The sequence below is a fragment of the Ahaetulla prasina genome, chromosome 5, assembly GCF_028640845.1.
Source record: "Ahaetulla prasina isolate Xishuangbanna chromosome 5, ASM2864084v1, whole genome shotgun sequence".
Classification (NCBI taxonomy): Eukaryota; Metazoa; Chordata; class Lepidosauria; order Squamata; family Colubridae; genus Ahaetulla; species Ahaetulla prasina.
Genome location: NC_080543.1, coordinates 92,540,037 through 93,031,650, shown reverse-complemented (window position 1 = coordinate 93,031,650; position 491,614 = coordinate 92,540,037). Strand labels below are relative to the sequence as shown.

Sequence of the window (491,614 nt, the reverse complement as noted above, 5' to 3'; positions counted from 1 at the left end):
TTGATCTGCCACGTAAGAATAATTATGCTCAGAGGATATAATTGCCAAGAGTTTTGCTATAATAATTATCAGGCATCTAAACACTCAAAAGTATTAGACAAATGGAAAATATTATTCATAGTACACTCCTTTGATTGCAATTCTGAGACGAGTATCATTGAGTCTGCTTTCTGGTAAGTAAATAGAACCACAATTAGATAAATTTAGCTAGTTCAGATTTAGTTCCCCTCCCCATGTCATCATTTTAAACTTCTGATTATTTTGTATTATCATCAACTGGGCTAATTAATTCTGCAGAGGCTTATTTTTATTTTTTTTGAGAAGAATGATAAATGTTTATGTTAGGTTCGGGCAATGAAGAGGCAGGAGACCAACGAGTGGCAGCAGCTCTTTAGTTTATTGTGACCCAGCAAAAGACAACCGGCAAAACCCCCTCTTTAAATACTCTTTTGGCTGAGGCTTCAACCAATCAGCAACGTGCAATTTTCCCGCCCAAAATTCCCTCTCGAAGTTCAAAATACATTACACTCCTTCCCTCCCAGAACGCTTTGTACCCCTATTTACATAATATCTTCATGCTACCTCTCTACGTAGTCACGCAGGTAGACAGGGCGTCTCCTAACTCTTTCTGACCTGCGCAGTTCATTTTCTGGGAGAGAGTCGAGCTGGTCGGAGGGACTGTTTGTTCCTCCCCGCTCCTCTAGGCCGTCCGGTCCTGGATTATTGGCTGAATCGTTCCTGTTGCCTTCAGGAGGAACCGGTTGGCGTCGCTGGACTTCATCGGAATCAGATAAGTCCTCCGCTCGCCTCGGGTTTGAGTCAGCTGCAGATTCAAACAATTGGTAGTCAGGGCCTGGTTGTTTGGTTTCCAATTTGTTTGGTATACGTTTTCTTAGCTGGTCTATGTGGCGTTTCCATACCCGGCCGTCCTCCATGTCTACTATGTATGATTTGGGTCCGGTTATGCCCAAAATTTCCCCTTTTAACCATGTTGGGCCCTCGCTATAGTTGTGTGCCCATACTAGGTCACCCACTGTCATTTCCCTGGTTTTTCCTTGAATACCCTTGTACCCGTCTGGGGTATAAGTTGGGTTTAGTCGGTCTAGCGGGCACCTGAGTTTCCTGCCCATTAAAAGTTCTGCTGGGCTGCGGCCAGTTGTTACACAAGGGGTCCTATGTTGGACGGCCAGGAAAGTGTCTATTTTCGTTTGCCAGTCGCCTGGACCTATCCTAGATAGCGCTTCCTTGGTGCTCCGAACGAAACGTTCTGCAAGTCCGTTCGTCGCCGGGTGGAAAGGCGCCGAGAGGACATGTCTGATACCCTCTCCCGCCAGATACCCCTCAAACTGATTTGCCGTGAATTGCGGGCCGTTGTCAGAGATTAGGGTGTCGGGCAGGCCGTGTGTTACGAATAGATGCCTTAGGACTGTGATTACTGCTTCGGCCGTTGTGCTTTTCATGAGGATTATTTCCAACCATTTCGAGTAGGCATCTACCACAATTAAAAAGGTCTGCCCATGGAACGGCCCCGCAAAATCTATGTGAATCCTGGACCAAGGCCCCTGGGGTTTCTCCCATTCTCTAACTGGGGCTGTAGGGGGTAGCAACCTCGATTCTTGGCAGGATTGGCATTTCCCTACCCTGTCGCTGATGTCCTTATCCATTAAGGGCCACCATACATAACTTCTCGCTAAACTCTTCATCCGCACAATCCCTGGGTGGCCCTCATGCAACAGTTCCAACACATTTTCGCGTAATTTTTCTGGGATAACTACCCTATCCCCCCATAACAGACACCCCCCTTGAACAGACAGTTCTGATTGTTTTTCAAAAGTCTTTGAACGCCGCCCGGCGCAGCGGGCCAACCCCTTTGCACCCAACCGATCACAGTCCGAATTGTAATGTCTCTATACGATGCCCTAGCCACCTGCTTGGATGTGACTGGGCCAGAGTCCAAAGAGTCAATTAGTAAGATGGGTGTCCCCGGGGTGGGGTCCTCAATTGTCTCTGGTAGAGGGCATCTGCTCAGAGCATCCGCATGCCCTAAGTCTTTTCCTGGGCGGTAGAGCAATTTGTAGGAGTATGCTGCTAGGAAAATAGTCCATCTGGTCAGCCTGGGAGAAAGTGCCACGGGCGTTGGGCAGTCACCCGCTAAAAGCCCTAGAAGGGGTCTGTGGTCCGTGACTATCTCGAAATTTCGTCCGAATAAGTATTCGTGAAATTTCTTAACCCCGGAGACTATGGCCAACGCTTCCCTATCTAACTGGCTGTAGTTCCTTTCCGCAGAGGACATAGTCCTGAAATAATACGCTATAGGGGCTTCTGTTCCATTCGGTAACCTGTGGCTAAGCACTGCCCCCACCCCATATGGTGAAGCGTCGCAAACTAGTACAAGTGGCAACGTGCCATTGTACTGGATGAGGAGGCTATCGCTGGACAAAAGGTTTTTTACCCCCTCAAATGCCCTAGCCTCTTCTTTTCCCCATGACCACACAGTTTTCTTTGCTAGCAACTTATGTAGCAGCTCGGCTACTGTTGCTTTATTCTTCAAGAATACCGCATAGAAATTAACAAGCCCCAAGAATGCCTGTAATTCTGTTTTATTTTTGGGGGCTGGGGCCTTTCTAATGGCCCGTACCTTGCTCTCCGTGGGGTGGATTCCCTTCCCTGTCTATCCTGTATCCTAGGAACTCTACAGATTTCACCCCAATATGGCATTTGTTGAGCTTAACCTTAAGCCCCGCTGACCTAAAAATGCCCAACACCTTCCTTAGTTTTACCCCGAGTTCCTCTAAGTTTTCAGCTGATACCAATACATCGTCGAAGTATGGTACCACTCCTGGCAGGCCCTGTAATAATCGCTCCATTAGGTTCTGGAAGAGCCCTGGGGCCACGCTAACTCCGAACTGGAGTCACGTACATTTGAAAGCCCCACGGTGCATGACGATTGTCTGCGCCTCAGCTGTGCTGCTATCTACAGGTAGCTGCTGGTAGGCTTGGGCCAAATCGAGTTTGGCGAAGACCTGCCCTTGCCCTAATGAGTGTAGCAGATGTTGCACCACTGGAACGGGGTATGCACTTTTCTGCAATGCTTTGTTAAGCGTTGCTTTGTAGTCAGCGCAAATTCGGACCGAACCGTCCGGTTTGTCTGGGGTTACTATGGGTGTCTCCCATTTTGCATGGTCGACGGGGACTAATATTCCCTGGCTTACTAACTTGTCCAATTCTCGGTCAATTTTAGGTTTTAGGGCGAATGGGACCCTCCTAGCCTTTAACCGGATAGGGGCGACTTGGGGGTCGAGGTTGAAAGAAATAGGGGTCCCCACGTACTTGCCCAGGCAATCCTTGAATACGTCCTCGAACTCCTTCAGTAGTTCGTCTCTGAGGATGATGTCGCTCCTGTGGACCCCGGTCACTCCCATACCCAAAGCTCGGAACCAGTCCAACCCTAGCAAACTCGGTAGAGTTCCGTTTACTATGGTGATCGACAGGGTCTTTGTGAATTGTCCATATTTGACTTGGACGGCTGTAGCTCCTCGAACAGGGATCCGATTCCCCTGGTAGTCCTGCACCCTCAGCTTCTGGGTTTGTAGCTGACATTTAGCGATCGCTGGCAAGTCTCTCACGATGGTGTCCCAGGACATAATTGTGATTGACGACCCAGTGTCTACTTCCATGGGACACGGCACCCCTTCAACGTAGACTTGGGTAAATATCTTCTTCTCTAGTCGTGTCGATGCGTGGCCCACTCTCACAGTGGTCTGGTTTAACTTCGCGCCCTTTTTAAACGGACCAATCCCTGGCCGCTTCGCTGCTCCCGCGCTCTGATTGGTCGGTTTGAATTTTTGGCGGGAAGGTTGGGGGGCTCGGCAGGCCCGAGCTATGTGTCCTTTTTTTTCACACCGCCGACAAACTGCATCCTTGAATCTGCAGTTTTGCCGTTGGTGTTGCCCCCCACAACTCACACATTCGTCCCGGTCACCTCTCTCCAGCCTCCCGGTGTGGAACACCTCTTCCTCTTCCTCACCTTCCGATTCGGCCTGGACTTCCTCGCTGTGGACCGGTGTAGTCTTTGTCCCGGCACCTTGCGCGTTTGGCTTTTGCAAGGTCTCCGCCGCCTTGGTGGACATTTCATGAGCTCTGGCTTCGTCCAGGGCTATCGCTAGAGTCAGGTTGCTTTTAGACAGCAGCCGCCTTTGTAGTCTGATGTCTCTGACCCCACAAATGAGCTGTTCGAGTAAGGAGTCCTCCAAATCTCTGTACTCGCAGTGGTTTGCGGCTTTCCTCAATGCGGCCATGTACACACTTATTGATTTGTCTTCTCGCTGTACCCGTTGCCTCAATTCGAAACGTTGGACGAACTTTGAGGGTACCGGTGCGTAGTGCGCTCAAAGTGTTGTTTGTAGTGTCTGCCACGGTACCGATTGTACCGGCGTTGGTTCTGAGAGTGACTCCGCCGTATCGAAGACCTCTGGACCGCAGTGGCTCAGGAAGTATGCTCGCTTCCGATTGTCCGAGACTCCCTGTAGTTCGTTCGCTTCGAGGAAACACACGAAACGAGCCATGTACGACCCCCATTTTTCCTTGGCTGGGTCGAATGGCGCTGGCGGTGTGTAGCTGGACATCGCTATTTTCCGCCTTCGCAAACTGGCTGGGTTAAGGAATTCCTGGTTCCTTCAGCTCTTTCTTTTGATCTCACTGCCTCAACATCCCATCCTTGTCGCCAATGTTAGGTTCGGGCAATGAAGAGGCAGGAGACCAACGAGTGGCAACAGCTCTTTAGTTTATTGTGACCCAGCAAAAGACAACCGGCAAAAACCCCTCTTTAAATACTCTTTTGGCTGAGGCTTCAACCAATCAGCAACGTGCAATTTTCCCGCCCAAAATTCCCTCTCGAAGTTCAAAATACATTACAGTTTACTTCCCTGTCTGTTGAAAACAGTCATAGTAATCAGTAATAAATATCAATTCACCTCCTTGACAAGAAGCCATTGCTAGATGTAATCATACTGGACAACTTTTGTCCAGTATTTGTTTTTCTCTTTTTAGGGAAAGTTATTGGGTAGGAGGTTGCACAATAGCTTTAGAAGTTCCTGGTAGGGGTTTTGTCCAATACTGAAGCACTTTCCTTTTTAAAAAAATTTAATTTACTTTTTTAAAAAAGTTCATAGCATTATTTAAAAACATTTTCATTAGGTTTTCATAAAATTTCCCATGACAATTTAAATTTCTGAAAATATAATATTTGTATTGCCCACACATAAGTTTCATTCACGTTACGTAAGTGAAACTAAATGGCACTATAGTTTGACCGCAAACAAAAGAGTCTCATCCCAGAATATCTCGCACATCTCCCATCACACCACCTGGCTGTAACAGACAAGCAGAGCTGGTAGCCGGCGCTCCCCCCCCCCAACCCCAATCCATGATGCGTGAGAGGCATGCGCAGACGACGATACACAGCGCATTATTGTGGAACCGGTGGGTGGTTAGAAAATTTTACTACTAACAGAAATACAAAAGTGGGCGATAGGTATAAAAAGATTGACTACCCCTGATCTAGACCCATTTCAGTTAATTTCAGGCCTGGATATGGGACTCACATAGCATTGGTTGTACTTTTGGATGACCTCTGGCATGAGCGGGATAGGAGTGTTGGAAGAAATATCCATCTGGGTTCAGTTCCAAGTGGGGACAAAGACACTGGAAACATGGAGGCTGCTTGGAAAGATGGTTTAATGGTGGTCAGGATCACATGGCTTGAGATCCTGAACAGAAAAAGGGCTGAGATCCTGTGGACTCCCTGGCTTTATGCTTTTTCTGAGCTTTGAACTTTCTGGGGCACAGGAAGAGTATCCTGATTGGTTGTCAGACTCCCAGGGGGTGGGGGTCTTAGCTAGCATTGTAGGTTGTCCCTCAAGCTTGCCTGAGCCTTGCCATGTGGTGAGTTTCTGTTCTATTGTGTTGCAAATGGGGGGATTGAGTGAGCTTGGTTGAGGCTTTAATGGCCCATTGACAAAGGTGGGGGGGGGGAGTCAGGAAATTGCAGGGAGCTGCTTTGTCTTTAAAACATATTTCTCCATTTCTCATCCAGGGAAATATATTCTGCCTTTTAAGTATTTTCTAAAATATTTCATTCTTCTAGGAGGGAGGTGGGTGCTAAATTCCTACAGGAGTAGCACTTCCATCCTTGTTCTCCTTGACTTCTCAGTGGCTTTTGATATCGTGGCATCCTTTTCAAACCATGGCATCCTTTTTAACCAGTTCTGGATATTGGGAATGAGTAGCACTGTATTGGGTATACTGTATACTGTGTTGGTTTTCCTCCTTTCCCTGGGGTTGGTCCCAATCAATGATTGGGAATGAGAGGTCCTGTCTTCATCCCCTGCCTGGTGGGGATTTTTCAGGGTTCTATACTCTTTCCACTTCTGTTCAATATCTACCGTATTTTTCGGAGTATAAGACACACTTTTTTGTCTCCCAAAAGGGGGTGAAAATGTCTGTGCGCCTTATAGTCCTAATATTGCTGAACCCCTACCCACCCGCCGGCTGTTTTTTTGCCTCCGCATGCCCCTTTTCAGGCCTTTTTTTCAGCCTTTTCAGGCCTTTTTTCAGCCCATTTTTGAGGCTTTTTTTTCAGCCCATTTTCTAGGCTTTTTTGGACCATTTTTTTTTGGAAAAAGCCTCAAAAAGGGGCTGAAAAAAGCCACAAAAATGAGCCAAAAAAGGCTGAAAATTTGGCTGAAAAAAGCCTAGAAAACAGGCAGAAAAAAGACTGGAAAATGGGCCAAAAAAGCCTGAAAAAGGCCCAAAAATTGGGCATACAGAGGCCAAAAACTTTTTTTGTTGATTTTCTCTTCGTCAGGTGCATTTTATAGTCCGAAAAATATGGTACATCACAGGTGTCAAACTCGCCATATCACGTTACCATCACATGACGTTTTGTGACATTTCCCCCCTTCATGGAGCTGGGGTGGCTGTGGCAACACATGCGGCCTGCAGGCCACCAGTTTGACACTCTTATCTATATGAACTCATTTGGTGAGGTATTATCAGTATGCTGGAAATAGCCAGCTTTGTTACTCACCTCTTGGTAAATTAAGTGATGCTGTTGAACTTCTGCCCTAGAGGCTGTAGGTATTCAACAGGCTTCAGCTAAGTCCTAGCAAGGTTGAGTGGGTTTGGGGATATGCAGGTACATCTTTAGTTCTGGATGGGATTGCACTGCCCTAAACAGACTTGGTACAGAAACTGGGGTTCTCTTGGACTCATAACTCCTACTCAAAGATCAGGCAACAACCTTAGCCAGAGGGCCTCTGTGCAATTGAGCCTGTTCCTGCATTGGAAGGTTCTGCTTGCAGTCACTTGTGCCCTGGTCACTCCTTGAATGGATTACTGTAATTCGCTCTTCTTTGGGTTACCCTTGAAGTGCATCGAGAGTTACAGTTGATATAAAATATGACATAGCAGGCTGGTAACACATGTTCCTTAATCAATGCATGGTACATTTGTATCCCGTGATATCTTGGTTGCTAATATGTTTATTGATTCAATTAAAGGTGCTAGTAATCATCTATAAAACCCTATATGGCATGGGCCAGGGTTGAGGGGCTGCCCCTTCCCAGTTGCATCCACCTGTCCCATCAGATCCGGCAGAAGCAGCATATTATAGGCCCCATCTATGAAAGTGTCATCTAGCAGGACCCAGGAGGACAGCCTTTTCTGCTGTGGTGTCCACCCTTTGAAACATCATTTCCACAGATCTTAGATTGGCTGCAACCCTGATAGCCTTTAAGACATGGCTTTGGCAATGGAGGTTCAGCAATGGTTGGGAACTTTTACAATGCATGTATTGAGATGGATTTTGCTGCTGATCATATTTATTTTTGTTTTTAGTGATTATTGGTTTTATGTGTTATGTTTATATAAAACAGGTTATATAAAACAGGTTTTAACCTGTTTTTAATTGGTGGTTTTTAACTGCCCAGAGTTACTTAGGTGAGATAGTAGCCATACAATTTGAATAAATACGGTATGCATTCATTTAAAATTGATTAAATTCTATAAATGCCAGCAAGTGAAAAATTAAGAAATAAAGACTTAGTACCATGATCCAATATAAACCGCAACAAGTCCTATGTACATTTATTTATGTTAAATTAAATACAGTAGCATTTACTTATTAAACATGCATAAAATAGATTTACATGGCTTTTGGAATAATTGTTTTTTATTTGCCTAACTACACAAGGATTTATGCTATTCTGTATCATGAAGGTTAGCAGGTTTTTTTTCTCAGAAACTAAAATATTTGATCTCATGCTTGGCATCATGAGATAATACATGTAATACAAAAGCAGACCATAAAGTATTTATTACCAAAGCTACATCTTCAATCCAATCTGACTCCGAGTTCACCAGCTGCAGTGGAATTCTAATTTCAAGAACAGAAAGGTCACAAATGATCAAGAGACAATTTCCTTCTATTAAAATCAAGAAGGCATTTTTGGATCATCTTGAAATTAATTCACAGAAAAAGGGAATAATCAACATAGTTAGTTACCGGTACATCCTTCGAATATGTTGATTAGACTAGTGGTCCCCAACCCCCTGGTCCATGGACTGCCACTAGTCCACTGCCAGTCAGGAACCGGTCCACATAAGCAAGCGAAGCCCCATCCCATGCGGAACCATGATGAAACCACTCCCCCACCCTGTCTGTGGAAGAACTGTTCTCCATGGAACTGGTCCACGACATCCAAAAGGTTGGGTGCCACTGGATAGACTAAAGAGGCTGGGATCTGGGACAACACCATGAGATTGGGATTACCCAGCCTCTTTAGTCTATCCAGTGGCACCCTTTGGCTTTGGAAGTCAAACCTCTCCTTTTTTATTTATTTAAGGTGCTACTTTACAAAAGAAAACCTATCTATATCATAGAGAAAGGGTATATTGACACAAACCAGTTCTCTAATATTGCAACTAAGAGCTGTTACAATTTTCTTCCCCTTGATTTTAAGAGGACTAAATTATAAATTGTATGCTATTCATACAATATTTATATAGGATGTTGTAATTTATTCTGCAGCAAGAAAAGGATTAGAAACCACCTTTTAAAAGTTAATGCATTAATATGATTCAAATATATTTTTCATGTTACACTGTCTTCTCAACATGCAAAAAGATAGGTAGCAAATTACCACAGATGTTAATTATATTTCAATTATTTCTTTTAATACATATATACACACACATATCTTGAATTCAGATGTACTTATCATGGTTAGTAACTTGTTTGGATCCGAAAGTGAGCCATCAGACTTGCTTGGTACTCAAATGATAGACCACCAAAAAATGCTAGAGACATATGTTAGAGAGGGAACAAAATCTTCTCTGGAGAAGGAAACAGCAAGAAGACTGCGTGGATATATTTAGATTGTGATAAGCAGCTGAGATTTAGCTTAAAGCCTTTACTTTGTTTGCTTCTGGTTAAGTATACACAAGACTGCTTTCTTAACTCTTCACACACTTTTAATAGGCACTTCATATTTCAAAATCATTGAGAGCTACCCAGCATACAAATTTAATAAATAAAATACTATCTAATCATCTCAGCTGCCTAGCAAAATGTTGGCAGATGTTACTGACTAAATAAAGTGTGCACAAGGGATTTTAGTCCTGTAGATTTACTAGTGTAGCAGGAAACAGTGAGTTCCAGTCCAGCCTCCAGCACAAAGCCAGCAGTGAAATTTTGTACCAGTCACCCTGTGAACCATGGACATAGAAAGAAGGAAAGAGCAAATCGTCTGAAAATCTTGCTAAGAAAACTTGAGAGACTTGTCCAGCCAGAATCAAGACTGACTTGAAGGTACAAAGCAAATTAAAACCTATGCTCCTATTGAGTGATTATGTGCCATGAAGACATTGTTAGCTCTTAATTAGCTTTTTCTCCATGATCTGTCTCTAACTTGATCTTTCCAATCTTCCATCCATTACCACTGTAACTGAATCCATCCAGCTTACTGCTGGTGATCCTCTTCTCCTTGCTTCCACTTTTTCTAGCACATAACCTTGATCAGAGATGGTCTTCACATAATGTGTCCTAAGTAGGATAATTTGATCCTGATCATTTGTGCCTCAAGTAAGAACTCTGGGGGGAATGTTTATCTTAATAATCTATATAGAGCAACGTTTTATATTTCCTTAGAAGTCCCATCATATTCAGCAGAAACCTCTTCCCAAATAAGGTGGCATAAAAAAAGCTTTCTGCTGACAGTATTCCGCTTTTTAATGTGTAATTATAAAAAAATTCGTCTTAAAGAGTGAAATATTATACCTTAAGAACCAGAACAGAACATCTGCCTTGGTAACAAAAAACTTGCTGTACTTTCTAGAAAAAAAAGGTTAAATCTTCACAGGTCATGCTATAAATATATGATAAAACAGCCGACCATTCCAGTTAGTAGCCTAATCCACAATATTTTACTGCACCCAGGAAAGAAGGAAATCGTAGGTTCACGTGCATTTGATCTTTAAGGCTGGTAACACTGTACTCCTTGTGCATCAGCAGAATGCCTTTTTTCCACACTGAGCAACCTGTGTTCACACCCTACTCGAGGCTTCAGCAGCGACATACGGTTCAACTCATTCATTCACCGAGCGCCCTCACGTGCCCCCAGCAAAAGCAACATATGGCGGGGGGGGGGGACGCAGAATGGCGACAACGCATCGTTCTTTTTACACGCAATTCTTTTCCCGGCTTTCCACCCACGGGACTCACGGAGAGCTGCGGGGTCGACGACGCGCTTCGTTATTTGTCAGCGAACCAGAACTGACGGGAATCTTTCGCTCTACGATGCTGATTGGGAGAAATCCCGGGAAGGGAGGAGCCGCGGTCGCCATGGGAGACGGGTGAGGGAGAAGCCGGAAGCAGGCGCTTTAAAGAGAGGGTGGGGCGTATTCAGTTATATTTCCTCCGCGGGAGCCGCTGGGGCTGTTCGGGCTGGAGGGAGGCGCAGCGAAGAGAGGGCTGTTTTGCGGTGCCCGTTGTGTGTCTGTGGGTGTTCGTGCTCTGAGGTGAAGGGACGGATTATGGGCTGCTTCTTCTCCAAGAGGCGGAAGGAGGCCAAAGAGGCGAAGGCTGGCGCGGAGAGCGGAGACCGGAATGGCTCTCTGTCCGCCGAGGCCGACAAACAGCCACAGTATAGTTGGGACCAGCGAGCCAAGGTAACCGCGATTTCCTCCTTTGAAAGCGGCTGTCCTTGGGGTGGGGTGGAGGGGTTCGCTGCTAAGCGCACAGGGCTACTTCCTCTTCTTTGCTGGCTGTGTTTGCACAACATATTGGGATACGTGGGGCTTGGCTGGTGGTGTGTCGCGCGACCCCTCGCCAGTTTGGCTTAGATCACGGATCAGGGTGTCGTGTGAACTCAATCAGTTGAGTTAATCCCCTTCCCTGCGAGACGGTATATTGGGAGAACACCAACCGTTCCTTTGAAACAATAGAAATATTTGTAGCTCGGGTTTTAAGATTTTGGCACTGGTTTGCTTTCCAGGCTTGTTTCAATTTACTTTCTGAACGTTTCGTTACCAGACTAGGTAACATCATCCAGCAGGATTGTCTTTTCCTATTCTCCTGTTCTTCCAGGAACTCTTTTCTCTCTCGTTCCAAGGAGATTTTCCTAAACTTCGGTTTTCCTCAAACAGATTCTAGCTTTCTTGGGAGTGGAACTCTCAAAAAATATCCACTGTGGATTATGCTGAATGAGGATTCTGGGTGTTGTGCTGGATTTGGGGAAGTTTGTTTTTTTGGCCCATCTGATGCCCCACCATCACCTTTTGCAATGTTTTTGCTTGCCTGCTTGGTCTTATCAGATTATTTCTGTAAAGGGCACTTGTTGCTTGTGTGACAAATAGGCATTATCTGCAGCTTCTTCAGGATTTGAAAGGTCGGTTATTCCAGTCATCTCAAAAGATGTGTGGTTAGATATTCTTTACCAGCCTTTAACCATCCTGGTGAATTTGAAGAATTGTGGTGAGCTTTCTCTTCTGTGTGGTATGGAGCTTTCCAGCCTTTGGAAGCAGTGATTTCGGTTTCCTTGGGCAGATAAATCATATTTAAATTAAATTATTACAATGTATTCGTGCATGGATGTCATAGATCAATACTGCTGCAAAGTTAGAGATACTGTAAGATGTTGAAATTTAAAAAAAAAATATATCAGGGATCCTTTGGAGGAAACGGGTGTCAGCCCATATTTTTGAAGTGTAGACAAATTGGTGAAACTATCACAATTAGTTTAGCATTACCACAATCTTTCTTGTTGACTTCTGTTTTATCAATTATAATTTAGTCTGTGTTGGACTTGGTAAATATTGAAACCTGATAGTGATAGTTCAGAGCACATCAATCTATTCTTGTGTACATAATCTAAGATATAATGATCTTTCATTGTTTTCCATCTAGGTATCTCTTGTGTATAAAGAATGAGACTGCGGGTAGTGACACAAGCTTTTATATCCCCAGAGGGTTCTCTTTTTTTTCCCCATAAATGAAGCTGTATGGAAGATACATAACACAACCCAGGAGTTTTTTCCCCTTTAAGAGAGGGCCACCTTCAATTGTCCTTTACATTTGGTGCCTAAGGAAGCTTTGAAATATTTTTTGACTCATTTCCTTTGAGTTATGAAAATAACTTCTCTATAATTTGCAATGACCAAAGGCTGGAAGTTTTAGGGACTTCCATATGCATTTTGGGGTGGGGTTATAGCATTACTTGTTGTATTTATGAGTTGATTGCTCCATTGAGTTGAATTGAACATATCACCTTGGGATTTCCCGGTGATTTCCTTTTCAGGGGCAATCAGGCCACATATGGCATAATTTTCAAGGCTAAATGACTTCTTTCACCTATTCTTTAAATTTGTGGGTGCACAGAATGTTTAAAAGTGAAATATGAGACCCCCCCCCCCCCGAAAAATACAGTATTTCCTGATTTTCTAACAAACATCCTTTTAAACTGGCTGCCACCTATTTTCCCTATACTATTCATGTTACCGGTAATTGTAAACACTTGGCCTTGATTATGGACGTAATATCAATATTTAGATTTATAAATGAATTTAAAATTAAAAGCAAATTGCAGAAATTAATTGAATCTTATTTTATAACTTTCAATTTTTATATTTCAAATGCCATTTTGTATCAGCTGGTGCTTTAGAATGGGTTATGCCAAGTAATAAATTTAACTTGTCCTAATATTAGGAAGAATTGAAATTGAAAGATGAGGCTTTATAATAAATCATTTTAATGGGGACTACAAATATTATACAATGGATAATTTAACTTTGGTTGTGATATCCATTTAAAGGTGTGCTTAGCTTTTTTTCCCTTGAAATGATTGGGAACATTTTGACGTTCGAGGAAGCTATAGTAAGCTGAATTGAAATGCTGCTTTCAAAGATGATAGCATGTGGAATTATATTGTTATGTCATTATTTGCACAATCCTGCCAAGTTTAGTGGAACAACTTTTTTTTAGATTAGGTTAATTAGTTGTGACACAGCTTCTCAATTCCATTTGGCTTAATTTTAATTAGTACCTGCTGTTTTCCTATTTTATATCTTGGATGTGCAATGAAGTATATGAAACTATAAATTTTATTTTTTATCTGGCTAAATATTTTTTCAGTATTCTCTAGAATGGAATATGTGGTATGATTCCTCAAAATATGATACTTGATTTATATGCATTGTCTAGAGCAGGGGTGTCAAACTCGTATCATCATGTTATATGACATATCACAACTTTCCCCCTTCACTAAAATCGGGGTGGGCGTGGCCAGCATGTGATGCATCCAGCCCATGGGCTGCGAATTTGACACCCGTGGTCTAGAATCTATATATTTATGTAACTACGTAATTAAATCAAACACATTTTAAGATAAATGGTTATGCTTTTCTGATAAAATCCATATTTTTAAATGTAAATGTTTAATACAGTACTTCAATATTATATTCAGAAGTACAATTCTATTACAATCTTGCAAGAAATCCTTGATATCAGTAAACTTAAACCACTAAAAATGACAAGTGCAAAAGATCAGATTCACACATGAAGGTTCAGTTAAAATGATTTATGGCTAAAAGCCTACGCAGAGGAATCTTCTCAACTAATAGCACTGGTTAGTGCTGACTATTAGCAGTGGCAATCAAGCATGATTGGACTTAATTGGACTTAATTTGCTTGTGGTTACATAGGGTTCTTAGCAGTTCCCCCTTTTCACTGTGCCTCCAGGTTCTCCCATGCCTTCTCCTACAAAATATTTGATTTTCTTTTTATGCTGTGTTGTCACTTTGTAAATGAATAGTATTTCACCAATCAATAGCATACTTGAACTATCATACAGAATACTGTTCTGTATTGATTAACAATTTGTAAACTCTTACTAGAAGTTCTCTGACTAAAAAAAACCTTTCCTTCAGTCTCTTCAACAGTGGAATAGAAATGGTGACTATCTTAAGAGAAGAAATAAAATAACATTGATACTAGATACTAGAAATTAATATAGTACACTAAATATTGAATCTAAATTTTTCCCAGACTTGAAATGATGGGGAATATTTCATGACTTTTAAGAATATATCTTGATTATAAAATATTGCTTTTGTTGTAGATTGATCCGAAAGATTACATGTTTTCTGGACTCAAGAATGAAACAGTTGGACGTTTACCTGGGAAAGTTGCAGGGCAACAGTTTGTCATTCAGGACTGTGAGAATTGCAATATTTATATATTTGATCATTCTGCAACAATCACTGTTGATGATTGTATAAACTGCCAAATTTTTCTAGGACCTGTAAAAGGCAGTGTGTTTTTGCGTGACTGCAAAGACTGTAAGTGTGTTGTGGCATGCCAACAATTTCGTACTCGAGACTGCCGAAAGATAGAAGTATTTCTGTGCTGTACCACCCAGCCCATTATTGAATCTTCTACAGGTATGAAATTTGGCTGTTTCCAATACTATTATCCAGAGCTGGCTTTGCAGTTGAAAGATGCTGGGCTAAGCATCTTTAACAACACATGGAGCAATATCCATGACTTCACACCAGCTTCAGAGGAAAATAACTGGGGTCTTCTAGCTGAGGATGCTTTAGTTCAAGACTATGTACCATTGCCGACTACTGAAGAATTAAAAGTTGTGAGGATTTCAACTGATGTCAACAAGAGCATAATTCCAATAACCCTGGGAGGACGACCCAAAAAAAGTGAGGAATCTTGCTTAGTAGTGTTCTTTGCTGGAGATTATACAACTGCCAATGCAAGGAAGTTAATTGATGAGGTAAGAAGCAATTTACTATACTTTATATTTTGGGTTTAAAACTAAAACTATTTTACCTTTTTAGAAAAGGTAAGCTACAGATCTGTAGCTTTTAAATGGCTTTTAGAAGGCATAATCAAATCCTGACATAATGAAATTTTGAAATGTGTTCCTTTATATGACTGTTTATGCTTTTTAGCCTGAAAATATATAACCTGTAGTAAAATTTGAGGATACACATAAGGGTTGCAGACGGAGAAGAATCCCACTTCATAAATTGAGTCTGCTGGTACAGCATTAAGGAGAATCTTGTAAAAAGGTGTTTGTAATATCCTCATGGTAAATGTTTTTCTGTATCTAATTTTTAATTCAGAAAAGATCAGTGGCTGTGCAAAAAATGTCCAACCAAGTTCTTTGATCTACAGTTAGGATAGGAATCTTGTTTTACTGCAAGTGTGTTTTGCTAGGGCAGAAGTACAAAAAAGAAGAAAAGGGTCCAGGAGCCATATGCAAATTTCTTTAGCATGCAGAGTGGGAGGAGCTATACATTGGATTTTCACAGCCTATTAAAGAGTCTTAAGGCACAAAATAGATACTTAAGCCTTTGCAAATGCTTTAATCTCTTTCCCGAAAGAGCTTTGATGCTGCTTGTTAGATTACATTATATTTTACACTAGCCGGAATGGACCTTAGACCAGCCGAACTTGTGCATCCTTGTTTCAAGGTCTAGAAGGAATTGGAAATTTCCAGTCAATCAATGTCTGACTAACAGTTCTTTAGAATCAGAGTTAGGAATCATATAGATCATTGAGTTTATCCTCCTGCTTATGACAAAATCCAAATTAAATCATCTGGGCATTTAAATTTGAATTGTTATACATTGTCATAAATTATTCATCGGACTTAATCTTTCTCACTGATTGATGGTTCATTTTCTTGACTTAGGTCTCATTCAAGCTATTTCTGAATCACATAATGATGTGGAGTTCTTTTTTTAAAATCAAGTTTTTATTTTTTTTAAAATTTATATATGTGTGAATGGTGTGAGTATCATGCATTTCCATACATATAAACATATTCCTAATTATTACATTCCATTTTCCTTATTCCATATTATTTACTCCTACCTTTTACACAAAATTTTAATTTTCATATAAATATTAACTAGTATGCAATAACATCTAAACAGAGTTGAGTCAGCATCCATATTATCTTCCATTATAATTTCAATAGTATAACCCTCAAGGAAAAAAAAATATGAAATTGCCCGTCTGTTTTTTTTTTCTGTACACCATATTTCACCCATTTGTACAACAATCCCTCTCCTTTCCGCTTCTTTCTCTTTCCTCTCCTCTCCTCCCCTCTCCTACTTCCCTCCTTCTCCTCTCCTTCCCTTTCTCCTTCTCCTGTCCCCTCTCTATTTCATCTCTCTCTTCTTCTCCACTTCTATCTCCTTCCCTTTCTACTCTTCTCCTCCCCTCCCCTCTGCTTTCCCCTCTCTACCCTTATTCTTTCTCCCCTTCTCTCCTAGTCCCTTCCATTCCACTCCATTTCTTTTTCTTTTCGTTGTTGCATATAATATTCCCAATACCTATAGAATATGGTGTGTTTTCCAATTAATATCTCTTTCAACTATAACCATACAGCTTCTTTAAATTGCATTCAAAAATCAAAGAAACAGATTTAATCACTTAAACATATATTGTTAATAATCATAGTTATACTATCATTGATTAATCACGTTAATAATTTTATACACATCATTCTAGACATATATATGCAACTGCAATATTCTTTTAATACTAACATTACTTCATTAATCAAACAGCATACCGTCTAAATATCAGTTTCTTATATCCTCACATTTCAATTTTACCACTATTTTCATTCTTTATGTCTATTTTTCATATTTCTTTTCCTAACTTATTTGGCTTTGTGATACATTGCTTTACACCCTCCATTCTAAACTTCCACTAATATTTTTCTCCCCTCCCCCGTCCATATTATTATATTCAAGGACATGGTACTCTGTTTTGTCATTCATATTCCCATTCTCTAACTCTTCCTTTCTGTATATTTTATGAATATACAGAAAGGTGGTCCCCCTTTGTTTAACCACCCCTCCACTATGGCTTCTAGTGAAGCCCCCGAAAGGGAGAGTTCGGAACGGACCTATGGAGATCGTGGATCTCGCACCAAAGGCGCCGGAAGTTCAACCGGAAATCTCCCCTTGTGGAGTTCTTTATATGGCTCAATGTTATGTATCCCCCCAATTTATTACGATTTAGAGGATATATATGGCTTTTTATAATGGGGAAATTGCTGTGAAGAAACATTTGCATAAAAATAAATATTTTAGTTTTTCTAAGGACTACTTCCGTATGTTGTTTATTAAAATTTTACATGCTTCATATGTATTCCAATTCTTACTGAAATTCAATAGATGACTGGCAAAGGCTTTTGGCTGATACAGACAAAAGAAGTTTCAATGAAAGCTGATGATGCTCAACGAGTGTTCCAGCAAAGAGCATCTGAATTCATCCCGTTACTTGACAAAGGTATAATTATTTGAAAAACTAAAACCTTGAAAAATTAAAAATTTTCTTAAATCTGAATGTAATTCCTAAGGCAGAGGCCAATGAAAATTATACTGTACATAAATCTTTTTAAAAACGCTTTGTCAAGTGGCACATTTCACTTGCTCCCAAATCAAAAAGTAAGCAGGGAATAAGTATAAACAGACAATATCCAGTATAATGTCCACTTTCTGTACTTTGTCAAGCTAGGCTAGTCAACTCTAGCTGAAATCATTTCTGGAGAACAACTCCCAACAAATGTGTACACAGGCATATGTACACATGTATTTCCATTTATATACTTGCTAGAAGTTTCATTCCAAGAAAATCCAAGTCAAGAAAATAATGTATAAATAGCTACTTTTATACTGTATTTTTCAGAGTATAAGACACACCAGAGTATAAGACGCAGCTTAGTTTTTGGGGAGGAAAATAGAGGGGGGGAAATTCTGCCTACCAGGTATTCATCTGGCTAGTGTCCTCAGTCTGGTCAGCTTCAGCACATTAGTTTGTTTTTATCTCCTGCTTGGGGATAAAAAACAGCTTCTAAAGCACAACTGATCTTTGGAGAGAGAAGCAATGAGAAAAGCAGGCAAACCATGGAGATTGTTTCATTTGCTAGCGCCTCGTTAGGGCTGAAAAATACTTCACAGCTGACTGAGCAGGCAAAGCACGGAAGATCGCATCACTGAAAAAAAGCTTCTAAAGCACAGCTAAGAGTCAGAGGGAGCAGGCAAAGCACGGAGATCGCTTCACTCGCTAATGCCTCATTAGGGCTGGAAAAAAGCTTTGAAAAAGCTATATCCGGAGTATAAGACGCACCCAAATTTTCAGCCTCTTTTAGGAGGGAAAAAAGTGTGTCTTATACTCCAAAAAATACAGTATGTATATAGAATAAGATTCATTATTTATGGAATAGATTCCTCCAATTATACAATCATATTGTCAAATGGAATATTCTCATATGCACTCACATTCTCTTTCCATCATAAAATGGGGAGAAAGCTACATGGAGATAGGAGAGACTCGATGGAAACAAAACTGGATAGTGATGATATAGAAAAGGATAGGGAAGGGAAAAAAGGATGCCATGTTTCAGCATTATAGCAAAATTTAAATCGACTAGGCAAGCAGCCCCTTCTAAGTGGTGGCTTATCTTAAAAGACTGATCTTGATGTCTTCAGCCCCTTGACCCTCTACCTATGCTCGCAATGAGCAATGCTAAATTGCTCAATTTCGGCTATAGTTTATTCTCAGTGACTGTAGAATCAGCTTATAGGTAATATTTGGGGGGAGAAGACATAGTTCCTACTAGTAAATATACCTTTTATAATTAGTCCCTTTTTTCTTTCACAGACATGAGGGATTTACTGTGTTTTAATTTATTCCCACCCTGTGCTATATGCAGGATCTTTGAGAAATTTACAGAATATAAAATATTCAATAACAACTATACAATAAAACATATAAAATTATATATGTAAAAGTGACAAGGGAATTGAAAACAGAAGTGGAAACAAAAAAAACCCTCACACTTTTCCAACAGTTAACTAGAAAAGGTCTTTCTGAAGAGCCTCTGGTGGCTCAACGGACTAAGTCTGTCTGTTATTAACACAGCTGCTTGCAATTACTGCAAGTTCAAGTCCCACCAGGCCCAAGGTTGACTCAGCCTTCATCCTTTATAAGGTAGGTAAAATGAGGACCCAGATTGTTGGGGGCAATTAAGTTGACTTTGTATATAATATACAGATGGATGAAGACTATTGCTGAACACATTGTAAGCCGCCCTGAGTCTTCGGAGAAGGGCGGGATATAAATTCAAATTAAAAAAAAAAAAAGAGCTTCTTCAACAAATGTTTTGGTACTGTAAAATGAGTGCCTCAGAAACTTCCAGGGGTGATCATTCTATAGCCGTGATGGCGAACCTATGGCATGTGTGCCGCAGGTGGCACACAGCGCCCTCTCTATGGGCATGTGAGTCATCACCCCAGTTCAGCTTGCCGCGCATGCACGTCCACGTCCACCTCCTGCCAGCCAGCTGGTCGTCAGGTCTGTGCTGTGCATGTGTGGGGGGTGGGCCGCATGGGGGGGAGTGCACACATATGCGGGGGCCAGAGGCATGCAGGGGGCGCACATGCACCCACGGGCAGCCGGGCACATGCGCGAGGCCCATGTGTACGTTGCATTTTGGAACCATGCACGCTTTGGGCACTCGGCCCAGGAAAGGTTAGCCATCACTGTTCTATAGTATATGTGCAACCACATCCAAAGCTCATCTGAGAGAATGCAAAATAACACTGTGCATTTGGCAGACATAGCAGAACCTCCCCCACAATCTCAGCATTTGATCAGATCTGTAACACTAATGGTGTCAGGATTCTGGTCCAAACTTATACATTTTAAGCAAAACCCTGCAGATTCTAACCTAAAGCGATTCAGTTGCTTCAGCAGAAATTATGAGATGATACACCTTACTCAGCAATATGATTACTGCAATCTACATCACTGCCACTTCTAGGTCAAATGGAAGGAAAACCTCACCTACATTGTAGTGATGTAAGCATAAATTACATTGTAGTGATGTAAGCATAAATTTGCATATGTAAGTTGTCCCCAAGTAATAACTTGCAAGTCTGGTAGTCATACAGTATAATAATTTAAAATAAAGTAACAGTAATGAGGTATGGTTCCAAAGCTCCTGAAGATTATTCTCAGTGGCTTCATATAAATGTTAAATAGTATTAAGTTAGTGCTTTATAACATTCCACAACAGATCTACCAGTCAGAAATACAGCCATTTAGTATTGTTTATGGAAGAAGGAGTCAGATACAGTTAACACAATATCCTCAATTTATGCAATTCAGAAAGGGACCATTGTTGACAAATATGAAAAGTTAATAGGAGATCAATCAGAAAAATATAGGATTGTACCTGGTATATTTTCCCAATATTCCAGAGCAGATTTGGGAGAAGTCTGCAATGCAGAAAGAATTATTTTGTTCAGTTTCTTGTACTCCCAGGCATACAGAATTGAAGACAACTTAATATCAAAATACAAATTGTTAATTATTCCTTTTCTAGGTCCTGTTGTTGCTTTAGAGTTTAATGGAGATGGTTCTATAGCAGCCTGTCAGGACAATGTTGTTAATGTCTTCAGTGGAGCTCAGGTGAGTAGTGGTGCAGATTTTCTGGAGATTATAGCATATTTTTCCAGTGTACTACTTTCTCCATAGAATTTTACTTTTTAAAAATAAAATTAATTCTGTCCTTTCTCTAGAAACTTGAAAAAGATAGGGCACATGTATGATTCTATTTGGTGATAGTAATAAATAAAGGTACATCCATTCTGCTTCTAAAAAGTCACGTTTTCCTAATTATATCAGGGATGTCAAATTCACGGCCAGATGCATTACGCGCTGGCCACGCCCACACCCACCCCTGGTTTAGTGAAGGGGAAAAAAGTCTTGATATGTCATGTGACGACATGATGCTGTGAGTTTGACATCCCTGATCTATATTGTCAATATGCCCTAGTGACTGGGGCAATGAAAAATGTTTTACATTTTTACAGTATTAATATGTTTTGCATTTTTATTATATATTTTATGAATTTGGAATCCAGATGTAAATACTTTTAAAAAATACATGGTGAGTCTCTTAGTATTCAATTAACTGTGGGCCCATAATTTCTGGGCCCAAAATTAATTGAATAATTATGTTAAATTAATTCTTGAGGTGAATTATTTTATGTATTAGCTAGAAGATACCAAGTCTATATCATTTAAAGAGTCAGATACCATAATTTCAATAGTCTTTTGAAAATGAGAGTATATTTCTATTATGCTTGTGTCATTCAATTTGCAGTTTTAGATTAGCATTCTAATCTGAACCAGTTGACTGGCTTATTTAAAAAAAACAAATTAAAATTCTGGAATAAAACACTTGAGTTCTAAATCTTAATTGTGCTTTCTTTTTTATCCTAAAATACAGGTTTTTGTATCTGAGGACAAGTTGTCTGCTTCAAGAGAAATAGACAATTTCTTTAATTTTGCTGATATGCAGATGGGAATGTGAAAGAAACAAAAGCACCTTACTGAAAAATATCTACCTTGATAGTTGAGTCAAGCATTAGGTTTGTTCAACAGTCTGGATTAAGTGAAATTTTTACCTTTTTTGCCTTTTTCCTTATGATACTGATTTTTCAGTAATACTATAAAATTGAAGTAACTCTTAATCCCTCTTAACTGTAATGTGATTCTTTCATGCATATTATATTTTAATACTATAACATTTTCAGTTATAATGGTACACTAGATGGAAGTATAGATGTTAGAAAGCTGGTGCATATTGAAGATTTTTTATGTGTGTTTGTATCTTCGAGCATAAACTCAATTTTGACAACAACAAGTTTTATAACATTGAACAAGTATTACTAACAATTAGTATGTCCTGAAATTTTCAGACACTTCACATGAAATCAGTATCATTCAAAAGATTTTAAGTCTGGCTGGTTTGTCTCATTACTATAAAATTAGCAACAGTGAGAAAAATAGTTATTTTAACTTTTGCTCTCAATCCAACAGTGACTTTCAACTGTTCGATTATACTTGAATGACCTAACAGTTCAAGAAAAGGCACTTGCGGAAACAGGCAATGGCTTCTGATGAGTGTCTCCAACATAGGGGATTTTATTGTTCTTGTTGCTGTATTTCTGTGGGAGTCCTCCTTCAGATTATTGTATATATTTTTTCCAAATATATTCAATTCACAAATGCAGATCTTACAGAAATGAATGTGACCTGTAGGTCTGATCTCCATTTACAAGTCTTTTTCTGATCCAGAGATGCAAGGCGTTAATAGCTAGAACAGCATTTATCCCCAGGCTGAACTTTATCTTATTTTCTCAAATAATTTTTTTTTACATGCTGAGTTCCTCTCCAAATACAGGAAAGTGGTGGAGCTCTTAAACTGCTTATGACTGCAAAAAACATTAAGAGAATAACATTAAGCAAATGGCGATTCTTAGAAGATGGAAGGCAGGACACAGGTCACAGAGGAACTCTAATATCAACATCCATTCATTAACAAATCAGAAATCGAAATGTAGGCGTATCACACAGCCTGTTCCACCCAAAACCCATACACATAATTTAATAACATGATCCTTTCAACTCAAATATAGGCCACTTCAAAATTTCCTCACAAATTCACTGTTTAATAATGGTTAAAATGAAGCGTCTACACAAATCCTTTCTCAGTACTTCAGATATATTATCTATACCATTGAAGTGGTTTAGAATGGTAAAATATAGATTATGAGAATTAAAAAATAATAATGCAATCAGTTTATCACTTGTTCAAAGTGTAGTAAAATGGCTTTTAGCCATGCTGTAGCTGCCTAGGAGCTTCCTTTAAATAAGAGTAAATGTTGCTGTTTAAGGATTATATTGCAAATTTACTGATATATGAAAGTTTGATATTTTACACAACTGTAAAATTATTATTTTTGGTATGGTTAATGTTTTATATGTAAATACTGGTTTCTTTCTTATATTAGCACTTTATGTTGGATAAAGATTGTGTATAGAATTTTACCTGTACATTTTAACAGAAAACAACTGTAAGAGGAAACAAGAGAGAAAATTTCTGCATTGTGCATTGGCACTCAGTTTAATCAATGGAAGCATCACAGACATTTACTTGTTTTTATATTATCAAAACGGAAGGACTCATGAATTAATTTCTGAATTGTTATGTATTTGATATTGTTTATTAATTGAATTTATTGGTACCATATTGTAGAATTTAAGAAAAATTTATACGGTATGTTATATCTTTTATATACAACTTGTCTAGCATTTGTGAAATGTGTTTTATAATAAATACTTAAATGAAAGCTTTCCTTTATGGCATATTGCATTTAAAAAAATACCATGGTCAGTATTGCACATAGTTTAATTCCTAAATCTTTAAGCTTATACAGGCTCAATTTATGATCACAACAAACTCCAGAATTTTAGTTGTAAGTGGTTGCTGTTATAAATCAAAGAACCATGTGACTGGGCTCAATTTTATGATTGTTTTTACAATGGTAGTAATCATCATGGCTGTTAAGTGCACCACAAGGGCCGTTAAGTGAATCCAGCATATCCAAGGGGCATTTTTTTGCTGTTTTTCTGCTAGAAAATAGCAAAAAGGGTAGCAAATTGTAGTCATGACCTACTACGAATAATGCATCTGGTCATAAATGTGAGTTGGTTGCCAACTGCCCAAAATGCAACATATGACCAAGCGGGTGGAGTTGTTGCAGCAATCGTAACTTCAAAGATGAGTCGTGAGTAGTTTTTTTGAAGTGTTAACCGATTTTTTAATAAGGACTACCTGTAATCTTATTATTTATTTTAGATAGATTTTGTTGGATCTGATGCTGAAAATCACACTGTACAAGAAGTCTAATGAAAAGATGAGTAGGTGACAGAGGGTTAAAGCTCCTTAGAAACTGGGAAGATGACTACAAGTAATCCTTGACTTACAACCACAATTGAGCCCAAAACTTCTATTGCTAAGCAAGGTAGTAAAGTGAGTTTTGCCCCAATTTACAACTTTTCAGTTGGTAAGTGAATCACTGCAGTTGTTAAATTAGTAACACAGTTGTTAAGTGGTTCTGACTTTCCTATTGATTTTGCTTGTCAGGTCACAAACAAGGGGGCCGCGTGTGGCTCAGGCTGTAAGAAGCCTGTTATTAAACACAGCTGCTTGCAATTACTGCAGGTTCTAGTCCCACCAGGCCCAAGGTTGACTCAGCCTTCCATCCTTTATAAGGTAGGTAAAATGAGGACCCAGATTGTTGGGGGGGCAATAAGTTGACTTTGTATATAAATATACAAATAGAATGAGACTATTACCTTACACAATGTAAGCCGCCCTGAGTCTTCGGAGTCTTCACATATAAATGTGATTTTTTTTAAAAAAGGGGTGATCACATGACCTGGGACACTGACCATCATAAATACATGCCAGTTGGCAAGTGTCCAGGTTTTGATCACATGACCATGGAGATGCTGCAAAGGTCTAACTATGAAACATGGTTATAAGTCACTTTTTTCAATGCTGTTGTAATTTTGAAGTCACTAAATGAATGGATGTAAATCAAGGGCCAGCTGTACTTCAATAATCTTGTCATAGTCATTAGACCATAGGAGCCAGCAAAAAATTCTAGTCTTTGTCTACTCATTTAATTTTCCCAAGCTAAAAATGAAAAAGCAATGAATTTACTAGGTAGGTATTAAGGTTACGTCAGAACATCACTGTTTATTTTAAATCTCTCTGCTCAACCTGGTAAAAGCAACAGAATGGTACTACAGCTCTTAGTTTTCCTAGCATTAGTTAATAAAATGACAATGTGAACATAGAACTCAGAATAATTCTGTGATGGTTTTTTCTCAGCATGGTACAAAACCAATGAGTTTTGTACCATGCTTATTTTAGATCTGGATGTGTTGAGTATTTTAAACTTCAAACAAGGCAGTCTGAGCTAGTTATGTTTTGAATGTGCCTAGAGACCAACTTATATTTCTTTAATAAATTGGTTAGATTTATAGAAGATAAATTGACACTGGTGATATATCATCCTACAAGTAATTTACTACCAACAAATATGATTGGGCATTGAGTGCCATGTTTATATCTTGTTTGAGGATATATTACTGTTTCCTAGATAAGAAGTGTAGCTAAAGCTGTAATAGGTAGACTAACTTTGATCTGGCAGTTTCCTTTTGGCATTTAAACTTCCATTCACATTTAGGTTAGTAAAATGTTTTATAAAAGAGCAATCTCAAACATGGTATATTTATTTGCTCAAATAGTAACACTATGGTATGATGAATAGAGCTATGTGTTTATCAGGAACACTGGTTGTATGCTATCAAGTTGCAAATACAATTTTATGAAAGTATAAAAATTACCTTATGGGGAAGTAGTTAAAACAGCTTCAGCTATTCTTTATCAATCATCACTCAGAATGGCTGAGAATCATGAGAAGTTTGCTAGGTTGAAAGTGGTTCTTCTAAATTAAGTTCAACAATTTCGGATATTGAATACAAAAGCAATACTGCAGTAAGTATCCACATGGCTTTGAGAATGTGTCCAAGTCAGTTTTTACTCCTGGTAAAGTATGGTATTCTTGGGTGTTTTTGGACGTGATTTGCCAGTCTTCTTGTATCTAGCCAAAGAAGCACATACTGGATAAAGTTTTTCTGCCTCACTTAGTCTTCCATCACTACCAGTTTCATTTCATTTTCAGAGTTCTATAGTGTTATTCCAGTTTAATTGGCCATACATCAAACATTGGCCATACATCAAACATTTTATCTAGTTTCCAAATTAGACTGATAAATTTGCTGCATTTTTATAATTCAGCTACTGTATGATTTCCTTATGCATAAAGTGACTTCATACATAGAAGTCTCCTTTTCTACAAATAATGGAACGTGAATCAGCAGCTTTTCCATGTCACAACTTTTGTTCAAAACGGGGATTATGAAATTGGCATCATGCTGCAAGCTGTTCTAGCATCTCACACAGATTAAGTGACAAAATTGCATTGTATTGGGATATAATAGCGCTTCCCTAAATGTGCTAAGTTTAACAGAAAAGTGCAAGTATTGACTATCAGGCTGTTTAATATATTTTCATCAGTATTAGAATAATGCATACCAGCTACAGTATTAAATGGTTTGTTTATTCAGACTATTTCTGGATTTGTTGTTATTACTTATTTTCATACAAACTTCATTAAAACCTATGCTAGATCTGAATTGGTAATGGAGTTAAGGTTATATGGGCTTATAATTGAAAGCATCTGAAACATTTTTATATAAGAATGATGGCTTGCCCACCATGTAATTGTAGAAATGATATGATTGTCACAGTGACAATTGTATTATTTGTGTTGAAATAACATTTCCTCCCCTTATTCTCATTGCAGATGACCTAGCTAGTTGACACATGTAAATTTTTGCTGTATCCCAACTCATCCTGATTCTTCCTAAAATTCCTCATGTCTTGTCTTCAGAGATCAAAGGAAGATTTATTGATTTTCTAATGATTTTTTTCTACTTGTCAATTACATAAATATACCCTCAAGCAAAGATCAACTCTTGATGACTGCATCCAGTTTTCTTAGCAATGTTACACAGGTGGTTCACTATGTCTTTTTGGGGATTTTTTTCAATTTCTCAGGCTAGGCAACATTAAAATTGTCATGCCACCCAGCCATTCAAATAATACCATTAACTACTGTAGGACAAACTATGCTTACCTTCAAATACTAGCTAAGATTGGCTGGGCATATGGTGCATATTTTCTTTCCAGAATTGCCTGAATATTTTTGGGTGAATTCCACTGCTATTTATCAGCAAAACAAATGCAATTATTCAGGTTAGCCGCTTCCATGTATACATTAAGTCGTTTGTTTTGCATTATATTAATTGTAACATGTACATAGGTACGATAAAATTTCTCTGGTGGAAGAAAGCATTTTATTTTCAACCTACGCGGTGGGTAGAACGCGATTAAAAAAAAACACGTGAAAGAACGTGATAAAAAAACCCGCTACCGAAACGAGTGTACTGAAGACAGTGGGCATATACCGATTTTTCCAACAATTTGAGGTTGAAAAAAAAAAGTGGAATTTAAGACTATCCAAGCTTTGGGAGGGAACAGCAGATAATGGGCCTCTTGAAAGTTTTGTTTGCTCTGCTGAGCAGGCTAAGAAACCCGGGGGCGGCGGAACGTTTTGCTATGCAGGTGCCAGGCAGCCCGACCGGACTCGACCGCGAGAGAAGAGCCGATCCGCCGCCACTGCCGGCAGGGTGGGAGAGAAGGGAAGGGGAAGAGGCGGAGCCTGAGAGGCGGCGGTGGTGGCGGCAGCAGTAGTGTCAATAATACAATAGGGCTCTTGTACCGCCGCCTGGCCTGCCAAGAGGGAGACTACAAGGACAAGGGCCCGCTTCCCCCAGAGCGCGAGAGGAAAGACGGGGGAAGCAGGCGGCATGTTGCCGGGCCGCGGGCAGGACAGGCAGGCCCCGGGGCAGAGCCGCGGCGATTGAAGGAGGACTCCGATGAGCGACTCCAGATAGCAGCAGCCCGAGCACGACTCCAGGCCCGGCGGAGCGAAAACCCGTGGTCGCCGCCTGCCCCAGAGCCACAAGGTGAGCTTCTGGAGACGGGAGGGTCCACGGCGGCGGCGAGGTCGCGGGCAGGGCCGGGGCTGCCGCGAGTGCGCCGGAAACGCCTCCAGGCGCCCGGAGAGACGGAACGAAGGGCAGCTCCCGGCCCTGGCCGGCTCAGCCGCCGCGATGGAAGGGCCGAGTCGGCTCCAGGTCGAGCTCGGGGTGGCGCTTTACCCACATTTGTCGGTCCCGCCGCTGCACCGAGTCGCGGCTCGCGCCCCCACCCACGCACGGGCGGCGCTTGGCGCCAAGGCCTGGCCGCTGGAGTCACGCTGGCGGGGCGGGAAGGGGCCGAGCCTCCATGAGGTGAGCGGGGAAGGGGTGGAGCCGCCGCGCTAAGCGCCGCCTCAGGGAGCGCTGCCCGTGTTTGGGAGGGGACACGTGGTCGGGCGGGTGGTCGTTGGTTGTTCCCGGCCCGGAGGGCGAGGCGAGGTGAGCTGAGGTGGGGGAGGGATAAGTTTCCTCCTCTCGCTTCATCGCCCCCTCCTCGGCTGGGGGCGGCTTTACAGCAGCGACTCAGGCCTTCCATTTATGTGGGCTTCTGCATCCGTATGGCCAGAAGCCAGGTAGAACACCCTCCCTCTAGTTACTTATTTGTTTTTTTGGTTTTTTTTATTGCAGTGTTTTATTTATTTTCTGCCATTAGTTCTAACCGAGTTCCACATCTGCCGTGGTTTACTAAGTTGATACCGGTCATCGAGGTTGCCGAACTCGGTTGCAAGAAATGAGTTCCATCCACTCCTGAGGTTGTGGTTCTGCCGGGCAATCCTCTTCCGCAGCTCATACGACTTCGTAGCACCCACTTCACGGTTGCGTGTTGGGGATTTGTAATCGGGATTTACAGCTTTTTTGAACCCGCTACGGCCCAGAAACAGTGGGACTTCCGTCCCGTTAGTAGCTTGAATCCAGAGAGTTGGAATCCGCTGTTATTATATATAGTTGTTCAGCCGCTTCCAACTTTTTTGTGAGTCGATGGTAATTTCATTACCATTAGGAACTCTTGCCTTGATTTAAAAAAGCCAGCGTGTTTTCAGTTAATAGTATCGCTTGCTCTTCCGTTGGCCTTTTTTTCTTGAGGAGGAGGATTATGTGCCCTCAAGTCGTTCTCGTGTCCTCCAGTTGTTGTCGAGTCTTAACAACCACATAAATAGATTTTAGCCATGGTGATCTATCCCTACCCCGGTTCTTCAGCTCTTCCAGCGTTGCACTCATTGCTACTGTAACTGAATCGCTCCACCTTGCTGCTTGCTCTTCTTGTTTCTTTTCCTTCCATCTTTCCCACGTTAGACCTGCCTCTGAGACACATTCACATGTGCCTGGCACTTTTGCCATAATTCCTTTTTTCTGTATTAAATGTCCAGCTGAGTTAAGATTTATCTTTCATTCCTAGTTCTGCTAGCTAGTGAGAGACTGGATTTATTTCTAGTATTTTTGCTGGGACCTGCTGGCTTGTGCCAAATAGGATCTGATTGCTATGCCTTCTGTGTACAAGCAAAATAAGACATTATTAGAGATATAGTCTTATGAGACAAGAATTAATTCTTGAATTTCTACTCCCAACCACATATATATTCAAAGCCACAGTGTGCTATGATCAGAAAATAAATTACTGTGCTTTGGTAAGTGAATGGATAATATCTAAAATATAATTGTGCAAGCAGATGCAGCTGGGGTTACCATATCTGGGCTGCAAATAATTGGTCAGCTACTAAGGTTTTTTTAGTGTGTATGTAGAAAGTCAGTTGGTAAAAGATTGTATCAGTTACTCACCACAGAACTAAAATAACTTGGTGTTGTCTGCTATCTTAATGTATCATACAACAGTTGAAATATTTACCAAATTGGTTCTGCTTATCCATGAGCCCAGTTTCATTTTTAGAAGTTGCTATCAATAGATCTCCTTTAGCATAAAGCTCTTAAATGGAATGGAATAAGGTTGGACCTCTTAAAATTTGAGTTGCTTTGAAGCAAGATGGGCAGCAAAAGAAATCTAATAAATAATAAATGTAAGATTGCCACTAAAACCAATCTAATTAGGTCAAGAACTGGAATAGCTAAATTTCTTTTTTAATTTCAGTGAAGAAGGATATTTAGAATAAAAAGATTACCTGTACTGAAAAGTCTGATAAAACCATTCTTACTACTTAATTATAATTGTGGAAGATTTGATTTTTATCTGATCTTTTAAGCCATCAGGAATGGTTTGCTTAGGTTTAATGAAGTATGAGAGTTGTAAATGTATATTGTTGAAGAGTGAAGCTTTTTTATACATTAACTGAGATACCTGCTTGAAGATTAAAATTTACTAATGCTGTGTGAAAAGACAGCATATTGAATTTCTAAAGAATAATGGAAATTCTGTAATTGGGGATTTGAAGTATTTTGTGACTAGAGATTTCCTAAAATATTACAGAATATTGGATATTCCTTTTGATATTATTTTTCAACAATGTAGAACAGTGGTTCTCAACCTTTTTTTCACCACAGACTTCCTTTAAATATCTTTTGTCGCTACAGACTATGGCCTGGACCCCCAAGACTTAACTCAAGATTTAAATCATAAGATCTCTTCAAGCCTTCGCGGACCTCCTGTGGTGATATTGCAGCATCCAGGAGTCTGCGGACCACAGGTTGAGAACCACTGGTGCAGACAGTTATTTTTTAAAAATACAATGGGAAGATTTAAAACTCACTGTCATATTGGAACTTCCTATGATTATATAGTAAATGTCTTATCTACATAACTTTATTGGAGATATTACTAAGGCAGTGGAAGATTAGATTCGAGAAAACTGCATTTACTATATATAAGGTGAAAATATTTTCATTAGGGAGGAAATTTTGCTCTAAATCTGAGTACAAATTTTGCTTTTGTTCTATAAAAATGAGTTACATTAATTAAGGCAAATTAATAGATTTAATTAAATAGGATATTCAGGAATTTTGAATAAATAGTAACTCAGAAAAATGAAGTGATATTGAAAAATATTAGACTGTATATAGTTGATAGCTGAGATTGTAGAATGGAAAGCTGACGGCCTTCCAGTAACCATCTTGGTCTCCATGTCCTGGTCCTGCCTCCTGCTTTGGGTAGTGGTTTGATAGTCCTCATTGCCCTCAACCATCTTCCAGGGCATGGGTGTCAAACGTGATCATGTCACGTGATATATCTTGATGTTTTTTGCCTTTGCAGAGCCGGGGTGGGTGTGACGCATCTGGCCCATGGGCCGCCACTTTGACACTCCTGTTCCAGAGGCATTTAGCCTCTGCATCCAGTGTACCTGAAAGACAGAATTTTCATATCCTGTGCTACATTAGTAGAAATGAAAAAAAGCCAAAATAAATTCAAAGATGCAGCAATACATGCAGTTTTGGGCATACTGTGGTATACTCATAGGTTACTGCTGTTGTGTGAGCTGCATTAGCTCCCAGTAGGTTTCTAGAAGCAATTCAAAATGCTGGATATTTCCTGTAAAGCCCTATGTATATCCATGGGGTCACTTTATTTGTATGATCACCTCTGCCTAGTGGTTTCTGTCAGCTCCATCTGATCTGGCAAAGTGGGCATGCTCTAGTACCTCAGTACAACAATAGCACTTAGACTTATATACTGCTGCATAGTGCTTTACAGCATTCTCTCAGCAGGTTACAATGTCAGCATATTGCCCCCAACAATCTTGAGTCCTCATTTTACTGACCTTGGAAGGATGGAAGGCTGAGTCAACCTTAAGCCCCTGTCAGGATCGAACTCCAGACTGGGCAGAGTTAGCCTGCAGTACTGCATTCTGACCACTGCACTACCAGGGCTCCAAGTCATCTAGCTGATCCCTAGAAGCATCTATTTGTTATGGTTTCTGCCCTTTGGACATCCCCCCTTTCCCCAATACAGACAGCTACTAGTCTATTAGCTTTTACAAAGCGGTAAAGACCTGGCTCTTTGTTTAGGCATTGGGAGGTTGAAGTTAGGCTGGGAAGTCTGTCTTGGGTGTGTATTTAGTGCTTTGTGTATTTATTGAGCTCAATACAGTATTAGTTAGGATTTGTTTTAATATTATTCTTTTGTTTGTTTACCACCCAGAGTTTCTTGGATAGATGGGCAGACATATAAATTGGTCCTGGCCATCCTTTGTGAGAAAAAAAACATTTCACAAAAGAAGAAAAACAATCCTTATTTTAAAAAAGGAAAAATGTAAATATTAATTTAAATTAATTTTAAATATTAAAATGCAAATATGTGTTGGGTAAAGATACATTTCAGAGCTGCCTAGATCACAAGATACTGATTAAAAAGAAACATTCAAAAGATAATGCAGTGCTCTGAGTAGATCACAAGAAGGTAAAGGTCTGCTAAAAAAAATAAAAAAAAGTTCTCACTATATTACAAATCACAAGGCAACTCCAAAGAAAAAATGTGATCTAAAAAAAATTATGAATGCCTGTGGCGTAAGAATCAAAACAATTCCATAACTAATATGGAAAAATGACAAATAAGAACCTGAGACAATGAGACTGAAGTACCACAGAGTAAACATTAATTACAGTTCTAATATAAATTTTTGGAGATTAATATTATCTACTTCTGTAAAATGGAAATATTCTAAAACAGTGGCTCTGCTTTATTCATTTGGACCTCACCACTACTTGGAAAGTTCTTGCCATTTATCAGAAACTACTGAGTGTAATGAAGTTCCATCTCTTCCCTGTCTTGGTCCATGCTTCAGTGGAGTTGCTCCCAATTTTGCTCCTTATTTTATTTTAAAAAAACCAAATCTCTTCTGCTTTAGCACAAGAAAGAACTGGAGTATATCACTTTCTAATTCACCAGCGTAATCTCTGCTTCAGAATACTTATAGAACATCTGACATTAGGGCCCAATCTTCCTTGTAGGGATGTGAATTGATAGTTTGAATGAGGGACAAGACTGTACCTACAGTCAATAGCACAATTTTTTTAAAAAATAGTAATAATTTTTTAAAAGTTGATATTCTGAGTCAGTAAAAATATGCATTTCACCATGCAGAAACCATTTTATTGTTACAGATAAAAATTGCTCTATGTTAACTACTTAATCCTTCACCAAGGTTCTTTAATGGAAATAATGTTTCAGTTTCGTTGAAAACAAATCTGCTTAATATTCAGAGTAATGTTAACAAATTAAATCTTCATATTTCGCAGAGCATCAAATTGATTTCTGTATCTCCTTTTTGAGTCACAATAATAAAAAAATCTGGATTCCCATAAGCATATCAAACAAAAAGAACTATCAGATGTTTCACCATATTTGGATACTCTTGAATTAAGTTGCTTGAAAAATAATTCAGTGGAAGTTTATTAAATTTTTATTCTAGCTGAGATTAAAGCTAAGCAAATAGTACTTTCTAGTTACATTAAGAAGAGAAAGTACCAGTACTTTTTCATCTCACAGCAAATAAATCAAAATAGCTACCATTTGGAAAATTGCAGCCTGTTAAAGCAAGAAAAACACTTTGGAGGTTGACATCATCATGATTCCCCATCTCATTTGGTCAGTCGTCCACTCAGAATTTCCAGTTGCTAGGAAACCAGGCAATCGATTATTTGGGTTCCCCTATACTAGCACTCCAGGAATTCAGCACTAATGCTGAATTAAAACAGTTGAAATGTATGGTTTGAAAGTTATCATTGAAGTATTATACCCTGCAGAAAAAAGAAAAAATTCTAGACTAGTTAAAGAGAAAGTTCCTGAAGTAGTTTTATAAGGCAGTATACTTATATAGCAGGTTATTTTCCTTTTTAAAAAGAGATTTAGTGGTCTTATTTATGATGACATGAAACTTTTATGTAAAAAAGTGAAAAGCTTTTGGAATGTCCTCTTCATTTTCTGAACATTGCTTTTCCTTTTTTAAATTATAAAGATCTTATTCAATATAGAAGAAGTAGAATATAAATGATTTGATTAATTAAGAAATTGGAATAAATATCTGTGGCAGGAATAAATATTTTTAATAAATATATTGTTAGAGCACATAAAAAGGAATTAAAAGGGAAAGCTTGGAGATGGTTATACTTTTCAAAGAGATATGGAATAATGGTTATTGCATTTCTTTGGAAACTTTCAGAGAACAAAATGCCACTCAAGATAAAGGAATGTACTTAGCTGATTTTTATTTAGTTTTCACAAAGCATCTTTATGGCAAAAAACAGATACGACAATAGTAAGAGAATAGTGGATGTATTTTCAAAACACGCAGGTTTTTTTTAACTTTCTTTTAAAAATTCTACTTTAAAATTCATATTGTAAATAAACAATCTTAATTACATTTTCATAAGGCAAAAACTTTAGATGATTATTTTAAATACTCTGTCTGAATTCTTTATATTTATCCTATAAATGCAATGCAAGTGCCACTCTGCGCATGCACTCCGTACTCTGTTTTGGGCCTGGAAAGCAGCCTGCACCAGCTTGGAAGACAAAAGGGGGCACAGCGTGAGGTCCCCCCGCGCCCTGTTTTGTGCCTGGAAAGCCTCCTGTACCCCGTGCATGTGCCCCAGCCCATGCACGAGCACATCCCTGCATGTACCCCGCGCATGCGTGGCAGAGACCCAAAGACCAGCTGGCTGGTGGAAAGCACACATGCACGTGCGGTGGCGCTGAGCTGGAGCAACGGCTCGTGTGCCCGCAGAGGGCTCTGCGGGCCACCTGTGGCATGCGTGCCATAGGTTCTCCATCACAGGTATAATGGGTGCGATGCACTTTTTAAGGTGTCTTGTTTTCAAAATCTATATCCCAATTTTTCCCTTTTGTTATAGGTCTAATATATCTCTATATTTTAAAATTATTTTCTCAAGCCTTCATTGTGAGAATTCTCTGGCTGCATAACACGCTCAGAAATGTTTCTGAACTGACTAAAATTTTCTCATAAACTCTTGAAACAAGCATGTCTGTGATTATAGAATACTTTATATAATTATTGCTAGAAAAGGAATTAATAGAAACTGTCCCTGACCTTGCAGACTGCAGTAAAAACAGACAAGGATCAGGAATAATCATTTTGCTTCTGTTAGCTATTCCCCACAGCTTTCCCACCAGCTAGACACAGGGTACCTATTCATTGAAAGGATGTCTGCTCAAAGGCAGCATAGGAGTAAAAAAAAGAACAGTGTTAACTTGCTTTGGTCCGGAAGGATATGAACACAGAAGTCCTTCTTTCTAGCATGTAACTGAATAGAAGGGGTAATGAAAAGAGAGTTCTTCCAAAGACATGTAAATATTGTCAAGTATTTAAACAACAGAGTCGAAACAATGTGTGGCTATCTAAATAAAATGTAAAGGTGAACTACTAATTAGATTTCTGTTAGCTGCAACTGTGTTCTGAATGCAAATGGTGTTGGGGATATTTTACAAATTTAAATTTATTTGGTAAATTCTTGTTTTGGTCACTTCTGGTCTAAAATATAGCAAGGTGTCAGAACAAAATGGAAATCTAGATTTGCACAAACAACAGCAATAATAAAATCTGTTATCTCATCCAAATCACAACTTATTAAGATACAGTAATATATGTATTATCTCAGATTTAATAATTATTTAATGAAACAGCTATGTAATAACTATTTAATAAAATAGTTAAAATATAATACTATGTTTCAGTTTTGTTCTTTCAAAGCATAATTGTGAGTGTTATGAAGCTTTTTATGAAAAGCAATTTGAATTGCTTTCTTTAGAAATTGGAAACTTCAATGAGATAGTTAAATTAGGCAGTAATTTAAGCTGTTTTGTGGAATATATTGCTGTACTGTTTTGTGATTCTCATGCTGCCTTGTACTTTACTAAACAATGTATTTTAAAAGTAAATGAATTTCTTTCATTTAATGTTTTTGGCTATTATCTCTTTCTGTTTCTTTTATTTACTTTCTAAATGTAGCTTAGAAATAAAATGGGCCCAATTTAATTGTGTAGAATTCTGCAATTTATTTCTGCAAAAAGCAACATAGAATTTCTTTCAAATCTTAAAATAAACCAATGTTGTAACTATAATTTATTAATCACATCCATATTCAGATAAACTGAAGGTAGAATTTGTAAAAATATGCCGCTTTATTTCTTCAACAAGCTGGATTTTGGAATTATATATCTTAAATGTTTTAATTGCCTTGGGTTGTTGGTGTTGTTGTTTTTTGTGTGTGAATGCCTGTAGGGTTTTTTGGGGACATTTTGTGTGTTCTATAAAACTTATGCACTCCATTGAGGCCGAAGTTTATGTTGTTAAGTGAGAAATTTGTTAAAGTGAGTTTTGATCAGTTTATGAGTTTTCTTGCCACATTTGTCAAGTGAATCACTGAAGTTGTTAAGTTAGTAATATGGTTGTTAAGTGAATCTGGCTTTTCCATTGTCTTTGCTTGTCAGAAGGTTGTAAAAGGTGATCACGTGACCCCGGGACACTGCAAGGGTTATAAATATGCATCAGTTGTCAAGCATCCAAATGTAAATCATGTGACCATGGGGATGCTGAAATGATCACGAGTGTGAAAAATGGTCATGTCACTTTAAATAAACTGTTGTAAGTCAAGGACTGCCTGTAGAAGATAACTTGGAAAATGAAAGAATTAATTTTTGTTTCATGAATCTATATGTCTTATAACTAAGGAAGCTGCTGGAGAAAATTATCTGGTGGCATAGGATTGGATATTTTCAATAGTATGCTGATGACACTCAGTTATTTATATCAAATACTGCCCAAGTGATGCCATCAAGATTCTGTCTCAGTGTCTATAGACTGTAGAAATACACTTCCAACTCAATCCTAGTAAGACTGAATGACTATTGATAGTTGGACACTGGTGCTAGAAATATTTCAGGTTAGTACTGGCTGGAATCATATTTTTTTACAACATAACTGGTATGCAATTTGAAAATCCTCTTAAACTCGCAAAGAGATAATAGTAGGATGGCTAGAATGGTTTTTATGCCCATACCTAGATCAGGAAAAACTATTCATAGTTACTCATCGCTTGGTTGCTTCTCTAAATCAGGAAGCACTATTCATAGTTAATCATAGCTTGATTGATTCTTATACTTACTTACTTACGGGACCGCCTACTGCCACCGTTTGCCTCCCACCGACCCGTGCGCTCTCACAGAGAAGGACTCCTTAGAGTGCCGTCAGCCAAGCAATGTCGGCTGGCGGCCCCCAGGGGAAGGGCCTTCTCTGTGGGGGCTCCTACCCTATGAAACGAACTTCCCCCTGGACTTTGACAACTTCCTGACCTTTGGACCTTTTGCCGCGAGCTCAAGACGTACCTATTTTTCCGCGCAGGACTGGCATAGAATTTTTAGATGTTTTTATGGGTTTTAATTTTAATTAGTTTTTTAGGATTTCAAATGTATTTTAAATTTGGGCCAAATTTGAATAAGTTTTTTAGCTACTGTTTTATCTGTATTGTGTGTATTTGATTGTTGTTTTTATTTGGTTGTTCACTGCCCTGAGTCCTTCGGGAGAAGGGCGGTATACAAATTAAATTATTATTATTATTATTATTATTATTATTATTATTATTATTATTATTATTATTATTATTATTATTATTATTATTATTATTATTATTTGGATTGCTGCAGTGTGCTTCACATGAGGCTGCCCTTAAAAATCAGAAGCTACAACTGATCCAGAGCACATTAGTGTGAGTAGTTACGGCAACCCCAGTAATAACCCCACCAACGCACAAGCCTTAGTAGATACCAGTAAGCTTGTGGGTGCAATTCAAAGTGCTGGTGATCACTCATAAAACCATATATGGCACAGGGCCAAGAAATGGCTACCTTAAGTTATCTGCCTACTCAACAAGATTGGACATGCTCCAAGACTCATCTATCAAACAGTGCCATTTTACGTCACTCAGATAGCATGCCTTCTCAATTATTTTACTATAGTCTCTGCCCCATCATACCCCCCCAAAATATGGATGGCACCAGTAGTGCTAGTTGTCAGCGCTCCAGAAAAAAAACCTCCAATTCCAAGTAAAAATTCTGAAGGAAGCATCTTTCAAAGTTCTATTTACTAGGATAGGTAAACTGGCACATCTGGGAAAACCTGAATCTGAGAGGTCCAGGTTTTCCCTTAGTAAATCAAAAACCCCAAAACCATCCCCTCACTCCTCAGTTGTTCACATGCTCCAATCTCCAACCGTCCCATCTCAAGACAGCACTCCAACCACTCCTCCTCCAGGTGCAGGATCGGCCTGACCTTGACTGACAGGAAGTATGCTATTATGTCTAAAGACAACCCCTCTACTAAATCCCCCCTCCTACTTTCCCACACATGAGAAGGTGGCAGCACGGAAGCTTCCGGCCTAATATGGCTTCCAGTGCTGACACTAGCCTTCAGAAAGGTTTGGACCTGGTTCTTTTTGGCACGCTGGGTCAAGATGTTGCAACAATTGTTAATTTGTGGTATGTGACTTAGCCCTGTTGTTATATGGGACTTCACTTGATTTTTATGCGTTATGGTTTTTTAATCTTTCTTCATGATTAGGGAAGCGGGCAGCCTCATAATTTGAACATAGAAAAACTTGAGTTCTTGAATTGCTCCTTTCTTTGTGTATTGCAGTATTTTTTCTCTTTTTGTAATCTTCAAGTTTAATTGCAGATGTAAGCTCTGGTTTACCAGAAATTTTAAAAAATGGAGAATGACTTGCAGTGGAAAAGAGAAGAAATTAGTGTTCCAAATTTGTTCAGATAGCACCAAATTACATATTGGCATTGGATAAAAATCTGCTGTTGACTGAAACAATTCAATTGCATGATTAGAAATTTTTGAGTTATCTTTTGTTTTAAAGCAACTTAACAGAACATTCTAAAAGAAAATTATTGATAGTAACTTTTAAATTGTCTTTCTATGAGAACTCTTTTCAGTAGAAAAGTGAAATGAAAAATGATCAAAAAGGAAACTCTGGGACTTTCTTTATAGCAATAATTGAAACTGTTCATGTTTTTATTGTGTTCTTTTGGAAGTGAAAGCAGTTGCTGAATTTTGTTGCAAAAAGGCACTTTTTTTTCAATCACTGTAAGAACTATTGTTATTTTTATATTTAGTTTGCCTCTGATTCTGAAATACATTAAGCATGGTTATTGGGACACTAATATATAGAGCTAATTCCAGTATAATATTTTGGTTCCATAAATGTAGGAGGTATTTATTTAGATGTAGCATCCATTATATTGTATGTGTTTTATGTAATGGTTGAAGAGAAGTTTAAAGTAAAGCTAATTGATCAATTTCAAAACATCTATACTTAGGTTGATGAAAGTTGCAGTCCGTTAGAAAGACCCATAGCTAGAAAAGACTGTCCAATAACTTTTTTTCCTGCTATTGACACTTCTGGGTCTGTAGAAATCATTCTCTGTCAGACTGATCTTAATTTTATGAATTGTGACTGCAATTAATATGATTAACATTTCATTTTAGTTGTTTATATTATTTATTTTCTTCCGTTTCTTGGTAGAACTTGGTTTTAGGCATATTTGAAACATTTCAATCCTGCAAAAATATTTAAAGTTCAAAATGAGCTTTGCTTAGTTATTAAAATGTACCCCAACCTTGATCCAATTTTAATAGGAATATTCTGAGCTTGGAACAGCCTAAATACTGTGATAGTAGAGTTGAAATGGCATTGAACAAGTCCTCATGTTGTAACTTCAAATACCTGTACTTGCCTTGTATTGGAATTTAGAGTTTGCCAAAAATATTATAGAGGGAAACCTGTAACTAGGCACAAAATGGACGGAGGTTCTTGCGAGAATAGTGTTTCACCCTAATAGTATCTTTGTTACTATCATTTCATCATATATTTTTCAATGCTAGTAAAAACAGCTGGAATATTTTGATATAACTTTGTAAGTTTAATGAAATTATAAGTAATACTCCAATATTTTTTTATTATCTTGCAGATAATAGAAGTAATGGAGTCTTTATGTAAAATGGAATCTCTTCTTTTACTTGTGGATTGTTAACCCACAAATTCAAGTAGCATAATAAACTGGATCCTAGTGTGGGTTAATAACATCTTATCTCTGTAGGATGCACTAATGATTCTCAGAAATTTGAGAGGTGCATGTCTGAAACAAGCAGGAGATTGGATATATAGAAAAAAGTAAAAAATATAACAATTCAAAAGGCCATTGTGAAAAGAATTTGTATAATAACTTGTATTATAACTGTAGCTTTCAGGATCTATTACATTTTTACAAAAAGAATAATTGCAAACTACTGTATTTCTAATACAGTACTGTGAATATTTATATGACTATATATAATATGAAGGGACGTGGTGGCTCAATGGCTAGAACGCTGAGCTTGTCAATTGAAAGGTCGGCAGTTCAGCGGTTCGAATCCCTAGTGCCGCATAACTGGGTGAGCTCCCGTTACTTGTCCCAGCTTCTGCCAACCTAGAAAAATAGGGACCACCTTTGGTGGGAAGGTAACAGCATTCCTTGCACCTTTGGCATTTAGTCATGCCGGCTACATGACCATGGAGACATCTTCGGAGCACTGGCTCTTTGGCTTTGAAACGGAGATGAGCACCGCCCCTAGAGTCAGGAACAACTAGCACATATGTTGAATGACTAGCAAATAGGGGAACCTTTACCTTTACCTTTATATAATATGATCTTGTCTTAATGTGTGATTTTCTTAGGCTTTGGCTATGACCATCAAAGTTTTAAACAGTAATTTCATCAAGTGATCTCCAGGTTGTAAAGTAGTCAACATATTCCTCTGTCTCTTTAGTTGAGAAATGGCAGGAAGTTTCATGTAAGCTCATAGAGCTCACTATAATACTTCAAAAGAATGTAATTGGCTTGCTTAATAGTATTAGTTTTGCCTAAATTACTTTTATTTATTTATTTTATAAATTTTTATTATTTTTACTTTTGGCTGCTGATTGCTGAATCTGTATTTAAAATCTTTGCACAGCACATGATAGTCTACTTATCAGCATGTGGAAGTAGACCTGTTTCGTTGGATATTGGTTCCAACTGATCAGAACTAAACATTTTTCTTTGTTGCACATTAACACTTCACATGCAGGCAGGCACAGTTTTTATTAAAGGTTTTAATTTGCAAAAGAGTTATATAATTGTTAGAATAGAATAGAATAGAATAGAATAGAATAGAATAGAATAGAATAGAATAGAATAGAATTGAATTTTTTATTGGCCAAGTGTGATTGGACACACAAGGAATTTGTCTCTCAGTGTACACAAAAGAAAAGATACCTTCATCAAGGTACAACATTTACAACACAAATGATTATCAATATATCAATATAAATCATAAGGATTACCAGCAACAAAGTTACAATCATACAGTCATAAGTGGAAAGAGATTGGTGATGGGAACTATGAGAAGATTAATAGTAGTGCAGATTCAGTAAATAGTTTGACAGTGTTGATGGAATTATTTGTTTAGCAGAGTGATGGCCTTCGGGGAAAAACTGTTCTTGTGTCTAGTTGTTCTGGTGTGCAGTGCTCTATAGCGTCGTTTTGAGGGTAGTAGTTGAAACAGTTTATGTCCAGGATGCGAGGGGTCTGTAAATATTTTCACGGCCCTCTTCTTGATTCGTGCAGTATACAGGTCCTCAATGGAAGGCAGGTTGGTAGCAATTATTTTTTCTGCAATTCTAATTATCCTCTGAAGTCTGTGTTTTTCTTGTTGGGTTGCAGAACCGAACCAGACAGTTATAGAGGTGCAAATGACAGACTCAATAATTCCTCTGTAGAATTGGATCAGCAGCTCCTTGGGCAGTTTGAGCTTACTGAGTTGGCGCAGAAAGAACATTCTTTGTTGTCCTTTTTAATGATGTTTTGATGTTAGCTGTCCATTTTAGATCTTGCGATATGATAGAACCTAGAAATTTGAAGGTTTCTACTGTTGATACTGTGTTGTCTAGTATTGTGAGAGGTGGAAGTATGGAAGGGTTTCTCCTAAAGTCTACCACCATTTCTACGGTTTTGAGTGTGTTCAGTTCCAGATTGTTTTGGTTGCAGCACAAGGCTAGTCGTTCGACCTCTCGTCTATATGCGGATTCGTCATTGTCTCGAATGAGACCAATCACTGTTGTGTCATCTGCGAACTTCAGTAGCTTAACAGATGGATCATTGGAGATGCAGTCGTTGGTATACAGAGAGAAGAGAAGTGGGGAGAGCACACAGCTTTGGGGGGGGGGCTGTGCTAATTGTACAGGTATTTGATATGATGTTGCTTAGCTTCACCTGCTGCTTCCTGTTTGTTAGGAAGCTTGTGATCCACTTACAAGTCTGTTCCGGTACCTGTAGCTGGTTTAGCTTAGTTAGAAGAGTGTCTGGAATGATGGTATTGAATGCTGAACTAAAGTCTACAAAGAGGACCCTTGCGTAGGTCTTTGGAGACTCAAGATGTTGTAGGATGTAGTGCAGAGCCATATTAACAGCATCATCTGTTGATCTATTTGCTCGGTATGCAAATTGCAAGGGGTCTAACAGCGGATCCGTGATGGCTTTCAAGTAGGGAAGCACTAGCCTTCCAAAGGTTTTCATGACTACAGATGTTAAAGCAACTGATCTGTAGTCATTCAGTTCCTTGATGGTGGGCTTCTTCAGCACTGGGATGATGGTAGAGCGTTTGAAGCAAGAAGGAACATAGCACATCTCTAGTGATTTATTGAAAATATGGGTGAAGATAGGGGCCAATTGGTCAGCACAGACTTTTAAGCAAGAAGGAGTTATCTTGTCTGGGCCTGGAGCTTTTCCTGGCTTTTGTCTGTGAAATAGGTCCTGCACTTCCTTTTCTGTGATCACTAGGGGTTGTGAACCCAATGAAATGGGGTCAGTTGTAGGAGGCTTGGCTGTTGTTGGTGTGTCTGAGATGGGGGTTGTGGAGATAGGTGGCTGTAGTTTCCTTTCAAACCTGCAGTAAAACTCATTCAGGTCATCTGCCAGTTGTTGATTACCTTCAGCCTGGGAAGGAGGTTTGCCATAGCCGGTGATATTTTTAAGAGTTTTCCACATGTTTGCTGGTTCATTTGCTGAAAACTGATTCTTTAGCTTTTCAGAGTAGCTTCTTTTTGCTGCTCTGATCTCCCTTGTTAGTGCATTTCTGGCCTGATTGTACAGCATTTTATCACCTTTTCTGTAGGCTTCCTCTTTGGAATGGCGTAGCTGCTTAAGTTTAGGTGTGAACCAAGGTTTGTTGTTACTGTATATTCGCAAGTTCCTTGTAGGTACACATAGGTCTTCACAGAAGCTGACATATGATGTTACAGTATCTGTGAGTTCATCCAGGTCTGCAGAGGTATCTTCAAAAATATTCCAATCAGTGCAGTCAAAGCATGCCTGTAGCTTTAATTTTGCCTCCTCCATCCAGGTCTTCACTGATTTAATTGTTGGTTTTGTGGTTTTAAGTCTTTGCCTGTAAGCAGGTACAACGTGAATCATGCAATGATCAGAGTGTCCTATAGCTGCACATGATAAAGACCCCATAAAAATTTATTTTTGGTTATGCATTTTAAATTCCCAATATAATTGTATGGAACTATGAAAGAAATAGTTGGGATATCTGTCTTGTGCAGATAAATATAGTAAGCTTTACAAATGGAGGTTTATTCAGCATTCTGAGTTATAATAGATAGATTGATTTAACTGCTGGAATTTTGGAGTCTGATATTCAAAGCTTGGGATGTAAATACAAAAAAAGAATTCCAATTTGTCATATTCATGCTTCTTCAGATATTCTAGAATCTACATGAACAGTTATTCTGTCATTACTATTCTTCCATCTGGTTGAAATCTCTGTCCTATTCACAGAGTCAAAAAGTTAATGTAAAGCTGAAATATTATTTTATCTCCTATTTCTATTTTAGGGGGAAATATTCTACTTGCTGCTTCCAATTTGTTAAACAGTAGAACCTTAAAAAATCCATGTTATTATCTGCAGATTAAAAAAAATCTCTAGTCTATTTTTATATAATCATTTAATTACCCAAAAATAGCCACACCATCCATCCATCCATCCATCCATCTTATATGCCCATCTTGCCTGGAGGTGACTCTAGGCTGCCTACAGTCATTAAAAACCAATAAAACCCATTAAAGCAATAAATAGCAGCATTAATTTAATTTAAAATTGACAAAGATGGATAGGAAAGGAGCAAGATGACATGACAGAGAGGTTTAGTTTTTATCGTAGTCTGTTAACCACCTCCAGAATAATGTGCTTCCATTGTTGTCCCAGGTCAGTTGGCAAAACCAGGTCTTCAGGTCCTTTTTGGAAAGCCAGATGGGTGGATATGGCTCTCACCTCTGGGGCACAATATTCCAAAAGGAAGGAGCCCCAGCAGAAAAGCCTCTTTTCTTAGACCCCACCATCTGGAATTCCTTGACCAACAGGGTCTACAGTATGCTCCTTATGCTAGCATAGGCCAATCCCATTGGGATGAGATAATTCCTCAGATAACCTGGATCCATACCACGAATTGTTTTAAAGGTGATAACTAACACCTTGAATTGGATTTGGAAGCAAACTGACAACCAGTATAGCTCATAAGACAATAGAGTAACATGGGGCTCCGAGAACTGTCTGCACCATTGCATTCTGCACCAGCTTTACCTTCTGGATACTCTTTTTTTTTTTTATTTGAATTTATATCCCGCCCTTCTCCGAAGACTCAGGGCGACTTACATTGTGTAAGGCAATAGTCTCATCCTATTTGTATATTTATATACAAAGTCAACTTATTGGCCCCCCAACAATCTGGGTCCTCATTTTACCTAACCCAATCTAGAGCACATTGCAATAGTCTAAGCATGAGATGACTAGGGTTTGAGTATAAGGATTCCTGATCCAGAAAGGGTTGCAACTGCTGCACAACACAAACTTGCAAAAAGCTGTTCTGGCCGTGACTGCCACCTACTTGTTGACAGCAGTCACGAGTTCAGGAGAATCCTCAAGTTGTGCCCAAGGTCTGTCTGGGGCAGTGCAACTACATCCATCTAGAACTAAAGATGTTAAAATCCTGGATTCCGAAGCTCCATGCACCCAAAGCCACTTGGAACCAGATTCAGCCAAAGTCCGTACCTATCCAGACCCCCACAGCCTCCAAGCACTGCAAGAAGGGAGCATCATTTGGGTCACCTGGATGGAGATGTAAAGTTGAGTGTCATTAGCATACTGTGTGCAGATGAGAACAGATCTAAATTTATTTTTTTAAAAGAAACACAAAGACTGAACAATTAAAAATGCATCACAAACATGTAACTATCAAGAACAGCAGTCACCAACCAGTGGTCTGCGGATGACTTGGTGGTCCGTGGAAAAATCTTTGTATTTTTGCCGGTGCACTCTGGTGGAGAAGCAGTGGCACAAGCAGGCCGAAGCAGCAACTGCGATGGCTGGAAACTGTGGGAGTGAAGCACTACTTGCACTTGTGCAGCATCAGCATTCCGCCTTGGTATATTTGGCCAGCTGGTGGCACAAACCAGCCCTCATCTGCCGCTTGGGATTTGGAGCGGTAAATGGTGACTGGTCCGAGGAGCAGCTGGGATTTTGCTCTCCATTGTGGATGCCAGATCGACTCCCTGTAAGCTCTTGTCTCTCGAGGAGCACTCGCTGAAGCAGCTCAGGAAACTTCGGCCAGGCTCCTCGAGAGACCAGAGCTTGCAGGGGGCCGATCTGGCGTCCACAATGGAGAGCAAAATCTGGCTTCTCCCCTAACCAGACGCTGTTTACCGCTCCGAGTCCCAAGTAACAGGAGACAAGGGCTGCTTTGCGCCACCAGCTGGCACAAATATACCGAGGCAGAATGCTGATGCCGTGCAAAATGAAATAGAGAAAAAGAGAGAGAATGAGAAAGAATGAGAGAGAGAGAGAGGGGGGGGGCAAAGAGAGAATCAGAGAGTAAGAGAGACAGAATGAAAGAATCAGATAGAGGGAGAATCAGAATGAGAGAGAGTGGGGGAGAGCGAGAAAGAGAAAATGAGAAAGTGGGAGAAAGAGAAAGGGGGGAAGAGAGAGAAAGAAATGAGAGAATGAGAGAGGGGTGGGGGAGAGGAAGAGAATGAGAGAGAAAGTGGGACAGAGATAGAATGAGTGAGAGAGGAGAGAAAGAATGAGAGAAAGAATGGGAGAGGGAGAGAGAAAGAGAGGAGAGAGAGAGAAAGTGGGAGAAAAGAGAGGAGAGAGAGAAGAGAATGAGAGAGAGTGGGAGAGCGAGAAAGAGAAAATGAGAAAGTGGGAGAAAGAGAAAGGGGGGAAGAGAGAGAAAGAAATGAGAGAATGAGAGAGGGGAGGGGGAGAGGAAGAGAATGAGAGAGAAAGTGGGACAGAGATAGAATGAGTGAGAGAGGAGAGAAAGAATGAGAGAAAGAATGGGAGAGGGAGAGAGAAAGAGAGAATGAGGGGGAGAGAAAGAGAATGGGAGAGAAAGAGAGGGAGAGAGAGATGAGAAAGAAAGAGTGGGAGAGAAAGCGGGGAGAGTGCCTGAAGGACCCCATCCCATCACTGGGAGTCCAGGCACTTCAGCAAGCTGCACGCTGGATTCATATTAGTGGTCCGCGGGATTTAAAATTATGAACTTGGTGGTCCCTGAGGTCCAAAAGGTTGGGGACCCCTGATCTAGAAAGCCTGCTCAGTTGTTGGAAAGGAAAATAGAAGTAAGCAGATATTTTTTCTGAACAGTTTCTAGAAACAAATCCAAGGAATTAAGTGTAGCAATGGGGATAAGATCTTAAAAATGCTAGATCATGTGGTATCATGTGAGAATTATTAAATTATTAAAATAAAAGAACCACTGATCTTTTAACAGAAAGTATATAATAACCCTAAGATCTGCCTATGTGTCCACTGAAATACTGATATTAAAAAATAGAAACAAATCTGATACTTTAAAGTGAATTATAAAACTATTAGTTGCTATAAAGTTAATGAGCATATAGCAGGGCTTTTACAGCCCTCTCTAAGCGGTTTACAGAGTCAACATATTGTCCCCAACAATCTGGGTCCTCATTTTACCCACCTTGGAAGGCTGAGTCAACCTTGCTAATTTCTTGGAATTTTTCGAAATATTGTTGGAAGAAATATCCATCTGAGTTAGTTCCAAGTGGGCAAAAAGCACTGGAAACATGGAGACTGCTTGGAAAGATGGTTTAATGGTGGACAAGAATCACATGGCTTGTGTTCCTGAGTAGAAAAGGTGATCACATGCTTCAAGGAGTTGGGTGAAGAACCAGAGAGGAAAGGAGAAGAAGAAACCAAGATGCTAAGTGCCTGAATTTATACTTTCTGTGGGGCCCCAACTTATTGTTTCCTGTTCCTGTATAAGAAATGTATCCTGGTTGGTTGTCAAACTCCCAGGTAGTCTACGGGTCTTAGCTAACTTTGTAGGTTGCTTGCTTGAGCCTTGCCATGTGATGAGTTTCTGTTGCTAGATGGGTCCTATTGTGTTGCAGGTGATGATGTTCCATTGACAAAGGTGGGGGGAATGAGTGAGCTTGGCTGAGGCCTTAATGGCCCATTGACAAAGGTGGAAATGAGTTTCTGCCTCTGGCCTATTGACAGGTGTGGAAAGGCAGGAAGCTGCTTTGTCTTTAAAACAGGTTTCTCCATTTCTCATCCAAGGAAATATAATATTCTGCCCTTTTTAATATTTTCTAAAATATTTCATTCTTTTAGGAGAGGGTCGGGATAGCTCAGGCAATAGAGAAGCCTGTTATTAGAACACAAAGCCTGCAATTACTGCAGGTTCGAGCCCGGCCCAAGGTTGACTCAGCCTTCCACCCTTTATAAGGTAGGTAAAATGAGGACCCAGATTGTTGGGGGGGCAATAAGTTGACTTTGTAAAAAATATACAAATAGAATGAGACTATTGCCTTATACATTGTAAGCCGCCCTGAATCTTCGGAGAAGGGCGGGGTATAAATGTAAACAAAAAAAAAAAAGGGGTGAGTGCTAACTTCCTACAATATGAAGCACACTCATGAAGTGTGCTTGCTTGCTTGGACTTTCAAAAGGCTTTTGGAAAACACTCTGCTTTAAAAAATAGCATCATGGAATAAGAGGAGAATCTCTTATAGGCAGCTAGTTAAATAAGAGAAAGCAGTAAATAACTACTAAATAATTATTGAAACGTGGATTAAGTGGTGAATATTTTCACAGATCGAATCAAGAGATGTGTAATTTATTCCTAGTAATTATGGTCTGATTTCTCGCTTTTCTATCTAATTAATAATAGTTATTAACAGGAATCTGGGGGAATTTACTTTAAAGTGTCTTTTAACTGATGCAGTTGATTTAAATAGATGCTTTAATACAGTTTGCCTGGACAGCGTCTGTAAAGAGTGTTATCTCTTGTGATCTAGAATATAAACTTCTCTATTGTTGCACCTGGACTCTAGAACAGCATTCCTCCCTCCCCTCCTCCACCTGCCCAGAGATCTGCATTACCATTATCCTGGTTTCATTGAAATAGAACCTTAAAACATGGGTTTTCCTGAAACATTGGGTAAGATTGGAGGATGAGTCCCTTGTGGGTATGCATTATGGCTGAGAAAATGTTTTTATTCTTTTGAAATGTTTACTATTTTCTGCCTTATTGTTTTTAATTTGATTTTAATAATGTACACCACAGTTACTTTGTAATTAAGCAGCTGTATACATGTGATAAATAAGATATCCTTGTATTTTATTGTACAGCAAAACTAATTCTGGGTGCAGAATTAAGGCATCTGGCTGCATACTTCCCTTGCAGGAAGAATTTTGCTAACTGTTTGTTTTCACTCTTTATAGGATGCGTCAGGATGAAACGCCACAGGCATCTAACCAGCAGTGACAGTTCAGACAATGAAAGTAAATAAAATGATCTAATCTTCCTTTGATCTGTAACTCTTTCTGTGGTTTCTTTCTTTGGTTTGAGGGCAAACTGTTATACTTTTTCTTAAGATATAAAGAGAATTGGATTTTTTTGTTGCAATTTCATTTCCTTTTGTGTGCTGTGGTATTTAGTAATATCAGAGAGGATCAAAACAAAATTAGAAACATTACAAAGTGAAGTTAAATGTAACTATTAAATACAGTTTCTTCAGAGCCTTTGTAGAATGTAAAAAGCTGCATAATTCTAACAGGTTGCATGTTTTCTAGTATGTAATCCTGAAGCTTATGTTTTCCAAAGGAAATTTGCTGGTTTACTCACTTCTATATGTAGAAATGTTTGGTTATAGTTTGTAGAATTCTTTTTTCAAAATTTAAAATGACTATAAATAAAAATTAGATACCAGTTTAGATTCCAGTTGACACTGTATAGCACTACCAGTTCTTTTATGTATGTAAGCAATTGATCAGCTTCTCTTTTTAAGTAGAGACTATAGAGCTTCCTTTGCTCCACTTGTCACCTTGCTATTATGGCTTCAGTGGCACAGCTGTTGGAAAAAATGCTGGAAATTCCCAAATATCAGCTGCTAAAATTCATACAGCAAGTGGGACTTGCTGTTTTAGAAATCATCTGGCATTCTTGCATTCCTTCTTTTTTAAATAATAATTTTTATTGAAGTTTAAAAATATAAAGTAAAAAACTAATGCAAATTAGGAAAAATATTAATTCTCTTTATCTATATAGGGATCAGGATAGAATCAAAGTGGGTAACTACTTTTGAAGTAGACAGATTAAATGTTCTTGGTCTGTTCTCTTAGTGCCCTTACATTGCCTACTGAAACTCAAAAATTAAAGGTGGTTATCTCAATCGAAAACCATTCTGTTTGTCTGTATTAACCTACCACACTTCCTAGTAATTCAAGTTACCTGATGAAATTTGAAAATATACCCAGAACAGTACATTACATATATTCTTGTTTATGGTTAATGGATCAAGATGTAGGGAAGTCAAGAATTGCTAGTTTTGGAACAATAGAGTATTTCCTTTCACTTTTGCCATTTACCACTTGAATCTATAACAAAATAATGATTTTAGGCCAACTTCTACCTAATTGTTTATCTGCTTCCTAACAATGGAAATAGTTATGATTGCAGCAGACAATATTGTTAGAACATGGTGCATATTTCCTATAATTTTACGAAATTTAAGTATATGTTAGTCTAATTTATATTTAACGGTAACACAGTTTTTTTATAGTCTAATTTATTTGAATATTTGAACTCACTTGGGACAATGAACTGTAGTGTAGTTCTGGCAAAATACCAATGTTTGAAATAGAGGTTTGCTGTACCAATCAAGGCTTCTTTTATTATAATTTGCTTTCTAAAGCTGGTCGATGACTCATTTCTGATTTGTGGGATGCTCAAGCCTCTTGGCAGTCAATTGAGATATAAGCCAAAAAATTTAAAAAGACTGAACTGTGCTCTCTGGCTCTTCCTCTTGAGATGTTTTTTTTCCTTGCTCTGCTCCTCTCTGAGTACAAGGAAGAGGCAGGCCTTTAATTTCCAAATCTGAAGGCATATATGTATGCCTTGCCAAAGCTGAACAGAATGGCCGGTTTACAGAATGGAAAGTATAAATGAATATGAATACCCTTGCCCCCACACATAGTTAAAACAAACTACAACATCATATCTCACAAACATATTTTAGCAAAAAAATAAATAAATCACAAATTTCATGGAAGAATAAACCTTTAAAATGCAGACAAATGCACATTTCATTAAAAGTGTCCAGAAACACAAACATCACCTTTCCCCCATTTCATAAATAAAAATTATGCAGATATTGTCCTCATCTAAAATATACATGTCTGCAAAAATTATATTTGAGAAAATTTCCCATATACCCCAGGGTAACAGATATGTGTTGCCTTTTTCAGCGAACATACATTGATATTTTGATATGTTTGGGTTATTTAGAAATTCTTACTTTTGTACTTCTACAAAAACTAGATGAAAAACCAGAAATTGAGCAAAGAAGGCAGTAAATTTTTTCTTATCTGCAAACTTTACTATGACTCATTAAACAAATATTTAATAAACTTTGCCTTAACAGTCTCTGTTCTAATCACATTTCTTTTTTTTTAATTGAAAAAGTTTTACAAAACTTTTCTCCCCCCCTTTCCCTCCCCCCCCCCCGACTTCCCGGAACAAACACAAGGTATAGTTAAAAATAAAACAAACATATGCTAAAAAATTTTCCTCCTAACTCAATTATACTCCTACAACTCTTATCAATTCCTAACTTCCCCCAAAGCAATCAGAAATAATATATCTTAATCATTCAAAGGCAGTCTGATAACTCTTAGTCTGATAGCTACTTTGAATATAATCAATCCATTTTTTCCATTCATTTAAGTATCTTTCTTGTGTATTGTCTTTCAAAAAGGCTGAGATTTTTGCCATCTCAGCCAAATTGGCAACTTTCAATATCCATTCTTCTATTGTGGATACTTCTTTTTTCTTCCAATACTGTCTTATCAGTAATCTTGCCGCTGTTATTAGATTTAAGATCATTTTGGTCTCAATTACTGTACAGTCCGTAATAATTCCCAGCAGAAAAAATTGCGGCAGGAACTTTATCTTCTTTTTCAAAACATTTTGTAAAATCCACCAAATTTTTATCCAAAAAGCCTTAATATTCTTACAAGTCCACCAAATATGAAAATATGTAGCGTCATCACAATTACATCTCCAACATTTTGCTTGCATGTCTGGATACATACACGATAGTTTCTTAGGATCTAAATGCCATCTATAAAACATTTTATAAAAATTTTCCCTTAAATTCTATGCCTGCGTAAATTTAACATTTCTACCCCAAATTTTTTCCCAAGTTCCCAATAATATTGGCTCCTGAAAATTTTGTGCCCACTTTATCATAGTCCTTTACCAAATCCGTTTCAGAATCTATTTCAAGTAACACATTATACAATCTCTTTATATGCTCCTGAGACTGATTTCTAATTTGCTTTACCAAATTTTCCTCATTCTGAACTATACCAATTTTCTGATCTTCCTTCCATCTAGCACGTAGTTGCCCATATTGAAACCAAGTATAATTTTTCCCTTCTTCTTTTAATACGTGCAAAGATTTTAATTGCTAACTACCTCTTTCATTATATAAAATATCTTTATATGTAATCATTTCCTGTTTCTGTTCTAAATTTATATTCTCTATTGTATGTCTCGGACTTGCCCACGTAGGAACCTTATAATTTAATTTATAAAAATATTTCTTCCAGACAAACAAAAGAGCAATTCTTAACACATGATTCTTAAAAGCTGTTGTCACCCAGGTTCCTGGACTCGGATGATTCAGAAAGTGAGGGAGAAGACCTGGCAAGCCCTGCTTCTCTTGAGCCCTCTCCCTCCCTGGCACCCACTCAAAGGGAGGAGGAGGGGCCGGCAAGGCCTGATTCTCTGGAGCCTTCTTCTGATTTGTAGCGCCCAAGAACAGTTTTGGAGTGATGCAAGACTGCGCAGACGTGACCGGCGCGCGCAGCAGAAGCAGCGTTGGGATAAAGCCAAGTAATAATTGTCATGCAGTGACATCTGCAGAGACTATAAATAGGAGGCGGGACTTCCTGGTTTTTTGTCTTGGACAAAGCAATGAATTTGTGCGGGCAAACTGTATCAATGGAGGGAAGAATATATTCGTGAGTAATTCTGGCCTTATCTATAATTTCCTCGTTATCTCCAGAAACTTGGCAGGCCCGTGGGTAGATGTGGCCAGGACATCTATCTATGTAAATAAAAGGAGAAAAGGAGGCCTCTGACTGACTCTTTGCTGGGAGTATTGGGGGGAGGGAAACAGAACATTTTGTCCAAGACCCCGGCTAAAACATCTTCCACCAAAGATGGACCAGCAGCAGGTACAGCAGCAGTTACAACATCTACAAGCGGCTAGTCAACAGTTCCAGCAGCAAGTGGCTCACTTGGCAGGCCAACTTGCTGGCGGGAATGTGCCTGCAGGCCCCCTCCCATCCTCCCACTCCTCCTCCTCGTCGCAAGTGCCCGATAACCGTGCCGGATAAGTTTTCTGGGCAGCCTGAGATGTTCCCGACCTTCTTGGGACAGTGCCAGCTCTACATGGCTATGCGGCCAGAGGATTTCCCAGACGACCGGGCTAAGGTGGCCTTCGTGATTAACCTTCTTTCCGGCTCAGCTGCTCGATGGGCCACGCCCCTCTTGCTCCAGGACAGCCCCCTGCTGGCGGACCAACAGCGTTTTTGGCAGCACCTGCACACCATGTACGAGGACCCCGTTCGAATGCTGATGGCAACCAGGCGCCTTAAGGAACTCCATCAAGGGAAACTCCCCCTGCAGGAGTACATCGCCGAATTTCGTCTTTTGTGCCAGGACTCTGACTGGAATGATTCAGCGCTGGTGGACGCGTTCCAGGAGGGACTCTCAGAGGAATTGCAAGACGAGCTGGCCCGGGTGGAGGCGCCGCGGACGCTCGACAACTTGGTGCCCCTTTGTCTCTGCCTCGATGCCCGTCTGCAACAGCGACCGTCCCGTCGCACCCCCCGGGACCCGCCGTCGACATCTGCACCACCACTTCCTGCACCACCAGCACCCCGGGTTGCCCCACGTTTTGTAACCGCTGCGGAAGAGCCCATGGAGTTGGGAGCGGCCAGACCTCGCCTGACAGCCCAGGAGCGGAACCGGAGGCACCAAGGGGGATTGTGCCTGTACTGTGGGGAGCCCGGCCACTTCGCCGCTTCTTGCCCCAGAAAGCGAAGTGGGGCACGCACGCCGGTCCCCAAATCACAGCGTGACCAATCGGAAAACGGAGCAGGCCCGACCTTGGGGAAACCCTAGGTCGGGCACGTACTAAGCCCCCACTGGACGTTGCGGAAGTAGACTCTGGGCCCCCTCGGCATCTGATTCTGGACACACGGATATGGTTGGGGAACCAGTCGGACGGGCTCCAGGCGCATGCGCTGGTGGACTCAGGGGCCACAACAAACTTTATGGACCAGGCCTTTGTGACCCAGTTTGCGGTCCCGTGGTTCCGTGGACCCTCCGATGCGGTAGAGACAATTGATGGGCGAGAACTGATGTCCGGCCCCATTAAATTTGCCACCCAGCCTTTGCGCCTGGCTATTGGGGACCATGAGGAGGCGATCCAGTTTTATGTCACGGCGGACCTTCATTTTCCCTTGGTCCTTGGTTGGCCTGGCCGGACCCACGATCCTCAGGTGGCCTGGTCGCGGAACGCCATCTCTTTCCTGAGTCTGCAGTGCGTCGATCACATCCGCCACACCTGTGCCGGCCAGAACGTCCCCACCGCTGCCATCACCTTGCCTCCTGAGCTGACGGACTTCGCCGACGTGTTCAGCGAGAAGGAGGCGGACCGACTACCCCCGCATCGGCCCTACGATTGCCCCGTGGACCTTCTGCCCAAAGCACCACTGCCTGTGGGACGCCTGTATTCCATGTCGGAGCCCGAGTTGGCCCCCCTCAGGGACTTCCTGGACAAAAATCTGGCTTGAGGGTTCATCCGGCCTTCAAAGTCCCCTCTCTCGGCCCCTGTCCTCTTCGTGAAGAAGACAGGGGACTTGCGCCTGTGCTGTGATTACCGCCGGCTAAACACCATTACGGTGCAGAATCGCTACCCCCTGCCGCTCATCCCGGAGCTGCTGGAGAGGTTGCGGGAGGCCACGATCTTCACCAAGCTCCATCTCCGGGGGGCCTACAACCTGGTGCGGATGCGAGAAGGAGACGAATGGAAGACGGCATTCGGCACCCGATATGGACACTACGAATACACTGTCATGCCATTTGGGTTGACCAACGCTCCCGCCGTTTTCCAGCACTTCATGAACGACGTGTTCCGAGACATGTTGGATCGGTTTGTGGTTATCTACCTGAACGACATCCTGATTTACTCCCGGTCCAGGGAAAGCCACCTTCGACACGTCGGTCTGGTTCTGCAACGCTTGCGGGAGCAACAATTCAATGCGAAGCTGGAGAAATACGTCTTCTTCCGGACTTCCATAGAATTCCTCGGGCATATCATCTCGCCCGAGGGCATAGCCATGGACCCATGCAAAGTAGAAGCTTTGTGTAGCTGGGAAGCCCCTCGTCGGGTGAAGGATGTTCAGCGCCTGCTGGGCTTCGCCAACTACTACCGGACCTTCATCCCGGGCTTCGCCACACTGACGGCTCCACTTACCCAGCTCCTCAGGAAGAAGGTTGCGTTCCGGTGGGGTCCCCCGCAGCAAGAAGCATTCACAGCCCTCAAGAAAGCCTTCGTCACGGAACCCGTCCTGAGGCATCCCGACCCGCTCCGGCCTTTTGTGGTGGAAACAGACGCGTCCCATGTGGCTCTGGGAGCGGTGCTGCTACAGGCTCCGACGAATGGCGGCACACTTTTTCCCTGTGCTTACTACTCCCGGAAACTCAATCCTTCCAAGCGCAACTACACCATTTGGGAAAAAGAGTTGCTGGCTATCAAGGCTGCATTCGAGGCTTGGCGACACCATCTGGAGGGGGCCCGACATCAGGTGGAGGTCCAAACGGACCATCGGAATCTCGAGCACCTCACCACAGCTCGGAAGTTGAACCAGCGGCAGATCCGGTGGTCGTTGTCTTTTGCCCGGTTCAACTTCCGCGTGACCTACATTCCCAGCGGTCACAACCGGAGGGCGGATGCCCTGTCCCGCAAGCCAGAGTACCTCTGCGCCAAGGACCCCCTTCCTCCACGGACAGTGCTGCCGGCAGAAGCCTTGGCCGCAGCACAGGAACCAGTGGACTTGTGGGCCCAGGTGCGAGAGGCGCAGCGCCAGGACGCCTGGTCGCAGCAAAGGAGAGCGGAGGTGGGCCCCACGTCTCCTTGGACCTTGGAGGAGGACTTACTCAAGTTTTGGGGGCGATTATATGTGCCCACAGGACCACTCCGAGCCCTCGTCATGACCCAGTGCCACGACAACCCTGCAGCAGGACATTTTGGGTTCTTCAAGACCCTCCACCTGGTGACACGGACCTTTTGGTGGCCCCGAGTGCTGCATGATGTACATGCCTACGTGACATCCTGCATACCATGCCGGCAAGCCAAGGCCGCCACGGGGGCCCCTCCCGGGCTCCTCCAGCCCTTGCCGACACCCGACAGACCCTGGGGGGGCAATCTCCATGGACTTTCTGACGGACCTGCCGCCGTCCTCTGGGTTCACCACGGTGCTGGTGGTGGTGGACATGCTCACCAAGATGGCACACTTCATCCCATGCCGTGGACTGCCCACAGAACTGGACTGCCCACATCCCATGCCGTGGACTGCCCGCAAAAACGGCCCGTCTCTTTCTGCAGCACATCTTCCGCCTCCATGGTCTACCGGACAGGGTGGTTTCGGACCGTGGAGTTCAGTTCACAGCTCGCTTCTGGAAGAGCCTGATGGCCGCGTTGGAGGTGCAGGTGTGTCTGTTGTCATCGCACCATCCGGAGACCGACGGGGGTACAGAGAAGGTCATCGGTATCCTGGAACAGTATCTCCGTTGCTTCATCAACCAGCAACAGGACAACTGGGCCGATTACCTGTCCCTGGCGGAGTTTGCTTTTAACAACTCTCAGCACACCTCTACTCAGATGACCCTGTTCTTTGCCAATGTGGGGTACCATCCGCGGCTCTTACCTCTGGCACCACCGGATTCTCCTGTTCCCGAAACGCAGACCTTCCTGACGGAATTGCATGCGGTCCAACAGTTGGTACGTCAGCAGCTGGATCAGGCAAAAGAGGACTACAAACGATCCGCCGACCGCTCCCGATGGGCAACGCCCCCGCTGGCAGTTGGAGACCGGGTGTGGCTCTCCACCAAACACCTCCCGTCCGACCGCCCGGTAAAGAAGTTGGACCACCGATTCATCGGCCCGTTCCCTGTCGAGGCAGTCATTAACCCGGTAGCCTACCGACTGACCCTGCCACGATCCATGCGGATCCACCCCGTCTTTCACCGGTCCCTTCTGGTTCCTGAGGCCACACCGAGTCCCCTTCGGTGCCCAACAGCACCCGTCACTGTCGCCGAGGACGGGTCGGAGGAATACGAAGTCCACAGCATACGAGACTCCCGCTGGCTGAAGGGTCGTTTCCAATGTTTGATCGCGTGGAAGGGATACGGGACTGATTTCTCCTGGGTAGATGCCTCCGACGTTCATGCCCCTGACCTGGTGCAGGCCTTCCATGAGCAGAACCCAGCCCGACCGCATCCCGATCGTCAGCCCCGGGGGAAGGGCCCTGCGGTGAGGGATAGTGTTGTGACCCAGGTTCCTGGACCCGGACTCCTGGACTCGGATGATTCAGAAAGTGAGGGAGAAGACCTGGCAAGCCCTGCTTCTCTTGAGCCCTCTCCCTCCCTGGCACCCACTCAAAGGGAGGAGGAGGGGCCGGCAAGGCCTGATTCTCTGGAGCCTTCTTCTGATTTGGCAACGCCCCAAGAACAGTTTTGGAGTGATGCAAGACTGTGCAGACGTGACCGGCGCGCACAGCAGAAGCAGCGTTGGGATAAAGCCAAGTAATAATTGTCATGAAGTGACATCTGCAGAGACTATAAATAGGAGGCAGGACTTCCTGGTTTTTTGTCTTGGACAAAGCAATGAATTTGCGCGGGCAAACTGTATCAATGGAGGGAAGAATATATTCGTGAGTAATTCTGGCCTTATCTATAATTTCCTTGTTATCTCCAGAAACTTGGCAGGCCCGTGGGTAGACGTGGCCAGGACATCTATCTATGTAAATAAAAGGAGAAAAGGAGGCCTCTGACTGACTCTTTGCTGGGAGTATTGGGGGGAGGGAAACAGAACAAAAGCCTTATCCACTTTTTTGTCATAAATTTAAATATGCATGCCATCCATATAGCAAGTCATAACCTTCTATATTCAGGATTCTTTCCTCTGTTAAATTAAACCAGTCACTTATTGCAGAGAGAGCAGCTGCTTCATAATATAATTTAAAATTGGGCATTTTTAAACCTCCCCTTTCCCGGGAATCTTGAATTATTTTCATTTTAACCCTCGCTTTTTTCCCTTCCCATATAAATTTATTAATTCCAGTCTGCCATTCCTCCAAATTTTTATCCTTCTTAATTATTGGCATCATCTGAAAGAGGAATAAAAATCTAGGTAAAACATTCATTTTGATAGCAGCTATTCTCCCCAACAACGATAATTGCAATTTTTTCCAAACAATCAACTCCTTCTGAACTTTTTGCAATAAAACCTCATAATTATTCTTATACAATTTCACATTTGATGATGTAATATAAACCTCTAAATATTTAACCTTTTTTACAATTTTAAATCCTGTTATTTCTTCTTAATTTTTCTTTCTGTTGTCTAGTCATATTTTTTATTATCACTTTTGTTTTATTCTGATTTACCTTAAACCCTGAAACCTTCCCATATTGATCAATTATTTCCAACAGAGATATACTTGAATTTATAGGGTTAAAGTAATCACCAAGTCATCAGCAAAAGCTCTCAATTTATATTCATATTGTCTAACTTTAATTCCCTCTATCTCCTTTACTTCTCGTATTTTATCCAATAATGGCTCCAGAGTTAAAATAAACAATAATGGTGATAAAGGACATCCCTGTCTTGTTCCTTTCGCAATCTTAAAAGCTTCTGTTAAACTACCATTAATTATTTTCTGGGCTGTTTGCTCTCCATAAATTGCCCTAATTATTCTAACAAAACCATCTCCAAATTGCATTTTTTCTATTAATTTAAATAAAAAATCCCAATGCAATCGATCAAAAGCTTTCTCTGCATCAAGAAAAATAAATGCTGCTGGAATAAAAATTTTTTTTCTAAATACTCCAATAAGTTAACAATCTGCCTAACATTATTCCTCATCTGTCTCCCTTTTATAAATCCAGATTGATCAATATGAATTCTTCGTTGTAAAACTAACATTAATCTATTAGCTATTATTTTAACAAAAATCTTATAATCATTATTTAAAAGTGAAATTGGCCTATAACTCCCAGGTTTAGAACAATCCTGTTCCTCTTTTGGTATCAATGAGATAAAAGAAGTTCTCCATGAGGGGGGAAATCCCCTTCCTAATTGTATTTGGTTAAATAATTCCTTAAGTGGCCCTAGCATCTCATCCTGTAAATTCCTATAATAACTTACTGTAAGCCCATCCGTACCAGGAGTTTTCCCCATTTTTGTTTAATTACCAAAGTAATTTCTTCAGAAGTTATAGGCCGATTCACTTCTTCCCTTTGTTCTAGAGTTAAATTTTTAACCTTATATTTCTTCAAATAATTATCAATATCCATATTCAATATTTTATCTTTAGCATATAAATTTGTATAATATTCTAGGAAAGCTTTCTTAATTATATCCTGTTGATATCTCTCTTTACCTTTATATTCTATTTTTTCTATAGTACGTTGTTTTTGTTTTTTCTTTAAAGTATATGCTAACCACCTACCAGCTCTATTTGCATTACAAAAGGTATTATGTTTGGCATATTGTATATTTGTTGCCACTTGGTCAGCCATTATCATATTAAATTGACTCTGTAATATCTTTATTGCATCCTTAAGTTTTTTGTCATGCGGATTATGTAATAATAATTGTTGTTTCTTATAAATTTCCTCTTCTAGATACCTACACTGTCTTTGTTGCTTATTTCTCTGTCTATATACCCCAGGGCAACAGATATGTGTTGCCTTTTTCAGCGAACATACATTGATATTTTGATATGTTTGGGTTATTTAGAAATTCTTGCTTTTGTACTTTTGTACTTCTACAAAAACTAGATGAAAAACCATAAATTGAGCAAAGAAGACAGTAAAAAATTTCTTATCTGCAAACTTTACTATGACTTATTAAACAAATATTTAATAAACTTTGCCTTAACAGTCTCTGTTCTAGTCACATTTCAATTTTCTTCCTTTTCATTCTCTTCCTTTTTTTGTTGTTTATATAGGTCCTTCTACTTCTTTCTCCTTTTGTTCTAAATACAGAAGCAAATCAAAAACACCAACAAATGAACAAAAGAAGCCTGCTGAGGTAAGGTTTTTTTGATTCATAGTATTTTACTAGTATACATGAATGTTTGCTTCTTCATATCCCAATATTTTTGTTTACTATTGAATATATATTATTTATTTATTTTATTTTATTTATTTTGTCACAACAATGTATATAAGTGTCATACAAAAAAATTATATAGTATATAAACATATATGAGTAAATATTAGGTATAAGCATATATATATATAGGAAGAAGAAAAGAAAAACAATATGACAGGAGCGGTAGGCACATTTGTGCTCTTATGCACGCCCCTTATGGTCCTCTTAGGAAAGGGGTGAGGTCAATAGTAGAAAGTTTTTGGTTAAAGTTTTTAGGATTATGGGAAGAGACCACAGAGTCAGGTAAAGTGTTCCAAACACTTATGATTCTGTTACAGAAGTCATATTTTCTGCAATCTAGATTAAAGCGGTTAAGATTAAGTTTAAATCTATTGGTTGCTCTTGTATTATTGCAATTAAAGCTGAAGTAGTTTTTAACAGGAAGGACATTACAATAGATGATTCTGTGAGTTAAACTTAGGTCTTGTCGAAGGCGACCGAGTTCCAAGTTTTCTAAGCCTAGGATTTCAAGTCTGGTGGGATAAGGTGTTTTGTTGTTTTCAGAAGAATGGAGAACTCTTCTTGTAAAATATTTCTGGACACGTTCAGTTGTATTGATGTCAGAGATGTGGTGAGGGTTCCAAACAGGAATGTTTGGAATGATCAATTTATTTAGACTTATAATTTATAAAGTTTATTTCAGGATACTGACAGGTATGCCAAACTAAATGAAAGATATTGATTTATAGTTGTTCCCAAAAACATCATAAAATCTTGTCAGTCACATGACCGATGCATTTTGCAATGGTTATGACTTATAACCTTAATGGACAGGCTTCATTAGAGTTGTAACATGAGTACTATCTGCTAGTTGTAAAATTCTGGGCTCAATTCAAAGTTCTCGTCATAAGTAAATGGCAAAGCAGCAGGATAAAAGGCACTGCCTTATCAAGATCAAATCTGCTAGTCCAGTAAAAATATTTTATGATGATGGCAAATCCTCTCCCATAGAAAAGCCACAAGGCCTTGCTTGCATGTTATGGCACACTGTTCCTTTTGAGGTCTGTGCAACACCATTCCTTGTACAGCTGCCAAAAAGCTTTATTCCACTGTGCTTTGAATCTTGTTAGATTGATTGTTTTGTACACATATCTCCATGCATTGTGTTGGGATGGTTAATTATTTCCTGTTTACTTTTGGTTTTTTATTTTTCTGGTTGTATGCCCTTAGATTGGGTCAACTTATGAAAATGTAAATAAATATTACCGTATTTTTTGGAGTATAAGACGCTCAGGACTATAAGACACACCTACTTTTTTTAGGGAGGAAACCAGGAAAAAAAATTGCCTCTGCCTCCTTGCAGCAAACAGCCCATTTCAATTTCAGCTTGCAGTTAATTGTCAGTTGGATCGGCCTCCCGAAGATCAGCTGTTTTAGGCTGCAGGGATTGCCATAGCCTATTGCCGCCTCCGTGTGTCCCATTTTCCCGGAGGGTGGGGAGGCGACAGGGGAGCGGGGCTACATTCGTGTATAAGACACACCCAAATTTTCACCCTCTTTTATGGGATGAAAAAAGTGCGTCTTATACCACAAAAATATGGTAGTTGTATTTGTTGTGCTAAAATTGTAATGCAGAGATAGTAAAAAAACAAACATTAATTTGGATGCCATGCTTGCTACAAGCTTAATTATGTGGTTTTGAAGGCTTTTTTGTGTAACACATTAATAGATTTTTATCATTAAATTAAAAAATAAAGTTTTAATGGATTATTTATCTCTCACTGTGCCTTCAGGTGTTTCGAAAAGACCTCATCAGTGCCATGAAACTGCCAGACTCTCATCATATTAACCCAGATGAATATTACTTGTTTGCAGATACATGGAAACAAGAATGGGAAAAGGGTGTGCAAGTCCCTGCAAGCCCAGAAACTATTCCCCAACCTTCTCTCAGGTATTTCTGTTAAACATGTATGCCTTACTAAAGCGCATAATTTTTGTGCTTCCATCACAAAGTAATATTAACATCTTACTATCCTATGATGGTTATCAGCTGCAATATATTCCATTTTGTAGAAATAAAACATGTATTGCTTCCATTTTTAGTATGCAGAAAATAATAAAAAATAAATGAAGGCAGTTTTAAAATTTTAATCCAGAGGGAGTGCCGAGAAATGCTGTCTGATAAGCAGAACTGACTGCAGCAATTTATACAGTTTATTTCAGCAGGTCTTTTTTGCAGTGGTTTTTAGGTCAGATAGAATTTCTGGTGCTTCCAAAAAAAAGCATCCTGTGAAATCTTTGGGCTGTCGGCTCCCATTCTTCCAAGCACCTTGTTACTGTGTGTGGCCTATGGATGTCTAAAAAAAACCATATTTGTAACCAGTTTGCTCTGCAATCATATCCAAAAAACCTCTGAATGTTAATTTGAATTCCATTTCATCTAGGCATGCCAGGGTAGTTCTATTTTGTCAGATGACACCTTAACAGACTAACAATCCTAGATGTTAGAATGTACCAACACCAGATCATTACAATCCTTTATTTTATTCAAAGTTGAAATAATGTTTTTGTATATATTTAATGGCCATAATTCAAGGGAGATTTTTAGGAAGTACTTTTCTTTATGGTAATTCAGTATTGATTTTGCTTATGTTTTTGTTTAAACATACTATTGTCATTCAACCAGCACCATTACTGGTGCTGGTTGAATGAACCAACAATTTTTAGTGATCAAATAAATTATCCATAGGTGATCCTTTTGTAAATAACAATATTATGAAAAATTTAAAATTGTGAACACTCCGTCCTTTGACATAAGGGTCCTAAAAAATCGAATACCTTGTCATTGTTACTTGATTTTCAAAAATTCTTCCACCAGAGGATTTGTAGCTCACTATAGTGTTTTGCTGCTTAGAATTGTAGCAGAAAAAGTAAAGCAAGTACTTTATACACGTCCCAGAAAGTACATCCATTGTTCAAGCCAAGAGTCTGCTGAACCTGGCTACATCAACATTGTTGAATTGGCAGAATCAATGTGTCGATATGACTTGGATGACATGGATATCATCTGGCTTCAGGAAGTAAATGAGGAACTTGCTGAAATGGGTGAGAAAGCAAAAGTAATAATTTGTTCAACATTTGATAATGTAACAAATGTTCTGAAATAAAATATATGTACACTGATATTTGGTTCTATCATTCTTTCCCAGTATTATAGGTTTGTAAAGTTTTAAAGAATACTCGATAACTTCTGATCTGTTGAGTCATCCTTTCGGAGATATTTCCTTACCAGATTCCTCAATGCCTTCAATAATAACAGAACTTCTGTTGTACTGCCTCATTGGAAAAGTTGGGGTACATTTCGAGATGTATCTGTCTTGAAAATAGTCCAGTTGAATTGTATAGCACATCCAAACAGCACAAGAAATTTTTTATGACATTTTGTATTGTGTTATATGATAATTTTTAGAACATAACATATTTTATAAAATTTGCCAAATTTCAGTTCCACAGGCTTCATGGGTCCCAGATTTTTGAGACATTCTGTAAGTTAGCCCATATGAAGTACCTTGGTTGAACACTTTTTATCCATTTCACCCAGTTAATAGTTACAGAAATGATAGTTTAGTAGTATATAGATCTAGAATTTGTTTCATATATAAAGATCTTAACATGAACTGTAAAATTAGGGTAATATATACTAAGATAATAGTATATCATCTAGCTTGAAATTAGTGGCATCCAGTAGAGTACATCATAATTCTTTATAGTCATGTGATTAAAAGCCTATTTCATTAGTTTGCAGTAATACAAACTGATGTAGTAATGCACAATTCTGATTCTTGTATCTGTTAGTGACAAGTTATTTTAATGAGATTGCCTCCTGACTAAAGCTAAATTCACCTGCATTTATATTTGTCACAAATGGCCCTTTTTCCTCCATTCTTAATTGGAAAGGTCTTTGGGACTCAAGGCTGTGTTATAAGGCACAGTAAGATTTGTATATAAGAGTCATCTCTCTTTATAAAACTAGAATGTAAGCTTGCTGATTCCTTAAGTGGAGTTTAGAAAATATCTACTAAACTACCCTAATTTGAACCATGTATTTTATTATTATTTATATGACGTTTCTTAGTTTATTGGTTAGAAACAGAACTGTGAATTATCTCTGATCAGGTCAGGATTACAAATTTAAAAAAGAAAGAAATATCATGAATATTGTGTATTTTGGGGAGAGGGTGTTTGCCTCAAGATAGAACTCTTTTGTCGTCTTCTGCCTTTTTTTTTTAATCTTCCCCTGATATCATATCTTCTTTATTATTTTTGGCATTGTTTGTATTTTTTTACCTTTTTTCCCATGAGTAGAACAAAAGTAATCATTCATATATATATATATATATATATATATATATATATATATATATATATATATATATATATATATATATATATGAATATGAATATATATATATATACATATTCATATATAATCATTCATATATATATATATATATATATATATATATATATATATATATATAACCACTCTGATAAGCTCATGTTAAAGTAAAAATCAGCATCAAGTGTATGTAAATGGAAATTATGGTTTGAAAATGAAAGACATAATTGGGGCAATATTCAGTGTACCATTTTTAATGGTAATTTTTACCATTTGGCAGGATATGGGCAGCTTGATGAAAATACCATGGAGAAAATGGTAGAAGTCCTGGAACGTCACTGTCATGAGAATATGAACCATGCCATTGAAACAGAGGAAGGGCTTGGTATAGAATATGATGAAGATGTAATCTGTGATGTATGCCGATCTCCTGATAGTGAAGATGGAAATGATATGGTGTTTTGTGATAAATGTAACATCTGTGTGCATCAGGTTTGTTAGGTTTAATTCTTTGCCAATATGAATGCAACATTCAGCTTTTTTTTTTTAGAGTAAGGATTTTTAAGTGGTTTTTGAAAATATGCTAAGTATAAGGAAACATGAGATTTTGTTATGTAGTCAGATGACCATTACGTATGATACAGTGGTACAGTATGAGCTCTGTTGAATCAGTAGCTTTGGACAGTTAGTGGTAACGCTAGCAAAATGCTGTATCATTAATATATAGAAAATGTTACTGAGTAACAAAAATGTATTCTGATGAAATCTGCCATCAGGAAATATCCCTGATAGAGTACAAAAGAAAATACTAGCAATAAAAGGAGAAAACTCCAGGGATCCAAAATTTAACATAGAAAATATAAAGATTATTATGAAATGTGGAAAATACAAACAATAGCATGAACGAAGTGAAGGAAAACTTACAGTAAATCATTGATGTAAATTGTCATAAAAAAGGGATGTTATGACAAACAAAATTTTAGAACAAGGGGAAGAATCACATTTTTTAAAAACAAAAACAAAAAGCAGGTGAAAATATTAAAAAATGTACCAGAAGAAGTTAGGAGAAAAATTTGAAGTGCAAAGAAAAATCGATAAGTGACAGATGTAGTGAAACTAAAATATTGAAAGCTAAATATATGCATTAAAAATGAAATTACATATACACAAACTATGAATATATTACATACCTGGAAATATACCTGGAATAACTTTTTATATTGTATTGTACTGTACTGTATTGTATTTGTTTGTTTAGCTGTTTTATATAGATTACATTTGGGACATTTTACAATAAAGCAGATAAAAGACAAGACAAAAATAGAAACACATAGCAGCTGCCATTAACATAACTTCACACACCTGGGACTCCACAAACCAACTTTTCAAAGTCTAACAAAAGGCAAGCAGGGTCAGGTCTAATTTGATCTTTGAGGGAAGTTGTTCCAAAAGCAGGCACTATAGCAGAAAAGGCTTGCCTGGGCTCCACTAGCTGACATTCCTCAGCTGTTGGTACCCAGAGCTTGTCCCTTGCCAGATTGGATAAGTAACTCCAAGCCATACATGTCTTTAAATATAACTACAAACACCTTGGCCTGTATCTGTGAGCACACTGGAAGCCAGTCCAGTTGTGGAGCACTGGTGAGACATTTGTTGAATAACTGGCACCATTAACTACCCTTGCCATTGCATTCTACTCCAAATACTCTTTCAAGGGCAGCCCCTTTTAAAGCATGTTGCAGTAGTCCAGCCATACAAACAATTTAAGGAATAAAAAGTGTGGGGTCTGATTACACTGTATCTGTAAAAATATTAAATACTTATTTATTAAATTTATATGCCACCTAACTCACTATAGAGCAGTTCAATAAGATTACAAATTAATAAAACTGTGATGGATACTTTAAAAAATGCAACATATTACACAATACAGAAATTATTCCAGATGGGTACATAATATCTAAGTTTACTTATTCTGTCTAAAACAAATATACTGATGTAACGAATCTCTATGATAGCCTTGGTGAGTCATATTTTTAAATGTAAATGAGGATTTTTCAGAAATGTGAAATTGTTTTGAGCATAACATAACTTGGATTCAGGAATGTATTAGGTAGCAGGAATGTTCTTTTTAGCATACGAAAAGTAGTAAAACATTGTAGAGATGTGAAAATGGATTTTTATCTGTATTGAGAATTGTATGAAAATGCATTTAATTTAATGGAACTAAATATATTGAAAAAGACAGGATTGGATGGTAGAGACACATGCATTATGAATTTATATTAGAAACAAACAGCAGTTTTTAAAGTAGTAGAAGAAAAAGAAGAAAATTATTTCAAATATTATATGTGGTAAGAATGTGCATTGCCATTGTTGATCTTTAAATACGGTACATTCTGAAGTTATTTTCAAAGAAGATTCAGAAGCATGCCAAGAAGATACAGTAATAATTTATTCAGATACTGTTTTATTAATAAATATTGAGCAATGTTTGCAAATGTTAATCAAAATTTGTGGACCAAATATAAATCCGAAGACAATAAAAGTAATTATTATAAATAAAAACTCTGAACTAAGTATTACTGTACAGAAAAGAACATGCTGAGGGTATAATGTATAAAATATAAAAATGACCAACATCCTAGCTAAAAAAAAGTCTACATCCATTGTTAAGCAAAAATACAGCTTTTTGGACGAAAACATGAAATAACTGTGTTGATTATTGCTGACTGTTTCAGCAAGAGATGGCACTAAAAAAAATAAAAGTGACACAGCATTCAAATCCAACTTTCAGTTACCTCACTAGAACTGCTGGTTTCAATCATTGAAAGTAATAATTTCATCCTACTCTGCGTGTTATCTCACTTTAGGTGTATTCTGCAGTTCAGGTCATCATACAAGGCAGGGGTGTCAAAATTGCCTCATCACATTGTCATCACGTGACATCGCAATATTTTTTTCCTTCGCGGAGCTGGGATGGGCATGGCCTGCGTGTAGCACATGTGGGCTGTGAGTTTCACACCCCTGATAAAGGGGGAGGAAAAGAAGTATTAAAATTGAGTCAAATGGCTGCTTCTCATATTCTTTGCCATATATTTTTTCTTCTGTCCTTGAAAGGGCAGAAGGTATGCTGATACAGAAACATCTTACTTTAATATTCCCCACAATTTAACCTTTGCCACACCTCTGACTGGATGGTCCACTGACTTCAAGATTCCTTCCCTGGCATATAGTGTCCTCACACTCCGCATTCCTGAATGTGTAGCAGAGTAATGTACAAATGTTCAGTTGCCATTTGTCCTATTTTAGTATTAGTCACTAAATTAGCAATGCGACTTGTAAAAAGCATTACATGTTTTCCAGGCCCCAGGTGAAGGGTCAAGTGAAAAGAGTCACAGAAGGCATTCTCTGGAAATCAGCAGTAGAGAACTTCTGTGTCTTGCTTTAGCTCTTGCCAGAAATTGAGATCTGAATAGCCGTTATTTCTTCCTATGAATATTAGGGTAGATGAGTACAGTCCCCAACTGGATCAGACCTAAAAAGGCAAGATTTTGTCCTTTTTTAAGGGTTGGGGAGAAGTCTTTGAATGTCTCTTCTAAGTACGTGCTTTGGGAAATAACCCAGGATTTCTGAATATATATGCCTGGATTTGCACTGTCTATATTGATGGGCATTCAGATCTTGAATGTAGCCAATATAATGATCAATCTTATGTTTGTCATAGAGGAAAGAAGAGTATTTCTGAATGCGTCTTAGCTGCACATATGAGATGTCTGCGTTCAGTGGCTGGGGAGGCTAGGGAGCCATCTCTTGGAGAAGGTTTAAATTAATTCTTACACTGAATAAGGAATTAGATTTCCATGTCTGATTCTATTAATATTTTAAAGTATTCATAAAGTTATTAAGGAAAATTATCTTCTAAAAAGGTCTATAAACAACGAGAAAGAAACGGAACAGAAAGCAGAATGATCCTTGTTAATAACACTAGAGCATTCATGAAAACAGATGTTCATTTTTTAAAATTTATGCTTGGCCAAGAGTTCCCCCTACTGGATAAAAATAGTACATTCCTGATGCAATTACCTATAAACAGTCTTTTTGAGATTCTTTACTCCTAAAACCAAATAGAGTACTTTCCCAGATTATTTTATAAATGGTGTAAACATGTAAAAAAGATCCTTAGGTGTCAAAAAGCTCCTTTCCTAAATCAATAATACTTAAAAAAGGAATTGTTCTTTATATTCATAGTTTATTTCTTTTCTGTATGTATTTAAATTGAAAAAAGGGCTGATCGTGAAGAAAAGTTGCTACCCAAGTTCCCTTTTGAGAAGCCACACCTGTGCCATTGATGGATATTTCATTTTTATCACTAAAAATAAAATAAAATGTAATTTATTAATGAAAAGGTGATTTTTCTGATCATTGTGTTGAAAATAAGTTTGTGTAAAAATTTGCTGTGGTTAAAATGAATAAAGGTAAATAACATATTCTTACATAAAACAGTGTTCTCTTTTTTTATCTCCAGGCATGCTATGGCATCCTAAAGGTTCCTGAGGGGAGTTGGCTTTGCCGTACTTGTGTTTTAGGTATACATCCTCAGTGTCTCTTGTGTCCAAAGAGGGGTGGAGCTATGAAAGCCACAAGAACGGGTACTAAGTGGGCACATGTGAGTTGTGCTCTCTGGATTCCAGAGGTATGATTATATTAATTACATGCTGTCTTTTTATCGACACTGTTTATATACAAGGAAAAGATTCTGTGATTCAAGAACCCTTGTTCTTGTTTTGTTTTGTTTTTTATTTTTAATATTCTATAGGGCAGGAAGAAACAATTTCAGCAATTTATCAAAAGAAGTTATTAATGTAACTTATATAAAACATATATAATCTTTCCAGATACAGTTAAAATTCACCTAAGAAGTCAGTATTATTGGCAATGAATATTATTGGCAATTTTCTTCATAAGAGCAATTGGCCATACTTTAGTGCACTAATTACTCAGTGAAAGTTTATCTTGAATGTTCCAGTTTTGAGCAATTCTTTGATGCATTTGCATCCAAGCCTGCAATCTCCTGAATGCTCTATTTGTACCTACATTAATATTTAAATCTCCTAGAACAAAATTCTCCCAGGCTAATTTTATTTTAAGATTTCTAACCCCAATTGTTGAGCTTCCTTTTATAAAAGTAAATTTTCCCTCTCTTTTTGAATCTTTTCTGCTTTATTAGGATGGCCACCTCTATAGTTCCTTCTGGAAGAAATTTCCTTCCAATGTATTATTTATCCTAATTCTTCTGATATATATCTCCTGTAAGACAATTTCAATTAAATTGAAGGATTTTTAGTATTTATTAATTCTAGTTTTTTATTGAATCAGTTTATCCCCTAGCATTTAATGAAAACGTCCTATTGTTCTCCCATTATACTTCTCGTTTTCTTTATCATTCCTACAAAACAAATTACCAACAATGAAACCCCAGCTGTCCTACTCTGACTAGCTATCCTTTTCGTCCCTTATTCTTTCACAGCTTCCTGCAGTCTCCTTCTCTACTTATTCCTCCCACCCTAACTATTCAGAACACGTGAATACAGTTCACAGTTGATAAATTAGATCCTCTAACTCAGGGGTGTCAAACTCATGTGATGTAATGGGGCTTTTTTTCCCTGCGCTAAACCGGCCGTGGGCATGGCCAGCACGTGCCGCATCCAGCCCACGGGCCACGAGTTTGACAACCCTGAGTTTGACAACCCAAGGTGAGTGCTATGTTGAGCTCTCACCTTTCACCTCTTTCTTCCAAACTCATCTTTATTTTAACTTCCAAATATTTATTTTAACTTCCAAATAATACTTTGCTTTCCTCTCTATTTTATCTTAAGTATTTGCCAACTAATATAAACAATATCAAATAATTTTGTTGCAAACAGCAACCAACTTATGAGTGATATAAACTGAATTATTCCATATCTTCTCAAGTTATATGAATCTGTTAAATCTCATAGCTAGTGATTTATTAATTTTTATGAAGCATTGTTTAGGTTTATTAAGACTGTTTAATCTCTGGAGTATAAAACTAATCTATTTTCCTTGTGATTGAAATCCGATTGGCATGAAAGTGACCTCCCATTTATCTTTTTTTTTTTTTTTTTTGAGTAATTCTTCTGTTAGAAATTTGAAGGCCTTTCTTCTTTGTAGTGTGACAAGTTTGTTATCTTGGAAAAGGAACAGTTTGTCTCCATTGTAATTTTTTTTTTTTGAGTTCTTAAGCTTTTTCTTTTACCCTAATACAACCCTTACAAGTATATCTCTTGATTTTTGCATTTGATTGGACTTAGAGAGAATATGGGGCATTTTCCTGTTTCTCCCATAGTTTTACTACTAGTTCAGGGTGCTGACTCAACAGTCTTCAATTTATAGCTGTACTTCCTTTGCCATTTTGAGGATTGCCCTTCTTAGACATCTTTTTTATTATTAATCTGCCCAATTAGTTGGATATTAGTTAAAAATAATTGACAGACATTAGCAAAAATACCTGGGTCAGGGTGAGTCCAGTTGGTTCACCTTGGGGTCTTCTCCAGCAGCTAGCCACACTCAACCAACCTTGTCTTTTGTTGGACACATGTGGTGCTCAAAACCTCAACTTCCTTTCCTTTATAAACCACTGGTACACCTAGTGAGCCATACTGATGAAAATTTGCAGTGCAGGTCATATCATGATACAAATCCCATCTTTGGATACTTTGAATTTTGATGCTAGCATGGCAATTGTGCTATTTGTATCATGATTATTATTCCATCAGTTCCCTCTTGTGACTGTTTGTATAGTATTTATTAATCAATTCTATTCAGAGAGAAAAAACTATAGTATTTTATTATATTTTTACTGTATTAGCTATCCTGAGAACCTTATCAGAAATTGAATTACTTTCATTTTAACATTAGCATTACTATTGTGGCTTAAATGTTGTCTTTGTTTTGCAAAATGCTAAAGTAGAAAAATAAAGTAGTTTTGGATGTTTTGCATTTTAGGTAAGCATTGCTTGTCCAGAAAGGATGGAACCGATTACAAAAGTGTCCCACATTCCCCCAAGTAGATGGGCTTTAGTTTGCAGTTTATGCAAAGTGAAAACTGGTGCTTGTATCCAGGTATTTGCTGATTTCTATGCTGTAATCTTTGAGCTTAAAGAATTGAAATGGTTCACTAGCCAAGCATATTTCATTCTGATTGGTATCAAATATCTTCCTCATAATATGAGGAAAGAATACAAGTTTAGCAGCCACTTTGTTCCCTAGTAAGCAGCTTTTAGAAATCTTTGGTCTTCGGATAAAGGAAGTGTACATTAAACAAGATAGTTAGGCATTTGTAGGATTGTGGAAGGTTTCCAATTTGATTGAGGGGGGAGAAATTTGGCATGTGCATGGGTGCATATAGATCACATACAGAAAAACATGCAACTTCTTTAAGAAGCTTAAAAGTTCTGTTAAAATCTTGAATTGTTACTAACTGTGTGTCAGGAAGTGGTGAATTGTTTAGAGTGATCTAGTTTTGGGAAGGACAATTTAGGAGGACCTCCAGAAGTAGTCAAAGGCTTTCAGGGGTGTGGCGGGGGGAGAAGATGATACAAGTGCATTGCTGGAAGCAGTGTGTCTTGAGTTTTTTCTGTAATAGAGGGCATTGGGCCTCTATAATTAAGAGCTTTATTAAGGGGATTTTCATTGTCTGTTGATGCTTGATTTGTTTTCATTCAACAGTGCTCTGTGAAGAGCTGTATCACTGCCTTTCATGTCACATGTGCCTTTGAGCATAGCTTAGAAATGAAAACAATCCTGGATGATGGTGATGAAGTCAAGTTTAAGTCATATTGTCTAAAGCATAGCAAAACCAAGCAAAATTTGATACCTGATATGGAGAACCTCAAGAGCACAGTAGACCAGAAGCAATCTGAGAGAGAGAAAACCAGTTTGCGTGCTCAGAAACTTCAGGAACTGGAGGAAGAGTTCTACTCACTTGTGAGAATAGATGATGTTGCAGCAGAACTGGGGCTTCCTAAGCTTACTGTGGACTTGACCTTTAATTACTGGAAATTAAAAAGGAAGAGTAACTTTAATAAACCATTATTTCCTCCCAAGGAGGATGAAGAAAATGGCTTGATTCAGCCAAAAGAAGACAGCATTCATACTCGAATGAGAATGTTTATGCATTTAAGACAGGATTTAGAGAGGGTAAGTAATTGATCAGTGGTGAAATCCAGTTTTTTTTACTACCAGTTCTGTGGGCGTGGCTTGGGCATGGTGTGGCTTGGTGGGTGTGGTAGGAGAAGGATACTGCAAAATCGCCATTCCTACCCCACTCTGGGGCCAGCCAGAGGTGGTATTTGCCGGTTCTCTGAACTACTCAAAATACCCGCCACTAGTTCTCCAGAACCTGTCAGAACCTGCTGGATTTCACCCCTGTAATTGATGCTGTTATAAATGAAGCTGTTGCAATAAGAAAAAAAAATTGTACTGGAGAATGAGGGATAGAGTAATAATTAAAATGGAAGATACTGCACCATTGATAAGATTTTTTACAGACTTCCCTTTTAACTCTGGTTTTAGAAACTCTCTCCAATAACAGGAAGGGGACTAATCTGGTTCTCAGACATGATGGCCACTGATAATCTTTTCATTGTGGACATTTAAAGTACCGTATTTTTCAGAGTATAAGACGCACAGGAGTATAAGACGCACCTTAGTTTTTGGGGAGGAAACTAAGAAAAAAGCTGATTGGCAGGTGGATTGGCCTCCCAGAATAGCGCCAGCTGTTCCCAGAGATGAATTTTAGCAAAAGGTTCCTTGGTTGTGAGCTCTGTGCCTTGCTTTTTTTGGCTTTTTTTCCCCTGCCTCTGAAACTCCATTTCAGAAAAAACTTCTTTCTGCCTCTGAAAGCCTCCAAAACAGAACTTCAGAAAAAAAGCCTCTGAAGCTCTGTTTGGGGGCTTTTTTTCTGAAGCTCCATTTGGGGCTTTTTTTCTGAAGCTCCGTTTCTGATGCTTTTTTCAGCCTCTGAAACGTCCATTTGAGAAACTGGGTGGGGCTACATTTGGAATATAAGACACAGATTTTCACCCTCTTTTTGGGGGGGAAAAGGTACTCCACAAAATACGGTATCCAAAAGAATGATTTGTGAATGGATAGTAAAATGGGATTAGACTTATAAAGAGGAATTTTTTGAAATATTGGAATATTTTAAAGGGATCATAAAGAAAGTGCTCAGGTAAACATAAAACTATACAACAGTAACTGCAAGATAAACTGCAAAGATCATAAATGGAAGTTATCTTCCTGAGATACTTATAGTCCTCTGTAATCAAATGGGTGTCCATTGTCAGGTGAAGCAGTTTTTTATGCATGGTTAGTTACAACTGGAATTCTAAAAATAATTGTTTTAAGCCAAGATAAATCAGTATAATTTGAATCTTTAGATTTCATTTTTGCAAATAATTTTAAATATACAGATATAAATAAACTTTTGTCAAGGAATTTATTCTTAATCGTTTAAAAAATACTTTGCAAGCTTTTTCAGGTGCTTGATTTTGTGTTTTCTGTAGGTAAGGAATCTTTGCTACATGGTAAGCAGAAGAGAAAAAATAAAACTTTCACATAGCAAAGCACATGAACAGGTCTTCAATTTACAAGTCCAACTTATTAATCAGGAAATTGCTGCAGGTAATGAATACATAACAGACTTATTTTCTATATATTAGTATCTCAACCTTTAAAACCTTTTTTCACTGTAGTAATTTTTAAATTCTTTTTCATGAGAATAAGTTATATGATACTTACATGCTATAGTTGAATTTATGTAATTGTAAAACATTCACTGTGCAAATAACTCTGGATAATTATAGACATCTGATGAAGCTTGCATTGCTTCAGAGAATCTACATAGAATCCACATCTGGATATGGAACCATCCCTTTTCTCTGAATCTTACCTTGTTCTATTGTTCTTCCCAGGCCTGGCCCTAAGTATTTCTTCAAATTAATATTTTTATCCAAAGCTTATCCAAATCTATATTATCCTTTTGCAAAATTACCCCCAGAATCATTATATTAAATTGACTTTGGCACTTACATTGGCATTAATCCTTTTAGTCTTTTAGCTTTTAAGCTAAAACTTAACAGAAAGAAAGCAGTTTATTTTATTTATTAATCAAACTTATATACCGCACCATCTCCCGTAGGACTCAGGGCGGTTCACAGGCATATTAAAACAATATAATAAATAAACATTAAGACCCAGTTAAAACTAAATATTATCATGGCCTGATCACTAAAACAATAGAAACCAATAAAAACCCCATTAAAATATGCTAAAACATTTTATCTTAGGCTAGTCCCGCACGCTGAAATAATAGAGTCTTCAGTTCACGTCTGAAGGTCCGGAGGTCGGGTAGTTGTCGTAATCCTGGAAGAAGCTCGTTCCACAGGGCTGGTGCCGCCACAGAGAAGGCCCTCCCCCTGGGGGCCGCCAACCTACATTGTTTGGTCGACGGCACCCTGAGGAGGCCCACTCTGTGGGAGCGCACAGGTCGTTGGGAGGCAATTGGCAGCAGAAGGCGGTCTCGAAGGTATCCCGGTCCTAAGCCATGGAGCTGACTGTTTCCTCTGGATTTTTCTTCTGATTGTAATGCAAGCCATAACTAAAGACAGTGGGAAAGTAAAGGAAAAAAAAGCCATACAAGAATGTTGTCCTGGCAGTTGTAGTAGTTAACCATGAGAAGAGGGTTGGTAGTCTTTGAGCCCCCTAACAGCCCCTAGCACAGCGGTTCTCAACCTGTGGGTCGGGACCCTGTTGGGGGTCGAATGACGATTTGCCAGGGGTCGTCTAAGACCATCGGAACTATGGGAAGTATACTTGCGAGTTGAAGAATCGCGCTCCAATGGTTGACTTCACAAGCCAGCTGCAGGCTCTTCAAATCGCTAGCCGAATTCGGCTTCAGGCTTCCAATCACACTTGGCCAATAAAAAAAAAAAAAAATCTTCAGGTGTGATCAATTAAAAAAGAGAGAAATCTTTGCTCTGATGTCTCCCTCTCAAGCCAGCTGCAATCACTCCCAATCGCTAGCCTAATTTAGCTTCAGGCGCGATAAACTTAATAGGGGAGGAGTCTCCGCTTTAATGCCTCCATCCTCAAGGAAATCGCAAGCAGTTCAGATCGCTAGCCAATACGGCTTCAGGCGCGATAAATTCAAAACGAAAATAATTTTACGGTTGGGGGTCGCCACATCATGGGGAATTGTATTAAAGGGGTCGCAGCATTATAAAGGTTGAGAACCACTGCCCTAGCAGCATTACACCATCAAGTTTAGACAGTATAATAATTTGGTTTTGTTTGATTGTACAGTGTAGTTGTCGTGTCCCACTCCTCCGCTGACGGCCGGGAAATGACGGTCAGGGAAATCCGAATCAGGTGTGCCTCTGCAGCTCTGCCAAAGTCCTAGCAAAGTCCTCAGGGCAGGCAGGAGTCCAGAAAGTGACTTCAGCAAGATATGTTTAGACTTTGCCTGACTCAGAGAATGCCAGAAAGCAGATCCTTTATATAGGCCATGGGGTGTGGCTCCATGACTCAGCACTTATCCAGGCCTGCCCCTCCCTTCCTTCTGTTGCCTCCGCCTATCAAGTCTTCTGACGCGAGGGTCACTCCAATCGGCAGCTGTTGGTAATTGACCTCCCTCAGGCTCACATGCTGTGGAGGAGGGGGAGGGGTCTAGTTGCTCCGTTTGCCTGGGCATGGAGCCAGAGCTGGGGGCTGGAGGTATTTCTTCCTCTTCAGCCTGTCTGGGCATGGAGCCAGGGCTGGGGCCGGAAGGCATACTAGAACATTCCTCCGTGTTCGGAAGCAGATAAGAAGACCCCGGCTGAGGTGAGATTGGACGAGACACAACAGTAGTTTTCTCCATTTAAAAAAATGCAGTCCAGATACCAACGAAATCTACATTCAGTAGTACAAGCAGTACATAAGTATTTGGTTTTTTTAAATAATATTTTTCGTTATGGATTACATTTGTGTTCTCAAAAGGAAACAGCTTTAATATCTGCAAATAAACAGTATTTGGAGAGCAAAAAGACCATGGTTAGATCACTCCTTGACATCCCTGAGGCTTACACCACCCACTCTGACTGGACTCATTTGAGTAATCTGCCTTTGGAGACTGAAATGGGTCCCAGAAGGAACTGAGGCATATTCTTAAGAATTTGCTGCGCAGTGCTGCTGAAGCCTTAGTAATGGCTTGGAACCATAAGGCCACTGAGACTCTGGACAAGATTGTGCCTATATGACCACTCTCGACCCTTTGCATCCATCATTTCCTATAGTTCATGGAGGAACTGAGGGTTCTGAAATGGGTTAAGAGATGCCTAGAGTGCCACTGGAGAAAAATGACTCCAGCTGGACACGACTTAGACAACTATTAAGGCCTATCTCATAACAATGACAAAACAACGCTAGTTCTCTACTCTCATTGCTTCTACAGTGTTGCCCATTGGCCTTGTCCCAGATCACCCAATCCCTCCTAGGCCAGGTGGGTTTGAATTATCATCTTCAAGGCCGTGCAGAAAAATTTGTTGAAAGCCTGTTGTATAAAATTGCTTAGATTTGCTTCCAGTTAGAACCCATGCATGGTGCAGGTCCTTATGAGATGCCTAGGGAGATGTCTTGATCTGTAATTTGGGAACAGTTGATCCTGTTGGATTTAAGGAAGTGGACAGGATCCTCTGTGCTGTCAGTGGAACTACCTGTCAGTTAGATCCTTGTCCCTCCTGGCTGGTGAAAGCCTCCAGGATGGTGACCAGCAGGTGGGTTCATTCAATGATAAATTCCTCACTGCAGGAAGGGACATTCCAGGAACCTTTTAAGGAAGCCTTGGTTTGTCCTCTCCTTAAAAAAACCCATCATTCAACCCCACAAATCTGGACAACTTTCTTCCAGTTTCCCATCTTCCCTTTTTAGAGAAGATAGTAAAAGAGGAGGTTGCTTGGCAGTTTCAGAGGGTCTTGGATGAAACCGATTTTCTGGACTCTGTTCAATCAGGCTTGGCTATGGAACAGAGACAGATTTGGTTGCCCTTATGGACAATCTGTGGTGTAAGCAGGATGAGGGTAGTGCAACCATTCTTATTGTCCTTGACTTCTCAGTGGCTTTCGATACCATCTACCATGGTCTCCTTTTGGGCTGACTATGCAAGTTGAGGCTAATTGATATTGATAGAAAATGAGAGATCTACCCCCATCTCTCATCTGGACTACTCCAGTGCATTCTGTATGGGACTACCCTTGAAATCCATTCTGAAGCTTCAGCTGGTTCAGCGTGGCAGGCTTTGGGTAACAGGGTTCCAGAAAAACCTCTTCTGCATAAAAAAAACTCTGAAGCCATTGTCTTTCAAAGTTCTTTACTAGCATAAGGAAACTGGCACACGATGAGTGAAATTCCAAAACTGAAACTTCCGGATTCTTTTCCCAGTTATACAAACCCCAAGAGTTCCACCCCCCTATCCCCCTTGCCAGTCACATGGTCCAACGTTCTTCCACTTTATTCAAAACCTCTTCTTGCCACTCCTTCTGCAGATGTGAACACAATCCGACCTTGACGCCTTGAAGAATGTTACCATACCCCTCAACCCCCCCTTCTTCCCCTCAGGGGAGAAATGTGGCAGTGTCTGGAAACCTACGGCCTAGTATGGTTTCCAAGCCTGACAGGCATCCCCCCTTGCAAAAGAAGCTATATCCTAGGAAAGAAAACAAAGAATTAATAAAGAAGAGTGTCGGTGGTCCGCACTTCCCTTCTACCCCTCTCTTCCACCACCAAGTGGTTTTTTAGGTTTATCAGGGAAAGTATCGGAAATTGTTTAATCAAATTGTCAGCATACTTTCCAACTTTTGACCCGAATAGATTCTGATAAAGGATATTCTTTCCAGTGGACTAAAAATTGTAATTGACCTCTGTATAGTCTAGAGTCAAGGATTTTCTTGATCTCATAGTGGGTCTCACCTTGGATTATCGGGGGGAGGGGGCGGGAGGTAGAGGTCTCAATCCAGATTGTCTAGCAGGTTTTAATAAGCTGCTATGTAATACGGGGTGTATTTTCCCCAAAATTCGAGGGAGTTTGAGTTGGACAGTAACGGGATTAATAATCTTTACAATGGGGAAAGGGCCCAAAAATTTTGGACCAAATTTTTTGCTTGGTATTCTCAACCTCAGATACTTAGTAGATAAAAAGACTTTATCCCCAATGCGAAAAGGGGGTTGAAGGGAACGGTGTTTGTCAGCTTGGGCTTTATATTTTTGAGCTGTTACAGCTAAGGCCTTTTTTGTATTTTCCCACCCTTTTTTCAACGAATTCACCCAGTCCGTTAGGGAAACGGAAGTGGGGGGTTGCACGGGGAGTTCAGGCATTGGAATGAAGTCCATGCCGGTGGTTATCTGAAAAGGAGTTAACCCCGTGCTGCTGTGTACAGCATTATTATATGCGACCTCTGCAAATGCCAACAAATCTGACCAGTTCTCTTGTTGGTAATTTACATAACACCGTATGTATTGTTCCACCATTGAGTTCAATTTCTCAGCCGCACCATTGGTCTCAGGATGGAACCCAGAACTAAATCATTGAGACGACCCAATGGACTGTAGGAACTCCTTCCAGAACTTGGCCGTGAATTGAACACCCCTGTCGGATATTATCTTTTTAGGAACCCCGTGTAGTCTGTAGATGTGTTTCACAAAGAGCTTTGCTAATTTTCTTGCCGATGGCAATCCGCTGCACACAATGAAGTGGGCCTGTTTAGAGAACAAATCCACTATGGTCCATATCACCGTATTTCCCCCACTAGGTGGGAGTTCAACAATGAAATCCATGGCAACCTTCTCCCAGGGTCTCGTGGGTTTGGCCACGGTTTGTAGGAGTCCGGGGGGGTTCCCTGGTCTGGATTTCATGGTGGTGCAGGTGGCACAGCTCCGCACATAGTTTTCGACATCTGATTTCATTTTTGGCCACCAGAATTGCCTTCTAGCCAAGTGGAGAGTTTTCAAAAACCCAAAGTGACCTCCTAGGCGAGAGTCGTGGCTTCTCTGTAGTATAGCCAACCGCATAATGACGGGTACATAAATCTTGGTTCCCTTCCAGGGTAGTCCATCCTTTAAGGTGAGGTCCAGCAAGTTTTCTTTAAACCAAGCATCGTCAGCGAGTGCTGATTTTAATTCCGCTAGTAGTTTATTTGGTGGGGTGTTAGCACCACGGCGTGATCGCAGTCGAGTAAGTGCTTGGCTGGCTGGTTAGCTATCGGGAATCATCGCATGTACTACCTCTTCGCGTTGGCTGTCAAATTGCGGTTTCCATTCCTAGTATGGTTTCTAGGCCTGACATTGGGACCCTTAGAATGCACCTTTTTACACCTCTGTTCTGTGAACATCATTGGCTACTGGTCTGGTTCTGGATGCAGTTCAAGGTGTTGGTTATGACCTTTAAAAAGCCTTTAATGGCATTGGTCCAGGCTGCCTGATGAACCCTCTCATCCTGCGAAGACAAGCCTGCCCCATTTGGGCTGGCAGAGGGCCTACTGTAAATCCTGTCAGTCAAAGAACTCTTGACTATTGGGATCCATAGAACAGCCTTCTTTGTCGTAGTACCCACCATTTGGAACTCTATACCCTCCAAGGTGAGATATGCCTCTACCCTCCTATCCTTCCATAAGAGCCTGAAGACCTGGCTCTGCTGGTTGGCTTAGGAACACAATTGGGATGGGGGGTTTACTATGGTGGAGATGGCTACCAGATTGATTGCAAATTCCACCCCTCATTTCTTGTTTCCTCACCTGCCCATCTTTTATTTTCATATCATGTGTTCTCATTGTTTTCTTTTTCATTGTTTATTGTATTGTTCCATTACTTTGCTACTGTTATGTTTACACTTTTAATTCCTCTGTTTTTATTATGGTAAGCCACCAGAGTAACCCCACAGCAAGATAGGCAGCAAATAAATTTAACAAATAATTAAAAAAAGAAAAAAAAAGGAATGTTCAAAAAATGCAATTTATAATATAAATATGTGCGGTTGCTACTGTATATGTAACAGTTTCATAAAAGATACATTATACATGTTTTCATGATAAAAGTTGGGTCTTAAATATATCTCTCTTACCTTTATCTCTTTCAGGTCATTCCCTGACAAGTGCACTAGAGAATACATTGTTCTACCCTCCTCCTCGAATCACTTTAAAATTAAAAATGCCAAAATCATTGGGAGATTGCAAAAGCAACTTAAAAACTGGTACCAAAACATTTTCTCCTGATAACAATGCCATGCTTTATAATAAAAGAGGTATTTCACTATCCAAGGAAACGTTTATTTCAAATATGAAGTCCTACTCAAGATTTCAGCATGAAAACAGAAGCAATGGCTTACTGGAAGGCATTACGAAAGCTAGAATCGTAGCAAAGGATTCTGGATCCGAGAACTTATCAGAACTTTTCCATCCTGGGCAATCATCTGGCAAACCCCTGGCACTTCAAGCTGCATTGCATGGACAGTCTTCGGTTGGCAATGGGAAAATTCAACACAATTCTAAATTAGAAAAATCTAATGGCTTAATGAGCAGAGTTGGAGATATCACTCAGCGAGACAGCTCCAGCCAAACAATATATGAACAACAGTCTGTACTCTCTGCCCACCAGGCTAGCCAGAGTACCTTCAGAAAATCCACAATGGAACACTTTAGTAGGTCCTTCAAAGAAGCAACCAACAGTTTGGTGAGGACTACCGAAGATCTCAGGTGTGAAAAACCCTCAAGAAGGCTTTCAGTGAGAGAGCGTCCATGGGGCAAGCAGACTTTTGAATATCAAATGGGGAGTGCCCCCTATCAAGACAATGATGGGTATTGCCCTGATCTGGAACTCAGTGATTCTGAAGCAGAGAGTGAAGAAAATAAAGGGCAAATCAGATTAAGGAAAAGCAGCTCAGGCAGAGAAAGCCCGAATAAAGACTTCAATAGAGATTGTCAAAATAGAAAGAAAAGAAACTTGATTTCTCATAGTTCAGTGCAAAGGTGATAGAAATCCCTGAAAATGAAAATAGCTCAGCTTCGTGGGTATCTAAGAGTAATGATTATAAACCTTGGGAAATCTCCAGGTTAGAGTGCAGGGTCCACAAGCAAGTGACAATGTTTCTCCAAACTGTACAATGGTTTGCTCTTTTGAGGAGATTGCTTCCCCCCCAACTGTTTTTTTTTTGGGGGGGGGAGACTCAAAAAGCTCTTTCATCATCCTGTGACAATCTACAAAGTGACTAGATAATTCTTGTTGCAGCTGCAATAGATTCTCATTTCATGAAAACACTTCAAGCTCAGCTTTTGGAAGAATTGTCACATTTGAAATAATGTCTGCTAAAGTGTTTTCCTGAATTGAGTCATGTGACTACTAGGGGAAAAAATAATGTTCTCAGTCAATATTAGAAAAAATTATATGAGCCTAACTCCTTAGAAGTAGGACTGATTTTAACTCAGTGGGACTTAACTTTCAAATAAACATTATATATCATCAAAATATATTATATATCCTCCTAATCTGTTGAGGAAGGTTTATAAACTCCACAGTTAATGCTGCCAAACACACACTGACCTCTAGATTTTTCCCAATAGTAAACGTCTAAAATTTGTGTTCCTTTTCACTATTATAAAGTGCTGTATTCTGTACATACCTTTTAACTTCTAGTATTTTTAAATTGTTTTTAATCCCTTTGTACATAGTAACTTGTTGTGCATTGCACCTGTAAAATAGGTTATGCAGCCAGCCAATAAAAATGGCTGGCGTGTGGATAATGTTTAACACTAGAAGTACTTAATTTCTTTAACATATTCAGGCAATCACCGGTGATGCCAAATTTTCCCATATATTCTTAAAACTTGATCCCCTTCCCAACATGTTAGTATTTTTGGTAAACTAACAAATATGTTCAGATTTCTGAGCCAAAATGTTTAAAATCAGTTTATGCAAAGGTCTATGTACATTGAATTCTAGGTTTAAATAATCAAAAATCATAAAGTATTTTTGATTCCCAAACACCTTCATAGCTACTTTAAGTTTTTTTAAACTAACATATTGTAATATTATAAAATGCACACGCATAACATCATTACATAATTTTTTCTTTAGTTCATTGCTGCATACATTGCTGTACACCCGATTTTTAATCAGAATAAAAATCATTTTATTTTTGGAGCAATCACATATTTAGTTTGGTAATGTAATGCCATAATGTGAAACAACAATAATTGCTGTACATTTGGAATCCAATAACAACAAATGAGGGCCTTGATGTCCTTGAAAGCCTTAATACTATTCAATTTACTTAGGAAGAATAAATTGACTCATGAAAGTTATATATTAAATTTGGCAGGTCTGTGCTTTTTCGTTTTAGGCATATTTAAAATTGCTTTGTCAACTTTTGTATCTATTTTTTGTCTTTAAAAAGATGTATTTTTGAGGCATTTCCTTTGGTGTAAATATGCAATTGTATTTTGTTTTAAGTTTGTTGAGAAAATTTAGCCTTTGTGTTTTGAGCCATTCAGAATGGTGCTAGAAAATTTATTTCTCTACATACTGGTTCTGACTAAACTGGGGTACAATTTTTCAGTAGCCAGGGGGAGAAAACAATACAGTTGATGACTCATGCATTGAGAAAAAGAAAGAAATGGTGCTTCTGCAAGCTACAACTGTTTTGCAAATTTTAGGTTGATGATTTAAAATAAATCTCATCAGGCAATAGTGTTTTTTCTCAATACTTTTATATGATTTCCACAGATACATGAAGGACCTCTTAACTTCATAATTTCAAGTATCTATCTCCAAAATATAATTGCTAGTTTTCACAAAGTGTTCAATAGCTAATTTTGCAGTGTTACCTTATAATTTGTTTTCTTGTTTTGACACATATGCATACCCAAATTCAGTTTTTTTTAAAAAAATGGACTGTCTTTTTCAGACGTCTCCTTTTTACAATACTTTTTTCATTAAATTATGAAACTGCTAACCTTATCTTTTTCATTGTGATCATTTGAAGACTGTAATACTTAGGAAGACTGCATTTAGTGCTTTAGTTAATTCATGAAGGACTAGTAACATTCCTCCAAAAAAAAAGCACATGGGCAACCCCAGGTGTGTGTAAGTGGCCTTGAGGATCTTAAAGAACTTGCACATAATCCAGGATAGTCTCCATATAAAGATTTGATAATGTATGACTCTTAATTTTTATAGGACTAAAAAATCAGATTAAATAAATATAAATAAGTTTGTATGAGTTTTAATGAATTCTGTTCATTTGATTAATTTGTTCCTTTATCAAATCAGTATGGGGATCAAACAAAAATTCTGAATCAAACATTTTAACAATATCTTACCTTAGAAAAGACATTTATTTATTGCATTTATTATATTGATAAATAACTAAAAGCGGTGAATATAGTTAATACTCCTTCCTCTTCCTGTTTGCTGCATAACAAGAACCCTGTGAGATAGGTTGGCTGAAAGAGAATGACTGACCAAAACTTACTCAGCTGATTTTCATACCTAAGATGAGACTAGAATTCAGTTTCCTGTTTTCTAGCCTGGTGTCTTAACTACTAACTAGACCAAAGGCATCCCATGTTATATATAAGACAAAGGGAGTAGGAATGCCTCTTGCGACAGTCTGATAACTTTGTTTTCCAGAAAAACATGCAATCTTTTGCCTAGTTTAGCACAGTATCTTTATTTGCTTGCTTTTACACAATTAATATTGGGATGTTGGAGCACTACGTACTATTATTTCTTGCAATTAGTTTTAAGATCATGGCATTATTGTTTCTTTTAGGAAATGTGTAACATACATTTTTGGCCTAGCAAAGGAATCCCCAGATAGTTTCTAAATTTAGGTAAAGGTAAAGGTTCCCCTCGCACATATGTGCTAGTCGTTGCCGACTCTAGGGGGCGGTGCTCATCTCCGTTTCAAAGCCGAAGAGCCAGCGCTGTCCGAAGACGTCTCCGTGGTCATATGACTCAACGCCAAAGGTGCACGGAACGCTGTTAACTTCCCACCAAAGGTGGTCCCTATTTTTTCTACTTGCATTTTTACGTGCTTTCGAAACTGCTAGGTTGGCAGAAGCTGGGACAAGTAACGGTAGCTCACCCCATTACACAGCAGCACTAGGGATTCGAACCGCTGAACTGCCGACCTTTCGATCAACAAGCTCAACATCCTAGCCCCTGAGCCACCGCGTCCCTAAATTTAGATTAAGCTAAATATTTGATTATAAAAAGAGGAATATATTAAATATAAAGTAGGTTAGTTATAATGGCCTAAGAAATGACTGATTAAACATAAAAAGTATATATTAAATAAAAAGAATGGAGTGCCACAGGAATTTATTTTCTTTCTCCTCTTCAACATCTACTTGAAATTGCTGAGTGAGATTACCTACAGATTTGGGGTTTGGTGTCATCAGTACACTGATGATATCCAATTACGTATTTTAACTCTGGCCTGGCCAAATTGATTGTTGAGGTTGTGGAGACTGTGTGGGTTTGGATGGAAAGGAACTATCTGACTTGATCCAAGGCCCAGTGGCTGTGGGTATATGGATCACCAAGATCTGGGGTATTCCATTTTTGACCTTGAATGGGATATCATATGTCCCTTCAAAAGTGGTCTGCAATTTGGGGATCTTCCTGGATTCAGCTCCTGCTTGATGAGCAGGTGGCAACTTTAGCTAGAAAGTCCTTTGCACACCTTGATCTGATGGGCCAGTTGTTTCCTTTCCTAGACTGGGGACCCTTAGATATTCATGACCTGGTCATTTCACAGCTGCACTGCAAAGTGCCCCACAAAGGATGTCCTTGAAGGCCACCTCAAAGCTTCAACTGGTCCAGAATGCAGTGGCACAGACAGTGATGGGCATGCCTTAGTATGCCATGTAACAACCTCTCCTTCATGAGCTGCACTGGTTTCCAATTTGCTTCTGGGTATGATTCAAGGTGCTGGTTGCTACCTATAAAACTCTTATGTGGCATCTGGACTGGTTTATTGAAGGACTACCTGTCTTCCATAGTATCTGCCCGGCTGATTCAATCTGTCAGAGTTGGCACAGTCCAGGTTTCTCTGATTAAAACAATGCACTCTACTGAGATCCTGGAAGCACTCCTCCTCTGTAGTAGAATAGAATAGAATAGAATAGAATAGAATAGAATAGAATAGAATAGAATTTTATTGGCCAAGTGTGATTGGACACACAAGGAATTTGTCTTGGTGCATATGCTCTCAGTGTACATAAAAGAAAAGATACGTTCATCAAGGTACAACATTTACAACACAATTGATGGTCAATATATCAATATAAATCATAAGGATTGCCAGCAACAAGTTATAGTCATACAGTCATAAGTGGAAAGAGATTGGTGATGGGAGCTATGAAACGATTGATAGTAGTGCAGATTCAGTAAATAGTCTGACAGTGTTGAGGGAATTATTTGTTTAGCAGAGTGATGGCCTTCGGGAAAAAACTGTTCTTGTGTCTAGTTGTTCTGGTGTGCAGTGCTCTATAGCGTCGTTTTGAGGGTAGGAGTTGAAACAGTTTATGTCCAGGATGCGAGGGATCTGCAAATATTTTCACGGCCCTCTTCTTGATTCGTGCAGTATACAGGTCCTCAATGGAAGGCAAGTTGGTAGCAATTATTTTTTCTGCAGTTCTAATTATCCTCTGAAGTCTGTGTTTTTCTTGTTGGGTTGCAGAACCGAACCAGACAGTTATAGAGGTGCAAATGACAGACTCAATAATTCCTCTGTAGAATTGGATCAGCAGCTCCTTGGGTAGTAGTACTCTGGAATTAAGTTACTCCAGTTTTGAATGACTCCCACGCTGTTGGGTGTTTCTGAAGAGCCTTGGAAACCTGGCTCTTTGCCCAGGCAACGTGTGATTTAAGCCCCTTTTCTTTTCCTTTGTTCCCATCTGGATCTGTTATTTTTGCCATTTTTGTTCCTTTTTATTTCATGTTGTTTTCTTGTTTTTAAATGTTTTTCATAATTTGTAGACCACTGAGAGTCTTTGCAAATCAGGAAGTATATGAATAATAACCACTCTCCTAGAAAGAGCAGGCAATACAATTCTAACATAAAATACCGCCTGTATCTTCCTGCGGACTTTTAAAGATGAATTGCAGGGGACAGAGCAGTGGTGAAATGTAAAATTTGTTACTACCGGTTCTGTGGGCATGGGTTGGTGTGGGGGGGTGTAATGTAACTGGGTGGGCGTGGCCAACTTTTTTGTTTTTGCTTTTAAAAGCATCTTTTCTACAACCACTTCTGAAGGAATTGTAAAAAATGCTTTTAAAAGGCTCCTCTGACAATCCCAGCTGAGTTGCCTGATCGTCAGAAGCTTTTCTTTTCTTTTAAAAGTATTTTTTCAGCTGAAGAAAAAATGCTTTTAAAAGTTAAAAAAAAAACCTCTGATGCTTGCGTGGCTCAGCTGGGCATGGGGGGTGGGGCAGGGATTTTTGCTACCTGTTCTCCAAACCACCTGCCGCCATTGCTACTAGATTGGGCAATCCGGTCCAAACCAGGAGCATTTCACCCCTGGGACAGAGGCTTGGTGGTTAAATGCAAATTTAGTACAGTAGGAAGTGGCCTTTGAGATCATTTGATTCCAATTCCTGCTTGGACTCCGAAGCATTAGAATTTTACATTATCCTAATTTAAACAGTATGTGAAATAGGTTCTGTTAACATACGCTATATGCAACCCAAGGATCTGAATTGGTTTTTAAGATTTATGTATAGTTATGCATAGGAGCATCAAGAGTTCAGCTACATAGAATAGTCTTTCTTCTCAAGCAGTAACAGTTGTGTTGTGTTCTGTTTTGTTTCAACTGATCAAATGATTTGCCAAATATTAGTTTCAGTTTTTGACTAGTCATAGTTACATTAAAAACATTGGGTGTCTGCACTGCACTATGTGGATGTCATTGGTTTGATTTGCAAAACAATACTAATTGGATTGTACTTTCTTCCAAAGGATCCTTGGAAAATAGAATTACAGTTATATGGTTCCTGCTTTTTAAAATATCTGCTTCTTTTTTCCCAGCCTTTGTTTTCCATATACTTTCTGAGAACTAACATGTAGCTACCGAGATCTTTCTCAGATGTTCTCTTTTTTGTAGTTATTAGTATACCAGAATTGTAATAGGCACAAGAGAAAGCAATAGTTTTAATGCAGTAGTACATAAATACAGCATTGTAGTAACCAACAAATAAGCTGGTTACAAATAATTGGAGATACTAGTCTGGAAACCATTAATTTGGGAAAGATGATTTAGGCTGATAATAACCTTGATATGTGGAAGATGGTGGAAAAAATGCTTCCCTTTTCTACTTTGTACCTTAACTGGTGACCAGTGAGAAAAAAGCTATGCTAATATTCAGGTTTCCTTTCTGCAAGGCTGACTAGCAGCTGCATCAGGCAGTTTTACCCAGGCAGTAAACATTAACAGGGATGTGAGAAGAGCAAAGAGTGAAATAGATTCCTCATCACTTTTTATTAGGAAAGTTCTGTCAGTTAAATATTGCATCCTGCAAAGTGAACTGGGGGAAAGTAGAAAAATGCACCAGAAGTGGGCTACAATCATCTTTTTTGAGGCACTCCTATGCAGATGCAGTTTCATTTAAAAAAAACTGTTACAGGCACAGTGCATGAAATATGAAATATTGGCGATGACATATCACCAATATATTGATGATACGCATCTATATATATCTCTGTCCCAGGTGAAATAAATGTTGGAGTGTATGAAGGGTCTGGATGGGGAACAACAGACTTCAACTGAACTCCAATAAGACAGAGTGGCTGTGGGTGGCCCCTTCTATATCCAGGAGTTTATTATCCTTGGTCTTGAATGGGATTGCACTACTCCAGACAGACCAGGTATGTAACTTGAGGGTCTTCTTGGATTTATAGCTCCTGCTCAAAGAACAACTGCCTGTGGCCAGGATGCCCTTTGCCGAATTCCATGTTGTGTGCCAATTACATCCTTGCCTGGACTGGGAGTCTAAATCTGGTCACTCATGCCCTGATTGGACTATTACAACATTTTCTACATGAGGCTGCCCAGAGGTGAAATTTACTTACCTTCCCTACTGGTTTGTCAATGCGCGCACTCGCAGCATGCACAAAACAGCCTGTGCCTGCACAGAGGCTTAAAATGTTGCAAAAAAGGCAACATGACATCACCGTGGATGGGCGCAGCTCCCGCAGCTGCCGCTACTAGTTTGCCTGAGATGGATAGAACTGGCTGGATTTCACCCCTGAGGCTACCCCTTAAAAGTATATGGAAGCTTCAGCTGCTGCAGAATGTGGCTGCATGAGTCATACTGGGGGCCTAAATAAGGGCACATATAACACTCTTGCTCTGTGAACTGCACTGGGTACCAGTTTGCTTCCAAGTCTAATTCAACGTGTTGGCCATCACCTATAAAGCTACCTACAAAACCGACTTTGCCAACTCTCATCAGTCCATCTGGCTGGTGAAGCATGGAAGGTATGCTACAGATCCCATCAGTCAAAGAATTTTGACTGGTGGGGTCTAGGAAGAGAGCCTTCTCTGCCACTGCCACTGCCACTGCTTTGTGGAATATCTTGCCCCAAGAGGTAAGAAAAGCCCCCAATCACTTGGCCTTTCGCAAAGGGTCAAAACATGGCATGGCCTTACGCGGGGAGTACAGAGGGCTCTGAAACCATGGGGCTGGCTAGTCCCTTGAGAGTCCCCCTTCCTGTAATAATCTTAACACCATATGGCCATCTTAGTATTCTGCCCCCTTTTTTATGTTTAATTGTCATTATTCTTTTTAATTTTGAATTTTTTAACCTAATTTAATTTTTAATTTCTAATGTTAATTTTTACCCTCCTTGAGGCTGATGGGTCATTTAGAAATATGAAATATAAATAGATAATAAATAGTATGTTAATGAAAACAAAAGCAGAATATTTGTAATTTTTTGCTGTTTTTCTGGCGGTTTCCTGCATTAAATTAGAAGTTTCCTTCTAGCTAATTCGGTTACACATATAGTACACATTGTGTCTATATGTAACATTTCTGTAATACAGTATTAAATTACTAGAATGGGCCACTTGATAAAAATCTGCTCTTTTTGCTAGTTCAAACGGTTCTCTTTCTGATCACTTGCTCTATCCAAGGAAACTTCATGCTAAGGGGAAAAATACATAGGATTAGAATAAAGAAATTGGAAATTGGATTAAAGCTCAATAGTGCATAAAGTAGCTATTAGGGGTGAGGTTGAGGTTGTTGTTTTTAAAACAAACAACATAAGCAATGCTGATCTCTGTTTTTTAGGCTAGTAACATATTGAATTTTGCACTCTTGAATGATTTCTGGCTAATTTTCTGGAAGTGCGCGTGGTACAGTCATTGTTCTCAAATTCTAACCTTGGAAGGGTTGTATCCCGCAGAGATAAGAACATGCGGCTCTACAGTTACAGCTGTATTACAACTCTCAGGTCATTTTCTCATTGGTCATTTGGCAAAAGTTACTGGAAATGAAAAGTTTAAAGCCAGTAGTAGACTTCTCAGACCTCAAAGTAGATGGTGATTTGTAAAATATCACAGGGGTGGAAAATCTGCACATTCATCCTGTATAAAGGAAGATTAATGTCAAACCTCTTAGCATCTACTATCAACTAGTTTGTTGCCTGTTTTCCTGTTTCAGAAGAACTTACAGATGTCCCAGCCTCGTGTTACATTAAGTCCATCCCAAGCTACAGATAACCCAAATAGTTTTAAAGATACTCGCAATGAAAAGATTGCTAATTTTCAAATCACCCTAGGACCATGCACATGGCCATCTCACACTCTTTCATGTAACTGTTGTGGCCTGTCGGCCCCTCCAGCAACTGAATCAGACTAGGAGGAGGTGGCATGGGAGTCAGGGACAGCATCAGGGCAACCTGGGAACTCCGAGGGGGAAGAGGGAATGGAGCTGGCAGAGAGAGACAGAGATGGAGTCTGGGCCCTCCATCAGCCCTCAGATGGGGAGTCAGCAGTCCCCAGGTCTGGAGGTGGTTGATGAAGAGGAGGAGGAACAGCAGCTGGGTCCAGTGTCTGATGCGCAGCTGCACAGAAGGCAGAGAAGGGGAGAGCAAGGGAAAGCTGTGGGCCAATCCTGGGGAAGGAAGAGCGACTGCTGCTAATGAGGACCCACTCTAGCTCTAGGGATAAAAGGAAGGGGACAGACATGAATAGGTGTGTGATCCTGTGAGAAAAACTTTTTGCCAGGATTGCCGGCATTCCTAATAAAGGAATCTTTTGAGTTCACGTCAGAGGGTTTGTCATGTTTGGGGAGCTAGGTCAGAACAGTAACATGCCTTAGTCTCAAATTCCAATTTCAGAAATCCAAAATGTCAGTCATTTCAGGTGTGGACAAAAAGCAAAGTGCCAGATAAACTACCAATCCTCACTAGTGGGTGCAGTAGCATAACAACACATATATGCCACATTAATTTCCAATGCTTAACTCAAGCTTAATGGTTTAGGGAAACTATTTATTTTGTCCTTCATCTTTTAAACATGGCACTGGCTTTCTTTGCATAATTATTAGGATTCAAAAATTACTGGGAATGCTGCAGGTTAAGCAAGTTTGGCCTATCCATATGATGCTTCCTCCACCTCCAAGAAACAAAAAAAGATTTTGGCTAATTTAACGTCAGTTTTCCTCTTGGTCTAGAAATCAGCTAAGTGATCTGGTTTACACATTTTCCTAATCTATAATGTAATTGGTACCTAGTATGGTTTTCAATCATGGTTTATATTTTTATTATGCAAACCCAACAATTGAGGAGTGTATTGAATCACAATTGAAGGCACCATTACTTAGCATAATGAACCAATCTGGTCAGACAATGAAGGCAAATCACTCCAATAGTTTACTTAAGGGACAGATTTGGTTTCAGCTCAGTGCATTATTTGAACTTGGTCAATATATAAAATGTAATTTAAGCAAGCAAATTTACTTAAAATATATTTGTTTATCCAGTCGTACAATCACAATTTAATCTACTCAGCATTGTAATTATTGCAAAGCTGCTTTAAAAAATTGCAGGATGGTTATTAAATAAAAGATAAGTAAACTTATCTTTTGTCTTGTTTACCAGCCTGAGTTTTACCAATCACAGCCAAGAGTATTATGGACATATTTATGCATTTCAAACTACAAGATGATGAGCTAAGATTTTGCTCTAAATGTCAAAAGAGTTTACAGCTCTTCAAGTTAAATTTGCTCCCGCTTTCTTGGGTTCTCGATCCTTCCCCCCCTCCCAAATATAATATATAATCATATGATATAGTATAATATAATTAAAAAGAGGAAACCAATTAAGTGTAATTAAGGAGTATAATTAAGAAGGTGAAAATAATTTTGTTGCCAAACCTGTATTTTTTAAAATATGCTAGCCTATCAGTTTTAAGTAGCTTGGAGACTGATGGGTGATAGGATCAGCATCAAATTCGCTTTCTCCCTAAAACTGAGCAGGCACGGTCTTCGTACTCCTGTATTTGTCTCTGGTGAAATGAGGTACGGGGACAGGGGGTTGGAAACGTCGGGATCCACCTTCATCACAGTTTGATGCGCTTTAGCAGAGTCACTTCTTCCTCGGAGTAAAAATTAATAACTTCCCAAAGTTGAAATCGCGGCGTTAGAGAATCGATACTTTCTGCTCCCGGGCGTTTTTGCAACAAGAATAAACAACGCCTACAGAGAAGGAGAGCCGGTCGGGCCTTTCCCAGTCGCTGTCCCAGGAGATTATCCGGAGCTTCATCACCACTGCAGCCCCGCGCGGGTGAGTCACGGGAGGTCCGGGCAGCACTGAACGAACGGGACGCCCCCCTCTCTGCGCTTTCTCCTAGGCTGCTAGGCCATCTGTGACGTCGGCCGGGGGAAGAGCAGGCCTTCCTACTTTCCGGGATCCTACTTTCTACTATCCCGGGAAGGAAGTAGCTTCCTTTTCACATATAGATGCAGCCTGGAGATTGACGGGTGATAGGATCGGCGTCCCATCCTCAATGGGGCTTCCAGTTCGCTTTCTCCCCAAGGTTGAGCAGGGACGATCTTCGTACTCTGCGTGTATTTATCGCTAGTGAAAAGGGGGAATAGGGATTTATGTGGCTTCCCACTCGCGGAGAATGAAAACTTCAGTTTAAAGAAGGCAGCGTTTTGCTTTCTCTCTCTCTCTCTCAGCCCCCCGCCTCCCCCCACTCCCGCAGCCCTTCGGAGAAGTGCTCTTTCTGCAGCATAAAGACCTTTTTATCGCACTCTCGCTGCCTGTGCGGTTGGCAAGCATCAACACGAGCATCCACCGCAGCGCAGAGAAATAGTTGAATTTAGAACACTTCCTAATTCCCCGGAGGAACTAAAGGGTAGACATTTTTGTTTATAATATTTGGCCTCCACGTTTTTGCCGTTTTTGTCTGGCTACCATCGCTGGGCAAGAAAAGTCCAGTGTTTTAAGTACCGCTTTGCTATTACTGATCGTTCGGATTTCAGCGCGATATGGTAGCCCGAACCGATGTATCTAATTTTTAGTAGCCATGGAAAATAATCCTGGTTTTTATTAGAGCGCTCATATCGTCTAAGTTTCCTGCCGGGCAGAATTCTCGAGCAGGATATACCAAATACATTAAAACAATACCAGTGTAGCCCTGTGCATATGTACTCTGTTGGGATTGCCTGTCTCTCTTTCTCTCTCTATATATATATATATTTGTCAAGTTTATATTTGTTATATATATATTAAGTTTGGGGTGAGAATGGAAACGAAGCCAGAGTGATTTCAGCAAAGCTCTTTTTATTTAGTTCATAGGAACAACAACTATTAGCCTGGCTGACAGCACTCCTTTTATAGGAGGCTATCAGCCTGTCAACCAAATAGAACAAAGTATCCCTCTCACCCTTCAATAGCGGACCTGAGTGAGAACTTCAGCAATTAGTTTAAGCTACTTATTTCAATATATAACACTTCCTGATTGTTAGACTCTGCCAGGAGTCCTGCAGTTTTATTTTTAGGGGTGGTTTGCAGTTGGTTCCTTCCTAGGACTAAAAGTAACTGACCATGGGGTCACCCTTTGTGCCTAATACAGTACTAGAGCTTGGAGTCTCCTGATTTTAGAGCCTGAAGGTCCCAACAGAGTGACTCTCATATTTGCATTACGTCTAGTCATAGTCATATCTAAGAGTCCTATATTCTGTGATTGCATGACTCTGGGAACCATAACACAATCCATAGATCAGGTTCTCAGGACACACTGAACAATTAATTTGCTAATACTGTAGGTCTGTACAGAGGGCCAAAACAAAGTGCATATATTGAACATCTTAGCTGCACTTTCCCTGAGCATCCTTGGCTGGCCCCCAAGAATGCTTATATAACCCCAGTAAAAGACACCTTTGGTTTAGATCGCTATTTCCCAACCTTGGGAACTTTAAGGGTGCGGACTTCAACTCCCAGAATTCCCCATGCTGGCTGTTTCCCAGAGTTCCCAAGGTTGAGAAACACTGGTTTAGGTGGTTCCTATAAGACACTACCTGTGTACTTCAGTGTACTCAGAATAATATTTTGCCCTTTGAATCTTGATCTCTGCAAAATCCTTCTGGCTCAGTGTTTTTTTTGCCAATATAGCTTTTTCCACATATGTTTGACACAGTAAAGTTTTTACCTGTGTTTTTTCTATGCCAAAGGGTTATTGAGAAAACAAACATGGTGAGCTTAATGAAATCACATAGCTAGTAGTGTTAGATGTCAGCATTACATGTGGACATTTTTTCAAGTGCAATGTCTGCTGCCTCTTTTAAGTTATTTTTCATGCATTTACACAGAACATTTCCACTGAACTAACATCATAGCAATATGCAATACTTTCTTTTTCTCTCTCTTCTCCTTAGCAGGCAAGCATTTTGAAAAGAATGCTGACTAAAGATCTTTTGAAGTTTGACCTACTTGTTAATATTTGCAGGCAGACAAACACACAAAAACCGCATTCAGCAGGAATGGCAATGTTTGGCAATGTTTAACTGTGAAGATAATAGTTGCCATTAAAGATTAGCAATACCAGCTGCTTTAAGTTTGGGGAGATTTTGGAAGCCAGGGAAAAGCAGAGGCAACTGATTGGGTAAACTTTTGGAATTGTACTTTAAATCATCAGATTAATGATTGAAATTCTGCTGAGCTGTACAACCAAAGGTCTAGACTCTAGAACTTTTATATTTAGCTGCTATTGAAGTCTATAAGGATATCCAGTTTTGGCCAATTTAAGGTAACATTTGCATTTATTCCTTGATTGCTTTTGGAAAACAAGACACGATGTCGTCTGTCAAAGTTGAATACGTTGTGCCAGTGAACTGCAAGATTGGAGAATCGCCTGTATGGGAGGAAAAGGAAAATTCCCTTCTTTTTGTAGATATAACTGGCCAAAAGGTCTATCGGTGGAATTATCTAACTAAAGAAGTGCAAAGTATTTCTGTGGGTAAGTAAAACAGTTACATTTTAAAAAGCCAAATGTTTACCTTTGAATATTTTTGAATATTTAATGTTCTAAAGCTTAAGTGATAGAAAGAAGCATGTTAAGAGTTGAGTACCACTAAAAACCAGCATGGTGTCATGAATGGAGGATTAGGCTGGCTGTTGTGTAGTACTACATGATAACTTTCCTTGGAATGGTTAGGTATACAGTTATTATTTTTTGTTACTACCATTTCTTCTCTCCTTAATCCCTCCTAATCCCTTAATATGGTTTCCAGATGCCCCAGTGAGCACTGTATCACTTCGTAAATCTGGTGGCTACATTATTACACGGGGAACCCAGTTTGCAGCTCTTGACTGGAAAAAGAAGTCCATTACCACCATTACTGATGTGGAGAAGGAAAAACCCAACAACCGATTCAATGATGGGAAAGTGGATCCTGTAGGAAGACTTGTTGCAGGTAACCAGGTCTTAATTCAATCTATAAAAAAATATTTATTTTTTTTCTCAAGAAATTGTACCCTTTGTAAGATGGTAGTTTCTAGTTCCATCTAGTAGAACCTTGATCTCTGCTGCTCCTTTCATAGGGAGGGCTGACTTCAGGGGTGAAATGCTCCTGGTTCGGACCGGATCACCTGATCTGGTAGCGATAGCAGCGGGTGGTTCGGAGAACTGGTAACAAAAATCCCTGGGGCCCCTGTCCCAGCTGAGCCACGTGATCATCAGAGATTTTTTGTTTTGTTTTTACTTTTAAAAGCATGTTTTCTTCAGCCGAAAAAATACTTTTAAAAGTAAAAAAAAAAGCTTCTAATGATCATACGGCTCAGCTGGGATCATCAGAACCTATTAAAAGCATTTTTTCTACAACCCCTTTGGTCAAAGAGGCTGTAGAAAAATCCTTTTAAAGGGTTCTGGCGATCAGGCAACTCAGCTGGGATCGTCAGAAACCTTTAAAAGCATTTTTTCTACAACCTCTTTGGCTGAAGAGGCTGTAGAAAAAAATGCTTTTAAAGGGTTCTGGCGATCAGGCAACTCAGCTGGGATCGTCAAAAACCCTTTAAAAGCATTTTTTCTACAACCTCTTCAGCCGAAGAGGCTGTAGAAAAAAAGCTTTTAAAAGGTTCTGGCGATCAGGCAACTCAGCTGGGATTGCCGGAACCCCTTAAAAGCATTTTTTAATAGCCTCTTCGACCAAAGAGGTTGTAGAAAAAATGCTTTTAAAAGTTAAAAAAAAAGTTGGCCACACCCACCCAGTCACATTAACCCCCCCCCCCACTAAGCCATGCCCACAGAACCGGTAGTAACAATTTTTTTCATTTCACCCCTGACTGACTTGCTGAGGAGAAAATGAGGTCCTACATTTGCACTTCAATACAGGGGTGAAATGCTCCCAGTACAGACTGGATCACCTGATCCAGTAGTGATGGTGGTGGGTGGTTCGGAGAACCGGTAGCAAAAATCCCTCCCCCCCCGCCCCAGTTGAGCTGCGCGATCATCAGAGGTTGTTTTTTTTTAGAAGCATTTTTTCTTCCCCCGAAAAAATGCTTTAAAAAGTTTAAAAAAGCCCCTGATGATCGTACAGCTCAGCTGGGATTGTCAGAACCCTTTTAAAGCATTTTTTCTACAACCTCTTCAGCCGAAGAGGTTGTAAAAAAAAGCTTTTAAAAGGCTCCTCTGGAGATCCCAGCTGAGTTGCCTGATCGCCAGAACCTTTTAAAAGCATTTTTTTACAACCTCTTCAACTGAAGAGATTGTAAAAAAAAAGGTTTTTAAAAGGTTCTGGCGATCAGGAAACTCAGCTGGGATCGTCAGAACTCTTTAAAAGCTTTTTTCCTCTGGCGATCCCAGCTGAGTTGCCTGATCATCAGAACCGTTTAAAAGCATGTTTTCTACAAGTTCTTTGGCCGAAGAGGTGGTAGAAAAAATGCTTTTAGAAGTAAAAAAAAAAAACTTGGCTACACCCACCCAGTCACATTACACTCCCCACCAAGCCACACTCACAGAACCGGTAATAACAAATTTTACATTTCACCCCTGCATCAATACCATTAATCACATGGGTTATTTGAGGGATGGGATGGGCAAATGATGAAGAATGTATGCCAATGTCTAAGTCAAATGTTGTGGCTTATGTACTTGCATCAGACTATAAGACTCAGTCATATAATGGTAGCATTTTAGAATAATGTCATTGTGACATCCTTTTGGTGTCTCTGTGGTTTGCTGCAAATTTCATTGATCATCACACTGATGTTCAGGAGATGTATCAATCCTCCCCCTATTATACTTACTTGCTGTGGAGTGTGCATATGATCCTATCTGCCTACCCACTTCCAAGTGCTGGATATGTGTACATTTTTCTTTTGCCCATAAAACTTATTTTTAATTGGGATAGCATGTATTTTGAAATCAGTTGTTTTAATTTTAATATCTTCCCAGTAGATTTTTTTTTCTCACCCAGGGACTATATCCATCACCATAGAAAATTTCACAAACAGTATTAGTTAAGACATTAAATTGTTAATTTACAAAGTACTTGTAATTTGTCTCACAGGTAATCTATCCCTACATAACAAGCCCATCTTCCCTTCTCCCCACCTCATCCTGGTTTAAATCCTGTAGTTTATCCAATCCTTGCATATGATTAAATTGAGTTACTATTCATGGGAGCTTAGTTCTTTTAATAAAACATGTCACAGTCTGAAAAAGTAGTACAAGACTCCTCTGGATTTGTGGAGTTTAAAATATGTCTTCCAATTTGATTATGATTACAGTTTAATAGCACTGTTCCTTGATTAACAGCTGAATTTTATATATATTGGAAGTTTAAAAGACAGTTTTCATATTTATGGTCTACAAGGATAACATCATATGCCTAGAGGTAGCCCTCAACTTATGATCAAAATTGTGCCCAAATTTTCTGTGAAATGGTTGTTAAGTGAATTTTGCCCCAGGTTACAACCTTCTTGCTACAGTTATTAAGTGAAATCAGTGCAGTTGTTAACTTAGTAACATGGTTGTTCAGTGAATCTGGCTTCCCCATTGATTTTGTTTGTCAGAAGGTTGTAAATTTGGTCACATGAACCTGGGACATTGCAACCATCATAAATATGAGTCAGTTGCCAAGCATTTGAATCTTGATTATGTGACCATGGGGATCTTGAAATGGTTATAAGTGTGAAAAATAGTCATATGTCACTTTTTTCCATGCCATTGTAATATCAAACGGTCACTAAATGAGCTGCTGTAAGTCGAGGACTACTTGTATTTTTATTATGGACAGGCCACTGAGAAGAAAAGAAGCTGATTGGTCTCTGTGGTGCTTGGTTATCTTTTTTCTGCTAACTCTCTGGTTCTCATAGGTACGATGTCTCAGGAGATTCGTCCTGCGGTGGTTGAGCGGCACCAGGGCTCACTCTACACTCTCTTTCCCGACCATTCTGTGGTAAAACATTTTGACAAGGTGGACATCTCCAACGGTTTGGATTGGTCTCTGGATCACAGAACCTTCTTCTACATCGACAGCCTTTCATACCACGTTGATGCCTTTGATTACGACCTGCAATCCGGGAAGCTTTGTATGCCTACTTTCCATGATTTGAAAAGTGTAACAAAGTTGGTTTTTGAACACCATTTTAAAATTGTTGCTTTCTCTCTCTCTCCCACTCTTGGTGTAGTGGTTAAGGGACCAGACTAGAAACTGGAAGACTATGACTTGTAGTCTTAGGCCCATAACCACCAGATGACTTTAAGCCAGTCACTGTCCATTCTAGGAAGAAGGTGGCAGTGGCAAGGCACTTCTGAAATGTTGCCAATAAAACTGTAGGGGCTAATTCAGGCTGTTGACAGGAATCAACACTGACTTGAAGGGGTGGGCACACACACATGCACACACATAACACACACATTCTACCGAGGTAGAATGCTTAGAGTCACAAGTCATGTAAAATTCCAACGGATTTTACATGTATAAACCACAGCTTTAACTTTTATTGGGCATATTAGAAATGACTGCAGTTTCAGCAGCATAGTTTTCTGTTTCCCACAAGGATAAGGGATGAGATATAATCTGTGTGTATTAACACACCACACTACAAGACACACCACACAAAACACAACATTAACATAAAGCACAACATAACACACATCTGCTTGCAACTCCTTAAACCAGAAGTGTGAGGTGACTGCTTCTAAAGGTTTCCCCAGCTGTGGTCATCTGATTGTCCAATAAAAAAATCTATATTCTATTCTATTCTATTCTATTCTATTCTATTCTATTCTATTCTATTCTATTCTATTCTATTCTATTCTATTCTATTCTATTCTATTCTACTCTACTCTACTCTACTCTACTCTACTCTACTCTACTCTACTCTACTCTACTCTACTCTACTCTACTCTACTCTATTCATGCACAAAATGGCTTCACTTCACTGGTTGCCACAGTAGTTCCTTCCAAGATAAATAAATTTATGGTGTTTCCCTTTGCATTTCTTTTTGTAAAAACATTGCTTGGCAAATGTGTGGCATAGCTTGTAATATCTTTCAATGGCTTTTTTCAGGCAACCGCAGGAGCATATATGAATTGGAAAAGGAAGAGTCCATTCCTGATGGGATGTGTATCGATACAGAGGGGAAGCTTTGGGTGGCCTGTTATGGTGGAGGACGGGTAATTCGTATAGATCCTGAAACAGGTTAGCAATTGCGGGGAATCCACTAATAGTCCATATTTCTTTCCTGAGATCAAGCTGTTCAGTGTAAGGGATCTGGAGCAAACACAATATGTGTGTTTTATTCATTCCAGAATATTCCTTTGCTCATGTAGAGATGCTTATACATTATAACGTATAATATATAAATAGGCCTTATCTCATCTGAAACGCAAACCAGCCTGTGGTTTCATTTACTTGTTAATGGAAATGGAAAACCTTCGGTGATTGGTGTGATAATTTCATCCCACAAATGCTATGCCTTCCTGCATGTGATCCAGAAGGTAGATTTAGGTGCAAACAGCCCTGGTTCAATCCCCGACATCGCCAGGTAAAAGGATGAAATAATTTGAAAGTCCTCTCTGTGCCCAGTGAGATTCTATAGACTTTGCCAGATAGGTAAAGAACTTTGTCTGCGGGTCTATGACAATTAGCTACGGCTAACTCACTATGGCCAACTCTCTACAGACAACTAGCCCCAGCCAGCTTACCATGGAACAGCTTGCTGCAGGACAAGAGTAACACTAATATCAAAAAAAATGGTGGAGTAGAATCATTAAAGGAAGGATGCAAAAGGAAGGATGGAATAAAATGTAAATGACAAAAAATATTTTTATTTATTTATTTTAAATAATTAAATTGTTAAATTGTCCTGTGGCAAGTTGTCCCATGGCGAGTTGGCCATGGCGAGTTATCCCATTCCATCGTCTGACATACAGCATACAATATTCCTACCTTCCATAGTGAAAGAACAATCAGACAACTGGTTCAAAAGACCTGTTTCTTACAAATGGATCACATTCATGCACAATGCATTCAATCAATATTTTGCCTTTGAAAAATTGCAGACTATGAAGCTCTTTTTTCCCAGCATTAGGTCCTACCTTTTGTTTCTTTAGGATGGAGTATGTAACCTGCAGATTTGCACGTAGACTCCTACCCGCCATTTGCAGCCCTCATGCCCTCATTTTTGGTGGATGGGCGTTTACTTTTTTCCAAATTTAAGGAGGGAAATGTACTGGTTCCACTCTGCTGGCCTGCTGCCCTTTGTTAAGGAAACAACCGGATTTATTTTAACAGGAAAAAGAATTCAGACAGTGAAGCTGCCTGTAGACTATACAACTTCTTGTTCTTTTGGTGGATATGATTATTCAGAACTGTATGTCACTTCAGCTTCTGCTGGACTGGATGAGTCGTCTCTCATACGACAACCTCAGGCTGGTGGCGTTTTCAAGGTAAACTGGGAGCTGCAGTGCATTTGAAATCATGATATGCACGATACAGTGGTTGGGGGGCAGCATTTGATTAATTTAACCAAGGAGCATTTGGGGGGTCAATAAAGTCAAGATGGCAGCTATTCTAATAATGTTTATTCCCACCCCCCACCTCCAGCATTTTTTATTTAATGTAAGGTCCTTGGTGCTCTCTGAGTTTGGTTGTTTTCTTACAGAGATTTCATTACACAACTAGGTATTTATTTTATTTTATTTATTTATTTATTTGATTTTTATACCGCCCTTCTCCCGAAGGACTCAGGGCGGTGTACAGGCATAATAAAACCGACAATACAATATACAGGTTTAAAATACGATTTAAAAAACTTATTAAATTAGCCCAGCAATTAAAATTTACCATACTAAAAAACCCCGTTTAAAATTAATAAATTCAACATTTAAAAACCCAATTTAAGCCAGCCCCGCGCGAATAAAAAGATAAGTCTTGAGTTCGCGACGAAATGTCCGAAGGTCAGGTATTTGGCGTAGACCCGGGGGAAGCTCGTTCCAGAGTGTGGGGGCCCCCACAGAGAAGGCCCTTCCCCTGGGGGCCGCCAGCCGACATTGTTTGGCGGACGGCACCCTGAGAAGTCCCTCTCTATGGGAGCGTACGGGTCGGTGGGAGGCGTGTGGTAACAGCAGGCGGTCCCGTAAGTACCCAGGTATCATCAGTACATTGATGCAGAGGGGAGAGCACTGATAATTTTTTTAAAAAAAATTGAATTTATATCCCGCCCTTCTCCGAAGACTCAGGGCGGCTTACATTGTGTTAAGCAATAGTCTTCATCCATTTGTATATTATATACAAAGTCAACTTTTATTGCCCCCAACAATCTGGGTCCTCATTTTACCTACCTTATAAAGGATGGAAGGCTGAGTCAACCTTGGGCCTGGTGGGACTTGAACTTGCAGTAATTGCAAGCAGCTGTGTTAATAACAGACTGCATTAGTCTGTTGAGCCACCAGAGTTACTAGTTGAATAGTGAAACATCTGCAAGAAAACAACCAAGCTCAGAGTCAAGGACCTCATAGTTCAACCCTGCCTTACAAATATTCTGTTCTATTGATCTCTGTAACTGACTGATTTAAGAGCTAAATTTTCAATAACATTTTTTTAAAAAAAAACCAGTACTCATTTAAAAAAAGTATATTTAACAAAAGTAAAGTTCCATTATGATTTTTTTAAAATGTATGTAATAAAGAAGCAGCTTTGGTATTGTGAAGAATAAAACTGAGCATTTCAGATTCAGTGCTATGTCTTTAAATACCTAGCTTTGCTTTCGGGTTTCGAGTTAGAATGGCTGTTGAATCCCTGATGGTTATTTTGTTGGATTTTTGGGATGTTTTGTGTGGTTCTTTTTTCTTTCCTTTTTACTATGTCATTGTCTCTTGTCCTTGGATGTAAGCCATACAATGTTATCTGGGAGTCAGAAACTCTCCAAATCTATTTAAACGAATGAACATATGTAGGCAAATATTTGCTTTTGAAAGAAATGCGTTGAGTTTATTAGAAAAAAATGAGATAATTTTGAAAGTATCATGTTCATATCCTCATTTTTTAAAAACAGATTACTGGCCTTGGGGTGAAAGGAATCCCACCATATTCATATGCAGGTTAACACATACCCTTGAAGACGCAAATCTCAAAACAAGGACGGAAGGAAATGACAACATTGCACCACTGCACAGTTTATCTGTCTCTATAAAAGGATGGTAGACCAAGTACAGGAAAAAACTCCCAAGCCATGAATTCAGATTTGACTTGTGCCCAATTTGCTTTTTTATTATAGCTAAGTAAAAAAAAAAAATTTCTTTCTGTTAAATCAATATTTTTAATAAAGTTTCAAATATATAAATATTGTATATGTGTGAATTTATCAATTTGCTGATTGAAAAGCTGGTGAATGTTTAGCTATAAATGAGATACATGCTGCCTGTTTCCCAACTCTCCTCCTTTCTTTCCTATTTCATCCACAAGTCTTTCTCTGCAGACTCACGAACTTTTACCTTCCTATCTTACTGGATCCCATCCAGTATCAGCTATTATTGTCTTCACTTTTATCAGCCTCCCTCCCTCCCTCCCTCCCTTTTCATTGGCCATCCTTCTAGCCAAGATGCTATATTTTTATTCTAGCAAAGGTTTCTACAATCCTTCTGGCCCCAACATATGCATCACATGCTACTTGTAATTCACCTTCACAACCCAGCTCAGAGTTCAGAGTCAGAACCTTTGGAGGGAAGCATGGAGTGCAGTCAAAAGGAGCGACCCTTCTCCATTAGCCATCATCTGCCCCTTTCACTCTGGCACTCAAAAGTGGTTATGTGCAGACAATGTGTGCCCCAAATAGGTCTCTTGCTGACCATTTACAGGAAAGAGTTAAGAACATGCTCGCAGTAAAGATTCCACAATTCACAATTCTTCCCCCACATTTTTTTGGTTTATGTCTGTGATGGCGAACCTATGGCATGGGTGCCACAGGTGGCACATGGAGCCATATTGGTGGGCACGCGAGCGTTGCCCTAGCTCAGTTCCAGTGCACATGTGCGCGCCGCCCAGCTGATATTTGGGCCTTCTGGACCCACTGGAAGTTGGGAAACAGGCTTTTTCCAGCCTCCGGAGGGCATCTGGGAGGGTGGGGAAGGCCCTGTCAGGCCTGGAAACCATATTAGGCCGTAGGTTTCCAGATGCTGCCACATTTCTCCCCTGAGGGGAAGAAGGGGGGGGGTGATGGGTATGGTTACATTCTTCAAGCGGTCAAGGTCAGATTGTGTTCGCATCTGCAGAAGGAGTGGCAAGAACTCCTTGGGATATTTACGGGACCGCCTACTGCCATCTTGTATCTCCCAGCGATCTGTGCGTTCTCACAGAGAGGGACTCCTTAGGGTGCCGTCAGCCAAGCAATGTTGACTGGCGGCCCCCAGGGGAAGAGCCTTCTCTGTGGGGGCTCCCACCCTGTGGAACAAGCTTCCCCCTGGACTTCGACAAATACCTGACCTTCGGACCTTTCGCCGCGAACTTAAGACTTATTTGTTTCGTCTTGCTGGACTGGCTTGAATTTTAATTTCAATTTTTAGCTGATTTTATGGGGTTTTAATTTTATATTAACTTTTAGTGTTACTTGTATCTTAATATTAGGCCAAATTTAATAAGTTTTTTAATGTTTGTTTTTAATATTGTATGTATTGCTGTATTTTTATTCTGGCTGTAAACCGCCCTGAGTCCTTCGGGAGAAGGGCAGTATACAAATTAAAATATTATTATTATTATTATTGTTGTTGTTATTATTATTATTATTATTAAGAAGAGGTTTCGAATAAAGTGGAAGAACGTTGGACCATGTGACCGGCAAAGGGATTAGGGGAGGTGGGGCTCTTAGGGTTTGTATAACTGAGAAAAGAATCCGGAAGTTTCAGTTTTGGAATTTCACTCATCGAGTGCCAGTTTCCTTATGCTAGTAAAGAACTTTGAAAGACAACGGCTTCAGAGTTTTTTTTATGCAGAAGAGGTTTTTCTGGAACCTTGACAGGCCACTTTTGCCCTCCCCAGGCTCCTAGAAAGGCTCTGGAGCCTGGGGAGGGTGAAAAATGGACCTACTGGGCCCACTGTGCCATCACATACCAAAAGCGGGAGTCGCACAGGGGGGTCGCGTGCACATGTGTGGGTGGGCGGGGCACATTGAATTATGGGTGTGGGCACGTGCGCGTGCGACCTCTCCATGCTCCCCCCACTTTTGTCACACAACGGCAAAAAGGTTAGCCATCACTGGTTTATGTTCTAGCAGCTATACTCCAGAGGTGGTATTCAGCAGGTTCTGACCAGTTCTGGAGAACCGGTAGCAGAAATTTTGAGTAGTTCAGAGAACCGGTAAATACCACTTCTGACTGGCCCTGCCCCCATCTATTCACTGCCTCCCAAGTCCCAGCTAATCGGAAGGAAAGGGGGATTTTGCAGTATCCTTCCCCTGCTATGCCCACCAAGCCACGCCCACCAAGCCACGCCACACCACCAAGCCACGCCCACAGAACCAGTAGTAAAAAATCTTATACACCAAAAATTACAGTAAATATGACAGTCATCTTGCAATCTACTGAAGCGGGTGTGGATCTTGTACAGCACAACACATTCTAAATAGAATAGAATAGAATAGAATAGAATTTTTATTGGCCAAGTGTGATTGGACACACAAGGAATTTGTCTTGGTGCATTCCAAATTCTCTCCCTGTTAAGCTAGGAACAGAAAGTGATAGACCATTTGGAACATTCCCATTGAAAGCTATGCCATCAAGAGGATTTTCCTTCTCTGGCTCTATATAAATAGGTTCCCACATTGCACAAAGCTAATATTTGTTTAACTATGTTCACTGAGTGAGCTAGAGTGGTTGAGTTTCATATCCTAGTGAGCCATAACCCATCAAATCACATTACCATTTTGGGCAAAGAAAATGCATTCCAAATGTGATATTGGAGAATTTATATAACAATCCAGCTAATTTAATTTGCTAAAGCAATTTACACAAAAATGAAAATCAGCTGTGTACTTCCTCATTTTTTAATCTTTAAATAATTTTGCTCATCAGCATTTTCATAACAGCTTCCATCTTGTTTTTGATGCTTTAAAATTAATGTTTGCAACTTTTTCAGATCATTATTTTGCTACTGGAAACCTTAATTCAGAAAGCATTTTGCTTTCTCCCTTCATATCTTTGGATATACCTTTGAAATTGCTAGATAATATCACCAACTTCTGTTAAAGCAATTATAATTACAGCTCAGTCTGATGGAATTAACCTGAGGTCACCTTATATCTTATTAGTTTATTGTATGGTAGAGCATGTTACTCTTGCTGCTACTATTAGCATTTATGTTCAAAATAGATATTCATACAATTCACTGAACCACAATCTACATAATCATGATTTATCAAATCATAATTGGCTAAACCATGAATTACAGACCATAAAATGCTAACAAGCAAGGTTTATAGTGAAATCGCAATTAATCTCTAAGGCCTAAGGTTTTCTTTTCATTTTGCAAAAATGAATCAATGCAATTTTTCTCACTATACCATTTACATTCACATTTTCTGAATCTTCTACCCCTTCCAGTCCTATTACTTCAGATACCTTTCTACTAATCTGCTTAATACCATACTTGGGGAAGACTGGCCAAGGGTTGAGGGTTGTAGCATACTCTCCTAATGTATAGAGCAGGGGTCTCCAACCTTGGCAACTTTAAGACTTGTGGACTTCAACTCCCAGAATTCCTCAGACAGCTTTCCACAAGTCTTAAAGTTGCCAAGGTTGGAGACCCCTGGTATAGAGGAACATTTTCTTCCCTGAAATTCTACTTTGACCAAAGTCAACCAGCATGATTTTATGGTTAATTGTCTTGACTATTATGGGTTATCAAATCACTTGTTTGTTTCCTGCAATTCTAGGTCTTTAATGGCCTTCTGCAGTTTTATAGCATAATATACTGTAGATGCTAGTCAGGAAGTCTCCTTGACCATGGTATGAATGACAAGGAAGAGGTTTCTTAATAGCTCTGTCCTGACAAGACTAACATCTTGAGAAACCAGTCATTGAGCTGCAGGCAGTTTTAGTATGATTCTCATGGCTGCTCTGAATTCTTGGGGGTAAGGAGGCCAGGTTCTTTCCCCCAGCATCACATCATGAGTTTGTGATTAAAAATCATGAGCATTGAAATTTTTGCCTTCTTTTTCAGGCATAGTTGTGATTCAGCCCTTGTTCCATGCCAGCAGCTTAGAACTAATGCTAATTTGAGTCTTTGCCAGCTCTTCCTCAAAGTCACTTTACTGATTTGTGTCCTCCAGTCAGGTGATCCTGGATGATGTAGTGCATACTTGTTTTGTGACAGACTGCATTGCTCTCTACTTTTATGGCTTTCTAAAGAATAGCAGCTTTACACCTACATTTTTGTCATAAGTGCTATACGTACTAATAGCTCAATAATTCAAACTAGAAAAGATGTAAAAAAGTAAAGGTAAAGGTTCCCCTTGCACATACGTGCTAGTCATTCCCGACTCTAGGGGGCGGTGCTCATCTCCGTTTCAAAGCCGAAGAGCCAGCGCTGTCCGAAGACCTCTCCGTGGTCATATGGCTGGCATGACTCAACGCCAAAGGTGCACAGAACGCTGTTACCTTCCCACCAAAGGTATGACCAAAGGTAAGAAATGATGTATGACTATATAATTTGTTCAATACGATGGAAGTGGGTTCACCAACAGCAGTTTGGAAAAGATGCCAATCTAATCTACTCTTTTGAGAACAGACTTAGGTAGAGGAAATGGCATATTAAAAATGGAGAGCCACATCATCGCCCAAGCTCTTCCCACTGGTTTTTTCCTCGATGCTATTTATTTATAGATCCTTCCACTAGATCTGTCATATCAATTATGGTTTCTAACTTGACCTGCCATGAACTCTATATTTAAAAGAGCTGTGGTGGCACAGTGGTTAGAATGCAGTATTGCAGGCTAATTCTGTTGACTATAACAGCTCAAGGTTAACTCAGCCTTCTATCCTTCCAAGGTCAGTAAAATGAGGACCCAGATTGTTGGGGGCAATATGCTGACTTTCTAAACCATTCAGAGAATGCTGTAAAGCAGGGGTCTCCAACCTTGGTCCCTTTAAGACTTGTGGACTTCAACTCCCAGAGTTCCTCAGCCAGCTTTGCTGGCTGAGGGACTCTGGGAGTTGAAGTCCACAAGTCTTAAAGGGACCAAGGTTGGAGACCCCTGCTGTAAAGCACTATGAGCAGTATGTAAGTCTAAGTGCTATTGCATGTGTCATCAAGTAAAGCATGGGGTGCCCCCCAAAGTCTTCCCACCCACAAAACACCTCATGCTCTGCTTATCACTCCTTCTGCCCCACAGGTCTTTCCCCCTTCTTACCAGATCCCCTCTGCCCATTCCCTCCCCAACTGGATCTCTGCAGGTCTTTTTGCATTTCTGATATATCAAGTTTGGCTGATTTTCCAGAGGAAGGGACAGAGGATCTGACCCATGTGTTTGTGCCTTATCCATGCTGCTAAGGTAAGGCACACACAATTTTTAATTGATAACATGCTATCAAGTTGTTGTTGACTCCTAGCAACCACCTAGATAGAGTTTCTCCATGACAATCTCTAACATGGTCTTTCAGGTCATTCAATAGTAGAGACATACTGGATGATGTCCAAATGACTTCCAAGCCAATGCACTTGTCTTACTGAAGGAGGATACACATAACATACCCAAGAACTCCTCCCCCCACTTACAGAGGAAAATCTTAAATAACCTGCCAAACTTTAACACACTTTTATAAAGATTTATATAGTCATACTCAGAAAGATTTCAAACCAGATCAGTATTTCTCAACCATGTCAATTTTAACATGCTGGCTGGGGAATTCTGGGAACTGAATCCACACATCTTTAAGTTGACAGTGCTGTCTGACCCAGATATTTCTAACCAATCTTTCCCTTCCCCCACGGTGATAAGGAATGTACATTCCGTGTTTATGCAAACCATTCAGCCACACTATTACCTTAGAGCGTTGCGCAATCGCAGCCCACGTAATTTCTTTCGGGTTCCAGTCTCAAGCGCATTAATAATAATAATAAATGAGTGAAGTGTGCCTTGCGAACACAACCCCTGCCAATTCATATACTACAGAAGCCTTCCCGGAAAGCTTTGTCAGTAATGGCTCTAGGAGCTAGCATTTTTTTTTTCCCTGTCCCAAAGAGCTTTTCTGTGCTTTTCATATACAATCCTTCAGATGATTTCACCACGTTGATTTGGGAGACAGCAACAGGTACAGAATCAGTCCCTGAAAACACATCTTCGTATATCCCGTTATTTGGAAATCAATTCGGGATCTCCCTGCCTGACTTATTTGCACTGCAGATGTGCATCCCGACTCATGCAGTCCACATTTTTCGTATTTAAACCAGTGGTGGGTTTCAAAAATTTTTATTACAGGTTCTTTGGGCGTGGCTTGATGGGCATGGCATGGCATGGTGGGCATGGCTTGGTGGGCATGGCAGGGGAAGGATCCTGTAAAATCTCCATTTCCTCCCAATCAGTTGGAACTTGGGAGGCAGAGAATAGATAGGGAGGGGGCCAGTCAGAATTTTTCACTACCGGTTCTCCGAACTACTCAAAATTTCCGCTACCGGTTCTCCATAACTGGTCAGAACCTGCTGAAACCCACCTCTGATTTAGACACACTGTAAACCAGGGGTCTTCAAACTTGGCAGCTTTAAGACTTGTGGACTTCAACTACCAGAATTCTCCAGCCAGCATAGCTGGCTGGAGAATTCTGGGAGTTAAAGTCCTCAAGTCTTAAAGCTGCCAAGTTTGAAGACCTCTGCTGTAAACTCACGCCTCCCGATTCTCGCCCCGCATTCACGCCTGCTCTTCGGCCGGCATTTCGCGCCTGGTTCCAGCCGAGGAGGAGGAGGAGCCGAGCCGTCGGAGCAGACCAATCGCGCGGCTGGTATGCAAAGAAGCTCAAGATTCGCGGCTGCTGGAGGTCCGAGCCGACTCTTCTGGAGGGAATGCGGATCCCTTCGGGTCTCTCTCTGGTCTCTTTGCGAAGATTGCTCAGGTGCTGATTTAAAACAGTGAGTAAACCAACACATATCCCAAAGCGCTGCGCTCGTGTTGGGGAGGAAAACAAAGATTTGAGGACTCCGGATCCCCCGAGGGCATCGTGGGACCTGTTTTGAAAGGAGCGGCTTTTGAGACTCCTCAGTCTTGTTTCCAGGAACGGACTGGCTTTGACTGTTTGGTCCGCTCCCTTATTCGCTGTCAGTAAGTAACAGAATTGGGGTTCCTTTTTCCTCTTTTGTTTTAATAATGGTAAGATGATTACTCGGAATTAAGTTCTTATTGTGGTTTGGGTGAATAGGTTTGCCGCTTTATTTTACAAGGGGAAATTGGACTCTGTATTGTGGGATATTTTATTTTGGCATTGAAGCATTAATATGGCAAGATAATAATAATAATAAGAATAATTGGAATATATTGCTTAATATTTTCTTTGCAATTTGATGCTTTCATTGGGTGACTCCAAGTGTGTAGTGATTCTATCGAACAGTGTCCCACTTACCCCTTCTTAGCAAACTTTCTGTGGAGGAAAAAGAATGGGCAAACATTTAAAGATGAAGCTGTATGTGAGATGCTCTTTGTTAGGGCAACCGCACAATAAGAGATCCCTTGCAATCAGCCTGATTCCAATGGGTGATTAGAAGACTCAGATTCTTTGAGTGCTTTCTAAGAAACTCAAGTTTCTTAGTTTGAGTTTGATCTGGTCCCCAAATTCTGGTCCCCAAATTCTGCTGAGCCATCACGTGGCATGTTTGATTTTAGCTTAAGCAGTTTATTGAAATGGGTTAAAAATTTATAGTGGTTTATTATGGTTCAATGTTATGAACCTGGTCCAAAAGCCTACAGCTTTGTCCTGTCATTTGACAGCACTCAGCTGATCTTGGACCTAGTTAACAGTTGGATGGGAAACCACCAAGTAGCAATACAGGTAGCCCTTGACTTATGACCAAAGTAGCACCGTAAATTTTTTTGTTAAGCAATGCAGTCATTAAATGGGAAATCACGTGACTGTACACAATTTTTTTTGCCATAGTTGTTAAGCAAGACTTCACATTACTGTGACTTGCAGCCTTCCCTGCTGGCTTTCCCATTGACTTGGCTTGTTGGAAGCAAGCGGGGAGGGTAACAAATGGCAATTTCATGACCATGGGATATTGCAGCCATCATAAATGTGTGACAATTGCTAAGGACCTGAATCACAATCATGTGATTGCTGGGACACTGCAACAGTTTTAAGTGTGAACACCAGTTGTAAGTCACTTTCTTCAGCACTGTTGTAACTTTGAACAGTCACTAAATGAACGGTTGTAAGTTAAGGACTGCCTGTACTAAACATCTGCTAAAATAATGGTTATATGGACAATGCGTACAAATGTAGTGTTTGTGGAACAACAGCCCTATGAAGAAACTATCAAGGAGAAAACATTGCCCCATCTACACTGACAGGGCAAGCAAGTTTATAGAAAAGAAAGTGAACCCAATTCTGTTCCAGCACTGAAGATGTTACCTACTCAAGCAATGAAACATCTGCATGAAAACAACTCAGTTCAGAGAGCACCAGGACTCCACAGGATAATTCTGAGCTGCATATATTCTCTTCCTTGCCAGCTCCCCACTGACATTGGGGTTCCCCATATGGGCATCAAATGCTTTAGAAAGCATATGAAAGCAAATGAGAGAAATTTGCATGCAGGCAAACCTCCACCCAGGAACAGCTGTTCTTTCTGCATGGATGCCTACAATAGCATGTCCACAAGTGTCAGATACAGACTCCAGTAAATGGCACAACTGGATGGGAAATAGCAAAGTGGGCAAAAAGTAATTATTATAATGATCATGGATGTATATCTTATATTAAAAAATAATACTAGCACACCATAGATAACACCAAGGAGCAACTGGTGTCCCAGAATTATGTCCCAGAACATACAATGTTCACAACTGCCACCAAGACTACATTTCTAAGGCCGGCTATAATGAGGAAAGCGGAGCTTCAAAGCAAACTGCTCAAATTAATCCCCAGGAGGAAAGAGATACCTGAATCTGACTGAGTTGACAACTTGTCCAGCTGCCCACTATTCACGACAGAACACAACACCCTACACGAAGGCTTCAATTATAACATACTGTAAATGATGTCAATTAGAATTTTTTGCAGCCTTGGGAGCAGCATTTAAAACCACAGGACTTATCATAGAAACCCAAGAGAATGTAATACAGATGATCATATCAGAGACCATAAGAGCACAGAACTAGAGCCAATTCAAAGCAGAAGACAGAGCAACTCTCAAAAACCCAAAGAAGGACCAAACCTCCTCCTCCCAGCAGACAAAGACGGTACCACAATTATCATGGTCAGATCACAAAGGGAACTGCATCTCTATAAAAACAACCCAGAGCAGAAACCAGACAACCTGATCAAGAGAACCCTTAATGAGCTAAACACAAGTCAAATCATAAAACAACAGTAGCGGATGAAAAGCAGTGAATCCACCCTTCCATACTTCCATGAACACCCCAAAATACACAAGCCAAATATACCTCTTTTGAGGGGTCCTTTGAGTGCTAGTCTAGCATGGATGATGTTGCCTAGTTTGGGTAATGAAACATCTGCAAGAAAACTACCGAGCTCTGAGACCACCAAGCATCTCTCCTTTCAACCCTGAGCTATAAATATTCTCCTTTATTGATACCTCTTTATCCAAGTGTATTGTTACCAAGGTCACCAAAGTACAGCACAGGTAAAGAATGGCTTGAACACTTCACAGAAGTGAGAACACTTCACAGAATATTCTATCAAATCCTCACTACAGGACCTCCAGTAATGGAGGAGAATGAGATTATGGTTTCATTCAGTGTTATAACACTCTTTACATCCATAGATCCAGAACTAACAAAATAATCTATGGCAGCAATACTACATAGCACACCTAGCCTTCAACTAAGGTTGTATTACTCACAAACATGGACCTTATCAACCTCTGCCTATCTACCTACTTTCAGTTTGATGGGCAAATACGTCAACAAATCAGAGGAACACCCATAGTATCACTACTCTCAGGAGTCGTAACAAAGACTATAATGCAGCATCTAGAAACTATAGTACTCCCACACAATCAAAAGAATGGGTCTGGAATGTAGATGATACCTTTATCATAATAAAAAAGAGACAATTGGAGAAGACACATGAAGCCATCAACAACATCTTCAAAGGGATAAAATTTTCAACGGAAGAAGATGACAACCACACACTACTTTTGACATCCCCATCAGCAAAGGGAATGGTGGCAAATTAGAAACACAAGCCTATCAAACAACCACCTCCATTAAACAAGTGCTCCATCACTAAAATAACAACCCAGCTTTGTAAGAACATTATTCAGAGGACCACAAGGACACTGCAGCAAGTCGGAGGAAGCAAACACCAGAAGGAGGAATCAGACTATCTTTACATTTTCCAACAAAATGAAGAAGGTTTCACTAATGCTGCAGGTTGCATCAATGTAAACAATGTCCTGAATATACAGATAAAAAAATAAATACGTTTTTCCATATTTAACTATTTTAATTAGTTAAAGTTTCTGTCAATTTGGGAATGGGACTGTTAGCTCTTTGCTGGAAGGACATTGACTCTTGATGGCTGGGGTGATGGAAGCTGTTGTATAGCACATCTGGGAGCCATCAGTTTGTGAAAAACCGTTGTAGAAATTGCTTGGATTCAACTTCATTGAGGAAAATGAAGAAAAATGAAAACCTCATTTTTACAGCTGACAGTTCCAACTGCTGGGCCCTCCGTGAATATTGACATACTGCATGCACGAAGGTGTTTTTGAATGCACAGCATTTCTTTCTTTCTTTTGTTTTACATGTTTGAATCCAGATTGCAAAGCGATGTATTTCCAGGAAGAAAAAACAGTTTTTAGTAATGATTATTATTTTTAGATCAAATTAATTGCATCTGGTTATATAGATGTGAATCAAATTGATAACATTTTTACTGCTTTAACCTGGTTATCTGTGGAAGAGATTGTCTATAGTGGAGTTATTTCTTTGGCTCAAAAAATTCATCTGGAACCACTTTTAGTGCCCACCAAATCTGGTAAATTTCTCTTTAATCTGCATGTATTAATCATACATCTGAGTGTATGATAACAGGAATGTGGCACATTGAGATAATTTCAAGATCAAAAAGGCTGTAGCTCTGTGACCCACTCCTCCAACAACTGTATTTTTAACTGACAGTTTATGGGGGCAGGAAAATGACCCATTTAAGAAACAATAAGCAACACTCAAGAGGATTATATAAAAATGGGTCAGTAGAGGAAGGACAGATAATCAGGCTGCATCTGTTTACATCTTGTAGACTCTGCTGGCAAAGCCATAAAATATCTATGTGGCATGAGGTTAGATTCAAGTGAGCTTGTTGAACAAAGTGCATGACATAAATTAGACTACACTGAACAACAGCATGCCTTCTAATCAATTTATCCTAAATTACAGTTATTTAATCATATTGGAGTTTGTAGTATTTGATTTTTTTGGTAACTCAGTGAAAATATACAATACTACACAATGTTTTTACTTTGATCTTGGACAACATAAAGTAAAAACGTCAACAATATGAAATTAACAATTGCAATGTGTATTAATAGAATTTCTACTGAAGGTTGTGAACAGATATGAACATCTGTTTAATTTAGATTATTCTGTAATCCTTGGGGATGGTATGTTCAAATCACAGAACCAATTAGTTAAAAAAATATCCTAGTATCTTGATTAAGAAACCAAGTCCAGTAGTAGAAAATTGGCTGTGCTTAAGTGAACTACTTTGGCGGAGGTGGGGTGGGGTGGGAGGAATTGTCCTTACTTTTTCATAGAAACTCATCAGTTCACAGAAACCCACCATTTGGAAAACCAATTAAAAATGATTCTCTGAATCTTTTGTTAGAAATAGCTCTGTTTTTGCTGGATAGCTTATTTGTGTGAATTGGCTTTAGAACCAGCAATACAATATTAATCCTGAGTATGTGGGTTCAGCTTATCTTGATCTGTCTATTGGGTTGTCACTGAAGATTATGTCTCCACGTTTATCAGTTATAGAAAGGAGTTGGGCTGATGATGTTATTAGGATGACTTGGGATGATGATATTACTAATTTCTTGGTACTCAATAGCTTTGAAACTCATTGAATTCGGTACTCAGTGCATTTTGACATGAAAATTTTGTCCCAGCACTTGTTTGTTTGGTACTCAATGCATAGACTAGAAATTGTCAGTGTCATCTGCCCTGTGACTCATTACATTATTCCTTATGGAAAAATTTGTCTGGTACTGATCGTTTTTGATACTTATCATGCCTCCCAGAACCAATTAATGATGAGTACCGAGGTACCACTGTATTACTTCCTTTACCACAGCCCACAGGGCAACCCTCTCTACGTTTTGTGATACAGAAAACCTGAGGAACAGCATCCATGACTATCTGTGTGTGTGTATCAAAATCTGCAAGATGGTAAGTGTGGCATCATAATCCACATTCTGCCCCTTTTGGACCTGTATTACACATACAACAAAATAGGAAGGGCTTGGATTATGAGGCCTTACCTGTTTTCAACCCTTCCCCCCCTTCCACACACACAGCGTGGACATCACTGATGCTGAGCCAGAATCGTGTAAAGAGTAGGGAATCTATGGGTTATATGGAGATCTAAAACTGGGAGGAAGGAACCAGAATGAGAGTTATATAAGTTAGCAATTGTTGTCCAGTATTTTGGAATTATGGTTACGATCATAACTGAAGGCATTAATGTGACTGGACCTGATTTTTCAACATTTTTGGGAGTGGTAATTATGATCACCGCAGTTTTTAAATGAATGCTGCAGTCATTAAATGGATCCAATCCGTATCCCCAATGATCTTTGCCAAACTCAGAAGTAAACATTGGAAACAGGCAAAAAAGTCACAAAATAAGCATGGGGTGCTGCAAAGGGACATAAAAGATGAGCTGGTTGTCAAGCACCCCAAATGCAATCACATGACTGCGGGTATGTACGTGCAGTTATTGTAACTTTGAAAATAGGTTGTAAGACTATTGCCTTATACACTGTAAGCCGCCCTGAGTCTTCGGAGAAGGGTGGGATATAAATGTAAATAAAAAAAAAAAAAAAGTAGCTCTGGGCAGGTTTGTTGTCACTTCAATCTCTCTTCCTCCCCCCTCTCTACACACACACACACACACACACACACACTCCTCCAAACTATTTTGAGTAGCTTGCACTTGAAAAGCAAGAAACAAGGAACAGGGAAACAGATTTTGTACACCCAGAAGAAAAAGCCCTACATAGCATCTTGCACCTTGCATCTATTCCACTTCAAGACCTTGGAAGAATAGCCAGGTTTTGAAGGATTTTGAAAATGTCATCAGGATGGGAGACATGTGCGGATACTGGGTGAATTAAATTTGCACCTGCAGAACAGAGTTAAAACCTATTTTTTGTTTAGACCTTTTTCTAGGACATTATTTAAAATGGGGAAAAGAAAGAAAGAGCCAAAAAGGAAATCCATTATCATGGGCACTGAAGCTGATCAGTGGATGTCTGTTTTACCAGAAAGTCTTTGGGCTGTACCTCTCTCTAATCTGTCATTACCAGGTAAGTAATGCATTTTGAAACAAAATTTGGATAATTAGAAAGAATTGTTTAAACACAACACAACATAACATAACACATAACAACACATAACATAATAGCATAGCCTAGTGTAACGTAACGTAACGTAATGTAACATATTTAGCATTACCTTTTTAACTTCTTAATATCTTTGTAACACATCTCTTCAAAAAGTATTGAAATAAACAGTGGATTGGCCCAGTGCTACAGATATATCTGCATGAACTTTAGAGCTTTAGAACATTATATTGTTGTTCTGTGCATCTTGTCAAAATGTATCTAAAATAAAAGGATGTTAGTGAAATCCAAGCTTTAAACCACCCCTTGAAGAAAAGAAAATCACCAGGATTTTTCTTTTAATTCCTCAGTCTTTAGTGGCAACCCATCCAGTTGGATGGGTGGGATATATCCTTCATTCCATTGAACCTGAGAATCAGATAGAACTTTTTTTTTCAGTTTAGTTTTCCAACCTCCATAAACCCTGATTTAAAGAAATGCATAAGACTTCCCAGGATAGCTTTAATTAAACCCTATGAAATAAAAGTTGCTCTAATAGCTACCCCAACCAAGTCCTAAATCTCTAAATTAAGGTGTAATGAAAATCACCCCTATTGGGATGATGCTTCAAGAAATACATTTAAAAAGAACCCAGGAAGATCACACTGAAACAAATCCCTGCACTGTACACCTCCCAAGGGATGACGGGCCAGAGGTACAGCACATCTGATCCATCCAGGGAGTTCTTAGGTAGCCCTTACCATATTTGATACAGAGATTAGAGGATTGTTTTAATGAAGAGGTGTGTGTTTTACTTTAACATTACAAAAGAAGTCAACCTTTCTTGATGATTGCCTGATCACATGCTACCTCTTTGCTCTCAGGTGAGATTTATTACTTGTATTTATCGTATTTTTCGGGGAATAAGATGCACTGGAGTATAAGACACATCTTAGTTTTTGGGGAGGAAAATAAGAAAAAAGCTGATCGGTGGGTGGATCAGCCTCCCAGAATACCCCCAATTAGCTGTTCCCAGAGGTGAATTTTAGCAACAGGTTCGTTGGTTGTGAGCTCTGTGCCTTGCTTTTTTTTCAGCCTCTGAAACCTCTGTTTCAGAGGCTTTGTTTTCTGCCTCTGAAATTTCTGAAACTTTGTTTCAGAAAAAAAATTATTTTCTGCCTCTGAAAGCCCCCAAAACAGAGCTTCAGAAAAGAAGCTTCTGAAACTTCCACTCAGAGGCTTTTTTTCTGAAGCTCTGTTTGGAGGCTTTTTTTCTGAAGCTTTGTTTCTGAGGCTTTTTTCAGCTTCTGAAATCTGTTTGAGAGGCTGGGTGGGCTACATTTGGAGTATAAAACGCACCCAGATTTTCACCCTCTTTTTTGGGGGAAGAAGGTGCATTTTACACTCCAAAAAATATGGTATTACTTATAATAATCTTTGGTGGTTTGCTGGGAACTATAAAAAAACCCTCAAAGGGCAGACTTGATGGACCATTAGGTCTGTTTCTGCAGTCAGCTTTCTCTGGTTTTACATTAAAGTAAGAAGAGTTTTAGAGTGAACTCTGAATGCAGTGGTAAGATTTGAAAAGGCTGACAAATGATTAGGATTAGGTTGACTTTATCTTTAATACTATATAGGTAGTCATGATGCAATGACATATTGTCTGGATAAGAAGTCAGAAGTCAGTGCAAATGGATCCAAATTGTTGCAGTTACTGGATAAACATATGCATTGCATAGTGCACCCTATTATTTTGAGATGGTCAATAACACAGGTAAATATTTTCAGACTTTGTCTTTTTGAAGATCTGTTTTTACAACATTAAATTTGCTTATACATTTATTACATAGAATAATACAGGTATCATAAGAAAGAGCAAAATCACTGGATGAAAGTGGTCTATGTTCCATTTCTTTTGTGTTAGAAACATTGTGGGTTTTACCAAAGACTTGTAGACTACAATCCAAAACAGTTGTCTTTCTAAAACTGTTCAAAATTTATGAAATGTATATCATTGAAACATAATTAAATATATCTTTCCTCCAAACATTTTGAAAACCTTTGGTTATTGTTGTTGTTTTACTTTTCAGGATCTGACTGTGTTGGAACAATTGGATGCTGGAATTAGGTATTTCGATTTTAGAATAGCTCACAAACCTGATGATCCTTCCATGAAATTATACTTTGTTCATATGTTATATACAACAGTGGAAGTAGAGGTACATTTTTTTAACTGAATTCTATTGAAATCATTGTTTTAAGTGAAATATGTGTTGTGAAGTGTCCCTTTTCTGCAGAAGTGAGGAAACCCAGCTTTTTGGTAGTAATATGCTTCTGGCTATTTTTCCTGTTCTGGCAGAGTGGAGACTATTGTCATTTATGTTATCAGAATTAGAAAACAACTACCAGTATTTCCTTTGTCCCTAAAAGCTAGATATTGATCTCTCATATAGATAACCCCTACCGTGAACAATTGCTTTTGGTCCAGGATCTCCATTTTGACTTCTTGTCAACACCATCATATCTAGAATTCTAGAAATGTAAACAGTTGCCATTTTGTATCCCGTTTTTGTTGTGTTATGTTAGGCATTTTTAGATTTATTTGTAGATATTTTTAGATTTTTTTAAAATTTGTTAACCAACATGAAGCTTTGTTGACCAACATAAAGCATAATGGGGAAACTAATGTTGGAAGCAGGAATTTTCTGTAGTTCTGTCAGTGATTTTTATAGATCTTGTCCATACTATGTGTCGCCATTTTTCAGCAACAAAATAAGCTCAAACTCTCCACCAAAAGTAATTTTAAAGTATCCCAAGACTGAGTTATATAAATAGAAATCATCTTGTGAAGAAAGAAAACCAACAATGTTGGCCTCTGATATTGAGACTGGAGAGAGTCAGGAATAGCTGAGACCAGAAATGTTAACTATGCTTATTTCTGTTAAAATTGGTGGTGGTTTCTATATGAAACATAAATACTTATGAACCAAAACTTTGTGATTAAAGTATTATTTAATGCATAGATATAGCAATTTTGAAGTTGAATTTGACATGGTTTTCAGTGATGAGGTTTAGAAATTTCTAAATTTCTGGTATTATAGGAATACTTTAATAGTATTTCTATAATACTACTATTATAGAGGTATTATAGGATCAATGCTTCATTTACTGAAACTTCCATTAAAATGAATTTAAATCAACCTGTAACTAATTTGCCCCATTGATTTCAATAGGATATACATTAAATGAAGTTGGTTCGGATAAAACCCAATGCATTAAGTCAGGAAGTGCCCAGCTTTCAAGATATGAATTTCCTGATAATCACTGCTTGAATCAACTCCAAAATGTGTGCTTAGTAAAGATTCAGAAATGATCATATTGACTCAGGCATTCATGCCATAGCAGCTCCATGTCACATCCAATTACATATTTTGCTCTGTTGTAAAATTATTAAGATTCCACAGTGCACTGAACAATTATAGCATAAATTCCTACTTAGTAAAAAAAAAACCAACTCTTCTAAATAACATGACTATCTTTAGCAAAATTCATTTGGTCATGTTTTTATATACCTTCTAGGTGCAAACAATTTTGGATAATGTCTTCAGCTTTATTTTTTAATAAATTTCAGCATTGTTAGGCTGGAATACTCTCCCCCCGCCTCCCACCTCTCCCTCCCTCACCTCCTCTCCTTCCCTGCCCCCCTCATCATCATTTTGCAGCACATTTGACAACTGATTTTTGAGGATCAAGTCAAGAAAGTGACTCCCAAATGATTGGCCAAGGAGTGTTTTGCAGAGGAATATTCTGTAGAATTTCAACCATCTGTTTAGGATCAGGGCTGGAATTAAAGAGCACACTAACAATTCTGGAGAAAAAGAGTAGTGTTATACCTGTCTCTTTGGATAATGTTCTTTTTAAGAAGGATAGCCTTTTTTAACAAAGTAATTTTCAGTTTGTTGGATTACAAATACTTATAAAACATGAAAATTGAAGCTAAGCTTTCTAGGAATCACAATGTAGATAATATTTCATAGTTATGGTAAAATTTAGTTGAATTTTACATGGTTTGCTAGATGATCACTACCCATTACAACTTTATGTACATCAAACCGGAAAGAATATGCAAATAGCAAGTTTCCAGTTGACATGGAATATCCTGTACAACAAACATTTCCTGGTCTGATAATACGATAAATAGCATTGCGAAATTTGCCAATTATAATTGATTCATTTTCCTTCTGTCACAAAGCCATGTCTCACACTGCATGTTACCAATCTTACATTGATTTTTATAGGTTGTTCTGTGGGACATTTTACGATGGTTGAGAAACCATCCTTGGGAGGTTGTTGTTCTAGCTTTCAGAAATTTTGATGGCTTGGATGAGAATCATCACAATCATTTGGTCTCCTGCATAAAGAAGATCTTCAGTTTCAGATTGTGTCCTAGAAATGTGAGTTGCTTAGAAAACTAAGTTTTAAGCTTGATTTTAAAATTTTTAATTTGTTTTTATGGGTTTTTAAACTTTTGTAAATTTTATAGGGGTTATTGTATTTTAAATTATTGGCCAATTAAATAAGTTTTTTAAGGGATTGTTCTTAATATTATATGTACTGTTCTTTTTGTATTTTATTCTGGCTGTGCACCGCCCTGAGTCCTTTGGGAGAAGGGCGGTATACAAATTAAAATATTATTATTATTATTATTATTATTATTATTATTATTATTATTATTATTATTATTATTATTATTATTATTATTATTATTATTATTATTATTAAGATTTGGAGACTATGAGATTACTTATATTCACATTGGTATGGTCAGATATTGTACTGAGGGAATGTGGAGTGATCATATACAACTCTGAGTGATATTGCAATACTTGGCAAAATTTGAACAATTCCTGGGTAATACTAAATGGCCCCTGCAGAATTTGTCCAATAGAATTCATCACAGCTGTATCCCAAATCTGTTTGATATGAATAATAGAGAGCCAGTTTACCCTACTGGTTTAGACATCAGGCTAGAAAGTCGGAGTCTGTGATTCTAGTCCCACTTTAGCTATGAAAGCCAGTTGGGTGACTTTCGATCAGTCATTCTCTTAGCCCAACTTTCCTCACAAGGTTGTTGCTGTGAGGAAAATAGGAGGAGGAAGGTGTGTTGCATATGTTTGCTGCCTTGAATTATTTGTAAAAATAATAAAGGTGGGATATAAATAAATGAAATGCAAAATGTTATCTTACTCTTCCTTTCAGATTATCCCAACCCTACACAATATGTGGTCAAATGGCTACCAGGTTATTGTGTCTTATGATGAAATAATGCAAGTGATACATCATAGTGAATTGTGGCCTGAAATTCCATACTGGTGGGGAAATAAGGATACAGCACGAAAGCTTATTGAGGTTTTGGAAAAAAGGAAGCAACGTGGTCGTCCAGGTATTTGTCCCTTCTGCATATATAGTGTATATCCTGAATCAACTCCTGAGTTCCCCTCCATGAGCATTCCCATATATATCCACCAAAACTCAGCAACCAGCTTTTGTGATGATGGATCAAAAACCACAAAAGCCAAGCAATTTTCCATTTATGAGGATTTGCTCATAAATGGTCTAGTGATCATATCGAGATAAAGTCACTGATGTTCCTCTGTCCCTAATGATATTACTCCAATTTGATGAGATTTCCTGCAGCCCATTTTTTTTTGGCTGGAAACAAGGTTCCAAAATTTTCACATAATTCAGAAATGTGCAGTCAGTTTTTGCAGTCAGATGGATATACAGTATATAGAAATACGTTTTTATATTAAAAAAGCTTTGATATGAGCAGAGCAAGATTTGATATACTGAATAACAAGGATGTTGAAAACTCCTGTTTTAATTTGGGTTGATTTGGGGATACTCAAGCAGACATTTCAAGACTGAATTTGGGATTCAAACAAAATAAGATGTAAGAAAGATATATTTTTTCTGCCCCTTAGTTTCAAGTCACCTGAGGGATTCTCATAATGCATATAGTTTGCAAATAAAGCGAGTTACCAAATCCTACTAAAATAAATGGATGAGACATTCCCTTCTTTGGAGAATTGTTGGTAATTGTTACAAGAATCAAATGGCAATTCTTATTCCTGTTTTTCCCCCTTTCCAGATGGATTATTTGTCGCAGGAATCAATCTTACTGCAGATTTAGGATATATTTTGACAAATATAAACAGCTCTATTAAAAAAATGACTCTGAAGGCTCTTCCATTCCTAAATTTGTGGGTAAAGAAACAGCATCCTGGATCAAAAAAGAACTGCATCAACATCATTGCTGGAGACTTCATAGAAAAGAATAATTTTGTGGAGAATGTGATAAACCTTAACAGCAAACTAATTTTACAATAAATCTATTTTGATCATGTTTTGAAAGGAGATGATGGAACTAACTGCAAGGATAAAGTAGGATATAATAGAGCAAATAATTCACCTCCCTCATAGTTTTAACTTTCCATTAAGTACTTATTTAAAAATTGTATTTATGCAATCACTGTAGAAAATACAAGTTTTGTTTTTTTTAAATCTTTCATGGAAAAAATGGTTCTCCTGCAAAAGGTGCAGCATCTACAGAATTTTGAAACATGGAGAACTTTGATCAACTAGCTAGTACTGTATGTTTGACTACCTCTGTGCTGTCCTACTCACTCGTATGCACACGTAATGGTGCTTTAGTAGGTTTACACCAAAACCTCAGAACTGTTCCAATTAAGTCCAGCCAAAAGCAGACCTATGTTAGTCCACAGAGCGATGACCATGAGTTCACAAGGCACTTGAAAGTTTCCCAGGCAAGACAAGCCCACCAGGTAAAATTAAATCCACAACACAAGAGGATTCATGAGGCAAGAAAAATCCAGAGATCACAAAGCATGTTCCAAAGTAAAGGCACGGTGTCAGTCCAAAGCAAGACAGGAATCACAATGACCAGGAAACATGTAGGTAGGAAATGAACATGTTGTCCGCACCATCGTTTCAATCTGCCTGCTGTGCCAAATAGTGCAGCCCATCAAGAGGGATGAGGCTACCTCCTCACGAGTAATCATACTGACCTTCACTACTCCTGCCTTTTCTCTGTCCTATGTATTCTTGGAGCAAGTGCAGAAGGCAGTTCCTCATCATCATCACTAACTGGCTGCAGCTACATGCTTTCCCCACCTGAAGCCTCAGGGCTGCCATGCTGCAGCTGTGCGTCAGCCCAATCGTTTTCAGCCAGCTGCCTGGAGCTTGACCAACTCACCTCCTAATGTGCCTGGGACTGGTTCATCCTCCTCCGAACTGACATCTGGAGAGGTATTTGGTAATACAAGCAGGGGAGTCATCATACCATCCAAGATCATGCTTGAAAAGAAGTGCATTTTAGTAAGTAATGCTTTCCACATATACACTTGTGTCATGGCCCCATCAGATCCCGGTTCAGAGGAGGAAGAAGAGTTGGAACTGGGACCATCCGACAGGGATGGCACATCTCCTCTCGAATGCTTGGAGAGGCCAGGTCCTGAGAAAGCTGCCCTCACAAACATGGGGGCGGATAGTCTGCAGACAGGCAATGGTGTTGAGAGACAGTAGATCCCCTCTGATGAAGAACAGCTGCCTCCCCCACTCAATTCAAGGGCGTGGAGAGTGGAGCAGAGGCAAACTCAAAGGAAGTCTGCAAGGTTGCTTGCGAGAAGGTCACCCTGCCACTCGTCACAAGGAACATCTGGCTTGGGTTGAATTAAGCAGAGGCCAGGAAGGGTGTCTTTGCCAGGAACAATTGTTTGCTTCGGCATGCACTTCCCTGGCCTTGGAAAAATTCTGCTTTGATTTCTGTTTCTGTCTGTGGACTTCGACCCTTGCCTCTGGACTCTTAACCTTGCCCTGTCCACCTGGAATCTTGTGTACGACTTGTGGACCTTGTCTTGTGGATTTGCACCTTGTTTTTGTACTTCCTCTCTGCCTTTGTGATTCAGCTTTGGTGATTATTGGCTTTTATTTGTGGGACTGTGAGTGGCTGCCTTCAGGGAAGTTTGAGGTGGAACTTTGCTGAAGGTTGTAGGTCAGTTTGTTGTTGACTTAGTAGAGCAATAAAGGACCCTATTGAAACCTGCCTCTGCCTAGGTGACCTGGATTGTAACAACTTGACAAATATGAGTTTATTTTTTTATATTTATTTATTTGTCACAACAATATATATAGGCATCAGAAAGATTATATATATATATATAGGCATACAAAAAGATTATACAGTATATAAACATATATATGAGGAAATATAAGGAAGTATAAGCATATATATAAGAAGAAGAAAAAAAACCCAATAGGACAGGAACGGTAGGCACATTTGTGTTCTTATGCACGCCCCTTATGGTCCTCTTAGGAATGGGGTGAGGTCAATATTAGAAAGTTTTTGGTTAAAGCTTTTCGGATTATGGGAAGAGACCACAGAGTCAGGTAAAGTGTTCCAAGCACTGATGATTCTGTTACAGAAGTCATATTTTCTGCAATCTAGATTAAAGCGGTTAACATTAAGTTTAAATCTATTGGTTGCTCTTGTATTATTGCAATTAAAGCTGAAGTAGTCTTTAACAGGAAGGACATTACAATAGATGATTCTATGAGTTAAACTTAGGTCTTGTCGAAGGCGACGGAGTTCTAAGTTTTCTAAGCCTAGGATTTCAAGTCTGGTGGGATAAGGTATTTTGTTGTTTTCAGAAGAGTGAAGAACTCTTCTTGTAAAATATTTCTGGACACATTCAATTGTATTTATGTCAGAAATGTGGTGTGGGTTCCAGACAGGCAAGCTGTATTCTAGAATTGGCCTAGCAAATGTTTTATATACTCTGGTTAGTAGTGTAGTGTTTTTGGAAAAGAAGCTACGCAAGATTAGGTTTACAACTCTTAAAGCCTTTTTTGCTATGCAGTTGCAGTGGGCTTTGGCACTTAAATCATTTGATATGAAAACTCCAAGGTCTTTAACAGGGTGGGGGTCATCTGTAAGGTAATGTCCATCAAGATGTACTTAGTGTTTGGGTTCTTTTTTCCAATATGTAAGACTGAGCATTTGCTGGTTGAGATTTGGAGTTGCCAAGTTTTAGACCAAGCGATTAGATAATCAAGGTCTTTTTGAATGGTAGATGTATTGTCAGTGGTGTTAAATAGTTTGACATCGTCAGCAAAGAGAACACAATTACTTGAGATATGGTCACAAAGATCATTTATGTATAGAATGAAGAGTGTTGGTCCAAGAACGCTGCCTTGAGGAACGCCACTCTTGACAGGAACGAACGTAAACAAAGCTGCAATATAGTTAGTTTTGGTTCAGTCATTGTTATTTACAAACCATAGTTTGGCATAGTGTAGCATATAGAGCCACTTCTGGTTAATTGACAAAATTGTAATTTAGCACAGTAAGTAAACACAAACCACTTAGTTAAGTCAGTATTTTTCACACTTGGCAACTTTAAGACATATGGACTCCAATGCCCAAAATCTCCCAATCAGTAGACTGGCCTGGGAATTCTAAGAGTTGAAGTTCACATGCCTTAAAGTTGCCAAGTTTGAGTATTATTGAATTTAATTCAAACTATTATTGAACTGATTATGCATCTAGCCCAAACCTAGTTGATGTTAAGTAGGACCAGTTAGGATTTCAAGCAAGCTTTTATTTAAACGGTCCAATAATTGAATATGGATCTTATATATGCAAAGTTTAGTACAAATGAGCTACATTTTGAAAGCTCTAATGAGCTCTTAGGAACAAAGGAGGGATGGTTTAGCGTGTCCTTTTTCCATACAGAAGATAATCATAGGCAGAATTAAAAATCTAGCCAAATGACTTTATTTTAATATAATTAAATCTTTAGTGGTACTAACTGTATACTATAAAACCATAAGTGTTTAAAGAGGCCAGAGGCTAAGCAGTATGCAAGATGCAGAAAGAAAAAGCATTGATTTTTAATTCTATTTTTTAATTTCTCCCAGGTTTGGCTAACTTTTTCCAAGTATAAAAAGGATAGGATTCCAGGGTATTTGTTCCTGTATTGGCAGCTGTATTCAACTTTCTATAATTGCAGCTATAAAATGAGAAAGAAAAATCTCTGAGGCAACCAGCTCTAGATGTTAAGTATTTCTTTGGCCAGCACTTTTCAGTTCAAGGTCACACTTAGTTTATGAGTGATATACTGTGGATAACACTCTCCAAAGAGTTGGTACCAGGATAAAAGCCACATTTAAAACCAATTAATTTGTATTAATATTACATTAGCTAAAATTAATATTATTACTTCTTATATATTTAAATTTATTTATTTATTTATTTATTTATTTATTTATTCATATTTATATACCGCCCTATCTCCCGAAGGACTCAGGGCGGTTCACAGGCATATAAAACACTTATATACAATTTAAAATAAACATTAAAAAACTTATTCTAATGCCCAAATTATTAAAACTAGAAATATAAATATTAAGACCAATTTAAAACCCCTATAAAATTTAAAAATCTACGCCAGTCCTGCACAGATGAATAAGTGTGTCTTGAGCTCGCGGCGGAAGGTCCGGAGGTCCGGAAGTTGACGGAGTCCTGGGGGGAGTTCGTTCCAGAGGGTGGAAGCCCCCACAGAGAAGGCCCTTCCCCTGGGCGTCGCCAGACGACACTGTCTAGCTGACGGCACCCTGAGGAGTCCCTCTCTGTGAGAGCGCACGGGTCGGTGAGAGGTATCCGGTAGCAGTAGGCGGTCCCGTAAATAACCCGGCCCTATGCCATGGGCGCTTTGAAGGTGGTTACCAAAACCTTGAAGCGCACCGGAAGGCCACAGGTAGCCAGTGCAGCCTGCGCAGGATTGGTGTCATCACGGGAGCCACGAGGGCTCCCTCTATAACCAGCGCAGCCGCATTCTGAACTAACTGCAGCCTCCGGATGCCCTTCAAGGGAGCCCCATGTAGAGGCGTTGCAGTAATCCAGGCGAGACGTCACGAGGGCGTGAGTGACCGTGCATAGGGCATCCCGGTCTAGAAAGGGGCGCAACTGGCGCACCAGGCGAACCTGGTAAAAAGCTCTCCTGGAGACGGCCGTCAAGTGATCTTCAAAAGACAGCCGTTCATCCAGGAGGACGCCCAAGTTGCGCACCCCTTCCATCGGGGCCAATAACTTGCCCCCAACAGTCAGCTGAGGACTCAGCTGACTGTACCGAGATGCCGGCATCCACAGCCACTCTGTCTTGGAGGGATTGAGCTTGAGCCTGTTTCTCCCCATCCAGACCCGTACGGCCTCCAAGCACCGGGACAACACTTCGATAGCTTCGTTGGGGTGGCCCGGTGTGAAAAAGTACAGCTGGGTGTCATCAGCGTACAGCTGGTACCTCACACCGAAGCCACTGATGATCTCACCCAGCGGCTTCATATAGATGTTGAACAGAAGGGGCGAGAGGATCGACCCCTGCGGCACCCCACAAGTGAGGTGCCTCGGAGGCGACCTCTGCCCCCGTCAACACCGTCTGCGACCGATCGGAGAGATAGGAGGAGAACCACCGATAAACGGTGCCTCCCACTCCCAATCCCCCCAACCGGCGCAGCAGGATACCATGGTCGATGGTATCAAAAGCCGCTGAGAGGTCTAACAGGACCAGGGCAGAGGAACATCCTCTATCCCTGGCCCTCCAGAGATCATCCACCAACGCGACCAAAGCCGTCTCAGTGCTGTAACCGGGCGGAAGCGGACTGGAGCAGGTCTAGATAGACAGTTTCATCCAGGTGCAAGGGAAACTGATATGCCACCATACTCTCTACAACCTTCGCCGTGAGCGAAGGTTGGAGACCGGACGATAATTACCTAAAACAGCGGGTCAGGAAGGCTTCTTGAGGAGGGGTCTCACCACCGCCTCTTTCAAGGCGGTCGGGAAGACTCCCTCCACCAAGGAAGCGCTCGTAATTGCCTGGAGCCAGCCTCGTGTCACCTCCTGAGTGGCCAGCACCAGCCAGGAGGGGCACGGGTCCATTTTCCTTTTGTGTAGCAATGAAACATACAATTCAGTAGGGATTTCTGAAGGAATGCCAAAGCTGCACATGGAACTCTGGAAGTCGTGCTCCTGTGTTGTATTCTGTAACTGCAGATGGGTTTCAGTGGTTTAAATTTTCAGGAGGTGAAGGATGGCGGCTAAAAAAACATGCAAGAAATTAGCCCAAAAAAGAGAAGTAGCAATGATGGATGAAGGTTTAGGATAAATTCTGGTTTAGTCAGTTAGCTGTACAAATTCTCAAAGTCAAGGTAGAATAAAGCTTCAATAAAATATACAATATCACTACAATTAACCTTCATAGTGGGTGATGGAAGGTCTGCTCAAAGTGGTTCAGAGAGTTAAGAACTTAGTCTAGCAGGCAGGTGCAACATGGCTGAAATCAATTTTTTTTGTTAAATTATATTCTATTTAATATTCTTAGGTTGAGACTAATGTTATGTTGACGTAACAGTAAACTACTTATTATACCTTAATATACCCAAAGTTGATATGGTTGTGATGTAAGTAGTAGACTTGTAAATTAAGTATTATTAATAGTTAGGTTTATAGCCCTTTCTTCTTTCAGCAGAAGACAGTTTACATGAGATGACCCATCAGTTTATCTCCATATTTTAATCTTATAATATGGTAAGACAAATCAGACCAAGAATGTTTGACTGGATCAAAGTCAATAAAATTTCCATGGCTGAGGGAATAGCCAAGAATCTTGTTCTCTTCAAGTCTAGTTCAGCACCGCCCTGGGAATTTTGTTTGAAAGTACAAAGAAGCAGGACTTAACTCTTTACAGAGTCAGCATATTGCCCCCAACAATCTGGGTCCTTAGATTGATGGGGATTCCCCTGCTATTGGTGGTTAGTAGACTAAGAAGACAATCAACATCCCAGCTTGTTGGTTCACCCAGTTTTATGCTAATACCCAGTGTTTTAATGTTTTATATTGCTGTATAAAATACGTATTTAATGTTTTTATGATGTTGCAAGCTGCCCAGAATTACCTGGCAGACATGGGTGGCATATGAATTTAATAAATAAATAAAACACCTCAACCTCTATTCAATATAATTGTCGCATATAGATAACTACTTCCTGTACAAAAATTTAAAATTATCCTGGAACTGCTTTCTTCTCATTGTCATCACTAACTCAGTGTTGAAAAGCTGACAAGCTTTATATCAGGAGTAACATTTTTATTAACCAAGTTTACATTAATTTTTAAGTCCACTGGAGTCAACGTTGTATCTGCAGTCTCATCACTGTGATTGGAGCTCTTGTCTCTTAAAAATTTGCTGGAGGACCTTTCTCCCAGAAGCAAAGCAGGTTGCAGCTATCAAGACAAATAACTAGAGTGAGGAAATAGTCGTTTGTATTTCCAGAGGGCAGAGTCGCTTATGATGACCTTTACTTTAGCTGTATTATCTTCAGGAGCAACATCAACTTCTTGTACTACTGCTTCTTTGTACAGCCAACTGCAATGATACAATACAACTGTTGTTTTATTACTAGAGAAATAAAGTTATTAATCAGAGTATCACAAAACCCATGGTTTTGAGGATGAGAAATATATTCTAAGCTTGCATGCTTTCTCTTACTTTTTTGTAAAATTGAATCATTTGAATCTTTTTGACTTTTTCAAATGGGTTTCCTGAGGTTTGAGACTTATAAACACAAGTATGTAGTTTCAATGTACGACCATTCGCTTAGAAACTATTTGAAGTTATCACCTACCGCAAAAAGGGGACTTACAACCCAGATCCTAAGTTCCAATAGTAGGCCACCCTGTGATTGCTCTTTGGGTGCTCTGGAACATGGTGGCATTTATGGCCATTTGCAGCATCCTGCAGTCCTGTAACCATGTTTTAAGACAGTTTTGCAGAAAACCAGCATCTGGCACTTCCAATTTTTAATAAAACCGCACCACAGTGAACAGCTTAACAATGCGTGACCACAGCTCTACAGCTTACTCTTATCATGTCTATAGCTTGGTTTTTTGCTGTTGGCAGGGCAACATTTGTGTAAATGCACAGCCAATAAATTAACAGAGAAAAAAATTTAGTTATTAAATGGGCTTAGCAAATTAAAAAATTGGATGAGTAAGTAGCATTAAACTTGTTTACAGAGTCAATAAAACAAAAAGAACCAAAAGCAAACTGATTCTAAAAAGTAGAATTTTGATACTAATTGGCATGATTTTCCAGCCATTGCTGGTGTGTAGTTGCCACTGACCTGAGCTGAGGTCCAGATAAATTGATTTTAATTGTCATATTTTTTTTCCCAGTTTCTTTCAAAACTCTTGCCTCAATTTCTTCTTTCAGCTCTTTTAAACCATGTCCAAGGAGAGCTGAAGTGACTATAGCATTTTGTTCTTCAGGTTGATATCTAGCAGCAAACAGACATCATAAAAATAGACCTTGGCGCAGGAGACAATTGTGAAATAACTATAGAAATTTAGCTTGTTTATATAAAACACACACATTTTATACAACTATATTTTAGTTTGTTGTAAACAAGTAAGAAATATTTATTTTCTGAGGGGTATTTATCATATCATATTAATATCATATAGTAGGAAAACAACTTCTATTACATACTAAGTGTGTAGCAGTGTTACATACTAATACAATTTTGTTTGGAAGATAATTTAAAAGTACCAGAGAGGATCAGAAGGGGGAAATGAATATGTTCATTTGGAGTCTTTTGTTTTTTCTGGTTCTCTCTCCAAAATCTGAACCATTGCATCAACTGCCACGTAGGATGAAGTAAGACAGGTAACAGTCACCTCAGAAACCTGTTACATTGGTTTCTTCCATCCCAGATCCACTCCAGATTGTTATTAATTCTGCTCTTTGGGTAGAATCCTAGTATTTTATTTCTTTTTAATAAATCTTAAATGTACCATGTAAACGGATCCCTTTTTTCTGTAGAAGAATGCAGCTAACATATATTTAAATAACAAAATAAGTAATACCATCAGCCAAAGCTGTCAGAATAGCACACTTAGCTATCAGCACCACTTAAGCTTCCACAGACTGTCAATTCTAGAAGCATTTTTAGGCTAAAAAAAATTTTAGGCTAAAAAAGAAACTAATTTTGTCCAATTATAAATGTATCATTGATCAGATTAATTAAATTCCTGCTGCACATTATAATGAAAATAATTCTGGGATGCAAAATATTTTACTTCTTATAGTGATATGATAAGCTTGTGGTTCCACCATAGTAATTCTAAACACTTTTGGGTTTAGTTTGTTGTGAACTAAGATAGTCAACACATAAACTACAATAGCATTTTGAAAGTTAGGTTATCTTGTACCTCTCTACTAAATCCACTTTGTTGTGTACTTCAATAATGGATTCAAGCAGATGATTGGGAATATTAAGATTCTTGAGAACTGATAATACAGTTTTCTTTTGGAGGCTGGTTTCTGGATGGCTAACGTCTCTCACATGAACAATTAAATCCTAGCAGCAAATAACACAGAGATATTACTCAGTGATTTGATAGGAAGAAAAAAAGGTAAGATTTTTTGCAGACATTACAAAACCAGCTACAAAACTGAAACTAAACTACTGGAAAGGTGTTAGATGGCTGATATTTATCATGAATGATACCATAAAGTAAAAAATAAATTGCATGATAAAAATCAAATGTTAACTTCAATTTGTGTCCCAACCCAAACTCACAACATATTCAAAAGATGTTGTGCTGACAGGCCAAAATTAAGGTGTTGTTCAGTATTTTTTGTTAGTCCCAATATTCAAACAATTCTCTCATAGTTATTATTTGCATTAGACCAGGGGTGTCAAATTCAATTTTATTGAGGGAGAAATCAACATTGTGGTTGTCCTCTGTGGGCTGGGGGTGAGGGGAAGGGGGCATGGCCAGGGAAAGGGGTATGGTCGGAGTAATTGCAAATGCCTGGGCATGGCCCGGGGGCATGGCCCGATTGACATCACTTGCGTGGGTGGTGCCTGTGGATTTGGGCGGGATTGGGGAGGGAATCCAGGGGTCTCCAATGGGTGGGGCGCTGGGCGGGAGGCTTGTCCCACAGGATGAGGTGAGGTGAGGCAGAGGCGGGGCGCTGGGCGGGAGGCTTGTCCCGCAGGATGAGGTGAGGTGAGGCAGAGGCGGGGCGCTGGGCGGGAGGCTTGCCCCGCAGGATGAGGTGAGGCAGAGGGCGGGGCAGCTATAGCCAGAAACCCGTCAGCCACCGTGCACTTGCTGCCCTTTGTGTGTGTGTGGAGGAGATAGTTTCTAGTTGCCGGCCCCTCAGCTGTGAGGACTGATGGATGTGCTTACTCCATCCCACTGTCTGTTTTGGCTTGTGGTTGGAGAGCACGACGCTGCTGGTCATCTCCTCAGCCTGCTCGCAGGTCTTGCCCTTGGCTTGTGCGTGGAGCATGTTCCTCTCGCATACCCAACTGCAGCAGTGGGTGCACGAGAAGGGTGCTTTGCTAGCAGTCACTGCAGGAAGCGGGGGAGGGTGCAGCATTTTTCTGTCCGCTACCAGACACAACACGAGGCGCCCGGCTCGGCTTTCCCTGAAGCGGGGCATGGGGCAGGATAGGAAGCGGCATCCGTCCCAAGGCTGGAGGAAGAGGGCCTTTGAGCCCCAGGCTTGGGCAGCACCTTGCTGACTCACCTGCTCACACGTAGGGAAGCCCTGCTAACCGTGAGCTGCACCTTCTGAGGAATTTGGCTGCAATCCTCAACTCGGAATGGAGATGCAGTGAGGGGAGGGGCTGCAAGAGAGAAGGCTGCCTTCAGTCCAGGGAAGGGACTGCAGCCTTGGGGGTTCCATCTGAAGGAGCTGCGTCAGTTGGGCAGCGCCCTGAAAGTGCTCTTGAGCTGCTGCCTCTCAGGGTAGGCCCAACTGATGCAGCGCCCTGAAAGTGCTCTTGAGCTGCTGCCTCTCAGGGTAGGCGGAGCTCAGCTTTCCTTGCTGAGCAGTCCCTGTGAAGGAGGTGTATCATCTACCCCTCTACTCAACAGGCCAACCCAGCCTGAAGGAGGCAAAGTGGCCAGCTAGAAAGGCGTGTTCCCCTCGTGTACCTGATGCACTTTGGCATCACTGAGGCTGCCAGCAGTTTGTGCAGGTCCATTAGGCCACTGCTGTTGCTGCCCAGATCACCAGGCCTTCCCAGCCCGAAGGAGGCAAAGCCAGCTAAAAAGGCTGAGTAGAGGTGGCAAAGCAAGCCCAGCCCAGCAGAGATGGGGAGGGGGGGAGTGACGCATGCGATTCTGGCTGGGCTTTGGTGGCCATAGCTCTGATGCGGATCAAGCTTTCACCACTCATGGTGGCTGCCTTTTGCCTGCTGGGAATGGGTGTGCTTTCTCCACTTCTACTTGCCCTTTCTAGCTGGCCGCTTTGCCTCCTTTGGGCTGGGTGGACCTGGTGTTCCAGGCAGCGATGGCAGCAGCCTAATGGACCTGCGCGAGCTGCTGGCAGCCTCAGTGGTGCCAAAATACATCAGGTACGTGAGGGGAACACACTCCACCAAGGGCAAGACCTATGAGGGGGCCAAGGAGATGACTAGCAGTGACCTGCTCTCCAACTGCAAGCCAAAAGAGATGGGACGGAGTAGGCAGCAACCACCCGACCCCCTCACCTTGTCTTTGCCCGCATCAGAAGCAACAGCTGAAGGCAGAGGCATGTGGTCCAGCCTGCTGGATGTGCCGGGCAGCTACCTGCTCTTTCCCAGGGATGGTGCAGGCACGTCTGGTGGTCAGCATCACGTGCTTCCCACCCCCCACTCTGTTGCCACCATGCCTGTTTCTTGGAGGGCTAATTGTGCTGGACACCTCCCCCCGTGTGCACACACACACCTGAAAGGTTGGCAAGGGCACCCATCCTGGAAATGATAAGAGGCTGGGCAGCGTTGCTTCAGTCCTGCCCATCCCATCCTGGCAGGCGTGTGTCGCTTCCACCCAGCCCATGCCACCTGGGCAGGCATGCTTGCGCATAGGAGGTGCGCAAACCTGGCCCACCCCATCCTGGTAGATGCCTGCACACATGCAGCTGCCACCTCCACATGCCTGCCAGGATTGGTTGGGCTAGGCTAAAGTGATGGGGGCCGGACCCTTACTGTTTCCAGGCAGCCGTGCTGGGTCTTCTCTCTTCAACTCCAGCTTCTTAACCATGGCATTATGCCAACCCTCAGGAAGTCAATTATTACTTCCAAAATGTGTAGTTTAAACTGATAAAACTATACTGCCATACTAGCTTTTCCTATAGGTGTTTGAATAAAAGGTTGAATTCCTCACACAAGAATACATTACAGAAGGACTGGTATGGCTGCATGAGTCGGAAACATAGTTTAAACTAATGATGCTTATGTCTTTCAAAAGCCCACATTCAGTTCTGCCAAATGATGTTTTGCTACTTTTTCTATTATGTACTGGTCTTCTTTCTTTTTACTCTTAAATTAGAAACGGACCTGTTATTCTTTTTTGAATTGATAAAATGAATGAATGAACAAAGAAATATGTAATTGCTGTGGTACTTACTGAGCAAGCTACATCTTCTAATGTAGCTGAAAATGATTCAACAAGGTTGTGGGGCAACTGAGAGAGAAATCCAATGGTATCAACATACAGAACAGTCAATCGAGATGGCAGGTAACCAGCATGAGCTGTAATGTCCAATGTGGCAAAAAGTTGATCTCGAGGCTGTAACTTTGCATCCCCTGTGAGGGCCTTGATTAGAGTGGTTTTCCCTAACATAAAGATAGAAGTGATATAAACGGAACAGTTTGCTTCCTGTAATCTTTCGTTAAAAGAGATAAATAATGACAATAATAGAAAATCACTACTGAATGCATATATAGTACATCAATCTCTAGCTTCAAGGCATATGTTATTTACTTAGACAACACAGTTAGACAACACAGTATCAACAGTAGAAACCTTCAAATTTCTAAGTTCTATCATATCGCAAGATCTAAAATGGACAGCTAACATCAAAAACATCATTAAAAAAGGACAGCAAAGAATGTTCTTTCTGCGCCAACTCAGTAAGCTCAAACTGCCCAAGGAGCTGCTGATTCAGTTCTACAGAGGAATTATTGAGTCTGTCATTTGCACCTCTATAACTGTCTGGTTCAGTTCTGCAACCCAACAAGAAAAACACAGACTTCAGAGGATAATTAGAACTGCAGAAAAAATAATTGCTACCAACCTGCCTTCCATTGAGGACCTGTATACTGCACGAATCAAGAAGAGGGCCGTGAAAATATTTACAGACCCCTCGCATCCTGGACATAAACTGTTTCAACTCCTACCCCCAAAACGACGCTATAGAGCACTGCACACCAGAACAACTAGACACAAGAACAGTTTTTTCCCGAAGGCCATCACTCTGCTAAACAAATAATTCCATCAACACTGTCAAACTATTTACTGAATCTGCACTACTATTAATCTTCTCATAGTTCCCATCACCAATCTCTTTCCATTTATGACTGTATGACTATAACTTGTTGCTGGCAATCCTTATGATTTATATTGATATATTGACCATCAATTGTATTGTAAATGTTGTACCTTGATGAACGTATCTTTTCTTTTATGTACACTGAGAGCATATGCACCAAGACAAATTCCTTGTGTGTCCAATCACACTTGGCCAATAAAAATTCTATTATCTATTATCTATCTATTACTTGAAACTGGGAAATTTCCTCCCAATTTAAAATCTAATTTTTCCTGTAGTCTTCTAGGTGGAAAGGACAGCAAAAGCTACAACTACAATTTAGAATGTGCATGCCAATTTTCCAATCAGGAAATCCCCCATCTTATTTTCTACAAATTTAAACATTCTGCTATACAAAGGCATATACATGTTTACGTGAATATCCAGTATGATGGTCCTTACCACAATTAGTATAGCCCATTACTGAAATAATTGGAAATTCACATTTCTTCCGTTGTTTTCTGAGTAAACTTCTATTTTTTTTAAGCTTCCTTAGAGCCTTTCGAATTTTAACTTCTTTTTCTTTTAAGAGACGAAGCTGAATTTCCATGAAGGTTTCACCTGTCAAAAGTATAGTAACAAAATATTAGGATTGCTGCATTTTTATTTTTATACCTATGCAGTATAAAAATAAAAATGCAGTAATCATATTTTGCACCAATATTTTGCTGCCATCAGTAGCCTGTCATATTTACATTAATCAGAGTAAATGAGCATATAAAGAAACATTATGCTGATTTGCAACAATTCTGACAATAATAGTTCTGACAATGACAATAAACATTCTCAAAATTTCAAAAATTATATATTTCTAAAACTTTATACTTTTATTGAAATTCTCTCTTATAAATTTTGATAATGATTAAAATTGCATGTATACTATGGAAATCCGGAATTTTAGGAGTCAAGAACTCAAAAGCTGAACTTACACAATGGTTCCTTGGTACTCAACCGTTTTGAAAGTCATTGAATTTGGTACTCCAGGCATTTTGACACAAAATTTTTTGGTACTCATTGCGCCTCCCAGAACCAATTAACGATGAGTATCAAGGGACCACTGTACAATATCACAGAAGATGTATATTCCTTAAGGCTAGTTATGCCCTCATCAACGTATCATAGCTACGGCAATCTCTAAACATTAACTGATTTACACTAAGACATTTTTATAATCAACAATCTATGGAAAGAATAAAAAATATTTTTGTATTCCTGTTTGGAGTTTTCTATGGAGAATCCTCAGAATCAGATCTAAGCAAATATTTTAATATAAGTTTGCTTACCATTATAAGAAAAGTTCTATAAAAACTTAGTTCTTAATTGTTTTTTTCAGGACCATACATGTAGATGGCCAAATACTATAAGACTGTCTCAACCTACAAGTCAGTTATTTTAACAAGAATTTTTGCTATTATATAGAAAGTTAAGTACAAGGTCAAATACTTCGTAAACTTATTGTTTTGAAGTAAAGTGAAAGATTTATAGCTTCTTTTATGGGAAAATATTTTTGAATGTTTTGATTGGTTATTGAGATATTTTCTTTTCCAACTTATTCATACTACCTGATCCCATAATGTATCTTGAGCCACCTCTCTGTTGATCTAATTGAGCAGCTTCATTTCTTACATTGGTTCTGGGAAAAGACAGAAGGAATATTTTAAGCCTTTGAATGGATCTACTAGTCTATTGAAAGTTTATAATACAACAGAAATACAGGCGGTCCTTGAATTACATCCACCAATTATGTCCAGAAAATTTGTTGCAAAGTGGTATGGCCATTAGGTGAGGCGTCTTATGAGTACAACCAATTTTAAGAATTAAGCAAATCACCACCAACATTGAAACATCAAATGATATCAATTTGCGACATTCCCTATCAGTTTATCTACTCTTTTGCTTGTTGAAAGCTCAGTGAGAAGATAATTTCAACCTGGTTCCCAAGTGCTCAAATTATGATCATGTGACTGCAGAGGTGGCATGATAGTCGTAACTTTGAAGATGGGTTATAAGCCACTGTTTTCAACGCCAACATAATTCTAACCTTTGTTAAATTAATAGTTGTAATTTGAAGACCATTTGAAGCTCCGACTCAGCTAATATATTTATTAAGCGCAATTGATTTCAATGAATATAGATTTTCAAATATTCCTAAAGATTGTGCTGCCCAAATTGTGGCACGTAATTGTGGCCTTGTTGCTATTACAACTATGCTATTGATTTCCTATATTTTAATTTAAATCTTGTTAATCATAAGCCATTTGGAATCCTTGGAAGTAGAGCAGAGCAGCATTTAAGCCAAAGTAATACACAGGTAAATACTATTTAATATAGAAAGTAATACATAAATAATACAATTATGGTTATGTAACTCTAGTTATTATTAACAATAAAAATATTGCAACCAGTTGACATTCATAATAATTTAAAATAAATTTGGAATTCAGAGTAAAATCTATTTTTGGAGAACACTGATATTCAAATGGTGCTTTCAATGTGAGAAATATATTGAGAATTAGTCCAGAAACTGATACCATAAGTTATTGCAGGATTTCCAAAAGCTCTCTCTCTCTCACACATACATCCTCAAACACAAAGCCACAGAATAAAACAAAATATTATTATGTGGAATCAGATTTCCATGTTTGATCTAAATTTCCTTATACGAAACATTGTACAAATGTATAGACATATAATCTAATGCAAGTATTATTTTAATTATTACCTGAAAATATATTTTCCATGTCGTTGATATTAACATTACTTTTACTACTTTGTGTACCTTAGAAGTGGGAGTTCAGCCAAAGCTATCTGGAGTTTTGCCTCCTTTGTTTGAGCATTACATCGGAAAATATGAAGGACAATGGTGTATCTGTCAAAAACCTTCACACCCCAGGCCTTTTCAAGTTCTTTCTATACAAATATAACACAAACGGAAATTTTTAATATTTCTGCAAATTTATTTGCATTCAAGTCTCTCTCTAGCCTATAATGAATGAAAGCCCAAGCAGATCATGTGGAGATAATTCATTGTATGTTATCATCATACAGTGCACTATAATTACAAAGAAACATTTGTGGTGCCGATGACCCGTTTTCATAAGTGCAGCATCTGAGGGTGAAAAGTTACAAAGAACTCAGAAAAGTAAAGTATGCCAAACTAGATCAAATAATTATAGATGCAAAGTTAAATATTTATTGACATAAATGAATATGCCTCCTCTTATTCTAGGCAGCTGACAATAAAACACGATGCTATTGAGCATAACAATTAAAATATATTCAATAAATACAAATACATCATGTAACCTCTCAGATATGACAAAATACCTACTCCCAATATTTTCTACCCTGTTTCCCCCAAAATAAGACATCCCCTGATAATAAGCCTAATTGGGCTTTTGAACGCATAGCAATAAGGCCAAGCGCTTATTTCAGGGTTCAAAAAAATATAAGACAGGATCTTATTTTTGGGGAAACACGGTATTATAATAGAAATTCCCTCTCCAATCTCAAGGGCTATGGGAAAAGTATGGTCTTGGCAGTCTTCCAAATTGGTAACAGGAAAGAGGCCACCTTGTGGGGAAACTATTCCAAAGAAAATATTGCTACTGAGCAGATCTGTTTACACACTCTTCCAGAAGGTACATGATGGAGGACTTTAATTAGCCTGGCATCTGATGGAAGACAAGCTGTGCCACGCAGAGCTTTTCTAGGAAATTTCTGACTTGTCTTGCAGAAGCCTTCCCCCCGTCCGGGGGTAGATTTAATCTGATAACAACAGAAAGCTGTAGGATTTTTTCCTCTCGGTTGATTTAAATTGTTACTATTTAGGAGTTGACAGAAAATAGTACCAGCATGAATTAATCTCAATAATGGGAGTAATATAAATACCTAAAGTAAAACCTCCAAACTTCCAAAATCCCTGAACTCAGGTAAGCTTCCTTAATAGCTTGTTTTAGGCATTTGCAGATGCTGGTTTGCAAGTTATCTGAAATCAGCACTTGTATTTTTTAAGTGGGAATTAGGAAGTAACCAACCACAAAAACTAACTGTGCTGACTTCTATGTTATTATCCTGCTTATCTAACTTCAACCAGAGCCATGTTGTAGTTGGCATTTGGCATCATTACTGGTCAGGTATTTATTATAAAGATGATGCTATCCATTCAACCATGTTGATTCTTGACAATTCTATGGACCAAGCCTCTTCACATTTTCCAATCTTATATGGGTTCTTTCAGTTTTTTTAATGCTATGGCTGCTGTCAGGTTTACTGGAAACACGCACACCGTATTCATATAAAAAATTCCAAAAAGTTGAATTAAAAGAATTAATATTTTCAAACTAAAATGTACTTACTTTAGTGACAGGAGAGAGCATTTCTACATTTACGAAGACAGATGATAAAAGAGGCAATCTTTTAATTTTTTCTGAAAGGAAATGATTAAGATAATTATATTTGAAAAGTAAGATATAATTATTTTTGTTTTAGCAATGGAATAATATTAAATCTCTGATAGCAAGGTATAGCATCACTCATGTTAAAAAAATTAAGATGTACAATATCCACTATTTCTAATTTATCTGAAATTAAAACATTTAAAATATGACAATACTGTGTTTTCATTGCAAGCAAGGATTTGGCCCAGGTTTCATACAAATAGAAATATTCATAGGAACTTAATTACAGGTAGTCCATGTGTTACAGATGGAATGGAGCTTGCCCACTCCATTTGTAACCCAAGGATTCGTAGGAGTGAATCTCGTACCTTGAATGCGATCACTCCCTCCTTTCGCCCACACATTTGCTAATCAAATGCAAGGCTCGTTAAGTGCACATGAGGTATCTCAGGGTGGGGAAGGCGATGGGGGGAGGCCTAGTGATGGAACAGGCCCCCTGCTTCAGACCACCCAAGGCTTCCCCCGACCCATAGATACCTCATTTTCCCTCCCCTGGAGGTCCTTCCGGGCCTTCTTTCTCGCCACCGAACCGCTTTGGCAATGAAAACGGAGGCATGGAGGGCTGTGCGTGTCATTCCAGGCCTTCTTTCTCACCCTCAAACTGCTTGAGGAAGGCTTTGGCAATGAAAAAGACTTGGAGGGCCACACACACACCTTTGGGCCTCCTTTCTTGCCGCTGAAGCATTTGAGGATTGCGTCCCTGTGGGCTTTGGCAGCCCTTTGCAAAAAGCCTTTGCTGGTAGGAACAGAGCTTTGGAGGAGGCGTCCGCCCCCTCCAAGCTTTGCTGGTGCCGACAAAGGGCTGCCAAAACCAGAGGGACGCAATCTCCCTGTAGGCTTCGGCAAGGAAATGGCAAATGGAGGGTAGACCTGAAGAATCGAAGTCTTCCATCTATTTGCAAACATCCAGGCCTCAATTTGTAGAGAATAGAGGCTTAAAATGTGAGATCATGAAAGATTAGTAGCACAAGATCTCGCGTTATTGATCTCGCATGATCTCGGGATTTGTTAGGCCTCTGTTCTCTATGAATTCACCGAAACCCGGAAACAACGAAGAAGGCAAAGAAACCATGACAGAGAGATCTTTGCAAGATGAGTCTCCAGAGGTAGAGAGCCTGTGAAGACCCGGCCAGGTATGTGTATGAATAGGCAGAGCAAAGTTGCAAAACCTCTATGGTTGCTTGTAAGGGTGAACTACTGCCATGGTACTACAACATTCAAATTTCAGGACTTGTTCATAAACACTAGGGGGCACTTATCATGTAACTTCGAAACTCGCTAAGGGAATGCTCATAACCTGGGGATTATTTGTATTACAGGCAATCGTACATTAAGATAAGTTTTGAGATACATTCTTACCAGTTAAAAGTTGAAAATTTCCTTTGTGAAAGATAAATTTCTTGTCAGGAATTTGTATAGGCAGAATGATTTTATCTATCACGGTCCAGTTTTGAAGGGTGTTTATTAGAGTAACAGCTTCAGCTAGCTGCAATTCAGCTATAACATTGGGGAAAAAATTAATTGTAACAATAATTGCACATCACATACTTCTAACATTTGCCTATATATAAACAACTGTATTAAAATGGATATGATACTTTGTAATATATATTTCTTTGAAATTAAGGGAAAATACTACAGAAATACGGAATTCCATTAGCAGGCTTTCCATATATCAATAGCAGAGTCATCAGTAAAATGTCAATGCATTCATTCAAGATTGAATGCATTAAATGATAAATCGCAAATTGGATCAGTGGTTTTCTATCTTTTCCTTTATAAGCATCTAACAGCAACAAAGATTTCTGAGAACCACCATATAAACCAGTTTGGTAATATGGCATGTAATTCCTAAAGATGATGCCCACTGAATACCAACATTTAATAAAAATGGCTACATTAAAAAAATAAAATGTCTGAAATCACAAATCACAAAATTTCATGAGATTTTGATGTTCCTGTCCTGTTTAGAATCTTATAATAGTGGCAAAAAAAAATAAATCCCAAATTTTTAAAAACATGACCTCTCAATATTTCCCCTCTTTTAAAAACATGTATATTTGCGTATCAGCACTAACTACCTGTAGTAATCTTTAAAAAAAACCATTGTTTTAAAATGTCAATTTTTGGCTTGCCATTTGTAGAGTAGCTGAAAATGGATGAAGAGTATGAACACATTTGGATTTGATTGTTAAAAAAAAAGTGTATGCTTTGTCCATTTTAAAGAATTTGAGACAAAAGAAACTATGCCCTTTCCCCAAAGACCATCAAGTATGATTAAAGTGCAAATATAACATGATAAAATAGTTCAATCACAACAGGAGAATGTTAACTAGCTTTTACTTAAATGTTAACTTTAAATGAAAGCTTCTTTGATATCCCCTTTTTAGTATTGAGAGATCAGTGTTTAGTATTGAGAGATCAGTGTCAATCTACTGCAAAAAGTTGTGAAAGAACACTAGAAAGTATACTGTCTTTTAGGCATCCTCTAGATCAGGGGTCCTCAACCTTTTAGACCTCAGGGACCACTAAATTCATAATTTTAAATCCCACGGACCACTAATATGATCTGCCTGAGGTGGGCGTGTTTGGGTGTGTCATGTGACTGGGTGGGTGTGGCCAACTCAATGTCACTCACATCGAGGGGTGCCTCGCTGGCCTCTGCTCACCCTTCTCCTGCCAGCCACTTCTTGCCTCCCCGCCCGGGGTCATTAGGGCCCCAACAGAAAGCAATTATTGGAGCTAAGCGGCCACCATGAAAAAGAGTTGGTAAAACAGCTCAGTTCAAATTGGATCTGACCAAGGAGACTCAGCAGAAGCACCTCACTAAGGACTACGAGCATAGGCTTTCCAAGCAGAGGGAAGACCTGTAGGAGTGCAAGGCCAGGTACCGACACCTGGAGGCTCAGCGGGCTGAGATGGTTAGCCAGTTCCAGGCCATGATGCAGTCCCATTGGAACAAGGCACTCCGGCTCTTCGCCACTAGTGGCGCTTCCCTCCAGCCTTTGCCCAAAGCCCCGCATCAGGAGGCTGAAGCAGACCCCAAGTTGGAATTTCTGCCTCCCTCTGATCTCCACAAAAAGACTCCAAAGGGGGAGACTCTCTGCAGCAACACAAACTGTTCATCGCACATATGAATGTGGGGCCATAGTTTGAGGATCCCTGATTTAGTGCAATATTAAAAAATGCAAATAATTTTTCAGCTCTAGATTTCTTCATTTCAGAGGTCATAGTCCTACCCTTGGTGTTCCTTGAAATGGCCTGATTTTCTAAACCACTGCACTGCATCATCATAGTAACCCCATCTTTCCATTACTGGAAATATTATGCATGCAACTTGGGAAAAAACCCACATTATGAGAAAAGCTGCAACTTTTACTAAAAAAAAAAAGTTCTACCCTATCACTATCCCGTGTTATATAATGGCAGTTTATTAAATCCCTCGGAAGCAGGTTCTTGCTTGGGAGAGTTTCTCAGCATTTGCGCAGCGTCCAAATGCACCAAGCGTGGCTCATGCATGCAGCCAAACTGAGCTGCATCTCGGTTGGCCACTCCATTGCAGTCACGGTGACAACCTTGATCACACCTGTGGTCAGCTTCGGCTTGTCAGGTCCCCATTTCACAGCCGGGTGTACAATAAACACCCTTTGAGTCTCCAGCGTGAGAAAAGGTAATCTCGACTCCTCCAACAGCTTGTCTTCTGCATCCAGGTCTTCGACGTCGTCCAGGTCGTCGTCGTCTTCTTCTTCATTGTCGTTGTCTACGAGGTCCCCCTCCTCGTTGTCTTCTGTCCCCCAGGAAGAGAGCGTACCAGCCCCGCTCTTTCCCCGAGCCGGTCCGTTGCCGGCTGGCGGCTGGCGATAACTGACAGCCGAGTTGTGCCAAAACCTAACGGGATTTCGCCACTGACAGCTAGCTGGCAGCAGGCGAACCTCCGGGCGCAATATCTGAACCAAGCATTGCCATTGCCGCCACCGGGAACCCATGGCAGTCAATACGTGCAACGCTCATTACTTTCCCCAAGGGGCTCTACCTCGGTTAAGAACAAGATCTGCGACGGAACGGAAGTGCCTTCTTTGTTGATCCCACCGGTTGGTGCAGCGCGCCTAGAAACCCCGCCCCTCTCCGCCATTCTTTCCCCCCCCCCGGGCGAAGAAAAAAAAAAAAGCCGAGGGGCGGGGTTTGAAGAGAGCCTCTCCCTTCCAGATCACGAGCCGATACTCTTTTCCGGGCGGCTGTCCCGTTCCTTTTTCCATGGGGCGGATCGAGGCGCGTGAAGGGAGAGCGACGGGAGGAGGGCGGGAATTGGCCCTCGCTCTGCGCCAGGGATTGAATCGGCAGCAGGAAAGCGGCAGCTCAGACTGACGCTGGGACCGCCCTGCCTCGTTCTTTCGGCTCCGAATCGGGTCCTTCTCTGGACCGGCGCAGCCCGCTGGGTAGGGGGCGCGCGCGGGTCCCTGTCCGGGCGCAGGGCTGGGCTGGGCTGGGCTTGGGGAGGGGGTGAACCGGCCGTGGACAGAGCTTTGCTCCCTCTTTTGGTTCTCCCGCGGGGTTTGCAATATGCGCCCAATCCCCTGCAGCTTTCCTCCCTCGCTGTCTTTCTGTAGCTGCTCCGCCGCCCTCCTTTACGCTGGCTTTAATATCTCGTAATATCTCCTTCTTGATGCCCCCCCCCCTTCAAGGCTCTTTCTTTTGCAAACCAAAAACTTCCATGGCTGAGGCTTTGTTTAATTCCAGTTCACGGTCTTAACCTCCCACTCCCACATGAGTTCTTTGCGCTCAAAGCGTTAAAAAAAAGGTGGCGGTAGCGTCTTTGTAATTTGGGAGGTTTTTTTTTTTTCTTTTTTGCATCCGACTTTGACAGGGCAGAGTAAACTCCTTCCTTCATGTGCATTGCTGCCATATTTGTATGCTTGTCTTTGATTTGCGCTCATTGTGATATGAAATGTCTCCTTTCTTGCACTGTCTGCACTATACAGTATTGGCCAACCTTGTGGAAACCTTTTGGGGAAAGTGTATTTATGAGGTTTGATGGCTTAGTAACACCACTTTTTGGGGGGGTAGTACCATAAAGTTATAGATCAATGGAAAGATAATTTAATCAATAATTTAATGCAACGAAGTTTGTTCAATTATCTGTATTCTATGAAAAGTTATAGCTAAATAACCAGAAAAAGGAAAGCACAACTTGCTCAGGTAGCTTTCCTTCATCTGATTGCAGCCTCAGTGTTTAGAGAGCCAATCGGGTGTCATCTTGTTTTGGCAATGAGCCAATCAGATCACAGTAGGATTCAGTTATTGATGTCTTGTATTCAAGCTGAGAGGAGGGCATTTGTCAGTGTGTTATGTGATCGCAATCAAGTTGGTTGGGCTTTCTGGTGTTCTTTCATTTAGTGAGCTTGTAAAATGTAATAAAATTAAAGTAATAGTGCAAAGAGTTGACTGGCCACCCAGAAAACAATGTAAAATAGTATTATTAACTGAACAAGGCTACAGTTATAAACAAATTAGAAGAAAAATTGGTGGAAACTTAACAAAAGATGGCATTTCTAAGTTTCTGAAGAGGTATAAGGAGACTCAGTCACTACAAAACCACACTGGTAAAGGCAGGAAAAGGTGCACAACAGCAAGTGATGATAGAAGAATTAAGAGACTATGCCTACGTGACAGAAGAAAATCATCTGGGTCTATACAAGATGAAATGGCGCAATGCAATATGAAGTTGAGTGCAAGGACTGTTTGGCGCAGACTGCAAGAATTTGGCCTAAAATCTAGAATTCCACCAAAACCATTTTCAGCTCTCAAAGAAAGGTTGAAAAGCATTACATTCTTGATTAAATTATCTTTCCATTGATATATAATTTTATGGTACTATTCAAAAAAAGTGGTATTATTGGCCATCAAATCTTAAAAATGCACTTTTCCCAAAAGGTTTCCTCAGTTTTGGCCACTACTGTACTTTGTGCAGCTTTGCACACAGTTAAGGACTTTATTTTCATGTTACAGTTTTATGTGGTCTACTGCATCATAATGAAGTAATGATCTAAACTTAGAAGAAAGGAGGTAGAGAAAGAGCTTCCTACCTGTCAGATCTTAGAATACTATATACTGTACAGGCTTCAAGCCACCACATAGAGAGTTTTAAATAATTTCCACACTTCCTCTATCTTGGAATGGGAAATTTCTCTGTTTTTATAGTGTGTCCTATATTTAGTAATCTAAAATGCCAAATGCAAAGATTCAGTTGGGAGTTGAATTCCCAATAGGGTTTGACCTGTAGGGCTTCTACGCATGTGCAGATCACCCATGATGACATTGGGGCGGGTGGCGTCCCGCTGGTTTTACTATCAGTTCTATAGAACCAGACCGAACTGGGAGCAACCCACCACTGGGTTTGATCATCTGGTTACTTGCATTTTGATGATTCACAATATAGATGAAATCGGTAACAAGGCACTTCCTGGTTGTACCTCTAACTGTGTGTAAGAGTATTTCATCAAGAACAAATTATTAGGATGTCCCAAAGGTGTTTTCAAGAGGCAACTGGACTTTCTGGTTTTTCTTTGAAGACGTTTTGTTAGCAAAGTGTCTTAAAAAAAATCCAGAAAATCCAGTTGCCTCTTGAAAAAACACCTTTGGGACAATCATGACCTGGAGGACTGAGAATCTCCATAGACAAATTATTAGGATGATCGTGGTAAGAGATTTCCAATAGACACTCACTTAAGAATGTGAGTACAGAGGAAAAGAAAACTTTAGACCAATAATCTGCAGTTTTACAGTTTTCCTTTCTGAGAATATGATATCTAGTGATATCCTGGTTCTAAACCACTTGGAAACACCTTTTAGTTATTGTTGGTACTAACAGTTGTTATATTTGTGAGCATTGAGACATTGTGAAAATGCTTTACCATTTTTAAGAATAGTACGTTCAGTGAAGATATGTTTTCTTTGTTCTGAACATAGTATATATGATCAAATAATTTGATCAAATAAATGATCAAAATAAAGTGAGAGGTAGATGAATAAAAACCTTTGTTCATACCATTAGTCTTCTTTCCCCCCAAATTCTAAATATTTTAGACTTTATTCATATGAAAGGTGTTAGAGGGTTAACTTCCTTAGATATCATATTATAGCATCTATCCCATTGCAATTTGATGGATCCAAATTATGATGTTTTTATTATGGTTTTAACTTAATATATTATCTCCTATATTGGATTGTATTGTGTGTGTATTTGCTGATGCTTTAGTAAACTAAATTTGTATATCAGTGATTGCATGACCTCTGTAGGTGCCATATGCTAATAATATTTTATTGGTCATTGTTTCCTATATATTGGCCAAATTTATGTAGGGTTGAATGGATGTTGTCTATGTTGTTGTAGATTTATATATCATCTTTATATGGCTTATGTTCTAGATCATGGGTGTCAAACTTGCGGCATCAAGTTGCCATCACATGATGTTTCGTGACATTTTCCCCCTTTGCGGAGCTGGGGTGGGCGTACCTGCATGTGACGCACACAGCCCGTTGACTGCCAGTTTGACACCCCTGTTCTAGATTTAATCCTTTCCTAGTCCTAAATATTGTTTTATAAAAATATTTAACTTGAATTTCCTTTTTCTTCTGCAGAACACACAAACTAATTTAGGTAATTTATTCCTTGACTACTTTATTAACAAAGCATACTTTGTTTTTTTATTTTTCCATATCTTTTTTTAACTTGGCAAAAAACTTGCCTTGCTTTGTATCCATTGGACATCCATTGTTGTAGGAAATTGTTTTTTTACCTAAAATGCTCAATATTTACATGCTAAAATTTTGATTTTATAAATAAATTCCCAAGAATACTTCCTTAATAAAATATGGCAACATCAGTATTCTACAGTATCTTAAAACTCTACTTATCTTGGAATATCTGCTATATAGTCCAGATGTTTTCTTTATGGTTGTCTTGACCTTGCAGTACATGTTAGTTTATATCTGCAAAAAGCAGCCACTGTACCTTTTCTGTATCAGAAATGACAGTGAGGGAGGATATGGAAACTTTGAAAGAACAACATTACAAAAAATCATTTTTCCAACTCCCCTTAATCATGCTTGATTCATGTGAGGCCTGTATATATTTACCAAGATAGTCTCTTGGTTTAGGTTAGATAGTCCCCTAACCTAAAACATAGTGAGCACCTGACGAAATAATGGAAGATCTTAGTGCAAAGGCATCTGCAGGGGCAAATAACATGTTGATTATGTCATCATTCAGATGCAATGACTTATGTTCTTGTGTCAGATGTTAGGATACAAGTACATACTATTAGCATTTGTGTGATGCTGTCATAATGCACATCATTTTGATGTTCCTGTAATTTGCTGAAGGCAAGATTGTAGCAGGTTTGCTACAGTTTGAACATACAGTCCCCTATTCCAGCAGTGCCTTTTTGGCTCCTGGGACCAGTTTCATGGAAGACAATATTTCCACGGATCTGGGGGGAGGGAGATGGTTTCAATTGCTTACCTCCAGCTGTGTAGCCCAGTTCCTAACAGGCCATGGACCAGTACTGGGGAGCCCCTGCCCTAGTCATTATGTGAATTGCTTTCACACATACATCTGAGCAGCTTACTGATGTTAAACGATTCTTTTTTACAGTGGTATTTTATGATAACATAGCAAGTAACTTTGCCCACATGAGCTTATTTTAAAAGAGGCCCTTGTTTATGGAGTAAACTTGTGACCATAAAATGAAATGATTTTTGTTAACGGATGTCCTAAATAGGGAATCAGCTCATAATGTAAGTCGAAACGTAAGGGACCTTAATAAATGGAGACTGTGCTTGCTTGTATTTTTTTAATTGAGAATTAAACAGGACATTGCCTTTGGGGTTGGGATGAGAACTCAACCCATCTTTTACCTGGGTTAAGACTAGCAGTTAAGACTAGTAGTAGACAAAATAATTTCTAATTTAAAAAGTGCTAAAGTGTGAGAAACCTCTGGAAGGGCTACAATTTGTAAAGATACAACATGGTTTGAAAATAATAGTAGAAGAAAAAGTAAGCAGCTTTAATTCAGAAAGGAAAATGGGCAGATTGACAGAGGTGGACTGTAGCAGTACATACTTTCTCATATTTTAATTAAATTCAGATAAGCACTGAGGAATATATGCTGTTTATTTCAAAGGAAGCATGTCTCAAACCCCTAGGACTGCTGGAGACCCTTAACTAATTGTCATATCATCTAATTGTCAGTTTTGGAAGACAGTTTTCTTTTTGCTTCTTAACTGTCACATATTTTAGCTGGGGAAGTTGGGAGGGGGTTGTTGTTGGAGCGATAGAAAGTTAGTCATAACAACATTCCGTATTCAAGGACTTTTGCCTGTGTCTGATGTAGACTGCCTGAAGATTGTATCCAATTGAGTGTGAAGAGTTGATTGGACAATGTGATGAACTTATGGGTGTGGGGCAGGGCTGTGAACTGTCAACTGGGTATGGAAAACCTGGAAGCTTTCAGTTTCGGGTTTTCCCAGCTGTCCCAACATGACATCTCTAATAAATTGGAACTTTGAGGAACCTCAAGCCTCAGAGCTTTATTTTGTTGGGGGTGTTCCTTGGAACCCTGAACATGAATGTTCTTTTCTTGGGATGCTCATCTTCAATTATTCAGGAGAGGGCCTGGCAAAACAACCATGTACACAAGGAACTAAATGTGTTATTGAAAGCTGATATAGCAATTTTTTTTGAAGGTACTGTAGTGTATTTACCTCAAATAGTGCCCTTTCCTTAGATTTAGATTTAGATTTATTAGATTTTTATACTGCCCTTCTCCCGAAGGACTCAGGGCGGTTCACAGCCAGAATAAAACAATATTTATGTACACAATAAAACAAAAATTAAAAAACTTATTGAATATCAGGCCTAAATTAAAACCATTTAAAACCATAAAAACCCCGTAAAATTTATATCAGAATATTAAAAGCTACTAAAAATTTCTATGCCAGTCCTGCGTGAATAAATAGGTAAGTCTTCAACTCGCGGCGGAAGGTCCGAAGGTCAGGCAGTTGACGGAGTCCTGGGGGAAGTTCATTCCAGAGGGTGGGAGCCCCCACAGAGAAGGCCCTTCCCCTGGGGGCCGCCAGCCGACATTGCTTGGCGGACGGCACCCTGAGGAGTCCCTCTCTGTGAGAGCGCACGGGTCGGTGGGAGGCAATCGGTAGCAGTAGGCGGTCCCATAAGTAACCCTTCTCTTTCCTTCCCTCTCATTCTTTCCCCTTCCAACCCCCTCTGGATACCTCAACAAATTATACATCAGTTGGTCAACAAATTATATACTTCAGTAGATCGCAGAATCAGAGTATCTTGCTTGAGTATGTTTATAATCCTTGCAAAGAGAGTCTGTTTTTCCTTATCATATTAAATGGAGTACTTTTCTCTTAAACACCCTAGACATCAACTGTACACCTCAAAGTGTGAGCTACTGTATTACCAGTAGTATTTTTCCTCATTTGTGTACTGATTTCTGTCTGCAGTTAGATAACTGGCTTTCATCATAAATGTTGCTAAATTACTTGTGATATCTGTAGGATCATTGACACATAATGACATTGATTACAATGTTACTGAAGTTTATTTTTGCTAAAATTTAATTGTACATTTTCCTTGGGAATTGCTACTTTTGTATCTTTTATGGGACTGTGTATTTCAGTGTTGTAGTTTCGCAGGGATGCTACAGAAAATAAACTAAAATGTCTTCTATATTCTTTTTCATATTGAAGTATCTTCTCTGGATAATTTACTTTCTGCCCTGCTGAGAGGATGTAGTGTTAATGATAGCAGAATCCGGTTCAGTTGCCAATTTTTCTAACCACAAGTAAGTTTCTAACAATAGCATACAAACATTACCTTGGCATTTTTATTTAAAACTATGTTTCATTAAATTATATTTATGGTTTGGAAATGTGGGTAAATGTCTGTACATCTATTTATAGACCTGTTCGTTTGTTACACAACTAGAGTTTTTTCAGTTAATGTTTCAGATAATCCCCACCAACATCTCTTAAATTGCTCTACAATAGAGAAGTTGTGGTGGATAATACTGCATGTGTTTTGGCTTCCAGGTATTTCTGTACTTTGCTATTGTAAAATTGTGTGAATGCCTCACACACTCACAATTCCATACATTCAAAGACTGTTCTTCACATATTTTGAGTGTGAATGTCTCCAGGAGAAAGATGTCAGTTCAATGATGTTCGAGAGGATCATGGGTGAGTACTTAGCCAACCCTGATGGCTAAACACACCATTCTATTTAGTTAGGGAAAAAAAATAAAGCTCTGTTTTTAAAAAGTACTTTATTTACTTTATTTTACTTTAAATAAGAGAACCAGCCATCCAAGGTTATTGCTTTTTCCTCAAAGGAGAAAAGAGCAATGACTTCTCTTCAACTCTACACTCACACGGTAGTTGGTTGTGAACATTTACCATACCACTTAGAATAGATGTCTCAATCATGAATTTGCAGCAGGGAAGGAGATGGATGATTATATATAGGACACAAGCAATGTTGTTCCTCTGGACCTTTTGCCTAAATATGCTTGTGTTGTCTGTGGGCAGAAGAAGGAAGGAATACAGAATATATGAATAGGGACAGGTTGGATGAAGATACACATACACACACACACACACACACACACACACACACAGCAAATCAGATTAGATTTTTCTTTTTCCTTGTGGGATACGTGGATGAGTTTGGTAAGTGGGGAACAGATTGGAAGGCTAGAAATGATTGTCCATAGAGCTATGAGAAATGTTAACAAAAGTCAAGTGAAAGATGTCCTGTGTCTATCATTTTTCCCACTGAAAACAAATGCATTATAGAACTGGAATAGAAGTAAATCATAAAAGTAGTTGATTTCAACCAAAAATGTTAAACCCCATCATCCTGGCACTACTACTCCATTGTGAAGTGTGTGTCTATTGCCAAATCATTGTGTACAAGTAATCCTCGACTTACAACAGTTCATTTAATGACTGTTCAAAGTTACAATAGCACTGAAAAAAGTGACTTATGACCATTTTTCACTGTTACAACCTTTGTAACATCTCCATGATCATGTGATCAAAATTCAAATGCTTGGCAGCCGATTCATATTTATGACCCTTCCAAGGTCATGTGATCACTTTTGCAACCTTCTGACAAGCAAAGTCAATGGTGAAGTCAGATTCACTTAAAAACCGGGTTAGTAACATATCAACTGCAGTGATTCACTTAACAACGGAGGCAAGAAAGGTTGTAAAATGGAGAAAAACTCACATAACAAATGTCTCACTTAACAACATAAATTTTAGGCTCAATTGTGGTCATAAGTTGACGAATACCTGTATCTTACTTAATGTAACAGGTACCTTGATGAAAGATAGACCTAAATTGAATGGGAATGTGGAAAAGACCCCCGTTTGGCTTTCTTTTATTGTAAAAACTCATAATGCAACAATTCCATTTGCAATAAGAACAACAATTTAAGCAGTCCCAGATACCATCTTAAATTTCTACATAGTGGCACTTGAGCATACTGTGAAATAAATATTAAAGTTAAACTTATCTAGCACATTCAAAACAATGGATTGGGAAAAATTATTTTGAAGGTGCTTCAGATTTAGAATTATTTTTGGTTGTACTCTTGGGATTTTACCATCCGCATACAGATGTCATTGCTTTTGTCTTTAATAATGCAGTAAATTAGAACTTGACTAAGCATCAGTTATAATATTCCTACTATCAAGTCAGCTGAATGGAATTTGAGACATTCTAGATGCAAATGACATACCTTATCCTAATTTATTCTGATTGAATGTATATAAGCACTTCTTCAGACTAAATAGATAATTGGACAGTAAGACAGGCAATGTTTGGAATTGCGGTCTCATTTTTCTCCCAAAAAGGAAATCAAGCTGGAATTAAAGATTGTTACATGTTAGCCTATCTTAAACAAGTCTGGGAAATTTGATTGAAATACTAACACAACACTGTTCATAGTTTTATTATGGAACCAATACTATTTATATAACTCGAGTTTTTTTATTTTACTTTATATATACAGTATGTATAGTAAAAGAATAAGTACTTGTTTGGTAGATTTCAAGATGGCTTTATTGCAATGATTTTTGAAGAGCTAAACAGTACAGATAATGTGAAAATATTTTCCTGTTTATTTTATGTGCATTTGATTTTCAGTAAAATGTAAGAGCATCACATAACAGGAAAGGTGCCAGTTGTTTGGTAAACATTTCTTTCAGATTTCTCAGAGAGAGAAAAATCATATTCACAGATATTTAGCAATAGAGGGAAACTTAATTCCAGATTTCTGTAGTTTCATTAAAACAAATGTTAGAAATTTATTTGCATGTTCTGTGGAATATCTATTGTGGCTCTATGTTTGCTATGTATATAGTTTACTCTAGGCAAATATTGATGCGTTATTTGTTTTAAGGAAGCAGCTTTTAAGTATCACTTTTAATGTATTTTTTCTCTTTGGTGGTTACACTGATTTAGCTAGCAATCTCTTTCACAAAATTACAGAATAGTATTCTCTACTCTTTTAAATGTTCATACTCATATGAGTTTTTCTTACGTTTTTAAAATTATGTTCAGAGAAAATGAAATCCAAGACGAGGTTGCCCCTGAAACCACTACACCAAATGGAAATTGCTTGAGAAATGGTAACACTGAAGTTTTTGTAAGTGCTATGATTTCTAATTTCATAAAATTAGATGCGAAAAAATGGAATTTTATCTTGAACTTCACTCGGTGCAATTTATAGCTTAAAACCATATTTGGGGGTGCTATCAAATTAATATATTTCAGTTCAAGGGTATGTCTAAAGTTGACCTATACTACTATTAATGTGAAATGGTTACATTTTGTAAATATCCATATAGGTTGTCCTCACTTAATGACACTAATTGGAAATAAGACTTTCCTTCAACAAGTGAAGCAGTTGTTAGTGAAACACCTGACTGTACCACTTAGCAATAGCAGTTCTGGTAACAGCATTGTAACTACAAAAAAATACTAAATGAATGTTTAAGTGAGGATTGTTTGTAAATATATTTCCTATATCTGCACCCCCTCCTAGTGAAATTGAACACTCCTCCCAGCTGATAATGCTGGATCAATGTAGTTGGTACCTGTGTATCTATTTTATAACAGTTCTGTCAAGGAATTTGTCCCTTTGCATACTGTTCCTGTGTCATGGAGTGGATTTCATCTTTATCATTTTAGAAAGGGAAAAGAAAAGTCCGAGAGCAATGTGAAAACAGAAGAAGAAACTCTTCCAGTAGTAAACAATCAAGCCAGCTTCAAAATGGAGAAGTGGTTGAATCCGTTACATTGTTTGAGGTGGTCAGTATGGGGAAAAGAGCTATGCAGGTACATCTACATATTTTCTGGATTGACTGGACATTTTATTTATTTATTTATATTTATTTATTTGTCACAACGGTATATATAAGCATAAGCATGAAATAACTATACGATATATAAGCATATATATAAGCATAAGTATGTAAAAACTATACAAAATTGGATACAATCAAAAGGAACATTAGGACAGGAACAGTAGGCACCTTGGTGCTCTTATGCACGCCCCTTACAGACCTCTTAGGAATGGGGTGAGGTCAATAGTAGATAGTTTTTGGTTAAAGCTTTGGGGATTTTGGGAAGAGACCACAGAGTCAGGTAGTGTATTCCAAGTATTAACAACTCTGTTACTGAAGTCATATTTTCTGCAATCAAGATTGGAGCGGTTCACATTAAGCTTAAACCTATTGTGTGCTCATGTATTGTTGTGATTGAAGCTGAAGTAGTCTTCAACAGGAAGGACATTGTAACAGATGATTCTATGAGTTAAACTCAGGTCATGTCAAAGGCGGTGGAATTCTAAATTTTCTAAACCCAGGATTTCAAGTCTGGTGGCATAAGGTATTTTGTTGTAATCAGAGGAGTGGAGAACACTTCTTGTAAAATATTTCTGGACACGCTCAATTGTATTAATGTTCAAAATGAGGTATGGGTTCCAGACAGGCGAACTGTATTCAAGAATTGGTCTAGCAAATGTTTTATATGCTCTGGTTAGTAGTGTAGTGTTTCTGGAGAAGAAGCTACGCAAGATTAAGTTTACAACTCTTAAAGCCTTTTTTGCGATGTAGTTGCAGTGGGTTTTGGCACTTAGATCATTTGATATGAAAACTCCAGGGACTTTAATGGGGTGGGGGTCATCTAAAAGATAATGTCCATCGAGCTTGTATTTAGTGTTCAGATTCTTTTTTCCAATATGTAAGACAGAACATTTGCTATTAAACTATTTATGAAAACCTTATTGCTTTGCTCTCTTTTATTTCATTGTTGTGATATGCCATTTTTAGTTTTTAATCTGGGTTGTTTTTTTTTGCAATCTGGTTCAGCCTGTGATAGATGACTGGATTGAAGCCTACAAAAAAGATAGAGATGTGGCACTTCTGGATCTCATTAACTTCTTCATTCAGTGTTCAGGCTGTCAAGGTAAAAATCCTTTTTTCTACATTACAAAGAGAGACAATGATTAAAATGTATTTCATTATACATTCAATTGTTGTTTACAATGCAGGATTATATTTGTTGATGATTGTTCCAGGTAGATATAAGGGTGGACAGAAACTTGCAAAAATGGGAAGCATCCATTCTAGAAGAACCACTATTGCATGCATACTATTGTACTGAAAACAAAAGGAAAAAATACAAGAACAAAACAAAACTAAATAAAACATGGAAAATGTTCATAAATAAACCCAACATATAAACATAGAATGTTGCCCCTAGATGAATACTGATAAATATATTTCAGCAATAATAGATTCCCCGCCCCCCACCTTGTGAAACAGACCCACAATGTTATGAACTTCTACAACTCTGTTTACCCAGCTAATTTGACCTGGCATCTATCTACTGTATTAAAAAAACAGTTAACAGATAAACTCAGCAACAAAGTTACATTATAAAGCCCCCTTAACAATCTATTATTGTATTTAATTCCAGAAAGTCCACAATGGCTTCTAATCTACCATGAACCACCGCAGTCATTAACAGGATTAAATATTATTTATCCTCCTTAATGATAAAACTTTTCTTTAAATTTTTAACTGGGATCTTTCCAACAATTGCATCTCATTCCCCAAAGTCATAAATCTCTGTTGTAAATATCTCCACAGCATATGTTGTTCAAAAAATCTTCCTGCAAGTTGAAATGAACATCTCTTGGCAATTGTTTTCTGATTGGATATAAGAAGTCCATTCCCCAATCTCTACCAATCTTCTTAAAAAAATCCAGTCCATCACTCATCAATTCTGCCATCTCTAAATCTTTTGAACTCATGCCCCTTTCAGCTTTCTTCAACAAGCCTGTAATTCTCAAACCAGGCTCCAAACTTCAAATCTGCTAGCAACAAATTAGATTCCAATCCATCTGATTGTAAGTCTGGTTTAACTGCTGTTACTTACATCCGAGTGCCATCTTTGGGCTGATTTAAAACTGTTGTTAATTTATCAAACCTTCTATCCAAGTTTTCAATTAGTGCTTATATGTTGAAAAGCAATTTTTTCAAGGCTTCCCAGGAGGAATTGCCAAATTTCTATTGACTTAAAAAAGTGGAAGAAGAGCTACAGAATTTACACACTGGAGCAAACAAGTCTAGAGCACTGTCTGGGTTCTTTCATATGCAGCTCTTTTGCACCTATATGGCTTCTATCTTCTCTGCAATAAAACAAGTTATCCAGCTATGTTTTATTGGTGACTTTGTATTATCAGCAAAATCCTGAATCCTGAAGATGAATGTTGAAAACACTGGAAATTCTGAGGTGCTAAGCATATCTGTGATATGCTTATGAATATTGTACAGAGGGTCATCAATCCTGTGCATGTTTCACCTGGATGTGCATTCCACTGAATTATTCATAGATGAGAATACAATTGTAATTAAATATAATAATTAAATAAAAGGCAATGTAGTACAATGGTGCAGAATATCTATTATGCTGGGTGCTAATTTTTTGTTGACTTTTGAATCTCTGATACTGTAATCCCATTATTGTTTTATAATAAAGTATATGTGCATACTACTGCAATACATTAAAGGCTCATTTAAATTTCCTATTGTTGTTTCCGTAGGAATGGTTACTGCAGAGATGTTCCAAAGTTTACAGAACTGTGAAGTGATGCATAAAATGACAGAGAAATTCGATGAAGTAGGTCCTTCCTTTCCTAAGGCAGAAGAGCACAGTGTTGTGACTTAGGCTTACTGAGTCATTACAATACACAATTAATCCTCAAAAAACCTATTTTATTGTACAGCTGAGAATTATGTTCATTCCCAGCTGAGTCCCAATCAGTTGCAAAAAAAGTCCTTCAGAAGAAGTCCTTTGGGATAATCACCAACCTTTATCTTCTTTGACACCCTGCGAAAAGCCTTACTTGGCAAAGCCCCACCGAGTTCAGAAACAAATAAGAGATGCCAACTGTAAACAGAGCAACATTGCTTTCCTGCAAAAGGCCCAAGTGCCTTTGTTTCTCTTTTAAGCCTTACGGTAAGGGCCAGTCATCTCCTGGCCTTACTCCCAAGTCGTCCCTTTTGCTTTAGCTGTTCTTGCCTTCTGGCAGCTCTGCGCATGTGTGCACTAGGAACAGGCTCCTCCTTTTTCCTCTGCTTCTCTGCTGTCCAACTCTGCGGGCTCTGGAGTCCGCGCATCACTCCTAGATGCTCCTAGAGATGGCTCCATCTTTGCCTCTGACACAGAGTCCTTGTCTGGGCTTTCCCCAGACTCCAGGATTGGCCCATTGTCCTCCCCAGCCTCCTCACTTTCTGACTCTGCTGCCAGCTCCGCAGGCTGCTGGCGGACCACAACACACAGCTTCATTGGTTTGAGGGACACATGGAAGAGGCATGTAGAAGGCTATAGTCCAAAACTGTTGAGAGTCATTTTTAATCTGTAATTTAATTTACCAGATAGCTTTTATTTTTAATTACAGTTAGGTAAGATGTCAATAGCAGAATAAATAAAAGTAGCAGCTTTGTAAAATCACTGTAACAGGCACACTAGTTTACCTATTGAAATAAGTCTGGGAAATCCAGATTCCACCCTCTGCCATGGAAGCTTACTGGATAATAATTATTTTTTTGGTATATGTTTCATTTGCAGTTTTCCTTTAACAACCAACATATTTTGTGGACAGTGTAATGATTGGGTCAATACATTTTTTATACAGTGCTAACAGTAATAATACAATTACATATACATAGTTTTTATCTTCCAACTTCTAGCCTTGATATGCTCATTATAATTATAATATATTCTTTTATGTATCAGTATGTATGATACTATTTTCCCAATTTATACTTATTTCCCCCCCCATTTAATTGGGGTTCTTCCATATTCACCTCTTTATCTTAAATAGTACTATTCTCTTTTTATGGTACTTCAATTACCATTTTTCATACAATGTGTTTGTTGACCCCTGTTAAGTCACCAATATTTTAATATTTTAAATATTACTCAAGTTCCACCAAATTTCCAATATCTTAATTTTCTAATAACACCAATAAAACCAAGTATTAATAAAATTTAATCAGTCCTGGGATTATATCTCTAAATCCGCTGAGTTTGTAGTCCTTAAAAGCTATAAATGACAATATATTTTTTGCACACTGTTAATCGTAATAATACATTTAAATATGCCTAATCACAGTCTTCTACCTCCTAATATTAATATATTTGTGGTTATAATAAATTTATTATATATCTATGTGTTACTATTTTTCCAATTTATACTTTCTATTTGTTTCTGTTAGTTTTTAATACAATCACAGTATTACAAGATACTATGTCTCTATCTGTCATCTCTCAGCCTTTTTTGAATTTCATCATTTACTTTTTGGTGATTCTTTTATATTTCTCTCTTGGGATCCTATATTTCTTTCTAACATTTTTACATAGACTGAATGTTCCCTCTGCCTTACCCCTTATCTCCTTCTGCTGCATCATTTGGTTGCCTATCCATAACCCTTTCATTATTTTTGGGAAGTCTTCCTTTCCCCCCCTCTATTCTATTTTTAATATTTATTATTATTGTCTTTTCATTGTTTTTGTTTTCTTGTAGCTTATATTGATTTGTCTCCTCTACCACTCCTTCTGATTTCTCATCTATCTTCTGAATATTTTGTTCATCTTTTCCCACCATTTGTTGACGGTCTTCTACACTCACTTCTTTATCTTTGGACAATCCCATCATCTCCTTATGATTCTTTATCACACTTTCATAAAAACTTTTAACCATCATTAACATTTCTTCATAGAACTTTATTGTCTCCTGCTGAGTCATTTTGTACCAAATTAATATATTAAAAGTTATTCAATATATCTCTAATGTTCCAATATCCCAATACTTAAAAATTCCAAAAAAGTCAATTATTGATAAAATTTATCAATCCCAGAATTATTCCTCCAAATCCCCTAGCTTTCCTGTCCTTAAAAACTATACATGAATGTTTTTATATAACAGCTCATTATATGTGCTTCTTCATTGACTTAAGTATTGATGGCAGTTTCTCATCATGAAACTCATGAAAACTGAAGATATATGTAGGATATTACCAGTACCTTGTAGGCAGTGGTGGGTTGCTACCGGTTCGCCCTGGATTGGGCGAACCGGTAGCAGTGGTGGCAGGAGGCTCCGCCCACCCGCCTGGACCTCTCTGCACATGCACAGAGGTTTCTGTGCAGAAGCAGCATGGGCGCGCATACCTCCTCAAGTGAACTGGTAGCGATAGGATTTGAAACCCACTACTGCTTGGAGGTGATAAAGAAATTCTTACTTATACAAAAATATCAACATACACAAAAATTGTTTGAACTTAGCTATGGATGTTTATAATTGTATTTAATTATTATGAGAACATTGATGTTGTTAAACATCACTGCTTAAGTTTTGTTTTGCCTTTATGTATTATAGGAAACAGGATTGCAATATAAAAGGTTTATGGCTTATCCCTGGATTTTGACTGTTACTTGGCCAGTGGACATGGTAAAGTAATTATTTAATATATACTCAACTCTTTATTTTGCTAGAATTTATGCAGGGATACCCAATAAGCTTTTTAGACTGTATGCAATACATGTAGTGACAGTAACCAAGATTGCTACAAACTTTCACAGGATCTGTTCAATATATAATAAAAACGTTTACATTTTCTAAAATACCAGTAGGAGTTCACTGTTTAGTCAGTTTTTATCATGTATTTTTAAATGTAATTCTTACGAATGATATTCTTTATGTTTCTCCATTAACTGAAAAAAATTATGTTGCTTAATGCACTTTCTCCTCCTCCCTTGAACCAAATGCAATTATTTTTTGTGTACAGGCAACATGTGGTCAATTGCTAACAGAATCAAGAAAAATACATGCAGACTTCTTTAATTTTACCTTGTTGTTCTGTTCATTCCACCTCATATCACCACAGTTTGGAGAGGTAGGAAAGGTATGAAATGCTGGAGCTGAAGTAAACCTTCTCAGAGCTAATTGTGAGGGTTGAAGGCACCCTTTAATACAGATAACAACAACTTTCTCTGTAATAAAGTCAATAGTGGCTGTCTATCAAATAGACTACTGTTTCCAGGCGTGTAGGGCATACACCCAGTTGCTGTAGAGGTATCAATCTCATGATATAAAATTGGCAATGAGAAGTCAACTGTCAATTTCTTTCTCATCTGCACTTTAAGCTTAATCTTATAACTCATCTAGGCATAAGTGTGAATCTTCCTGCTAAATGAAGTAAGGAGCCAAGTTGTGAAGTATTAGGAGATCTTCTTTACTGCTGAGTATTGGTTGGAAAGCTTGAACTGATTGACAAAGCTGGGTCTAACATTACAGTCATGGTTTATGCTGACTTTGGTGATCACTGTCATTTCAAGAAAGAACTGTATGCTGTGTACAGTGATAATTTTGCATGTTATTAAAGGCATTTAGCAAGTCCAATTAGGAGAATCTTCTAAAATTTAGTGTTTTAGCCCCATCAGACTGAATACAATTGCTTTCACGTGTGATTCCACATGTTAAAGCCCTGTGTGAACTTTCATATCAAAGTGTTGTCTTCTGCACTATTCTTGGATGCCTTGGATTCTTTTCCATCAAATTGAACAGCTTTGTATAAAATGTTCTCAGATCATAGTATATTTTTACATTTCTTGTAGGGCAATGAAGACTATCCACTCATCAAACCAGGGTCCTATTGGAAGAAGTTCAGAACAAATTTTTGTGAATTCACTGCAGTACTAGTCCAACAATGTCAGTACAGCATTTTGTATGACAGCTATTTGATGGACACAATCATCTCTCTCCTTACCGGTTTGGCAGATTCCATGGTCAGAGCATTCAGGCATACCAGTACATTGGCAGGTATGGACAACAATATGCACTATTACTATTTAGGGGTTGGAAGCTTGATAACCTGCACTGTTGAAATGGTGAAAACATAGAGATTGTTGGTAAAGTTAGAGTAAAAAAAAACCCCTCTGGTGGCATGTACATAGCAGTCTGAAAATAATTCAACAGGTGACCGTTTTAACAGGAGCATTGTAGCATTTTGTAAATCTGCTTTTCTTTATGGAACTTTATGCAATTCAAAAACTAAGGAATTTAGTGCTAATATGGAAAATGTTATCATCCTTGTTGATTATATTTATGGAATATCATCAATAGTTATGGAAGATATGAAAAATTATCTAGACTTTAACCAAAAGATTTTTCTAAAATTTGTAATTGGTTGTTACCCACTGATTCAAACACTGGGGTAGTCTCCCATCTATTATTTGCTATTATAAAATAATGATCCTGTTGAACTCAGATTCTATCTGTTTGTGGATTGGAGAAACTACCTAGTGATACATGATCGATAATGTCACTGATGAAACAACAGATGCTCTCCAGATAAATAGATAAAGTAGAAATATAGATAGTCAAGATCATTATGACATGGGAAAGTTTATACTTACTCTTTCAACCATTCTTTGTCTTGGAGTTTATAGTAAGAAAGGCATACCTTCAGGCTACATACCTGAACTCTTTCTGATTTTTCTTTTTCTCAAATAGCCTTCAGAGTAATGAAAAATCTCATATGCCTAAAATGCTATAACTTCAGATTTAGGCCTGAGCTTTAGCTAGGACTCATTGTCATTTTTGATCCTGAAATCTCAGAATGCATTTCAAAAAATTCACAGCTAGAGAATGTGGCCGGTTGGAATGCTTCACGTCCCAGTTTCTGGAGATTTGAGTTGCATATTTCTGGTATTATTCCAACCAGTGTGTAATTTCTCATGGCACCTTTAAGAGTTTATGCCTGTGTGTTTTATTCCAGAGAGAATGAAGTTGAGACAGGTTGCTCAAACTATGGGCCTCAGCTTCATGTGTCATGAATTCATCCTCTAGAACTAACACCTAATTAGGAGGTACTTTCCAGTTCTTCCATATTAAAGAAGGCTGTTGGATTTGCTAACAGCCTGTTGTGGTTCTTAGGCTGACTGATTATTTTCATACTCTGTAGATAAAGCTGAATGGTAGATAAGAAAAAAAAAGTTGAAGGAGTAGCCAGAAATGATGCAAAACATCAATATAAGATGATGTATCATACAATGAAAAATCTGTTCTGGAAACTATAAAAAAGGGATTCAAAATAAATATCTATTAAATTAATACCATGTTTCCCCAAAAATAAGACCCTAAAATAAACGTTTGGCCTTATTGCCATGCGCTCAAAAGCCCAATTGGGCTTATTATCAGGGGATGTCTTATTTTGGGGAAAACAGGGTAATAGATTTAAAGTTACAATAACCAGCACAATTATGGGGGCCTATCAAACATAGATTGGTGGAGAATGTATTGTGATGTTTATGTTATGTTAATTGCAGCAAGATTTATGTTGAAAAGAGCTTGGCAATCAACCCAAATATCATCAACTGAGTGGAAAAAGAGATTATGGACTATTAATTATATAATAATTTAATAATAATTTAAGAATGAATTATTATTGTAATAATTTCTGAAATAATGACTCCTTATACAACTATAAGGGAAAAATAGGTATCAACTCTGAACCGAACCTAGCAGAAGCCATTTTCCTAGTCTTCAGAGTGGAGAGGGGGGAAGGAGGCTGGAATGCTTTGCTAGATACAACACAGAACTTTCTCATGGGAACAAAGGTCATCTCTACAGGTGATGGATAAAGTCGAGGTGGAGTGCCTGGAGAGCCTGCCAATTGACCTAATTGGCCAATGTGACCTGTGACATTTGAAGAGAGAGTTATTTTCTATTTTAATTATACAGAAACCGCAGGAAACATTTAGAGTTGATTTTACACTTAAGGGTGCCAATATGATGTACCCAATAAAGAAGTTCTTTGAGGAGGATCCTAGCCTCGGAATCCTGATTTGATTGGGTTCATTACTCGGAGCCTTGACATTAGGTTCTAATAATTTTTATATCATATGCTTTGCTGTAGCATTAAAATTATTATTAAACAATAATTTAATACCGTATTTTTCAGAGTATAAGACGCACCTTTATACCCCCTAAAAGTGGGTGAAAATTTGGGTCTGTCTAATACACTGAATGTAGCCCTGCCCACCCACTCGTTGGCCCCCCACCCTTTGGCCTTTGCCTCCCAACAATTTACCTTCTTGCAGCAAGCAGCAAGAAGAAACATCCCATTTCAGCTTCAGCACAGCCTGATTAGCACAAGCTGATTGTCCATTAGATCAGCCTCCTGACTCTCATCTGTTTCAGGCTGTAGGGATTGCCATTGCCTATTATTGTCAGCCTCTGCTGCTTGCTGCAAGCAGGTAAATTGCTGGGAGCAGATTTTTTCTTTCTTCTGCTAATCAAGCTATGGTGAAAACAAAAGTGAAAGTAAATCAGGCTATTTGCTGTTTGCTGCAATGAGGCAAGATTGCTGGGAGGCAGAGGCAGATTTCTTTTTCTTGTTTTCCTCACCAAAAAAGGTAGGTGCGTCTTATAGTCCGGAGCGTCTTATACTTAAAAAAAAAATACGGTAATAACTTTGAAACAGTTTTAGATACTTTATAAGAAAATATTAGTTTTCTAATTTTTGAACTTTGGTATACTGGCTAAGGCAATATAAAGTAAAAAGTAGGAGACCCCTTGAGTCCCATCCCACCTTAGGCACAAACCCAAATTGGTGACCTGGGCCAGTCATTGTCTCTCAGCTCTAGAAAGGAGGCAATGGCAAACCTGAAAAACCTCACCAAAACACCTGCAGAGTCTAATGTAGGCAAATCTCCAGGAGTCAACACTGGCTTAAAGCAGAAAAAATAATGTTTTTTGGGAGGCTAGTTTGAGAAGGGTTTCTTTTGCTAGAATTTTATGGGTTTGATACTTAGTGACAAGTTCTTAAATTAAACAATTGATACAGAGATGCTTAGGTACATACACACCCAAGGGTTTTTTGCAGCTAAAAAAGTAGTGTCAAACTTCTGTTGAAAAAATAATTCAGTGATAGTCATAAAGTATAGTCACACCTAAAGTAAGTTATTCCTTAGCTTTCCTTTCTTTTTTATTCTAGATATCTAAATTTGTAATGTTAAAGATTCTAGACTTGATTCTGGAATTGTATTTGTTTTTGTTTCCAGCTATGAAACTTCTTACAGCACTTGTAAATCTAAATCTAAATCTCGAAGTAAGTAAAGATAACCTGGAAAGATTATATGAGGTAGAAAAGAAGAGGATCGTGGGAAAGAAAATCAATTCTAGACTGGACCAGCTTGAGAGAAAAAAGAGAGAGGTGGGACAATGTTTCAAGGGGAGATAAAATGTAATTAATGAACCTGAGACAATGTTACTAAATTTGCCATTCAGTGCCGTTAGCATTTAAGCCTCTGATTGGGATTTGCATAGCACGGGTAGTCAACCTTTTTATACCTACCGCCCACTTTTGTATCTCTGTTAGTAGTAAAATTTTCTAACCACCCACTGGTTCCATAGTAATGCGCCATGTATCGTCGTCTGTGCATGCCACTCGCGCATCGTGGATTGGGTTTGGGGGGGCGCCGGCTACCAGCTCTGCTTGTCTGTTACAGCTGGGTGGCGTGGGGGGACGAGGCTCTTGTTTGCGGTTGCACTATAGCGCCATTTAGTTTCACTTACCTAACGTGAACTAAACTTATGCGCGGGCGATGCAAATAGTATATTTTCAGAAATTTAAATTGTCACAGGGAATTTTATGAAAACCTAATGAAAGTGTTTTTAATAATGCTATGAAAATTTTAAAAAAAATCAAATTAAAAAAAAAGGAAAGTGCTTCAGTATCGGACAAAACCCCTACTGCCCACCATGAAAGCTGGAACGCTCACTAGTGGGTGGTAGGGACCAGGTTGACTACCACTGGCATAGCACAACCACCCCTGATTACAAAAGCTGCCATTTATTGGAGAATTATACTCTCATCTGATGTTATAAGAGCTGAAGAATGGTTAGGGATGTAGGTATTAAGATCTATATGGCACTGAGCCATTATATTTGAAATTGATATCTACTAGGAAAATTGTGACTTTCCCCCCTTTTCCATACTATGAAATGGCAAACATAGCCTGCTAAGAGGAAAAAGAAGTTTAGCTTGCTTTCTGCTATAGATAACTGTCCAGGGAGGAAATACTGAACAACATGATAACTATAAGAACTTCTTCAAAGTTTCCTGATTTTATATATACTGCTTTTCTACAAAGTCTATTGCAGTTTTTCCTGGCCTGGTAACCTCTAGGAGGTGTGTTGGAGTAAATTACTGTTATCCTCAGCTAGCCTAACTGATGTTGATGGAAATTGTAGTCCATTATATTCAGATTACTGTATGACTGCTCTGTTGGTACCAGCAAATTGACTATAGCCCAGGACGTGGGGATCACGAGAGAATGGAAGGAAGGAGAAAGAAAATGGCCCTAAGAGGGTATCTGCTTTAAACATAGCTTCCACAATCCTCCTTAGATTCTGTCAATTTGTAGCTTTTAAGATGACAGAAGATGAAGATGTGAAAAACTAGTAAAGCATTAATTTAATATTAATTTAAAGTACATTTAATGTAAATGTAAACTAAATTAAATACCATTTAATGGACAATTTAATGTACGGTAATTACAATGAACTCAAACCTCATTTTTTTATCCTGATATAACTACATTTTGGGAGTGTAGCCAGTGATGAAATCCTCTGAAGTAAAAGTGTGGCCTGAAAAAAAAGTTCACTGAATTAAAGCCTTTCCTATGTGGAAAAAAACCCCCTCAATTTTTCTCATTTTAGTATGAACAGAAATCTCTGGAAGTAGAAAATATGATGAATGCGATTTTTAAGGGGACCTTTTTGCCACGTTACCGGTAAGAATGTTTATATGTTTCCAAGGAGTCTAATTTATTAAGAATAGATTGACTGAGAAGTTTATTTGCATGTAATCATTTGAAGTTGCACTATAAAGTTAACAGCAATGAAGCATTAGGATAAATTGTATTAAGAAGTACAAGACATCACATGGCACCTGATTTCAGCTTGCATTCATTCTCTTTATCCTTATGCAGTTGAGAGATTTGCTAAAAAGAGTCTTCTGCAGACTTCAGGTATTATATTGAAATACAGTGCCTGAACAAGACTATAGTGTCGCATATTTGACTGGTTTCATCAAGAATATTCAGAGCACTTCATACAGTTTTATAATGTCCTTATAATAAAGATTATTTATAGCAGATGGTACGAAGTATATAATATGTAAGAATGTATGAACCAGCTCATGGAAGATTACAAATATTTTTTTCATTTTTTTAAAGTGATATTATTCCAGAAATCCGGGCTATTTGCATTGAGGAAATGGGCAGCTGGATGAGAATTTATCCTGATACATTCCTAAATGATAGTTACTTGAAATATCTTGGATGGATGCTGTATGATAAAGTGAGTTCTTTTATTAACAACTGAAAAAAATATCAATCTCCTTTTTCAAAGATTAAGTTAGTGTTTTCGTGCATACATGCTTACATGATAATCTTCCATTGAACAACAAAACTAAATTTGAAGAATAGGGTTAAAGACAACAAACTTAATGTTATTCTGATTTTTCCTTTTTCCAGTTTAGAAAACCAAATAGAAAAGCAATATAAATTTAAATCAAAACTGTTGCTGAAACAATCGACTAGTTTTGTTACAACACTGATAATATGATTGGTTTTAGGTTGGAGCACTGCTGTTAAAAATCAGAAGGGCATCGTGAGGTTAGAATAGTCCATTTCAAATTCAAAGTGTTCCAAATTCAGAATATTTTATATACACTTCCATGGTTTACTCTTGAGACAGATTGCATGTCCAAAAAATCAAGTACAAGGAAGAGTATAGGCCAATACTGCAAATGCCCCCCAAAAATTGAGAATCCAAAGCCAAGTGTCCCTGCTGTCCCAAATTTAATGACACTTATATAAATCTTGGCTAAGATAATATCCCCAAGCCATATATGTTCGTGCATTAAAAAAACTACCCAGAAAAGTACACATATCTCAGTTTGTTCCAAGCTATCTCCCAAATTGTAGTCAAAGATACATAAGCAAAGCAGTATGTTGAAATATTTTATCTTTGGTGTGGATAGCTTTTGCTATCAAAAGATTGGCACCTGAGAAATGAGTCTCCTGCCATTTTTTGTTTTGTTTACATTTATACCCCGCCCTTCTCCGAAGACTCAGGGCGGCTTACAGTGTATAAGGCAATAGTCTCATTCTATTTGTATATTTTTACAAAGTCAACTTATTGCCCCCCCAACAATCTGGGTCCTCATTTTACCTACCTTATAAAGGATGGAAGGCTGAGTCAACCTTGGGCCGGGCTTGAACCTGCAGTAATTGCAGGCTTTGTGTTCTTAATAACAGGCCTTACCAGCCTGAGCTATCCGGCCCTACTGAGTACAGATACTGTTATCTGTATAATTTCACCTGTGCCTGTAATTCCCACTCGGTTTTACTTTTCCTTGTAGCATGCTGAAGTACGGCTGAAGTGCCTTCAGGCACTACAGGGAATATATAGTCAAAAAGAAGTTGTTTGTAAAATGGATCTATTTACTAGCAGGTTCAAGGTAAGTTAAAATCAGCATTTCCCAATATGAACTTGTTGATATTAGGAATAATTATTTTTAGAATCAAACTAGAGTCACTCCAGGCCCTCAGATTTGGGAAGAAAATTAGAAATACAAATCCCTTCATTGTGAATGTTCAGCATGAATTTTTTTCCATTGCACAAACACATTTCAGGGCTTGGATGCTTAATAATATATAAGCGTATTTTTACATTTCCCTGCCACCGACCTTATTACTCTGAGTGGCTTACAATAAAAAATTATCAGAATATAAAAGCATAATAAGAATAAAAACAAAATTAAAATTAAACGTGCACTATTAAAAGTGGAGAGAATGCTCTCAGAACACCAACCATTCCCAGGGTTGCCTAACACTCTTCACCCCTCCCTCTCCACCATTTGACAGAACCAATTAGTAGTTTAATATATTAGGTTCCTGTACATTAACTTTTGTCCTTTGAAGGTATGCATTTGGTAACTTTTCTCATGCAACTTCTTTGTGATATGATTCATTTAGTAAAAAAAGAAAAAAAAATTATAGTTAATTCAAAATCACTTATTAATTTGTTCTGGAATTTCATCTGGAAATAAAAACTATTTCTGCAAGGCATGTTTTATAAAACTAATTAAGAAGAATTACCAATTTTTGTTGTAAGTGATTCCAATTATTAGAACCAATATCTCCTCAACCATTTCTACAGCAATATGTTTCACCTAATATATTTGGAATCAATAGCTTGGGATTTGTGTCTATTTTGAACCAGAACTCCAAATATTCCAAGCCTGTAGGGGGTGCTACAAACCATCCATTGCAAATTCTAAACATCAGCATTCAAGCTAAAACAAAATAAAAGAGCAGTTGCAAGTTGTTGTTTTTTTTACTCCACACAATATAAGATTCCCCCCTCAGACATGACTCAGCAATGAGTTATTTTGCTATGTATGGTTCTTTTGAAATCCCCAACTATGATCTTTTGTTGCAGTTTAGTAAAATTGAAGGATCAATTACTTCTATATTGTGTCGAAAGGATACATTTCTGTAGCAAAAAGCTATTTGAGTAGAAATTATTCAGTCTCTTTCTTGTTGCTTTATATCCATTTAGGATCGCATTGTGTCCATGGCTCTGGACAGGGACCATGAAGTAACGGTTCAAGCCATGAAACTCTTGATGGTTATGTCACAGTAAATAACCTTTTCACTTAACTATGATGTGATATTTGATGGGTATAAGATGCAGTTTTATAACTAGCTAAATCCTTATTAGCATGCCAAATATGCAGTTGCCCTTAGATCATTGTAAAATATTACTGCATAATTAAGATTTATTCAAAATCTGAACCCTAATGGAATAACACAATGAATTACAAGTGTTCTCTGCAAATACATTATTAAGTATTATGCCTTGCAGGCAAATTCTTTTTTTAAAAAAATGCGCACAAGTTTTTTGCAATTTTTTTTACTACTCTAACTTGCTTTTGTTACTCTTAAATTTTATTGATTTTTCCATAGATCACAACTGAATATAATCAAGTTGAGTTTTAATTTCTTTAAATAATACCCTGTGGTTTCTTAGTTTGATTCCTATTTTGCTTGGTCAAGTATTAACATAAAGTAGAGCACTTTTAGAAATATAGTAATGAATAATATTGGTTTCTTGCTACAATTCTTCTTTTTTCTGCTTTGTGGTTGAGACGTAGATAGCACTGTACTGGCAATTTCTACTGGAGACAGAGGACTCTTGAAAACAGCAGCATTATGTCATGTGTAGATGACATTAATTTCTAGTGGTTAGAAACCAGAACAAAATACATTGCACTTATCATTGTATTCATGTTGATCCTGTACTAGGAGGAGTAATGTGCTTTTGTTATCATACAATATTGTCGTATCCATTAATGTTACGCTTGTTCAACTTCTGAATTGACAAATATTGCATTGGTACTGCAGCTGCTGAGCACTTTTGTCTTTGCATTTGTTCTGTTGTTCATTTAAACAGTGATTAGCTAATGTCCTGTCTAGAAATAAATCTCGTGTCTTATCAGGTCAGGTAAATCTTGTTCAAATTAAAAAGGGTTACCTCTGGATAAGTATGCAGAGGGGCTGCAGCCTGAAACTAAGTACAGGTAGTCCTCACTTAACAATAGTCATAGGGATCAGACTTTCCATTGTGAACAGTGCAGATATAAAGTGTGACATCACATGACTATGTTGCTTAGTGATGGAAATTCTGGTACTTCTAATTACTGTCATTAAGTGCATCATGGCAGGTCATTAAATGAGTCAATTACAATCTCCTGCCATCTTTCTCATTGACTTTGCTTGTAAGAAGCTGGTGAAGAAAGTCACAAATGGTGGTCACATGAGTGCATGATGCTTCAACTTTGTCTTTGCTGGATCACAGCCATGTGGCCATGAGACACTGTGATCCCTGTAGTATGAGGATCAGTCATAAATACCACTGGCTCAGTGCTCTTGTAAGTTCAAATGGTTACTCAACAAGTGATTTGTTAAGCAAGGACCCGCCTCCATTAGACCTGTGTGAATTATTTGAATTGATGCTTTAATCATGTATTGTTACTTCTTGGTTGTATCATTCATCATTCCAAAGAATAGAAGAATCAGCCTTGAGAGTCTTCTCAAGCAATTTGCACATACATGTCTATGCACAAATCTTTTCCTGGGGTTTATTTATTTATTTAAAAGATTTATATGGCCACTATATTAAATAAAATAACTGAAAATTAAATAACAGTATACAAATTTAAAACTCGTACTTTAAAACAAGTTTTCACAGCCTCTCAGAAAGCAAAAGAAGTAGGAGCTCTTTACTTCAGGGGGGAGACTTCCACAAGGTAGGCACAGATACACAGAGGCATTATGTACAATAATCTTGGTCTTGGTTTGGGAAGGCTGTTGAATTTCACGAAGCCCAATTGAGTCACTGTGATTGAACATACGTTCAATAAGTTACACGGTCCTAGTAAATAAGTAGCACTGAGCACCAATAAAGGAAAATAGACACATAGACATTAACAACAAAAGAGATAATCACTAGCCCAAAGAGAAAAAGACTCTAGCACTTTTCCACTAGTAATCAGCACTCAGAAAAACTAGATTAGATTAATACTTCCCTCCCTCCCTCCCTCCCTTCTGGGACTACTATTTCCTATAGCATGTTATTAATTGTCAAATTAATTTCTATAGGAAGTTATTAAGCTAACATACATTAGACTGACATTAAAAATCATTAAACAAATGTTGTTGATGGATAAGCACTGTTTCTTTTAGCAGCAGATTAAGCAAGTAATACTGGTGGTGCATTTAATTCCTCTCAAGTGTCTGGAGGAAATTACAGTATATTTTGAAAAATGAAATGTCCTTTTATAAACATGTCTTCAGAGTGAATGTTTGCCTACTAAATGACAGAATATTTTTTTCTTATTTTTCCCTAGTTGTTAAGGCATTGAGCTGGCATTGGTTTATTTGAATATAATATTTCTCAGCATGGCTAAATGATTTTTCTCTACAACATCCATGATCCATGATTATGGCTGGCTTAGCACTGACTAAGCCATAGGAGATATAAGTCAAAAAACCAAGGGAACCCAAATTACAGAAGGATGATTTTTTTTATGAGATACGTTTTAATGTTCACTTTGAAAGCATAATGGCTGGCCAGAGGATGTTTGGTTTCATAAAGTAGGAATTTCTTGCATTCATATTCTGATCATGAGATTTTGCATTGGTGGTAGAAAAAAGACCTAAAACTTTGAGCTGCAATTATTGGTGTCTGGCAGCTGTATCTTTCAGAAAATTCTGAGATTGAGGTTATAAATCTGATTTCTACCTTTTTTTATATATTTAAACATTTTTAGAGAAAATATTCCATTGCCAGGTAGTACTCTTACTATTATACACAAGCTTATTTATGTTCCAGTCAGATCTAGAATTTAACATGATTTTATCATCTTTGTGGTAGTGAAGTATTTGTACTTCACTAGAGTAAATCCTGTTTTTGAATATCTCAATAGCAGTTCCAATTTTTGACAAAATGTTTTAGAAATGAACAGACAATAAATAGAAAATGAGTATCTATTTTAAATCTGATTCCTTATACTTAGATATAATAGGAGAAATCATGTAAAATTTCAAATATTCTTATTTTAGAAGAAGAAATCACTTCCCCATTCCCCAATTTGGTAAATGCAGAATATCAGTGTTTACATTTTGTCATTTTTATATAACCATGTAAAATATGACAGAACTAAAACAGGATTCCCTGTGTATTGCAGTGCATGGTTGAGCTTTCATTACATCTATAGCTCAGGAAAACTTTAAAAAAAATTCATTTTTCAAAGCAAGTTTGACCAGTGGTGACAATTTAGAAAATTTTATTTACTTCTCTCAATTTATCCTGTTATTTATTTACTTTTCTTTTTTTGCTAGCAGTGATTATCATACTCTGCTGTATGAAATAATTTATCTATAAATGCTTCTGATTATAATCCTGGGACCATCTATAATCCAGAACCAACCCTGTCAAATACATTTACATTCTTACAACACATAGGCACCAGCATCAAATATATGATAGTAGCTGATTTTCTGTGCTTGTTAAATAAAATCATAGGGGGAAGAAGGTCATTAAATTAATATACAGTTTTAATTATATGGCGTACATTTAGCTGATTTTGCAATTAAGTGAATAAAATATGAGGCAGAGGAAATTAATTATCAATTGTTGTAGTTTTACGCTGCACTTCTGCATGCATTTTCCCATCGCTAAACCCTGTTCAATATATTGTGACTTTCTTCTGAGAAAACATGTATATGATGCTGTCAGAATACCAAACATCATATGTTTTAGCAAACCATATTTAACATTAGATTTCTGTACAGGAACTGTGAAGATGCCTTATCATCTGAAGACTGTGAAAACTTGTACCAGTTTGTTTATAGCATACACCGACCATTGGCTGTAGCAGCTGGGGAATTACTTTACAAAAGGTATTTTATTTATTAATTAAATTCATCTGCTAGACATTTCACTCTGAAAAGTGACTTTTTTTGAGGATATCTGGTTTTTATTTTCGATGGAATTTCAAAACTACTTTCATGTTCTCTTTAAGCAAAGTGCCATGGTTTTTTTTCTTATTGAGTAATTCTGTTCTCTTCTAACTGATCTTTATCATTCATCTTTTTGTAATGAGTTTGATAACTGTTTCTTCAAATACATTTATAAACTAATGCAAGAATCGTATCAGTGGTTTAATAAAATAGAATGTCTCAATATCCATTCATCCAACCAATTTTAGTGATGTTTTATGTATATAACAGTATAACAGTAACAGAGTTGGAAGGGACCTTGGAGGTCATCTAGTCACTTGCATTGGTACTGGCACAATGTAAACTAATCCAGATAGACCCTTATATCTTGCTCTGGAGAGAGAATGGAGGCATGAGGAGCAGTGTACTGAAGCAAACCTTAGTTCTGTGGACACCTACTTAATTTTGACATCCATGTATGGTGTGTTAAATTTATATTTACTGACAAAGAAATAAAGGAAGACTACTATAGATCTATTTCAGCTAGCCATAACCTTCTGGGATTCGAACCTGGGCTACTTACATGTTAGGTAGATATATTAACCTCAAAGCCACGGGCTCTCTTTGTTGGCTATACCAGGGGAGAGATTAAGTGTTTTTTATCAGGGCAACCTGGTCTACCCAAATATGGGACGGAGCATACTGCGAAAAGCGGAAGCAGTATGCTCCGTCCCATATTTGGGTAGACCAGGTTGTCCTGATAAACACTTAATCCATGTATGGTGCAAATGTTGAGAGATTTGTCTTATTAGAAGCATTCAACTACATGTTGAATGTAGACATGTTATTTCCTTCTATGTATGAAAGATGCTCCAAGGCTCTCCTACGCCATAAGATGTGAGAGCTATAGCTACATAAAAAATAGAAAACAAACAAAAATGTAATAAAAAAATATTAGAATGTGCAGAAATGGACAGATTAATACTTACTATTAAGGAAAAAGAAGGAACTGAATATTTCTTGATATGGGACTTATTTTACCAATGGTTAGATAATAAAAACAAAAGTTAGAAATATGGGAATATAAAAAGGACTAATGTTATAAAGGAAATTTGTTAAAGTAGACAAGTAAAATATTATCATTATTATAGAATTAATATTGTGATGAATACTATTGTAAACATTATGATTTCCTAAAAATAATTGTACCCAAACAACACACTGATTGAAATTGAATTTTTACATGTTATATAAATAAAACAAATAAATCTTTTTTTAAAAAATAGAAAACAAACAGAACTAAAATCTATATACAGTATATTTCACCAAAAGAACCAGCAGGCTAGTTACTAACATTCAATAGAGGCAGCAATGAAAATAAAAGAAAAATGTTTTGCTAAGATCAGTTACTGAAGTCATGGCTATACAATGTGATATGACTCAAGGATAGCTTCACAAGGACCAAATATGTTGCGTCCACCTCTCTTTAACTGTGTTGTTCGTTGTGTAATTTTTTTTCATCAGGCTACATTTGCTTGACGACTTGTTGTGAAAGATTTATACTTTGTGATTAATTGTAAAGGGTTTTTCTTCCACCTTCCACTACTAATAAAGTTATTAGGATTATCAATGTGAAAATGGGATAAAACACCCCTGTTTCCTTCAGCCATGAAAATTCAGTTTACTCAGGCAGAACCTTGTAACTGCTCTTGATAACATAATAAGAAAAAGGACTGTACAAATATTAATTTAAAAAAATGTTATAGACCTTTTGTGACTGTTGTGGATTCTTTTTGAATTACAGTGAATTTATTGCCTCTCACTAAAACAGAAGTTTTTTTGATGAAAAGAGGTGTGTTCATATCAAATTTGAAGCACTTCTGAATCATTTTCAAAGTGTGCACAGCCCTAGCAAAAATGATAGTCCATTTGTATGATGCTGAACTTATACCATTCCTTTAATTGAAAATATTTCAAGGCAAGATTTCTCTTAGAAAACAAAATTTTGCTTCCTTACGGTATTGGAATAGTTCGCTGCACTCTTCAGCTTGCCTATTAAATGAAACCTGCACTGGTGAAATGAAATAGAATATTTAAGATCTGTACTCAACCAAATAGAGAACAATTTGTAGAGAAAGAAGACTGAAAGCATGCATGACATTGCCCTCATGTTTTCAAGACTAACTCTAAGATCCCGAGTAATACTTTTCTTTTAAGATTGAAATATTGGAAGTTTTTATTACAATCTTAAACCCATCTACTGGAAATAACATTGATTGAAATTGATTGCTGTAAATCAGAATTTGGAAGTTGCTTTTGATCTACTCCTTGTTTCTTTGACAGATTGATTATCCAGGAAATTGAGACAGAATCATTCATCAAAACAAATGGAAACCAGGAACGTATTACTAGCCAGCTGAAAACACTAATAGTTTTTTTCTTGGAAAGTGAGGTAAAATTTTCTGCATAGACTACAAAACAGAAACAGCTGAATAAAGACAACTAATACATTTAAGAGGCAAATGTGAAGGTTTGAGAATAGGCAAATATTAACTGGGTTAATTTGCTATTAAAGTGTGCTAGAAAGTACTGTCTCATATTGTTATTGCTAGTTTCGGATAATTGTAGTTATAGTGGAAAAGTTGAAGAATAGAATGAATTATAATTTGTTTTGAGAAATATGCCTGAAGAAACGTAGGAAAAAAATTGTGTTAATAATAAACACTTAATTACATCATTTATTGAAACTGTTGAAAGGCTAACTTTTCAACATATACATTTTCTAAACACCCAAGGCAGTGTTTGTTAAGGAATGTGATAAATTATAATGTATTCAGACAACTAATTTGTCACATGAGTTGTTTCACTGTTATTAAGTTAAACTTCTGTTGAACATAAATGTCTACAATTTTAATGTGGGTATGGCTATTTTAAGACCTGCCCAAAGTTAGGCTTGTTTATACATTGGCAAAATATGCTTCTTTCTGAATGTATTCTAATCACTGGTCCTGATGTTTAAAGCATTTCTTATTGTTTACCATTGTTGTTGTACATCTTTAACTGCGAAGTAATATGACAAGCTACAATCATAGAAGGAATATTCCCAGAGCTAAAGAGAAAATATGTTTATAGATCAAATATTGGTGTCATAGGAGTTTCTACTTTAGAGGAGATATTGAAAACATGCAGGTTTCTGCTTGATCTTATTGCTTCCTAGGGTCGTAATGGTAGCTTGTCCTTTTGGAATATTTCTTTTATTTTTTAGCTGCATAACCACGTCACATATCTTATAGACAGCCTGTGGGATTGGGCCGTGAATTTATTGAAACATTGGGAGTGCATGACAGCTCTCTTACTGGAGGATGCCAGAGAATATGAAAGAGGTAAGTGGGAAAGGTTGAGAGCAAAAGAAGAATGGGACGACAGAGAACGAGGTGGCTGGATGGAGTCACTGAAGCAGTAGGATGGTAGAGGACAGAAAGACCTGGAGGAACGTTGTCCATGGGGTTGCGATGGGTCAGACATGACTTCGCAACTAACAACAAGAACAAAGTGGGCCATAAAGTTTAGTGCTTTCATTGCTGACTTTGTATCAGCAATATGAGCCCAGGTTGGATATGAGAATTTCAGGAGCAGGAAATCTTTGTCATAAAGAGACACTAGTTTAAAAGGCTGTGTGCTCTGAAGACCTCCACTTAGAATTTGGCTGAACAGCTTAGCCAATCTAACTTCTGTTTTATGTCAGAGCAAAGAATGCAGCACGTTGCTGGTTCATGGATTTTGATTTGAGGATTTGTTTGATTTAGTGTATTGTATATCATTATTTGTGACACCATTGTGTGTATGTATTTTAATTTAATAAAATGTAGTGAAGCAGATTAAGGCTTTAAGACTTACCCTGAAGAACAAAACTTGTATGTCCACATAGGACATATCAATGATTATTAGTTTTATCTAACTTACTTATTTGATCTTTTTTTTAGCATTTGTTGATCCCCTTAGATCTTTGTCTTTTATTTTAGTCTGTAGGGTAAGTTCTACCAGACAACCCAAAATAATTTATAGAGGAAAAGAAGAATGTATTTTAGTTACATTAAAACATTTCTAGGTTTAATATCTAAAGTTACTGTGGGCTTTCAGATTCTCTGAACTTGATTTCTTTCTGTGGGAGACTGAATATATTCTCCATTGTTTTGTTTACAGCACTGAGTGATATCCAGGAGAGTGCCCTCATTGAAATAATCTTAGCGACTGTTCGACAAGCTGTTGAAGGTCCTCCCACAGGCAGGGGAGGAATCAGGAAAGTCAGTAAAGCTTTATTTTTTTACTTTGTTGGTAGGAAAAGCCTTCTGTTTTATATTTCACTTAAATAGTAACAGCAACCCATTTCTCTGCAATGATAGAACCAGATGGTGGGTGGAAAGCAAATGTGATACCTTGTCTTTCCAATGCAGGGAATAAAATCATTAGTTACTCCCATAGAACTTTAGTATTTCTCTGTTAATCAAATTTATATACTAGCCCATCTCACCAAAAGAGATCCTAGGTTGTGCATAACAGTGAGACAAAATAACCATGTCAAAAACCACACCTTTAAATATAAAAATCCATGCTAATAAATATCATAAAAATGAAAGATGCAAATCCTGGGCAGTGAGAGAGATAAAATGGCCATCTCAACAATACAGCTATCTCAGCAAGTCTCTGGTACCCTGTCAAAAGGGGTGAAGCTAATCTAACTTCGGGGGGAAGCGTGTTCCATCAGGCAGGTAGCACGGCACACAAGACACATCTTCTAGGACTCACCAAATGTAGATTCCAAGGTGATGGAACTTGCAACTTGTCCTGTCTGTCAGATATGATGATACAGACTGATATAACCAAGTACAGGCAGTTCCTCAGATAGCTCAGAACCATGCCATGAAGGACTTTAAAGGTTAAAACCAGCACATTGAGTTGGACCTGGAAGTCTCATAGAGTAGAGGTGACATGCAGCCCCACCCAGCACTAAAATTGGCATAGTCCTGGAACCAGTGGGCTTGTTACTCCCCATCGGAGCTGATCCAGAAGAATACCAAAGTTGATGGTATCAAAAGCCACCAAGAGGTCAAGTAGATCAAGGATGGATGCCCAACCTCATTCTGCCCGCAGTAGAGGTCATCCAAAATCATGACCAATGCCATTTCAGGATTATTGTAGAGCAGTCCCCTTTTGCTTTGTAGTTGCGAAAAAGAAGCAATCTTAAATGCTTACTCAAAGGGCTGTGTCTAATCCAAAGAATTTGTGGGAATAGGGAATGCATTCCTTATTCAAGACTGGTGCATAACTTGACAGTTGACTTGGATTTACAGCTCCTATTCAAAGAGCAGATGCCTGTTTTGGCCAAGAGATTTTTTGCTTAGATATGCTGCGTACTGGTTGTATTCTTTCAGGGACTAGAATACCCGTTCAGTCAGTCTCACCCTCTACTCATCTCACAGATGGATTATTGTAATGCAGTCTACATGGGGCTGACCTTGAAGACTATTTGGAAGCTATAGCTGGCCCATAACACAGTTGTGTGTTGGACATGCCTAGATAGAACTGTGTGGCATCATGACTCTACAAGCTGCACTGGTTACCAGTTGTATTCCACATGAAATTTGAGGTGCTGGTTATTACCTATAAAGCTCTTTAGGGCATAGGGCTTTTTTGCATGAGGGACTGGATGTCTCTGTTCATCTGGGGAGAACAGAAAGAATGCACATGCTTTGGCTCCCATCAATTAAGAGTGTCAATTTGTCAGAGCCGGGAAGGATGCCTTCACTGTCCTGGTACCTGGCCTTTGTTATGATATCCCTTCAGAGATCTGGAGGCCCCCTCCCTGATCATGTTCAGTAAGCTATTAATGACCTGGTGTTCTCCCGGGCTCTGGGCAGAATGATGATTGGGCCCATATTGGATAGCTACTTGATTTGGTGAGAGTCAGGCAACTCATACATTGTACAAATAAATGAACGGCACTATATGTATTTCATGCATCTTTTAAAAATGCATTGATTATGTTTTCAGAAGTGAGCAGGTCCAAAATCACATGCAACATTTTTTTTACACAAGTTATAAAAGGCAAGGGTACTCTAAAATCTTGAATATTTATGATCGGGCTTAAGTTGAGGAAAAATATTTAAGTGTAATCAGTTTGATTTGTTGATTGATGAGTTATCTTAATCATTAAATAGTAGCATTTATTTGTAATTATATGTATAATATATGGATGACATTAGCTTTTTGAATTAAAAAAAAAGTATTGTTTACAACACCTCTTACATTTTTAAACCTTTTCTGGAGAACAACAGATTTTAAAAAATGAAAAAGAAACTTATTTTTTGAGAAAAAATAAATCTACCTCTGAAGTCTTATTGGCTGGGAATGTTGTCAACACAACTTAAAGGCACCAAGTTGGGAAGGATATTTTAGGGGATTGGGAATATTTCCTATATTTATAGGTTCCCTCCCCTCTTTGAACTTAATGGAATGCTTCCCAACTGGATGAAATCACAGTTTATTGTTATGTTTGGAATAATATACGAGTTTAAGTGTATATGTTAAAACAGGAAACAAACCATGTTCATGTTGCAACTGCAAATCACTTTGACCTTCTAAGATTTGTTTATTAACTACAAGTTCAAAGCAGTTCTATTTTGCTGTTGGGACAGTTTATTTAGCCATGATCTTAAAGAGTACCAACTTGTTGCTATTGAAAGAGTTGCGAGATATGCACAGCTTGTTCTTAGAACCTAGAAGTGCTGAACTCTTTCTAAGCCACTGATATGTTTGGAATGCCTAGAGGTTTCTTTATCTGTGTTCTCTATTCCCTTGCTCAAACATGGATATATCTTAGAATAGAAAAAGGATTCAAAGCAGCTAACTTTCCTTTCAGTACATAGCCATGCTCAAAAAAAAATTAATGATAACATTTTTTAATAAAACAGCCACAGAATTCAAGCGGTTTGATACTTTTATACCTAGTAATTTGCCACACAGAATTTGAATTGTGCAGCTCATTTCAATCATGAACAGTGGCATGATTATAATTACAACAAAGTGCTTTGTTTATAGATCTTGTCTACCAAAGAGAAGAAAATACAAATGGAAGATTGTGCTAAAATTACTGAACACTTTATTGTGGTGCTTCCTCGACTCTTGGCAAAGGTAACGTGCAGCTGCGCTTGTGAATGCATATTCAATAACTAATTTGAATTTCAGCAGCACACTAATATCCTGTTTTCCTTTGCAGTATTCACTAGATACAGAAAAAGTGACAAACCTTCTGCAGATCTCACAGTATTTTGATTTAGAGCGGTACAGTACTGGTTCATTCAATAAGGTGAATTCACTTTTATGAAAGATAGAGAATTTGTGAGAAATGTGGTGAAAAAAATGTCATTCATTGATTGATTCATTTTAAGTATTGAAAAAAATGCCATTATTATGTTTGTTTTCATCACCCTGCTTAAAAATTGAAATGATGCCTGGGACCTGGTCAGAAAACACAGCCTTTGCCGCAAAAGCATTTTCACTTGAAATAATTTGAAGGGTAATTTGTCAGACTCTCCAAATATGGAATCGTCTTGATTATTCACCTATTATTTCTGCACATCTAACTATTCTAGATGTTCTGTGAGGTTTGATGATAAACTGATTTGTGAATTGGATCTTATATTTCTTATTTTATACTGTTCGAGACCTATAGTGCATTTATGGCTAAACAAATATGCTCCTAAATTCAAATTAAGTTCAGTACTATTGTGGACTACGCTGGTTTAAGTAATCTACTATTGTTTAGGATATTAATAATTCCTTTTCTTGTAGAACCTCGATGCTTTATTGAGAGAGGTAAAAGCCATTGTAATGATACACTCCAACACTAATATCCTAGAGACCTGCTCCAGGGTATACAGTATTCTTTCCAGAGAAGAACTTACCGTTCATAACCAAGTGGCTTTTGCTAGAGCTGAACTGATGAATGAATTGGTGGAGAAACTAGATCAACTACTAGGCATTTTTTGGCATAAGGTAAATATGAGCTTTGTATTTAATCAGAAACAAAAATTAGATATCTGGAACAAAATAGTGTTGGTTTTTTTTATAAAACGTTAAATATACTTTTTATATTGGAGAGAACTAAGCCATAAAAGCAAGTGCCATCTTCATATATGATTAATTTACAAACTAGGAAAAGAATTATTAAATTATGTCAATAGGTAAAAGGTAAAGGTTTTGCCCTTTCCAGTCGTGTCCAACTCTAGGGGGCGGTGTTCATCTCTGTTTCTTAGCCAAGAGAGCCAATATTGTCTGAAGAAATTTCCATAGTCAGCTGGCCAGCATGATTAGACAACGAGGCACGTGGAATGCTGTTACCTTCCCACTGAAGTGGTACCTATTTATCTACTCCCATTTGCATGCTTTCGAACTGCTAGGTGGGCAGGAGCTGGAGCAAGAATGTGAACACACCCCTGGGCTTGGATGTTGAACCTGGGCTCTCAACTTTCCAGCTGACAAACTCAGCGTCTTTAACTTCTGAGTCATTGCACTCCCTATATGTCAATAGGAAGCGAAGGTTATCAATATTTTGTACATATATATGATATTTTGTACATATATATGATATTTTGTACATATGATTGTTTGCCAGTCACAATACTGAGATTCTTGTCTCTTCTGTAGTTTATTTGTTCCCGTCCTTCCCTGAAGGAATTAGCTACTTTCATTATTGCTACCTCTGAATTAGTAAAGATATCTGTTTTGTACATGTTAAGGCAAGTCTGTAGTTCATGTGATAAAATGAAAACGTGTATCGTTGTGGACTTCCTGTGTAAAAATATTGGAGAACGATCATGTATGAAGTCACTGAAGATTTAGTATTAGTATTTTGTTTCCTTTAAAAATGTATTATAATCCTGTAGGGATGTACAGAAATCCTGTATATTGTACAGAAAAGGTTTTGTTTCAATATAAGAATAACCTATCACATTCTGAAAGTTATAGCAGACAATTTTGGATTAGCTGTGATTTGGCAGAAATAAAACCTGGAATGATCTAAATTTAGCCCTTTTATGGAACAACTAGAGCAAAGATTGGACAGTTTTTTTTCTATCGCTCTTCAGCTAATCTGAACGTTGCATATCCTGCTAACACTCCCAGCTAGTCTTCCTAGGGCCTTCCTTGAGATGTTTCTAAGCCTGGGATGGCGAACCTATGGCATGCGTGCCACAGGTGGCACCCAGTGCCCTCTATGGGCACGCAAACTGTCACCTCAGTTCAGCTCTGCTGCGCATGCACATGCGCCTCCTGCCAGCCAGCCAGCTAGTCATCAGGTCTCTGAGGTGCATGTGAGGGGGGCAGGGTGCATGTGGGGGGCTATGCACGCATATGCAGGGGGCAGAGGTGTGCAGGGGGCACATATGTACCCGTGAGCGGCAGGGCGCAGGCGTGGGGCCCATGTGCACATTGCATTTTGGAACCACGCACGCTTTGGGCACATGGTCCAGAAAAGGTTAGCCATCACTGTTCTAGGCCAATGTCCCAGTGTGACATGTCTCATTTGCATCCCTGCACTACCTCATAGATCCTCCCCTTCCCCCTTTTACAAACTTCAGGTGCGTCTTTCCATTTTTCTCCACAAACCACAAAATAGTCCTCTTTCCTTACTGAAATGATTAAAATACATATTTTGACTTAGCATAGACGGCCCTAAACCAGTTGTGTTTATAATAGATAGTTCAGGCACTGTCGGCACACTTGTTACAGGACTAATGCATTACATATTTCAGTAGAAAAAAATGTTAGAATTTAATAGGCTTCTTTGTAATGTGAATGTTCTTGCCAAAATTTACATTAAAAAAAAAGATTTTATTTAAGACTCTCCTACTCTACTTCTCCTTTCTTGAAGGAAATAGTTCAGTGTTACATAACAAAATAAAAGCATATTATAAAAATATAAAACTACATACAATAGTGTGAAAGCACATTTAATCAGCTAAAACCCTTATGGACCACTTCTTCTCTTTGGTGCTAAAAATAAGAATAAAATGGAAGAACAGAGTTATATTTATTTTGTTTTGAAGAAGTTATATTTTCTTATTGGATTATTTAAAAGCCTGTATTTTGTTGATTGCCTACTGAGGTCTACCCAGAAAAGATTAAACGAGGAATTAATTTGGAAATAAAACAGATCCCAGTTTCATATTGTGGCTTATAAGAACATTCTCTTGCATTGGTTTTAAAGTTTTGTTGTCCGTGTAAATTGTTGGTTGAAAATATTTGTAAGATGTTTTAAATGCTAAATACGGCTTTTGCATTTCCATTTCTGTGCATATGTTGGGGGAGGGTACTGCAAAAATACTTGAAAAGGTTTTAGTTAGTTCTAAGAATATAAGAGCAGCTGTTGGAAATATGAATAGCTTGCAGACTCAGTTCAACAACAGTTGATCAACAGTGCCATGACTAACAGATGTCATTCCACTGGGTAAGAGTTCATCCTGATAGCTTTTAAAAAAATATGTATTAGGCAGAATCAGACACCATATTTATTTTGGCTGCAGATAATAAAGAATAATAAATTTTGCATTAGCCTTGCAGTTTATTCAGTGAGGTCAACAGACTTTTGCATTGTACATTTTAGTTTCTATAATCTGATCCATTAATCATTTTGGAATTGCAGTTAACAATGAAAACACAGAGAAAGGTTTTATAAATAATTTGAAGATTAGGAGAATTAACTAAATTTGTTTAATTTTAACTTCTAGTTCTTCAAATTTGCTGCATCTTGCTAGTGAAGACATTTTTCTTAAAGAGATCTAGCATGTCCACATATGTCAGCTTTGGGAACCAAGGGCAGAAACAGAATGGGAAAAAATAAAGAGGAATTCAATTTTAGGTGTGAAAATCAGATAGCAGCTGGACATTGCTTTCTAAGACTGCAAGAAAAGGACACTTTAATAAAATTGCCTTGTTCATTAAGCTATTTTATTGTTGATAACTACTGCATTTTCCATGATCTTTCAAATTCTATGTGTCTCTGTAATTTTAGAGCAATGGAATTCAAAGGCTTCTGTCTGTGCAGCTCGAGTGTAACCAGTCTGTCCTCTAAAAAAATGTTTTAGGAATAATTTATATGACTAAAGACATAAGAGACACACACATTTTGACCAATATGATTAATCAGCCAAAATATATGATCTGCCTCATCAAATGAATGGTCTCCCCAAAGGGAAGGAGGATCATTTATTTTATGTTATTGATGCCTAACTATTCTTTTCTTGGATGTATTGTAGTTCTTGAGTACAGATCTCCCAAGGGCATTCGTGCCATTCAGGTGGGAGAGGAAAGGAAGCAGTACCTGTCTTGGGATTTAATATTGTCTTAATCAGGGGTCTCTCATATCTTAACAAACCATCAGCTGTCTAGGATGGAAACCACATAGGAGGAATTTCTGTAGGATTTGACAGGTTTCCTAGTGCTACTGCAAGAGGACTGCTTATCTGTTAGTAGATGTTTACTTATTTAAGAAAATGTATTGGCTGCCCAAATCACTTTCAGTGATTCCTGGAGTCTTACAAAAATAAAAACCCAATATAAAAAAACAGTAAAATGCAATACTCCCACCCCCTGGTAAGAACCATCAGTCAATCAAAAAGCCACTTGATGGGTTCCATCCCACTCTGGGTTTCCTAGACCTGTTGGCAAAACTAGGTTTTCAGGACCATTTGTGAAAGAGTGTCAGCGTCAGTCTTATCTTCACGAGGATAATAAGGAAGGACTCCTCAAGAGAAGGCCCTTCTTCTTGGTCCCGTTAGATGTACCTCCTTAGGAGAGGAGCACCTATAGCATTCCCTGCTTCCTTGCTCTGTGGGTCAGGTAGATGTGACTGGGAAAAGAAGATCCTTCAGATAACCTGGTCCCCAAGCCTTATAGGGCTTTAGAGGTGGCAACCTTTAAAGCGGTATTGGGAGCTGAACCACATATTGGACTAAAGAAACAATAATTATTTGTAATGGGTTGTAAGAATATCCTTGGGAGACAGGAGAAAGAGGTATAGCCTAGACCAGGGGTCTCCAGCCTTGGCAACTTTAAGACTTGTGGACTTCAACTCCCAGAGTTCCTCAGACAGCACAGCTGTGTGAGGAACTCTGGGAGTTGAAGTCCACAAGTCTTAAAGTTGCCAAGGTTGGAGACCCTTGGCCTAGACAATGGACTGATAAACAAAATCAGTCCAGAGGGAGTGGAAAAAGGGTCTCAGAAGGAAACTCCTGTGTTCTCTGGACAGTAAGGGGCAGGGGAGGGAAAGTGTTTCAGACTTGCAAGTTTCTGTTTTTGTAACCATACAATAAATAGTCACTACACATGGTTTTGGTTTCCTGTCTGGACCATGGATATGGGTGTGTGAGAGAAGAGGAGTCAGGGATACAGCTAGTCCCTTTTACCTCTTAGGATTTTTAATATTTTATTCAAGTGTAAATAGCTGCAAGCAATAGAAAGACATTTACGGCAAGCCTCCAATGAGCACAGGCAATTCAAGCACAGCTCAGCCTTTTCTCTCCTTTCTGCATATGATTCTAGGAAGATGGTGTTTCTGCAGAAGAAGAAGGAATTCAGAATCTGACCACCTCTTTGAGACAAATAGCTGCTTTTCATAAGTGAGAATTTTTTTTTATTCCAATTGTTCATTTCACATTTTGATGCTGTGTATAGTTAGAATTAGGTGCTTTGCTCACACTGTGCAAGAGAAAGAACCAAGTTGTAGCTAGTGATCTGAACTCCCTCTCTCACTTACAGATGACAGACTGGAATGAACAAAGATGAAAAATTTCAGTCTCCTTCCCCCTCTTTTGGTTTTGAATTGGAAGGGTGTAATAGTGTGGAGAAAAATGAATGTTTAAAACCTATTACAACCCTTAAAATAACTTTAGTACTTTTAAATGGCTTGTCTTCTCAAAAAAAGAATCTAATAAGGGTGGCTTGGGAAACCATTGAAACCACAAATATAAGGCCCCCATGAGGATATTAGGGAACAACCAACCTTTCAGCAGCCTAGATTTGGGGGCATAATCCCTATGTCCATAGGAGTACGGTGACCCAGAATCAAGTATAAAAAGGCTGAAAGATGAAAATGCACAGTGCTGCGGGGAAGAATTCTTTAAGACTAATCGGCTACTTGAAAATAGCTCAAGTATGATTTGCTGTCACTAGAGAGCTTTGGTTTCGAAGGCTAGATTGTCATACCGTATGTCGAAATTCATGCTAAGTAGTGGAGGCTAATGAAAAGCTTTTCATTAAAAGCTTTTCTTCTGTAAATTTGTCATATGTTCCTTTTCATTGCCTGCTTGGCTTACTTTTTGGCTTGACCCTTCAGAGACATGGCATCCATTTTCTCCCTTTCAGCACATTGGAAAACTGGGCTAAACATTTTGCCCCCTCTACTTTGGTGATCTCTTAACATGCTATCAGTGATCCCTAGACAAAACACAAGGAGAGAGGAGAGAGTGCAGCTCCCTGGTCCAAATGTCGTCATTAAAATTAAAATTGCTTTTCAATACACAAAGGGTTTATTTGAAAAATGTCAAAAGGTTTCAAAATTCTGTGCCCCACTCGTGCATTAAACTATGAGTGCTTATATTTGTTCTTTGGATAAATTTAATTTCTTAAAAAAACGTCATGTTGAGCCTTTCAATTCCTAGATGGTATGCTAGATGATCTCAACACAATGCATTAACATATTCTAATACAAAATTTTGGTAACAAAAATATTTTAGCAGAAGTTAAATCAAATACCTATATGTAATTGCTTGAAATTAAGAGATCTTGGTTTTCTATAACTGGTACTGATTAAATAAATCACTTCTGTTTACTCTCCTGAGACAAATAATTTCTTCTTTTTTTTTTAAAAAAAACCCCTAATTTAATCTATATTGTGTTTTCAATATTGGTAGCCTGGGAAATTCTGGAGAGTTTTTGCAGATAAAATTAAGTGAATGTAAAACAGACATGTCAATAGGAACGTAATATTCAAAATGAAGATGTTAAGACTCTTCAAAAGTATTTGGGCTTATGTTTTATTTTTTTCTGGATTATGTAGTGCCCATGATCTCACCAAATGGAACCTGTATGACAAGATGCATAAACTACTAGTTTCTGAGTTGGAACAGAGACCTTTATCTGTTCAGGTAATTTTAACTGAGCATTGAATATATGTTCCCTCCCAAATATATTTCTTGTTTGAACATCCTTGTTAAATTTGAACATCCCTAATTTTGCATTTTATTAGACTGAATTTCAGCTGATATGAAATTAATTAATTTGGCAAAACAAATTCTTAAATCAATGATTCAGCTGGTATTATTCATGGTAATCTGTTGCAGCTAAAACATTAGATTTATCATAATAATACAGGTTTTTGTGGGCTCTAGATAGGACATATTTAAATAATGATCATGCTTTTGCTTGCTTGTCTCTTTTGCAGATTCTTTTGCCTTCTTTACAATGTGCTTATTTTGCACTACTTTGGCAGCTCCCTTCAATGGCAGAGTCTCCATCTTCCAAGGTTAGGCTCATAACGATGATTACAAAATACTTACCAAGATTTTTTTTACGTATCTATCTTAGTCAGTTTAGAGCAGGGGTGTTCAACCTATGACCCTGGACAGCTAGTAATACAGTCTCACAAGATTGTAAACTTTTAATATTATTATGTGATTTATATACATTAACTACTGTATTTTTTGATGTATAAGATGCACTACCTACCCCAAAAGTGGGTAGAAATTTCTGTGCGTCTAATAGAGCGAATGTTGCCAAAGCCCCGCCCACCCACTGGACCCCACCCTTCTGCCTCTGTCTCCCAACAATTTGCCTCCTTGCAGCAAACATCAAACAGCCTGGTCAGCTTCAGCACAGCCTGATTTAGCATGAGCAGCTGATTGGCAGTTGGATCTGTCTCCCGGAATACCACCAGTCAGTTGTTCCAGGCTGTGGGGATCGCCACTGCCCATTGCCATCGCCACCTATCGCTGCCTCAACATGCCCCATTTTCAGCCTCTGCACACCTCATTTTCAGCCCTTACAGGCGGTGGGGATAGGCGACAGCAATCCCCGCCACCTGGAATGGACTGAAAATGGGATGTGCGGAGGCCAAAAATGGGGCGCACGGAGGCTGAAAACGGGACACGTGGAGCTGAAAATGGGGCATGCGGAGGTGGTGATAGGCAGTGGTAGTGATTGGCGGCAGCAATGGATGGCAGCGATCCCCGCCGCCTAGAACAGCTGATTGGCAGTATCCCGGAAGGCCGATGCAACCGCCAATCAGCTGCTTGTGCTAAATCAGGCTGTCCTAACGTTGACCAGGCTGCTTGCTGTTTGCTGCAAGGAGGCAAATTACTGGGAGGCAGAGGGAGATTTTTTTTCTTGTTTTCCTCCCCAAAAGCTAGGTGTGTCTTATAGTCTGGAACGTCGAATAGAATAGAATAGAATAGAATAGAATAGAATAGAATAGAATAGAATAGAATTTTTTTTTATTGGCCAAGTGTGATTGGACATACAAGGAATTTGTCTTGGTGCATATGCTCTCAGTGTACATAAAAGAAAAGATACCTTCATCAAGGTACAACATTTACAACACAAATGATGGTCATAGGGTACAATTTAACACTTAATGATACAACACTTAATGATAAGCATAGGGTACAAATAAGCAATCAGGAACAATCAATATCAATATAAATCATAAGGATTACCTTTATTTATATTTATTTATATTATGATTTATGATTTTTTGACTTGGTCAAAAAAATACGGTATATTGTATTCTATATGCTGCCTGAGACAATTCCCCTTCACTCATTGAGGTCCAGTCAAGCCAAAAGGTTGGACACCCATTATTTAGAGTGATAATATTCAAACTCATTCTTCTAATACTGGAGGTAGTAGTTCATAGACACAAGTGTTCAGATTAGACATTTTTATACAAAACTTAGACTCTATATTTTCACTTTTTCTGTGCTAATTCAGTAGAATGATGTTCAGTGTATAATATCAGGGCTGATCTTAATTTGGAGGAGTACAAGTTTAGGTATAGATAACCTATGATTTATGAAATCAGTGTAACCTTGATAAGATCATGGTACTTTTTGATCATATGTTTACTGGTTGCAAGCTGTGGAAAGTCATACCAGGTCTGCTTTTTAATATAATCTGTATAAGTATTTTTAAAAAGTATATAATTTTGGGATATACATTAATAATTTCTTAATTTATTGTTCGCTCTTACTGTTATAAACTGCTTTAGTTTGCAACAACCATGTCCCAATAGGTGGGGTATCAGTCTGTAGATGTATAATGGAAAGAGCAAGGAAATCCCATTAAAGCCTTGCTTTATATTTGTACAATTTCTTTCATGTGTCTTGTTATGAGATTGTATCCAAAACAATTAAATATATTGCAAGTGTTTGTGATATTTTAAATAAATTACTGGTTCTTAGCATGGGTACTTTGATTTTCCAAGAAGGTATTTTAATGGGTGTAGGGAATTCTGTGGAAAATAACTAAAGTGGAACCTCTTGTCCGGTTAGTTCCACAGTATGGTAGAGCAGTCTGGATTTTGTGACAGATTATTAAATATAGGATAAGAAGAAAAGTTGTTGTATATTTGTACCAATCAAAACAATTTTGGAATGAAACTTTCAGAATATAAAGAGGAAATGACTTTGATCAGGCTGCCTCATATTTCTTCCTAAGATTTCTCATAACCTATATCAACCCTTTAATTATTTGAAAAAAAATATGTTTGATTTTTTTAACAAAGTAGCATTCAAAGATGAAATATTGAATAGTTCAAAGGGAATTTCCAGATATTGCTTCAGTTCTCCTTTCAGAAATAAACTTGGCATTCTGATATTTAGTTGATAGTTTTGGTTAGCACTTCCCATTATGATTTGCTGTAATGATGAGATTTCATGCAGGTAAAAGTTAACATTTGGCAGGACAAAAGTATCTAATAATGCCTTTCACTCTATTGATGGTGTATTTTGTATTTCCATTTTTGTTCATTTAAGCATTTAAAAGTGAGAACCATTAGACTGAACTGATTGTTCTTAGTGAAAAGTGTACTTACTATTGTCACTGAAATAGTCAATGAACATTTTGTTGTCTTGAAACAACTGATAACAAGAGTCACTTAAATTTAAACCTACTTGCATGAAGATAAGTCCTCTTGATTTAAGAAATACATAGTACTTAGGCAAATAGCTTTTTCTTCCATGATTTTGCTAATATAAGAGGAAATGACTTTGATCAGGCTGCCTCATATTTCTTCCTAAGATTTCTCATAACCTATATCAACCCTTTAATTATTTGAAAAAAAATATGTTTGATTTTTTTAACAAAGTAGCATTCAAAGATGAAATATTGAATAGTTCAAAGGGAATTTCCAGATATTGCTTCAGTTCTCCTTTCAGAAATAAACTTGGCATTCTGATATTTAGTTGATAGTTTTGGTTAGCACTTCCCATTATGATTTGCTGTAATGATGAGATTTCATGCAGGTAAAAGTTAACATTTGGCAGGACAAAAGTATCTAATAATGCCTTTCACTCTATTGATGGTGTATTTTGTATTTCCATTTTTGTTCATTTAAGCATTTAAAAGTGAGAACCATTAGACTGAACTGATTGTTCTTAGTGAAAAGTGTACTTACTATTGTCACTGAAATAGTCAATGAACATTTTGTTGTCTTGGAAACAACTGATAACAAGAGTCACTTAAATTTAAACCTACTTGCATGAAGATAAGTCCTCTTGATTTAAGAAATACATAGTACTTAGGCAAATAGCTTTTTCTTCCATGATTTTGCTAATATAAGAGGAAAAGACACCATGGTTATTTTTTGGTGTGAAAAGCGACCATCTAATCCACTAACTTCCTTGGTTGAAAATGGTTCATCATTTCAAAAATTTATCACTGAATATGGGAGGGTCATCTGCCTCTGGTAATTTCACTACAAATACATTTAGGATCAAACTATCAGGAGGATTTGCGAGACTTATATTGATATTTTAGAATTTGAGTGAGGTCTGGGAGATCTGAGGCTTGTAAAAAGCAAGAAGGATGTTTCCGAAGTAAAAAGAAACTTTTCTATCTTAACAGTTTTCCCAAACCACCCTGTTTTATTCCCATGGTTTCAATAAATGTAAGGTTGAAATCTCAAGCTTGTAGGCAGCATGTACTTCTAATTTAAGGAAATCCAGATATTTTATTTGCAATAATCTTTGACAAGGTGTCTACTTTGAACTATGTTGGGTCTACTGGAACAATGCCTGGCTTTCAGCTTTGCGCACCAAGAAAAGTCAAATAAAACTTGAGCCTTTTGTAAATTCATCACATCTAATATGGTGAGAGTATAATAATAACAACAATAATACTTAACCGCAACAGCATAAAAATATTCTGTTTTCTATTTTTTGAAGGAAAATATATTTCTTTTGAGGACACACTTGAGGCAATACTGCAATATTTGCACAAGCTACCTCAGCCACCATAACAGAGACTTACGTGAAAAGGTAATTGTTGTAAAAACATGGTTTCTTTTAAAATTTGTATCATCCCCTGAATTAATGACAGTATGGTTAAGTTCACATACCTAAAAAACAATGACTCCACTATTAGTTTTGGGGTATCTCAATCTATATTAAAGTCTTTAGAAAACTGGGAAGATGTCCCATATCAGCCCAGGGGGCTTAGCAGAGTTGAAAGCATGTTGGGATGGGCTACAATTTATCTTAGAATCAATACTCAAGCAAATAATTCAGCAAAAAAACTAGAGAATATCAGATAATTAGGAGACAATCCAAAAGGCACTCAAAACACATACCAAAATAACAAATCAAGTCATAATCTAAGAAATAGCCTGGGTAGGTGGCTCAGTGGCTAAGACGTTGAGCTTGTTGATCAGAAAGATTGGCAGTTTGACGGTTTGAATCCCTAGTCCAGGTCTCCTGTGTGAGCAGGGGGTTGGACTAGATGACCTCCAAGGTCCCTTCCAACTCTGTTACTGTCATAAATCAGTCTGAAGGTCCAAGATAATTTGAATCAGCTGGGCTAGGAATATCACGATGATTGATGGAGTTATGCAAAACTGATATGTCCATAATTTAAATAAGAGTACAGGTCTACCTAGGAGCACAGTAATTTCTGAATGGACCATTATTCCCAAGGAACTTTATGAAATTTCTAAGAAGGTCTCATATACACAAAGCTCAACCATTCTCTAATTTTTGGGCTGAACCAGTCATTCATTAACTATGAAAGTCTTTCCTAACTTCTTGCTTTTAACTGAAAAACCACAGTCATGGTTATGAAGTGAAGAATTGTAGGAAATATCAGTACTCTTTTAAACAGCAATATCTTTATACAATGTTCTGTGATATGTATTTTGATTAGATTACTCATTGTCTTTGATTATAGATGTTATTTATGCAAATTTGTAGTATGTTGAATATAAATTCATACAAACAATATGCATTGCTTAAAAAAACAGTGATCCCTATAATTTTAATTTCAGTTTTAGTTTAGAATTAGTTCACTTTGCATCTTAGTTGAAAAAGGAAAGCAGAATAATAATATGACAAATATTTTTAGAAGATGTGTAAGTCAGTTTTGATGTTTGTACTTACAGGCTTTTATGATACTGTGTGATCTACTGTTAATTCTAAGTCATCAGGATTCAAGCAATAACAATGCTGCTGGGTTACTGGAATATCTTCCCAGTACATCTCTTCAGACAAAAATGCTCTTATTTATTCGGGATCATGTTTTTGGAGAGGAAGAAGAAGAAACCAAAGGTCAGCAATATTTTTAAATAAATGCATTTTGCTGATGATGCTTGCTTCTTTCACTTTGCATTCCATCATTCAGGATAAATAGAGCGAGATAGATAGTTAAAAGTAGAGCTTAAAAGTTTGTGAATCCTTTTGAAATGTTAATATTTCTGCATAAATACCTAAAATATGATCTGCTTGTCACACAAGTCCTAAGACTAGATGAAGAAAATACAATTAAACATATGAGTCAAAAACAATATAGTTCATTTAGGACAGGGGTATCAAACTCGTGTAGTCACCTTTTCATCACGTGATATATTGCGACTTTCCTTCCATTCTCTAAAATGGGTGTGGCCAGCACGTGACGGATCTAGCTCAAGGGCCGCGTGTTTAACACCCCCGATTTAGGATGGTTGCAGCATCTCGCAATCACAGGATTGCAGTTTGTGAGCTTCCCAGCCAACTTCCAACAAGCCAGCTTCCAACAAGCCAGCTTCCAACAAACAAAGTCAGTTGGGGAAGAAGAGTCACTTAATGACTGTGATTTGCTTAATCATGGTGATAGTTGTGTGATGACTCACCACTTAGGGACTGAAATTCCAGTCCCAATTGTAGCAACTCGAGGACTTCTTTTAATAGTAAGTGAAGAACTAACATTATGATGTCTGCAAAGAACATCTCTTATCTAAAAAGCAGAGAAATACTGTGGAGTCTTTAGTGCTTTCTGAGCTTGGTTGTTCACTTATGGAACATTCATTACCTGACTAGGTAACATCATCAGTATACGCTGATGTAATTTGCAAACAAACCATCAAACTCAGAGAGCCCTAAGGATTCCACAGTTCAACCTGGGGCCTCTGGTGGCTCAACAGACTAAGCAGTCTGTTATTAACACAGCTGCTTGCAATTACTGCAAGTTCAAGTCCCACCAGGCCCAAGGTTGACTCAGCCTTCCATCCTTTATAAGGTAGGTAAAATGAGGACCCAGATTGTTGGGGGCAATAAGTTGACTTTGTATGTAATATACAAATGGATGAAGACTATTGCTTAATACAATATAAGCCGCCCTGAGTCCTCGGAGAAGGGTGGGATATAAATTAAAAAAAAAACAAAAAAAAAAACACGCTCAGCTGCATATATTCACTTCTATTGGAAATACATTTAAGGTGATGTGATTGTGATGGTTTAGAGAACTGATGAAATACTGGAGTGTCTATTATTTTTTAAGTATATCATTCATTATCATTTTAGAATGAAACCTAATCAAACTCTTCTCTACAGATATGAGAGAAAGTGATGTGAAGATAAAGGAGAACCAGAAGCTAGATGCTTTGCATTTAAAGCGATGCCTCCTTGCAGCTTACTGCAAATTGATCATCTGTAATGTTGTTGAGATAACAGCTGCTGCTGAAATCTATAAACATTATGTGAAGGTAATGGCATATTCCCCTTGATGTCTTCCAAGCATTATAAAATTAACCTCTGATTTTTTGGTAAATACTTGAATGTTATTCCATTGATGCATGGGTCACAATATAAACAGATGGCTACAGATTTTATGAGAGATCAATTTATGATAACTGGAGAAATGTTTTCTTTATTTATGAACTTTTTTGTTGTTTCACTCTGAAACAAATCTGCATGGAAATAAATCTTGCAATTTCTGATACGGTTTATATGTATTGCAACCATAACTGTAACACATTCATACTGTATTTTGGAAAACCTTTGGCATATTAAAGCCTAGTAATCTATTGTTTTTAATTGGAAAGCATGCTCCTTATATCCAGTATGAATGCTTGAAAAGGGAAACTTATATTTTTGTACAATGGGTGGGGGCTGGGTGGGGGCTGGGTGGGGGTGAGGTGCAAAATGTTGGTTATCAAAAATGTAGACATGTGTTGTGTCCCCCTCCCCACTTCACAGAGAAGACGCAGAGAAACGCATCCCACAATCCTTTATATTTGCAACAAACCTGATTTTCTGTAGTGAAAGCAAGACTTGGCAGCTACAGTGCAACGGCCTGCCAAGTTCCGAGTTCTTTTTCTCTTACAAAAGAAAGCACAGTCACTCCCGCCTGGACTACTGCAACACTCTCTACATGGGGCTTCCCTTGAAGGGTACCCGGAGGCTTCAACTGGTCCAGAATGCGGCTGCGCGGGTGATAGAGGGAGCACCTTGTGGCTCCCGTGTGACACCTCTCCTGTGCAGTCTGCACTGGCTCCCAGTGGTCTTCTGGGTTCAATTCAAGGTTCTTGTTATCACCTTTAAAGCGCTCCATGGCTTAGGACCGGGGTACTTGCGGGACCGCCTACTGCCACCAGTAGCCTCACACCGACGAGTGCGCTCTCACAGAGAGGGCCTCCTCCGGATACTGTCAGCCAAACAATGTCGGCTGGCGACCTCCAGGGGGAGGGCCTTCTCTGTGGGGGCTCCCGCCCTCTGGAACGAGCTGCCTCCGGGGCTTCGTCAACTCCCCGACCTCCGGACCTTCCGCCACGACCTGAACGACGACTTGTTTCAACGTGCAGGACTAGCTTGAACATAGTTTTAAATTGGGGTTTTGAATTAGGGGTTTTAAATGGGGTTTTAATTGTATTTAAAATTTCTTTAGGCCATTAATCGAATCAGTTTTTTATATTGTTTTTAATTTGTATTATATATATTATAGTATTTTGTTTTTACTGGCTGTGAACCGCCCTGAGTCCTTCGGGAGAAGGGCGGTATACAAATATAATAAATAAATAAATAAATAACTAAATAAATACAGAGACAGAAGCCCACGTGTCCAAGATCCGTTGCTTAGAGTTCACAGAAAAAAGCCTTTGCACAGTCCAGGCCTTTAACTTCCAAATGACCGATCTGCAGTTCGCACTTGGTAGTTTTTGTCCGTCACAAGGGCCAGATGGCAACTCCACCCGCTTTTATCCCCTGTGGGGTGTGACTCAGTGACTCAGCACTCCCTGGGCCTGCCACACCTCTTCCTCTGCTGCGCACGCCTCTCTTTCCGACGCTGCCTAGGATCAATCCAGGATTGATCCTCCTCATCCTCTATCTGTGGGGGCTCTGACATGCCTTCTTCCTGGCCTTCCACTGGCACTTGACGCATTGCCCGGAAGGAGGGACTTGTCGGCTCCTCTCCCGCACTCTCTGAATCCTCCTCCTCCATGAGGACAGACTCGGGGGCCGGAGTCACAACAACATGAATTTGAAAGTTGCTGTGTACTTTTATCTAGTCATAGGGAAGATTGTGCTGCAAATATTAATAGTATCCAGAACATTACATGCCTGAAACATTGCTTCAAATGTGAGACAGCTGTTCTGGGCATATTGGAAATGTTCCAACACTGTTCAGACCAAATGTTCTCAACAAACAACAACCCAATTTTGAGTTCAAAACACCTGTTTTGAAACAGCTACCTCAAGTTCAGAAAGGTCAAACACTCCTGCTAAGCTGGATACAATTTGTTTTCAGTATTTCAGATTTGAAACATTTTATGCGCTTCTAATATTGCCTGTTTCTAGCTATCAATTAAATAGTATCCTTTTTAAAAAAGGCTTCTGATTTCTGAGGTTTTTTTGACCTTGTTCCTAATCTAAAAAGCTATGTTCCTCTTTTCCGTTTGATAGGCATATAATGACTTTGGAGATATAATTAAAGAGACTTTGAGCCGGACAAGGCACAACAACAAAATTCAAAGTGCAAGAACATTGATCCTCTGCTTACAGCAGGTGAGAATATTCCTCTGGACAGCTATGCTTTCTGTAAGAACAGTTCAGGAACATTGTTTTGGTAATTAACCTTAGAAAATATGTTGCATTTAGATCTATTTCTGGCTGTCTACAAAGGAAAGCGCTTCACTTACAGAAGGTAGAAGGTAGCCTGATTCATGATAGCTAACTGCAATCTTTTTTGATTAAAGGGGGGATTTAAAAAAAAAAGAAAAGAAAATGACTTCTCGCCCTGCACTCATTATAGCTACCAGATCATGCCTGACAAGAAGTCTGCTCCATGCACTTCTGGTTCCCACTCTTTTAATCATACTTGATTCAGAGATTATCAAATCTTGTAGTCGTGATATTTTAAAAATATTGTTGGGAAGTCCAGGTAAGAGCTAGAGAGAACTGATGAAGAATCTTTGGAATGGGAGAATGGAGAGATAAGTTAAAGAACTTCTGTAGCTCTCTAACTGTATCTGGGTTTGCAGAGGGTTGAGTGTTCCTGAGTCAAAAAGACAAGTTTTTTTACATAGACTTTCAGAATTTAGTACGGTAATGGGCAGGCTCCATTATAGTCATAAATTGAGGACTTAACGGTTCTTAACCTGTATCGGAGCCCCAGATAAGACATTTCCTGTGAGAGTGTGTACTCCGAAGTTTCTCCCTGTTTTACCAAGGAGCTTAGGAAACTGAAACATTTGAAAAGATGCCTGGAGTGAGGATTGCAGTTCTTCTATCTGAATGGGTAGTTTTAGTCAGTAATTATGTACTTGAGTTTGCAGTCACTCTGTAGTGGGAAGCATAAGGTTTGATATTCTCCTCTTTGACATTACCTTCTTGTGTTCAGGAAGATTATGAAAAATCTTTCTTTTTCAACGCTTTGGTCTTTCTGATTGGGATTTTAATCCCTTGTACTTCTTAAGAAATCATGATATACTGACTTTTGTGAATCTATCTATGAATGCTCGATTTAATAGACACAAGGTTCCTTCTTATTTTGCTCTGGTTGACTTATTATCCATGTGCAGATGTCACTGGATGTCAGCCAGTATTCTTATTTGGAGCCTGTGAAGATGCCTTGGAGAAATTATTCAGAGCCTGGGAAACAAGGAAAGTATTAGAAAGGAATTCAGACTGATTCCTCTATGACTTCTTGGGGTGTAAGAGGGAAGAAAGGAAAAAGGCAAGTCTTGCAAGATTTTATTGCAATAGCCTATCTTGGAGTCTGCTTCCTGATCAATTTTGTAAGAGACCCACTCTCTTAAAAGAGGCAGAGAATCTTACCATAGAAATGGTATCCAACCTTCAGGGAACCCCCATTGTCTCTGTAGCACTTTGCTGTAGATTTATTGCAACATCAACAGGTGGGTTTACAAATAACTAATCTGCAAAATGCCGTAATGCAATTACCACAGGAAAAAGTTTAACTCAGCCAGCATAACAACATACAACTTAGCTGATGCTTTTGCACTCTTGCGGAGGTTTGCCAGAAAAGTTTTGGAAGAGACCAGGATCAGTTCCTGATCTTTGCATTTTGGAATGAATTATTTTATGTGGGTCAGCCTGCAGAATTTCCTACAGATTGCGCCGACAAGGATTTGTGCTGGTTAAGTGAAACAGGACAGCCATCATTGATAGGAATAATCAATACAGAATTACAAAATAATACAGAAGAATTACCAGTATTTTATGCAAGGATTAGATTCTCCTTCGTGGTTTCTGCAAGAAGGAAATGGGAAGCCATGAGATTTGGAAGCCCAAAAAACATCAACAGTGTATCTCTGTGTGTGCGTGTGCGCACATGTGCCTATACGTTTTCTATTATTTACTAGGGATATGGCTTAGAACGGATTCGCTAATGAGCTGAGATACGAATTTGAGACAAAGAACCTCAGATAATTTGGAGGCCAGGCACAATCTTGAATGTTAATAGAAGGCTGATTGGAAGAGTTGAGGGATTGAAAAAATGGGGAGGGAGTGAGTGAGTTTTCAGCCTCTTCACCCCTAGCCCTCCTCCCAATGGTCTCTTCAGAATCTTGAACTAGAGAATTGTGAATGAAGGGATTCAAAGAGAATATACAGTAGTGGCCAAAATTGTGGAAATCTTTTGAAAAAAGTGTATTTTTGAGGTTTGATGGCTAATAACACCACTTTTTTTTTTTTTTTGGAGTTTCATGATAATCATATTCTACTGCTGGAATAGCCTAGGAATAGTCCAGACCTTAACCCAATTGAAAATCTATGGAGCCGATTCAAGAAACCTGTTAGTCAGAAGAGACCCAAAAATAAAACCCAGTTAATAGAAGCAATCATTCAATCTTGATTTCACATTATAATAGCTGCAGAACTAAAAGACTTGGTTCACTCCATGAGAAGACATTGTAAGGCCGTAATTCATGCTAAAGGTTACCCAACTAAGTATTAACTGACATGATAATTTTTGCATATCTCGTTTTTTCTACATTTCACTTTTTATACTGTAACTGTTATTCTAATAGCAAATCCTTCATAAAAGTTATTGCATTACATTCTTGATTAAATTATCTTTCCATTGCTATATAAATTTATGGTACTACTCCAAAAAAAAGTGGTGTTATTAGCTAGTTTTAGAAAATACACTTTTCCCAAAAGGTTTCCACAATTTTGGCCACTACTGTACAGTAATGAGTCTTCCATTTGACTGAGATAACTGATTGGCACATAAATATAGTAAGTATATAGAGCAGAATTCACAGAAACAAAGGAAAGTATGTATGTATGATGACTATTGGACCATAGTGTCTTATTTTGCTATTTCATATCACAAATTAATATTAAACAAACAAAATAAATGGAAAAATGCTCTTTCAGCAAAAACTCATTGGGCAAATATATTTTGGGAGAAAAGGTGATAGCTGACTGCCTCTTTAAAGATCTAGTGAGAAAAGTTTATGATCTCACAGGCTACAAAACCATTGGGAGAACTGCTAGCAACATGCTTTCCAAGCAAGCTGCACTGAAGGTATTGCTTTAGTGTACACAGTTATCCTACTTAACTGCTCAGAACGAGCTGTGTGAAGCTAATATCCATGGCAGCCTTCAGAACATCCCTCTTCAGACGGCTGATATATGACCTCACTGGATTTCACACATGTTATCAAAATGAACTTAAGAAGATTCATAACCTATCCCTTGAAATGTGAGATAAGAGGGGGCTCAGCATTCAGTAAGTTGTAAGTTCTGTTCACATAGTCAAGAGCCTGTGTTTACATATCTCATAGGCAACTGGTCCAGTTTAGACTGAACTTGAAATAGTGCAGATTAAAATGTGATGTATAGCTATATTGGTACCTTCTAATTTAGCACTTTTTAATTAACACTGCACGGTACAATAAAATATCTATATAAAGCATAAAAATATAATAAACGAATAGAAAAGTCTTCCTTATTTGTGTCTCCAAAAATCTTCTCGATATAAGTTTTAGAATTAAATATAAAAATAGTTTTGTCTTTGATATGCCTGATCTCTATTGGAAAGAAATTCCATTATTGTGGGACACTTCAGGAATTATCTCTGCACATTAGCTTTTCAATATAGGAATAGATTAATGCTTAAGCTTACATGCAGGCCTCATTTTTTGTAGGCCCACCTGGTAATTGTCATATGTTGGTCTAAGTCCATAATGAAATTTACCTACATTGGCAATGTTATTTCCTTACAGCATAGATTTTTCTTCATGTGTTTATGAGCACAGGATTGAACACAGATGGTCTTCGTTCAGTGACTATTTGAACTTAAAACACTGGTGTAGTACTTATGACTAGTTGTTGAAATTCAGCCATTGCAATCACAAGATTATAACCCAGACGCTTGGCAACTGGCACGCATTTCTAACTGTTGCAGTGTCCTATGGTCACATGATTACAATTTGTGACCTTCCCTGCTGGTTTCCCACAAGTAAAGTCAATGGAGAAGTTGGCAGGAACTCAGAAATCTTAGATCACATAAATCTAATGGATTAAAACAATTAAGGGGTATATCAGAATGAATGCATCAAATGAGCAGTAACTGTTTTAGACAAATATTTAATTAAAGTATTTATTATACATGTAAATAATAAAATGAACTTTATCTAAATAGTATACCTAGGAAGATAATTTGTAGTGAAAAAGTGGCTGCAAGAATACCTAATTATTTTTCAATGTTCCATCCCATCTCAGGCATATATTTGCATGTGAAAGATGGTTTTGCAACTCCAGATTTAATTTGCTACAAATTCCACTTCCAAAGCAAAATTTAGAAGAGAACAATTTTATCAGCTACATTTTATTTATATACACTATTCTGTCCTCTACTTTTGAAAGGCATGAACTAAAATTTAAATCTGCAGTAATGTATGTTGTAATGCAATACAGTAAATAAAAATAGAACTTTGTCAAGATTAAAAGAAAAATATACTGGTTTTTAAATGAACAATTAAGTACTTATCAAGCAGTCTTTGTAATCAGCAGCACATAACTTGAGACAAATAATTGCTCTTTCTGGTACTCATGAGAGTGTATTTTGTGTTCATTACAAAAATCAGAACCCTTGTTTGAAATGGGAACAGTTTTTTTCCAGCAAATATTTCAATATGTCTTTTCATGCTAATGATATCTTGTTCTCTTGTTCTCCTCCCTAAACTTCCTGCTCTTGATTCTCATCTGTGCCATTCACATTCTTGTTCAGCTTGATGGGATTCTTAAAATATATAATTGAATTATTGTTTAAATTGGTGTATGCTTGCATTCTGAGCAAGGAATCTGTTGGTTCTATGCCAATTATGTCTTCTTGGGGATTGTTTTATTGCCTATAAACTTTAAACCAATGTCTGTGATCTGCAGCTGTTTCAGAAGCATATTGAAAGCCAAGGTGATGGCAGCAATAGCAGCAATAACTTGGATTCCTCCTTCAACAACATTAAAGAGCTTGCCCGGCGCTTTTCTTTGACATTTGGCTGGGACCAGGTGAAAAGTCGAGAATCAGTAGCTATGATACACAAGTATGTGCCAATTACATGTTGTCCCTTAGTCTTCTGTTTGAAGGATGTCCATGTTGTAAATATCCTTTCTGTTTCCATTTCTCCCTTACTCTTGTTGAAAGGGAAGGTATTGAATTCGCCTTCCAAGGGGCAGTTGGAATTGAAGAGAAGTGCCTACCTCCTAATTTAAATTTTCTCATCATCCTCAGTGAATTCTCCAATAAGCTTCTAAAGCCTGATAAAAGACTTGTGTAAGTGTTATTTTTGATTTTACTTCCTCTGGGAAAACAAGTTGAGAATTATAGGAGCCAATATATAAAGAAGTTAGTGGGGACTGACTGAACATAATCGTAGGAAGTTGCACAGAAAAAGCATAAAATATGACAATATTTGACAGTTTTGCCCCTGAAATGCTGGTGCACTTTATATTTTATATTTAAAATTTTGTGAAAGATCAAACATTTAAAAATACCTACATTATTTAATTTTAGAAATCTAGGCTTTGTCAAGAATGATGCATTTGCTGTTGTGCTATGTGTTTTGTTTAATGGTCTAGCCAGTTTGGTAACTAGGCTAGAAAGCAGAAAACTGTGAGTTTAAGTCCTGCCTTAGCCATGAAAGCATCTGGGTGACTTTGGGCCAGTCACTCGCCATCAGCCCAATCCATACATAAGGTTGTTATGGTGGGGAAAATAGATGTTTGATATGTTTGTTTGATATATTTGTTGCCTTGAGTTATTTCTAAAAAAATAATAAAGGCAAGATATAAATAATTAATAAGAGGTATAGCTGTGTTTTACCTTTTATTTGATTTTAGTTTTTTTAAAAAAGTGTTCAGGTTACATACATTTGTGTTTACACTGAACAGATGAGTTTTCCATTATTTTAGGCTGACCTTTTGGTAACTCTGACAATGATAGATCAATGGAGATGAACATGTTTCAATGATTGTATATGTATATGTATTTAGGCATGCAGAGGAGGAGATGTTGATGAGCAAGTCATGAAAAAAGATTCTGTATTTAATGTCTAGGTTAGAATACATAATTAAGCAATTGAATATAATTTGGAACCAGCCTCAGTAGAGTAATTTTTCTTATTAATTTATATACAAGTTTGTTTAAAAAGTGCATAATGTTTACAGGGAAAAAAGATCACACACATTAAAACCAGTGCTATTAAAATCCAGACAGTTAAATATCTATGAAGATTCTCAAACATCCAGGTCATGGTTGTCCTAAAGGTGCTTTTTCAAAAGGCAACTAGACTTTCTTGGGTTCTTTCCTTGAAAACGTTTCATCTCTCATCCAAGAAGTTCCTTTAGTGCTGACTAAATGGTGGGGAAGTTCCTGGGAAGAGAAGCGAGGTTGGAGATTTCAAAGATCCTGGAGCACCGGGGAATTACCAATGGTCTTGTTGGAAGAAATGTCCATCTGGGTTCAGTTCCAAGTAGGAAGAAAGACACTGGAAACATGGAGACTGCTTAGAAAGATGGTTTAATGGTGGACAGGACCACATGGTTTCAGGTCCTGGGCAAAAAAGAGCACGAGGGAGAGAGGGAAAGTTTTATACCTTCTGTTAGGCTTTGAACTTGCTTCCTGTTCCTGTGGCAAGAAATGTATCCTGATTGGTTGTCAGACTCCCATGGGGCCATGCAGGGGTAATTTTGTAGGTTGTCTTGAGTCCCAGGCTTGGTTGAATCTTGCTAGGTGATGTAATCATCTCAGGTGTCATGTGGTGAGATAGTGGTAGAGGTCTAATCTTATTCTGTCCTGAGGATGAAGGTCTTTTGTGTTGTAGATAAGCTGGCCCAGCCTTTCTGGAGCTGTTAGCTGTTAGCTGGGGGCTGCTTTCCAAGAGCATGTCTCTCCTTTTCTCATCCAGGGCGGTATTATATTCTGCCTCTTTAATATTTCCTAGAATATTTCATTCTTCTAGGAGAGGGTTGGTGCTAACTTCCTACAATCTGTTGTCACATTTTGGATGAGCAGCAAGATTGGAGGTTGTCACATTTTAAGTCTAATTTAAATGTAATATCATGAGTATTTGCATCTTTTCTTAAAGATTGTTAATTAAAATAGGGAAAAAGTAACTTAATGTTTTTCCCCCCAATCTTCACATTCAGATATAGTTATTTGCTAAGATATATACCTGAAACAGCACTTTGTAAAGAAGATACTTGGCACTCAGTGGCTTGGTACAGAACTTCTTTGTTGGCTAGTGATGATGATGAGAATTCTGCTATCAACAGCTCACAAGAGTGGCCATCTGTTACCATTACTAGGACATCGTCTTTTAAAAGGAAATTATCTGAAGGTATGACATTTTCAAAATATGTATAAAAAGCTTACCTTTGGATCATAGGATTGATGACATGTCAACATTTCTGAATAGGATGATTTTAGGCCTCAGTAATACCTGTATCTTTCTACTTCAATGTTCAGTGAGCTACATGGCTGAAGTATGCTAAAGTATGAATGATGAAATTATCTGTTTCAGGATCTTGGTCTAAAATGAGTCACACAGACAGAGCAAATAGGACTTCTGAGACTCATCATCTATCTTGCTTGCCTTCCCTGGGACTGAGAAACAGGAAGAGGCTAAAATCTCATGATAGTTATCACCAAGAATATTCCCTCCCATTGGATTCTGCAACCCCAAAGAGAAAACATAGGTAAGAAAAATTGTTGGATTAACTCTGATAAACAGGATATGTCATCAAATCTAGTTCATTAGCTATAGTAGAAGTTGCAGTTTTCTTTCTTCAAAATATATCCTAGTTTCTGTGGTGGTTTGAGATCAGTCTGACTGCAATTTAAACATTATTTGATATTGGGGGTTAATTTAAATAATATCCACAGGTCACAGTCCAAAACATTATTTAATATTTTGTATAATTCCATCATGGTTTTTAAATTTATGACAATTACTACAATGCTTCCTGCCTTTTCTGCTGAATAGAAAGCCATTTTTGAAAGTTACAAAGCAGGTGTGATATAGGAAATTCTTCCATTCAAAAAAGTTTTATTTAGAAACATCTAAATTACATTAGGTTTCTTTAATTATTTTAAAAGGAGTGGAACATATGGACAGAAAAGATAGGACATTTAAATGGAGTCTTTGTTGAAGAACATACAGTGTTGTCATATTCTAAATCAGATTATTGATCCATTTACTTCAGCGTTGTCTAGGATGTCAACAGCTTTCGAGTTTCAGAGAGATGATTTTTTCTTGAAAAAGAAACTGATAACGCTAGGGGTAAAATTTGTGTCTTACATTAAACTATTATATTGATTGATTCCTAAATTATGATTAAATATTGATTTGTCAGAATTATTATTGTAAAAATTAACAAAACCAAGCAAATGATTTCACTTGGAAGACAAGAAACAATTTCCCCCTCTCCCTCATTTTAGCATCCAGCCTCCAGTCAAGGAAGAAGATGTGGGGGAGGCTCCCCTTGAAGAAGCCGATATTGATGTTGTTGGCGCTGAGCAGGTTAAGAATAATTCTAACATAGTTTTAAAATATGTTTTTTCTTTCACTAATACATCAATTAATCCTCTGAAATAATTTGCTTTAGTAATACTTTTGTTTTACGTAAGTTCATTTCCATGATCCCTGTAATAGAATCTTGCCAGATATTAGCATATGTGTAAAGTGTATAAAGGATATGAGATGGCTTTGAATTATCTGGATTTAACAGCTTCCTATTATCTTAATCCCACCAGCTCTGACATTGGAACAACAGAAGGGGGATGAAAAAAAAATGGTCATAGTTGATATATCCTATGATCTATCATTCTTCTGCCCTAGCTGAGCATGGCTTGGGTTTGGTGTTTTTCCTGTGGCAGAGCATACTTGTTTTTATATTTACAGACTAATATATTCCTTTGGAAATTTTCATAAAAAAAGAGTATATCTCTGGAGCTGTATGTTTTCTCAACAAGGGAATTTTTTTAGTGAGAGTAAAATGGACTGATCTAGGGGATTTAGTCAAAAGAAAATATAGAATAGATATGCCATTTGGACTTCATGTAATCTAGTGAGCGCAGATTAAATAATAAAATTGCTTTATAAAATAGGAGAGGTAACATTCCAGAACAGTATCTTATCTGCAAGGGATGATAGTAACTGTAAGAGGCTATGAAGGAACATAATTTAATAAATTTGTCTTTTAAAATATTATCTTTGTCTCTAATTGTCTTATTTTTATATTGTTTAGGATACATAAAAGAGGAAGATTGCTGAAAATGCCTCTACTTTTTATGTAAACAAATAATTAAAAAAAGCCAACCAGAAAGGTAAAATTGGTTTTGAACTATTTTTGCAAGAATTATTCAGATGCCCGATTGGTAGAACTCAACATGGACCGGTAAATTTATATAAAATGGAAACTTCTTCAGCCAGTATTTTCTATACTTTCTGATGTTACCAGCTCACACACAATTTTTGTAAGCATACTTGATTTTCTACCCAGAATGTAGTTCTAGACTCTGTAGACTATTAAGAAGCTACAGCTCAGTATTCTATGGCAAAATGGAAAAGAAGAAACTTTAAATAAGGTAGACAATCTGTTTTCAAGAGGAAAAGCCAGAAGATTGAAAGAAAGAGCAAAATTATAAAAATTAATGTAAATCAGAAAAAATACACAAACTTTGCTTCTTGTGTGCTGCCTTGGGTATCACAACAAAATGTTCACTTTGCTAAAATGTTTATCACATTTTTTTTTAAAAAAAGGCATTTCATTTCACATTTTTATATTCAGCTGTTTGTAAAATAAACTGAGTGATCTGTTCTGTCTGTATTTTTTTAAAGCAAGTCATTTTTTTCCTTACAATAGGAAAAATGAAAAAGATACTGCATCATGGCACTAGGAAGGGCATAGGCATGGATATCGCAGTAACCTTTCCCAAATGGGTAAATTGCAATATAGGATGCAACTATCATTTACCTGGGTAGCATTAGTGGTAAAACAATCTATGTCTCTTCTATGCGTATTTGTTGCTTAATTTATATTCCAGACTATAGCAGTCTTTAAAATATTCACTATTTTATTACAACACATTGTTCATAAGCCATGTGAAGCTATTGAGCCTACTGAGAAAAGCATCCTAAAAAGCTATCTTACACCAAGGCAGAGAGCTTGCCCATCCAAAACCCTATGCTCTACTTATTTCTTGTTCTAAAAGCTTTGGCATATGTGAATTTCAACCCATAGTATCGCTATTGCTGAAAATTCTGGGAGTTGAATTTCACACATCTTGGAAGTTACTGAGATTGAAAATCACTGGTCTCTGTTGTTGGCAACAGCTTCTCAGTATTTCAGATTACGGTAGATCAGGGGTGAAATCTCAGTATTTCAGATTACGGTAGATCAAGGGTGAAATGCTCCCGGTTTGCACCGGCTCGCCCAATTAGGTAGCAATGGCAGCTGCTGGTTCGGAGGACCGGTAGCAAAAATCCGTTTTTTTTTTTTTTACTTTTAAAAGTTTTTCTTCAGCCGAAACATGCCTTTAAAAGTAAAAAAAGCAACCCTCTGATGATTGCGGGGCTGAGCAGAGATCATCAGAACACTTTAAAAGTTTTTTTTAAAAAAATGTCTTCAGCCGAAGGGGAAAAAAAGAAAGAAAAAAACCAGAGGTTTTAAAAGCCGCCTCTGAGGATCCCAGAGGAGTTTCCTGATCCTCACAGGCTTTTAAACTCACTTTTTAACAGCCCCCACTTACAAGAGCCCACCCATGCCCAGCCAATTCCCCCTCCTCACTTACCTATAATTACTGCTCTTTCGGGCTGGCAACGCCATGCTTTCTTCAGCTACTGAAGAAAAAAAACTTGCTTTTACTTCCTGCTTTGCTGGCTGAGGAACTCTGGGATTTGAAGTCCACAATAAAATAAAATAAAATAAAATAATAAAATATTTGTGCAGCTTTCTGAGATTTGGTGTGTTTCTGTAGTGTTTCACTCTAACTACACAAACACACAAACTCTCAGCTGTATCTGGCATTTTGTGTGTGTGTGTGTAAAATGTGAAAGTTGGTTTTTGAGCTTTTTGTGGCTGTGTGAAGTGTGAAATGCAGCTGCTTTTACATTGTGTGTGTGTCAGTTGCGTTGTGTTGTGTGTGTGTAAAGTGTGAAAGTTGGTTTTTTATACTTTATTATTTTTATTATTTATTGTTATTGGCCACGCCCACTCAGTCATCTGACCACCAAGCCATGCCCACCAATTAAGCCACACCCACAGAACCGGTAGGGAACATTTTTAGATTTCACTCCTGCGGTAGATCCTTTATCAGTTGTGTCCGAACTGGCCAATAAGCAAAACAGATGTTCTACCACTTAGCTCCAACTTTCTTTTTGTCCCTGAAACATAAATGTTCTGTCAAGAAGTAATGTGAGAGGAAATGAGTTTGGAATTTACCTTGTTTGTTCAAGCTTTTTTTCATTATCTAACATTGTGATGTTTCATTATTTAAAATTTATACTGTACCAACACCCTTGGGACCTACATTCCTGGAGCTACAGTTTGTCTGTTTGCACATTTAACAGGAGCAACAAAAAAGAGCCAGTAGCATCAAAATATATCTATCACTTGTTTGACAGTAGATTTGCTGCATGGGCTGCTCCATTAAGATAAATACTGTAGATCCATACCTGAAAAATTGCAAATCTTAATATTTTCCTTTTTAGTTGATAAGCTTGTTATGTTTTTTCACTTGTAGCTAAAACACTAAAAAGATGAACATCAGAGGAATCGGTTCAAATCCTAAAACAATGTTTGATATTGATCGTAGTCCACATGAAGAAAAAGAAATTGGTAATTATAGACAGAGATACTGCTGCCAAAAAACACATCATGGTACTTTAAGAGTCATTTTGCAGGGGAAGGCAGGCTATAAATCTATTGTAAGAAAATCTTTCCTGGTTTTCCTTCAGCCTTGTAATGCCATCTTGCAGTATCCTTAAGTTCTATATAGTTGTATCCAGTAATTTGGAATCATCACAAGAAAACTTAACAATTCTACATAGTTGTATCCAGTAATTTGGAATCATCACAAGAAAACTTAACAATTCAAAAGGAATACTATCACACCAAAAACTGTTCTTGAAAGAAAAACCTCATGCAAAGAAAAAAAAATCTTCCAGCCATCCTAATGTTGTGTATAGAGACTATCAGTCTTCATTAAATTGTACTACTTTACCATTAACTTCAACTATAAAAAGGTGGTTTGTAGTTTCACAGCTGAAGTATCTGTACCACATGGTTTTATCAGAATCATACTTGAATTTGTGAAAATGGATATTTTAGCTTTGTTTGAGGAATATGGGATTATTGGGAGCTATAATCCCTAATTCTGGAAGGCAAACTGAAGTCAAGATAATATGAAAATGATTCTAGTATTCAAATTGGAAGTCACTTTCAATAACGTCTGTGATCTGGTACACAAAAAAATAAAAATTGCTGAATTACATATATGAAAAAAACTTTATTTGAAAATACGAACATGATATTTTAAATATTTAACAGATCTGCACAGCAAACAAGATAGCTTTTTGTTTATTGGGAAAACCTAACAGCAAGAACTTGCTTTACCATATTTAATTTCTTGTGTGAACATAAAGATATGTTAAGGCACTACAAACGTTACGCTTTTTTAAAAACCAGTATAGCAATATCTATCTTGCCCTATCAGCAGTCTCTCACCTCACATAGGCAAATAAAGCATCAGGCTGTTCAGCTATTTTGACACTGTTGGTAACAATATTCATGGAATGTGTCATTAGCCAATCACTGAAGAAACCCACTAAATGCCCATACGAGGTTAGTGCACATCACAGATCAAGTAAAACTTACAATTGATTCCCTTGACATGGAATATAATATCCACAACTGTTTAAGTGAGCAATAAAGGCCAGTTTTTAAATTGGAGTCGGTCAAACAAAATGAATGCTAAAGGTAGAAAATTATAGCCTGTTTTCAGGCAGAATATAATTTGCTACATGTACCAGTGTGTATCTAGCTTATCCAGTGATGCTTTACTTGAGTTCTGAACTGCGATTTCCATTCACAATCATGACACTTTTTTTTCCTTTGAATCTTGACAAAATTAATTTTAGCTTGGAGACTGCAAGAGCAAGGACTTCCATTATTATAGTAATCAAGAAAAAGTTTAGTATTTTGTATAAAAACAAGATACACTGTAATTCCTTAAAGAAAGAATATCTATAAATAATTTATTTTTTCCTAGGCAACAATCCATTGAATAAATACATAAAAAGTGTCATTCCATACAAATGTAACCATTTAGATATTTTGAAAGTATTAATTTTGCAGCACAAAAACCTCAATTTTATTCTTTTTTTTTTTGGGGGGTGGGGTGGGGACAGAATTCTACACAGATTTAGCAGACCTGCTGCAGACACAGTCTTTATTCTTCTACAAATATAGTTTATTCAAAATCATCTTCATAGTCATAATCATCCAAGTCAACATCTGCCAAATGGGAAGGCATATCAAAAAAAGGTCTTTTCTCCATTTGATATTTTAGTATGTTGGTCTTTTGATGGTCACCAGGAATCAGCTCAGCTTCGTAACTAAAAAGAAAAAGAAATTGGAACAAATTCAGACTACAAACAGTTCTCGACAGGCACAATTGGAATCCAAATTTCCATCACAATTGTGATTGTAAGTAGAATGGAACCTTATTTTACAATAATTTTATGGCAGTCATTAAATGTATCATTTTAGTTGTTTACCAAATCAGATGGCTCTTCAGCGAATCCAGTATCCCCAATGGGCTGCTCCTTTTTTTGGGGGGGGGGTACAAATTGGCAAAATAATTCCCAAATAGCAATTGTGACCATAGGATGCTGCAACTATGCATAAATGCTAGGTTATTACCAACTGTCCAAACTGGTAACTAGGGGGGAGGATATATATGACAGTCCTAAGTGAGAGTATAGGTCGTAAGTCATTTTTTTCCAAGGCTGTCATAACTTTAAACCACTGTTAAATAAATGGTTGTCAATGACTTCCCGTATACATATTTGTAAAAATAATTTTTGTATTTATTACACCATATTCCATAATCTGAATAATATGAGGAGGAAACAGCCAAATCTTACTGTGCACTATTTATTTATTTATTTATTTATTCGTACTTTTATACCGCCCTATCTCCCTAGGGACTCAGGGCGGTGTACAGCCATATAAAAAACACATAAATATACAAAGTAAAACATTCATCTAAAAAACTTATTATAAAGGCCAAATATTTAAAATAAACATATAAATAATAAAACCCAATTTAAAACCAAATCTAAAATTTAGACATTTAAAAATTTAAAACCCTAGTCCAGTCCTGCGCAACTGAATAGATGTGTCTTAAGCTCATGCGGAAGGTCCAAGGTCAGGAAGTTGACGAAGTCCTGGGGGAAGCTCGTTCCAGAGGGTGGGAGCCCCCACAGAAAAGGCCCTTCCCCTGGGCGTCGCCAGTCGGCACTGCCTGGCCGACGGCACCCTGAGGAGTCCCTCCCTGTGAGAGCGCACGGGTCGGTGGGAGGCATTCGGTGGCAGCAGACGGTCCCGTAAGTAACCCGGACCTATGCCATGGAGCGCTTTGAAGATCATTACCAAAACCTTGAAGCGCACCCGGAAAATCACAGGTAGCCAGTGCAGTCTGCGCAGGAGGGGTGTTACATGGGAGCCACGAGGGGCTCCCTCTATCACCCGCGCAGCTGCATTCTGAACTACCTGGAGTCTCCGGGTGCTCCTCAAGGGGAGCCCCATGTAGAGAGCATTGCAGTAGTCCAGATGAGATGTCACGAGAGCATGAGTGACTGTACACAAGGCATCCCGGTCTAGAAAGGGGCGCAACTGGCGAACCTGGTGAAAGGCTCTCCTGGAGACGGCCATCAAATGGTCTTCAAAAGACAACCGTCCATCCAGGAGAACGCCCAAGTTGCGCACCCTCTCCATCGGGGCCAATGACTCGCCCCCAACAGTCAGCCGAGGCTGTAGCTGACTGTACCGGGATGCCGGCATCCACAGCCACTCCGTCTTGGAGGGATTGACCTTGAGCCTGTTTCTCCCCATCCAGACCCGTACGGCTTCCAGACACCGGGACAACACCTCGATAGCTTCGTTGGGGTGGTCCGGTGTGGAAAAGTACAGCTGAGTGTCGTCAGCGTACAGCTGGTACCTCACACTGAAACCACTGATGATCTCACCCAGCGGCTTCATATAGATGTTGAACAAGAGGGGCGAGAGAATCGACCCCTGAGGCACCCCACAAGTGAGGCGTCTCGGGGCCGACCTCTGCCCCCCCGTCAACACCGTCTGCGACCGATCGGAGAGATAGGAGGAGAACCACCGATAAACGGTGCCTCCCACTCCCAACCCCAATCCCTCCAACCGGTGCAGCAGGATACCATGGTTGATGGTATCAAAAGCCGCTGAGAGGTCTAATAGGACCAAGGCAGAGGAATAACCCCTATCCCTGGCCCTCCAGAGATCATCCACCAACGCGACCAAAGCCGTCTCAGTGCTGTAACCGGGCCGGAAGCCGGACTGGAACGGGTCTAGATAGACAGTTTCCTCCAGGTACCGGGGTAGCTGACATGCCACCACACTCTCTACAACCTTCGCCGCGAAGCAAAGGTTGGAGACCGGACGATAATTACCTAACACAGCTGGGTCCAGGGAAGGCTTCTTGAGGAGAGGCCTCACCACCGCCTCTTTCAAGGCGGCCGGAAAGACTCCCTCCAACAAAGAAGCATTTGTAAGCCCCTGGAACCAGCCTCGTGTCACATCCTGTGCGGCCAGCACCAACCAGGAGGAACACGGGTCCAGTAAACGTGGTGGCATTCAGCCTACCCAGCAACCTGTCCATGTCCTCAGGAGTCACAGGGTCAAACTCATCCCAAACAATCTCAACAAGACGGCTCTCAGACATTCCACCCGGATCTACCCAATTTTGGTCCAGACCGTCCCGAAGCTGAACGATTTTGTCGTATAGATAACCACTAAACTCCTCAGCACGTCCCTGCAGCGGGTCATCCCGCTCTCCCTGTTGAAGGAGAGAGCGAGTTACCCGAAACAGGGCGGCCGGGCAGTTATCTGCCGACGCAATGAGGGAGGAGACGTAGCAATGTCTCACTTCCCTCATTGCCACTAGGTAAGTCCTAGTATAGGACCTAACTAGTGTCCGATCAGCCTCCGAACGACTGGACCTCCAAGAACTCTCTAGGCGTCTTCTCCGGCGTTTCATCTCCCTCAGCTCCTCTGAATACCAGGGAGCTGGTTGAGACCTATGCCGGGTCAGAGGCCGCAAAGGCACGACACGATCCAAGGCCCCCGCCGCGGCTCGTTCCCAAGCCACGACAAGTTCCTCGGCCGTGCCGTGAGCCAGACCCTTTATTACCTAAAGGAATTTTAAAGACAATATGCATTAGGGTTGGATAGTGCTTTGGATTCAAATGAAGAAATGTATGTTGGAATGTGCAGTGTGCATGTTAAGTATTTTTTGACAGGTGCTTAAACCAAATGATTTTTCCCAGGGTTGAACTCCAGTTGTGGAGGGCAGCTGTGAGAGCCCATCAAAAGACATAGCTGCTTTAAATGATTGCCAACAGGTGTTGCGTGAGTGCCCTTGCATGCTTTGAAGCACCTTTCCCTCTTTAAATAGCAAATATTGCACACCCTAATATGCATGTTTATGCTACAGCGGGGCAAGTAAATATAGATAGGAATGTACTTTACTTTAGAAGTGTATGTCCACTTATTCAGAAGTAGGCCGCACTATTCGGTGGGTTTCTGCCCTCTCTCAGTTAAATCCACGTATGGAAGCACTTGTAATTTCAAGAATTAATCCTAAATGAAATTGAGTGACATCAGGTAACAACATATCCCTATTTCTTATTGTATGTGTCCACTTTGTATGGGTAAAAATTGTCCACTTTGTGCACTTCCTGGAAGCAATTGGTTACCATCTGTTGGACTAAAAGTAATAAATTAAGTTTGCTGACAGAATTGCTTCTGTCGATGAAAGAGGAGAAGGAGATGAAACATTCTTTCTCCTATGTATCTTGAGAATTGTTCCTGGAGCCTGTAACACAGAAAGGGCAGGGGGTTGAGAGCCTTTGCTCTTCTCAGTTCCCACAATACTGGATTTTTCTAACAATCGTCAGGATGGTTTTTCAAATTGTTTAATAATGATTTTTAATGACTCAATCAACAAATCACTAAAATCTCCAATAACACAAGACTTTTACCTTGAAAGGCTTCAAGTTAGTAACTATGTTAAAAATAATCAAGTTAAAATATATGACCTGTCAAAATAGTTATGGCTTTTAAAGAACCTTCAGACACCGATTTTTCTCATAAATTAAGGCTGTGCTCCTTGCTGGAGAAAAAAATTCATAATGATAGATTAGCTACTAAGCAATTTATCTGCATGTATGTATATCCAACTCTCAAGAAGTCAGTGCCATTAAAAAAAGTGATATTAGAGTGTGTTTGCACCATCCTACTGCCTAGAATGTATCCTAGAGAAGTTAAAGGCATTTTCAGTGATTTTTGTTTGTTCAAGAAAGAGAACACAGTATCCTTAAATATGTAAATATTTTTGTTGTAATAAAACCAGTCTCTTTTCCCACAAAAAGGGGTGTGCTTTAGCGCAGCAGCGTGCCTTCCGTCCCTGTCCTACTGTACCCATTTCCTGTATTAATATCCATGTTTATACTTATCCCTCTTATCTTGTACATGTTTGACAAACCAAATAAATAAATAAAATACAGCACCAAAGTTAAGAAACTGTTCCTATGATGGAATAGCAATGATGCTTTAAATAAAAAGGCCAATTTGGCATTCCTTTATAGAAAGGATGCTGCTACTTATGTCTCCATTTCAGCCTTAGCAAAATTAGCTAATTGCTTATGCGATCAGAATCCCAAAAGGAGGACAGCTGGTCCTCATGATTCTCCCCAGACAGATTAATCCCCATGAGACATGGCTCAAAGGGGCTCTTCTGTTAAGAAGAAATAAGTGAATACAGTAATAGCTATTTAAGTGAGGGCACAAGCAAGCTAACTCCAGCAAAATTCATCTCCATTCACTTCTACCTTTAATTAACTCTATATTAGAAATAATCGACAATACTATTTTATACAAGTATAATTAGCATTTTGTTTGGCAGCAAGGCATGTTGGCAGAAAACACCAGAACCAATAAATGATGACCAACAATGACTCAGAAAAATATTGTACTACTGCATTCAAGCTACCACTTCTGTCAGCTTCCAATTAATGTAGCCATTGCAAACTGAACTCTGAGGCAGTCCATTTCCTCAAAGAACAGGTTTATTTAGATACATCATCTTGGCACAAACTGGTGGAAAGCCAGTCCTGAAGGTTCCCGTGCTTTCCCCCTCACAAAATAAAAGTTTCTCATTTTCCCAAAACAACATATCGCATCGTCCAGTTGGGATAAGGGCTGGTTGCTTGGTGACTTCTCTCCTCCTCCTCTGGCCAGCCAGCCATTGGAATGTATCTGATTCATCAGATAGCTATGTTGTTTTGGTTGACAAATCCATCTACCTCTACTCTTCCCCCTTCAGCTCCAAACTGTGTCAGCCTGAATCCATGTGAGAATAACCCACAATAGAAACAAAACCCCCACCAGAAATGGACCGGCCACAGCCAGGTTAGATTCGGGCTTGACAACTGCCTTAGTTCCAAAAGTATTGAATGATTTATTTTTTATTTATTTAATTTAGAGGGATAAGGATGTAAAACCCTTTGGTGATGACAGATAAATGATGTCTAGCACTGATGATATTACCTAGTTTGGCAATGAAACATTTGCAAGAAAACAATCGAACTCAGAGAACACCAAGGACCCCACAGTTCAACCTGAGCTACAAATATTTTAACAATAATAATGTAAATACTACTTACCAATCATTCCACTGGTCGCTGGCTGCTTCTTCAGCAACTAGGACATCATACTCCTCAGCAGCATATTTTTCCCAATCAGACATGTCTTGATTTTCATTTTCAGTGCCCTAAAATATTATCATAAGGCATTTAATACTAAATTGATAAAGCATTGAGATTGACTTTATAGACAAAATCCTTTTAGGCACCAATTGTCCTTACCCTCAGCACAGAAAACTGATCCTTCTGCTCATGGTCTAAATATTTCTCAATATTGAAGAAAGTGTCAAAGAAAACGTTTGCCATCCTACATCTCTTTAAATCGTGAAGAGTTATTTTTCCTGGAAACAGAATTTAAAAAAAATATGTTTTAGATTGTGGTGCATATCCCATGTAAAATTTAAATTTTAAATACTTGTTTTTATTAATAATTGAGCAGGTACAATTAGTGACAGATTAGGATTGCCTAAAATTGTAAGTCCCTCAGTTAGGATGACTGTAAGGGGTTTGGCTTAAGAATTTCTTCAGTTGTTAATAAAAACAATTTTACAATATCTTACAAAGACTGGCCATATTCATTCTCAAGATAAAAGTGAAAGTTCTAACATTAGCAAGTTTTTGGCTGATTTTGATTCATGTACAACTCAATTTTCAGACTGAATGAAAGTTAAAACAGAAAGTTAGACAAACAGATGGCTTTTATACCTGCCAAATGCAATAAACAAAACTTGGCTTTATAAGAACATTTAAAGCCAAACACTGAATAGCTGTATTAACCTGGTTAACAAAGATACTAAAAATAGACATGGAAAAGATCCATCACCTTCATTCTCTGGCTTCACAAGATCAAGCATCTGGCAAAGGCAGTCTTCAAATGGCAGAGGTTCAATGGCCATATTATCCAGTTTCTGACATTGTTCTTCATAAAAGTATTGTAGTTCATACATGGACAATACGCCATCACCATCAAGATCCATACACCGAAACCAATATTCAATGCTGAAATGAATCATTAAACAATTTAGCAATCTATTTTATGTTCTTTTCTATGTTGTGTTCTGAGAAGCAACACAAATCCCATTTGTGAATGATTAAGAATTCATGACATCTATCTAGGCTTTTAGACCAGCAACACCAAAATATAATCCTTAGAAACTTCTTATATGGGTTCATTTTTCCTGGACTCCCTTTCGTTCCACATGATTTGGTTCTTTTGGGCACTATGCTCTTCCTCTGTGCTTAAATATGAAATTTTTCTCAGAATATACAGGAAGCACTTCTCCTACCTCACCCACTTAGATGCCTGCAAAATGAAATAAAACTCAAAAGAATGCTTGATTCCACAGATCTTATATGCTCCCTCTTGTCTTTTTCTCCAATGGCTGGGTGATTAGTATTTTTGTGCATGTGTATGTCTTCAACTCAAGGCTGGTTCCTAAGTAGCCTTCCAGTTTTCTTGGCATGGTTTATTGGAAGTGGTTTGCTACTGCCTACTTCCTAGGACCTAGAAAGAGCGACTGGCTCAAAGTCACCCAGCTGGCAGATCTCGAACTCATGGTCTCCCAGTTTCTAGCCTGATGATACAATGGCAATTTGGACAGGACTGTCATCACTAAGTAATGCAGTCATAAAGTGGGATATCACATTGCTTAGCAATGCCAATCCTGGCAGTTCTGATTGCTCTTGTAACTCCAAAATGTGTATGTCATTAAGCGAAAATTAAGTGGGAGTCCCTGGTAAGAAATGGGTGCTATGGGGGAGGCCCTGGAAGGCCCAATGCAGGCCAGGTATAGGGAGGCCAGGGAGGGATGGTATGGTGCTGAGAGCAGAGAATGGAAGGACTTACTGGAATGACTTTTGACCTTCCCTGCTGGCTTCACCATTGATTTTGCTTGTAGGAGACCAACAGAGATTGTCGCAAATGGGTGGGATTCAGCCGGTTGGACCAGTTCGGGCGAACTGGTAGTTTATTTATTTATTTATTATTTATTTATTTGATTTCTATACCGCCCTTCTCCCGAAGGACTCAGGGCAGTGTACAGGCAAGAATAAAACAAACGGTACAATATACAAATTTAAAATGCAGTTAAAAAACTTATTTTAAAAATTGGCCTGAGAAGTAAAATATATAATAAGCTAAAAAACCCCATTTAAAATTAATTACTAAGAATTTAAAAATTTGTTAAAATCAATTTAAACCAGCCCCGCGCGAATAAAAAGATGTGTCTTCAGTTCGCGACGGAATGTCCGAAGGTCAGGTATTTGGCGTAAACCCGTAAGCCCCCACAGAGAAGGACCTTCCCCTGGGGGCCGCCAGCCGACATTGCGACCACCCCCCCCACCCTGCCCAGGCGTTATGCCGTCCTATTTAGCTGCGTCTTTTCAGCCGTGTACATGCATGCAAGTGCATGAGCTAAGTGCATGTGTAGAAGGCTGCGTGTGTGGGCAAAAGATGCATGCACAAAGTGAGCGTGCGCTCTCACATTTTCGGTGCTGGGGCGAGCCGGTTGTTAAATTATGTGAAGCCCACCTCTCGTCGCAAATGATGATCATTTGATTGTGGGGTGTTGCAATCCATTATAAATACAAGCCAGATACCAAATCGTGATCATACAACTGTGGGGGTAATGTGTGGCTGGAACTTCATGGACAAGTTATAAGTACCACTTGTTCCGCACCATTGCAACTTTGAATGATGAGTGAACAAGTAGTCAGTAGGAGAAGACTACCTGTACCAAACTGGCTTTCTATAAACTGTATTTCAATTACTATAAATATATTGTCACATAATATCTTGGTGACTTAACTTTGACAGCATCATAACATCATAATCTTATGAACAGCATTTTTTTCTTACCTAGTAGCAGTCCTTTTGTCTTCTTCTGATATCAAAAACCACACAAAATCTGCATAACTGATTTTTCCCTCTCTCTGTGCTTTCTTGCCTCTTTGGAATGAAGATTAAAAAAAAAGGTGGGGAAGACAATACGTAATTATATATACAGCATCTTAATTTTAGAGTTTCACATATTTGACTAGAAGCTGCCTTGACTTTGACTGTTCTGTGGATAGAAAGTCAGTATAAAATGGGCATAAATACATAATATTGTTATGTAAGGTTGTGTGTAAACATATGTTTAAGATTTTTTAAAAACACAATTGTATTCAATTGGTTTTACATGTTCTTCTGATTTTCTACTAGGAAAATATTTTTATTAAAATGTTTTAATTCTTATCACTGCAAAGTTTGGAGAAAATGACATGAGAAGCTGTCTCCTTCTGTCAAGAATGCCACTACCTTACTGAGCTGAAAAGCCAAAGCTTGGATTGAGATTTCAATGCTAATGATATCAGATTGCAAGCAGGAGCTTGCATTGCTCAATTACAGCATATACACAACTCTGCATAATTGGTGGTGAGGGGCAATTTAATCAGAGCATGTAGTAAACAACATTTCACTTCCATATATTTTACACATAAACAATGCTAAAAAATTTTATACTAGTATAACCAGTGGTTTTTGTGGTGGACTTTATAAAAATTTGTTAGCTAATTTGAGAGCCAGATTTATTCATTTATATTTATTTGCCCTGTTTACACTAAAAGGACTTTTTACTATAGTACACTTTGCCACATAATGTATATGAGAGGAAATATATATTGTATGATTTTTTAAAAAATACCTTGTTACAGCTCCAGAGAAAATCCTCTCTATCATCCGATTAGATATAGCTGTGAAAAAAGGGAAAATAGTAACATTCAATTTGCTTATGTCTGAAGTTATTCATTTATACTTTTTAAATTGTGTTAAACCCCCTCCCCACATTTTTAAACAGCATCAGCAATTAGAAAAAAAATATTATATTTCTCTTATTTAATAAGGATAGCGATAAGGATGTACTTTTCCCCCTGCCCTAGCAAATCTGAATTTTAAAAAATATCTTGCTTTTCTGCTACAGTACATGAAACTAACTTCCTGCTTCTATTGAATTTGTAATCAGGAAGAAATATTGCCTTACTCTTGGTGTTAAGCACAGAAAAGATCATGACAAAGCTTGTTGCAATGCTCATCCGTTCAAATGAGCCCTTTTTCAGTATCCCTCTCTTCAAATCCTCTAATACCAATGGTATGCTGCCTTTATATATTTGGGAACAAAGACAGCTGTTGCATATATTGTATACATATAACATGTAGGTGTCACATGCAAACATATAGCATGTTGGCTGGTCTTTCCCCATTTGAAGGATTCTTGGCTAGGATTTGAAGGATTTTATGTACAATCCAAATGGCAAATTCTATTAATATTTGCAAGTTGCAAACACTAACATAGGTGGAATTTACAACAGAAGAATGAAAACCCTACTCTGTGAAGAAACTGCCCCTTTCCCCAGTCACTGGTACACTGGCCATTCCTGCTAAAGAACACATTTCAGCATCTAGTGTTAGCTAGTCTGGAGGCTTAATAGTACAGACATCATAATAACAAAAAACAGAAAAAGCCTCTTTGTTTATACTCCTCAATGGTTTTCAGGATGCCCCATCAGTGCAAGTATTTAAACTAACCAAGATTTCAGCATCGGTACTAGTCAAATGGCTACCATACCACCGGCAACCTTTTGATACACTGAAGATGGCATTTAATTTCGTTGTACAAGGTGCAATGACAATAAAGTAAACTAAACTAATAAGCAGAATTTGAAAGGACAGAGCTTAATCTTTGAACTTTCTTAAGAAGAAAGATACAAGCATTCATCCAGTTTTAGTTGCCACGATGTAAAAAAGATGTTGAGACTCTAGAAAGAGTGCAGAGAAGTTCAACAAAGTTCTGACATCTCAGCTCTTTGTCCTTATATAATTTGTAAAAGTTTTAAATAATTTTTAATTTATTTTTTTAAAAAAATTGTTTTATAGTTTTAGAATTGTAAGCTACTCAAGGTCATTTGGTTGAGTTGGGAGGCTACAAAAATTGAATAAATAAATAAAATATGCACATCATCCATGAACATTCATATAATTTAATTTTGAACTAAGTTGATATCATATCATACCATGGTCGTTATGTCGAGCTAAATCCTTTTGGTCGATGTAAAGATCGTGGTCTGTATCTAGCTCCCAAAATTTACAATAAATTACATAAAAATGTTCGTAAGAGAAGTATTCTGTCAGCTGGTTAATATCTACTTCCTCTTCTAACAATGCCACATTCTATTGAGAGAGAGAAACATTGAGAAAATTAAGGCATTAACTCTTTGATTGGGATAGGTTATAACAGGTTGAAGTTTCCAATATCTTAACCTCATTCTGAATTTACTCCAGTCCCAATAATACAGGCAATTTATAATAATTAGTTTACATACATCAATAACTGATACATAATCAATCAAAATAATATAGTCAGTCAACATATGACTGAGGATGGTATAGACAAGTAAAAACAACTAATAACAAGAAGCAAAAGAATCAAATATAGTAATGCACACTGTGGTCAGGGCAATTCAAACAACAAAAACCATAATCAAGATGGACTCATAAAACCTCAAGACAGGTCTTCAAAGTCTTTCAGGAGGTAGGTAGCATCAGAGCCATCATGGGGAACACTGTTCCATGGAGCAAGTGACAAATAGTGACAAATAAGTCTCTTGGATCCCAACAGATGGCATTGCTTAAGGGACAGAACCCAAAGCATGTGAAATCTATCAGATGGACAGAGGAAACTAGAAACAAGGCAGTCCAACAAATAACTAGGTGCTGTCCTATGAAGGGTCTTATAACTGATGACGAGCTATCTTAATTAGCTTGGAAACTTACTGGCAACATGTGCTGTGTTACATTGTCATACAGAGGTTGCCTATAACAACCCGTGATGTACTCTCACCACCTACAGTTTCAGAGTGGTCTTCAAAGACAGCTTTATATAGTGCACACTGCAATAATTCAGAGTCATGAATGACCATGAGGGGCCTTCTGATCTAGTAATGGGACAGTTGGCAATGCAAGATGGATTTGTACAAAGGTCCTCCAAACCACAACAGCACCTGCTTTTAAACACAAGCTGTCAGTCTAGGAGGGCCCGAAATATTGTGCATTGGGTTTGTGTGGACAGTGTGACACTATCCAGAAATAAGGATGGACAATTACTGCTATTTATTATTTTGCTTTTACTGGTTTAAAGCCTATGTTTGCTGCCCAGAATTGCAATTGTTAGATGGGTAACTATATAAATCAATGAAATGAATGAATAAATGCATCCCTAGAACCAGGCAGCTCCCAAATCCACAGCCATTAATTTTGTTAGAATTGATCTGGGTTTTTTTCTGTGCAGATTCAACAGCCTCCCAGAGACAAAACTTCAGCGGCATAATTTGGCTGTCCAAGAGTTGAGATATATACTTATAGGTAACCTCACCCAGTGTCTTCATATAGATTTTTAGACAGAAGTAGGGAGAAATCAGGCCCTAAGGTCCTCTACAAAATGAAATCAAGGGCTATCTCTTACTCCATCAATGGGCCACGGAGGAAGAGAACCATGCAATAATGAAGTCCCTACTTCAAATTCCCTGAGCCACTCCAGAAAGATAATCAATAGCATTAAAGGTCATGGATCAATCAAGGAAGTGTAGGATGGATGCATCACCACCATTTCTGTCCTGTCTTAAGACATCCACAAGTGCAATCAATGCCTTCTTGGTTCTGTGCCATGACTTGGAATTGATTGTAAAACACTCTGCTAATCCTGACTGGAAAGGATCCAACTACTTTTATTTCCTTCAAAACCATGTAAAACTGTAGCATGACCACTTTCTCAACAATATTTCCCAGACAGGAAATACTGTATCTGGTCAGAAATCATATGACATTGTTGGGATCAGTAGTGTCTTCCTGAGGAAAGTGCAGACCACCTCCTCCTTAAATGAAGGGAGAATCACGCCTTTCCTAAAGAATGAATTGATCTCTGCTTGTACCGGGGTGAAATCCAGCAGGTTCTGCAGAACAGGTAGCAGAAATTTTGAGGAGTTCGGAGAGCCAGCAAATACCACCTCTGGCTGGTCTCAGAGTGGGGTGGGAATGTAGATTTTGCAATATCCTTCCCCCAGAAGTGAGGAGGGAATGGAGATTTTGCAGTATCCTTCCCTGGCCATGCCCACCAAGCCACATCACACCACACCCGGAGAACTGGTAGTAAAAAAAATTGAATTTCACCACTAGCTTGTACCCAGTCACACATAACTTCCTAGGATGCCTTAACCAACTAGCATTAAAACATGAGATAAATTTTATACTGATTAAAATCTGTGGAGAAACTTTTAAATTACACATTACTGAATTTGCAAAAGTACGGCAGAAGCTAATATTGGTTTCCATTGAGCCATTAAAATCAAGTAAAGCCATCAGAAATGTAAAATTTCCTAAATTCATTTCTGAATAGAAATAAACTATAAAGCTTTTTTTAATGATCCACCTGAACAGTTAATCAGTAAAATTTATTTACAAAACTGCATGCCATACCTGTAAAAAGCTGCTTTTTCTGAGTTCATTACAAGTGATTCTTCCTGACCATGACCTGTTTACTGTATAAAATATCCTTTGTATTACCTACAAGAAAATATAGGGTGTGACTGTTATATCATTCATATACATCACTACCCAAGTGCTTAAATATTACAGTAATTTTCCAGCTTATTCATACATATTTTTGGGAACATATATTTAGAATTTATCAATTAGGAGGACTAAATCAATTCAGAGTATTAATATTTGTATCTTTTTCCAGGTTATATCCTTTCCATATGGAATCAAATAAAACATAACTACTGAGTCCTCTGTACATTATTCCAAACTATTTACAGAAAATAGCAGCATCTATCAAACTATGGCCATACTTGAAAATGGAAGACTAAACTAGCTGATGGAACAAGGCTTTTAAGGGAACAAGGCTTGTTTAGCCTAATGAAGAGAAAGATTAGGGGTGACATGTCTGTCTGTCTAATGGTAACTGAGGGGCTGTCACAGGGAGGAGATGGATGACTTATTCTCCAAAGCACCTGAGGGCAGGACAAGAAGCAATGGGTGCAAGCTTGTTAAAAAAAAAAGATCCAATCTGGAACTAAGGACAAATTTCCTGATTATAAGAATAATTAATGGAATAGCTTGCCTCCTGGATCAATAGATCAATAGCGATCGCATGTAGATGATCCACATGAAAAATATTTTCTATACAGAAGACACTTACCGTTGTAATGTACCGTGAATGAAATTCTGATGCTTCTTTTAAGAAGACTAGACTAGGATGACTATTGACCACATCCTAAGTATGAAGGATGAAAGAGGCATCAGTTCAGAATTTTATGAACTATTATTTAATAAAAGAATTTAATTCTGCCAAATCATAGCACCATATAGGGGGTACATTTATAACATCATAAGCAAAATATTCAAATTGTTTCAAGATAATGTAACAAGTTTTATTTTTAAATAAAAAAATTAAAATGCATGGAAAATTCAGTTCCTTTAGAAAAAGAATTCAGTATTAAGAGACAAGAAATGAACCAGGAACATATTAGGATTGGAAGATCTAATGGAAAGAGAAGAGGAAGGCAAATCTACAATTTAGCTTAGGAATCAAAAGACACTGAGAAGACTCAGAAAGCAGTTTAGAGCAGGGGTTCCCAATCCCTGGTCTGCCGCCTAGTGCCGGCCCACAGCCCATTTGGAACTGGGCCGTGGAAGTGGTGGGCGAAAGGATGCATATGTGAAGCTGCATTTGTGAAAGCAGAGCATATGCACAAAACTCCCCTCCCAACCTCTTCTGCCAGACTGCTGAGCTGAAAAGGTTGAAGATCGCTGGTTTAGAACAGAATTCTCTTGTTTTCATATTTCTCTAGTAATCTAATGAGTTTCTATCTACCAGGTACCATGTCAAGGGCTCAGTAGACTAAATTTAGCCATTTCTGACTTCTTACATAATAATAAAACATCACTGAGTCAACAAATAGTTCTGGGAAGATGGGAGATTGGATGTGCATTTCTGTGGTAATAATGAAAAAAAAAAGGAATTTACTTGTAAAAATGGAATGAAGTCTTCTTGTACCAGATAATTATATCCAGGACTCTTTAGAAGGTGAACAAACTTGGCAGCAGCATCATGACAGGTCTGTAATATCCTGCAAAGCATAATTTGTCTAATTTATGCAGATATAGAAAATTTATATATCTTATTTTTCAATCTTAAAATGTATTCACAAATATGAATAACATCTGTGTTGGGTCACATGGAACACTAGTCCCTTTGAAATAAATAAGGTATATGGCCCTTCTGAAAGAAAACAATGAAAAGTTTGGAAGAAGAAAGGTGACTGGATAGAGGTCTGTTTTCAAATTGGCCTTACAAAGTTATTGCGGACTAATGGCTTCCCTTTCCCTTTGCAGCTTCTGTTTTCCTATATATTTAACTATGCATAACGTAGGATTCAGCACTGAGATGAAAAAATGTATTCCCACTATGGCAAAAGGTATTGCCTTGTTCATCACCTGAATTATATACAATTATCTGACCATGTTATATTAAATTGTCAGCATTCATTATATATAAAATGGGCAATTTTGATCCTGTACTACTAGGAACACAGGCATGGGTTCTTTGAAAGTAAAAGTCCGTTGAAGAGAGGAAACGGACGGATAAAAATGTTAAAAGCTATTCCTCAACTGTCTTTTTCATTAAAACAATAACTAGATTTTCCTTAAAAAAACATTTCAAGTAATATTTTAAAACAAGTTAAGTAACCTTACAGGAAATGCATACTTACTTTCGCCACATAGCAATAAACTTATGAACTGATACAAATCCTGTGCGCTCTCCTCCAGCACAATAAAATAATGGACCTTTCCAGTAAAGGGGGCAGTCACAGGCCTAGAATTAAGAGGTATCATTAAAAAGCAACAACTGACATTTATTCCTGCACACCTCCAGGGCCTATTAAGTATGGCAAGAGTTTGGTAAAAGAAAGATGATTCTATAAAATGGAATGGTAATTCTAATTTCTCTTTATTTTAATATTTATAGCATGTTTCCCCAGGTAAACCAGCATGTTCAGAAAGTGTTGAATGATTTAAAAATTGTCTCGTCTAGAGAACCAATGAGAAGTGCATCATGTCCTGAACAAACATGCACAAATATGCACACACCATGCACAATATTAATTGTGGCTCTTTATTTATTTATTTATTTATTTATATATATATCACATTTATATACCGCCCTATCTCCGAGGGGACTCAGGGCGGTTCACAGGCAAGTAAAAAACACATATAAATACAGACTAAAATAACAGTTAAAAAACTTATTCTACATGGCCGAATTATTAAAAAGCAATATAAATAATAAAATCCATTTAAAACCAGTATAAATTTAAAATCTAATCCAGTCCTGCGCAGATGAATAAATGTGTTTTAAGCTTGCGACGGAAGGTTCGGAGGTCCGGAAGTTGACGAAGTCCTGGGGGGAGTTCGTTCCAGAGGGTGGGAGCCCCCACAGAGAAGGCCCTTTCTCCCCCCCTCCCCCAAAACCCTACAGATGATACATTATAAGGACTAATGGTTTGGATTCTAACTTGGTCTTATTTGTTTTACAGTGACCTAGTGGTTAAGGCACCAGGCTAGAAACCAGAAGACCCTGAGTTCTAATTCCGCCTTAGGCATGAAAGCTGACTGAGTGACTTTGGGACAGTCACTCTCTCTCAGACCAATTCATCTCACAGAACTGTTATTATTGTTGTGAGGAAAATAGGAAGAGGAAGGTATGTTGGATATGTTTATCACCATGAATTATTTGTAAAAATAATAAAAGCAGGATACAAACGGACAGATCAGTAATTCAGAATCATTTTTCATGTTTCTAAATTTTACATCCCTGCAAGAAGTACAAAAAAAAAATGTCAAAACCTCTGCATTTTTGCATGGTTTGAGACTTAAAAATAATTAACCAGAAAGATTTCAGCATCAGCCCATTGAAGAAAATTAACTCCAAGTATCTACTATATGCAAAGAGAACTGCTTCCTTCCAGAATGTATTTGTTTAATAATACATGAAGAGGAGAGAAGGACTGTGATGTATGAACCCACCCCCAAAAAGAAAATAATTACTCATTTTTTTGAGTAATATTAATATCAAGGAATTGGTTTATTATTTTAGATTATTTTCATTTTGAGTTGAAAACAGTCTATCTTTTTCCTAGATTATATTGGTGCCATGTACATTTTTTCCTGGCAGAAAAACAAAACAAAATAAAATTAAATTGGCTATGCTGTAATGTACTAAATGTTTTAAGTACTGTTAAATGAAACCAAATAGGACTGAATTGGACAACATTTCAATGGAAATAAGGTTCTTAATTGTCCCTTTGCATCTTGTAGGCAAAAAAAGAAAACATCTCACCACTCACCTTTGCAACTTTGCCCATATCTTCTAATGTAGCTCGCTCATTGGGAAACTGGGAGAAAGTTCTGTCTATTTTTGCAATAATAGCATCAATGTTGACTTTTTCTTTTGGACACCCTTGAGGAAAATAAAATGTTGGAATGGTTTGGCTCAGAGATGGTGTTAAAGGTTCCTCTTTCTTTGACTGAACCTGGAGTAAAAGGAAAGTGACAGTTTAAAAAAAGGATTTTCAGCAACCGCACAATATTATTATTTTTTAATCCTCCAAATATACAAAAACAAAAAACAAGTGGAGATTAAATTGGTCTCAATGGGACTTCTCAGTAGAGAGATGGATTGGATTGGGCTGTAATATTCAAACATGATACTTACATTGAGATTTTAATAAAGCTCAAATCTGAGGAAAAAAATGGAAAACGAAGGTGTTTTTTTCCTTGATACAAAAGCTTTATTTTGCCCTGCAGCCACTTGGCCTAGTTTTAGAAACACATTTCTAACAAATATTTGCACTTTTTAAAAAGGTTATCTATTACTGGAAGCAGCATTACCCATCAAGTCACAAGCAAATAATAAATAGCTTAGCTAGAAGTGACTACACTCTAATTTCCACTTTGATATATCTCTATCTTCCCTGAGAGCACATACTTTCCACTCCAAAGCCATACAGGAAGAACAAGACGTGGGAAAAGAGATTTGCTTTCATCATCATCATCATCATCATCATCATCATCATCATCATCATCATCATCATCATCATCATCATCATAATAATAATAATAATTTAATTTACAGACCGCCCTTCTCCCAAAGGACTCAGGGCGGTGAACAGCCAGTTAAAATACAGAAAACAAACCCATACAATATTAAGAACTACCCATAAAAAACTTATTCAATTGGCCAAGCTAAAATACAATTACACCCTATAAAATCACTAAAATTTAAAAACCCCAATAAATCAATTTAAAAGTTTAAAAAATTAAGCCAGTCCAGCAAGACGAAACAAATAGGTTTTAAGTTTGCGGCGAAAGGTCCTAAGGTCGGGCAGTTCTCGGAGTCCAGGGGGAAGCTCGTTCCATAGGGTAGGAGCCCCCACAGAGAAGGCCCTCCCCCTGGGGGCTGCCAGTCGACATTGTTTGGCTGACGGCACCCTAAGGAGTCCCTCTCTGTGAGAACGCACCGGTTGCTGGGAGATTGAAGCCGGCAGAAGACGGTCCCGTAAATATCCCGGTCCTAAGCCATGGAGTGCTTTAAAGGTCATCACTAATACCTTGAAGCGGACCCAGAAGACCACAGGTAGCCAGTGCAGTCTGCGCAGGATAGGTGTTACGTGGGAGCTCCGTGCTGCTCCCTCAATAACCTGCGCAGCCGCATTCTGGACTAACTGGAGTCTCCGGGTGCTCTTCAAGGGGAGCCCCATGTAGAGAGCATTGCAATAGTCCAGGCGAGAAGTAACGAGGGCATGAGTGACCGTGCATAGGGCATCCCAGTCCAGGAAGGGACGCAACTGGCGAATCAGGCGAACCTGATAAAAAGCTCTCCTGGAGATGGTCATCAAATGATCTTCAAAAGACAACCGCCCATCCAGGAGCACGCCCAAGTTGCGCACCTTCTCCATCAGGGCCAATGACTCGCCCCCGACACAGCCACAACTGCAGCTGACTGTACCGGGGTGCCGGCATCCACAGCCACTCCGTCTTGGAGGGATTGAGCTTCAGCCTGTTCCTCCCCATCCAGACCCGTACGGCTTCCAGACACCGGGACAGTACTTTGATAGCTTCGTTGGGGTGGCCTGGGGTGGAAAAGTACAGCTGAGTGTCATCAGCGTACAGCTGGTATCTCACCCCAAAACCACTGATGATCTCACCCAGCGGCTTCATGTAGATGTTGAACAGGAGGGGCAGAGAATCGACCCCTGCGGCACTCCACACAGGAGGCACTTCGGAGTCGATCTCTGCTCCCCCGTCAACACCGTCTGCGTCCGGTCAGAGAGGTAGGAGGAGAACCACCGATAAACGGTGCCTCCCACTCCCAACCCCTCTAACCGGCGCAGCAGGATACCATGGTCGATGGTATCAAAAGCCGCTGAGAGGTCTAATAGGACCAAGGCAGAGGAGTAACCCTTATCCCTGGCCCTCAGAGATCATCCACCAACGCGACCAAAGCTGTCTCAGTACTGTATCCAGGTCGAAAGCCGGACTGGAACGGGTCTAGATAGACAGTTTCATCCTGACAGTTTCAACCATTCAACAGTACCATCTGTTACCACCTTGCCATTCGGAGATGGAGCCTCTATTTTGCCGATTCTTGGCCTCAGCTGCTACGCACTATACTTCTGATGAACTCTTGTGCCTGCGAGGTGCCCCCGCCTCGCAGGAATGGCCCTCCTCACTACCGAGGGCCGGCCTCCATGACGGGTCTTGGGACCCACAGAGGTGGCATGCGAAAAAGAAGAGCTTGTGGGGTTTTTTAGAGAGGGAACTTTTAAGGGGAGGGAGGGTAAGGGCGGGCAATGGGGGTAACCCATCGGGTAAGGGGCCAGTCTCTGCACATGCTCGCGGCGGTTTTTCTTCATTAGGTCCGGAGGTTAGGGGGGTGGAGGGTGTTCCTATTTATGAGGGTGGTTCTATCGACACGGTAAGTGGGAGAGGCAGATATGGCGGAAGCGAGGGGTCATACCAAGTTCCGGGAGCGCGTGCTCGATGTCTGAAAGCGATCACGCGCTCCGACCCCTTGGACTTTTCCCGTTCCCCGGATGGTCAGGATCCTCAGAGCCTGGGCCTTCGGTTGATGTTGTGCAATGCTCGGTCCGTGGTAAACAAAGCCCCCCTTGTTTGTGATCTTATTTAGGGGGGTGCCGCGGACCTTATAGGCATTACGGAGACCTGGTTGGGCACGGAAGGGGGTGTGCCCCTCGTTGAGATGTGCCCGCCGGGTTTCCGTGCATTCCATCAACCGAGGGCCCAGGGTAGGGGTGGAAGGGTGGCGGCTGTGATTAGAGAGAGTCTAGAGCCGAGGGAGACCACTGTGCCTCAGATTGCCGGGTGCGAATCCCTCTTTGTGAGATGGGGTCGTAGGTGTCAGATGGGTTTGCTGATCACGTACCTGGCTCCTTGCTGCGTGACAGCTGCCCTGCCCGAGCTCCTGGAGGTGCTGGCCGGGGTGGCAGTTGAGACCCCCAGACTTTTAGTCATGGGGGACTTTAACTTGCCATCTTCCGGCCCGTCATCGACAGCGGCTCGGGAGTTCACGGCTTCCATGACGGCCTTGGACCTGACCCAAGTAGTTGATGGCCCTACTCACATTGGGGGTGGCACTCTGGATCTGATTTTTCTCTCTGGTCAGTGGTTGAGAGATCTGGACTTAAAGGAAATAGTCATTGAACCTTTGTCATGGTCAGATCACTCTCTTCTTCGCCTGGACTTTCTGACCGCCATTCACCACCGCAGGGAGACGGAGCCGATACGTTGGTTCCGTCCCAGGCGCCTGATGGACCCGGATGGGTTCCGGACGGAGCTTGGGCCATTCCCTGAGGTCTGGCTCACGGCTCGGCTGAGGAACTTGTTGCGGCCTGGGAACGGGCCGCGGCGGGGGCCTTAGACCGTGTCGTGCCTTTGCGGCCTCTGACCCGGCGCAGGGCCCAACCAGCTCCTTGGTTCTCCGAGGAGCTGAGGGGGATGAAGCGCCGGAGAAGACGCCTAGAGAGTTCCTGGAGGTCTAGCCGTTTGGAAGCTGATCGGACACTAGTGAAGTCCTATACTAGGACTTACCTAGTGGCATTGAGGAAGCGGCGTAGCTCGCCTCCTCCCTCATTGCATCGGCAGATAACCGCCCGTCCGCCCTGTTTCGGGTGACTCGCTCCCTCCTTCATCAGGGGGAGCGGGATGACCCGTTGCAGGGACGGGCTGAGGAGTTTAACGGTTATCTATACGATAAAATCGTTCAACCGGGATGGTCTGGACCAAGATTGCGGTGATGCGGGTGAGATGCTCGAGGGTGGTCTTGGCGACATTGTTTGGGATGAGTTTGACCCTGTGGCTCCCGAGGACATGGACAGGTTGTTGGGTAGGTTGAATGCCACCACGTGTTTACTGGACCCGTGCCCCTCCTGGCTGGTGCTGGCCACTCGGGAGGTGACACGAGGCTGGCTCCAGGCGATTACGATCGCTTCTTTGGTGGAGGGTGTCTTCCCGGCCGCCTTGAAAGAGGCGGTGGTGAGGCCCCTCCTTAAGAAGCCTTCCCTGGACCCGACTGTTTTAGGTAATTATCGTCCGGTCTCCAACCTTCGCTTTGCGGTGAAGGTTGTAGAGAGTATGGTGGCATATCAGTTTCCCTTGCACCTGGATGAAACTGTCTATCTAGACCCGTTCCAGTCCGGTTTCCGACCCGGTTACAGCACGGAGACGGCTTTGGTCGCGTTGGTGGATGATCTCTGGAGGGCCAGGGATAGGGGTTGTTCCTCTGCCCTGGTCCTATTAGACCTCTCAGCGGCTTTCGATACCATCGACCATGGTATCCTGCTGCGCCGGTTGGGGGGATTGGGAGTGGGAGGCACCGTTTATCGGTGGTTCTCCTCCTATCTCTCCGACCGGTCGCAGTCGGTGTTGACAGGGGGGCAGAGGTCGGCTCCGAGGCGCCTCACTTGTGGGGTGCCGCAGGGGTCGATCCTCTCGCCCCTTCTGTTTAACATCTACATGAAACCGCTGGGTGAGATCATCAGTGGTTTCGGTGTGAAGTATCAGCTGTATGCGGATGATACCCAGCTGTACTTTTCTACACCGGACCACCCCAACGAAGCTATCGAAGTGCTGTCCCGGTGTCTGGAGGCCGTACGGGTCTGGATGGGGAGAAACAGGCTCAAGCTCAATCCCGCCAAGACAGAGTGGCTGTGGATGCCGGCATCCCGGTACAGTCAGCTAAATCCGCGGCTGACCATCGGTGGCGAGTCATTGGCCCCGATGGAAGGGTCCGCAGCTTAGCCGTCCTCCTGGATGAACGGCTGTCTCTAGAAGAGCATTTGACGGCCGTCTCCAGGAGAGCGTTCTACCAGGTTCGCCTGGTACGCCAGTTGCGCCCCTTTCTGGACCGGGATGCCCTATGCACGGTCACTCACGCACTCGTGACGTCCCGCCTGGATTACTGCAATGCTCTCTACATGGGGCTCCCCTTGAAGGGCATCCGGAGGCTACAGTTAGTCAGAATGCGGCTGCGGGTGATAGATGGACCCCCTCGTGGCTCCCATATACCCCCCATCCTGCGCAGACTGCACTGGCTTCCTGTGGCCTTCCGGGTGCGCTTCAAGGTTTTGGTGACCACCTTTAAAGCGCTCCATGGCATTGGGCCGGGTTACTTACGGGACCGCCTACTGCGACCGAATACCTCCCACCGTCCTGTGCGCTCTCACAGAGAGGGTCTCCTCAGGGTGCCGTCAGCGAGGCAATGTTGTCTGGCGGCGCCCAGGAAGGGCCTTCTCTGTGGGGCTCCCACCCTCTGGAACGATCTACCCCCGGACTTCGTCAGCTCGGACCTCGGACCTTCCGCGGGCTTAAAACATACCTATTTAATTGTGCAGGACTGAGCTAGTTTTTAAATTTTGGGTTTTAAACTGGGTTTTACTTTTATATTTTTAACTTTTAATTTGACGGGCGTTAGAATAAGTTTTTTAAATGTTTTTATATTGTATCTATATTGTATTTATTTGTTTTTAATGCCTGTAAACCGCCCTGAGTCCCTTGGGAGATAGGGCGGTATATAAATACGATTAAATAATAAAATAAATAAATAAATAAATAATCCAGGTACTGGGGTAGCTGACATGCCACCGCACTCTCTACAACCTTCGCCGTAAAGCGAAGATTGGAGACTGGATGGTAATTACCTAAAACAGCTGGGTCCAGGGAAGGCTTCTTGAGGAGAGGTCTCACCACCGCCTCTTTCAAGGCAGCGGGAAAGACCCCCTCCCGCAAAGAAGCATTTGTAATCCCCTGGAGCCTGCCTCGTGTCACCTCCTGCGTGGCCAGCACCAGCCAGGAGGGGCACGGGTCCAGTAAACATGTGGTGGCATTCAACCTTCCCAGCAACCTGTCCATGTCCTCGGGAGTCACAGGATCAAAACTATCCCAAAGAACCTCAACAAGACGAGCCTTGGAACTCTCGCCCGGATCTACCCAATTTTGATCTAATCCGTCCTGAAGCTGAACGATTTTATCATATAGATAACCGTTAAACTCCTCGGGCACGCCCTGATAATGGGTCCCCCCGCCCCTCCTGATGGAGAGCGCGGGTCACCCGAAACAGGGCGGCTGGGCGGTTATCTGCCGACGCAATGAGGGAGAAAACATAAGAACGCTTCGCATCCCTCAATGCCACTAGGTAGGTCCTACTATAGGACCTAACTAGTGTCCGTTCAGCTTCGGAGCGGCTGGATCTCCAGACACTCTCTAGGCGTCTTCTCCAGCGTTTCATCTCCCTCAGCTCCTTGGAGAACCAAGGAGCTGGTTGAGATCGGCGCCGGGTCAGAGGCCGCAAAGGCACGACACGGTCCAAAGCTCCAGCCGCGGCCTGTTCCCAGGCCGCGACTAGTTCTTCAGTCGTGCCGTGGGCCAGATTCTCCGGAAACGGCCCAAGCTCCGTCAGGAACCTCTCTGGGTCCATCAGGCGCCTGGGACGGAACCAACGCATTGGTTCCGTCTCCCTGCGGTGGTAGGTAGCGGTCAGAAAGTCTAGACGAAGGAGAAAATGATCTGACCATGACAAAGGTTCGACCACTAAATCACTTAAAATCAGATCATTCAACCACTGGCCAGAGATAAAAATCAAATATAGGGTGCCACCCCCGACGTGGGTAGGGCGGTCAACTAATTGCATCAGGTCCATGGCCGTCATGGAGGCCATGAACTCCCGAGCTGCCTAAAACGCCGTGCCAGTTGATGGCAGATTGAAATCCCCCATGACCAACAGTCTAGGGGTTTCAACTGCCAACCCCGCCAGCAGCTCCAACAGCTCGGGCAGGGCTGTTGTCACACAGCAAGGAGCCAGGTACGTGATCAACAAGCCCACCTGAGTCCTACGACCCCACTTCACAAAGAGGGATTCACACCCAGATATCTGAGGCACAGTGGTCTCCCTCGGTTCCAGGCTTTCCTTAATAATAACCGCCACCCTGCCTCCCCTACCCTGGGCCCTCGGCTGATGGAATGCTCGGAAACCTGGTGGGCACATCTCCACTAGGGGAACCCCCCCTTCGGTGCCCAACCAGGTTTCCGTAACGCCCATAACGTCCGTGGTCCCCTCCCAAATTAGATCTGAGATCAGGGGGGCTTTGTTAACCACGGATCGAGCGTTACATAACATCAGCCGAAGGCCCAGGTCCCGAGTACTCTGGCCACTCGGGGAACGGGAAAATCCTGGGGGCCGGAGCACGCGATCGCTCTTAAATAGCGAGGGCGTACCCTCCGAACCTGATGTAGCCCCCCCCTTCTGTCATATCAGCCTCTCCCACTTACTGTATCGATGACCCGACCCTGATGAACTGGAACTAAAACCTCCCCTGTCACCTTAGGACCTGTTAAGTTACCACCGCGAACATCAACTGGACTTGGCACCCTCCCCGACGGGATTCCCCCCACCCATCCTCCCCCCCAACCCCGGCCCGTCAATTTCCCTCCCCCTCTTAAAATCCCCATTAAAACTCACCTTAAAAAAACGATTAAAACAGTTAGTTAAAAATCCCCTAAGTCTCCTAGATCTAACATGCCAACTCTCGGGGTTCCAAAACCTGTCCTCAAGGTGGGCCTCGATAGTGTGGAGGGCCAAACCTGCGAGAGAGGGGAATCTCGCAGGGCAAGAAGGTCCGCAGTTGAAAATCTCCGCATAACAAAGAGTATGGTAAGCAGCCCATCAAAGCCGGTCAAGGTGTCACCACAGCAGAACGAGGCTCTCTGGCTGGCAGGATGGACCATGGACTTCCAGGACTCCGCGGGGCCGCTGCTCTACCTCCAAACCCAAATGGCCACCACTCGCCCCAGGTCCAGATGAAACCAGATAAAACCAGCCACTCTCCTCCGAGCCAGTCTAGTCAACCTTGATGTTAAAAGTCGATGTGGGCCAGGGACCACGCATCAGGCCACCAAAAAGTAGAAGTCGGGGGTCCGGATCTCAATCTAGCCACGGAGAGGCCAACGTCGATGCCATCGCTGCCGGCAAAGTCCCTTGCCGCCGCCGTCGGCACCCCTGAAGGCAGTAGCCAGAAAGAGGGCCTGAACCTGCCTCGAATCAGCTCTCTGGCAGATTCCACCCTCAAGATGCCTCCTCCAACCAACCTCTTCCGATTCTTCAGGCCTGGTCTTGATCTTAATCCTAGTCTTAGAATTAGTCTTGGTCTTAGTGAGGGCCATGACCATCCAGGACAAGCCCATCAGACGATAAGGCCGTCGCGTCGCCGACAGCCAGAACTCCCAGCCGTCACCGACATCATGGGCCATCCTAGGCCAAACTGCTGAGGGTCCGAAAGAGGGCCAGCCTCGACCTCCAGCTCCTCCTTCAAGGGGCTGGGCCCTCCAGATGACTCTTCGGACACTCTGCCTCTCATACGTCCGACCCTCTGCCTCTCCAGCGTTGGTGGATAAAAAACTCTCAGTCCCTTGAGGAGGCCGCCGCCGCCGAAACCCGGAAGTCATGCAGCGACCGCCGCAGCCCCAGCACAAGGGCCCGAGGGGACGCTGATGCCTGCCACTCGTCCCAGACCTCACCAGCACTGATGGTAAAAAAGTGCTGGTGGTAAAAGGCTCCAGCGTTGATGGTAAAGGGTTCTCTGATGGCAAAAAGCTCCCAGCCCCCTGAGGAAGCCGCTGCTGCCGCCGCTGCCAAAAACCCGGAAGCCCGGAAGCCATGCTGCGACTGCCGCAGCAGCCGCCCCAGCAAGGGGCCCGAAGAACGCCGAAGCCCGCCATTTGTCACAGGCCACCAGCTCGGCCAGCCTTACCCCCGATCGCTGCTCATGATTTTCCCCCGGCCGGGCCTGGGACCAGAAGGTGAGAAAATAGACCCCTCTTGGTCCCAGACCCCGGGAAAGGCTGCTCCCCCGTTCCAACGGAGATTTTCTCACTGCGCCATCTTGGGCATGCCATTCTTGGAGATATATGTGGTTACTTTAAAATTAGTCTCCATTTAAAGAGAGAGAGAGAGAGAGAGAGAGAAACCCTCTCACAATAGCTGTGATATTCCACTACTCAATTTTTAAAAGCAGCAGTGACATTACTGGAAAATAAATTAATAAAAATTGTGAAGGGAGACTGTTCTTACAGTCATGCTATTTTCTGGAAATATTACTCCACAAAGTTAATGATAAAAGATGCAATATCTCAAAACTGTAACCTCTGACTAGTTACAATTAAAATGAAAAGATTACCAGGGAGCAAATAAAAATGAAGTATGTATAATTTCTAGGGGTTGAAACTCACCACTACTATTCATCAACTGCTACAATGAAAAATTTAATTAGGTTATGAAAAAATGTAAAAAAGGAAAACCTGCTTGATGTTCCTAGAGGTGGAAACTTATCTGTGATGAGTTAAAGGATGGACTTTTCCATTTCCATTTGGTTCAGAAGTGTAGGCAAATTTCACTAAAGGCTCAATCCCCATGAGAAGCAAAAGGGATACGGCCAGGCCCTTTTCATAATAACCGCTGCAGGGGCCACCTACTCATCAAAAGGCTTCTACTCTTTTGACTTTTCAGAATGCACTTAAAACCTTTCTGTCAATGTGGTTTGGGCCCAAAATGAGGAATTGTGGGCAATGGTCTAGTCCAGGGGTGTCAAACTCAAGGCCCGCAGGTTGCATCCAACCCACAGGGTGGCCTGTGGGGCCACCCTGGAAACAGCAAATTACCAGCCCACATTGCCTCTGCCAGTAAAAATGGAGCTCCGGGGGCCTTGCGCACACCCCCAGCTCTGTTTTTGCTGGGAGAGGGCTGCAGGAGAACGTTGTGGCCAAAAATGGGGCTCGGGGGGCTGCCCACGTCCCCCCAGGTCCATTTTTACTGGCAGAGGGTTAGCAAAACAAACTAAAAACAAAACAAAAGTAGAAATGTGAGAGAGGGTCTGAGGGAAGTCCTGCCTTAGCACTTGGCCACCACAGATGCCCCAACACAAGTGATGCCAAGCTGGCCATGCCCACCCCCAAGGTCAAACACAGCCCTCAATGAAATCGAGTTTAACACCCCTGGTCTAGTTTGATGGCTTTGTTGTTTAATATGGTTCGGTGGTGTAGTTACGGCTAACCTCATTTTATTCACTTATCAGAACATGTGGTCTGGAACAGTATTTGTAAATTACACACACATACAGCCACAGTAACTAAAAACATACCATATAGGATGATATATTTCAAGCAATGTAATATTTGATATCAATTTTACTCAGTAAATAACATTTCTGAGACTTTCAGAATAATTATTATATCCAGCAATCCCGTTTTTTATTTAGAAATCTATCATTTGAAAAAAATGTGCAAGTTTAAAGACAAGATTTTCATATTATAATTTATTATGGGTTTTGCATTATAAATGGCATAAAATTATTAGAAATCTTTTACATTCCTGTGCATAGATGACCGATAAAATGTTAACACATTTTGATAGAAAGTTATAATGTTACAAATGTTTCTGTGGAAATAAGATACTTTTAAGATAACACATAATTTTATATTTTTGCATTTTATATTGTATTTTATAACTGTATCACTTTTTTTATTAGCAGTATAAAAGATTTGTATAGTTAATTATTTTCTCTTATTATGGAAATTATTTGTAAAAAATGCTAAGATTGAAGGCAAGTTTATTGGTTAAAATATTGTTTAAAATATTTCTGAATTCAAAATACTGATTTATGGCAATGTTGCACCTAGTAATACAATTTTTAAACAAATGAATGTAATTTTTTGTGCGTAGGCTGCTGAATTATAGAGCACTATCATCTTCCAGAACAGTATCATTGCAGAATGTGATGCATGAATATTTTTCTGGAAAAATTAAAGTTTATCTGCTGTATGTCTAGGTATTATTTTTCTGTATTATTTCTATTATTAGCATGTATACAGCAGAAACAGAAACAAAAATGGAACACACACATATTGGCAATATGACTTTGATGTGAAAATGATCACACGATGAAAAGTTCAACATTCCTTTTAATGTGTAATTCATGGTTTTGTTTTATGTCACCTGCTGTTTAATTCAGCTTCTGATCCCTTGTTATCTATGCAAACTATGCAAACAGTGAGAGAAACTGCACAATTAACTTGTGTTCAGTACTATCTTATGAACTGTTTAGGCATACAATAATGAAAAACTGACTTCTTCGTATTTTGATAGAAAACAAAAAAGTAATTAAACATTATGAAGCTTATTCAATATTAATAGGCCTACCTGTTAATGAAACACATTTTTTTTTAAAAAAACACCATCAGATTTTACAAAACAGGACTAGACAATCATGACTTTCATTAAAATTTAAACCATTATTCAGCCCAAATTACCAAATAAAATGTCTTGAGTTGCTCTTAAGTATTAGTGGTTGCTTTAATGCTTTCATGATTAATGAAGAAAGTGCTGTTCTGACTTTCAATCTCTTCTTCTCAAATGATATTAAGGAAAAATGAGGAATGCATGCTGAACCCATGAAGTCTGTGGTTTGACATGCTTGGAAGTATCAGGCAAACTTGACTAGATCATACCCAGCTATATGCAAAACTGATGCATTTTTTTTACTCTTTGGGCAAAGATCTAATATATAATTTAGTCGTAATTTGAATCTGTCTTCAGTACTAAGCAAAACACAGACGTTTGGAGAGCTCAGAGTAAAGATTTTACATGATGGATTAATGATAATGTTGAAAATGCTAATTCTATGTGGCATCGCATTGTAAGTGGAGAGTATGTATGACAGAAAAAAGCTAAATTCCATTTTCAGGTGATAAAATGCTCATCTTATAACACTCAACTTTTTTTTTCATTGTTAGCTTTACATTTTTCAAAAGCATAGTCAGTCAGCTTTTCATTTGGTGGAATTACAAGGGCATTTCATTGTGTTTTATTTTTTGGTTCCATAATCAATAGTGTTTTAATAATGGCTATAAATACTCAGACACTGGCATATATGAAACACAACAGTCAAGAATTCATTATTGATCTAATCATAACTTTTTTAAAAAAAGTTTCTAGCTGACATACCAGCAAAGATAGGCTGAAGGGAGTAAGAGCAATATTTTGAAGGTGAAGTGTACATCACTAGTATACCTACTAATCAAAAAGCATAGCTCTTCAGTCTATTGCCTTAAACTGAAAAGCAAATTTTAAAGAAGTTGGAAAAGGTTTCAATTATCTTGCCTCAGTGCCTTCTGCAAAGAAATGAAAAGTAAAGTCTACAGAAAACCTCTTGTGACAACTTAAAGTGAAATTAAAATGTCAACAACACAACATACAATTTAAGACTATAGGCCTTAATTACTTTCTCTAGAAACCAATTTAAAGACAACTGAGCAATATATTAAGTCTTGGAATTAAGAAATGTTAATTATATTAACATATATATCCACAACAGTAGTTTTTCCTTTCACATTAGACTTTTGATAGTTAAAAAATACCAACAACTATTTGGTTCACCCTGATTTCAAAGGATAAGCTGCATTTAAGTATACACTTCTTTAAATTTCAGAATAAATGGCATTGATAACAATTCATTGCTCAATGTACATTCAAATTATGAGCGAAATGAGACAGAAACTTTTAATGTTTATTTCTTTATTTATCAAACTTGAATGTAATACTTTTAAGCGTTAAAACAGAAATAGACTACTCCAATGCCTCATTATATCACATTATCTTGAACTATGTGCCTGAAAAGAAATGTACCTCTTAGTTTTGTTTTGAAATAGAATTACAGAAAGAAAATAGGGAGAACTATTCCAATTAGATATTATACTGAATTACATTAATTTTATTCAATGAATAGAACTGAATATCAATACTCAGTAATACTAGAACAATGATACATTGAGTTTACATTCTCTCATGTATTTAGATAAATAAAATGGTGCTTATTAACTGTATGTCTGCAATTATACTGCAAAGCATTTTGACTTTAAAAAGAATATATTTATATACTTTTGATATAAAAAATGGTATGCTTGTTTTGCAATTTATTGGAAGAGAAGTACCAGTTTATAATTTGTATAATACAAAGCAGCCATTGCTAAGGAAAGCCTAGATTCTGTGTTTGTGTCTTATTATTATTAGTGAGGTAACAGAAATCTAACTTGGTCCTCCAGATGTTTCAAACAATTCCAGGAGCTGCAGCTAGCATGGTTAATGTTTAGGAATAATGGCCATCCAAAATATCATGGAACACTATCGTTTATACTTAACTCAGTTGCCAATTGTCCTTTATATATAAATGCTATATAAAAAACAATTCAAAGTTATGTTTGTATGTCAACATAATCTACTGACTACTGAAGTTTTGTACTTCATTAGAAAAGAAATCCTTACTGGAGGCTAGAATGGAATGCATAAAAGCCTTATTCAGGAAGAGGAAGCTCAGAAGAGCCCTGGGGTAGGCACAAAACATTGTGTACAGCTCCGTGAATCCAGTCCAAAATTTAAACACCAATAAAGTGACTTACAATTCAAACTCTGTTTCTTTCCATTTCACATGAGCCACACATTCAAACAATTTAAGTTCTGTATATATTAAAGTATGGAAAACATATCAGACTATGTACACATAATTGGTTTCCATTTACATTTTGTCACATTGTAAAACAGCTAAATATACTGTTTATAATATAGGTAACTACTAACAGTGCTTTAAAAAACCCATTCCCAATGCTGAGCTTCAAAGAAAAGTGATAGAAGAGTTACTAGCATTCTTGTCTTATTTCTTGGAAAACCTCCAAAGAGATGATTGGCAAAGGAAATCACGAACTACAAAAGGGCTTCTTAGATATACTCAGAATAAAGGAAAAACAATCAATACACTGGATATTCAATGGAGATAGCAAAATGGTAAAAAAATAATAAAAAGTCAACGTATTTTGGCTCAATCTTTTCTGCTAAGAAGGAATATGAACCGCAGACAACTGAGAAACCGACAACGAAGAAAAGGGTTCAAGTTTAGGATTGGGAGAAAGATGATAAGGGGAATGTATGCCATTTTAAATGTGTTTTAACCTCCATGCCCAGGTGAGCTATAGTACTGAAAGGACTATTTCATAGTCAGCTTGAAATTTTACATCTTGTTTCTGAGAATTCTGGTGAAATACTAAGACAACTGAAGAAGACAATATTGTGCTATCTTCCGAGAGGGAAAAAGGAACGAATTGGGAATTATAATTTCAATTAGTATGGTACTGTTATCTGGGAGGATTCTAAAGTAGTCAAAGATCTTTGGGAGAGCTGCAGATTTAATATCTTGATTTCAGTAAACAGTGTGGCAAAAGTATCCTACAACATTCTGCTCAGGACTAGTTAAGCAAGGGATGGGTGATATCACAGATAGATGCTACATAGCTTCAAAATACTCCAGGAGTGTTCATCAGTAGTTCCTCATTAAATTGGAGGAATCACAAAGTGGGATGCTCCAAGATTCAGTCTTGAATCCCATTTTTAAAAAAAATATTTTTATTTATAAATTGGATGAAAAGGTAGAAGAAATACTGATCAAATTTGCAGTTACCATAAACTGGATGGAGCAGCTAATATTCTATTGCAAAAAACAGAAATAAAATTCAGAACAAAGGTTTTGGGGGAAAAAACAAGAACAATTGAATGACATTCATTTAACAGAAACAGATGTAAAATTCTTCACTTAAAAAGCAAATTCTAATATGCATGTATAGGATATGATATAGTAGTGGCCAAAATTGTGGAAACCTTTTGGAAAAAATGCATTTTCTAAAGCTAGCTAATAACACCACTTTTTTTTAGAGTAGTACCATAAAATTATATATCAATGGAAAGATAATTTAATGAAGAATGTAATGCAATAACTTTTATGAAGGATTTGCTATTAGAATAGCAGTTACAGCATAAAGCGGAAAAGTGAAACACGTAGAAAAAATGAGAGATACAAAAATTATCACCATAGAAAAAACGAGGTACACAAAAATTATCACATCAGTTAATACTTAGTTGGGTAACTTTTAGCATGAATTACGGCCTTACAACGTCTTCTCATGGAGTGAACCAAGTCTTTTAGTTCTGCAGCTGTTATAATGTGAAACCAAGATTGAATGATTGCTTCTATTAACTGGGTTTTATTGCTAGGTCACTTCTGACTAACAAGTTTTTTTAGTCGGCTCCATAGATTTTCAATTGGGTTAAGGTCTGGACTATTCCCAGGCTATTCCAGCAGTGGAATATGATTATCTTGAAACTCCAAAAAAAGTGGTGTTATTAGCCGTCAAACCTCAAAAATACACTTTTCTCAAAAGGTGTCCAAAATTTTGGCCACTACTGTATACCTGACTTAATAACAGTACTTACAGGAAATACATTCAAATTGACTATGAGTCAGCAGTGTGATATAGCTACAAAAATAGAAAGAGCAATTTTGGCTGCAACAATAGGAGTATAATTTCCAAATCACCAGAAATTATTTCCAATTTGCATTTCTTCAGTCATACCCCATATCAAATATTATGTCCATATTTTTAAGATTCATTCACAGCAACTGGAACAGGTTCAGAGAAGGAAAAGAAGGCTTATGCCCCATGAAAAGACTTTGAAAGTATTGGGCATGCTTGGCTATGAGAAGACTGCAAATCTATAGAGTAGAACCTTTGAACTGTATGAAAGCATGTTACACATAAGATCAAATTTTGTTTTGCATAATTCCAGAGTAGAGGACACAAAATATTCAGTTTAAACTGCAGGAAGGCAGATTCTGAATGAATGCCAGAAAAAAACCAAGAAGCCGCCTTGCAGTAACATTGGTGGCACACAATTAAATAAATAAACAAACAAACAAACAAACAAACAAATAAATAAATAAATAAGAGGAATATGATAGTGGAGGCAAATACTCAGGCAAGTAGTGGCATCCATTCCATTCATTGGATTTCCTGTATTTAGATACAGTACATAGCCATCTGTTAGGAATGCTTTAACTTGGATTCTTGTAGAATCATAGGTTGGAAAGGACCTTGGAGGTTTTCGAGTTCAACTACCTTATATCCTTAGTCCTTATATCATCCTGGACAAATGGTTGTCTAATCTTTTCCTGAAAACTTCCAGTGATGAAGCACGCACAGCTCTGTACTAATTGTTGTACTAAGCAATCATTTGGGCTCAATCACTAATGGCCCTTCAAAGTCTATGATTTTGTTCTGAATATTTTATATTATGTAATTAACTACATAGATGAACCCATTAACTTTGTAGTCTAGACAAGCTGCCATCCAATTTTTGAGGCCAATGATGCATTTAATTCCAGCTTGCAATATAGGATCAATCACCATCAAGTTCCAAGTATCTTATTTGAAAGGCAGTTCTCATCAACAAAAGAATAAAATGTAACCGCAGGAATTGCATGATCCCATCCAACAGTTGAAGTCAATAGCTATATCAGGGAGCAGCAAAACATGGATCAGATGACAGATACTGGCAATGCTCTCCGAATTCTAGGGGCAAAATGGCCGTTGATTTGTGTATGAAAGTTCTAAAAACTCAACAGACGTCTACAAATTCCCAGGCTGTAGTCCATCATACATGACTATTTTTCTCTCTTGAACTGCTTCTTATATTTTTATTTGATTAGGGGCTTTGAAGAAAAAGCCAATAGTAAATAAAATACTACTCTTCTCATTCTTAAATAAAACAAATTAAAATAGCCAGATTAAAATATTTCATAATAGGATGCATAAATAGAAAATATTCAGCAATGCATTTGGAGACCAAGAATGGCCTATTTTTATTAAGTCTTCATTGAGTGGCCAACATTGCTGACATCATATCAATGTATATTTGATATTCATATACAACATCTTATAAATCTTTAAGTTTAATTTAGTGCACAATAGAATATTAAGAAGGAAAATTATAAAGGTGTAAAATAAAGTAAAACATGTGAATTTTAATATTTAAATGCTTCTTTAAGAGATAGATCTTATAACAAAACAGTTCTCCAATCCAAAAAAAGTTTCTGCATCTCTTACTCACTGCTACAAAGATCTCTAGCAAAATCTGAAAATTGGATACTTCTAGATTTCATGGTCAGAATTCATTTAGGACATAAAGATTCCAGTGGAGAGGAAGGCAAGCCACCAATGAGAAGGAATGGCAGCTGCAAAGACATATCCTCTTCACCTATTTCATATTACCATTTCAAGAACCTTAGGAATTCTTTCTTAATCTATTTTGCTATATATATATCTAGGGAGCCGCCTGCGTACATAAGATACACAATATTCATTTCTGAGTACTGGCATCAAAAAAACTTCAAGTGGTTAGAAGGAAAAATTAATGCTGAAAAGTACTCTGTACTCTGCTAAAGAGGAAAGTTAAAAAAAAATCCCAGATTCTCTGCTGTATTATTGCAAATTCTCTGCTGTATCATTGCCATTGTACTAAATGGAATCACCAATAATTAAGTTCAACTTCTTATACTACTGTATATGGATTTTAAAATGTTTCAACTTTTCTTCTTTAAAAAGTTATTCATATTATTTCAAATGAACAGTCTTACAACAGTTGAAGGTTTTGTGCAAAGATATGATGGCATCTGAAACGGAAACAGCAATTCTGAGAGAAGCTGATAGTTTGACTGCAAAAGAGGGCATAGTTTAAATTTTTTCCCCCAGGAAGAATTCACTGGATGCCTGACCTAATCTAGCCTTTTCTAACTGATCTCCTGAGTGCCAGAACATGTTATTAAATTATTGTGAAAACTGCATTTTGTTGAATATATTTAAATCTGTAGAGTTTATATATAAAGAAAGTTGGACAATTTTGCTACGACAAAACCAACAACAATAACAAAATCCACAGAATAGTTTAACATTCCTTTTCTTTTGAAAAAAAAGGAGGGGGGATTGAAAACTTAAAACCCACAAATCAAAACAGTTCAGTTATGTCCTGTTTGCTTATAATTTTTCATTCTCACCCATCTTGGGCAGAGGGAACATTCTAGTCTTTGAGAAATTCAAGTCTTTGTTCAGCCTTCAGCCCATATCTAAATCTCACAAGGAATGCAGATTGTGGGAGTCCATCATTATATTTTGAAGAGCCATCGTGTATATCCCAGCTATATTGATATAAATCCTCCTTTCTTATTGACCTTGCACAATCCATATATTCATAGGTAAGTAGTGGAAAAACTAGACTCTTCCGGAATCTACCACACTATGCAAGTTCTCTGCAGGCATGAACAAGTATATTTCAAAGTCAACTTCTAAGGATCAGAGGATCAGGAAAAACTCTTGGAAAAAAAACAGTATTTACAAGACCAGTATTTACTAAACACCCCTGAAAAAAAGTGATGATGAATTGTACAATTTGCAGATTTAACATTTTGCTACTGACAACAATCAGCTGAAATCAATGCTTTAATTATATTTACAGCTTTGAGAAAGAAAATTTAATCTTCTGTCCAACTTGTGGAGATTCCCTCATTGGTAAATGGACAAAATACCGGTATTAGAAAAGCAAGTTGAAATAAATTAAAGAACTGCACACTGAAGCCAGTTAATAGTTCTCAGTATGTTCTATTTGGTCACAAATAATATTATTTGATCTTAAATATACTATGCAGAAGATAATGATCATAAATCAACACTTCTGAAGCATATGATTTCTGCTATAAGAAAATAATGTTCACTCACATAACTTTCCTTTCAAATGTCCTTTATGTCATTTTACAGTACAAATAACATTATGTAATGCATTATTTATTTTCAAATGTGTAAATTACTCAATATGAAATAAAGAAAATCCCTGCTCGGATCAGGTTATATTTTTTCACAATTCTGACATACTAAATGTCAGAAGGCTTTAAAAAAAAAGTGGTGGGGGGGAACTAAATCAGTTTTCTAAGAATGATTCTGATCTAGGGATACATTTATTCATTTTTATACCAAGCTGAACATTTTTCAGAGTTCGAATCATTAAGTAAGGCACATGGATCTCGTTTCCAGTCAAAGCAGGAATTTTACTCCCCTCCAAAAAACCCAAAAGCACACTCTAGCCAAATGCATAATAGAAAGCAAACCTGTACTTGTTGGAAAGCTTTGAGCCTCTTCTTGAATCTGGAAGGCAGAACAAAATCACATCCTCGAGCTAATAATGCCAATTCTTTTCGCAGATCAGGGTCTTGTCGTAAAGAAATCTCCTTTATCCTCATGCTTTCAGATTTCATATAATACTTATGTGTGCACCAGTCCGGGCTCTTGAGTCCCAGTAAACAGCAGAGTCCTATTATCACACAGTGCCACTTAAAGTAGCAGCTGCGTTTTACTTCTGTGTTATTCTGAGAGCCAGTTCAGCGTAGCCTGCTCCATACATTAAAAGGGAGCTTGCCAGGACTGCAAACACAGACAGGAAAGCAACTTAGGAGACTGTCCCTTACTTCACACATTCCAATGTTTTAATGGTGTGGTATATACATGAGTTTCTCATAAATGTGACATTTTTAACCATCAATAAAATAAACATCTGGTTTAGTAAAAACAATGAAGGAGGAACAGTGTCAGAGTAGTCTATTTAGTGTTAGGTTTGGAGGCCCTTTGGAATTTGCAAAGATCTTTCACATATTCTTACTGTCCTAAAAAACTGAAATACAAGACAAATGTTTATTTATTTGTATCCGCCTTTATTATTTTTATAAATAGCTAAAAGCTGCAAACATATCTAATACCCTTTTTTCCTATTTTCCCCAGAACAACAACTTTGCTTATGAAAGTAAGATGTATATATATACATATATATATATATATATATATGTATATATATATATATATATATATATATATATGTATATATATACACACAGCTATATCTATATATCTATATCTATCTATATCTATCTATCTATAAATAAAATCATTTTCAAGGACGATTGATAGTGACCAACTTTTGATTATCATCATTTATAAAAAAGCAAAAGCATACTTTTTGGTCTACCCCTTGTCCTTTCACAAACCCTATAGAATGCAACTATAAACAGAGGTTTAATAAAACACTGTTTTTCTTGCACCACTTAAATTAAAAAGAAATATCTCTGAAAAGCTTACATTTAATATGGAATATTGCATTGACTAGATTTTATCAGTGCCTAAGCTCTCCCTCATCCAGTGTAGATCTACTTCATTTTATGCAAGCAATAAAACTGAAATATTGTATGAATAAGGATCAGCCATATCAATTGAACCAAATCATCTACATCCTCACTATAAGACCAGTGTAAAATTAAATATTAATATCTTATGACTAATAGCAACCTATTCAAAAATGTTATTTAATTTTGTAAGTTTTTGGTGTTTGCAATTATTTTCTCAAGGGAAAAATATTTCTGTAAAACGTACTCTTTTTTTAATCTTGTCAGTTAACAGAATTTGTCCAGAATATATTTACCATTTTACCATATAATCGTGGTTAGAAACAACTAACTGGAAAGTAAAAGTCAGTTGACGATCCATTCTTAATTAACCACAGGATTCAAATCTACCAATGAGAATTAAGTGTATATGTAAATGCTTCTTTTCTATAGCGTAATTTTCATTTGTGGTTTTGATTACCATATGAATCAGAATCCAAAGGGAGAACCAGAACAATATTGATGAGAAGCACATACTCCTCTTTCCACAAATGGGTAACCATGATAGTCTTCATCTCTTTCCAATCAACTGTAAAATCAGACTGAAGAACCGATTTCATCAGACCCATATAGCACTAAGAATTATAATATTTACTGTACTTTGTTTTAGTGACTTGCTCAGTTTTGTTATTTATGTGAATTTTGTATATTAACTAAATAAAAGTATATTATTTGGTAATCCACGCATACAGTTTTATCTGCAATACAACCAGCATTTTCTCTTTGCTTGTTAAAAAAAAGAGAGGTAGAAAAGTTACTTTAAATACTATGTGAAGCAGTTTGCATCTATAGAGACCAACTTTAAACCAGGGAGCAGGGCTAGCCCAATCCCATTGGTTCATCCTCTCCCTTGTCAGCAAAGAGCATAACACTCAATAAATAGCTTAAGCAATCAACAGCTAACTGAGATGCTATTTTCTCATATTCATTTTTAGTATCTGTCACTTTTTAACTTCTCCGTTCTGCAACTGTTGCAAAGTCCTGGGCAGCTGATGGAGATCAGAAGGATCACTATCAAGTGGAATGCAGGGGACATCACCCAGCCAAGGAGTTGCTTTTAGTGCGACTACAATCTGGTCCAAATTGCCAACAGTGCTCTCTGCCCAAGAGCATAGCTGGGACAAATACTTTTGAAATTCTGGCAGCTGGGAGTTTCCTAATTGGTGGAGCCTTGCCAGGAAGAACAGTTTACCTCCCAAGCAAATTAGCAAGGGTATATGGAAAGAGAGGTGAAAGTTATGTGACCTATGAATAAAACATCTAGGAAAGTGGCTCTGGTTTGTGTTCTTGCTAGGTTTGTAAAAAGCAAGAATTGACTAACAGAAAGAACAAAAAGGAAACATCTGATGCACAAAATAAATGTTATGCTTTAAGTTTTAACACAAAGTCTTAAGAGGTATAGTTCATTTTGACCTGTGGAACAGAAAATGTACCTAATGGAGCTTCAGTCTTTTAAAATATCTATGCTCATTAACTGGACTTTATAAACAAGGCAAAAAGCTTTTGCTGCACGGCAGATTGTATTTTATCCTTTTAACAGGCCTTTTGCAGAAAGAATATAGCAGCTTTTCTAGGATTTAACATCTTAAATCACTTTCAGACATTTATTCAGATGTGACAAGGGATCACACTGAGCCCCCACCATCATCAGATAAGGTTACATGTGGCAGTTGGGAAAAGTGATCTTCTCCTACGTTTTTGATTATTTGTTGAGCAGCCAGCGAAGACCATGAACCCTCACAAATGATTCCTTGAGCTGGAACATTCTGTGAATACACTAAAAGAAAATTACATCTTCCTCACCACCCAGCCTTGATGCCTGCCACTTGAGGAGTTACATAATCCCAAAAGTAGGTGTCTTTGCCACCATGATGGACCAAGGGAGAATAGCATCTGACTTTTAAAAAATTACAGTAATTTATATAGCCAATACTTGACACCTCATTTGACTTTGAGAAGAAACCACTGATGATCACTTTATGAATGCTGTTTGCAAATAAACTGGGAATCTATGTTATGCAATCAGTCATGTTTAACTACCTTGTTAAAACAGAATGTCCTGGGGAACTCTGTCAAATGTTTTTAAAAGACAACGTATATCCTGCCCACAGCATTCTCACAGCATATTGATGAATTTAACTAATGAAAAAGATCATTGGTCTGATTATATTTTTTCCTAATAAAGTCACATTGACCTCTACAAATCATTGCATCATTTTCAAAGCACTTATGGCTCATTTTACTATCTGCTCTAGAAATGTCCTACGGTATCCTCTGGACCAGGGGTCTCCAACCTTGCCAACTTTAAGCCTGGTGGACTTCAACTCCCAGAATTCCCCAGCCCCTGCTCTGGACCACCTGCAAAGAGGACTGGGAGTCCTCTGTCTAGTGGTTCTGTTCCTTTCTTGATGAACAGTTTCACTTAGTCATTGGTGAGGTGGCAGGAGAGATCAACCTCTTGCCTATCCTCTTGCAGGGTACTAGAAAAGGCAATTGTCTCTCCATACCTATTTAATATTTATATGAAACTACTGGCAGAGTTCATCCAAAGGTTTGGGGTTTAGGATCATCGATGTTCTGATGATGCCCACTTTTTACATTGCTATTCCAGGACATACTACTGATATTGTTGAAGTTCTATCCCAATGCGTGGAGGATATCAGAGTCTAGATGGAGAAAGCAGAATTAAACTTAATCTTAGTAAGACACTAGTTTTATTGTTTATTCCTCAAAATTGTTAACTGTAGGGGTGTCTCTTGTTGAGGTGGCACTACACAGAAAGGGGAAGGTCCATAATTGGGATTCTTCTGGACTCACAGCTCCTGTTAGAAAAGCATCTGTAGCTGAAGGCTACAGTCCAGGGTGATTTGTGTCCCAGCTCTGATGGGTGAACCAAATCTGTGACATTTTACCTGGAGGAAAAGGGATGAGGCTACAATGACTCATGCCCCTGTTATGACTGGCTTAGACATGTTCTACATGGGGCTGACTTTGAAAATCACTTGAAAGTTACAATGGCTTTTGTCCTAATTGGGATTTGCTAGTATACCACATTACACAAATACTGTGGGCCCAGTATAGATTATCAATAAGCTTCTGGATGTACTGTATTTCTCAGAGTATAAGACATACTTTTTCCCCTCCTTAAAGAGACTGAAAATTTGGGTGTGTCTTATACTCCGAATGTAGCTTTTTCTAAGCTTTTTTCCAGTCCTAACAAGGTACTAGTGAATAGTGCTCCGTGCTTTGCTTGTTCCTTCCGACTCAAAGCAGGGGATAAAACCCAGCAAACTAATGTGCTGAAGCTGACCAGACTAAGGACACTAGCCAAATGAATACCTGGTAGGCAGATTCCCCCCTCCACTATTTTCCTCCCCAAAAACTAAGCTGCATCTTATACTCTGAAAAATACAGTAATTTAAAGTCCTGGTACAGGTAGTTCTTGACTTACAACCATTCATTTGAAGTTATAATGTCATTGAAAAAAATTACTTACAATGGTCCTTACATTTACAACCACTGAAGTATCCCCAGGGTCACATGATCACAATTAGGGTGCTTGGAAGATGGAATGTATTTATGATACCTCAAACGTCCTGAGTTCAAGTGATACCCAACTGCAACCTTACTAGATGGCTTCTGACCAGCAAAATCAATGGAAAACTGGATTTGCTTAACAACTACATGATTCACTTCACATCTGTGGCAAAACAGGTCATAAAATCAGGTGTGACTCACTTAACAACTGCTTTTGATTAGCAACAGAAATTCTGATCTCGATTGTGGTTGTAAGTTGAGGACCTATAAAGCATTACTTGGCTTGGTGCCAAGCTATCTGCAGTTATTTCCCAGTTTAATTTACCAAGGAGAAACTATTAGTGGTTCTCCATTGTAGGGAAATGTGGAGGGATAAGGCTTGCTGGTGTTCCTTTTCAGTGGCTGCTCTGATCTTTTGGAATGGCTTCCTAAAGGACATCTGGTTTCTTTCACTATGGCTGTCTTCTGAAGTTATAAAAACAGGGCTTTTCCAAAGGGCAATTGAGTCATGAGTCTATCTAATGTACATTACCTATCATAGTATAATAGGCACTTATTATGACTTCCTTTTTGAATCAGTATATATTTATATTAATTCATCCCATGATGAAAGAGAGGGAGGAGTGGAGAGAAGAAGAGAAGAGAAGAGAAAGACTATAGGTTACAGAAGGTTAGCATAATGACATGGTTTTGGAAAATTATATCTTATCAATAAAACTTTTACACCACTTTTACATAAACTCTTTAAAACTAAGTCATTGCAGCTTGTTTCTAAATCGATACATATACATTTAGAGTGTAAAACTGAGTGTCTCATGTTAATAATCTCCCTTTAATTATAGTTTTGGAACAATACCTTATGTACTCTCTTCTATAATTTCTATGAAGTCTTGCAATTTAGGGAATAAAAGCCTGGAATGCAAAACCAGCTTCTTATAGGCCATGCATACACTTCAACATCTGCTCTAAATTCAGCTCATCAGAAATTTAGAACATTTGTAAGGATGAACGCCCAGCACAACCTACAAAGATAGGCTAACTGCCTTCTCTCAGTGGAATCTATACTCAAAGCTTAAATAAATGACTTTGAGAATCACTTTCAAAGACAATATTTGCAAAAACACAGTGTATATGCAAAAACACAAGAGTATAAAATAAGACTGTACAACATTTGAGAAGTCATGGGTTGCAAGTGAGACTTCTGACTTTTAAAGGACTGTATAAGATAGTGACATTACTGAGAGGCAAGAGGCTGAAATTTTGCAAAACCTTTTTAAAAAGTATTTTAAGGGTGGAAATAGGAGTATAGAGGGTAGATACCTCTGAGAAGTAAACTGTTCCCATTCTTCCTCATAAAAGTTCTGAAAAACGCCTGAAATTGGCCTCATACCCTCTCTTCAAATGCCAAAAAGGCCAAAATGTTTAAATCTAAAGTAATAAGTTATATACCTCTTAGTTTTGTGTTTATATAAGTTTAGACAGTTGGGGAAATCTGTCTTCAATAATTCTGAAAACTGTTTTCCAGATTCTTTGGTGTTTCTTTAATGAGATGCTATCTGGGATTGTTACTTTTGAAATACTTGTCGGCATTGGCAACTGACTAATTCTCAGTTTTGGGTCCCTGGCTGGTTTGATTTTAATGAATAATTTTTGTCAGGCTGGAAAAGGAAGATTGTCTATGACACTGTGGATACTTAGTCAATACTGATTTTTCCAAAAGGCTAAAGCAAGGGGGGTTAGTCAATAGAACCTGAATGGAGACTTAAAAAAACCCCTTACGCATATTTTCTCCTCTCAGAATGGACAGATAGGCAAAATTCTAGCTAAGACAATCTATGGTGACAGAGTTGAGGAGAGCTCTGAGAGATAATTATTATATAACAGGAGATCTGAGATCTGCCAACAAATTAAAACTACAATATTAAATAGATAAAGTTGGATACTCGCCAAACAGAATAGGACATGCTTTTGCAGGATCTATCTGGTTCCTGGAGGACACATGAGAACCTGAGAACAATCAGGCTACTGCTATTGCTAACCTTAGATTTCATTGTGCAACTGACAAGCACCACATCTCATTTGAACTTAAGGTACATAACATGGAAACTATGTCTGGCTATGTTAACTGTAAGTATTGCATCCCATTAGAAGAGTTGCATTTAATTTTTTGAGAACTATTTTACTTGTCTAATGATGCATCTCATATGTACTTCATGTGCAACCACAGCAGAGAAGAAGCGAGACACAGTCATTTATTAATTTTCTGCCTTTTGTTTATCTGACACTCAAAAGGTCTAATTAATTAGCAATCAATAGCTGTCATTAATATTTACTTTGCCAAGCCTAGTACCTGTAATTCTCCAAGAAGATTTTCAATCTGTTTGGAAAAGGATAATAAGAGTGTAAAATCAGGTCTTATCCTTTTGCCTGGGAACCCATGATTGCTGTGGGGTTTCAAAAAGCCAAACCCATGATCAACCAATGTGTTAGGGACACTGATCTAAAAAGGAATTCATGCATAATGTTTGGTTACTATAACTTTGTCATCAATAGTAACCATTACACTTTAGCATCTCTTCTTCCACCTTAATTACTACCAACCTGCCTTCCATTGAGGATCTGTATACTGCACGAGTCAAAAAGAGGTCTGTGAAAATATTTACAGACCTCTCGCATCCTGGACATAAACTGTTTCAACTCCTACCCTCAAAATGACGCTACAGAGCACTGCACACCAGAACAACTAGACACAAGAACAGTTTTTTCCCAAACAACATCACTCTGCTAAACAAATAATTCCCTCAACACTGTCAAACTAGTTACTAAGTCTGCATTACTGTTGATCTTCTCATCGTTCCTATCACCCATCTCCTCCCACTTATGACTGTATGACTATAACCTTGTTGCTAGTATACTTAAGATTTATATTGACTGTTTCCTAATATGTTTCCTAATCATTAAGTGTTGTACCTTATGATTCTTGACGGATGTATCTTTTCTTTTATGTCCACCAAGAGCGTATGCACCCAGACAAATTCCTTGTGTGTCCAATCACATTTGGCCAATAAAGAATGTGTATAAATTTGATACATTACAAATATTGACAAAGTGTCTTACAAAAACTGTGCATATATTCTTTCAATAGAGAACTGACAGATATTTGGAAGTTTAACAAACTTTTTTTTCTTACTGCTTTTATTTTACAATTGCAATTCTTTCTTTTGCCATGAGAGCAATACAACCCCTCACTAAGACTCACTCATAAAAGCTATTGATATCATAGCCAACCCACAGTTCATGGCCTGCACTAAATCAACCTGTGGGACATGCCAAGTCACAAATTAATGGAAGCAGCTTGTTGTCCCCTACTCATACTGTACAAGGCATTTTAATATTTATACCAGATATAATTAGCTAATAGCTTTTGCTGGGCTCCTGTGTGGTATATTACTACAGTTACATTCTTCAGTAATCATCTTCATTAGTCTTTTTATTCTTCATGCTATGAAGAACAAAGTTAATGAGCACATATGTTCTACAATTATTAAAATTATTATCTAGAGGCATTTGATACGTTTCTTTTCCTTGAAAACAATTATTGACATTCATTATAATTTTGAAAGAAAAGCCTTCCAATAGTCAACAAAATCACAGAGTTGGAAGGAACGTAAGGAGTCATCAAATTCAGCCTCCTGCATACTGCACTATTCCCAATAGATGACTATTCATCCTTTGAAAACCTCTGGTGAAGGGAGAGAAACCACTTCATGGGATAATCTATTCCACTGATTGGTAGCTGTAACTGTCAAGAAGTTCTTCATTATGTCTAATCTGTACTTACATGCTTCTGTACAGGTCCACATGACAGAAAAAAAGCACAATGTATATTAAAATACAAACAACCAGATGGTAAAATATCCTACCAAGTATTTGTTACCTGCGTTTATCTAATAAATGGAGACTTTTTAGACTGCTCAGTCCACTAAAAGTTTTTACTTTTTCTTTTCAGAGCACAATTTATTATTAATTATAATGCTTCATACAGCAGGTGGATTAGAATTGTCACTATTAATGGCCATAATCGTTCAGAATAAAAATCAGTAATGTCTTCTATTTTTTTTCTTAACATAATTCTTAACCTATTCATTTTGGCTGGGTTCAACCCCCAGATTTCAATTTGGCACTATTTAAGCTCTATGCTACCTCACTAATTTTCACCACTAGCTTCTTCATAAACTCCTATAATTTTCGTACTGAAATTAGCACTATACAAGGTGCTATTAACCATGATGCAGTATGTGAATTTTATTTTACGTTGCATTAAAATTTCAACTATTCTTAATGTCCCATCATCAAAAAATATTCTTAACATGAAGATAACATTTATATGTGTGCCCTTAGATGACTATAAATTTATTGTGGATCTAGTCTATACAAAGTTATCCTAGAAGGAGTTAATAGAAAAGTTTGGGGGGAAAGGCAACATGAAGCTAATAGAAATGTAGACATTCCATCAAATATTATACATATTATAAATATATATATGATTACTACCATTTAGCTTTACCACATCTTCATTTGAATTACTTAGTCAAGCTTGAGAACTGCAGCTTATGAAAGTAAGATAATTCATATCCTAAACCAGAAGACAAGTGAGTTGTAAAATAATATGCTTTCTACAATAAGAAAAAAATAGTCATGGCTGTAAAATTACTTTAGATTTAGATGCAGTTTAAAAAGCACTGACTTACATGAATGGATAATATGCCAATAAGTAAAAGAACATAATTTAAATAACTTCTTTAAACAGAAGATACTAATAAAGCAATGTCTAAATTTCTCTACCATCAATGATGCCTGATATGCTATTCATTGGAGAGAAGAAAGGAAGGGAAGAAACATTAAGAGCTGAAGCAAACTAATATGCATCAAAACTAATGTTGTGAAATACAAAAATAAATTTTAGGATATAACTACCCTATTATTGGAGGAGCAAGGGAAATGCTATCAGCTTTATGCCATTCTGAATATTGCCATAGCTGTTAAATGCCCTGAACTAATACAACTTAAAATAATTGAAGAAAATATTTGAGAATGTATAGCCCTCAAAAGGTAAATACATTGCATTAGTATTGATAAGTGAAATACATTCATATTTTCTCCCATGTGGATTACAGGGAACATTTCTATTTGGCACTGCAGAAAATAACAGTACTATACAAAATAACATTAAAACCCTTTGTACTTATGAGATTATGTAATTATGTAATTATGAGATTAAAAATATAATTATATTTATTATTTGCCAACATAAACAGCTACATAGTCTGAATAGTCTACCTCAGAATGAATCTACTATGTAAATCTACATAGTAAGTCATGTAAAATTATTGTTTAAATAATATTTCGGTGTTGTTTTAAATGAAGGATAATCATTTGAAGTGAATAAAATTGCTTCTGGGACAGATAACAAACTCAACATTGTACTGAAATTGACAAATGTATCTGGAACTAGGGAAAAGATTTTTAATAAAATAACATTTCTGCAGCAACATACCAATCTATCAAAATAGGTTCTTGTTACAGTGCAAGAAATTTGATCTAATCTGGTAACTGAACACATAATTAATCCACTTACATTTTTGTTACTTGAAGATCTGCGCTTTCCTCGAATGCTAGAATATCTCCTAGGACTTGTTGTGGTACTGAATGGAAGAGTGGTGGAAAGGTGAGGAGGGCTCGTTGGAGTCAAAGGAGACATCAGACTGCCTAACATGCTTTGTTTGGAGACGTAGTTAATTTGAGAAAGAATATTTTCATTGTCCCCAGCATCACCACTACCTATTTCAATCTTTTCTTCACTGGTTATACTTCTTAAATAGTCTTTGAGCATCACTTGAGTTGCTGTTTCACTCAACCAGCACAAAAAGAGCTCATCCACTTTCATTTTTAGCACAGGTTGTAAAACTTTCACAGTTGGCATCTTGTCCTCCTCTTAATTTATTTTTTGCTTGAATGAAATAGATGAACTTCTCAATTCAGATTAAACAGTTTTCTACCTGAAAGACAAAGTGTCTGTTAAAAAGATTTCACTTAAGATTATTAAATCTGTCTGTCTGTCTCCACCCACCCACCCATCATATAAAGATGCAAAAAAAAAGGTAAGTTATTAACAGTTTTATATGTTTTATATTGTGGTATTACAGAGCATGAAGGTTAAAGTCTTTCTCTCCATAATTTGTCAATTGAGGTACAAGTTAGCAGTATGCTTTTATAGAATATTTAGAATATGAGAAAGAAAAACAATTTTGTTGAAAGACTAGATCTCAGTTGCAAAATACCATACGATCAATAAACAATGTTTCTTGTACTTCTTATTGCCGTTTTGTATTTTTATTTTTAGAGCCTACTGTAGCGGCCAAAATTGTGGAAACCTTTGGGGAAAAGTGTATTTTTGAGGTTTCATGGCTAATAACACCACTTTTTTTGGAGTTTCAAGATAATCATATTCCACTGCTGAAATAGCCTGGGAATAGCCCAGACCTTAACCCAATTGAAAATCTATGGAGCCGACTAAAGAAACTTGTTAGTCAGAAGCGACCCAGCAATAAAACCCAGTTAATAGAAGCAATCATTCAATCTTGGTTTCACATTATAACAGCTGCAGAACTAAAAGACTTAGTTTACTCCATGGGAAGACATTGTAAGGCCATAATTCATGCTAAAGGTTATCCAATTAAGTATTAACTAATGTGATAATTTTTGTGTATCTCATTTTTTCTATGGTGATAAGAAAATACACTTTTCCCAAAATGTTTCTACAATTTTGGCCACTACTGTATGTCTAGAAAACCATATGAAGAATCCACTTTTTTCAATTATTCATTTTATTGGGTTTATTTTAAAATGAAGTGAAGGTTGATACAAGATTTGACCTAGATATGTGCAATATAAATTAACAGCATAAATTAGAATTAAACAATTAATGAAGTCCAAAATGTATTAACCTACAAGGTTATTTAAGGCAGGGGTCCCCAACTCCTGAGTTGAAGACTGGGATCGGTCCATGATCTGTTAGGAATTAGGCTGCATAAGCAGAAGGCGAACAAGCAAAACTTCATCTGCTGTGCATGTGCAGGATCTAGGTTGTGTGTGGAAACCATATACCCCCAGGCCATGGAAGACAACTTTTCTTTCAAAACTGATCCTTAGTGCTAGAAAGGTTGGGAACTGCTGATTTAAAGCATACCACTTTTCATTCAATTTCTTATCGTACTCAACATTACTAGCCTACCTTAGTAAAGTCAAAAAATGCTATCTATAACTAAGTCTTATGAAACATGAACCAGAGACACAAGATTGAAAAATTTAGAAGAACTGCTTCAGACATTACAAACATACAACAGTATCTCTCTACTATTTCAAGTAGCTACATTCATGTTCAATCAAACCTGGGGAAAAACAAAACAAAACAGAACCTAGTTTTATGGAGACAGCTTATTAAAGTAATTCTTTATGCCAAACTCATATGGAAATCTGAACCAAACTTATGGATGCCTTTATGAATGGCTGAGCAGTAACGTTCTTGCCTGTGGCCTGAAGCATTTTTGAATTATTTTTGAAGCATTTTCAGTAAATATACTTGACTTCAGCCCCATTCAACATTAGTAAGAATGGCAAAATTTATAGTCCATATCCTTTTATTTGGGAGTAAAACCCATTAAATTAGTTTCTTCCTGACCTGATATAAACGCATAGATCAAACACTTCATGTCTAAAATACTTTTACTTCAGCTCTGAGAATTATAAAGTACATATTAGGTTTTGTACAATGAAGAGTTTCTAACATTAACAATGAAATATACCAGACAGCCATATCTTTTCCACTTTTTAACAGCTGATCTTAAGCAAGGGAAGCAACAGCAGTGTGGATTTGTTAAAGTCAGTGCAAACAAATACAGGTAGTCCTCAACCTATAGTCAGAATTCAGCCCAAAATTTCTGTTGTTAAGTAAGACATTTGTTAAGTGAGTTTTGCCCCATTTAACAACCTCTTGCCATAGATGTTAAGTGACCCTCCACAATTAAGTTAGTAACACGGTTGTCAAGCGAATCTGGTTTCCCCATTGCCTTTGCTTGTAAGGTAACAAAAAATGATCATATGATCCCATAATACTGCAACCGTCATAAATCTGATTCATTTGCCAAGCATCTGAATGACCATTGGGAGGCCGCAGTTGGTCGTAGGTGTGAGAAATGGTAATAACTTTTTTCAGCCCCACTGTAACTTCGGTCACTGAATGGAATGCTGTAAGTCGAGGACTACCTGTACTTCAATATCTCTTATTCTGGGTAACATTCATTAAGAACATTTAGTGTTTGTAAAACATTTGGGCAGTCCGTTGCCAAAGCTCAGTTTTCTCTGCTACTTAGACAAGATATACTGGAATAGATTGTAATTACTGGTTGATTTTTTTTAAAAAAAGGCCTTTTGCTATATATCGTTTCCCTCATCCTAAGTGAGAGGATCCTGGAGCTGGAGTGCTGCTAGCCGAAAATTTACTTCAACCTCCTGCAAATAATTCGTGCCATCCCCCTTCCTCCTCCATCCTAAAAAAACAAAAAAGTCCACGCGGGGATTTCATTTCTTTTTTAGACCTTAGCGGTTTCTTCAAAAACGGAATAGAGCGAGACTTTTGGGCCTTCTATTTTCTCCTTCTGTGAATAAGAGAAGAGGAAACTTTCCACAGGTTGAAAGAAAAAACAAAACAGTTTTGGAACAGTTGGTGGAATCGTGGCTGAAACGCAGCTCTTCCGCAAACTCAGCTGCTGGAGCGACTCCAAAGCCCGTTTATTCGTTCCAGACAGCACAGTTAGTGTTTATAAATAGGATTACCATACATCCGGATTTTCCCGGACGCGTCCTGTTTAAGCTCCAATCGCGTCCCGTCGGGCCTAAAAACAAAACAAAACAAAACAAAAAACCGAACATCCGCCGAAACGTCCGCGGCGCCGGCGGGGATTAGGTGCGGGTGCGGGCGGGGCAAACACCAGAAGCGGGCAGGAAGAAACGGGGCGGAGCTTCACAGCGGTAGCGTTTGAGTTAGCGCGTCACTCTTGCTGCCTCCTAATTGGTGAGTGAAAGAAAGGAGGCGTGGCCAGAGAACGTACAGAAGCGCCTTTTGAAAAGTTGCTGCAGTTACGAGGAAAGGTTGTGCGGGAAACGGTTGGCTGCGTACAACGAACGCTGAATTACCTGCTAGACTAGAACCTTGTGATTCAATATATACCGCTGCGATTTAATTCTGCAAACGTTAGCCCTTGGGGACTTGTGACCACAAAAATACGATTTTACACAATATAGATCGTGGCATATGTTGCGGAAAAAACCCCCCCAACAATGGCAAAGAAATGTATTTTTTTTTCCGGGAAACAATAATTTGGTCAGTTGAAAGCCTGGTTTAATGCCGCTGACTTCCAGGAATGTTAGCGGACACGCTGATCTCTGGAGAAATGCTTAATGTTTAAATTCAAATTCAGTCATTGGAATAAAATTGATTTATTAAATTTCAAAATTAATATCAATTCTCAGTCGTAACCATTCTTTATGTTAATCTCGAGAAGGAGCATCACATTCATGGGAAAAGGCTTATCTTCTTTTTTTGATCTAGCTCCTTAAAGGGGCAAGTCCCATTTTCTGTTTGAAAATTATTTCGTGGGGCCAGTTCCATGGCCAAAAAAAGCATCCTAGCTTCATCAGTTGTATTGCATTTAGTTATGCTTGAGGCTCCCATATGGACAGAGATGTGATTTTGCCCATGAATATACAGCCAAGTTCAGACAACTGGCTTTGTGTATAAATATTGATTTAGCAAGACATTTGAGATTTCGAAGAACAGACATTGGTTTAGTGAGAGTCTGAATTGGTACCATAAACCTTGATATGAGCTCAAAGACTGCCGATTTCATATTAGAAATGAGAGTTATCTTGCAGAACTTGTTTTTAAAACATCTCCATTAAACTTAAAAAATATTAACAGCTAACATTTCCTGAAAAGTAGTGCTTTTTAAACATTTTTAAAAATTGCTTTTAAACATTGCTTGCTCGTTACTTTTAAAGCATTGCTTGTTACTTTGTAGCATTATATATCAAAAAAATAGTATGAGTAAAAGCAACTTTCATAAATATGAACCAGTTGCCAAACATCCAAATTTTGATTATGTGACCATGGAATGCTGCAACGGTCGTTAAGTGTGAAAACCAATCATAAATCACTTTTTTCTCTGCCATTGTAACTTTGAATGGTCACTAAATGAATGGTTGTAAGTCAAAGACTACCTGTACTGCTAAAATCAGGAAAATTAAAAGCACAGCCTCATAGAAGAGATGTACAGTAACTTTAAAATGGATGTCATGGTTATTTCCCCTTTCATTAAAATTTAACAGTAAATTTATAAATCTGTTTAACACATTTTGGTAGAAACAACATAGGCTTCAAAATGTATATCAGCTTTAATGCAAAATTGATTTCTTCTACATTAATTCTCCCCCACAAATTTATGTGTAACATATGAATCATTCCAATTTATTGTATACCTAGAATTTTTACCATACAGCGAACACTTCTACAAACTTACAACCTACAAACTTTACAAAAAAAACCCAGGGTCATTTGCTTATGTCAATATCTTTTATTCAAGATGAGATGCCATGTTGTTCAGATTCTCAGGAGGGAGGAAGAGACATCACAGTTTGGGAGAAGACATCTCCTACTAATAGTTCTCAGAGTATATGTTTATGGTGCAAGTAGTCCGCTTTTGTTTGGCAAGACTTCTGTCTATAGAGGAGGCACAATTATGACAGCATATTTTCTTCACTAATATTAATTTCTAATATGCCTTGATGACGAGAGCAGTTAGTGGCACTGTCATCATAGTTTAATGTGGGGCAAGTTAAAGAAAAGAATGAGTGGACTTAATCTTAGTGAGAAAAAGGTGGTCATCAGGAGCTAGGGATACAGCCCAGCTTCTGCTGAATCATGACATAGTTGCTACCACAGTGTCATAAATCATTCATAAAGAAACTTATACTGAGAGAAGATGAAAATCACACTTTAACATTAGATTAGATAATGTGAAATTAGACATTTTAGGAATGGGGATGAAATGAAATCTACACTATGTGTAGACCTTTAAAGCACAGTGAATGAGAATGTTTGAGCTACAATCAAGGTTTGTGTGGAGGAATCCCCAAAAGTGCGAACATGCTCATTAGTTTTGAAGAAAGTCTTTAGGAAGTCTCAAGGAAGACTGACTATTATGTCAGATAATAGATTATAATAGATTTTAATTCCAGGTAGCAAAATGAAAAATATTATTGCAGTAGATATTTTTGCTTTTACGTTGCTAGGTATTACAGGTTAAATTATCACACAACTGTCTTGTGAAAAAAGATACTCTTTAATTGTAAGCCCAAAAACATAGAAGAGATCAAATTATATTCTTATCCCATATTCTCTTTTTTTTCCTTCAAGTTTTATTTGTTTTATTTATAATAACATTCAATTTTCATCAAACAGTGTGCGGTCCGGGTACTGTTACATTTAAGTAGTCATAATAAAAACTTTGTTGTGGTATTCATCACCATCATATTGATAATATACTAACATAATAATATAATAACAATAATACTTAACATCATCTTCTTTAACAACTCTCCACTTAACATTTCCTCTTTTTATATCTTTTGCTTTCTTCTGTTTCCGTTGTCTAGCCATTGAATATATCCCATATCAAATAATCAGTTTCTTCTTTATCCTTAATAATAAGTGTTAGACTATCCATTTCTGCACATTCTAATATTTTCTTAATTACATTCCCCTCAGATGGGATCTCATCATTTTTCCATTGTTGCGCAAATACAATTCTAGCTGTGGTTAACATACGCAAGATCAAATATGTAGTCTTTTTATCATATTTTTCTGGTAGAATGCCCAACAAAAAATCCCACATTCTCATAGTTCTGCATGAAAGCAATCTTAAGGACATTCCTTAAGTTTGATAATGTTATAGAATTGGTTCAGATGTAAGTAATTAATATTTTAGTGAAATAATTTGTCATCAAATTAATCAAGACTCATACCTAATCAAAGTGCTGATATATTTAAAATATCAGGACTTTAAAAAATATTTGTTGAGAATAGCATTGTGTACAGTAGTACCTACAATACCATATCTGGAAGATGCCTTTAAGAGGAAGAAGGGGAAAATGTATTTGCAAACTGAAGTTGTTTAAGAGAGGACACTAATGGCAAATGATGCCCAGCACATATCTTGAACAACTGTGTTCGTCATATGGAAAATAATGGATATTGACACTGAGAACATTATTTTTAGATTTATCAATACTTTCATAGTTATAACCAGAAGGAGTGCTGTGGGTTTCTTATTATAAGATAAATAAAGCTGCTTTCTTATTGCAAGAGAAAATGACTGTCAGTATTTCCAGGCATCAGAAAGTAGATCCGGAATGATTACAGGCTTTAGATTGTTTTTATATTCCACAGCAAGCTGGCCACATAGATTAAGATATTTTCAAGCATGATTTCACTGAAGAGGAGAGGGAAGACAAGTATACTGTAAATTTGTTGAAAGCCTTGATTTTTGTTCACATCATTATAACTGTATGACCACCAAATTCTGTCCTTGAATGTAAAGGGATTACAACAAAATCCCTGCACAAGTGATGTAGAGAGTGACAAATTCTGTGAAGTTGCCTCTAAAGGACACATTTGGGATATTTTAAAAAACTGATGAGGTTTCTGCAAGATTTCCTTGTTTTGAATGATACACGATAATGATAATCTTGCACCAAAGGCCTCATAGACAAAGGGGAGGGGAGGAAAGATGCTGAATGATTATACTGTATGTGTATTATATTTTGATCAGGTTGATAATCTGAAAAGATTTATATAAAGTTTTATAATTTTCTAGTATACCAGAAACAAGTCAAATATTTTAAAATGTTGAATGTCACTTAGAATAGTTTCCTCACCAATGCCAAGCTAGAGGGATAACAAAGTATGTAACAATTTGGCTATTCAGTTGCTAAAAAAAAAAGACTCTATTTTGAAGGTACATTTGTATGCAAATTTCCTCAAAAGACATCTTGAAAAGTAATCCATCACTATTGATTTTAGATTTGATAATCGCTACATAGCAATGCTAAAATTCCATAGAAGCAAATATCTGACTTTTGGAAGAGATTGATAAAAAATGGAAGCTGATAGTTTAGTCAGTGTATCAGGTAGGTTTCTGTATTTCTCTGCAAGAGAATAGCTTACTCTGATGTTAGTCATTGAGATTAAGGTAGGATCATCCAAGGTTAAAGTTTATGGAAGGTGTTATTGATTTGCATTAATAAGTTGAGCTGTTCACATAAAAGCAATGGTGCATAGGAAGCAGATATTTTTTATTATAAAATATTGTTAGTTCTAAGAAGAACAATAAAAAAAAAATCTGCAGTGGTCTGAGTGCTGGACAGATTACCGTCTGGTCCAGTCGATCCTCAACCTACTCATACCCCCTTTATATTGGAAGCAACCAAGGATTGTCAGAAAGTTGTTCAACATCGGAAAAATAAAAAAACATGTAGAATATATACAGTATATATACAGCGTGTATATCTATGTATCTATCTATCTATCTATCTATCTGTATGTATGTATGTATGTATGTATGTATGTATGTATGTATGTATGTATATTATAATTATGCTAAATCCCCAACATCGTTTTTATCAAACTGTTATTATATGGGTTTCTCTATATAATGTTGTGATGTAGACTGAAAACTAGATATTATTTCTTAGAATATGTGACTATTGCATATTCCAAGATCTTGTTATAGCTAGAGAGTTTGTGGTTTAATTTATCAAGGTTGGAGTGATATATAAGCAAAACAAAACAAAACAAAATCCTATCTGTCCGTGTCATGTGTTCCTGGCTCTCAGTTGTATATCCAGCTGCTAAATTCCATTAAAAGGGAGTTAAAAATACATTAAATATTTTCCTGTTGCTTTGCCGTGTAAACATCTACTGCAGTTGCCATAGGGACAGTAAATTAAGCGAATCCTGGTCAGTGTGATAGCAAATGAAAGGGGACTTTTTAAAAAGGGTAATCTTATGACAAGAAATATAATTTATCCATGTTACAAAATAATTTTAAGAATAGTTACCATTTAATAATCTTTTGAGCATTAATGTTCACGAATTTAGGGCTTGTCATCCAGAATAAAAGGGCTGCATTATTTCATGTGACTACAGATTCATTCCTCAGTCCATTTTGGGGAAAATTTAAACCTGAGAATCTCCCAGTGAGTATTGCTAGCTGTAGAATGCTCTTAAACTAAACACAGCACATCTGTGCCAGCTTTTAATGTAAGGGCTAAAAGGATAAATCAAATAGTTTGGCACCTTGCCCATATCAGTCAGCTATGCCATTTCATTCTCTTCTTGCAGCTGTTTACCAAAAATAGAACTAGAACAGTGAGCTGCAGATCATATGCCATCCAGAAGTAGAATCATATGCAGGCAAGAAATGTGAACAATGTTGGCTTATTACACATGCTGCCCACCTTGACAGTAAGGTGGGGGGGATATAATTCAGATAAATTTAAAGTGTCTGACACTATTTACTATTCTACTGCAGGAAATTTCTAGGAAGGAAAAAGGGACAAAATGATGCAGGATTGCATTATGAATTACTTTTTAGTTTGACAACTTGCTATGGTAATTTATGGCAGTGTTCTTCAAACTAGGCAACTTTAAATTTATTTATTCATAACATTTATTGGCCGCCCATCTTACCATAGGGTAACTCTGGGTGGCTCTAAGTTAAAGCATAAAAAGCTAAAATCAAACATTAAAAGACACATTGGGATAATGGGGACACAATTGGGGGGGGGGAAGTGGGATCTGTTATTATTCAACCATCTCCATTGAGGTGACTCCCCCCCCAACTGGGGCCACAAGCCAACTGGCAAAGCCATGTCTTTAGGCCCTTACAAAAAGATAGGAGGGTTGGGGCCAACCTCACACCAGGAGGCAAAATGTTCCAGAGGGCAGGAGTAACAGCAGAGAAGGCCGTCCTCCTGGACCTCACCAGCTGAAATAATTGGACTAATGTGAGCCGCAGGATACGTCCTCTGCCAGCACGAGTGGTATGGGCCAATCCTAATGGGGTGAGACAGTCCTTCAAATAACCTGGACCCATGCCATGAAGTACTTTAAAGGTGATCCCGACACCTTGAATTGTATCCAGAAGCTGGCAGGCAACCAATACAGCTCATGGAGCAGTGGTGTTGCAGAGGCCATTCTTGGGGCCTCCTAAATTACCTGTGCTGCCGCACTCTGCACCAGCTGTAGCTTCTGAATATTTTTCAAGGGTATCCCCACATGTAAAGACCATTGCAACAGTCCAGTCATGAGATGACTAGAGACTGAACGACTGAGCGCAGGGAATCCTGGTCTAGGAAAGACCACAACAGGCACACAACACAAAGTTATACAAAGGCTTTTATAATTGCGACTGCCACCTGTTCCTTGAACAGGAGTCGCAAATTCAGGAGAACCCCCCAAGTTGCGGACCTGGTCTTTCTGGGGCAGTAATTCCCCATCCAGAGTCAAAGATGACAAAGTCCCAGAACTCGGAGCCTGTGTATCCAAAGCCATTCAGTCTTGCCAGGGTTCAGTTGAAGCCTGTTGTCCCTCATCCAAGCACTGTGAAAGGGCAGCCACAGTGTCACTTGGGTCACCAAGAGTGGAAATATAGAGTTGGGTGTCATCAGCATACAGTATATATCTCAACCCATGGTGATGGATGATCTCAACCAGAGGTTTCATATAGATGTTGAAAAGGAGTGGAGTGTTCTGTCCCCCTCCCCACATGACAGAAAAGACACAGAGACACATGTCCCACAGTCCTTTATATTTGCAGACCTGATTTTCGGTAGTGAAGGAAAGACTTGACAGCTACAGTGCAAAGGCCTGCCAAGTTCCGAGTTCTTTATCTCTTACGGAGACCGAAACCCATGTGTTCTGTCCCCCTTCGCTTCCACATGAGCGATGGCTTAATTAGCCGGCACTATCAGCTCTGGGAACAAAATAGTGAGCGTCTGCCAAGTGTCTCTGTTATCTCCCTTGACGCCGATGAGTCACCCAGGAATAAACTTCAGCTCTTAGTTAAGCAGTTAATTTGCCTGTTATGAAGAGGCACAGCAGCTCTTGCTGCCTTTATATCCTGTGGGGTGTGGCTCCATGACTCAGCACTTCCTAGGCCTGCCCCACCCCTGCTTCTGTTGTTCCCGCCTCTCCTGCCTACGAAACCTAGGGTCCAGCCAGGCCTGATTGCCATCAGCTGGGTCTGGAGGCATGGCCTGGGGGGGAAGAGTCAGGGGACGGAGGCCTCGTTATCTCTTCCATCTGGCCTGCCTCTGGCTCCTGGAGCTGAGCCAGGGAAGCCGGTGCTCCCGAGGTAAGTCCTGATGGCCCTTCCCCCTCACTTTCCAAGTCACTTTCTGGCAGGAGGCCCGGCTCGGGGGGCACAGACACAACACCACGTGTCCGTTGCCAAGAGCTCACAGAAAGAAAGCCTTTGCACAGTCCAGGCCTTTAACTCCCAAATGACCGATCTGCAGTTTGCACTTGGTAGCATTTTGTCCGTCACAAGAGCCAGATGGCAACTCCACCTGCTTTTATCCCCTGTGGGGTGTGGCTCAGTGACTCAGCAATCTCTGGGCCTGCCACACCTCTTCCTTTGCTGCGCACACTTATCTTTTCGTCACTGCCTCAGGTCAATCCAAGATTGATCTTCTGTAGCTGGACCCTGGGGCGTTGCAGGGAGGAGGAGGGTCCGGGGGAGGGAGGCCTTGTCAGCTCCTCCTCCTGGCCTGCAGCTGGGACCTGAGGTGGTGCCAAAGAGGAGGATCCTGGAGAGGAAGGCCTTGTCGGCTCCTCCCCATCACTCTCAGAGTCATCCTTCTCCATGAGGACAGGCTCAGGGACTAGAGTCACAACATGGAGAAAGTACCGAGCCCTACAGTATGCCACAGAATACTGGCTGAGGGCTGGACTTCTCATTCCCTATCAATACTGATTGGAACCTACCACAGAGAAAGGAGCCAAACCAATGCAGAACTGTGCCACCCAACCTCATCCCCTGTAGCCAGCCCAAAAGGATACCATAGTTGATGGTATTGAAAGTTGTGTGCACTTCAAGTCGTAGAATTCTGCTGGCTGGGGAATTCTGGCAGTTGAACTCTACATATCTTAAAGCTGCCAACTTTGACAAACACTTGTTTACTTTCAAGACATGCAGCCTGCCAAATATAGTATAGAACCAGTTTGCCAGATATCTGGAATTATTAACATGGAATAATTCATTTCTACATCATTCTAGTTGTAAAATTTACTGTAATCAATTTTACTGATTTATATTAATCGTGGGGATGAAATACATTTGGAGTATGCCTTGAGCAATGTAAATGATGACTGCTTATTGAATTAACCACATCTGCTAGAATTAGATCAATCCTTTTTGGATAAAATATATCCCTTGATTATGCAAGAATAAATAAATCATATTTATCTTCTTTGCTGTTGGGTCACGTTCTCTGATTCTACTGTAATACAGTTTGTGTAAACCACTTTGGTGTCAATATTACAGCATTGTATTCAGCTTCAGTACAGTAACTGCAACCATTGAGGTAAGCCAGCTGTATTGTGCTGAGAAATGTAATGTTAGGGAAGGCTTCGACTTCCAAGCTTGAGGCCCCAAAGAGAAAATTCCCCACCGTTGTTAAATTGTGATCCTTGTTGCTCATATTACCAAGATTGGTGACTGGTTACAGGGTAAATAGGATGCTAATGTTGGAAAAAAATCTCAACTGTTTTTAGTGTTCAAAAAAAAAAAAAAGGCAAGCCTTCTTGTCATTTGTTAGCCCAAAATTCTTTTCCCTAGTACTGATTTTCTTCCCCAGGGACAATTAGCTTGGCTTTCTTTAGTATCATTCATATTTTAGAATTATTTTTTCCTGTAGAAAATCAGATATTAAGCCATCCCAAAATGGTTTTTTGTGTTTCCAGAAACAAATAAAAAGTAACAGTTTAGAAATTGTTAATTATATTTTTTCCAGCTGGTGATCCTCACCTACTGTGTATTGAACAGCAATTTCCATAATCCTCCAGTCATCACTCTTTTGGGAATGATGGTAGTTGTAATCAAATATAACCACTGGCTGCCATGTTGGAGATTCCATGCATTACATTTTTCAGTTTGTCTGTTACATATTATTAATACAATTCAATTAATTTCAATCCAGACAGCATACGATTATTTGCAAAACAGTGGCATAATGTTATTGCAATATTGGCTAGTATTGGATGCAGAATTAAACCAAGATTAGCATGTTAATTGTTAATATGAATAGGCAGCAGCAAGTCTCTTTTTCTATTTTCCTTTTCTGATACAGTGTCAATAAAAGAAAGGAAGTGCTTGCTTTTAACTATATCTTGTTAAACCATAGTTGTTGCTGTTGTTCTTGCAAAGCAATTCAGATTAATCAGAATTCCCAGAATTGGAACAGTAAAACATTCTAACCCTAATATAATAAAACAAAGCACATACATATACGTACACACACACACACAATTAAATACATATAAAGTTGATTCAGCTTTTAAACAGGTTAAATATTGCTGACGCTGAATCATATTGTACAATCTTTGCATTACATTGTTGGAGTATTAATTCAAAGGCTGAGACAACACATTTCTCCAATTAAAGTTTTCAAGTCTGGAATACAGGTAGTCCTTGATTTACAACAGATCATTTAGTGACTGTTTAAGATTAAAACGGCACTGAAAAAAGTGACTTATAACATGACGGTTGCAGCATCCGCATGGTCACATGATCAAAATTCAGATGCTTGGCAAGTAGTTCATATTTATGATAGTTGCCATGCCCCAGGATCATTTGATCAGCTTTTGCCACCTTCTGACAAGCGAAGTCAATGGGGAATCCAGATTCACTTAACAACCATGTGACTAACTTAACAATTGCAGTGATTCACTTAACAACTGGCAAAAAAGTCCTAAAATGGGGTAAACTCACTCAGCAAATGTTTCACTTAGCAACATATATGTCGGGCTCAATTGTGGTCGTAACTCAAGGACTACCTGTAGTACTTTCTAACAATGAAAAATTATCTTTTTAGGAATCTACCAAGCATAATAAGTCCAACTGGATTTATTGATATATAAAAACAATAATTAATGCAGCCCAAGTGTTGGGATATAATTCAATCATCACATTAATTTATTTAACCTTATTTCTCTTTCCAAAATCATATCCACAAATGGATAACTTTAAGAAAAATCCAAACCATAAGTATCAGAATAAACGTATCTCCAGCATAAAAACATTTATACACATTGTAGACATGAACTGAAGTGTCCACTAGGCATGAACAGGATTCTGGATGAATGGACATATCTTAAGGTCATTAAAAGCGAAGAGAAGAGCAACTAAGATGATCAAAAGCCTGCAGACTAAAACATATGAAGAACTGTTGCAGGAACTAGGTATGGCTAGTCTAGATAAAAGAAGGACTTGGGGTACATGATAGCAGTGTTCCAGTATTTGAGGGGCTGCCACAAAGAAGAGAAGGTCAACTTATTTTCCAAAGCACCAGAAGGCATGACAAGAAACAATGGATGGAAAAGAGAGTAGCAACCTGGAATTAAGCAGAAACTTCCTAACAGTGACAACAATTAACCAATGGAAGAGCTTGTCTTCAGAAGTTGTAGGTGCTTCAACACTGGATGTTTTTAAGAAGAGACTGGACAGCCACTTCTCTGAAATGGTATAGGACAGTGTTGGTGAATCTTTTTGGCACTGGGGGAGCACCAGAAACTGGAAGAGCATGTGGAAGAGCGCCAAAACTGGAAGAGCAGTTCTCCGGCGTGCATGCACGCACTGGAAAGCTGAGCTTCCATTTTTTTGGTGTGCACATGCGTGCCAGTCATCTGGTCTTCTGGTTTCTGGTATTTCTGGTGTGCACGAAGACTAGCTGGCTGGTGTGCATGTGCGTGCCGGAACCCAGAAGAGCAATGGACGACGGCTGGCGTGCCTGAAGAGATGGCACTGTGTGCCACTTCTGGCACGTGTGCCATAGGTTCGCCATCATGGGTACAGGATCTCCTGCTTGAGCAGGGGGTTGGACTAAACAATCTCCAAGGTCCCTCCAGCTCTCTTCTGATTGAACATTAGAAAGTTATTAGGAAAATAAAGGCATGGACAGCCTTCTTTACACTGGAAATGTCCACAGTAAATTACTATTAAAAACAGAGTCCTGGGCTTTCAATTATTTTTGAATACACTGTCAATATAGATATCTTGACTGAAATCTGTGGATGAGGAGCCACCAGAATATAGGATTTACTGTACATATATGACATTTACATTATCCTCTTGCATACTTGCATGAGATTTCATTGCAATTCAATCTCTGAAAAAATGAACACTTGATTATTAAAAAAGGTACAGTAAAAATATCTTGGTTGGATGTGTGTCTGTGTGTCTGTGTGTTCTAATTGGGTTAAATGCCACCAAGATTTATTTATTTTTATGTTGCCTTTTTAAATTAACCATAAGATTTTATCCTGCCTTTTTTTCATATACAACTCAATGTGATGAACATACTAATAGTCCTTCTTCGTCTTCCTCTTTTCCCCAAAATAACAACCCTGTGAGGTGAATTGGGCTGAGAGAGAGTGACTGACCCAAAGTCACCCAGACATCCATCATCAAGCATCCATAGAGAAAAATAAATGTGTATAGCAGGGGTGTCAAACTCAATTTCATTGAGTGCTGCATCAGGGCTGTGGTTGACCCTGGGGGGCCGGCTGGATGTGGCCGACTGGATGAGCATGGCCAGCTTGATGCCACTCCCCAAACTGCTGGCATGTTTTCTCTTCACACTGGGTAGACTGGGTCGAAGCCACGCTGGCCTGATGTTTCCTCTTTGCATTGGTACTGTTGTGACTCTTCCTCCCTCCTCTCCTCAGCCGGGCCCCTCCCGTCTCCAACCGGGCCTTTTATCAGGCTCCGAGTCTGATAATGAAGATGAATGGCCTGTCATGCCTCCAGCCCCCGGCCCTGGCCCATGCCCGGAGAGGATTCCAGGAGTGGGAGGACAAGCCCGATAAATCTCACTCATACAGCGTGTGTTCCTTTGGCTCAGCTGTCAGAGCAGGAAGGCAGTCAGGTGCTGGAATTACTCGGCCCTACTCCCTCTGACCCCTCCCTTTCCCAGAAGCTGCCAGCAGATCCAGCCGAAGACAATTCAGAGTGGGACGACCCTCACTTCCGGAGATCTGAGTGGTGACGCCAGCAGGAGGGGAGGGGCCGGCCTGGATAAATGCTGAGTCATGGAGCCACACCCTACAGCCTATATAAAGGACCTGCTTTTGGCATTCCAACCTTGAGTCAAGCAAAGTCTTATCGAGTTTGCTGGTACTGGACCCTATCGCTGAAGTCACAACTTGGACTCCTGCCTGCCCTGATAAACCTCGAAGGAACTTGGCAAGCTGCAGAGGCTTCGTTGCCAAGTTTGTCACAGACTTCCTTGACTCGTTCGTCGGAGTGGGGGTGGGACACGACAGGTACACCGGGCTGAAGCCACGCTGGCCCGATGTTTTCTCTTGGATAGACTGGGGCAAAGTGACGTGACCCTGCTCCTTATATTTTCCAGGACAGCCCCATGGGCTGGATCTGACACATCGCGGGCTGGATCTGGCCCACGGGCCTTGAGTTTGACACCCCTGGTCTATAGCCTAGGAAGGGAGGCAGGCAGGGAGGCAGGTAAGCAAGTAAGCGGAATAAAGAATAAACATGCTGATACCTACTCCATAGAAGTTTATGTTCTCAAGTAGATTTTTAAAATATATATTTTAAGTGAAAATGTGAATCATCATGACAAACCTGGTATTTATCATTGCTGATGCATAGAAATTTAGTGTTTTTAGAATATATTCATTTGAAAAGTGGCCTCCTCTTGATCTTCTTAGCAGCTGCTGCTTTACAAATGTTCTAACCCACATAAATTCTTAATTCCTGCTTGTACTTTTTGCAATGGAGATGATATCAGTAAGGTAATAAGGAAAAGATTCCCTTCCCCTGGGTAATGCACATTTTTGTACCTTACGAGAATATTGAATAGACTTCATTATTTTTTTCAATACAAGTCTGAATTCTGCCATTTGATTACCTAAACTAAAAGCATTTCAATATGCCATCCATCACCCTGACCGGTGTAAAATGCTGAATATTCAGATTAAATTGGAACTTTTTTTTCCCTGTGAATAAGGAATTTGGTTCAATTCCATAATACACAATGTCTCTGGAGAGAGGAAATTGAGCTGGAGGTCGCTGAAGGCAAGTGAGAAAATTGTATTATCCAAACACAAAATTCTTTTTCTTATCATCAAAACCTGAAATATAGCCACGGGGAATAAAGGGGTCAAGGGAGGATTCAATTAGAAATGAAAATAGAAAAGGTGCACTTTTCAACATGCCTTTCATTTTTCCAAACAAGTGAGATCCTTGAACTGCAGATTTACAGTAAACTATTTGTCTGGCAGTTTAAATTTTTACAAAATATGAATAAGGTTATCTAAACTTATTCTATAGGCTTGACTGAAATCCATGCTAGTTTGCATGAAAGCTTGCAAATCTCTAGAAATAAGTGCCAGACAGATGAGGGCTTTCACAAAGGCAGTTGTTGGGGGAAAAAATGTAATCCTGCATGGATTTTTATTGTTATCCAACAAAGCTTTTCTTTGAGAAGGCTCATGTAGATTTTTCTTATATTTCTAAATCTGTAAAGCCAACTTCACTGGAATGTGCATAAGAAGTTTTTCCTATTTGTTATTCCACATAACAATATTTAGGAATACAGAAGTAGCCTGAATGAAACAGAAATATCCTTAAATTCTTAACCAGACAAGAGTAGAACTCTAATCAATTTAGCTTGCCTTAATTCAGAATGATCTTTTTGGATCTCTCCCTTACATTAACAGCATTCCCAAATCAATGAAAATATCCAAAGAGCCAATAAAACAAAAATATGGGAATATGCTATAATTCAACTGAAGTGTACCTGCTGATGGAAAATTTCATTGGTGCAGATATAGGTAGACAGAATTCCAACTCATTTGTCTTGGTGGATCTATGTTCCATCAATTCCGAAAACAATGCCTTGGTTGCTTCTGAGCCAAATCAAGGCACAGTGCCAATATGGCTTATATTCCAATAGCTTATAAATATAACTTCTTGCACTTCTTTGCCTGTGCATTTATAATGTTAGTTGATGTGCTTTAATATGGGCTGTCTGTAAGAGAAGTGCATAACTGAAACAGTGGATACTACTAGCTTCAGGGTTGAATTCATTTAGGTCCTAGTTAAAAAATGCTTCTAGGTGCCCAGCTGTTTAAAAACATAATTCAAGTTTATTTAGGTTGTATTTTTTTGAAATGGTTGCTAGTGTTTCATTTTATTTCTGTTTTTAAATCAATACTTTAATATCTTTTACTGTTGTTATACTTTTAGTTTTATACACTAGCTTGAAAGTCAGTTTGGGAGAACAAAGATCAAGATATGTAGATGATAAAATAGAAGCATTTGAAATCAGCATTTTGAAATAAAAAGAACACCTTTACTGAGAATCAAAGAGCCATTTTCAGCAAATATACACTGCTATTCTCACAACCAATATCATAAGCAAGTTTAGATAAGCCAATTATTATCATAGATTATAATTTGGAAAACCAATGGTTCTAAGTGATATATATCATTTCTTATATTTGTGTGATATGTAATTACATGAGGTTTTGAATTCTTCCTACTCTATATTAAATCTCCCTATAATTCACCAGCATGAATTAATAGCAATTTTAGTTCAATTTGTTGTTTGAAGATGATGTTTTTGTTTACTGGTTTAACAATTAACAAATGTTTCAGGATATATATATAGACAGAAATGTAAAGAGCTGGTAATTGGAAATATTCTGAAAGTTGCCAAAGATAGCAATAGCACTTAGACTTATATACTGCTCAATAGTGCTTTACAGCAGGGGTCTCCAACCTTGGTCCCTTTAAGACTTGTGGACTTCAACTCCCAGAGTCCCTCAGCCAGCTTTGCTCTGGGAGTTGAAGTTCACAAGTCTTAAAGGGACCAAGGTTAGAGACCCCTGCTTTATAGCCCTCTCTAACCAGTTTACAGAGACAAGCAATTGCCCCCAACAATCTGGATCCTCAATTTTCTAACCTCGGAAGGATGGAAGGCTGAGTCAAAAGCTTGAGCTGTTGAAAATTGAACTGATGAGTTAGAAAAGCTGAAGAAGGTTTGGTAGAAAAAAATCCACACAGAAGTTACTTGCCAATACTAAAACTCTTTTATTAGCTGGATAACAATATTAAAGTGAAGTTTGCATGAAACGGAGTATCTCTGTACAATAAGTACATAATTGTTGTACATAAATCAGCATAATAATTTGCTTCTTGGACTGACATCGCTATTACTTTTGTTCTTGAACTATGCTTTTCTTCATGAAAGGCAGCTATAAAAACTGCAACACTCTGGGGGAATAGGTAAGAAATACAGATAGACTGCAGATGACATTTAGAAACAAAAAGCAGAACTGTATGGCATGTAAATCTTTATACCACAAATCCAGATTAGAGACTGTGGAAAACCTCTAAGTAGCCCCAGTATGTGCCAGTATGACAGTATAAGCAAAATAGCTAGCAAGATTAGAGAGCTGCTCTTGAAATCTAATAGCTTAGAAAATGCATTGATGGGAGAATGTGATTTGAGTCAGATACTTGTTCCAAGCTCTGGGTCAGAAAAGAATGACTGGAAGATAGCTGGGTTCATGTGCTAAGAATAGGAAAGTAGAACTCTGATGATCTGTGAGTTAACACAAAAACCATAACATTATGTTCTTAATAAGTTAGAACCAGAGGTGTGTATAGAGCAGAAAAGTATGCTTCGATTTATCTGCTCATAGAGGGAAAAAAGCCCTGCGCTGTACAATTTCTCTTGATTGATTTCAGAATGGAGAATTTCAAAATTTTAACAGGGGTGGTAGTAGTTCCATTATTTATTCATATAAGCAAACAGCTGCTCTGCTGCAATCAAAATAAACTCTGTTTACACAGTATATATGAAATAAGAATTAAATATCCATGATCAGGTTCTGTTGTGACCCAGGTTCCTGGACCCGGACTCCTGGACTCGGATGATTCAGAAAGTGAGGGAGAAGACCTGGCAAGCCCTGCTTCTCTTGAGCCCTTTCCCTCCCTGGCACCCACTCAAAGGGAGGAGGAGGGGCCGGCAAGGCCTGATTCTCTCGAGCCTTCTTCTGATTTGGCAACGCCCCAAGAACAGTTTTGGAGTGATGCAAGACTGCGCAGGCGTGACCGGCGCGCGCAGCAGAAGCAGCGTTGGGATAAAGCCAAGTCATAATTGTCATGCAGTGACATCTGCAGAGACTATAAATAGGAGGCGGGACTTCCTGGTTTTTTGTCTTGGACAAAGCAATGAATTTGCGCGGGCAAACTGTATCAATGGAGGGAAGAATATATTCGTGAGTAATTCTGGCCTTATCTGTAATTTCCTTGTTATCTCCAGAAACTTGGCAGGCCCGTGAGTAGACGTGGCCAGGACATTTATATATATGTAAATAAATCAGAAAAGGAGGCCTCTGACTGACTCTTTGCTGGGAGTATTGGGGGAAGGGAAACAGAACAGGTTCAATGATTTCATATACAAATGCAACATAAAATTCCTAATACAAAAAACATAAAAATTCAGTTTTAACATTTTCTGAAAACCTAGCAAGGATGGGATAACTTTATCCCTGCTCCAAGGCTGTTCCATGTATAGTTGAAGATTGATTGATTGCCTGGCTTTGCTTAGCATGTGTATGTATATATATTGTATATAACTTATAGGTAAACCAGTGTTTGTAATGACAAAACCTCTGTGTCCTGTATTTTGCTCCTGGGTTGTCTCAAAATAGCAGTCACACTGTGCACACACTGACACTTTTCTTATTCTCTTTGGGTTGTGCAATTGGCCAGAATATTGTTTTCATGCTGAATATGTAATTATGCTAGGAAACCATAGGGCCTCAGAGTACCTGTTTGACCCAGTAGGTTCATGGATGGGGTCCAGATATACGATATCATAGTTGGGCACACATACAAATACGTTAGTCAGGGTGCTAGAAGTGAGGAAGGGTGGAGAGCTATGGGAGAGCTGTTGAATGAATCCCACTACTACTCAGAAAATGCAGAGACATAATATTAGGCAGCTGTTGACAATCTTGACCAGATCTGAGTACCATTTTCCAAGGGGAGATGATCTACCTCCTTACATTTCCTTTGGGTTACTCATGTGGCCCATAAGGCAACATTCTGCACAACTTACAAAGCCAAGAAATAACACATCTATGGCAATGGGCAGCTTCCTTCTGTAAGCTAAACATTTAGGCCTGTCAAGGAGCATCCAAAGACAGAAATTACCCTCCTGGTTGCTGCTGGTAAGAAAATACCATCTGCTGAACACTCTAGCAGTTTTTCATGTGGGACAATACTCTTCCACCATCTATACGTGTCAGAGTATATTGCTACCGAGAGGTCCTCATAGATCCTCCTGCATTATTTCAGTGAGAGATTACGTATGTGTGCATGCACGCAAGTAAGTATGTATGTATGTATATTTCTGGCTTATTCTAATCCTGAGAGGTAATGCAGTGTCCAGTCAGAGAAACTAAAGCAAGATGGCAAACGTGAATACACACATCCATGTATACATCTATGTACAGAACAGTGGTAGGATTCTATTGGTTCTCCCCAGTTCGGGTGAACCGGTAGCGGCGGTGGTGGGAGACTCCATTCATCCACCACCGGACATCATCACAGACGCTCTATGCATGTGCAGAAGGCTCTGCACATGTGCAGAGATGGTGTGTGCACTCCCATTGGTGAACTGGTAGCAAAGGTAAGTGAATACCACTACTGGTACAATATATATATGTGTGCATGTGTACATTTCATCTAGAGCACTGTATTTTTTTGGATTTTATCTGAATCCAATCTGAAATTGTTCCAGATTGCAGACAGAATGAAGCATGTGGAGCGTGCAGTATTTGAAAGCAATTGTTCTGTGCACAAAGTAATTTGTGCACAGAGAGGTTTGCACATTACCAGTTAGGAATACATTTGCATATCATAATATGGAGACTGATGAGGGGGGAATATATCTCAGCCTTGTATTCAGTTGACCTCAAGCATTGCATCTATGAAGTTGTCCAGGGCATGGTTGTCCCAAAGGTGCTTTTTCAAAAGGCAACTGGACTTTCTTTTTCCTTGAAAAATATTTTGCTTCTCATCCAAGAAGTTTCTTCAGTTCTGAACAACTGAAGTTCAGAACTGAAGAAGCTTCTTGGATGAGAAGTGAAACATCTTCAAGGAAAAGCAAAGTCCAGTTGCCTTTTGAAAAAGCACCTTTGGGAACTCAAGCATTGTAGTGATGCACAATAAAACCTTTAATGCAGTGTTTCCTTGACTCCTTTTTAAATAAAAGTCTTTGAGGAAAGCAGAATTTTTTTGCATGTCTCCTACTCTTCGGTTTCTGATTGCAGAGACTGACTCCCAATGCTCAGAACACACATGCTGCAGTGGGATTGCAGTGCAGAGCTTCAGTGGGCCAGCTTTGCTTCCTGCTGGGGATGCCTCGCCCAACAGACTGTAATGTGGAAGGATTCCCGATTTAAAAGATTGTCTGGTTCCTCATCAGTTGTCTTGTAAAGTGCTATGGTAGCAAGATGTATTTTTTATAAATGTAAAAATAATAAAGATTGTTTGGACAAATGTAAGACTAAGAAATAAATTTATTGAACATGGCTTCAAGTTTAGTTTTGTAATTTTAGTTTTGTAATTGTAATTTTGTAATTTTGTAATTTTGTAATTTAGTAATTTTAGTTTTGTAATTGTAAAACTCGCAGGAGTTTTGACTCCTGCGAGAAAGCAATTTTTGTGAAATTGTCCTTCTTAGAAATTTCTTTATCTCCCTCTGCTCTGTTTCATACTTATTCGCATTCACATCCACCTGAACATACACATTCACATGTACACAACAGACACTTGCAATATAATAAGCATAACCTATAAAACTGAATAAAGTTGAGAATCCATATGAAAATTTGTGCAGGATTCAATCTTTTTCATAGAAATCACTGTGAGATTAATCAAAACCAACCAACTACCCAATTTAAGAGAGATCTGAAAATTAAAAGAAATGTTTCAGAAAGGCAACAACTTTATCCAAATAAGGAACATCTAAATAAACTGGGCAACATTGAAAATTGCTGCAATAAGAACCAATTGTTACAATGCAATTAATTTTTTAAATATAGTTTTGGAGCTTTTGAAAATACACAATCAACTTCTATACCTTTATAAACTAATTTGTTCTTGATTTAATACGAACAGATTTTATACATATAGGAAAGATTGAAAACTTAGGTTTTTCAATAAATTACTATCAAGGTTCTATCAAGATGCAAAAAACACCTGGTCACCTATTAAAATTTAAGATAACTGAACATGATTTCTCTCTTGCACTCTTTCCCTTTTTGCAATTGTCCAGATTTTACTTACCTGTTGATTTTTGTGAGTAGTACAATAAGGCTGTTTGTCTTTTGAATCAGTTTGTTGGAAGACAAACGGCATAGTTATTTCCATGCTCCAGATCATAATCCCTGATGAACTTCCATAGTAATTAGCCCTATTACTTTAAAATATTCAGATCTGTTTCGTTAAAAATTTACAATAAAAGAATAGCAATGTGATAAGGAACAGTGTGGATTTCTAAATTACTTTCAGCCCTTCTTATCCTCTGTTCCTTTATAACATTCCATTCAAAAACTTTGTTTCACTTTTTTAAAGTAGAAGACAATAATTTTTTCCTCGAAATTAGAAAGATCTCTTTTTGAATAGTCACTAATGGGACATCATTTTGCACATAGAAAAATTATCTGTCCGGAATGCTATTAGCCTACATAATACAACAATTAGTTTCTCCATTTATTATCATGACTTGAAAAAGTGGAACTAGTGATTTCAGGAATGAAAGCATGTTTTAATCAAGTCACAAGTTCAGAAGTCTGAACTTTATTATCGATTAAAAATATAAAAAGGGATTTTCTCAATAAAGCAAACCACATTTCCTTCCTTCTTTCTTTTTCTTTTATATATTCATTTAGGAATTTAATATGTCTGGATTTTACTTTATATTGTGCTTCCTTTTTATTACTTTATATTACTTTGCTTTGTTCATAAACTCCATGATATAATTGCCTTTTGCTGGGACAAAGTATGCTTTGGTAATAATTTGAGACACTGCTCATTTCTCATATTGAAAGAAAAGTTATTAAAAATGCTTGTAAAGTTTGATCCCTTATTCTTCTCTTAAGAATCTACTCCTTATGTAAAAGTTTTCTTTCTTTACTTCACAATCTGAGAAAAATAATTTGGAAACCTGAAAATATAGATGGACATTTAAGCTGATGATGGTGACCACATACAAACGAATATTATAATATTATTTGAATTATATTACAAGTTGGGCAGGTATAAAAATCAATTTAGCAAATAAACTAATTAACTAATGAACTTTCCTGCATCTTGGTACAAAATGTTACAAAGATCTGCTGTGCACATAGCACTTTGTGAAGTGTAGGAAAGTAAATCATAGCTAATTCTCTTCCATTAAAAAATAAAAGAAAACATACAACCCTAACATTTCCATGTTTCATTTGTCTCATGCTGAGGCCATAGGGTCATACGCAGTCACCTAAAAACGTTGGGTTTGGTTTGGTCGCCAGAAAACCTTCAAAAGTTGCCAATAAATTAACTACATAACATTGTTATGTTACCATTATGGGCTATTTGCTAGAGAGTATGATATATACTCTTATTATTTGATTATTTGGTATGTATTTCTTTTATATTTCAGATCTGCATTTGTATTTTTTGTTCAACTAAAACAAGAGAGTATTTTAGTTTATAATTATATCCATATTGAAGAAGGTTGTAAGGTTTTATTATGGAGATTCTCAATCACCTAGGTCAGGGGTGTCAAACCCGCACCGTCACTGTGTCGTCACATGATGTATTGGGACTTTCCCCCCCTTTGCTAAACCAGGTGGGGCAAGGCCACCATGTGATGCATCCAGCCAGCGTCCAGCTGATCTAGGACAGGGTTGTCCTAAAAGTGATTTTCAAAAGGCTACTGGATTTGGTTTTTCCCCTGAAAATGTTTCACTTCTCATCCAAGAAGCTTCTTCAGTGAAACGTTTTCAAGGAAAAAAACCAAGAAAATCCAGTTGCCTTTTGAAAAGCACCTTTGGGATAATGGGTTTTTTGCTATTTGCTTTTTCACAAGTCCACCATACATGGTAAAATGCCATTTCATATATTTACATTTCCAACATTGATTAGAAGTATCTATAATAACCTATAATACATCTTAGTATAGTATAGTATAGTAACCTATAATACATCTTAGATAATTTCTCTGGTGTCATCTGCTAATGGTACATCATTTTCTCGAGACTGTCACTGTCTCGAGACAGTGGCTGAATGATCTGGATGTGGGGGACTTAGTCATCACTCCCCTGTCGTGGACAGATCATTCTCTTCTTCGCCTGGACTTTCAGACCGTAAACCCCCACCACAGGGAGACGGAGCCAGTTTGGTGGTTCCGTCCCAGGCGCCTGATGGACCCCAGTAGGTTCCTGACGGAGCTTGGGCCTATTCCTGAGGATCTGGCCCACGACTCGGCTGAAGAACTTGTTGCCGCCTGGGAAAGGGTGGCGGTGGGGGCTTTGGACCGCGTCGTGCCTATGCGGCCTCTGACCCGGCACTGCTCTCGACCGGCACCTTGGTTTACTGAGGAGCTGAGAGAGATGAAGCGCCGGAAAAGATGCCTAGAGAGCGCTTGGAGAGCCAGCCGTTCCGAATCTGACCGAGCACTAGTGCGGCACATATTCAGGCCTATCTAGTGGCAATGTTGTGCGGCACATATTCAGGCCTATCTAGTGGCCTATCTAGTGGCAATGTTTTCCAACAGTGCTGGATGGGACTTGGCCGGACTTTTCTCCCTTGGAGCCTGGCGTTTTCCTCGGCTTACCCTTGGACTTCTGTCGGGGCCTGCTGGGCCTCTGGCTGGGGTGATGGCCACGGCGACCGCGCTTGGCTTCCGGGTATCGGCGGCGATGGCAGCGGCGGCAGGTGGCCCCCCCACTCCCGAGGACTGAGGGTTTTCGAACAATGCCTGAGAACGGTCTTTCCATCAATGCCAGGGACGAGGAGAGACGAGAAGATCGATCGCTGAGTGGTAGTGGCGGAGGGTCAGATGTAGCCATCTGGAGGGTTTCGCCCCTCGGAGGAGGACTCGGAGGTGTGGCTGGCCCTCTTTTAGACCCTCGGCAGCTCGGCCTAGGATTGTTCAATCTGGCCTGGAGTGTCGGAGCAACTGGGTATGGAGCCCCTGACATCAAGGCCTATATTGACTTTAACACCAATTGATTGACTTGACGGAGAATGGCTAGTCATCTGTACCTGGGGCAAGTGAGACCGTTTGGGTTTGGGGACAGAATAACGGCCCCATGGAGCCCTGGAAGTCCACGGTTCATCTCGCCAGCCAGGGAGCCTAACCTTGCTATAATAACCGCGCTACAATAACACCTTGACATTTTCACCGGCCTGGATGGACTGCTGACCGTTTTGTATTTGTATTTTTATTTACCTATGCGAAGATTTTCAACGCGGACCTTCTTGCCCTGAGACTCCCTCTCTCGCAGGTCTGGCCCTCCACATTATCGAGGCACATCTTGAGGACGGGTTTTGGAACCCCGAGAGATGGCATGCGAAATCTAGGAGGCTTAGGGATTTTAATGAACTCTTTTAGTCGTTTTTATTGGGGATTTTAAGGGAAATTTTAAGGGGAAGGAAAGGCGGGAGCTGGGGTAGCCCGTCGAGGTGGGGCCAGTCACTGCGCATGTTTGCGCGGAGTGTTATTAGGTCCGAAGGTTCGGGGAGGTGATGTTCCAGGTGACAATTGTGGTTCCATCTGTGTGGTTAGTGGGAGAGGCAGATATGGCGGAGGGGCGTGTCGAGACCTGGGAGCACGTGTTCGATGTTTGAAGGCGATCACGTGCTCCGGCCCCTCAGTTCCTACCGTTCCTCAGGAGGCCATGATCCTCAGAGCTTGGATCTTGGCTGATGTTATGTAATGCCCGGTCCGTGGCTAATAAAGCTCCCCTGATCTGTGATCTTATTCAGGGGGAGTCCGCGGACCTTATGGGCATTACGGAGACCTGGTTGGGCCCGGAGGGGGGGTGCCCCTTGTTGAGTTGTGCCCTCCAGGTTTCCGAGCATTTCATCAGCCGAGGGCCCAAGGTAGGGGTGGGGGGGTGGCGGTTGTTATTAAGGAAGATCTAGAGCCGAGGGAGGCCACTGTTCCTCAGATTGCCGGCTGTGAATCCCTCTATGTGAGGTGGGGCCATAGGAATCAGTTGGGCTTGTTGATCGCGTACCTGGCTCCTTGCTGCGTGACCACAGCCCTGCCCGAGCTGTTGGAGGTACTGGCTGCTGTGGCGGTTGAGACCCCCAGACTTATAGTCATGGGGGATTTCAACTTGCCATCAGTTGGCTTGGCATCGACGGCAGCTCGGGAGTTCCAGGCTTCCATGACGGCCTTGGACCTGATTCGAGTAATAGATGACCGAAGGCACATGGGGGGAGGCATGCTGGATCTGATTTATATCTCTGGACAGTGGTTAAATGATCTGGTATTAGGCGATTTAGTAACAGAACCAATGTCATGGTCGGATCATTTTCTCCTTCGCCTAGACTTCGAACCGCCATTCACCACCGCAGGGAGACGGAACCTATCGGTGGTTCCGTCCCAGGCGCCTGATGGACCCTGAGAGGTTCCAGACGGAGCTTGGGCCATTCCCTGAGGATCTGGCCCACGGCACGACTGAGGAACTGGTCGTGGCCTGGGAGCGGGCCACGGCCGGGGCCCTGGACCGTGTCGCGCCTTTGCGGCCTCTGACCCGGCGTAGATCTCGTCCGGCCCCTTGGTTCTCCGAGGGGCTGAGGGAGATGAAACGCCGGAGAAGGCGCCTAGAGAGCACCTGGAGGTCCAGTCGCTCCGAAGCTGATCGGACACTAGTTAGGACCTATTCTAGGACCTACCTAGTGGCAATGAGGGAAGCGAGGCGCTCCTACGCCTCCACCCTCATTGCGTCGGCAGATAACCGCCCGGCCGCCCTGTTTCGGGTGACCCGCTCTCTCCTACATCAGGAGGTGCGGGATGACCCTTTGCAGGGACGAGCCGAGGAGTTTAGTGGTTATCTATACGATAAAATCGCTCAGCTGAGGGACGGTCTGGACCGAATTTGGGTTGATCAAGCGAGGGAGAGGAGGCACGTCTTGTTGAGCACATTTGGGATGAGTTTGACCCTGTGGCTCCGAGGCGTGGACAGGCTGTTGGGGAGGCTTCACGGCACGACATGTTTACTGGACCCGTGTCCTTCCTGGCTGGTACTGGCCACTCAGGCGGTGACACGAGGCTGGCTCCAGAGGATTATCAACGCTTCTTTGTTGGATGGGGTTTTCCCTGCCGCCTTGAAAGAGGCGGTGGTGAGACCCCTCCTTAAGAAGCCCTCTTGGACCCAGCTATTTTGGGTAATTATCGTCCAGTCTCCAACCTTCGCTTTGTTGCGAAGGTTGTAGAGAGTGCCGTGGCGACAGCTGCCCCAACACCTGGATGAAGATGTCTATCTAGACCCGTTCCAGTCCGGCTTCCGACCCGGATACAGCACGGAGACAGCTTTGGTCGCATTGGTGGATGATCTCTGGAGGGCCAGGGACAGGGGATATTCCTCTGCCCTGGTCCTATTAGACCTCTCAGCGGCGTTCGATACCATCGATCATGGTATCCTGCTGCGCCGGTTGGGGGGATTGGGAGTGGGAGGCACCGTATATCGGTGGTTCTCCTCCTATCTCTCTGACCGGTCGCAGACGGTGTTGACAGGGGGCAGAGGTCGACCGCGAGGGGCCTCACTTGTGGGGTCCCACAGGGGTCGATTCTCTCGCCCCTGCTGTTCAACATCTACATGAAGCCGTTGGGTGAGATCATCAGTGGTTTCGGGGTGAGATACCAGCAGTACGCTGATGACACTCAGCTGTACTTTTCCACCCCAGACCACCCCAATGAAGTTGTCGAAGTGCTGTCCCGGTGTTTGGAAGCTGTACGGGTCTGGATGGGGAGAAACAGGCTCAAGCTTAATCCCTCCAAGACGGAGTGGCTGTGGATGCCGGCACCCCGATTCAGTCAGCTGCAGCCACGGCTGGCTGTTGGAGGCGAGTTATTGGCCCCAAAGGATAGGGTGCGCAACTTGGGTGTCCTCCTGGATGATCGGCTGTCGTTTGAAGACCATTTGACGGCCGTCTCCAGGAGGGCCTTCCACCAGGTTCGCCTGGTTCGGCAGTTGCGCCCCTTCCTTGATCGGGATGCCTTATGCACAGTCACTCATGCGCTCGTTACCTCTCGCTTGGATTACTGTAATGCTCTCTACATGGGGCTCCCCTTGAAGTGCGCTCGGAGGCTTCAGTTAGTCAGAATGCAGCTGCGCGGGTTATAGAGGAGCTACGCGTGGCTCCCATGTAACACCGCTCCTGCGCAGACTGCACTGGCTGCCTGTGGCCTTCGGGTGCACTTTAAGGTGTTGGTTATGACCTTTAAATCGCTCCATGGCTTAGGACCTGGGTACTTACGGGACCGCCTGCTGTTACCACACGCCTCCCACCGACCCGTCGCTCCCATAGAGGGACTTCTCAGGGTGCCGTCCGCCAAACAATGTCGGCTGGCGGCCCCAGGAAGGGCCTTCTCTGTGGGGCTCCCACTCTGGAACGAACTTCCCGGGTTTCGCCAAATACCCGACCTTCGGACATTTCGTCGCGAACTCAAGACTCATCTTTTTATCCGCGCAGGGCTGGCTTAAATTGGGATTTTAATGTTTAAATTTATTAATTTTAAACGGGGTTTTCTTAGTATGGTAAATTTTAATTATTGGGCTAATTTAAAATAAGTTTTTTAAATCGTATTTTAAACTTGTATATTGTATTGTCGGTTTTATTATGCCTGTACACCGCCCTGAGTCCTTCGGGAGAAGGGCGGTATAAAAATCAAATAAAATAAATAAAATAAATAAATAAATAGGGACGGCGAAGCATGAATACTTTGCCGCCCTTATAGCATCGGCAGATAACCGCCCAGCCGCCCTGTTTAGGGTGATGCGCTCCCTTCTGTTTCAGGGGGCGTGGGAGGACCCCTTACAGGGTCAAGCTGAGGAATTTGGAAGTTATCTGCACGATAAAATCGCTCAGATTCGGGACGGGTTGGACACTGATTGGGTGGATCTAGGCGGGATGACGCAGGCACGTCTTGAGAACATTGTTTGGGCTGAGTTTGACTCTGTGACTCCCGATGACATGGACAGGATACTGGGGAGGCTGAATGCCACCACATGTTTATTGGACCGGTGTCCCTCCTGGCTGGTATTGGCCACCCAGGAGGTTACACGAGGCTGGCTCCAGAGAATTACGAGCGCTTCTTTAATGGAGGGAGTCTTCCCTGCCGCCTTGAAAGAGGCGGTGGTGAGGCCCCTCCTCAAGAAGCCCTCCCTGGACCCAGCTATCTTGGCTAATTATCGTCCGGTCTCCAACCTTCGCTTTCTGGCGAAGGTTGTTGAGAGTGTGGTGGCTTGGCAGCTCCCCCGGTACCTGGAGGAAACTGTTTATCTAGATCCGTGCCAGTCCGGCTTCAGGTCTGGGTACAGCACAGAGACGGCTTTGGTCACGTTGGTTGATGATCTCTGGAGGGCACGGGACAGAGGTTGCTCCTCTGTTCTTGTCCTGTTAGATTTGTCAGTGGCGTTCGATACCATCGACCATGGTATCTTGCTGCAGCGGTTGGGGGGTTTGGGAGTGGGAGGCACCATTTTACGGTGGTTCTCCTCCTACCTCTCCGACCGTTCGCAGACGGTGTTGACAGGAGGGCAGAGATCGACCGCTAGGCAACTCACCTGTGGGGTGCCGCAGGGGTCGATTCTCTCACCCCTCCTGTTCAACATTTATATGAAGCCACTGGGAGAGGTCATTCGTGGTTTTGGGGTGAGCTGTCAGCTGTATGCCGACGACACTCAGCTGTACATCTCTACCCCGAACCACCCCAACGAAGCCGTCGATGTGATGACTCGGTGTCTTGAAGCCGTTCGGGTCTGGATGGGGACGAACAGGCTCTGACTCAACCCATCCAAGACGGAGTGGCTGTGGATGCCGGCAGCCCGGCACAGTCAGCTTACTCCTTTGCTGACTGTGGGGGGCGAATGGTTGGGCCCCAGGGAATCGGTGCGCAATTTAGGCGTTCTCCTGGACGTACGGCTGTCCTTAGAAGATCATTTGACGGCCGTCGCCAGGGGAGCTTTTTGTCAGGTTCGCCTGATTCGCCAATTGTGCCCTTTCCTGGACCGGGACTCGTTATGCACAGTCACTCATGCCCTCGTTACTTCCCGCCTAGATTACTGCAATGTTCTCTACATGGGGGTCCCCTTGAAGAGCATCCAGAGGCTCCAACTGGTACAGAATGCGGCCGCGCGGGAGATTGAGGGAGCTCCTCGTAGCTCCCATGTAACACCTCTCCTGCGCGGGCTGCATTGGTTGCCGGTGGCTTCCGGGTGCGCTTCAAGGTGTTGGTTATCACCTTTAAAGCGCTCCATGGCATCGGATTGGGATATTTACGGGACTGCCTGCTGCCGCCGGTTCCCTCCCATTGTCCGGTGCGTCCAGTGCGCTCTCACAGGGAGGGCCTCCTTAGGGTGCCATCAGCCAACCAATGTCGGCTGGCAGCCCCCAGGGGAAGAGCGTTCTCTGTGGGGGGCCCGGCTCTGTGGAACGAGCTGCTGGTGGGACTCCGTCTTCTCCCTGATCTTCGGACCTTTAAACACAAGCTCAAGACTTTCTTTTTCCACCAAGCGGGGCTGGCCTGATTGATTGATTTTAATAATTAGGGATTTTAGCGGGTTTTTAACAAGGGTTTTATCTTTGTATTTCTATTCTAATAGTTTTAAGTATACAGCAGTTTAATAAGTTTTTTAAATTTTGTTATGGTATTTTAAATGGTTTTTTGTATTATTGTTGTTTTATTTGCTGTACACCGCCCTGAGTCTTCGGAGAAGGGCGGTATAAAAATGTGAATAATAAATAAATAAATAAATAAATTTTGTAAGAGTTCTCCCTTAAATTCTAACACAATGTGAATTTCAGTCCCTTCAGCCACATTCTCTCCTACTGGTCTATCTGCATATTATAATCAATTCTTAATCCTTTTTATGTCTCTTCCTCCCCTCCCCCAATAGAAGTATATACATTTAGCAATCACATGTTCATCATCAGTCCTGTCTTTTCTTACTTTTTACAGGGCAACTTATCATGCCTCCCAGCAGGCTAGGATTGCCCATTAACTAGGCTGAAAAGATAAGTCCTTCAGTTCTGAAACTGAGGAGAAGGAAAAGGAGGAGAAGCAGAGATGACATAATTGGTCAGAAACCAGATTGAAACACAGTAGCCAGCTAGGGTGATTTTTTTTTCTTGTATCCATTGATGTCCATTAATTAATACTTCAAGGGTTTAAATAGTATTATCTTATAATATGCATTGCTTTGCATTTGGAATTATACACATACTGTAACTGTGAATGTACATGGTACTAAGCAAATAGTACCGGCAGAAGAAGTGGAATCCTGGAAATAGAATTGTATTTAATAGGACCTTCAATAAATAGATTGGGATTGCAGTAAAGAGAAACAGGAAAAAAGAATTTCAGATGCACAATGGCTTATGTAGCTTTTGTTTATGCTAACAGTACCAATATTTTCTTACTGGCTGACTTTTTTACATGTATGAAATATAAAGTTATTTGAACATTTTTGAACTGAATTTCTGACAGGTGGTACTTGTTTTATTTTCTTCTCTATACTAGGATTTCTATACCAGCCCCTAAAAATGACTGTAGCTTGTACACAATCTAAAAACATCGACATGACAATTCATTCTCAAAATAACCAAACCCACCCACCCTCCTGCATCAGAATCAGGATAAAAAAAAATTGGAGGACAAAAGATGGGTGGGTTTGGTTAGTTTGAAAGAGCAAACTACATATTACATATGGTAATGAGCACCATCTGGTGGATTAGGGAGGGGTTTTTAAATAATAGAATACAGGTCTAGTAGAGAAATGTTTGTGAGTTTAGTTCTGGATAAAGAATTTCCTATTCCTATGTTTCCTATTTTAGCGTTAGCTAATAATTAGTTAAGAGTACCCCCATATCTCTCTATATCTTTAATGTCACTTTCTGAGGTTATTTTTATTTTAGCTTTCAGTAAACAATATTGCTTTCTTTAGTGGACAGCCATTGTTATATGAGAGGCAGAAAAGATACAATCCTATTCATTCTAGAATTTTTGGCAGCTTTTACATCCTATTGGATCCAGTATTGATATCCTATTGGATCCAATATTACTCTTAGTTTTCTAGATAATAGTGATGACTAAGATTACAGTCTTCTGCATGTATTCATAGAAATGAATTCCACTGATTTATATCCCCAAATATAAAGTTTCATCTTAGGTTGATTTGCCAGCTGTATCATTTTTTAAAGAAGCAATGTTTTAGGTATGGCTTTTTAGGTTTCAAAATTTAACTTATGCAGGCTCCCTAAAATTAAACCCTGGGCGATGTCATGGGCCAAGAGGTTGTAGATCAGAGCCCTAAGTCAAATAGTAAGAATACAGGTGTAAAATTATTGTGAGATCTAACAGAAATATGATCCAGTTTCTATTTCAACTGAATTAATTTGCTATGGTGATTCAAGATGTCTCAATCCTAAATCCATGCCTAAAGCCATGGAAGGAATCCAGATAATTTTATTCCTTAATTCTTGGTAACAGATGATCACAGAGCACTAAAGTATATTACCCTAAAATGTGAAAATTGACACTCGCTAATGATTATTGTAAAGAGTGGGACCTAAAGATATCTTTAAGAGAGAAATGAATTACTGTTATTTATAGATTGGAAAGAAGACCTGACACCTCTGTGCATCCTTAACAAACCAAGATGGTCAATGTTGCATAGGGACGTCTCTCACCCTAAATCTTGTCCATATCTTCGAATTGAACTGAAGAAAAATTTTCATCACTAGAAAAGCAACTGCTAACAGTATTAAATCTGGAACTTCAAAGCAGTAGGATGAGAAGAGCTAGGCTGGATAAGACAGATTCATCCAATCTAGTGGCCAGCTATTTTTTAAGCAGTGATATACACCATGAGAAGTTGAATTAGAATTTTAATTTTTCTTTATGCTACCTAGAACTATCACTATTAGATACATATTTTCTTCTGGAAAACATATTGATTTGTTATAGTAATGCTTAGCTATCTTTGTGTTTCCTTGAGATTTAAGCTTTAGACATTTAGTGAAACTTCCAGTCTTAGGTTATATCTGTTTTATTTTTCCTGGGTTCTTATCTAAATTAACCACTGCTTATAGTTTGCATTGTTAATTTATAGCCATACAATTATTCATCTTATTCCTCCAGTGACTAGTTAATATAGCTTAATTTTAGCAAAGGTCATTCATATTAGATAGCCTGCTGGAATCCAACTGTTCATTTAGTGTTAAGTTTTCTTTAATATTGCTGTAATATGATTTCTGTAATAAGAAATAAATATAAATAAATTAGGAACATGGTTTCGCCTTATGAAAAGAGGAAAGAACAAGATAATTTTCTTATATCGTATAAATGCAACTTAAAGCAGATGAATGTCTTGGCATAAATCCTGGTGGGTTAAAAGTGCAGGGTGAAATGGGGTTGCAGAGGTAATATGTGAAACAAATTTAAATTCTTGTTCTGATAATTCTGTTGTCCAGATAAATTACAATCTTCCAGTATTGGATGATCTACATGATTACAGAGTTCTGAGGTCTGTTGCTTCAGAATTTAGATAAGATTGTACAATTGAAAATATCACTCTATTGGTATGTATTATTTCTTTTTGAGGTTGAACTATATACTTATAAGAATCATGTGCTTTACCTTGAATAAGAATATCACAAGCTAGAATGTTGCTGCAGATAAATAATTTTGTGGGGACGTGTGATCTTATGTCCCTGATTAGCAGCTTTTCAGAGGTCTAGAGGGATCCAGTCAGCCTTATGAAGTGCTGCTGAGATCTGTTCCATAAACTCTGTGTACTCAAGGTTTTTTTTCCTGCATACCCACTTTTCCATTATTTATATTCAAAGAAGCTAATGATTTGGTTAATTAAATATTGAATCATAAAATAAAGATATACAATAAAATAACCAATAATAAAATTTATTCCAATATTAAAATAATTTTAAAGCTTTCATAAGATTGAATAGACAGATATTACTGATTTCACATTTTCAGGAGGTCTGTGAGGGCTGAAATAAAAACTTGCGGCTCCTTCTTAACATTTAGAAAGATTTTCAAGCCATTTTGGTTTGCCATTTTTATCACTTCTTGTTTTTGTACAGATGGAGCTGTTTTATTGCTTTATTATTGCATTGATGCTTTATTTGGTCTCATATGTTATATAATCCACCAAAGTCTCAGAATTGAGGCAGCATGGAAATGTAATCAATCAATCAATCAATCAATCAATCAATGTTTATCAATAATTAGGCAAAACTAGGTTAAACAGATTGTGTATAAAAGGACAAACTTGAGGAAAGAAGTACCTGATCTAGAGTATTTTCTTTTCATGATTACTCTGATACTTCAAAAAATGGTTATTGCATTGTTACAATTGGATTATTTATTTATTTATTTATTTATTTTTATTATTTATCTATCATATTTATGTAAATGCCCATTTCACAGATTCATGACTCTGGCCAGTGTACAATAAAAAAGAATAATAAAAGCCTGACAGTTAAAAAATTCAGCCATTAAATCACCAATCAAAATGACCAATAAGGGCATAGCAGTTATTTTTATAGGTAAAAAAGCCATCTCACTATTTCATTGACTCCTTGAGATTTCCATGTCACTAAGGCACTATTATTATTTATTTATTTATTTTATTTTGTCACACAGTATATATAAGCATAAGCATGAATTAACTATACAACAATATATAAGCATATATATAAGTATGAGTATGTAATAACTATATTAATTGGATATAATGAAAGGAAACAATAAGACAGGAACAGTAGGCATGTTGGTGCTCTTATGCACGCCCCTTACAGACCTCTTAGAAATGGGGTGAGGTCAATAGTAGACAGTTTTTGGTTGAAGTTTTTGGGATTTGGGGAAGAAACCACAGAGTCAGGTAGTTTATTCCAGGCATTAACACACACACACACACACACACACACACACACACACACACACACACACACACACACACACACAGAGAGAGAGAGAGAGAGAGAGAGAGAGAATAGAATGAATAGAATAGAATAGAATAGAATAGAATAGAATAGAATAGAATAGAATAGAATTTATTGGCCAAGAGTGATTGGACATACAAGGAATTTGTTTTGGTGCATATGCTCTCAGTGTACATAAAAGAAAAAGAAAAAAAACCTTCATCAAGGTACAACATTTACAAAACAAATGTTGGTCAACATATCAATATAAATCATAAGGATTACCAGCAACAAAGTTACAGTCATACAGTCATAAGTGGAAAGAGATTGGTGATGGAAACGGTGAGAAGATTAATAGTAGTGTAGATTTAGTAAATAGTTTGACAGTGTTGAGAGAATTATTTGTTTAGCAGAGCAATGGCCTTCGGGAAAAACTGTTCTTGTGTCTAGTTGTTCTGGTGTGCAGTGCTCTATAGCGTCGTTTTGATGGTAGGAGTTGAAACAGTTTATGTCCAGGATGTGAGGGATCTGTAAATATTTTCACGGCCCTCTTCTTGATTCGTGCAGTATACAGGTCCTCAATGGAAGGCAGGTTGGTAGCAATTGTTTTTTCTGCAGTTCTAATTATCCTCTGAAGTCTGTGTCTTTCTTATTGGGTTGCAGAACCAAACCAGACAGTTATAGAGGTGCAAATGACAGACTCAATAATTCCTCTATAGAACTGGATCAGGAGCTACTTGGGCAGTTTGAGCTTTCTGAGTTGGCGCAGAAAGAACTGTCTCTGTTGTCCTTTTTTGATGATGTTTTTGATGTTAACTGTCCATTTTAGATCTTGCGATATGATAGAACCTAGAAATTTGAAATATATATATGTATATGTATATATATATATATATATATATATATATATATATATATATATAGTAATAAGGATGATGATGATGATGATGATGATGATGATGATGTATTATTACATCTGGCTAGACTCTGACAAGACTGATCCAAATCTGGAATGGGCTTGTTCCCTCAACTTTCTCTGGCTGCTCAGGTACTAAAAAAAATCTTTTTAAACTGAGCCAATAGAAAACACCTCTTTCGTCTTTGACAATGCATTGCATTAAGCATGTTGAAAATATCAGAATTCTGAGCTAGAGGAATGTAGAACCAATATACATCTTGCCATCCTGAAAATACATGCAGTGTACAGATAGACCTCGACTTACGACCACAATTGAGCCCAAAGTTTCTATTGCTAAGCAAGGTATTTGTTAAGTGAGTCTTGCCCCATTTTATGACTTTTCTTGCCATATTTGTTAAGTGAATCACTGCAGTTGTGAAATTAATAACATGGTTGTCCAATGAATCTGACTTCCCCATTGACTTTGTTGGTCAGAAGATTGCAAAATGTGATCACATGACCCTGGGACTCTGCAAACGTCACAAACATGAACCAGTTGCCAAGCATCTGGATTTTGATCATATGATCATGGAGAATGCTGCAGTGGTCGTAAGTGTGAACTGTTCATAAGTCACTTTTTTCAGTGCTGTTGTAGCTCCAAACAATTACTTTTGTTTTAAAATCATATTAGCTGCCTTTGAGAGCCAGTTTGGTATGGTGATTAAAAGCATCAGACTAGATATTGGAAATCATGACTAATAATCCTTACTTGGGAATGGAGCCAGTTGTATAAGTTTGGGCCAGTGACACTTTCTCAAGCCAAGCAAGAAGTTCGAGGACAGACCACTTATGAAAATGCTTCCAAGAAAATTACAGTTATGGACACTGCATGGTTAGTGCAAGCAGCAATCAAGATTAACTGAAAAGTGGGTGCATGTACACATATGCACACAGATTCGTACATACAAACCTGCCTTGAGTACTTACCTATGCCAAAAGCTGAGGTCTGAATCACTCACTCACTCACTCAATCTATCTATCTATCTATCTATCAATCAATCAATCAATCATTCAATCAGACAAACTAATAAAGTCAGACAGCAGGGGGCAGCCTTTTCTGATATTTGGTGATAATCCATGTAATTCAGATTCAACATGGCAGGCAGAAATAACAGAAGATGGATGTGGTATTTTGACAATTAAGACTTTAAGCACCCTCTTCCTTACTTGAGTTTAGAAAATATCAGTGATACTAGAATCACTGATGGGCAAATAAAAAAAAATAAAAAAAATTAGTTGGCTACAAAGAAATCAGAAGACTTGTAGTTTGTACCCAGAAGACAGGCTAAAGGTTTCATTATTATAGCAGTGTGTAGGCCGCCTGTGGTACACCTGGGAGCACATCATTTTTTGCCATCTTTGTTTATTTAACAGCATTTTATTTGGGGGAAAAAAAAGAAAGAAACCGGGCAATGTTATACAACCACCAGTAGATGGCAGTGTGATCTTCTAATAGAATACTGTAACTTTGTGCAGTTTAGGACTGAAAGCATCATGGATTCATTTTATTTTTTGGGGTGGGTGGGGGGAGGGTTAATGATTTACAAGCAGAAGAAATGTCATTTTTAAACTGCCTCTAATTAAATATCTTCCATGACAAAGCATGCATTAAAAGAAGAGCAGTGCAACTGGGATAAGACAGTTAAATCTAGAAAACAACTTGTGCTGGTCCCAGAACCTGCAGAATATATTTTTAAATAGCTTGATGATATTGCATTCACACCGATTTGTATAATTTGACTGAATTTTCTGTTTGTGTGAATAGACTGATAGCAGAAGGGTAATTGATCAGAACAAAAGCCAACGTGTTGCTCATCCTACAGTGACACCTTTCAAGGGGGCGCTGTAACCAGAACTAAATTCTCCTTCAAAGGGATATCTCATGAGCTGGAGAACTGTAGCTGATTTGTGTGCTTTCGTGTATACATAATTAACAGAAAATGGCATAAAAGCTGCATGAATATGTTGGACATGTTACACTTGGGGGATAGCATCTTATCAGCGTGCACGGTAAGACAGAAAGGAGGTGCTCTTAGACTGTGTGGGAGAAATAGAGGCTTAGTCAATTCCTTAGTCAATTAGTCTAAGATGCAACACGAAAGCAAGCAACTTTTAATGTTGTTGAGAGATTCTAAGGCATAAACCACATTTGCAAATATGATAGGCACCTCTGCTTAAAATTATTGCGCATTTCTCTATGAAGGAAGATATTGCCAGTCTCTAACCCTTGCCCAGTCCTGCAAGGTCATTCCATATATATCTCATTTCCATACTACTGGAGGAAAAAGCATTCAAGCACTTTAGAACACCCTTTGTGCTGTAAGACTTCTAGTTTCCTCAGGTTCTTTGGTGCTTATATCTTTCAAGTTCTCTGGGGGTAATGAACTGGGCACCACAGAATCATAAACGAATGTTGAGAGCTGATAATGAACAAAATCAACACAACAGTTCTGCCAATTATTTAGCCAATAATTAAACTAATTGGATATTGGAATTTCAATTGCCAATGTGCCAAATTAGATCTTGTGTTTCAAGGTGACACACAAAATCAAATCATGGTTTGTATCCAAGAAAAATGAGCAAGGATGATTTATTGTGCAGAGAATATTTTCTGGGTAATAGAAAGAACAGTCCATTTAATAGATCATCTACATATCCAATTTAGTGATTTTTCTGATTTTATTTCAAGATCCACATCTTCATTTGTTTAGGGAGGGCATGCTAAGGCACTGAAAAATGTGTGTACTTATCTGTGATTAATCAGCCACCTCCATTGAGCTGATCCCCCACTGGAGCGCCAAGCCGACTGGCAAAGCCATGTCTTTAGGCCCTTATGAAAAGATAGGAGGTTGAGGCCAACCTCACATGCAAGATGTTCCAGAGGGCAGGAACAACAGCAGAGAAGGTCCTCTTCTTGGACCCTGCCAGTTGGAATAATTGAGCTGACGGGACCTGTAGCATGCATCCTCTGCCAGTAGGTAGTAGTACAGGCCAATCCTAGTGGGGTGAAACAGTTTCTCAAGTAACCTGGACTGTTGCCATGAAGGGCTTTAAAGGTTATCACCAACATTTTGAATTGCACACGGAAGCAGACTGGTAACCAGTGCAGCTCGTGAAGCAGTTGTGTCACAGGGGTCATTCTTGGAGTTCCCAAAACTACCCGTGCTGCCACTCTCTGCATTAGCTGTAGCTGCCCATATAGAGCACATTACAACAATCCAGCTATGAGATGACTAGAGACTGAATGACTGACTGCTGGAAATCCTGGTCCAGGAAAGGCTGCAACTGGCGCACAATATAAAGTTGTGCAAAGGGTTTCCTAGCCATGACTGCTACCTGTTACTTGAACAGGAGTCATGAGTCCAAGAGAACCCCAAGTTGCGGACTGGTTTTTTCTGGGATAGTGCCACCCCCCCCCCGAGTGAAAGATGACAAATCCATATGCAGAAAGAATGCTTGTTGAAATGAAACAAAGGACGCTGTAAATGAGAAAAAAATGAAAGTAAAAGAATGTTTGTGGTGAAAAATTTTAAGACTATAGTGCATATCACAGGGACACGGTGGCTCAAAGGCTAAGACGCTGAGTTTGTCAATCAGGAAGGTCTGCAGTTCGGCGGTTCAAATCCCTAGTGCCGTGTAATGGAGTGAGCTCCCGTTACTTGTCCCAGCTTTCAAACCTAGCAGTTCGAAAGCATGTAAAAATGCAAGTAGAAAAATAGAGACTACCTTTGGTGGTAAGGTAACAGTGTTCCATGCGCCTTTGGCTTTTAGTCATGCTAGCCATATGACCACGGAGACATCTTTGGACAGTGCTATCTCTTCGGCTTTGTAATGGAGATGAGCACCGTCCTCTAGAGTCGGGAATGACTAGGATGTATGTGTGAGGGGAACCTTTACTTTTACCTTTATAGTGCATATAGAAAAAGATAACTATACTGAATGTATTGAAACAGAACAAGGAAGGTGAATATTAAAAAAAAACAGAAAAATTAAAGAATGATTTTGATGATTTTTTTTTTTTTTAAAAAGTTTTGGGAACAGGTGAAAAGAGCTACCCAGGAAGTCTCCAGGACAGTGAAGAAATTAAAACAAAAATGATCACATGACTTGGGAGGAAAATAAAGTCAGAGCACTTGATGGAGTATATTATTTATTTTATTTATTTTATTTTATTAAATTTTTATACCGCCCTTCTCCCGAAGGACTCAGGGCGGTGTACAGCCAAGATAAAACACGAAATATATACAAATTAAAACATTAAAATCTAGCAAATTACAAAAAGGCTGATAATTAAAATTTAATTTTAAAATTTTAGAAATATTAATAAAACCCCAAATTAAAATTTAACACTATTATGCCAGTCCCGCTTGAATAAATAGGTGTGTTTTTAGCTCACGACGGAAGGTCCAAAGATCAGGTACTTGACGTAAGCCAGGGGGAAGTTCGTTTCAGAGCGTCGGTGCCCCCACAGAGAAGGCCCTACTCCTGGGGGCCGCCAGCCGACACTGTTTGGCAGACGGCACCCTGAGGAGACCCTCTCTGTGAGAGCGTACGGGTCGGTGGGAGGCATAAGGTAACAGCAGGCGGTCTCGTAAGTGTATTAGAAGTGGTGGGTGCGAATGAGATGGACAATCTGTACAAAGCAGAACTGAAATGAATGCTATAACTTCCTGACCAAACTGATGAATATATGCATTAACTATAGTGACAGTGTTGGAAAAAAATAATATCTGTGCTGGTAAAGATATATAATGGGAGGTGCATTAAAATATAGACATTGTACAATTAATCCTTGACCATTTGTTCAGAGTGATCATTGAAAGTTACAATGGCACTGAAAATAGTGACTTACAACAGATCTTCATACTTATGACTGTCATAGCATGCCCAAGGTCATCTGATCAGAATTTGGGCTATTGGCAGCTGGCATGTGTTTACGACAGTTGCAGCATCCCATGGTCATGTGATCAGCATGGCTTCTGACAAACAAAGGCAATGGGGGAAGCAGGATTTCTTAATGACTTCATCATTCGCTTAATAACTGTTCCAAAAAGGGGCATAAAGTTGAGCATGATTCGATTAATAGTTAATCGAATTTAGCAAGAGAACTTTAGCAATTTATTTAGCAAGAGAACTTCTGATCCCAATTGTGGCCATATGTTGAGGACTACCTGTATGCTAATGGAGAGGCCACACAACTTATAAAAGGTGTGAATTCTGCACATGCTTGCCAATTTGAAAAATCCCATTGCTGTTCCAGCATACCAAGGGAAAGAAAGAATGCAAAAATTGTATGGAGATTAGTTGATTACATATGCCTGGCAAAATCTTTGGGAAAACACTTAAAACACTTTAAAAGATCCTCTTGGGTGCCAGAATTTGTAAAAAGAAAATCTCTTGTTGAATTAGTCTCATCTGAAGATCATAAGTAACATGCTCACCACTTTTAAGACTATTAGGCACTGATTTATTAATATGGGATATTCCAGCTCTTCATTGTAATTATTACAAATAACAATATCCATCTTATCTATGTAATATTTATAAAATCATTTAGAAACAATACTATAGATTTAGAATAATGAAACACAAATTAAAAGGATAGTATTTGGGGTTTTTAAGGAGATGATCATATATCTGGATTAAATCGTTGAAATCAAGAGGTACTGTAAGTTGAATAAACTTACATTTTCAGTAAGTTCAGCCAATTATGGCGACCTTACTTAGGCATGACTTCTGCCACCCAAAAAAAGAAATGGAGTCACAGCAATTTTATAGGCTTAATTCCTGGCATTGCACATAGAAATTGAGGTTAAAGCATAATGATATAATGAAAGGGAACAATAGGATAGGAATGGTAGGCACTTTTGTGCTCTTATGCACGCCCCTTATAGTCCTTTTAGGAATGGGGTGAGGTCAATAGTAGAGTTTTTGGTTGAAGTTTTTGGGATTTTGAGAAGAGTCAGGTAGTGAGTTCCAAGCGTTAACAACTCTGTTACAGAAGTCATATTTTCTGCAATCAAGATTGAAGCGGTTAACATTAAGTTTGAATCTATTGTTTGCTCTTGTATTATTGCGATTGAAGCTGAAGTAGTCTTTAACAGGAAGGACATTGCAATAGATGATTCTGTGTGTTAAACACAGGTCTTGTCGGAGTCGGCGGAGTTCTAAGTTTTTTAATCCCAGGATTTCAAGTCTGGTGGCATAAGGTATTTTGTTGTTTTCAGAGGAGCAGAGAACTCTTGTAAAATATTTCTGCACGCGTTCAATTGTATTAATGTCAGAGATGTGGTATGGGTTCCAGACAGGTGAGCTGTATTCAAGAATAGGTCTAGCAAATGTTTTGTAAACTCTGGTTAGTAATGTATAGTAGCATAGCCTTGTGTTAAGGTCAACAGACATTCTTGGAAAATGTTATACTTTCCATCCTTGTAATATCAATCTTTTTTACAGCTGCAAAATCACACTTTATCTATAGTATCCATATTTTGCTAATTTAATTAAGAAGAGTGCAAACATCCCCAAAACTCCCGCATCAGTTTTTCAAAATAAGATTATGGTATGAGATCACCTTTAACCTAATCTCACAGCACATTCACCAGTGGTGTTTGGAGTTTTAAATGAGTATATAGATGGTAATAGGAACAGTTTTAGAACTGATTTCAATGGTTGGGGAAGGGGCTTGGTATTTTAGCATGAATATTTATGATTTTATCTCCTATTTTAATACTTGCTAATGCTGAGTCATTTAGGAGCTGAATTTTACCACAGCATGTTGGTCCATACATGACTGCGGCTTATGCATTTTTTAAAATTTACATTTATACCCCGCCCTTCTCCGAAGACTCAGGGCGGCTTACACTATGTTAGCAATAGTCTTCATCCTATTTGTATATTTATATACAAAGTCAACTTATTGCCCCCAACAATCTGGGTCCTCATTTTACCTACCTTATAAAGGATGGAAGGCTGAGTCAACCTTGGGCCTGGTGGGACTTGAACCTGCAGTAATTGCAGGCAGCTATGTTAATAACAGACTGTCTTAACAGTCTGAGCCACAAGAGGCCCTTTTCATTCAACTTTAAACTGTTAAGAATACAACAAACTGCTGAAACGATGAAAGCATATGATTGATTCATTGAAACATCACTCAACCTGCTTCTGTACATTTTTATTCAGAAGTGATTTCTACAAAATTCAAAGGAAGTTTCATGGCTTTACTTTCAAGCCGTATTTGGTGATTTGGTTGGAAATCACCCCATCCCATATTAAATAGGGGATATGGAATAAACATGTTTAAGATTAACTACAAAAGAACAATAAACAAATCATACCTGAACATTCAACTGAAGAAAACAAAGATCTGCTTCTAAAATTATATATGATGTGGAGAAAATAACAGAGTTGGGAGGGACCTTGGAAGTCTTCTAATCCAACCCCCTGCTCAAGCAGGAGACTTTACACCATTTCAGACAAATAGTAGTCCAATCTCTTAAAAACTTTCAGTGTTGGAGCACCCACAATTTCTGGAGGCAAGTCGTTCCACTGACTAATCTTCCCAGATAAATATATATATAAATATATTAAACTTCCCAGATAAATTAAGAGGTATGCAATAAAATAGGTGGCAGAAAATATACTTTACCTTTCAACTAAACTTGAGAAATAACCAAAAAAGTATGTGGCAATCGCCTATAGAGAAAGTTAAACCCATAAAGAATTGGCTGATCTCTGACAAGTAGCTATGACGGTGTAACACCATTTCCATGCTCAGAGGCAGCATGCATCAAACAAAAAAATTTGGTGAGGGGCAAAATATGAGGGAACTCATTTGCCATCAAATAGTGCTTATTAGTTTTTACGAAGTGGTGAAGCACAGAGTTAGTGTTGGAAACATAAGCCTGGAAATCTAGTTGGAAAAGTTGTTTGATCCTAAGTGGCTCTTCTTGCAGACCTACAGTATATATTCAGCAAATAACTGAACATATCTGCTTGGGTTTTCCCACTTTTTTGTTTTCACAGCTACAGTTCTATGTCTTAAAGTAAAGACATAAATCCTCTTATTCCCAGCACTGTTGCAATAATGTTAAAAGCTGGCTGATCTCACATCTACCTGGCCTTGACAAGCCAAGAGCGCAAGTGGGTCAGAAATGATTGAATGTCCCATAGTGCTGAGTGTCATGTCCCATTTTCTTGGTGAGTTAAGAATGAAACTTGCAGATCGCAGAGCATGAATACACACACGCACATGCACACACACACACACACACAAACACATACCACACATATGCAGTCAGTTTCTGACAAGCTTATAATCCCCATCGAAGAAATCATTGTATACCAGCGAAGATTTGTTTTAATCACAAACATTATATAGTAGCTGTATCTGTCTGGAATTGTACTACAGGTTGGAATTAAAATTCCAACAGAAGAAAACCTCTTCAATTGTTTATGTAAAGTTAATAGGAATAAATGCATTTCTTTGAATTGTGGACCAAATAAAAGCAGCATTTAGTTGAAGATGCAGAAGAAGCAAATTATAACTGAAGCACATGTTGATGGTTAAAAACACAAGGGTAAATCCCAACAAGTATCTGTTTGGTCACTTTCAGAAATAAGGTTTTGATCCATGAGACAGGTGCTAAGCAGTGTCCAGTATATTTCCCAAACAAACAACAAAAATACAGGGAGATAAATATAAAACACCCCATCCCATTTTTTTCTGCCAGGACCTGACAACCACAGAATATAGCCGAACATGTATTAATTGCAGTGCCTAAATCAGGTTTTAGTTGCCTGCTTGACCATTGATGTGTTGATGGTCTGCCATTACTTCCTGGCATTACAGCTTACGGGATATCCGTCAGGGATAAAGGCAGAGGTCAGGAGTCTGTTTCACAAAATGGCTGCCTTTTTCAATCTTCAAGAGAGTGTCATTGTTAAAATATTGGACTGGGAAGTGTGAAAGCCAGGGTCAAATTCAGCTTCAATCATAGAAACTCACTGATATTTTTGGATCACTCACTCTGTCTTGTTCAACTAGATGTTGGTTACAGAAAAAATGGGAGAAAGGATTATTATGTATATATCATTTGCTTATGGATGAAAATTGGGTTATAGACATAACTTAAATATATAACATACATTACATGAATACACTTATTAATATAAAAATATTTAAAAATGAACCATATATTATGTGAAGTCAGGTCTAATATAAGGAGTGGATAAATAGGTTAAGCATATTGAGAACACATAGCTCTCAAATAAATGGCAATGACATTGAAAAAGATTATTGAAGCACCATCATTAAAAAAAGCATCATAAAATCGTATCTCCAAGTTATATTCAACTTAGGTGATAACTATGATGGTTATCAAAGAGTTAGAACATTGTTATTAAGATGCCCAATCTTGTTCTTGATACTTGGAACTACACAGATTAAAACTGAAGCTGCACCATTCAAAAACGTATCAGTTACAGTTGAACAAGCAGAAGCCAAACTTACATGAATTGTTACTCTATAGCTATGGTATAGCTATGGTATAGCAGTACACAAATGAACAATTCTATCTGCAAACTGGCTACAATGGACTCTAAACTTAATTAGCAAACGTCTGTTTTCCTTTACTGAATAGATAGATCATACAGTGTGCAAATGTTTGACCTCTTTGTTAAAACATAGATACTGAGTACTTAAATTTGGAAGAGGTGATACTAAAAAAAGCCCTTTCACTGGAGTGAAAATGAGGATCTTCAGAATGGTATCAGAAGGCACATTAGTACTGCTAAGATATATTGATTTCCTAAACTTTAATGGGCATGTTTTCCTACAAAGAATTTTGGGAATTGTAGTTTCATCTGATTCACACAGAAGTACAGTTCTCAGTTTCCTCCAGAGGGAAAGAGAAAAAAGCGTTAAAGCCAGTTTAAGGTTGTAGATACATTTTCCCTGTAATAACCTTTCTAAATCTCTAAAAAGAGCTGAAGCATACATGTCTTGCACATGAATGGATTCTGACTTTAATTTCCTTTTTGGAAGTTTGTTCTGTAAATAGATATAGGTTCATTTTATCCTTTATATGACTGTTATCTTTAAGACTTTTAATTCATCAGCTCAGATCTTGCAATAATGCATGCAAACTGAGTTCTGTACTCCTTTGCAATATGCAGATTTGTGTGCAAATGAGTGTTACCTATGGTGTTCGCACTGAAGTGTTTTTCTTTGATGTACATTTCTGACATTCTGAGACTGTAAAGAAGAAAATAACTTCAAAAATTTTAAGAAACCCTAATTGAAGTTAACATAAAAGAAGATACATGGTGTTAATTGGTCTGTTTCAGGCATAATTTGGGCCTTTGAGACCATGTCCCTTACCCCCTACCAAAGTGTCAAGACTCACATCTTTAATTCAACAATCTTTGTATTAATTACCTCTGGATAAGGTAAGCTTTGATTGGGAAGCCTTTATTGTAAAATTATAGTACATTGCCTGTTTTAAGATAAATAAATTAGGGCTGAACTTGAAAAATCTCCATCCAACTGAGAACTTGGAAGTGCATTTGCGTATCAAATGCCAGATGAAAGAGCAATTTTCTGCAGACAGTTTAATTGAAGAAAAGTGTTAAGCTGTTTACAAGGCCATGATCCACAAGGATCTGCATCACACATTAGCTACAAAAGTCATCTTGAAGAGAAGACAGATATGATACCTTTACAGTAGGGAAGGCAATTGAAATTATATTATATCCATTCATTCCAAAAATGCAACTCGAGTTTGGTTTACTTAAAACCAAATCTTAATATTTGTGATGTATCTTCATTTTGGAAAGGTGGGAATAGTATTGCAAACAAAAATTCCATTCCTACCTACCTTTGCTGAGAAGGAACTTTAATAAGACATAGATTTGCAACCTTCAAACAATCTTTTTCTTTTGGAAGGGGGAGTTCTATTGCTTACAAAGTTTTGGGTTGAATGGGGAAATGCTAGTTGTATTAAAGGGAAAAATTACTCCCACATATTCAAATCCCATAAAAGTTTGGCCACTCTGTTATTTATTTTTGAATGTTCTGGATATTCTGCTGGTCAATGAATGCAATAAAATTACCTGGTTTGCTTTTAAAGTTTTCAGTTTCAATATATGCTAAAGATAACACTTTCAAAGCATTATAGGTAGACAGAAGTGGGTAATATGGAAAACTTTTGACTTTCTATTCTGTACATTTAAAACATCACGAGTTGCTGGTCTGGATATGCTTCACTGAAGCATTGAAGGTGATCTAGTACAATGACACTGTTAGGTCATTGGACATAATTTTGACAGAGTTGTCTGTTGGATGCAGCTTTTTTTAAGTCCTTCAAAACTCCTACATCTCTGATTGGTGATACTTTCCAGTTATTGTCTCTTTCTTCAGCTTGTTTTTTAAGTCCAGTTACCATGTCTTCTTTCAGCCTGTTTTTCAATTTTTCCAAGCATAAAGACTTCCTTTGCGGAGGTACCCAAAATATTTAAGCATTTTTTTATATAGTCCAGCAATAAAATATTCATAAGTAATGTTGTTCTAGGCATCTCTGTTGTACAGTTCTTCCGTATATGCACATAATTTCTTTTTTATTTCTTTTTCTTCTTTTATAGATGTTTGCTTCCTATATCTTTGCTTCTAACATGCCCATCTCAGCGTTAAAAAATTCTGCTCCAAAAGGAGACAGCTGGAACAGGCTATGTATCAAGATAATGGTATATCCAAAGCAGATCTATTTTTCTTCAATCAGGAAAAAATGTTTATAGCTTCATGACCTCTGTACATCCAGTTATTCTAGGAGAAGGCTGAGTATCATTCAGAAGCTTTCACTCATTGAATGGTCACACACCTTTAGTAAAAATTGGCAGTATACATCTTTATTAATATACTTTTTAGGGGGGAAGAAATAGAGATGATTTTCTCTAAAATGAATGCAGTTATCAATATCATGCGAAATAACATAACTACGTAGTACGATGGACTTGCAGGGCTGGCACAATGTAAAACATGTCCACACTGGTGTAATAGGACTGGGTGTTTGTTGATATAATTTATTGGGTTAGGGATTTTCTGTTTCTACTGTGAGTTGTATTGTGTTGCGGGGTGCACTGAGGGAGCTCCACCAATCTCATTGTACATATGTTGTGCAGTGACAGTAAAGGTTATTATTATTATCATGAAATTTTCACAATGTTGTGGATGTTCTGGAGCTATAGCTATGCTTTTCATGCTGGTGTTTTACTTTCATTACAATTTCCTCTGTCTTTCAACAACCCTGTTATAAAGGCTTTAAGTATATATTTTTCCTTCATAGTATTTTCAGTTGCCTTTTGTAATATAAAATGCTCTCAAAGCTCACACAGTGAGCTTTGAAATCAGTGCAGCAGTAGAGGATACAATACAGGAACCATCAGTAGCCTCAAGGAAAACATAGCTCAGGTAAAATGTATAGAAAATTGATACATAAATATTGATCTATTGAACATTGAACGTGACTTTGGGCAGCTAACATTGTGTTAAAATAATCAAAGAAAAAGGGCAGTGTATTCAAGGCAATTCATTGATTGAAAATCAATAATCAATCATTCTAAAAATGGGTTGATATAGCACCTGGTCCACATTTTCTTCCCTGAAGGAAAAACCGAGTTTTCAACCTTGATATCCTTTGGGTAGATGGAATACATGTTACAATCTACCTTTGCTTTGCATTTGGCTAAAGGCAAAATGGCTGCTACCTAGGATGAGTAGTTTTCAGCAACTGCCAAAGTCAGTTGTAGTCCTCCAACATATTATCCCATCCTGTTCCTGCTGCTATTCAGTGCTCTGATCTGGGTGCTGCACTCTCTGAAACACTGAAATCAAACGTCTCTGAATTTTTGTCACTGCCACTTCTCCTTTGAGGAATACCACTGCCACTGAGTTGGAAATTACTGCCTACTTCATTGCTGCTCCTCTATCTTTAACAGCTGATCTGTGGTATCCCAGCCAAGCAGCAAGCACTGATGAACAGCTGATTGACAGCATGCTTCTATTGCTTCCCCACCACTGACTCATCTTGGTCACTCCTCTAGTCTTGTCTCTTATACAATGCAAACAAGACTTCTTACTTGGCCACTTTGGGGTGGCCCTGGAGATTCTGCCTGTTGCTATCCCTGCAATCACTTTGAATCTTTATACCACCAACTCATGATTCAGGAAGGAATCTGAAGACCTTTGCAATCTTCTTCAGACCCTCACAATTCAGACATCCAACATACTTCACTACCAAATTCCTATAGTCCATGGCTAGAATTCATCCAGCCTCAGCACAATTATGCAAAAAAAAAAAAAAGAGGGGGGGCATTATAGTTCTAAATGAGAATTTTATATTTTTACTTTCAGTAAAATATGGGGAAAATATGCAGCAGTTAGCTATCCCTCAAGTAACATTTTTATGTCAATTTGAATCGGACATAACTGATATAGTGAATATGGATTATACCAACACTGCCCCTTGTATAATATATAATCTAACCTTGGCATGAGAGCTGGGATAGCCATAGATAATATGTTACCTTGTTTTTTACTTATTTAAATCATTTTTGTGAACCTAATGTGAAACCAACAGCTCATGGACATTACTGATTAATGGGTAGAGTTTGGCAGTTGGATTGAAGGTACTTCTTTCCGCTAATCCTGATTTGGGCATGAAGTTCATTGGACTGTCAACACTTTGTCTAGACTACTCCACAGAGACAAAATTAGATAGCCCAGATACACTAGAGTGTCCTAGAGAAAAGTGGAGACCACAGAACTCAGGAAAAGTCAATTGATTGAAGGAATTCTACAAGTACTGAAGTCTTATTCTGCTGCAGACAATTTAGACCGTTCCATTGCATTTTGCTGGGGAAGCTGTTCTTAGCCTGCTGTTTCCTGGATGTATGGACCATGATCTTTGTGGAAATTAGGCATCCTCCACCCCCATATTTGGAGGGCACCAGATTGGGAAAAAGCTGTCCTATAGCTTTTCTTAAGCTTCCTAACAATTTGTATGAGTTTGATACTCTTAAATCAAAGAATATGTTGTTATATCAAATTCCCATGGGTGACATTACTCAACTCTTTTATTATAGCCTCTCATCTCAGACTTAAGCTGTATTTTGCTGTACATGGAATGGTCTCCTTTTTCCTTTTGTGTCATTGCATCCTACTCATGGTACCCGTGTCAAGAGAATAATTCTTTTGTCTAGCATGGTATTTCCAACTGTAACTGCAGGTACGGTAATTGTCTGTTTGTGGTTCTGCCTCTAAACTGAGAAAGGCTGAATGTACAATACCTTCCAGGGATTTTCTTTTTAAGATGAACAATGAATGGAGGCATCTTTCTTTTCTATGGTAGCTTTAGTTACCAGCATTTGACACAAATGCATACCAGAAGCCGACTGTCACATTAAATGAGGATAAAAATGAATAAGCATATACTACATCTGGATCCAAATGCATGCATTAGTCATTAGAAAGTGCAATGCAAAAGGACTTGCATGGCAGACTGTGCTAATCAGAAGAGGTGAGCGTTTTTAACATATTTAAATGAGGATAGGGCACTTGTTAATCAAAAGTCAAAATAGAATCTGAAAGAGCATGAATGCTACTGAAAAATTCCAAAAGTGGATGAAGGTTTTCTGAAAATCTACTTTATACCCAGATTTAGTATTGTATATGATGGATAATGAGGTAACTAATATATACAAGAAAAGGAAAGCATGCTATATTATAATTATATTAGACTCGACAACCCATGACCGATTGGGTCAACTTTTCAGAGATATTTCCTTACCAGATTCCTCAGTGCCTTCAACAATGGCAATACTGCTAATATATTTCAAAAGGTTTTTAAAAAAAATTCAAGGAGATAATCAGAGATATCTCTACTTTGAAAATAGCCCTTGTTGAAATAGCCCACATATAGCACAGTCAAATGGGTTGACCACTGGTAATGTTTTAAGCTATTTGTATTATGTCATAAAATATTTTATAAAGTTTGTCAAATTTCAGTTCAATGGGAGTCCTGGGTTCCAGATTTTGGGTGCATTTGGTAAGTTAGCCCATTTGAAGTATCTTGGGTTAAAATGTTTTACCCTATGGGTCACCATTTCACACAGTTAAAGGTTACAGAAAAGAGAGTTTAGTAGTTATGTAAATAGTGTTATCAGTTGATTGGGGGAAAATTGTGTTATATTACGATCCTATATTTTGGCAGGGAAAAATAAAGTAACAGATTAGTTTTCATTTTCTTTAATACATCTAGACATTACTGTAGTGGGGGGAAAAAACTTACCAAGGTTTCACCATAATGAATAAGAGTGATTTTAGGGGCACAACGAGATTTATTCATGCCAGAATCTCAGAAGGCAATATGCTGTAGAACCCTGTGGAATTTGCCTGCGTGGAAGTGAAGGGGCAAGTAAATTTGAGAATACAGGGCTCATTAAAATGTGTGTTGTGCAGTTATAAGTAAATTTGTCATTGATGAAGCAGAAAAAACTAGCAGATGCCAAATCAAACCCTGAGACCCAGCGACCATTAACAGTATTTCTGTTAATTTTATGTGGTTCTTGACTTCTAAATTACCTAAGATTTAGTCATAAACCTGTCAGAAAGTTTCACCAATCTGTTAGCAGTTCATCAAATACAACATCTTTCCACCAGACATGAAGCATTGTTTAAGGCTTCCATCAGCTGTGTTCACAAGGGAAGGAAAAATATGCACAACAGCACTCTTGATTTTTTGAATTAGAAGCTCTTTCTCTTTTGACAACTTGGAATATCAATTAGTATAAATTCTATTCACTTTTCCCCCTTTAAAAGCTAATTATGTTTATGGTTGTCTGATCATTATTTTAAGGCAGGTATGGTAATATGAATGGTATCATTCAATTTAAGATTTACACCAATTCTTTTATGCACTTTGGACACTAGAAATCTGTACCTTGAAGGAATAGGGGAAGAGATACAGCCTAAAAAACAATCAAACAAGAGACAGGGAGTGCCCAATGGCCTATTGGTAAGAGGTAATTTTTAGGAAGGACTCCCTCCAATTGATCAGATGGTTGAAAGAGGTGGGGTGGGGGGTAGGGAAGTGTGTGGCTTCAGACACACACAATTCTGTTAATCTTAGCCTTAGCTAAGTAGAATCAATTCATCTAGTTAAGTTTCCTGTCTGGTATACCTGGGAGGGCTCACAAAACCTGATTTTAGGAACTAAAACCTGATTTTAGGAACTAAAATCCACTCAGAAGGATTTGCTGCAGATTTCCCTCCTATCTCAATGTCCTTGATTGTCATGACTTTCATCTCTTCCAGCTGCTATCAGTCAACATCTGCATCATGTTAGATATTCATTTCTTAGAAATACCAGATGAACTTTAGAACAATAATTCTAGAACATGATCTCAATGAATAAAGAGTGAAAGACTTCTTAGAGTGGCTCATCTGTTTTTTCTTACAAAACTATAAGGATTTATAATGGTTTCATATATATTCTCATATATTCATATATTCTCTCACTTTCTTCTTCCTACAACAGACCTGTGAAGATACTCATCCAGTGAATTTCAGGCTGAAAGCAGACTTGTCTCCAATTTTAGTCCACCAACATAATAATATGTTGGCATTATATTATATGAGTGTTTCTCACTCTCAGCTGATCCCTCATTAAAGCAAAACTCTTGACTCTATTGAGTTGAATCAAAAGAACTTTTACTGAAAGAAAGTGGTTGCAGTAAAGTCAGGCAGAATCATAATTCATCATTTATCCATTACCAATTCTCCACTTGTACTTTTTAAAGACTCATTTCAGAATGTCATTTTATCTGAACTCCATGCCATTGAGAACGTATTTTTCTTCTTAGGTACGATATTATATATATTTCATAGAATGCAGAGAAATGATCATTTGACATCTTTCATTGTCAGGACAGCTCTTTAGCCAATAGGTTCAAGAAAATAGGCTTTCTGGTTGAATGAAGAACTAGTGGAAATGTAATGTGAGATACGGTATATCAAACTAATAAAAGCAGGGCAGAAGGTGATGTGTGAAAAATTATTTTACTGTATTGAAAGTAAACATTTCATTTGGGTGGGGGCGCCTTTGAGTAAGTTTTTGACTCCCAGCAAATTCCTTGGACTAGTCTCTGGAGTTTTCTTGACAAGATTTCAGAAATTGTTTGCCATTGCCCCCTTTCTAGGGCTGAGAGAGAATGATTGGCCCAAGATTTATGGTGCCACAATCTTATCCTATGGGGTATTAAGATCTGGATGGGGAGAAACAGCTCAGCCACAATCCTTACTAGACTTGGTGGTAGAAAGACTTTTGACTTCATCTATGACTCTGTATAGGTTTTCGCTTTCGCAGGCAAAGGTGATCTGTAATCATAGGGCCTTCTGGATTTAGAGCTGTAGTTCAAAGAACAGGTAGCAGCTGTGGGAAGGCTTTTGCATAGCTTCAGTTTCAGTTTTTCTGTATTGGGAGGTTTTGTTCATTGTCAGGCATGTCTTGGTCATTTCCTTTCTGAGCTCCTACAGTTGATTCTATCCTTGAAAATTACTTGGAAGCTCCAATTGATCCAAAATGCAGCATCTTGAGCAATTATGGGCACAGATTAAACAGATTTATATGGCCACCTAACTCACACATATATGACTCCAGGTGGCTTACAACGTTAAAAATCACAACATAAACTCATAAAGAAACTCACCCCCTCCCCAGTGGAAGCAGCGACACAATAGTCACACCCAAATAGCATTCAATAAATTTAGAAGCAGAGTCACACATCATATTAAGTTACAATTTGTCTCTATGATTGAATGAACACAACATCTAACTTTATAAATAATACCTTCTCTATAGTTAAAAATTTAAAATGGCTGGGTTCATGCTAAGTGGAAATCCAACAAAACTACAAGGTTGTCTCATATGGTATTCCTACATATGGTAGTATATATCATGAACTCAAAGCTTTTGCTTAAGGGGTGGTGTCTTTATATTTTCTCAGTTTTCCCCCCCAATATTGACAAAATATTGTCTGGTGGCTCAACAGACTAATGCAGTCTGTTATTAACAGCAGCTGCTTGCAATTTCAAGTCCCACCAGGCCCAAGGTTGACTCAGCCTTCCATCCTTTATAAGGTAGGTAAAATGAGGACCCAGATTGTTGGGGGCAATAAGTTGACTTTATATATAATATACAAATGGATGAAGACTATTGCTTGACATAGTGTAAGCCGCCCTGAGTCTTCGGAGAAGGGCGGGATATAAATACAAATAAAAAAAATATCGTTATCTATTTGCTACTCTTTAACCATCTACAGTAAACGGGGAGAAGGTTCTTAACCTGCATTAAATAAATGCCGTCTTGGTTTTCAGAAGGGAATTTGGTACATCTGTAGAGGAAATTTTTAGAAGAACCAGTACAAAATGCTTGAATGATATACACTTTACAACTGAAAAATATTGAACAACAGATGTAGTTTGGCTCACACGTAGATTAGAGGCAAGATCCCATATGTTCACCATCTCAAATGGCATTATTTTTATTGTGTTTTGTGGCTACGAGTTACTACTTTAAGTAACATTATGAAAACTTGATTAATAATACTATTTAGAAAAGGTCTACTGTGTATAGATGGTAGTAGTTTTGATTTTGTTTGAAACAGTAGTTATATATGAATTTGAGTTTGATGTACTTTTATTATGCCATATGAGAATTTTGCACTAGAGAGAAACACCGACCTTGCTTTTTATGCCTTTTAGAAACTGATTAAAGAGATTGGAAAAAGAAATCCTCCCTGTTTAGACCAAGACACCTTGACTGAATTGATTGCTCAATTACTTTTGGATTAAAAGGAATTGCCACACGTTTAAACACTGCTCTCAAGAAAAATGAGTGTGTCTTTTTATAAATACCAGCAAAAGAAAGAGCCATGAAAATGTGAAAAATACAAAGGGACATTTTATCATGCATGGCGAACTAGTGAAAAAGTAAAAAGATACTGAACACAAATATGTATAGTGATGCAGATCATTTTAAAAATGAACATTCAGATGAAACTGGATCTTAATAGCACTTGTGGACACTCAATTAGAAAAGGCTCATGGATGATTGGTTTTATATAAGTGGTTAGTGAGACTATTATATGCACAAAGATAGAAGTCTGTAGAAACACCAGTAATGGATTATGAAGATGGTTGAATTGTGTAAAATGGCTAAATTGACTTGCTTGATTAAGGACGGAAGTCCAACTACCTTTATAAAATACTAGAAACCTTTTATAGATTTTTTGATGAAAATGGATAAAAGTGAATTCCTTATAAATAAATCTTGCTACTTTCAGGATGTATGGATTAAAAAAGTTAGTTTACGGGAAGAGGGAAATGATAAGATGCAATATGAGAATGTGGAGATGTCATTGGTGTTTGTAATTGGCTGCAAAGAAGATTAGAAGTAATTTTTTAGATTTCTTTCTTTTTTTGTGTTATATTTCACTTTTTCCTTTGTCCCTTTATAATTTTATTTTTTCCATTTCTTTTGTTTCTGTAATTTTTTACAATCAGACTTCAATGGATAATTAGAACTGCAGAAAAAAAATTGCTACCAACCTGCCTTCCATTGAGGACCTGTATACTGCATGAGTCAAAAAGAGGGCTGTGAAAATATCTACAGAACCCTCACATCCTGGATATAATTTTTTTCAACTTCTACCCTCAAAACGACACTAAAGGACACTGCACACCAGAGCAACTAGTCACAAGAACAATTTTTCCCCGAGTGCCATCTGCTTAACAATGAATTCCCACAACACTGTCAAATAATTTACTAACATTGTATTACTATTCTTCTTCTCTTCCTTCCTAGTATCTATGTCTTCCCACTTATTGCTATAACTGTGTCGCTTGTATCTTTCAATTTATATTGTTTTTATTTGTTTCCTAGTATGATTTGATAGCTTATTAGTAACCTTGATTATCACTAAGTGTTGTATTTTTTTATTCTTGATGAATGTATTTTATTCTCCTTATGTACACTGAGAGCATATATATCAAAGACAAATTCCTTGTGTGTCTAATCACACTTGGCCAAAAAGAATTCAATTCAATTCAATTCAATTCAATTCAATTCAATTCAATTCAATTCAATTCAATTCAATTCAATTCTATTCTATTCTATTCTATTCTATTCTATTCTATTCCAGAGCCATCTGTTTTGTGCAAAAGAAAAGTTGGTTCAGGACAATCCAGTACTGAAAATGGCCTTAAACGGGTATAATATATAGTCTTAGAATTGTTCAGCTTGATTCCAGTCAAATGGTACCTCATATCTCATATTCAATATAAGAAAATATTTATAATTACTATGGAATTGTCCTCTTCAATTCCAGCCTTGAATGTTGTTTCCTGGTCCTTTTAGTTTTGAATTTCCACACATGTACAGAGTTTGTGTTCCCTGTTTCACTTAACTGTGGCTTTTTCACATATATGATTCCTTCATTCAGTCATTGTCAGGTCCCCAGGAACTATGAAATATACATGGAGTTACTTCTGAGTAATTTCCTTTATTGTTCCTCGCCAATAGATAATTTCAAGCCAGTATCACATTTAGGTAAAGCTGAGGAAGATTTCTATAGACCTTTCAATCATTTTTTCATTTAGGAAAATACATGCATGTTGTACAAGAGAAATTTAATCCAGTAGTTTACTTACCCCTGAAGATTATGTATTTAATATCTGTGTTTTTGAGGAATTTCCTTGAACCAAGATAGAATCAATGTTTTCTAGCCCATATGAGTAAATATATGCTATTTGGTTATTCTGTGAGACACAATTTTCCTGCTATTGATTAAAAATACTGTAAAAACATGATTACGAATGATTGTAATCATCTAATTATCATATACTTCTGCCATGAGTTTTGGTAGCAGAGTTCCAGTAATTACTCTTCATTAAGTATTCATTATACTACTTCTTGCCTGGTCTAAAGTTCATGTTGAATCAACTTGGCTGTAATCTTTTTGATATGGGGCTAGATGTAGAGGTCATTGAAGAGGCATTAATTAGGCCTAGTCGTCATAAAATATTTTTGAGCCACTTGAAATATCCTTCACTTAGGATGTGGCTACAGATTTCCACTTATAAAGTATATGCAGAGTGCTAGTGAAGCTGACATTTCTGTGTCCAAAGAATCTAAAATGATAGACAGAAAGCAAGTCCAAACTTCCATACTGTTCATAGTGATTGTTGGAAAATAGACAAAGTTTCAGGACCTTTTCTTTACAGCTAGACATTTGAAAAAGGGGGAAAGCATAACCATAGATAATGATGTGGCCCAATTTTCTCACATTAAATTTAAGTCTTAATTAGAGCTTGCTGATAAACATTTCACAGAAAGTGAAAAATAAAAAAGTATTTATGGAAATGTTTTTCAAAGTATCCCCTAAGTTATTCTCCCATTTTGCTGATAGGATTGAGATATATTTCAGTGTCAAAGGTACTTAGCAGCAACATCTTTTTCACTGAAGAAAAAGCACATCTTCAATTTCATGAGAATAAACTATAAACTCTTTGCAACTGAATAGTTACTGGAGCAGAAGTCTAAGCTTCCTTGTCTTGTTTATGGTCTTTCCAGAGATAACTAGCTAGTATCAGCCCTTTAAGGTAGAACAGATTAAGAAACAGAGGCTGTGCAGACCTAAAGCTATTTTTATTAGAACAACTATAGTAACAGCATGTGCCTCCATTCCTACCTCTTTTATTTTCATGTGGATTGGAATTTTCATAAACCACTTTCTTGGCCTGGATTCAGCCTCATTTATCTGATTGTTGCATTAATAAAGGGACTTTCCTTTAAGGCTACCATCAATATTCACAACATGACCTCCCCCATCACTCCCCCATGTTTCCAATTCAGAGAATTGGTGTCTGAGATTTTTGTAAACAATTTTCTTGGCCTGGACTCATTTATCTGATTGTTGCCTTTGCAATGGATCTTCCCTCTCTTCTTTATGGGCATCCTCTATACTGGGGGGTATCAAACTGGTGGCCTGTGGGCCGGATGCGTCACATGCATGCCACACTCACCCCAACTCTGCATGTGACAGCAATGTGACGCTGTGAGTTTGACACCCGTGTACTATACTCTCTACAACTAGTTACAAAGGAAAACAGGGTGATGCACTAATAAGAGTTTCATCTCATTCAACAGACTGGTTTGCTTGTTTTTTTAATGTAAGGAGTAAGTTTATATTAGAAATAAAAAGAATGGAAAATGAAATAGTAAAATATATAAAATTAAAATATTCAACTTATTATTTGCTCCTTTATGTATTTCTGACTTTATATATTTCTAAGTATATTTTTTGTCATATTTTGAAAAAGGCATTCAACATAAAGCCTTATTTAATTTCCTAATTTCATGACTATGGAATTCACAATATATTATATACTTGAGAAAGAAGTCATTCTTAGAATTACTTTACTAGCATATAGAAAACAAAGCACTGATGGAAAAGATACAATACTTTCTGCTATTTGCAGTTATGATGTTTTTTAAAAGATTAAAAAAAATAAGTGAAATACAAAAACTGTCTCATGTAAAAAAAGTGGATTGCTTTAATTATGTAAACCAAAAACAATTTACAACTAATAAAATACTGACTTACCATCTATCATTGTTATTTGAAATTACATAAAAGTTCTGAACGCAAAAGTTATAATATTTCTATTTTGCTATTCTTACAATGAATGAAAAAAATACCAATAATTGACAATCTGTTGATTGTGGTTCATTGCTCATGATCACAGGATTTTATGTTTTATGAAACTATACAGTGAGCCCAAACTTTAAGCAGTAAATACTGTGTTAGGAAAGTGGTTATGGCACTTTCCCAATGTGCTTTTCTCTTTGAGGAGTTCTTATTTATATAACATGAGACTATAATATGGAAAGTAGAATTTATAATGAGACCAAAAAGAAGATTCATTTACTATGGATAAGACTTTTTATTCAGCTTTACTTCCATTTTTAAGAATAAGAGTGGTAGTAAAGACAGATAGTATGTAAACAGGTTGCTGTGATTTCTATTGCTCAGATTCCCCCATGAAGCAAGAAAAATAGTTGACATTTGTAGCTTGAGTTTTCACCCTCATACTGAACTTTAACTCAATGGTAAATCAAAGGGCCTCCATAACTCGCTTTGTGCAATTAAATATCTGGGAAACACATAATGGAGAATTCATTTTATTTTTTAATATATAGGGATAGCCCTAGGCATTTTATTCTTGATTATTTGTAGTTTTATTTTTTAATCTGATGTTGAGAGAACAATGTCAGGCTGTTGGGAACTTGAATAACCTGGTAATGGTAATAATATGCTTGTAACTTGGATATTATTTGGTCTGTCATCCTAAGTATACTTCTTATAGAATTTGGAAAATTGTATGTCTGAATATATAACCATAGGATCATACTGCTTGTCTCTAATTGAGATATTGGGCACAACTGCTGATATGAAAACCTATGAGGATGTCAGAAAGAATCCAAATCTGTTCAATATAAGTGGCACATACTCTCATATGTTATTAACGCTGTCAAATTACAATGTGGATTTTTTAAAAAGAAAAGTTTGAAAAAATGTAGTCATTGCCATATGAATTTTGAGTAAAACTTTCTATAGTATGTATTTTTATGTAAATTACTTCTGGAACCTAAATGTATGTATTTTTTTGCATAATAATGTCAGTTTAAAGGTTTTTTGGGCAAATTTATCTAACCAGCACATTGATGAATTCAATTTTCCACAAGATATTTTATTTTAATACTACTAGGCCTTGACATATCTTTCTCTAAAAAATGTGCTGATTTTTGTATAACTTTTCCAAAATTGCTCAAACTTTTCTTTTATGAGAATGATGAACTGCAGCTAACTGATTTCATCACGGCCATCACTGTGGATCACTAGACTATTACAGCAGAAAACAATATTTTGATCTGAAAGATATTTCTGATGTATTTTTTATACCCTTAGAGAATATCTCCTCTTTTCATAAGTTCTAAGAGCCATAATAACAAGACGGATCTGGGCTTTATGGCAGAGTGGCTAGATGGAAGCCTCTCCTCAGTGTAAGACACATGAAAGCCCACTTAGAGTTTGTTCCTCACAGCATGGGGTTCCTTCAGGTGGTTTTTGGCAAACTCCAAGTGGGCTTTCATGTGTTTTGCACTGAGGAGAGGCTTCATGTAGCCACTCTGCCATAAAGCCCAGATGGATGGATGGCTGCAGTGATGGTTGTCCTTCTGGAACTCTGTCCCATCTCCACACAGGATCTCTGGAGCTCAGTCAGAGTGACCATCGGGTTCTTACTAAGGCCCTTCTATCCCGCTTGCTCCATTTGACCAGGCAACCAACTCTTGGAAGAGTCCTGGTTGCTCCAAACTTCTTTCATTTGAGAATTATGGAGGCTACTGTGCTCTTAGGAACCTTCAATCAGCAGAAATTTTATTATAGCCTTCCCCAGATCTATGCCTTGCCATAATCCTGTCTCTGAGCTCTGCAGGCAGTTTCTTTGACCCGTGGCTTTTCTTCTGCTACAGCAGGGGTTTCCAACCTTGGGTGTGACGAGACAATATTCCAGGGGGTGAAAAAACTTGGGATTAGATGTTTCAAAATTATAGCGTATATGCATAATTAGATGCATATAATTATTTATATTTGTAAAGGGTTCAAGAATATATCAGAAGCGTTCTAGGGGTGTGGGGTATAGAAAAGGTTGGAAACCCCTGTGCTACGGTATGCATTGTCAGCCTTCTCTAGAGAGGTGTGTGCCTTTCCAAATCATATCCAATCAATTTAATTTACCAAAGGTTGACTCCATTCAAGGTGTAGAAACATGTCAGCAATGATCAAGAGAACTGAGATGCACCTGAGCTGAATTTCACATGTTTCTGCAAAGGGTTTGAGTATGTACTTATGTCAATGTGATATTTCAGTTTTTTCTTTTTAATAAATTTATAGACATTTCTAAAATTCTGTTTTTATTTTGTCATTATGGGGTACTGAATGTAGATTAATGAGAAAAAAGTGAATTTTAACAACTGTAGAATCAGGCTGCAGCATAACAAAATTGACAAAAGTGAAGCAGGTCTAAATACTTTCTGAATGCACTTTATATATCAACCAGTCCCTATTTAGATCCTTATTTTGGTTTTTGGTCACATAATGAACCACATCTGAATATGTATAGCTACTGTGTACAATCTATCATAGGATTGGTTGCAGGAATCTATATAACTACTTTATTAAAAGATCCCACCTTTCATTAAAATATCTGAAGCTTTCAATGCACAAAGCTTTGAATAATTTTAGCATTTCTATGATTGAGTGCTCCAACTATTTGAGGATAAAAACCATTTGATGATACGATCGCAATATCAGGAAAAGAAAACTGCTGTCCTTCTCTTAGGAAAAAGCTGAACTCATTTCCTTTGGAATAGGAAACAAATGGTCTCTTCATTCGGATCTAAGGAAAAGCCTAAACATCATGATGATAGTCTTCTGTCTTGCCCTGACTGACACCATGCTTTAGCCATCTTCTTTGTTTCTTGTGCAGAGAAAGAAGTCTGTATATTTAACAAACAAACCTGGGAACTAATACAAATCCATGTTGACAAATGCTTGTCAAGAAGAAAACCAAAGAAATAAAATCAATACGCAGCCTTGCATCCAAACACAAGGCTTAGAGACAGATATCTTGCTATTCTTCCCTCCTTTCTCTTTTTATTTACTAAATAGTAGGCCCTGTTTAACTTGCAGCATACAAAAAATCTTAATTACAAAACCTCCATCTAACAACATCAATAAAAATAGCAAAAGTCAGCTTTACTTGGAAAAGGTTACATTCTGCAACAATACCTTTAATTTTATTAAACAACAACATCTTCCTATCCCAGATCCTTGGGAAGGACTCAATAAGTGGACCAAAATGCCAAATCCAGTCTAAACATCTGGCCGACTGTGGGACGAACCATAATACTAATTTGCAATAATCTGTTCCACTAAGCTTTTTCAAACCTTGGTGTTTTAAAAGGGGGATTAAAAAAAAATACCTATTCTCCCAAGCTTCTTTCTTGTAACACCATTTTGCTTTAGAAAATCTCAGAGTACAAGTGAATACATGACACTTGCTATGTCTCTAGTGTACACATTTTATGTTTGATTTATGACGTTACTATATAGGTGCACTTGACAGCTTTCAGATTGAAGCAGAGACATGAGAGCTTTAAAGTGAGATGGGTTATCTGGGCAAATCTATCAAGGGTTTCGTCCTGGGAGAACAAGGAGAGAGGCTTTGTAGAGCCCTGCTGTGTAGCAAACATCCATGCTGAGCACATCCCAGGCTCCCTGACAGTTGCGCGCAGCCTTCACTGTAATAACGAATAAAAGGGAGCTCCCAGTAGATTACAGATCTTCCGTGTTTTGACATTGACCTTAATACATAATTTAACCACAAAGCCTGAGAAGTGTGGAACAAGATAAGAAAAGACCACAGAACTGGCAAATAAAGTGATGTTCAATCAGAAATCATATTTGTTCTTGATGGTGGAGGTGTGGGCATTAAAAAGGGAAGGCAGAGAAAGATGGAGACGAAAGGAAGAGAAAGAGAAAGAGAGAGAGAGAGAGAGAGAGAGGGAGAAAAAAAAATGATTGGGGATATTGGAAGAGTTGTGGATCTGCTTTAAGGGACATGTGGCTGTCAAGTACACATTTGTCTGGGAAAATGCAGGAAGAAAATACAAAGACAAGTATTTCTGAATTTTCAGAGCCGGTGGTTGTTTCTAAGCTCAGAGCAACTTTTAAGCCTTATTTGTGCCCAAAGTCCACATACAGCTTTTGGAATTATAACATAGAAAACAATCACAGTAGAATGTTTAAACACATTCTGTTTGCTTAAAGTCTCCCTGTACTTTTGGATTCTGCCATGGAAATCAGTAGTTTTACCCTCCCCTCTCCCCCAAAAAATCTTATTAAAAATAGAATAGCTATATATAATATTGGTTCAGGAAAAAGCACCCAAGATAAAAATGAGAAATTTCAAAACGACATGATAGGTTAAAAAAAAAAAATGATAGCGTGGGATGATGTACTATTGTGGATTTCTTGGTACTCCCTGAGCTTGGTTGTTTTCTTGCAGATGTTTCATTACATAACTAGATAACGTCAACAGTACAAGTCTGTATGGGGTTTGCTGCTGCGTATATACATTACCTTCCTCTGCCAGTTTTTTGGGGTTATAGTTTTCTCCTTGGTAGTTCCTTGATGTATTATGATCACCCAAGGCTTGAGCGTGAAGAATTAAATTGTATCATAGGGGTAATTTGCATTTAATTTTTAAAAATTATCATTCATGCTAACTTCTGACTTTTGATTACTGTGCAGTGACTGATGGCAGATGTTATATTGGTGGAATATTAAGTAAAACAGTTGAGGAAGTTCCATGATCAGATTTTTACTCAAACCAGCCACAATAGACTCTAGATTGGACCAATAGTGCTGAGGAAGTATTTTTGATCCTTTTCCTCCCCTGTCTGATGATTTTCTTAACTAAAGAAAATCAGCATTATTATCTAAAGTTATTAATCAGGAAAAAATAGAGTATATATTATTTCCTGTTATGGGCAACTAGCCTCTCACTGGGAAATGAATTGGATCAGGAAAATGAAAGAGGGAGAGAGGGAGATGAGCAATTAAGAAATAGGAAATATAAACATAAATTATCCCATCCATCCATTCATTATATTAAGCTGGAAATCTTTTGGTTCAGTATATGATGTTGTAGAAGCTTTCCCAACTGCTGAAGTCATGGACTTTGCAGAAAATTATACAAATTTGCCATTCTTTTTGCCAATCTTATTCTGGTTCCTCTGTGGCATCTGCTTTTGCATCTCTGCAATAGCCTGACTTCCATGCAAGTTAATGGTGAGAAAGGCTATCAGACTTTGCCCTTAGGCTAATGAGGAAATTACTGTTTTAACACCAATACAACTAAGGATGATGGCAGAAAATGATATTGCTAGAACATTTTAGCTGCAAATAGAAAACCACCCTTGAATACTAAAAATAGTGAACTGTAAAAGTTGGTTAAAACCCCAACCATGATGTTTTGCATCTATTGCATAGTCTAACTAGAGGAGACTATCTGTCTACAATTATTATACTTTGCCCAACTACAGGTAGTTCTCAACTTAAAAGAGTTTGTTTAGTGACCGTTCGAAGTTACAACGGCACTGAAAAAAGTGACTCATGACTGGTTTTCACACTTACGACTATTGCAACCTCTCCAGGGTCATATGATCAAAATGCAGATGCTTGTCAATTGGTTCATATTTATGACGGTTGCAGTGTTCCAGGGTCATGTGATCATTTTTTGTGACCTGCTGACAAGCCAAGTCAATGGAGAAGCCAGATTCACTTAACAACCATGTTAATAACTTAACATCTGCAGTGATTCATTTAACAACTGTGTCAAGGAAGTTTGTAAAATGGGGCAAAACTCACTTAACAAATATCTCCTTTAACAACATAAATTTTGGGCTCAATTCTGGTTGTAAGTTGAGGACTTTTATCTGTACAATAATAATAATACTATTTATTATTATACTTGGGCAACAACTAAGAAATGTTGTTTTTGTATATTTCGTACGTAATGTGCTACTGAAGCCCAAGAGTTGCGACTGGAGTCCCTACATGATCTGACTATGTCCAGGCTTCTCAAGATTTAGTTCTTGAGAAGTAGTTTCCGGGCAAATGGCAATGTTTTGGAACTGGATGATGGGAAGTCTCCCTGATTATGTATAAAATATGGAAAACAATTGTGGAAGAGTATGCCGGCCAAATGTTCATAATTCCAGCTCTATTTATTTGGATAGGTGAGAATAAATGTTACATCTCTTTCAGAAGGATGACCGAAACATTGATTGTTGTGTAAAAGGAGCCTAAACATCTGTGCATTGTACATACATAATGTAAAAATGGTACTAAAACAGTGGCAATGGCAGAAGTCTAAATTGCTGAACCATGAAAAAATAGTAAGTTGGCTCTACGTGTGGCAATACACCATTCCTGACTTTCCTTTTGCTTCTAACATCAAAGCTGAAACTGGCCATAAATCATTTAAAGGGGAAAAAGAAATGGAAGACTTGGAGAGGCACTATTATGAATACAGTGAATGTGTATGCTTAAAAAGCACACAAAACCTGCCTTTAACTCACACTTTTGAGCTAGGATAACATCACCTAGTGGTGATCATGTCAAATGTATGGTCGAAAGAAAAGAACATGCTCAGGTTAAGAATACACAAAACTAGATGATTTGCACAAGGAGTAAGAAGTGAGGTGAAGAAAAACATCAAACGTGGATATGACAGAATCAGTCAAAAGGCATCAAAGCACTATGCAAATGCTGCACACAGAGAGGAATTCTGCAAGCTGCCAAAGAGGAAGTCAGAAAGAGTTATGCCTGCACCTCTGAAAGGCTTAGCATTTGTGGGAGTTGTTGCAAATCATACATTCTATCCAACTGTCTGAATAAGGCCAGGGCAGTCCTGGTTTGAGCAGGATCATTCCCACTGGAAAATGCCAGTTTTTGTAGAGTGAGAAGAAACTGGCACTTTCTTATTGGGCAAGCACATGGCATTCCTAGGAGGAGAATCACTCTTACTAAGTGATGTCCTCCACCACTAAAGGAGCCACATCAGGGGTGAGTTTCTACTGGTTCACATCGGTTCAGGTGAACTAGTAGTGGCGGTGGCGGGAGACTCCACCCACCCACCCAGACGTCATCGCAGAAGTGCCGTGCGCTTGCAAAGCAAGCACTTGTGCACACCAGTGCGCTACCAATAGCAAACCGGTAGCCCTGGGATTTGAATCCCATCTCTGAGCCACATCCTCTGGAAGGTTCAGTGGAGCTGCTTCAGAATCATTCCTATGCTGCCTCTGCATGTACTTGTAGAGCTGTTTTGTTTTACTGGCAATCCCAGGAGAAGTGTTGTTTGTGAATGCACATTCAGTAAAGGGACAATCTTATAGACAAACACCTTCAAGCCATCTGAAAGTATCCATCCTGTTTTTTCAGGATGGATACTTTGCTTGAGCCCCCTCTCTTGAAAATTACTCTTTACTTAAACATTGTCTCTAGATTGATCAGTTGTTTGGAACTTATGATTTATGATTGCATCTTATGATTTATGATCTATGACTTATCATAGGTGCATGTACACTGAGAGTTTATGCACCAGAGACATATTCCTTGTGTGTCCAATCACACTTGGCCAATAAAAAAATATTCCAATATTCCAATAGTTAGGGGCCTCTGGTGGCTCAGCAGACTAAGTCTGTCTGTTATTAACACAGCTGCTTGCAATTACTGCAAGTTCAAGTCCTAACAGGCCCAAGGTTGACTCAGCCTTCCATCCTTTATAAGGTAGGTAAAATGAGGACCCAGATTGTTGGGGGCAATAAAAGTTGACTTTGTATGTCAATGACTTTGTATGTCATAAGGGGCGTGCATAAGCGCACAAACGTGCCTACCGTTCCTGTCCTATTGTTTTTCTTTTCTTCTTCCTATATACATATATATGTTTATACCTCCTTATATTTACTCATATATGTGTTTATATACTATATAATCTTTTTTGTATGATACCTACATATATTGTTGTGACAAAATAAATAAATAAATAAATAAATAAATAAATAAATAAATAAATAAATAAATAAATATACAAATGGATGAAGACTATTGCTTAACACAGTGTAAGCCGCCCTGAGTCTTCGGAGAAGGGCGGGATATAAATTCAATTAAAAAAAAAAGGGTCTGCAATAGTAGTTTATTTCTAAGAATTGTTTCAGAGTCAACATTAATTTCTTATCTACTGTAATTATCTCTTATATTCTCAGAATTATTTAAATGTTCCAATTAGGGGCTTTTCTTATTCAGGGTACTATTTTATTTTTTTAAAAATTGCTATGTTTCTTTCCAGTCTTGCTTATCTATAGTGATATATGATTTGCTTATCCAGAACAGTATTTCATTTTCAGAAACTGTTCAAAGTCTTGCCTATCCAAAACAATATTTTGTTTTCAAAATCTTTTCTTTAACTATGCCAAACAGGAACTGCATGTAAAAGCATTCTGAAATTGTATTCATGTCTGCAGAGGCAAGGATGTATGAAGTCATCTGAAGAACGTCTATTTTGCAAAACATACAGCATGTTTCAGATTTATCATGATATAAAAAGATTCATAGATACTTCCAAAAACTAAATTAAAAATTATTTTCCTTTTTAACTAGCATATTTTTTGTCTTGGTTCTGAATATCAGTTTTAGTAAGCTGTTTGGCAGAATGCTTCTGGAAAGGAATGTAGCTAGGGAATTAGCAGACGCAGGAAAGCTACCACTCTGCTTCATTGAATAATAAGAGAGCATAGGTGCAATTCAAAAGCAATTATCACCATGTTATGATGCTTTAAGACTTTTTATAAAGATGGTGTGGATGATACTTCCAGTAAAGATAAAAAGTTGTGCCCGATAGGAGTGATCTTGTAAGATCCTCAAGGTTCAGTTAGGATTCATTTTGTGGATAAGCCCATTGTAAGAGCATTGTAAATGCAGATGATGAAAGCAAAGCAAAGACCATGAAAAGATGTCTTTCTGATGAGGATTCAGCCTAGAGTATCCAGTTGCCTCCTATTCATTTCTTGGCTTGGGCTAGGGGAAAACTGATCCTACAAGAAAAACACGGTTTGATCCCAGTTGCATTTCACTTATTATTTAGTTGTATGTTTTGATTTGAGCTAAATGAAAACCTGTTTCTCCAGTGTTCAATATACTTTCTAGATATACTAATCATAACATTTTAAGGTTTTGGAAACTGAATGCATGTTGGAGAGAACAAAGCAACAAATAAATTATTCACTGTGGAATTCACTCTGGACAGCATGGTGAAAAAACCATGAACCGACTTCTAATCTGAACATACTGGCAAATATAATGTTATCAAAAGAAGATTTATAAGGTCACTGATATGTAAAATCTGCCAGCAATAAGTTTCATATTAATGAAATCCGGATATATGCTATGCTACTTCCTTAAAGTAGATGTACTCCTAGAGAGGAATGAAATGAAAACTATGACTGCTGAAATAACCAGCAGCGTTTGGATGAGCATTTTGCTTGGTGAAATAAAGTACAGTAATTGACAGACCATAGCAGTCTTTGGCCAAAGTGGCAGGGTGTTGTAATTTCAACGTATCTGAAGAGCAACAGGTTGGGTATAGCTGAGACGTGACTAAGGAAAGTACTATTAATGTAGTCAATAGAATTTAATGAGTCATGGAATCTCATTTATAACACTGAATAATGATGATGGTGATGGACAAACACCTTTAAACACCTTATAAATTGGACCAACCCATTATTGAGTTTTGGATGCTTGGTTAGACCTACAACATAATGCAGATGTCTCAACCTGCAGCGCCAGTAACTATGCAGAAGGTGAATTTTTTTAAAAAAATCAGCATGTGATGTGTGTTAATAATCTTTTCCTCTTGTTTCTGTTGCTTGTTGGACCTTGTTATGCCTATCACAATACCACAGATTTGTTCATCTTGCATAGCGCAGCGTAGCTTGACAGGCAAAGAGTCATTAAGATCTCTGAGGACTTTCATATCACCTGATATCTGACTCTTTTATCTTTTAATTAAGATGCCTGGGACTATTCGTACACAGAACAGCTGTTCAGATGAGCTAAGGCTTCTCCTATTTTGTTTGCAAAACTATTCAGAGTTAGAATATTCTAATTTTACCAAATTGGTGAACTCATGTTCTAGTGATTGTGAAACTTGTGTGCTATGATTGTTTAAGTGGAAATTAATACATAAAAATTCTGCTATATGGACACCCAGCTAATGTTCATGAAAAATTGGCTGTCACTTCCTTTTTCTACTGAAGACATAAGAAATTTGAAGGAACTTTAACATGTATAGTTTGAACTTGCTGATTGTTGTCCAATTAAATATAACTAGGGGAATGTACCACTAAATTATATACTGAATTCATTCCTAAGAAAAAATATGGTTTATATGGAGTTGGGATGTAGCAAAGAAGATAATCATGTGTGATTGGAAAAGAAACTATAACCTAGGGTGTAAAATCTTGGAATGAAGAATTGTGTTCACTTTCAGCCTTTGAACTGGCTCTTTATTGACCTAGCAAAAACATTAATCAGTATAACTCTGCCGGGTCAAGTGTCAATCTGCTGCTTTCTGAGGTCCAGTGTTAATCTGCCACTTATTATAAAATACAATTATACTATCACATTGTAAAACAGACAGATAATATTTTTGTCTGTATATTTTATAATGTATTGTACTTTATAATTTTGTTGTGATTTATGTTGTCTGTCTATCATCTATCATCCTCACCATCATCATCATCTATCATCATCATCTCTCTCATCTATTTTTTCTTTGTACTTTAGCAAATAAAATAATAAAAATAGTCTAAAAATCAGTGGGATTTATGTTACTAATGACTAAAATATTCACTCTGATTTCAATGGACTTCTTATAAATACACTTGCATCAGGATATAGCTCATAATTTTGTAATGTGGTTAGATGGAAGTGACATTTATTTATATATAACATTTTCAATTTTATAAAAATTATGAAACTTGAACAGTTGTGATCCTGGGCAGTGTATAGAATAAACACATTCCCAAAACACATGAATAAACAGTTAAATTCAATAACAACAAAATTAATAGGTGAATGAAAAGCTAAATTTACATTACAACTCTCCAGGTGGGTACTCTAAATCAGGATTCTCCAACCTTGGCAACTTTAAGACTTGTAGACTTCAACTTCCAGAATTCTGGGAGTTGAAGTCCACAAGTCTTAAAGTTGCCAAGGTTGGAGACCCCTGTTCTAAATCATTTCAGACCCAATTCATGAGGAAGAATCATGTTTTAAAGCCTTACTAGAGGCCAGCAAAATCAGGTCAACCATATATTGAGGGGTAGAAGTCATTTCAGTGGGCAGCTGCAGTAGTGGGAAAAGCATAGTTCCTGGCACCTACCAGATGGCATTCATTTAAGGAAGGAACAAGAAGTGTCCCCTCCTACAGCAGTGTATGGGATAGGCAGATACCATTGGACATGGTATCTGCATCATTTGGACATGTGGTCCTGCAAATAATCCAGTCTTATACCATAATCAACCCTTGAACTGTACCTAAAAGTGTACTGGCAGTCAGTACAGTTTGTAGAGTAATCATATTAGGTTGGTGAACTAAAGTCGGGGTGGGGTCTACTTACCTTTACTACCAGTTCACCATGTGTGCTCGCTTCGCTCGTGCGCGTGCTGCTCCGTATGCACAGAAGCCCCTTGATGACGTTGGGGTGGGTGGGTGGAGCCTCCCACTGGTGTTACTACCGGTTCTATAGAACCAGACAGAACTGGGAGCAACCCACCACTGACTAAGGTTCAATTAGAACTACATGCACTACTGTATCTGGACCAATTCTAGCTAGAAAGTGGCCTTCAAGAGCAACCCCATGGAGACTGTATTGCAGAAATCCAAACAGGAGGTGACTAAAGCACGAATGACAGCAAGCAGAGGCTATGGTCCACTAGATATTGTGCAGTGGCTATACACTGCTACCTGCTCTTCAAACAGAAAGTGTGAGTCCAGGAGAACTCCCAAACTGCACACTGGCTTTGACCTGGATGTTGGATGATCTAGGGATTTTCCTATATAAGCAGCAATCTTGCCTTCTTTCTTCTACCTTCAGTCTTGCCTTTTTTCTTCTACCGATCTGAGCGCAGGTAAAGAAACACTGAGACAACATGATTGTCCTAGGTAGGCGTGACTGATGCAGAAGCTCAATTAATATAGTAATGATAGTTTAAAAAAACCATTGAAATAAAAATGCTCATGTCGTTCTCAAGCTGTTGAGTGGCATTTATTTTCTTTTTTTGCTAATTGAAAAAAAAGTAGCTATACACATCTGAATGAAAAACAAATTATTTTCTTTCAGAAAAAGAGCAAACAAATCTGGCAACATGTTTGAATATTAGAAAAAAAATTCTAATGCAGGAAAAGGAAAATCTTTTGGGGCCCTATTATTGTTAATTTGTAATCCAGAAGGTCAAGTGTCTGATTAAATATTAACACAGGAGAAAGGTCACCATCTTGAGATTCTCTTTGTCCTGTTTCCATATTCCATCAGACATAAAGAGGGCTTTCAATCTGCATTTCATAAATTAAGGGGATCACTGCTTTAGCTTAATCAAGGATTCTTCTATGGTTTTGATCTTAAAAAAATGAAAATCAATCTCTTGTAGTAAAATGCTCATCTAAGCCAAAATATCTAGTGGGGTGGTTGTATGAATGTTTAGGAAATCAACCAGCAGGAGATATCACAAAACATCTGATGTTCAATTAAGGATTTATGTTTCTTCTTTAGACTCAAATCCCTTTAGCATGTCTCACTATACACATTTGTCAAATGTAACTATTATCTGCGTTTGGCATTTAAGGCATTTGACAATTAAAATAATATCTAATTGCTTTTTGTTTTTCATAACAATCAAATTGATGCCTCTGACAGCAGGATTGGCCTTCTCAGTTTATTTTATCCAGATTATTGATATTAGGCCCACTTTGCCTTTGATATTGGGTATAGAATATAATAATTTATTCAGCAGCCTTTTAACTTTTCAATTGTTTCTTGAAACTGAGAAAAATAATTTCATTCTTTAACAATGAGTTGCATAAAATAACTTCCATTTCCCTCCATTGCATCTGCCACCATTCAAAATCATTGCTTAAGCCTTTTCTCTTCCTATTTAACTGTATTTTATTTATTTATTTATTATTTTAACTTCTATACCGCCCTTCTCCCGAAGGACTGTAAACTGCTTCATCACTATTATTTTATTTCATTTTATCCAAAGGGAATATTTTATTTTTTTTCTGCCCAAGAAAATACAGTACATTCTATAGCTCCTTGATGTGGGCAACAGACTTTTAGGTGTATAATCTAAACTGGTGGTTGAAAACCAGCAACCTGGACAACTTAAATACAGAGCTCAACCCACAAAGGAAAGTAAAGATAAAGTGAAATGTTTCAGAAAGGCCTCTCCCTAGTTTTCCAGAGAGTAAAAGGAGAGGAGGAAGAAATACTTTCTGCCTTGCAAGATGGATGTCAGCCTTTTGAAGTGGTCCAGACAGTTAGCACAACAGTAAATATTAGTTCTATCTCCATTGCATGGTTAATAAAACCCTGCAAATCTCCTCTCCTTTTACTTTCTAGAAAACTAGGGAAGTAGTTTCCTGCACTCTCCCTTCTTCTGTGGACAGAGTTATTTTTTTACATGCCAGTTGTCCAGGCTGCAGCTCTTTCTCCTGCTTCCCAAGGATATTCACATATACTACTTACAAAAATCCAGGAATGTTAGCATTCTATGAATGCCAACAACATTACCCATTTCTTAGTATAGGACACCCAGTAGAAAAATTAGAGCTGGTTCTTTCTGAAACCTAACCTAATGTGAAATAGGTTTTTTTTTAAATCTAGTAAAGGTAGGAGTTAAAGATGAGCTTCAACAGCAGTATAACATTGATAAGTGTGAGATAAATCCTAACGGTACATATGAACAAGCTAGTTGGGACAACGGTAGTAAAACTGAATTTATAGGTCCCATTTAATTTTTTTCATCCACTTGCCCACCAGGTGGCAGTGTGGTAATTACAATTCATTCTCTTGATTTGAATTCTTGCATTCTGATTATAGAAACCTTTCCCAGGCATATTTAGGTTTCTATTCCTGCTGCCCCTAGGATGTCACCCACCCCTTAATTCATCTGACTGACCTCAGCTAAATCTGATCTGTGTATAAAACTTTTGCTTTCTTATTTTAAAATGAACTGTAAAACTACATTAGACAGATAATAGTAGATTCTCATACCAGTTGCATATTAAATTTTAAAAAATGAGATGAAATAGTCTTTATTTTGTGAAAAATATGTGACAGTGGGGAGACTTTAAAAAACACAGGTCAGGCTTTTGGTTCACATTAGGTTCCCGTAACATTTTATCAAAAAAGTAAGAAAATAAGTTATGATATAATTTGGCTGAAACATTTTCAGAAATTAGATTTCATAATTTGTTTGATTATTATAAGTAACGCCTTCCTTTACTTTTTAAATCTTTTCAAAATATAATAATTACACTTTAAAACCTTCTCCTTTGGTACATATATTAAAGCTAAAGAGAAATTACCTGGAGAATTTGTATAGACTGCAATGATTTTTTTACACTCTCAAGAAAATGGACAGAATATACAGAAACTGAAGCCTTGAATAAAACAAGTAGCCAACAATATTCAAATAACAGAGAAGGTCCATTCCGTTAAAATATTAAGGACTGTGTATATATTAATATCTTTTAAGTGTGCTTAAAGCTCTGTTTATGAACAATCATGCTAGATTGTTGTAGATGAATGATCTACCTACATTTTTTGTTCTGTGCATCAGTTTTTGAACCCCTATCCTATGAAAAAAGTATCTCTTGACAATTTGTACATTGGACCATTAGTGGAAAGGTAATGAAAAATGAAGTAAAAATTCATTGTGAAATTCTGTTCTATAAAAACGACTCTGTGTCCTTACCATTACATGAATCAGTCTTCAGGAAACCATGAGTGAGCCATTATTTGAACAGTGTATAAAACCGTTGGTAGAAAGGCATTGAAATGTATTGATATTAACTTTACAATGTATACAGTGTGTTAAAGAACATGCCCTTTTATTAGAATAACAATTTGGCTTGGATTCTTATCACTGTGTTAGGCAGATAGAATAGCAATAGCAAATTAGAGGGAAAGCAACTTTTTGGGTTTATCTGTTATTTTCTATGTTCTGAATAAAGTACTTGATGCTAGCAAGTGAAAAAGAATCAAATTAAAGAAACTAAAAAACTGGCTAGAAATATCAAAACGAAGAGAAATATTGTCAAGCTGTCTTAAATATGTTAATTATTCCAGGAATCATTTTTTGCAGAAAGATGCAATGTACGATGCTTACCCTACATGCAAGCTGTATTTAGGTTCTTACCTATGAAACACATTTTTTTAAAAAAAAGGAACCTGTTAAAAGAGGACATTTATAGTAATTCAGCATTGATAGAATTTCTGTAAAGAAATCTATGCTATATCCTCATTCTGTCAATCATTGTGATCTCTCGTATTAATGTATTTTTAGGCCCTTCTGTGTGATAAGTGGTATGAATTGACCAAGCAACGTCTGAGTAATTGCTTCCTAGATGGCTCAGTGTAAAAGCTCCTATGTTTGAGCTTCATTATGCTTCCTCTGGAAAAAGCCTGAAGACTGGATATGTGGTGACATTTCCCCCAAATATATCACATCTGGATGTTAACACAGTGACAGAACTCTGTAGTACGAACTGAGCCAAAAATCTTGCTGCGCTGCATTAGATTTTTGTCCATGTCAACAGTCTGCATTATGATGAGCTCAAACACTCGGAGAAACCATGTTGCGCCAACAATGTCCACTTAAAACCTTTTTAATTTCACAACTCCAGTGATCTTAAGGGTTGCCAGCTGCAAATCCAGTCTTCTGGTGCAATGAAGTTGGTCTTTAAGGCAAAGAATTGGCAACAAGTTTTTAATGGAGAGAATTAATTGTAGGTTCTAAAGGTTTAATGGCTGTAGGAAATGAGCCACATATATCAAGATGCAAAAAAGGAGAGGGGAATCCTGACATGCAATTTTTGCTGTTCAGGATAAGAAACCCTACATTAAGCAAATGAGGATGAGTGCAAGAAGTACATTTGAATCATGATCAAATCAAAGAAAAGGCACTCATTTTTAAGTGCGGAGGGAAAATGAGTGAGGTAATTGAAGACTGTGCCAAAAAACAAAAGATAGTGTAAGCACTGAGTACGGTCTAGTTCATTTTCTCCATTATGTATAGTCCAACATAATACATTCTGGCTGGAAGATTTTTTTTTTGTAGTTTAAGTCAGCTTCACTGGCTCAGTCATGTGCACTACTATGAAGATGACAGCCGTTTTGATATCTGATACTTCCAGATAAAACTTTTAATAGAAACACCTCTTCACCAGGTTTTCTAGAGTATCTGCCAATCAGTAAAGAAAAGGAAACCTTGGATAGATCTGCCAGGTAACCAATTCAAAATGGCAGTTTTATATAGTGATATAAGCTCAGCTTACTTACTGTATATGTTAATAGCATATTGGTATTTCTGTGAAAGTAGATGGGAGGTGATGTGACTTTCTTTCAGCATTTGCTTTTTTGATGTAACTGAATCAAGGAAAGGGAAACTCTGAATTTTGGGTATGGAACATTCTGGGGATACCTGGAATGCCATTTTATATTCACCTAGTACATCAATCTGCTTGCCTGAAAATGGATCATAAGTTTTTAGAAATAAATCTTCCAGATTAGGCAATGTTTCCTGGTGTGTTGGACATGTCTGAAATATGATTTAGGGTGCACTGGCTTCTTTTAAGCTAAACTGAGATTTGGTCCAGTCCATTGATTCTTTGATCATCTTGGAACCATTATGCTGTAGGGATGGGATGCACTTGAATTAAAACCTATTACCATGTTGTCCTTGCATAAAATGGAAATGGCAGTAATGCAAAACACACCATAAGAGGGCTGTCACTGTAATCTTTGTCTTGTTTCCTTTATTTGTGTTGCAGGAAGTGGTGGAGTGGGTAGTAAGAAAACAACTATATTTTGAGGTTCTGTTAATTTTGAAGTACACTGCATTTCATTTCTCATTTAATTACAATAGCAATAGAATTTAGATTTATATAGCTCTCTAAGCGGTTTATAGAGTCAGAATGTTGCCCCCCCCCCAACAATCTGGGTCCTTATTTTACTGACCTTGGAAGGATGGAAGGCTGAACCAACTGGTGAGATTCGAACTGCCGGCAGTCGACAATCAGTAGAATTAGCCTGCAATAATACATTCTAACCACTGAGAATCGCATTGCCTTTTTCTAATGGTTTGCTACTGAATTGGGGGGAATAATCTAGGAAAGGCTCCAAAAAATTGGTTGTGTGGATTGTCTATCATAATATGTTAAACACACTCTTGCACTAATATGGAAAACTGTCATGCAGCTATGCAATGCTTATGTAACACATACACCTTGATGATTCAGCTTCAGTTGCAATGTTTTTTTGTTTTTTTTGTTTCTATATGCAAAGAACACTATACATTTCCTGCTTGAGAAATATCTGGTACTGTTACATAACCAGAGGTAGTTTGTCAACATATTGTCCAGTTGAATAAAATGTGAATGCTGGTTTCTTCTGAGAAACAGCTTCTTTTTTGATTCAGAGCTTCATGGCTGGAAGGAACATGCTTGCACTCACTCCAGTCTTCCCACCCACCTTACCCAAGTTGGAGGATCAGTTGCCCAACACAACACCTTGCCCTGTATCCGTGTTTCTCTGAAGACATCTTGAACCCATTGGCAGTGAAGAAAAAGGAACGAGGGATTTAGGATGCTTTGGGTTGCTTTGGTGTTGATGAGCTCATGTGACCAATCCTGTTAAAAATATTTAAAAGCAATACTCAGAGGTAATATTAGTAACTAGATACATTGAAGTAGTCAAAACTATACATGATATTCATAAGAAGTCATTCTATTGAATCTCAGTCATTCACACTTAACAGTTTTAAACTTTCTGCTCACAGACAAGCAATTGAGAAATTGTTATATTAACTATTTTGCTCTTTTAAGAATTTTTCATTTTTCATTTTTTTTAAAGTTTCATTTTTTACCATATGAAATGTGATAAAACTGATGTATTTAAATGCGAGATGCAAATACTGGGAAAATGCTGAAGTGGTGCACAGATCCAGCACATAAATAACATTGTTTAAATTTCCTACAATTGGAAACTCCTGCCTCATTGAGAAAATTACATGTAAATGCCCCCAGAACATAGGACAAAACAGTCTTCTCTATTTAATGGATACACAAAGGAGGGGGGAGGACACCAAATCTATCATCAACCAATCCATTACCCTCCATCTAGAAACAAACAACCTACTCTCTAATAAACAATTTGGTTTTAGAAAAAATTATCATGTAACTTACAACTTCTCCACTGCAAAAACATATGGACTACTAATCTTGATCAAGGCAAAGCAATAGATGCAATCTACATAGACTTCTGCAAAGCTTTTGACTCAGTAGTACATGATAAACTTCTCCTAAAACTAAAATCCTACGGCATTTCAGGACCTCTTCACAACTGGATAAATGCCTTCCTGTCAAACAGACAACAAGTGGTCAAAATTGGCAACGCTCTATCAAATCCTGTCCCTGTCAAAAGTGGAGTTCCCCAAGACAGCGTTCTTGGACCAACGCTCTTCATACTATACATAAATGATCTCTGTGACCTTATCTCAAGTTATTGTGTTCTCTTTGCTGACGATGTCAAACTATTTAACACAACCAACAATACTTCTACCCTTCAAAAAGACCTTGACTTTGTATCCGATTGGTCTAAAACTTGGCAACTCCAAACCTCAACCAGCAAATGCTCAGTCTTACATATTGGAAAAAAGAACCCAAACACTAAGTACAAGCTTGATGGACATTACCTTACAGACGACCCCCACCCTGTTAAAGACCTTGGAGTTTACATATCCAATGATCTAAGTGCCAAAGCCCACTGCAACTACATAGCAAAAAAGGCTCTAAGAGTTGTAAACCTAATTTTGCGTAGCTTCTTTTCCAAAAACTCTACACTACTAACCAGAGTATACAAAACATTTGCTAGACCTATTCTTGAATACAGCTCACCTGTCTGGAACCCACACCACATCTCTGACATTAATACAATTGAACGTGTCCAGAAATATTTTACAAGAAGAGTTCTCCGCTCCTGTTCTGTCTCCTTCCCCACTTCAGAGCAATGAGCTGGCCTTCAGCCAGTGGATTCACAGCTCTTATCAGTCCTGGCAGAGAAATCGCAGCTGCCTGCCAAAGTTCAAACAAATGACTCACAGAGTAAGACTTTCAGCTCTCTTTGAAACAGTTCAGCTAATTTTTGCTTCCCGTGGAATGAGAGCAGTCCCAAAGCTCCTTATATATCCTGTGGAGTGGGGCTCCTGCCCCACCCTTCCCTTTGATGATGCCGCTTCTCTAATCTTTTGAAGCGCAGGTCGATCCAAGCTTGATTATTATTATTATTATCAACTGGGTCTGAAGGCGTAGCCTGGGGAAGGGAGGAATCAGGGGATGACGGCCTCATTACATCCTCCGAATGGTCTGGTTCTGGCTCCTGGAGCCGGGCCAAAAGAATCGGTGCTCCCGAGGTAAGCCTTACCGGCCCTTCCCCCTCACTCTCGGAGTAACTTTCGGGCATGGGGCCAGGTTCAGGGGCTGGAGTCACAACAGCTCCTCTGAAAACAACAAAATACCTTACACCACCAGACTTGAAATCCTGGGATTAGAAAATTTAGAAATCCGCCGACTCCGACAAGACCTGTGTTTAACACACAGAATCATCTATTGCAATGTCCTTCCTGTTAAAGACTACTTCAGCTTCAATCGCAATAATACAAAAGCAAACAATAGATTCAAACTTAATGTTAACCGCTTCAATCTTGATTGCAGAAAATATGATTTTTGTAACAGAGTTGTTAACGCTTGGAATACACTGCCTGACTCTGTGATCTCTTCTCAAACTCCCAAAAGCTTTAACCAAAAACTGTCTACCATTGACCTCACCCCATTCCTAAGAGGACTATAAGGGGCATGCATAAGAGCACAAAAGTGCCTACTGTTCCTGTCCTAATGTGTCCTTTCATTATATCAAATTAATACAATTTTACATACTTTTGCTCATATATATGCTTATATGATATTTTGCTGATTTATGTTGATGGTTGTGTATACTGTTGTGACAAAATAAAATAAAATAAAATAAAATAATAATAATAATAATAAAAAAGCAGCTGATGCCTAAAGATCTGAAGGTCCAAAGCAATTTTGTTCATTATATTAGAGCAACTTAACTTGGAGTGCAATATCTAAAGCCTGCTGGTGGTTTCCACTCAATGAATCTCTAGTTATAATAATGCAAGTAGATATTTAGATTATAGACTTCTATTTGCCAGAGTGATCAAAAACTTACATTCCGCCTTCCTGCCTCTGTAGAACTAGAGGTAGATATTCACCTTGTCCTAGTTCAATGTCATTGATACAAAGCACCAACAATCGGATCAAGAAAAGCTGCTTCACAGTTTTTCTTAATAGAATAGAATAGAATAGATTTTTTTAAATTGGCCTAGTGTGATTGGACACACAAGGAATTTGTCTTGGGGCATATGCTCTCAGTGTACATAAAAGAAAAGATACGTTCATCAAGAATCATAAGGTACAGCACTTAATGATAGTCATAGGGTACAAATAAGCAATCAGGAAACAATCAATATCAATATAAATTGTAAGGATACAAGCAACAAAGTTACAGTCATACAGCCGTAAGAGGAAGGAGATGGGTGACTGGAATAATGAGAAGATTAATAGTAGTGCAGATTTAGTAAATAGTTTGACAGTGTTGAGGGAATTCTTCGTTTAGCAGAGTGATGGCGTTTGGGAAAAAACTGTTTTCACAGCCCTCTTTTTGACTCATGCGTTATACAGGTCCTCAATGGAAGGCAGGTTGGTAGCAATTGTTTTTTCTGCAGTTCTCTGAAGTCTGAAGTCATCCTCTGAAGTCTGTGTCTGTTTTGTTGGGTTGCAGAACCAAACCAGACAGTTATAGAGGTGCAGATGACAGACTCAATAATTCCTCTGTAGAACTGAATCAGCAGCTCCTTGGGCAGTTTGAGCTTACTGAGTTGGCGCAGAAAGAACATTCTTTGTTGTCCTCTTTTGATGATGTTTTTGATGTTAGCTGTCCATTTTAGATCTTGTGATATGATAGAACCTAGAAATTTGAAGGTCTCTACTGTTGATACTGTGTTGTCTAGTATTGTGAGAGGTAGAAGTATGGAAGGGTTTCTCCTAAAGTCTATCACCATTTCTATGGTTTTGAATGTGTTCAGTTCCAGATTGTTCTGGTTGCACCACGAGGCTAGTTGTTCAACCTCCCATCTGTATGCATTCATCATTGTCTTGAATGAGACCGATCACTGTTGTGTCATCTGTGAACTTCAGTAGTTTAACAGATAGATTGTTAGAGATGCAGTCATTGGTATATAGAGAGAAGAGAAGTAGGGAGAGCACACAGCCTTGGGGGGGCCCTGTGCTAATTGTACAGATATCTGATGTGATTCTGCTTAGCTTCACTTGCTGCTTCCTGTTTGTTACGAAGCTTATGAGCCACTTACAAATGTGTTCAGGTACCTGTAGCTGATTTAGCTTAGTTAGAAGAGTGTCTGGAATGATGGTACTGAATGCTGAACTAAAATCTACAAAGAGGACCCTTGCGTAGGTCTTTGGAAATTCAAGATGTTGTAGGATGTAGTGCAGAGCCATATTAACAGTGATCTATTTTCTCGGTATGCAAATTGCAGGGGGCCTAACAGCAGAACCATGATGGTTTTCAAGTGGGACAGCACTAGCCTTTCAAAGGTTTTCATAACTACAGATGTTAGAGCAACTGGTCTGTAGTCATTCAGTTTCTTGATGGTGGGCTTCTTTGGTGGGATGATAGTAGAGCGTTTGAAGCAAGAAGAAACATAGCACCTCTCTAGTGATTTATTGAAGATTTGGGTGAAGATGGAGCCAATTGGTCAGCACAGACTTTTAAGCAAGAAGGAATTATCTTGTCTGAGCCTGGAGCTTTTCATGGCTTTTGTCTATGAAATAGGTCTTGCACTTCCTTTTCTGTGATCACTAGGGTTTGTGAACCCAATGGGATGGGGTCAGTTGCTTGGCTGTTGTTGGTGTGTTTGAGATGGGTGTTGTAGAGATAGGTTGCTGTAGTTTCCTTTCAAACCTGCAGTAAAACACGTTCAGGTCATCTACCAGTTGTTGATTTCCTTCAGTCTGAAAGGAGGTTTGCTGTAGCTGGTGATATTTTTAAGAGTTTTCCACATGTTTCCTGGTTCATTTGTTGAGAACTGATTATTTAGCTTTTCAGAGTAGCTTCTTTTTGCTGCTCTGATCTTCCTGATCTGGCCTGATTGTACAGCATTTTATCACCTTTTCTGTAGGCTTCCTCTTTGGAATGACATAGCTGCTTAAGTTTAGTTGTGAACCAAGATTTGTTATTACTGTATAATTGCAAGTTCCTGGTCGGTACACATAGGCCTTCACAGAAGCTGACATATGATGCTACAGTATCTCTGAGTTCATCCAGGTCTGTAGAGGTATCTTCAAAAATATTCCAATTAGTGCAGTCAAAGTAAGCCTGTAGCTTTAACTTTCCTTCCTCAGTCCAGGTCTTCACTGATTTAATTGTTGGTTTTGTGGTTTTAAGTCTTTGCCTGTAAGCAGGTACAAGGTGAATCATGCAATGATCAGAGTGTCCTACAGCTGCTCATGGTAAAGACTGATAATTGTCTCTATTCTTGTCTCTAGTGGGACAATTGACATGCTGAAAGTATTTTGGAAGCTCTTTCCTTAAGTTTGCCTTGCTTAGATCTTCCAAAATAATGGCCAGTGAATCGGGGTATTTGGCTTCAGCCTCCATAATTTGGTCAGCTAGAGTTCATAATGCCTTGTTTATATAGGCTTGTGATGGGAAATAAACAGCAATTAGAAGAAATGAGGAAAATTCATGAGGTGAATAGTATGGTTTGCAGTTGCTAATTAATGTCTCTAAGTTTTTGTCACAAAATTTATATATTATAGTTATATCCTGAGACCAGCTGTTGTTGATATATAAGCATAAGCCTCCTCCCTTCTTTTTACCAGATGTTTCTGCAATTCTGTCTGATCGTTGAATCTGAAACCCCCGGATGTGCAGACTGCAATCTCAACTGATTCATTTAACCAGGTTTCAAAGAAGCATAGGGCTGCCGAATTGTAAAAATCAGAATTGTATCTGTTTAAAAGGAGTATTTCATCCATCTTATTAGCAAGTGAACATACATTGGTTAGGAAAATTGAAGGCAGAGGAGTTTTATTTCTCCTATTCCCTAATCTGTTTAAAATTCCCACCCTTTTACCTCTCCTTCTCTGTTTCCTCCATTTGGTTTTTTTGATAATCCACGGCTCCAGGAAATTGCTTCTTCCTGTGTTAGAATCTTTAGTAGTAACTTTAGTAAAAAGTATTTTAAATACTTCAAGCAGAACAAAAGGATACAATCAATAGGATTAACCAGAAGTAGAAAGAAAGCAATTCTTTTTGGCTTAAAATATCAATTTACAAAGTTATGTCCAATTTCATAGTAGCAAGTTTTATTTCTTACATGATAACTTTTCAGGATTTGTGATAGACACATAGATGTATAACCAATGCCTGCTTAGCTTTAACAATGTAAGTTCAGATGTTCTGAGAATATTTTATAATGTATTCAATTTTATATTTAAAAGTTTCCTCTTTTTAGTCTCTGTCTTACTCCTGTAATTCAGAACAAAAGAAAGATTTCAATTACTGCAACAGTGCTTCAACGTGACCACCACAACAAAACCCCAACAGAAAAGGAGTGAGAAAAGTACAGAACAAAAACAAATCCTGAAGAATTTGCTGATGGTGAAACCAGTATTCCAGCATGATCAACTGTATGTCGGTTTAAACCAATGTATTTTTCTATCTCTGTATATATTAATGTGTTCTCTTAACATTGGCAATTGGTACTTTATTTGTAATCCTCTAAATATTGTCTGAAGTAGCTTTCCCACTCAACTCATGACAAAGCCAATGTACAATAAATTGATGAGGAAAATTATTTCAGATTTTGTGAGAAAGCTTTTGTAAGAATCATTTTATCATTTCTTCCGAAATTCTTTATGTGCTAAGTTTTCTAGTAAAAATGTTTAATCCTCTGACTACCTACTTGGGCATCATTTAATGACTTTTTTGGATGAACAGTAAGCATGTGATCAAATTAACAATCCTTTTGCTTTGTAGTTTTCAACAAGTCAAATAACATAGATAATTGTTCCAAATGATTTCCTTTTCCTTTTAACAAAAACTTATCAAATGATTTATGGATATATTGCATGAAGACTCATGTATTGGCAAGATTTCAGGGTAATTTTTGGCTTCCTTTAAGTGATATATACATAGTTGGTTTATTCAGGTTGCTGACTGCTGCAAAATGCAAATAATACTAATAATAATGCTAATGTTAATACTAATAACAAGAACACCAGCAATAACACCAGCGTAACTGCAAAAAACTGCGCTACTCGGAACATCATACATTTTAAGAAGATACTTGGTTGATACCTAGAACGCTGGCAGCAACCCATATCAACCATTAGCACTACTCAATGGTATTTGTGATGCATTTTTGAATGTTCAGTTGAATGAGTTTCATGTTTAATGAATAAAGTAAATAATAATAAAACAACAACAACAACAATAATCCGTGGCTGGGCCTGGATGGCTATCGGGTGTGGTACCAATGGTTATGGGAATGCTGGTCTTTGGATCAGTAGTGGCTTAGCCACCATGAACCAACCCAGGCACCTACCATCACTAATGATGAGAAGAAATCAACAAAATTCCATACCAGATTGGTTATTGTGTGGGTCAACAAGGACTGCCTCAGATGTTATGGCTCCTGGACATCTGCTGAAAAATGGGCTACAGGGCTCAGTTGCTACTGCTAGGGAACCAGTGCAACTGTAAAGTGACTGGGAGAAAAGTGCAAAACTTGGGCAACCGAGGAAAATCAAGAAATCATCAAATGTTACTACCAGGCAGAACCAACAGCTAGGAGATTTCAAAAAAGAATGATGCAATTGTGGAAGGAAAAATACCTAGAAAGCAACATAACTGAACAAACTAATGGATCAAAGATGTTTCATCACCCGTAATAAAGTTTTCACAGATGTGGAAATGCAACATCTAGAAGCATTGGTTAGAAAGAAAACAACAAATAATAATGAACAGGCTAAAGAAATTGTTCCAACATCTGAACAAACTGACCAACCAGTGGAAGAAACCAACATACAGGATGAAGATCTTCCTGTGAAACAACTCAAAAGTATAGAGCTAAGTGATCTAGCAAAAATGCTGAAAGAAAAGATTGAAAACCACATAAAAGAAAACACAGAAAGAAAAAGACAGCTTGCCATTCGTGAAGTAAATAGCAAATAAGTGAAAAATCATCTAAATATCTAAAAATCATCTAAAATAACCACATTTTAACTTCCATCCCATCCAGCACACTACGTGAAACAAACCAACTAATGTACAGCACAGCCGCCATTATAACTGCACAATTGGGTTATAAAATGCCAAAAAAGAAACCTACTGGAACACCAAAGTGGAAAATTCGACTTGAAAATAAAATTTGTAATACTTGAAAGAAGGAAAACTAAAGAATAAAAAGCTGAAAAATAGTTTACACAAAAAATACAATCTCGAGGAAAAAACAATAACAGAAATTATGAAAGAATTAAAACAATGTGTAATAGCAACAGCAAAGAAAATCAAAGATTTTCAAAGGACAAATAATAATAATAATAATCAAATAATCAAACAATATCGTGAAAATGTCCAGTTCAGAAGAAATCAACACCTCTTCTACCGGTCACTTGATGAAAGTTGAGACCATGCTAATGTTCACCCATGTAAAGAAAAAACTTTGAACTTTTGGAAACAAGTATGGGAAAACTCAATGGAACACGATAAAACTGCCTCCTGTATCAAAGATACACAAAAACAAGCAACACAAAACAAAATGGATAATATTGTAATAACAACTGGTATGGTTGCACAAGAAGTAAAGAACAGCCATGCCCACAGAATCGGTAGGGAAAATTTTTAGATTTCACCCCTGCGGAAAACGTGTAAACTCTTGAATATGTACCACGCTTTACATCCATGAAGTGACATCGACAGGTTGTACTTGCCAAGAAAAATAGGGGGCAGAGGACTATTGCAAATCCATCAAACTGTAGAAGAAGAAAAATGAAGTTTGAATAATTATGTGAACCAAAGTACAGAAAAATTGCTTCAGGCTGTGAAAATGGAGAACATTATAAAAACAACAGAAACAAAGGCAGAATATAAGGAAAAACAGCTGGATGACAGATTAAATAGATGGAAAACCAAAGCTTTGCATGAACAGCATTTGAAAAACATTGAAGGAAAATGTGATAACAACTTTACATGGTCAACTTAAGATGAGAACCATCAAGAAAGAAACAGAAGGATTAATACTCGCTGCTCAAGAACAAGCACTACAAACTAATGCCATGAAAGCAAAGATACAAAAATCCACCGACAAGCCAAACTGCCGACTTTGCAACAACAAAGTCAAAACTGTTTCACATTTAATATGTGAATGCAGCAAAATCGCACAAACTGATTACAAAGCTAGACACGACCGAGTTCCTTAATTAATCCACTGGTCATTATGTAAAAAATACAACTTACCTATATCCAAAAAGTCATGGGAACATAAAGTGGAAAAAGTTATAGAAAATGAGAAGGTGAAGATCTTGTGAGACTTTTGAATACAGACAGATCATCATTTGAAACACAACGTGCCAGATATCACAGTTGTCAAAAACTGAAACATACAATTTATTGACATCGTGATACCAGGAGATGCCAGAGTCAAAGAAAAAGAACTGGAAAAAATCATGAAGTATCGCAACCAGGCCATCGAAACTACATGGCTATGGATGAAACATGTAACAGTGACACCTATTGTCATTGGAGCACTTGGTACCATGTCCAAGAATTTTATAACATACATCAACAAATTGCAGCTTCCTGCAATAACACCAGCGGAACTGCAAAAAAACTGCGCTACTTGGAACATCGTAAATCTTAAGAAGGTACTTGATTGATACCTACAGGTTGACAGCAACCTATATCAACCTTTAGCACCAGTCAATGGTATTTATGATGCATTTTTGAATATTCAGTTGACTGAGTTTCATGTTTAATGAATAAAGTAAATCATCATCATCCATCATCATCATCATCCCATCCAAGGAGCTTTATCTTGTCATGGTGTGTGGGCTTGTGTGTTCTATAGAAGAGCCAAACTAAACTTGCTCCAAACCCATTTAACTATAGTGAAAACATGTCAAGTGAATTCTATGCTGGATCGAGTGTCGCCCGGCTCAACAAGACTCTCATTGAATACTATGGCTCCTGGATGTTCAGTGAAAAATATGCTACAGGGCTCAGCTCCCTCTGTTAGGCAACTGTTGTGACCCAGGCCCAAGTAGGTAGTAGGAAACTCAGTCAGTGTAAAAACAAACAAACTTTATTAGAACAGCTGAGAATTAATTCATTCTCAGCGTAGTTCAACTAAATTAGAGCAAATTGCTCCCAACACAATTCCTCAGTCCTATCACCAACCTTGGTCCAATTAGGCAAACTGCCAAAGGCCTTTCTTGGCAAAAGTTCAGAAGACACCGATACAAAACAAATGCAACAAGCTATCAACATTGTTTTTCGGCAGAGGCCAAACGCCTTTGCTGGTCTTTTAAGCCTTATGGGAGGGGCCAATCATCTCTTGGCCCTACTCCCGAGTCATCCTCTTTGCTTTAGCTGCTCTTGCCTTCTGGCAGCTCTTCTCATGCATGCATTAGGAACAGACTCCTCCTGTTCCTCTGCCTCACTACTCTCAACCTCTGGAGGCTCTGGAATCCACACATCACTCCCCGTTGGCCCTGGCCCCACCTCTGCCTCTGACGCAGAGCCCTAATCTGGGTCTTCCCCAGCCTCCAGGACTGGCCCATGTTCTTCCTCAGCCTCATCACTGTCTGACTCAGTTGCCAGCTCCGCAGGCTGCTGGCGGACCACAACAGCAACCAGGGCATGGAGTTGACAGGACTGGAAGACAAATGAACTTTAACAGCTCTTAGGCCCTTGGTTAGGACTTGAACTGTTATGTTTTAGACTGTGTATCAAAATGAAGATTAACCAATAATAATAATAGATGTGGTTGTACCTAGAGACAAAAGAATAGAAGAAAAAGAACTGGAGAAGATAACAAAATACAAAGACCTACAAATAATATAATGATTGTGGCAAAAGCAAGCAAAGATAGTACCAATAGTAATAGGAACCTTGGGTGCAATCCCAAAACAATTGGAGCACCACTTGGACACGATCAGCATTGATAAATTCATCATTAGTCAATTGCAAAGGCAGCTTTACCTGGAACAGCTTCCATCCTGCAACAGTATCTGTAACACCATCAAACATCCAGGTCTGCCTATCCCAGGTCCTTGGAAAAGACTCAGTAGGTAGCCAAAAATGCCAAACTCAGTCTTTGTCAACTTCCAAGACGGTGACGTTTGAACGTCTGGCTGACTGTGATGAACCATAATAAATAATAATAATAATAATAATAATAATAATAATAATAATAATAATAATAATAATAATAATAATAATAATATAGATATATAATATATTATATAATAATATAAATCTGCATTTACTTCCTTCTGCTTTTAATTTTCTTTTCTTTTCTTTCATTGATAGGAGAGGTAGCATATTAAAACAAATAGAGCATCAGTACATAAAATTAATAGAGCAAAGAAAGAGACCACATTTGTTTGGTTATAATATAATGATGGATCAGTGGCAAAATATATGTTTAAAAGGCAATATATTATAATTTTAAAGATAATTTTTTATAAAATGATGCATTTGTGGTAGATGATGCAAAAGGAATTATCTAGATTATGTAAAAGCATTTCAAATATATGTTGGAAATGTGAACAATACAAATATCATGCTTGATGGAAATGGGAAAAAGCTAAAACATTGGATTCAAATACATGCATTGATATAGAGGATTTTAAAGATCCATATTTAACTGAAGCCAGAACTTCTCCTTTTAGAAATTGTGGATAAACAATTTGAAAAAAGTTGTGGAAGATAATTTCAATATGATTATTGTGATGAGAGTTCTATATGAACAAAGATAGAAAAATTTACCATGGAGGAAAGGTTGTGAGATTGACAGACCCTGCTAGTTCAGGGGTTTCAAACTCGTGGCTCATGGGCTGGATGCGTCATACGCTGGCTACACCCACCCTCGGTTTAGCAAAGGGAGAAAAAAGTCACGATACATCAGGTGATGACAGCAAGTTGCCACGAGTTTGACACCCCCTGTGCTAGATGGACAAATTGATTTCTTGAATTAAAGGAATGTCATTGTGTCATTCATCAGTGGCAGGAGATCCCTTATGTATTTCTGTGTGAGAAAGAAAATGAAAAACCAGGTTATAGAAAGAAAATAATCATGATGAAATTGGAGAATGGTTTGATTACAACGTATGTATAACTGCTGAGAGGAAGTCCTTCCTTCCTTCCTTTCCTTTCCTTTCCTTTCCTTTCCTTTCCTTTCCTTTCCTTTCCTTTCCTTTCCTTTCCTTTCCTTTCCTTCCTTCCTTCCTTCCTTCCTTCCTTCCTTCCCTCCCTCCCTCCCTCCCTCCCACCCATTTTCTACTTGTTTCTATCTTATTTTCTCTTTTTCTTCTTTTGCACATTTGTCTTGCTATTCTTGCATTTTTCTTTTTTAATGTATTTTGTATATGTGTATAATCTACTAACAAAAACTGTATGTTTAATAAGAAAAAGAATACATTTTTATAATGATCTTGATTAAAACCTAACAAAACAGGAGGGATGCCAAACATCAATAGAATTGATGTCAGGAACAAAGACATTTGAAATGCTATGAAAAAGAGGGTTTTATGTACAAGTGTCTGTTGAGGATGTGCAAGGAAGATAAGTGATGTCATGCACATCTTGACCTCATTGTGCAAATGAGCCAAAGTGTATACTTTGTGTCATAATATCAGGCATAACTGACAAATTATATACCATAATTCATGTCAATTGTATAAGGATACTGCAAGATATAAGCACAATTGAAGTTTCTGTGAGATGCATGTTCGTTTGTCCATTGTCAATGCTCAAAGTTGAAGCAAGTATATACTTTTTGCATATATCGGTATCCCTATTTAGAAACTCTGTGAGACATAACTAGATTTAAGTTTTGATCTTAAATCACAAATCATTTGTTTATTGAATAACTATAATTGGATAGGTTCATAAAATATATTAATCCCATAAACCAAGCTTTACAAATCATAATGTCTGAATTTGCACATTATACTAGCCAAAAACCAAACAAGCCACATATAGACATGGCATAATATATGAAACATAGCCTTAAACTAGTGGTCTATGACAGTCTGTTTAACAAAGCTTTGAGTTGTAATAGCTGATTAATAGTTGCATGCGATTGAAAACTTCCAACTGCTGATTTCTGCATGTTATGAAATCTATGATAAAGACACAGGAGCAGGCTTACCACAGCCATTTCTCTTAAGTGTTAGGAAGACATCACATCACCTACAGTATTTCCTTCTTTACATGTCAAAAATAATTATTTTTAGACTGTGGGGGAAGACGTAGAGAGAAGTTCAGATTCAACAGTTCATAATAAGGAAGTAGTAGGCAAGATGAATGGGGTTTATTTCACATATAGATTTGTCAATATCTATCCAGCAGTGGTGGAATTCAAATTTTTTTTACTACCAGTTCTGTGGGCATGGCTTGGTGGGCGTGGCAGGGGAAGGATACTACAAAATTTCCATTCCCACCCTACTCCTGGGGGAAGGATATTGCAAAATCTCCATTCCCACCCCACTCTGGGGCCAGCCAGAGGTGGTATTTGCCAGTTCTCTGAACTACTCAAAATTTCGGCTTCCGGTTTTCCAGAACCTGTCAAAACCTGCTCAATAGCATCCTGTCGTGTCCCACTCCTCCGCTGACGGCCGGGTCAGGGAAATCCGAATCAGGCGTGCCTCTGCAGCTCTGCCAAAGTCCTAGCAAAGTTCTCAAGGCAGGCAGGAGACCAGAAAGTGATTTCAGCAAGATAAGGTAGACTTTGCCTGACTCAGAGAATGCCAGAAAGCAGATCCTTTATATAGGCCATGGGGTGTGGCTCCATGACTCAGCACTTATCCCGGCCTGCCCCTCCCTTCCTTCTGTTGACGCCGCTTATCAATTCTCCTGAAGCGAGGGTCACTCCAGTCTGCAGCTGTTGGTAATTGACCTTCCTCAGGCTCACATGCTGTGGGGGAGGGGTCTAGTTGCTCCGTTTGCCTGGGCATGGAGCCAGGGCTGGGGGCTGGAGGTGCTTCTTCTCCCTCAGCCTGTCTGGGCATGGAGCCAGGGCTGGGGTCGGGAGGCATGCTAGGACATTTCTCAGTGTTCGGAAGCAGATAAGAAGGCCCCGGCTGCGGGGAAAGCGGACAAGGCACAACACATCCCTGCTATCCAGGAATTGGTGCTTGTAGCTATTAAACACCTGGAGACCTTTGAAATAAAGCAGCTGTTTCTCTTATCTTAGTGGCACTATAGTGTATAGAACCCCAGAGACAAGTCACAATTTTTTCCTGTAAATATTCATTGCTTTCCAGGAAATCTTGGATGCATGGATCTTAATGAGATATGAAGTTGGACAAAGTCATTTATACATGAAAGAATGAGGGGAACTGCCTAGACATAGCTGGCAGTCATTCGCTGGAACTAAAAGGTTTAATTAGACTTGAATCTAGGATGAACTTGGATCAAAAGAATATCAAGAAACCAAGGAAGCAGGCTGATGCAGAGCCATCGGGTTAATCAAAGTTCATCAATCAGTGCTATCAACTGCCCAATCTCTTACCAGACTCTGGGACCCATTATTTTCATTTTTCTAAAAGCATAGAAAAGTGCACCTGAAGAAAAGGGATGTCACAGCCTTAGCAACCTAATGGAATATCTTGAGACGTGGGCTTCTAGCCAAGGTCAGCTCAAGGCATCATAGCTAATCATAACTTCTGTATAAGGGAACAGCTTGTATAAAGTGAAAAACAAATGGAAGTTGCTTCAGCTACTTAATGAAATCCTGAATGGTCACATATGAGCTCACTGCAGGTCAGATTCATCACTCTCTGAGATTTCCTTCTTCTTTTTTTTTTACTAGCATGCACTCAGTTATCCTCACTCCTCAATCTGCAAAGTGAAAATGATAATTGCTGTCATCCAGGGATCTTGTAATAATGGTTTTACAGCATTTTTAAAAGTAAAATTTAAATGGGAAACATCTGCCAGGCACTAAGGCTTGCTCCTGTGCAGTTCATAGGCAGGCAGTTATCTCTTTTGCTGCCTCCCTTTCCATGGCACACACACACACATACTCAGTATGTGCTTAATGTTTAGTAATTGCAAGAAAAGTTAATATTACAAAGCATCGTTTGGATTTGAGGATTAAATACACCCCTCCAAAAAAAGTTTTCCTTATTTTTTTTTTTGATACAATACTTTCATTATCATGCCTTAAATAATTTCTGGGACACAGTGGAAAACTGTAGTGAGCTGTTGCTGTGTCAATTTCACAGAGCTATATTTTTGCACTCATTATTATTCTTGGATGTCTCTAATTTACATCTAAATGTAGTGACTAATTTTGATTCAATCATGTCAAAAGTGATAGGTAATGTGTGGGAGGAGATGACAGCCCTACCCATCAGGAATTGCCAGAATGTGAATTCCTTGGGGCAATGATTTAATGCCCAAGTCAGGCGCTGCTGTCAGAATTGGAGGCCAAATTATGACACATTATGCTGTACTATGGACTTGCACATACAATACATTCGAAAAAGTGATGGAGATTGGAGTCATTAAACTATACTTTAACCATCACTACATTTTTCCCTCCCTCTCTTTCTCTTTGCTCACCACATATGTTCGGCATCCCTAATCGCCCTACTGAAATCTCATCTGTAACAACTAGCCTCCCAAATCCTTTGGAGAAAGTTCCATGTGATTAAAGCAGGTTGTAAAACTGTGGCAAACCTGATGTACATTTTTGCTTATTCCTTCCCTTTAAATCATTTACATTTCTCTAAAGCAAGCGACATGTCAGCGGGATATGTACAGGCAGACCAGGGATTCTTTATTATATTGTGCTTTCCTTCTCCACCTGGGTATTTTAGAAATCCTTTCCTCCAATAACTCATAGCTGTTTTGGATAACTCGTTCTAATTATTCCCTGTGCATTTTCTTTCTTTCTTTTAGCTTACAGGGAATTTGTCTGTTAAACTTTGGATTTACAGATTGGAAATATATTGCGCTCATAGATTTTTAAAAAGGAATAAGGTGGGATAAGGTGCAAATGTATTTATTACAACTAATTTTGGGCATGGTGCATTGTTTTTAATATGATTTCTTTATCAGCAAGGAAACAGTTCCTTATGATACTCCCAAACAGCATGTTCTTACCATGAATGTATTTTAAAGACAGATATTTTCAAAATGTGTAAACTCATAGTAAATATTTGATATTAATATTGCATTGCTTTGGGGACAATATGCAACTTTATTTTTCTTCTCTTTGTCTTTCTTTCTCTACCTCTTTTTGCATAGTTCCAGCTGATATAGTAACAGCCCGATCACACTGAGAAATGTTTTTCTTCCTTCTGACTGGCTCTACTGAATAATCTTATATGAAGAAAAATGAGCCCCTGTGGAAATGTTATTAATTTCTAGTGCTTATACTCTAAGAAATAAATAAAGAAAATAGTCCTAACACTATAATAGTAAAGAATATTATGGTTGGATTGTGTGTGGTGTTAACATTTGCTCCTGACTTTTAGAAATGTTAATTTAGTCTAGTTTTAATTTTATCTCCTGGAGTGCAGCTTATAAAATAAAAAAGAGAAAGGATGAACTAAGTTACAACTAAGGATATATTTTATTCTTTGACTTTATCCATGCTGAACTGAAAGTATTTTAACTTAATTTGACACTGTGCAAATATTTTCTTTGATATTAAATCTTACATTCTGATAAAAAAGGGGAAAAAAAGAATATATATATATATTTCCAGCGTAATTGTAAAATCTTTATTCCATCTAGTCTGAATACATGAATAGAGAAGTGGGACTAAGGATTCACATTCCATGTTCTGGAAATCCCGCATACTTAAAAGGTAGTCCCTTTAGGAATATTTGCAAGTTAGATACTGGTTCTCATTAAGCTTTGCCTCTATCCAATTTTGAATCCACCTCTTATCAAAACATGTTTAGTCTTCTCTAAAAACTTCTAAAGAAAAAGAGTAACCTACATATTACACATACATGTATGGGACAAAATGTGTGTTTTATTTTGATTAGTTGGAGACTTGCAGCTTTTCGTGACCAATTTTCTGCTAAAAATTTCCTCCCCAGGTTATTCAGTCCCCTGAATTATTCAGATTTTGGATAAGGGTCATTTGGGAACAGATTAGGAGTAAATTTAACTGGAAAATGGCCAGCAGGAAAAGGAAATGATTAAGCCTTGTACCTTAAAACTACTATGCCAGTTTAAAACAGAAACAAGAACTGGTTTGCCTCACAGCTATTTGCTTGTTGTGAGCTACAGCAAATAAATAAATATCACATTTCATATATAATTGATGCACTTTTGGAGAATATTATGAATGATTATCGGAAATTGCATCAAAGGAAAATGTTCTGCCTTTTGAATGGTTACACTCTTGGTTGATCACTCTTATTAAAAACACAACATATTCTTCCTTACATTATACTTTTAAGTTGCCTCCAATAAGTAAATGGCTGCAAATCTGTAATATATGTTCTATTGTTTAGAGCTTTCTCTCTGCTAAAAGAACATTACTGTTAATGTATAGCCCTGTATTCTTCACACGCTAAGTAAATGCCTAAATGGGCACATTAATTGCATATTGGTCATAAGACCACATGAAATTTAGAGGTTTTCCCCCTTAAAATCTATATTTAACTCCTGCAGCACCATATGTAACTAATCTATTTTTTGTTGTTTTAAGATATGGCTGGAAACACCTCCAAAACATTCTTTATTAAGAAAATGGAAGCATCTGCTAATTCTAAGCTTTAAAAGATGACCTAGTATACTTGGCTTGCTGTCTGTATCTTTATCATCTTTTTTTCGTGAACTGTTTCTGAAACATTGAAAGTATTTGCTTATTAAAATTATGCAGGACTTTAGATTCAAAAGCAAGAGGCTGCTTTTGAGTATCTAGGGTTTCTGAGTATAAAGGCTGTGCTTATTGGTAATTTCTTAAACAAAAGATACATCTAGGGTTTCTGAGTATAAAGGCTGTGGTTATTGGTAATTCCTTAAACAAAAGATACATCTAGGGTTTCTGAGTATAAAGGCTGTCCTTATTGGTAATTCCTTAAACAAAAGATATATTTTCCTGGGTTCTGTAGCAGCTATAGAGGGAAAAGATGCAGCTACTTTCAAGAGTTGTACATGAGAGTGTGACACTCACGACTCATAGGCTGCAAGGCACATTTTTGCATTCTAAAACCACATAGCAGACACCTATTGTTTATTACAAAAAGATGTTTTTTATAGCAAATAATTTGTAGTAAAATAATTTTACAGAAGACAAAGTAATTTCAGTTGAAATTATCTTTTTTAAACTCAGGCAGGCACAAAATCCAAGACTTTTGTCAGAGCAACAAAACAAACATCACAATAGTGGGACATCTGTTCTGCCATGCATGTGCATGCAATGAGATCACACAAACACAAAAGGGTCTGTGCTTGTGTGATCAATTTTGCCGTTTGTTATTTGGAGAGATTATTGGTCAGACTTGGTCAAACATAAGACTCTTATGCTTGTGGGATGGGTACATTAATATCACCATATTTGAATTATCTTTCACATGTAGACAATAGTGGTCTTAAACAGGGGGACCTTTTCATCTGTGGAAGTTCTTGATGATTGCACTGTTCTCCACGCAAAGGATCCTATATTACATAAAGAGGTTCCCGGAACAAAGGATGCTTTCTATGTTTGTCCTTTATAATTGGAATCCAGTGAGTAGAAGATGGGTTTAGTATGCTGATTTCCTTGAATGGGAAAGGTAAGTAGTTGTTGTGACCTAGGCCCAAATAGTTATATTAACAGACACAATCAGTCCTAAACAAACATATTTTATTAGAACAGCTGAGAATTACTTCATTCTCAGCTTAGTCCAAATTATGTCCAAAACAAAGTCCTTCAGAAAAAGTCCTTCAACTTTATCACAAACCTTTGTTTACTTTGGCACCCTTGGCAAGAACCCCATGAAGTTCAGAAACAGGAGATGCCAACATGAAACAATTGTAGCAATGTTGCTTTCCTACAAAGAACCCAAGAGCCTTTGCTGCTCTTTTAAGCCTTATGGGAGGGGCCAATCATCTCCTGGCCTTACTCCCGAGTCATCCTTTTTGCTTTAGCTGCTCTTGATTTCTGGCAGCTCTTCGAATGTGTGCACTAGGAACAGGCGCCTTCTGTTCCTCTGCCTCTCTGCTGTCGGCCTCTGGAGGCTCCAGAATCTGCACATCACTCCCAGATGGCCCTGGCCCCATCTCTGCCTCTGACACAGAGCCCTCGTCCGGGCTTTCCCCTGACTCCAGGATTGATCCATTGTCCTGCCCTCCTCACTGTCCAACTCCGCTGTCAGATCCACAGACTGCTGGCGGACCACAACAGTAATCCTCAATATTATGTCCAAAGGGAGCTTCAGCTGAAAAGGAATCACAAGTAACATTTAGCCATGTCCTCGAGATTGGGTGGTTTCTTCTGGTTCCATTAAATGTTGAACAAAACTTTCATAGAAAGAGAAATTTTCTTCTGGATTCAGAATCTTGATAACATATAACAGACTATACAGAAAATGCTTAGTGCTGTATGAGTTTCTTCCAGTGCAAAAAGGTTTAGGAAAAGTTGCACATGACAAAATAGACTTAAGTGTGCTTTTCTATAGCTAATTTGTTGCCCTTTCTCCTGAATTATGCCTGAATGGGATTAATAATACATTGCTGCTATATGAGGGAGGCTCAGAGATTGACTGAATCTATTCAAAATAGGGACATGTACAGCAAAAAGCTTTTGCTAGAAAAAGCAGGCAAATAAAGTACTGCGTATGCCTCATTTTACCTTCCAATTTCTTATTTTCTGGGTAAGGTAACATCCCGAAAGGAATATAATGAGAAAACAGAAAGCAATGTTTCCCATAGGCATTGTCCAGTCTTCTTGCCATGGATCAGAGCTTGTCTCAATTCAGGCTTGCAATAATGGCATCTTTTATTAATACAATAATGGCACTATTATTAAGAAAAAATAGTTGAATTTCGAAGGAGTTATGATCATAACAGGGAATTGTAGAAATGGATAAGGGAAGTTTACTATATGGTACTTCTTTGATCTTAAAATATTTTTTTAAAACTGAAGCTCTTTAAGGATGTATTCAGGGGTGCTATTCAGCAGGTTTTGACAGGTTCTGGAGAACTGGTAGCAGAAATTTTCAGTAGTTTGGAGAACTGGCAAATACCACTTCTGGCTGGCCCCAGACTGGGGTGGGAATGAAGATTTTGCAATATCCTTCCCCCAGGAGTGGGGAGGGAATGAGGATTTTGCAGTATCCTTCTCCTGGAGTGAGGTGGGAATGGAGATTTTGCAGAATCTTTCCCCTGGAGTGGGGCGGGAATGGACATTTTGCAGTATCCTTCCCCTGCCACCCCCATCAAGCCACCCCCACCAAGCCACACCCACAGAACCGGTAGTAAAAAAAATTGAATTCCACCATGTATTCAATATTTGATATGCTATTGATATCTTAATATTCAGGTGGATCTCTGGTAACTCAGCTGTAAGTTTAGAAAAACATTTATTGATGAGTAATTCTAGCTCTGTTGGATTTTTGGCTATGTTTTTTTTTCTTTGCCCAGTTATAAATATCAATAATAAAATGAATAATTAACAGAATAACATAGTTGGAGGGATTTTGGAGGTCTTCTAGTCCTAGCCCTATACCATTTCAGACAAATGGTTGTCCAATCTCTTCTTAAATATCTCCAGTATTAGAGCATCTACAACTTCTGGAAGCAAGTCATTCCATGGATTAATTGTTCTACTGTAACTGTCAGGAGATTTCTCCTTAGTTCTAGATTGCTTCTCTCCTTGATTAGTTTCCATCCATTGTTTCTTGTCTTGACTTCAGGTGCTTTGGAGAATAGGCTGGCCCCGTCTTCTTTGTGACAGCCCCTGAACACTGCTATCATGTCACCCCTAATCCTTCTCTTAATTAAACTAGTTATACCAGTCCCTTCAACCATTCTTCCTATGTTTTAGCCTCCAGTACCCTATTCATCTTTGTTGCTCTTATCTGCACTCTTTCTAGAGTCTCAATATTTTTTTATATCGTGGCAACCAAAATTGGATGCAATATTCCAAGTGTGGTCTTACCAAGGTATTATAAACTGGTATTAACACTTCATGTGATCTTGATTCTATCCCTCTGTTAATGCAGCCTAGGACTTAAAAAAAACCCACAACTGATGGGAGACTTCCACTTGGCGCCGTTGGTGATGGTGACAGTCTTTTAGACCGCCAGCCTTTGGATCACGTAGAATCGCTAAGGCAATGTAAATCAGCAGCTAGCGATTCAGAAAATCTCCCCCTCGGGAGAAGAGGGGGAGGTGAGCAGACGGGCAAAGATAGAGCTTTCCTAAAACCCCTGAAATGACTTCGGGGGTTTGAATGGTTAAGCTCCCTATTAGCTCAAAGTGCTCCGTATCCAAGGCTCTTCTGCTCTGGCAGAAATAATCACCGCGTCCAAGCTCTGGGACCCATATTGAATTACAAACTTATTTTATACCAGACAGAACAGAAGCAGGAGGACTGTAAATGCAGGGTAACAATTTTGTTAAGTCCCTGTGGTTTTGTTGCAACTTGAAGGCAAGACCGATAAAGGCACCATTAACCTAATGACTTTACGAGCAGAAAGCAAAAGTGAAAAAATTGCTATTGTTTTGGGCATAGTGCTGCCAGAGGCTGTTAGAAGTCATTAAATAAAAAATGAAGAGATTTTAAGACTGTATTCCCAGTAAATACAAAAAGATTTTTTGTTAATTTGGATTAAAGTGAAACGAAAGTTTAAAAAATGGCAGCCAAACAAACAAAATTACCAACCTCTAGGAGTGCGGGAGTTTCTCCAGCTCATACTGTTGATAAAAAAGCATTAAATCTAGAAGCACTACAGGAAAACCTGAAAGATTTTGTAAAGGATTCCATAAATTTGCAAACTTCTCTTATTGAAAAGAAACTGAAACAGATGACAGAACAGATGTTAGAAATTCAAGAAGGGAACAAAGAGATTAGGGACAGTCTTGTGCTAGCAGTTCAAGGTTTGGCAACCAATTTGAATTTGTTGGAAGAAAATGTGGAAGAAATAAAGCAAGCTAACTTAAAGTTGGAAAATAAGATGGAAGAGGTTCAGGCTAAAGTGGAAAAAACAGATGATGAAATTGTATTGGTCCAATATAGGGCTATGGAATTTGCTTTAAGAATCAGAGGACTCCAGGAAAATAAGAAGGAGGATTTGAAAGAATTTTTTTCTGAAGTATTTGCAGAGATAATAGGAGTGCAACCAGATGAAGTGGCATATCATATTGACAAAATTTACCATGTGAATTCTTGGATTGCCAGACAAAAGCAGTTACCAAGAGATATGGTTATTTATTTTACAGCTCGAAGAATGAGAAATGCAATTCTGCAAGCATCATATAAGTGGGGGGGGGTGTGTGGAATTCTGGCAGCTGGACGAGAAATTTTAATTTTGAAAGAAATTCCCCCTAAAATGCTGAGAAGCAGAAAAGAATATGCATTTCTGGTGGAGGAGCTTAAAAAAAGGCAGACTGAATATAGATGGGATATCCCAGTGGGGATAATTGTGTATTATGCAGGAAAACCACATCGACTTAATACAATCTGGAAAGCAAGAGACTTTTATGTTAATGTATTGAAAGCTGGAAGCCCATCGTCACCAGAATGTAGAAGAAGGGATGTTGAAGAAATAAGAAAAAGGGAAGCAATGAAGCAGGCACAAGACCAAGGTGCAGTTATAGTTATGGAGGAAGATTCTTTACAAGTACTGGACATATCTAAAGGGGGAGAAGTACCAAAAGAAGGAGTAAAAGAACAAAGGATGACGAGAGCAGCTACTAAATGCAAGGAACAGGAAGTTAAGCTCCAACAAATCCAAGTGGCAGAGGCTACTAAAACAGAAGCTGTGGGAGGAGCAAGACCCAAAGAAAAAGCGGAGCTACATTGGGTGTTCCAGCTTCTGACTGCCAAAAATGGCAACTAGTTTTTTATCCTGGAATGTTAATGGTTTAAATTCACCACAGAAAAGAAGAAAGATATTTCATTATTTGAAACAATTTAAAAATGATATAGTTTGTTTACAAGAAACACATATTAGATCTTTGGACCAAAAATATTTGATTAATTCAAGGTTGGGTACACATTTTGTTGCTTCGGCTTCAGAGAAAAAGAATGGTATAGTCGTTTATATAAAGAAGGACTTAATAGTGAAGTTAATTGAGACAGATAATCAAGGACGATATATTGCAATTGAACTGTTACTGGAAGGGAAAAAGACACTTTTAATTGGAGTTTATGCTCCTAATCAACAACAAGAATTTTTTTAAAAAAATTTACATAATAAAATAGTACAATGGGATTATAAATCATATATATTAATGGGTGATTGGGATGGAGTGATGGATACCCGGAAAAATAAAAAAGGGTTACAGAATATTTCAAGTCGTGCAAAATTGCCAAAGGCTTTTTTTGATACGATGGAAGACTGGGAATTAAGAGATGTTTGGTGTGAACGTAATATGGAAGAGAAGGATTTTACCTTAGACATCAATCCTTTTCCAGGATTGACTTTATATTAACTACCAATGATTTGTTCTCTAGGATGAAGAGAACCAAGATATGTGCAAGAATTTTGTCTGATCATAGTCCGGTTTGGATTGAATTTGAATGGGGAAAGGGAAGAAAATTGTGGAGACTGAATGAAAATTTGTTTAAATATGAACAAAATGTAGAAGAGTGTAAAAAACAAATGAAAGAATTTTTTAATATGAATATGCAAAAAGGCACATCTATTGAGATAGTTTGGGACGCAAGTAAGGCTTTTATGAGAGGTGTACTTATACAAATGAATAATAAATATAGAAATAGGTTGCAAAAAAAAGATTGGAATTAGAGGAGGAAATCAGAAAGAAGGAACAGTTACTTATAAAGAATCCAGAAGATAAGAAAACAAAAGAATTAATAAATATCTTAAAAGGACAGTTTAATATGATGATGGCAGATCAAGTGGCAACTAATTTACAATATGTCAAGCATAATATGTTTAATAATGCTAATAAGCCTGGAAGGTGGTTAACTTATTTAATAAGGAAGAAGCAGAAATCTCATATAATTGGTAAGATAGAATATAAAGGTAAAGGTAAAGAGGTAAAGAAGTATTTCAACAAAATTTGATTAAAAAAGCCTTTTTAGAATTTTATACAAAATTATATGCTGGAGATTTGATTAAAGACATAGATATAGAAAGCTACCTACAAGAGCAAGGTATATGTGAGCTTACAGTAGAGCAAAAAGAAGAATTGAATCAACTTATTACTTCAGAGGAAATAATTCTAGCAATTAGACAGCTTAAAATTGGGAAAGCGCCTGGAACAGATGGTTTAAGGGCCGTTTACTATAAGAATTTGCAAAATGAAATGATAGAACCGTTGAAGGAACTATTTAATAGAATACAATTAGGAGGGGAAGTGCCTCCTTCATGGAGGACGGCTTTTATCTCATTAATACCGAAGGAGGAGCAAGATTGTAATAAACTGGAAAATTATAGGCCAATATCACTATTGAATACTGACTAAGATTTTTGCTAAAATATTAGCAAATAGATTAATGCCAGTTATGTGTCAAATAATTCATACTGATCAATCAGGATTTATTATGGGTGGTCAAATGAGATATGAGATATATTGTATTGGAATATTTAGAAAGGAACAGCCAAGTCTCAGCAGCGCTTTTTTTTCTGGATGCTGAGAAGGCTTTTGACAGATTGCATTGGAAGTTTTTATTTAAATTAATAGAAAAAATGCAATTTGGAGACTATTTTATACAAGTAATTAAAGCAATATACCAGAAGCAGACAGCACAAATAATAATTAATAATAGTTTAACAGAGTCTTTTAGAATTGAGAAAGGGACAAGACAGGGATGTCCCTTGTCCCCATTATTGTTTATTTTAACTTTGTTGTGGCTCAAGCCTCCGAACCTGGCCCTAGAAATTTTATTGAATAGATTACGTGGTGCAAGCCAAATAAAGGGAATAAAAATTAAACATCAAGACTATCGATTAAGAGCATTTGCAGACGACTAGTTGTTATTTTATCTCAACCTATTCATTCTGCTATATATTTGAAAGAGATAATTGATCAATATGGTAAGGTATCTGGATTTAAAGTGAATTAACAGAAGACTAAGATAATAACTAAAAATATGAATATAAAACAAAAAGACGAATTGGAAAGAGTAACTGGATATGAAATAGTTAATAAGGTTAAATATCTAGGAGTATATATCACAGCATCTAATGTGAAATTATATAAAAATAATTATGAAGTATTGTGGCAGAAAGTTCAGAAGGAAATGGAACATTGGAAGAACTTACAATTATCCTTACTGGGAGAATAGCAGTAATAAAAATGAATGTTCTGCCTAGGTTTTTATTTTTGTTTCAAATGATACCAGTACTTAAGAAGGATGCAAATTTGCAGGAATGGCAAAAAGGGATTAGTAATTTTATTTGGATGGGCAAAAAACCGAGAATAAAATTAAAGATAATGCAAGATACACATGAAAGAGGGGGTCTAAAAATGCCAAATTTGAAATTGTACTATGATGCAGTTGTTCTCTCATTGATCAGTGACTGATTTAATTCAACAGAGGAAAGAACTCTGAATATAGAAGGTTATGATTTGTTGTATGGATGGCATGCCTACTTATTTTATGACAAGAAAGTAGATAAGATTTTTAAAAGTCATATTCTTAGAAATGCTTTGTTAAGGGTGTGGAAGAAATATCAATACAAGCTAGATTATAAAATACCAATATGGGTAATTCCTAGACATATGATAGAGAATATAAATATAGAACAAAAACAAGAGGTGGTTACTTATAAAAAACTTCTTTTTGTAGAAAAGGGTAAGTTACAACTAAAATCTTTAAATAAACTGAGAGATGAAGGCATGAGTTACATTTGGTTTCAGTATGGACACTTGCAAGCTAAATGGAGATTAGATGAGAAAATTGGTATTATGCAAAATGAGGAAAATTTGGTAAAACAAATTAGAGATCAAGGTCAAATGCATATTAAGAGGTTGTATAATGTATTGATAGAAATAGACTCTGAAACAGAATTAGTTAAGCATTGCATGATAAAATGGGCACAAAATATTCAACAACCCATAATGATGGAAACATGGGAAAAAATATGGGTTAGAAATGTCAAATTTACACAAGCACAAAATTTAAGAGAGAATTTTTATAAAATGTTTTATAGATGGCATTTAGATCCTAAAAAATTGGCATGTATGTATCCGAATATGCAAGCAAAATATTGGTGATGTGAATATGAGGAGGCTACTTATTTTCATATATGGTGGACTTGTAAAAAAATCAAAGCATTTTGGATTAAAATATGGTGGATTATGCAGAACATTTTGAAAAAGAAGATAAATTTTACTCCACAGTTGTTCTTATTGGATATAACTACAGACTGTACAGTTATAGATTCTAAATTTAATAACAGCAGTGAGACTTTTGGTTGCACAATACTGGAAGAGAGAAGATTTACCTACGATTGAAGAATAGACACTTAAAGTATCAAACTTAGCAGAAATGGCAAAAATTTCTGCATATTTGAAAGAACATTCACAAGAAAAATATGTATTGGAGTGGAAAAGGTGGATTGATTATGTTCAAAACAAGTATCGGACTAAAAAGTATCAAATAGTTTATGAATAACATTATGAATGGCATATATTAATATATATGTTTAAATGGGAAAGGGGAGTTAAGGGGGTATTGGAAGAGAGTTGATATGAGTTAAGATTTTGGTGGTATTTTAGCTTATGATTGATAAATTATACCCTGCATTTTGTTCTGGGAATTCTCGGGGGTGTTGGGGGCGAGGGGGGGAGGAGGGAGGGGGGAAGTGTGGGGGAGGAAACAATGGTTTAAAAATTTGTTCTTTGTAAAACTTTTTCAATTAAAAAAAAAGTTGATGGAACTGAAAACTGCAAGTCAAAGAAGCTGGTGATTGAAGGACACTAATAGTGACATGGACATGGCACTCTGAGTTCTCTTGTTATTTTTTTAAAAAACAACTTTTTACTTTCTACACTGTGGCTGTACTAGGCCAGACATATTTTGTATTCCAAACTAAAAATTATAACAGGCATTAATTTTGAGTGCTATCAAATAATTTGGCTCTGGTATAGCTTCTATCCAAATCTATAGATTTGATTTATTGCATTTGCAAGAGTTGTACTAAAGGAAGGTAATCCCTTCTGAAAATGCTGCATGCTGGCAGAACAGGAAACCAATTAGAAATCAGTAGATGATAAATGGGCATTTGTAGCAGCAGTTTACTTAATATCCCCATTAAATAAGCCTCTTTGCATTGATCATTTAATTTCCTCCCAGTCCTTGTGGTTCTTTAATTGCTGTCTAAATGAGCCTTGTGCTGAAGTCCAAATATACTCTTGGATTGGAAGGGAGTGATCTTTTCCATTCTTTGTCTTCCTAGTTGCCAAGATTTGTCAGGAGTGATCATGTAAATTTTCACTTTTCTTATAGCCTCATTGGAGAAATGGAAAAAATGATGGGAGAACTTCTCAAAAGAGATGAGCTGTACTGCAAGGATCTTCTCCTCAATTGTGTTTTCTGAACATTTTTTCCCCTTGAAACATCACCTGTAAAATAAAGTTGTAATGCTGCATGGCACTTTTTCATTTTGGAAAAGTTACTGGGGGTTGAACTAAATCTGCGGCAGTAGTAATGATGTGCTACAGAGATTTTGCAACAATTTCTGGATAGAAGTGACTGGTAGTATTATGGACAAAACATGAGATTGGGACAGAGAATATGGCTTTCAGAACTAAATACTGTTAGCATAACATAAAGAACTCCAGAGGAATAGCCTTAGCTTTTTCTTTTCTTTTTCTTTCTCTGTTAAACTAAAACTCTGAGACAGAGAACAGATCTCCAGAGACCAATAAGTGATTTAAAACTGTGTGTTTATTTTATTTTATTTTTATTTCCTCCAACTTGAACATCTGAAGGATCTTCGGAATGTGAATAAAATTTTAATATTTTGAAAACAATAAAAAGAATAGGCGGTTTGAAACAGAATTGGTAAATTCAATATGATATAATTTTAAAGTAATACAATAGTATGTAAATAATTAAAGGTAGCACTTATTTTTGCCCTTTAAAAATAACACCCCCCTCCCAATATTGCTATGCTGTCTTATTACGGCATATCTCTCTTTATATTTGTGTGTTCATGGGAGAGATGAATGAGGAATGTCAGGAATATATGTCAATAGTGTATATTCCCAGCAGGGCCACCCAATATATGAAGGTCATCCCAGCTACCCAGGTAAAAGAAGCAGGCATCTGTACTGGGCAGCAACTATATAGGAAGATGCTAAAATCACTTAAACGACAGTGGTAAAAGCATCAATTCATATTGTGCAGGAGAAGCAATAGTAAAGAACTCCTATTTATAAAATATAAAGTGATTGATGACATAGAGTTGGATGGCCTTCAGGTTGGATGGCACTCAATATGCAGCTAAGGAAGAGCTGAGGATCTTTTGGAATACTAATTATGATCGAAGACTTCAGGATATCCAGATGCTGATGTTACCATACCGGAAAAGAACATCAGAAGCTGCAAAGGTAGAATTATAGTAAAAGATAGAATGTAAGCAGCATGAACATAAGAAAGTTCAACACACTCAAAGGTGAAATGAAATGACTAGAAAATGACATCTTAGGCATCAGTGAATTGAGGGAGACTGGGATTGGACACTTTCAGTCAGAAGATCACACCATTTATTATTTGAGAAAATGAAAAACAAAGAATAAGTGTTGCTTTGATAGTTAGGGAAGATGTGGCAAGAACAGCGCATGGCTACAATGCAATCAATGCATGAATAACATTGATTAGACTTCATGGACTTTAATATGATGATAATTCAAGTTTATGCTCTAATCACCGATGCAGAAGAGGTAGTTGATGACGTCTATTAGCAAATTCAATTTGAAATGAAAGGAAGATGTGCTGCTTGTGACTGGAGTGCCCAATTTGGAAACACGAAAAAAGAAAATTTAGTTGGCTTATATGTCTTAGGATGGGGTCTTCAACCTTGGCAACTTTAAGACTTGTGGACTTGAACTCCCAGCAAAGCTGGCTGAGGAACTCTGGGAGTTGAAGTCCACAAGTCTTAAAGTTGCCAAGGTTGGAGACCCCTGTCTTAGGAAACCAAAAGAAACTAGGAGAGTGACTTATCAATTTCTGCCACAATGATTTCTTTGTAGGTAACACTATCTTCAAACAATAAATCAATGCCTCTATGCATGGACATCACCAGATGGGGTATATAAAAATCAAATTGACTATATGATTGCTAAAAGGAGATGGGGGTGCTCAGTATTATCAAAGACATGGCCAGGTATTGGAACAGATCATGAACAAATGATGGAAATTGCCAAGAAAAGAAGAGAACCCAAAGCCAAGAAACACAAAAATCTCAGAAAGAAACTTAACAAAGAGTTTCTGCTTGAAGAGAAAAGAAACAATATTACAACATCTGTAAAAATGTTGAATATGAAAACAGGCATGGAAAAACAAGGAAAGATTTTCACAAGTTTATCTTAACTCAGAAGGAGGTTTCAGTCTCAAATAGGTATGCTGAAGAATGCCAATGGACAGATAGCAACTGATTCAAAGAAGAGCAATGGAAGATGGAAGCAATATACAGTTAGGAGTATACTGAAACACAATACAATTAGTCACATCCAAAATACCTTAAAAGGTATTCCTTGCTTAAAAGAACCTCTAGTACTTAGAAGTTAAAGTTAGATTAGCACTGGTCATTATCCAATCAGGAGCCTATAGGAACTGATTCAATAACTACTGAAATATGGTAAGTGTCAGGCCTGGAAACCATACTAGACTTTAGGTTTCCAGACGCTGCCACATTTTTCCCCTGAGGGGAAGAAGGGGGGCTGAGGGGTATGGTAACATTCTTCAAGCAGTCAAGGTTGGATGGTGTTCACATCTGCAGGAAGAGTGGCGAGAAGATATTCGAATGAACTGGGAGAATGTGGGACCATGTGACCATCAAAGGGGTCAGGGGGGTGGGACTCTTGGGGTTTGTATAACTGGGAAAAGAATCCGAAAGTTCAGTTTTGGAATTTCACTCATCGTGTGCCAGTTTCCTCATGCTAGTAAAGAACTCTGAAAAACAATGGCTTCTGAGTTTTTTTTATGCAGAAGAGGTTTTTCTGGAACCTTGACATTATTCCAAAACTAGTAACTTTCTTTTGCTAACGGTACCCTCTCCTCCGCTCAGAGGGGGCCCGTTAGGGGGGTGCTGGGCCCCAGCGTCTGCAACCTCCACAGCGGTGCAAAGACCCAGCGAAGATTTTATTTATTTATTTGTTTTATTTGTTTACATTTATATCCCGCCCTTCTCCGAAGACTCAGGGCGGCTTACAGTGTATAAGGCAATAGTCTCATTCTATTTGTATATTTTTACAAAGTCAACTTATTGCCCCCCCAACAATCTGGGTCCTCATTTTACCTACCTTATAAAGGATGGAAGGCTGAGTCAACCTTGAGCCGGGCTTGAACCTGCAGTAATTGCAGGCTGTTGTGTTCTAATAATAGGCTTCTTACCAGCCTGAGCTATCACGGCCCCTGGATGGAATGATGGAAGATGGAAGAGCAGCAAGCTGAAACCGTGGAAGTAGCACAGAAGCTTGAATCTAACGATTTAGTTGAAAACACCTACTTCCCATCGGAAGATATGACTCAAAAACCCGAAGTGGTAGAGCCTGCTTGTCAGCTTGGAGCACGGCCCAAAGACTCCGATTCATGGGTAAGCTGTCGTTCGGGAGAAAACATTTCCCCGGGGCGGAATGGAGAGCCCCCTCCCTCTTCTCAACCTCACTGGAGGACAGTAAAACCCGGAGAATTGGGAGAGTCACTGGATTGGGACCTGGGAAACCCCCTGGAGATTAGGAGAGGTCAATCTACATTCCAATACCAAAACAATGAGACTTAACAAAGTCTGAAACTATTGTACAATACCCTTAATTTCACAAGCTAGCAAAATAATGTTCAGGATCATTCCACATAAATTAGAGCCCTATAGAAAAAAGAGATGCCAGATGTTCACAGCAGCTTTAGGAAGACTGAGGAACATGTGATATGATTGCTGAGGCACACTGGATAATTGGGAAAGTCAAAGAATACCAAAAAGAAGTTGGTGGGTCCTTCATTGATAGTGGAGAAGTCTTTGATTTTGTTAATCACTGGGGAAAGTACTCAGAAAATTGGGAATCTGATAACATCTTGTGATCTTCATGAGAAACTTACAGTATATATAAGTCAGGAAGCCACAGTATGACAGAACATGGTGAAACAAACTGACTCCAGGTTAGCGAGGGAGTACAACAAGACTGCATAATTTCCCCTTATTTATTCAACCTATATGTGGAATGTATATTAAAGGAAGCTGGACTGGAAGATGACTGTGGTTTTAAAATTGGAGGAAGAAACATCAGCATCTCGCTATGCTGATGATACTGCCCTGATAGCCAAAATTACAATGGATCTGAAAGTCCAAGTGCTAAAGGTCAAGCAAATGGCACTAAAATTAAATACAAAGAAGACCAAACTAATGGCAACAGGTAGAATAATCATACATAGAACTGACCATAACATAACATAACATAACATAACATCAGAGTTGGAAGGGACCTTGGAGGCCTTCTAGTCCAACCCCCTGCCCAGGCAGGAAACCCTACACCATCTCAGTCAGATGGTTATCCAACATTTTCTTAAAAATTTCCAGTGTTGGAGCATTCACAACTTCTGCAGGCAAGTCGTTCCACTGATTAATTGTTCTAACTGTCAGGAAATTTCTCCTTAGTTCTAAGTTGCTTCTTTCCTTGATCAGTTTCCACCCATTGCTTCTTGTTCTACCCTCAGGTGCTCTGGAGAACAGCCCAACTCCCACTTCTCTGTGGCAGCCCCTGAGATATTGGAACACTGCTATCATGTCTCCCCTAGTCCTTCTTTTTGTTAAACTAGACATACCCAGTTCCTGCAACCGTTCTTCATATGTTTTATCCTCCAGTCCCCTAATCATCTTTGTTGCTCTTCTCTGCACTCTTTCTAGAGTCTCAACATCTTTTTTACATCGTGGCGACCAAAACTGGATGCAATATTCCAAGTGTGGCCTTACCAAGGCATTATAAAGTGGTACTAGCACTTCACGTGATCTTGATTCTATCCCTCTGTTTATGCAGCCCAGAACTGTGTTGGCTTTTTTAACAGCTGCTGCACACTGCTGGCTCATATCTAGATGGTTATCCACTAGGACTCCAAGATCCCTCTCACAGGTACTACTATTGAGCAAGGTACCACATATACGGTACTGGTGCATTTTGTTTTTGGCCTAAATGTAGAACCTTACTTTTTCACTGTTGAATTTCATTTTGTTAGATAGCCCAATGTTCAAGTCTGTCAAGATCTTTCTGTAACTTGAGCCTATCTTCTGGAGTGTTAGCTATTCCTGCCAGCTTGGTGTCATCTGCAAATTTGATGAGTTCCCCATCTATCCCTCGTCCAAGTCATTGATGAAGATGTTGAAGAGTACTGGGCCTAAAACAGAGCCTTGGGGTACTCCACTGCATACTTCCTCCATGTGGATGTAGTTCCGTTGAGGACTACACGTTGAGTGCGTTGGTCAGCCAGTTACGAATCCATCTGGTGGTGGTGCTGTCTAACCCACATTTTTCTACTTTATCTAGTAGTAGGTTATGGTCTACTTTATCAAATGCTTTACTGAAGTCCAAGTAAATTATATCAACAGCATTCCTCTGGTCTACTAATTTTGTCATTTTGTCAAAGAATGCGATAAGATTAGTCTGGCATGATCTGTTTTGACAAACCCATGTTGGCTTTTGGTTATTACTTTGTTTGCTTCTAGGTGTTCGTGATTCGTTGCTTGATTATCTTTTCCAGAATCTTCCCGGTATTGAGGTCAGACTGATAGGTCTGTAGTTTCCTGGATCTGTTTTTTCCTTTTTGAAGATGGGAACTACATCAGCTCTTTTCCAGTCCTCTGGCAGCTCCTGTGCTCCAGGATCTTTGAAAGATATAGTTCAGTGGTTCTGAGATCACGTCTGCCAGTTCCTTCAGAACCTTGGGGTGTAATCCATCCGGTCCTGGTGATTTGAACTCGTCTAGGGTAGACAGGTGTTCACTTACCATTTTCTTCCCTATTTTAACTTGTGTTTCTAATCTGTTTTTTGTAGTGCTGTTTTTGATAGGTTGGATTGTTTTTCCTTTTGTGTAAAGACAGATGCAAAATATGAGTTAAGTAGATCTGCTTTCTCCCTGTTGCTTGTCATCTTCTTGCCACTTTCTCCCAGCAATGGGCCAATTGTTTCCTTGACTTTTTTCTTGTTTTTAACATGTTGGAAGAAGCTTTTTATTATTTTTACTTTTGTCGCTAGCCTTTGTTCATTGTGAGCCTTAGCTTTCCTCACTTCATCTTTACAGGCTCGGGCTATTTGCTGATATTCTGCCTTAGTTATTTGCCCTCTTTCCACTTTTTATATTTGTCCTTTTGTCTTTCAATTTGTCAGATAGTTCTTTATGCATCCATGCTGGTTTCTTTTGTGATCTACTATTTTCTTCTTCATTGGTATTGTGTTAGACTGTGCTTTTATAATCTCACTTTTCAAAATTTCCCAAGCTTCTTGAGTTGTTTTCCCCTGAGGATTCTCATCCATTGAATCCTTCTCAAGATCTCTAAGTTTATTGAAATTAGCTCTTAAAGTCCAAGACTCTAGTTTGACTTTGTTCTACTACTTGTATTTGCTTAATGTTGAATTCCAATATTGCGTGGTCACTTGCCCCAAGGTTCCTGTAGCTTCAACACCTTCTATCATTTCATCTCTGTTAGTGAGAATTAAGTCCAATATGGCTGATCCTTGTCGCCTTCTCTATTTTTGGGGAAACAAAGTTGTCTGCTAGGTTTGTTAGGAACCTGTTGGATCTTCCACTTGGTGCAGAGTTTGTTTCCCAGTTGATGTCAGGGTAGTTAAAATCCCCATTACTACTGTGATGTGCTTCCTACATACCTTAGTTAGCTGACTAGCAAAAGTTCATCTACTTCCTCTGTTTGGTTGGGTGGCCTATAGTATAGACCTATGGCAATATCGTTTTCACCCTTTTATATTGACCCAAATACATTCAAGATGATTTTCATCATTGTTGTGCTCTATTTCTGTAGAGATGTAGTTATTTCTTATATATAGTGCAACTCCACCTCCTCTTTTATTTGGTCTATTTCTTTTAAATAATTTATATCCCTCTAGCTGTATGTTCCATTTGTCAGTTTCATCCCACCAAGTTTCCGTAATGGCAACAATATCATATCTACCCTCATTTACTTGGATTTCTAATTCACCCTGTTTATTCCTCATACTCTGTGCATTGGTGTATAGACATTTGAGTCCATTTGGATTGATCTTGTGTTTACTGTCTACATAACCTGTGTTGACTGCCCCTACTTTCATGCCACCTGTTGGTTTAGTGCACATGGTATGGCACTCACTGTTAAATGCTTGGTTTTGCTTGATAGCATGGTTGATAGTCTTACCCATACAGACATCTATGTTACATGCACTGATAACCCTTTTAGTTTTCGATTGCTGGGGACAGAAATTTTCCAAAGTAGGTTCACACTTTTCCAAAGTAGGTTCACACTTTTCCAAAGTAAGTTCTTCATCTTGAACCATAATCTCTTGATTGTTTGAGTTATCAGTATCACAACTACCTTGATCTGTCACTTTAGTGTTCCTATTTAGGTCAGCAAGGGCACTATATCTGTTATACTGGGACACTGTAAAAGCTTTGTGTTTATGGTTCACAGCTCTCACCCTGCCAGATCCCACGGTTGTCCATACTGCCCTTTTCCTGCAGGATCTTTGAAAGATATAGTTCAGTGGTTCTGAGATCACGTCTGCCAGTTCCTTCAGAACCTTGGGGTGTAATCCATCCGGTCCTGGTGATTTGAACTCGTCTAGGGTAGACAGGTGTTCACTTACCATTTTCTTCCCTATTTTAACTTGTGTTTCTAATCTGTTTTTGTAGTGCTGTTTTGATAGGTTGGATTGTTTTTCCTTTTGTGTAAAGACAGATGCAAAATATGAGTTAAGTTGATCTGCTTTCTCCCTGTTGCTTGTCATCTTCTTGCCACTTTCTCCCAGCAATGGGCCAATTGTTTCCTTGACTTTTTTCTTGTTTTTAACATGTTGGAAGAAGCTTTTTATTATTTTTACTTTTGTCGCTAGCCTTTGTTCATTGTGAGCCTTAGCTTTCCTCACTTCATCTTTACAGGCTCGGGCTATTTGCTGATATTCTGCCTTAGTTATTTGCCCTCTTTCCACTTTTTATATTTGTCCTTTTGTCTTTCAATTTGTCAGATAGTTCTTTATGCATCCATGCTGGTTTCTTTTGTGATCTACTATTTTCTTCTTCATTGGTATTGTGTTAGACTGTGCTTTTATAATCTCACTTTTCAAAATTTCCCAAGCTTCTTGAGTTGTTTTCCCCTGAGGATTCTCATCCATTGAATCCTTCTCAAGATCTCTCTAAGTTTATTGAAATTAGCTCTTAAAGTCCAAGACTCTAGTTTGACTTTGTTCTACTACTTGTATTTGCTTAATGTTGAATTCCAATATTGCGTGGTCACTTGCCCCAAGGTTCCTGTAGCTTCAACACCTTCTATCATTTCATCTCTGTTAGTGAGAATTAAGTCCAATATGGCTGATCCTTGTCGCCTTCTCTATTTTTGGGAAACAAAGTTGTCTGCTAGGTTTGTTAGGAACCTGTTGGATCTTCCACTTGGTGCAGAGTTTGTTTCCCAGTTGATGTCAGGGTAGTTAAAATCCCCATTACTACTGTGATGTGCTTCCTACATACCTTAGTTAGCTGACTAGCAAAAGTTCATCTACTTCCTCTGTTTGGTTGGGTGGCCTATAGTATAGACCTATGGCAATATCGTTTTCACCCTTTTATATTGACCCAAATACATTCAAGATGATTTTCATCATTGTTGTGCTCTATTTCTGTAGAGATGTAGTTATTTCTTATATATAGTGCAACTCCACCTCCTCTTTTATTTGGTCTATTTCTTTTAAATAATTTATATCCTCTAGCTGTATGTTCCATTTGTCAGTTTCATCCCACCAAGTTTCCGTAATGGCAACAATATCATATCTACCCTCATTTACTTGGATTTCTAATTCACCCTGTTTATTCCTCATACTCTGTGCATTGGTGTATAGACATTTGAGTCCATTTGGATTGATCTTGTGTTTACTGTCTACATAACCTGTGTTGACTGCCCCTACTTTCATGCCACCTGTTGGTTTAGTGCACATGGTATGGCACTCACTGTTAAATGCTTGGTTTTGCTTGATAGCATGGTTGATAGTCTTACCCATACAGACATCTATGTTACATGCACTGATAACCCTTTTAGTTTTCGATTGCTGGGGACAGAAATTTTCCACCCCACTTTACCTTAAAGCAGCAGCTCAAACTCACGTGCTTTTCTGAAGCAAATGAGAAAGAAATGCAGAAATTTTCCACCCCCACTTTACCTTACCCAGCTCAAACTCACGTGCTTTTCTGAAGCAAATCAGGAAGAAATGCAGAAATTTTCCACCCCCAATTCACCTTAAAGCAGCAGCTCAAACTCACGTGCTTTTCTGAAGCAAATCAGGAAGAAATGCAGAAATTTTCCACCCCCAATTCACCTTAAAGCAGCAGCTCAAACTCACGTGCTTTTCTGAAGCAAATCAGGAAGAAATGCAGAAATTTTCCACCCCCAATTCACCTTAAAGCAGCAGCTCAAACTCACGTGTTTTCTGAAGCAAATCAGGAAGAAATGCAGAAATTTTCCACCCCCACTTCACCTTAAAGCAGCAGCTCAAACTCACGTGCTTTTCTGAAGCAAATCAGGAAGAAATGCAGAAATTTTCCACCCCCAATTCACCTTAAAGCAGCAGCTCAAACTCACGTGCTTTTCTGAAGCAAATCAGGAAGAAATGCAGAAATTTTCCACCCCCAATTCACCTTAAAGCAGCAGCTCAAACTCACGTGCTTTTCTGAAGCAAATCAGGAAGAAATGCAGAAATTTTCCACCCCCACTTTACCTTAAAGCAGCAGCTCAAACTCACGTGCTTTTCTGAAGCAAATCAGGAAGAAATGCAGAAATTTTCCACCCCCACTTTACCTTAAAGCAGCAGCTCAAACTCACGTGCTTTTCTGAAGCAAATCAGGAAGAAATGCAGAAATTTTCCACCCCAATTCACCTTAAAGCAGCAGCTCAAACTCACGTGCTTTTCTGAAGCAAATCAGGAAGAAATGCAGAAATTTTCCACCCCAATTACCTTAAAGCAGCAGCTCAAACTCACGTGCTTTTCTGAAGCAAATCAGGAAGAAATGCAGAAATTTTCCACCCCCAATTCACCTTAAAGCAGCAGCTCAAACTCACGTGCTTTTCTGAAGCAAATCAGGAAGAAATGCAGAAATTTTCCACCCCCAATTCACCTTAAAGCAGCAGCTCAAACTCACGTGCTTTTCTGAAGCAAATCAGGAAGAAATGCAGAAATTTTCCACCCCCACTTTACCTTAAAGCAGCAGCTCAAACTCACGTGCTTTTCTGAAGCAAATCAGGAAGAAATGCAGAAATTTTCCACCCCCACTTTACCTTAAAGCAGCAGCTCAAACTCACGTGCTTTTCTGAAGCAAATCAGGAAGAAATGCAGAAATTTTCCACCCCCAATTCACCTTAAAGCAGCAGCTCAAACTCACGTGCTTTTCTGAAGCAAATCAGGAAGAAATGCAGAAATTTTCCACCCCCACTTTACCTTAAAGCAGCAGCTCAAACTCACGTGCTTTTCTGAAGCAAATCAGGAAGAAATGCAGAAATTTTCCACCCCCAATTCACCTTACAGCAGCTCAAACTCACGTGCTTTTCTGAAGCAAATCAGGAAGAAATGCAGAAATTTTCCACCCCCAATTCACCTTAAAGCAGCAGCTCAAACTCACGTGCTTTTCTGAAGCAAATCAGGAAGAAATGCAGAAATTTTCCACCCCCAATTCACCTTAAAGCAGCAGCTCAAACTCACGTGCTTTTCTGAAGCAAATCAGGAAGAAATGCAGAAATTTTCCACCCCCAATTCACCTTAAAGCAGCAGCTCAAACTCACGTGCTTTTCTGAAGCAAATCAGGAAGAAATGCAGAAATTTTCCACCCCCACTTTACCTTAAAGCAGCAGCTCAAACTCACGTGCTTTTCTGAAGCAAATCAGGAAGAAATGCAGAAATTTTCCACCCCCAATTCACCTTAAAGCAGCAGCTCAAACTCACGTGCTTTTCTGAAGCAAATCAGGAAGAAATGCAGAAATTTTCCACCCCCACTTTACCTTAAAGCAGCAGCTCAAACTCACGTGCTTTTCTGAAGCAAATCAGGAAGAAATGCAGAAATTTTCCACCCCCAATTCACCTTAAAGCAGCAGCTCAAACTCACGTGCTTTTCTGAAGCAAATCAGAAAGAAATGCAGAAATTTTCCACCCCCACTTTACCTTAAAGCAGCAGCTCAAACTCACGTGCTTTTCTGAAGCAAATCAGGAAGAAATGCAGAAATTTTCCACCCCCAATTCACCTTAAAGCAGCAGCTCAAACTCACGTGCTTTTCTGAAGCAAATCAGAAGAAATGCAGAAATTTTCCACCCCCACTTTACCTTAAAGCAGCAGCTCAAACTCACGTGCTTTTCTGAAGCAAATCAGGAAGAAATGCAGAAATTTTCCACCCCCAATTCACCTTAAAGCAGCAGCTCAAACTCACGTGCTTTTCTGAAGCAAATCAGGAAGAAATGCAGAAATTTTCCACCCCCAATTCACCTTAAAGCAGCAGCTCAAACTCACGTGCTTTTCTGAAGCAAATCAGGAAGAAATGCAGAAATTTTCCACCCCCACTTTACCTTAAAGCAGCAGCTCAAACTCACGTGCTTTTCTGAAGCAAATCAGGAAGAAATGCAGAAATTTTCCACCCCCAATTCACCTTAAAGCAGCAGCTCAAACTCACGTGCTTTTCTGAAGCAAATCAGGAAGAAATGCAGAAATTTTCCACCCCCACTTTACCTTAAAGCAGCAGCTCAAACTCACGTGCTTTTCTGAAGCAAATCAGAAGAAATGCAGAAATTTTCCACCCCCACTTTACCTTAAAGCAGCAGCTCAAACTCACGTGCTTTTCTGAAGCAAATCAGGAAGAAATGCAGAAATTTTCCACCCCCAATTCACCTTAAAGCAGCAGCTCAAACTCACGTGCTTTTCTGAAGCAAATCAGGAAGAAATGCAGAAATTTTCCACCCCCAATTCACCTTAAAGCAGCAGCTCAAACTCACGTGCTTTTCTGAAGCAAATCAGGAAGAAATGCAGAAATTTTCCACCCCCAATTCACCTTAAAGCAGCAGCTCAAACTCACGTGCTTTTCTGAAGCAAATCAGGAAGAAATGCAGAAATTTTCCACCCCCACTTTACCTTAAAGCAGCAGCTCAAACTCACGTGCTTTTCTGAAGCAAATCAGGAAGAAATGCAGAAATTTTCCACCCCCACTTTACCTTAAAGCAGCAGCTCAAACTCACGTGCTTTTCTGAAGCAAATCAGGAAGAAATGCAGAAATTTTCCACCCCCACTTTACCTTAAAGCAGCAGCTCAAACTCACGTGCTTTTCTGAAGCAAATCAGGAAGAAATGCAGAAATTTTCCACCCCCACTTTACCTTAAAGCAGCAGCTCAAACTCACGTGCTTTTCTGAAGCAAATCAGGAAGAAATGCAGAAATTTTCCACCCCCACTTCACCTTAAAGCAGCAGCTCAAACTCACGTGCTTTTCTGAAGCAAATCAGGAAGAAATGCAGAAATTTACCACCCCACTTTACCTTAAAGCAGCAGCTCAAACTCACGTGCTTTTCTGAAGCAAATCAGAAGAAATGCAGAAATTTTCCACCCCCAATTCACCTTAAAGCAGCAGCTCAAACTCACGTGCTTTTCTGAAGCAAATCAGGAAGAAATGCAGAAATTTTCCACCCCCAATTCACCTTAAAGCAGCAGCTCAAACTCACGTGCTTTTCTGAAGCAAATCAGGAAGAAATGCAGAAATTTTCCACCCCCACTTTACCTTAAAGCAGCAGCTCAAACTCACGTGCTTTTCTGAAGCAAATCAGGAAGAAATGCAGAAATTTTCCACCCCCACTTTACCTTAAAGCAGCAGCTCAAACTCACGTGCTTTTCTGAAGCAAATCAGGAAGAAATGCAGAAATTTTCCACCCCCAATTCACCTTAAAGCAGCAGCTCAAACTCACGTGCTTTTCTGAAGCAAATCAGGAAGAAATGCAGAAATTTTCCACCCCCACTTCACCTTAAAGCAGCAGCTCAAACTCACGTGCTTTTCTGAAGCAAATCAGGAAGAAATGCAGAAATTTTCCACCCCCACTTTACCTTAAAGCAGCAGCTCAAACTCACGTGCTTTTCTGAAGCAAATCAGGAAGAAATGCAGAAATTTTCCACCCCCACTCACCTTAAAGCAGCAGCTCAAACTCACGTGCTTTTCTGAAGCAAATCAGGAAGAAATGCAGAAATTTTCCACCCCCACTTTACCTTAAAGCAGCAGCTCAAACTCACGTGCTTTTCTGAAGCAAATCAGGAAGAAATGCAGAAATTTTCCACCCCCAATTCACCTTAAAGCAGCAGCTCAAACTCACGTGCTTTTCTGAAGCAAATCAGGAAGAAATGCAGAAATTTTCCACCCCCAATTCACCTTAAAGCAGCAGCTCAAACTCACGTGCTTTTCTGAAGCAAATCAGAAAGAAATGCAGAAATTTTCCACCCCCACTTTACCTTAAAGCAGCAGCTCAATCTCACGTGCTTTTCTGAAGCAAATCAGGAAGAAATGCAGAAATTTTCCACCCCATTCACCTTAAAGCAGCAGCTCAAACTCACGTGCTTTTCTGAAGCAAATCAGAAAGAAATGCAGAAATTTTCCACCCCACTTTACCTTAAAGCAGCAGCTCAAACTCACGTGCTTTTCTGAAGCAAATCAGAAAGAAATGCAGAAATTTTCCACCCCACTTTACCTTAAAGCAGCAGCTCAAACTCACGTGCTTTTCTGAAGCAAATCAGAAAGAAATGCAGAAATTTTCCACCCCCTCTTCACCTTAAAGCAGCAGCTCAAACTCACGTGCTTTTCTGAAGCATATCACGAAGAAATGCAGAAATGTTCCACCCCACTTTACCTTAAAGCAGCAGCTCAAACTCACGTGCTTTTCTGAAGCAAATCAGAAAGAAATGCAGAAATTTTCCACCCCCACTTTACCTTAAAGCAGCAGCTCAAACTCACGTGCTTTTCTGAAGCAAATCAGGAAGAAATGCAGAAATTTTCCACCCCCACTTTACCTTAAAGCAGCAGCTCAAACTCACGTGCTTTTCTGAAGCAAATCAGGAAGAAATGCAGAAATTTTCCACCCCCACTTCACCTTAAAGCAGCAGCTCAAACTCACGTGCTTTTCTGAAGCAAATCAGGAAGAAATGCAGAAATTTTCCACCCCCACTTCACCTTAAAGCAGCAGCTCAAACTCACGTGCTTTTCTGAAGCAAATCAGGAAGAAATGCAGAAATTTTCCACCCCCACTTTACCTTAAAGCAGCAGCTCAAACTCACGTGCTTTTCTGAAGCAAATCAGGAAGAAATGCAGAAATTTTCCACCCCCAATTCACCTTAAAGCAGCAGCTCAAACTCACGTGCTTTTCTGAAGCAAATCAGAAAGAAATGCAGAAATTTTCCACCCCCAATTCACCTTAAAGCAGCAGCTCAAACTCACGTGCTTTTCTGAAGCAAATCAGGAAGAAATGCAGAAATTTTCCACCCCCAATTCACCTTAAAGCAGCAGCTCAAACTCACGTGCTTTTCTGAAGCAAATCAGGAAGAAATGCAGAAATTTTCCACCCCCAATTACCTTAAAGCAGCAGCTCAAACTCACGTGCTTTTCTGAAGCAAATCAGGAAGAAATGCAGAAATATTCCACCCCACTTCACCTTAAAGCAGCAGCTCAAACTCACGTGCTTTTCTGAAGCAAATCAGGAAGAAATGCAGAAATTTTCCACCCCCAATTCACCTTAAAGCAGCAGCTCAAACTCACGTGCTTTTCTGAAGCAAATCAGGAAGAAATGCAGAAATTTTCCACCCCCACTTTACCTTAAGGCAGCAGCTCAAACTCACGTGCTTTTCTGAAGCAAATCAGGAAGAAATGCAGAAATTTTCCACCCCAATTCACCTTAAAGCAGCTCAAACTCACGTGCTTTTCTGAAGCAAATCAGGAAGAAATGCAGAAATTTTCCACCCCAATTACCTTAAAGCAGCAGCTCAAACTCACGTGCTTTTCTGAAGCAAATCAGGAAGAAATGCAGAAATTTTCCACCCCAATTACCTTAAAGCAGCAGCTCAAACTCACGTGCTTTTCTGAAGCAAATCAGGAAGAAATGCAGAAATTTTCCACCCCCAATTCACCTTAAAGCAGCAGCTCAAACTCACGTGCTTTTCTGAAGCAAATCAGGAAGAAATGCAGAAATTTTCCACCCCCAATTCACCTTAAAGCAGCAGCTCAAACTCACGTGCTTTTCTGAAGCAAATCAGGAAGAAATGCAGAAATTTTCCACCCCCACTTTACCTTAAAGCAGCAGCTCAAACTCACGTGCTTTTCTGAAGCAAATCAGGAAGAAATGCAGAAATTTTCCACCCCCAATTCACCTTAAAGCAGCAGCTCAAACTCACGTGCTTTTCTGAAGCAAATCAGGAAGAAATGCAGAAATTTTCCACCCCCAATTCACCTTAAAGCAGCAGCTCAAACTCACGTGCTTTTCTGAAGCAAATCAGGAAGAAATGCAGAAATTTTCCACCCCCAATTCACCTTAAAGCAGCAGCTCAAACTCACGTGCTTTTCTGAAGCAAATCAAGAAGAAATGCAGAAATTTTCCACCCCAATTCACCTTAAAGCAGCAGCTCAAACTCACGTGCTTTTCTGAAGCAAATCAGAAGAAATGCAGAAATTTTCCACCCCATTCACCTTAAAGCAGCAGCTCAAACTCACGTGCTTTTCTGAAGCAAATCAGGAAGAAATGCAGAAATTTTCCACCCCCAATTCACCTTAAAGCAGCAGCTCAAACTCACGTGCTTTTCTGAAGCAAATCAGGAAGAAATGCAGAAATTTTCCACCCCCAATTCACCTTAAAGCAGCAGCTCAAACTCACGTGCTTTTCTGAAGCAAATCAGGAAGAAATGCAGAAATTTTCCACCCCCAATTCACCTTAAAGCAGCAGCTCAAACTCACGTGCTTTTCTGAAGCAAATCAGGAAGAAATGCAGAAATTTTCCACCCCATTCACCTTAAAGCAGCAGCTCAAACTCACGTGCTTTTCTGAAGCAAATCAGAAGAAATGCAGAAATTTTCCACCCCACTTTACCTTAAAGCAGCAGCTCAAACTCACGTGCTTTTCTGAAGCAAATCAGAAAGAAATGCAGAAATTTTCCACCCCACTTTACCTTAAAGCAGCAGCTCAAACTCACGTGCTTTTCTGAAGCAAATCAGAAAGAAATGCAGAAATTTTCCACCCCAATTCACCTTAAAGCAGCAGCTCAAACTCACGTGCTTTTCTGAAGCAAATCAGAAGAAATGCAGAAATTTTCCACCCCACTTTACCTTAAAGCAGCAGCTCAAACTCACGTGCTTTTCTGAAGCAAATCAGAAGAAATGCAGAAATTTTCCACCCCAATTCACCTTAAAGCAGCAGCTCAAACTCACGTGCTTTTCTGAAGCAAATCAGAAGAAATGCAGAAATTTTCCACCCCAATTCACCTTAAAGCAGCAGCTCAAACTCACGTGCTTTTCTGAAGCAAATCAGAAGAAATGCAGAAATTTTCCACCCCACTTTACCTTAAAGCAGCAGCTCAAACTCACGTGCTTTTCTGAAGCAAATCAGAAGAAATGCAGAAATTTTCCACCCCAATTCACCTTAAAGCAGCAGCTCAAACTCACGTGCTTTTCTGAAGCAAATCAGAAGAAATGCAGAAATTTTCCACCCCAATTCACCTTAAAGCAGCAGCTCAAACTCACGTGCTTTTCTGAAGCAAATCAGAAGAAATGCAGAAATTTTCCACCCCAATTCACCTTAAAGCAGCAGCTCAAACTCACGTGCTTTTCTGAAGCAAATCAGAAGAAATGCAGAAATTTTCCACCCCACTTTACCTTAAAGCAGCAGCTCAAACTCACGTGTTTTCTGAAGCAAATCAGAAGAAATGCAGAAATTTTCCACCCCACTCCACCTTAAAGCAGCAGCTCAAACTCACGTGCTTTTCTGAAGCAAATCAGAAGAAATGCAGAAATTTTCCACCCCAATTCACCTTAAAGCAGCAGCTCAAACTCACGTGCTTTTCTGAAGCAAATCAGAAGAAATGCAGAAATTTTCCACCCCAATTCACCTTAAAGCAGCAGCTCAAACTCACGTGCTTTTCTGAAGCAAATCAGAAGAAATGCAGAAATTTTCCACCCCAATTACCTTAAAGCAGCAGCTCAAACTCACGTGCTTTTCTGAAGCAAATCAGAAGAAATGCAGAAATTTTCCACCCCACTTCACCTTAAAGCAGCAGCTCAAACTCACGTGCTTTTCTGAAGCAAATCAGGAAGAAATGCAGAAATTTTCCACCCCCAATTCACCTTAAAGCAGCAGCTCAAACTCACGTGCTTTTCTGAAGCAAATCAGGAAGAAATGCAGAAATTTTCCACCCCCACTTTACCTTAAAGCAGCAGCTCAAACTCACGTGCTTTTCTGAAGCAAATCAGGAAGAAATGCAGAAATTTTCCACCCCCACTTTACCTTAAAGCAGCAGCTCAAACTCACGTGCTTTTCTGAAGCAAATCAGGAAGAAATGCAGAAATTTTCCACCCCCAATTCACCTTAAAGCAGCAGCTCAAACTCACGTGCTTTTCTGAAGCAAATCATGAAGACACTGAAGAGGTGTTTTTTCAGGATCAACTATCTAGTCAACCAATATGCCGCAAACTAACACTTGGTAGAGCAGCCATCAGGGCTTTGGAAAAAGTATTCAAATGCTCTGATGTGTCTATACAGAATCATGCAACCTCAGCATTCCATGTAACACTATATGAAAGCAAAAGTTGGGCTTTAAAAAAGCAGGATGGGGAAAATGTTGGGGTTTATTAAGAAGAATACCATGGGCAGCCAAGGAAACAAACTAATTGGTTATTGAACAAATAATCCCAGAGTTCTCACTTGAGGCACAAATGATCAGGCTCAAATTATCCTACTTCGGACATATTATGTTGCGATCCAGTTCTCTGGAAAAAGTTGTAATGTTGGGAAAACTGAAAGGAAAGAGAAGAAAGGACTAGCAGCTTGGTGGTCCATGGGATTGCCTCTCCCTGAGAGTGTCGAACTAGATCAGCAGGCTCATCCCCTCTTAACCTTCCATAAGAGCTAGTTATTTCCCCAGCTGCTGGGACAGTATGAGATTGGAGTCTGAAGGTAGCGGTATTGGCTGAATTGAAGGAGATTGATTTGGCACTAGGCTTTTGGTTTTGCTTTTATATTTTTTAAACAGTATTGTTATAAGTTTTAGTGGTATACAACTGTTGTGAACTGTCCAGCACTGTGTCTTAAGATGAACAGTCATATAAATCAAATAAATAGATAAATGCATCAGATAGCACACTTTAATACAACATTAATTGGCTCCACATTGTAATATCATCATTTTGTTGACAAGTGATTCAGATTTAGAGGAAATATGTATTATCAGTCCAAGACTTTAAATCTAGAGTCATAATTTTGCCATCATAATATCTGAATTATATTGATATGCATTTGTTCTGCCACTAGGCTTAAACAATGCACTTTTCAGAACCTCCTATTTACAATACACTGAATAGCTATCAAGATCTAGACTTCTAGATCTCATTTGTCTAATTAGGATAATGGTAAAGTGAGACATCTTCATTTGAAATTTCTATACTAAGTTTTTATTTTGTATTTTTAAATTTATTTATTAAATTTATATGCTACAGATCTCACAATTTGAGACAACTGAACAGCTTACAACGTAATAAAATTTATAGAGATAAAACAATTATAAATATAAAGACAGATTAAAATTTCAGAGGATTAGGAGCAATCATAATAAATTTGAATGGAAGAGCAGTGGTGCCTTCACTGTTACTGCACCAACCACCTCCAGCCTAGAGCTTTTCCTTCGGGGTCCCTATGACAGCTGATATAGCCAGGTTTTAAGGCTTTTCCTTAAAGATCAGAGAAGGGATGGATCTCACTTCCAGTGATAAAATGTTCCAAAGGGCGGAAACGGAGGCAGAAAAGATTCTCCTAGATGCCACTAGATGAAATTCCTTGGCTGATGGGATTCACAGTAGACCTCTTCTGCTAGAGTGAGCAGGGGAGGTCGATCCCTTTGGGTGAAGATGGCTCCTTAATGCCCAGAAATTAGAGGCATGAAGCCCTTTTTCATACATAAAGTGGATCTATCGATGGAAAAATAAATTTAACTATCATGTAAGTGTTTTCCACATGGAAGAATCAATAGTGACATGGTAAACCAATTCCATTGAGGGAATTCACTTGAATACTGAGCCATTGTCTATTTCTTTGCCAATGGAGTCTCGATGGGGGATTAACTTTTGAACAGATACTGAAAGACGCTTGAACAATTGGTAGAGTAGAAAGTGCTTGGTTGTCTTACGGTCTTAGAATTGGTGGTAATGGGAACATCATGTTAATGTCAGCACCACTTTTGATTTGCTGCTATTAATTACCGGAGTTAAATAGCTACAGGATGAATGATAGCAATGGTTACATTGTACTAAAAACTGTTCACACTTTGACCATTAGTCAAAAAAAGTACTCAGTTTCCTTGAATCAGTTGCTATTGATGCTATCTTGATGGTTACTTTTATCAAAAGATTTTAGATAATTAGGCCTATTTGAAGTTTATCCAATTTTAATGTTGCTTTAAAATTAAAGTTTAGATGGAAGACAGAAAGTTTCCGATTCTGCGTGTTATATAAATTTTCCATATCCTGCTTGATTTTTATTTTATTTTTTGGTCTTGCTTTCTAAAATCTGCAGCTTAGAAACAATTTAAGAACATGAGTTTTCTGTTATAACTCCATTTAAAACTATATGACATAGTTGCTTGAAGATTACAGACATGATGGATTTACATACCAATTAGTTATTTAATCCCAGTTTATTCAATAAGCCACAATTCACTTTTTTACTCATGCAATACGTAAAATCAGCAGTGTTTATTTAGTAGATTTTAATTTTAACTTTTGTAGGGAAAATCAATGCACTGTACATTGAACTCATTCTATTTATCCCCACAACAATCCTTTGAAGTAGTCTGAGCTAACAGAACTTGATTGTAGCTGAGAATGCAGTAGAAACTAGATTTTACTGATACTAGCCCAATACTTTATTCAATATTACAGTTCAATACTGTTCAATGCAGTTCAGTGAGATTTTTTTCACTAAAGTCTCATAGCTAATCACATATGATTACCTAGCCATATTGCTTCTCAACTGCATTTGGTCCTCCAAATATTGCTTTCCTCCATGTCCTTAAGCTTTAATTGAAAGACCAGGAAGCAAAACATTTGGAATAAGACTTACTCCCAGTTGGGATGGGTTGAGGAGAGCATATTGATCAGTAACTAATTAACTATTTGATTATCTACACATACACACACACACCCCAATTCTTTGTCCTTAAAAGGAATGTTGAAAATATTTGTAGGTAAGGATATTTCATCAAAATCAGTAAGCATGGGGAATTTTTGAAGCTGAAGTCCACAGATCTTAAGATTGACAAGTTTGGAGACCACTAGTCTTATCCTTGACTGACCTGAGTGGTGGTGGCTTTTTTATTATCAGTATATACTATATAAATACATGGCAAACAAGAATGATAAGGACTGAAGCGCTGACTCAAAGGGACACAAAACCAGGCATTTGCTGAGACTCCCTGAAGCAGCATAGTTCCATCCCCCCAACATGTCCCTTGCAGAGAATATTTTTTTTACAAAATCCTAAGGAAATCCATTTATCACACATTCTTTTTCTTCCAAATTCAAGTATCCATGAAGAGCATCAAAATCCTAAATGCTCAAAAATACTACAGCCAGGATTGAAAGTGACTGCAAATTGCCTGGCTCCTATCTGAGCTACCATCGTCTTTGTCATTGATGGCAAATGCAAGTTGTACAATGCTCTGAAATGCCTTAATAGCTATTGCCTGAGTATGCCAGGTCTTTCCAGGTGCAGGTTTACATGAATAACTGCCAAATATGTCTACATGAATAACTGGAGCTCCTCTTTTGATCAATACTCACTTGCCATAATTTGATGGTTTTCTCCTTGTTTTATGGTAAGGTAAAACAATAAAATGCTTGAACGTGCTAAATTTAATTTTAATGAAGTAAGTAATACAAATTGTATTGATTAGAAAACGAATGGATCTCACTCTCTGAGCATAGGCTGATATTCAGAACTGCTAACATATGAAATTCCAGCCATTTTCTACTCAGATCCGCCTTCTCATTTTATTCAAAAGCGACAGAATTTTGGAGTTTTTTAAAAATTCAGTCTTGTACAATATATTGAAAGCAAATAAAATACAGTACAGATCTATAATTCAGAGTCTTTACTTAAAGATGATTGTCTCCCCCCACCCACCTCAAGCCAGGTTTTGAAGGCATAAAAGGATATTCAATGAGGAGGTGAAAAATGGACAAAGTCTGCATGGATGGACTTCTTTCTATGGAATTTTAGATTCCAGCCAATGAGCAATCTGTAATGGGTCACTAAAAATACCAATAATTTCAATCACTGTGTGGAATGTGATTAGGATCTACAATCTTGCAAACCCAGAGCACTTCTTTTTCTTCACTAGCGATTTAATGTGCAAGCCAGTCTTCATTGTGTAGAAGACATAAAAATGAAAGATAATTTGGGTTGTCTTGCTGTGGCTCCATTCTCTGTTAACACAATGCATGTCAGGATGCCAACATTTTCAGACCAACCATTGGTTAAAATCAGATCAGAGACATAGCTGGTATATCCTGCCAGCTAGTGACCTAAGGAAAGAATGTGTCCATATTTTTCTATCCACCAAGAGATTCCTGCAACAGGTTATCCAATTTTGCTTTCTTAAAAAGCAGTGCCGAAGCCTTATAGCTTTTGGTCAGCTTCAGAAAGAACTTGTTGCTGTCAGGAGCAGAAAGGACTAGCTTAAGACTGTTTTTCTGGGCTTCAGTTGGTTTAAGACTGTTGTTTGGGCTGGAAGCAAGATGCAATCAATACTCTGTGATCAAGGAGGCATCTTGCGGTTATGAATGTGTCTGGTATTGATGCAAACTGGAAGTGGGCCAACAGTTTAAAAGTTTTCAATTTTGCAGAGATTTTATGCCAATTTATTCTTGACACATGTCTTCTGAAGAAGTTCAGGAAGTTCCTATAATTATCTGGTAATGAAGCCCTTACCTTTTAAAAATATAGAGAAGTCGTAGTCTTTGAATCTTGCCTAAAAGCCTTTTTCCCCAGATTTTCTGCTCTCATGTCCTCTTTTGCAGGCAGATCATCAGCAAAGAAGGATGAAAGACTCTTGCACAGCCTTCTTGCCAAATGAATAACACAATTAAGGTACATGTGGAAGTGGAGTGACAGTAGCATGTCCCGTAAGTACAAACCCCTCAGGGCCTATGCTGCAATAGGCAATGATTTATTTGGCAGTTATTTGCATATAACCAATGTCTTGATGGTGAGATGGCTGATGACTGTCCTGTGAATAAAGAGCAAGGTTGTTTTAATGACTCAAATTGACATCACAGACAAGAGGACTATTTGGTATAAACTAAATTAATCCTTTCATTTTATGAGTGTTCCTCTTTTATGAGGATTGAGAAGTCCATTTTTCCCGACTTGATGTCCTCCATATGCATTAGGCCTGAATTCTATTATTCTAATCCAGGACAGAATGATTCATGCTGGCATGGGATGGTGGGAGTTATGATCAAAAGATACATTTTAATCGTTTCTCTGTGTTTGTAGATTTTCTTTGCCCATTTCCCTTCAAACATTTGAGAATGTCCCTTTCTGGAACACATTTTGTCTCTGAATGAACTTACAGCTGATTTGCCTTACCAGAAAGGAAATTCCCTTTAGGAAAGCTTCCAAAATGCTATTTATTTCTCTATTTTCTATTCCTATTCTCTACTGCTTGAAGTCATATGGAGAAATGAAGATGATGAGCACCATCTATTCTGCTACATAAATGGCTACAAAAGAAGAGATTTTTTTAAAAAAAATCTATGGCTGAGTTTATACTCAGTTTGTACTCAGGCATTATCACTTGAGGCTGTCTATAATGAACTTAGGCTGCCAAATGCTTCCAGGCTCTCCCATTCCATATGTCTTTTTGTTTTCCATAGTAACTGCAAGCCATTCCATGCCTCCTAAAGGATCTACTGGATCATGCAAAGAAGTAATGTAAGCATTAGCATTTGGATAGCTATAATCACCAAGAAGATCACCTCCATTAATATTGGAGGCTGGTTTCCTATCACATTTCAGCTATCAGCATGACATCTAAAAAGCTAGATGCTAACTTTATTAGATCATTTCCTATACATCCACTGATTGCTCTGTTGCCTTTCTTCTGTCGTGCTGAAAATACGGTTTTAATCATCCTTGAAGGTATTGCAACTTGCATACCTTGCCACTCATGTCAAAGAAAGCGAAGGGCAATGTATTTTAGAGACTTCTTGGGCAAGAAGAGCAAAAGGGAGAATTTAATACGTTGGAAGGTTCATGGGAAGCGACAAGTGATAGGTAGACTTCGACTTACAACCATAACCGAGACCAAAATTTCTGTTGCTAAGCAAGTGAGTTTTGCCCCATTTTACAACTTCTATTGCCACAGTTTTTAAGTGAATCACTGCAGTTGTTAGGTTAGTAACATGATAGTTAAGTGAATCTGGCTTCCCCATTTGTTTGTCAGAAGGTCGCAAAAGATGAATTTTGTTCATGTGACCCTGGAGATACTACAATGGTCATCAATGTGAAAAATGATTGTAAATCACTTTTTTCAGTGCTGTTGTAATTTCAAACAGTCACTATATGAACTGTTGTAAATTAGGACTATCTATACATTACCTAGGGACGCGGTGGCTCAGGGGCTAGGATGTTGAGCTTGTCAATCGAAAGGTCGGCAGCTTGGCGGTTCGAATCCCTAGTGCTGCCGTGTAACGGGGTTAGCTTCCATTACTTGTCCCAGCTTCTGTCAACCTAGCAGTTTCGAAAGCACATAAAAATGCAAGTAGAAAAAATAGGGACCACCTTTGGTGGGAAGGTAACAGCGTTCTGTGCGCCTTTGGCGTTGTGTCATGCCGGCCACATGACCACAGTGTTGTGTCTCGTCCAATCTCACCTCAGCCGGGGTCTTCTTATCTGCTTCCGAACACAGAAGAAGAAATACCTCCAGCCCCCAGCCCTGGCTCCATGCCCAGACAGGCTGAAGAAGAAGAAATACCTCCAGCCCCCAGCTCTGGCTCCATGCCCAGGCAAACGGAGCAACTAGACCCCTCCCCCTCCTCCACAGCATGTGAGCCTGAGGAAGGTTTATTACCAACAGCTGCCGACTGGAGTGACCCTCGTGTCAGAAGACTTGATAGGCGGAGGCAACAGAAGGAAGGGAGGGGAAGGCCTGGATAAGTACGATAAATACGATAAATAAAATAAAATAAGTGCTGAGTCATGGAGCCACACCCCATGGCCTATATAAAGGATCTGCTTTCTGGCATTCTCTGAGTTAGGCAAAGTCTAAACATATCTTGCTGAAGTCACTTTCTGGTCTCCTGCCTGCCTTGAGGACTTTGCTAGGACTTTGGCAGAGCTGCAGAGGCACACCTGATTCGGATTTCCCTGACCCGGCCGTCAGCGGAGGAGTGGGACACGACATCTTGCCTGACTCCCACACATCTACACCACAAGATGGATCAGCAACAGCTGGCGCTGATTGTGCAGCAGCTAAAAGCAGATAACCAGCAACTGCAGCAGCAAGTCGCCCAGCTGACTGCTCCACTGGCTGCTGGGAATGCCCCAGCAGTCCAACCTCCTCCTCCTCCTCCTCAGCGCCACAGCCCGTACCGGTGCCAGAGAAGTTCTCAGGACGGATGGAGATGTTCCCGGCCTTCATGGCCCAGTGCCAGACCTACATGGCAATGCGGCCGGGGGACTTTCCAGATGACCGGGCCAGGGTGGCCTTCGTGATGAACCTGTTGTCTGGCCAGGCTGCTCAGTGGGCCACGCCTTTGGTGCTTTTGCACACTTCTGACTTCTCCCATTACAACTACAGGGTTGAGCCAATTAAGCTTCACAAATGATGAATTCTGAATGGCTAACTACCATGCTTGGCTTAAAGATTGACACTGGGACGAGGTCTCCTATGTGCTCACTTCACACAGACTTTGTAACAGTAAGTAGAGCTACATCATATATCTGAAACTAGTAAAATATTTGCTTGATGCTAAAAAAATGTCTTTCTTCTTGAAAGGTGTTTTCTTCTAATCAAACATTTTTCTTTAGGCCTAGAGACATATCTTGTGCTTGACAATGGTCCCAACTGGGCTTCTTCACCAAGGAAAAAATAGGAAATTAATCAATTAATTAACTTTCTATTTCTATTTGTGTTGCAAGCTACACTTTTCTGGATTAAATCATGTATAAAAACTGCAATATTAGGCCAGAGTTAATTTTAAATGTTATTTTGCTACTGATTTCACCAAAGTAAAACAATATCAGTACTGAAACATGGTGGAAGTGGGGGAAGTGTATCTTTATTTGTGTGTGGAGAGAAAAAGAGGGAAATTAAAAGTGTAATGTTGAGGTGGTAATGACATCTGTCTCTTAGAATGAATCTATTTTTCTTCTCAGAGTTCTGAAGTAACTCTTGTCCGAACAACAATTTCATTGCAGCCATTAAAGATAACTGTTATGTTGTGCCTTCCATCTTAAGAAATGTTAGAAGCCCATGGGTTAGAAATGAAATTGGAGAAAATGTGCAACTTTGGGATGGCAGAAGTTGAGCAGCAAGAAACAGCCACAATATAAATGCACAATTATAAAATGCCAGTAATGATTCCATTTATGGCTGTATTTTTCATCCTTGTTTTAAGTACACAGGAAGACAGAAGATACTCACAATGTTAGATACCATTCTTTTGTTACAATATACCAGTAATAGCATCCTCCAACTTTCAGACACCTATGCTTTCATCTTAGATCAACAAACCCTACCTACTTCATGAATCATATAAAGTAGCCTCCTTTATCAGCAAATTTGTGCCACATTTAATTTGTCAATCTTAAAGGTGTAACGTGGACTCTGTTATTTTCTAACCTTTAGAAGATAATATATCTTATCTCTCTCTTCTTCTCCAAACTGAGGTTTTCTACCTGGGCATGACTATTATTCTCATAATCTCCAATCAGTTATGGTTTGAGAGGACTGCAATCCATCTTTGTATCTGCCCTTGTTTTCAGATTTCTGGTGGACCAATTATCTGAAGTCTTCTATAAATATAGCATAGCATAGCATAGCATAGCATAGCATAGCATAGCATAGCATAGCATAGGATAATAGAACATAATTGAATAGAACATAATTGAATTGAGTAGAGTAGGGCAGGATGGAACAGAACAGAACGGAACAGAACAGAACAGAACAGAACACTTTATTTGACCAAGTGGGGCCAGACACAAGGAATTTGCCTCTGGTGTTTCTCAGTGTACTTGCAAAACAACCGAAAATAACAACAACATGTGGCTGACTTTGTGATAAACCATAATACAGTAGAAGGTGGAAAGTTACTCATATAATGCTCCTCATGTAAAGGAAGACTCTGCCCATGGAATCTTACCAAGATGGTCTGGGGTTGTCTTTTCTGCTGTACAATTTCCTAGATTGTATGCTATTCAGTGAGAGAAAATGATTATGCTTTTATTGGCTCTCAGAGTGAAGCAAATAAAAGCACTACATCCTCATTAAAAATGCTTCAAAATGTTTGCATAATCCATTTTTCACATTCATGTGCCCTGAGATATAATTGTATGGTTGCACCTCTGAACTGTCCTCTATTAGAAATTTTATGAACAAAGAGCCAGCAGAATCTACTTATTTAGAACTAAGTTGGAATACTTTTAAGATGGCATCACATTTGCTATATTATATATGAAGACTCAAATAGCATGTACTGCATTACATTCCTCCTCCTCCTCCTTGTCCCCTTCCTCCATTCCTTGGACTTAAAGCAGTTTACAAGAGAACTTTTCTTAATGTCATCTCCATTACAACAATCTAGGAGAGACTCAATGGCCAAGTCATCCAGTGAACTCCATTGTTGGATGGAAACTTATAGTACTGAAAAAAAGAACAACACAGTTGGAAGGGAACTTGGAGATCTTCAGTCCAATTCACTTCTCAAACAGTGGATCCTATACCATTCCAGAAAAATGGTTGTCCAATGTCTTCTTAGAAATCAACCATGATGGTGAAACCACACTTTCTAAAAGCAACCAATTTCACTAGTTAATTGTTCTTACTGTCAGAACATTTCTCCTTAGTTCTAGGTTGGATCTCTCTTTGATAAGTTTCCATTTCCTACTTCTTGACTTGCCCTCAGATGATTTGGAGAATAGATTGACCCCTTCTTTTTATGACAGCCCTTCCCATATTGGGACACCGTTATCATGTCGCCCCGAGTCTTTCTCTTTGCTAGACATATGCAGCTCCCGAAAACATTCATCATATGTTTTAGCCTCCAGCTCCTAATCATTTCTTGCTCTTATCTGCACTCTTTCTAGAGTTTAACTCATAGAATGTCCTTCCTGTTGAAGACTACATCAGCTTCAATTGCAACAATACACGAGCACACAATAGATTTAAGCTTAATGTTAACCGCTCTAATCTTGATTGCAGAAAATATGACTTCAGTAACAGAGTTATTAATACTTGGAATACACTACCTGACTCTGTGGTCTCTTCCCAAAATCCCCAAAGCTTTAACCAAAAAATGTCTACTATTATTATTATTATTATTATTATTATTATTAATTATATTTGTATACTGCCCATCTCCCAAAAGACTCAGGGTGGTTCACAGCCAAAAAAACAACAGAAAACATATAATACATATAAACAGCTAAAAGAATAGACAGTTAAATTCAATTGATGCCCTAAAACTTTTAAATACAAATTTAAAACCTCATTTAAACCCCTTTTTTAAAAATCCCAATTTAAAAACTATGTTCAAGCTAGTCCTGCTCTTCGAAACAGCAATGTCTTCAGCTCGCGGCGGAAGGACCTGAGATCGGGGAGTTGACGAAGCCCCAGAGGGAGCTCGTTCCAGAGGGTAGGGGCCCCCACAGAGAAGGCCCTCCCCCTAGAGGTCGCCAGCCGACATTGTTTAGCTGACGGTATCCGGAGGAGGCCCTCTCTGTGAGAGCGCACTGGTCAGTGAGAGGTTAATGGTGGCAGTAGGCGGTCCCGTAAATATCCCGGCCCTAGGCCATGGAGAGTTTTAAAGGTGATAACAAGTACCTTGAAGTGAACCCGGAAGACCACTAACCACGTATCAGGCGAACCTGATGAAAAGCTCCCCTGGTGACAGCTATCATATGATCTTCTAAAGACAGCCATGCATCCAGGAGGACGCCCAGATTACAAGCCCTTTCCGTGGGGGCCAATAGTTTGCCCCCAATGGTCAGTGATGGAATTAGCTGACTGTACCGGGCCGCCGGCATCCACAGCCACTCGGTCTTGGTGGGATTTAGTCTGAGTCTGTTCCTCCCCATCCAAACCCGTATGGCCCCCAGGCACTGGGACATCATTTCAACAGCCTCGTTGGGGTGGTTAGGGGTGGAAATATAGAGCTGGGTATCATCAGCGTATAGATGACAACTCACCCCAAAACCACGGATGATCTCACCCAGCGGCTTCATATAGATGTTGAACAGAAGAGGCGAGAGAACCGACCCTTGCGGCACCCCACATAAGAGACGCCTATTGACCTCACCCCATTCCTAAGAGGTCTGTAAGGGGCGTGCATAAGAGCACAAGCGTGCCTACCGTTCCTGTCCTATTGTTTTCTTTCAGTATATCCAATTAATATAGTTATTACATACTTATGCTTATATATATATGCTTATATATTGTATAGTTATTTCATGTTTATGCTTATATAAAAATAAAATAAATAAATAAATAGTGTCTCAATATAAATAAATAAATAAATAAATAAATAAAAATTAGTGTCTCAATATTTTTGTATCCCAATGACCAAAATTGGATGCTGTATTCAAAGTGTTATCTTACTAAAGCAGTACTAATACTTCATGTGATTTTGATACTGTTGTTTGTTGTTTTAGCCTATGACTTCACTGGCTTTTTTGGCAGCTGCAGCACACTCATACTTAAATGGTTGTCCTAGATATCTCTCACACTTACTGTTGTGTTTATTCCTGATGACCACCCCAAATTTTCTTTAAGTTATTGCAGATATTTTGATTTTAGCAATAGCACTTAAACTTATATACCACTTCAGAATGCTTTACAACATTCTTTCAATCATTTACAAAATCAACATATTGTCCACAATAATCTGGGCCCTCATTTTACTGACCTTGGAAGAATGGAAGGCTGAGTCAACCTTGAGCTTTGTCAAGGTCGAACTCCAGACTGTGGGCAGAGTAAGCCTGCAATATTGCATTATAACCACTGTTCCACCAGTGCAGAAGGAGAATGTAAAGTTGTTTTCAGATACTGTGAGTTATTTCACTGAGAATGAAAAATGTGGGTGATAACAATATGACTGACTTGCATATTATTTTTTCACATGTTTGCACCTTTTAAGTTATAATTCATTAAAAACTTTTCACAAATATCTGGGTAAAACATGGTCAGTGGGATAGTAGAAATAATAGGTTCATGAGATAACAATTTTGATAGAATTGTAGTTCCCATGATTTTTCCTGAGGAAACAGGTTAAAATGATTTATATGTGTAAAGTAAAGACATAGTTTTGGAACTAAGTATCATATCCTTGCCTAATTTCTCTGTGATACAGTTTATCTTAGAATCTATCTCTACTTCTCTTTACAGCTTATTTTTAAACTGTTGATGCAATCCCCATTTAAAAGTATGAAAGTCTTTTTAAAGGAAAAATAATAATTTACATTCTCCAATTTTTCTTCTTTAAAACCTAATTGAACTATGTTTTTGACAGCTAAATAAATGGACTTTATTAAAAAGATTATTATAAACTCAGATTATTTAGTATTCCTTTTTTATTATCTACTGTAGACTCTACTGGGAACTGTGAGTTTCTTTTCTTCATTTCCAGCATTGATTCTTGCATTAGATGGTTACATTGAATAATTAATATACTTCATGTGATTGATGATTTGCATGGCCTGAATATTAGGTTATCAATCACAGCCCACTTGTTCTAATGTAATCATATTGAAAATGTGTCCAAATCTGTTTATTCAATGATGACAAGAGAAGCAGGCAATACTCAGGGTACGCCAGACACTTCAGCAGGAAATAGCCTGGTTGAACATTCATAATGCAAAGATTATGAGCTCCTCAAATTGATGTAACAAAAGCCTGGAGCTCTTGGTGAGAGTTATCAGTTCCAATAAAAAAAGCCCTTTTTTCAATTTGAAAATAGTCTTGATTCCTTTGCCTTTTATCAGCTGTTTAGTGACTCTGTTAGACTACAGTGGAAAGTAATTATGTTCAAAGCTCCACAGCACAAGGCAACTGCTTTAAAATATGAAATGCAACAGACATGATTTGAAGTGGGAAGTTGCTACCATCCTTTCTCAACTGGTAAGCAACAAAAGCCCCATTGTGATTGCTTTCGTCTCCTTTCCTTTACATTATGTCTAATAGAAACCTTCTGAATTGCAGGAAATCATCTCCATTTGCTCACATTTAAAGGGCCTTTCGTATCGCTCAGCCCAAGGTACTTTTCTGCCTAAGTCATTGAAGGGGGAGAAGAAGACACCTCTTTCCCCATAGAAGGAAATGCAACTGGGCAAACAGCAGAATCTTATGCTATGATGAATGACATACAGCATTCATCGAAGGGCAATAGGCTAACCTGAAGGATGCAATACAGGAAGGCTGCCCCATCTCCCATCCACTTTTTTACTATAATTAGAGTAGTTAACCTCAGCAAGCCTACACTGAAGAAAAACTGTTGCTTTACAAAGTAAAGACTCCCTTGAAACATACTGGGCTCCCAGTGATGACATGAACATGTGGTTTTCTTTGCAATAACGGAAAAGGTTTGCTATCAATTTCTGGGATGATTGTAACCTCCCAGTAGAAACCATTCTTTAATTTCTTGGCAATTTTCCATCCAAGTAATAACCAGAGCCAGCCTTTTTTCACAGCCATTTAACTGCTATTTCCCAGGGGACAAGCTAGTTTTATATTCCTGGAACTAAGGTAGTAACATCCTAATTTTAAAAGAAAATCTAAATTCATATTAACTCAATAGCATCATTAAACTAAGTCAAAACTGTAGGCTTTGGGGTTCCAAAACAATAGTTCCTTTCTCAATCAGGCAAAATGGGAAAAAGTGGAAAGCAGAAAAAGGAAAAATATGGCTGATATTCAAGTCATGTCTGCAGTCTCTAGGCATATTTGCAACAATGTCCTGTGTTGATTCTGGCTTAACTCTAAATCATTTTAAGAATAAACTGTCTAGACCTACGTGCAAAAGATTCTTCCTTTGTCAGGTTACATGCTAAAGTTTCTTCCTTTTACAGGTTAGGTGCAAAAGATACTACCATGCCACCCCCCCTTTACATAATTCCCAACTTTTCATATGAAGAAGTCAATAGCCAATGACTTTCTGTGTTGCAGACCTAACTGGACAGACATATTTTTGTGTGTGTATCTGTATGCATACACATACCCACCCATGGACCTTGGAAAGTAGTCAGAAAGGACTAGAAAGGACCATGTAAATGACCAACGTTTTGCATCTGGCTATTGACCAGGCAAGTTCTAGCAAAGTTCACATAGTTTCCTTAGTTTGCTCGTTTATAAATGGCAATACATAGGCAGCTGTTAATGCAATTATTTGAATCACTAGCCAATGGATAATCAAACAAACCAACATCCTTTATTCTTAGACTGTTTTATGGATGCTTTTCTTAAATTATGCAACCTGTCTTGATGGTTCGAATCTTCTCATTTGATGCACAGTGACTGGAGACAATACTTATTATATTAGGATGGAAGGTTCTCATCCTTTTCCCATGCCCAAGGTCTCCAGTCTTTTTGGAGTTGGGAACATACATGGAATGTTGAAAACATTTGCAATATTTTCACAAAATAGATGTAGGGAATGCTTGCTAAATCATATGGTAGCATTAATAAAGACAGAACCAGTTATGAATTTGCTATAATCTATTTTGTCTGACTATACAGTATTCTGTGCTACCTCTGTTTACTTAGACCTTTTTTTCTAGAAGATCTCTAATGTTCCTCCCAAAGTTTTGAAGTTGGGGGGCCACATGTCCAAACAAGGCCCTCAGAATCTTGAATGCTATAGTGCAGGGGTCCCCAACCTTTCAGACCTCAGGGACCACTAAATTCATAATTTTTAATCCTGCAGACCACTAATATAACCTGCCTAATGACCGGCTGGGTGGGTATGGCTAAGTGGTCATGTGACTGGGTAGGCATGGTCAGCTCGATGACACTCATGTTCAGGGCCACCTCACCATCTTCTACTCGCCCCTCCCCTCCCTGCCCCTCCTCGCCTGCCCTCCTGGGCTCCTTAGGGCCCAACAGGAAGCAGTTGTTGGAGCTAAGCAGCCACCATGAGAAAGAATTGGCAAAACAACTGGCTCAGTTCAAATTGGATCTGACCGAGAAGGAGGCTCAGCAGAAGCACCTCACTGAGGACTACAAGCATAGGCTTTTCAAGCAGAGGGAAGACCTGCGGGAGTGCAAGGCCAGGTACCAGCGCCTGGAGGCTCAGCAGGCTGACATGGCCAGCCAGTTCCAGGCCATGAGGCAGTCCCACTGGAACAAGGCCCTCTGGCTCTTTGCCACCAGCAGCACTTCCCTCCAGCCTTCGTCCAAAGCCCCACCCAGGAGGCTGAAGCAGACCCCAAGTTGAAATTTCTGCCCCCCCTCCAACCCACACAAAAAGACCCCGAAGGGAGAGACTCTGTGCAACAACACAAACATTCATTGCGCGTATCCGTCCCAGTATCTGGCTGTAATTTGAGGACCCCTTATTTAGTGCAATATAAAGAATGCAAATAATTTTTCTGTGGACCACCAAAATTTTCTCAAGGAGCACCAGTGGTCCACGGACCTCTAGTTGGTGACCGCTGCTACAGTGGGAGATTATTTTTATTTTCTAAGAAAATGAATGGTACCTATTTGGGGCCCAGATACAGTCTTGGAAATAGGTATGATGCTGTGGATGGGCGCTTAGATTTGTAGCATGCAAGGTTCTCATGTTTTAAATTAAAATAATGATAAAAATATAAAGAGTAGGCCTTGATGAGCAATCAGATTGGAGATCAACATTCTAGTCAAATAAATAGTTCATTATACAAGCTAAGGCTAGCTAGATGTTACTGTGCAATGGTTACTTGCCTAATAAATTTGTTGCAATAAATTGATATAGCCAACAAATAGCTTGAAATGGTAGCTTTATCTGTACTACAAGCATGGACTACAAGCTCCAGGTCCAAAATAATGAAAGCTGTAACTTTCTATAATAATAAGAGAAGCACAGCAGTTGGAGCTTTCCATACATTTTAAGAACATTTTGAACATACCTTTAATACAGTGACTTTCAGAATGGATTCCATATCCCTCAAAGTATTGTTTTCTCTACTAGGGTGAGGTTGATGCCATGAGGATATAGTTGGAAGCAAGTCACAACCACCTGGACTTTGTTCATTGAATGCAGCTTTGACATGATCCTGGACAGTTTCCCATTGTTTGTCTGTTGTTACCTACAATTTAAAATTTTTTTAAAAATTGGAAGACTTTTATACAATAAACATTTTCCTTGGGTATGTGTCCTAATGACTGACAATACTGTAATTGGCAAGGCATACAACTTGACAGTGTCCTATATCAGGGGTCTCCAACCTTGTCAACTTTAAGACTTGTGGACTTCAACTCCCAGCGTTCCTCAGCCAGCAAAGCTGGTTGGTTTGTAATATTTGTATGGTCTGTAATGGTTGACTACTTCATGGAAACTATTCCTATTTTTTACTCCAAACAAAAACAGCTGACAGAATGCCCAATATAAAAACATTTTCCTTTTTTTATAATTCTATAAAAATATTTTCTATATTATAGGATAAATCCAAATACTGCTTTAAATACCAATGAATTCCTCCTATCAAATTTTCCTATTTTAGCATAGCACTGTAACTCTCCACTCCAGCATTTTAAATTAACTGAACTTAATTTGTGATTGAAATTAAGCCTCCTCTCCCCTCATTTTCTTTCTCCAGAATTATACAGAGCAAACATTATTTAATAATATCCATTTTTTTAAAAGGGAAAGCATGCTTTATCAGTACATCCTAAAAAACTAAGTTAAGAATTACAATAATGCAAGATTAACAATACCGTATATACTCGAGTATAAGCCGAGTTTTTCAGCACGTTTTTTGTGCTGAAAAACGTCCCCTCGGCTTATACTCGGGTCTATACGGCTTATACTCGAGTTGTTTTTTTTTTAAGCCCCTCGGCTTATACTCGAGTATATACGGCTTATACTCGAGTTTTTTTTTCTTTTCTTTTTTTCACATTTTACCGGACGGCGCGGGGAAGCCCTGCCGGTGCAGTGAGAGGGCGGGGCGGGGGAGCCGCCAGCCTTCTCAGCTGAGGGAGGGAGGGTTTCCCCAACCGGTAGGTGCCTCATTTCCTACCCTCGGCTTATACTCGAGTCCCCAGTTTACCCCAGTTTTTGGGGTAAAATTGGGGACCTCGGCTTATACTCGGATCGGCTTATATTTGAGTATATACGGTAATTCATTGTAATAATTCATTGTAACATTGTAATAAGAATCTACTTATTTAAGGTTCTGGTTATTACCTTTAAAGCGCTCCATGGCTTAGGGCCTGGGTACTTACGGGACCACCTCCTGCCACCACACGCCTCCCACTGACCAGTACGCTCACACAGAGAGGGACTTCTCAGGGTGCCATCCGCCAAGCAATGTCGGCTGGTGGCCCCCAGGGGAAGGTCCTTCTCTGTGGGGGCCCCTACCCTCTGGAACGAACTTCCCCCTAGTTTGCGACAACTGCCTGACCTTCGGACCTTTCGCCGCGAGCTGAAGACGTATTTGTTTACTCGCGCGGGACTGGCTTAGGAATTTTATATCTTGATATTTTAAGGGTTTGAATTTTAATTTTTGATACAAATTTTAAGGGGTTTTAACTGTTATAATTGTTTTAAAATTGGTCAACTATATAATAAATTTTTAAATTTCTTTTTATCTGTATATTGTTACTATTTTATTCTGGCTGTGAACTGCCCTGAGTCCTTCGGGAGAAGGACGGTATAAAAATCTAATAAAACTAAAACTAAACTAACTAAACTAAACTACTTTGATGCTTAAAGGCAGGAGATTGCTAAATCAGAAAGCTCAACTGTACCTTAGCAACTAAAATCTAATCCAGCCTATCCTTATCCCTAGAGTTTCCTAGCAGTCCCCAGTCCAGCTACTAACCACATCCAATATGTTTAACTTTTTGAAATTAATCAAGATTGGATGGGCATTTTCATAATCATGGCAAAGAAATGTTGTATTTCAAAGTTGTTTTCCCCCCATTGTGGAATATTTATTCTAATTGATTGCTTTTATGAAACAATAATTTACAACTGCAGTAGTCAGCACTAAGCTGTTACATTAAAATGGATACATCCACAATACACCCTGTAGCTGACTGTTTCTGCATTTCGCTTCATACCACTCTAGCTATGTTTTCATTCCATTATTATTATATTTTGTCTCCCTAGGGTTGTTTTCTTGATTTACACTGATGGGAGCAGATTTATGGTTGATAATAGGGAGTGTGTATCACTGTTCCCTTCCCACCGCAACCCCTTCACAACTTTTCTTTATTTGTTCATAGCTGTGCATTCATGATTCGGGCAAATTAGCAGTGAAGCATATGTGTTTTGTTTTTCTCATGTGATTTCCTTTTCCACCTAACCAGTCAACATAGATTATGCTCAATTAATTCCATCATTAAAGAGCTTCTCAACTACCCCCCTTCCTCTGTCCCAGCCTCATCTGTTCTGAGGCAAGATGACAAGTATTTGCGAATATACTGTTAACTGTATATGGACAAAGGCCAGCATGTGCTTCATGTAGGAGATTTATTAAAATAAAAAGAAAAGCAATTTAATCTGTGCCAAAGGACTTTTTGAGGGCATGATTTACTTACCGAAACCCCTAAGAAAATTGTCATCCTCCTCCTTGCAAATTATCTGCGATTCTACAGTTCCCTGATATCGTTGACTATCAAGAGTTAACACTGTATAAAGAAAAGTGTACAAATCAATACATTGGAAAACCATTTAATTAATAAATTGCTATGTGTGTATCTATATTTATATCTGACTAAAAGAAGCATTGCTTTTTTAAGGCAGAGTCACTCAAAAGCATAAAATACACTTCTGTGAAGAAAAGACACCTACCAACAAATTCACAGTAAGCGTGAGATTGGGTCTCCAGACAAGATAGCAATTCACAATAGAATTTTAACACTGTAAAGGTAAAAGAAGATATAGCATTGTATACAATTCAGAATTATTCAGCTTTCTGAACCTTACACATTTGACTTTCTGCTATCTGGGAAATAGCTGTGAAATAATGAAGCAAATACTTTTATTAAACAACAAATCTGTATTTTACAAAAATATTAAAAAGAAACAACAAGATTTTTTTTAAAAAAATGTATCTCTGTATCTATATTTGTGGTCCTGCTGTGACAGGAGAAGGTTAGATATATGAGATATGGGTGCATCCTTTCAGTCAACAAGGTCACTTGTGGCAATAATCTGCTCATTAGAGGTGTAATCCATCACTCATGTAATATCAATTTAATGCCAGGGTTTTAAAGCAGGTTGAACTAATCATTAACGGCAGTTTGTCAACTGCATAATCCACAAGGGATTGTGGGTATGCATGATTTAGCAGATGACCCTTGGCTTCAGCTGAGTAAGAAGCTTGCCTCAGAGGCAAAATGAAGAGAGACAATAAACAGTGTTCACTCATGAACAATTATTATACTTAATAGTATTGACAGTCATTTTGGATCGAACTGCATGTATATCGGGAAACTGATGTTTGTAAAACTGGATTAAAATATATTTGAAACTTGATTTCAGATACAATGGTAAAAGTTACTACTGGGAATCTATATTTTTTCTCACTGAAACAAATCTATCGAGCATTTAGAGAAACTTATCTCCAGCCCAAATAGTTTGCAAGATTTCCACAACAGAGTTATTTATTCATCATTGCTAAAAATTCGGGTTGATACTGTATCTACATAAAGTGCCAAATACTTGGATTGACCTGTGACTGTCATAGGTGAAAAGTATTAGTTAGGAAAGTCTGCATTAGTGTCAAACTGATAGTGGATGTTCCCTCAGGCAGTTAATTCATTTGGAGAGAAGAGGAGAATAACCTGAAGTGAATTTTTGTGCCCACCTGAAATCTACTCAGAGAATTAAATACATAGTTTGATTTACCAATCATTATAAATGTAGTATAGCATCACATTCTCTATTTCAACTGTTGGGAAAAATCCTTCATTTTCCAATTCCAATTTCAGAAGTGATGGATGCCTTGCTTTGCTATGCACTTTACCGAAAGAATATGCCACCTGTTTTCTAGCTTTGGATAATACCAATCAGCAATCACACTACAATAAAGGAACTTTTAAAGTACAATTAACCAGAATGAACTTTCCCATATGGGAAATGGAACATAAGGGTTTTGTTTAGTAGCACTCTCTCTCTCTCTCTCTCCCTCCTCCCTCCCTCCCTCCCTCTTAAAGGATGAAAACAACATAGACAGAAAAATAAACCATAATTATACCTTGTATTTTAATATTTTAATATGAAAAAACAGAATGATTCAGGCAGTGCTTTTTTCTCTGACAATAGAATCAAAATTTGGATTTTGAAGGAAAATTATATTATAGAAAACGTATCAATGCTTTTGAACATTGGTGTTTGAGAAGGCCAAGAAGACCTGAGAATACCAAGAAAAGAAACAAAGAGATTATCAGATAAATCAACTTACAGTTCTCACGCTAGGAACAAAAGACCAGGCACAAATGATCCTACTTTTTGCTCATTGTGCAAAGAGCTAGTTTTTTGGACAAGGCTGTAATGCTGGGAAAAGTAGATGGGAAGAGAAGAAGAAGATAAGTTGAAGTAAGATGATCAACTCAATTACAGCAGTGATGGATACATTGTTGGCAAACCTGAAGAACAAGGATGAGAACAGACCCTCCTGGAAAAAAATATATCTATGTGATCACTAACAGTTGCCACCATATTCAGTCAATCAAACAATACACTACATTTTATTGTGAATTTACCAAGTTCCTGGAGATGTGTGAATCACAATGCAGTAAAATCTGCCTTTGTTTTGTTTATTAACGAATTCATAAAATGGTTATTAAACTACTGATATGTTTCAAGAAGCATAAAGAAACCAAAGCTCAATGTATAAGCAGAAGTATCTAAATTTAACACTCCATATCTGAATTAAAGCATCTTCTGAAGTCGTGATGACATTTGTCTTGAAAAACTTGAATTGTCTTTATTAAACAGCAAGGGTTAAAGGAAGCTCTTGTGGTGGTTACAGAAGAAAGAGAACAGAAACCAGTCACTAATAAAAATCAAGTAGACACAGGTCATTAGATTTATAGTAATTTTAACAACAACAACAACAACAACAACAATAATAATATTTAATTGATCGGTTGACTGAGTTTCATGTTTAATAATATGATTATAAACCTATAATTATAATTATAGGTTTATAATTATTTATTAAAATCCAGTATAAAGGAACAAGAGTAGGCCATAACTGATTCTCAATTCTCAAATTATAGCAATAATTATGTTATGGCAGACTTCAGTCTCTGATTCTTATCCTTATATATTACTTGATGAATCATATATAATGATTACATATTCCCTTAGTAATTTTTAAAGGAGTTACAGGAACTTACTTTCTACTTCCTGGAAATCAGTCCCTACTTTGTACAATATAACATGTTGGAACATTCAAATTAGAACTCATTTTAAGGCTTTGAAAGACATTCTCAAAAATAAACACTCCAACCTAAGATTGAAGAAAACCCTGGGGGAAAGGATCTTTTGCAGTTGACTTTGAAGGATCACTTGCAATAGTGCTAACTACAATAATTGCTTAAAAGAATGAGAAAGCCATAGCATATGGCAATGTTTTAGCAGACCGGTTCTTCATTTCAAAACCTTTAGGCCTAAGTTTGGGGTATATGTAGGAACACCAAATTTAGCCCTTTACAGCACAAGCCCTAATTTCTGACAGATATTGCAATATGGTATAGATCAAAAGAATTGGATTTACAGAGAGCTGTATGGTGAATGGAGAGGGCCTATTATAACATACCATTTGTATGTAGTATATGCTCTTGTTCTCATCTAAGTATATGGATATCTTTTTAATAGTAAGAGAGGTAACTTTGCATTCTTTGTTTAGTGAACCAAAGCTCAATCTCCGCCCCCCCCCCCCCAAATTAAACCCACAGTCTCTCTAAATTTAAAGCAATCATTTCCATGAACATAGATTTTAGGCTTCTCTTATTCAAACATCATTTTATTCTTTAAGAATAATTCCTTAGTGTCTTTGGGAAATTCAGTGTGGCTTGAACTGATAATTCATTAATTAACATAAATTATGGTTTTATTAATTTATCTGATTGTAAATTGATCACTGTATGGTCGCGCCATACTGGAAACATATGAATTTTGAGTGTTTAAATATCTCTCTCTCTCTCTCTCTCTCTCTCTCTCTCTGTGTGTGTGTGTGTGTGTGTGTGTGTGTGTGTGCGTGAGAAAGCTTGAGACAGACTATGTATACACAAACCATCTCAGTCTCTATCTCTCTAACACATAGAATGGAAATCTGCTATTTTTTGTTTTCAAATATAGTCTTCCATTCAGGTGGAAGGGAAATTCCATTCAAGGGAAATTCTGCCATCCATAAATATGAATTTCTTTTCCCATCCAAGAAGAATGAATATATTATGCTTTTGCCTAGATTGTGTGCTTTTGAGTGGTGATGGTTATCTTCATTGGCTTTTCTTCTCTCCTTGTTTTGATGTATGAAGAACAAATGTTCATATCTAATGAATGCAAACTTTTGACATGTCCATGTGAGCACTTCCATGTTAGAAATTCGTAGCACCATTCACCCATCACACACCAGTATCCAACTAATGAAGATAGATTTCATGTTGTAAGAGTTGGCTAAGAGATATTATCAATTGATAGTTTGGAAATGCCAGAATTAAATATCTTCTATCAGGTTTTTGTTATGATCTTGTAAAGATCATAAAAAACTCAATCAATAATGAAATATTGAAGCAATTCAATGTAGGAAGTTAGCACCCACCCTCCTCCGAGAAGAATGAAATATTTTAGAAAATATCTAAAAGGCAGAATATATTTCCCTGGATGAGAAATGGAGAAACATGTCTTAAAGACAAAAGCAGCTTCCTGACTCCCCCCACCTTTGTCAATGGGTCAGAGACAGAAACTCACTCTCCCCACCTTTGTCAATGGGTCAGAGGTAGAAACTCATTCTCCCCACCTTTGTCAATGGACCATCATCTGCAACACAATAGGACCCACCTAGCAACAGAAACTCACCACATGACACCTGGGAAGATTACATCAGCCAGCAAGGCTAGCTAAAACCCCCACCCCCTGAGAGTGTGACAACCAATCAGGATACTCTTCTTGTGCCTCAGGAAATTCAAAGCTCAGAGAAAGAATAAAGCCAGGGAGTGCACAGCATCTCATCCCTTTTTCTGTTCAGGAACTCAAGCCATGTGATCCTGACCACCATTAAACCATCTTTCCAAGCAGCCTCCATGTTTCCAGTGTCTTTGTCCCCACTTGGAACTGATGGATATTTCTTCCAACACCAAAAAGTGGGAATTTGATTGGAGGCCAAATGGAAAGATTTGTAACAACCTCCTGTTTTATCCAATGTTTCTCTTTTATGCATCCCTTTATCTATTCCATTCACATTATATCCAGAACAGAAAGTTGGTTTTGAGGTTCTGAAGGAAAAAAATCATAATCTTTTTTTTTTTTGTTTACATTTATATCCCGCCCTTCTCCGAAGACTCAGGGCGGCTTCAACAGCAAGCTAAAACAAATAATGTTTTTCATTTTTAGTGCTGATGAGTGTAGGTTTGTTTTCACATGCCGAATCATATATTTTAAATATATTTTCCTAAATCTAAAGAAGATTATAATATGTTATGTAACTATTAATGCAAATTGTACAATCAGTCTGATTAATTTAAACTTTCTTTGTAGACCCACTCTAAAAGAACCTGATTGTGGTTTAAGGATTTGGTTAGAGATAATAGGCTAATATTAAATATTCTGAGGTTTTCTATACATTTAGAATATTTACAACTATGGCTGATTATTGTGCAACTGAACAATACATTTGCTTGCCACATGGTGGATACTGGGTAATGGACAAGTCCTATAGAACGTAGTCAGTCAATCAGTCAGTCAAATATTTATTACAGTCAAATACAAGTACAATTAAAAATACTCAATATTTTTTAACTTTATTCACATTAAAATTCTAAAATAAAATAGTAACTATAGAAGGTACAAGAAATGTCTGTTGTTTAGTAGTAGAGAATCTCAGTGATTTAATATTTAAATATCCCAGACTTCAGACTTGAAGACATCAAACTGGATAAATAGCTATGACTAGTTATGAGTCTACTACTCAAACAATGACCAGCATCAGGTTACTATTGGTTAGCACTGAAAAAAGCATAAGGAAATGTATTATTTCTTGATTCATTCTTGACTTGATGAATTATAGAAAACAAATGTGCAGCATCAGTGGTGTAATATTAAAATAATTGGTTGTGAAAGCGAAATTCAAATTCAAATCTTTTCTCAGTCATGTTGCAGCTTGGATTGCATTTATATTACAAAGGTCATACATACATACATACATACATACATACATACATACATACATATCTACACGTACACATTTTCAAAGATGGTGATGAATTCTCAGGAACAGCAGCAACAGAAGAAGTAAATAGGTAGAATTTGTGCTGAATTAATTGGACTAATTTTTTTCCCAAATGAAAATCATTGTTCTAATAAAGGAGAATATTTGTTAGATGAATAAATAGCAGTTCTATAGCTTCACCAATTTTATTCATCACAGAAGAAGAAAAGTAGGTAACATTTGAATGACACAACTAATAAGTAATAAAATGGAACAGGCAGAAAGATCTTAATTTGAAACTTTTGTTTGATGTTGGTAATTTTGCAAAATCTATGTAATTTGAAAAAAAAAGTCTAGATAATTAGAAAGAACATTGTGCATTAGAAAATGTACTTACTCAGAAGGGATATTCATAGAGCTTAATTTCAAATTCAGTGGTATTATTCAGACTCTTGATAAAGCTCTTCCGGTGCATTACGTCTTATATTTATCCCTGCATCAAAGGGAGAGGATAAACTAAAAGAGAGAGAGAGAGAGAGAGAGAAAGAGACTTGAAAAAAAAGATAATACTTGAAAAGTGTTTTTCAGCAAACCCATACATCATTGTCAAGAGAAAAGATTAAACTTTATTGTTTCTTTTTGAACCAGGAACTCAAGGTGAGTGGAAATGTCTTGAAATGCAAAGTAGTTTCGCAGATAAAGTAAAATGGAGATGAAAACAGACAATAAAAAGACATTGGCAGTAATAGAAGAAACAGTCAAGAAGTTTACTCTTTTTAACTGTAGTCCAGAAGTTTTGTTTTATTGTTTGGACTTTATCTTTCTTCCTTTCATCATGTTCAAGTATTCCAATTTTTATCTTTTTAAACAAAATGAAATCAGTTTAAGAATGGCACCAAAATAATTATTGTAATTTGTTAGTTATGTGCTGTAGCTGCTGCCAAAATAAACCACACAATTCATTTAAAATATCAGGAAATTCCATTTAAGATGGTAGTTATATACCCATTGAGGATACAATGTAGATCAGTTTTCCCTAGTATTAATCCAGCCTCTTAACAATATAACTGCAATTGATCCTGACTGTCACAATTATTTGGACGTAATGGATGTCAGGACCCAAATGGTACCACAATGTTTAAACATTATTTTTCAAGTAGTAACTTTTGAAAAATTTCCAGCAACCTATTGCTACATACAAAACTACCTCCAACAAAAGTTTCTTCTTGATACCATGAATTATTGGATTTGGCATGAACAGCCATATAAATATTTCTATAATAATGTAACTTCCTCAATATATACTTAACATTTACTCAAGCCTGCCCAGCAGAGCTTTTTCCCTCCTGCCCCTCCCCAGAAGTTTCTATCTTCTTGTCAGTCTACAATTCAAGAGCATAGATATAATTATTTAACTTTAATCCTTGATGCCTGGTCTCATATGTCTTCATTTTATAACTATCAGTTGTAAATCTTCCATAACAATGGAAGAATAAGTAACCATTTTACCTTTATTTAATATACTTTCCATAGAAAGCAATCTCAAAATATTGACAGCTTCAGAAAGCTGTCTTTTTCATATTAAATAAATGGTGAGGCACCTTTACAGAAGGGAACAGCTGACATTCTTGAACAGAGAGTTAGGAAGGAATTGACAATAGAGAGGAGTAGGTTCCTTAGATCATCATCTTGATAGCTCAGTTTTAGAGTTGAGAAGAGAAGGTTGATCAGAAGCTTCTGAGTAGGCTGAAGAATTATCTGAATGGAAGCCAGGAGAAAGATGGAGGGTGGGGGTGGGAATTGAGTTTTGCAAGTTTCCTAAGGATAAGATCGTGACAGGTTGACCATTAGGAACTCCCTTGATTGCAATCCAAAACATTGATGGATCTTCTTTATCATTACAATTGCTGGGGAGAATCTAGGGGAGGGGCTGTAACCATGATTGATATGTAGGCTTTTTATTAACTAACACAAGGACAAAAGGAGGCTCTTCTATTATATGGTTCTATTATTAGCTGATAAAGCATGACTATTTGAAGCTTTGTCAAAAGACTGCTGACCCATGCTTGTAGATTATGTACTGCTTGTAAACCAAAAAATCACCCATAATAAGAAGTTTCAATTTTGAATAGGTGAATTTGGAGTAGCTTTAGCTTTATTGTATAAACTCATCTATTAATAAAAGTGTTTACACTACAATACAATTTCAGTAATTAGCTTCATTTTTTTCTCTTGCTATAGGGTAGATGTATTAACAAAATCTTTGAAATACGTAAACTCTCTCATTTGCAATACTTTAAATAATTGTGACTGTTATTACAAATAAGATTAGATATATAGCAAGGGCCGGTTTAGCTCACGCTGGTAAAGCCTGTTATTAAGAACACAGTAGCCTGCAATTACTGCAGGTTCGAGCCCGGCCCAAGGTTGACTCAGCCTTCCATCCTTTATAAGGTAGGTAAAATGAGGACCCAGATTGTTGGGGGGGCAATAAGTTGACTTTGAAAAAATATACAAATAGAATGAGACTATTGCCTTATACACTGTAAGCCGCCCTGAGTCTTCGGAGAAGGGCGGGGTATAAATGTAAACAAAAAAATAAAAATAAAAAAATATTTGAGATAATCATGAAAAGTAAGTAGGTGATGCAATAACAAGAAAAAAGAAAGGACACAGAAAATTGGAAAAATAAAAGAGGCAGCAAACAAACACAATACTCCAATTGTTAAACAAACACACCAAAAATTTTGCATATAGCAGACTTCCAGTTAACGTCGCAATGAGATCGGACATGAGGTGCGGGTCTCCATGCCCCCGTGCTGAGTTCTCCCCATTGGTGGACTCCGAAAGGAGCCAAAGCCGCCCTGTAGAGCTGGGTGAAGCAAAGAAGGATGCCCTGTGAGGTTGCGGAGAGTCAGAGCTCTCCTCTCTGACTTGGGGTTCTTTTTACCTCTCAGCCACGGCGAGGAGAAGAGGCAGCTGAAAGATGGCTGCCACGAAGCTGGGACAACCAAGGAACAACTAAGATTGGTGCTGGAGTCAAGTAGGTGAACAGTGACTGGAACTGGGGGAGAGGATTCCTTTTTATTTAAAACCTAGCCCCAAGGAACAATCTATCTGCTCAGAATTGCTTGTTAAAGTGGTGATTAAGCATTCTGAGAAAAATAACAGACCGGAAGGAAAGACCTAAAGAGAGGAAACAATAAATTTCTAAAAATACAGAAAATTGGACTTTTAAACTGGGAAGACATGGTAATGGGAAGGCATTTTAAAATGCTGGAAATTTTTACTTAAAACAACTTATCTTGCTTCTATAATTGAATTACAATTGAAATTACGATCAAAATAACTAAAATTAGACTGACTAGTGGTAAAATTGAAATTTAAGTTGAGAGTGCCACCTACTGACGAAAGGAAAATTTACAAGTCTGGGAATACTTATTTGAAGGATTGTGAAAATATCTACTGGATTATATCTAACTACCCCATGACTACTGGAGACTCAAATATGGGAACAAGGAAGTTATTTAATTAAACTGACCCTTGAATGTTATGCTAGAAGATTGAACCTGTAAAGAGGACATTAAGAGATTTTTGATAACTCCTGGGACTTTTTAAACAGAACTGATTCATTTCCTATGGGATACAAAGAACTGTGATCAGTGAGGTCTGAATAAATGGTTCTTGGACTACTGGACAAAAGTCGGATTAAAAAAAACAAAATAAGATGCTTCATAAGGAAGAAATGAGTGGAACTTTGAAGGAAATGGCATTGATTTTTCAAAGCCCAAAGGACATCATGGAGAAAGGATTCAAGGAGACTATGGAAAAAATAGAAAATGCTATATGAGGGATGATGAGTAAAGATCTAGACGTTCAGAAAAGGGAGGAGCTAACAGAAGGAATGGAGGAAAAGATAGAACCTAAGAACCAGCGAATAAAAGAAGACAAGGAGGAGATAATAATAAAAATAACAGTGATTGATGAATTAAACCAGGGGAAAAATATTTTAAGAGAATTGAAAAGAGAATTGGAAATACAGGAAGATACTCTTCAACGGGAGATAGGGATTTGGACAGATACTTTGGAAGCTAGGCAGTGGAAGAGGGTAGAGATGGGAGAAATACTTAGATTGTATAGTCAAGAAGTAGATGCAGATAGAGATAAAGATCTAAGAGAGGAATATGGGAGGCAAGTCAAAAAAAGCATAGCAACTAAAGTACTGAAGTGGGCAAAAGATGATGGTAAGAAAGGAAAGGGTTTCTCTTTTTTCTTTAATGTTTTGATTTGCTCTTCTTTTGCTCTTTCTTTCCCTTCTTTTTTTTGAATGGTGGCATGATTAGAAGTTAGGTAGAAATAAGTGAAGGGAGAAATATTTGTTTGTACATACCTTTATACAATGAAATAAAAGTAACAATAAAATGGGAAAACTAGAAATTGAAGGATGGTATTATTAAGTATGTTTTAATAATATTGTGATTGGCACTGTAATAAGAATAGAATAGAATAGAATAGAATAGAATAGAATAGAATAGAATAGAATAGAATAGAATAGAATAGAATAGAATTTTATTGGCCAAGTGTGATTGGACACACAAGGAATTTGCCTTGGTGCATATGCTCTCAGTGTACATAAAAGAAAAGATACCTTCATCAAGGTACAACACAACACTAGATGATAGTCATAGGGTACAAATTTAACACTTAATGGTACATTTAATGATAGTCATAGGCTACAAATAAGCAATCAGGAAACAATCATACAATAATAATATATTGAAATACTGAGCAATTAAATAATGAAAGAAAATACTTCAATATAAATGTGTATTACTATCAGAATTATATAGATTTGATGATTGTAAAGAATATGATTGGAATATTTTTGTATGTCTAATATGGGGATTGGTATTAGAATTGTGTATTGAAACATTGAATAATGAAATAATGAATGATCATATCGCAATACAAATAGTTATAAAGAGTGAAATATGAGAAATGAGTTAAAAACGAACAGGATTCAAAGCATCAAAGTGGACGAGAGATGTTGGATAGAAATAAAACATCTTTTAATAAAAGGGTGACATGCTTAGAAGTTAGAATAGAGATAGAAATAAGAGAAAGGGGGAATATCAGTGTATACATTTTTACATAATAAAATAAAAGCAATAACAAGAGGGAAGCTTAGAAATGGAATGGCGGTATTATTATGTATGATCAAATAATATGGTGAGTGGCATTAGATCAATATATAAAAATGGAATAATTAAATAATGATAAACTACAACTTAATATAAATGTGTATTATTATTAGAAATATATAAGTAGGTTGAATGTAATAACTATAATTAATTCTACTAGTTTTATTTGTATTAGAATGTATGACACCCAGGTGCCACACTGTTCACACATTGATATGTATGTGTAAAATAAAATTAAAAACTTATTAAAAAATTTTTTTGCAGACATCATTTTAAGCTTGGAGTATGAATAGAAAAAAATCATTGTTGTAATACCAGATCATAATACTATTAAAGACAATGTAATCTTAAGATATAAAAACCCAGTCAGTGGGTGTAGAGAGTCAGAGTCCTTTCCCTAAATTTAAAATTTAAAAGAAAACATAATCAAATAGCCATCTGCTAACAGAGTTTTTGGAGGCAGGAATGCTGAGATCATCAAAAGATTCTCTAATCTTTTTCTGGGTCTGTACTGACCAGAGGCCATTCCAAAAATCAGGTTAGAGGTCTGATCACAGGGAAGGACTAAGGAAAGACATGGAACAAGATGTCAGAGGAACATACATAACCAAGATAGTTTTCAACAAAATCTTAACTCTACTAAACTAAGAGTTACAGAAATGCCTCTCATCTCAAAAAACATGCTAACTTCCGCTATTTGGGCCTTTTTTACTGGGAGGGTAATTGGGGGCTTGGCATCTTCCAAAGAACTAGGTCTGATTCATTACTATCGGAATTAGTGATCAGCTGCTCAGAGCTATCATTCACGGATGGTTGCTCTGGAACTGCAGGCTGAGAAGGCTTTAGGTTCTCTTTTTTAGTTTCAGTGTCAGATGAATCCTTAATATTTAAGAAGGGATTCTCAGTTGAAATACAGGTCAAGTTCATTTGGCAGAGCTCTCCAGAATCTTTGGATTAGTCCAACTCTGATTATAGAAAGGCAACTAGAGAAAGTGCAGCAGGATACAAGTGGGAAAGGATATCTATCAGTTCTCTTTCATTTCTTCCTCCTGCCATCTCCCTGCTTATTAGAAGTTTCGGATGATGAATCTATGTAGTTGGACACTAAGAAAAGATTGCTACTTTCCAAAGAAAAGCATTATTGATACACTCAAAAGCTACTTTTATTCCAGAGAATCTGATCATTTAATAGTATTTATTCAGTATGCTATACTGAATGCTATACTAAATGCTATACAACAAGTATTTTTCCTATTTCACATGCAATTTCACTCTTTACCAAGGATACAGATAAAGAGGAGATGAAGTCATGGGGTTCTACCCTTTCCTGCTATTTGTGATTATGAGGAAAGTAAAATTAAAATTCCAATAAAAAGAGAAGCTTCTTTGACTATGGTGGAAGAAAGAATAGCTCCTCCCTGATACTTTATTTATGACAGGAAGAGGTCAAGGGAAAGATGTGTAAAGTAAATGAACATTTTCCCTCTCAAGCAGAGACAATTCTCTCTCTCTCTCCCATCTCTCCCTCTCCCTCTCTCTCTCCCTCCCTCTCCCTCTCTCCTCCCCCCTCTCTTATATTGTCAGTTCTATTCAACTAACAAATAAGAACAATGGATGGAGGAGTATGAAATAAGAATATGGAGTATGTTATGTGAAGACTGGGGTTAGCAAGGTGGGAAAGCAGAAGCTAGGCTATTTTATAAACACAGCTAAATTGCCATCAATATCACAATGTGAGAAATGTTTGGCAAGAAGTCCATTATAACCAAAGAGTGCGAAATTCAGGATTTAAACTTTGGGATTTATGTATAAACACATCTGGATACCTTGAATATATAGAACAGATCTGAATTGAAATTAAGGCTGCTTGATATCTGAAATAAAGTTACTTTATTCATTCAAGCAGGACTGGACTGATTTTTTAGATTTTTTAAATTTCTAAATTTTAAATTTTAAATTTTTAAATCTTCTGTAATTTTATATGGGGTATTTTAGGTTGGTCAATTTGACGGTTTTAATTCGGCCACTATTGAATAGGTATTTTAAATTGATTTTTAACTTTGTATACTTATTGCTTTTTATCTTGGCTGTACACCGCCCTGAGTCCTTCGGGAGAAGGGCGGTATAAAAGTTTAATTAATAAATAAATAAATAAATAAATTTGTTTAAGTTTCATCTCTGAATACCTTCTGCTGAGCACCTATATACCTATTTCTGATAAGTTCCATCATGTCACCATAAAATTGGTACATATGGGCAACAGGACTATTCATCTCTCCCTCTCCCTCTTCCTCGCTCCTATCTAACATCCATCTATCTATCTATCTATCTATCTATCTATCTATCTATCTATCTATCTATCTATCTATCTATCTATCTATCTATCTATCTAGGCAAACAAACAAGTCAGTCCTAGAGGAGATCAACCCTGATTGCTCTTTAGAAGGTCAGATCCTGAAGATGAAACTGAAATACCTTGACCACCTAATGAAAAGGAAGGACTCACTGGAGTAGAGCCTAATGCTGGGAAAGATTGAGGGAAAAAGAAGAATGGGATGACAGAGAACGAGGTGGCTGGATGGAGTCACTGAAGCAGTAGGCATGAGTTTAAATGGACTCCAGAGGATGGTAGAGGACAGGAAGACCTGGAGGAACATTGTCCATGGGGTCGCGATGGGTCGGACACGACTTCGCAACTAACAACAACAACATCTATCTATCTATCTATCTATCTATCTATCTATCTATCTATCTATCTATCTATCTATCTATCTATCTATCTATCTATCTACCTATCAAATCTATCATCTAATATTTTTCAACTCCCAGAAGATGGCAATGATGGCAGAAATAAACCTGAGGTCTGCTTCTCATTCTCACACTTCTTCTCTTCTTTCCCTAACAGTTCCACCCAAATTGTGACTGTTCTGGACTAAGCAGGATAAGTACCAAGTATGGGGGGAAAGAACAATTAGAGTCAGCTGACTTCCACATGTCTTCTGTTTTTAATTTTCCATCTTAGCACTGAAATACATGAGAAAGTAGCAAAGGAAATGATTTAAAAAAAATCCCACTGAGAGATCCCAACCAACCTCTATACAGTATGTTTGGGAATAAGTAGATGTTACATGTCTAAATCTTGATGAATAGTTTAAAGATAAGTTTGGCACCTGGCATAGGAAAAAAGGAGATTCATTTCAGGATGGAGCTTTAGAGCCTTGGTAGAAGAGATTTCCCTCCACTGCTGACTTGGGTAAAAAGCAATGTATGTGAACACTGATTAAACTTTTCTCAAGCTTTCCAAGAAATTCCCCAATCTGGAAATAACTAAGTTGTTTGGAAAATCAGGCCTTTATTTCAGTAAATTTAAGGGCATGGCATTCTTTTGGAAAACTAATGCAACATTTGTACTAGAATTTACAGTAATACAATTTGGATTTGAGTTGCACTGCCATCTGCTCTTTATTTAAAGGGTTGCCTGTCTATTCTTGATGTCATTGCAATCAATGACTGTTTTGTTTTGGAAAACTCAAGGCTTCAACAGATAATGTTACATGGAGATTAACACTAATTGGGAAATGGCAACATTTAAGTTCCAGTTAATATTATCTGGACAAATGTAATTAAAAGGACAATATAGATGCCAGGGATTTACTAGGGCAACATAACACTTATTTAAGCAATATGTAACCTATAGCCCCGAGGGATTTAAAAATGATTTGATATAATCTGTTGAAGATGGAAATAGCAATATGCCTTTAATGGTCCCATAACCCTGGATAACAGTGGTGTGCCACATGAATTTAATTCAGCTGAGTAGTCCCACTGACTTTTATGGTCCACGTGTAAACTGTAAAGTGTTCAAGCAATATTGTGCAGATTTTGGGCCTTCTGCCAAGAGATCTTGGCTGGGATCTTGCATGATATTTACAAAATGCCACCCAAAGCAAAAAATTAAGTAGCCTTCATATTTTTGCTTCATCAATCAAAAGCTTCTGTGCGCAACGTAATGAAGAGTATTTGGTAGGAGAGAAGAAAAGCTAGCTCTCCGTGCCCCCACCTTTTTTTTTGCTAAAATACAATGTTTTAATAGATAGCAAAACAGTTTGTGTGTCTGGGGAAAGCATTCAAGGTTTGTGAATTACGCACAAGTAAGTGACAACTTTACTCAGCCATTCCATCTTTTAAAGACAAATCATTATGCCAGGAACCTTCAGCGCTATTTCAGTTATCCATTTAATCCACCTATTCATTTAGCAAGAGTGGTAATTATGGAAAAATTACTGCCAAACTATGAGACTCAATTAAAATTCAGGCTATTTTGTGTGATGCACAATCCCCCACCTTCTTCCCCCCAATCATCTTACAAATCCTCTGATAGAAAGTTTGTGGTGTTTTCTTTTTCCTCTCTCACACTCTCTTTTTAAACACAGCTTATAATAATAAGCCATCTGGCTGACTTTAACATGAAAGATTAAAATGATATACAGTATGAAGGCTTCCTATTCAATTGCTAATGTCCAAGAACCCAACTCCAGTAGTGAAAGCTGTCATTTGGGGGATGGGGCGGGTGGGTGGGGAGGAAAGGGTAATTAAAAGCTATCCTTGCAGAAACAGTGAGCCTCGAACAAGAGGCTGGCACACACAAGAAGCAAAACTAATTTTTCCAAAAGAGGATGGTGTTGGCCAAATGTCCCACCAGCTAATCTTCTGTATCCTTTACTTCACTGTCAACTGCTTGAGTGGGACTAAAAGATGGGCAGGTGACTAAGAAGATAAAAGCCTGTGAACCTTGCTTTGTTTAGCACGTCAACACAGCAAATGCTTTATTGCACGAGGTAGAAAGCATGATTAGAATTTGGTAGCAATGGGGAAATCAGAGAGATTAAAAAGTACCTTAAATTTCTTAGGAAATTAAAAAAAAAGAAGGCAGAAGCTTTTTCAGAAATCGGAGCATATAATAGGAAGGCTGTGAACAGAACTGACTTTCTTTCAAGGAGACTTAGGGGGAAAGTTAATTAGAAACCTGATTTGGAAAATTAAATAGAAAAGTGACTGTTATTTGAAGCTGAGGAAAATAACAACATTTTGGGGTGGTTGTTTTTTTTCAATTTTAAGGGAATAGAGGCCTAGATATTGAAGGGAACAGGGCTGCATGTGGTCGCTAATACCTTCAGGCTGTGTAGAACATGAAATCACCTGCCTAGTGCAGAAACAATATGCACATACTTTATGGGATAGGTGTGCATATCTTCTGGCACATCAGAGTCTTGCCTATGGTTCTCCATAAATTGTCATCAAATATAGTCATTTTTAAAGTGATGGAAGGTGAAAATTACATAGAATCATAAACTGCAATTAATTTAGTTTCACTGAAATAAAAATATGCTTTCTCCTAGTCTTCACCCCAAGAGTTGACCCCCTCTGTCTATTTAAATAAAGCCTGTGTATCAAAAAGGCTGTGTATTCTATTAAAAGATATATTGCCACAGAAAATCCATTAATGGCTTTCATGAAGAATGAAAAAATTGTGGCAAAGTTATATTAGTGGCTAGCTGCCATGCACAGAGCTGTGTACATGTTTTCAGAAATTATATTATATTCCTTTAATGAAGCCATATTTAGAGTTTAGTCTCTTTCAAGCCCATGTAATTATTATGCACCATATTAGGAAGTGATGTTTCCTGGAGTAGAGATATCTAAAAAAGAATTTTTAGGAAAGTTATCAAACAATAATTGATCCATAAATTGTACCTTATGATAAGTTATGGCTCTTCAACCAGTTCAAAGGCTGGTGTATCTCTGAATGCATAAAATGAGGGGATTAAAAATAAGGATTGATAATTGGAATTGTCATTATATGTCATACTGTGCCTAGTGAAGGGATGGTACTTTAACACGGCATTTATGTCCACCTACTGAGTCCTTACCAAGGACCTGGACTAGGCAGATAGGCAAAATTCTTCAAAGTTTAAATCCAATATAGGAAAATTATCTAGCTCACTGTATTGGTTTGTTATTTGTATATTCATTTTAATTATTTAAACATCATCAAATTTCTTTTGAATGCCCTGTATAACATCTTTTTCTCTGTCATTCATGTAGCTTGATATTTAAATCCATTTTCAAATAAGCCTTGATCTTGTTATATAAAACTTGTCCTCTTCCATAACATCTTCTAAACATGACCTTTCTATAACAGACAAATTAACTTAAAATTAATTTCTAAGTCCAGTGTTAAAAATATCCTTTAATATGTCCAATGTTAAAATATTTTGCTTTCTTCTGTATTAGTAATTTAAGTTTTTTCAACGCAGATGGTGGAATGTATGACAAATTTATTCCACATAAACAAACCAAGATACTATATTCTTGCATTTTCCTGCATTGTTTGCAGAGAATTACAACTAAAGGGACAGATGGGTGGCTGATTGACAAATGAATGACGCTGACTACCATCACTAGAAGTTTGGATGAAATGGTCTTTGATTTATTCCAAAACTTCAAACCAATGTTAGAATTCAGATATAGTTATAAATCCATCCTTCCATTACAAAATGTAGCTTCTGTTTTATTATTATTTTATAATTTATTTTATTATTATTATTATTATTGGCTCTGCGCATGCGCGAGAATGGTAGCGACTTAGAGGAGCCCGAATCGGCGATGGCGGCTTTTCCCTGAAATGGAGGCTTCGGGCTGACTCACCAGGCTGCTCCGGTCCCTCGGCGTGTGGTTCGGTCTGTCTGGCTGCCGCTGGAGAGGTTTGTGGCCTCTCGGTCATGCGACAGCCGAGAACGGGCCGAGGGACGGAGTGGTGGTCCGGAAGGGGGCGGCCATTTTGGAGGAAGCGAAGATGCGAGGGAGGCGAGGGAGGCCTGCTGTTTGTTGCGGGCTTCGGCCTCGGCCTCGGTTCTGGCCCTGCCTTGCCCAGCGGAGCGGCCCTGCCTAGCGGAGCCCTTTCCAGCGGCGAGCCCTGCCCAGCGGAGCGAGCCCTGCCCAGCGGCGAGCCCTGCTTAGCGGAGATCTGCCCAGCGGCCCAGTGGCGAGCCCTGCTCAGCGGAGCCCTGCCCAGCGGTCCAGCGGCGAGCCCTGCCCAGCGGAGCCCTGCCCAGCGGTCCAGCGGCGAGCCCTGCCCAGCGGAGCCCTTTCCAGCGGCGACCCGGCGATCTTGGCCAAATTTCAGCGGCGTGAGATCGCCGGTGATTCCGCCTGGCTCCGACGGCTTCGGTGTGGATTCGCCTGGTTTCGCTGGCGCGAATCCCGCCCGCTTTTGCCTGTCGGTGGGCTTGCCGGCTCCTTGGCGCCAGTTCCATCGGCGCCAGTTCCATCGGCGCTGGTTGGGCCCGCGGGCTGTGTGGACCGCGAGGTGCCTGTCCAACGGCGCCTGTATTTGGCAGCCCCACCGAGGATGGGTGTGGTAATGCCTCGGTGGGAGAGGAGGCCGGAACCGTGGCTGAGGTTTGTCCTCTTGTGGCCTGTTTGGTCGCAGCTTTCCATCATGTGTCATCGAATGGCCCTTGGTGGCCTGGCTTGCTCCATCGTATTTTCCTTTGTGGCCTTATGGCCTGGCTTGCTCCATTTTATTTCCGCTCCCCTCTATCCCTATCCCGGACCATGGGTCATCTAAACTGGGCGGTCATGCATTTCCATCAGCGGGATGGAGTGGATTGGACTGGATTGGACTAGCTTGGACTGGTCTAGGGACTTGGGCTGACCGCTAGCCACGTCTACCTGATTAAGATCTGTAGAACTGCTTCCCATAGGCACGCTATGGAGACTGTCGGCCTGTCTGTTCCTGTTCTGTTATCGCTATCCGGTTCCTGCTCCATCTGTCCTTTGACCAACTGGACTCCGCTAGAAGACTCACCATTTCTATTACTTTGGGATTTTACCACCTTAGCATCCCTCGCCGATTCGCACTTTCCTATGCGCTACACTGCACGTGAACTCTTGCGCCTGCGAGTGCCCCGCCTGCAGGAATGGCCCATATCGCTACCAAGGGCCGGCCTCAATGACGGGTCTTGGGACCCACAGAGGTGGCATGCGCGAGAATGGTAGCGACCTAGAGGAGCCCGAATCGGCGATGGCGGCTTTTCCTTGAAATGGAGGCTTTGGGCTGACTCACCAGGCTGCTCCGGTCCCTCGGCGTGTGGTTCGATCGGTCTGGCTGCCGCTGGAGAGGTTTGTGGCCTCTCGGTCATGCGACAGCCGAGAACGGGCCGAGGGACGGAGTGGCGGTCCGGAAGGGAGCGGCCATTTTGGAGGAAGCGAAGATGCGTGGGAGGCGAGGGAGGCCTGCTGTTTGTTGCGGGCTTCGGCCTCGGCCTCGGTTCTGGCCCTGCCTTGCCCAGCGGAGCGGCCCTGCCTCGTTTTGCGGAGCCCTGCCCAGCGGAGCGGAGTGGAGCCCTGCCCAGCGGCGAGCCCTGCTTAGCGGAGATCTGCCCAGTGGCCCAGTGGCGAGCCCTGCTCAGCGGAGCCCTGTCCAGCGGCCCAGCAGCGAGTCCTGCCCAGCGGAGCCCTGCCCAGCGGTCCAGCGGCGAGCCCTGCCTAGCGGAGCCCTTTCCAGCGGCGACCCCGGCGATCTTGGCCAAATTTCAGCGGCGTGAGATCGTCGGTGATTCCGGCCTGGCTCCGACGGCTTCGGGGTGTGGATTCGCCTGGTTTCGCTGGCGCGAATCCCGCCCGCTTTTGCCTGTCGGTGGGCTTGCCGGCTCCTTGGCGCCAGTTCCATCGGCGCCAGTTCCATCGGCGCTGGTTGGGCCCGCGGGCTGTGTGGACCGCGAGGTGCCTGTCCAACGGCGCCTGTATTTGGCAGCCCCACCGAGGATGGGTGTGGTAATGCCTCGGTGGGAGAGGAGGCCGGAACCGTGGCTGAGGTTTGTCCTCTTGTGGCCTGTTTGGTCGCAGCTTTCCATCATGTGTCATCGAATGGCCCTTGGTGGCCTGGCTTGCTCCATCGTATTTTCCTTTGTGGCCTTATGGCCTGGCTTGCTCCATTTTATTTCCGCTCCCCTCTATCCCTATCCCGGACCATGGGTCATCTAAACTGGGCGGTCATGCATTTCCATCAGCGGGATGGAGTGGATTGGACTGGATTGGACTAGCTTGGACTGGTCTCGGGACTTGGGCTGACCGCTAGCCACGTCTACCTGATTAAGATCTGTAGAACTGCTTCCCATAGGCATGCTATGGAGACTGTCGGCCTGTCTGTTCCTGTTCTGTTATCGCTATCCGGTTCCTGCTCCATCTGTCCTTTGACCAACTGGACTCCCGCTAGAAGACTCACCATTTCTATTACTTTGGGATTTTACCACCTTAGCATCCCTCGCCGATTCGCACTTTCCTATGCGCTACACTGCACGTGAACTCTTGCGCCTGCGAGGTGCCCCCGCAGGAATGGCCCATATCGCTACCAAGGGCCGGCCTCAATGACGGGTCTTGGGACCCACAGAGGTGGCATGCAGAAGAGGCCTTCATCCAGCAGTGGATAGACAATGGCTAAAACGATGATCATATAATTTTATAATACAGATATTATTCTTAAAAAGTTGTTGAAGCATTATGATTCCACATGGTTATGGTATGGAGTCAAAATTATCCTAAGGACATTACAAGGTCTGATGAACAGCTAGAGTTTTGAAAAATATTGTGGCTATTGGATTTTGTATATCTAACTTGAAATTTTAAAATGAAGAAACATTAAAAAATAAAGCTAAATTCCGTATTTGTATTTGTATCATTTCACTGAGTTTTACATAATCAATTTAGATCTTTTCAATTTTCAATGTTACATTCATAATTTTCTTATTAAGATTTACAAAGATGTAGAATACAATTCTTTATAATGTCAATCAGCCATACGTAATCATGAATGTGCATAATACAAGTTGCTGCTTTCAGTAATGGCCTCGTATTTCCTTTTTGAATGCATTGATTTATATATAGCGTATATCTATCATTTGTCTATTTCAAATAATTTGCAGTGTAAAGAAACAGTTCCTGGCCAAGGGGTAGACTGTCAGTTAATGCAAAATATTGTTCAGTATGTTCTCTGCTGTGCAAGTATGCACCTATATTTGGGTACTTCTTTCAAGATTAATTCATACAGTGGTTATTCAACAGCAGTCATTCAGGTCTACCATTACCTTAACTTTCTTTTGAGAACTTGGCATCATTCCAGATTTGGACTAGCTGCACTTTCAGGCCAGGTTAAATGAATTCTCAGGTAAGCCCCCTTAACAAATGGAATAAGTGATCTCTTCACCCCACTTTATTGTTCCCTTCAAAACCGTGAGGAACACTTTTTATTACAGAATCCCGTCTGGAAAAAGAAAGTGCTTATTCTGCACTAGTTACTCTAACTGGCTAACAGGTACAACATGATTTGCTCTACTAAAAAGTGAGAAGAAAGAGCCTTTGGGGTTTTAGACAGGGCATTTTAAGGGGTGGAGGGTAGGGCGGGTGATGGGGGTAGCCCGTCGGGAGGGAAACCAGTTCCAGCGCATGCTCGTGGCGATTATCAAATGGGTTCGGAGGTTATGGGGGGGGAGGGTGTTCCTTTGTGTGAGGGTGAGTCTATTGGCACGGTAAGTGGGAGGGGCAGATATGGCGGAAGGGGGGGATCGTATCGATATAGGGGGTCACGCGTTCGATGTATGCAGGCGATCGCGTGCCCCGATCCCCCTAACTTTACCCGTTCCCCGGGTGGTCAGGGCCCTCAGGGCCTGGGCCCTCGGCTGGTGGTATGCAACGCACGGTCCGTGGCCAATAAGGCCCCCCTAATACATGATCTAATTCAGGGGGGTGCCGCGGATATTATAGGCGTTACGGAGACCTGGTTGGGCAATGAAGGGGGTGTGCCCCTGGTTGAGATGTGCCCACCGGGTTTCCGTGCATTCCATCAGCCGAGGGCCCAGGGTAGGGGTGGAGGGGTGGCGGTTGTGATTAAAGAGAGTTTAGAGCCGAGGGAGACCACTGTACCTCAGATATCCGGGTGTGAATCCTCTTTGTGAGGTGGGGTCATAGATGTCAGATGGGCTTGCTGGTGGCGTACCTGGCTCCTTGCTGCGTGACAGCTGCCCTGCCCGAGCTCCTAGAGGTGCTTGCCGGGGTGGCGGTGGAGACCCCCAGACTTTTAGTCATGGGGGACTTTAACCTGCCATCTGCCGGCTCGTCATCGACGGTAGCTCGGGAGTTCTTGGCCTCCATGACGGCCTTGGACCTGACTCAAGTAGTGGATGGCCCCACTCACATCGGGGGTGGCACACTGGACCTGATTTTTGTCTCTGGTCAGTGGTTGAGAGATCTGGACTTAAAGGAAATAGTCATTGAACCTTTGTCATGGTCAGATCACTCTCTCCTTCGCCTGGACTTTCTGACCGCTACCCAACACCGCAGGGAGACGGAACCATTACGTTGGTACCGTCCCAGGCGCCTGATGGACCCAGAGAGGTTCCGGACGGAGCTTGGGCCACTTCCTGAGGATCTGGCTCACGGCACGGCAGAGGAACTGGCTGCGGCCGGGGCTTTAGACCGTGTCGTGCCTTTGCGGCCTCTGACCCGGCGTAGATCCCAACCGGCTCCTTGGTTCTCCGAGGAGCTGAGGGGGATGAAACGCCGGAGAAGACGCCTAGAGAGTTCCTGGAGGTCCAGCCGTTCAGAGGCTGATCGGACACTAGTTAGATCCTATACTAGGACCTACCTAGTGGCACTGAGGGAAGCGAGGCGTTGCTACGCCTCCTCCCTCATTGCGTCGGCAGATAACCGCCCAGCTGCCCTGTTTCGGGTGACCCGCTCCCTCCTTCACCAGGGGGAGCGGGATGACCCGTTACAGGGACGTGCTGAGGAGTTTAACGGTTATCTATACGATAAAATCGTTCAGCTGAAGGACGGTCTGGACCAAGATTGCAGCGATTCGGACGAGACGTCTGAGGGCGGTCTTGGTGATGTTGTATGGGATGAGTTTGACCCTGTGACTCCCGAGGACATGGACAGGTTGCTGGGTAGATTGAATGCCACCACATGTTTACTGGACCCGTGCCCTCCTGGCTGGTGCTGGCGACGCAGGAGGTGACACGAGGCAGGCTCCAGTGGATTACGAGTGCTTCCTTGTTGGAGGGAGTCTTTCCGGCCGCCTTGAAAGAGGCGGTGGTGAGGCCCCTCCTCAAGAAGCCTTCCCTGGACCCGGCTGTTTTAGGTAATTATCGTCCAGTCTCCAACCTTCGCTTCGCGGCGAAGGTTGTAGAGAGTATGGTGGCATATCAGTTCCCCCTTCACCTGGAGGAAACTGTCTATCTGGACCTGCTCCAGTCCGGCTTCCGGCCGGTTACAGCACTGAGACGGCTTTGGTCGCGTTGGTGGATGATCTCTGGAGGGCCAGGGATAGGGGTTATTCCTCTGCCCTGGTCCTATTAGACCTCTCAGCGGCTTTTGATACCATCGACCATGGTATCCTGCTGCGCCGGTTGGTGGGATTGGGAGTGGAGGCACCGTTTATCGGTGGTTCTCCTCCTATCTCTCCGACCGTCGCAGACGGTGTTGACGGGCAGAGGTCACCCGCGCGCCTCACTTGTGGGTGCCGCAGGGCCGATTCTCTCGCCTTCTGTTCAACATCTATATGAAGCCGCTGGGTGAGATCATCAGTGGCTTCGGTGTGAGGTACCAGCTGTACGCTGATGACACCCAGCTGTACTTTTCCACACCGGGCCACCCCAATGAAGCCATCGAAGTGCTGTCCCGGTGTCTGGAGGCCGTACGGGTCTGGATGGGGAGGAACAGGCTCAAGCTCAATCCCTCCAAGACGGAGTGGCTGTGGATGCCGGCATCCCGGTACAGCCAGCTGAGTCCGCGGCTGACTGTCGGGAGCGAGTCATTGGCTCCGATGGAGAGGGTGCGCAATTTGGGCGTTCTCCTGGATGAACGGCTGTCTTTTGAAGACCATTTGACGGCCGCCTCCAGGAGAGCTTTCCACCAGGTTCGCCTGGTGCGCCAATTGCGCCCCTTTCTAGACCGGGATGCCTTGTGCACAGTCACTCACGCCCTTGTGACGTCTCGCCTGACTACTGCAATGCTCTCTACATGGGGCTCCCTTGAGGGGCATCCGGAGGCTACAGTTAGTCCAGAAGGCAGCGGCGCGGGGGTTTGAGGGAGCCCTCCGTGGCTCCCGAGTGACACCTATCCTGCGCCGGCTGCACTGGCTACCTGTGGCCTTCCGGGTGCGCTTCAAGGTGTTGGTGAATGTCTTTAAAGCGCTCCATGGCATAGGGCCGGGATACTTACGGGACCGCCTGCTGCTACCGAATACCTCTCACCGACCCGTGCGCTCTCACAGAGAGGGGCTCCTCAGGGTGCCATCGGCGCGACAGTGTCGTCTGGCGGCACCCAGGAAGGGCCTTCTCTGTGGGGCTCCGCCCTCTGGAACGAACTCCCCCCAGGACTTCGTCAACTTCCGGACCTCCGAACCTTTCGCCGCGAGCTTAAAACCTATTTATTCATCTGCGCTGGACTGGGTTAGTGTTTTAATGGGTTTTAATGGGTTTTTAGTTCCAAATTTTAATTCTGGCCAATTTTAATAAGTTTTTTAATTGTATTTTTAATCTGTATTTATAGTATTGTATTTTTATTTGGCTGTGAACCGCCCTGAGTCCTTCGGGAGAAGGGCGGTATACAAATGTAAATAATAAATAATAAATAAATAAATAAATTATTAATGAACATGTGAAAGGCACTATGTTTCTCCATAATTTTATGTCCTTGCAAACAATTCTTTTTTTTTTTTTATTCAAAAAGTTTTACAAAAATTTTTTTTCCCCCTTTTCCCCCAACCCCTCTCCCTTCACAAACCCCCTCCCCCCTCCCCCCCTGGCTTCCCGGAACAAACACAAGGTATAGTTAAAAATAAAACAACCATATGCTAAAAAAAATTTTTTTCCCAAAACTATTATACCAATTCTCCCTCTCTAGCTCTGACTTCCTCCTTACATAACCAAAATCCTTCAAAAAATTAACAATAAACAGTAATAAAATATATAGATCAGTAGAACAAATTAATCCTAAAATATTTAAAACCAGCTAAAGCATAAAAATCCAATCCAATTCAGAGAATATCTCCCTTATAACTTCTATAACCATATAATTTTCCCCCCAAGTCTTTCTTACATAAGATCTTTCGAGAATATTCTATTTAAAATTCAATACAACAGATTATAGAATTTCAATACAGGGAAATTACAATATCTGTTCAACTTTAGTCCTTCCTCGTCAAAATCCAGTATAAATCCAAATATCTAGTCTTTTATGATGGTTATAAAACATATAATCAACCCATTTCTTCCAAATCTTCCTTACGTATTGTCTTTCAGAAAGGCTAAAATCTTTTTCTGTTAATATTTCAACAAAAAAAAATTCTTTCAAAAATGATACTTTTGTCTCTTGCCATTTTTGATGCATTAGTCTCTGTCTTTCCTTCATTACTCCTTTTGAAAAGTCAGTCACAATATTTCCTAATAGTTCCTTATGTCCAAGAATCCACAAGTTACTGCCGTATATTCCCTCAATCCGAAAAGAGAACTCTTGGAAAGCATTAACCCTGTGAATTTTTCCATTTCGGAGACAGCCTCCTGTAGCACAAATTCAGGCTTTTCATCCAAACTTTTAAAAAGGCTTTTTACATCCATTCCATATTCCAAGTCCTGATTACTTTGGTTAATTTCCTCCAAACTCTCATCCAAAACGCCCATTTTTTCCAATTCGTATTGTTGAATAATTAAATACATTCTTTCTGTATAATCCTGTATAAAGTCACGAATCCATTCTTCTGAAAAAACCTTCATGGCAAAGTTCTTGCTGAAAATCCCCTTATGAAATACTTAAACAAACTAAAATAATCCAACAATCCACAGTCCAGTACAATAAGATAAAATCTCCATTCAGTTTCACTTTCTCAACAAGTAAACGCCATTTTATTTCATTGTGTTGATTGTAGATGAGAGAAAAAAAAATTATTATTTTTTTAAAAGAAAAAATAGAAGTCAGATTTAATACTTGCAATTTAAATGACTGATCTCCTGTGTTTTATTCCGTCTGCTTATAAATATCCATAACAATCAATTGAAGCAGAAGTGGTCGCTCTCTTCTCTGTCTGCTTAAAGCAGAAACACACTGGGGCTGGAGCTTTGCAGAAGGAATTCCAGGGAACTTTCCCTTTCGAGTTCCCCAAACGGGGCCTCTAGAGAGAGCTCTACCCTTCCCTCTTCTGCTCTTTCCCTTCTCCTTACCGGGGAAGGTACTTTCAGCCGTTGATTTCACCGGCTTTTACAGAATCCCAGTGCGGGCGCCCTTAGGACGTCCTTCGGAGAGAGCGGAGCCACCAGAAGCTCCTTGCAAACAATTCTTAATTCCAGTATATCTACAATTCTTGCTAAAGCTTGTTCTTTAATCTTTTCATCACTTTTTTTGGAGGATTACATCAGTTTCAACTACAACTTTCTTGGTGTCCCTTTCCCTCTTGATACATCTGTGCTTTATTTATAGGTTTGTTTGGTAAGTCACAAATTTTTTTCAGAAATCCGCTTCACACTTAACACTGAATTATAATATGATTGCATCTTGCTTACGGTGATATCTGAATCCACCACCGGACCAATGGTTTTATTTTATTTTTTAAATGAGGAATTGAATTATGGCTTGGCACAATGTATCAACTAAGTAATTTTGCTTTATAACTAGGCCATTATTTTTATAATTTTGAACTAGTTCTGAACAAAGAATACATATAAATTCATTAAAATTATATATATATATATAATATGTATATATATATGTTTTCTGAGGTTTTCGCGGGTGTTTGTATGTAGGTCTTTGGTTATTCGGGTTTTCTCCCGTGTAAAATTGGAAGTGTCTTGGCGACGTTTCGACGAAGTCTCATTCGTCATCTTCAGGCTTCAGCTTCGTGCTTCTGGGAGCAATCATGGGGAGCAATGAGGGAGCAACCTCAGAAAACAAATATATATATATATATATATATATATATATATATATATATATATATATATATATATATATATATATATATATATATATATATATATATATATATATATATATATATATATATACACATACATACATACATACATACATACATACATACATACATATATATATATATATATATATATATATATATATATATATATATATAATTATCAAGCCATTCTGTGACTACCTTGGTCCATCTGCCATCAGTTCTTCTTGCTATGTGACCAGCCCATTTCCACTGCAATTCTTTTATTTTCTTGATGATATAGTACACTTTTGTTTGTTCTCTAATCCATGTGCATGTCTTTCTATCTTGGCTTGTAATGCCAAGGATCTATCTTTCCGTGGTTCCTTGTGCCACTCATACAGTAGCTTTTGTATCGGTTGTGAGGTTAGTATCTATGTTTCACCAACATATATTAGAATATTTAGCACACACATGCAAGAAACCTAAAACAAGATGGACTGATGACATTAGCAAGTATTGCGGGCCCAATTGGTAAAAGAAAGCTCAGGACCATCTTGGTTGGAAACATGCAGAAGAGGCCTTCATCCAGCAGTGGATAGACAATGGCTAAAACGATGATCATATAATTTTATAATACAGATATTATTCTTAAAAAGTTGTTGAAGCATTATGATTCCACATGGTTATGGTATGGAGTCAAAATTATCCTAAGGACATTACAAGGTCTGATAAACAGCTAGAGTTTTGAAAAATATTGTGGCTATTGGATTTTGTATATCTAACTTGAAATTTTAAAATGAAGAAACATTAAAAAATAAAGCTAAATTCCATATTTGTATTTGTATCATTTCACTGAGTTTTACATAATCAATTTAGATCTTTTCAATTTTCCTAAAATGTTACATTCATAATTTTCTTATTAAGATTTACAAAGATGTAGAATACAATTCTTTATAATGTCAATCAGCCATACGTAATCATGAATGTGCATAATACAAGTTGCTGCTTTCAGTAATGGCCTCGTATTTCCTTTTTGAATGCATTGATTTATATATAGCGTATATCTATCATTTGTCTATTTCAAATTATTTGCAGTGTAAAGAAACAGTTCCTGGCCAAGGGGTAGACTGTCCGTTAATGCAAAATATTGTTCAGTATGTTCTCTGCTGTGCATGCCTGCAAGTATGCTCCTATATTTGGGTACTTCTTTCAAGATTAATTCATACAGTGGTTATTCAACAGCAGTCATTCAGGTCTACCATTACCTTAACTTTCTTTTGAGAACTTGGCATCATTCCAGATTAATTCCTTTGGACTAGCTGCACTTTCAGGCCAGGTTAAATGAATTCTCAGGTAAGCCCCCTTAACAAATGGAATAAGTGATCTCTTCACCCCACTTTATTGTTCCCTTCAAAACCGTGAGGAACACTTTTTATTACAGAATCCCGTCTGGAAAAAGAAAGTGCTTATTCTGCACTAGTTACTCTAACTGGCTAACAGGTACAACATGATTTGCTCTACTAAAAAGTGAGAAGAAAGAGGCAGGGTTGAGGGGACTGATTCTACTCTATTTGCTTCTCTTAAGCAGCTCTTTTGCCTTCAGCACCGTTTCTTATCAACTGAATTTCTGACACTTCTGCCTTTTACTTTCTGTAATTCTGTCTGGCAAATTGATGGAAATTGACGTGCCCCTTTCATGTCCAGGGAGAGTCAATCTTCTCATACTTACAAGCACAAACAGCTGTAAGTATGCATTGTGAATCCATCTCATACAAGTCTCTTCTCAGAGGAGAAGGAGAGAACAGACTGATTTCACTTGGAGCCATACTTTCATTTTATTGAGTTGGCTAATAAAGTTAAAATGCCACCAAAGTTAACAGAGAGAAAAAACCCTATTAGTGAGCAAAATACTATCACATACTTCCCTGGCAGATCAGGAACAACTGATTATTATTTTTTAAAAAGAGGTTTCTTACTCTATCCATTTTCATAATTTTTCATTGTGTGCAGATAAATAGTCTATGCATTAGTGCAGTCACCTACAGGATGGTAGGCCATGAGTAGAAGACCTGTGACCTTTCAGATGCTATTGAATTTCCATTCCTATTTGCTTCAACAACACCGCCAGTATTCAGCAACATCTGAAGGGCCACAGTTACCTATTTCTGCTTTAGTTATCAACCTGGCATAGCACTGATGGTTATATAATGCATTTGAAACTATAAATATACACCTTATTACTACAAATCAGCTACATCAGCTAAGAACAGATGTGTTATCTATGTCTCTTTGTCATAGATGTGTCAATAGATTATTTGTCATCTAACCCTAACTTAAAAGTTCAAAATTTTGCAGAGGTTGCTAAATTATACTCCTAGCACTGTTTGCCATCAACTCTCATGAATCGAGCTGCTGGGAATTCAATCAGAAACAACTGGGGGTCAACAGGTTTCCCATTCCTATTGTAATTTTTTAATTACAATATTGTAATTTAAAAATTAATATTAATATTAATTTTTTATTAATTTTCATTAATATTTCATTATTTTATTTTATTATTAATATTTATTTTATTAATTTTTTAAATATTAAATTAATATTGTAATTAAAAAAGTAATATTGGCATTTCAGGATCTCTCCACAATTGGATAAATGCCTTCCTATCAAACAGACAACAAGTGGTCAAAATTGGCAACGCTCTATCAAATCCTGTTCCTGTCAAAAGTGGCGTTCTGCAAGGTAGTGTTCTTGGACCAACACTCTTCATACTATACATAAATGATCTCTGTGACCTCATCTCAAGTTATTGTGTTCTCTTCACTGACGACGTCAAACTATTCAATACCACTAACAATACTTCTACACTTCAAAATGACCTTGACTTTGTTTCCGATTGGTCTAAAACTTGGCAACTTCAAATATCAACCAGTAAATGCTCAGTCTTAAATATTGGTAAAAAGAACCCTAATATCAAGTAAGTAAGTAAGGTAAGTAAGTAGGGTACGACCCCCTCCCTGTCAAAGACCTTGGAGTTTTCATATCAAATGACCTAAATGCCAAAGCCCACTGCAACTACATAGCAAAAAAAGATCTAAGAGTTGTAAACTCAATTTTATGTAGCTTCTTTTCCAAAAACTCTACACTACTAACCAAAGCATACAAAACATTTGCCAGACCTATTCTTGAATACAGCTCATCCGTCTGGAACCCATACCACATCTCTGACATTAATACTATTGAACACGTCCAGAAATATTTTACTAGAAGAGTTCTTTGTTCCTTCGAAAACAACAAAATACCTTATACCTCCAGGCTTGAAATCCTGGGTTTAGAAAACTTAGAACTCCACCGACTCCGACATGATCTGTGTTTAACACACAAAATCATCTATTGTAATATCCTTCCTGTAAAAGGCTACTTCAGCTTCAATCGCAACAATACAAGAGCAAACAATAGATTTAAACTTAATGTCAACCGCTTCAAACTTGATTGCAGAAAATATGACTTTTGTAACAGAGTTGTTAACGCTCGGAACTCACTACCTGACTCTATAGTCTCTACTCAAAACCCCAAAATCTTCAACCAAAAACTGTCTATTATTGACCTCACCCCATTCCTAAGAGGACTATAAGGGGCGTGCATAAGAGCACAAAAGTCCTACCGTTCCTGTCCTATTGTTCTCTTCATCATAATATTATATGCATACTTTTACTTATACTTTTACTTATATATATTTTTTCTCTCATGATGGATTTTTTTTTTGTTTTTTGTTTTGTTTACATTTATACCTCGCCCTTCTCCGAAGACTTAGGGCGGCTTACAGTGTATAAGGCAATAGTCTCATTCTATTTGTATATTTTTACAAAGTCAACTTATTGCCCCCCCAACAATCTGGGTCCTCATTTTACCTACCTTATAAAGGATGGAAGGCTGAGTCAACCTTGGGCCGGGCTTGAACCTGCAGTAATTGCAGGCTTTGTGTTCTTAATAACAGGCCTTACCAGCCTGAGCTATCCGGCCCCTTTGTTTATGTTGATGATTGTATATACTGTTGTGACAAAATAAAAAAAAACTTATCATATGGGTGATGTAGGTGTAAAAGCCAAAAATCCAGTTCAGTAAAGTGCAACTCTTAATTTAGTGAGATAGTTATTTAGAGAAAATAAGAGCAAATCTTGCTTGCAAGCTATGTACTAACTAAGGAGTAAAAGATTTATATTGGGTATATATAACTATATTTCATGCTAAAGTGAAAAGGCAGTTCTTAAGGTATCACCCTATAGCCTTTTTTCCCCATTCATGCTCAATTTCTATCTACTTTGACACAGTGGTTCTCAAAAATAGTTTCTCTTACCCCTCAGTGACATACAGAGCCCATCCCAATTTTATTCTGACAATATTTCTAGAAATGGGATGTGTGAATTCTTCATTGCCTAAGCCAGAAATGCATAACATATTACCCTCGTGCTTTGAAATACCTCTGGCTGCTGCTTTGTATTTAGTTTATCACTAAAATTGGCTAATCTCCAATAGCTTCTGGCCACCATGATTGTTAACATCTTTTGTCAGATATCTCGGGTACTGTCTACAGTCAAAAATGTCATACTATGTACATAATTCCCAAGTAAAAGAATGTGCAGAGAACATACTAAAGGACAATCCCATCCCAAAATAGGATATTTCTTCGGGATTATAGCTCTGTGTTTTAGGGGTGAAGGATTTAGGGGTGAAGAATAACAGATATTTGAGAATCTTTATGATAAAATGGATTAGAGTTGAATATTAGTTCGGCTTTTTCCAGTTATGTATTCCTACTCTGGAAATTGTGCTATCATTTAATTTATTTGAGGCACATGTGACCACAGGATTGTATGAACTACATCTGAGGGATCATCTGTAAATTTTCTGTGTAATCTGACAGAGTTGACATGTTCTGGTCCCATCAATTAAAATGGTATCATCTAACAGGACCCAGGAAGCAGGCCTTTTCTGTCATATGACCTTCCCCCTGGAACTCCTTCAGAGTTTTGAATTTCCCTACATTGCCTATTTTTAAATAAATCTTGAAAAACTTCAGGCCTTGGCCTAGGATAATTGTTGGGTACAATATGGAAAGAAAGCATTTACTGGTCCTTCAGGTAGTTTTCACTTTTCTTGATATTATGGGATTTCTTCCTTTTATATTTTAAACCACCCAGCTTTATTCTCAAGTTATGTATCCCTAGAAAAGTATTTTATACTTAAGTAAGCAAGTATGTTTGTAACCAGCTATTAAACAATGTCAGTTTAAACACTACAATTTTAATATGCCCAATTCAAAGTCTGGGTACTATTTTTGGTAGGTATATCACCTTTTTTCAACTCAAGCTGTTATTCTAGAAGTGACACTGCCTAACAAATAGCTGACTATTGGTTATTTGTAGCTTATTAGTTAAGTTATAGCAATGCATTATCCTTGCATAAAAAAAACTTCAGTGGCCCCAAAAGAAGTGATAGATTACTAACAGAAAGTGGTAAATAAAAGTTTGTGAGACAGATATTGTAAGCAATAAAGGTTTTAAACTTGTATTTGTTTCTATGTGTTCTGAGTTTCTCAATAAAAAAGAATAACAAGCAGTACTAGAGACCATAAAACCTTTTTCATGATCCTAAATCAAAAGAAAGAGAAATGAAGGCTATATAAATGCATAGCTAACTCAAAATCATATTCTCATGTTCATCAGTGGTTTCTTATGAAACCAGAGAATACTATTGAATATGGTGCTTTTTTTTTTACTCTTTACTGTTAATGACTTGGATGAAAAAGTTGAAGGAATGTTATCATTTCTGAAAATGACACATCATTGGATGGGATAGAAATAGACAAGAAATAAGATTCAAAATGATTTTGACAAGGTGGAGGATGGGCTGAAGATAAAAGTGTAATTTCCTCATTTAAGAAGCAAAAATATAATGCATAAGTTTAGAATGGCTTGATAATAGTACTTGGAAATAAATTATTGTATTTTATTATAATTTGAATATAAGTCAGCAGAGTAATGTGGTTGAAGAAAAGAAGGCTGCATCAACTGAAGGATAATTTCCAAATCACTGGAAGTAATAATGCTACTTTATTCTGTTCAGTGATATGCCATGTCAGGCAGTGTGCCTAGTTTTGATTACTAGATATTCAGAAAGATTCAGAAAAATGTGATAGGTTTAGATAAGGGCAATGGGTATAGTTGGGGACTAGAAACTAATTTCTATGATGAGACAGTGAAAGAGATGGATATATTTTGCCTTGAGAAAAGACAGCTTCAGGGCAGGATGATGGATATGATAGCTTTCTTTTAAAATGATGTCACTTAGAAGAAGGTCAAGATACGTTCTCTCTTGTTCCTGAATGCAGGATATACAATAATAGATGCATTATTTTAAAATATATCATTTCTACAGAATCTTAATGTAACTTTTATGGAAGTTTCCTCTCCCTTTCGCTCTACAGTATAGCAATCTTGTAATGTAGGCTTGTCTGAGAACGAATAAGAAGTCCAAAATAACCCAAGCAACTCACACGGTTGTGAGAAAAATTAAATCTGTATCTCTGGGATCATAATCCAACATCACTGCATTGTGCTCAGTAATAGAACTTGTAACAGTAGTTGATATTAATTATGGGAATTTTATATAAAAATGTTTGAAAATTACCAGATTATAGAAAGCTGTTCTATGTATTAATTTTAGGGAAGCAAAACTTTTCTGTTACAAACAGAGACAGTTTAGTTTAAATTAAGCATATATTCCTGTTTAATCTATAAATACAATTACCCCACATTATTTTTGAAAATATATACAAAATAGACTAGGGCAAGAGACAGACAATTTTATTGGGAAGTAGAGCTAGTCATTTCAAATGTATTTTTCTAAAAGTAGTCTTCAACTTTTCCCAACTAAGAGTTTGCTTTAGCCACATTCATAAACATGAGACCCAATTATAGATTTTATGTCCTGGATGTTGATTGGGTTTTAAAAGGTAGAAAATTTATATGATCTGAAGAAACCATTTTTTTTTCAAATTTTATGTATTATCAAACATATGGGAAATTATCATATCAAATATAATTAATTATCATTACATTGCATTAAACTGAGAATAGTTTTCTGTATTGACCTTACCAACTTTTACAGTGTGGTCAGTTATGTTCTATTCAGTTGTTATATGCAGTTGTTGACCCACAAAAGGTTGGCATACCACTTGCTCTACTCTGGCCAGGAATGGTAGAATAGGACTATAGCCTTTTTTGTTACTATACTGTCTCCTATTTTTTTTTCTATTTTAACCCTTTCTCACTTCTTATTATGTTTTATTTTCAAAATTCTGTTCTGTCAGACAATGTCATCCAGTAGATGATTAGCATTCTTGGCCATTATTTTAAGCCTGTGTTTGCTCTGTGAATCCACATGCCTTTTAATTTAGGTCCTTCTAAAATGATAAAATGAAGAATGAACAATCTCTTGGGATTTCATAATCCTGTATGAAGCAACCTGGGTTTCATTTTCAAAACTGGATGCTTTTGTTAATGAGGTCCAAAAGCATAATTCATCTGTTGTCATCGTTAAAAAATTACTCTCATGTATTTTGAATACTGTACGTATGTTTTTATTCATTCAACATATTCCAGAATATTTTCTGTTGTAAGTAGTAGTAAAGGAGATAATAAAGAAACTATTTAAATTTAAGCATGATGAAGGAAAGATAAAACCACAGGCTGTGTTGTAGCGGTTCCTAACTACACACACACACACACACACACACACACACACACATATATATATTCAAGACTTGACAAATTTGCTTTTCAAACCTTTTTCTGGAAAAGAAATGTTAATGAGGAAAACTTTTAACAAGGCAAGCCCTGGAAGTGACCCTCTTGGATCTAAGCACTGCTGAAAACTCAGGCAAGGACAGATTTGACGGAGACCATCTTGCTGAATTTCAACGGCCTTCTCTCTATCCAGCACTAGGCATGGAGAAACAATTCACTTAATGAGGTAAGATCAATCCCAGCAGGAAAACCCTGTGATAGTTCAGATTTACATTCTTGTATGTGGAACACACATTGCAACTAGCATTTATAAATCTTTGAAAAATAAAAAATAGTGTCATTCTCTTTTAAAAACCAATGTTTGCTTTGTGCAGCATTTAACTACTGGCTTTTGAAGCAGCAGCTTAAGTTCTTTTGTAGACAAGTTGTTTAATGTTACCCAGACAAGGTAAATCAAAGTCTAATAGAGTAGAAAAACAGCAAAGGCAGAAAAATAAGTAAAAAAGATAAATCACACAGGAAGTTTTGCTCTCTTTTTTGGTTATTATATTCATTCAGATCAAAGTGCTTGTTTCAGCTCTAATTAACAAAAGCTAATGCAGATTGGAGACCTTCTGGCGCAGAGTGGAGCCTTGGAGGATACATCTGAAATTTTCTGAAGATTTAAATAATTAATATGACACTTTGCGCTTTGAATGGGAAAAATAAAATAATAATAACAACAACAATAATAATAAATCCAACCCTGTAGCTCAGGTTTGACAACCAATGTCATTGCCATGTTGGATATAATTTGTTCCAAGGAAAATGAAGCAAGGAGACTGCCTGGACTGTATTGTCTAATAGGATGGTCGTTCAGTGGATTGGTTTATCTTTTGTTATGCTAAGGGGGGTCTTTTGTGTGTCACTCCAGCCCCTCCCCAAATCTGCCCTGGATGAAGAAAGATATGGGGGGAAAAAAAAGACAAATCTGCTTTAGGAGTTAGAGGATGGTCATTTAATGGTTTTTAATCCTCTTAATCCACGTAAGAATGGAGATCTCTAAGTGAAAATCCTATCCCAGAAGTCCTTTTGATTCAAATGCCTGGCTCATGAGACTGAGTTGAGAGAGGGATGCAGAAAAAATATAGTAACACGATCTCCAGGCTTGTGACATTATTCCATATTATTCTTTGTTTTTTCCATAAGAGATTTAAACAGATATAAACAAAAGTCCGACTTCTACAAAAGCATGTTGTTTTTTTTCGAACAACTTATTCCTTCAGTGGGAAACTCTCTTGTTCTAATTGTCTCAACTGTATGCAAATTATCTCTAGCTTTGCCCATGCACTAATGCCCTTTCCAAGCTGTTTCTTAAACTTGCATATTTTTTAAGAGACTGAAACCCTCTATTGAGTTTTGATCCAGATTAGTGCTAAACTATTGACATAATAATAGTTAAGCCTTTGGCGTAGTTCATTACTACTCCATAAAGGCAAGATTGCTCCCCACACTATCTTTTTAAAAAATCACACAGACCCATCGTATCTAATTTGATACCTTAGCCTAAGTTTACTATATGACATTATCTCTTAAACACAGCGGCAGAATGAATAACACAAGATTGGTTGTTCTTCCCTGAAAAATTAGCCTATTTTTAAACAATATTATGTAGCTCATCAGGAATTCAGTAGTCATGGGAGGATAAACCCTGTCTTTCTGCTCAAAGTAGGAATCTCAAAACAGAAAATATTATCATCATAAAATGAATTGTTTAACATGGAGATAAATTGCTAAATTATTTGGATTGGAGATTTTTTTTTGTATGTGGAGATGTGGGGACAAAATAGCATTATGGGAGGAGTACATTCCTTAGAGCTACCAGATGTGCATTGGCCTTTTTGCTGCTGTGTAGTAAACATCTGGATTTTCTTGTAGCTCAGTTCTGATAGTTCCGTAGTTTGGAAGCAGTGCAAGAGAAAGCATTTTCCTTATAGGTCTTTTAAGAGAAAAGGTATCTTCTGCTGGTTTTCATGGTTTGATAGATTCAAATATCAGACCTAAGGCACATAGGATTTTAAAGGTAAATAAGGACATGAAAAATGTGGCTACTAAGCAGTGCTAAATGTAGGTCTTTCCATTCCAACATCGCAACATCATTCTTCTTCGATATGGCTAGCAGCTTAGCATTTTGCACCAAAGGCAACTTCAAAGTTATCTCAGTATATAGCGTCACAATGCAATTTATCACAAGTCTCGATATAGTTTGAGATATAATTTTAACAGGGACTGTTAATTGTTTTTTAAGTTGAATGTCTCATTTGTGTTCATTTGTACTTTTTAAATTATAGAATCCCAGAAATCTTAGACAAAATACACTTTATGTGCTAAACATCTTACTTTCTCTATTTTTATGCAGTATTTAGTAATTTATCTTATAAACATTATTACAATTAATGTTAATAAGCATAACCCTATTAAGAAAAATAATGGAGAAGACTCCTTGAATATTAAACAAGATTGTTAAACCAAGAAATTGCCCCTGTACCTTGATAGTCACACAAGAATATTTGAGGAATTGGGTGGCAATGACTTCTTTTTTTATTTTCTTAAGTTTATGGATCTGACTTCCTTGTATCTATCCCTAATTAACAAAGGAAAGTTGGTTGGATGGCCTAATTTACAAGAGAGAGCCCTAAGTTTGAAAGATCTTTAGACTAAATTATCAAGACTTCAATCATCTGTTGCCAGACTTCCTACATTTGGGGAGAGGCATTGTGTATCTATACAAGTCAAAATAATAATTCCCAAATGTGCAACTCTACACATACAATAACACATACATTCATTATTAGAAACCAGACAATCACTACCAAACAAATAGATAAAAGGGAAAAAACATTTTTGTTGCTTTCCAGGTGCTACTTGTGCCTTGTGTTTAATGATCTAGTTATGTAACCTTTATGAACTTTATCTCTCTAAATGAGTTACATTCATCTGGTTTTTCAACAACAAAAGAGGTCACTTGGAAACAAAATAAAACCAATCTATCAAAGTCATAAAAGGAGAGATGACTGGGAAGCACTTTCCTCTGTGGTTTTCCAGTCTATCAGAAAGTTGACATTTTTGAAATTGATTTTTTGAGTTTTGTCAACTATTCCCAATGTCAGTAAAGTACATTACGGGCTTCAGAAAATTCATGCTGAATTTCATAGAGTTTGTCAGGTCTAAAAGAAATGGCATAGTCATACAGTTTTCACTGACATAGATTTAACCCCCTTGTTACATAGCATGTATTTATTCAAAGAAAATGAACAGCAGAAGCAAAGGAAACTATCCACATCCACAGTCATACAGACATACAGTATGCATACCGCAAATAGACCTCAGCTGGTAAGCACTGCACATACGATGCTACAGTACAAGAAATGTAGATTGCTTCAAACATTTTCAAGGACAGAGAGTAGACCCCTATTATCAGGCAACAAAGATTCCAATAACTTGAGATCCCCAGGGGTAGTATAGTGATCAAGGAAAACACCCCTAGTCAAACCTTCACTTGAATATCTTTTGAAGGAAAACACAGACTTCTAAAAGGGATATGAAACAGTAAGGTCTCTTGAGGCACGTCCTAATGAAATTTGCCACTCTCAAAATTAAAATTGCCTTGAATATGGCAAAGTCTATTAGGACCACAATAACAGCATTGATTTTTAAGGACTCCACCCTAGTCTGTTCAAGAAAAAAAAAGCATAGTTTCTTGAAAAGATAATAAGAATAAAGCTTTCCTCCCCAGTTGAATAGTTCTGAAAACTGGTGTGTATATATTTGTACACCAAGGGTGAATTTCAATGTTGGTTTACCTGCAGGGGAAGGAATAACAGTTCAAATGCATTTTTATTTTTGTTAAAGTTGTGTTAAATCAATAGCTGAAAGTGTTTTCAGGACTTACTTTATATCCTTTCAAAATATCTATTCAGCTTCAAATAGATTTAGTCTGGATCATATCAGACTGCTACATCAGAAATTTTAATCTGATTGGTTTTGATACATAGTTTGAAAATAGAGCTAGGGGACCTAGCTGGTCATATTGTTAGGCAGAATGAAGCAACTGCCTCAATGATTAGATGTTTGAAGGCAATAAACTAGATCCATCAGCTGTTCTTCCTGAGCTCTGCATATATCATCTCTTAGATGAGAGAACTGTATTGGTGTGTATCTTGGTATATTCAATTCGTATGCACCTCCAAAATTAGAATGTTGACCACATTCTATTCTCTTTCCAGTATTGGTTAAATTCTACTCCATTCCAGTTTGCTTTGGTAAATAATGTGCAATGGAAGGTTTACCACACTGGCTGGACCTTCTTGTTCTATTGTGTAACTATTGCCATTTGCAATAGTGCACATCAGTGGTGAAATATAAAATTTGTTACTAGCGGTTCTGTGGGCATGGCTTGGTGGGGGTGGGTAATGTGACTTGGTGGGCATGGCCAACTTTTTTTTTACTTTTAAAAGCATTTTTTCTACAACATCTTGAGCCGAAGAGGTTGTAAAAAAATGCTTTTAAAAGGCTCTGGCGATCAGAAAACTCAGCTGGGATCGCCAGAGCCTTTTAAAAGCATTTTTTTACAACCTCTTCAGCCTGATCCCAGCTGAGCCGCATGATCATCAGAGGCTTTTTTTTTTACTTTTAAAAGCATTTTTTCAGCCGATCAGATGACCTAATCCACATGAAAAAACTAAAACATTGCAATATAAGCTAGAAGATTTATGTCAATGATTTGTGCTGCAGATCTACATGCACTTAATTTGGAATGTTCCAGATGAAAATTTGTAACTTTGTCCTTCCTGTAAATATTCATCTAAAGTAATTTTTAGCGGTAGATGGTTTTGCACATACAGCATGGATCTCCATATGTATACTTCCATGAAGTGTCTGATCATACTGTTTTTGCAGCTTTCCTGAGTTCCTCTTGTTGCATCCCTAAAAACTGGGATCTAGTTAATACTACAGGAAGGCTCACTTCACAATGATGAATAAGATCATCCTTCTGCAAACTGGTGGTTTCTGAATTTTATGTCTTTGATTTCCCAATCACTAGTAGCTAAGTTGGTGTGGAATTCTGGAATGTGTGGACCAACATACCTAGGAACTAGTTAAGTTAGTTAGACTGTTGTTAGACTCTACGCGTATTCATCCCATGCACAACTCCTCAATGGACTGGTATAGGCCTTTTCAAAAATTGGTAAGATTTTTTTGCGTTGATACTCTTTAGTTCAAGAAGATTTTCGTGACCAAGTACAAAGGAAGGTTTACCACATTGGCTGGACTGCTTGTTCTATTGTGGGCAGAATATTTACTTTAGAAGGGACCCCATGAATCTTCTTCCCATTTCCCTCTTAGCGATGAAAAAGTGAATGTATTTAAAACATTCTAATGCCAATATTTGTAATGATCTCAGAAATGGATCACTAATTATATGCTCTCTTTTCCTAATGACTTTTATTTGTCAAGTCTTAAAATATGGAATAGTTCTCCATAGAATAGGAGCAGGCAATGACCATAACAATTTCTTGAAATGAAAAAAAGTTTTGTCTAGGTTTCTTTTCACTATATGGAATCTTGCTAGAATTCAACGCAATATTTAACATAGTGGTGAAATTAATTAATCTCAAATGGTATATTTCAGAAGAATAGTTATGTGATTATTCCATCTATACAGTGGCGAGTTTCAGATTCTGTCCCATTTTAGCTAAGAAGCTGCTTCTGTCCAATTCTTCACAAAAGTTATAACTTGAAAATCTTCTTATGCAGCCTCTTGCGGCTGGACGCCATGTAGCACATCGTACCGGTGCCGCCACTTGACAGAATGCCTCAAGCCTTGTCATGCTGGTGTCACTGCTTGAGCAGGACGCTGTGTAGCTCATTGTGCAGGTGCCACTGCTCGCAGAACACTGCAAGCCTCATCGCACCAGTGCCACTGCTCGTGCCTGCAATGACACAACGCACCATGCAATCTCCTACTGTGAGTGATGGCACTGGTGTGATGAACCTCTTTACATCCTGTCACAAGTGGCGCCACTGCCATGACAAGCCTCACAGCATTCTGCCCAAGTAGTGGTACCAGTGCAATGAGCCTCACAGCATCCTCCCACAAGAAGCGGCACCGCCATGACGAGCCTCACAGCATTCTGCCCAAGTAGTGGTACCAGTGCAATGAGCCTCACAGCATCCTCCCACAAGAAGCGGCACCGCCATGACGAGCCACACAGTGTCTAAATCAGTGGTTCTCAACCTTTATAGTGCTGCGACCCCTTTAATACAATTCCCCACGACGTGGCAACCCCTTTAATACAATTCCCCACGATGTGGCGACCCCGACCGTAAAATTATTTTTGTTTTGAATGGCTAGTGATCTGAACTGCTTGCGATTGCCTTGAGGACGGAGGCATTAAAGCGGAGACTCCTCCCCTATTAAGTTTATCGCGCCTGAAGCCAGATTAGGCTAGCGATTGGGAGTGATTGCAGCTGGCTTGAGAGGGAGACATCAGAGCAAAGATTTCTCTCTTTTTTAATTCATCGTGCCTGAAACCAAATTCGGCTAGCGATTTGAAGAGCCTGCAGCTGGCTTGTGGAGTCAACCATTGGAGCGCGATTCTTCGACTTGCAAGTATACTTCCCATATTTCCGATGGTCTTAAGTGACTCCTGGCAAATCATCATTCGACCCCCAACGGGGTCGCGACCCACAGGTTGAGAACCGCTGGTCTAAATGAATCTGAATGAATTCATTAATTCCATTTCTTGTATGTACATACCTTATATTGTAAATGAAAGTCTTAAAGTCTCTGTGAATGTATGGAATTGTACAGTATAGTGAACATTAGCATTTTCAGTGATCATGCCAGTTTGTGAATTCATATTCAATTTACAATATCTGTGGACACAGATTCTTTTCATAGCTATTGATTCCAGCCAGATCACCTCATTTATACCCATTTCTTTTTTTATATATAAAAATATCCTAATTTATTTATTTATTTATTTATTTATTTATTTATTCATACTTTTATACCGCCCTATCTCCCTAGGGACTCAGGACGGTGTACAGCCATATAAAAAACACATAAATATACAAAGTAAAACATTCATCTAAAAAACTTATTATATAGGCCAAAATTTAAAATAGACATATAAACAATAAAACCCAATTTAAAACCAAATCTAAAATTTAGACATTTAAAAATTTAAAAAAATCTAGTCCAGTCCTGTGCAAATGAATAGATGTGTCTTAAGCTTAATTGTAAGACTTTACATTTTCCTCTGCTGAATTTCATTGTGTTGCTTTGGGATCAGTATTGAAGAACTCTTCACAATTCTCTGCCTTCTATTTATTTGATAATTCTTGCTGATTTGATAAACAAACCTCCAGATTATTTATAAAAGGATATGAATATTAAACAGAGAGCTAGAATTAAACAGGCAGATAGAGTATCGCATCTGTCCATTCAAGATGTTTCTCCAGAATGATACAGGGTCTTAATCAACTTTGCAAAATACAATTCCTAAAGAAGCCACTGATTCACCAAAATCTAACATAGTGTTTCTTGACATTGGAACTTTAAGATACCTGTACTTTGACTCCTAGAATTCCTCAGCCAGCATGAATTTCGGGAGTTAAATTCCAGGCATCTTAAAGTTGCCATAATTGAGAAACACAGATTATTTTATCATTTTGTCAAGGAATGATGATAGGCATTATAAAATAGATTTCACAGAAGACAACGTTGGTAAAGCTCTTCACAACTTAAAACCATCGCTTTCTATTGGACCAGATGGACTATGTGCATATTTCTTAAAAAAACTTTCCATTAATATAGCTGAACCCCTAAGTATTATCTTTGATAAAGCTTTCACTACCAGTTCTCTTCCCAAACTTTGGTCACTAGCCACAGTCATCCCCATCTTCAAAAAAGGAGACCCCAGCTTAGTCGAAAACTACAGACCGATCTCCCTTTGCTGCGTCACCTGCAAAGTCATGGAATCTATCATCAATCAATCCATTACCTCACACTTAGAAACTAACAACCTACTCTCCAACAAACAATTTGGTTTCAGGAAAAAGTTATCATGTAACTTACAACTTCTCCACTGCAAAAACATATGGACTTCAAATCTAGATCAAGGCAAATCAATAGATGCAATCTACATAGACTTCTGCAAAGCTTTTGACTCAGTAGTACACGATAAACTTCTCCTTAAACTAACATCCTATGGCATCTCAGGACCCCTCCACAAATGGATATCTGCTTTTCTGTCTAACAGACAACAAGTGGTCAAAATTGGCAATGCTTTATCAAATCCTGTTCCTGTCAAGAGTGGCGTTCCTCAAGGCAGCGTCCTTGGACCAACACTCTTTATTCTATACATTAATGATCTTTGTGACCATATCACAAGTAATTGTGTTCTCTTTGCTGACGATGTCAAACTATTTAACACCACAGACAACACTTCTATCATTCAAAACGACCTTGACCATCTAACCGCTTGGTCTAAAAATTGGCAGCTCCAAATTTCAACCAGCAAATGCTCAGTCTTACATATAGGAAAAAGAACCCTAAAACTAAGTACATACTAGATGGACATTACCTTACAGACGACCCCATCCCGTTAAAGACCTTGGAGTTTTCATGTCAAATGATCTAAGTGCCAAAGCCCACTGCAACTACATAGCAAAAAAGCTCTAAGAGTTGTAAACCTAATTTTATGTAGCTTCTTTTCCAAAACACCACACTACTAACCAGAGCATATAAAACATTTGCTAGACCAATTCTAGAATACAGCTCACCTGTTTGGAACCCTCACCACATCTCTGACATCAATACAATTGAACGTGTCCAGAAATATTTTACAAGAAGAGTTCTCCATTCCTCTGAAAACAACAAAATACCTTATCCCACCAGACTTGAAATCCTAGGCTTAGAAAACTTGGAACTCCGTCACCTTCGACAAGACCTAAGTTTAACTCACAGAATCATCTATTGTAATGTCCTTCCTGTCAAAGACTACTTCAGCTTTAATTGCAATAATACAAGGGCAACCAATAGATTTAAACTTAATGTAAACCGCTTTAATCTAGATTGCAGAAAATATGACTTCTGCAACAGAATCATCAGTGCTTGGAATACTTTACCTGACTCTGTGGTCTCTTCCCATAATCCTAAAAGCTTTAACCAAAAACTTTCTACTATCGACCTCACCCCATTCCTAAGAGGACCATAAGGGGCGTGCATAAGCGCACAAACGTGCCTACCGTTCCTGTCCTATTGTTTTTCTTTTCTTCTTCCTATATATGTTTGTATGTGTATATACTATATAATCTTTTTGTATGATGTTGTGACAAAATAAATAAATAAATAAAATAAATAAATAAAATGTTCTCCTTAAGATTTATTACATCCACAGTATTTCCTTATTCTTCCAGGTTATTGGTTCCCCCTCCCTTTTTTAAACAAACTAATATGGCATGACTTACTTTTTATAAACCAGAAAATTTCAAAATAAGTTTTTAATGTTCATAGCTGTAACTAGAACCTTCTCCCCCTCACAGTTATATGAAGGTTTGCTGCTAAATGTGTAATGGAGCTATGGTCATGTGATCATATTTTGGGCACATGGTAACCACTTTCCATTTATAACTAGTTGCAATGTCCAACAGTCACATGATTAGGTTTTGTGACATTTATTGGAAAAGGTGGATTCAGGTTTATGACCACATGTTTTGCTTAACAACTTTAATAAAAATTGCTGTTAAATTGGAGTCTGGTCATTCAATAAAACTTCAATGACTAATAAGCAAAATTTCAGCCTCAAGAGCTCAGAGTTCCTCTACTATAAGGCATATTTTACAAAGTAACCAGTCTTCAATGTAGTTATCATGAGGTTGTAGATTGTTTTAGCTTTAAGCTTGGCATTACAAAAGTTAGAAGTGCATTCTATCATTATTTGGATTCTACTTCTATACAGCAACATGTCTAAGATTTAGTGAAAGATAAAGAAAATAGAAGTGAGAAAGTTCCTTCAGCAGCTTTGAGAAGAAAAATCTTCTTAAATAGGTGGTTGTGCCCAGTTTATGAATCTTTCCTTTCTCTTGAGGATTGGTATCACTGAATTTAATTCTCAGTTATCCTCTTGTCCCTGTACTGGTGTTATTTAATTCATTTTTATAGAATATTTTGCAATATAGAAATTATTTTGGGTGGGGCGGAATTGATACTCACAATTTCCTTCTGTGCTTATTGTAGGACATTTCTGACTGTCAGGGTGAGCAGAAAGTTCCCATGCTACTCATGACAAAAAGTGAATAGTAGTACATGCTTTCTTATAGTTTAAGCAGAAATGGTTCTCTTAACTTCATTACAACTCGTCAAATTGTTTTAAAGTTGAGGGTGAAGTCTTACAGCAGTTTATTTTTATCACTTATTTTGCAAATTGATTTGAAAAGAGAGGAAAAATGTATTATTTCTCTACAATGCTCCTTTACAATATTTTTTTAAAAATGCATAAACTAGTTAGGATGGTCGTTTTGAGAAAATTGCAAGTCACCATCTGCTCAATGCGTCCGCATGCCCCAGCTCCTTTCCAGGCCGATGCTGCAGCTTGTAGGAGTATGCGGTCAAAAATAGTCCATCTGGTCAGTCTAGGTGAGAGTGCTACTGGCGTTGGGCGGTCGCCAGCCAGTAACCCCAATAGCGGTCTGTGATCAGTGACAATTTCAAATCACGCCAAAACGTATTCGTGAAATTTTTCACCCTGACACTATTGAGAGCCTCCCTATCTAGCTGGCTGTAATTCCTTTCAGCCGGGGACATCGTTCGTGAATAGAACGCTATAGGGGCTTCAGTGCCATTTGGGAGTCTGTGGCTAAGTACAGCTCCTACTCCATAGGGGGACGCATCACAAACCAATACTAACGGCAGTCTGTTGTTGTATTGTATTAACAGGCTATCGCTTGATAGCAAACTTTTACTGCCTCAAATGCCCTATTCTCTGACTTCCCCACGACCAAACAGTGTTTTTCCAAGCAATTTATGCAGCGGTTCAGCAACGGTTGCCTTGTCTTTTAAAAACACGGCGTAAAGTTTACCAGACCCAGGAAAGCCTGGAGTTCTGTCTTGTTTTTGGGTGCTGGGGCTCTCTTTATCGCCTTTGACTTTGCTCTCAGTGGGTGAATCCTTTTGTCTATTCTATAGCCCAAAATTCAACAGATTCGACCCCTATCTGACACTTGCTTGCTTTGACTTTTAATCCTGCCGACCTAAAATGGCCAAAACTTTCCTTAATCGCTTCCCCAGTTCTCTTAAATCTTCCCTGATACCAACACATCATCGAAATAGGCACGACTCGGTAACCCTTGTAGGAGCCGCTCCATCAAATTTTGGAATAGCCCCGGGGCCACACTCACCCCGAACTGTAACCGGGTGCACTTAAAGGCACCCCGGTGCGTTACAATGGTCTGGGCCTCAGCTGTGCTAGCATCTACGGGTAGCTGTTGGTACGCTTGTGCCAAGTCTAATTTGGCGAAAACTTGTCCGTGCCCTAGTGAGTGCAATAAGTGTTGCACTACTGGAACTGGGTAGGCGCTTTTGCAATGCTTTGTTCAAGGTAGCCTTGTAATCAGCGCAAATCCTTATGGACCCGTCTGGTTTTATAGGGGTGACGATTGGCGTCTCCCATTTGGCATGGTCAACTGGCACTAGTATCCCCTGGCTGACTAATTTATCTAACTCTTTGTCGATTTTAGGTTTGAGTGCAAAAGGAACCCTCCTTGCCTTTAACCTAATGGGAGCTATTTGGGGGTCTAAATTGAAGGAGATAGGGGTCCCTTGTACTTGCCTAAACGGTCCTCGAATCGTCTGCGAATTCCTCCAGTAGGGCGTTTTGCAGGTTGCATCCGCTCCGTGGACGCCAGTCACCCCATTCCCAACGCCTGAACCAGTCTAGCCCCAGCAAGCTTGGCAAGGTTCCCTCGACTAACGTGATGGGCAGGGTCTTTTCGTATGTCCCGTACTTGACCTCGACGGTCGTTGTCCTCGAACAGGGATGCGGTTGCCCTGGTAATCCTGCACCCGGAGCCGTTGTTTCTGTAGCTTGCGCTTTGCGATGTGCGGCAAGGCTTTCACAAAAGTGTCCCAGGACATGATTGTGATAGCTGATCCTGTGTCTACTTCCAGTCGGCACGGTACGCCTTCAATTGTCGGGTTTGTGAAGATCTTTTCTTCGATGCGGGTAGCTGCGTGGTCTATGGTAACAGTCATTCGGTTTGACTTCGCGCTCTTTCTTTCCTGGCCAATCGCGGGTCGCCTCGCCGATCTCGCGCTCTGATTGGCGGGTTTGAATTTTCGGCGGGAATGTGGGGTTTGCATCTCTGACTCAGAGCCGCTCTGATTCGCCGATTTGAATTTTCGGCGGGAAGGTTGGGGTGCCCGGCAGACTTGAGCCAGGTGCCCTTCCTTTCACACCGCCGCAAATGGCGCCCCTGAACTTACATCTTTGGCGCTGATGTCGCCCGCAACTTCCGCATTCCTCCGGGTCTTCCTTGTCGATTTTCCGTGTAGTGGACTTCTTCCTCCTCTTCGCTGGTTGACTCACGATAGGTTTCTTCGTGGTGGACTGTGCTCGGCTTTGCGCCCGCCATCGGCGTGAGTCGCTTTTGTAAGGTGTCTGCTGCATGGTTGGACATCTCATGGGCTCTGGCTTCGTCCAGAGCGTTTGCCAATGTCAGGTTGCTCTTGGCTAGCAACCGTCTCCTCAAACGGATGTCTCTGACCCCCCGTATAAGTTGTTCCAGCAGCTCTTCGTCCAGATCGCGGTACTCGCAATGCTTGGAGGCTTGTCTCAGGGCTGCCATGTAGTCGCTGATAGACTCGCCTTCTTGTTGCCTCGCTCCCCAAACTCGTACCGTCGAGCGTATTTGGACGGGCTGGTGCGTAGTGATTCTTCAGGAGGGTCTGAAGGGTCTGCCACGATACGGAGTGTAGCGGTGTTGGCTCCGCTAGGGCTTCTGCGACGGCGATGACTGCTGACCCACAGTGGCTTATGAAGTAAGCCCGTTTGCGGTTGTCGGAGACTCCCTGTAGCTCGTTTGCCTCCAGGAAACTTTCGAAACGGGTCATATATATTCCCCATGTCTCCTGGGCAGGGTCAAACGGAGTGGGTGGCGTGTAGCCGGTCATCGCTGCATTCGCCGTCACCTTGCTGGGTTTGATTCTCGTAGTGAGTTCAGCTCTGTTCTGGTGCTCTGCCTCAATATCCCATCCTCGTCGCCAATGTTAAGTTTGGGTATTGACGAGGCAGGAGACCAGGTTAGTGACAACAGCTCTTTAATATAGTGTGACCCAGCAAAACTCTGGAGAAAAACCTCTCCTTATATACACTTCAGCCTGAGGCTGCATCCAATCAGAAACGAGATATTTCCCGCCTAAAACTCCCGCCAAAACTTACAGTAATACATTACAAGTAGGATCAAACATCACTTGATCACATTTCTGCCCCCATCCTTATTCTGACATTGGGTGTGGTATGAACAGCCATAAACAAATGTAGATATCTCCAAGAAGATCTGGGTTTGTGAATTTTTTCACCGAAATATTCACCTTTCCTAACAAACAAACAAAATCAAGGGTGCTTCCATGGCAGCTAGAACATGATATTGAACAGAGCCCTCTACTGATCAGTTAATGCTATCACAGGGAACTGACCTTCATTCTGTTCCAGTATCTCTGTTGCATACCTAAACTTTGTAACTCCATAATTCAAGGAGCAGGAAAGTTTACAATGTCACCTAGCACAGAGTGACCTGCAGGAAAACTGAAGTAGATTTATCCGGCCTTTCAATTTCTGATATCCTGCTATGGCAAGGAGCAGAAAATAGTCCAAATACAAAATCATCAGAATGGGGAGTATGTCATCATAGTGATCAGTTGCCAGGTTGGCAATTTATTTCCTTTCACTTTTTTGAGGGTGGGGGTGGGGTGGATGGGGATTTTTGTTTTGATGAACAAGGCAATCCTCACTCTTAGCTAGAAGAAAAGCAAATGGCCGAGTATCTTGGTGTTTATCTACTGGGGCCCAGCTTGGATTTTTCCAATAGCACTGTAGTTTCAAAAAGAAGTAAACATGCTTATTCTTGTTGTTGTTGTTGTTGTTGTTGTTGTTATTATTATTATTATTATTATTATTTTATTTTGTCACAACAGTATATATAAGCATAAGCTTGAAACAACTATACAACATATAAGCGTATATATAATGAAAGGAAACAATAGGACAGGAACGGTAAGCACTTTTGTGCTCTTATGCACGCCCCTTATAGTCCTCTTAGGAATGGGGTGAGGTCAATGGTAGACAGTTTTTGGTTAAAGCTTTTGGGAGTTTGAGAAGAGACTACAGAGTCAGGTAGTATGTTCCAAGCGTTAACAACTCTGTTACAAAAGTCATATTTTCTGCAATCAAGATTGAAGCGGTTAACATTAAGTTTGAATCTATTGTTTGCTCTTGTATTATTGCGATTGAAGCTGAAGTAGTCTTTAACAGGAAGGACATTGCAATATGTGATTATGTGTGTTAAACACAGGTCTTGTCGGAGTTGGCGGAGTTCTAAATTTTCTAATCCCAGGATTTCAAGTCTGGTGGTATAAGGTATTTTGTTGTTTACAGAGGAGCAGAGAACTCTTCTTGTAAAATATTTCTGGACTTGTTCAATTGTATTAATGTCAGAGATGTGGTATGGGTTCCAGACAGGTGAGCTGTATTCAAGAATAGGTCTAGCAAATGTTTTCTATACTCTGGTTAGTAGTGTAGAGTTTTTGGAAAAGAAGCTACACAAAATTAGGTTTACAACTCTTAGAGCCTTTTTTGCTATGTAGTTGCATATGTATGTTTTTTACTATGTAGTTGCATATGTATGTTTTTGCTATGTAGTTGCATATGTAGTTGCAGTAATTCCAGCTACATTCTATAACCTTAAATGTTAAACTTGCTGAGGACTTTTATAATTTCCTTCCCTCCATTTACTACCTTATTTTCAAACTTTCCATCCTAAAATGTATTTACTGATGCTTTCATACCTTGTTCTATTGCTACCCTCTGGGTCTCTCCTCATTTTAAGGTTCTGGCTTTTGGGAAATTTTTCAACTGCCTGTTACTGCACTCTCCCTGAATTCACATCACAGCTCAAATGAGAAATCAGATGAAAACATGATAGCAAATGGTATGGTGGCAAAATCAAGTTCTAGATATTACATTGTGCCCCATATGTGTGACATTGCTTCACCTACTTTGCATCATAATTCTGTTAGCTACAGCTATAATTTCCTTCTTTTCTTTAAATAATAGGCAACCTGGTCGCTGGAAGTTTGTCCTCTTCTGTCCTAATAGTGTGCCAGAATCCAGCCATGGTACACTAGACTGTGTTTCTCCTCTCCTCTCCTCTCCTCTCCTCTCCTCTCCTCTCCTCTCCTCCCCTCCCCTCCTCTCATCGAGTAACTTCTTGTTGTGTCATGTGGGCTAGTGCATTCACTGCAGGGCAAATTTATGTTGGATGTTTAGAAGTTCTAGAAATACAAATAGTAACGATATATACATTTAAATACCTAGATAGTACACCTTTTCAAAGAGACAGTTGAACAATATAAGAAGGAGGCTAGATACAATCCACTAGCTCTATGTTTCATGGCAGAAACCATATAACACTAATACAATTTTTTCTAGACTGAGATAATAGAAGATATTTGGAAAGTCCTTAGTGCTCTTTAAACTTGGTTGTTTGTAGTCATTTTATTCAAAAGAGATTCCATAAACTGAAATACATGTATAAAAACAAAGCAATAATATGCAAAGCCCACAGTCTCTAATACCTTATCATCCTATGTATCTTACTCATTCCTTGAAATATTTAATATTCCCAACTGAAATTTTGGAATTCTTTTCTTTTGGGTAGCAGCCCATTGGACCACATCAAAAACTTGTTTTTGATTTATTCCTGCTGATTCAAAAGTCGTTCATCATATCACATAGGTTAAAGGCTGCTGTCTCTTTCAGAAAACAATCCAATTAAAACTATCTATAGGATTTCTTGATCCTAGCCAAGACAATCTTTCTTAATAAGGCTATTTGATGCCAAAATAAAGAAAAAAAACCAGATTTTCATTAAGTTTGATCTAGCTAGCCTGCTTTTTCCTTAAAACATGGTGAAAACTATAGTACTGTAGCTGTCTGGCTGGTTTTAAAAGGTCTATAAAGCTTTAATCCTGTAGTTAGCATTACAAGGCATACTTCTGTCACATTTAATAATCATTGAGTTGAAGTGGCTTCTTTGAGCGGGAAGTGAGAAAAAGATAGGATTCTATCTTCTCTTCTAGTGATTATAAGAAATTATAAGAAAGCATGACTTAATTCTTGTATGCAAGTTTTCAAAGCACTGATCTACACCTGTATGCTCATTTCCTCACTAGTTAAGGCCTCTCAGCTTTAAAATAGTTTTTAAAATATTTGAAGTGGGACTGGGAGTGATTGATCTTAGACAGATCAATGTCTTAAATGTACGATTATCAGGGCTCATGATATAAGGACAATAAATATTGGACTTGACCTTAGTGTGGATGTGGGTTTAAGATATTTTACTTTTTGATGATGACATTTCTATCCAAAAGGCACCCAGAGAAGATCTCTGATGGAAGAATAGAGTGGATCATTTTACATATCATGCACAATCAGCATATTATTGGTAATGTATTGTCGAATTTTTAAAGGGAAAGATGTGAGCCAATTTTGTAGAATATCATGGCTCTATATTTAAGAAGCAGGCAAGGATAGGAAAAAGAGTGTTCAGTTGTTCAATCATTTTGGTTTAATCTTGGCACATAATTGTACATGGCTAATGCAATCTGTGCTTGAAAACTACTTAATATTTGAATGGAAAACCTCCCAAGAATGCCATAATTATAGGCTACACCTGAATACAGTCTTTAAAAAGACAATGGCAAGCCATTTCCCTATTTATTATTCCTAGGAAAGTTACATAGATTATGTCCATAATTTATCTTCTTTGTGCCACCCACACATAATACCCTGAAGTAAATCCAAAATTTACTTCAGCATGGATTATGGAGCAGGCTGTCATGGACCAAACTATCCTGCTAGAGTTATCACCGAATATTTAAAAAGGCAATCCATGCTTTCACATTACTTGGTTGATCTGTTAGTTCTAGAAGCATTGCTAGACTACACATTTTCTGATTAGTGGTATAATTTGGGTAAGACAATCTGAACACAACTTCCTAAAAACTGAAATCCACCAATCCTTCATGTTCACATCTTCAACATAATTATTGTTATAGACAATAGGTGGAAAAATTTACTCTTTTTAATACCCAGCTGGTTAGTCAACAAAAGCAGACACAAAATCCTGCCATTGAAATATGACATAAAATACAACATCATACTTTTGTAAACTGAAAAAGATCCCACAAGCAGAGGCTAGGAGGAAGATCATTAAAGACTGAGCATGATATAAATACTGAACATTCTCTTAGAAAAGGAAATATTTAGCAGCATATAAAATCCTGCAGGAGGCATAACTGATTGGCTGGTGCTCTAATCGTAACTATTCCTACCTGGAATTAAGAAGTATAGTTTGCAACATTTGTTGTGTACATATTTTAAGCTAATCTAAGGGCCTCCATTTCTTCTTAGACGAGTGTTTTCTAACTGTGACGAGGAAGGTTGAAGAGGTTAGACACACAATAGCAATTCTATATAAAAGCCAATATATAGTCTTAATATTCATTATTAATGGAAAGCAGCTTCTTGCTTCCAAATTCTTAGCTCCATCCATAGAACAAGACAAAAACACATCCATATGGAATTCAAAATAAATTACTTCACATATGTGGTTTTTTTCATGCTGTAAAATTGTTAACAATACTATAAACCGATTTAAAAATGTCCTTAATAATTCCATATAGTTACTTAATTTAACAGCAGTCTGTGCTCCTATTTCGGGTAGAGTATATAGTTTTTAATACATTTCTAAACACAGCATCAGCATTAGGGTTCAAGTATAACCTTAATGTATTCTATGATATATTTCCTAGTTATGAGGATTAGTGTAGTGACCTAATTTTAGGCTATTGTCCACTAGTGACTGAGAACATTTTCGTAGCACTACCCAGCCATCATTGAAACATTGCAGACCATTTCCCAGCTCATGTTATTTTTGCACAACAAGGGTTGGATGACTGTAATTGGGTAAGTCACTAATTGGGTACTTGGAACAAAGATGTGCTATGCACCTCTTTCAAAGTTCTGGAGAGAGATTCCAGTAAAAATGTAAACTCAGTGCACAAAATGTCCATGCAATTATTCCCAATCATATCTTTACTATATAGCTATTCTGATGCCTCCACTGTTGTTAAAAAAATGGAGGACTTCACCTCATTAGTTGTTAAGGTTTGGTATTTTGTTGAAATAACAGTAACTTTTTTAATATGTATCCTGTCTGAATAAAATGTATTTAATAAACCCCACATTCTCCAACCTACTTTTCTTCCCTCCTACTATCAGGGACTAATCATAACTCATAGCATCTTCTGAACATCCATTGCATATAATAGCATCCTTTTGAGTGTATTGCTTTTGAAATTTTGATTTATATGCTCCTGAACAATCTTTATTGCACTTCTCCCTTCTATGCAATTTACTTTGTTCATTTTTTAAACATTCATACTTCTTATTCCCCCCCCCATTTTTATTCCACCATACTCCCATGGGGTGATGACAGCAGGTGGGTTGTAATAGCAGCCCATCTGTCTTCTCTTTCTATGGCAGCAATCCTATGCACATTTGCCTGGGAATACACCCCATTTAATACAGTGGATTACTTTGGAATAAACGTGTATAACGCTTCAGTTTTCCTTCCTTCCTTCCTTCCTTCCTTCCTTCCTTCCTTCCTTCCTTCCTTCCTACCTACCTACCTACCTACCTACCTACCTACCTACCTACCTACCTACCTACCTACCTACACAGACACATTAAAAAAAGAAATCCATGGTGGCTCAATAGAAAAATGGAAAGATTTTATTTCCATTCTTTATCAGCTCTTCTCAGTGAGTTATATTAATTGTGTTAATGTTGGTGTTGGAAACAAAAGGAATAGTTATTTTTATTTATACAGGATACAGGCAATATCATTCTTATAATTGCATGTACTGTTGAGGATAATTCAAGCAATTCTTTCTGGCCATGGATTTTCATTAAATTCTACAAGTAGCAGGCAGAATCAGCAGCTGATTCTTCCTGCTACTTCTGCGTTTAGTTGCTTTGTGTCCTTCTGTTTTGTCTGTAGTAGTTAATATTTCACTATTGTTTTCAACAAAGAATAATGGAACTTGGGATTTGGAATTTTAATACTATCAAAATCATGAATAGCTATATGCTAGAAATGAAACGTACATTAAGTAATATGAAATTCTACTTCCCTACATTTAGGAATCAATGGTTTCTACTAACCACTTTGGAGTGTATTTGTGGTTTGTTGCTCTTCTCTGTACTCTTTCCAAAAGAGTCTCAACACCTTTTTTTTATATCGTGGCAACCAAAATTGGATGCAATATTCCAAGTGTGGTCTTACGAAGGCATTATAAACTGCTAGTAACACTTCATGTGATCTTGATTCTATATCTCTGATAATTCAACCTAGAACTGCATTAGCTTTTTTGGCAGTTGCAGCACACTGCTGGCTTATATTTAAGTGATTGTCGACAAGGAGTTCAAGATCCCTTTCGCATTACTACTATTGAGCCAGGAACCACCTATACTATACCTGTGCATTTGTTTTTTCTTGCCTAAAGGTAGACCCTTAGAAGCCTATATTCAGTGCCTCCCATCCTTGCTTAAAATACAGATGAAAGTAGCTATAGTTTTCTGGATTCATACAAAATGAATAACTCTAGATAGGTGATTGTCTTCTGCATGATTCCATCTAAACCAGGGGTGTCAAACTTGATTTCATTGAGGATCGCATCAGGGCTGTTTTTGACCTTGGGGGTGTGACTAGGGGCATGGCCAGCTCGAGATCACTTGTGTTGTGTGGTGGCCAAGTGCTAAGGCAGGACTTCCCTCAGATCTTCCCTCACTCTCATTATAATCTCCTTCCTTCCTTCCTTCCTTCCTTCCTTCCTTCCTTCCTTCCTTCCTTCCTTCCTTCCTTCCTTCCTTCCTTCCTTCTCTTCTTTTTCCTTCCATTTTTATTCTCCTCTTCTTTCTCCTCTTTCCTTATTTTTCTTTCCTCTCTTTCCTTATTTTTCCTTCCTTGCTCTCTTCCCAACTTCCCTTCTTTTTCTTTTCTCTTTCTCCTTTCCTGTCCCTTCTTGCATGCTCAAATGCAAAAGGGGAAACATTTTTTTTGTTTTTTTTTGTTTACATTTATATCCCGCCCTTCTCCGAAGACTCAGGGTGGCTTACAGTGTATAAGGCAATAGTCTCATTCTATTTGTATATTTTTTACAAAGTCAACTTATTGCCCCCCCAACAATCTGGGTCCTCATTTTACCTACCTTATAAAGGATGGAAGGCTGAGTCAACCTTTCTCCTTTTGTTTTGTTTTTAATTTGATTTGCTAGCCCACTACCAACAAAAACAAAGCTCTGGCTACAGGAGGTCGTTTGGCTAAAAAAGGAGCCCGGGAGGGCCATGTATGGGCCTCCTGAGCTCCATTTTCACTGGCAGAGGTCCTGCGGGTCAGTCCTTTGCTGTTTCTAGGGCAGCCCCACAGGCCAGATCTAAGCACCCTGCAGGCTGTATCTGGCCCACGGTCCTTGAGTTTCACCCCTGATCTAAACTCGTACACATAATGCTAAATCACAGTTCAACAAGCATAGAATTTCAGCCTTCTACCATTGCTGAGTGTTGAATGTTTTTACATGATGGCCATATAATGAGAATCAGTAGTTAACTTTTTGTTTGCTGTTGGTTAGGATGGCCATCCATATTTCATAATTTTATAGTATGGAATTTGAGAAAGAAAGCTGATGTGAGCAGTCATTGCACTTAATGAGTGAGTTGCTGGTCCCAATTGTAATTACTAATGAGAGTAACCTATAATTTTAGGAATAATTATAGACATTATAATATATTGTAACATAGCTTTATTAATAGTTTTGCCTCAATCATATTTACTCTAAAAATTAATAAAAGGCAAAAATGACCATTGTCATTCTTATTTCCCATATTCATGCCATAGTTATAAACTACAGAGATAATGGGATTAAAGTGTTGAAAGTTACAGTCTTCCACCATCTGGATACAACTAGAATCCTCAGCCCACAAATGAAGTAAGTTAGTGTTGGATTCTTTGATGATTTGGCTGAAATACTTCAAAAAGTTGAATCATATGCATGGTTATTTCTTTTAAAACAGTTTAATAATACATGTAGTACTATACAAGAGATGGAAGTCAAAATTTCTAAAACTATAAATGTTTGACATAACAGTGAGTTCAGAGAGTATCACTATAGAAACCTTAAACTTTCCACCTTTAATAACATTCTTTGATGATATTCAAATCTAACCACACTGGACCATAGACTCTCAAACATTAATATAATAGTACAGAGATGTTAAAATTATTTTCAGGCAATTGTATAACTTAAAACAATAAACAGCGTTCTTGGAATATCTGTTCAACCAGCCAGTTATGGGAAGCTGATAAACAGGATGCAAGATATGGCTTAAACTATACCCTTAGTGCCTTCCCTTGTGCAAAGTCTGTAAACTTTACCTAAGACACCTGTGAACATTAGAGAAATAGAAGTCTAGACAAGCATGCTGATTTTACATTCCTAGAAAGATAGTGAGCAAAGAAAAAAGGAACTATCTCTGTTAAATACAAGAGAAATGTTTGCTGTTGCAGTTTAATCCCAATCTAGAAAAAGAATAAGATGTTTCCTAGCATATCAAGTAACCTTACTCCTGTTTAAATTTGTTTGGTGTAATGATGGTTTTCTTGAGTAAAAACTAATTCACTTTAAGTTGCTTAGATATTTTTTTTCAGAGGGCAAAAAGAGCATGCAAACTAGCAAATCTCCAGTCTACTTTCTTGAATTCATTTAATACCAAAAGTAATAGGATGGATGGATGGAACTAATTTTCATTTTTCACATGCAATATAATATTAACACTCTTTGAAACACTGCCTCTTTTTGAGTAAGTTTCCTTTTTTCTTTCAACCTTGATAAATTTTGATAAAATGGGATAAGTTAAACATGGAAGCATTTTTTCCAAGGAAATCATCTCTCCATGGAAAAATCATACCTGTTAAACTGTAGGATTCTCTTCCTTGAAATAAATGAACAGGACCGTATCTTGTCAGCATGATATTAGCACTGGAATAGTTAAGATATACTTTCTAAATCCTAACTCAACATGTGCCATGGGATCTATTTTTCTACAGGCTTCCCAACTACTTACATCCTGGTAACTATACATTGATTCAGGCACCCTTATGAAAAAAAACAGATATAAATGTTTGTGGTTAAGGTGATAACCCTTTTGTTTTCTCTGTAATTCATCACAGGGCTTGTCAGGGCTGACAGCTCAGGCGAATATTTTTTTTTTTGAACACCTCTTTATCTGACAGCTCCATGCATCATAAAGTAGCAAACAGAATTAGATCAAAGTCTACCAGTCTCTGCCACCTTAGTAAGGTACGCAATCCTGTTTGTATCTTTATCCAGGCTCTGACAGTTCATTTTAACTGGCAACAGGGGGGAAAGGAATACTAGTGACTGGGGGAGTGGGTGGATGAGGAATGGGGAGAAGGAGAAAGAAAGTTTCTTTTAGGGAGGCAGGGAAGTGCAGCTTTTCAAGAAGTCACATATCATTTCCCTCTGACATCTGTGATGCCCAACATACTTGGATGCAGTCTATCTTTACACATGGTACAAAAGCCAGATTGTCAGAGAAAAGGCTTAATCAGCATGTGAGCCTATTTATGGACACGTGCATGTTTATAATCCTGACTTTTGTTTAATATCAATGGTAAAGATTGACTGCATAGCCTTTCAACAATGGCGGAGGGTCCATCTGGTACATGCTGCAATTCTAAAGGCTGCCAGGAAGGAACACAAGTTTTCCTGGGAGGCTGCCTAAATTTTAGTGAGTGAAACCCCAGTACTTAGTTGTCACAAAGCAGCAGGAGGAGGGAACTCAGTTCCGTCTAACAATCAAAGCTAGGCAAAGTAAGTGCCTGAAAAATGAATTTTATTCATAAATTCTATTAACAGTATCTAGGAACGTTCAATACTCTGATTTTCTACATTGAGCATGGAAGAGATCAACGTAGCTGTGAAAGATGCTACAGAAGAGATGGTGTTAAGTGGAGGAAGGGTGGGGTGGGAAAAAGGGAGTATTTTTGGAGTGGGAGACTTCACATCTGATCTATGACTGGGGAAGAATGCATCCTGTATGTGGAAAGAGGATGGAAGGGTTGTAGATGGTAAGTGAGGACTGGAGGATTTAAAGTATTGCTGAGTAATGAGGATTGTCATTGTATTACCTGATAATAATTTCAACCCCACCAAAGGAGAGAAATATTTTGTAATTTCCATTTTGTCACTTCCAACCTCTTGCTCCCGATGGATGCCTATGGCTTGGGCAAATGATTGACATTCCATTAACACAAGATATAGACGAACTAGTCTTACCCCTTAGTTAGTTAGTTAGTTAGTTAGTTAGTTTATTGCCCACCATTATTACTTTTACAAATAACTCAAGGCAGTGAACATATCCAACATATCTTCCTCTTCCAATTTTCCCCTTGTGATGTGGGTTGGGCTGAGAGAGAGGGACTGACCCAAGATCACCCAGCTGGCTTTCATGGCCAAGAAAGGACTTGAACTCACAGTCTTTTGCTTTCTAGCCTGGTGCCTTAGCTATAAATAGGTGAAAACTGAGAAAGTGAATGATGTTTAAAGCAATGATAACCTTGAAAACAACAATAAAAGTTCTGATAGACACAGATTTAATGAGATGGTGAAATTCATCTAATAGGTGGACATATTAGTGTTGAAAAGCTCCATTTTCTCTATGAATGGAAGTGAAATTGCAGCACAATATCTTGTGTATAGCAGCTCTGAAGCAGTAGAACAGCCACCAAATCAGTGAAGCACTTCTAAAGGCTAAAAAATGTTTCAAAGCCACCTGAGTCCATTTGCTGCTTCAAGGCAGTTGAGGCTTTGGTTTATAAATTAGCTTTGATGGGATGATTTGATTGAAAGATCATTGAATCAAAGCTTTCCATGGAAGTTTTGCACAGCACAAGTACCATACTAAGTCACATATGTTGACTCACAGTTTCAATGAATTGCTATCATTTAAATAAAAATACAATGTATCCTCTCAAAGTAGAGAAGACTTTGTTTTGGTTCTCAGTCCAAATTACCCAAATGCCGATGATTGAAAGAAGATTTACACACTTCTATTCTCCATTCTGATAGTGGTTTATCTTCAGACAGAAGAGGACTTTAAATGGAGGACAGTCCTCATCAGATAGGATCTATAGTCACCATAAAAGTCATTCAGCTGTTTGATCCAGGCTAAGAACATGAGAACCTAACTGATGCAGGACACAGGGAATCATATCAACCCTGTTTAGTAAACAATAGCCAGGAGCTGAAATAGTGCTTTGCTCACCACCTTGTACATTGCTTGTAACTCTCCTATCAAAAAGCTAAATCAAGCACATTAAATAGCTTCTAATTAAGGTTGCATTATTACCTCAACAGAGGTGGAGCTACATAAAACCTTATAAGGATGGAAAAGGCCTGATGACTTTTTAAAATAACAAAACTAATTTTAAAATATCTAAGGAAGTAAAAGAAAAAGGTCTACATAAAGCACTCCTCCCACTTACCCACCCTCCCTCCCTCCCTCCCTCTCTCTCCCTCCCTCCCTCTCTCTCTCTCTCTCTCCCTGTAAAATTCTGATTAACAATTTTGGTTATAATAGTAAAATGTAATACAAACTAAACTTAAGGAAAGAAAATTGTTTTTCGAAGCTGTCGAAGTGCTGTCCCGGTGCCTGGAAGCCGTACGGGTCTGGATGGGGAGAAACAGACTCAGGCTCAATCCATCCAAGACGGAGTGGCTGTGGATGCCGGCACCCCGGTACAGCCAGCTGCAACCGCGGCTGGCTGTTGGGGGCGAGTCACTGGCCCCAACAGAAAGGGTGCGCAACTTGGGCGTTCTCCTGGATGGACGGCTGTCGTTTGAAGATCACCTGGCGGCCATCTCCAGGAGAGCTTTTTACCAGGTTCGCCTGGTTCGCCAGTTGCGCCCCTTCCTTGACCGGGATGCCTTATGCATGGTCACTCATGCTCTAATCACTTCTCGTCTGGATTATTGCAATGCTCTCTACATGGGGCTACCCCTGAGGTGCACTTGGAGGCTTCAGTTAGTCCAGAATGCAGCTGCGCGGGTGATTGAGGGAGCCACACGTTGCTCCCAGGTAACACCGCTCCTGCGCAGTTTGCACTGGCTACCTGTGGTCTTTCAGGTGCGCTTCAAGGTGTTGGTTACCACCTTTAAAGCGCTCCATGGCTTAGGGCCCGGGTACTTACGGGACCGCCTGCTGTTACCCTATGCCTCCCACCGACCCGTACGCTCACACAGAGAGGGTCTTCTCAGGGTGCCGTCCGCCAAGCAATGCCAGCTGGCGGCCCCCAGGGGAAGGGCCTTCTCTGTTGGAGCACCTACCCTCTGGAACGAACTTCCCCCTGGTTTGCGTCAATTACCTGACCTTCGGACTTTTCGCCGTGAATTGAAAACGTACTTGTTCATCCAAGCGGGACTGGCTTAATTCTTAATTCTTAATTTTTAAATTTTGAATTTTTTGAATTTTAATAATTTTAAATTGGGTATTCTGTTTTATTGGGTCAAATTTGACAGTTTTTAAATTTTTCGGCGATTATAGAATATGTTCTTTTAATTTGTTGTTTTAAAATTGTATATTGTATTGTTTTAATTTGGCTGTACACCGCCCTGAGTCCTTCGGGAGAAGGGCGGTATAAAAATCTAAATAATAAATAAATAAATAAATAAATAAAAATTGAAGAAATAAAAAGTGCAAGAAAAATGATGAAAAAGAGAGAAAAAAGTAATATAAGGAAAGAAAAAATATATAGAAGAAACTTCTAAGCTTCATTACAACAAAAATAAACAAATTTAGAAACTCTTCAATCCTTCTAAGGTTACAAACATTTATCTTTTCATTCCATATCATATCACATCTCTTATCTATAGACAAATCCATAAAAAAATCTCTTTTCAACTTACTTTAATCTTAATCAAATAAACCAACTTTATATTCTTGTCTAATTCGTTCAAATATTGTTGTAGGATTTGATTTGTCTCCATTTCTTCTTTGCCCTGTTGCATAGAGTTCTTCAAGACTTTAACAAGATTCTTTTGTAAAACCAATAAGAAAAGAAAGTTAGAAAATATTACTTCACAGAAAGCGTAGTGGAAGCTTGCAACCAACTTTCAGTAGAAGTAGTGGGTCAGTCATCAATAACTGAGTTTAAACATGCTTGGGATAAACACATATCTATCATTTGATAAAAAATTTAATAATAACAACAACAACTTGCAACAGCTTCCATCCTGTGATGATATCTGTAACACTGTCAAACATCCAGATTTGCCTATCCTAGGTCCTTGTTAAGGACTCAATAGGTAGACAAAAATGCAAAACCCAGTCTGAACATCTGGCTGACTGTGCAATGATGAGTAATAATAATAACAATATAAAATAATTAAGATTAATTAATTAATTCAAGGAAAAAAAACACCACAAACTCAAAGAGCAGATTTGATGGACTACTGAATCTTTTTCTGAGTCAGATTTTTATGTTTCTATAAAAAAAATTCCAGGTTATTCTCTTGGTTTGTTATGTGTATTTTAAAAAAAAAATTTTAAAGCCTCAGCCAATTTCTTTTATAGATCCAGTAAAATATCTTTTTCAAATTCATTCTCTTGGTCTCTTAATTGTAAATTGACTTTTGATACCTTTTCTATGTTGTGAGCTATTTTTTTTCCTACATTCATCATTTCTTCAATAATATCTTTTGGATATAGTCTATCCATAGAAGTAGACATCATTGCTGACATTAATGGTATTGTGGCTGCTATTTTCGGAATCCATTCTTGAAGTCTCCTTCAGTATTTTCATTTTCAGAAGATTTTGCAATCTTTTGTAAGTTTGGAAATATTTTCTCTGCCTAAAAACTTCAATCCTCTCTAGTGTCCAGTTTGAAATCATGAAATCACTTATTTTTGTTATGTCTAATTGTTATGTCTATCTAAAAGCCAAAAGAGAATATATTTACCATGAGAAACTGTTAGTTATTTATATTTAGTTTCAAAATCTTATTGTAAAAAAATCCAATGTTTCAATTTTATTTGGAAAATTGTTCATTTATAACTTTCCAAGATCAAAATCTTATTAGCTTTTTGCTGTTTATTTCAGATTTTTAAAACTCTTGATTAAAATTTTCCTTCATTCCGAATTGAAGCAATCTGACCCCAGAATTTTCAAACTCTAATGGCTTAGAAGCAGCTAATAAGCAATTCCCTAACGTGATTAGAAAGTGAGGAACTTCGTGTCCTTTAAAAGTATCTTCCATGGTTGCTAATAAGATGGTTCATCCCGTCATTTCCTGGCTGTTCAAATCCACAGAAAACTGCTGTCCTGTGGTCTCCTCATTAGGAGCAGCCATCCAGAGCAGGGGTCACCAACCTTTCAGACCTCAGGGATCACTAAATTCATAATTTTAAATCCCGTGGACCACTAATATGATCTGCCTAATAACTGGCTGGGTGGGCGTGGCTAGGTGGTCATGTGATTGGGTGTGGCCAACTTGATGTCACTCACATTGAGGGGTGCCTTGCCGGCCTCTACTCGCCCCTCCCCTCCCAGCCACTTCTCGCCTCCCTGCCTGGGCTCCTTATGGCCCCAACAGGAAGCAGTTATTGCAGCAAAGCAGCCACCATAAGAAAGAGTTGGCAAAACAGCTCAGTTCAAATTGGATCTGACAGACAAGGAGGGTCAGTAGAAGCACCTCACTGAGGACTATGAGCATAGGCTTTCCAAGCAGAGGGAATACCTTTTGGAGTGCAAGGTACAGGCGCCTGGTGGCTCAGTGGGCTGAGATGGTTAGCCAGTTCCAGGCCATGATGCAGTCCCACTGAAACAAGGCCCTTCGGCTCTTCGTCACCAGTGGCACTTCCCCCTAGCCTTCACCCAACCCCGGCACCAGGAGCTGAAGCAGACCCCAAGTCAGAATTTCTGCCTCCCTCTGACCCACAGAAAAAGACCCTGAAGGGGAAGATTCTTTGCAGCAACACAAACATTCATTGCACATATCCATCCCAGGGGCCATAGTTTGAGGACCCCTGATTTAGTGCAATATAAAAAATGCAAATAATTTTTCTATGGACCACCACCAGCAGTCACCAACTGGTACATGGACCACCAGTTGGTGACCGCTGGTCCAGAGCATATGTGGACAATCTTTTGTCCTCTCCTTATCTGGAGAGATTTCATGTATTCATTAGTTCCTTGGTCTTTATCACACAAAAAATCTTCAGTTCACCATAGCTCCTCTGGAAGTCTGGTTTCTTCATGTCCTATGGCTGATGATTTAAGCCATTGATTGGCTGCATTTGAGTACCTACAACTCTATACTTCAGCAGGTAACATATATACTCATAACTCTTCTTTTCTGATACAGCCTCAAGTGAGTGCTCAGAAGCATTTGCTTTTGCTTTCCATGTCATGCAAAAATGTGAGGATGTCATTGGGAACATCTTAATAATAATTCTCTTCTAGACTTGCCAGCATAATCAAGTGCAAATACTTGATCCAAGAAAGGCTGCCTATATGCTTGAAAAGATTTCACAAGTGGTACTTTTAAGAATAAACAAAATATTATGAAGGCTGTAGGAGAATTCTTACAGAGAATTATAGTAAAGGTCTCATTAGGGAATGGCCCAATTTTCCTTGTGAATGATTTAGTAAAAGAAAACTGCATTAAAATTAATTTGAATTCATCCTTGCCAGGCAGAAAATCTCTCCGTTGTAAACAACAACCTCTTAATTAGACAAGTTGCCCTTTTGTTTTCTAACAACAGCCCAACAGATATGTTTCTGCCATACTGAGTTGTCTTATGAGGATTAGCTAAAAGAAACTGCATGTTGAACTTCACCTTTTAATTAACTTTTAATGAATTGTTTATCCAACAGAGCCTGTCACACTCAGAGCACCAAAATAGGGGCGCATCTTCAGCTCCACATTAAAGATATTTTGAAATATATATTCTATGTATATGATAAGTTTCTGCTGTCATACTTGTGTACCCCTATAACACTGCTCAATCATCAGTATTGATTCAGAGTCAGATAATCCCATGTTATTTAGAATATGTATTATAAAGTCATCACTGAACAAAGCAGTGCAGGGCAGAAGCAATATCTAATTATGTAAACATACCATCTTTATTTGTCAGTTTCTGTTGCAGGGAAATAGATTTTCTTTATTTATGATGGCCTCGGTAGAGTTATTTTAGGTGGAGTGTTGTGGGGAGGTGTTGGCTGTCATGCCCTTGGCTGTTGGCAACATAGGCTCCCGTCTAGTTTGACAATGATTGGATTCTGGGAAAAAGCTAGATCGGGCTGAGGATCTGTGGTGTGGCGTGTGTAATCAGTCTTGGCACTTGCTGTCAGGAAGACAACTTTGGTTCTGAGTCTGGAGGATCATTAGGAATGATACATCAAATGCTTGAAAACAAATGGGGGCTTAATCTTCAATAAAAGAGAACATCAGCAAAAAGTGCCTTCCATGATTCTGGTTACCTGACATGCCGGGAGAAATTGGCAGGTTTACCTGTATTGCATTTTCTTTTTCCAGTGTTTACAGAATTCACCCAGCATATATTGCCACAGAAGGCAACACATCTATTTTACCCTGCAAAAGACTGAAGTGAAAATGGCCTCACATATAAACCTACAATCTTAGATTGTTTTAAATCAATAAGGTATTTCCTCCACAAAGTCTTAGTTGGTGGAGACAAATCTTAATTGATAGAGCTGAGAATTCAGACCTCTCTTTTTGGCTCAAAGCTATTCTGCTTCCAATATGCTACCTCATAAGAAATAAGAAAGCAAATAATCAAGAAATCATTTCCACACTCTGTTTGCCATACTTCAGTGCTTACTTTAGTACTAACTAAAGTATGACTAGATGGAAACTTCAGTTACTAAAGGATGAAGATGAATATTGATTGATACCTGTAATTGTTTTGGCTTTATGACCTCTGTTACATGTATCCATTTTGAAATAATCTGTAGATGATGTCATATATTGTTTAATTTTGATTATTGAAAAGGAGAAAGGACGATTAGCAGAAAAAAAATTATGATATAAAGTTAAATTGGTTGCAATCCTGCTCCATGGTATTTAGAGATTAATTCCATCCAGGCTTGGGCTAGAGAAGGGCTGCTGTGGTTGGGAATCTTGGAAATTGTACTCCAGCATGGGAAAACCAACTTGAAAAGAAATACTCATTTGTTATGCTTTTCCAAGATTATATAATGCTAGCATTTTGGATTAATTTATTTTCAGCATTGTTTGAGCATAGTTATTAGTCTAAATCAGCTAAATTCAAATGAGTCAATTTATTATTCCAAGGAGCATTACGTTTTGATGATGTCTATGCTCATCTGTATGTTATTCCTAAACAAGTCCATTGTTATATTATATGTTCAAGGCTAAACAAGACAGTAATGTTCCAATTGTTGGCCTTTGTAAATCATGGTTTTTGATCTTACAAAAATCATGATTTTAACAAATACCATTCAGTTTAGCCAAGGTCTGGTTCAGACTTGCTGATTCTCTCACCACTTAATTCTGTAATACTTCATTCCAGGGCACGCATTTACTTTAGCAAATCATAGTTGCATGCTGTGCAATGTTATGCAATAGTACAGGTAGTCCTCGACTTACAACCACAATTGAACCCAAAATTTCTGTTGTTAAGCAAGACATTTGTAAAGTGAGCTTTGCTACATTTTATGAACTTCCTTGCCACAGTCGTTAAGCGAATCACTGCAGTTGTTAAGTTAGTAACAAGGTTGTTAAGTGAACCTGGCTTCCCCATGGACTTTGCTTGTCGGAAGGTCACAAAAGTTGATCACATGACCCTGGGTCACTGCGACCATCATAAATATGAGTCAGTTGCCAAGCATCTGAATTTTGATCATGAGTGTGAAAAACAGTCATAAATCACTTTCTTCAATGCGATGATAAGTTTGAACAGCCACTAAATGAACAATGTGTTGTAAGTTGAAGGTTACCTGTAGTTTAAAAATAGGACAAGACCAAATCAAACATGGCTGTGTGAGATTAGGCAAACTATAGGTGTGCTGTGTCATCAACCAGAGGACTCAAATGCCTCTTCTGTCATGGAAATGAAATATCCACTCTGGGCTACAGTTATGAACCATTTTATAAAGCTGAGGTGAAGATGAATAACATAATGGATTTGAAGCTGGTCTTTTTTGAAGTGATTGAAATCAGTAACGCTTCAATCAAGCATGGAATACTCAGGAAAATTTGGGATTGTATTGATATGGGGACATTTCTAATTGAACATATTTGAGTAATTAAAATGCTGAAGAAATAGCATGTCAAAAATTGAGTTGTTGTCCAGTTCTATATGAATCAATGGGAGTTCTGACATGGACTTTTGTGCAACGTATTTTACATTGATGGAATTTTAGATAGCTTTTATCTGGGTTTCATTTTTGCTAAATTGAAAAGAGTCTTGTATCTATTTATCTCAAAATCAGCTCAGAGGGACCTATTTATAATGGTCATACATATATATAAGTTTTAATTGTATTTCTAATTATATGTCATATCCATAGTTATAACATTATCATGCAGATTAATTCAAACCTTTGTAAATAAGCAGAGTTAGTTTCCTCTTTGAATTTTTATTCTACAGTTCTAGGGAAAACCTTGTTTCAGTCAAAGAAACAAGATCAAAGCCATGTGTGTGTGTGTGTGTGTGTGTGTGTGTGTGTGTGTGTGTGTGTGTATGTGTGTGGGCATGTGTATGTGTGTGTGCGTGTGCGTGCTTGGGTGGGGTGGGGGAAAGGAATGAATAACAATGGCTGTTTTAACAAATACCATTCAGTTTAGCCAAGGTCTGGTTCAGACTTGCTGATTCTCTCACCACTTAATTCTGTAATACTTCATTCCAGGGCACGCATTTACTTTAGCAAATCATAGTTGCATGCTGTGCAATGTTATGCAATAGTACAGGTAGTCCTCGACTTACAACCACAATTGAACCCAAAATTTCTGTTGTTAAGCAAGACATTTGTAAAGTGAGCTTTGCTACATTTTATGAACTTCCTTGCCACAGTCGTTAAGCGAATCACTGCAGTTGTTAAGTTAGTAACAAGGTTGTTAAGTGAACCTGGCTTCCCCATGGACTTTGCTTGTCGGAAGGTCACAAAAGTTGATCACATGACCCTGGGTCACTGCGACCATCATAAATATGAGTCAGTTGCCAAGCATCTGAATTTTGATCATGAGTGTGAAAAACAGTCATAAATCACTTTCTTCAATGCGATGATAAGTTTGAACAGCCACTAAATGAACAATGTGTTGTAAGTTGAAGGTTACCTGTAGTTTAAAAATAGGACAAGACCAAATCAAACATGGCTGTGTGAGATTAGGCAAACTATAGGTGTGCTGTGTCATCAACCAGAGGACTCAAATGCCTCTTCTGTCATGGAAATGAAATATCCACTCTGGGCTACAGTTATGAACCATTTTATAAAGCTGAGGTGAAGATGAATAACATAATGGATTTGAAGCTGGTCTTTTTTGAAGTGATTGAAATCAGTAACGCTTCAATCAAGCATGGAATACTCAGGAAAATTTGGGATTGTATTGATATGGGGACATTTCTAATTGAACATATTTGAGTAATTAAAATGCTGAAGAAATAGCATGTCAAAAATTGAGTTGTTGTCCAGTTCTATATGAATCAATGGGAGTTCTGACATGGACTTTTGTGCAACGTATTTTACAATGATGAAATTTTGGATACCTTTTATCTGGGATTTATTTTTGCTAAATTGAAGAGAGTCATGTATCTACTTATTTGGAAATCAGCTCAGGAGTACCTATTTATGACCATACATATATAAGTTCTAAATTGTATTTTTAATTATATGTCATACCCATAGTTACAATATTATCATGCAGATTATTTTAAACCTTTGTAAATAAGCAGAGTTAGTTTCCTCTTTGAATTTTTATTCTACAGTTCTAGGGAAAACCTTGTTTCAGTCAAAGAAACAAGATCAAAGCCATGTGTGTGTGTGTGTGTGTGTGTGTGTGTGTGTGTGTGTGTGTGTGTGTATGTGTGTGGGCATGTGTATGTGTGTGTGCGTGTGCGTGCTTGGGTGGGGTGGGGGAAAGGAATGAATAACAATGGCTGTTTTCCCCCAGTAGCCATGTTTGCAGCCATATTTATTATAAGTAGCCTTGGGCAAAAAACTTATACGTCTCATTAATCCAAATCAGCTTCCTGGGTTGTATGCTAAATGTGGTTACAGTTGCCACATAGTATATGTTTTCTTTTACGCCTTTTGTTCTTCAGTACAGCACTTATGAAACTAAGGAACAATTGTCACGTCCCATTGCATGAATAAAATGTACAAGAATTGATGGGGCTTTCTATCTAATGTAGTTACCATGAACCTGGTTTGTTTATTTAATGAACAAAATGTCACAGTGTATCTGCATCCTACTGACATCTGAAACAGTGGCAGCTGCTGGTGGCAGATTTCCTGAAACAGAGGTGCAGAATTAACCAAGGCAATTTGCATTTCATCCAAAACAAAATCCCTTTTGAAAATATTCTTTAAATGTCTATATATGCGTACACGCACATATGCATATGTTGTGCACAGATGTTTTGTGAACTACTATAAAATGGCAGAGAGGCAAAGGCCATTTTTAATCCTGCTAAAATCAAACCAGCTTTATTGCAAATATATTTGCAGGACATTTGGAATTACGGTGATTTAATTATCTAGTAGTATCTCAGTCAAAAGAAAAATGTCAATCACGGCTGTACTTATTGTAATTTTTGTATTTATATTGAGATAAAAATATAAAGAATTATCATGAAAAATACTACAATTTATAGAAAGAATGTACTGAAATTTCTCTTTGTATTTTGGATTAGCATTTTTGCAGCAAACTTGTAAGTCTGATCATTTTCCAGTTTTGATATTGAGGGGCGGAGACCGTATAGTCATGGCAGAATAACCTGGTTAGGGAAACTTAAAGACAGATATGGCTGAGCAGAGAGTTTCAGTTTCTCCAGCTTAGGTCCAACATCACAAATTTAAAGCTACGGATTTCTTTATTGGCCATTAAGGTTCATTCAACTCAATGGGATTACTTCTGGCAACTTTGGCTGAAGTTAAGTAGTATTGGATCTGATTATTACTTGGCTGGAAGACCACCAAGTTTTAGGTGAGGCTGGAAATAAAAACAAAAAATCCTAGATGAAGGCAAAAGCAAATAACTTCCATATTTGTGTCCATGAAGTCATAGAAATCTATTTCAATTGAAGGGAGATATTTCCTTTTTAGGATGTGTAAGGGTACATTCTAATCCTGTTTATCAAAAGGAGGTTCTATTTCCTTCAATCATTTTTACTGTAGCTTAAGACATGATTTGATATACAATATCATATCTAAATATCATACATGATAACAATATTAATCTATAACCATATTTGAACAAAGTTCTGGGATTTAGTTTTGAATTCAAAAATCTAACCAGACATCACTTCACTGGATTGCCTTTTATGAGTTACTTTCTCTCATTTTAGCTTTCCTTCTTGTAAAGTAAAAAAAGAAAAACCGTTAACTGCTTGACACAGGAATAGTGCTATGAAAATTGTGGATTACAACTGAGATCAATTTAATTGTTTAGGTCACCTTTCTCCAACCTTGTGTTCTCCAGATGTGTTCCATTACTACTTTCATCATGGCCCACATAACATTGAAATGGAGTGGAACATCTGGAAATTTTCTTAGTAGACTGTGTATTTAATTTTAATCTTGCTCCACTGCAAAGCTTTACGCAATACGTGACACTTCTTAAAAGAAGTGTCCAAACAGAAAAGGAAAATGTAAATGAACACTCCTTAAGCTATGAAATGGCATTTTAAGGATGAAGTGGAAATGTACTATCAGATCATATACTGATTCCTAATATATAAGAAAATCCAAAAGATATAGACACGCAAAAAAATTTCAATGTTTTGTAGTGAGAGTCAATTTCAATATATATATATATACTGACACTGACATCCCCTAAACTCTGCTGAAGATGTTACCTAGCTTGGTAATGAAATGTTCAGAAACCAACCTACAAGTTCGGAGAACGAACCTTCACCCTCATCCTATACCTGAGCTACAGATATTGCATATATATTTTCTATATTTTCTATATAATCTATAAATATGTATTTTATTATGAAAATACAATTGCAAAAGGGCCGTCATACAAAAATGCATGAGAAGTAAGAAAAATGGAATTTTATGTGGTTTGAATTTAAAGCTGTATAGAAACATCCCAAACACGACTTGCAGTTAAAAAAAAAAATGACAAAACCAAAAAAATCCAGCATCAATGATCCTTGCAAAAGGCTTGCAACACAAAAGATTCAGATTCTTTCCAGTGAGTCCAACAGGTACTCTACCTCCCCTACTACTGCTATTTAACTAATCTCAAAGTACCTGATCACTGGAGGGCCTTTACTCTCACACAGTGACATGCCCTCCTGTCAGCTGTCCTTGAAGGCTGATACAAGAAGATTCCTTACGAGAGAGGCAACATCCCTGTGACTCTGGACACATATAAACAGCAGAACATGTATTACTCCAATGCTTGTATTACAGAGACATTCATGCCATTATTGTCATTATTATTATCACCAATATGTCACCATTATTACATAAATACCCAGGGTGCACAGGATAATTCTATACCTCCCTACTACTAAATACTAACCCTTCTACAACATATAATGTTGCCAGATTCTGCTCAGCAGCACTTAAAATCCAACAGATGATGATCTGTGCCATAAACTAGTCTTAATGAGCATCTAGTTCATCATTTTAGAATGCTCTGCACTGCAATGGATTTCATCTACCATGTACTAACGTTTATTTCCCCTACACCCATTTAATACCCCTACCTCTCCTTTTAGATTTCTATTAGACTTTTGTTTATCTATATACTTGTTTTATATTTTTTAGATCTTTATAATAATTATTTTTAAGACTCTGATGTATTTCTATGCTTTTTAATTGACTGTAACCCCACCCTTCCTTATGCTGGTCCTTTCTCTGTAACTTTTCATGCCTCTCACTCATGATAGCCTATTTTATTCAGATGTATGATTGATCAGAACTCAAATTTTCTCTGCACCCATGATGCAGAACTTACTCTGGTGGAGCAATCTAATATGGAAATCTTAGGATATCAGCTTGTCCTAATTTTCTGCTTCCTGTATTAATGCTCAAGTAGCTCACTGTAAAAGTTAAAATCTCCCTTTATAAAGTTTACTGTTTCGAATAGCTGGTCTTGTGCCGCAATATTTGCATGCTAAGATTGGTCTGGCTCCATGGGGAAGCAGCAGATCTTCTGCAATTTCCATCAAAAGCAGTGAAAAGGCTATTGCCATGGATTCTCATCTGGGTTGCAAGATACATTTTCAGTGTGGCCAATAATTCCGTCAGCCTTTATATGCAAGGAAAGGCAAACACTATCTTTGTGTTTAGTTCATGACAGTGCAAAGCTCTGAACCGATTGGTAAAAGGGCCAATTATGAGCATGTCTGGCAATTAAAAATAATTGGGAAGCAGATTTGCCACTAACTCTTCCAAGAATGCCAGTTATGATATAATGATGTTTCATTAAACAGGCTGAAAGCTGTGAGCTCCGTATGGCAGATGCAATTAGGAAGGATCATAAGGAAAGAGGAAAAAAGGAGAAACATTAAAAATACCCCAGCAATGATTAGCATCGCATTTAATGGCCACTTCATTAGCTAATTGATTTCTTATTAGTTACAGGAGAAAGCCCAGTTAGGGGCTCTGCACAACTAATTAACAGCATTTACACAATTAGTCCGTTGCTCATTTGGTAACCAAAAACAGCCTTGGAACTGACTATGTTTGTGATGCTCTGGGCCATTTGATGTGTTTGACTTTCTTTTATTATTGCACTAATATTGGCTTAACCATCAAATAAAATATTCACTCCGAAAGGACTTTACCAATTTCAATCAGCATTTTGGTGGGGAGGAAAGGTTTAATCATTCCAACCAGAAAATCAGAACTTCCTTCCTTTCTTTACTTCCTCTCACACATCTGCTCCTTATTTACTGCTAGGCAATGATTCCAAAACTGTCATGAAAGAATCAAATGCGCCTTAAAGAAATAAGCAACAATCTTGATGAATGCTATATAACCACCAGAACAGGAAAGCTCTGAGCTGCACTGATCAATTTCCTTAAACATCTACTCTTTCCTAATATATCCCATGCTGCAGGTGACTGGGGAAAAGGGAGAGAAAAGGAAGACTCACAAAGTATACCTCTTGTCTAGAAAATCCAAATTAATCTCCAGAAAAAATATTGATTAATATTTATGTTAATAAAGATGCCGATTATATAAAAGTCTATAGATGTTAAACTGAAACATTTTATTTTCAAGGGAAAGGAAATAATCTTCCCTCTGTTAGATATACTTTTCCTGGACATCTTTGTTATTCTTTCAGAGGAAAATTTACAAAATTACAGTTATATTTTGAAGGCATTTTTGCTCTAAGGCATCAATCTTGAATATAATTTCCTGAGAGTAAATCCCCTGAATTCAACATAGATAACACTGTATTGTAATTATTGCTATATTTTCCTACTTGAAATTAAGAAGTTGTTGGTCGTCTCCTAGTTACCAACAATGTCTAGGAGAGAGAGATATACATACATTATCACAGAAACTCTATAGCCTTTTTAAGTAATTCACACATTTGGAATTTCCAAATAATTTCTTGAATATCATTTCTTGCATACTACTCAAAAATGGTAGGTTTAGTCAATCACAAGAGAAAAATAAAAGGATGAGTATCAAATTTAGGGGACACTTCTAGAGATATTTTTAGGTGCAGTGATGCCCATAGCATCTGTTTATTGTAACTTTATTATTGTATTATTATTATTATTGACCTTGACAATGGTTTTAATAACAATGGATTCATAAAATGGGTTTTTAAGTGCTGTCATTTTGTCCTTCACTTAGGCAGTAACATGTCTTGGATAAGTAGCTTTATTGTATCTCTTTCCTTCTTGTATAAAAGTCCAAGCTTTTAACTACCCTTTTCGCCAATGGCTACCTTCCACAAAGCTACAGCTTCTTTAAGATTCTTATCTAACAGGAATTAGTATAATAAACAATTAAAAAGACTCCTTGACTGATTAACACTGAGGTAATTCAGAAATGCCAATATATTAATTACTCTGCTTAAGGGGTTTTTTTTCTCCTTCAACCCTCTGCTATTCTTCTTTTCTTTCTTTAATGTTTCTTTGCAGTGTTGAAAATGGGGCATAATTTTAATTTAGCCTTAGTGTACTAATTGTGGCTAATGGAAAAACACTCTCTGAGATGCAGAGTGGTAATTAATCCTCTTCCCCCTCCCAAACCCTTATTTCCTGCTAATTTGTTCCTTAATGTATTTTCAAATGGTGGGCTCTAATGGATGGCCATTTCAGCCTGACAATTTTTTTTATTATATATGTAGATAATATATTGTCTTTCTTCCACATTATTGTTTCTATTCTGCTGGTAATGAACATTTATATCTTGTTTGTTTATACCTAAGGATGATTAAAACAAAAATGTGTAATAAATGCTACAGACTACAGTAGTAAAACTGAAATTTTAAGAATAAAATTCCTGCAACAAAGCAATGTGAAAAGATGTACAATCCAACCATTGCTGAAAGTCCTTAAGACCACCTTCAGTGAGGTAGCCTCGCTGTGGCAATGGTTTTTAAGTGGCTATGCCTAAAAATTGCTTCATTTAATCCTGAAATATGAAGTATATATGAATATGTATGTTGTAAAAGAGAGCTATTCAAAAAGTATCCACGTTGCTTTGTGGATCACAACTTCAGAATTGCACAATTTAACTTATGTCAGTCCTGGACATAGCACATTCTAACTATACTATTATTTTGCATGGGGGAAAAATACTTTTGTGAGTCAGAACTAGCAGAGAAAACAAGGTATGATGAGAGAATGAAAGGATGTATTTTGTAGAAATTCATACAGCTTATTGTCATATGATGTTCAACTGGACTGCTTTTGAGCATTGTCAAATAATTATTTATCTAGAATAAATTCTCTACTTCGCTTTGGTGACACTACCTAATGTACTAGCACCTGCACAGCCAGTCAGACTTATGTTAGCACAGAATGATATGATATGAAATATGATGTATTTTCTGTACAAAAGACAGAAACTCTATGATATTTGCAGTATGACATTGTCCAAAAAAAGATGGTAATCAGTGAATTATTGGTTAACGATCTATGTAAAAGCTCTTACTTAAATCAACATTAATTTTAACTTACTTATTTTAACTTACTTCAATCAAACATATAGTATATATGACGTGAAAACAGGAAAACATGGAAGACCGTGGTAAGATAAGCGAAAAACAAACCAGCTGAAAGAGGTTCAAGCCAAAATGGGAAACAATGTGATGAAATGGAAACCAAATGATAAGTTACTCACTCATAAAGAAGAGTACTACAGTACCTTGAATGACAGTTGTAACGTCCCCATGGTCACATGATCAAAATTCAGATGCTATTTTTGACGGTTGCCTAGGGACATGTGATCACTTATTGCGATCTTCTGACAAGCAAAGTCAATGGGGAAGTCATCTTAACTTAAGTGTTACTAACTTAACCACTGCAGTGATTCACTTGAAAAATTGTTGCAAAAAAAGATTGTAAAATGGAGCAAAGCTCAGTTAACAACTGTTTCATTTAGCTGCATAAATTTTAAATGGATGATCATTACAAAACTGAATTTAAAAAGGTTTTGCTTTTCAACATTTGTAAGTGAAATAACAAATCTTGATGCTTTTGAAAATGCCCAGATTGTGGGTACATAACCAGGTGAGAAGTGTTAGACTGTGGTTGAAGTAAATGCTACTAAAAGCTTCCAAATGTGGTTGTAAGTCAAGGACTACTTGTACTTCAGTTTCTTTAAAAAAATATTTGATATGACTTAGTAATAACAACAACAACAACAACAACAACAGAGTTGGAAGGGTCCTTGGAGGTCTTCTAGTCCAACCCCCTGCCCAGGCAGGAAACCCTACACCTGCACATAAACACTACACCTACACATAAACACTACACTTTATTTGGCTTGCTTTCTGGGCATCCATATAATTGGTTGTTTATGGATATACATGTTCTGTTCCAGCTCAAAATAAAAGTAATTTCTTTAAAAAATGAGTAATTTGTGTTGACAATTGGTGTGACAAAGGGTGCATTCAGGATACACAGTTCTCTCTCTGAACTCTTCCTCCAATTTTATTAATTGCCTGGGATTTGAGCATAAGGCTATAAATGTCCAAATAAACGTTTCTTTCTTTATTTTCATTAGAGTGGTTTTCTTGAGCAAGGATCAAATATTGTTTGGGTTTTTAAATCTTTCCAATTTATAAGGGCACCCAACCATCAGAGCTCTTCAGATTCTGAAATGGGGAAAGGGTGAGTCAGCCATCTCCATCCTGTCTTTGATGCTAAAAGCGTTACCCTAAATTCTGGCCTTATTTCAGTAAATAAAAATCAGATTCATACTCCAAGGAATATCAGCTGAAATTCTGTACAAGGAAGAGCTTCTTCACTGTGGTCACCTGAAGTGAAAAAGGTTGAGAGCTAGTATCTATCTTCTATTGTACGTAAATGGCCTGTTTGGGTAACTGTGGGAAATTAAAAGAGTAATTTCCCAGTCTCTTATAACCCATTAGAACAGAATGCCTGTAGAGAAGTAATCTCTACAACAATAGACATTGGGACTTGGGCATCCATCAAAGGATGCCTTTGGATGCTGTTATCCTTACAGGCACAGTCCTTGTACATTTAAGAATAATAAAAGAAAATGTCTCTGCAAGTGTTTTTTCTCTTTCTGCCGGTATAACAAGGCACACCTCACAATTTTTTAAAACATTTTGTAAAGACTAAGGTGCCTTACCTTTCTTAATATTAGGTCAGATTTACAGATTAAAAAGCTCTAACACACCTAACATTTTTGCTATGGTTTTCCAATTCAGATGTGGTCATGCTTTCAATAGGAATTTGACTTAAAGATAGGTAACTAGCAAATGAAGCTTCTTTCAGATATATAGACAGTGAGACAATTGCTGTATACTGTATTGGTATGTAGCAGAATCATTAAAAGCAAACATACTCTGGCAACCTTTTTTTTAAAAAAACTTTTTTTGAAGCATTGTGGCAGAAAGGGGATTATGATGCTTCTCCTTCTGAGATGTTTATCAATGACTTTAAAAAGCCTGCATACAGCCTTTGATTTGTAGTTTTTAGATCTGCATTCAGCAAAGCAGTCTGCCAATATTGAAAGACCTGCATGCTAAGCACTTAATTAGAAACAAATTGATATTGCCACTATAATCCGCTTGTTGAATGTTAGCTAGATGACACCTACCCTTGCTTATTGACTTTTTTAAATTAAGTACAAATGGGCTGTACTAATATGAAGAAGCAAGCCATGCTTTATAAATTGATGAGCTGTACTATTAAGACCTTACTCAGGTCATAAACCCATCAAATGCAAGGCGCCCATGATCATTCATGAAGATCCATAAAAAATGTATGTTTCTTTGCCAGTGTATATCATTTGTATGGAGATAATGAATACCTGGTGACATTAAGGCCAGAAGTCAACTCCCAGATCTTATTACAAATCTAGGGAAATTACCTTTTTCCTGACCTGTATTGTGACCTAATGGTCTAGGAGGAGTTCAAGGCCAACTGTTCATTCAGCTTCACCAAACTTTGTATAGAAGATACAACACGGATGCATTGAAATCTCACTTTAGTAAGAAGCAGATTTACAGCACCTCTACTGAGATTTTCTGCATGCATCTTCACACTTTGAAAACTGTGACACAACTGTACACAATGTTGGTGGATGTTTTGAGGATAAAAGATCAGACATGGGACACAATGTATTCTCGGTCTTCAGTGTCTGAGAACAGACACAAAGTATCTCTTATACAAATGTGCATGCATTGTCAGTGTATGATGTCACAGGTGTGAAATTATTTCTATGTGTTCAAATATATGATCAAATGTACCTCACAACTATCACTATCAGCAGCACATTCTAAAGTTTTCCAGAGAAAGTGAGGCCATGCCTGCTTCCTTCCAGAAGTGGATCTAGTCCTGGAACAATCTCAAACTGAATGGGACAACTGGCTGCAGCCAACTTTCCACGGTCAATCCGTCATGGCCATCTCACCATGGCTAACTTGCCACCGGTCAAGTCACCATGGGACAATTCATCACAGGACAATTCAACAATTCAATTCAATTATTTAAAATATTTAAAACATCATTTTAATTTTTGTCATTCACATTTCATTTTGTCCCACTTTTGACATCCTTTCTTTAATGATTCTATTCCACCATTTCTTCAATATTAGTGTAACTCCCTTGACAAGTTTCCTGTGGTGAGTTGGCTTTTTTCCTTTAATCAAGTTTTTTATTATTATTTTTAAAAAATTTATACATATCGTGTGAATGGCATGATGTTTGAATATCTTACATTTCAATACATATAAACATATTCCTAATTATTACATTCTATTTTCCTTATTTCATATTATTTACTCCTACCTTTTACACAAAATTTTAATTTTCATATATTAACTAGTATGCAATAAAACTAAACCAATGTGCTTCAGCATCCATATTATTTCCGTTATAGTTTCAATAATATAACCTTCAAGAAAAAAATACGAAATTGTCTGTTTTTCTCCTGTACACCATATTTCATTCATTTTTACGACATCCCTCTCCTTTCCTTTTCCTTCTCCTCCCTCTCTTCTCTACTTCCCTCTCCTTCTCCTCTCCTTCCCTTTTTCCTTCTCTCCTTCTCCTGTCCCCTATTTCCCCTCTCTTCTATTTCCTTCCCTTTCTACTCTTCTCCTCCCCTCCACTCCCATTTCCTCTTTCTACCCTTACTCTTTCTCCCCTCTTCTCCTACTTCCTTTCCACTCCACTCCATTTCCCTCTCTCTTTTCATTGTTGCATATAATATTCCCAATACCTATAGAATATGGTGTATTTTCCAATTAAATCTATTTCAACTATAACCATACAGCTTCTTTAAATTGCATTCAATAATCAGACTTAATCACTTACACATATATTGTTAATCATCATCATAATTATACTATCATATTAATTAATCTTCATGTTAATAATTTCTCCCTGATTTAATAATTTCTGATTTAATAATTTCCTGATTTAATAATTTCTCCCTGATTTGCTTCAGTAAAGCACGTGAGTAGAGGGGCTGCTTTTAGGAGCAGTGGGGGTGGAAAATTCCTGCATTTCTCCCTGATTTGCTTCAGTAAAGCACGTGAGTAGAGGGGCTGCTTTTAGGAGCAGTGGGGGTGGAAAATTCCTGCATTTCTCCCTGATTTGCTTCAGTAAAGCACGTGAGTAGAGGGGCTGCTTTTAGGAGCAGTGGGGTGGAAAATTCTGCATTTCTCCTGATTTGCTTCAGTAAAGCACGTGAGTAGAGGGGCTGCTTTTAGGAGCAGTGGGGGTGGAAAATTCCTGCATTTCTCCCTGATTTGCTTCAGTAAAGCACGTGAGTAGAGGGGCTGCTTTTAGGAGCAGTGGGGGTGGAAAATTCCTGCATTTCTCCCTGATTTGCTTCAGTAAAGCACGTGAGTAGAGGCTGCTTTTAGGAGCAGTGGGGTGGAAAATTCTGCATTTCTCCCTGATTTGCTTCAGTAAAGCACGTGAGTAGAGGGGCTGCTTTTAGGAGCAGTGGGGGTGGAAAATTCCTGCATTTCTCCCTGATTTGCTTCAGTAAAGCACGTGAGTAGAGGGGCTGCTTTTAGGAGCAGTGGGGGTGGAAAATTTCTGCATTTCTCCCTGATTTGCTTCAGTAAAGCACGTGAGTAGAGGGGCTGCTTTTAGGAGCAGTGGGGGTGGAAAATTCCTGCATTTCTCCCTGATTTGCTTCAGTAAAGCACGTGAGTAGAGGGGCTGCTTTTAGGAGCAGTGGGGGTGGAAAATTCCTGCATTTCTCCCTGATTTGCTTCAGTAAAGCACGTGAGTAGAGGGGCTGCTTTTAGGAGCAGTGGGGGTGGAAAATTCCTGCATTTCTCCCTGATTTGCTTCAGTAAAGCACGTGAGTAGAGGGGCTGCTTTTAGGAGCAGTGGGGGTGGAAAATTCCTGCATTTCTCCCTGATTTGCTTCAGTAAAGCACGTGAGTAGAGGGGCTGCTTTTAGGAGCAGTGGGGGTGGAAAATTCTGCATTTCTCCTGATTTGCTTCAGTAAAGCACGTGAGTAGAGGCTGCTTTTAGGAGCAGTGGGGTGGAAAATTCTGCATTTCTCCTGATTTGCTTCAGTAAAGCACGTGAGTAGAGGGGCTGCTTTTAGGAGCAGTGGGGTGGAAAATTCTGCATTTCTCCTGATTTGCTTCAGTAAAGCACGTGAGTAGAGGGGCTGCTTTTAGGAGCAGTGGGGTGGAAAATTCCTGCATTTCTCCCTGATTTGCTTCAGTAAAGCACGTGAGTAGAGGGGCTGCTTTTAGGAGCAGTGGGGGTGGAAAATTCCTGCATTTCTCCCTGATTTGCTTCAGTAAAGCACGTGAGTAGAGGGGCTGCTTTTAGGAGCAGTGGGGGTGGAAAATTCCTGCATTTCTCCCTGATTTGCTTCAGTAAAGCACGTGAGTAGAGGGGCTGCTTTTAGGAGCAGTGGGGGTGGAAAATTCCTGCATTTCTCCCTGATTTGCTTCAGTAAAGCACGTGAGTAGAGGGGCTGCTTTTAGGAGCAGTGGGGGTGGAAAATTCCTGCATTTCTCCCTGATTTTCACAACCTAATCACTATAAACCAAAAATAGCAACAATATATTCAGGGTTGGTCCACTTGAGATTGTGATTTTATTCTATTCAAAATGACTGGCTTAGTTCAGTGCAATACTTGTTTTGCAGCTGTCTTTCGCAGTACCCTTTTCAAATTTGGGTACTGTCCTCTTTGTAAACAAATTAGCAGTCTACGTGGACAGATTACATATCTAGAATCTCTAATCTATGCTCTCCAAGCAGAAATTAGGTACCCAATTCAGCCATTCCAGCTGCTGAGCCATCAGCTCCCTCTACCACAAAGATCCTGCAGGAAAAGGGCTGTATGGACAACCGTGGGATCTGGCAGGGTGAGAGCTGTGAACCATAAACACAAAGCTTTTACAGTGTCCCAGTATAACAGATATAGTGCCCTTGCTGACCTAAATAGGAACACTAAAGTGACAGATCAAGGTAGTTGTGATACTGATAACTCAAACAATCAAGGGATTATGGTTCAAGATGAAGAACTTACTTTGGAAAAGTGTGAACCTACTTTGGAAAAGTGTGTATCAAGTATTACAGATCGGTCACACAAGAAGAGCACGGTATCCAAAAAGAGAAGCCACCTTCTGATTGGTGATTCAATTGTAAGGGATGTAAATTTAGGAAAGGATATGGAGGTTTTGAAAGACGTCAGGTGTCTACCTGGTGCTACTGCCAGCAGAGACAAGAGGCGTATTCTTAAGATAGTCAAGAATGCCAGTAAGGATTCTGATGTTGATGCTATTATACACCTTGGCACAAATGATCTGTCCCAAAAGGATGTGCTTTCTGTGCAGAATGATTTCCAGAGCTTAGGGTATGAACTTAATAGCATAGGTTGTAGGCTTAACTTTTCAGAGGTTTTACCAGTACATAAGGAACAAAAGGTAAAGGCCAGCGTGTAGTGGAGTTTAATGTGTGGCTAAAGGAGTGGTGTAAAAGGAAGGCTTTGGTTTTATTAGTCATGATGTCTGCAACTGGTCCAATGAAAAATTGTACAAAGAGATGGATTGCATCCACCAAAGAAAGGGACTGAGTTACTTAGCAATACATTCACAGATTTTCTGGATAAACATTTAAACTGAACAGTGGGGACAGAGAATTAACTGATATAGAAAATTTCTGTCCCCAGCAATCGAAAACTAAAAGGGTTATCAGTGCATGTAACATAGATGTCTGTATGGGTAAGACTATCAACCATGCTATCAAGCAAAACCAAGCATTTAACAGTGAGTGCCATACCATGTGCACTAAACCAACACGTGGCAAGAAAGTAGGGGCAGCCAACACAGGTTATGTAGACAGTAAACACAAGATCAATCCAAATGGACTCAAATGTCTATACACCAATGCACAGAGTATGAGGAATAAACAGGGTGAATTAGAAATCCAAGTAAATGAGGGTAGATATGATATTGTTGCCATTACGGAAACTTGGTGGGATGAAACTGACAAATGGAACATACAGCTAGAGGATATAAATTATTTAAAAGAAATAGACCAAATAAAAGAGGAGGTGGAGTTGCACTATATATAAGAAATAACTACATCTCTACAGAAATAGAGCACAACAATGATGAAAATCATCTTGAATGTATTTGGGTCAATATAAAAGGGTGAAAACGATATTGCCATAGGTCTATACTATAGGCCACCCAACCAAACAGAGGAAGTAGATGAACTTTTGCTAGTCAGCTAACTAAGGTATGTAGGAAGCACATCACAGTAGTAATGGGGATTTTAACTACCCTGACATCAACTGGGAAACAAACTCTGCACCAAGTGGAAGATCCAACAGGTTCCTAACAAACCTAGCAGACAACTTTGTTTCCCAAAAATAGAGAAGGCGACAAGGATCAGCTATATTGGACTTAATTCTCACTAACAGAGATGAAATGATAGAAGGTGTTGAAGCTACAGGAACCTTGGGGCAAGTGACCACGCAATATTGGAATTCGACATTAAGCAAATACAAGTAGTAGAACAAAGTCAAACTAGAGTCTTGGACTTTAAGAGAGCTAATTTCAATAAACTTAGAGAGATCTTGAGAAGGATTCAATGGATGAGAATCCTCAGGGGGAAAACAACTCAAGAAGCTTGGGAAATTTTGAAAAGTGAGATTGTAAAAGCACAGGCTAACACAATACCAATGAAGAAGAAAATAGTAGATCTCAAAAGAAACCAGCATGGATGCATAAAGAACTATCTGACAAATTGAAAGACAAAAGGACAAATATAAAAAGTGGAAAGAGGGGCAAATAACTAAGGCAGAATATCAGCAACAGCCCGAGCCTGTAAAGATGAAGTGAGGAAAGCTAAGGCTCACAATGAACAAAGGCTAGCGACAAAAGTAAAAAATAACAAAAAAAGCTTCTTCCAACATGTTAAAAACAAGAAAAAAGTCAAGGAAACAATTGGCCCATTGCTGGGAGAAAGTGGCAAGAAGATGACAAGCAACAGGGAGAAAGCAGATCTACTTAACTCAATTTTTGCATCTGTCTTTACACAAAAGGAAAAACAATCCAACCTATCAAAACAGCACTACAAAAAACAGATTAGAAACACAAGTTAAAATAGGGAAGAAAATGGTAAGTGAACACCTGTCTACCCTAGACGAGTTCAAATCACCAGGACCGGATGGATTACACCCCAAGGTTCTGAAGGAACTGGCAGACGTGATCTCAGAACCACTGAACTATATCTTTCAAAGATCCTGGAGCACAGGGAGCTGCCAGAGGACTGGAAAAGAGCTGATGTAGTTCCCATCTTCAAAAAGGAAAAACAGATCCAGGAAACTACAGACCTATCAGTCTGACCTCAATACCGGGAAGATTCTGGAAAAGATAATCAAGCAACGAATCACCGAACACCTAGAAGCAAACAAAGTAATAACCAAAAGCCAACATGGGTTTGTCAAAACAGATCATGCCAGACTAATCTTATCGCATTCTTTGACAAAATGACAAAATTAGTAGACCAGAGGAATGCTGTTGATATAATTTACTTGGACTTCAGTAAAGCATTTGATAAAGTAGACCATAACCTACTACTAGATAAAGTAGAAAATGTGGGTTAGACAGCACCACCACCAGATGGATTCGTAATTGGCTGACCAACCGCACTCAACGTGTAGTCCTCAACGGAACTACATCCACATGGAGGGAAGTATGCAGTGAGTACCCCAAGGCTCTGTTTTAGGCCCAGTACTCTTCAACATCTTCATCAATGACTTGGACGAGGGATAGATGGGGAACTCATCAAATTTGCAGATGACACCAAGCTGGCAGGAATAGCCAACACTCCAGAAGATAGGCTCAAGTTACAGAAAGATCTTGACAGACTTGAACATTGGGCGCTATCTAACAAAATGAAATTCAACAGTGAAAAAAGTAAGGTTCTACATTTAGGCCAAAAACAAAATGCACCAGTACCGTATATGTGGTACCTTGCTCAATAGTAGTACCTGTGAGAGGGATCTTGGAGTCCTAGTGGATAACCATTTAGATATGAGCCAGCAGTGTGCAGCAGCTGTTAAAAAAGCCAACACAGTTCTGGGCTGCATAAACAGAGGGATAGAATCAAGATCACGTGAAGTGTTAGTACCACTTTATAATGCCTTGGTAAGGCCACACTTGGAATATTGCATCCAGTTTTGGTCGCCACGATGTAAAAAAGATGTTGAGACTCTAGAAAGAGTGCAGAGAAGAGCAACAAAGATGATTAGGGGACTGGAGGATAAAACATATGAAGAACGGTTGCAGGAACTGGGTATGTCTAGTTTAACAAAAAGAAGGACTAGGGGAGACATGATAGCTGTGTTCCAATATCTTAGGGGCTGCCACAAAGAAGAGGGAGTCAGGCTGTTCACCAAAGCACCTGAGGGTAGAACAAGAAGCAATGGGTGGAAACTGGTCAAAGAAAGAAGCAACTTAGAACTAAGGAGAAATTTCCTGACAGTTAGAACAATTAATAAGTGGAACGACTTGCCTTCAGAAGTTGTGAATGCTCCAACACTGGAAATTTTTAAGAAAATGTTGGATAACCATCTGACTGAGATGGTATAGGGTTTCCTGCCTGGGCAGGGGGTTGGACTAGAAGGCCTCCAAGGTCCCTTCCAACTCTGATGTTATGTTATGTTATGTTATACACATCATCATTCTATACACATATAAATATATATTCAACTGCAATATTATTTCCCATTCTCTAACTCTTCCTTTTTATATATTTTAAAATGTATTTAATACACATAAATATTTCTACTTTCACTTTACCTACACAATATTTTATACTTTTAATAATACCATCATTCAACCATATCATTCTAATATTAATACAATTATTACCATATAATCATGACATATCTTTAACTCTTTTTCTTCCCTTAACCATTATCTCTTATTCACATCCCTTCCTTTAATCCTACCTTTTTTAAAAAAACTTGTCTCCCCTATTTTCCTCTTGTCTTTCATTCCATCTACTTTGAGGTTTATATTCTGAATCCATAATTTAATTTTTCCTCCTTGCCCTGTCTTTCCCCACTTTGAGAGCTTTCTGTTCTAAATCCTATCATTTTCCCCCAACCATTCAGCATTTCTCTACTCCTGCACAAATTTATGGTTCTGGATGTTCCCCAGCTTCATGGCAGCCATTTTGACTGACACTGCTCCTAGTCTTCGGATGAGGGGATTTTCCAAGTCAGAGATGTGGCTCCCCTCAACCTGCAAAGCAGTCCCCCTTTCCTTCACCACCCCTTCAAGGTAGCTATGGCTTCTAGTGAAGCCCCCGACAGGGAGAGCTTGGAATGGACCTGCAGAGGTCACAGTTCTCGCACCAAAAGCACCGGAAATTCAACTGGAAGCTCCATGAGTTGGCTTTGAGAGTTGTTCTAGACCCTCTCAAACTGGGTATCAAAAAGGAGAACAAGTTGTGTTGGGTGACCTATGAGAAGAATTTTTCAGGTTTCTTGCTGGCAGAACTGTACATAACCAGGGACAAATGAGTTTCATTGTGTGTAGCTGTATGCACCCATCCAATGTTTAGCTGAACTACATGCCACGGGGAGGAGGGAGCAAGGCTAGAGGTATTCTAAAATGTTTATTCTACTTCCCTCTCTAGATATTAAATAAACAGGTAGGGCACAAACATGTTATTACAAAAGTATTTCAAATGTTTCAGTACGGCTTTGCTCATGTGAATCCAGAAATGAATTACAGCAAGAAACACCAGTAGTAGTTTTAAAGAAGTTAGAATTTTAAAAACAAAATTGTTTTATGACTAACAGTAGAATATATTCCCAGTTCAATAATTCAAAAACATCTACTTTTCTGAAAAGTATTTAAGTGAGTTTATGGTCAGTTGCTTGATCAACATCTTTTCTAAACAATAAAAATGAATCAGGATAATGTATATTTCAGAGATATATCCTGTTGGTTTAAAAATACAATTGGTGGGAATTTATCAGTTTGGTTTCTTCAGGTGCCTACTTGCATACACCTGACCTTAATGAGGAAACTAGTTATTGGGTTGAATCGGATTAAGTCATTTTTACTGTAAACCCATTAAAATCATGTGGAATAATACAATAATGATTAACTTCAGCTCCATTTGTTTATTTGGGCTCTATCAAAATATGATTAATTCTGAATTATTGGCTATTTTAGATCTGTGCATTCTAAGTTTTAGGAGATGTGATCAATCAACACAGAAAGTTATTTATTTATTTATTTATTTATTTATTTATTTATTTATTTATTTATTTATTTATTAATCATACTTTTATACCGCCCTTCTCCGAACACTCAGGGCGGTTTACAGCCAAAATAAAATTTGTACAAAAAGAAACAAGTTAAGAACATTATTTAAAAATCTGATTCTAAAAATTGGCCCCATAATTTAAAACTAATAAAATATAAAATAGACCCTAATAAAATCACCCCTATTATATGCCCATTGGAATAAAAGAGTCTTAAGCTCACGCTTAAAGGTCCGGAGGTCGGGGAGTTGGCGTAGCCCCAGAGGTAACTCATTCCACAGGGCAGGAGCCCCCACAGAGAAGGCCCTCCCCCTGGGAGCCGCCAGTCGGCATTGTTTGGCCGATGGCACACTGAGGAGGCCCTCCCTATGGGAGCGCACAGGTCGATGGGAGGCTGTCAATGGCAGTAGGCGGTCCCGTAAGTAACCCGGTCCCAAGCCATGGAGCGCTTTAAAGGTGAGAACCAGCACCTTGAATTGCACCCGGAAGACCATCGGTAACCAGTGTAGTCTGCGCAGGAGAGGTGTTATATGGGAGCTATGAGCTGCTCCCTCTATCCCCCACGCAGCTGCGTTCTGGACCAGTTGGAGCCTCCTGGTGCTCTTCAAGGGGAGCCCCATGTAGAGAGCATTACAGTAGTCCAGGCGAGAGGTGACGAGGGCGTGAGTGACCATGCATAACGAATCCCGGTCCAGGAAGAGACACAACTGGCATATCAGGCACACCTGATAAAAAGCTCCCCTGGTGACGGCTGTCAAATGCTCTTCTAGCGACAGCCGTACATCCAGGAGAACGCCTAAGTTGCATACCGTCTCCCTGGGGGCCAACGCCTCGCCCCCCACAGTCAGCGATGGAACTAGCTGACTGTGCCGGGATGATGGCATCCACAGCCACTCGGTCTTGGATGGGTTGAGTCGAAGTCTGTTCTTCCCCATCCAGACCCATACGGCCTCAAGGCACTGGGACATTACTTCAACGGCTTCGTTGGGGTGGTTTGGGATGGAGATATACAGCTGAGTATCATCAGCATAAATAGAATAGAATAGAATAGAATTTTATTGGCCAAGTGTGATTGGACACACAAGGAATTTGTCTTGGTGCATATGCTCTCAGTGTACATAAAAGAAAAGATACGTTCATCAAGGTACAACATTTACAACACAATTGATGATAATATATCAATATAAATCATAAGGATTGCCAGCAACAAGTTATAGTCATACAGTCATAAGTGGAAAGAGATTGGTGATGGGAACTATGAAACGATTAATTAAATTAATTAAATTAAATTAATTACTGCAGATTCAGTAAATAGTCTGACAGTGTTGAGGGAATTATTTGTTTAGCAGAGTGATGGCCTTCGGGAAAAAACTGTTCTTGTGTCTAGTTGTTCTGGTGTGCAGTGCTCTATAGCGTCGTTTTGAGGGTAGGAGTTGAAACAGTTTATGTCCAGGATGCGAGGGATCTGCAAATATTTTCACGGCCCTCTTCTTGATTCGTGCAGTATACAGGTCCTCAATGGAAGGCAAGTTGGTAGCAATTATTTTTTCTGCAGTTCTAATTATCCTCTGAAGTCTGTGTTTTTCTTGTTGGGTTGCAGAACCGAACCAGACAGTTATAGAGGTGCAAATGACAGACTCAATAATTCCTCTGTAGAATTGGATCAGCAGCTCCTTGGGCAGTTTGAGCTTACTGAGTTGGCGCAGAAAGAACATTCTTTGTTGTCCTTTTTTAATGATGTTTTGATGTTAGCTGTCCATTTGAGATCTTGCGATATGATAGAACCCAGAAATTTGAAGGTTTCTACTGTTGATACTGTGTTGTCAAGTATTGTGAGAGGTGGAAGTATGGAAGGGTTTTTCCTAAAATCTACCACCATTTCTACGGTTTTGAGTGTGTTCAGTTCCAGATTGTTTTGGTTGCACCACAAGGCTAGTCGTTCGACCTCTCGTCTATATGCGGATTCGTCATTGTCTCGAATGAGACCAATCACTGTTGTGTCATCTGCGAACTTCAGTAGCTTAACAAATGGATCATTGGAGATGCAGTCATTGGTATACAGAGAGAAGAGAAGTGGGGAGAGCACACAGCCTTGGGGGGCCCCTGTGCTAATTGTACAGGTATTTGATGTGATCTTGCTTAGCTTCACCTGCTGCTTCCTGTTTGTTAGGAAGCTTGTGATCCACTTACAAGTCTGTTCCGGTACCTGTAGCTGGTTTAGCTTAGTTAGAAGAATAAAGATGACAACTCACCCCGAAACCACGGATGATCTCCCCCAGAGGCTTCATATAAATGTTGAACAGGAGAGGCGAGAGAACCGACCCCTGCGGCACCCCACAAGTGAGGTGCCTCGCAGTCAATCTCTGTCCTCCTGCCAACACAGTCTGCGAGCGGTCGGAGAGGTAGGAGGAGAACCACCGAAAAATGGTGCCTCCCACTCCCAAACCCCCCAATCGCCGCAGCAGGATACCATGGTCGATGGTATCAAAAGCCGCTGACAGATCTAATAGGACCAGGACAGAGGAGCAACCCCTGTCCCGAGCCCTCCAGAGATCATCAACCAACATGACCAAAGTCGTCTCCGTATTGTACCCAGGCCAGAAGCCAGACTGGCACGGGTCTAGATAGACAGTTTCCTCCAGGTACCAGGGAAGCTGCCATGCCACTACACTCTCGACAATCTTCACCACAAAACAAAGGTTGGAGACAGGATGATAATTAGCTAACACAGCTGGATCCAGGGAGGGCTTCTTAAGCAGGGGCCTCACCACCGCCTCCTTCAAGGCGGCTGGGAAGACACCCTCCACTAAAGAAGCGTTGATAATTCCCTGAAGCCAGCCTTGCGTGACCTCCTGTGTGGCCAGTACCAACCAGGAGGGACACATATGGTCGCATTCAGCCTCCCCAGCAACCTGTCCATGTCCTCGGGAGTCACAGAATCGAACTCATCCCAAACAACATTCTCAAGAACCGCCTCCGTCATCTCACCCTGAACCACCCAATCAGCGTCCAGCCCATCCCGGATCCAAGTGATTTTATTGTGCAGATACAATCCAAAACCATCAGCACATCTTTGCAAGGGGTCCTCCCGAGCTCCCTGAGAAAGAAGTGAGCAGGTCACCCTAAACAAGGCGGCTGGGCGGTTATCTGCCGATGCGATGGGAGCGGAAAAATACTTACATTTTGCCACTCCTATCACCACTAGGTAGGTCTGAATATGCAACCTTACTAGTGTTCGGTCGGATTCAGAACGGCTGGTCCTCCAGTCGCTCTCCAGGCATCTTTTCCAGTGCTTCATCACTCTCAGCTCCTCAGAGAACCAAGGAGCTGTCAAGAACAGCGCCGGGTCAGAGGCCGCAAAGGCACGATGCGGTCCAAAGCTCCCACCGCCGCCCTTTCCCAGGCGGCAACTAGTTCTTCAGCCAACCCATGGCTAGATCCTCCAGAAACGGCCCAAGCTCCATCAGGAACCTCTCCGGGTCCATCAGGCGCCTGGGACGGAACCAACGAATTGGTTCCATCTCCCTGAGGTGTGGGTTTGTGGTTTGAAAATCGAGATGAAGGAGCGAATGATCTGACCATGACAGGGGTTCAGTAACTAAGTCCCCTAATTCAAAATCATTCAGCCACTGTCCAGAGACAAAAATCATGTCCAGAGTGTTACCCCCTGTGTGGGTGGGACCATTCACTAACTGGGTCAGGTCCAAGGCCATCATGGAAGCCTTGAACTCCTGAGCCGTCGCCGATGCTTCGCCTACCGACAGCAGGTTGAAGTCCCCCATAACCATAAGTCTGGGGGTATCAACTGCCGTCTCGGCTAACACCTCGAGCAGCTCAGGCAGGGCTGCCGACACGTAGCAAGGAGCCAGGTACATTAATATATTGGGTCTGGCTGAGCTGCATACTTCATACAATTTGCTAAATCAAAAATCACAGTTTATAAATCACAGTGACTGGGTTAACATATGGTGTTTAATCCTCAGTGTGGTTGGTGTTGGATGAACACAACCACTCTGATTTGCAAGTCCTGGTTTATAGATTAACATTCTGTGTAAAACCATCCAATTTTGCTTTATTTTTAATAAATCACCATTCATCCAACTATTTTGTACTAGGAAGGAAGCATGAGGGGGTTAGTTTCACCACATAAAGAAATCATTTAAAGATAACACAGACAGGAATTCTTCAAAATGTAATACAACTGCAGGGATTTGTCTAGGCAGTTTCTGAGAATTAGACATGATTGAATGGAAGAAAAAAATAAGTTTATTTTCCACCCTTTTGTACACTTGGGGCTTACTGCCATATATTTCTACTTCAGCTGATGAGCAGATGATCTGGATAAATTCTGTCAAATTCTATGATACAAAACTTCCCTTCAATGATGAAAAACTATTCCCATCAAGAAGTAGGAAAGAAATCTACTAGCCATGACTTTTAGAAAATTCAGAAGCTCTGTTAAGACTCTATGACAAAGATATGCAAAAATGCAGAAAATCCGAGAGTGTGACTTCTTTTTTCCCCATGTAACAGCCTCATGCCATAAAGTTGGCCTGATTAACATATTTTCCATTGTGGGAAGCCTCCCCTGTCTTCATTCTTTCAGAAGAATGAAATATTTTGGGAAATATTAAAAAGGCAGAATATTATATTTCCCTAAAGGAGAAATAGAGAAACATGTTTGTAAAGATGGAAAGCAGCACCCAAGTCTTTAATAGCCTACAGCAGATGCCAGCACTTAAGAGATAAAGAGCTTATTGAAAGAGGAAGACACGTATCTAGATAGCTCTATTTATAAGCAAAGCAAATACTGCCGGCAGAAATCCATTCAAGACAGGATATTTCAAAAGTCCTTGGGAGAAGGTAGGATTAGAAAGCAGTCCCTCATTCAAGATCCAACACAGGACAAAAGCCATTAGCCACAATAAGAATTGCTCAATACCCTTTCATAATACAAGCCCCTTCATTGCACCATCCCCAGAGCAGTCTAAACTTCAAAGTCACAGACTGGGAGCTCCGATAAACAATAAGCCAGAAGTTGACCAGATTAGTTTAGACAAACACCTAGGGTAGGATTTGCCTATAACTTTTCCCTATAGACCCAGCTATGACCCCTACACGATCCCCATAGGAATCTGACAACAGCCAATAGAATATTAAAGGGCATGTTCAGGAAGCTCAAAGCCCAACGAAGGTATAAAAACCCAGCCACTCTCAACTCCATTTTGTCAGCTGCCCAGAATCCCATGCGGTTGGTGATTCTGCTTCATCAATAAATGAATCCTCTTTCCAATCAGCTTCCAGCCTTCATTTTATTTCCAGCCTTTTTCTCCCAGCTTGGAACTGAACCAAATGGATTTTCTTTCCCACACCACAGTAATATACCTTGTTCTGTGGATTCCCAAATATATCCCTACTGCTAAGTCTTTTTCATATATATTTTCATCTTTTTTAATCTTGCTCCCTTTCAGTCTGCTTCTCAGAAATATCTATCATGCATCATCATCCAGTGTTCATGTAAAGCCAGATACTGATTATTTGAGCCAGTTTGATTTATAAGTTTGCAATTCAGCAGTGATGGACAAACAGGCCACAGATTACTCTGATTTTATTACTTGAGTTTAGGGAAATTGAACATCCTAATGAGATACAGATGTAAAGTTACAAGCACAGTATATAACGTGACCTGGTTTTCATTTAATTCAGTTCTTGATTCATTTGCTTTTATACAAGTCCCAATTAGAAAAAAAAATATTTTGTAAATGTTGAAAGACATATGACGTAGATCTGATTGGATTAAATTTGAATGCACGTGAGTCTGGATTAGTTGAATTAGTAGAGGCCTTTACAAGGCCTCTACTAATTCTATTACTATTACATTGTAATAGTTTTAGCAAATTGCATGTGCATTTTTAGTATATAACACTACATGTGTTGGCAGGAGGCCCTCCCAAATGAATGGATGATCATTACAAAATCGAATTTTAAAAAGGTTTTGCTTTTCAACATTTGTAAGTAAAATAACAAATCTTGATGCTTTTGAAAATACCCAGATTGTGGGTACATTACCAGGTGAGAAGTGTTAGACTGTGGTTGAAGTAAATGCTACTAAATGCTTCCAAATGTAGTACATTCCACTTAAGCTAGGCCTGCTTAATGTGAATACTCACTTGCTCAGTCCAAATCCTAGAACCATTAATAGCCTCATTAGTTTTCATTTTAAAAGCTCTAATTAAGTCTTTCTTATGCTGCCAAGTATTTCAAGAGTACCTTTTGAAAAACAAGTCTGTTTAGTTTAAAACAATCTGTTATGCCAATACTCTGCCTAGCTAGAAGATTGTTTAGTTACACTGTTAAGCAATTCGCCTTTGGGAATTCATGAAAGGAAAACCTACAAAAAAACTAAGCATGCCATAAAATAAATGGGGAAAAAACCCAGCAATTAGTTTATATCTGCTATATTTATGTGACACCCATTTGTCTGCTCTAAAGGGCTTGCATCAGTGGTGGGATTCAGCCAGTTTGCACCACTTCGGGAGAACCGGTTGTTAACTCTCTTAGCAGTTTGGCAAACTGATTGTTGGAAGAAATCATTAGGGCAGAGAACCGGTTGTTAAATTACTTGAATCCCACCATTGGCCTGCATGTTATATTGAGGGTGAAAATATAGCACTGTGACCTTTGAGAAATGCAAGAGTGTGGTATTTGGGTAAACAATCTACAGCCCATAAACTAATTTTATAATCCTGGTCCTAGGATTAATCTGGATCTTTGCTAAGGGCTACCTGGCTCTCTCCCAAAATGTGGTGCTTTAGAGGAGATGCTAGAAGGGAAAAGGAGAAGGAATGGGTGTCTACTCTCATTCATGTTTCTTGCTTCATCCATTGCTTGTTTCAGACTTATCTTTGATGGCACCAAAGGGTTTATTCTCATCTGCAGCTCATTCAGATTTTTGAAGCACAGGTGTACTAGCTTTACAATAGGTTATCCCTTAAATAATGCAACCTTCATCAGAGCAAGAAAAGCTGTTCATCTTCGGTATAGCATAATACAGGAGGGAGTATTTCTGCATGATTTTAAACAGATCTAAAGGACTTATGACATCCAGAATGCAACAATCATTCCTAATACAATCATCACCCTCACTGCCTAAAATTATTGTTGTTGCTGAAATAAAGAACAAAGGGCTTACGTGTGGAAGGACAATGAGACGCCTTTAGTTCTATTTTTGAGTAAATTGTTCAGTTTAGAATCACTTCACGGCAATTTATAGTACAAGTTTTCTTTAGTAGATTCATCTGAAATTCCATTGTCATCTGGCATGTTAAAAGATTCATTTAATTCTCACGGACAACC

General features: G+C 38.6%; 7 protein-coding genes and 2 long non-coding RNA genes across 28 annotated transcripts; 6 read left to right on the top strand and 3 right to left on the bottom strand.

Moving 5' to 3' along the window:
• The first annotated feature begins 10,944 nt into the window (after positions 1–10,944).
• RP2 (RP2 activator of ARL3 GTPase) lies at positions 10,945–23,812 on the top strand. The gene is made up of 5 exons (XM_058185693.1): positions 10,945–11,226; positions 14,673–15,338; positions 17,761–17,875; positions 20,976–21,061; positions 21,885–23,812. The coding sequence occupies exons 1-5, from the start codon at positions 11,092–11,094 to the stop codon at positions 21,966–21,968; spliced, it is 1,086 nt and encodes a 361-aa protein (XP_058041676.1). The 5' UTR covers positions 10,945–11,091; the 3' UTR covers positions 21,969–23,812.
• LOC131199679 (uncharacterized) lies at positions 22,744–28,411 on the bottom strand. Of its 2 annotated transcripts, XR_009155384.1 has the most exons (4): positions 28,305–28,411; positions 27,214–27,299; positions 25,859–26,115; positions 22,744–22,872 (listed from the first exon to the last, which is right to left on the bottom strand). It is a non-coding gene; the product is annotated as an uncharacterized LOC131199679 (long non-coding RNA). The 2 variants fall into 2 exon arrangements; XR_009155383.1 differs by lacking the exon at positions 28,305–28,411 and having other exon boundaries at positions 27,214–27,808.
• JADE3 (jade family PHD finger 3) lies at positions 27,697–83,874 on the top strand. Of its 3 annotated transcripts, none has more exons than XM_058185691.1 (11): positions 27,697–28,105; positions 48,919–48,978; positions 60,007–60,089; positions 61,946–62,103; positions 63,067–63,257; positions 64,832–65,043; positions 69,080–69,247; positions 71,581–71,697; positions 72,304–72,774; positions 74,142–74,259; positions 80,744–83,874. In XM_058185691.1, the coding sequence occupies exons 2-11, from the start codon at positions 48,930–48,932 to the stop codon at positions 81,634–81,636; spliced, it is 2,460 nt and encodes an 819-aa protein (XP_058041674.1). In that variant the 5' UTR covers positions 27,697–28,105; positions 48,919–48,929; the 3' UTR covers positions 81,637–83,874. The 3 variants fall into 3 exon arrangements, with proteins under 3 accessions (XP_058041674.1, XP_058041673.1, XP_058041672.1); XM_058185690.1 differs by having other exon boundaries at positions 27,972–28,105; positions 63,112–63,257; XM_058185689.1 differs by lacking the exon at positions 27,697–28,105 and adding an exon at positions 28,521–28,692.
• A 2,007-nt stretch (positions 83,875–85,881) lies between these two features.
• Positions 85,882–102,971, top strand: RGN (regucalcin). 7 transcript variants are annotated; one of them, XM_058185699.1, is made up of 7 exons: positions 85,882–92,190; positions 94,968–95,135; positions 95,410–95,592; positions 98,495–98,710; positions 99,695–99,826; positions 100,922–101,076; positions 102,684–102,971. In XM_058185699.1, the coding sequence occupies exons 2-7, from the start codon at positions 94,973–94,975 to the stop codon at positions 102,732–102,734; spliced, it is 900 nt and encodes a 299-aa protein (XP_058041682.1). In that variant the 5' UTR covers positions 85,882–92,190; positions 94,968–94,972; the 3' UTR covers positions 102,735–102,971. The 7 variants fall into 7 exon arrangements, with proteins under 7 accessions (XP_058041682.1, XP_058041679.1, XP_058041680.1 ...); XM_058185696.1 differs by having other exon boundaries at positions 92,130–92,455; XM_058185697.1 differs by lacking the exon at positions 85,882–92,190 and adding an exon at positions 92,598–92,708.
• A 6,665-nt stretch (positions 102,972–109,636) lies between these two features.
• Positions 109,637–127,159, top strand: PLCXD1 (phosphatidylinositol specific phospholipase C X domain containing 1). Of its 5 annotated transcripts, none has more exons than XM_058186029.1 (7): positions 109,637–109,931; positions 116,229–116,377; positions 118,030–118,166; positions 118,483–118,611; positions 120,691–120,846; positions 121,652–121,835; positions 122,544–127,159. In XM_058186029.1, exons 2-7 carry the CDS (start codon positions 116,254–116,256, stop codon positions 122,780–122,782), a joined length of 969 nt encoding a protein of 322 aa, XP_058042012.1. In that variant the 5' UTR covers positions 109,637–109,931; positions 116,229–116,253; the 3' UTR covers positions 122,783–127,159. The 5 variants fall into 5 exon arrangements, with proteins under 5 accessions (XP_058042012.1, XP_058042009.1, XP_058042013.1 ...); XM_058186026.1 differs by having other exon boundaries at positions 109,637–115,238; XM_058186030.1 differs by having other exon boundaries at positions 109,638–109,741.
• Positions 127,160–128,262: 1,103 nt separating this feature from the next.
• Positions 128,263–144,385, bottom strand: GTPBP6 (GTP binding protein 6 (putative)). The gene is made up of 10 exons (XM_058186666.1): positions 143,945–144,385; positions 141,718–141,855; positions 140,257–140,327; positions 138,678–138,808; positions 137,461–137,531; positions 136,301–136,459; positions 134,935–135,143; positions 131,740–131,888; positions 130,653–130,805; positions 128,263–129,895 (listed from the first exon to the last, which is right to left on the bottom strand). The coding sequence occupies exons 1-10, from the start codon at positions 144,342–144,344 to the stop codon at positions 129,757–129,759; spliced, it is 1,620 nt and encodes a 539-aa protein (XP_058042649.1). The 5' UTR covers positions 144,345–144,385; the 3' UTR covers positions 128,263–129,756.
• Positions 144,386–144,560: 175 nt separating this feature from the next.
• On the top strand, positions 144,561–206,968 carry LOC131200184 (cohesin subunit SA-2-like). Of its 4 annotated transcripts, XM_058186659.1 has the most exons (35): positions 144,561–144,794; positions 147,997–148,015; positions 151,132–151,226; positions 151,474–151,620; positions 154,010–154,094; positions 154,640–154,786; positions 155,821–155,917; positions 157,560–157,636; positions 160,398–160,469; positions 161,636–161,840; positions 165,086–165,237; positions 166,746–166,819; positions 167,264–167,387; positions 168,454–168,552; positions 169,656–169,735; positions 173,453–173,560; positions 175,943–176,051; positions 176,865–176,982; positions 177,803–177,903; positions 180,698–180,790; positions 180,876–180,965; positions 181,451–181,654; positions 186,200–186,276; positions 187,716–187,803; positions 188,100–188,180; positions 192,097–192,189; positions 193,305–193,470; positions 194,731–194,882; positions 197,080–197,181; positions 202,033–202,190; positions 202,292–202,420; positions 204,295–204,485; positions 204,669–204,843; positions 205,586–205,667; positions 206,395–206,968. In XM_058186659.1, the coding sequence occupies exons 4-35, from the start codon at positions 151,571–151,573 to the stop codon at positions 206,401–206,403; spliced, it is 3,588 nt and encodes a 1,195-aa protein (XP_058042642.1). In that variant the 5' UTR covers positions 144,561–144,794; positions 147,997–148,015; positions 151,132–151,226; positions 151,474–151,570; the 3' UTR covers positions 206,404–206,968. The 4 variants fall into 4 exon arrangements, with proteins under 4 accessions (XP_058042642.1, XP_058042640.1, XP_058042644.1 ...); XM_058186657.1 differs by lacking the exon at positions 147,997–148,015; XM_058186660.1 differs by lacking the exons at positions 144,561–144,794; positions 147,997–148,015 and adding an exon at positions 148,040–150,723.
• A 3,434-nt stretch (positions 206,969–210,402) lies between these two features.
• On the bottom strand, positions 210,403–260,477 carry PPP2R3B (protein phosphatase 2 regulatory subunit B''beta). Of its 4 annotated transcripts, XM_058186662.1 has the most exons (14): positions 260,337–260,477; positions 257,080–257,500; positions 227,544–227,729; positions 225,909–226,012; positions 225,164–225,266; positions 224,336–224,410; positions 223,612–223,698; positions 221,154–221,310; positions 219,788–219,836; positions 218,962–219,051; positions 216,928–217,103; positions 216,327–216,445; positions 216,126–216,232; positions 210,403–210,764 (listed from the first exon to the last, which is right to left on the bottom strand). In XM_058186662.1, exons 2-14 carry the CDS (start codon positions 257,422–257,424, stop codon positions 210,620–210,622), a joined length of 1,743 nt encoding a protein of 580 aa, XP_058042645.1. In that variant the 5' UTR covers positions 257,425–257,500; positions 260,337–260,477; the 3' UTR covers positions 210,403–210,619. The 4 variants fall into 4 exon arrangements, with proteins under 4 accessions (XP_058042645.1, XP_058042646.1, XP_058042648.1 ...); XM_058186663.1 differs by lacking the exon at positions 224,336–224,410; XM_058186665.1 differs by lacking the exons at positions 257,080–257,500; positions 260,337–260,477 and adding an exon at positions 246,807–247,097.
• Positions 210,724–227,630, top strand: LOC131200187 (uncharacterized). Its single transcript, XR_009155531.1, has 3 exons — positions 210,724–210,855; positions 226,734–226,898; positions 227,515–227,630. It is a non-coding gene; the product is annotated as an uncharacterized LOC131200187 (long non-coding RNA).
• Positions 260,478–491,614: the final 231,137 nt, after the last annotated feature.

Bases quoted from the DNA above. Each gene is read 5' to 3' on its own strand.
- RP2 (XM_058185693.1), top strand. From the start codon at position 11,092: ATGGGCTGCTTCTTCTCCAAGAGGCGGAAGGAGGCCAAAGAGGCGAAG. The intron at 11,227-14,672 runs GTAACCGCGATT...CTTTTGTTGTAG, and splicing joins GTTGGGACCAGCGAGCCAAG to ATTGATCCGAAAGATTACAT. The intron at 15,339-17,760 runs GTAAGAAGCAAT...GAAATTCAATAG, and splicing joins CAAGGAAGTTAATTGATGAG to ATGACTGGCAAAGGCTTTTG.
- JADE3 (XM_058185691.1), top strand. From the start codon at position 48,930: ATGAAACGCCACAGGCATCTAACCAGCAGTGACAGTTCAGACAATGAA. The intron at 48,979-60,006 runs GTAAATAAAATG...TTGTTTATATAG, and splicing joins TGACAGTTCAGACAATGAAA to GTCCTTCTACTTCTTTCTCC. The intron at 72,775-74,141 runs GTAAGTAATTGA...TGTTTTCTGTAG, and splicing joins TAAGACAGGATTTAGAGAGG to GTAAGGAATCTTTGCTACAT.
- RGN (XM_058185694.1), top strand. From the start codon at position 92,679: ATGGGGCTTCCAGTTCGCTTTCTCCCCAAGGTTGAGCAGGGACGATCT. The intron at 98,711-99,694 runs GTATGCCTACTT...GGCTTTTTTCAG, and splicing joins CCTGCAATCCGGGAAGCTTT to GCAACCGCAGGAGCATATAT. The intron at 99,827-100,921 runs GTTAGCAATTGC...TTATTTTAACAG, and splicing joins TCGTATAGATCCTGAAACAG to GAAAAAGAATTCAGACAGTG.
- PLCXD1 (XM_058186029.1), top strand. From the start codon at position 116,254: ATGGGGAAAAGAAAGAAAGAGCCAAAAAGGAAATCCATTATCATGGGC. The intron at 118,167-118,482 runs GTAAATATTTTC...TTTACTTTTCAG, and splicing joins TGAGATGGTCAATAACACAG to GATCTGACTGTGTTGGAACA. The intron at 118,612-120,690 runs GTACATTTTTTT...TGATTTTTATAG, and splicing joins ATACAACAGTGGAAGTAGAG to GTTGTTCTGTGGGACATTTT.
- GTPBP6 (XM_058186666.1), bottom strand. From the start codon at position 144,344: ATGGGTTCCCGGTGGCGGCAATGGCAATGCTTGGTTCAGATATTGCGC. The intron at 137,532-138,677 runs GTACACAAAGTA...GTCTTTTCCCAG, and splicing joins GCTGAACTCCCACTTCTAAG to AACCAATGTAAGAAATGAAG. The intron at 130,806-131,739 runs GTACAAGATAAC...GTTTGCTGCTAG, and splicing joins AAAGTGGATTTAGTAGAGAG to ATATCAACCTGAAGAACAAA.
- LOC131200184 (XM_058186657.1), top strand. From the start codon at position 151,571: ATGTCTCCAGGAGAAAGATGTCAGTTCAATGATGTTCGAGAGGATCAT. The intron at 160,470-161,635 runs GTAAAGTAATTA...CATTTCTTGTAG, and splicing joins TTACTTGGCCAGTGGACATG to GGCAATGAAGACTATCCACT. The intron at 202,191-202,291 runs GTATGTGCCAAT...TCTTGTTGAAAG, and splicing joins TCAGTAGCTATGATACACAA to GGAAGGTATTGAATTCGCCT.
- PPP2R3B (XM_058186662.1), bottom strand. From the start codon at position 257,424: ATGCCAACTGTGAAAGTTTTACAACCTGTGCTAAAAATGAAAGTGGAT. The intron at 224,411-225,163 runs GTAAATTCCTTT...CTTCATACTTAG, and splicing joins ACTTCATTCCATTTTTACAA to GATGTGGTCAATAGTCATCC. The intron at 217,104-218,961 runs GTAAGAAAAAAA...GATTCATTTCAG, and splicing joins GACAAAAGGACTGCTACTAG to CATTGAATATTGGTTTCGGT.